General features: G+C 39.5%; 1 protein-coding gene and 2 long non-coding RNA genes across 5 annotated transcripts; 2 read left to right on the top strand and 1 right to left on the bottom strand.

The window, feature by feature from the left end:
• The first annotated feature begins 76,725 nt into the window (after positions 1 to 76,725).
• On the top strand, positions 76,726 to 102,384 carry LOC147578220 (uncharacterized). The gene is made up of 5 exons (XR_015254229.1): positions 76,726 to 76,829; positions 77,858 to 77,950; positions 79,056 to 79,349; positions 80,032 to 80,101; positions 101,693 to 102,384. It is a non-coding gene; the product is annotated as an uncharacterized LOC147578220 (long non-coding RNA).
• An 11,157-nt stretch (positions 102,385 to 113,541) lies between these two features.
• Positions 113,542 to 468,614, top strand: VAV3 (vav guanine nucleotide exchange factor 3). Of its 2 annotated transcripts, XM_086717723.1 has the most exons (28): positions 113,542 to 113,895; positions 197,507 to 197,623; positions 274,459 to 274,517; positions 276,749 to 276,814; positions 283,420 to 283,528; positions 285,710 to 285,802; positions 287,986 to 288,054; positions 290,133 to 290,236; positions 291,674 to 291,773; positions 295,774 to 295,869; positions 298,929 to 298,997; positions 300,743 to 300,829; positions 305,182 to 305,267; positions 306,756 to 306,888; positions 307,273 to 307,382; positions 343,240 to 343,341; positions 343,648 to 343,748; positions 355,184 to 355,209; positions 361,057 to 361,102; positions 401,817 to 401,953; positions 427,191 to 427,256; positions 433,013 to 433,047; positions 439,355 to 439,471; positions 440,035 to 440,122; positions 446,166 to 446,295; positions 463,506 to 463,589; positions 465,578 to 465,729; positions 466,384 to 468,614. In XM_086717723.1, exons 1-28 carry the CDS (start codon positions 113,692 to 113,694, stop codon positions 466,423 to 466,425), a joined length of 2,628 nt encoding a protein of 875 aa, XP_086573849.1. In that variant the 5' UTR covers positions 113,542 to 113,691; the 3' UTR covers positions 466,426 to 468,614. The 2 variants fall into 2 exon arrangements, with proteins under 2 accessions (XP_086573849.1, XP_086573848.1); XM_086717722.1 differs by lacking the exon at positions 463,506 to 463,589.
• Positions 468,615 to 528,463: 59,849 nt separating this feature from the next.
• Positions 528,464 to 547,168, bottom strand: LOC147578219 (uncharacterized). 2 transcript variants are annotated; one of them, XR_015254942.1, is made up of 6 exons: positions 546,053 to 547,168; positions 544,445 to 544,801; positions 542,230 to 542,295; positions 541,924 to 541,989; positions 533,573 to 533,730; positions 528,464 to 528,655 (listed from the first exon to the last, which is right to left on the bottom strand). It is a non-coding gene; the product is annotated as an uncharacterized LOC147578219 (long non-coding RNA). The 2 variants fall into 2 exon arrangements; XR_015254941.1 differs by lacking the exon at positions 528,464 to 528,655 and adding an exon at positions 531,910 to 532,257.
• Positions 547,169 to 576,716: the final 29,548 nt, after the last annotated feature.

The raw sequence follows: 576,716 nt of genomic DNA, 5'->3' as shown, positions 1-576,716 counted from the left end.
CAAATCTGGAACCCCTTGATTAGAGGGGAAGGTCTATCTCCTGGAGGAAGACTCCTATGACATTTCTATAACTGTATATTGTACATCTTCTATAGAAAATTTCCCAGACTTTTCGGGGATTACTGTCCACTGCCTCTGGGCTGAAACTACTTCCTAGAGATCCAAATGCCACTGTGATCCATCAGTCAGGGTGGAAGGCCATACAGGTCAGATGATGTAGTGGATTTTATTACTATTTGCCAAATACTACATTTTTTCTCCTTCAAGTGCCTTCATGATGGAATGATTATATTGTGCCATGTTTGGCTGTGTGATTTGCTTTGACTGATGAAATTAGGGCAGGAGTGACATATGTCACTTCTGGATAACAGCCTTCAGACACATTTTTAAAAATGTTTTGCCATGTTCTTTTTCTTCTCTCACAAGATAGACAATGCTCCAGATAGCAGCTATTAGCCTGACTCCTGGAGTGAAGACAGTGTAGGATAGAGCTATACCCAGTCAATGGTGATATATAACATGAATAGGAAATTATGCTTTGTTTTTGTAAGGCACCAGTATTTGGAGTTGTTACTGCTGCATAGCATTGACAGTCTTGACTAATGCAGGTATTAAATGGAGTTTCCCCCAGGTGTCTATCACAGTGGGCCCAGTGGATCCACAGATCTGTCTTGTGGTTATTTCCCCAGGACCTGAATGTGTAGTTTGAATAGACATATTAAAAAACTAGCAAAATATTCATTCTGAAGTGTAATTTAAGATTTATTTCAGTAGAAAGCACAAATTTATAAACCGAAAGCAATATTGAATATATAGGGTAACTACAGAGATTAATGCTCCCATCAAGGGCTTGAAAGACGCATGGATGGTGATTCCTATTACTTCTTCATTTATCTTGTCTATTTGGCCCATGCAGAAGACAGATGGATCCTAGATGATGACAGTAAAATATCGTAAACTTAATAAGGTTGTGAGTTTAATTTCATCTATTGTTCCTAATACTTTCTTTTTGCTAGAATCAGTTGACACAGTGTCTCACATCTGGTGTGCAGCTATTGATCTGGAAAATATGTTGTTTCTCTCAACTGAGTAGCAAAGACCAGCAGAGTGGTTTGCTTTTACCTGACAGGGACAGTAGTGCATCTCACTGACTTCTTACCTGATTGTTGCCCCAGTTGGAATGCTGCATTCTCTGCCTGCCATCCTTGAGTTGGACCTCTTGGTTCTGTAAAGAAAAATTAGTCTGCTGCCTCTGGCATTCTTCGATTCTGGGAGTTTTATTTGCTTGTTCATTAGTTTTTTTTTCCAACTCTGTCAGTGTGATTTGACTCACTTTCCATCAAAAACTGTCAAAAACATTTGATTGCTACCTTGTCTTACTTCATCACATCTATAGATTATTCTTTTTGGATAATGAGGATTTTCTTCATCACAAATTCTCCATAAAGATTTGAAGATGTGTTAGTGTGAGAAAATTATACTTCTCAGGGAACTCTATGCATTTCCTTCTTTGAGGAAAAAATGGAGACAATAGGTCTTGCAGAAATTCTGTAGTGATCTGATGCAGTTCACATGGAAGGCAGACATTCCAGCTGCAGAGTGGTGAGATATTACAGCAGGGGTGTAGGGAGGGGAGGGAATACAAGAGTCTGAGGGAGTAGGTATCTGGGAAAGTTGACACTCACACACACACAGACACACACACACACAGAGGGGTAGAGAAAGAGAGGGGAGAGAGAGAGATGGGACATTGGGAGTTTTAGGGATAGATGCTGCTTAGGTGAAGAAGTGGAGAAGATGAAGAAGTGATAGAAAAAAAGGACATTACAGATGTTTGCTGTTAATTAAGAATGCACTCTTCACTGTTTTACTTACATGTCAGAATTTTTTTCTTTGAAGAAGACACCATATTGAAGATGTAACTAAGAACGCAGGCATTTACCTGGGTTACATTTGTATATTTTTATTCTATATCAATGGGACCTAGTGGAAAGGGAGCCAAACATATGCACAGTTTGTCCTCTTGAACTGTTTTTAAATTAAACATATTGAAAAAATCTGGATGACTTATTACTATCTTCTTATTTACTTTAAGAATCATTCCCCTTTATTACAATATTTGACTTGCTTATCCCAGTTTAAATATTTGAAGATCATTCTTTTTGATGGAAAATATGGAAGCAAAAGTGGAGATGTCTTCTTTCTACCATCTATTGAGATTATACCATATTATTGAAACAGTAGTTACCCTTAGAGTTTTTGGTCTATTTATGGAGGTTTTTATATTTTTCGGTGCAGTTTTTACAGATAGAGAATTAAGGACAATAGGTGCCATTTCTACCCTCACCAAGTCTATATCTGTAGCTATTTATTCCAGGTTTTATATCTATATTTCTATCCATTCCCACCTCCCCCCCCGACATATAGTTTTAAATCTGAGCTAATCAGAGAGCTTTTATGCAATCTCATTGATTTATTTAAATGTCTCTCCACTTTTCTCCCTCCAAGGACAGGGTTTTCAGGGCTGTATACCTAGAATTTAATGCTTTGAAAATATTGGAACCCTCCTGTATCAAATTCCTCTTTAGGGTCTCTGGTCATAGCTATCTTTTCTCTAAAATAATCAAATACCCTATTTTCTCTAGCTGATGGTACACATCCAAAATTTTGCAGCTTTCCTTTCCTTCCATGTTAAAAATTCAAAGTGACATAGTTACTTCCTGTCATATTCCATCACCCACCACATTCCCCTTAGTTCTCAGAATTAGATCTGGAACATGAGTTCCCTTTGTGGCTTCCTCTGTCTTCCAAGAGATGAAATTATAGGGAGGGCAAGTAAAAACTGAGTCTGATACTTGATTTGCGGCAGAAGGGGACTTTTAGAAGCTGTTGATGTCATTAGTGCAATTGTACTCTACACTGAATTTTTAATTTTTATTAGGAAAGCAGTGACTTTCATCTAGCTTGGTGCTCTATGGAGCATGTCCACAGCCATTTAATTTGTCTTCTTTCTCTTTTTATCCCCGACTAAATACTTTCTAATTTGCATGTATTATCAGAATCCTGGATTCCCAGACAGGGCTTTACTCTGGAGTGATTTACTCTGGAGTGTTGCCATTTCTCTGCCTCCTTTCTTGTGTATCTGCTTTTTATTAATGAGATAAGCCCTTCCAATATTGGGTTTTAAGTTCCATCTTTAAAAGTCTCAGATTGTATTTGCTGTTCTCCATTAACATTTCCTGTTAAGTTAGCCTGTTCTTTATTCCTTGTGTTTTAAAATATAGCACCCTCTCCACTTTTTTTGTTGTTAAAATATTATAAATCATTAGGTTTGAAGTTATATAGTTGTGTTATGTAGGGTAAGAAATGCTAGCTGTTATGTCAAAGAAACCACCAAATCTCAGTGGCTTAATACAATATAGATTTAATTCTTGCTCCCACAGAGTTCAAAGCAGATGTTTCTGCTTAGGGGGTAGCCTTCCATATGGTTGTTTGCAGACCTAGTCTCCTTCATCTTGCAGATCCTCCCTTTTCTATATTCTTGGAATCCTGTCCATTTAGCCAGTAGATAAGGAAAGAGAGAGAAGGCAGAGAATCCCACCAAAGTCTTTAGGGATCAGATCTGGAAGTGGAGTACCTCACTTTTCCCCTCATGACATGGGCAGTAATGAGAATGCAGTCACATGGCTACACCTAACTGCAAAGGAGTCTGGGAAATGTAGACTAGCTATGGGCCTAAGAGGAAAGAGAAACAGAATTGGTAAATAGCATCCAGTCTCTGCTTCGTTTAATTTATATAGTTTTATAAAATATTTGTTGAGAGCTCTACATTTTGCTTTAAAGTGATTTTCTAGTGGCCTTTTATGTTTCCTCTTCATGCCTGAATCATGGTGACAGTGTCATAGTGGCTTCCTTGTTTTCAGTGTATTTCAGAAAATACACCCTGCAAAGGTCCAATAGATGAGTCTTTAAAAAATCCTGCTTTCTGGGGCGCCTGGGTGGCTCAGTCGGTTGGGCGGCTGACTTCGGCTCAGGTCATGATCTCATGGTCCGTGAGTTCGAGCCCCGCGTCGGGCTCTGTGCTGACAGCTCGGAGCCTGGAGCCTGTTTCAGATTCTGTGTCTCCCTCTCTCTCTGTTCCTCCCCTGTTCATGCTCTGTCTCTCTCTGTCTCAAAAATAAATAAACGTTAAAAAAAAAATTAAAAAAAAAATAAAAATCCTGCTTTCCTTTTCCTGTCTTTCCTCATGCTAGCTTTTCATAAGTTCTCTGTAATTTGGATCCATTTTATTTATCTAATCTTTTTTCCCATAAATTCCTACCCATAATTGTAAGTTTATGGGTGGGGTGGTGGTATTTGGTCTGGGATCCATATACCTAAGTCCTTTGTTGCTACAGTCCTCTTCCTTAATTCCAATCCATAGTACAAGGCCAAGGAAATGACACTCTTTAATATTTTGAGCTTCGGACTCAAACTGCAAATTGCCTCCTAGAAGAAGACCAGACTATGCAGAAGTCCCTTTGCTCAGGCAGAGTCTTAGGTATACGTGGTCTATGAGTGGCCTCCCTGGACTCTTTCCCTCTGTCCATACCCGACTCTTGGCCCTGAGCATTTTACTGTTCTGCTAGTGGAGAAAGCTGAATCCAAGGAGAATCAGTATATCAGTTAATTTTTGATACATAACAAATGATTCCAAAACTTAGTGACTTAAAGCAATAAACATTTGTTATTCCTCAGGATTTGGTGGGTTGGCTGGACAGTTCTTCTGGTCTAGACTGGCTCAGCTGGAGTGGATGGTCTAGAATGACCTTGCTCACACGTCAGGGGATTCAGCAAGGATGGCAGGGAATAGCTTGGGCCCATTTCTACATTGTCTCTCTTCCTCCTGAGGGTGGCCTGGGCTGTTCATATGGTGGCAAGGGGATTTCCAGCAGCAAGAAATGGCAAACTCCAATGCACAAATTCTTTTACCATCTCTTCTGGCATCATCTTAACAAGCAGTCTGAAGAAAAGTAAAGGAGACGTTCCTGTTAACTGAAAACACATCTGGCTTAAGCTATCCACTCTAGTTATCCCTAAGGGAAATCACCAGGAAAAAAAAAATTCTTTTTTTTGGTGGAGGGGATGGGAAAGGAGGAAGGGAGAGAGGAGGAGAGAGGGAGAGAGGGAGGGGGAGAAACACGAGAGGGGGAGGGGCAGGAGAGGGAGAGAGAGAATCTTAAGCAGTCTCCACACCCAGCACAGAGCCGATCTCACAACTGTGAGATCATGACCTAAGCCAAAATCAGGAGTCAAGCACTTAACTGACTGAGCCACCCAGGCACCCTAAAAATATTTTTTCATGATGGACTCAGGAGAGAGAGAGAGAACGAGAGACAGAGGAGGATGTTGGGAGGTGGAGGGGGGAGAGAGAGAGAGAGAGAGAGAGAGAGAGAGAGAGAGGCTGATCATACTTTGATTATGCTCCTAAAATGGTTGCCCAGGAAATGTCCTTGCTCTTTACCTGTCCATATCAGCATACCCTCTCTTTTTGGGAAGAAGAAAATGGAAGAGAGAAGAGGGAAGAGGATCCTGGAAGTTTCTCTAGCTCGGGGAGTTTTCACATGGTGGGGAAGGAGAAAGAGTGCTTTCTTGTTGATAATACCACAAAGCATAAAGACACAGGAAATTTATGGGCATGAGAACCATGCTAAGATAGGAGAATCAGGTACTGGAGTCAGTGATAATGGTCTTCTCTCTTACGCACTTCAAAGTTTACTTCCACCTGAGTTTGTGACGCTCTGTCTTATTTAAAATGCCATCTTGGTGGGGCGCCTGGGTGGCGCAGTCGGTTAAGCATCCGACTTCAGCCAGGTCACGATCTCGCGGTCCGTGAGTTCGAGCCCCGCATCGGGCTCTGGGCTGATGGCTCACAGCCTGGAGCCTGTTTCCGATTCTGTGTCTCCCTCTCTCTCTGCCCCTCCCGCGTTCATGCTCTGTCTCTCTCTGTCCCCCCAAAAAATAAATAAACGTTGAAAAAAACCAAAACAAATAAAATGCCATCTTGGCTTCTGCAACTATTCAAAACTTGTAAGTCCTTTGTTTCAGATACTTTTAGTTGCCTACCTAGCATATATTCTCCTCTTCTTCATTACTAACAAAATCCTAGTTTTATTTGGAGCATTTTTATTTTGCCAGTTTTCCTTGGGGCTAAGAGAGGTTATATAACACAAGTCTGGTTTATCTGCTGGAGACTGTCAGGAAATTTTTGCTTTCCTGATACAGATACCACTTCTTCCTCTTTTTGCTTTCTTCTTCCTATCTGGGATGAAGATATTAGGCCAGAGAAGGAGCAGCCGCCTTGTGGCTATGAGGCAACCATAAAACTGAAAACCACAAGCTAAGGATGGAGGAACCAAAAGTTAAAAGGAGCCTGAAGATTTGACGTCATAGAGTCACTTGCCAGTGTAGCTTGTTGTCTTTCAGATTCCTTGTAGTATGGAAACAATAAGTGGCTCTATTTGTTTACAATATTATAATAGCTTTCTGTTACATGCATTCAAAGGGAATCCCCAAAAGACATGGTCTTTTTAAAGCCTTTCACTTATCTCCTCTTCCCCATAAATTCCTCTCTATTTAATAAATATTAATCTCTCTCCTTCCGGACTGCTATAGCACCCCATTTATAATATGATGTATTAGTTTTTGATTCCTGCTAAACAAATTACCATATATTTAGTGGCTTAAAAACAACAGAAATCTATTATTTTACACTTCTGGAAGTTAGAAATCTAAAAGGAGTTGGCAAGGTTAAGTTCCTTATGGAGATTCTGGGGAAGAATCAGTTTCTTTCCCTTTTCTAGTTTCTAGAGGCTGCTCACATTCTTTGGCTTGTTGTCCCACACCATTCCAACATCTGCTTCTTTTGTCACATCTCTGAATCTCCTGCTGCCCTCTTACAAGGTCCTTTGTGATTGTAGTAATACCACCATAATAATATCAGGTAATCTCTTCATCTCAACATCCTTAATTTAATCACACCTACAGATTCTCTTCTGCCATGGCAAGTAACATGTTCTCAGAGATTAAGACATGGATATCTTTTAGGGACCATTATTCTAATGTCTACCAGATATGCCCTATGTTTGTGTATCTGGAGTACATTTTAATCCAAAATTGTATTTAATTTAGCTCTGTATTTTATATCATTTCTAATTATGTTGTGTATAGTCTCATTTTTTTGCCTGAGTATGAATCCTCTGGGGGCGTATATCATCTGCAGAGCTGGGCACATACCTGATGGTCTTAGAATTTCCTTATTTTCATTGACAGATACTGTATATCTCTTTAGTGTAAACACAAACACCAAAACATCTTTATGTTTAATAGACTACAGTGAAATTTATTCACTTCCCTCATTTCCCAGGGGTCTCAGTTCTCAGCATATAATAAAAATATGTAAGCCCTTATAATAAGCCTAGGAGAGAAAGTAGTCTTCATTAGTGCCTTTTAACCAAGTTTTAGGAAGAGTCTTAATCATATTTGGTTCTTTTTGGTACCAGCTACTGGGATATTTGAATTATTTAGCCGTTATACAGTTTGTTTTCAAATCCTTCTTGTTCAATTAGCTTTTTACCTTTAAAAATTTTTGACATATTTTACCATAAAAAATTTCAACACAGAAAAGTAAAATGAATTGTTCAGTGACTATCCATGTAGCCATAACCTAAATTGAGCAATGTATGCATATATACCTGATTTTGGGGAGACAACCCATTCTAAGGTAATTACAAATAACTGATTGTTACTCACTGCCATAAAAAGTGACAGGTTATGTACATGTCTTCTGTTTCTTGAGACTCCTCAAATTATGATTGGAGTTGGAGGACACCTCATTATATTGTAGATTTTTCCCTTTAGGTCACTATAGACTGGGGCCTTCTCACTCACTGTAAACAATTGTTTTTATCTTTTAAATACTTGATTGACTTCGACTAAATTTTATTTTAATAGCCATAGCCTCCACATTCCTCTTAATTCCTTAACTAGTTTCCTGGAAAAACATCACTTCATTCTCATTTTATTTGGAATCAAATCTTATTCCAACTCACTACAGCTATGTTCTTAGGCTAGGAGACTAAAGGAGTAATGGTTTTGACCTTGATGTTTTCCCATTTGTGCCACATCTATACCAGGTTTGGGCTGCTTTGTTTCTTTCCCAGAAGAAAAGAGTTTGGACATCATTTGACTTAAAATCCACTTATACAATTCTTTTGCTTCTGCTGAGGGAAATCATGAGTGTTCTTCCTGACTATTTCCAAGAATTTTTGGCAATCTTAGAACTACCGAGTGTCAACCTTAAAAATAATGGAAGTGTAGCTTTCAAGCATGGAAAGCATTGGAAGTTTTACTCTAACGCTCTCATTTCAGATAGCAACAAATTATCTCTCAAACTCACACCTTCTTCACTTGAAAATGTAAGTTCAGCAAAAATCTCAAGGTTAAGTCTTGTTATTAGCAAGTCAGATTGTTGCTTTCACCAGCATTTTGGATTGTCTGGATGAGCAACATGTTGCTTATGAAAATATTTGGGAGGTAGAACGATTAGTATTCTTCCTTTCTCTTTCTGTTGTTCTCCACTTCTGGTTAGGAGGACGATTCCTAGAGCAGCATCACCCCATGCCTAGGTGAGAACTTTCATGGTCATTATTCTATTAAATGGTTTGTCTTTCTAAATGTATATCCCTTTCTCTGCTTTATCAAAGACATTCCCAAACTCTATTTCCTCTTTCCATCTCAAGACAGTACACTTCTGTTTACCGAACAATTATAGGAAAATTTTAACAGTGTTGTTATTTAACATACTTTACAAAGTAGTCTAGATCTTTTATTGTCTCAGGTAATTCTTTATTAGTCTAAAACCATCCTTTTTTGTTTTTAAGTGTTCTTATTTTATCTTTGAAGAAAAATAATAAACATCAGAGTTAGAATTTATTGTTTCCCACCATAAATGTTGATCAGAAGCCAGATCTTGAAAAAAAAATGATCTAAGTTTCTACCATGAAACTTTAGGTAATATCATAAAAAGGCTGTAGTCTGTGTGAAATGTTTATCAGAGAGTTACTTGACATAAGACCATCTCACTATGATATTATAAGCAAATTTTATATAATAGTAAATATTATTTTTATTCATATTAAACTATGAGTGTTTGAAGAGTTTTCAAAATAATCCAGAATTGGTATTATATTTTCAGTATTTGATTTCATATGAGACCACAAAAATCATCTGGTCAGCTGCATTTAATGTCTACTCAGCTTCACTTTGCAGTCTGAGGAACCTTAAATAATTTCAGAGGAATGTTTCTTCTAAGAAAAGAATGCTTTGCACTTAGAACAGTAGGAAAAATACACTGTGGAAAGAGTTCAAATGACCGAGTTCTCAGACTATTATTATTCTGACTTCAAGTCTTTGACACCCTCTGGGTGTCCTTCAGTTCAGTTCTGACACTAACCATCCAGAGTTAGCACCAGAACCCACGTGTTTAAAGGCTCAGTCTTTCACAGGACTGCCCCTCTTCAGACACCAGCCACAAGTCTCAGGGGCTACTATTACTTCTGAAGGCCAGCCATAAATGCTGGGGTTCCTGTGACCCCTTCAGGTTCAATAATTTGCTAGAATACCTCACTGAACTCACTAAAACTGTTACTATTTACCATTATAGTTTCATTATAAAGGATATAAATCATGAATGGCCATACGGAAGACACACATAGGACAAGATCTGGGGAAGGGGCTATAGAGCTTCTTGTGTCCTTTCCTCATGGAATCCTGGCATATGAGCTTCCCAGCACACCAATATGTTCATCAACCAGGAAGCTCCTCCAAGATTGAGCCCAGAGTTTTTACCGGGGTTTCATTACTTAGTCATGATTGGTTAAATCATTGGACACATGCTTGAACTCAATCTCTAGCACCCCTGCCCTCTCTGGAGGTCCATCTGTCCAAAGTTCCAACCCTCTAATCATGTGATTGGTCTTTCTGGTGGCCAGTTCTCACCCTGAAGTTATCTAGGCATTCACTAGGAGTCACAGCATTACAAAGACACTTCTATCAGTCAGTGTATTAGTGTGCCATAACACATGGCTTAAATAATGGAAATATATTTTCTCATAATTCTGGAGGCTAGAAGTCTAAGATCAAAGCCCTGGCAAGGCCAGTTTCTTCTGAGGCCTCTCTCCTTGGCTTGTAGATGGCCATCTCTCTCTGTCTTCACAGGGTCTTCCCCCCTCTATGTGCTTTCATGTACTCATATCCTATTCTTATAAGGACAGCAGCCATATTGGATTAGAGCCCTCCCTAGGACCTCATTTAATTTACCTCTCTAAGGACCCTATCTCCAAATGCAGTCATATTCTGAAGGAATGGGGGTTAGGACTGCTGAAGTCTTAGGTTGACCATGAATTTGGAGGTGACACAATTTGGCCTTTAACACTAACAAAACTCAAAGAGATTTCAAAGCTCTGTGTTAGGAACCAGGAACACAGACCAGATCCGTTACATATTCCATTCGCACATCTTCTTTAGAGAAACACCTCTAAGCTTTGGTTAAAAACTATATGATAGAGATGGATGCAAACAAGTGGTTTTGGTTTGCTGCCTAGAGAGAGGTGGGGCAGACCACCTTTTTGGAAGGAAACACACTGTCTGCTTCTCTAACTCATATTCTGAAGCCCCTGAGAAGTGTCATGTTTAATTCTGTTCACAGGCAAAATCTGGGAGGGAGCCGAAGGGAGACTTCCTTTATTTCAGATCCTCTTTCTGTTGTTGATTTCTTCACTTTTTGGCATGTACACAGCACCAGGCTTCTTACTCCCACCAGGCTCTTTTGACCCCATTATCCAAACACAGTTTCCGGTACAATGTTATTCATATTCGATCTGACTATGCATGTAAATCAACCTGTTACCTCTTCCTAAGAGATTTACACTCAAGTTTTATTTTTTCCACATACTTATACTCTTGAAGTCACCCAAGGGTGGTGGCTTTCTGAGGGTGAGGTTTATGCTCACTGAAGGGTAAGTGATACTTTTCATTTTTTTCCCATTACAAGTTATATTGTTTCAGCTGAAACATTGTAAAACTTCTCAAATTCATTCCAGTTTTTCAGTGTGTATATACCTTCCCAAAGTACAAATGTCATTCCTTTGATAGGAACGTTACCCATGTTGCTTGTTGTAAACGCTGAACACTATCTAGGTCTTGCCTTCCCTCCAGGCATTGAAACTTGTGATTGCTGAGGGCAGGCAGCTTACTGGAACAGCACAGAGGAGGAGGCAGGAAATAGAGTTGGGGGTGGGGCTGTTCTCTTCCTAGTTTCCCAGGGCAAGAAGGGCAACTGAGTTTGACTTAAAGACTTAAAGACAGAATTATTTCATTTTAGAATTGAGGGGGGAGCAGGGCCCAAATCCTCCCCAGTGAGTGGAGATATAAGTATTTGGTAAAATGGGTGTAGGAAGACAATATTCTATACGTGGTTAACAAACATACACTCACATGTTTGTAAAGTACTAGGAAAGGAAGGACTCAACTACGCACAAGTGCAGATTTAGCTTACTCATTCTGGTTTAATCGCTTGAAGGAATAATTTATCCTGACACACTCACTCACAAACATGACAGCCTGGGACAGCAACCCAGCCTCTCTTTCATATGACATCTTGAGAGCATACAGTAGCCAGATTATTTTCCTTTTGCATGAGTTCATTCTTTCTGGGCTGCTCGACAGACACTAAAAAAAGAATCCTACATTCCAAGCACCTAGTAGAAATAAACTGTCTTGTTTGAAATAGATGGTCTGAAAGTTATCGAAGAAATTCTCCCTCATACTAAAAGGTGAGAATTTTATTAGTTTTAATGGTGTCAGTAATTGTTTGTAGGAAATAGGTCAGGCAATTTGTTTCCTCACCTGTAAAATAAAATGTTTGGTATAGATGATCTCCAACTTTTTTCCCACTTTAAAATTATAGGAGTCTGTAATCTCTGTCTTGATTTCTATACCCTAGAGGAATAGGTTCAAATATAATTGATGCTTATGGCATAGAATTCTTTCCCAACTGAAAAATCTGTTGTAAGGCACATAGGCCTATTTTTTTCAATATTGCACAGGGTTCTAAGATGCTGAGGTTGCCAGACAGAAGCTGGTCATAGTTAATATTCATCTTAATATATATCTCAGGATGCTTTGGACCATTTCCACAAGCTTATTGGAGGGGCCTGGTTAAAGTCCCCTCAAACAAACTTACGCTGGCCACGAAACCAGAAATATTGAAAGCACAAATGTATTCCTGTTGCGTATGTCTTGTCGTCTGTGCAGGCCCTAAGTATGAATGATGGACTAGACTTTCTTGGCTTTTCCATTGAATTGGTGAGGATGTTTTTGACTGTAACAGAATACCCAGCTAAAAGCAACTTAACCAATAAAGAATTAATTTTCTCACATAGTATTAGAATTGGTTAATTGGGCTCCAGGTCAGCTTCTTTCAGATTTCTTGGCTTTCCTTTCCTGGGAACAAAATAGCTACAGCAGCTACAAGCATAGTGTCCTCACATGACAATATCCAAAGGCAGAAAGGATACTTCATCTCCATTATCTTCTTTATATTATGGAGGAAACCTTTCTTTGAAGCCTCCAGCAGACTTCCTCTTGTAGGTTAGTACTATGTTGCTTTCCTGAGACCATGGCATCATGGACATCCTATTAGTAAAGGAGAGGGTTGTCTGAATACATTGAGGAGGCAGTCAGTAATGTCTGCCTCATCTGTTCTGGCCAAAAATTTCACAACAGATCTAATTGGAAGGGAAGGTATAGAAGGTATTTTGTTCACAAGTATATACATAGGGGTGTCCCTCTCTTCATGCTTTTAGCCCACTATCCTTAATTTTCAGGGACCCTAGATGGCCACTGGTAAAGGTGAGATTGGGCCTGTGGATGGTATGATGTAAGAGCAAGGATAGGGACCCACACTGAAATAATGAACAAGTAGAGGCCCAGGTGGAGGTTGAGAGTGACTCTGAAGCTAATGGTAGTAGGAGAAGGGCTGCAGGCAGAGTATGGGAATTCTGTAGTCAGGCACACTCTGATATATGGTCTGCTTGACCCTTGCTGAGCAGCAGGGAAATTTGTAAGAGATTCCTGTGATAGCTGGCACCAAAATGCAGGATCCACTGACATTTTACATATCTGTAGGATGTTTCATCTCAGATAATTAACCAGAAAGCATATAATTATCTCAATTCTCTGACCTATTGCCTAGGGGTGGGTGATGCAGATACAAATAATGGGCTCTTGACTTCTGATGTTGGATTTGCTTTCTTGGGATTAGGGAACAGCAGCATGGGTGTCATTCTATTTTAAAAACCTATTTTGGCATCCCTGTAACATGTAATTAATTTGCTTATGTAATTTGCTCAAGTTCAGTCAAGTTTTTGACTTGAAGTTATTGTGTGGATTAATGTGTGAGTGCTTTAGTGAGAGCACACGCTTTTAGGAATGAAGGGTTGAAGGAAGTAAATAAGAAACACTGATGAGGCTCTCTACCATGTTTCTTGGCATGTAGTGCACACTCAATACATGTTAGTTTCCTTACCTCATTTAGCTTTCTTCCTGATGACCATTTCCCAAAATTCTCAGCAAAATGATCTCATCCTCTATTTTGGAGCATCCCCTACCCCTTCCCCATAAGACCAGGAAGAGTATAACCACTAATCCAAGACAAGATAATAAGAAATGAAAAGACAGAAAGAAGGGAAGGATTCTTTTATCATGTGCTGGGCACCTGTAATACATGTGTTAGGGATTCTAAGATGAGTTAAGACACATTCCCATCTGAAGGAGCTCACAGTCTGGAAAGAGAGGTGTAGGGAGAAAGACTATGAGATTTGAGGACCATGAGGACAAAATCTTGCATGAGGTGCAGGTGAGCACTTAGAAGGGGTGCCTAGTTTACACTGGATGGCGGGGGTGGGCAGAGGAGGGCCATCAGGGAGTCTCCCTTGGGCCAATGATACCTTGTGCTGGGGGTTTGGCTCTAACACTTCTGCCAGGCTTCAGCCCTCAGGACCCTTGCTCACAGAAGAGGGAGATTGAAATAAAAGATGTCGCTTTCCCCAGAAGTCCTGAAGAGAGCCAAAGAGCAGCCATTATTCATCTTGTTGTGGGGTTTTTGGCTATAAAATTTGTATCAGGAGCCTCCATGTGGCCCCCTCTCCTGGGCACACACTGCATCATGGTGGTTGTTTTAGGAAAATCTATGAAAAGTCCACATGCCTAAGCCACAGTCCTTGGATTTTGGTCCAGTAGATCTGGAGTGGAGTCTGCAGAAGCTGGTTCTGAGGTGTAGCCGGGGTGGACGAATGGCTGGAGCAGAGGGTACTGGGAGAAACAGCACTGTCTGCTACTTATTTTCATATATGTTATCTCATTTAAGCTTCAGAACTGTGAGGGAGAGATTATCCATCTGGTTTGTGGACCAGAAACATGGAGAAAGTAAGGGAACTGCCTATGGTTGCTGGGCAAACTGAGCCTCACAGTGAGTCCTCCTCAGTGCAAATAGGTTGTGCATTGCATTGTGCAGCAATTCACTTAAAATCTTTTTTTAAATTTTTTAATGCTTTATTTTTGACAGAGACAGAGTGTGAGTGGGGGAGGAACAGAGAGAGACACACACACACAGAATCCGAAGCAGGCTCCAGGCTCAGAGCTGTCAGCACAGAGCCCAACGCGGGGCTCAAACCCACCAACCATGAGATCATGACCTGAGCCAAAGTCGGCCGCTTAACCGACTGAGCCACCTAGGTGCCCCATCACTTAAAATTTTTCTAAATTAATTTTTTAATGTTTTGTTGTTTATTTTTGAGAGACAGAGACAGAGTGCAAGCAGGGAAGGGGCAGAGAGAGAGAGGGAGACACAGAATCTGAAGCAGGCTCCAGGCTCTGAACTGTCAGCACAGGGCCCGATGCGGGGCTCAAACCCACAAACCGTGAGCTCATGATCTGAGCTGAAGTCAGATACTTAACCGACTGAGCCACCCAGGCGTCTCTTAAAAATTTAGTTGTATCCTTCACTTGGAAGTTTTTCTGATCACTAAGGAAGAAGAAACCAGTTCCATCAGAAAGTTATAGGTTTTGGGGGGGTCACAATTTCTAACAATTCTCTGTGGGATCTTTTAAGGAAAATTGAACCATACGATGAACATTGTTCTCTACTGGAGTTTGTTAACACATACAAAAGTGCTGTTTACTTGACTTGGACTTTTTCCCTATAATGTGCCTGAGTAAAATGGCAGTAGCCTGTAATAACACCCATGCAGACATTTGATGCAACCAGACATAGACCATAAACATGCAAGTTTACTTTATTCCTTTTTCAGATATTTATTGAGCACCTGATATACACCAGGATTACCGTAAGTTACTATGTGAGTTCCTGAATTTATTGGGAAAATTGGTGATTTAGGGTGTCAGTTGTATAGATCTATAATTTTAGAAAAGCAGAAAAAAATTTGCCGGTGTCTGGCTCCATTCTATCCCATTGCTCTCTGTGTTCATGTGTAGTTGGTGATATTTTCCAAATTAAGTTTAGGTTCATGCTCTTTGATGAAACAAGCCGATACAGGCCTTGATCGATATAGGCCGATATCAAGAGTAGGGAGATACAGAATGCTTTGAGAGGATTTAGCCTCTAAAACTGAGCTTCAGGTTGCTTAGATCATACATACAGAGCTCTTTGGGACATCTGACCCTTTCAAGGGCGCAAATTATGGGTGTCACCCTGATATCAGCATCGTGTGGCAGGCAAGTGACAGCAGGACTGCAGAGGCTGCAGAGGCTTCCACAAGCCTTGAGCCCTCCTGCAACAGGGCAGGGCAGGACCTGCTGGCCCAACTTCAGTTTGGAACCACAAGCCCTGTTAGTTTCCTGCTTCTCATCCGTGTCAGACCTGGCCGCTGCCCAACATGGAAGGCCTCCTGGACACACTTACATGTGCTCATTCCTAGGTTGTTTTGTGCATTTTAGCCCCTGACTCATCCTCCCAGTGCTGTGCCTTCTGCCAGTCTTCCCAGCTTGTCCTCTGCAATCCCCATTCAGCTGTACAACCCCCGCCCCCTCACACGCTTGTCACAGAATGTTCCCTCCACTTCCTCGCCTTCACCCAAACCCAGCTCTCTCCAAGGTCAGGGGTCACAAAGAGAGCTTGCTCTTTCTCCCCGGGCCCCAAAGACCAAAGAGCTGGAAGGCAGCAGGAGCATCCTCTCAGCCCCCTCTGCTACTTGGTGTCTTTTCTCTGGTACTTGCTTGGGAAACCCCCTCTTTCTCTGAGGCTCTCTAGTCCTGTCACACCCTCCCCCGTCCTCACTGGCCACATGCCAACACAACACTTGAAAAGTGCTGTCAGGGTGAATATTTTCCAAGTCTTAGTAAATGAGAATATAAAATGTCTCAATAGATTTAAATTGGTTACGTACTGAAATGTGAGAATGCTTTGGATATCTTGGGTAAAATAAATTATTAAATTAATTTTACTTGCTCCTTCTTATTTCTTAAATGTGACTACTGAAAAAATTTTAATTACATAAATGGCCCCTATTTGTGACTTTTGTCATTATATTTCTATTGACTAACTCTGGTCTAAGCACTTCCAGGTCCTATGTGGACATCAGACTCTGGCCTATAAGTCTTCATCCAGCTCCTTCATGATTTCAGTGTACTGGCTGAGGCATTTTTTATGAATTAAGAAAAACTTCATTGATTTTTAAATAAATATATTATAAATACATATTATAAATATATTTATTGATATTTTATATGTAAATATATATTAAATATAAGGTAAAGAATTTTCATTATAAATTAACAGAAAATGCAGATAATAAAATATTAATAAGTGCCCAGAAATCATACATATATGAAAGGGTATATGTTACTTTTTTTGTTACTTGCTTTTTATAATTTTCAGCATGTTGTAACCATCTTCCTGTGTCATTATGCATTCTCCTGTGACAGTTTTTTAAATGGTTGGCTGACATTTTCTTACAAGGGTATATACCCTAATTTATTTGCAGTCTTTGCTAAGTGGGCAGTATTTTTGAATTTTTCTGTTGTAAATGAGGCAGAATGCTTGCTAAGAGGGAATTTAAAGGGGTTTTTGGAGAGAGGACCATATTTAAAGATGTTAACATTTTCTAGCTATGGAAGGAGCAGGTCAGTCACGGAGGAGCCCACCGACTTATTTCCTGTCACACAATTGTCGCATAATTTCGGAGTATATATCCACTAGTTATCCCTGGGAAAAGCAGAAGTTAGTGCTGCAAACCAAACAAATGCTTCAGACTCAAATGGTAAGTATTTCTAAGTTGGACAACTACCACCTTCTTGCGAGATGGATTTCTGGGTGGTGAGACTCTGGGTCTTCTCTTTGTGAGGGGGACCCCTCTCCTCCCCTGTGGAGTGTTGCTGGGAGCCAGGCACCCTCAGATGGGGTTGAGGTCCTGATGACTGTGGAGGGGAATGGGTCCCAGCTCAGGGATGCAGGCAAGGGAGAGAGCAGCAGGAAATCTCAGAGTGCCAGACAGTCATCTTTTGGAGTACACATGGCCGGCAGAGATGATCATTACTTCCCTGCAGAGATGATCATTACGTCCCTGCAGGGATGATGGAGTGTGCTCTGACCTCAGAGAGCCCCAGGAATACTTGGGGGACACTCCATAGTGGGCACTGTGGTCTTGGTACTCCTCAGCCAGAGACTGTTAAGCCACTGACTGCTTGGGCTAAAAAATGGCTGAGATTTCCAACCGTGGTCGTCTGCTTCCATCAGAGGCTCAAATCAAGTCACTTGGGGAAATACTCAAAGCTAAAGGTGTCCCTAGGCAGGAAACTGTGCAGTTTATTTAATTATACATCTATCCACAAACACACAATATAATAATGGTTAAACCAGAACCATCATAGCAAATAATTTTTTTTTAAAAAAAGTCTTCATTTAAAAAAATGTTTATTTTTGTGACATAGAGAGAGAGAGAGATAGGCAGGGGTTTAGAGAGAGGGGGACAGAGGATCCAAAGCAAACTCTGTGCTGAACAGCAGCAAGCCCAACGTGGGGCTCAAACTCACAAACTGTGAGATCATGACCTGAGCAGAAGTCAGATGCTTAACACAAATAATTTCTAACTCTAGGATTACAGCAGAGATACAAAAGGGGGGTAAGTGTGGTTGTCTTAAATGGGTATCTTTTCAGGGTTCGTATAGTGTTCATTGCTGAAGTTCCAAAGCAGGCGAATGCTGCAGTCAGACTGCTTGGGTTTAATTTTTTTTCTTTAATGTTTATTTATTTTGAGAGACAGACGCAGAGTGTGAGAGGGGGTGCAGCAGAGAGAGAGACACACACAGAATCTGAAGCAGGCTCCAGGATCTGAGCAGTCAGCACAGAGCCCGACGCGGGCTTGAACTCGGGAACCATAAGATCATGACCTGACCTGAAGTCGGCTGCTTAACCGACTGAGCCACCCAGGCACCCCAGATTGCTTGGGTATAAACCCAGATCCAACCACTGGTGATTTTGGACAGGTTGCCCAGTGCCTCCTAACTTCTCATAGGGGCTTTAGGAGAAATAAATGCAGTAGCAAATACAAAGGGCTTAGCACAATGTCTGGCATATGCTCAATACATACTAATTGCTGTTCTTAACATTATTATCTTTATATTATTTGTCAAGTGTGTCATAATAGCTTCCTAATGGGTCTCATTACCTCCACCCCTCCTCTTTCTCCAATACATTCTCCACAAAGCAGCCAGAAATTTAAAAATTCAAACCTGATCATGTCACTCCCCTGTTTAAGGCCCTTCCCCCACCACTGCTCTCCCATTGCACTGAAGATAAAACCCATACCCAAACTCTTTGCCATGGTCTAGAAAGAAGGCATGCAGGATTTGGCATGGCGCCCTCTGTGACAGCCCTCCCTTCCTTCACCATACTTCCTGTGCTCCAGCCCCACAGGCCTGCTGGCTGGTCCTTGAACATCCTGTGCTTGTTCTTTCCTTGTAGACTTTGCACCTGTTCTGCCCCCACCTGCAATGTGTGGCCCCCACCTCCACATGGCTGACTTCTTCATATCATCTACATCTTGGCTCAGATGGCACCTCCTCAAGAGTGTTCCCTGGCTGGCCCCCCAGTCTAAGTGACTCACCTGGCAGTTATAATCACATCCTTTTGTTTTCTTTTCTTCCTGGCATCATCCTTCTGTTCATTTATTTGACTTCACATTTATTGTCTGTCTTTCTGCAGTGGGGTATAATCTCCCTGAGAGCAGGCACACTTTGTATCTTGTTTGGCACTAACCCCTGGCATCCAGAGCTGAGCCCAACACAGATTAGGAGCTCAAAAACTATTTGTAAAGTGAACGAATGATGGAATGAATGGTCTTAATAATTACACCCTATTCAAAGAAAGATCAGGTTCCATCGACAATTAAAAAGTGCTTTGATTGAAAAAGCATTTCAGTTGGAGCACTGATGATGGAACTTGGGGTCAATGGAATCTTAGGGCCTGCCAATTTCTGATTTTCTTTGTACTGAAAGGGTCATGGATTAAATGGCATTTCTCCTGGACATTGGGATTTTGAAAAGCACAAAGAGGGCCATAACTCGAGGGACATAAAAAATGACAAACTCAGAGGAGCCAGGCAAAGGCAGACTGTGGTGAAAATAATTAGTGATGAGCCATATAAACTACTCTGGTGAGAAAAGGGGAGGGGAGAGGACCTGTGCTTATCCCCCCTCTGCATGTTTCTGACACAGTGTGACTTGTGTGTCACTTGTGAAACACTGCTCTTTCAGAAGGCTTCAGTCCTTTGCTTCCCAAGGCAATCATCTCTTCCTACTGAAATTCAATTAAATCAGCCCTAATGAGTGGCTATGCAGAAAGAGGGCTCTTGTTTACAAAACACAGGGAACAATAATGAGCCAACATTAATTAGGATTGTTATATCAGATGAGAAAAAATGATTCTCCACCTTGACAGTGGGCAGATTTCTTCTTTCAAGCACCAAGTCTCAGACTTGAGAGAGAGAGGCCTTGTGGTCTTTGTTTACTGCTGTGAAGAAGATGTTTAAGAACAATACCACTAAATTTTCCCTTTGTTCTGCTGCCTTGTGTCAGGCCAGCCAATCAGGAGTCACTGTTTTTCTAGCTGTTGCCATACTGAATTTTCTGAATAAACACAGGCAACCACGTTTTAACCGCAGTGATAAAATACTTTTTTTTTTTTTTTTTTTTTTTTTTTAATTCTGTAGGCAAAGGGCCACGTCAGTAGGAGGGTTTGACATACGGGTCATGTTTACTCTTTGATCATCTGTCATTTTGTTAGAAGAAAGCATATGCCATCCTTTGCTCTGTTTCTAAAATAGATTCAGAGGAAGTGAGGAATTAATCTTAACCTTAAACACATTGAGCCCAGTATTTCCTATCCAACTGCAGAATGCACTATCTAGTTTCCTACACCTCGCCCTTGCTAAGTTTAGGTCCTTTAGGCCAGCTGTTAAGAAGGAAAAGAAGGGGGAAGGGAACATTGCTTTAGACGGATAAGGTGCTGCACTGCCCATTATCAATCCTGGCTGATTTCCTCCCTGCTCTGTGTCCCATTCCCTACCACGACAGAACCATGCAGCACCAGAGCTCATGACCCTTGTGATTTTTTCAGATGTTTGTCCCAAAACAGGATTGGCATGAGTCTCTCTCACTGTGTTCCACTTTGTTGTTATATACAGTCAGCCCACCAAGGACGTAGATCTTGTCCATCTTGGGACTCTCTAGAAAAACAAAGTTTTGCCTTGCTTTTGAAAAAATTGTTTCTAATAAAGGAGGCTCCTAGCATATCTTCAACTCACCTTCTCTACACGTAGCTGGTGCTGAGCCACAACATTTAGAGAATTTATATTTTAAGATTTTTCTTTACTAAGTTTAATGTTGCTAAGGTGACTGACTCTGCAGATGATCCAGCCAACATCCTTCAACCTTTAAAGACAATGAGACTTTAACTGTTGCAGATGGTGGCACTTATTCATGGTGTCCTGCTCTGTGCTTAGCACCCAGCCCTGGCTCGTGGTCAGTGTTCAGTACGTGCTTTGTGAATTGAACTGGAGTTAGTGTCTAAATGTCCCTTGGGGTGCTGGTGGCCCTCCAGTACAGGTGAGCTGGTCCCAGAGTGTGGATCTTCCCAGTGCATTGCAGTGGAGGGACTGCTCCTGGCCTGCGTTTCTCACCCCTTTCAGCCTGCTGCCCACTCATTTCCCATGCCCTCTGCCAGAGCTGGCTTCTGTTTTCCCCACAGGGATGGAGAGAATCAGAGCAGGCCTGATGATATCCCTGGGTCCCACGACTTAGAAACATAGCAGAACTTGGTGAAAGTTTTTATGAAATGAGCTGTGTGAAGGAAAAATAACTATGAAAATCTCCTGCACCCAGTGAAACCAAAACTGCCTCCCTCCCCCCTTTTTTTCATGGAAATTTTAAAACACTCATAAAGACTGAGCAAGGATGAGGGGCGCCTGGCTGGCTCAGTCTGTTAAGTGTCAGACTTCGCCTCAGGGCATGATCTCCCGGTTCCTGGGTTCCAGCCCTGCGTCCTCAGGCTCTGTGCTGACAGCTCAGAGCCTGGAGCCTGCTTCAGATGCTGTGTCTCCCTCTCTCTCTGCCCCCCGCCGCCCCCATGTGCTCACTCTCTCTCTCAAAAATAAATAAAAACATTAAAAAAAAAAAAAAAAGACTGAGCAAGGATGAATACAAGGAACACTTGTGTACCCATCATCTAGCTTCAACTGCCATCTGCTTTTTGCTAGTTTCATTTAGGAACTTCCTCCAGTTATGTGTGTTTGTGTGCGAGGGAAACTTTGCCTTACCTAACATGAGTTCTACATATTTCCATATCATTTGGGTAAAAAGAAAATCTCACAATTGAAAACTTTACTATTGAGTCTTTTGTTGTGATGCCCTATTTTTAGGTCCTGGGACTGGCGGTTCCAGAATGTTTCAATTAAATGCTAGTAATGTAGAAAACAGCTTTTTTCCAAGGCCTCATGTCCCCTCCATCAGTGGCTCTCAGCCACTTCCTTCTGTCTGATTGAATCCTTAAACGTGTTCCTGATGGGCTGTTGGTGGGCTTGTGCTGCTTTGTCTGTCTGTCTGCTCCTGGCACCCACGCACTGTGGGCACAAGCTTCCTCTGTGCATTTGAGACCATTAGAGCTCAAACTTCTCTTAATTGCTGTATTTTCAGTGAAAGTCCTTTTGTCACAGGGCAATGACCCATTTTGTTTTTCTGACCACAGAGCTGATGGAGATGGGCTGCCACATCACACTGGGGGACTGACTCAGAGACGGGGAGCAGTGGGCAGGACCCCGCTCACATGATAACCCAGGTAGTGCTTGTTTTGTATACAGAACTTTCCTTTTATAGATTGTAGTCCGTTATTGGTACAGTTGAGAAAGATAAGGTGATGTCATCTGTTTTGATTTACATGCTAATAAAACAGGAAAAATCAAAGGGGGGGGGTCCATAAAATTACTAGACCATCTTATGAAAAGTACTCCTTGACCAAATGTTATTCCTTGGTTCTCACGACTAATAATGAATTTGAACAGCTCAGGAGAGAATAAGCCTTGTGTCTGTGGTGCTTCTGATACAGCACGGGCTTTAATAGGTTAGTGATTTTTCCACTTAGATTAGAATAAACTCAACAGGATGATGTATATGCATAATATGTTAAACGAACTCAGAAAAATGAGTCTCAGATGTGTGTTGAAGCACACATTTCCCACAGGGGTGATACATGGATTGCAGTGGTCCTCGGCCTTCTCCCCCCAGATCCTTTCCTTGTCCTTCCCTTGCAGGCTGTTTCCCTGGCTTCTCTGTTACTTGGCTCCCTGTTGGATTCAGCTAGTGGACAGACTGCAGCATGGGAAGAACGGATAAGCTGGGTGCATTAGTTTCCTATGGCCGCTGTAAGAAATTACCACAAACTTTGGGACGTAAACAGCACAAGGTTAATATCTTACAGTTCGGGAGGTCTGAATGAAGCCTTATGGGACTAAAATCAAGGAGTCAGCAGGGCCACCCTCCTTCTGGAAGTTCTTGTTTCCTTTCCTTTTCCAGTTCCCAGAGGCTGCCTATGTTCCTTGACTTGTGGCCACATCACTTCAACTGCTGCATCCATTGGCACGTTGCTTTCTCTGACTCTGACTTTCCTTACTCCCTCTTGTGAGGAATCTTGTGATTACACTAGGTCCACCTGAATAATCTAGGGTCAGCTCTCCGTCTGACGACCTTTTACCTAATCACAGCTGCAAAGTCCCTTTTGCCCTGTAAGAGGACATGTTTGTAAATCCTGGGGATTAGAATGTGAACATCGTTGGAGGGGCCATCATCCTCCCTACCACATCGGGGTTCTCCTCCATACCAAAGATGATCTAGGCCCGTGGGCTCTGGTAAGGCTCCTGCTCCCTTAGTCCTTGTGGCCTAAAGGTGACAGTGGCTTCCCACTGCTGCTAATTCCCCCGGTGCTGCCTTGTGCCCAGATTGGCTAATCATCCTCTTTTTTGTCACCTGTGTAAAAAATTCTCTTTGTTTGAAATATGGAAATTTGCTTTCTGTTTTCCTGGTTTGACCCCGACTGATAAGGTGGAGGGGTGATACCTGGGTGCTGATGGTCTCTGCTGGAGATTGGGGCCGGGGGCACGTGGGGGAATCTCTTTGCTTTGGGCAGTGACTTGAAGATTAGCAGAGACCTTGCCTTCCATTTGGCAAGAGCTCTCTCCCTCTCTGGGCCAGGATGTGCAGGCAAGGTGGAGCTGCAAGGACAGCAGTGATTTGAGGTGTGTGGGGCCTTTGGTTGAGACCAGTCCAGTATCTGAGCGCAGATAGGAATAGCTCCCTAACCAAAGGTTCTGGGCTATTAAAAAGGACTATTTAAGACAAGCTGTCAAAGCATTTGTGGGAAGAGGCTTTATTTCTGAAAAGTCTGAAGCCCTTCCATTTATTTTCTGCATGATCGTGAACAAATGATCTAGTTTCTCAGACTCACTGTCTTCATCTGTTAAAATGAGACAATCGTACTTAATTTCAAAGGTCTGCATGCGGGTTCAGTGGGGGTGATATACAGGGTGGGGCAGGAGGAATCACTAAATAATGTTCGTCTTCTGTTGGTTAATTCTAAAAATTCTGAGCACCTCCCATGGGCTGGTTACTATCCTAAGTTCCTGCTTTTGTTAAGTTTTCTGTCTGTTGTGAAGATAGACATTGCTCAAATAATCACACTAATGTATATCTAATTATGAGCATGGCTTGATAGGTACGTGGTTCTTTGAGGACATATGAGAAAGAAGCCTGACTTTAACCAGGGCCTCAGGAAAGCATCTGGGCTATAATTTGAAGGATGAGCAAAAGTTAATTATAAATGAAATGTAAAGGGATTGGGGAAACAGCATGTACAAAGGCCCTGGGGTAGAGTGGCACATGGTGTCCAAGGACATGGAGGAAGCCCAAAGAGAAAAAGCAGTACAAGGTGAGGTAGAGGAGGCAGGTGGGGACAGACCGTGTAAGACCTTGGAAGGATTTTAGTTCTTATGAGAGAGCCCATGGGGAGACACTGAGGGATTTTGGGAAGTGCATGTGTGTCTGTGTCTCAACAGCTTTATGATTTAGCCGATCACTCTGGCTACTGCGTGGAGGACAGATTGGAGAGGGTTGAGAGAAGATGAGGGTAGACCAGTTGGGAGGGACTGGCATGGCCTAAATCAGAGGCTGGGTGATGGCTTGGATTAGGTGAGCACGAAGGGCAAAGGAGACGCAGGGTGTCAGCTTGCACCCGGGGTGAATAGTGGTGCTGCTCTTAGAGGCAGAGGGTCCTAGAGAGAGCTCATCCTGGATGGGCACCAATCATGAATTTGGTGCTAGATATGCTGAGTTTGAGGAGCTGGGGTAACAGCCAGGAGGAGATGTCCCATGAGCCACTCAGGAGAGGTCTGCTCTGGAGTTAGAGCTTTGGGCATCACGGGCTTATAAATAATAACTACTTGGGCATAGATACAATTGTCTTTCAGACAAGCTAACGTGTAAGGAGGGTTTATCCTGTGCCAGGCACAATTCTAAGCACTTTACTTGTATTAACTCATCTAATCTCCATAACTTCCTTTTGAGATACTTCCCCTATTTTACAGATGAGGAAACTGAGGCAATAGAGTGTTGCCGTACCTGCTTGAGGTAAAACAGTCTCGGAACCAGGGTCCAAACCCAGGCGGTCTCCTGCACCAGTGTCATTACCCCCTTTGCCATACTGCCCCTCTCTGTCAAGGCTCATAGCTTATTCCTGGGACGGAGACTGTCCTAACATACGCACTTTGTTGCAAAAGCTGGGCCATTGGTTTTCAGGGAGGTATAGGGAATGTTGGTGTTTCTGGTTGCCATGGTTTGCATAATATACATTCCTCACCTGCTGGAATCCCACTGCCTTGAGTAGCAGCTGCCAGAAGCTGCAGAACAAACATGTGCCGGCAGCAAAGCGAAGCACATGGAGAAGAGGGTGAGGATGAAGACAGGCATGCGGCAATTCCCCTTTCAAGCAAAAACATGTCCGAGATGCCTTCAGGTTGCCCACGGGTTCTGCATCTCTCCACACAGGTAACCACTGACTGTAGCAAAACCAGGATCATTAATATTTACCGCCCGGGAAAACTTGGCCCTAAAGTTAAACAATGAGCTGTCTGCCTTTCACCCAAGACTGTGAACTTTATGATGCCAAGTGAAAAAGGCTCACCAACTTTATCTCTACAATCCTCCCAGTGCTTTTGCATAGCACAGGCACCTTCAGAAAGCAATTGCCTCCAGCAAGTGGGTGTAGTTCCACGGCCCTGCGCGAAGAGGAGAGGGAGGATGAGCCTAAGATAAGTTATATAAGCTCTGGATCAGAGCTATGTACAGGCGGGTGCCACTAGTGCAACGCGCTTTATCCTAAGAGGGGGCTGTGTCCTTTCCTGGAGTGTTGTTGCAGCTGGCAACTGGTTTAGCCAAAGGCAGCTTAATGCCCCATAAAATGATTAGATAAGGATGAAGGCAGGGTCATAGTTGGCGGTCCTGTTGCACAGCTGAAGAACATTAAATACGGCGCCCGGTGTGCAGGCCACCGCAGACAAATACCCCGGTTGCCCAGCCTGCTGAAGATGCAGCAGCCAGTGGCTCAGCTGCACAAGGAACAGAAACTATCGCCATCTTCCTGTCTGTCACACCCACTTCGTGCTTGTGCTTGGGATGGGTCCCACTGCCTCCCAGCTACCTTCTCTACTGCACTGCTGAGCCGTTTGCTTCAGATGTGATTTCAGGGCCCAGAAGGCACCTGCTGAAGTAGTGAGCTCACATTCAGTGCAACATTCCAGGGTCACATTCAGACACCTACTGTGTCTCCTTGTGCAGAAGGAGCTTCAAAGAAGAAGGAAGCGCAGATCTGCCCTCAGGGGCTAGGGTCTGAGGGGGATGTGATTATGTGATAAGCCTAATGCATTCAGAAAACCTGGTAGGATTCTGAAAGGGGGTTGTCAGACAGGGTGGGTATTCCAGGTATAGAAAAAAACCTCAGTTGGTAATTGAAGGTTTCTACCTAATACATGAAGGCCTTTATGGTAACTTGAGCTGTCTCCGAACGGGGTGAGTAGTCTCATGAGAGAGTAAAACTTCTGTGGTATTTACATAAAGAACAGAAGACCACATGTTAAGGGGGTTCTCACTTTGAGGTTTGGACTTCATGCCCTGCAGAGTCCCCTCCTACTTAGTTTTTATTTTTCAAGCCCTTCAAGATGACTTTTTTCCCCCACTGAACATGTTAGCTTGCTAAGAGGATCGTTGAATGAAAATATGCAAAGATAATTTAAGAGGCTAAAAGTTTTTTTTTTTTTTTTGTATCAGGAGACTAAATGAATATGTAGCATTCTCTAAATATAGCCTTCTATGTAAATTGACACTCTTTTCATAGAAAAAAAAAAATAGAATTGAAGGTTGAGAGAGTCAAAATTATTCTTAAATGTTCCAAAAAGATGCAGCAAACTGCATGGTTGGTAAGGAAAGATAGCATTTTTTAAAATGTAGTTAAGTTATTCTTTTTTAAAATAGGCAATACAAGCACATCTTAAATAATTCAAATATACCCAGCAAATCTGCTTGCCACCTCTGCCCTCTAATTCTCTAAGGATCTTTCCCAAGGGCAGCCACTGTTAACAGCTTCTTATGTATTCCTCGAGAAAGAGATATACTAAACAAGTATGTGTGTGTGCAGCAATGCTCTGTATACTGTTCTAAAGATTATATTTTGAAAATTTTTCTGTATTGTTGCTTAATTATATCTAATAGCCGCATAGTATTTTTGTATACTATATACTGTGTATTTTTGATATATCTATATTTATAGTATACTATGCTATCATTAGGTACCATATAGTATAACATTATATATACATATATATATATATAGTATATATAGTATAGTATACTACTGTATAATATAGTACATTATAATATATCGTATAGTGTACTATACTACATATACTACTATGCAGAATATACTATATATTGTAGAGTATACTATATATATATATATATATATATCAATACAAAGAACTACTCTGCAAAGCATATATATATATATAATATACATACTATACTATATATATATATATATATATATATATATATATACTATGCAGAGTGTGTGTGTATATATACATATATATATATATATATATACACACACTATGCAGAGTAGTTCTTTGTATTTATATATACATAGAGTATAGTATATACTGTATTGATATACATATAGTATGGTATATACTCTACTAGTATACAATTATGCAGAGTATAGTATATACTTAATATACTCTGCATAGTAGTTCTTTGTATTGATGTTCCATAATTCATTTAACCTTGGACTAGTTTTGACACCACTATCATCTCCCTCCTCTCCTATTAAAGAGTAAAACTCCACAAAAGCAGAGACTTTGTCTCATTTGTACCCAGAACCCACATGAACAGTAGCTGGAATGTGGCAGGTGTTCAATAAATATTTGGTAAAAGAGTTAATAAATTGCAGGAAAAATATTTATTTAAATTTACTTTTAAAAAAACTTAAAAAAAATTTTTATTTACAGCCAACAGATTTTTAAAAATTATAAAATTTTTATTATTGTAAACATTGTAAAAATATATCCTCATTATGAAAGTTTGAAAAATTAGGAAAATTGAGAAGAATCATAGACCAGTTGCTCAGAGACCACCACTGTTAACATTTCAGTATCTTTCCTGTTAACCTTTCCTCTGTATACATTTTAGTGTAACTGTGATTTTATTTTCCCCATACATTTTTATCCTGCTTTCTTTCCAGTAGCATTCTAACATGCGCATTTTTATTAAGAACTTCATAAGCATATTTTGAAATGGTTATTCTATAATGGTGATACATTTTTAATTATTCATATACTTTTCTGTCTTCCTGAGTACTTGACCTTCATCTTTTCGCCTTGGCCAAGGTACCTCCTGCTTGTGGGAGTGATGTCAGGAGCAAGAGTGAGGTAATACTTAGCATCTGACATTCAGATAGGATTATGCTACAAGGAGAAAGGATTTGCTATTCCTTTGGCCAAAGCCCTCTCTTGCACATTACCACCAAGCCTGGATGACCCAGACCATAGAGTTTTCCTATGGTGTGAAGAAGATGCTCGTTTGGCCTCAACAGCAAAGCAGGAAGCTTGCTGCTCAGTAGATGCAGGGTTATGTTTAACACAAAAGGAAGCAAGATAAAAGTTTGCTCCCTTTCAATCTCAGATGCAGATGGGACAGAGAGGAGAGAAAAGGGAGGAAAGTGAAAGAATTAAGTGTGGTTCTCAATTTACTGTGAATTTTATAACTGGAGAAAACCTACCCTGCGCCTCCCCCCACTGATCACTTATGTTTAAGAATTTGGGAGGAGACCTCTGTGCATAGTAGGGTAGCTCTGTCTGATTAGGAAGAGGGGCTATGTGGTTATACTGCACCAGCAAAGGGTCTGGCTGCCACTTTCTGGAATACCTCTCTATTCCCAGAGGTGTCCATACTGAGTTGAAAGCCAGCGAGCCTGTGTGATTTGTTGTGGTGGACCAAGGTAAGCAAGCAGCGAGGCCTGGGGGTGGACTGTAAGTCAGGGGCTGGATGGGGTCTTTGACAACTGCTTAGAGGTGTTCAGCCATCAGAAGCCAAGGCAAGACCTAATTAAGCAAGGTGCAAACAGGGGCTTGGCAAAACCAAGAGATGAGGTTGAGCTAAACTAGCAGCAGCCTCCATCAGTGAATGTTGGCAAATCACAGAGCAGCCTTGGGTCTGCTCCAGAGACCAAAGGAGGAAGCAACACTGCACTCAAGGGCACCTCTTCATTTCTGATGCCAAAAGGACACATAGGATGCCCCTCTCTAGTCAGATGCCATCTTAATGAGAGAGGCAGTGTGTGAGAGATTTAACCTTTTTATCCAAGGCGTCTGACCACCACCTAAATTATCAATGCAGACTAAACTTTAAATCAGATTGGACAGTGAGTTAATCTTTCCCCACTAATCAGTAGAGTCAAACTAGAGGAATTAGAGGTTAAATAAATAACGATTACAACTTTTGCACATATGAGTTGAAATGTGATTTGTATTTTGTGATCCCTACTGAATACACTACTTCACTAAGTGACTAAATATAGTGAATTTCTCCCATTCCCTTCTGTTTGGAATTTAAGTTTCTCCAGTTTTGCATTGTTAGAGATGTTGTATGAACTTTATGCATTTAAACTTGTGGCACACAGGAGGCACTAAAACAAATAGTTCTTCTTTGAACTGGCATATTCACTGGGAATGTAGAATAGCTTATGTGTGAGATCTAAGCCTCCATATAATAAGGCAACACCTTGCTTCTTGTAGTAGAAGATGAGCCCAGAATAAGATGGATTGGTAAGAACCAGAGTAAAAAAATAGATAATTGACCTTTACATTATATAAATGAACAGAATTTTTGGAGTGTGTGATTGAGAGAGAAGAGAGACGAGGTTGAAGCAGGATGGTGGAAGACTGGAGTCCATTCTGAGAAGGGGCCTAGAGACTTCTGGGAGTAGGGATACAATCAAGGAATTTTAAGTTGCAGATCTGTGGTGTATATCCTGCCATTGCCTCTTTCTTTGACAGTCTTCTATTCACACAAATGCCCCTCTGTTGGTTTTATTTATTTTGTTGGTTTATTGACTGGGGGTGATGAAAATTAAGCAAAAGGGGTTGAATTCAATATCTGGTCAGTATGAGGAAGAATTGGGACCCATAGTTGACAGATGAGATTATCTATGATGATCCTTGAAATGCACATTTCAGGGCAAATGGGAGCTCATATCTGGAAGTGACTACTAGAGGTTCAACCTCCATTCCCCTAGCAATTCAGAAATGTTACATAGGCCATGGAAACTTCCCAATTAGTGGAACAGGGAATCAGGTCAATCTTGTGTGTTTATTAGGGGGACACCAGTTGACCAATGGTATTTATGTGTATCTTTGCCATCATCAACCAATGGAAAGGGGAGCTTCCCCTCACTGTGTAAGAGATCCCCTACTCTCCAGTATCCTCTTTGGCAGAACACATCCATCATCAACCCTATTAGAGGATGAAAACAATGGCAGGTTGGCGAGAGCTGGTGGAAGAAGCTACATATGGGGATATAATTATAATATCTTACATTATTTATTTTAGGTAGCATACGTTAATAGTCCAGTTGGCCCTTCCAAGACTGCTACTTCTCCCTGTTCCTATATGTATTCTAAGCTATTTTAATCCATTTTTGTCAAGGAAGAAGCACACATTTTCTTAGGGTTTTGGGTCTGCCTCTTGGTTCCAGGCTGAAACTGGTCTGGTCTCATGACTATTTAAACTTTAGCAGATTTCCTGGATTCTCCCTCAGTCTGGAAATTTCTCAGAACAAGTTATTTTCTTTTCTTCAACGTTTACCTCTTACATCAGAGAAGAGCCCTATGTGTTCTCTATGCACACGAGCCCTTTCTAGAGGTCTTACTTTGGTCATATAACACATTCCTTTTGTTGTGGCCTCATGGATCGCCTGTCTAGCCTCCAGCCTTCTATTTTCTCACCTTTTTGTTTCCTCTTTTTTGCTTCATTTCCTCTCAATTTTGCTTAGGCTGTTTGCTCACCATCCTTGTTGCAAGAGGTCAAGCCTGCCTGCCCATATCTGTATTCATTGTCAGCACTATAAAGCCCATATTTGATCTTACAACTCTCTTCATAGCAAAAATGGCTTACAGTGTAGCACATAAATGTTTGGGGAGACAGACTTTCCTCGGAGCATCTTAAACATTGAAAAGTAGAAAAGTCATCACATCATATGATTAATAGAGTCTGAACAGGACTATCCAAATAGACTGAACATATTGCCAATGAAAGGAGATTATGGATTAGCACATACAAAAAAAGCAGTAAACTTAATCTAAAACATGACTAAATTTTATAAACTGCTGACATCCCTTAAGCAGAATTTCCAAAGCCAGACTCCGCTTCAAATTCCTTTACTCTTGTCTTAAGCATTAACTGTACTTGGTGAGCAACCTGTGAGTTAAAGGCCCAGTCCCACCAAATGCCTTATAGCTGCCAAAAAGACTGAAGTTGAAAGTGGTCTGATAACCTGACTGCAGGCAGTCTGAAGCTTGGCATAATTGTATGACATGAGGCTCTTGGGAGAATGATGATAAACCTGATTGGCAGACTTCCCCTGCCTTGTGAGAGGTAGAAAATGGGAATAGAGACTATGTGGAAGGGAGGTGGGGAAGGAGACAACAAGCACAAGCCACCCTTGTTGCTTTCACCTTCAGAAATCAGAAGTTGGAAGATATTTGAAGGGTGGGAGCATGGAGATTGATAGAAAACAAACAGACAAACAAACCCATGGTTAGAGCAAGTATCCGCAGGAAGTTTTCCTGGGTTGAGACACCTCTGCTAAGCTAAGTTCAAAGGAATGTTTTTGAACTGGTGAACTTCTTTTTTCCTTTCCTCCTCCTCTTATCACAACACCTCATGTTTAGTGAATGCATTGAAATCTTCAAACTTTAATGTGATTTAATGTTTTCATTAATGTAATATTTAAGAAGAAGATCAAACTGCATAAGGATAGGACTTGATACATTAATGGTATCTTTCACGACATCATCACAACAACCAGTAAGGTAAACAGGGCAGGTATTATTCCATCCCATTCTACATATGAGGAAACTGAGACCCAGGGACTCATTTGTTCAAGGTTAAATGGCTGTAAGAGATGGAGTCAAAAACCATGTTTTCTGACTTGGCCACACTTCCTTTTTCTGCCATTAAATTTCCATTCACAAGGGCTTTCAGCCCCAGCTAAAGACTTTATCACATGAACTCCTTTCCTGATCTTAGTTGTATTTGTCTTAGTATAGAGTGTATAAATGTTTGGATTACCTTTCTGTGGCTGTGGCATTGAGCACTTATTCAACAAACATGTTGAACATCTGATAGAGTCAGGCACTGAACTTAGCTCTGATGATGCAGTCTTTGCTCTTGAATTGCTTATTGTTTATCCCAGGGTTCTTGGACATGGGAAGATAAATTACAAAATGATTTAATAGGTGCCCATGGAGATAAATGAACAAGACTGAGGACACAGCACCCAATTATACCTGGGGGAGTCGGGGAAGGAGGTGATATCAGAGCTTTGTCTCTGAGGAGGAGAAGGGTCTGCCAAGCAAAGGAGGGGCAAGAATGTTCTAGGGAGAGGGTCCAGAGCATGTATCACATGGAGTGAAGACTGTGCACAGTGGTCTGAAGCCTGCTGTATGTGGTAGGGAGGGAAGACTTGTAAAAATCTTTGTAGACCAAGTTAAGGAATTTGTATTTTATCACGTTGGTGCTAGCAGACCACCAGAGGATTTTCAGCAGGTAACTTGATGTGTAGAGGAAGATGCGACAAAATGGGCATATTGATGTTTTAACCTTTTGGGACTCGAAGAACTTGTTTGAAAATTAATTTGTATACATGTAGTGTGGTGGTTCTCAAATGTTGGTATGTACCAGAATTATCGAGAGGGCTTATTCAGAGGTGGATCGCTGGATTGTACCCCACAGCTTCTGATTCAGTAGGGCTGTGTGGGGTTAGAAAATTTACATATTTAACAAGTTCCCAGGTGACACTGGTGCTGCTAAGTCATTTGAGATTTATTTTTTCAGGCATTTGAGATACAATAAAGATTTTCTAAAAATATCTGAACCAAGGATTGCAATCATCATCAAATAATATAAAAAATAGAATTATGCGTGGGGCACTGTGCTGAACGCTATATGACAGAAGCATTTTGTTAAAAATTTTTTAAATGTTTCTTTATTTTTGAAGGAGAAAGAGACAGAGTGTGAGTGGGGGAGGGGCAGAGAGTGAGGGAGACACAGAATCCGAAGCAGGCTCCAACCTCTGAGCTGTCAGCACAGCTCTGACACGGGGCTCGAACTCACAAGCTGTGAGATCATGACCTGAGCTGAAGATATGACAGAAGCATTTAATTGGACATGACTCCTTGCTCTGGGGAGTTCATGGTGATGCCTTGGGGTAGGATGGAATGGGTAACTGACCATTCTTCAGTTTATTTCTAGTGGACTGTCTACTGTTTTTATTCCAGAAAAGACTCAGAAAGCAGAACTATTGCTGAGATTGAAGTTGTCATAAATTCTGAGATTCTCACCAAAATTATTCTGTCACAATGGTGAAATTTTGGGCTGGAGGGAGGAAGTGTGAAGCAATCACATACCATCTTATCATGTGACAAAATTGTCTTATGACTAAGAATCATCTGACAATTAATTGAGTGGAGATAAGAAAAACCAAGAGCTGAGTAATCAGAGGAACATCACTGTTTGGAGCAGGGAACTGGATCGTGTAACGAATGTAAGACACTGCAGGGCTTTTTGCTTGTTTCTAAAATAGATGTCTTTTCTAGAATTCTTTGCTTAAAACTCTGCTCTAGGATGTAGTATTCTTTGTCTCAATTGTAGACAGCCTCAGAATATGACATCAGTGGGTTTTAGTGGAACCTTCCAGCGTCTGCGGCAAATAACCCTCTCTTGACCTTCAGTCTGCATGCTGGTTCTGGGGAGTCTGTTTCATGAAATATTGATAGAGAAGATGACTCCAGAGCAACGCATAGAATGAATGATGCTTCTTTGATGTGTTAAGCCGTCTTCCTGCCTTAAAAGACTGTGAGGGAAAAAATAGCCCTTAGAAGAAGCCATTCTTAGAAGGACTCCTCACTTGATTGGCACTCACACTTAAATATACAAGACAGATTTCACGCCTCTCTCCTCTTAGCTGTCTCCAGCTAAGTGTCTCCAGTGAAACACCCCAAAACCCTGGCATGGGCTGATTGCTCTCTTTGCGGAATGTGAGAAAACACCACTGTTCATCACTGTTCATCTAGATTACTGCAGTCAGCTAATACCTGATTCATCTGCCTCTGATTGCCTTTGTCTCTACTCCTTCTCTTTAGATGGGCTGTTTTCAGCTGCTGTGCCCGGACACACAGTGGACTTGAACCCGTTATAGGTAGAAAGCCAAATTTTGATTAGCAGGTGAAAATAATTTTTGGCTACAGCTAAATAGAACCGTAACAGGGGCGCCTGGGTGGCGCAGTCGGTTAAGCGTCCGACTTCAGCCAGGTCACGATCTCGCGGTCCGTGAGTTCGAGCCCCGCGTCGGGCTCTGGGCTGATGGCTCAGAGCTTCGAGCCTGTTTCCGATTCTGTGTCTCCCTCTCTCTGACCCTCCCCCATTCATGCTCTGTCTCCCTCTGTCTCAAAAATAAATAAAGGTTAAATAGAACCGTAACAACAACAGCAGCTAACATTTATATGACCCTTCCTGAGTGCCAGGCACTGCCCTAAGCACTTGACGTATATCAATTTATTTAATCCACATGAAGGATCCAGTGAAGGACATTCTATTATTAATCCCATTTTCAGACGAGGAAACTGAGGCACAAAGAAGGCAAGTCACTTGCCTAAGTTTCCGCAAATAGTAAGTGGCGGAGCTACATTTCAGAATTTGTGCTCTCGACCCATCCTCCTGAGGATTCACAACCAGCTCGACTGTCCTCGTCTTTGCAGCTCCGCCTGCTTTCCTTCCCACTCCTTCCTGAGGAGGAAATTGCTGCTTTATTTGCGCTCCAGTAATACCTCATATACACCTTGATAATAATGCTTATCCCACCATGGTTGATGCATTAATCATCCTGCTAGGCTGAGAGTAAGCCTGTGACTCATGCCTGTGACCTACTATCTCCTGCAAGGTCTAAAGGGCTGTTGTTTCTCAGTAATTCCTGTTGTTGAGTGGAAATTCTGACATTTCATGTATAATTTTTAGAAGGAAATTACATCTCATTTCAAATGTATTTTGAGACCTGACCAATTGAGTTCTGAATTCAATTTCATTAAATTATGCATAAAATAGGAACAGAATGGCTAACACTGTGCTAGGTCGAGGGTTACAACTGTGAGCAAAGCAGACACAGTCCAAACATTATAGGACCTTAGTGACTAGTGTGGGGAGCTGAGTATCTAATTATGGCAGTAGGTACTGAATATTGTAATGATGGCGAGTGTAGGGACTAGGTTGGCCTGTGGGGAGGAAAGCTTTCCCTGAGATAATGGCATCTAAACTGAGGCCTACGGGGGAAGTAAGAATTAGTCAGGTGAAGAGGGTGGGAATCAGTCCCTGCTCTGACTGGTCTATGACATAGCAGTGTTCCCGTCCACTCTATAGATCCTTATATTCTTTTAAGACTCAGATAAAAGTCCGCTTTCTCCAAGAACTTTCTCTGAGTGTTTTAATTTTATGACTTATTTCTTCTGAACCCCTACATTCAATAATTTAAAAAAGTAAATGTGAACCCCAGGAATTTGTCCTATGTTGGGGACATTGCTGTATTTCTCTTAATATTCAAAACAACCTTGCAAATTAGGGATTAATATCTTTCCTTTTTCAGATGAGAAAACTGAAGCTTGATGGAGTTGGGTGATTTCCCTAAAATCTCATAGTCAGTAGGTGTTAAGGGGAGAGTTGGAATTCAAATTTAAGTCTGACTACTAACTTTCACAATAGTTGTATTAAGTGAGTATTATCCCCATTTTACAGATGAAGAAACTTGAAAAACAATGAAAAATTGGCCCAAAGTCCCAAAGCTCCCGAGTGTGGCAACATCAGGATTTCCAGTTCATGTCTGTTTGACTCCAGAGACTGTGCTGTAAAGGGCTGGTAGTAAGATAGGAAGCTGTTCCAAATACTCTCTCTGATCTGAGTATATGAGCCACCTCTGTGGCTGCAGAAATCTCCAGTCTCCTGTTACTACAGGTGGCCCATCCATGGACCAATGGCATCACCATTGCTTGGGAGTTTATTAGCAAAGCAAAATCTCAGGCCCTATCCTGGTCCTATTAAGTCCAAATCTGCCTTATAACAAGATTCCTTGATAATCCCAGTGTGCCTCAGAATCCTTACAATGGTAGGTTGTGGAGTGTTGGCCTTCCTGATCCAAGGACAGTCATTTCTGAGACTTGTTGGACTTTTAGGGAGAGTCCTGGGGCTCTGCACTGAGCTGGTCTTCTTATTGACTCCTAGGAGGTCTGGCGACCTGAGGAAACTGAGTTCACAGTGGGATTTTTAAGCCGGTGTCCAATATATTAAAGGCCCCACTAGTATTACTGTTACCTGTGAGCTGACTTTTCAGCTTGTGGCAGTTTTAAGCTACAGGTCGAAATAAAAAAAAAAATACAACTTACATGGTGAATTATAACATCCTTGTGAGGGAAAAAGAGATAAATACTTTGCCCACATTATAGAAAGTCTTGGTAGAGCCAAAAAAAAAAAAAAAAAAAAAACAAAAAAAACAAAAAACCAAAACCAAAAAACCAAAAAACATTTCCCATAAAACCTTGAAAATTTGTGGCAGGTCTATAATTATGATCCTGTTCAGGTGGCTCCCTTGTCTGTGTTCCAGTCAATAAAAGACCATAATAACATTACTGCATTTTAATGAAATCTGTCATCCTTATCTTTATAGTTGACTATTCCCTCTCATCTGTTTGTTTATTCATTCATTCACGAACGTTTATTGAATGTTTGCTCTGTGCCAGGCACTAGCCTTTACTGAGAAAATTGTATTTTTTTTATTGAGCAACACAACAAAGACCTTAAAAGACTGAACAATTACATGATGTGATAACTCAATGATTTAACTTATCCAAGAAAAAAAAAAACGTGGTCCTATTTCCTCTTCAATTGGAAGGAAAGGGCTTCATAAGTAGTGCTGTTCATGGTATCATGTGTATTTGTACTTCTTGCTGGAAAAGCAAGTGCTCGTAAAAGCACCAGAAATACACATCACGTTGGGTATGGCAAAGTCCTTGAGACCGGGATGGCTTTCTTTTCTGTTTTGGTCAGATTTTCAAGACTGCTCCTTAATATGAACCTGTTCCACTTAGGGATCACGATGTGGAGAGTGTGTGTGTGTGAGTTTGCGTGCGAGCAAGAAACAGAGAGAGAGAGAGATTATGCTCATAAATCCATGTAAAGGCCAAAACTGTCTGAGTGGTTTGTTTTTATTTCCACTTCTTGTGGGAAAGAGACTCATTTCCAGCTCCGAGTGCCAAAACTGACAGCAGGTACTTAGCATTCATTTTTTCCCTCCAGAGTTTAGTCTGTGGGGCTGAAAATTGTAGTTGTAACATTACGCAGTTCAAGTGCAAATCTCTGTGCCAAGTATAATGACAGAAGGCTTTTCTCGTATGCGCCCCGCAAGGCTTGGGGTCCAGAAGGCCTCTCCTTGTCTTTTAAAATGGGGTCTTGACTAATTTAAGAGTTTGTCCTTTTGGGTGACTGCAGGTTTTCCAAATTGGCATGATGCATGGCTGTGAAGAGAGAGCCCACTGCAAACCTGCTACATCATCTGTCCACAAGGTACTTACAGACAGAGTGAGCAAACATGGAAATGATGGATTAGCTTGTACTCCAAACTGCTAAGTTTGCTTTGGATTTTGTGAGCGAGTGAGTGTGCATGTGTTGTTTTGCTTTGAGGCCTATTATCAGAATCTTTGTGTTATGTTTCATAACTAGAAGGTGACTACGAGCCCCTCCGTGTAGCAACAGCATCGCAGAGGTGGAAGGTGCTAATCTAATCCCAGCCAGGAGCCCGGCCACCCACCGAGAGCCCCAGGAACAGGAAAACTCTTGCTTCTCTCTTCCATTCTCTTCCCTTTGTTCCTGCAACAACTCAAAATATGAACATCACCTTTCAAGCAGAGGATGTCTAGGTCACATCCTGTGTGTACAAGCGGGCAGAGGCTCACTCTTGTTTTCTCCCCCTTATCTCAGATCGCACCACAGCCCTCATTGTTTATATAACTCCCGCCTCGAATCACTCTGCAAACATGTGCAAGGTTGGCATGCACTGGGCACCGTGAGAGAAGCTGGGGATGGGAGATGAATGAGGCATCATTCTGTTCTTCCAGAAGCTCACAGTTCCATTAAGGAGACAGGCACACAGGCCACAATAGAAGATTAAAATAAAAAAAAAAAAAGAAAGAAAGAAAGAAAGAAAGAAAGAAAGAAAAGAAAGCGTCCTTCTAGAGGTATGTAGAAGTATGAACAGAGGAGGGAGCAGTCAGCTTTATGTCTGAGGACTGACGAAGGCCCACCCACGGCAGAGGGGCCCTTTGAGCTGAACGTTAGAGAATGAATTTTAGTTTGCTAGGCCGAACAAAATCCTTTTCTCATTAGGTGACTTCTGCGGTAGTAGTCAATGATACTTCGGTACCTCATTGTATCATGCTTTCTTTCGCTCTTAGCCAAACATCTCCGCTGCCCATTATAGAGACCCCTGAGTGAGTCGTTTCAGAGAGGCAGGCGAGTGTAGCAAATGAGCGGTGGAAGTCATTTGGGGTCAGAAACGCTGGAATTCTAGCTCCGCCACTTGTGCCTCCCTGACTTCAGGAAATTTGCCTAACCCCTCAAAGCCTCTCTTTCTCCCTCAATAAAGTGACATAACAACACAAATCCCATAGGACTGGTATGAGGCTTCAGTGAGATAATGAATAGAAAGGATTTAGCCCACTGGCATCTAGAAAGTCCTCAGTAAATGCTGTATTATTACTGCTCAGATACAAATGTTGTTACCTCCTCCCTCCCTGCTTCCCTGACCACTAGGTAGGGATGTACGGAGTTGGGGTTGCCTTTAGAATGGTCTATTCTTGCCTAGGAGGGACCCACTAGGTGGTTGATAGGCTGCATCTGGAGTCACTGGTTTTTGATTTCAGTACCTAGTTAGAGATTTCAACTTCACAATTTTGACAAATTGGGTTACTTCACAATAATTCGATTTCTACAACATGGACAAAATCATAAACAGATTTACTAAGCAACCAAAACAAACATATGTAGCTCATTATATTCTTATATTACCGTGAACGGAACGCATGAATGCAAGCTGAGCTTTCGCCAGTTCCTCCTTGCTTGGGAGCTGTCAGCTGATGGGTGGCTGAGAGTAAGAAGCCTGTGTTTCAGACCAGTTCTTTGGCCTCTTGGCCTTTGGTCAACTTCTTTTTTATATGCCGTGTTATCCTCATTGATTTCATTCACTGTATTGATCATCATCTCATGAGGGTATTTTTCTTCACATCAGTGGGTTACTGTGGCAACAGATATTCTGTCCGTATTGCACAATCCTTATCACTTCATTCATCCATCCACTCACTCTTTATTTATTTATTTATTTATTTAAATATTGTTTTTAAAAAATGTTTATTTTTGAGAGAGAGAGAGAGAGAGAGAGAGAGGGCGGGGGGAAAGCAGAGAGGGATGGGAGAGAGAGAATCCCAAGCAGGCTCTGCACTGTCAGTGCAGAGCCCTGTGCAGGGCCCAAGCCCATGAACCGTGAGATCATGACCTGAGCCAAAGTTGGATGCTCAACCTACTGAGCCATCCAGGTGCCCCCGTTCACTCCCTCTTTAAATATCAAATAGATAGAAAATACCTGTTGCTCGGAAACAGATGATTCCTTGCCTTAAAGAGCTCACGAGAAACAGAAAAACTACCCAGTAGTTACTGCAGAGTGCAGTGAGTGCCCTATATAGATTAGAAGAAGGTGCCAGAGAGACACCCAACACGGCTCAAGAAGTCAGCAAAAGCTCCCTGAGCAAAGAACTGAAGGAAGCAGGAGTAAGAGTCAGACAAGCAAGGGAAAGGGAAGGACATTCCAGACCAAGAGAATAGCATCAGCAGATGTTTGGAGTCAAAGGAATTGTGACTTGGGCACGAATAGTGAATAAGCTGGTGTTGTTGGCCCACGAGACACGTGCAGAGGGATGGAGAGGCAGGCCAGGACAAGACTGGGCCATGCCAAGGCATTTTCACTTCTTACAAAAGATGATGAGACCCTTTTGGAAGATAACAGATAAGGTCAATTTTCTGCTTTAGGAGATCGCTCTGGCAGCGATGTGGAGGATGAATTGGCTAGGGACAAGTCTGCGGTCATTCAGACAAGAAATGATGAAGACCTGAACTAAAGTGAGGGCAATAGAGAAAGGAGGGTGGGGTTCACCAGAGAGGAAGGGGACTGGAGAGAGCTCGGTAAAGGAAGTCAGAGTGATCTGGTGCCAGCAAATGAGAATGAAAACGAAGCAAGTTGGGGGTGGGGGGAGAACAGAAAGGATTGCTGTGTTTCCTTCTTTCTTTCTCTTTTCCTGATGCTGTTGTCTCTCTTGCTTTTTTTTCTTTTATGCCCCTTCCTCCACCCTCCTGCTCCTCCCCGACTCTTGCTTTCCTCCTCCCCCTCTTCTGTCTCTCTCTCATAGTCTGTTTTCCACACTCTTGTGTACAAAATATTAGTGTGATAGAGTGTGGGATTTGGATTGATGTGAGTTTGGATTAAAATGTCAGCTTCACTAGGACTAGCTTTATAATTCGGGGCAAATTATTTCATATTTCTCCTCCTTCCTTTCTTCTTCTGCGAAATAGTAACAATCACGTGTGTAGAGGAGGGAGAACAGCAAAGGAGATGCTGTTGTCAGAGAGGGAGTTTTTGTCAGGAAAATAGGAATCACTCTGGGTATTTCAAACAGTAAGGAGTTTATGGCAGGAGGCTGGCAATGTAGGAAACATTTGGAGAGACCAGAGGAGCAAGGTTCACTCTTTGAAACACTCTTTCCTGAGCGTTGGAGACACTATACTTTCCTGGCTAGGCTGAATACTGTTACTAATATTATTGTTACTTTTGTTATTTCTGCTGCTGCAGTTTTTGGCCTGGTTTTGAATTTTGTTTGTCATTCAGCATCCAACCCCACTGCTTTTTATGCTTTCCCTGTATTACAAGGGACTCCAAGTCTCAACAACTCAGTTTCCAGCATCCCTTGTCAGCCGTTCTGCCTTAGGTCCCACCAATGAGAATCCGTTGTGTGAGATTTGGAAGGCAGAGGGGAAACAGAAGTTATTTTCCCTCCAACAACGGTAGGCACAGGCACAAGGGAGTTTCATAGCTGGCTCCAACATTCTCTTGCAGATTACCACCTCCATGCAGCAGGTAGATGCCATGGCCTCTAGAGATTTTGCAATTTCTTGCAAGTTCCTAATTTTCTGACAGCAGTAAATCTGAGAGCAGCGTTTCCTGCTTTCTGTAAATTCCAAGAGATTTTGAGCACCTCACTTCCTGTATCTATACCTTCCTACTTAAGATATCTAAAGTAATGCCTGTTTTCCTGACCAAACACCCACCGAAAGCTTTCTGGAAGCTACTTTTTAGTATCCCTTGCCACCTTTCCCTGACCACTAAAAGTCAGAGGTTCTGGATTTTGTTCTACATCCTTTTCAAGGATATTCTCTAAGTGAATTTATTCAATCCTAAATCTTTCATTTACTTTCTGTGGTCCAACAACTTACCAACTCTATCTCAAGCCCAGACTCTCCTTTGAGATACAAATCCATACATTCAATTTTATATTGTGGGTCCACTTGACTGTTTCATAGGATCCTCAAAGTCAGCTCGTATGGAACAGAACGTGTGATCTTTCCCTCTGTCTTCACTCCGACTTCTTTCTCTTCCAGGTTTCCCTTTCTAGGAAAATGACCTCGCCCTTCGCCCCAAGGCTTCAGCTAGAAATGTGAGATTCTTGCCTCATCCCTCTCCTACACTCTCCACAGGAAACCTGTAACCCATCCTTACCTTGAATCCGGTCTGCCTTGAATCTGACCACTCCCTCTGGCCCCACTGGCACCACCCTCCTCTGATGCATTGAGCTTGATAAGCTTGAGAGCTCCCATCCCCCTGCCTCCAAGCCCACCACTTCAGTTTATCCTCCGCTCCACAGCTGGAGTGATCCTTTGACATGTAAATTTACCAGGTCATTACTTTGCTCAAACCCTTTGATGGCCTCCCACTGCTTTTAGTGTACTGTGGGGCATCCTCACCCTGACCTCCAGGCCCTGGGCAGTTCCTGCCTCCCCTGTGCCCCCAGCCGGTCCTCCCTCACTGTCATCCCTCACTGCCGGGTACCTGCTGTTCTCTGTGGAGCGTGTTCTCTCACTCTGTCTCCACCCAGTTCCTCATCATCCTTTGGTCTTACCTATACATCTCGTCCTCAACTCACCGAGTTTGATTAAGTCACTAATCTGTAACAACTTGTTAAAAGTCTTTCCCACCCTCTCCCTAGCTAGAATGTAAACTGCTCGAGAGCAGACAATTGTTCTGTCTTGTTATCACTGTCGCCTTAGTTCCTGGCACAAAGAAGGCATTTATTCAGTATTTATTCAAGGAATTTATAGTACTTGATAAGTGATTATTCTTCCCCCTCCCCCTTCTCCTTCTCGCTTTCTTTTTTTCTGTTTTGTCCCCTCCCGCCCCTTCAAAGGCTAATGCCACTCTGCTGCCACTCCTGTCATTTTCCCTTCTGCTTCCTTACCCCCACCCCTCATCTCCCCTAGGGCGGTCAGTGTTCACTCTGGCAGCTAGCTGTGCATTAGTGAGCCCATGTTCTATTTGTCTTCCTGTGGTTCTTCTCTAAGAAGAAAACCATTTCTTAATCTCTCTGGATGTCCCAGAGTTGAGGTTGGAAGGGCCAGATTTCCAGCAGAGCACCAGATAGGTCTCCCCAAAATAAAACCACCTCTGTCTCCTGTTGCCCTGCCTTTGTCTTAAAGTGGCCACCTCAATTCCAGGAATTGGCCACCAATCAGGCTTTGATGTTCACCCTCATTCTAGAGCAAAGAACACAGTCAGAGATATGACTTAATTTGTGTCCTGCCTTCTTTCCAAGATTATATAAAGCAACATTATAAAGTTAATAAGATAGAAAGAACTATTGAGACCCTTCAAAGAAAGAAGAAAGCAAATGTACTGAACTTGAGGGCTAAAATAATGACTCTAAGCTCCCTGGCAACCAAGGCAAAGGGGGAAACTATATAAACAACAACTCTCACCATGAGAAAAGAGCAAACATAGCAATTCATAAGAACAACATTTTAAATGCCACCTGAGTTTTTACTTTTTTGTGGTATACTGATCATTCCATGTATTCAATTCAGTTTCACAACCATCTGTCAGCTGTTGTGGGTCAGGCACTGTACTAGGTACTAAAGGTTGAAAGACAAACAGGACGTTATACCTGCTTTTGCAAATGAAATATGAATGATTTAAGATTCACGTGTCTCATGGCTTTGTCTTGTTTTATAGTCACTTTGTAGATATCATTATATATTTGCTCCCAAAGCGCATAGAACTGAACTTACATGTGATCTGAATTACGGAGTCCTTTTCTCTATCTCTTGAAAATTCCCTAAGTCTTCTTTTTTTTTTTTTAAGATTTTATTTTTAAGTAATCTCTACACCCAATATGGGGCTTGAACTTACAACCCTGAGATCAAGAGTCACATGCTCTACTGACTGAGGCAGCCAGTCACCCCAGATAGCTCCCCAATTTTACCACACTGGAATCAGAGTAGTCATTTGAAGATATGTGACTATGTCTTGACTTGGCTTAAATTCTGTTGAGACCTCCAACCGCTTTGATTCTGGGACACTTTCTTTGTCAACAGAGTGCCTTGGATGGAGTGAAATATTTAGGGCTATCGCCTATCTTCTTGGAAAGGACTTTCCCAAAAGGAAGAGTTTCCTGAGTGCAAGGGAATGAAAGTCAACATCAGAAAGGATAATGGGTGCACTCATAGAACTGGCTTCCTCTACTCTATAGTTTTTCCAGGTGCTGACCCTGAATTTTTGCTTCATGTGGTGTCCACGTTTCTGGTAACCTATATATAAACTGTGCAGACTGTAAGTTTCCTCTTTTCTTCATGGTGGCCAACACAGCCCTTGTCTTTCCCATCTCATGACTCAGAGCTTTCATCATAGTTCTTACTTGAGTCCCCACAGCTCAGATCTTGGCACGTCTTCTACTAGCAAACAATAATATAGCCTTCTACGTTTCCTTTCTTTTGAAAATGCTTTATTATTTATTTCTGAGAGAGAGAAAGAGAGAGAGAGCGCATAGGGGAGGGGCAGAGAGAGAGAGAGAATCTGAAGTGGGCTCTGCAGTGTCAGCACAGAGCCCCATGTAGGGCTCAAACTCATGAACCATGAGATCATGACCTGAGTCAAAGTCAGATGTTTAACTGACTGAGCCACCCTTGTCTTCTACATTTTCTATTATGGGCAGTTAATGTAACCTCATGTAGCTCTGTTCTTCGTGCAGGAGTCCAATGACTAGGAATAGAGGAACAAGATTCCGAAGGGGAGAGTCAGTTCTCTTCCTGAAAAGTGCTTTCGCAGAGTGAAAATCTTACCTCCACCCATGCTGCCACTCTGCACCCCATTTGTGACTGCTCAGTTACTCTCCTGCATTCACAAGCAGCAGGACATTAAAATGAGTCTCTCTTGCCTCAATTTGTACACTGGCTCCAAGACAGTGGATGCACTTGCTCCCCAAATCAGAGTAGGGTACTAGGTCACCCAAACAAGATATGCAAAGGAGGACTGAGAACTGGGTTTGCAACTGTCAATGACCATCCATTTCCAAGAAAGGAGTGGAAGATTATAGGCAGAATTTCTTTGGAGACAACTGTTAGTGTGTTGTAAAGTCTCAATCTTCCCCATGGCGGAGAGGTGGGTGTGACTGCCTTCTCTTTAAGCCTGGTGAGAAAAGCTTCAAGGAAATCACTCAGAGAACTTGACCTATGTACCCTGGAGCCTCTGGGGGCACCAAGTTGATGCTGGACCTGTGATCAAGAAGCCTAAATGTGCAAGGCAGTGGGACTCCAACAGAGAATCTCTAGAGGCTTGAGGGGACTTGTAAGCACGTGCTGGAAGAGGGACAGCTTTCCAAAGAAAAGGAAAGTGAGAAATCCCAGGAAATAAGAGGAGGAGGGGGTGTCTTTGAAGAAACCACTAGTGTTTAAAGAAAGGCAACTTTAAACATCTGTCAATACCAGTTAGCTCTAAACACCCACCATGGTCAAAGGAGGCCAATGCCAGTCTCACCAGCCTGTCAAATGAGGCTTTGCCTGCCTCCATGTCTCTGCTTTCCCCCCTGGTCACCGCATCAATCCTGGACCAGCCCGGAGCATCCAAGTAAGAAGGAAGGAGGCAGAGAACTAAGGGAGCCAATCCCACCTCTCTTTTCTCACCACAGATATCTCACCTTCAGCAGGTCTAAATCAGGAAGGAGAGAAACTTGAATTTTGAATAAAATCTGGAGTTTTGGTTATTACACAGAATTGGATCTATTAAAGACTGAAAATCAGACTTTCTGTAATTAAAAGCAAACAGAGGACTTTATTATCTAATGCTAACTGAAAAATTTGTGCCTAAGATTTCATAAAGAGGTAGGGAAAAATCCAGGTCCACGAAACAAATAGTACGAAAACAATTGGAATTAGCAAATGTTTATTTGCTATTAAAAAACTTGCCAGGATATATTTGCAGATAACTTTGTGGATATGTATGGCACATACCATACAATTTACCCATTTAAAGTGTACAAGTCGATGTTTTTTTTAGTGTATTCACAACCATCACCACAATCTAATTTTAGAATACTTTCCTCTCCCCCTAAGAGAGACCCATACCCATTAGCCATCACTCCCCAAATCCCTCTTCTCCCCAGGCCCCGGAAACCACTAATTAGTTTCTGTTTCTATGGATTTGCTTATTCCGGACATTTTGTATAGATGAAACCATACAATATGTGATTCTTTGTGGCTAGCTTCTTTCAGTGTGATGTTTTCTTAGGTCATCCGTGCCAAAGTATGTTTCAGTGTATGTCATGTTCTCACTTCTTTTGTTTACTCTCCTTTCTCTTAATAATCTCATCCTGAGTTATGTCCGTCTGTTGCTTAAGTTTCTATAGCATACAAGATCTCTATTGTTCATTTAATGCTCATTTGTTAGGTAGTTTTATTAACTTTCTTCATCTCTTCCTACTACATTATAATGCTGGATACCATTCTGTGTGCATCCCCACTACAACCCAGGGCTTTGCTCATAGGAGGCCTTGCTGAGTATTGTGCATTGATCACTGGTCTTGGTGATTACCCTGTAGCACTGTAAGAATCAGAAGCCTCCAAAGAGATTTAAAGCTCTCAGAAGCTGGATGTGGATTGCACTCCAAGTTTGAAACTTTTCAGGTGCTGAAATGCCAGATGGAAAAAGCTGAGTGGAACGTTTTGTGGTGTGAGAAAAAAATGATAAGCATTCCCAGGATGACACTTGGGTTTGTCTCTAGCAGGATGCTTATCTCTCTGCAGTGGTGACTCACTGGCCATAACTGACAGCTGGAACAATTGTGGGTAGGAGAGATAGGCCAGCCACCCCACCAGAGATTAAGCAGCTGGGTTTAGATTATCTTCAGTGAATGTGTAAGCAAATCTGATGGTCTGGTGAGTTTTTATAATCGGCTTCTGCTAGCCTTTCCTTTCCTGCTGCTCCTCTATTCCAGTGCTGGGATAGTGAAGCCAGAAGCTGAATTGGTTGTTAATTGTCAGCCATCATTTTGGTCATAGTGTAGAGAACCATTTTCTCCTTGTCATGGTCCCACTACTTTCAGCAGAGACCTGGGTGGATGCGTCCCCAAGAATAATTTTGGAGCTCAAGGCGCTATTTATTTTGGGCATTTCTCAACGTTGAGGGCTCCCGAACTTAAAGATGTAGAGTGTTTCTGCCTGATAAAGCAGAGACCACGCTCCTGGCAGAGTTGTCCTGGTTTCTCACTTGTCACCTTCTATTTGGATTTTTCTCTTAAACCTTCTCAGCCCTCTCTTCTGACGATGGACACCTACACTGACCAGTGATTCTCACCGTTGTATTACCAAAATTAAGCACAAGTGTAGAATCTTTTATTTGTAAACCACATGCTGTAACAAATGTTATAGTTGATATTTGTAGCTATTATCCTTAAAGAAGTAGTTACGTAGGATTTTTCCCCCCTTAGAGTGAGGAGATGAAGAAAGTAAGAACCGAGATGAAACCTAATTGTAGGCCAAGTGCTTGATTTGAAGGAGTGGTCTGAGAGCCCCTCTGCCCTCACATCTTTATCCACCTTGCCCTGCACAATGGCTGATATTTAAAACTCTTTGAGTTTTAAAGAGGATAATTTTAAGAAATGAAAGTAATCTTGGTATGGGTAGTACCCTAATTAATTTTTTTTTTTAATTTTGAGTATAGTTGACCCACATTTACATTGGTTTCAGGTGTATGCATAGTGGTTCAACTTCTCTAAAGGTTATGCTATGCTCACTACAAGTATAGCTACCATCCGTTCCCTTGCAATGCTATTACAATATCATTGACTATATACTCTGATTAATTTTTTTAACCATAGGTTTTCTAGAAAAAAACCCAAGTTTGTCAAAGACCTTATAGCCAGGTTTTCAACACCATGAACTAAGAGGAATTGAGATGCTGGATGTTTGGGTCTTCTTCTTGGGTGGACCAGGCTGGAGGGTAAGGTAAAGGTGGAGCAGCAGAGGGAAGACCTGGCAGCACGTTCGCATGGGGCACTAATTACAATGGAAGTCACCATGGACGTCTATCCTTTTTGCCTGCCAACATCTATTCTAGTTTGAGCACTCTGATTTTGCTTTGGGGGAACCCCTGCCTCCCATTGGGTTTAGGTCTAACAACATTCAGTGAAAGTACCTACTCTTCCTTGTCCAAGGCTGGGCCAATCAAATATACTCTTCCTAGATTTGAATCTTGGGGGGAAATGGAAAGAAACAGCTGGATCCTTTCATCCCGAGAGCACCATTCAGAGGTTCTTCCTTAGATCCTATCCCCAAGATTCCTAGCTGCTCTAGTTCCTACCAATTCTGAAGCCCGAGCCTCCAATTCTTCTTCAGTTATGTGAATTAACCCATATCCTTCTAGTTGATTTTTGGTTTTGTTTGTTTGTTTTTGACTAACTAAGCCTGAGTTAGCATTTGCTTGTTGCAACCAAATAATTTCCCTGACACTGGGATGCATCTGTATGAGGGCTTGGGTAGGCAGGAGGCAGTGGACAGACCCTGGGAGATCAAGGAGTCAAGTGAAACATCTTGAGAGGTTGGCAGAGGGCACTGAGAGAAGAAGAGGGAAGCACCAGTGGGCACTCTTGTCCTTCAGAATTTTGCCTAGAGATGCCTCCAGGTAACAATCTTATTTGCCCTTTAAAAGCTTCCTCCTTGTCAGTCAAGGCATTGCCTTTCTTTTTCACCTGGCTTAGAGGTCCCATTGTGAAAGCTCTTTTGGTGAGAAAGAGAAAAAAAAGTCAGTTTTTTTTTGTTGTTGTTGTTCCCTAAGTTCATTCATTCTACAAATATTTACACAGTACCTACTAGTTGCCTGGGATTTAAAGGTGAACAAAGTACAGCCCTAATACTTAAGAAACATAAAGTCTAAACTTGCATCATCGAATATGGCAACCACTAGCCATATGTGGTGATTTACATTGAACTAAGTAAATTTAAGTAAGTTAACGTTTATTTACTTAGCCATACTAGCCACATTTCAAGTGTTCCAATAGCCACATGTGGTTGATGGCCACCATTTTGGACAGTGCAGATATAAAACATTTCTGTTATTGCAGAAACTTTCGTTAAACAGTGTTTGTCTGGATAGGTCAAATGCAGGTGCAACAGAGAATACATGCTGTAAATGATATAAGCCAGGACATTAGAGGGTCACTCAGGATCTGACCCAGACTTAAAGAGTCAGGGCACACTTCCAGAAGGTATGACATCTAAATTGAGACTTGGAAGATAAATTAGAGTGTCCAGGCTGGGGGAGTGGGAATTGTTCCAGACAGAGGCAACTGCACGTAGAAGTGGCCGAGTTAACCAAGGTGAAGTGCACTCAGATAACTGGAGGAGAAGAGAATCCCTTAGTACTCTCTGTGGCCTCCTGCTTGATTTTTCAGATTAGCTCATTTTCCCAAGTCAAGGGCAGTGTTCTGAGGGGACTGGCCATGAGATCCATTTTGATATGTTAAAGTGAGGGTCTGGGGCGCCTGGGTGGCGCAGTCGGTTAAGCGTCCGACTTCAGCCAGGTCACGATCTCGCGGTCCGTGAGTTCGAGCCCCACGTCAGGCTCTGGGCTGATGGCTCCGAGCCTGGAGCCTGTTTCCGATTCTGTGTCTCCCTCTCTCTCTGCCCCTCCCCCGTTCATGCTCTGTCTCTCTCTGTCCCAAAAAATAAATAAAAAACGTCGAAAAAAAAATTAAAAAAAAAAATAAAGTGAGGGTCTGTGCTACCAAATTTTGGAGGACTAAGGTCATATGAAAGTTATTTGCTAGATGAGAAACTGATGCATTTGGGCAAAGGCATCAGCAGATTTGAATATGGAGGTCTGATTCAGAGCTCCAAAGGTGACTCCTGTATCCCCAGGTAAACCATCTCTTATACCTCAGTTCTTTTTACTCCTAAAACCAGTCCCATTTTCTGATCAGCATCCAAGTTAAAGGAAGTTAAGAAATTTCTTTTACAAATGTGTCTGTCTTTTTCCAGTTGGGAATACATTTGTTGAACCTAAGTGTGCTCATGTTTGGACACAACTGGTTAAGTCTAGGCTAATTTAACTGCTACATATGTTTAAAGTATAATACTAGTTTACGTGGAAACTTCAGGTGAAAATGAGTAGCTTAACTACTAAATATTTACCCAGAGAAAACCAAAACACTAATTCAGAAAGATACATGAACCCCTATGTTTATTGCATTATTTGTAATAGCCAAGGTATGGAAGCAACCTAAATGTCCATTGATAAATGAATGGATAAAGAAGACACAATATAAATAGTCAAAGGAAAATTACTCAGTCATAAAAAAGAATGAGATCTTCCTATTTGTAACATCATGGATGGACCTAGAGGTTATTAGGCTTAAGTGAAATAAGTCAGACAGAGAACAACAAATACCATAGGATTTTACTCACATACGGAATCTAAAAAACAAAACAAATGAACAAATAAACAAACTAACAAAGCAGAAACAGAGCCATAAATACAGAGAACAAACTGATGGTTGCCAGAGAGGAGCAGAGGGCAAGGATAGGCAAAGTGGCTGAAGGGAAGTGGGAGATACAGGCTTCCAGTTATGGAATGAATAAGTCACAGGGATAAATGGTACAGCATAGGGAATACAGTCAATGGTATGGTATTGTTGTCTGCTGACAGACGGTAGGTAGCTACACTTGTGGTGAGTATAGCATAAGGCATATAGTTCTTGAATCACTATGCTGTACACCTGAAACTAATGTAACATTGTGTGTCAACTACACTTCAATTAAAAAACACATAGAAGTGAAGGAAATAAGTATAAGACAACCATTTTAGAATGGGCATTTGTATTTATTATCTTAAAACAATTTAAGGTGACTTTCTAATTCAGTTTTATTTGATTTTTTTCTCCTTTTTATTTTTTATTTTTATTTTTTAAATATAATTTATTGTCATATTGGCTAACATACACTAGAGGGTATTATGCTAAGTGAAATAATTCAGTTTTGTTCTAGTTAAAAAAATTTTTTTTTAATGTTTATTTATTTTTGAGAGAGACAGAGACAGAGTGCGAGCGGGGGAGGGGCGAGAAAGAGGGAGACACAGAATCTGTAGCAGGCTCCAGGCTCTGAGCTGTCAGAACAGAGCCCAATGTGGGACTCGAACTCATGAACTGGGAGATCATGACCTGAGCCAAAGTTGGGCACTCAACCGACAGAGCCACCCAGGCGCCCCAGAAATAATTCAGTTTTAAAAGTTACTTGATGAATGCAATATTGTGAAATAATAAGAAATACATATATTTGTCTCTGTCCCTCTTTCCTACTGATACTTGGTCTTTGACCCCGGTTCCTGATAACAACATTATAATTTCCTAAGTGATAGGAGTGTCTACTACAGAAATCCTAAATCCCTTGGGATCTCTTGGGTGATAGGAATATCTTTTGTTCTAATGAGGTGACTCTTGGTGGTGGGCTCCTGGATGGGAGTTGTTCACTAGAAAGATGAAGCCATGATTAGAAACTTGGAACTTTCAGCCCCTATTCTTTAGAGAGAGGAGGGGGCTAGAAATGGAATCAATAATCAATCATTCCTATATGATGAATCCTCCATAAAAATCCCCAAAAGTACAGGCTTCAGAGAGCTTCTTCCAGCTCTCTGGTGTTCACATGAACACCTCCATGTGTTGGGAAGGTAGTGCACCCCAACTCCAGAGAGACAGAAACTCATGGGTTTGGGAAACCTTCCAGACCTTGCCCTATATATCTCTTCATCTTTCTGTTCATTCAAATCCTTTAAAATACATTTTGTATTAAATCAACAATGGTAAATGAAAAAAAAAAAGAAAGAAAATTAGTGGTTCAAAAACCTTTAGTTTTTAATTCAATTATACCGTTATTATGATAGACTGGATTAAAGGGAGAACCCTAAACCCAAAGAGTAGGGCCCCTTTGTCAGGAAAGGAAAAAGTGCCACTTTTGGGGCATATAAAGAACCCCACAGACTTCACCAGCATTCTTTCTAATCTCTCCACAATCTCCCCACAATCTCTTCCCCAGGAAGAATAGGAGGGACAGAGTGGAGAGCCCACATCTACTATATGTTAATCTCGCAGCTGAGAGTAGCAGAGTGTAGCTGATTCAGAACCCCTGCTCTGTCTGACTTATTTTATAAGCATACAACATTATATTAGTTTTGGGTGTACAACATTGATTCAACAATTTTATACATTAGTCGGTGTGCACCATAATAAGTGTAGTCACCATCTGTTATGGTGTTACATATGTTATTACAATACCGTTAACTACACAATACCATTAACTATATTCCCTGTGCTGTACTTTTCATCTTTGTGACTTATTTATTTTATAACTGGAAATTTGTACCTCTTAATCTCTTTTATCTATTTTGCTCCTACCCCCACCCCCTTCCCTTCTGACAACCATAAGGTTGTTCTCTGTAGTTATAGGTCTGATTCTGCTGTCTGACTTATTTCACTTATCACTATACCCTCTGGATCCATTCATGTTGTCACAAATGGCAAGATCTCGTTCTTTTTTGTGGCTGAGTAATATCCCATTGCATATATACCATGGCTTCTTCATCCATCATCTATCTGTGGACACTGAGGTTGCTTCCATACTTACCGCCTGATGTTTTAAGGGGATCAGGCTGCTGCTGGGGTGGGAACACCTGTGTGTGTAAGTGACAGTGGAACAAGGGATGGACTTACAGGTGATGATATTTCCAGGGGCAGTTAATGCTGCTACCTGACAGATTTCCAGTGGGAGAAAATGGTTCCTTAAACTCTGAGGCTTGTCAGTGTCCCAGGTACCTTAACTGAGAAAAAGTTGAAAGTCTCTCCTTAGAGGAGAAAAAAGGGAAATGAAAGATAAATTACATTTCATAAAGTATATATCAAGATCATAGAATTTTAGAGATGGAAGGGGTATTAGAGAGAATCTAATTAAAAGTCTCTATCTTTTTTTTTTTTTTTTGCAACAGAGGCCTCAAGAGGTGGAAATAAATTGCCCGACACAGCAATGGTAGAACTAAGAATTAAGCCTAGATCCAATTATAGTGCTCTTTCTATTGACCTTATCTGAAACTTTTTTCTGTTTCTTTAAATTGTTTCTTGGACTCATGCATATCAATGTGTTACTTAAACCTTTGATTCATACATGTCAATGTGCTACTTAAAGGGTAATATTAGAAAATCACTATGAATTGTTTTATTTCTAGATAAAACCCAGGGGGATTTGAGAATTGCTCTCAGTTATCCTCAACCTGGCAGACTGCCTCATTCAGTGACAGAATTATAGACAGAATACCTGGAAAGAAAGAAACATGGAATTAAAATCTTAGCCCCTGTCAAATGCAACCCATCTCCAGTGAGCTTGCATATTTAAAGATATTGCACTATTAAGTGGAGGGAAAGAGCAGGGGATTTGGAAGAAATACCTCACCTAAATACTCTGCTGGGTTGTTATTTTAGACAAGTTATTTAACCTCTCTGTATCTCAATTTCCACATTTGTAAGATTACAAATAATATGATCATTACAAATAATATAATCTCTCCAGAAATGGGTTTTTAAGGTCAAAATGACTTGAATGGGGATCCCTTGTAATTATGAGCTGAGCTTACATCTGAAACCCCAGCCCTGGCAATTGGTAGATACACAGCATTTGTTGAGTTACTGACTGACTGAAGGGTACTGGCAGGCTCAATTCAGAGACTGGCTGGAAGTGTCAGATGGGCGAGGGAGGTGTGGCCATTGAGAAAAGAGGAAACCAGAGAAGGGACATCTAGCTTCCCTCCTTTGGGGTATGGAGTTAATGTGGGCTATGCCTTTTTCTTGTTCCTCATTTAAAAGGATAAAAATAATGGAGAAACATGCACTCCTATGTTTATAGCAGTATTATTTACAATAGCCAAGATATGGAAGCAGCCCAGTATCCATTGATTGATGAATAGAAAAAGAAGAGGTGGAAAGACTATCCTATGGAAAAAAGATAATCTCTTCAGCAAATGGTGTTGGGAAAACTGGACTGCGACATGCAGAAGAATGAAACTGGACCACTTTCTTACACTTTGAATTTACAAAAATAAATTCAAAATGGATGAAAGACCTAAATGTGAGATAGGAACCATCAAAATCCTAGAAGAGAACACAGGCAGCAACTTCTTTGACCTCGGCCACAGCAACTTCTTACTAGACATGTCTCTGGGGGGCAAGGGAACAAAAGCAAAAATGAACTATTAGGATTTCATCAAAATAAAAAGCTTCTGCACAGTGAAGGAAACAATCAATAAAACTAAAAGACAACCTATGGAGTGGGAGAAGATATTTGCAAATGACATATCAGGTAAAGAGTATCCAAAATCTATAAAGAATTTATCAAACTCAACACCCCCCAAATAAACAATCCATTTAAGAAATGGGCAGAAGACATGAACAGATATTTCTCCAAAGAAGACATACAAATGGTTAACAGACACATCAAAAAATGCTCAACATCACTCATCATCAGGAAAACACAAATCAAAACCACAATGAGATACCACTTCACACCTGTCAGAATGGCTAAAATTAACAACTCAGGAAACAACAGATGTTGGCAAGGATGTGGAGAAAGGGGAACACTCACACTGTTGGTGGGAATGCAAACTGGTGCAGGCACTCTGGAAAACAGTATGGAGGTTCCTCAAAAAGTTAAAAATAGAACTATCCTATGACCCAGCAATTGCACCAGCACGTATTTATCCAAAGAATGCAAAAATACTGATTTGAAGGGGCACATGCACCCCAATGTTTATAGCAGACAAATTATGGAAAGAGCCCAAATGACCATTGACTGATGAATGGATAAAGAATATGTGGTATACATATACAATGGAATATCATTTGGCAATCAAAAAGAATGAAAATTGCCATTTGCAATGACATGAATAGAGCTAGAATGTGTTATGCTAAGAAAAATAAGTCAGCCAGAGAAAGGCAATACCATATGGTTTCATTCATATGTGGACTTTAAGAAACAAAACAGATGAACATAGGGGAAGGGAAGGAAAAATAAAATAATATAAAAACAGAGAGGGAGGCAAATCATAAAAAAGTCTTAACTGCCGAGAACAAACTAAGGCGTGCTGGAGAGGATGTGGGTGAGGGATGGGCTAAATGGGTGATGGGCATTAAGAAGGGCACTTGGGATGAGCACTGGCTGTTATGTATAAATGATGAATCACTAAATTCTACTCCTGAAACCAAACTAAATAAGTAAGTAAAAATAAAATAAAATACCAGTTGATTTATTTTTATAAAAAAGATGTGGTATATGTATACATGATAGGATATTATTCAGCCATAAAAAAAGAATGAAATGTTGCCATTTGCAAAGACCTGGATTGAACTAAAGAGTATAATGCTAAGTGAAATAAATCAGAGAAAGACAAATACCATATGATTTTGCTCATACGTGGAATTTAAGAAACAAAACAAATGAGCGAAAGGAAAAAGGAGAGAGAGAGAGAAGAGAGAGAATGAGGGAAAGAGAGAAACCAAGAAAGGCTTTTAACTACAGAGAGATGATGGTTACCAGAGAAGAGGTAGGTGGGGGATGGATTAAATAGGTGATGGGGGTTAAGGAGTACACTTGTGATTAAGCACCAGGTGAGATAGGGAATTGTTGAATCACTATATGTACACCTTAAACTAATATAACACTGTATGTTAACTAACTGGACTTAAAATAACAACTTTTTAGGGGCACCTGGGTGGCTCAGTTGGTTAAGTGCCCCACTTTTAATTTCAGCTCAGGTCATGATCTTACAGTTTGTGGGATGGAGCCCTGCTACGGGCTCTGTGCTGACAGCAAGGAGCCTACTTCTCTGTCTCCCTCTCTCTCTCTGCCCCTCCCCTGCTCATGCTCCCTCATTTGCTTAGGGCAGAGTGTTCAGGGCTCCTGCTGGGGTGGGTCTTTGGGGAAAAGGCAAGTGGAGCTACCATCAGGGAAGTGCATATCCCATTGATTTCCCTCGACCTTTCTTTGAAGTTTTCAAAGCTCACTCACTTTTGTCTGATTCTTCAAAAGCTGAGTCTGTCTGCAACAACTGTCCATGCTATATGCAAATTATGATAACTATATGCTACTGTTTTCACCTATCATAGTGAAAAAGATCCAGTGAAAAACATCCAGTACTTGTGAGGGCACATCTATGAGTGAGCTGGGTATTCATGAGCTGCTGTTAGAATTGATTCAGACTGTATACTATAAACCTGAAAATGTGCTTATTTTTGACTCAGAAATTCTGATGTTTTAGGTCCAGCATAGGCTCCCACTTTCCCAGGAGAGACTCTGGGAAATAAATTTCCATGTTAAAAGAACTCATTCATATAATGTTAAGAGAAGGACTAAATTGAGAGCATTCCTGCCATTTGTTACCACATTCCAAGCTGGACAGATCTCATGCGCACTTATATCCTTTATAATTCTAGAAATGATAATTTCGTAAGTTTGAATTGTACTTTAAGTAGTAAATGCATTCTGGAAAAGGTATACAGTATACATTGCAATCGATTGAATAAAGCACACCCACCCTAACCCCTGCTGAACATAAGCTGTTTTGTTTACTGTTTTGTCTCTACTACAAGAATAGTGCCTGGCTTAATAAATACTTGAGTGAGGGAATGAGTAATTCCAGAAAATGACTTGGAAAGGTGGAAAACCACTATTGTTCTTTGTTTTTCCTGTGAGTGTTTTGACTATAAAGTAATAATAAAGACTACTGCTTTATACTTCTTAACTCAGAATTACATATTGTAAATTAGTATTTATTAATAAGAAGGTAGAAATTTTAGGTTAGATGAAAGTACTTCCAAGGGCTCCTGGGTGGCTCAGTTGGTTAAGCATCCGACTCTTGATTTCGGTTCAGGTCATGATCTCATGGTTGGTGGGATTGACCCCCACATCAGGCTCTGTGCTGAAGGCGTGGAGCCTGCTTGAAATTCTTTCTCCCCTCTCTCTGCCCCTCCCCTGCTCATGCATGCATGTGCACATGTGCTCTCTCTGTCTCTCAAAATAAATAAATAAACATTAAAAAAAAAGACAGTACTTCTAGGATGTTTACGGTTACTTATATGTTTTCATTTATCAGAGAAAAGGTAAAACTTCCTCCCTTGTAGACGTTTCTAGCAACATTATAGATATTACATTGGGCTAGTGGGTAAGACAGTTATTCCATTGATTGTAATTAGAGTACATGATTCAGGTTCTTGCACAGGTGCTGATAAATAAATACAGGGTAGACAGCTCATTATAAATGCTCATTTTAGGGGAGCTGCTGATATTTCACAGAAGACTAAGGATCCAATTTTAGGTGTTATGGGTACCTAAGCCTTTTAGTTAAAGAAATATCCCCTTTATGGCAGGTTTCTGGGTGGTCTAGTTTCAATTTTTTGGCAAAACTCCCTATTAAATGTTGAATGCCTACATTTATTTAATTTCAGTTTCAATTCTGCTTGGGCACAGAAAGTGAGATTATGTGGTTATGTAAGGCCCCTTCCACTCTGGTTCTATGTACAATGAGCTCTTAGTGAGTTCTAGGGGGTAATTTCACTTTGAAGCTTTATGTTATTACAGTTTTCTCCACTCAGGTCTTAACCAGACAGGTTATATTAGGTGTAACCATATATTCTATATTTCTGAGTCAATCATCTATAAGGTTAAAGTCACTCGCTTACTTCTAAAAACAAGTGGCTGGGTGGTAGGGGTGGTTGTAGCATCCCCTGGGGTAATCCACCCCCGAGATGTCTGCTATCTTGGTTCAGTACCATCTGTAAATCTAAACAAAGCAAGGCATTTCCTGGCATTTTATCAAAGTTGCCTATTAGTTTCTGGGCATAAGAAATGTTAAAAATCATCCCGGGGAGAAAGGAATGATACAACTGGTCCTATAAAAGGTAAAGCACTATCTGATACAATTGCAGTCAATAGCAATTGTATGCAATAGCTGCTGAGATTAAACTCCCCAAAGTATAATACTACAAACCTCTTAACAAGTTCATAAAGGTAAACAGTCAGCCTACCTCCTCCTCCACCCCACCCCCCCCCCCCCCCCCCCCCGGGTATGTGGTGGGTCAGAGATACATTTTATGTATGTATGTACGTGTGTATGTATGTATGTATTTATTTATGAATGACAGAGTGAGACAGAGCGTGAGTAGAGGAGGGGCAGAGAGAGAGAGGAGACACAGAACCTGAAGCAGGCTCCAGGCTCTGAACTGTCAGCATAGAGCCTGATGCGGGGCTGGAACCCATGGACTGTGAGATTGTGACCTGAGCTAAAGTCAGACACTTAACTGACTGAGCCATCCAGGCACCCCTCAGAGATACATTTTAAAAGACCATGGTATAGAGGCACCTGGGTGGCTCAGTCAGATAAGCGTCCAATTTCAGCTCAGGTCTGATCTCAGGGCTGTGAGATTGGCCCCAAGTCTGGCCTCCGCTGGGTGTGGAGCCTGCTTGAGATTCTCTCTCTCCTCCCTCGCTCGCTCTCTGTCTCTCAAAAGATAAAAAAGAAAAGACTACGGTATAGAAAGGACTTAAGTGTGGTAGAAAAAAAATTAATTCAGTCTCTATACTATGGGGTGAAGAAAGGATTAAGCAATTCTTTGCTTACAGATATTTTCATTTCTATCTTTCTTTCAAAAGTTTGAGCAAAACATAGGTTAAATTCATTTTTTTCTGACTGACTCTGAAGTAAGCCATTGGAATCTTATTCAGGGTAATTCAGCATGATAATAATTGGATTTTTCCTACCTGTTAGGTGTTGGGATCGAGGGACCTGTAGCTGTCATGCCTGCTAGGCATTCAATGACAGCACTAAAGGAGCATTAAAAAATTATTCTATTGATTAAAAAAGCAGCCAGTCTGTAGCCCCTCCATCAGCACACTCCATATTCACCAGGACATCCTTGAGCCTGGAGCCTCACAGAGCCAGTTCTGTAAGGCTAGTTCAGGCTATTTGTTTATTTCATGGCACACCTGGCCTCATTCATTCTGATCCTGAGCTGTGCTGATTTACTTGGCTGCACTACAAGGCTCGTTGAACTGTTTGGTATCAATAATTCTCTCTTTTCTCAGTAGAAAGTTTAAGCCTTTTGTTTAAAGCTTGCTTTCTATATCCGTCAGAGACCACCTGCAATAGTAAACCTCTTCTTTTTGTGTGTGTCTTATCCAGTATCGGTTCTCTCATTCTTCAAACAGCTGCACATTCAGACTTAGCCCCACACAGACCCCAATTCTTGCCCTTACAGGAAATAATATATTAGGAGCTGCTACCCCAGATGCCCTTTGCTCTGGTGTCAGGCAGTTCTTAAGCAGTGTGGTCCCATCTCTATCTCTAGTATTTCCCTTCCGGGATTCAAACTCCTCACCTGTTCCTGACGTGGGTAACTGGGTTCCCTAGGCCTTTTTCTTGGCTACCTGGAATCCCAAGCTGTTTGGATTGCTGCTTGATCTGTGTGTAGCTAGAGACTGTGAATTTGATGATCATCTTTCTGTGCATTTATTTGTACATATTTTATACTCCATTTTTAAAAACTACATATTATGAGTATTTTTTTCTTTTTATTAAAAATTATTCGTGAGGTCCCTGGGCGGCTTAGTCGGTTAAGCGTCTCACTCTTGATTTTAGCTCATGTCATGATCTCATGGTTTGTGAGCTCAAGCCCTTTGTCAGGCTCTGTGCTGACAACGTGGAGCCTGCTTGTGATTCTCTCTCCCTCTCTCTCTGCCTCTCCCCCTTTCAAAATAAATAAATAAACTTTAAAAATTTATTCATAATGTTTAAGTTGATTTCATTGATTTTTATCCTATAAACATTCAGGTGATTTCTTTCTAGTCTTTTCCTGTGTATTTATAGCATGAACATTATAGTGTGAACATGAACTTAATGATGTGAAGATTTTGGTGTTAGTAAATATTTCCTGGAATATAATTTGTAATAGCTACACCATATGGGTGTATGTCATAAATAATGCTATGTGTATTACATAAAGTTCTGTTTGCATTTCAAATTATTTGTTGGTGATAAACCCAGGCTTGGAATTATTGGGTTAAAATGTACAAACATTTTTTTTTTCAATGTGTGAAATTTATTGTCAAATTGGTTTCCATACAGCACCCAGTGCTCATCCCAAAAGGTGCCCTCCTCAATACCCATCACCCACCCTCCCCTCCCTCCCACCCCCCATCAACCCTCAGTTTGTTCTCAGTTTTAAAGAGTCTCTTATGCTTTGGCTCTCTCCCACTCTAACCTCTTTTTTTTTTTTCCTTCCCCTCCCCCATGGGTTTCTGTTAAGTTTCTCAGGATCCACGTAAGAATGAAACCATATTTTAAAACATTTCATGCCACATTGCCAAATGGCTTTTGGATAAATTATACCGACTTCTATTCACAATGTATGAAACTTCTTTTTCCTCATAGTCTTATCAGAATTCATATCATTTTGATAATTTGACAAATTAAAATAATATCTCTTAATGTTTTAATTTTTTACTTCTTTGATTACATTGCAAGATTGATTTTTAAAACTTTATTTAGTAGACATTTAAAATTTCTCTTCTGTGAATTGTCTGTTTACATGCTTTGTCCATCTTCTGCAGTGGTTTTATGTTTTTATTTTTAACTTGGATTAAGTGTGTAATATATTAAGAATATTTTCCCTTTAGCTGCTATTTCACCATGCATTTTTTTCAGTTTGTTGGGTGCATCGTGACATTTTACAATCATCTTTGTAAATGGTGACATTTACAAGTTTTGCATGTTCAAATCTTTTGACTTCTTTTATGATTTCTTTTACTGCTTTTGTACATGGATAGTCATTCCTTGTTCAGATAGCAGATCCCATCATTTGCATTTCTTCTTTATTTAATCCACTTGTACCTAATTTTTAGTGAATGGTGGATCTAAGTTGACTTTTTTGGGGGGAAAAAAGCTGGCCAGTTTCCCCAACAAGTTGCATTACATAATCTATTTTTCAGAATTGATCATTAATTTATCCTTTTACATACAGCAAACATGCTTGGATCTGTTACTGAACAGATCTGTTCCATTGATTCTTCAATCTCTACTTATTCCAGGGGCATAGGATTTTTAATTATTATCACTTCATAGTAGTTTTTAAAAAACTTTTTATTATGACAAATGTGAGCCACATACATATATGGTTATACAAATCTACATGTACCCATTGCGTCACTTCAGTAATTGTCAACTCTTGGGCTGTCTTGTTGTATATCTACCATCATATCATTTCATCTGCAAATTTATCAGTATGTGTCTATAAAAAGATAAACACCTTTAAAAATATGATCACAGTATTTTTATCACATCTAAACATTTATAATAATTTCTTAACATCAATATAAAAGTTTGAATTGGAATTCAAATAAAGTCCACACTTTGCAATTAATTAATGTCTTTTAAGTCTCTCCTAACCCTAGTTTTCCCTCTCTGTCTTTCTCTTTTCTTCTTCTTGAAATTAACTTGGTAATTATATTGTTGGGTTTTTGTTTTTTGTTTTTTTTTTTGTCCTTTGAAGTTTCCCAACTTTGAAATTTTCTTGTTGTATCTCATAGTGTAATCAATATTACAGTATATTTTCCCCCTTTTCTTCCTTAAAAATTTACTGGGCATTTTTATTCATTTATTCTTCCAGATGATTGTCACAGTGGTTTTCTCTTGTTCCAGACAATTCTATAGTGATTTTGATTGACATGGCATTGTTTATAACTGAATTAGGGGAGAATTATCATCTTTAGTTATTATATCTGCTGATTTAGGGACATCATGTTTTTCTGTGTCAAGTCTTTTTTAATGTATATCAATGGTATTCTTAATACTGGGCGTATATTCTTTTTAAGATTATTTATAGCTACATTTTTTGTTGTTGTTACTGTTGTGACCTGGAATCTTTTTGTTCTATTATATATAATAATTAATGATTTCAAGCACATAAGAAAACCTTTGATTTTTAGGATCCTTTTGTTTCAGACACTTCAATGAACTCTCTCATTTAACTTTTCATTGATTTTCCTAAAATTTCTAAGTATAACATGTATACCATTAGTGAATAGTAATAAATTCCATCTCTCCCTTTCCATGTCTCTCATTTCCATTATATTTCTTATTATTCTGGAAATTATTTGTAGAGCAATTTAAAAAAAAGTTTAATGTTTATTTTTGAGAGAGAGAGAGACAGAATGGGGGAGGAGCAGAGAGAGAGGGAGGCACAGAATCTGAAGCAGCTCCAGGCTCTGAGCTGTGAGCTATGAGCTGTGAGCTGTGGGCTCTGAGCACAGAGCCCGACGTGGGGCTCAAACCCATGAACCATGAGATTGTGACCTATGCCAAAGTTGGATCCTCAACTGAGTGAGCCACCTAGGCACCCCTCCAGAGCATTTTTTAAAATAGTAGTAACATTCACGTTTTTGTTTCTGATTTTCAGTAGGAATTGTTTCTACAATATTGTTTCTACACTAAGTATGATATTGGGTACTTGTTTAAGGAAATAAGTTATTATATTAAAGGAATGTGGTAGGTTAAAGGTAGTCACAAATTCTTTGATACTCCTCCTGTATAGAGGTGAGTTTAATTCCCCTCCCCTTCAATCTAGCCTGGCCCTCATGATTAGTTTGGAACCAGTAAAATGTGGTAGAAGTGATACTTTCAAGGCTTAGTCAGAGAAGCCTTGTAGCTTCTGCCTTAGTTTCTTGGAATACTCACTCTTCAGATGGTCCTTCTTGGAAACCAGCTGCTATACTGTGAGAAGCCTAGGCCATGGTGAGAGACCAAGGTAGATATTCTAGGAGACCATCTGTACTGAGTCTTCAGCCAATAGCAAGTGTCAGCTTCCAGCACCAGGTCAGTCCACATGGACGCAGGCTCCAGGCCAGCCACTGTACCAGGTAGACCCTACAGCCCCAGACTCCAGACACATTACAGTGCCAGGCCAGCCTTCATGGCCCAGAGTTCCAGGCCTAGAGCTAGGTCAGTCCCTAAAGACCAAGGCTACGTGCCCAGCCCGCAGGACCCAGTTCCAGGCATGTCCTTGTGGACCCAGGCTCCAGGCCCAAAAGTGGGATTCTTGGCACCAGACCTATCCCTATGGACCCAGACATCAAGCCCTCCCAAGTGGATCTTAGTGGTGCCAGGCTGACCCCCATGGACTTAGGACCAGGCCTATTCCTATGGACCCAGGCACCAGACTGACCCCTGTAAATTCAGACTCAAGGCCCACTTAAGTGTGAGGTTGGCCCCCATGGATGCAGGGATCAGGATGATCCCTGCGGCTCCAGGCTCTAGGGCCATCTCCATAGACAGGCACTAGGCTGGCCCATGTGAACCCAGACAACAAGCCTGTCCACCCACTGATTCAGGCTCCAGGCCAGCCTGTCTGAGTACTCCAGCAGCAAGCTATTCTTTTCAGGCATTTGTATTTCAACCAGTGAGTTAGGTAGCTTTCCATAGGTTTCCATGTTATAGAATAATTTATCTATTAAGGAATTCTTTGTACATTGTGTTTGAATCCAGGATGAGGTATATACTAGCTTTATAAGCTAGTATATAAGCTGCAAGTTTTTTTTTATGGAGCTTGTAAAGTAATAATTCCTATCATAAGGTTGTTGGAAAAATTAAAGAGATAAGGCATGTAAATCACTTAATGCAATCTCAAGCAGATGGTAAGTGTCTAAAAAATATATCTAATAAATGTAATCATAATTATTTACTCACTGATACGGTCCTTGAGCCTGTTTGAAAGAGAAATCTTAAACACTTTCTCTTTATTTCTTGATTATTGACTAAGAGTCATGAACTTTTTTGGGGGGGATAGTCTATTCTTTGGATTCATAAATTTGGGTCCATTTTAATTTTGAATTTTCCAGGAAATCATCAATTTCATCAAGGTTTTTAAAAGTTTTAGCATAGCATTTTGCAGAATATTTGTGATTTCTTTTAAAATGTTTTTTAAATCTGTCATTAAATCCATGTGTTTTATATCTTTATTCTTAATTAAATTATCTAGAGGTATTTTACCCACTTTCTTCCCCAAAGAGTTACCTTTTTAAATTTATATCTCAACTCGACCATCAGTTGCATTTAAGTGTCTAGGCTGGCAGCATGCGCTCCTGATCAAAGAAAATAGGAGAGAACACACACACCATTGGAGGTCATGGACGTGGTGGTTAGGTTTCCTTTACTTCCTCCATTTGTCTTTTATCCGGACTCTGCTTGCACTCTTTAAATGGAATATCTAAAAAGGAACCAAATAGATCAGTGTTCAGTAGGTACTTTGAACTTTTACATTTTTGAAAAGACTTTGAAGCAAACCTTTACTTTTATTATTCTGGAACTTTGGGGCGGCACGAACATATTCAGAAAAATATGATGTTATGAACATTATAAATAAAGACTTGGCTAGTAGATTTCCTTTGTAAAATGTGAGAGAAAATCCTTTGTAAAATGTGTGTGTGGTGTTTGTGTGTATTTTTTCCTCCACATCGCAGGCTTCAAAACCCATGACATTTTCCACCTCATGAACCATTTTAATCCACCTACTTCCTGAGTCATTTTGATGCAGAGTTGATTAAAGGCATGGTGTGAAAATTAGGAATGACACACTGAGTGATGGATCTTGAGCAAGTGTGGTTGGGTGAGCTGCAGTTTCCTGTAGTGGAGGATACAAGGAACACACAGATAGATGGAGACTGTGACTGTGTTGCTTAAGACAATGAAAACTCCCTATCTTTACTGAGATTCCTGGTAGATTTCTGTCAAGGATGTGCTGATGATCCTATTTGAAACACTAGAATCTGTGCTGGGCCAAGTTCTCCAGATGGTAGGAAATGGATTTCAGGTGCTACCCCCCCCCCCGCCCCCCGCCCCTGCCCCAGCCCCAACTATTATTTAGAATAATTTCTCCATCTACACTTAAAGAAAATTTCCAGAAACCAGACAGATGGAGTAAATATCAAATGCAACATTAGGGTGCTTCTGTCTAATTGAGGCCATCACCCAGTTGGGCTACAAATTTACATACAGAGCCCTTATTGTTTAATATGTTCCCCAATTCCTTTTGCTGATCAATGAAATTCCTTTGACTGTTTTAATTGGATGATCAATATTATATGCAGGGTAGTACTTGTACTATTGTTTCTAGAATGTTCTTATTCCCATTTTGCCTTTTTACTTTAATTTTTGGTTCTCAAATATAGAAGGAAAAAGTATGCCAGCCTTCTTATTGAATATCTCCTTTTTCATGTCCTGGCCTATCAAACCTGATACTAACATTCCCATGCTGCCTATTTTACTTACCAAATCCAAACTGAACTGTAAAGGTTCAGAGTCACCAAGACTGTAAAATATAATTCTAGGATAGAGGAGCATCGTGGCTCGGTAGGTGATATTCAAAATGGCTCTTTATCATTTGAGCTACGTGAAGCTGTGTGATAAACTTTACATGCTTAGCTTTTCTTATTTTATTTCTAACTAGTTTCTGAAAAATAAAAGCAAAGGAATAAGAAAAAATAAACACCCAGGAGTGAGGCAGGGGTGAGAAAAAGAAGAAACTATTTGAAATTCAGAATCAAAAGCATCTCTTTGCTACTTGTGGTATTTTACTGCTCCAAGCATTTTCAAGCAATTTCAAGAGCAGCACTTTAACCCATTTCTGCTCATAACCAGAATTCAGTGAACGAATACATATAAGAGATTCATATAATTGCCCTAAACACTTACTTCTTAAACCAAGGTATTAGTATTTTAGGGGAGAGCTAGCTTTATACAAATTGGGAAAAGGCACTATTTCTGATTTAAACTTAATCTATGCTTTGTTTTTCAAATACCAAAGACCCGTTGTTAACATCCCCGAATATGCTTACAACTTTAGAGCCTCAAATACCTTAACTTTGACATAAACCTTCATTGTCCAGTACAATAGCACTAGCAACTAGCTACACGTGGCTATTTCAATTAATTAAAATTAAAACTTTATGTCCTCAGTTATGGTAGCCACATTTCAAGTGCTCAAAAGCAACATGTGGCCATGACTAACATCCTGGACAATGTGGAGATAGATCATTCCCATCATCACAGAAAGTTCTATTGGATAGCATTTAGTGCACAGTAGGTGCTCAACAATTCATTGCTTTCCTTATATCTTGTTCCTCTGGGGCAGGGCTTCACAGAGACTAGCTGGATAACAATTCTCCTGAATTAATTGCAGATTAAGACTAATTTCAGTTAATTAATTGGGCTTATTTCCCACCCTCCGAGATCCATTTTCAACACCACCGCCTGGACTTAAGGCATCTACCTTTGTTACTTACTGAAAAGTTCAGGGGATTATTCTTTCAGGCCAGGATAAGAAGGAGTTTGCTTACCCTGTACCAAGCTAATAAAGAAGATTTGGGGGGAAGGTGAGGCTTCATGGGTCATTGTGTCTCTAATTTCATAAATAATGTAGTCAAGTTGCAAATTCATTCACTCTCTAACTGCAAAGTAAATATATTCTTTCTTTTGTCTATAACTGATCTAGCTTTCCTGGTGATCCCCATTTACTACGTAGCAGGGGAAAAAAACTGAATTAACTTTTAGTCCTCAATCATTTTAAATTTGGCCTGAAAAAAAATTTAGTCTTATTAATAATTTAAGCAGCCCTTTGGGTAATTTTCAGGCTTTCTCTTTGGAATAATTGCTTACTCAGTTATATTTTCACTTCTATATCCTCTTTGAAGGTGCACAGTGCAAGATCCATGGCTCCTGGGTATATTTGCAAGCATGGGGTGATTTGTGTAAACTTAGGGTGGCAGAGAGGATAGCTCAGGTACAGTGGAGTTTGGCTGATTTGGTCTCCTCCTGGCACCTGGTGCAGATGTTTGAGGCCAGTGAACTCAGCTATTCCTGCTCACTTCTCTTAGGGCCCTATGTTCTGGGGCTGCCACTTGACTACACCCCAGCTTGTGAGATATGCCTTACTTACGGGTTTCTTCCGTATCCTCCATCTGGCCTCCCGGACTAAGTGGTTCATTCTACATACAAACCATTGAAGGAGAACAGAGCTTCACATTGTATTAAGATTGGAAATGTCTGGAAGGAACATTTATTTCCTTCAATCTGCAAGGGAAATGTTCTCTCATTTACAAACGAATCTACGTAATTTACATAGTGGTGTGTCAGTTGACTCAAGCTGGTGATTACATTTACACTTCAGATGAATAGCTTCTGTTTCCCATAATGTGCATCTATACCCAATATGTTCTACAAGCTTTGTGGTTATCATGTGCTTTGCAATGGAAGGTTCCTCCCTGGAGGATTAAACAAAACCTCTGTGCTTAAAAGTTGCTTATCTCTGGAGGCATCTTGCTTCTCCACAAACCTCACAGGTCAAGGTTTGTTCAGATTCACATTGTTTCCTCACCTGCCTCGTCTCTTACTGGGGCTCTTTGTTCTCTGTTCCCGTAGGCACAGCGTGTTAAGTGTTGTAGAGCATCCTATTATCTTCTGAGAATATACCTCCTTGAGAACTTAACGTGTGTGACAAAAGGATTCTTTCCTCCTACGTTTTCTCACTCTGTGTCACTCCTACCTGCACTTCAGTCTTGTCCTTTCAACACACACTGAGTCAGAGAATATAGGTTTTATTATGGTTTCTGCACTGTCCGAATCTCCTCCCTCCGCCTTCCTTCATCCAACCACAGTCCCACAGTCCCCGGAGGGGAAGGGTTTCACTCTTGCCTTCTCAACTCCATGCCTCCTTTGCTCCAGCTGCAGCTTGTGATTATGCTTTGGTGGAGAAGAATTCTATACATGATTGGAGAAACTATATGACCTAGGTCTTCCAGGTTTGGTTCTTGATATCATAAAGAAATTTCGAACATCTTCTGACAAGGGCTATGGCCTTGTGTGGGCATAAGAGAGGATGTCTAAATTCCTTTAGTGTGCCTGCTTTATTCTGCTCCAGGATTTTTTTTAATAGGCTTCATGGCCAGAATGGAACCCAATGCAGGGCTTGAACTTACAGAGATCAAGACCTGAGCTGAGATCAAGAGTCAGACACCTAACTGACTGAGCTACCCAGGCACCACTCTTCCACAGGACTTTTGTGACTTAATGTCAAAAGTAGAATAATGAAGTGAAACATTTTAGGGGAGGTAAAATTTAACAATTTAATATTTGCTAAAAAACTCTTATTACAGTAAGTGCTGGAGGCTTTTGATCCTGAAGACATGATAGATTCCATTCCTATTCCCTTCCAATAACTGGTTGGATTTCCATCGGACCTGGATGTGCCAAGAAAGGTTGTGCATTTGATGCAGGGGGCCCTTTTGCTCTCATGGTTTAACTATAGGTAGGACAACTCAGAAGAAGGAAACATCAGTTGGAAGATGTGGGAGAGTCCAAGGTCCATTTTATAGATTGATGATCTTTTTTGGTGCCCTGAAGATGTTTTTATCCTCAACTTCTTTGAAAGGTCAACTCTGAGAGTCATTTATATTAACAGAGCATGAAGATAGAGGAAAAAGGATAGCTAGAAGTAGTAGCGTTTCTGTAATAGCAGTAGAAAAACCACAATCTAGGTAACCGTAAGCATTCATGCTAACTGTGGCATACGAGCATTTTGTAGAGGACTCCTTTAATTGTTCCTTAACTGGAAGACCTTTCGTATGACTCAAACTCATTATTTCCTCCAGCATTAGAGTCTTCAAATAGGAGCCAGTTTTGAAGAGCTTATCTGTGTCCATCTTGGGACAGTAAGCCTTGGGTAAGGAGTAAACTTTTTTTTGCCATTTTCTAAACACTGTCCTTTGGGAGTGAGTGTGTCTAGAATATATGTGATGACATGTATCACAGAGATTAAGTTATTTGACCCTGTGACAGCATCAAAATTCAAATTCACAATTTGTTGATCATGTGGTATAACTCAATTTGGGGATGCTTTTGGATTGTGGCTTATTCAGAAGCTGTTTGAATGTCATTAATGGCTATGAATTATAAATTGGTTTGATTCCTGACTATTGACCTGTGTGTGCACACAAGTGAAATAATTGCTTGGAAGAGATACAAGCAATCATTTCCCCAAACCTTTTTTTTTTTTTTCTAGATGGGGCTGTTGACATCCAAGTAGTTAAATGAAAGGCCAGGAAGAGACAAAGCCAGGACCAAAATCCAGATTTCTGCACATTCATTCAGTTTCCATTGATTTATTCTATTCCCTCATTTGGTATTCTAATTTCATCTGTTCATTTATCCATCCATTCACTCCAGTGCTCTTTTGTATTGAATCCTGACCATATATGAGTCCATATTCTGTAATTAATTATTGGTAAGCTGTGAGTTTGCAAAACATTTCTAAACCTTTGCACCAAGGCACTCTTCTGATGTAATACATATGGGCAAAAGGATTAACATTCTTATGTTAAAGTGTGAGTATAAAATGTTGCTGTTTACCCTAGAGGTGCAGCAGAAAAGCTCTTGCATGATGTCTGACCCATTTTGAAACACAAGGAATAGGCCGAGTCATTCTGCTCAGTCATGAGGCCATAAGGCCAGGCCCTTCCTGAATGTCGCCTGACCTGAAGGGCGGCGTGACTCAGTGTTGGCTCATCTCTGCTCCTCCAAGGGTGATTCCCCAGCTTGAGGCAGAGCGGAGGGGAGACCAGCTTCAAAGCCTTTCTCAGCCTGTGGAAAAGCACAGTCTGGAGCGGGGCGGCTGCCAAATCCACCACATGAATGTTCATTTTGCTTGGCTTGTGGTCAAGCAACAGAAAAAAAAAAAAAAAAACAGGTTAGGAGTGAGTAATGGGTTACCCTGGCTCTTGGAGTTCATTAGCAGACAGAGAGAGATCTGGTCTGCTGTGCAGGCCAGGCTTCTAAGTTGTGGATCTGTTTTCCAGGCCAATTTATGATCCTAAGCAAGGATACTTTATTGATTTCTATCTGAAATAAATCTAATGGAATGGTTTTAAACAGGCCCTTGATTCTTTCCTTTGTGCCATTGAAAGATCACTTAATTACTATTCAACTGCTGTGTCACAGGCTGGCCATCTCTCCTGTGGGCTAAAATGGACACACATTTGAGATGGCTGAAGAGCCCAAGATGGTGTTATTAATTTCATTAGTGGTAGCAGCAGCAACAGTAGTCACAGTGATAAAGAAGTGCAAGGCGGCACAAATGAAAGATGCCTGGGAAGAGGCTCCATCTAGAAGTGCCCAAACTCACCAACACTGTGTATTTTCAGTTAGACAGTCCAGGTGAATTCTCAGCTGGCTTACTTTTGCTGCCCCTTTTAAGGAAATCTGGCCTGGTGTTAACTCTAAGCTGCCCACTTTTTCCTATACTCCCTCTCTATGCAAATATAAACTTAGCCAGGGTAATAATAATTGTCCTCCTAAAATATATGTAGTGTAAGAGGTACCCCTGCGTGGCTGAAGCAGGATAGTGAAAACATGGAATTGAGTCTTGAGCATGCTAAAACTCTGTACTAACCCTGTGCTAAGACAGTGAGGTCTGGAGAGTTCTATTATCAGGAGGGTAGAAATTAGAAGCTCTCAAAAGCTCTCAAAAGATTCTCTGGGGAAAGAGAATTACTTAGAAAATAAACTATATGTGCTTGGCGGGAACAGTGAAGTCCCAGAAGAATGAATGAATCAGTGTCAAGGGAGGAGCAGGAGTGGAATGAGAGAGAAGAGTGGCTTCTCTTAGACCTTTCTGAATGCCCAGGAAGAAGAGCTCTTTCAGAGAATTTTTTGGGACCAGAGTGAAAAGGAAAACCAAAACTTACAGACTTGGGGCCCAGATAAGAGACACTTGGCTTCCACAGTGAGCAGGTGGTTAAATGAAACAGCTCTGGCATCTGCATGAAAATAACAGTGAAGGTGGATTAGTAAGGCAAATCTTCCCTGACAAACCCTCCCCTTTCCTTTCTTGGCTTCCTTTCCTTCCCCTTCCTTCCCTCACTCCTTAGAGGGCACCATACTTAACTGTAGTCATACAGTAGAGTATCTAGAGCTAAAGCTCAAGGGTTCCATGGTCTGGGTTCAAATTCCAGCTGTGACTCCCAGATGTTGATTTCAAAAGACCATTGCCTGCTAAAGGGAACCAGAATTTCTTAGGGGAAATGGTTGATTTCAGGTATGGGGCATGGAAAGATGCTCTTGGAATGAGTTACTATGCCAGAAAGCAGGGAAGGGCTGAAAGAAACATGAGGACATGGCCAAAGGGTAAGGAACTGCCCTGGGCTCCATTTAGGAAGCCCAGTCTGGGAATATTTGAGCACTAAAAAAGTGGCGGTACTGAGTTATAATACATTGATTTAAAAAAAAAAAAGAATCAAGTCCATACAATACTCTAAAGAGGAAGTGAGAGGTGGAAAGAGAAAGCTGTGTTTTCAAAAAAGAATGACAGCTGATAAATTTAGAAGAAATGATAGAACTAGAAAAATCTCCATTTGGTAGCCAACAGTGTAATACATTATTCAGATAAGTGTCATTGATGGGTACTGAATGTCATTGAAAAAAACATTTATGAAGAACAGAAAGTATTTGGAAACATCATCCCACAGATCACTTAAATATTACAAAGGGGAAAAGGTACTTTTGCAATGAGATGTCTACTGGATACTACTTGAACCACAGGATCAAAATTAGCATGTCTAGTATTGGGCCAAACTGATATTAGGTACCAAGTTTGATATAAAATTAAATACATAATATCTATATAAAATTCTTGCCAAAATAAAGAAGTAATCAGCCAGATCCAAAATATAGTGCATTCTCGTAAACAACTGACCTAAATGCTTCAGAAAGGTCAATGTCATTTTTCCAAAGACACATGAAAAGATGCTCAACAGCACTCATCATCAGGGAAATGAAAAGCAAATGAGATATCACCTCACACCAGTCAGAATGGCTAGTATCAAAAATACAAGAAACAAGTGTTAGCAGGATGTGGAGAAAAAGGAACCATTGTGCACTGTTGGTGGGAGTGTAAATTGGTACAGCTACTGTGGAAAACAGTATGGAGCTTCCACAAAACATTAAAAACAGAATACCATATGATCCAGTAATTCTACTACTGGGTATTACCCAAAGGAAAGGAAAACACTAATTCAAAAAGGTATATGCAGCCTTATATTTACTGCAGCACTATTTACAATAGCCAAGATATGGAAGCAACCCAAATGTCCATCAACAGATAAATGGATAAAGATGTGGTACACACACACACACACACACACACACACACACACACACACACACTGGAATATTACTCTGACATAAAAAGGATGGGATCTTGCCATTTGCAACAACATGGATGGACCTAGAAGGTATTAGGTTACGTGAAGTAAGTCAGACAGAGAAAGACAAATACCGTAGGATTTACTTATGTGTGGGATCTAAAAAATCAAAACAAATGAATAAACAAGCAGAAACAGACTCCTAAATACAAAGAACAAACTGATGGTTGTGTCCAAGCTTCCAGTTATGGAATGAATAGGGGATGGAAGGTACAGCATAGGGAATATAGTCAATGATATTGTAATAAGGGTGTATGGTGACAGATGTAGCTATACTTGTGGAGCATAGCATAATGTAATCACTATGTTGTACACCTGAAACTAATGTACCATTGTGTGTCAACTATACTTCAGTAAAAAGTGAAGGTCATGAAAAATTAAGAAAACAAAAAAGCAGGGGGCTATTCTAGATTAAAGGAAACTGAAACAGAAGAAACATGATAACCAAAAACAATGCTTAATCCTTGATTAGAACATAATTTGGGAAAATATCCCAGGTATCTAGGATATATTTTAGCCAATTGTAGATTATGAGACATATTATTGAATCAAAAATACATTTCCTGGGTGTTATAATGGTGCTGTGGTATGTAAGAGGATGTCTAAGAAGGTACATGATGATGTATTTAGGGATGAAATGTTAACAATTGGTGAATCCAGGTGAAGTGTCTAATTATAGTATTCTTTCATCTTTTCCATAGGCTTGAATTTTTTTTTAAATAAAAAATTGGAAGGAAAAAATGTTCTAACCTTGGGAAAGCTTTTAAACCTCACCAAGATTATCTCCTTTCCTGTAGTGATAGTAGAAACCTTATAGAATTGCCTTGCTAACTAGTATCACACTTGCTAAGAACATGTAGCAAGGATTTAATAAATATTCATTACATACTTCTCCCCCCTCTTCTGGATTACTAGAGGAGAATGTAAGTTACTAAGGACAGGGACTGTGTCTTTTTAATCTCTATCCCCCCAATACTTGGCACATGGTGGGGCTCAATAAATGTTTCTTGACTTAAGAAATGAAATAAAACTATGAATAAAATTGTATCAAAATTTTGGCTTTAAATGGAGGACGCCACAGTAACATTTGAAGAGAATGCACTGTAATTTCATACTTATATATGACTTGTACCAGCAGATTATTATTCCCCTGTAATAGTTTCTTGTATTCCCCAAATGTCTGGTTGTGCATTTTAAAACTGTAAACAGAGGTTCTCAACTTTGGCATCCATAAGAATTAGCTGAAGGGCTTCTGAAAATACAGGTTCTGGACCTCACCCCTAGAGTTTCTGACTCAGTGGATCTGGAGTGGGATATGAAAATTTGCATTTCTAACAAGTTCTCAAGTCATGCTGATGCTAATGCTGTTGGTGCAGAGGCTCTCTTTGAGAACCACTGCTGATGAGGAACTCATGGAGCAGGGGGAGCCCAGAAAACACAAGGGAAATGCCTTAGCTCCCTAGGCAGACTTTTGCAGGAGAAGAACCCCCTTAATCTGCATCAATGGAATTTTTTAGAAAGTTATCCTAGAGATGAAAGGAGCTGGACCTTGTCATCCCATCAGTACTCCCTGGTGTAAAATAATCTTTCCTCAACATTTAGACAATAACATTACATAGAGGAAGCATGGTTCGTAAGCATCTACAAAATGATTATATGCGATATATATATATATATATATATATATATATATATATATATATGACATGGTAATGATAAATATGATCACCATATATGGTATACTTTCATCATAAGTGCATACACACATATTTGTAACTGTATATGTGAAATCTAACGTCTTCCTAGTCTGAGCCTTTATAAAGCAAAATAGGAACTAGAGAGAGAGAGAAAGAGAAAGAGAGAGAGAACCAACCTGACTACTTTGGTATTTCCAAAGCAACAAGAGCATAACCACAATAGTAAATCCCCTGCATTAATATACATTTCAACAGAGAAAGAAAACCAGGGCCAGGGAAGTTAATAAATGATGTGGCCCCAATAGTAGCAAGACTGGAACAGAATGCCAGGTGACAACTAGGTCATACTGCCTTGCTACAGTTCCTGGAGGTTGATGGCTTTTTGGCTTCCTTTTTCCAGGCCTCCTTCAGTGCATGGAATAGAAATGCTGTCCTACTTACTATTTTTTTTTCCCAACCTGCAGAACTTTGAGCAGAGTTTATAGTTAAAATTTACATAATCCAGAAATTCGATTCTTGTTGAAAATGTGATGATGAGAATAATGGGATTTTGATTCAGAATTTTCTAAAGGAATAACCCTTATGAATTATAATACCTATATTTACTATTCCTCAAAGGAAAGAAAATTACATTTTTGGAGCCTTCCAAGACAATTCTAACCTTAAGTTCTCTTTTCTTCCTTTTTGTGACAATGTCTTTTCTCTTTAAGTTTGGTCACCTGTGCATAGAGAACAGAGGGATGAAGAGTGTCTTTATAATTATAGATACAATCTCTAGAATATCCTTAAGCCTGTTGCTCCTGGTTGTCCTACGAAGAAAATGCCCTTGGCATCTCTTAAAAGAATCATGTGTGCCAATCTGCCTAGACATCTTATGTTCTTTTTTATGAGTCATAATCTTTATTTTCCAATACATTAGTATTTTCCAAGCAAATCTAATAAAAATAATGGAAAAGTAAATGAGAAATAGGAAAATCATTTCATTTTAAAGTGTGCACTTACCCTGACTGTTCTAATGAAAGGAAATGCCCCTTCCAAATCCCAGGAGTTCCTGAGAATGTGAACTATCCTCTATGGTATGTCTTTGGAATCCACAGAAGCTGAGAGCTCCCAAGGCTGAGAGACTCATTAACTAGTTATATGGATTAAATATATAGTCCTCTAAACCTTGCAATACAATTACAACTACAAACTACTTTTTCAGCCCCTTAATATGGCCACTTCACAGTAAGGATAACTGTAAGTAGACCAGCTCGCATGCAAATTTCATTACCTTTAGTGGCTCCCCATTGTGTATTGAATAGCAAATATTTATATGACCCTTGGTAAGTGCCAAGCACTGTTCCACACATAAACTCATTTAACTTCCACACATAAACTCATTTAACACTCACAACAGAACAGAGAGGTTAAGTAACTTGCCCAGGGTCACCTAGAGTCAGGACTCACACTCATAAAGTCTGGCTTTAGGTCCCATGCTCTTCATTGCTACTCAATATGAAGGGAAGGTCTGTGGATTTGGTTTTTACTTCTAACCTTGACTTTCACTGAATTCCTCAAGTACCTGCTGCTGCAGTCATATGGATTTACTTATTCTGGCCCACAGCGATCATGACACAGAGTCTAGGACCTATTGCTGCAACTTGAAGGGACAAGTGTTCTTGCTTCCTTGCATATACATCACTCTGTCAAAGTCCTGCTCTTTCTTGAGAGCTCAGATAAAGTCCTATCTTTTCTCTCCAGATTCTTTCCAGATTCTTCAGGCAGCAGTGTTTCACATTTCTTACAGTCCAGAGCATTATTGTTAGGACCACTGTTAACTGCACCTGTTGCAATTGTTTATATTTCTGTCTTCCTGAATAAGTGCAGTAAATAGTGAGATCCTAGGGGACAGGGTCTTTTCTTTTCTACCTCTATAGCCCACTCAATACCAAATTGAAAGCAAATGTGTGTGAATGTTCAGTACATAATTATTTACATTTCTCATGCAGAGTCTCTATGTGCATATAGCTATTTGCTTCTGATTGTGTGTAGTTACTAGTCTGGATATGTGTGCTTTTAACAATGAGGTGGAGATGCAGACGAAATATCAAGTATAGTCTCACATCCAATGTGGAGGCTAAGGAGTGCTCCATGGATCATCATCTTTGTCTCAACATAACTACTGAAACAATGAAAAAAGTTAAATAATTCTTGGGAAATCCTATAGTGCTTCCTGGGCACACTAATCATTGGTGCTTTCCTTGGGCTACCTTCTGCAGTTGTGTGTATGTCATGTTTCCCCTTGTGATCTCCTTGGACAGGGCTGAGTCATTTCTTTGTATTGACTATGTCTAAAATGACAAGTGCTTTAAAATATAAATATGTGATATTGATGGTAGTGATAATGTCAAGATGGTATCGCCAAACACTGGAACATTGTATCTGTAAGATTACTTATACTTATGAAATTAATACATACCCTTAGATGGGGACTTAGAGATTATCTTACTCTAACTTATTCTTACCATTATTTCACTGGCAGGGAATCTGATATGTGAAGAGTTAAGGCATTGCCAGTGGTCTGGAGGCTGAGTTGTGATAGAGCTGAGATTCAAACCCAGGCATTTTGCTTCATTGCTCACGGTACTTGTGCTGATCCACATGATAAAATCTGGGCCTTTGGAAGGAAATAAAGGGTTCTTTTTAAAATGCATTTAATTACATAGACTAACTGACACATTCAAGGAACTATGAAATAAAGGTTTTTTGATAGCCCCCACTGCCGCCCCTGAATTACCTTTCATTCAGCTTGCTACCAAAAATCTTTGGTAAATTCATCAGTCCATTCCCTGCCTAAGTTGTATATTCTGAACTTTACTGAATCTTACTTCAATAATTTAGAATCTCTTAATGCCTTGGGCTCATATCAACAATTTCTGCCCAGCGGTGTAATGGAATTGGTTTAGGATGATGAGCTAAATTTTATCTTACTCTATGGAACACCTTAAGGATTAAAAACAATCATGGTTGTTTGGTCACTATTTAATTATTGTTCCCACACATTGGTAGCAGAGAATTGGGGGGATGGGATAGGAAGAATCATTTAATTCAAAATTCTAATTAATTGAATTCTGACTAGCTTAAATATTGGAATTTTTCTATAATTTGTTTATTGAAGAGTAATCCCAGATACAGATGCATGCAAAGTAGAATAAATATATGTGAAATTTGGTAGAAAGAGCAGAGGTTTTGGAGTCCCACAGCCCTGACTTTGCATCTCAGCTCTACACTGTGTGTGAGATGTAGGACTAGTTATTTAACTTTTTTGAATCTCATTTTCTTTCCTGTAAAATGGAGATAGTAAGTATCTCATAGAGGTGTCATGCAGATTAAATAAAATGCTCAATTCATGCTAGGCATTCTATAAATTGTAGTTTCCTTCCCTAAATCCTTCACTCCCTGTCTTCCCCGTAAAATAGAAGGTAGATTTATAATGTAATGTCACATACTGTAAATAATGGTAAAAGATATAATGTTGATTTTGTATATAACTGATGGCTCAACTAGAATGCTAGATTAAATTGCTTGAAAATTTTTTAAGGGATTAGGAAGACTCAGACATTTTATAGATAAGACAAATGTTAATGGGATATCTTCTTTGGTTCCATTAGTGTTGTCATCTTGACTACAAATGAGGAATCTTGCAGAAGGGGAGATCATGAACAAAGTTGGTAGTTTTTGAGAAGCTGCCCTTGAAGACATGTGTGAGTTGTCTGAAGTTTCAAAGCAATTGGTTATATTTTATATATTCATATATAAACTAATATATTAGTTTATATATAATAATTTTATATATTACATATAATGTATTATATATTTTATTATAAATATATAAATAAATTAATAATAAAATAAAGAAATAAAAATAACTATGTATAATTATATATTATATATAATATGTTTTATATATAATATATAATGTATTTTATATATATAATATATTTTATATATAATATATAATTTTATTTTACAATACATATTTATATTATATATTTTATATATAATATGTCTTTTATATATAATTTATATGTATGTTTATATATAAAATATATTTTATAGATATTTTATATTATATATAATTTATATATTTTATATAATATATATAATTTATATGTTTTATAATAATAAACATATGTAATATAATAATATGTAATAATATGTAATATAATAATATGTATAATTTATTTATTTTTTTAAAAATTTTTTTTTCTCCGTTTTTTATTTATTTTTGGGACAGAGAGAGACAGAGCATGAACGGGGGAGGGGCAGAGAGAGAGGGAGACACAGAATCGGAAACAGGCTCCAGGCTCCGAGCCATCAGCCCAGAGCCTGATGCGGGGCTAGAACTCACGGACCGCGAGATCGTGACCTGGCTGAAGTCGGACGCTTAACCGACTGCGCCACCCAGGCGCCCCAATGTTTTATATGTAATATATTTTATTATACTTGATATATAATATATACTGTTTTATACATAATATATTTTTTACTTTTTATGTATATATTTATATAATCATATAATTTATATTTTAAATAAATATATATTATAGATGATCTATTATTTTATATACTAATATTTATATACTAATATAGTTTATATGCTAATATTTATATACTAATATAATTTAATATATATTATATTAGTTTATATACTAATAAATATATAATAATTTATATATTATAAAGTAATATTTATATATATTGTAACATAATACATAAAATATATATTACAAATATTTAAATATTTATATAAATATATATTTTTTATACATTTTACTAGTATATTTTTACTAATATACTCATATACAGCTATCCTGTCTTGCTGTGATCCCCCTCCCCCAACTTCTTGAGTTGCTTCTCTCTGGGGAGATATTAAAAGGAGCAGAATTCCAGCTTGGGAGAGAAGTGTAGCCCTCAGCAGCAGCCTGCTCTGTCCTGGACCAGCTAAGTGGATTCCTCTTTGGGACAGAGAGAAGTCCGGTTTCTATGACAATCCATGGCCGTTCTGCCAAGACTGCCAGCCAGGGTGCCTGGCAGTGCTAATTGCTATGCAGACATCCGTTCATTAGACTTTGACCTAGAATTACTATCATCTTTCACAAGGTAGGCATTGAATCATTGTTTTTGGCCCTTGCTTTGTCTCCTTCAGCCTAAGTTTGATTTGGATCAGAAATGCAGTCTCTATAGGTCATTACCCATCTCAGCCAGGAAGGTTCCTGAGGTGTAATTTTGATAAGGTTTTTTTTGGAACAGGGTATTAGCTAATAGTCTAAGAGCTCAGAGGGAATTGGTTGTAACCCAGCTCTGCCACTCAGTGGCTCTGAGATCTTGGACAAACTATTTGAGTCCTTTAAGCCAGTTATTTCATCTGTAAAAAGGGGTAACAATATTTTCATCCTCACAGGATTAGGATTGCCATGAGATATGGGCAGGGATGAGGCGGGAAGAGACTCTAATGCCTGTGCTGGCATCTGGAAGGAGAACATGCAACTAAATGACCGGATACCTGGATGGCTGGCACCTGCATCCCAATGCTTGCAGCCAGCCACCATCTAGACCCAATAGTTCTCCATTGGGTTCTCCTCATCCTTAGTAATTCAGTGTATTTCCCTTCACCTATTTCCCTTCCCACGTTTGAGACTACTGAAAAGCAATGAAGAAACCTAGGACAACCATGTAGCAATGTGAATTCACAAGTTTTGTTACTTCTCTCAGTAACCAATAAACAGGATTCATTTGGTGTTTTTTATATAATTCTCATTTTATACTCTAATCTTACTCTTAGAATTCTGGAGAGAACTACAGATGCTGAGTGCTTTACTTCGGTTAGCCTAAGATAAAATACCCAGGAGGAGGTAAGTTCAGGTGCATCCTACCTAAAGAAGTAAAACCGATGACCAAGAATAAATATTTATTGAGAATCTAATATGTGCTGGATACTCTGGCCATCGAGACTGTAATATAAAGACTGGAGCTGTGGAACATGACCTTCTATCAAGGTCACATAACAGTTGCAGAGAACTAGGGTGGGTTTGAATCCCAGATCTGTGATGTCACCTCTCTGAGATTAATGTTTGTAATCTGCAAAATTAGGCAAAGCCTCTAATGCTAGGCACGGGGTCTGGGACTCCTAGTAAATAATTGCATTTATTTTCCCATCCATGCACCAAAAGTGAACATTGGTATTGGAGTCCATGTATGAAGCCACTGGAAATGAGTGCTGAAGTTCTTCCAGAAAACATTTTAGAATGAGGTGGGAATTCAGCAACACTAATTTACCATGGACCACTTTCAGAAGGGTTGTGTGATGGCAGAACAATTTCCAAGTGGGATTTCGCTCATGTGAAAACAACTGCATGTGAACAGAGGAAAAAAAAAGTGTCTGTATTTTGAAAAATGTAGTGGTAATACTTAAATGAAGATTAATTTTTTTTCCGTATGGCTACACTGTGACTTTGAATGAAACCAATTAATTCCCACTGTGTGCAGCTAAACATCATTGTCTCACTGATGCTGGAGCCAACGCTGCCCCAACCATGACTCACTGGGAGCACTTGTTTAAGTGGAAGAATTTTGCCTTTCTGCATTGTTAGCTGTCCCAACCTTTGATTTTTCTCTGTGAACATGGGTCCTAGTCTCTGCTAAACATGGGCATTTTTTCTTGCCACAATACCCAAACTACCTACATGTGAGGTATATTTTTTTCTCCAGATGCATTAAAAAAAAAACCCACGATTTTTAGTCCTTTCCCTCATCCCCACTTTTTTCTGCTGTAGCTCTCCGCCTCTCATACAAGGGACCAGAGCCCAGCCCGTACGAGTGCTGGGCAGGCAGCAAAGTCTCAACATGCTGCTGGTGTGGGAGGGGATTCTGTGTGAGCAAGCTGGCTGCCACATCTGGGGGAGGCCCAAGTGATGAAAGATGGCAGCTGAGATGATGGGAGAGGAGTCAGTTTCCGGGAGGCAGGGGAAGGCTCCTCTCTTATTCCGCTCGCCTAGATCCAAATACCATTTGTGTGAATCAGCTGCCACTTGGCCTCAAGGGACTTTGCTGCCAGATGCTCACTCCCCTTCCCCCTTCTTGAAGCGAGAGCCAAATCCCCTCCTGACCTCTCCACCTGCAGTAGATATCTTCTAGGGCCACTTGACTGTCGCAGGACGTTCAGGGTACAGCAGCAGGCTTTTCTCTCGTGCAGAATGTTATAGGGCTTTGAAAGTAACAAGGAAGGGGCTGGAGTTGCTCTGAGTCACATCAGTGAGCATCTTTGTGGGCACGTTCTCTAACGTCGCTGAGCATTTACTCTGTGTGGGACTCTGTGCTAACTCCTGGATATGCATCATCTCATTTACCTTCACAACAACCCTAGGAGATACCTACTAATATACCTACTATAAAGTCCTTTGGACTTTATAGTGGTGGCAGGAAAGGCAGGGTTTATTTTATTTTATTTTTTTTTCAATATATGAAATTTATTGTCAAGTTGGTTTCCATACAACACCCAGTGCTCATCCCAAAAGATGCCCTCCTCAATACCCTGTCACCCACCCTCCCCTCCCTCCCACCCCCCATCAACCCTCAGCTTGTTCTCAGTTTTTTTTTTTATATATGAAATTTATTGTCAAATTGGTTTACATACAACACCCAGTGCTCATCCCAAAAGGTGCCCTCCTCAATACCCATCACCCACCCTCTCCTCCCTCCCACCCCCCATCAACCCTTAGTTTGTTCTCAGTTCTCAACAGTCTCTTATGCTTTGGCTCTCTCCCACTCTAACCTCTTTTTTTTTTTTTTTCCTTCCCCTCCCCCATGGGTTCCTGTTAAGTTTCTCAGGATCCACATAAGAGTGAAACCATATGGTATCTGTCTTTCTCTGTATGGCTTATTTCACTTAGCATCACACTCTCCAGTTCCATCCACGTTGCTACAAAAGGCCATATTTCATTTTTTCTCATTGCCACGTAGTATTCCATTGTGTATATAAACCACAATTTCTTTATCCATTCATCAGTTGATGGACATTTAGGCTCTTTCCATAATTTGGCTATTGTTGAGAGTGCTGCTATGAACATTGGGGTACAAGTGCCCCATGCATCAGTACTCCTGTGTCCCTTGGATAAATTCCTAGCAGTGCTATTGCTGGGTCATAGGGTAGGTCTATTTTTAATTTTCTGAGGAACCTCCACACTGCTTTCCAGAGCGGCTGCACCAATTTGCATTCCCACCAACAGTGCAAGAGGGTTCCCGTTTCTCCACATCCTCTCCAGCATCTATAGTCTCCTGATTTGTTCATTTTGGCCACTCTGACTGGCGTGAGGTGATACCTGAGTGTGGTTTTGATTTGTATTTCCCTGATAAGGAGCGACGCTGAACATCTTTTCATGTGCCTGTTGGCCATCCGGATGTCTTCTTTAGAGAAGTGTCTATTCATGTTTTCTGCCCATTTCTTCACTGGGTTATTTGCTTTTCAGGTGTGGAGTTTGGTGAGCTCTTTATAGATTTTGGATACTAGCTCTTTGTCCGATATGTCATTTGCAAATATCTTTTCCCATTCCGTTGGTTGCCTTTTAGTTTTGTTGGTTGTTTCCTTTGCTGTGCAGAAGCTTTTTATCTTCATAAGGTCCCAGTAATTCACTTTTGCTTTTAATTCCTTTGCCTTTGGGGATGTGTCGAGTAAGAGATTGCTACGGCTGAGGTCAGAGAGGTCTTTTCCTGCTTTCTCCTCTAAGGTTTTGATGGTTTCCTGTCTCACATTCAGGTCCTTTATCCATTTTGAGTTTATTTTTGTGAATGGTGTGAGAAAGTGGTCTAGTTTCAACCTTCTGCATGTTGCTGTCCAGTTCTCCCAGCACCATTTGTTAAAGAGACTGTCTTTTTTCCATTGGATGTTCTTTCCTGCTTTGTCAAAGATTAGTTGGCCATACGTTTGTGGGTCTAGTTCTGGGGTTTCTATTCTATTCCATTGGTGTATGTGTCTATTTTTGTGCCAATACCATGCTGTCTCGATGATGACAGCTTTGTAGTAGAGGCTAAAGTCTGGGATTGTGATGCCTCCTGCTTTGGTCTTCTTCTTCAAAATTACTTTGGCTATTCGGGGCCTTTTGTGGTTCCATATGAATTTTAGGATTGCTTGTTCTAGTTTCGAGAAGAATGCTGGTGCAATTTTGATTGGGATTGCATTGAATGTGTAGATAGCTTTGGGTAGTATTGACATTTTGACAATATTTATTCTTCCAATCCATGAGCAGGGAATGTCTTTCCATTTCTTTAAATCTTCTTCAATTACCTTCATAAGCTTTCTATAGTTTTCAGCATACAGATCCTTTACATCTTTGGTTAGATTTATTCCTAGGTATTTTATGCTTCTTGGTGCAATTGTGAATGGGATCAGTTTCTTTATTTGTCTTTCTGTTGCTTCATTGTTAGTGTATAAGAATCCAACTGATTTCTGTACATTGATTTTGTATCCTGCAACTTTGCTGAATTCATGTATCAGTTCTAGCAGACTTTTGGTGGAGTCTATCGGATTTTCCATGTATAATATCATGTCATCTGCAAAAAGCGAAAGCTTGACTTCATCTTTGCCAATTTGGATGCCTTTGATTTCCTTTTGTTGTCTGATTGCTGATGCTAGCACTTCCAGCACTATGTTAAACAACAGCGGTGAGAGTGGGCATCCCTGTCGTGTTCCTGATCTCAGGGAAAAAGCTCTCAGTTTTTCCCCGTTGAGGATGATGTTAGCTGTGGGCTTTTCATAAATGGCTTTTATGATCTTTAAGTATGTTCCTTCTATCCCGACTTTCTTAAGGGTTTTTATTAAGAAAGGGTGCTGGATTTTGTCAAAGGCTTTTTCTGCATCGATTGACAGGATCATATGGTTTTTCTCTTTTTTTTTGTTAATGTGATGTATCACGTTGATTGATTTGCGAATGTTGAACCAGCCCTGCATCCCAGGAATGAATCCCACTGGATCATGGTGAATAATTCTTTTTATATGCCGTTGAATTCGATTTGCTAGTATCTTATTGAGAATTTTTGCATCCATATTCATCAGGGATATTGGCCTGTAGTTCTCTTTTTTTACTGGGTCTCTGTCTGGTTTAGGAATCAAAGTAATACTGGCTTCATAGAATGAGTCTGGAAGTTTTCCTTCCCTTTCTATTTCTTGGAATAGCTTGAGAAGGATAGGTATTATCTCTGCTTTAAACGTCTGGTAGAACTCCCCTGGGAAGCCGTCTGGTCCTGGACTCTTATTTGTTGGGAGATTTTTGATAACCGATTCAATTTCTTCGCTGGTTATGGGTCTGTTCAAGCTTTCTATTTCCTCCTGATTGAGTTTTGGAAGAGTGTGGGTGTTCAGGAATTTGTCCATTTCTTCCAGGTTGTCCAATTTGTTGGCATATAATTTTTCATAGTATTCCCTGATAATTGTTTGTATCTCTGAGGGATTGGTTGTCATAATTCCATTTTCCTTCATGATTTTATCTATTTGGGTCATCTCCCTTTTCTTTTTGAGAAGCCTGGCTAGAGGTTTGTCAATTTTGTTTATTTTTTCAAAAAACCAACTCTTGGTTTCGTTGATCTGCTCTACAGTTTTTTTAGATTCTATATTGTTTATTTCTGCTCTGATCTTTATTATTTCTCTTCTTCTGCTGGGTTTAGGCTGCCTTTGCTGTTCTGCTTCTATTTCCTTTAGGTGTGCTGTTAGATTTTGTATTTGGGATTTTTCTTGTTTCTTGAGATAGGCCTGGATTGCAATGTATTTTCCTCTCAGGACTGCCTTCGCTGCGTCCCAAAGCATTTGGATTGTTGTATTTTCATTTTCGTTTGTTTCCATATATTTTTTAATTTCTTCTCGAATTGCCTGGTTGACCCACTCATTCGTTAGTAGGGTGTTCTTTAACCTCCATGCTTTTGGAGGTTTTCCAGACGTTTTTCTGTGGTTGATTTCAAGCTTCATAGCATTGTGGTCTGAAAGTATGCATGGTATGATTTCAATTCTTGTAAACTTATGAAGGGCTGTTTTGTGACCCAGTATATGATCTATCTTGGAGAATGTTCCATGTGCACTTGAGAAGAAAGTATATTCTGTTGCTTTGGGATGCAGAGTTCTAAATATATCTGTCAAGTCCATCTGATCCAATGTCTCATTCAGGGCCCTTGTTTCTTTATTGACCGTGTGTCTAGATGATCTATCCATTTCTGTAAGTGGGGTGTTAAAGTCCCCTGCAATTACCACATTCTTCTCAATAAGGTTGCTTATGTTTATGAGTAATTGTTTTATATATTTGGGTGCTCCAGTATTCGGCGCATAGACATTTATAATTGTTAGCTCTTCCTGATGGATAGACCCTGTCACTATTATATAATGTCCTTCTTCATCTCTTGTTACAGCCTTTAATTTAAAGTCTAGTTTGTCTGATATAAGTATGGCTACTCCAGCTTTCTTTTGGCTTCCAGTAGCATGATAAATAGTTCTCCATCCCCTCACTCTCAATCTAAAGGTGTCCTCAGGTCTAAAATGAGTCTCTTGTAGACAGCAAATAGATGGGTCTTGTTTTTTTATCCATTCTGATACCCTATGTCTTTTGGTTGGTGCATTTAATCCATTTACATTCAGTGTTATTATAGAAAGATATGGGTTTAGAGTCATTGTGATGTCTGTATGTTTTATGCTTGTAGTGATGTCTCTGGTACTTTGTCTCACAGGGTCCCCCTTAGGATCTCTTGTAGGGCTGGTTTAGTGGTGACAAATTCCTTCAGTTTTTGTTTGTTTGGGAAGACCTTTATCTCTCCTTCTATTCTAAATGACAGACTTGCTGGATAAAGGGTTCTCGGCTGCATATTTTTTCTGTCTAGCACACTGAAAATCTCGTGCCAATTCTTTCTGGCCTGCCAAGTTTCAAAAGAGAGATCAGTCACGAGTCTTATAGGTCTCCCTTTATATGTGAGGGCACGTTTACCCCTTGCTGCTTTCAGAATTTTCTCTTTATCCTTGTATTTTGCCAGTTTCACTATGATATGTCGTGCAGAAGATCGATTCAAGTTACGTCTGAAGGGAGTTCTCTGTGCCTCTTGGATTTCAATGCCTTTTTCCTTCCCCACTTCAGGGAAGTTCTTAGCTATTATTTCTTCAAGTACCCCTTCAGCACCTTTCCCTCTCTCTCTTCCTCCTGTGGGATACCAATTATGCGTATATTATTTCTTTTTAGTGTATCACTTAGTTCTCTAATTTTCCCCTCATACTCCTGGATTTTTTTATCTCTCTTTTTCTCAGCTTCCTCTTTTTCCATAACTTTATCTTCTAGTTCACCTATTCTCTCCTCTGCCTCTTCAATCCGAGCCGTGGTGGTTTCCATTTTGTTATGCATTTCGTTTAAAGCGTTTTTCAGCTCCTCGTGACTGTTCCTTAGTCCCTTGATCTCTGTAGCAAGAGATTCTCTGCTGTCAGCTATACTGTTTTCAAGCCCAGCGATTAGTTTTATGACTATTATTCTAAATTCACTTTCTGTTATATTATTTAAATCCTTTTTGATCAGCTCATTAGCTGTTGTTATTTCCTGGAGATTCTTCTGAGGGGAATTCTTCCGCTTGGTCATTTTGGATAGTCCCTGGCGTGGTGAGGACCTGCAGGGCACTTCCCCTATGCTGTGGTGTATAACTGGAGTTGGTGGGCGGAGCCGCAGTCAGACCTGATGTCTGCCCCCAGCCCACCGCTGTGTCCACAGTCAGACTGGTGTGTGCCTTCTCTTCCCCTCTCCTAGGGGCGGGATTCACTGTGGGGTGGGGTGGCCTGTCTGGGCTACTTGGACACTGCCAGGCTTGTGATGCTGGGGATCTGGCATCTTAGCTGGGGTGGGTAGGCAAGGTGCACAGGGGCAGGAGGGGCAGGCTTAGCTTGCTTCTCCTTAGGTGATCCACTTCAGGAGGGGCCCTGTGGCAGCAGGAGGGAGTCAGATCCGCTGCCGGATGTTTGGCTCCGCAGAAGCGCAGAGTTGGGTGTTTGCTCGGAGCGAGCAAGTTCCCTGGCAGGAACTGGTTCTCTTTGGGATTTTGGCTTGGGGATGGGCGGGGGAGTTGGCGCTGGCGAGCGCCTTTGTTCCCCACCAAACTGAGCTCTGTCGTCAGGGGGCTCAGCAGCTCTCCCTCCCTTTGTCCTCCAGCCTTCCCGCTTTCTGAGCAGAGCTGTTAACTTATGACCTCCCAGACGCTAAGTCGCGCTTGCTGTCGGAACACAGTCCGTCAGGCCCCTCCGCTTTTTGCAAGCCAGACTCGGGGGCTCTGCTTGGCCGGCGAGCTGCCCCTCCGCCCCGGCTCCCTCCCGCCAGTCCGTGGAGCGCGCACCGCCTCGCCGCCCTTCCTACCCTCTTCCCTGGGCCTCTCGTCTGCGCTTGGCTCCGGCAACTCCGTTCTGCTAATCCTCTGGCGGTTTTCTGGGTTATTTAGGCAGGTGTAGGTGGAATCTAAGTGATCAGCAGGACGCGCGGTGAGCCCAGCGTCCTCCTACGCCGCCATCTTCCTGCACTGACTCCTGTTCTCAATTTTTAAGAGTCTCTTATGCTTTGGCTGTCTCCCACTCTAACCTCTTTTTTTTTTTCCTTCCCCTCCCCCATGGGTCTCCGTTAAGTTTCTCAGGATCCACATAAGAGTGAAAACATATGGTATCTGTCTTTCTCTGTATGGCTTATTTCACTTAGCATCACACTCTCCAGTTCCATCCACGTTGCTACAAAAGGCTATATTTCATTCTTTCTCATTGCCACGTAGTACTCCATTGTGTATATAAACCACAATTTCTTTATCCATTCATCAGTTGATGGACATTTAGGCTCTTTCCATAATTTGGCTATTGTTGAGAGTGCTGCTATGAACATTGGGGTACAAGTGCCCCTATGCATCAGTACTCCTGTATCCCTTGGGTAAATTCCTAGCAGTGCTATTGCTGGGTCATAGGGTAGGTCTATTTTTAATTTTCTGAGGAACCTCCACACTGCTAGGAAAGGCAGGGTAACTCCAGGTCCACTGTGCTGTATTACTTCCCTTTATAGAGAAAAAATCTAGAATGTGAGGTGCGAGGAAATCTTGCTGTTTGTAAGCCTGAACATGTGGGTTGTGGAGGAACCAGAAAAGTCCTGAGGTTGGAATCTCTCCTAGCCACTGGAGGGCAACAGCAGTGATGCAGAAGAGCCCCCCTGACCCACCCAAGGCGCCTGCATTTGCCTTAGAACTCTGCCATTCTCTGGGAAAATTGCCAGCGGGGATACCATGTCAGAAATGACAGAAAGGTTCCAGTAGCCCTCAGCGGCTGCTTCTTGCTGCAGCAAATACTGCCATGCGTCCTCTGGTTGCTGTGGGTGGCTGCTCCAGGGTACTCTGCCTCATCCATCTGATATTGTCCTGAATAATTCCAGAATGCCACTTCGGTGAATGGACTCCACCTTACTGCTGCTGCCCTTACCTTGGTCTCAGTGGTGACTCAGCTGGTCCATGGTATTGCCCTCCCCACATGCCTGCTGTGGTTTGCCCATAATGCTTCTCAAAGCCTGGATTAGCACCCGAGAGAACCTCTGTTAGCACATGTTTGCAGAACTTTCCATTCCACACCCAGTCCTTACCATCTGCCTCCTTCTCCTCTCAAACCATTTTGAAGCAACTCGGAAATTCTAATGGACTTTGCAAAAAGCTATAAACTTGGTGTCTTTGTCCCAAAGACTTGACAGTCTTTCCCTTGCGGTTGCCTTTCTGACCATTAAACTAGAATCACAAGATTACAGAGATGCATGGGCTACAATGTATGATTTAGGATTGTTTGGCTGCAAGCAAAGAACCTAAACCTGGCTAATGTAACACCATGAATACTCTAGAGAGGGACTGTCTGGAGAGAAAGGGAGAGGGAGTAGGAAGGGAGAGGGAAGGAGAAAACTCTAACCAGTGCTATTTTCTATTATTCTACTAGATACTTAGTTTTCAGAAAGGAGACTGGTCTGTCACATACCCTTGGTAGGACACCTTTGTTGATCATCCACCAAGACCATGTGCTATGGGATATAGGACATGCACTAAAGGAGTCTTTAGATGAAAGGGAGGTGAATGCCGCCCAGGCACAAATGTCCACCAAAGGCAAGTGGAGATACCTTGATCTCTTTCCAAAGCATTTCTAAACGTTACTGTGAAAACTTTCCCTAGCTTTAGTTTCTTCGTAACCCAGGGTTCAACTTTTTGGTAGTAAAAATAAACAAGTTGCTCTAAGAATAAAACTTGCTAGTGAATTATGGCTTTAACTCAAAATTTAATATTTGACCATTTCAAGATTGCTGGTGGCATTTATGAGCATAACTGAATAGGGACATGTCAGAACCTGTGTGCTCCAGAGCTGCCTGCATTAGTTTTTTGTATCCTGTTAGTTTAGACAGCTTGAAGATGCTTAGACAGACATGCTTGATGTTGAATTTCTCCATCTATCATGAGTGCCCACGCACATGCTCACTGTTTGCATTAGTAATTTTGCCTTGGGCAAGTATGGCATTATGCTAAAAAAAAAAAAAAAAAAAAAACCAAAAAAAAACCCCAAACAAAAAAAAAAAAACAAACAAAAAAAAAACCCAACCTATTAGAGGACTGCCCTTCCTGGAGTCTCTCCCAGGATCTTGGCTGTGGGCCTCTCCAGCTCTGTTATCAATTCCCCTATGTTCCCAAGTTAGTTAACAAAGGTCTTTTTAACAGTTGGTTTGTTCAGCTTTCTTCCTCTAAGAAGCCAGGCGTAGTGAGGTCTTACAGTCTGCAGTTTGCTGGCTCCTCTGAAAGGGCTGTGGAAACTCATTCTAACACAATTCATTAGAAAATGAAATTAAGCATAAATCTTGAATTCTATTAAGAAGTCTCATTAGCAAGATGTCAAAAGAATCTCATTCTAAGGTGGTTTTACCTCTCAGGCCTGGGCTTTGAGGACAACCTTCTTGTGAGTCTTCAGATTCCTCTGCAGACCTTTTTACAGTCTGGCCCTGTCTTCTGCCCTCATTTCTAACCACTAGCTTCACACAATCCTTTCTGCTCACTTCATACACACAGTATTTCTGTCCCTCCACAAAACTTACTGGTCTCTGACCTTCTTGTACATCCTTAGGCCTCTGAGTTTTTGTATATGTTATTTTATTCTTTTTTATTTTTATTTTTATTTGAGAGAGAGAGAGAATCTTAAGAACTCAATCCCAGGACTCTGGGATCATGACCCGAACTAAAATCAAGAGTTGGACACTCAACCAACTGAGCCACCCAGGCACCCCACTGTTTTATTCCTTTAATGCCCATCCATCTGCTTTCCCACTAAGTGCACACCTTCTTCTCTTCCCACCTCTTCACCCATCACTCCACCCCCAACCGCATCACCCACCTCTGCCCCAGCAGCTGCTTGCTCCCTTCTTCTGTGCCTCTGTACCAATCTGAATCTACCTCTACCCTGACACTCCTTTGTTCATAATCATGCTTTTGGGTTGTCTCCTCCACTAGACAATGAGCCTGGGCACATGGCACATGTTCAGTAACTCCGAATGCTCACAGTGGGAAAGCATTTAGGCAAAATACAGTCAACATAAATTAGTAGAAGTCATGAATGGTCCAAAGTGATTGTCAGAACCCAAAGCTAGTGACAACAGTATTTGAAATGAGATGTCTTGACTCAGGAGCTTGATGTGTCCTGTATTTTTTTTCCCCTTTGGTAAAAAGTAGTATTTATTAAGAGCTCCTTTGCAGGAGCTGTGTTTGGAGGCTGAGAAACGAATGGAAACAAGCCCCAGCCGTTGGTGCTATAAAACTCATGTCCGTGATGGCCACAATCAAAATGTACTATTAAAGAAAGTGAACAACATATTGTGCTTCCCACTTCGCTGCTGGAGCTAACCACTTCACTCTGTGGTTTACGACTCTGCTCTAGGAAAGGAAAGAGCATCCCTAAAAACTTGTTAGAGATAGCCGGTTTCGTGAGAATGCAGATGGTTTTTTATCTTCGATTTAAATCTTGGAAACTGCTTCTTGAAGTTTTTTGGAAAACCTTAGCTTCAGCTGGCAAAAGTTTTAGTACCCTAAAGGGAGAAGAGGAAGAGCAAGGTTTGGATTTAATGTAGCACAAAGGAATTCAGAGTCCTCTTTATCTCTGATTCTGACATTTCTGCGTGTAACTTACATGGCATCCTCACTTTAAAATGTAATCACTTTAAAAGCACTAAACCATCCCATTTGAAAATAATCACACAATAGTCACAAAGTAAAAAAGCATTCATACTTTCTTTATTCAAAGGCAGATTTTTGTATAGGTGGCATGTCTATGTCCCTCATTAAGTCAGATAATACCAGTTCAACATTCTCCCTCCTGCAGCCCACTGTTTCATGGTCTTTGAAGTCCGAGATTTCCTTAGGATGCTTGAAAGTTCCAGAGAGCTTATTTCCTCTTGACCTATTCTAAATCAATCTAATATATCCCTAAGTCAACTAGGGTCAAACTCTTCCATGGGTTTCCATTTGGGTGCAAAAAATTCCCATTTCCAGCAAGTATTTTGTGAGTAACAGAAGGTTTTGTGATATATGACCTAATCCCATTGGCTCTGCCCTAAGACTTTTAATCATTCTCCCTCTGTTAGTTCTTTTCTCTCCAAACTTTGTCCTTTAGGGTGTTGGCTTCTACTTCAAATGGACTTATCAAGAAATCTTCTCAAAAAAAAGTGGGGCTTGCCTCAGTACTGCCCAGAAGAGGCATTTGCCTTAGGCCCTGTGCTTAACAGGCCCATCCTGGCCCTTCTGTGGCTGCATTCCACATGAAGGGCAGGAAGTCATAGAGCGGGGGGATGTGTCACTGGGGAATCTGCATCCCCTTCTTTTACACTGTGCTTCAGGTACCTAGGATCCCCAACTACCCTGCCAGAACTCCCTCTGGCTTGCTTCCAAAGGCCTGCACGGGCTCTTTGGCTCACGTCTTTTGTCTTCTCGAGGGCTGATGTGCTGCTGATATGTTCATTCCCAGGACTGGTGGATGGTCAGGGGTCAGCTGTGTGGGCAGACTTGTGGACAGAACTGAGATATCTATGTGAGTAAGGCCTCTGTGGAATGGCACAGAGCCAGGGGTGTGAGAAGAAGTGGGCCATAGGCTATGGGTCATGAACAGGGGCCAGGCCAGATCTCCTGGGCCTTCACATTTTGTTGAGAAACTCCAAATTGTCTGAGAGTTCTTAATTCTAACCTGGACTCCCAGATCATCAACAAAGTGCATTTATCAAGGTAGACGTGTAGAGTATATTTTATTCAACTGCTTGTTAGTCTGATTTATAACTTTTATTTATTTATTTTTTTTTTAAATTTTTTTTTTCAACGTTTTATTTATTTTTGGGACAGAGAGAGACAGAGCATGAACGGGGGAGGGGCAGAGAGAGAGGGAGACACAGAATCGGAAACAGGCTCCAGGCTCTGAGCCATCAGCCCAGAGCCCGACGCGGGGCTCGAACTCACGGACCGCGAGATCGTGACCTGGCTGAAGTCGGACGCTTAACCGACTGCGCCACCCAGGCGCCCCTGATTTATAACTTTTAAATATTTAGATATATGATGTGTGGCTTCTATTTGTACTTTTGCCCCAGGCTGGCCTGCTGTACTTAAAATATATTTTCCTTCTAGATGTTCAGACTATAACAGTTTTTTCCCATCTCATGATATGTGGGTTTGCTTAAAGAAGGATACCCCCAGATTTAAAAGCCAGATGGAGTATTTATAAATAACCAGAGAATCTTGATGCTGCTAAACTAATTGTGTTTCTAAACAACTTATTGAGACCTTCACATATAAGATACATTAAAAATACAAAATGCAACTACTGGTATATATCCTATTAAATGAATCAAGAGAGTTTATGAAATGAATAATTATATAAATTATTTATAGGTTATATAAATCTGAGAAAACTTTAATAGAGTGCTAAATGAAAAAAATAAGTTATACAATAGGGTATAGAACAAAGTGGCACTTTTATTTTAAAAAAATGTGGCTCCTGGGTGGTTCAGTCGGTTCAATGTCCAACTTTGGATCAGGTCATGATTTCGCAGCTCATGAGTTCGAGCCCTGCATCAGGCTCTGTGCTGACAGCTTGGAGCCTGGGGCCTGCTTCGGATTCTGTGTTTCCCCTTCTTTTTATGCGCCTCCCCTGCTGTCTTTCTCTCTCTCTCAAAAATAAATAAGCATTAAAAAAATATTTTTTTTTTACACAAAAAATAAAGAGTACATACCTAAGTGGAATAGAAGGTCTTTGGATGGAATTCTTGGTTATTTTATATTTTGTATCTTTTGAACTCTACTGCACTGATCATGTATTACTTTTGTAAAATAAAATTAAAATAACAGTACAGGAAGAAAATGCTTGAAAGCCAAGGTAGTAAAAGACATTGTTGGATTTCTTTCCCCTGTTGATTATATAACAATAAAATGGTTATATTTTGTTCTATGTTCCACTTAAGGAAATTTTTTCTTTTTTACAGGGTCAGATCTGTAGGGCCTGGGAGGTTCCTGCTGAGTTTATACAGTGTATGTTTAATTTAATTTCAATTTTACAGAGGGTCAAAGGATCAAGTCAACACACATTGATGCAATAAAGGAAGCTTTTCACTTTATCTGGACCTCCTGTGTTGAGATGTTTTCTGGCTTCTTTTAAATATAAAGAAGTTAGTGGACTCAGAATTTCACATATGATAAAAGAGCATCAAGGTTTCCATTGCATTTTATTTATTTTGTGGTCATTAAACAAAATGGTGGGACCTACTCAGATTGGCATGTGTTTTTGTAACTGTTACACAGATTTTCCTGAAACTTGAACAAAGGTTATAAATATTTGATTTACTGAGACAGCACTATAGTTCACAGACCTACTAGCCTTTGCATGAGTGGTTATCATAAACAGATTATTCATCAGCTTTCTGTTGTTCTTGTTAAGACAATTAAAATACTTAGATTAAAAGACATTTTTTTACTAATTATCTCTATCAACTCCTAATAGAGCTCACGTGATTTTATAAATTGGTGACCTCTTCAGCCATTGCATTTTATTGGCTAAAGAATGTTGTACAACTTGGATTTTTTTATGAACATAAAAGCTTTGGTTCCAAACAATACTTAAAAAATTGTCAAGCCAGATGCTCCCCTATTAAAGAGACCCTTCCTTAATCTGCCTGACACATGGGAGAGCCAATTAACTAGTTAATTAGTTGATTTATTAATGTTGACGATTCAAAAAAAGATTTCTCAACTTCACCTTCTTGAATACTGCAGTATTTCAAACTCTCATTATTTTCTTTTGAGGTAACAAGCTCTTAGTGAATATATTTTATGTTCCTATTACTATGCAAGGCTGGAGGAGTTAGGAAAACTGGAAACAAAAGGCAGCAGAACAAATTGGGGTGATGGCATGTGTCATGGGCTGCTCTTGGGTTTTGGCATCAGACAGACATCGGTTTGAATTCTGGTTCTGCTACTTATTGGCTCGATTGTGTGACTATGGGCAGTTTATTTAGTTGTCAAAAGCTCTACTGAAAAGCTTAATAAAATCCACCTTTCAGACTAGGAGTGAACATAGTGCATGTGAGTATCTGACACTTGGTGGAGGTAAAGCCAGGGGAGAGGTACAGAATGAGAAACAGCACAAAAGCAGTCATGGGAAGGGAAACCAAGGAGGAAAGATTCGGTAGTTGAAACAGCAAACTATTCCCAGTGGGGTTTCAAAGGCTCTTTGTATTCTAAAGATCTTTATTTAAATAACTTTTAACTTTCCTTTTGGGGGGATGACTAGTCCTTGTTCTTTTAACTAGTTTTTCCTAACTAGTGTTTCCTCACAACCTCCATTTTCAACCCCTTAATCGTCATGGCTTTCCTCCCGTAGTTTCATACGTCTCTCTCTGGGTGTGGATACTGGGAGTTTGAACATTCCTCAATGCCCATGAAGAGAGTGGAAATAAGAATGACATCACTCTTGCTCTCCCCTTCTCTGTAATTAGTCAAGAGAAAGAGAAGTGAGCAGCAGAGGACAGTTTAAATATATGTTCCTAGGGGTGCCTGGGTGGGCTCAGTCAAAGGCTAAGTGTCTGACTGTTGGTTACAGCTCAGGTCATGATCTCATGGTTCGGGAATTTGAGCCCTGTGTCAGACTCTGTGCTGCAGTGAGGAGCTGCTTGGGATTCTCTCTCTCTCTCTCTCTGCACCTGCCCTCTCTCAAAATAAATGAACTTTAAATATATGTGCCTAAGTATATGTTACTGACCAAGTACGTTGCAAAGAGCCGGTGTAGTAGTGATTGCTGACACTTTTAGAGTACCTCCCGTGTGCCAGGCACTGGTCTAGGTATTTTATACATACTAACTTAGTAACCTCACAGCAACTCAATCCAGTATATACTAGTTTATCCCCACTCCACAGACCGAAGTACAGAGAGGTTATATAATGTATCCAAAGATACAGAACTAGCAAGTGACAGACATGGGAGTTGAACCTTCACAATCTGACTTCAGCAAAGGCACTTGTAACCACTGGGTTATTTGACCTCACACTAAAGACACTAGGTCTTGAGTACTTGAATAAATAATTTGGCAAATGTGTAGAGATTTATTTGACAAGCAGGGGGTGGAAGTGGGAATGGAGTAGTTTCATGGGGGTGACGTGAGCTGATGATCTCTATTGCATTGGAGAAGTGAAAAATAAGATTGGATTGACAATTTGGAGACAAATTATTTCTCAAAATGTGTGACATTGTAGTCTTTTATGAAGAGTCTCAAATAGGATAGGTTATAAGGAACTCCTGGAGATTCAGGGCTAGGAAACATGATGAGAAGTTGATCCCGTGGGAGAATGAATTAATAAGGTTACAGATCACACCTGAAAGGATAAGGTCCAGGTAAGACGAAAAAACAAAACCAACAATCCAAAAATGCTTGATGATAATTAAGATGAACACAATGCAGTCAAATCTTTCATGGTTTTGAATCTGATGGACTGGGAGAGAGCATGGGTGCCTTTAGAATCAGAATTTTGAATTGGAAGAGACTTTCGAAAAAAATCTAGTCCAACTCACTTAACCAGTTAGTCAAGAAAAACCAAAGCCCAAGAGATTGCCCTAGGGCACAAGGGCAGATGTGGGGAATTAGGGGTAGAACCCTGGTTTTCTGCCAGTGGGTCAGTGTGTTACCCAGACACTGAGCTTCTATAGCTTAGCAGTGCTCTCTAGAACTTACAACATGGCTGCAAGTGGATGCGTGTGGATGGGCTGTGTGTGAAGCCCATGAGGCATTTAGGACCGTACTTGCTACAGTCATGACCAGCAGTTTGACTGAAGTGGGAAATTGATAAGAGGAGCCATTTTAGGCAAAACTTACCATATATGTATGTATGTGTGTGCACGTGTGTGTGTGTGTGTGTATATTTTTTTTAACCAGGTCATTTTTTGATGGGAGAGGAAGGAATAGATTGTCGATAATGACTTTGCACTTCATAGTTTCTTTGAATGTAGAAAAGAAATGTCAACTGTGTTATAGTTTGTTCTCAAAAGTAAGCAGATTTGGATGAGTATTGATTGAAACTAGTTTATTTTGAAGGGAGAATGTTTTTCTTTTCATTTTGGAGACTAGGAACTTTAGATGTTTTGCATGAAATTTTACTAAGCATTAATGAGACAATTATTCACTTAGAGATTCTACAAAATTCACTTTTACTTGAAGAGGATGTTAATGAATGATTTTCTATATTTCCTGATAATTCTGTATAATCCTCTGTTGAATTTCAAATACATTTTATCTTCTGAGATAATTAGGTAGAGTCAGAGGACAGTAATGTGTAATCTTGGTTCTACAAGATTAATTTATTACTTTTCTTCTTCATGGAAGCCTCAGGGTTTAAAACACTTCATAATTGAATATTTATTCCTTATTTAATTGAAGTTACAAGTTCTTTGTCTGAAATAAATCAAGATAAAGTATTCCATGTTGACATGAAAGTATCCTTTTGGCATGTGTTGGTGGGAAATTGGGCACTGGTTTTTCTTTATGGGAAAAAAACCTTTTTATCTTGGGCTGTGAACTTTATAAGTTCTAATGTAAAACATGTTATTGATGGGAGCCTAACTGGTGTAAAGCCACAAGAACAGCAAAACTGATTTTACGTTTTAAACTGTTACTTTTCTTGACCACAAGATCTCTCCTGTCCATACTAGAATTAAATCTATCATTTGCTTTCCTCCTCTTATATTTGATAATATCCCTTTCTTGTTAAAAGGAATTGTTAATAGCAGAGAATTTGCTTCCTCATCATACAAAATTTATGAAAGATAAGAGAAAAAGAAAACAACAGATGAGATAAGATAGTAACAATTGCCATGTACATTTTTAATAAAAAATTTAAGCTTCTGAACTTCCTCAAAAATTAAAAAAAGAACAAAACTTGAAGTCTAAAACAACATTTATTTCCCATATTAAACCTAAGATCTGTGGGCAATCCTTTTCCCTTGGGAGCCTTTGAAGCAAACCACTTACTTCTCATGGGTGCTTCTTGAAAGGAAATATTGTTCCTTTTGAAACCATTCATTTGAGAATGATTGGACTTGGATTTTAGCCCTATTTTTTCAGCATAAAATAATGTGTTTTTTTTTCAGTAATATTTTTTAGGATTTTTATTCATCATTTATTAATTAGAAACACTCTATGATTTTTTAATCAGTGTTGGTCAGAAGAAAGGAAAATATATCTAGATAGCTTAAGCAGGGAATCTTCCCTAAGCGAGTGGCAAAAATATTAGCTCATTCATGATTAGGAAAAATAGGAAAAAATATAAATGCTTGTTCCTAAAATTATAAGATTCAAAAATGCATCCTTACTAAAATGAAACATTCTTTTTTTAAAGGATTAGCAGGGTGGGTAGACATCCTAAGTACTGTGCTTTTTTTTTGGCAATAGTTATTTTCCTGGCTAAACAGAATCCAATTGATTAAAAGTGACAATACTTCTTCTTTTTTTTTTTTTTTTTTTTTTAAAGAGCCTATGGGGACCTGGGTGGCTCAGTTGGTTGAGCATCCAACTTTGGCCCAGGTCATGATCTCCGGGTTCGTGAGTTTGAGCCCCATATGGGGCTCTGTGCTGTCAGTAAAGAGCCCACTTTGGATTCTCTGTCCCCCTCACTCTCTGCCCCTCCCCCTCTTGCTCTCTCTCTCTCTCTCTCACTCTCTCTGTCTCCCCAAAATAAATAAACCTTAAAAAAAAAGCCTATGGAATGGTTTGCTGTAGATTTTAATACATGGGTGGGAAAGTGGGGATGATGCCAGAGAGCCCTGCTAAAGTAGAGACGAGTTCTCTGAGTCCCTGCAACCTATATATTAGAAGAAATAAACAAATAAACTCTGTGTTGTTTGTAGCCAGCAACTTTGATTTTAAATTCTCTCCTATGGGCTCAGAATACGACAAGGGTTTGCTGGTGGGTGTTACTCTCCCTAGTAGTGCTCCACTGAGGTCTCAGAGACTATTTGTTCTAGTAGGTGACAGCATGAAACAACCATAGGCGTCATGGGACCATAGGGGTGGGAGGGTGAAGGGTAGGGGGTTAATCGGGGGAAGGAGGAGGGAGAGAAGCACCAAGGTGTAACAATGAGGGGTCAGGGGGTAGTTGGTATCATTGGTATTAACAGAAGAGAGGATGCTTAGGGGACTGGGGATGCGATGCTACTGACCCTGTAGCAGTGTAACTACATGTAGATGCTTTAGAAATCATTAGATCTAATGTTATTTCTAGCAGGTAGAGGGGAAGTAGGGCTTTGAGAGGGGACACAGAGTTTAAATGTGCACATGGCCAAAAAGGCAATAGTGAGAATAGCAAATACAATTTGTACAGTTAAGAATAGCATACTTGATTTTGGATGCACACTTTTATAAATCATTAGTCATTGAGCAAAGTCCATCAAGGTAAAGATTTTTGTCTTATTTGTCGCTGAATCTCTAGCATTAGAAAATAATGGATGATCAATAAATATTTGTTTAATAAGTTAATTATCAAAGACCAATTTGGAACCTTAGAAGGGGAACAAACGGACTCAGATAAGGAAAGTAAATCCCTAAAGTGGAATTGAGACCAGCCTCTAGATACTCCCATTGTAGATTTCATAATCCCTGGGGAAGGAGGGATTACAGTTCCATAAAACCACACCTGTAGAAGACATATGGAATGGGCTTCAATGAATATTTTATGAAGCATGTATAGTCTGCTGTTAAGTTGCTTCAATAATTTTTCACTAGTGTTTTTTCCCTCTACAGTCCAAATTGAAAAAAAAAAAAACTTTTACGTTTTATTTTATTTTTGAGAGAGAGAGAGAGACTGAGTGCAAGCAGGGGAGGGGCAGAGAGAGCGGCAGACACAGAACCCAAAGTAGGCTCCAGGCTCTGAGTTGTCAGCACAGAGCCCCACGTGGGGCTCGAACCCACAAACGCGAGATCATGACCTGAGCTGAAGTGGGATGCTAAACCCACTGAGCCACACAGGCACCCCTACCATCCAAATTTAATAAGACATTTTTATGCTCTGTAAATCAGATATTGAATCAGGATTGGCCCTAACTAACTGGAAGGCACTTCGAAATGCTGTAGCAGGGGTTCTACCCCTCACTTGGGGGCAGTGTTATAAAGGGCATCTTCACAGGGACTAATGTCCAACCGGTCTTCTGGTGGGCACCGCCCTGGATTCAGGTAATACAGAATGGCAGCTCCACTGGGCTGTCCAACCTCATAATTTCTGTTATTAGTTTCCAAAGAGTCTTTCCCTTGATCCTGTATCTACTGCTTTCTCAACTGTTCCCTATGCTCTCGGCCCCTACTTCCTACCCTAATTCTCCTCCAACGCAAATTTAAAATCTTCCACTGTCTCCAGTAAAACTCATTTTGGTATTCCTCAGTTCTTCTAACTCCCCAGTTACAAAGCCTCAGAGCATTTTTAACTTATTCCTGCCTGTTGTCTCCACCAAGTCCAGTTGATTCTATAAAATGCTCCATAGTTGTTTCTCAGTCTGGGTCTTTTTGTCTTCTGCTTGTTCAGTGCAGTAACTTCTTATCTGGACACCCGGCCTCCTAAAACTATCATTTTCAGGCATACCGAGGTCAGAGTTTCCATCCCAAGTTCCTGCTTTGAATCACATTTCTCTCCTCTTCAAAAATTCCTGGTGGCTTCCTGGTGTCCCTATTCTATCTTGCCTTTGAGAACCTCCATGATCTGACTCTGCTAACAATCCAATGTGGCTTCCTGATACCATCCCTCTGGACCAGCCAGCCTGCTTCTCATTCCCTGTTCCCCCCAAAAGCTTTGTTTGTTCTGAATTTCTTTTTTGCTCATGTGATTCTTCACTTGCAGAGCCCTTCCTTGCTACAGGCCCAGGTCAAATCTTATCTCTTGTGTAAAGACTCTTTAAATGGTTTCATGTTTCTTTGTTCTCCCATTTCCAATAATGTGTTTATTATCTGTATAATTCATTTTGGTCATTGCTCACAGGTCATTTTGCAATATGATTTAATTACTACATGTTCCTATTTCATCATTTCCATTATACATTATTCACTTCTTTTTTTTTTTTTTAATTTTTTTTTTTTTAACGTTTATTTATTTTTTTGGGACAGAGAGAGACAGAGCATGAACGGGGGCGGGGCAGAGAGAGAGGGAGACACAGAATCAGAAACAGGCTCCAGGCTCTGAGCCATCAGCCCAGAGCCCGACGCGGGGCTCGAACTCACGGACTGCGAGATCGTGACCTGGCTGAAGTCGGACGCTTAACCGACTGCGCCACCCAGGCGCCCCTATTCACTTCTTTATACATGTTCTAGTCCTCAGTCTGGTGCTATATAAACGTAAAGAAACTCAATAAACACTTATGTACTTGATGAATACCGCTGTGGTTTAATGGAAAGAAACTTCTGTTTTCAGAATGGAATGGAATGGAATGGAAAGAAACTTCTGATTTCAGATTTGCTTCTGATCTCTGCTGCTCCATAGCCATGTAATACGGGAGAGTCACACAACTCCACTGATTCTCAAATTTTATTATTTTCAGAGAAGCATCTGGATGTTTCATCCAAGGGACCTAGAAATTACAGTATCACAGGGCAGAGTCTAAAAAATTGAAGAGATACTCACCCCTTTGGGTGATAACTGTTGAAACTTGGTGATGGGTACAGGATGTGTAGTGACTATCCCTTCCACTTTGGTATATGTTCAAAATTTTTCATAATAAAAGGCAATCATCATCATCCTGGAGCAGCAGTGAAAAATGCAGAAATTCTGATTTAACAGATTCCTAGATATCCCTCATAAATTCTGATTTTGTGGATTGAAGTCATGCTGTTATAAACATTGCTCTAGCTCTCTGAACCTTTTTTTTTCTAACCTGTAATATATCTACTCCACAGGTCTACTGTGAGTAAAATAAGCTGTGTAAGAACATGAAGTTCAGTTCCTGGCTCACAATCTGAAGCCCAGTATATGTTTAAAATAACATTATCCTGGACCCGTTAGGAAGGACTTCTGCTCTCATAAATGGCCAATGGCCATTTATAACCCAGAAGATTAATTTAGACAACCAAGGCCAAGAATGAAAAAGAATGAAAGAAGTGAAAGAATTTGATTAAGAGTAGTCTGACACGTCCTCTCTTTCTCATGCTCTGCTAAGTGATTTGACCCCTTCTCGGAATGACCCGCAACCAGACTTAATTTGAAGAGCTCAGAGATAACAAATTGCCAATAACCAGGGCATTTCATGGCTGGTCTCACTAGACTGGTGACTAAGCTAATTTTCAACAGCTGGAAGGACTTACCTCTCACACATAAATCATGTATAGTTCAGACATTATGGAGAAAATCATTCTGAAAAACAAACAGACTATACACCTTCTGTAAGTGAAGTGTGATTTAGGATTATTGAGGAAGAATTCTGAGACTTTAATTGAACATATTTTTGTTTTAGGTCACATTTTTATTTGCTCATAGTAATCGCTTATTGATAACTAAATAGATAGCATTTAACACGATGGTTGTGCTAGATACTTTATCTTCTTCAGCACTTTTGGAATGAATTTGTTTTAAAATCAAATGGATCACACCATTCCTGAGTTATATTTGTTCCCTGTCTCCAGTCACCACTACCCCCTCTACACCCATACTTTACCCCTTCTAGACTGCTTCTTACACTCTACTCAAAACTTTTAGAGAAAACTGTTTCAAGAAGGTAAAGTCTAGGCAACAGAAAGTTAAATATGCACAAGAATGCTGTAAGTAATATGAAAGCTTTTTGTAGCTAAAGACTAAAGGTAGCGTGTCTACAGTGATAGGTCAGAGGCTGCTCATTCATTTGTTTATTCATCAGTATTTAGTGAGCTCTTGGGAATTCCCAGATGAACTAGACACTGTTTCCTTAAGGATTCTTCTTAAGACCAATAAAAATAACTATCAGACGAAGTAGAAATTATACTGGTGGGGGTGGTTTGAGGATGGGGTTGTCCCTCATTATCAGGGAAGGCCTTTCTGAGGAGGTGGCCCTTTACCTGGGCTTGCAGGAATCTAATGTGGGCAAAGGGATGTGCCGGAACCCTCCTACCCATTCATCACATGCATTGGCTACAGATCTGGCTTAGTTTAGAGCCACGTTTTGTGGCCATGGAGCACAGCAGGGCTTGCATGGCTGATGTAGGATCTGAGTACACTGGCAACATTTATTTAACAGCTGCTCTCATTTGCCACAGTGTGTAACTGGAATGAGATGGCAATTTGGTTTTTAATCCTGTTGCAAAATGACCATTGCTTAGCTCATTCCTGAAAGATCCTTTGAAAAGTGAAATTCAAGGCTTGGATTTTCTCCAGTTTATCTGCAGAGTATGAGAACATTGTGGAGAACTTTTGTGTAGAAAACCTAGAGGCAAAAACAGATCAAAAGTAGAGAATATCTTTAAACCTGTATCTCGTTTGGATCAGTTTCCCCAAATAGCAAAATACTACCTATACCTTTAAATGCAAAAAAGGGTAGTTAAAGCTGACTCCCCAAAAAATTAGATTTTATTTAAAAGCTACATGCGAATTTCCTCACTGATACTAGTTTCTGGCTCTTTAGAGATGCAAAAAACTTTTTAATCTATAATGGAATTATAACTATTGAGACATAATTATAAGACATTATTAAAGAACAGTTAAGCTTTTAATCTCTGAATGTGAGAGATGTAATAAGTATGAGAAAAGCAATTATTAGGCAGAGATCTGATACAGAATGTCCAAATCGAATGTGGTTGCAAAGCAAAGACCTTCCTGATGATCCTCATTCCAGTGCCAGAGAACCACTGGTTTTGGGTCAGCAGTATCTGCCTCTTTTTCACCTCAACTAAAAATTAAACTGGTAGCTTCCACAGAGCTGTGGGGCCACAGTTTCTACCATCTACATGCACATCACAGCAAGCAGCTGTAAAGAGAGATTTCAGCCAGCAGGCACATCCTCCCCGGCACTTTCAAATAAAGGACAGATCAAAATGAAAGGCACTGATAGACAGCCAGCAGCCAAATCTCATTCGCTTTGATTCAAGTAACTCAGTTCACCATCAATGTGATGGAAACAGGCTGGGAGACCACAGCCCTTGTGCTCGTATTGATCACCTGTCTTCCCTAGCAGCCTATGGCAGCTCCTCTCCCATTGTTTGTTGAGAAAACTGAACCACTTAGCAGAGACGCAGGGCAGTGTGGGAGATTCATGCGGATACTTGGGGGGGGGGGCGGGAGGGGGTTCACTGTGAATTACCTTGGTTAGTCAGGATGTTCAATATTTTGGAGTTTCTAATTAATGCCTTCAGCTCTTTTTGCTTTATTAAGTTGCATCAGTGTTAACTCTTTTGGGGCCTGGGGACACCCCAGAAGTTATTTCTGTCCTGGGCACTTGCAGTGATTAAGAAGAGGGAGGGAAGGGGCCACAAATGTGGAGATACCAGGATTCTAGAAGAGAATAGACTTCATTTAGCTGGCTGCTCTTCTAGGCCTGGGGCAGGCCTCAAGAGAAAGGTATTCTGTGTTCTGCCTATCTAGCAATCCTTCCAGTTCTGTACCTGTTTGTTATTTTACTAACTACTGTCATAAGCAGTTAACATTAAATATAAAAACACCACCACTGCATAGAAACATCCTGGATCTTTGTGCCATCTTTCATATCCTTTTCTTATAACGGTAACTAAATTTTCACAGAGATTTAGTAGGGGATCCCGTTTTACTTTTACTCTGTAATTCCACATGAACTTTAGAAGAGAGTTTGGCACTTAGGAAGTGCTAAACATTTGTTAAATGAGGAAGTAAATCAGATTTGATATATTGGCAGATGTTTTTGGTAATGGACCATAGTTTTTCATTTATTTTTTATTTTTTTAATTTACATCAAATTAACATATAGTGCAACAATGATTTCAGGAGTAGATGCCTTAATGACCCTTACCCATTTAGCCCATCCCCCCTCCCACAATCTCTCCAGTAACCCTCTGTTTGTTCTCCATATTTGAGTCTCTTATGTTTTGTCCCCTCCCCGTTTTTATATTATTTTTGTTTCCCTTCCCTTATGTTCATCTGTTTTGTCTCTTAAAGTTCTCATGAGTGAAGTCATATAATATTTGTCTTTCTCTGACTAATTTCGCTTAGCATAATACCCTCCAGTTCCATCCATGTAGTTGCAAATGGCAAGATTTCATTCTTCTTGATTGCCAAGTAATACTCCATTGTATATATATACCACATCTTCTTTATCTATTCATCTATCAATGGACATTTGGGCTCTTTCCATACTTTGGCTATTGTTGATAGTGCTGCTATAAACATGGGGGTGTATGTGTCCCTTCAAAACAGCACATCTGTATCCCTTGGATAAATACTAGTAGTGCAATTGCTGGGTCGTAAGGCAGTTCTATTTTTAATTTTTTGAGGAACCTCCATACTGCAAGTGGCTGCACCAGCTTGCATTGCCACCAACAGTGCAAAAGCGATCCTCTTTCTCCGCATCCTCACCAACACCTGTTGTTGCCTGAGTTGTTAATGTTAGCCATTCTGACAGGTGTGAGGTGGTATCTCATGGTGGTTTTGATTTGTATTTCCCTGATGATGGGTCATGTTGAGCATTTTTTCATGTGTCGGTTGGCCATCTGGATGGCCTTTGGAGAAGGCCATGGTCTTTGGAGAAGTGTCTATTCATGTCTTTTGCCCATTTCTTCACTGGATTATTTGTTTTTAAGGGTGTTGAGTTTGATAAGTTCTTTATAGATTTTGGATACTAACCCTTTACCTGATATGTTGTTTGCAAATATCTTCTCCCATTCTGTTGGTTGCCTTTTAGTTTTGCTGATTATTTCCTTCACTGTGCAGACGCTTTTTATTTTGATGAGGTCCCAGTGTTTCATTTTTGCTTTTGTTTCCCTTGCCTCTGGAGACATGTTGAGTAAGAAGTTGCTGCGGCCAAGATCAAAGAAGTTTTTGCCTGCTTTCTCCTTTAGGATTTTGATGACTTCCTGTCTTACGTTTAGGTCTTACATCCATTTTGAATTTATTTTTGTGTATGGTGTAAGAAAGTGGTCCAGGTTCATTCTTCTGCATGTCGCTGTCCAGTTTTCCCAGCACCACTTGGATATTCTTTCCTGCTTTGTCAAAGATTAGTTGGCCATACATTTGTGGGTCCATTTCTGGGTTCTCTATTCTGTTCCATTGATCTGAGTGTCTGTCCTTGTGCCAGGACAATACTGTCTTGATGATTACAGCTTTGTAGTATAGCTTGAAGTTCGGGATTGTGATGACTCCTGCTTTGGTTTTCTTTTTCAAGATTGCTTTGGCTATTCGGGGTCTTTTCTGGTTCCATACAAATTTTAGGATTATTTGTTCTAGCTCTGTGAAGAATGCTGGTATTATTTTGATAGGGTTTGCATTGAATATGTAGATTGCTTTGGGTAGTATCGACATTTTAACAATATTTGTTCTTCCTATCCAGGAGCATGGAATCTTTTTCCATTTTTTTTGTGTCTTCTTCAATTTCTTTCATAAGCTTTCTACAGTTTCCAGTGTATAGATTTTTCACCTCTTTGGTTAGATTTATTCCTAGGTATTTTATGGGTTTTGGTGCAATTGTAAATGGGATTGATTCCTTGATTTCTCTTTCTGTTGCTTCATTGTTGGTGAATCATAGTTTTTCATTTTTTGAAAACATGAAAATAATTTTCCTATTTTGTTTAGGTCTACCATTTCATCCTCCTCTCTCTTTAAAATAATCTCAATTATTGTTGTTCTCTCAGAGCAATCTTCCTTAGATTTATCCCTTTCTTTCTTACACCCTAATTCTATATTATGATCTAAACAGCCCTAAATTTTAGTTCCTGAGAAATGTCAGAGAGAAGAGAGAAGAAAGCAGGAAGAACACATGAATTATTTCCCAAATCTAGGAAATTTCTGTGAGAATAACTTAAAAGTTTGGCCAGCAACAAACCAAACAGTTTGAAACAGAAATGGTTATTGTATTTTCATTCTGGCCGGATACATGGTGTTCTTCTAGTGCCGACAGTGAGACTCCCTTTGTGTTTGTGTGTGCAATAAAAACAAGTGTGTGATTTTACAGGTAACCTAATGCCAGGATTGCAAAGTAGAGCATAAACAGTCTGTGAAAATACATAAATGGGAGAATGTCTGTCTGGGTGCACATGTGTGAGGTTAATAAAGCACATTAGATTTTTATTTTGGTGCTTTTTAGCATTCTCTTGTCAGTTTCCCACAAAACTGGCTAGCTTTCTTGTTAAATCACTCCCGCATTGTCATTGTGGGTCTGATGATCAAAAAAGATAGTTTTCTAAACCTTCTAAACTTCAAAATCACATGTTGGGGTCCCTGGATGTTTCAGTTGATTGACCATCTGATTCTTGATTTCAGCTCAGGTCATGATTCGAGGGTTGTGGGATTGAACCCTGTGTGGGGCTCTATGCTGGGCATGGAGCCTGCTTAAGATTCTGTAACTCTCCCTCTGACCCCTCTCCCCACCCCCCCCAGATTAAAACAAAAACAAAAAACCTCATGTCATTCTGGAACATAGCACAACACAACAAAATAAAACAAAAGCCTTACATCTGAAAAGAATAAATGAATACTAAACAAACTTTAAAACACATTAATCAGAATATTTTATTTATTTATTTTTTAAGTTAATTTATTCTGAGAGAGATAGAGACAGCATGAGGGAGGGCCAGAGAGAGAGGGAGACAGAGAATCCCAAGCAGGCTCTGCCCTGCCAGCATGGAGCCTGACGTGAGACTCGAACTCACAAAACCATGAGATCATGACCTGAGCCAACAAGTCAGATGCTTAACCGAATGAGCCACCCAGGCACCCCCAAAATCGGAATATTTTAAAAAAACAAATAAAGAATTAAAACAACATTACTGTATCAAACAGATTTCGCTTCTTTTCCTGATATTTGAATGGCAATAGAAGGGAATTTCATTTATGTAAATATTGAAACTGTACTTTGTTACTGGGTTTGCATAGGCATGGAGCATTCAAACTTGGCTGTGTATAAAGCCATCTTTTTGGAGTCTGCTCTTGGGAATCTCTCTGTACCTTCAGTCTCCAGGGAGGGAGAATGGCATCACAGTGATATGTGTGTAACTTAGCATCACAGTGTTTGGGTTCTCACACTGGTTCTGCCCCTTACTGGCTGCTTGAATTTAGGAAGACAGTTGAGCTTCTTTAGTCTTGGTTTCCTCACCTATAAGATGAAGTAAATAATAGCACCTATCTTAGAGAGATTACGATAATCAAATAAAACGAAGCATAGAAAGCACATAGTTCAATAGCTGTCAGTGCTTCTAAGAACTCAATAAATAGTAGCTGTTGCTATATCAGGCATCAGTAAATACATTAGCTTTCTCAGGTAGTTCCTAATTGTGTGATAATGGATTTTAATTGTTAAAAAACATTCAAACAAAAATAAATGAAATAGGTGTTCTGAATTATTTGGAATGGGGAATGGGACACTTTCTAGTATTCCTGTAGTCTCTTCACGTGGGTAAAGTCAATCAGTCCTGCAGTATTGCTTTATTTTCCCAAGGACATTGTTGGTGGCTGGAATAAATCTGGGTGACATGTGGAAATGGCAAATGGAACTTTTAGCCTTGCTTTCTCCTTTCTCAGAATTACTATCATCATGTGGTTTATATCCTATTCATTTCATTTATCCATCCCACCCATCCATCCATTCATTCGTCCATCCACCCATCCCCTACTAAGTGCTAGGCACCGGAGATATGACATGAATTAGATATATTTATTCCCTGTTCCTGAGGAGCTCTTAAGAGGAGCAGGGTGGAGGTTCAGGGAAGGTGTTGGTAGTTGTGATGTCAGACACTTAGATAATTATTCTACAACTAACTCAGTATTATGATTGTGATATGAATAAGGATTTTTTGGAAAAAGGGACACCACAAGCTTCCCACATTGGATTTTGATATTCACCATCTCGGTATGAAGAGCTCTCTCTTTGACTATTTATATCAACACCCAAATAAAATTGAAATGTTCCACAAATTAGATCAAGGCCCCTAATTGATCACATAGTTATTTTAGCTAGTGAGCTTTCCCCTGCAAGTCCAGCCTTCTCAGTCATATTTAAAACATAACGTGTACACGTGTTACTGCTAATGTTCCACAGTGGACTGTTGTCTAACCAGGGCGTGAGGGCTGCAGCATGTTTGATGTGAACCAGAAGATGCAGCTGAGGTGAGGTTCATTTGGTGAATTAAACCTTTGGAGCTTCATTGTGTGAGTGTGTGTGTGTGTATCCACAGTGGAGAGAGTGAGAACACTTACATTTTCATTTATTTGGACATGAGTTAGCTAATTAGCATTTTATTGGTCTATCCCTTGTAACACAAAGACTTTGAGTCATGTTCTTATGCTCCTTTTTAGGCTGCTTCTATGGAGCCTATCTGTGTCATAAATTATCTCACGTAAATTTCTTTTGTTAGATGCTAAGTGACAGTTTGAATAAGAGCCATTATCATCATTGTCGTCATCTTCATCATCAACATCATGGTTGTTGTTGTTGTTGTTGTTGTAATTATTATTATCAGGGCTTAAACATGTTAGAAGAGAAAAGAAAATCCTATGATCCTAATGAGATCTTGCTCAGTTATACCTAAAAATATTTAAATTCACACTTATTTGAATAACTACATTCATATTTATTAGAAGAATGGTTGTTATAGAAATGTCACTCTAACCCATCCTATCTTTGCAGTGGTTCTTTGGTGTTTATTTTAAAACATTATCAAATTAGAAACTTAAAGCCTACATCCCTAATGTTTGTGAAACAAAACTACATTTGATTGTAGCTGAAGAAAATTAACCTAACAGACACAGAGTCTGGAATTCAGTTTGTAGTCTACATTATTTCTGTTTTTGCCTTTTTAATGCTTTCATGAATAGATTTATCTTTTTTTTAATGTTTATTTATTTTCAAGAGAGGGAGAGACAGAGTGTGAGTGGTGGAGGAGCAAAGAGAGAGGGAGACACAGAATCCAAAGCAGGCTCCAGACTCCGATCTGTTAGCACAGAGTCCAACGTGGGGCTTGAACTCACAGATCACAGATCATGACCTGAGTCGAAGTTGGACGCTTAACCAACTGAGTCACCTAAGCACTGCAAATCGATTTACCTTTGATATGCTTTATAGCATCAGTGATTCACTTCTGTGATACAAAACAAATAAAATAAGGAATAAGAAATTTAGGTTTCAGAATTTCTTGGTGGTAGATCTTAGTGCTTTTGTAAACTTAACAGTTGAAAGAATAAAAAGAAAAAAATTGGCAAAGACTGAGTGACAGTACAGATTGTAGCAAGAAATGACTTTATGTGGCTCTCATCTTTACTTTATAGTTCTGTGGAATGTTAGGACTGATGCATAACCTAGTGAATTCTCTAATCCTTACTTTCTGATTATGGGGTAATTTTGAATGTGGAAAGAGACCTGGAGTGTGATATCCTTTATCTACTGCTGTCTTGTCTTTCCTGAAGCTCAGATGCCACCCATACTGTTTCCCATTTTTATACTAAGTAAGGCTGAGGCAAAGATCCAAAGTTCAGAGCAATGCAAGAGAGAAGAAAGGGCACCTGATATGCTGGAGGGCCCAGAAAGGCTAGCGAGACACACAGGATGGAGCAGACCTTCTCTTCATGTGGCCTGATAGTAACACCATGAATGTTTCCTGATCTTTTCACTACCAGGAAGAGAGGACAGAGAGAGTAGAAAGAGGCAACATAGCTCATTTGTTCACTCATTACTCACTTACTCAACTAATATTTATTGAGCGCTTATGGTATGCCAATCACCAAGGTTAGTTCTGGGAATGTGGAGATGAATAAGTCACCATCCTTACCTTCAAGGTGTTTCAGTCTAGTGGGGAGAGATTTAAACTAGTAGTTAAATTCACTAAAGTGATTATTATAATGGGGAGCAGCTTTCAATAGAAACAACACAGATGTGGAGCCCAAATTCACCCTGTTTTGAGAGCTTAGTAACCCAGAAGAAGGGTGCTTAATGCCTTTGATATCCTTTCTTCATCTGTTAGGAAAGGGGAACATCTTCTAACTTGCAGTTAATGTTTGTGAAGTGGCCAACAGAGGGCTTGGCATTCAGTAAATGGTAGAGTGTGGATGTGCCTCAGGAACTAACGCAGGCCTCAGGGCAGTGGGTCCGTTGAGTCCTGGTCACAAGTTACACGTGCAAGAATGGCCTTCACTCGAACGCTGGGGCGCTGGACTAGCAAAGAGTGCCACTGATGGAATTTAGTCCTTATCTCCCAGCTTTCACTGTCACTAGGTGGTAAGATTGTAAAGGAAAAGGAATTTGGCTGACAGCTCAAAAAAGACCATTGTCATTTTTGTTCTTGCCCGATTTCTGACACTTTAATGAGTTCCACATGATTCACATTTTGACAGCCCCTTGTTTGCTTGAGTAACTCTATTTCTCTAGCCTCCTTACCTTCTAGGCCTTCCATATCTTTTCCTCTTGCCCTTCTCTCTACTCTCTGGTTTTATATTTTGAAGTCATATTATATATTATGATACAGTATATATTAATTGTAAAAAAAAAGTTAAATAGAACTTGTTTGGTCATTGCTGCCTATCTGTGAACTCAAAGCTATTGGTTAATGATTATGGAGCTCTAAGTGTTAGGCAGCACACGTTTTATGCATTATATCAGTGCTTCTCAGACTTTAACATAAATATGTAGCACCTGGGGATCTTGTTAAAAGGTAGGCTTTGATTCATTTGGTCTGGGGGTAGAGTTTAAGAGTTTACATATCTAACAAGCTCCTGAGTGGTGCTGCTGGCCCATGGATTGCATTTTGAAGAGCAAGGCGTTGTATCATTAGATTCTGCCAGCACTATGAGGTATTATTTTTCTCCTTTTACATACGTGGAAACTGAAGGTTAGAGGAATTCGGTAATTTTCTGAAGGTCATGTTGCTAGAAACCAGCCGAGCTCAAACTCTAAACCCAGGCCTGCCTCTTGGTATAGTGTATATTACCTGGGCTTTGGAAATATCCTACAAAACCCAAGAATGATCCATTGCTACCTGAAATGGAATTTATACCTTGTTACTCTTTTTTCAAGTGCAACTTCTTTTTCATTTTAATTTCTCTTTATGCAAGATTGTGTATTACATGGTGATTCAGATGTGTTGGTTTTGTTTCTAAAGATATGTAAAGCTTAGTATGATTTATTTGCCAAAATTGTAGTTTAGGAAACATGGTGCCATTGATGTAATCTGGGTTGAACACAAGGGGAAACTGCTGGGGAAGGATGCATGTGAGGAAAGGAAATCCTCAGGCTGATTTATTGTTTAATGCTCAGCGTACACAGTGTGCTACGATTTTCACAGGCTAATGGAAAAGGACACAGTCCCTGTCCTTAACAGATCAGATATGTTTTAAAAAACATTTTGACCTTTTTTTATAAAATTAATATGGTTCATAATAGAAATTTGAGCTACGGAAATGTAATACAATAGAAAAAAATCTAAAATCCCACCTATTGGGTTTCATTACTTTTTATTTTAAAATTTTCAAAGGATACGTCTCGAAAGGGTGAGCCCCAACCACATTTATATAAAACAGTAAGAGTTCAATGTGGTGGTATCTTGCCATGAATAGTTTAAACACTGTTTTTGGTTTTGAGGGGCAGCGGGAGTAAACGGGGCCCAGTAAGGAGTCCCCAGAGGATTTAAGAAATGTGACTGCTCTGCTTGAGTCAGCTGTGAGTTTCGGGGGGGGGGGCACGGTACAACTTTGCTAAGGGTCTCAGAGCTTAGCCCGACCCGCGCAGCTGAGGACTGATGCTAATTGCTCTCCCAGCCACCTGGGCCTAGCTCACCGGCGCATGCGCAGTGTGGCCGCCTGCGCTCCGGGGGCGTCTCACCCGCCTATTTCTCCCCCGAAGGTTTCTTTGCGATCAGAAAAGCGTTAGGATTGCGACGAGGAGCAGTTACGAGTCTGAGAGGGAAACCGTCTAAGTGAAAAACACCTGGCATCGAAATAGGCTCATGGGTTAGGGGCAGGTTCCCGCAGGCGTTTCCCCACACACTTTTAAGGTGCCAAAACATCCTTACCAGCAACTAACTTGGAGAAACAGTAATTATCTCTAGGAAGAGAATTCAGGGGCTAGAACAGAAAGGGGTGAGGGGTGATCATCTCTAAAACTTTAAGCACTGCGCTCTCAAGATGCTTTGGGCCATTTTTTCGTTTCTCTGGGGAGTCCAGGGGCCCTAATTAATCCTTTACTCCCCTCGGACCCTTTAAAAAATTTTATGTAGCCATCGAGGGGTCTCAGTAGGAGACCCCTCTGTATTAGTGTTCAGCCCCACTCTCCCCAAACCGGGAAGCCAGCCCGAGGGAAAACTCCCTGGACACCTGCGGGCTCTTAGTGGGCGGGGGCGCTGGGCGCCCCCACTTCCCGCTGCGGGCACAGACCCCAGGCCGGGGCGGCGGCGCTCTCCCACCGCGCCTCTTGGGACTCGCAGACGGCAGCGAGAGCGGCCGGCGCGCTGGGCATGCTCAGTCGCCGGGCGCCGGGCTCGCGAGTCGGAAGCCTGTGCGCCGCCGCCGCCGAGCCGGCCGGGGCGCACGGAGAGCGCGCGGGACTCGCTGCAGCGGCGGCCGGGCGGCGGAGGAGCCGGGCCGGGACTGGAGCCGAGCCCCGCGCGGAGCCCACGACCCGCCCGCCGCGGCGCCTGCTTCCCCGCACCCCCGCAGGGCAGCGGCGGGCCGCGGCTGGCGTCGGCGGGGCGCGGAGGAACCGCGGCGGCGGCGGCCCCATCCTCGCCGCCTGCCCCGGCCGGGCCGTGTCCCGGAGCCGTCGGGCATGGAGCCCTGGAAGCAGTGCGCGCAGTGGCTCATCCACTGCAAGGTGCTGCCGGCCAACCACCGGGTGACCTGGGACTCGGCGCAGGTGTTTGACCTGGCGCAGACCCTTCGCGATGGAGTCCTGCTCTGCCAGCTGCTCAACAACCTCCGGGCGCACTCCATCAACCTGAAGGAGATCAACCTGAGGCCGCAGATGTCCCAGGTAAGGAAGCCGGCGCGGGCGCCTCCGCCTCCAGCCGGCATCTCCCATTAATCATCCGGCTAATTTCTTTGTGTAAATGCAAACGTCTAGGTGCGCTGAGCTTGCCCTGCCTCCCAGCCTTTTGCTTTGGGAACCGCTTCGGCTTTTTGTGCCTTGGCCTGGAATGGTTTGGGTGGTTTAGGTCTTCAGCTGAATGCTGAAGTCCTGCGTCCGGAGACGGTAATGAGGATTTCGTAAAGGCTTTCTGCGAGGCGGGAAAAAATAAACTGTCTTAGGGTGTCCTTCACCTACTTTTGTGTGTGTGTGTGTGTGCGTGTAGGACAACAAAAGGAATTTGCTCCAGCTCTTTTATACTAACAATGGAGAGGGATACAGGGAGATGATGGGGGTAATTTTGCTCTTATTCTGTTCTTTTGCTTTGCGTGTCGTCCCCATGTTTTCTTGAAAGAGGAACCATGACATAAATGATGACTCTAGGAAGTGGAGGGCGTTCCGGTACCGTTATCTGTACGGGAATGACACTGGTCAAAGGGAGGAAAAGGGAGCACCGTGCAGCGGTTGCTCCCGAAAGCCCCCGGAGCTTGTGGCCAGCTGGCCAGCGAGGTTGTGTTTACAGCTTCTCCGAAGCCATGTGAGAAGGAGCGAGTCCAGCCTCTCAGCGGCGACAGGAAACAAGTTTCGCTAAGACCTTCTGCTTTTCCTTCGTTCGGTGCTTGCTCAGGTGGTGTGGTTGGTGCACGCTTGGCTCCTGTGGCTGGAGCTTTGCCTGGCGGTGCCTCTTCGAGGGGTTAAAAACAACTCTGGAAGGCTGCATGCGTCCGAGTCCACTCAAAAGTCACGGCTCAGAGGAATAGTAGTTTTTTTTTTTTTTTTTTTTTTTTTGGTCCCGTCAGAAAGTTTCCATGCGGACAGATCTTGAACACGGTTCAGCACATCTCTTTGCTTTTTCCCATTATATAAAAAAAACACGTTCAACTTAACAGGGAGGAGGAGCCCCCTTCCATGACATTTTATCACTACTCCTGAATGATAGTTTCAACCACTTAGCAACTAGAGCAGTGTCTTTTACAGTAGAATTGACTCATAAGATTAAATAATCATGGATTTAAAGTTAGAGCACACACATTCATCTCTTCATCTTGATGTCGGTGTTTCATCAGGGGCCCTCTGCACCCCAAATTCTATATTCCTCGCCTGTCCTGTCTTCAGTCAGCTGGTTAGCAGTCCCCAAGACAAAACAGGCTTGTAAGTGGTGAGAACCATATGATTTCAGAAGTGGGTAAATTATTTCATACTTTTCCATAATCCTGGGTGGTGATTGCTAACTCTATGGACCTCTTCAAAGTTGTCTCAATTCTGGTTATCCTGTTAAGGGGTTAACAGACATTTTCATTAAACTGGAAGTTGTTGTTCTGAGCAAAGTTCTACTGGAGCTGCACTTGGCTATCGAGTTTACAGATCACTATTTTCCACCTGGCCAGTAGCCTCAGGAGGCAGTGTGGGTCAGGATGGTTTGGCCCACCAGCAGGGAATACAGTATTGTGTGCACTTCCTGAAACTTCAGTTTCCTGGAACCCTCGGGGGCTGTTCAATAAGTTGTTCCTAATAATCAATCTCTCTGGACAGCTGAGAATCTCCCTCTTTTGATCTTCTAACCTTTATTTGATTGTTAACAATGGATGAAAATATTTTCAAATGTGATTTTGGTCTTTGTAGAATATATTTGTAATATAAATTTTTGGTGACTGAGGATAATCATTGTAAGTATCACTAATGAAAATGGAGCACAGCTGATACTCTGAGAACTGAAATCCCTACTGGGGGTACCACAGTGAACACATCGGGATCCTTGCCCTGTAAAGGAATTACAGCACTGTGCTATCAGATAAGCTACTGGGTTATAATGAGGTAAACAGCTAAATGGCTTTCCTTAGGCTATTTTGCTTTTGGATTCTTAAGTCTGTCCAGCCCTGAGCTTTCTGGTTCCAAATTCAATGCAGTTTCCTCTGTAATGTCCTGCGAGTGAGGGCTTTTCTCAAAAGTGAACCCTGGGAGGCTACTGCCTGAATATGGTGATGTCTGTTGTGGCTTCCTTCTTGGTTCTTGACCACTTTGCAGAGAGAGAAGGTGGCTGAACAGCTGAGTCTGTATTATACAGATTGTTGTTAAATCCTTAAGTGACACTTATTAACGGTTTCATTAAGCAAGGTGATCTATTTAACATGCCTACAGTGCTCACCTATAGGTGTTCACTAGTAGTAAAATTAAAACATTTTCTTGTTTTTTTGCTATTGTCTTATAAAGAGTTAGAAGGTTACAATGAAAAATTTAAAACAGTTGTAAGGTCCATAAACCCCTTTGGGCAGACCTCTCTATTTCTGGATCTAACTTCTGTCTTTCTAGCTGCTTCTGGTTCTAAGGCTCCTACCCCATCAGCAGTATTCATGGTATGGTAAATAACCTGGTAACCCAGTGAAATCCTGACCTGCATCCCATCAGACTTTATTCTTCTGAATTTAGAGATGTCATTACTATAAAGGCTTTTGCCATTTCTAGTGTCTACGAGTCCTTCTGTCCACCTGATTTAGGTTCTGTTGAAGATGATACTAATTTGAATTTCTTTATAGCACATGATCTTCCAAGCCAGGAAATAACTATAAAGTCTCACCTCAGAGTTTCATCGCATTTGAGACTGTGATGAACAGATGTTGACAAAGGGAATTTTAGTTTGTTGATGTTTTGCTTATTGGCTGTTTTTAATTATCCTGTAACAGGCTATACAGTGAGTAGCCCCTTTTGATAAGAGTATTTATCTCCAATGAGTGCGATTTCTTCCATTCTCTTATTGTTAGCCTTCTGCCTTGTTTGCATTAAAAAACCTGCAAATAATTTCTCAATTATATGTTTGAATCTTGAGGTCTTAAATTAATAATCCTTCAAAATAGAATTATAAATGGGATCCCAGTCTCCAATTGTTCTTCCTGGCTGTGCTACCCATCTTTTTAGTCTTGCTATATTAGGAGGAGGAGGAGGATCTTCTTCAGTTCAAAAATACGTATAAATATATATATATTTTTCATTTTTCTTTGTTTTAGAGAGAGAACACAGGGGAGGGAGCAGAGGGTAAGAGAGAATCCCAAGCAGGCTCTGTGCCTGATGTGGGGATTGAACTCACAAACCATGAGATCATGACCTGAGCTGAAACCAAGGGTTGGATGCTTAATTGACTGAGCCCCCCGGGGGCCCCGAGATCTATCAATGAGATTATCTTAATCCTACTGTTTTGTAATTTAAAATTTTTCTTTATTCTATGTCTTGGGATGATAATATATTTGAATTTACTGACCATTTGTGTATGGTATGGGTAAACTTTGAATTGTCTTAAAATGAATTATTCAGGCTTCCAGGGTTCTTTCAACAAATATCTGGTTCTGTGTCCTAGGAACTGTTGTAGATACTGGCTTGGAGCAATAAACAAACACAACAAAATCCCTGCCCTAAAAGGATTTATATTTTAGTGGGGGAGATGGACAATAAAGAATGAAATGGCTATATAATGTCATATGAGGAGATTTCAACCCAGTAAGGGACTAGAGCAAAATATCATTTGATTTTTTTTTTTTTTTTTTTTTTTTTTTTTTTAGAAGGTAGTCAAGAAAGGCTTCTCTGAGGGGATAACAGGTGAGCAGGGACCTGAAGAGAGTGAAGGAATGTAGGAATATGGATGTTTTGAAAGAAGAATATGCCTGGCAAGGGAATACCAAGTGCAAAGGTCCTGAGGTCAATTAAATGGTGGGTATACTGGAGGAAAAGCAAGGCCATTGTGACTGGAGGAGAATGTGGGAAAGAGTGGTCACGATGAGGTCAGAGAAAATAGGAGCCAGCTTTTTAAGCCTAATGTGTCATTGTAAGGACTTTGACTTTCACTCTGAGTGAAATGGGAAGTCCCCTGACCTGACTTACCTTTGAACAGGGACACTCTGGCCACTGTGCTGTAGAACAGCAAGAATGGAAGCCGTCAGGTTCATATAGTCACTTCGGCAAGAGATGACGGCAACTCTGACCAGAGTGATAGCAGGGCAGATGGTGACAAATAATTAAGTTCTGGATATATTCTGAAGGGAGGGGCAGTAGTTTGTTTATTTTATTTTTTTAAATGTTTATTTATCTTAGAGTGTGGGTGGGGGAGAGGGGCAGAGAAAGAATCTTAAGCAGGCTCCATACTTAACAGAGAGCCTGGTGCAGGGTTCAGTCTTATGACCATGAGAACATGACCGGAGCCGAAATCAAGAGTTGAACACTTAACTGAGCCATTCAGGTGCCCTAGGAGTTTATTGATGGAACCAGATTATGTGTATGAGAAGGGAGGAGCCAAGAATGACTCCAGAATTTTGGCTTAAGAAATTGGAAAGAGGGAGTTGCTATTACTGAGATGGGGAAAACTAGAGCTAGGATAGCTCTGGGTGGATGTTCGAGGAGGGGGGAGACTTGGAGTTTGTTATGTTTGAAATGCCCTGTAGACATGTAGGTGGAGAGACTGAGCAGGCAGCGGAGAAGTTGGGAATGTAGATGTGAATTTTGGAGTCGGGTATAGGTGGTATTCAAAAATCATGAGATTGGATGAAATCACCCAAAAAGTAGTGTTTAGAAAGAAGAGGTCAAAGGAGTAAGCTATTGGGCCTACCCGTGTGTCAAGGGTAGAAAGATGAGAACCAAAAAGGCGCTGAGAGAGAATGGCAATGAGGCAGGAGGGAAGTCAGCAGAGTGTGGTTTCAGGAAACCAAGCAAATAAAGTGTTTCTGGGAGACAGAGTGAGCAGACATGTCAATGCTGCTGATAGATGAAGTAAAACAAGGATGGAAGATGGACTGTCAAATGAAATATTTTGGTGATTTGAGAGAAACAGATTTGGTGTGTGATGGGCAAACACCCCATTGGAGAAGAACAGGTAGGAGGAGATGATCAGTACAGAGGGCTATACCCCTCTCCAGGAGTATTGTTGCTACGGTGGTGGCTTTTAGGGAAAAGAGATCTAGAGGGTTATTTTCTTGTCCAGTAGAATTTTAATTCTATACCTATTAAAAAAGCTCTTTTAGATTTAGATAAATTTTATCATATGGAAGTCTTGTATATGTATGTGTGAAAAAATATGTGTATAAGAAAATATAAAACTTAATGTGTTCCTAAAAATATTCACTTATTGCTCCTCTTCTGAATACCATATCCCCATTTCCTCTCAGTCATTGTTAGTTTCCTCCCCTCCCCTCCCCTCCCCTCCCCTCCCCTCCCCTCCCCTCCCCTCCCCTCTGAGCATCAAGTGTTGGTGATACAGCATTTCTAAAAGAGTATACTAGTATTGTCCCCAGGATTTCCTTCCAGCCTATTAACCTGCAGTTGGGGTTTTAATGCTGTTCCTACTTTTTCAAAAAAGGCAAAGAGAACTCTATTTTTGCTAACTGTACATAGTTTGAAAAACCATGATTATGTTAATTTTAGCATTAAGGTGTACATTCCAAACACATGCCTATACTCCCCCGAGATGGTGCTGTGTGAAGATGATTGGGTTACACTGAAGGGAGGAAAAAATGGCGTTCGTTGTCCGAAAAGAGTGCTGTGCTCTATTACGGTTTTGGTCAATCAGTTCAAAATAATGTCATGGCTTCACAGAAGTCACTAACCTCTTTGCCATTTGTTAGATTATTCTTTTGGATAATCTGTCAGCATAATGTTAAACTTGATACCAATGTTAAGGCATATTAAGGCATCTTAAGGACTGGTTCTGTAGGATACTTGATGGCTTAACCTGGGCTCTCTAGGAACCAGAGCCTGAGATAAAGGATTAAAATGCTGAGGCATTATTGGTGGTGAGGTATAATCCCATGCCTACCAGGGTGAGGAAAATGGGAACGTAGTTTGGTGTTTTTTTTGTTTTTTGTTTTTTTGGTGGGGAAAATTATATCATGTTTGTAATGCAGTTTTGATTCAGTGTGGATACCAATTTCCTCATTTCAAAGGGTTTCAAAAACCCTTTTCAAAATTATTTTTCTAAAACTCTCTATGGCATTTAACATGGCCTTTTCTGCTGCTTCTGAAACTCTCCCTTGATTACCACCACACTACACATTTCCTCATTCTCTCATGACTTAATATCTCCTGTTTCCTTTGCTGGTTTCTCTTTAAACATTCTGAGGAAATTTGAGTTGCCTCTTTCATTGTCTTTGTTCATATTCTCTTTCCTGTATCCTGTCATGTCACTGTAGTGTTACCTACGTTTCATACCTCAGTGGACTCCAAATTCACATAGCCTGTACCTGCCTGTTTGACACCTCCATCTCTGTTGGTACAATCATTTCATGGATGGAGTGCGGACAATCACATGATGAACTTCATTGTGCAAAGTTCACCCCCAGCAGAGTGAAGGGTGAGCTTGATGGAGCAGAACTGGGCATGAACAGGGCTGCTGCTGAAGTTCAGTCAGGGGAGGGAGGGGCCGGTGAATGCCATGGCAGAGAAAGGGCAGGACAGGAAGGCTAGAGAAGGACAAAAAGATGGACATGATGGAGAGTTGGAATGGACAAGGCTTTGGGGCCTCTTCAATGCAGTGAGAGTCAGGAGTATCTAGGATGAGCCTCTCTTTCTGGGATTTGGGAGGGAGGGTAATACAGAGGAGGTACAGATTTCAGAGGGAGAGGGAGTGCATTCAGTTTTAAATGATGAGTTTGAAACTATTAATAGTTACCTTTTGTATTCTCAGTGTCAAGTGTCATATTCTCCTACTACTCTTTTCTTTCTGGCTTATTCTAATACCTAAACTCCAACAAGCTTTTGAGCTCCTGCCACCTCTTCCCTGCCTTCATGTCTTCATTTCCTTCCTCCTGATTTTAAATACTGCAGCCATTATGATACCAGTTTCTCTTGATTTGCAATACTCATTTGAGTAAAGTGCAACCCTGTTTAAATCCAGCTCTCCATTTACTCCTGCCTGCAACTTGGCTGCTGGATCTGATGGAGGAAAAACCTGTATCACTCAGACTGTTCTCACTTTTAATTCATCATCCCTAACCACAGCAGGCACCTAGGCTACCCAGCTTTACCCAGTGCTCTAGACCAGATGTTCTCAAAGGACGGTCTGGGGACTCCTGACAGGGCCATAGATAACTCTAGGAGTTCCGTAAGGTCAAAAGTCTCTTTTATAATTAAGACAAGATTTGCCTTTTCTCTAATTTTCTCGCAGGTTTATAGTGGAGTTCTTCAAAGGCTGCATGACGCCACTGATGTCATTGCTGAGGTGGACCATGGATTATGGGCTTGTAGATACTTTAAAGATTTCTCAGTTGAGGATTCTAATATGTTAAATGTTGATAGATGTGACCCCCACGAACAGAAGCTGCTGAGGCTGATCAATAATGGCCAGTGTAATAACATCCTGGGACCGAAAAGTTTGGGAACTGCCCTAGACCATTCACTTTCCGACTCACCCAGATGACCACTTGTACCTTTTTTTTTTCCTTCTTTTAATTGTAGTTGACACACAGTTAAATTAATTTCATGTGTACAGCATAGTAATTGGACAAGTCTGTACACTATGCTGTGCTTGCCACAAGTGTACCCACCATCTGTCACCATACAACATTATTACAATGCCATTGACTATATTCCCTATACTATACCTCTCATCTCATCCCTGTGACTTACTCCTTTCACAAGTGCAAGTCTGTATCTCCCACTCCCTTTCACCCATTTTGCCCATCCTCCCACCTCCTTGGTACCTTTTCTTGTGGAAACCCGTTCACCTTTGTCTCCACTTTTCCCTCTCTTCTGGTGACCTTGCTTCCTGCTCAACTGAGAAAACAGAGGATCGCTTCCTCAGATTCTCAGGTTCTTGCATCCGTGCCTATAGATGGGGCTTTCTCTCATGTTCTATGGGCAGATTATCAGCGTTCCCACAGCCATGGTCAGTCCCTTCATCACTCTGTCCCCATACTTTCCTGCATCTTCAGTTCTCTGCTGAACCTTTCCATTTGAATGCACATATGCTGTTATTTCCCTCATTTGATTCAGAATGTATTTTCAAGGTGGAGCTGCAAAAGCTTGCTTGGATATTGGGTGTGATGATGGAGAGTGACCGAGGTTTCCTAGGGTTTACCTGAACTACTGGGGCAAGTGGTCAGTCAACCTCCTTATAACTGTCCAATGATTCCTTATGGACAATGGGATAAAATCCAGATTCCTTAGTAAGCATGCAAGGACCTGTCGTCTAATCCTGCTCCACCTCTCAAAGTTTTCTTCCACTCTGTACTTGTAAACTTTTTGTGGCTTCTCAAATGAACTGTGCTGTTAAATGTCCTGGGTTACTGCATGTGCCCCTTTCTCTGCTTGAAATGCCCTTATTTGTGTGATTGAAGATTCCATTCAAGAGTCCCCCTGGCTGATCACCTGCTGCTTTGTGCCCCACTGTATAGTGTACACAGGTGGAGCATAGCCCTCCTTGTACCATCTTGCAGTATTTTGTGGCCCTTTCCAGGCTGTGACCTGCTTGAGGCTGCCATAGGCTTATTCATTTATGTACATCTCTAGAAATTGACACCAGGACTCATACATGATACACCCAAATAGGCATAAAGTAAATTCATGGATGGATGGGAAATGATGACTTTGTTTACTACCTTTTCAAATATATCTATACATCTTTAAGATGTACTTGGCACTGTGTCATTAAAAATCAAAAACGTGTGGGGCACCTGGGTGGCTCAGTCAGTTAAGCGTCTGACTTCAGCTCAAGTCATGATCTCACGTGGGTTTGAGCCTCGTGTCAGGCTCTGTGCTGACAGCTCAGAGCCTGGAGCCTGGAGCCTGGTTCTGATTCTGTGTCTCCTTCTCTCTCTAACCCTCCCCCACCCATGAGCTCTCTCGCGCGTGTGCGCGCGCTCTCTCTCTCTCAGAACTAAATAATAAACATTTAAAAAACAAAATGGGTGTTCATTGAGTGACATTACTAATAACAGATAACATTGTTTCATGAGTTACCACCTGAGTGACTTAAAGAAAGTTTCTAGACCTGTCTGTTCTTCTGCTTCCTCATTTCTAAAAGAGGCATAATAAAGGAACCTGCCCCCTACTGTGGCTGCAAGGGCTGAATGAATGAATTAGCTCTGTGACTGGCACATAACAAATACTCAATAAATCTGAATGATTTTTACTATGATTGTCACTACTACTTCTGCAGAAACCTACAAGGCAGAGTGTTTACACCTTCCATGAAATATCTCCTTGTCACACCAATGTGAAACAATCACTTATCTTCATGAGGTAGCTACTCTCCAAGGCTAAGAGTTTAGTAACTTATACTAACAGGTAGTTGTTGAACAGTCTTGTGGTGAAGACAAGATTGGAATTAGAATGTTTAAAGCAAACTGAATTCCTTTAGCAAGGCTATTGGTACATCTGAATGTGAATTGCAGTGAACCGACACCCCCCTCCATTGTTCTTTTGTAGCCTTTGCTTGGAGGAATGTTCTCAGATTGGTTTTGTGGTTATCAATAATAGTATCTCTATACTAGTTATTGAGTAATAGTTTTGGTTTCAGGGTATTGAGTATCAACTGGTTAATTTTATACAGTTGTCATCCTAAGCAGTGTAAAATGGGAGATAGACCTCTGATAGGTATAGATGGTGAAAGGAAATAAAATCAGGTAGAAAAGCTGAGGAAAGGTAATGAGAGAGCAGGAGGATGAGTGTAGCTGGTCTTTTTTGGCCTTTTAATACTGTGCCTGGTGACACCTGGTCCTGAGCACGTGGTATTTTGCATGCCTATGTTTAGTTCCCTGGGCAGCAGGAACACCATTGTTCTAAATGACATGCTTTCAAATGGTTGTCTTTTCTCCGTTTCATTATTATAACCATTCTTGTAAATTCACACCTATTAGCTGTTATTTAGAATACTCTATTACCCCCTGCCCCCCCCCCCCCCCCCCCCGCAACTGTTAACACAGATCCTGCATTATATTAAGGCTAGTCGCAAGTTTGCATTCTGCCTTCCCCCAATCTTCAGCATTTAGTGGACAGAACCATGAACAGAAAAGTAGATAATTTTTTTGTAGAAAATTATTTTAGAATTGTATTTTGTACTGCTCTCTGAGTGTGCTTTCAAAATATGTGTTGCAAGAATTGTAGTTAGCCTTTGAGTTGCTTGCTTAACAGGAAGCCAGCAGGATATGCTACTCACATGGGAGTTCTCTAAAGGGTCAATTAATATGGAATAGTCAATGAAACACTTGATACTCACCTTCCATGATTTTCAAAGTACTTGTCTCAAAATAGATCAGTAACAGCTGGCTTGAATAAACAAGCATCATGCCTGTGCCCACTAATGTCCGAAGCCTTTTCCTGGGAGCATGGGGGCAATATGGTTTAATGAAAAGGCTTTAGGCCAGGAGTCAGGAGACCTGAATGAGAGGCCCAGCTCTGTCTCTAACATGTGGCCTTACCAAATACCTGCTTTTCTTTTTCTCTGCCTTCCATACTTACAGCAAGAACAGCAAATACTGACATATCAGTAATATGCTGAAGAGCAGCTAAAAATTTTTTTATACATGTTTAGAGCTCATTAAGGAGGCATTATAATTTCATGAAGAGAGCTTTGGGACAAGACAGATATGTTTGAATCCCAGCTCTGGCACTTGATAAATTTGGGAAAATTATTTTAGTTGTTGAGTCTCCATTTTCTCATATTAAAGGCAAGAAATAGTAAAACCTACTTTGCAGGGTTGTGGTGAGAAATAATATTTGTAAAATGCTTGGGGCATAGTAGGTATTCAGCAAGATTTTATTTCCTTCTTCCTCTCCCACATCCTTGATCCTCCTAAGTCTAAGAGCCAGGAAGAACAAGATCTTATCACTGCTCTACAGAGAAGGAAATTGAAATGTGTACTGGATAAAGGACTTTTCTCAAGGTCACACAGACAGGAAGTGATGAAGACAGGACTTGAGTCCAATTGTCCTAATTCCAAATGCAGTGAAGTTTCCCATTCCTGCTACCAAGCTGAGTGGTTAGATGGTGAATTGCATGAGGAAATGACTAGGAAAATGCTTGGAAAAAGCAAGGCCTGCCCTGCAAGTACAAAATTACATTGTATTATTTTGCACTGAAGTTTACTACATTTAGAACAGAAACATCTAGAATAATGAAACCGGTTTTCATTTATTTTAGAGTCAGATTAGTTCACGATTATTTGCTTTTTGGTAATTTCATAGCTCTTAGTTTGGTTTTGTTTTTATGGGAATTTGTGCATATGAGTTCATTGATTAAGTCATCAATTTGTCTACTAAATATTAGGTTTTGTAGTAGAAACAGAGAACTCAAAGGTAAATAAAACTCAGTCCCTGATCCTGTGTGGCTTTTAGTCTGTACAGCATGGATTTTACTTCAGACATGTCCTTATAACAGGGGGTGGGATGGGAGACCGGAGTTACAGTGAATGAGCACGACATATGCTTGGTAGGGGGTAATGCTCTCTTGGACGCATTGTTAATTTTGCTGATGTGCAGGGAATGACATGTTCATGTGTTTGCATGGCTCAAGATATTTCTGTCCTTTCCACAGACATTTGTCCAGTACCTCCTATGTGCAGGACACTGGAGTCCTAAAGCTAAATCCTAGGAACTTTGTGCTTTTGTAGGGCTGGAAGAAAGTAGATTTGACCTTGGAGTCAGGTCTTGCAAGAATGCAGAGAGGATAAAGTAAGTCATCGGATGCTGCAAGGCAGGTGCAGAAGTGCATGCAGCTGGGTGAGCGAGATGAGACCAGGAAGAGGACAGAGACCTGAGTGGTTACAGGAGAGGAAGAAGGCTTGAGAAACGGAGTGGGGAGAGTGTGTGTGAGACAAAGAATGTGCAAAGACATTCAGACCTCAGTGATGTCCCCAAGAGGACAGTTACTCTGAGCAGTGATGGAATATCCTCCATAGCATTCATACTGGAATATGGCTGCACCATTTGCACCTGGCAGGAAGATATTAAGTCATAGGACTTTGGTGTGTGGCCTCGAATATCAGATGATGGCCTATTCTCTTGAATATCTTAAACATTGAGGGAGCAGACTATAGTCAGATTGCATAATAGGCATCTAAAGCCATGTCCAAAGCCTGTTCTTGCTCTGTCTGGAAGCTCCTGACTTGCTACCTCTCACTCCCTCATACCTAGTGTACCATTCAGTATCCTTCCAGTGCTCTTTAGTTGACTGATACCTCTTCCTTCCTTGGTCCATTTGTTCTTAGCTGTGTGTTCCTGAGTCCTGCTCCAATACGTTCTTTCATCCCCAGTTCCCTTTACCTTCTGTGATGTCACATGCGCCGGTGACCCCCACCCTGCGGTGCCCTCCTCCACTGGCTTTCCTGCTCTTGCCTCTAAGCTGAAGAGAGCTGTTGGAGAAGCTTGCTCACCAGTGGGTTTTTACTGCCCAGCCTCACTGCACCAGCTGCTGTGTACGTCACCTCTTTGCAGTGCCTTCTGTGATCCTCTAGGCTTCTTATTCCCCCCAGTGAGGCTCCAGCTCTCTAAATCCCAGACATTGAGTCCCCAACTCTCCCTCAGTCCCTGCAAGTTCACTTGATTTTTATCATTACCAGTCTTCTTGAGTCTTATCCTCAGTCTGTCCCATTTACTCCCCATGATGGTGACCACTGTTACTAGAAGTAGCAACTGTCCCAAACTTTACAAATTATTGCTGCTTTCTTGGGAGAGAGTTTTGGGTCTTGAAGAGTGTGTGTTTAATAAGTTAGAAGCCCAGAGAGGACCGGGTGTTATGAAAACTTTGATTCTGAGAAATTGGGCACTGCATGCTAGACCTACTCTTCTTGGTTTGTGGTCTCCAGACCCCAGTGGTGTGCTCAAGTGAACATCCACCAGTGAACCAGAAACCTGTCACCTTTTTCACTTCCCAGTGGCAACAAGGCTGCCTGTCCCCTCTTGCAGCCAGCTTACAGCACCTGCTATTTGCAAGCCTTTTTTTGCAAGGGGGTTGGGGGTGGGGGTGGGGGTTAATTAATATAACTTAATCATGTGTGCGGTGCCTGACAGAGAAAGGATAATTCTGCTACTTATTGATACTACAAAATGTAGAATTGGCAGAAAAGTATTAAATTCCCTGGCATTTGACCTTCAAATGTGAAAAGGTATTTGTTGGCTAAAGGAAGTTAGTAAACTTAGGCCATGGTCAGCGACACAAGAAATGCTTGAGTTGAGATTATTTATGATGACAGAGTACTTGAAAATAAAACCTTGTGTTTTCCCGTAAACTGTACTTGGGGATTCAGTAGAATATAGCAGTTCCTCAGTAAGGAAGAAGCAGGAGTTGAAATCTCCGGAGTTCAGGATGAGCACTAACGTGGAAAATTTGGGCGCTTCCAGAGACCCCATTTAAGGGGAGAATGTCAGAATTGTGGTTAACATCCATTTCATACCTGTAAATTCTAAAATGTGAAGCTGAACTCTTGGGAGTATTTATGTGGTAGCTCTGGTTAAATCCTTATTAAATTTCCATCTTTCTGAATATATAGTTCCATTTAATGACCATAGTGAAGAGTAACGAGAAATTTGGTAAAGGATCTGTTTTTTTTTTTTTTCCCTTCCATGTTTAAGAAAAATGGTTCACCAGTTTCCATGATGCACATGAATTAACTTCTCACCTATCGAGCTAGCCCTAAGCTATTTGACAAGCTTGCCCATGTGGCATCACCTAAAGGCTTGCTGGGTTTTAAATAAATAAATGGAAAAAATGTGTTTAATAGTAATAATACCCTCACCTCTCTAGAGAAGAGATCAAATAGATTTCTTATATTCCATGTAAATGCAATATGTTAAACTTCATTTACACTACCCATTAGAGGGTTCCTAGATTCTGACTTGATGACTAAGGACTTTTCATTTACACACTATTCTTTTTTTTTTTATTTTTTTTTATTTTTTATTTTTATTTTTATTTTTTTTAAATTTTTTTTTTTCAACGTTTTTATTTATTTATGGGACAGACAGAGACAGAGCATGAACGGGGGAGGGGCAGAGAGAGAGGGAGACACAGAATCGGAAACAGGCTCCAGGCTCCGAGCCATCAGCCCAGAGCCTGATGCGGGGCTCGAACTCACGGACTGTGAGATCGTGACCTGGCTGAAGTCGGACGCTTAACCGACTGCGCCACCCAGGCGCCCCTACACACTATTCTAATAAACCTGTGAAGTAGTGTTGTGTAGTGAAAAGCACCTGGGCCTTGAATGCATCAACCTGGCTTTGGGTCCTAGCTGTTCCACTTATAATCTTGGGCAACCTAACCACTCTGATCTTCTCTACATTTTTTTCCTTTTTGCAGTGTTTTAGGGATGAAATTAATTATAGTAATGCACATTTGGTGTTTGGCACTTAGGTACTCAATAAATATGCCATTCCTTTTCATTAAGCCTGTTTTTTATTTTTATTTTAAGCCTGTTTTTTTTTAATAAATCCAAGAAGATTACATGTTGCAAGTTAAAATGAGGAGGAACAGCTGAAAGTTAAATGGACAGTAGTAAAAAACCATAAACCATGGACTCAACACAAAAACTATATTAATCTTGGACTATGGAGAATCCTGCCAAAGTAGCCCACATACTGCACTAGGCTGTGGGGAAGGATGGTTCTGTTTGAATGGACCATTATAGCAACTGATTGTATTGTTCAAAGAGTTCTACAATTATGGAGCTGGAAAAGTCCTTAGAGGTAATTTTAGCTCTGTGCCTTGGTTTTAAAAATTGGCTGTCTCAGGCCTCTGATTTGTGCAATGATTTGCCCAAGGTTACCTGGTTTCCTGAATAACAGGGCATTACTTTTCTTAGAATACTTAAGACCCAGGCCCTCAAGGGAAGTTTGTTTATTTATTTTTAAAGTGTTGATTTATTTTGACAGAGAGGGAGCTAGCACCAGCAGGGGAGGGAGAGAGAGAGAGAGAGAGAGAGGGAGAGAGGAGAGAGAATCCCAAGCAGTCTCTGTACTGTTAGCATGGAGCCTGACATGGGGCTCAAACTCACAAACCACAAGATTGTGACACGAGCAGAAGTCAAGAGACCCTTAACCGACAGCCACCCAGCTGCCCCCTCAAGAGAAGTTTAAATCATGTTAATCATTAAAAAAAAATTGGGGAAAATTGGAAAACACTTGAATTTAGAATTTATGTGAAGTACTGTTATAAAGGTCTTACTGTCTTGTATTCAGCTGTCTCTGCTTTGCTCTCTACCTTCCTCTATCCATCCATCTCATGGATACAGTAGTATAGGGGAATCCGTGGGGATGGGGATACAAGGTCTCAGATTTTGGAGCTCAGAATGTCCTAGAAGAATTGACAAAGCATTGAAAAATGATTACAGTTGACTCTTGAACGACACGGGAGTTAGGGCATTGACCCCCCCCCCCCCACCGTCACCCCTGTGCAGTTGAAAATCTGTGTATAACTTTTGACTTCCCAAAAACTTAACTACTAATGCCTGTTGATTAGAAGCCCTCCTGTTGATTAATACATATGTATCCTACTATATTCATACAATAAAGTAAGCTAGAGAAAAAAATGTTAAGAAAATCATAAGGAAAATACAGTGCTATACATACATGTATTCACAAAATCTGCATGTAAGTGGACCCATGTACTTCAAACCCCTGTTATTCAATGGTCAATTATAAATAATAAAAATTGTGAAATGAGATCTGTTGCTTAAAGGTGTAAACCTCCATCATCCAGAAACTGAACCACACACACTCAGTTCCTAAGAGAATTGAGGTTTTGATCTTTTAAGCCAGATAATGGTGTTTCAAATTCCCAGGAATACAAATATTTTTGGCAACACCAAAACAAGTTATTTCTCCTAAATCATGAGTTCTGTGAAATTGCAGTCCATTTGCTCTTCAGCTTTGTTCTTAGCTTAGTACCTGGCACAGAGTGAGAGCTCCTATGAATGACTATTGAATAACTAATGAATCCCTGCCACCAACTTTAATATTGGTTGAGCAAGAATGCCAGATTTTCCCTCATCTTAATCACAGGATGCAAAAAAATATAATTCACACCCCGCCAATTGTCTTGCAGTGGCAGGCAGCATGGTATATTGAAAAAACATGGACTTTAGCATCAGACAGGACTGAGTTCAAATCACACCCCACTAGTTGAGCAACTGCAGGCAAATCCCTTAATCTCTCAGCATCTTAGTTTTCTTGCTTGTGAAATAGGGATGATCCCTCCTGCATAGTGTTTTGGAGGGCAAATGCACTCCGAGGCAAAATGGCATCGCACTGGGGGCATGGTAGGCACTTAGTGATCATGTGGGATTCTTTCCTTCTCCCACCTCATCTAGTCTTTGTGTGGTACAGGGCTTTTCCCACAGTCCTTTTGAAATAACATCTTGTTGGTCTTTGGCAAATTTTTCTCTTCTGTTGTATTCTATCTTCAGATATTTTATTTAGGCTAATAGAAACTAAAGCCTTTAGAATATTAGGACTTTAAAAATAATTTAACCTACACAATTTCATCTCCCTGTTGGCGATTTCATATTTGACTGCTGTGCTGTTAAAAAGAGAAAACACTCTACCAGGAATTGGGAGACTTGGATTCAAATCCTGGCTCTGTCACTAATTAGCTTTGTGACCTCTGAGCCTCTTTGGGCTCAGTTTCTCTGAACCTTGATATTTCTCTATGATAAGCAGGGATTGGCGTTGTGTACTGAAAGGAACTTTACAGTTAAAGTTACCGGCTTTACAGTTAAAATATTGTGTGTGCTACTAATAAACTGTATGATCTAGGGTAGGCCCTTTCATTTCTCCCTTCCCTTAGTGGCCTCCAGAGAATAACATGATCTATACTGTAGGTTGTTTTGAGGATTAGATGAGATAATCTTCAACAAGTTCCTGCCTCTCAGCTTTGCACATTGTAAACTCCTAATCAGAAAGTGGCAAGGACAGTGCTTCCACTAATTGCAATTATAGGTAGTATTATTAATGTTTGTTTCTGTAGATAGTTGAGCGATCCATTAAGAGAATATAATAATTATAGCTGAAGAATTGTAGAAAAGACTGAGTAATTTTCTCAGGATCACATAGGAAGTGCTAATGAAATAGTATGCAGTTGTGAAAACAATGAATAGTCCACTTGATATACTCCCTGTTTCTGTAGTCAGTCATTTGGATTACTTCCAGTTCTTATCTTCTATTTTTCTTAAAAAAATTTTTTTTAAAGTTTATTTAGAGAGAGAGAGAGAGAGTGGGGAAGGGCAGAGAGAGGGGAGAGAAAGAATCCCAAGCAGGCACAGAGCCTGATGTAGGGCTCGAACCCACGAACTGTGAGATCATGACTTGACCCAAAACCAAGAGTCAGATGCCTAACTGACTGAGTCACCCAGGCACCCCAGTTCTTACCTTTTATAGGTAGCATGATTACAATGGTCTTTGTATAGATTGTTTCCCAATTTTGGGTTATTGCTTTCAGCTTTATTTGCTAAAATGAATCTTCTATGTCAAAAGTTATAAACATTTTTGCAGCTCTTGTTAATATGCTGCCAGATGGTTTGCAGAAAAGTATTTCTAACTGACATAAAGGCAGATTCCTGAAGTCTTGGTTAAAAACAAGGACTTTGGTATCCTTTAGGTTTGATTCTTACTTATTTGCTTGGATGGCTCTGAGCAAACTAATCTCACTAAATCTGTTTTCTCATCTGTAAGATGGGATGCAGGTAGCCACCTCACAATATCTCCATTTATTCAGCTTATCATCCTTAGAAATATTTGTTTCAGGAATTGATGTTCCTGCTAGACCTAAGCCTCATGATAGCAGAGCCCACTTAGATTTATTCACTGCTGAATTCCTGGGGATGAACACAATACGAGCACGTAATGCTCAGTAAATCTTGAGGAATGTATAAATAATATAATTTATTAGCAATAAATATATAGTAACTTATTAGGAATAAACACAGGAGAGAAGAATTTTAGGTATAATTAAAAGCCTTTGTGATTTCAAATTGCTCTGTGAAATTAAATATTGAAATATTTTCCAAGGACCTTTTTAAAAACCTAAATATGCCCTGTAATTTAGATCTTGCCTTCTTTTTTCTTACATAATCTTTCATGTTAATGAGGGCAAGTCTGAAGAGAAGTGGGCAAATGGTTGTAGCAAGCGTAGTTTAGCATCAAGTAGTCCTTCCTCTTGGCCAACACTCTTCACCCAAGACCTATAATAACATCACCTGAATCAGCCAGGAGGCTGGGTGGAGAATCGTCTTAACCCAAATTGCAGCAGGCCTTAATGACGAAGATGAGCATTCCTTAAAGATTACATTATGCCCAATACATTTCCTCCACTTGAGAACACCAACCATTTTGTTTTGCCTTTCCCAGACGTGCAGGCTATTATGTATTACATCGTTAACCTCTGTGAGTTCAGAACTGCACTTTGTTCATTCAGAAAGCGAGTTCGTTCTCTCATCTATTCAAACAGTTGGTTGAACTCCCGTATCCAAAGCTCTGATTAGGCACGGAAGATTTAATGAACTGACCTTACAAGAAAGGTACCTTTTGGAGGATAAACTCTTAACTTCATACTTCATGTTCCCTATGGAAAAAACTTTCTAGTTAAAACATTAGAGTAATACCTATGCATGTGACTCAACTTCTGCGTGTTTTCTTTGAGACCTATTTACTTGCAGAGAGGGTGGTTGTTGTCTGGTGTATTCTCATTCATCAGGTAGGCTAAGCAGAGCAGGTCTGTCTTCAAGGGGAGGTCTCCAATGTGTGTGTGTGTTTTTTAAATTCTTTGTATATGTGGGGGATGGGGCTGGTCAAGGGGACCAAGAGGAGAGCTGGCATCCCTAAAAGTTCACATTTTGATTTGATTTCTGTTATCTATTGCTCATCAGGTTTCTCAGTAGGAAGAGGAACATTGATCTTTGGGGCCTGGAAAGCTTAAGGTGGTCTAGTCCGCAGGCAAGAGGCCTAATGTGGCACAGCGGTTTGTGATGAGCATTTAGGCCTTAGCAAGTGCAGGGTGCCCTGATCCTAGCTGGGCTTTGTGGGTGGGCTGAGACCCTTCGACTTGAGGATTGGTGGGTCCTGCTTGGATGGGTGTTGTGGGTGAGGTTGAGGAAGGTATTGCTCCTTTTAGTCACTTAGGGTGGACTAGCATTTGCTGTTTTTAACGTATTTTAGCAAAAGCTGCTGGCCAGGACTTCAAATTTCAAAAGGGACAGTGTTCCAAGAATGCTGTTCTATGAGTTTGCTCCTTTAAATTCTGTGAATGAGGCCAAGGTAGGAAGTGATAAATTGGCTTTACCACATTCAGTTAATTTCATTCCAGGCCAAAGGAAGGCCCTGGAGGGACAAATCTTACATAATGGTGTAGTTTATCTAAGATCTTAATAGACTACCAATCATACAACCAACCTCAATTGACCCACTGCAAGCAGACCAAGAAAGCACCCTCTCTGTAGACGGGTGGGTCTCAAAGACCAGCAGCTGGAAGGAACAGAGCTACATACTGCCTACAAGGACAGAAGCAGTACTTTAATACTTAAGCAGAAGTTCTTCCACATGGAAACACACTTGATGCTTACTCTGGCTTTGTTGATTAAGTCTTGGCCATTGGATCATAGAACTGAGGCTTCACCTATGGAAGAGTTGTAGATTTTATTACTTAAAACTAAAAAGGAACGGGAGCCTCCTTACCTAAGAAGTATGGGCTGTGTTCTTGGGTTTGGATAGATGAGTGAAATGATTGTAAGCCGAAGCATTAAGAAGATGATTACTAAGCCCTGTGCTTGCAATGCTCAGATTCTAGAGATTTTTTTTTTTTTTTAAGGAAATCAAGGAACTAGAGTGGTTTGGAGAAATAATAGTCTTAACTATTTCAGTAGACTGAAAAGTCTAAGCCAGGAAAAAGGTTGATAGGTGGGATATGCAGGGAAAAGGAGATCTTTAAAAGAAAAGGAGATTCACTGTCTTCGTACTACTTAGTAACAGGCTTCTAGAAATACAGCAAAGATCTGAAAGTTTTTCACAAACAATCCAGGAAATTGCAAAGTGCCGCTTCAAACGTTCAGCTAGAGTTTGAAGTAGGAACAGCTAGAAACTTGCATAGCTCCAGGATGTGGACAGTTGTGCATCATGTGCACTGCCTAGAGATTTTTGCCAGTAGAGGTTGAAATGCAGTGGGTTTTCTTTTCACTGTGGAGTTTGGCCAGTGATGACATGTGCCTTGAGAAGGCACCTTCTATGTATAAAGTGTTCTTCTGTCCCACAGGGGTTGTGGTGGTGGCCCTGGTTATGGAAAATTTGCATTTAAGAGGGAAAGCCCTAAGGTATTAGCATAAAATACTGAAGACTTGACTGAGTTCCAAGGTGACAGGTTGCTATCATTGGGCAAACAGGTATTGCCTGTACCCTGAAAGATCATCTTAACAGAAAATTGGATTGGCAGAGAAAAATTAAACGTGGGTTAAGCCTTACTTCTGGCAAAAGAAAGGTACCGAGGGCCTGGTCATAAAAACGCACAGGAATTTTATGTCTGGAGATGTCCATGCAAAGTTGTAGGTCCTCACAGGCCTCCAGGGACATGGGTTTCAGAAACAGTAGGAACAGATATAGAATCTTCTCGTTCAGATGGAACAAATGTGAGGACTAATGGATAGTCTTCCTTAGACATTCCTCACAGCCCACTGCAATTACACAGAAAAGGCAGTTGCAACAGCATCTGTGGCCCAAGACTAAAAATTCCTGCTTATAATAGATTGTGGAGATGACTGTACTAGGCAGAGTGCATGTTCAGTTCAGCACCTGAGTGCCAGAAACATGGGTTCAGAGAGGAAGTAGAAGATAAGAAGTTTTGAACATGCAGGTGGGGAAAGAAAGATGACCTAGTTATGGCCTGAGGGGACAGGGACTGGCCTCAATGCAAACTACTACATTTTGAAGCAGACAGTGATACCTCAGGGCCGTTCTGAGAGTGAAGACACATCTTTCTGCCTCCCAAAATGGACCATTCTGGGTTTCTCACATAAGTAGAATCCTACAACGTTTGTACTTCTGTGACTGGCTTATTTCACCTAGCACAATATCGTCAAAATCCATGTTATAGCATTTCCTTCTTTTTAAAGGCTAAGTAATAATCCATTGTATCTATACCACATTTTGTTTATCCATTGATCTATCCGTGGGTACTTGTGCCATTGGCATAGCGTTATGGGCATCCTGGCAAAAGACGGCTCTTTTTTGTTGACCTATCTCTCCGGTACCCTGGAGTTTCTGTCACTGTCTTTTTTTTTTTTTTAATTTTTTTTTTTTTTTTTTTTTTTTTTTGTTTGAGAGAGGTTGGGGGAGGGGGGACAGAGACAGCGGGAGACAGAGGATCTGAAGCCTGCTCTGTGCTAACAGTGGGCTTGAACTCTATTTTTGGGCTTTATTATCTTAATGAGAAACTCATACTAGAAGAAGGTTTATATTTGGGACCTCTGTATTTGTTGCATTTTATTTTTTAGTTACCTAAGTATTGTAACTTAAGTTCATTGCAGCACCCCTGGAGACCCAGGTTGAACAATAAGGCCAGGGAATAGAGAGTAGATTTCAACTTGGGATTCAGCATGGCCTTAACAGTATTTTGTGTGATACACATCTTTGATGTGTTTTAGAATCTTCCCCTTCTGCTCCTGTGATCCTGAGAGAGTACCCAAAAGACAGTGGTTGGAATTGGAAAGTGGGGACAGGGCTACTGTAGGGGACTGATCTTTTTCTCCTTTGAGGTACTGCCACACCTCTGGTAGCCCAGGGTCTAATGAGTAAGAAAAAAAATGCCAGGGGATGTTAAGGAGACTATTAATGTGTTCATAAACAGGGACTTCCATTTGAGTAATGTCTCTGGCTTTTCTTCATTCATTCTTCTCCAGTAGATGAATGATGTACCTGATTCGTAATTTCTTTAATTTTTTTTAATGTTTATTTATTTTTGAGATAGAGACAGAACATGAACGGGGGAGGGTCAGAGAGAGAGAGAGAGGGAGACACAGACCCTGAAGCAGGCTCCAGGCTCTGAGCTGACAGCACAGAGCCTGATGTGGGGCTCGAACTCACAGACCGTGAGATCATGACCTGAGCCAAAGTCATAAGCTCAACCGACTGAGCCACCCAGGCGCCCCCTTATTTGTAATTTCTTAAATTTTTTTTTAATGTTTGTTTATTTTTGAGATAGAGACAGAGCATGAACGGGGGAGGGTCAGAGAGAGAGGGAGACACAGACTCTAAAGCAGGCTCCAGGCTCTGAGCTGTCAGCACAGAGCCTGATGTGGGGCTCGAACTCAAAGACAGTGAGATCATGACCTGAGCCAAAGTTGGAAGCTCAACCGATGGAGCCACCCAGGCGCCCCCTGATTTGCAATTTCTTTGGGAGTAGGACTTCGGGCTCGTGTGGCAGCCCACTATGGGCCTCTAGTTCAGAGCTACCTGCCTGCAGAGAAGGTACATTCTACTCTATTCTCTGCCATGAGGGTAAGTTATGGAGCAGGCTCTGCTCCACTGGGCATGTTCTTCAGTTGTAGGAGTGGAGTTTGTCCTCATTGGACTGTGCACTTAAGCCCTTCTTAGTAACAGTTTGTAAGAATAAAAAACTGACATTTTTTATGTCTATCTGGCTCAGACATCTACTTCTCATTTGGTTTTAAAGTCAGAGAGGTGACTGGGTAGCTCAGTCAGTTAAGCGTCTGACTTTGGCTCAGGTCATGATCTTGTAGTTCATGAGTTTGAGTTCCACTTAGGGCTCTGCGCAGACAGCTGGGAGCCTGCTTTGGATTCTCTGTCCTCCCCCCCCCCCCAATCTCTCTGCTCCTCCCCTGTTTGCTTGCTCACTCTATCTCTCAAAAATAAACACTTAAAAATAAAGTCAGATGGAAAAAAGGAATATTATTCATTGGATCCAGTAAGTTCTCAGTATTTCAGCACTTGAGGCTGAAAGGCTAAGGGCCATTCTTGGGGTGTTCCTGTGGAAAGGACATTAAAACCAAGTTTTGAAATTATAAAAATGGTGGTGATTGGTGTCTGAGGAGGAAGAGCCTTTTTGAAGAATGAATGTGCTGATATATAGTTGAAACGTATATGTGATGTAATATAATGGGCATAATTGGTCTATGAAAACAAAGGGATTCAAAGTTATCCATACTTCCTTCCTTCCCTGCTGGTGCTTGTTCTGTTTTTTTTTTTTGTTTGTTTTTTTGTTTTTTTGTTTTTTTTTTTGAGAGGGAGCTGATTAATATGGTAATTAGTTTATTTTGACTACTCAATGTTAAAATATGCAAGTTCACTTACAGTTTTGCTGAGAGCCTTCTAAAGCACCTCATTTTACACAAGGAGCAAAATGTCTATCTTCCTTTTTCATTTTTCTATGTATTTATTGTCCAGTGCGTTCCATACGCTTGAGGTAATCAAAATTACCTACATACTTGGACACATGAAGATATTTTTTTTTTTATATATATTTTTCAACGTTTATTTATTTTTGGGACAGAGAGACACAGAGCATGAACAGGGGAGGGGCAGAGAGAGAGGGAGACACAGAATCGGAAACAGGCTCCAGGCTCTGAGCCATCAGCCCAGAGCCTGACGCGGGGCTCGAACTCACGGACCGCGAGATCGTGACCTGGCTGAAGTCGGACGCTTAACCGACTGCGCCACCCAGGCGCCCCTGGACACATGAAGATATTTGAGCACATTATGGGTTTAGTGCTAGGAGCTAATAGCACACAAATGTTCTGGGTTTATCTAAACAGGAAACATGGAAGAAAGGAGCAGCCATTCCTGAACTGGGCACCTTCCCAAGTCTCGAACTCACCACTTGAAGTGTAGGAATTGCTTTTTGGTCCATGTCTGCTTCCTCTTCTTTCTCCTGTTCTTTCCCTTTCCTAATCACACCCCTGCTTCTGCAGGGAACAGTTATTTCAGTCTTCTGGGAATTCACCCTCTGTCTCCAACTATCCCTAGAGTAGTCCTAGGCTCCCCTGTCAGAGAATCTAGATCCCTGAGTGCCTCTTGCCTCTGGCCCTTTATGTTCTCATCTAGCAGCTCTTTCCCTCCTCAGCCTTCCTTGGACCAAGGGTTCCCTTGGCCCTGTGCCTGGAGGGTAGAGGGAGAGGCCTTTCTTTAGGTTAGTTAGCTGGTCTTGTGGGTCGAGGATCTTTTTTCTAGTGAATTACCGTTTTCCCATTTTCATTCTCTTCCTCTCCCTCCTCAAACCTGTTCATATTTGAGGGGTCCAGGATGGTTTATAGACCAAGAATGCCCCTTATCTGGCTTCCCATGAGAATCAGGGCTTAGGTTCACATCAGACATGCCAAGGAGACTATAGTCATGCTCTGGTGTGAAAAGAGTGCATTTTATGATGTTGAAAAAGTGAAGACAAAATTATTTCACTTTTCAAACAAAAAAAAATTTAAAGAAAAAATACAAAAAACAAACCTGAAGTGAGGGCGCTGGCCCAAAAGCTTGATCACCTTGGCTTTGTTAATGTGGGGAAAACGTATTCTAAATTCCAAAGACTAGAAATCTTAATGGATTACAACTTAAATTTTTTTTTTTTGTGAAATTGAGGCCTACCTACACCTATTCAGGTAAAATTATAATACCCATATCATATTAATGATTGTAACTATAAGTCTCCTCCTCAGTCTTGAACTGTTTTATGAAGTTGGTGGATCTGCCTCTGAAAACTGTAGGATAACCTTTAAGGTCTTTCTTGGCTTTAATGTTTGCAAGTAGGAAAATGATATATTTTCTTTAGCATTGTGTTAGCATATGGTTGGGGGATAGATAGCCAAGGAATAGTTGTAGGTATTCCCTACTCCTTTTTGCATTTGACGTACATTTGTTGAATGCTTTTTACTTCCACTGTTGGTATCCTCTACCGTTTAAGAATTACATGGTCCTTGTTCTCAAAGCCATAGAGTGCAGCAGGAAGGAAATGACATTGGTATTTGGCAGGCAGAGATGGAAGTTTGGTTTGAAGAAAAACTCTGTGCTAATGTTTATAGCTGCTGCCGTCACTAGCCACACTCATTGTACAAAGGCTGGGACATACGTTCCCCAGTCAGCATGGAAGGAACCAATTAATCGTGTACTGGTTTCATCCCTGCCTCTCTAGGTAACACCTCAGTGGGAGTGGTGCTTTTTTGGGAAATCATCACATATATTTAGTGATCGGTCTTTCAAATCCTCAAATACTGTGATTTTTTTTTTTGTGGGTTCCATGTGCATTATTTATGAACACAGAATTATAGTGTGAATGATGGAGCTTCTGTTTGCCCAGGGTGGGTGGTGGTGGTGGTTGTATATAGACTGTGTCACCTTTGCTTGGCATCCTTTACCCACCTGTTCTGTGAGGTGTGGCAATCTGCATGACCACTGTGGTCCTCCCATTGTACACGGAAATCTGATTGGCAGCATTAAGAAGGGAGTAAAAAGGAGGCGCACTCAGTTGTCCCTTTTAATGAATGACTGTGTATGAAGTCACAAGATGAGTTGGGGAAGGAGCAGCCTGTGATGCAGGTTTATCTTTTCTGTGGTATGAATGACGTATAAGCCCATAAATTCCAACCTGGAAAGGAAGTGCAGGCAAGTCTGCTCTCAAGACGTCCTTATTCCCCAATGATTTCTTTGGCATCCTTCGTAGTCCTTGGCTTTCTTTCACTCAGCATTCTTCAACTTGAATTTCAGGCTTAGTGCAATAAGCCACAGTCAGGCTTGTGGCTACTCCAGGAGGTGAGCTGTGACTCATTCATGACTCACTTGGCCAGCTCTGGTTTCCTTACAGTCAATTATTCAAATGAATGAAATAACCAAAAGCACAAGTTGCAAAGTAAAGCTAATGACAAGAGGATAGTGATTTGTGTAGAGTCACTCCTATTGTCCAGATGGTCCTATTTAAAAAAAAAAATTTTTTTTAACTATCTTATTTTTAATTTTTTAAATATTTATTTCTTTATGAGAGAGAGCATGAGTAGAGGAGGGGCAGAGAGAGAGAGGGAGACACAGAACCTGAAGCAAGCTCCAGGCTCTGAACTGTCAGCAAAGAGCCTGACACGGGACTCGAACTGACAAACCGTGAGATTATGACCTGAGCCAAAGTTGGATGCCCACCAGACTGAGCCACCCAGGTGTCCCTAAAAATATTTATTTTATTTATTTATTAAAAAAATTTTTTTTTAATATTTATTTATTTTTGACAGAGACAAAGCATGAGCAGGGGAGGGGCAGAGAAAGAGGGAGACACAGAATCGGAAGCAGGTTCCAGGTTCTGAGCTGTCAGCATAGAGCCTGACGTGGGGCTTGAACTCAAAGACCACGAGATCATGACCTGAGCCGAAGTCGCTCAACCAACTGAGCCATCCAGGCACCCTAAAACTATATTAGATAACCCTATTTTAAAAAATTCTGTCAGAAAAATTTGTGAATGTTAAAATTTGGATCTCTTGTTTGTAATCTAAAAATCAGACCAGGAATCTGACCTTTTTGGTTCTAATGTAATTCTATTCTAATTCTAATCCTATGCACAGCCTACTTAAATTGATCTGATGGAATTTCTTTTAAGTCCTAAAAGTTGCCAAGTGTTGTCATGGAAGTTGGGTTAAGGCATTAGTTGATTAAGTTGTTTTCAGGCTTATTTTCCAGTTTTTTTGTTGTTTGTTTTGTTGGTATACTTTCAGAGTACTTCGTTTAGCAATTAACACTGAAAAAGTAACTCTTTAAAACTAGGAACTTTAATTATGTCCTTCACTAATTTCCCCCCTCCCCATAGAATTACATTCCAAAAGGGCATAAATGTGCCCTCATGTCTCACATATTGAAAAAACAAAATTCTCCTTCACATTTTTCACCTTCAAATTTAGCAACACATGGAGTTCAGATACTTTTACCTTCTTTCTGTCGCTGCTATTCTGCTCTTGCTGTAGTTGGGAGCCCCATTTTTTTTTTCTCCTCTCATGGTGTTTCTACCTCTTGGTTCTCCACACTCTGGAATGAATTGCTTCTAAAACCTTTGCCTTTTTTTTTTTTTTTTTTTTTAATCTCTTGAGTGAAATGCTTCCATGTCCTCAGGATAAAATCCAACACATTTAACTCCTCAAATCCCTGTCCACATTACTGGCTTCCTCACTTGCCTCCCTTCTAGTAGCTCATGGCCGGAATAGGCCCTGTCTTCTTTCATCTCCTTGTGTATGCTAATCCTTATAACAGGAGCACCTTTCCCTTCAGATTTTTTTTGGCTAACTCCCTCATGTCTTTGAAACTCAACCCTGGTGATGGCCTTCATTGACGGGCTGCTGTATGTTAGCTGCATCTCCAGTATGCTCCCCTAGCAGCTGCCCTTTGTCCTGGCAGGTGCCCCTCACACACTGCTGTCCCTGCCTCTCCAGAGCTGGACTGTGAACTTCAGGGTGCAGATAGACGGTTTCTTCTTTCTGTAACTGCAGTGAATGAGTTAATGAATGCATGAAATGCTAGCTTTCATTGTTGTGATGAGGAAACTTCTTCCCAATTTCCAGACTGAGGACGAACTTTGTATTTGTCAGACCCTTCTCCTTTTCGCCTCTCTTTGACTTTTCTACTGCCCCTGTGTTAGAGACGACTGTGGTCTCTACACCAGGGATGAAGCTATGCTCCTCCTGACTCCTATGGAATTATGCATTTACTTCTTTTATAAACCTCGTCATTCTGCATTTTAGTTGCTGCTTGGAGTGTAAACTCTGTTTTTCTAGGTTTTTTTTTTTTTTCTTTTTTTTAGGAGGATTCAGTGTATATTGAATTGAATGGAAATAAATCCTGTTAGATTTACTTCAAGAACTGTAGGAAACTGAAGTTGTGCATCTGTTATTGCCCAAGGAGAAACCTTAGGAATTTATCTTGAAAGTACAATTCTACCGACATGCTCATTGGCACATTGGCTGACACAGATGTTTGCTAAGTGTAACCTGTCTTCATCAATTAGTTTAATCCATGAGATGTGAATATATTGTATGGAAGAAAGCTGATAGAGGAAATTTAGAGGCTCTTCTTCCTAGTGTGTGAGGAGTTCTTAGACAAAATGAGTGCCTTGGGAGATTTTTGCCCTCCTGTAGTCTGTTCAGAGCTATAGATACCTTGTAGTTAATTTTTAATTATTTTTTATTTTTTGAGTTTCTTGCAGTGCCTTTTCTCTCCTTTGCCTGGGTACACAGGTACATTTTATTTAGCATATGCATTTCTCACCCCAATGACTTACTAAATCCCCCAAAGAACATGTATTCAGTCAGAAATTTTCTGAATGTGTTATTTGGAAATGCTAAAAACACCATGTAATTAAAATGGAAGTGGTTATGTTTTCATCATAACTTGTTTTTGGGGCACAGATTTTTTCTCTAGAGACTTTTTTGATGTGTAAAATGGATACAGTTTTTAACTAAGCTGTTTGTGACTTTTTGGTTAAAACTATGCTTGTCTTAGGTGTCATTCCTCCTGGGGACACATCTTTGCCTGAAATAGAGATTAACCATTACTATGATTTAGTACTAATGGCTCAAAAATAATGTCACATATGAATAATTCCACATATGTGGCTCAAAATAAAATGCCCCATATGAAAGGTACATACAGAATCTGTTTATTTTTTTTAATTAAAAAACTTTTTTTTTACATTCATTTTTGGGAGAGACCGAGCACAAGCAGGGGAGGGGTAGAGAGAGAGGGAGACACAGAATCTGAAGCAGGGTTCAGGCTCTGAGCTGTCAGCACAGAGCCTGACACGGGGCTTGAACTCATAAACCACAAGATCATGACCTGAGCCGAAGTCGGACGTTTAACCGACTGAGCCACCCAGGTGCCCCTAGTGTTATTTGTTTTTATAGGAGAAAGAATGGCAAAATATTCTGCTCTGTTCTAAGAGCTGTGGTCCTGATCCACATTTTTCAGGATTCTTTCTTAGCAGCTAAAGAATTTGATTTCAAGCTAAATAGAGGTATATCTGTTTCTTGTCCTAGAGATGATATGCGGGACAGTCAGGAGTTTTGCAATTTTTATATCTAGCCACTTTGTAAAATAACTTTAGAGAGTTTATTCTTACTACGTATAAAAAGATGTCAATATTTTTGGGGCACCTGGGTGGCTGAGTCGTTTAAACATCCTATGTTGGGTCAGGTCATGATCTCACAGTTTGTGGGTTCGAGCCCCGCATCGGGCTCTGTGCTGACAGCTCAGAGCCTGGAGCCTGCTTGGGATTCTGTGTCTCCCTCTCTCTCTCTGCCCCTCCCCTGCTCATGCTTTGTCTCTCTCTCTCAGAAAATGAATAAACATTAAACAAATTTAAAGGATATCAATATTTAAAAAAATAAACCATAGAATTGTTAGATTCCCAAGATAAGCATATAAATCTCTTTCAAAATTTTCCTGAATAAGTTGAAGTTTCTTGCTTTGGGATTAAGAAATAGAAACTTCTGAGCCTGGTCATAAGTATAATGTCAAAAACCATTTTGTATTTACTGTTTACACAAGGCAGTCCTAAGACCTGTGGTGCTGTTCTCCTATTTTAACCTGATGACTTTGGTGAATGGAGCTTCTGCTGAGGGCTTAAGAAGAAAATGGAACATACGTACTCCTCTTATGACTGCGGGGACATGGCTTTATTTAGAGATTGTGTGCTTTATTTTTTTTCTCTGCATTTTTCAAGTAATGAGATTCAAATTTTGTTTCGATTGAAATTTAAAGCATTTGCTGGGGTGCCTGGATGGCTCAGTTGGTTGAGGGTCCGACTTTGACTCAGGTCATGATCTTGTAGTTCGTGGATTTGAGCCCCACATCGGGCTCCATGCTGTCAGCTCAGAGCCTGGAGCCTGCTTTGCGTTCTGTGTCTCCCTCTCTCTTTGCCCCTCACCTGCTCATGTGCTGTCTCTGTCTCAAAAATAAATAAACATTAAAAAAAAAATTAAAGCATTTGCAAATGCAACTATAGGATAAGGGTAGATGAGCCATAACTTTTTCCCATCCTCTTACCAATCTCTAAACTTGGAAGTGAGCTAATTAACATAGGTCAACTCTGAGAACCTTGGTCTCCATAACTGGAAATGAGATTTTCTTTTTCCCCTCTCCTCCCCCTCACCCCCTCCCCCCTCCCCCCTCCCCCTCTCCTCCCCTCTCCTCCCCCTCCCCCCTCCCCCCTCCCCCTCTCCTCCCCCTCCCCCCTCCCCCCTCCCCCTCTCCTCCCCCTCCCCCCTCCCCCCTCCCCTCTCCTCCCCCTCCCCTCTCCTCCCCCTCCCCCCTCCCCCCTCCCCCCTCCCCCCTCCCCCTCTCCTCCCCCCTCCCCCCTCCCCCCTCCCCCCTCCCCCCTCCCCCCTCCCCCCTCCCCCTCTCCTCCCCCCTCCCCCCTCCCCCTCTCCTCCCCCCTCCCCCCTCCCCCTCTCCTCCCCCTCCCCCCTCCCCTCTCCTCCCCCTCCCCCCTCCCCTCTCCTCCCCCTCCCCCCTCCCCCTCCCCCCTCCCCCTCCCCCCTCCCCCTCCCCCCTCCCCCCCTCCCCCCTCCCCCTCTCCTCCCCCTCCCCCTCCCCTCTCCTCCCCCTCCCCCCTCTCCCCCTCTCCCCCTCTGAGCTGAAATCAAAAATCCGATGCTTAACTCACTGAGCCACCCATTTGCCCCTGAAATGAGCAGATTTAAAATTTTGTCTCTCCCCTACTGACTTGCGCTTGCGCTCGCGCTCTCTCGCTCTCTCACTCTCTCTCTCAAAAATAAACAGAGAGAGGGAGACACAATCTTAAGAAGGCTCGAGGCTCTGAGCCATTAACACAGAGCCCGACATGGGGCTCAAACCTGTGAACTGTGAGATCATGACCTGAGCTGAAGTCTGATGCTAAACCTACCGAGCCACACAGATGCCCCTGAAATGAGCAGATTTTATACAACATTGGGTCCAAGATATCTTTTCTGGTGAAGGTAGAGGAGTACACGTAGTTTCTGGACAAAGATAGTCTTTTTTTACTGTAAAACCACCACCATGCTGCCCCCAACAAAATGCAGGTTCTTAAAGCTCTCTCCCAAATAGGAGTACTGCAAATAAACAAAAGAAGACAACAAATAACAGCCCCCCCCAACTAAATAATCTTGAAAAAAGCTGTTTTCATTTAAGCCTCAAACTATTAAGAGGTTATTGATACATTCACACACTTCTTACTTTGTTATAAATTTTTCACACAGGCAAATTCTATTTATTGTGGGGCTGTGTTCCAGTGTGTTCAACACTGGAGTATGTATTCATTTCCTGTTGCTGCTTTAACAAATTGCTACCAACTTAGTGGCTCAGAATAACTCAAGTTACCTCACAGTTCTGGAGTCCAGAAGTCCAAAATCAGTTTCACTGGGCTACAGACCAGGTGTTGGCAGGGCTAGTGCTTCTAAAAGCTCCAAGGGCAGAGACCATTTCCTTGCCTTTTCCGGCTTCTGGTGGCCACATGCATGCTTCACCCTGTGGCCTTGCATCCGTTTTCACAGTGTATCACTTCAGACTCTGCTTCTATCTTGACAGCTCTTGTGTGCTCAAATACCCCTCTGCCTCCCATTTTATAAGGACACTTGTGATTGCATTTAGGAACCACACAGATAATCCAGGATAATCTGACCATCACAAGATCCTGATCTAATCATGTCTGCAGAGTCCTTTCTGCTACATAGTCACATTGACAGGTTCCAGGAATTAGGATGTGGGTGTCTTGGCCTTGATTCAGCCCTACCCCAGAATACTTGACAAGGACTTCACGGCATGGTCCCTGCAGAGCTGGGCTCCTCCAATCATACTTCACAGTTGCTGTTTTGTTCCTTTCAAATCACCTCAAGTCTGACATGGCTCTGTGTATTTTTTTAAGGTTCTGTCCATGCAAACTACCCTTCCTCCCTCTCTTCCTCCCTCCCTCCTGGGCGGAGGACTCCTGCCAGCACCTTTGACGTCTGCACGGCTCACCAAATCAGTCCCTTCTTCAGTCTTTCCTGCCCCCTCTACAGTGCCCTTTGCCTTGAACTTTGCAAAGTTATGTCTGAATATCCGTTTTGGCACTTGTATGGGATGTCTGGTACTACAACTTGCATGCCTTTTGTTAGCTGTCACCGTGAGTTAAAGTTGTCACTACGGTATGAAATAATGTCAGGTGGTGTCGTTGAAAGGGGGAGGAAAGCAAGGTATGGGCCTCAGGGTGGCTTCTACCTTTTGGCCATTGTGAATAGGGCTGTTATGGACCTAGGTGTACAGCTTCAATGTTTTATTAAAGTAGAATACTTGTAAGAAAGTATACTTGTGCACTTTTCTGTATCTAGATAGCTCACTGAATTGTCACAAACTGACTCACTTATATAATGGGCATAGAATACTCCCAGCACCCCAGAATCCCACTTTTGTCCCTCCCTGTCCCTCAGAGGCACTCCTGTCTTGGTCTTTGGCCCTATAGAGGAGTTTTTCTTCTTTGTCATTTTAAACTTTATGTAAGTGGAAGCACACATAACATACTGTAGTGTTGGACATCTTTGCCCAGTCAGGTTTTGAGGTTTATCCATATTGTTTCTTACAGTGCTATTTTTTTGTTTTATGAATATATCACAATTCATTCTGCTTTTTCCAGTTTTTGGTGTTATGAATAGTGCTTCTTTGAACATCCTGTACATATATTTTGGTGGACATAGGTACACATTTCTGTTGAGTATAGAATTAGGAGTGGCTTTATCCTGTAACTCTGCATGTATTATTATCCCACATAGCATTTGCCAGTTTCTGTCATTACTCTCAATTTCTTTGCATTCTTCAATGTTCCTTAATACTTACAAGACAAGTCCTATACACCCCCCCCCACCCCACTAGAATCTTTAAAGAAACAATTTCACCATAGCCTCAATCTTCCAAATAGGTATGAAGGCACTATTTATAGATGCTGCCAGTAAAGTTAATGTAGTTATATATGTAGCTTTTTAAAGCTCAAATTTTTTTTTAGTACACTTTGTACTTGCATGATCAGAAATTCAAATGCCATAGATATTTTTGGTGATGATTTGCTGAGAAGTTGGCAAAAGCTGAGAGAGAGAGTGAGAAAACACTACTTCGTTTTTGCCGACCTGGCAACTTTTATGCCACTAGCCATGCAGAAAAATCAGAAAGCATTTTTGAAAAAACTTTGTAGGTTAATAGTTTTGTCATAACCAATTTTAACTTCCAGTCAAAATTATCAAGTTGATTGGATATCATGTAGTAACAGTCAAAATTCTTCGGAATTTTTAACCATTCATTTGTTAGTTAGGTATGGGTATTAAGTCCTAGAATAAGGAAAACCTTTTTGTGATTCCTAATATTTGTAAAAATGAAGTTGATAGTGACACTTAGGAAATCACTGTCTTGTAGGCCCTATTGTAAGAACAGAGTTAGGCTAATGTGTTTAATTATATACAGCATAATTTGTATAGGTGTATATCCATATAAATCTCTAAAAAGTGCAAGACCCAACATAAATCGCCGGGTGTGATCAGCCTGTTGTGATTTGTTTTAGATAATACACTTCCAATTTTTAACTTAGTTTGGTAAAATTTACCTCAGAATATCCCTTGATGTCCTACTGCCTGGATAAGCAGTTATTTATTTATTTTTCTGGATCCTGAGATACAAAGAAAAGACATTAACTTCCACTGCCATTTAGCAGATACATAAATAAGGATTATGATACAACTTCATATGGGCAACTTGATGTGTGTGAGGTACAGTGGGAGTGTGATCAACCTTCTGACTAGAGGGGGTGTGATGGGATATATAAAGAAATGGTTCTTTTTCCAAATACAGTTTTGACAGATCAAGTAGATAAATGATGCATGCATTTCATGAGCATTGAACCATTCTCAGAAGAACATGGTGTCTATTCTGTGGAGTCAGATTCGTGAGGCGGGGGAAGGCTGGTTTACACACAAAAAGCTAAGACATGAAATTACTAAAACAGGTTTTCCTCTGTTACCTAAGTGTTACAGCAAGGAACAGCACTAGTATTTCTAATTGCTTATACTTTTAATACTTACTGTTTTTTGGAGATTTAAAAAATCAAGACCACATATACAATGCCTTCGTGTTTGCAAATTCTTCTAGGATGTTAGAGTAGAGAAGTTCACCTTAAAAACTAAATATTTGGAGGATTAAAAAGATAATTTTATGTTAATAGAACAGTTAACATCATAATTTCCATTTAAGATTTTTTCATCTGGGTGCTTTGAAATTAAGGAATGTGTTCATAAGGGATGACTGGTGACAGTGTGGCGGCTCAGTTGTCAGACAGGTCCTATGTTTGAGTAGAATGAACTTCTCTACCACCTTCTAGAACTTTCTTGGTGCCAGTTCTTCTGTATAGTTCTGGGATTTAGTTTTTTAGGTAAACATTGCTGCAGATGGTTTCTAAAGTTTTGAAAACCTATGGCCCTCTTACAACTTAGATGGAGGGGGAAAAGTCCTATTTATTCTTCCTAATTCCCTGTCTTCTGCAATGTGAGAAGTGAGGTAGGAGAGGCATAGTGAAGTATTATGCAGTGTTTGAGGGAGGTGCATGATGAAGTTTGAGGATTAGAAATGAGTGTTATGTGTAGGAATTTACCTGGTAGATCAGGACAAGAGAGCACGGACCTAGAGGAGTGATCCATGGTTCCCTAAAGCCAGGCTCTAGGACATCTCAGTGGGAGATGGGATTGTAATAGCCACATAGGACATGCATATAAACTTGACATTGTGGGAAGTAGGTTGTTGCAGAAGGATTTTTTAAGTAGCAGAATAATTGGAATTTTGTTTTAGAATAATCATTCGAGGAGCAGTGTGAAGGTGAACTGCAGTAGCGATGGCAGTCAGTTCAAAGTTTTATGATGGTATATACAAATTACAGTATTAATTAGAAGACCTAAGCATTTTGTTATTCATATGTACATCATACAATGTAAGCTATTTTGTGAAGAAAATGTAAATAAGGCTCTCGGTTCTTGGCTAACTTAAAAGCTGGAAGGGAGATGAGGTGCATGTGCGCACACACAATCATAAGGGAGCACTTAGTAATGTGATCATCACTATAAGAGGTACAAACAATTCGCTGGGAAATTCAGTGAAGGGAGGATTCCTTCTGACTAGAGAGGAGGGAAATGTTTGTATTTACTTTGCATTCACTTTAAATTAAAATCATTAAATATTATAGAACTTTGCGGTAAAACATAAGCGCTAGTAGGTGGGGAACTTCTTTGTTAAAAAGAAAGTTTGGAGAGTTCAAACTCTAGTTGGGGTACAGTTTCTCTGATTTAAAAGTAGATTAGGTTATCCAGAGATGTATACATTTTTAAAGAGCATCGTTTTGTAGCTTTTTAGATAAACAAATGCCCTGTCTCTCCCTTCAAGGCAGTAGTTGGTGGACATGCTTACTACCTACCCTTAAGTGGTCTCAACTCAGTGTTAATTTTATAGTTGACATTTCTCCCAGGTATTTTGTTTTTAAAATCTTTTACTCATTTAGTGGAGAAGAGTTTTGTGTCTATTACTTGTCCCTAGGTTTTGGTAGTGTATGACCATGTTTATAAACCTTGTTGGTAGTGATAGTGACCTCCTATGCTTTTTATCTAGCTTTTAAACTGTCAAACTCTTACACGGTAACATTGTATCAGTACTGTTCTCACTTTATCAACTGCTTTACACTGAGCCTCCTACTTCAGAGCATCTTGCTAACCTTCCCCTCTCCTGAGTTATAGATCTTGAAGTTTTCACACAAAGTATTCTGCAAGGAAAGCGTGGCTGTTTCTTGTCCGGTTTAAATACAAACCGAAGACCTTGCAACTGCTTCTGTAATATGGAGACAAATGAAGAGAAGGCTAGACATTCTTGTTTTTTTTTTTTTTTTAAATTTTTTTTTTCAACGTTTATTTATTTTTGGGACAGAGAGAGACAGAGCATGAACGGGGGAGGGGCAGAGAGAGAGGGAGACACAGAATCGGAAACAGGCTCCAGGCTCTGAGCCATCAGCCCAGAGCCTGACACGGGGCTCGAACCCACGGACCGCGAGATCGTGACTTGGCTGAAGTCGGACGCTTAACCGACTGCGCCACCCAGGCGCCCCGAGAAGGCTAGACATTCTTAAAGAAAAGATTATCACTGATCTCTTCCCACACCCCCCCCCCCTTGCTTTTTTTCAAGTGATTTCAAGGAATTCTTCCATAAGACAGCCTTTGGGAAGCAGTGATAAATTAATTCTTCCCTCACTAATTTTTTTGGGGGGGTGGGCGGTTTCCATTTTTAAATATCAAATACTTAACTTTTCTGAGTTCCGTTTCTGGGACATGGATTCGGTTTCTCCTAATTTTCTGTCTATTTTTGATGGGGTACTATGTGGTTTATTGTGGTTTTATAAGATGGTTTAAATGTTAATATATTATATCACATATTTATGGAAAAACGTGTCTTTGTATAAACATGTTGGTATTTATGTTTACATGTATAACTGTGATCAAATATATAGAGCTTACAAAGTATTTTACAATATTTAAAGGAAATATATGTATAAGGTGTATAACTCCCATCCATCCATCCATCCATCCATCCATCCATCCATCCATCCATCATCCAGGTCTGCCTGCTTAAGAAATCATTCAACTTCCCTAGAATTGGTTTCTCATCTTTCATATGATGGGTTAGAAAAGATAATCTCTTAGGCTTTTCGTACTTCAAGATGTCTGATTTACCTAGGATTATAGACAGCTTCCCAGTTGATATTAAGAGTAGGCTAAAAGATAAACTCAGAACTGATGTGCTACATGGAAATTTCATTAAAGTAAGTTCACTGGAGCCATATAATAGAATTGGTCTAGATTTGATATATTTTATATTTCTTTCCTCTAGGAATGAAATCACGTGTTTAAATTGAGCAGTGCAGTAATAAATTCATAGTGAATTTGATTTAAGCAATAGTTGTATTAAATTTTCTCTACAAAAATACATTACTGTTCAATAAAACTTTAATATATTGTTATCTAAAGGTAGATGTAAATTTCATTTTTTAGGACAAATCTAGAGTACATTTCAAGACTGTGATTTGTTTTTAGTTTTCTTAAATACAAACTTGTAACTGACTAATGGTTTATTTTTTGTGAATTATAACTAAAGTGTACACTGGAGAATAACAGTGATAAGCTGTATCCAGGTTATTAGTAGATGCTAATAATTTGAGGTTGGTGTTTGATACAGTGTTTATTCATTTGGTACCTATAACTGTGGAAATAGATTTTTTTTTTTTAAATATGACTTAAAACTACTTTTTATTTCATGGTTGGTTTACATGACATAGCTTTTTTTTCCTTTCAAAATACCCAGTTACTTTAATCCAGAGACCCAGAAAATCCTTTTGAAATAGGATGTGCCAACATAAACTTTGTTTCTTCTGCGTTGTATATCTTTTATTCTCAGCATCCTTATGTTAATCCTGGTTTGGTTTGTATTACATTTTTGAAGCATTATAGTATTCACAGAGAGCTAAGGATTTGTCTATGTCCGCTCAGCTTTGTAAAGAGAACTTCTGAGTTCCCTGATCCAATTTACCAGGTCTGCTATTACTAAATTCACTGCTATTCGTACTCTGGCTTTTATTTCTTTATTGAAATCATGGTATTTGGGTTTTTCACCTCACTCTATACTATTTTAGTTTCCAGTCTGGTGTTCTCTGCTTCCTGTGCTGTCTTTGCCACCCCTTCATGTAGATGTTCCCCAAAGGTGATTGGCACACTGTATATTCAGGTCTCATTAACTCCCTTTTAGCCAGTCTGTAAGCGCTACACCAGAACAGAAACTTTCAGTTTTATTTTTTTCCCCAAGTTAGCCTTGGGGAATGCTAGCTTGGCATTGGAAAGGTGCTTCCCAAATACTTGTTGATGAAGCAATTGGATGTTGTTCTGTTACCTATTTTTAATTAACACCTGGGGGTATATCTCCTGGTCCTAGTACATAATCCACCTTTGATCTTGAACTTCATTCCTGACTTCCTGCTGGACAAATTCTTCTTGGCTGTTCTTCTGTAACCCCAAACATAAAGTCTCCTAAGTCTGAAACTCTGTGTCATTTGTTCTTTGATTTGTCTGTTTTGTTCATTCTGTCATTTTGTTATGTTCATTCTGGTGGGTATTGATTTATTTTTAGCTGAGATATAATACACAGCATTTTATTTATAGGTGTACAATGTAATAATTTGATGTATTGATATTTTGTGAAATGATAATCACAATAAGTTTAGTTAACATCCATCACTGCACATAGTTAAAAATAATTTTTCTTGTGATGAGAACTTTTAAGATCTACCTTCTTAGCAACTTTGAAATGTGTAATACAGTGTTGTTAAGTATAGTCACCATGCTGTACATGATATCACCAGGATTTATTTATCTTATAACTGGAAGTTTGTACCTTCTGTTTTAACTATCTTTAACCATTTTATCCACTCCTAACTTTCCACCTCTGGCACCCACCAATCTGTTCTGTGTCTCTGTTTTTTGTTTTATATCTTATGTATATTTTTAGATTCCACATATAAATGAGATCATAAAGTATTTATCTTTCTGATTATTTCACCTAAATGTAATGTTGTCACAAACGGCAGGATTTTCATCTCTTCTAGCTGAATAATAGTTCATTTTATATGTATATACACTGCATTTTCTTTTTCCATTCATCTGTGATGGACACTTAGGTTGTTTCCATATCTTGGCTATTGTAGCTAATGCTGCAGTAAATATGGGGACAGGTAACTTCTTGAGGTAGTGATAAGTTTCTTTTGGATAAACACCCAGAAGTGAAATGGCTGGATCTTCTGGTAGTTGTATTTTTAATACTTTGAGGAACCTCCTTACTGTTTTCCATAGTGGCTGCACCAGCTTACATTCCTATAGTACACAAGGGTTCTCTTTGCTCCCCATCCTCACCAATGCTTTTTATTTCTTATCTTTTGATAATCACCATTCTAACAAGTATGAGGTGTGATGTGCTGTGGTTTTGATTTGTATTTTCCTGTGATTAGTGATGTTGAGCACTTTTAAATGTACCTGTTGGCCCTTTGTATGTCCTCTTTGAAAAAGCGTCCATTCAGTTCCTCTGTCCATTTCAAAATTGGGTTATTTGCGTGTGTTTTCTATTGAGTTATATGGGTTCTTTACATATTTTACATATTAACCTCTTACCAGATGCATGACTTGCAAATACTTTCTTGCATTCCATAGGCTGCCTTTTTATTTCCTTGGTGGTTTCCTTTGCTGTGTAGAAGCTTTTTGTTGATGTAGTCCCAATTGTTTATTTTTGCTTTTGCTGTCTTTGCTTTTGACGTCAAATTTAAAAACCTCCCCAGGAATGATTTCAAGAAGCTTAACACCTATGTTTTCTTGTAGGTGTTACATGGATTCAAGTCTTTAATCCATTTTGAGTTAATTTTTGGAAATGGCGTAAGGTAGTGGCCCACTTTGATTCTTTTGCATGTATGTGTCCAGTTTTCCCAGCACAGTTTGCTGAAGAAACTGTCCTTTCCCCACTGTATGTTCTTGGCCCCGTTGTCCTAAATTGACCATACATGCATGGGTTTATTTCTGGGCTGTTTTTTAAATTTTTTTAAACTGTTTATTTTTTTTACATTTTGTTTATTTTTGAGAGACAGAGCACAAGTTGGGGGAGGGGCAGAGAGAAAAGGAGACACAGAATCCGAAGCAGGCTCTAGGCTCTGAGCCATTAGCACAGAGCCTGATGCAGGGCTCGAACTCACAGACCGTGAGATCAGGATCTGAGCCGAAGTCGGATGCTTAACCGACCGAGCCACCCAGGTGCCCCAGGGCTGTCTTTTTTTTTTTTAAATGCCAATACCACAGTGTGTTGTTTACTATAGCTTTATAATATAGTTTGACAGAAAAATCATGATGCCTCCAACTTTGTTCTTCTTTCTCAAGATTGCTTTGGTTAGTAAGGGTCTTCTGTGGTTGCATACAAGTTTTAGGCTTGCTTGTCCTATTTCTGTGGAAAACACCTTTTGGAATTTTGACAAGAATTGCACTGAATCTGTAGGTTACTTTGGGTAGTACAGACATTCTAACAGTATAAATTCTTCCAATCCACAAACATGGTACATCTTTCCATTTGTGTCTTCTTCAATTTCTTTCATCAGTGTCTTATGGTTTACAGTGCCTTTCACCTCCTTGGTTAAATTTGTTCCTAGATACTTTATTCTTTCTGATGCAGTTGTAAATGGGTTTGTTTTCTTAATTTTCTATTTCTGCTACTTCATTATTTGTGTATGGAAATGCAATTTATTTTTATATGTTGATTTTATATGCTGCAACTTTACTGAACCCATTCTAAAAGTTTTTTGGTGGAGTCTTTAGGGTTTTTATATGCAGTATCATGTCATCTGCAAATAATGACAGTTTGACTTCTTCCTTACCAGTTCAAATGTCTTTTATCTCTTTTTCTTGTCTGATTGCTATGGCTAGGACTTTCAGTACTGTGTTGAATAAAAGTGGTGAGAGTGGACATCGTTGTCTTGTTCCTGGTCTTGGGGGAAAAGCTTTTAGTTTTTCACCATTGAGTATGATGTTAGCTGTAGGTTTTTATATATGACTTTTAGCATGTTGACATATGTTCCTCTAAATCCACTTTGTTGTGAGTTTTTTTTTTTTTATCAGGAATGGATATTGTATTTGGTCAAATGCTTTTTCTGCATCTTTTGAGATTATACCACTGCTTTTGGATGGAATTTTCAGTAAGTATCTGGTAGGTCCACCTGACTTAACGTGTTTTGTGTCTTTCTTGTGTTCTATTTCTATAGATGGTATCCTCTTTCTCCAAGTCCGTTATATTTAAAATTGCCTAGTAATTTAAAAAAAAAATCTTGGGTGCCCCTTCATAACTTACAGCAATAGTGGTTCAGATCAGTAAGCTGAGAGTCAGATAGATCATGGCTAGATTCCAGGCAGTTACTTAATTTTTTTCGTTTTTAATTTTTAATGTTGATTTTTGATAGAGCGCGACCAAGGGAGGTCAGAGAGAGAGGGAGACACAGAATCCGAAGCAGGCTTCAATTTCGAATTTGATGCAGGGCTCGAACTCACCAACTGTAAGATCATGACCTGAGCTGAAGTTGGACACTCAACTGCCTGAGCCACCCAGGCACCCCTAATTGTTTTCAATCTTAGTTTCCTAAAATTCCTATCACCTTGGAGTTGATTATGTCAAAATATGCATAAAAGTGCTTAGTGAGGTATCTGGCACATGGTAAATGATCAGTAAATTGTCTGCTTACAGTTGTGATTTCCAGTGTCAGGAGAAAAATGTGTTAGTATTTTTGAGCTAGCCTACTATTTCTAGTCAGGCTGCTCCTGTGCCTAGGGCAGGTTCTCCCCTCTTGCATGGATGGCTGTAGTAGTGCTTTCCACTCCAGTCCATGCAGGACTCCACCAATAGGCAGACTGTGATCATGTGGTCCTTCTCTCAAGAAACTGGGATGACTTTCTGTAGCCAACATGGTCATCATTTAAGTTTGACATTTAAGTTTTTGGACCACCTGACCTTCAACATTGTTAACCTAGACTCTTCTGTGCAATTTCCAGTCACTACTTTCAAACTTTGTGTCTCCTCAGCGTGTCTTTAGTGCCTCATACTCCTTTCTCTTCCCTGAGCTTTCTGTTTAGTTTTTTCTAACCATCATTTAAGGCCTCTGATTCTTGTTCTCCATGTAGCTTTCACTGAATTCCCTCTTGTGACATTCTTCTCTCTGTTTAATCCATGAATTTCATTCATTCACTCACTCTGCCTGCTGAGATGGACACTAGGCACCTGGATAGACCAATGAACAAAAATCACAAGGATCTCCACCTCCATGGCACTCAGTTTTGTATCAGATTTGACCGGAAAACCTGTCTTATGACATCTTTGTGTAGTTTACACTTAGTTATCGAATTCCTATAGCATTTTTTTCCTAAATGAATTTTAAATTTCTTGATAGTTGGGTATTTTAAAGCTTTTAGTATTTTCTTTGTCTTAACCTGATGTTTAACACAGAGGAGGAACTCAAATACCACTTAATTTTGGAGAGTCATGTTCATGGCTTGGGTTTTACAAATACAGCTTTAAAATCAAAGTATTACTTGGAATATATTTGAAATAAGAGATCTGTATATCTTAATACTTGAGGTACATGTTGCTTTGTGTGTGTGTGTGTGTGTGTGTGAGAGGGAGGGAGGGAGACCATGTGAGCAAGATCAAGTGGCGAAGGGGGAGAGGGAGAGGGAAAGAGAATCCCAAGCAGGCTCCATGCCCAGTGTGGAGTCCCATACAGGGCCCCATCTCATGACCATGAGATCACAACTGCAAGATCGTGTGGTATATAGGGGAAGAGAGATACTATAGAAATAATTACAACTACAGAAATCAAGAATTGGATGCTTAACCGACTGAACCACCCAGACACTCTTAGGTACATGCTGCTTTTTAAGAAAGATCTAACTACACAGGCAGATGGCTTATAGTAATTAAGTTTTTTTTCTGGTAAAACATTGATTGTGGGTGATTGTCATACTTCTATTTCTACCTGTGGTAAGTAGGACACACTTGATATCATGTGAACTTATCATGTGAACTTGCATTTAAGCAAGACTTTCTTCATCTAACTTTTTTGTGCAAACCCTCAACCCCTTATCTCTCCACACACTCCCCTTTAGTGTGATGTCTGAATCAATATTTGAAAAAAAATTAACAGACGGTGAATTCTTAATAGCTTTTGTTACTCTGGGGAATTATAGAAGTACTTCATGACTGTCACTTGCTTGGTTCTGAAGATCTTCTCTGACCTCATAGACTAGGCTAAATGCTCCCTTCATTGTGCTAGACTTCTTCTATAGCCCTGCTTTATGATTCTTCCTGTAATTATTTGTATACTACTTGTCCTCCCCTGTAGACCACAAGCTCCATGAGGGTAGGGGCCCTTTCTGTTTTCTGTTTACCCTGAGGACCTTTTCAGTACACAGAACACAGGGGATACTCAACAAAAAGGCATTGCATTAAATTGGACACTCACTCAATAAGCCAAGACACATTGCATTCCTATAGATAGTAGGGACTGAGCCAGGCTCAGGGTTTGCGCTGGACAGCAAAACACAGCTTGTCCTCAGGGTACTCGTCAGCTAGCAAAATGTGCTAACATTTACATATTGCCTGAAGTCTCCAGAATTTTCTTTTTGAACTTAAACCTCAGAATAACCCTGTGAAGATGTACTGTTTTGCTTTATAGATGACTAAATTGGGGAACAGAGATCCAATAACTTACTTAGGTTCACATAGGTTTGGGACCTACTTCTGGTCTTAAGATGCTTTTCCTTAAATGTGTGCTGCCTCCAGCTGGCAGTGACCATCACACCTCACATCAACCGTAGCTTATCAGAAATTTTATCAGTTTATTCTGACTCCTGCACTTTTGGATTTGCATTAAAAAATGGGGTGGGGATTAAGTCTGGAACTTAACCTGCTGATTGAGGTTTTGCATCTCCTTAAACCTGTTCTGATCAGTCTCTGCCTTTTTTCCTTTGAGACTCGGTATTGGCAACATTTTGCACGGTACTATTTTAGTGTGACTTCATTTTAGATCTACAGGATTAAGTTTGAAAATATTCTGTTGCAGGGTGGGGGGGGGGGGGGTACCTGGCTGGCTCAGTTGGAAGAGCATCTTACTCTTGGTCTTGGGGCCATGGGTTCTATACCATGTTGAGTATAGAGATTACTAAAATAAGCAAACTTAAAAAAAAAAACACACAAAAAAAACCTTTGATTGGAATTTGAGTTCCCCATAGTCTGAGAATTTCTGACTTTTTACCACTCAATATGTAAGAGAATCTCTAATCAGACCCCCAGATACATTCCTTTTTACTGTCTCCCAGCTGAAATGTATTCCATAAACTTTTTGCCCACTACAGTAAAAACCCTTCCCTTCTTTGAATTTTTGAAGTCCTACCTATAAGTTTAACCCCTTAGTGATGTGCTGGCCTCTATGCCTTGCTGTTATTTCATGTGTACTGCTTTTGTTTCTGTAGTGAGGGTTTTTATTTTTGGATCCCAAGGAGCAAATCCTGTTTTTCTTTTGTCTCCCACAATGTCTGGTAGAGTGCTGGGCATATGATCTTGCCTACTAAGTAAGAACTCAAATGTTGGCTGAAGGAACTTTAATTACAGAGTTTCTACTTGGTAATTATATCTAAAGGCCTCAGTAGTTAGCAAACATTATGGTACACTGGGGAAAGGTGGCTGGAGGAGACCATCTTTTCTGTTGAAACCGGACATGTCTTGTTTGTGTTGCGTGTAAAGGGTTACAAAGTGTTTCATGCTCATTATTGATCCTCATTGGGGGACGACCGCTTTAGGACCCAGATAACTTGCCTATAGAAGCAAAAGGCTGGAGCTGGGACTAAAAGCCAACTTGTGTGACTCCAGAGCACATAGGAGGGACCAGGTTGCAAGCTGCAGAGGGCAAGGCCCAGAATGTTTATTGCACATCACTGTTGCAAGATAAAATTGAGGTTCTTGGGTTTAGCTGCCCTGAATCTTTCTATGCATGCACTTCTTAAAAAAATTTTTCCTTTTTGAGAGGTAGGGAGGGAGGGAGGGAGAGTGCACAAGTGGGGCAGGGGCAGAGAGAGAGGGAGAGAGAAAGAATGTCAAGCAGGCTCTGAGCTGTCAGCAAGGAGCCCTATGTGGGGCTTGAACTCACAAACGATGAGATCGTGACCAGAGCTGAAGCCAAGAGTCGGACGCTTAACCTTATGACCCACCTATGGTGCCCCTGAATGTACTTCTGATCTGTCCCACTCTGCTGGTGCAACTAAGTTTTTCTCCTGCTGGAACTTCGTTACCAATTAGCTAGCTATCTATTATGCCTTTCCTTCTTCTCTTCTTAATCATCATTATCATCATTATTTGTATATATGTATAAATAGACACTTAGAGTTATTTGTAAAACAACCTGGTGTCTTAAAAAATTTTAGAGAAAAAAGCTAGTTGTGATGACTGTAAACTTTTTGTTACTGCTTCCTCAATTCTATTCTGGTACTGTTGAGGATTACTGTGTATGGGCTGGTAGATAACCATGTTGACAGCATTGGGCTAGAAAACTCAGATTTATTCTGAGAACAAGATATCCTTCAGTGCACTCATACAGTACTTGAATAGTAGAAAGCCCTCATCATCTTTGGGATCTATGCTTAGAAATTTATGAATACCTTTAAGGTCAAATGCATTTTCTTTCTGCCTGCCTCTCTGTCTCTCTGCCTGCCTCTCTGCCTGCCTCTCTGTCTCTCTGCCTGCCTCTCTGTCTCTCTGCCTGCCTCTCTGTCTCTCTGCCTGCCTCTCTGTCTCTCTGCCTGCCTCTCTGTCTCTCTGCCTGCCTCTCTGTCTCTCTGCCTGCCTCTCTGTCTCTCTGCCTGCCTCTCTGTCTCTCTGCCTGCCTCTCTGTCTCTCTCTCTCTCTGCCTGCCTCTCTGTCTCTCTCTCTCTCTGCCTGCCTCTCTGTCTCTCTCTCTCTCTGCCTGCCTCTTTGTCTCTCTCTCTCTGCCTGCCTCTCTGTCTCTCTCTCTGCCTGCCTCTCTGTCTCTCTCTCTGCCCTCCTCTTTGTCTCTCTCTCTCTGCCTGCCTCTCTGTCTCTCTCTCTGCCTGCCTCTCTGTCTCTCTCTCTGCCTGCCTCTCTGTCTCTGTGTCTTTGTCTTTCTTTCTGCCTTGTTCTCTGTCTATCCCTTTTCATTTCCTTTCCTTTTTTCCCCTTTCCTTATGAATTGAGTTCTTGCTGCAGAATAGGAAAATATTTCTCTAGTTAACTGATTATAATTTGTAGCATTTAGGACTTTTAATTATTATCTCCATGAGTAACAGTGAAATTTAATTTTTCTGCTCTCTGGACACAAGGAAATGCCAAAGGACCGTCAAACTGGGTGGTTGACACTGAAGCTGGCTACATCAGCATTTTAGGTCTGTGGCCTTCTGAGATTTCTCTAGGGGAACATTAACTTGTGAAATTCATCTTACACATTTCCTTTGCTTTTGATTTGTATCGCTGGATGCCAGAAGCATTTTTAAAATTATTAAATTTTAAAAACATTAAGGTTGGATTTCTGTAGACAGTATGAACCCTACAAAAAAAAGCCTTGTTTGTGTTCTTAATGGGATATAATCTATTTATAGTGTTTAACCTACGAGAGAAGAGACGGTAATAGGTTAGCTTAGTGGTAGAATAAACAGGAGACTGCAGTCTTCATTCAGCCCCAGAGACAAATAAACAAGAAAGAGGCATGTCGGCTTACTGGATTCTAAGTAGAATGCTGCTGTACCAAGTGGTTTTGGTGTTTTGGAAAGTGTGGCTGAGGTTTCTCAATGTCAGCTGGAGACAAGTAGTTGAAACCACCTTTTCACAAGAGTTTGAGAGATGAAATTCCTGAGGGTCAACCAAGCTTAGAGTTACTAGCCTGTGCCTGGTGCTTTGGGAGGGACCCTGTGGTATCAGTTTAGGTGTGGATCTAGATATCTCGTCCTTGCCCTGGAGGAGCTGGTAGATATTTTAGAAAGATAAGACTTTTAAAAAAAGTATTTATTTTGAGAGGGGAGAAAGAGGAAGCTCGATCTCACAAACCATGAGATTGAGACCTGAGCTGAAATGAAGAGTCAGATGCTTAACCGACTAAACCATCCAGACACTCCTCGAAAGATAAAAGTTTAACAAAATAAGAAAAATTATAAGCCTGTGGTGCTTAGTATTAGTGATGTGAGAGATAAGAAAAGGGAGAGGGTAGTGGAGGTAGAACATTCAGAAAGATTGGCTGGGAAACTGGTTCTCAGGCAGGAGCATTTATTGATTCTTCTCTCTACAGTTTGTACAAGCAGACTAGAGTCCTGAGATCCTGTCTGTTCTCTGCATACACCTCTTAATATTCTGGGGACTTTATTTTCCAGGATCTATTGAAAAGTCAGGGGATAAGCCCTTGAGTTCCTGGTACTGGGTTGTTGGGAGAAAAAAATTTCAGTGATGTAAATTATTAAATATTAGTCACTGTCTGCCCTTGGTATTTTCTTAAGTATTTTTATTTAAAAAAAATTTTATTATTTATTTTGAGAGAAAGAGAACATGAGCAGGGGAGGGGCAGAGAGAAGGAGGGATGGAGAGAATCCCAAGCAGGCTCTGCATTGTGAGTTCATGACCTGAACCCAGATCAAGTCGGATGCTTAACCAAACCAAGCCACCCAGGTGCCCCTTGCCTTATGTATTTTTATCTTTGTTTTTTGATTTCTCCATTTGTTAAGTTTATTTTGAGAGAGGATCGAGAGAAAGAGAGATTATACAAGTGGGGGAGGGGCAGAGAGAAGGAGAGACCAAATCCCAAGCCGGCTTCACACTATCAGCTTGAGCTCCTTGCAGGGCTTAAGCTCACAAACCAGGAGATCATGACCTGAGCCGAGATCAGGAGTCAGATGCTTAACCAATTGTGCCACCCAGGTACCCTTTATGTATATTTAAAACCCCAGGTTGTTTACCAAGAATCAGAAAAAAAAAAAACCCAATAGTTTGATTATTTTATTTTTTTAACTGATGCATTCTCAATCTGTCCTTGAGATTGTTTCTGTGTTAAAACATTTTTTGTGAAAATTGTAGTTTGAGGTATATTTTCAGTATGTTCCACAAATGTCATAAAGCTTTCACTCATCATAAGAAAACAATACAAAGTATGTGATAGTTATCTTCTATCAAAGTTCTAAATTGTTGGGGCCCCAGGGTGGCTCAGTTGGTTGGGTGTCTGACTCTTGATCTTTGATCAAGAGATCAGATCGTGATCTCGTATTAAAGGGATTGAGCCCTGTGTCCACTGTGTGGTGAGCATGGAGCCTGCTTGGAATTCTCTCTCTGCCCCTCCCTGCTCACGTGCATGTGCTCTGTCCCTCTCTCTCAAAATAAACATTAAAAAAAAAAATAAAGTTCCAAACTGTTGAGTGCTTGCCTTGCTGCCTCATCTTCTTACCTATATATCATGGCATTTGAGACATCTTATCAACATACATTTTTGTCTAAACTAGTGCTGTTTGTGGTAAAATTAGAGCATTTGTTTCTAGATAATGTAATTGAACGGAGGAACTGAAAGGGCCTGTCCAAATGTATAAGCTAAGTTTATGGATAAGAGTAAGCTCAGGCTGATAAACAGGTTTTATTTTATTCTTTCCTTGATACTAGATCTGGATTGGTTGACCACTGATAACGGAACCTGTTTGATTCTCACGTGGCCAATCTGCTAACAGTTAATTCTCCCCTAGATAATAATAGCATTACTTTTCTTGCTCTAGCAGCTATCTCTGTGGTGGCTTATTGTTCTCAGATTCTTGTAATAGAATATCTTCTCTTCAAAATATAATGAGGAAACTGAATGTACCCTGAATTGGACTTACATTTTATTCATTAGAACCATTTTTGAAGATTTAAAATTAGTTAAGCAGTTTTCAGAGATTAATACCACTCCTATAGTATGCTCAACATCTGTTTGCCCTTAGTAGTGTTCCTAGCAGTTTTACGCTACTAGAAAGCTCTACCTGGGTGATCCACTGTAATCTTGAATTTCTTTTTCCCCTGTGTTGAACTCCTTAACTTTGTCTGCAAGTTACTTACGTTAAGCTTATGTGTTCCATATAGCTCACAGGGAAGATAAAGCAAACTAAGGAGTATAATATACAGATAGAGATGCTCACATTAATAGGACTATAGGTAATGTTTGTGTTCTAATATATACTTTTATTTTCAAATTTTATATGCTCGACTCATAATTCCTTTTATAATCAGAAAAAATTGTTAAAAGCCTCTAACTATAATTTTAATGAAATGTACTTTTATGTGCTACTATTGTGTTACAGAATTTGGAAGGAGACAATTTGCTTTATTTTCGGGACAATAAGCAATTGAATGATGTGTTTGTCTGGTGTTGAATAGTCAGATTCTGCCTGGGAATTTCATAGGACTCCAGCCCTACTCTTTAGAGGCTGAAATGTTAAAATTGTCAAACTTGAAATAATAACCTTACATTAATGGTATTGCATATGTTTAAATCTACTGTGATTAAAGGCCATGTATTTAATTGAGTTTGGCTTTTTTTCTGGAATCAGGGTCAGTACTGTGACCTTCAGTTATTGTCCTTCTGCTTTCTGCTTGCTGTCAGATGTCACTGCAGCAGTGCTAATCTGGGGCTTTTGATCATGTAACTTTGAGAAAACACATAGGGCCTAACATTTTATGTAGGTTGTTTTACTAAATTCTGAAGGATGGTGTGAAGGCTTCCTTCTTAGAGTGAAATGTATGTGGTTGCTGTCCTCAGCATCCGGGAGAGGGAGCTTTGTGATTTATTTTCCTTTAAGTGTTTTCATAACTAATGATCCAGGGAGGGTATTTATTTTTGCTTGTTTATTTTCTTAACTGTGTATGGAAAGATTTAGATTTGGTGCAAGTAGGGCTTTGGAATTAAATAGGCCTGTGTGTAAATTCCACTAACTGCCGAATGGCTGTGTGATCTTGGGCATTCCTCTTAGCCTCTGCAAGCATGTTTCCTCACCTGCGAAATGAGGATGGTCGTGCTTTCCTCCTGGGGTTGTTGTATTACATAATCTGCACAATGTGCTTAGCATAATGCCTGCACATAGTAATTGCTCAGTAAGTGCTATCAGTAATAATTGTAGATTTAATTAATTTGGCCTTGATTACTTTTTTGCCAGTTCTTAATTTCATTATTCAAACATTCCTCCACTGATCAAACTTGATATTCAAAAGACTGTTATGGAATACTTAATGTATATATGTTTTCCCACTGATTATAAAGATTGGCTCACCATCCCACAAAGAAGATACACAATCAGACAATGTCTATACATGACAAAGGGGCTGGTACACCTATTGCATTATGACTTTGAAAGGATTGTTTGCAGACAACTTAGAGTTCTGTGAAGTTAACACTATAGTCTGTAATTGTGTAGTCTTGATAATCTGTTTAAAGCAGCAAGAAAAGAGATTATACCATGACTTTTCAGGAAATTCTCCACATTTTTATATAAAAATCTTAATGAATTTCCATACTTAACTGTATGTTATGGATATGGAATTTGCCCCTAATTTGTGCCAATTGGATTAATATGGTTGCAACAGATTATGTAATTTATTTTTGATGATGGAAATATTAAGATCTGAAAATAATTGTGACGAATATTTCCCCCTAGTCTTTGCTTACCATTATTTAACTTTTGTTGCATTTAAAATATTTTAGTGGAGTTATGAACCAACTGCTATTACAGTCTGTTAATGTAAATATTCTTATGTTTTATTTACACGACACCTGCCTTTGGAGTAGCTGAAAGAGGATGTGAAGCAATCTTCAATTACTCATTTTTTTGTTTTTGACCATCTGGAGGATAGTTTTCTATGTGTTAAATGTCCTTGGATAGACTGTTTTGGCTAAATCTTGGAAATCAAAATGGACAGGATAATAGAACCTCTCGGAATACAAAAATTCTTAAGGTGTTGCTCAGTGAAAAGGTGATAAAAGTGACTGCAATACATGAATTAGTCTGAAAAGTAACTCTTCCGATAGCAAGTGGTTATTTTCCCTTTAGCCCTTAGTAGGGATATCAATTTGTAGAATATTTTCCCGATTTTTTTTTTTTTTTTTTTAAACAGGGTGTTTGGTACCTAATGTAAACTTTAAAAACAACCGGAGTAATTTATACAAATATCAGTTGTTATGTATAGCAAGTATTTGCTAAGGTATGTAGGGAACTTCCTTTTTTAAAAAAATTTTAAAAAATGTATTCATTAATTTTAAAACAGAGTGTGAGCGGGGGAGGGGCAGAGAGGGAGACACAGAATCTGAAGCAGGGTCCAGGCTCTGAGCTGTCAGCACAGAGCCTGACACGGAGCTCAAACTCGTGAACCCTGGGATCATGACCTGAGGTGAAGTCAACTGCTTAACTGACTGAGCCACCCAGGCGCCCCAGGAACTTCCATCTTACACTAAATAATTTGAGAGTATTTTTTTAGGTGTGTGGTGCAGGGAGTTGGTGTATGTTAACAAAGGCAGCACATGTTCATTTTAAAAAGCCAGAAAATGTGAACAAGAAGAGAAAGGTCATATATTATCTTACCTACTAGAGATTATTGTTTGGTTTTTTGGATAAAACAGGAGGACCATAACCATTCTAAGTGTTTTAGCAGGGAGAGGTTTAATAGAGGGATTATACAAGGAGTGAATATTGGCCATAACTGATACTACTTGGAGGAATTTGAGAACGGCTAGCCTGTGGCTTAGCCACCTGCAGCCCCAAAGTGGAGGTTCCCTAGCTAACAGCTTTCTCCAGAAGCCACACATGTGTCCATCTAACATGTGTCCCGGCGTCTGCTCACTACTGTTGGAGGAGTTTATGGCTTCTTATATCCAGCCTTTTCTTTCACAGGAGTACTTCTCATCAGCAGAGCCTAACCCAAAATGTCTTGACCAGGAATCTGGGAAATGGAGCACATTAGTTACCCATGTATCACATCGGATATGATTTTGTTAAAGAAGTATAAAGGATTTTAAACATAATTTTACTTTCAAATTTGGATGCAACACACAATTGGCTATAATTCTCTACAATTGTTGTATATATTTGGGGCTCCCTTTATTTAAAAAAACTTTTTAGTGTATTTATTTTGAGAGAGAGAGAGAGAGAGAGAGAATGAATGAATATGAATCCCAAGCAGTCTCTGAGCTCTCAGCACAGAGCTGGATACAGGGCTGATCCTACAAACTGTAAGATCATAACCTGAATCCAAACTAATAGTTGGATGCTTAACTGACTGAGCCACCCAGGCACCCCTGGGGATCCCTTTAGAGTAAGAACAATTTGAGTTAGAAATTGTTTTCAAATATAATTTTCATTAATGCTAATTCAAGTAATTATTGTTAAATCCCATAACATTTATGACCTTTAAAGTAAACACTTATTAACTTCAATTTGGTAATTTTCTTTTCATAATTTTGAGATCCTACCCCCTTCCTCTCCACCAGGCCTGCTATTTTCTATAGGCTTCCGAACATCTCACTGGCCCTGGGCATTGTGTCTGTGGTTCCTAACAGCACAACTCTGTGTGTCTTTCAAGGGCAAAGACAGGGAGTATGATATGGTGGTTAAAAGCAAAATTAAATGGAAGGATGCTATGAGGTTAAAGATTATGCTACAGTTTTATAGTGTTACTAATTTGTTTCAAGCAGCAATGAAAATGAAACTGCAAATGAGATCAGCGAAGTAAGTTTCAAATCTCTGCGTCATTCTTAAAGCTACGTGATCTTGGGCCAGTTGCTTAGTTTTCTTTTCTGTAAAATGAGGAAAATAAGATCTTAGTTATTATGAACATCTTTTTAGGTAATCCTATGTACAGCACATGATAAACTCTCAACAAAGGCCAGCTAAGTAGCTAGAGGTATGATTTCTGACCTATCATGGGACTCACTACATTTATGGGGATGTACTCTATGCCCTGCATTGTGCTGGGCTAAGGGAATGGGTCCAGTTGTGCCCTCTTGCTGCCCCAGAGGGATTGGGATGGACAGAGACTCTGGGAGAGCAGGTCTACTGTGGGAATCTCTAGTTGGTTGGGTGATAATGATAGCTTTCCTTTTTATGAATTATGTTTGAAGTTAGAATTCACAAAAGTGTTTTACAATGTTAATTATAGACAGAGTGTGCCAGTATCTTCTAACGGTGAATTTTCTTTGTTCCCTGAGAGCTACACTGATCTTTTTACCTCATGCCTTTGGTGGAAATGATGTAGTTCTGAATGTGTGTGTGTGTGTGTGTGTGTGTGTGTGTGTGTGTGTGTGTGTGTGTGTGTGTGTGAGAGAGAGAGAGAGAGAGAGAGAGAGAGAGAGAGAGTGTGTTGATATCATCACGGCCTGCTATTTGCTAATTTGAGTGCTGGGAAAGGAAAAAGGGATGTATAAGCTGTCAAGGGGAAGATACTTTAGGTGAGGAAAGAAATAATATCCAGGAAAGCTATCATTATCATTCAACCAACTAAAGATTCCCACAGTAGACCTGCTTTCCTGGAGTCTCTGTCCATCCCAGTCTCTCCAGGGCATCGAGAGGGAATTATGGGTAACAGTAAAGTTTAATACCTACACAGAAACTAATAGGGCTTCTCTGTCCTAGCAATAGAATAAGAGAACTTATTTTTTAACTGCAGCTCAATTGATTTACCCTTCAAATTAGGAAATTGTTAGAGTTGGCTGTGAAGTTAGGCGTGAACTCCCATATTTCAGATAGTATTTTGTTTAAATGGCATTAACCATAAAATGAGAAGCTGTTAGTTTTGAATAGCTTGATAGGCCTGCCCGGAGGTAGAAGACAATGGTGACAGTTGCCTTTATTTTTGAAAATTATTTTTTAAAGTTTTATTTACAGGCAATGGAGTCTCTAGCTTGTCATGTGGGCTCTGAAAGATAGCAGATTTTGCACAAATAAGAAACCTTAAATTTATATCATCTGTGTTTTGTTAAAGTGATTATATAGGATGTTTGTCATTTATTCATTTTATTTAAAAAAAAATTTCAGTGTTCATTTTTGAGAGAGAGAGAAAGAGAGGGAGAGAGAATGAATATGAATGAGTGGGGAGGGGTAGAGAGAGAGGGAGACACAGAATCCCAAGCAGGCTCCAGGCTCTGAGCAGTCAGCACAAAGCCTGATGTGGGGCTTGAACCCACAGACCATGAGATCATGACTTGAGCTAAAATCGGATGCTTAACTGACCAAACCACCCAGGCACCCTTAGGATGTTTGTCATTTAAATACCAGTTTTATAAATCCTGATTGTAGTAATTCTTACTATAATGATCACTGAGGCTCTCCTCAGGAATGTAATGAGAGATGCTTTTAAGCATTTCCCATTGACTCTGGATACCATGCCACACACTTGGATCTTTTGTTCTGTCTGCCATTCTGTCATCTTTTCTTTTGAAGTTGTTAAAGACAAATCAGACATTTGTTAAGGGTCCTGAGCGAGGTGCTACGTATTTAGACATGGCTTCAGTCATCTTAGACAAGACTCCCCAGCTGTAGAGCTTACTTTGACATATGACCTGGCCTGCTGGCCATTTCTAACAGTAAGAAAGCAGGCCTGGGGAAGCCATCTGTGATTAAGAGGCTTTGGCTTGGTTGTGGCTTGTAGCCACAATGACAAGTCCTCGGTGTTTCTGGAAGTGGCTCTGATGAGCAGGGGTTGCTGGAAGATCTCCTTCCCAGCTTTTCTTGGGGATCATCAGTGGATCTGCTGGGAAAGCACTTCATCATTGGTGCTAATACTTCAGGTAATCAGAAAATGCTGAGCAATGTCTGACCTAGGAAATATAGTTTTATGATAAAAGAAAAATCTTTTGGTAATGTCAACATTCTGATGGCCCCCTTGTCTTCAATAGACTGTTCACTTGTAGTTCAAGCAACTCTGCAATACCAGCTTTTGTCCAGTGTTTACATGGTAGCTATGCTTGACTTGGAATAATCCTTAACATTTTCTTACTGGAAGGGAACACATTATTTTTCTCTTATTTTTTTTTTTAAGAAATGGCTTAATTTTATTAGGGAGATTAGAGACTTTGTATCTTAGAAAGCAATATTAAAACCAGTAGCAAAACTTGATCTGAAATGAAATATGAACGATTATTTCATTAAGTCAGTGGAATGGAATGAACTGAAAAATCAATGTGCCTATTGTTATTAAATTATTAAATTTAAATTATTAAAAATCAAATATGCCTTTTAAATTATTTCCTATTATCACTGTGGTGAGTATATTGGCTCAGTGGGATTGCAATCTGGGTGTCAATGTAAAGTTGCATTTATGAAAAATATTCTCAATAAACTGTTTATTTGCAATGAACGGTTATTATGGGCCTGTTAGACATAATCACATTGATGGGTAATGGGGAAGCATTGTTGTTCTAGAGTGATTTTTTTTTTTTTTTTTTTTTTTTTTTTTAGTTAGAGACAAACCAAAGACTATACCTAGAAGGAAAAATACTGCATATAAACACATGGTAGCATATGTCAGTGGTTAACTATGTACAAACTGCAGTTAAGAGGATTTGGTGATGGCTGTGATTTGGGTAGGAACGCTTCATTGTGAAATGGTATATGAAATGAGCGTTGACCTAAGACAAGTAGAAGGAGGAGGAATCCTATGTCAGGCTGACCTAGCAGATTGTATAATGCACAAGGGCACTACATTTCAAGGGTCTCATTCAAGACAGCTCATCACAGATATCACACATTTGTATGTTTATGACAATTTCAGGTAGATAGTAGTCTATCTACTCCAAATGCTTTGGTTTGTTGATGTTCCTTGAATATATCATGTAGGTTCTTAAGGCCTTTGCACTGGCTATTTATTCTGCCTGGAATGCTTGCTTCATAGATGTCCATGCGGTCAACTCCATCACCTACTTCAAGCCTTTACTTAACATGGCACTTTAATTACAATGCTTACCCTGTCCACCTTATTTAAAATAAAAATGTCCTTTACCTGCTCCCTCATATTCCCATGATAAAACATTGATTTGTAAATGTTGAATATAACGTGCAGTGATGGTGATCTGGCTCCGACGTCAGTTACCCCATTGATCCCCAGGGTTGATTTGGCTGATCTGGCTGGCTAGGCAGCTGTTCCCTTCCTCTCACCCCTCCATGTGCATCCCTCCTAAAGTTGCATGCTCTGTTGAAGAGGATGACCTTCCTCTATAGAGGAGGACCATTCTTTGGTCAAGGGTATATGACTGAAGTCATGACTGAAATTGTTACCCTTGATAAAATGGAAGGCCATGGATGGAAAACTGAGGAGTGACATTTAAGAAACAAAAAGGGTAGGAGGCAGTAAGGGAGAGAGTGACACGGTAGTCGGAGGGTAGGAAGAGATCCAGGAAAAAGTGTTGTCCTAAAGACCATGGAAAGAAAAAGATGGTGATCCCAGTACAAAATCAAATAAATAATAAATAAGTAATAAAAATTCAGCCATCAGATTTGGCAACTGGGAGGTCATTAGTGATTGATTTTTGTCTGTTGGATAGTGTGGATGGCATAGGGGTTGGTATAGGAAAAGAACTAGGAACATGAAGATACCACTCTTAGATTGTTCATGATGGGCACCATATCTGCTGGACATGATCTAATCACATTATATGTTTGCATTTATTTAGACTCACATCTCTGCATATAGTATCAATATGTCTTTAATGAAATCAGCACCTGAGCTCAGTTTTCTAGGAGATGGAAGTAAAGTATCGTGAGGAAGGAAGGGTCCCTTTTGTGGTTTGCAAAGGGCCATGTGAGCAGTGTCTACTCAGTGGCTCTGTGTGGATACAACTCCACAAGGTCTTTTTTTTTTTTTTAATTTTTTAACGTTTATTTATTTTTGAGACCGAGAGAGACACAGCACGAATGGGGGAGGGTCAGAGAGAGAGGGAGACACAGAATCTGAAACAGGCTCCAGGCTCTGAGCTGTCAGCACAGACCCAACACGGGGCTCGAACTCACGGACCGCAAGATCATGACCTGAGCCGAAGTCGGACACGTAACCAACTGAGCCACCCAGGCGCCCCTCCACAAGGTCTTATTGGAACTTTTTTTTTTTTTTTTTAAGAAAATTTTAAAGTTTATTTTGAGAGCAAGAAAGACCAGGCAGAGTCAGAGGGAGAGAGAGCGAGAATCTCAAGCAGGCTCTGTACCATCAGTGCAGAGCCCAATGCGGGGCTTGAACTCACAAACTGTGAGATCATGACCTGAGCTGGAATCAAGAGTTGGATGCTTAACCAAGTCACCCAGGTGCCCTGAACTCATTTCTTTGATGTAGAAGAGGAAAGTGGTGATGTATGGCAGAAAGTTACAGGAGAACCATGTTATCTACAGGTTTTGGTGTTAAGATAGGTTAGCTGAGAAGGAGCCAAAAGCAGAGGCTAATAATGAAAATATTATAGTATCCAGCTTGCAGGGCGATGAGGGAAAGTAGAGGAATAACGTGAGACCGCTGAAAAGGCTTGACAGCATCTGGCGATAGCTTGAGTGTGACAGCAAGGGGGTCAAGAATGATTTCAAGGTCATAAAGGTGGGGGAAGACGCAAATTTTTTTTTTTTTTTTTTTTTTTTTTTTACAAACTGTAGGTGTTGATTCTCAGGAAATGTGAGTTTCATTTTAGCCATGCTTAGTTTGAGATGGCTAGGGGAAGTTAAGCTAGGAGTTTTTTTTAACATAGTTTTTGAACAAACTAAAAGAAGAGGAATCAGTTGTGTCTGCTTTTAGTTGATGTTTTGAGATGATGGTAAAGTTACTCAGTGCTAGCTTCTGTAGTATTTTAAGTATTTTAATACTTAAGCTAGCCTAAGTATTTTAAGTCCTCACTAGTCTTCACCCTGCGAGATTGGTATTGTTATTTCTGTTTGAAGCTAGAGAGATTTTGTCATTTGCCTGGCATCGCACAGTTTAAAAATCATGAAGCTGGAAGTCATACTAGGGTCTGCCTGCTTCTGGAGCCCTCATCCTTATTTCAGGAGATTCCACAAATGCCAGTAAGGTGGTGGTTTTTAGTTTTAACTTTGTTGGTATCTTACTGGCCTTCTATATATAAGATTTATAATCTCATGGCAGGTGATACTATGCTTTGTATAATTTCCTAAGTATTTGGCATAATTACATAAACATTTCATTTTTCTTTTTTCTTTTTTTGGAGGTCTGAACATGTAGGACCTCAGGTTACTCTAAAATATGTAGAATACAAGAGAAAATCATAACTGCCTACATATAGATCATACTGTACAGGAAATTCATCTAAAAACCCCTGTGTTAGATTATCTAAGCAGTACTTATGTGTATTTCAGTAGTGAAAGGGCAGGAGAGGGGATATTACCGAAAATAGATATAATTTATTCTTCCTGAATATGAAATACACATTACACAATCATCATATTTAGTCAAGTGACACACAATGGAAGGTGAGCAAAGCTATTGTAAGAGTGGGAAGTATATGGTGACAATTAACATTTCCATCTGTCACACTGGTCATATAAAATATTTTGTACATTCAATCACAGGTGACCTTTTTATTAATCACTTCAAAAACTTTGCTCAGAGAACTAGGTGAAGCCTTTAAAGACCCTCAGGTCAGCCAGCCTCCTTTCCTTTGGCTTGGAAGGTTAGAATTCACCTACAACAGAAGTTCTCAAACTTCCTTGATTTATGGCATGTTGAATGTGTGATTTTTTTTTTTCCACTTTACCCCTCAGCCAAAATAACAAAGTGAAAAACCCCAGCATTTTCATTTTTAGGTAGTTAGCTGTAGACAACTTACTAGTTGTTTAAAAAGAGAATACACATAAACTGAAAGGAAAAACCAATTTTTATCTTAAATACCTGCAGTTACTCTCTAATGAGATGTGCATGTCTGATGGGCACTACACAACTTCTCAAATCTTGGAATAAGATTACATACCACCACACCCTCGTTTTCTGTTCCACATTGAGGTACTGTATTTACTTTATAATCACTCCTAGCAACTACCGAATGTCCAGTTTCACAGATACATGTCTTTGAAAGGAATGTGGTATGATCTCATGTTGAAACTATACACTAATTTGAGCCAGTAGTTCATACGATACCTGACAGGTGGGAGTATTCCTGTTAATTATTATTATTATTTTTTGAAAATGTAAAATCTCCTGCACTGTCCCTGTGAGTTTGCTCACCTTGGTGAGCACCTTGGTGTGTAATTTGGGATGCATAGATCAATAATCTTGGAGTAAGTAGATCACTGGAGGGAAACTGGAAATTACTTGCCTCCTGGTACTATGTAATAACAGGTAAATTGTCAAATATAATGCCTGGGTGCTCAGCCAATATAAATTATTTTTCCCTTGTCATATCAACAGCTTTTATAGTCATATTTCCCCTCTCAGGGTTTGATTTATATTTACGGTCTAGTAATCTTTACTAAGTACAGCATCATATAATTTATTGCCAATTGTATGATTTTATTTGGTAATGACTATGTCACCCACTTACAATCTCTTCTGTAAAGCAGATGGCCTTATAAAAACTGTATGTACATAAAACATAAGCAAAGAAATATTCATTTACATAAGACTGAGTGTATACTGTTTTCCTGAGCGTTTAATCACACAACAGCAACATAAATAGTTGTGTGCAATATATAAGTCTGGTAGGTTCACAAAGGTCACATGTCCCTAATGTGATAATTATTGTAACTTCTGTTAACTGAGTGATAGCTGTCTTCACCATGACATGGGGGAAGCTATTTCAGAAGATAGTTTTTAGGGCCCTTTGGAAAAATACAGTGTCAATCACACTGCTGATTTTACCAGCTTCGTTTGTGGTTTAGAGGCAGTGATCATTCTGTAACAAGACTGCACTCCTCAAATCTGATCCTGTTCTCACATTTTAGAAACTTATCTTGACAACAGATTAGATATGGGTCTGATAGAGTATGGCCCCTTCCGTATCTAGACTTGATAAGGTCTGATGTTTTATGTATATGTGGAACAGAAAATTTCTCATCTTCACCTGTTAGTAGTGAAGCCCTAAAAACAACTTCAAAACACAGCACTAATGGCTTCTAGTTATTAACACAGACCTTTGCCAGAAGGCTGTAGGGAATATATCAAATTTGTATATAGTGGTGGGAACATACAGCCCACTCCTACGTACTAGGCGTGATGACTTTGTGACTACACTATGCCATGTCTTCACTTCACATACCCTCTTACTTTTCAGTCGGTTGTCTAAGTATTAGAGCTTGTATGTTACGTTCAAACGGATGTCTTTCCATAAATGTTTCTTTTAAATTATTGAAAATATTAAGTGTTGAGTTACGCTTTGCTAGTGTCTAATGTAGGTTTGAGTTCCTTGAAAAGTAGAGGCATTTGAGATCATTTTAGTGAGTTACAAATGCCTGCTTGATTATATAATCATGCTGAAAATGTATGAATACAGAAGAAATAGAAATCATGCTGAAAATGTATGTATACAGAAGAAATAGAAACTTTACAGAAAAGGAACTGTTGAAAGATCTAAGGAGATTGCTGAAGAGATCAGATTTCAACCAGTGGAGATACAGATCAAAGTAAGTCTTTTTTTTTTTTTTTTTTTTGCTTACCTATTCTGGGAAAAGCCAAAGAAGCCAAATAAGACTTCTGATCTGCATTCAAAACCCAACTTCACCTGTTACTTTAGTTTGGGTTTGGACAAGTTATGTCACTTGTGTACCTATGTAGACAATGGGAACAATACCTGTTTCATAGACAGATCCTCACATTTAGATTAAGTAATAGCACAGAGGACCTCATTCAGCCTTGATACATCCTACTGCCTGAGAAAGTTCACTGAGCCAGCTCTGTCTTGTCCTTCAGAGCTCACACATGGCTCCTTATTTGTTAAGCCTTCCCTGAACTCTCACATTTTAGTTAACTGTCATCTGCTGTGCTTCCGTAGCCATGAACAAATCCCTATTAAAGTAATTACCAAATTGTACTGTAATGCCCTCCTGTCTCCTCTAGCAGGGTGCACAGTCCTTGAGGAGAGAACGTGTCTTATTCAATACTTTGCACAGAATTTAATAAGTTCTCAAAAATGATAAGAAGTAGACAATTTGACTAAATGGCTGCTTACCTCTATTAGCTCATGTAGAGGCTCTGTATTTTTTTAATATTTTTTTTTAACATTTATTCGTTTTTGAGAGACAGCACGAGCAGGGGAGGGGCAGAGAGAGAGGGAGACATAGAAGCAGGCTCCAGGCTCTGAGCTGTCAGCACAGAGCCAGATGCGGGGCTCAAACTTACCGCGAGATCATGACCTGTGCTGAAGTTGGAAGCTTAACCTGAGACTGAGCCACCCAGGTGCCCCTAGAGTCTCTGTATTAATATGTCTAGGTGACTGTGCCCTGGACACCCTACTCTATGCTTCTCAGTGCTTCATGAAAGAAAGAGATGCTTGTATCACTCAGTTGTAGAAAATAATAATTACACTGAAAAAGGTTCTTGAGGAAACTTTTCCAACCCACCCTTCTACGTAGAATAACCATTCAATTGTTTGTGCCTTCAGAGAACCATGTACACACTTCGCTCATCCTCCAGCATTTACTCGAACTGCCTTATTGAACTCCTATTTGTTTGTGTTTGCTTTCCCGATGGATAATAAACTCCTTGAAGGTTGGCGTTGTGTCTAGTTCATCTTTGATTTTCAGTACTCAGAGGGTATTGTGGATGACCTGAGTGTTTCTTTTCTCAGACTGAAATGTTGATTTGTTAATTTTGTTAGGATGAAGAATCTTCCCATTGCTTACAAGACTTAAAAATTGATCTACATTGTACATAATAGTTTAAAAGATGTTTTATGTGAGTTCCCTCCTTATGGGACACATCCAAACATAACACTTGGTTATTTATATTCATGTATAGTATATAATCTATTGCATGCACATTTTATTACATTTTATGGAAGATGTGTTTCCTGGAGATGTATTTTAAATACCAACAGAACTCTCAGTACTGTGAAGTATATGAGTTGTTAAATGCAATAAAGCATAATAATCCAGGAATCTGCTGTTTCCTGTTGCCCTGCAGGGACCCTAGAGGTTGAAAGCTTTTTATTGGAAAAGTGAACTTTATCTTATTAAGGTAAACTGAAGTATTAAGTAACACTGCACTGATAGAGACTTTTGTCCACCAGGCTTGCTTTACTCAGAAGGCAAGTGCTTTTTTTCAAAGTTAAAACAGATTTATTTTTCATATTTATAGATGAAGGACCTAATGATTTAGTAATTTCTACTTAAGAGGAAAGAAATAAGATGAAATGTCACTATCCAAAAGTAGCCATTACTGAATTTGTTATGTATAGTTCTACAAATGTATACACATATATATGTGTATGTTATACATATGCATGTTTACATGCTCACACCCATCCATCCATAGTTTAGAAAATGAGGTTGTACAACAGGTACTGAGTTTCTGTCTGCTTTCTTTTTAAACTTAACAATGTCAGTGATTCTGTCATTTTTTTTTTTTTCAAACTATGAGACATTCTTTACTCAGAAGAATCCTAAAGCCTTTCTCTAAAATCATAGGGGAATAAAACATTCTACCTAAGTAAGGGGTTCCTTACTTTTTGAACTTTCCAAAAATTTTAATGAAAAAAATGTCAAAAATGTGGCAAACAAAAGTGGTTCTAAGATTTTGGGTTTTATTCACCTGTGTGGGGAAAAGAGCGCAGGACCGTTTTAGCAAGTTATGGCAGTAATAACATCATATAAGATGTCTCAGTGTCTACTCTCCCCTTCATTTCATAAAGGACAAGACCGATTCCAACACCATACATGTGGGAAGGATAGAACCTTAGAATTCCAGACAGTCATCAAGACTACACAGGGGCTCCAATCAACTCTGAGGAACCACTGCGGTTGTACTTAGCTACTGTGCGCTATGCAGGACGCACATGCATGACGTGGTATAGGGGGCCAAATGATGGGACTTGGTCCAGGAGGAAAAAAGCCTCTGGACTTAGTGGGACTGAGGGGTCCCTGTTGCCTCCGGTGAGCCCCTCTCTTCCTCCCCTTCCTCCCCTTCCTCCCCTTCCTCCCCTTCCTCCCCTTCCTCCCCTTCCTCCCCTTCCTCCCCTTCCTCTCTTTCCTCTTGTACTGGCTTTCTCAGCTTTCCATCTGCTCCTGTCCATCCATGTTGCTGCTTCTCCTTCTGTTGCTTTTCTTATTTGCCTCTCCTGTCTTCCCCCCTCCCCTTTTTCTGCTTTTTCTTATTCTAAAAGTTTTCCCTGCAGAGAAAAGCTGATCTTTTAAGACAATTTTGCCTACCTATGTAGTCAGATAATGACTACAGTTGACCTATGTAGTGAAGTAATCAAAGGCATTTATTAAGCTGTTTGTTGAACACACTTATCACCATGTCTCTTTAGGCAACAGTGTTGCAAAGAAAGCCGGAGTCTCCACCCTGAGGAGTTCTCCGTACAGTGGTGGTTGCTTTGGGTCTCTAGCACGTTTGGACAGCTGTCCTTCCTCCTCCCTGTTCCTTAGGTCAAATATTGTTCCCTGTGTACTAATTGAATTCTTACAGTAGATTACAGATTTCTTTGGGTCAGTGTGTTTTTTTTCTCCCCTCTGACATCTGTTGGCTGTGGAGCAGTGTCTTGTACAGAGTAAACTTCTTTTCCTGTCTATTTCTGGGAATGGGCTCTTTGAGGACCTGATCGATGTTTGGAGTCCAACACTTCAGACCCACAAATGGCCTAAATTATGGACCAAGTTGTAAATGCATCCAGTTTCATCTCTAATACCTAAAAAACAGTGGAGTATAGGTCTGGAAAGGTGTTCTAAACAGAATCTGACATTCCTATAGACATTAGAGATTGTTTCCCTGACTAATAATTGAATGCCAGTCTTTTTTTTTTTTTTTTATTAAAAAAAATTTTTTTTCCAACGTTTTTTATTTATTTTTGGGACAGAGAGAGACAGAGCATGAACGGGGGAGGGGCAGAGAGAGAGGGAGACACAGAATTGGAAACAGGCTCCAGGCTCTGAGCCATCAGCCCAGAGCCCGACGCGGGGCTCGAACCCACGGACCGCGAGATCGTGACCTGGCTGAAGTCAGACGCTTAACCGACTGCGCCACCCAGGCGCCCCTGAATGCCAGTCTTTTTAAAAATAGGAGGATTACAAGCACCATGTAGAAAATACCTTCTTCCACACTCCTCTTTCCTTCATTCTAGTATCTTAGGCTTGGATTATGGTTAGGTTTCTTGTGGTAGATTTTGTGTTGAGGAATCAAAGGATTTTATAGTAAATATAGATTATAGGGTAGCTAATTGTGAGTAATCAGCTTAAGTTTTAAATAATTTTTTTTCATTGACTAAGGTTGAACAATAAAAGTAGTATACTAAATAGCCTATATCTGACATTTTAGATATCAAATTGGTTCTATTGGCTGCTGTGCAATTTGATGAATGAGGAAAATAGTGATCCCAATGATGTTGGAAGATGGATAGTTATAGATGGGGGATGGTCTTGGGGGCAATCTGGCTTGTCTTTTTCGAAAGGGTCGGTTCTTAAGGACTTGCTCAAGTAAATTCTCAGTCTAAGTGGAGAGCTTTATCAATTGATTTCTTTTTAATACTTGATTTATGTCCGGAGTGTTCTACCAAATGTAGGTTGCCTACTAATATTTTACAGAAATGGCGCTGTGGTTCTGCAGCTCTCTAGCTTCACCAGATTGAACACTATGTGTCTGCATTGTTTTGGTGGAATCAGTTTTGCATATCTATGGCCATTGTGTGTGGGGGGAGTATGTTGCACCCACTCTGGTAGGGAGAGTCACTTTATACGTGGAGTCCTAGGTAAAAGTGGATCCCCATTGGGGCAGGTGCTTGACATTTTTTGTCTCACCTCACTAAATATCCATCTATTCAACAGCAGTTTCCTGGTGTTATTGCTAATTGCTTCCTTGGTACATTGTTATGAGCTTGACATGCACAGTAACAATAAAGCATTTTTGTATTTGTGTGATTCATGTTGACTAGATTTAAATTGTAACAGTTATGCAAAAGTATGCAAAATCCACATGTAACTGATTTTTGAGGAAGGAGAACACATGATCAGGGTAAGATTACTAATCAAATATAAATAATTATAAAAGATTATTTTTTATTATAAATCTTTCAAAAGTGCTCAGAAATCAGTGAAGGAGCTAGTCACTTAAAATTTCCTTCTCTGTGTCATAGAATGTCAAAAAGCATGATGTGGTAGGTAGAGTAGTAACTATGAAGCATAGGCTTTAGTTTGAATCCCTCTTCCTCCACTTATTGGCTATATGACCTCTGGCAAGAGTTGAACCTTTCTTTGCCTCTGTTTCTTCCTCTCTGATGTGGGATACCTTCCTCAAGGACCTCTGTGAGTGAGTGTGTGTGTGTGTGTATGCACACTCTTCTGCCTAGCACACAGGCCTGTATAAATGTTAGTTCTAAATACTGTTATTCAAATTCTTGTGTTATTTTTACACAGACAAGTGATGTGAAGGAACACTTTTATAAGTACAATATAAATAGAATCTAGATGTCCACGATGGTTTCCTTCACCTTTGAGGAAATCAGGTTGACTTTAGCTCCCTTCTTTTGTCCTATAGGTAAGAGCCCAATGCTTCTGTAAGAAGTCTCTGAAGCCTTGAGGCTTATATTCTTACAGTCATGGCGGCCCCTGGTTCCAGCTCCTGCTTCCCTAATTCTTTTGTTCTCCAGATCTCACACTCCAGATCTCAATCAGTCCCTTCCTCTTGGTTTCTCCTTGCTCTCCCAGCCCCTCACAGTAGGTACTTGGGTTGGTGGTAGCAGACTTTATGGGAAGTTTGGGCCACAGAAGGGACAGGGGCTTGAATCATTGGTAAATAATTGACAACACCTTTTATATTAAGCATAATACCTAATGAGCTAGAAGGCAGAGTTGACACATGATAAAGGAATTCTGAGCATGTGGTGGGCTGGCCAGTTTCAGGCAACCAGAACACCAGAGGTAGCAGTTTATTCCCTTTGCCAATGGGCATACCTCTGTGGAGAAAATGTTTGATAATTGCATTAAGTTGTGAGCAAATTGAAACTTAAGATGTCTTTCAGCCATTGTTTTATCGCTTACAGGTAAAACAGTGTAGTATTTGACATCTACCATTAAAAATATATGAATTACTACAAAAGCATTTATTGTCTTTAATTTTTAATTATGTAGGGTAATAAAACCAGATCCCTTCCCCCACCCAATCTCTTTCTCTCTTGGTCCCCCCAACTCCATTTTTTGTGGGTTACCTGGCAAGATTTAGGAATAATTTAATTTTTCTGGACACTTAATTTATCATAATGACATTTCTTGTGTAATGAGATTTTGTATCACTTATTAATGAGATCTTGGCTGATTTTAATTGGGGTGTTTCAGAACCTCTACTGAAATTGCAGTTAGGAAAAAAAAAAATCTAAGACCTGTCTCTTAATAAATTGGTGCCTTCCATTTTTTCTCCTACATTTTCTTGAGTACTAAGAGTTGCATTTTTAGCTAGTTTTTCAAATTCACTCTGTGTAGTGAGAGCTACTGTGATTTTTTTTTTCTCTTCAAAGTTGTCTTTGTGTGGAAGTTTAAAGGAATAAGATTTAATGTGCCATTACTTGAAATATGGGCTTTAGTGAAGATTCTAGCCTGAAATGCTAAGGAACGTCCATTTAAGATTAATTATGGAAAATGATTTGACTGTTTATAAGAATGCTTTTAAAGGAGGGGCATTGGCAGTCATAAGATTGTTGTGGCCCAAATCGGCATTCTGCGTGCACGTTGGCTGACTCTACTTACTTACCTTCACTTATTGGCAGACTTTATTTGCTTGTGATGTGCTGTTCTTGCATGGAGGTGACTTTGACCTTCATCTCACGCAGAAGTTGTGTTATATTGTGATCCTGTGGGAACATTAATGAATGTAGCAGCCTACTTAGAAAAAAGTTGGATACGATGAGTAAGAACAATGCCATATTTGGTGCTTAATCCTTTTTATTTTGAGAGAAAGCATGCATGTGCATATGCAAGGGAGGGGCAGAGAAGGGGGGAGAGAGAATCCCAAGCAGGTTCCATGCTGTCAGCACAGAGCCCCACTTGGTGAGGCCTTGCTTCATCTCACCAACTGTGAGATCATGACTTGAGCAGAAATTAAGAATAGGAGGCTTAACTGACTGAGCCACCCAGGTGCCCTTGGGGCTTGATCTTTTAAAAATAGGTTCCAGGTAACCTTGCTCAAAAGAACACGTGGATTCTACAAAAGTAGATTTCATTTAAGCAAGCTCTTTTTTACCCTGTGATTTTTATTATAAAGGGGGAGATGAATAGTCTCAGGAATATGATTTCCTAGACCTATAGAAATCAAATGTTAAAAAGTAGCAAATATTTAACATTTAGTCTAGCAAAGTATTACCTGAAAATCATGTGAAATATTCTTATAGAATCTTGATGACAAAATAAGTCCCAGGATGAAATTATGGTGCCAAAATGAAAATGTTTAGTGATAGATAAATCACATGTCTGCAGAGTCAGTTATGCTGAGTATTTTCTTTGTAGAAACTTCTACTGAGCTTTGGCAACTTTGACCAAGGTTTTTACTATAAATGCGTTTTTTATTGTTCCACTTCCTGGTTTTGGTTGAAATATTTTAGTTGTTTCCATATAGAATCATCTAGAAGATCTTTTATATTAGCCAAGGTCTAGAGGCCAGATAGTACTTAGCCTAATCCTAGACCCCATATAGGCTGGTATCTGGGAAAGTGACCAATAAACCTAAGACTGAAATACTAATGCTGACATTTAAAATGGGTATAGGACAAAAAAGAGATGGAAATTATGTTACGTGATGGAGGTGTTGGGTGATGTCATGATGGTAATTGCTTTGCAATGTGTTGGTGTATCAAATCAATATATTATACATCTTAAACTTATACAATGTTATGTGTTAAAATATCTGAGTGAAGCTGGCAAAAAGAATAAAACAGGTGTAGCAATGGGGAAACATCTAGGATAAGAAAAGGTTATCTTCTCCAGACTCGAGTATGGAATATAATATGAGGAAACCTAATACTTGCAATTCAGGAGAAAACATTTACTCACAAAATAATTTCATATAATTTCTGTAATTTTTTTGTTTATTTTTTAATTTTTGACAGAGACAGAGCGTGAGCGGAGGAGGGGCAGAGAGAGAGGGAGACACAGAAGCTGAAACAGGCTCCAGGCTCTGAGCTGTCAGCACAGAGCCTGACATGGGACTTAAACTCACAAACCAAACTGCAAGATCATGACCTGAGCCGAAGTTGGATGCCGAACTGGGCATCCCAATTTTTTTTTTTTTTTTTTTTTTTTTTAATGAAAGGAACACTACCAATAATTGCAGAAGGTAAAGGGCTTACAGAGCATCTATATTAAATCAGGACAGTGGTCTTCCTATGGAAAGGCTAAGTAACGAGAACTACATTTGCAAATTAGTTAAAATCATATAGCACAACATTTAATTGGTATTAGATAAACAAAATTAAAGACCCTGATGAATGTGCACCTTGGTGGCTCAGTCCGTTAAGCGTCGGGATCAGGTCATGTTCTCATGATTTGTGACATTGAGAGCCCTATGTTCAAGGCTCTAGGCTGACAGTGCAGAGCCTGCTTACGATTCTCTCTCTCTGCCCCTCCCTTGGCCATGTGCGCTCTCTCTCTCTCTCTCTCTCTCTCTCTCTCTCTCTCTCAAATAAATAAAACCCTCACAAAAACCTCCACACCTGCCTTACAGACTAGAGTGGCAATAGATAAATATTGCTGAAGAACTAGCCTGTAATTGTATGTGTAGCAACAAGATAACGGTTTAAGAAATCCTGTGTTGAACTAAGAGGGTCTTCAATTTTTGGTGGAAATATGGCTGAGATGGGTGCAGATTTGGAGACTTCAGGGCTAAAGACATTAGATTTAGGGATTGCCTTTGTATTTTTCTTTGACTATCAAAATACCAATGACACTTTTCACAGAACTAGAACAAGTAATACTAAGATTTGTGTGGAACCATAAAGACCCCTAATAGCTAAAGCAATCCTGAGAAAGAAAAACAAAGCTTGGAAGTATTAGAATTTCAGATTTCAAGATATTCTACAAAGCTGTAATAATCAAACAGTATGCTACTAGCACAAGAATAGGCACATAGATCAATGGAACAGAATAAAAAACCCAGAAATGAACCCATGCTTATATGGTCAATTTATGACAAAGAAGGATATACAATGGGGAAAAGACCTTCTCTTCAACAATGGTGCTAGAGAAACTTGGCTACTTTTACACCATATACAAAAATAAACTCAAAATGGGTTAAAGACCTAAATATAAGACCTGAAATCATAAAAATCCTAGAAGAGAACATAGGTGGTAAGTTTGACATTGGCTGTAGCTGCATTTTTCTAGATATATTTCTTAAGGCAAGAGAAACAAACAAAAACTATTGGGATTACATCAAAATAAAAAGCATCTGTCCAGCTGAGGAAACCATCAACCTACTGAATGGGAGAGAATATTCACACATGACATATCCAATAAGAGCTTAATATCCAAAATATATAAAGAACTTACACAACCCAATACCAAAAAACCCACAAATAGTCCAATTAAAAAATGGGTACAGGACCCGAATAGACATTTTTTTCAAAGAAGACCTACAGATGGCCAACAGACACATGGAAAGACACTCAACATCACTAATCATCAAGGAAATGAAAATCAAAACCACAATGAGAGATCTCCTTATACCAGTCAGAATGGCTAGTGTCAAACATACAAGAAACAATAGGTGTTGGCGAGGATGTGGAGAAAAAGGAATCCCTGTGCACTGTTGGTGGGAATGCAAATTAGTACAGCCACTGTAGAACACAGTATGGAGGTTTCTCAAAACATTAAACATAGAAATACCATATGATCCAGTAATTCCACTACTTGTTATTTATTCAGATAAAAGGAAAACACTAATTTGGAAAGATACATGGACCCCTATGTTTATTTCAACATTCTTCACAAGATATGGAAGCCATATCTTACGATAGCCAAGATACGGAAGCAAACTAAGTATCCTTTGATAGATGAGTGGATAAAGAAAATTCATACACAGTGGAATATCACTCAGCCATAAAAAAAAAAAATGAAATCCTGTCGTTTGCAACAACATGGATGGGTCTACAGGGTATAACATTAAGTGAAATAAGGCTGAGAAAGACAAATAATATAGGATTTCACTAATGTGGAATCTACAACAAAACAAAAAGCAGAATCACTTGAAAATACACAGAATGAACTGATTGTTGGCAGAGGGGAGTGAGGGGGATGGACAAAATGGGTGAAGGAGTGGGAGACAGACTTCCAGTTATGAAATGAATAAATTACAGGATTAAAAAGTAGAACATAGGGAATGCATTCAATGATACTGTAATAATGCTGTATGGTGACAGATGGTAGCTACACTTGTGGTGAAAATAGCATAACAAATAGAGAAGTTGAATCAGGGTGTCATACACCTGAAACAAATGTAACACTGAATGTCAACTACATTTAAATTAAAAAAATTAAAGGATAAAACATTTAATTCATTGGAATTAAATTCACTGGGAGATATGACTCAAAGGGAAGACTCAAGGTATCTGCCTGTGGGAGTTGAGAGAACTTGGGTTAATACATCCATTTTTTTTTCTTTTTACATTTTTCTATTGTCACTAAAAACACTTAATATGAGATTGAGTTCAAGACAGGTATGGTGACAATGTGGTAAGAGGTATTAGTGATTGGTTAGCATGTTTTCTTTTTTTTCTATTAAAATTTTTAAAATTTTTAACTTTTTATTTTTTTAAATTTACATCCAAATTAATTAGCATACAGTGCAACAATGATTTCAGGAGTAGATTCCTTAGTGCCCCTTACCCATTTAGCCCATCCCCCCTCCCACAACCCCTCCCATAACCCTCAGTTTGTTCTCCATATTTATGAGTCTTTTCTGTTTTGTCCCCCTCCCTGTTTTAATATTATTTTTGTTTCCCTTCCCTTATGTTCATCTGTTTTGTCTCTTAAAGTCCTCATATGAGTGAAGTCATATGATTTTTGTCTTTCTCTGACTAATTTCACGTAGCATAATACCCTTCAGTTCCATCCACATAGTTGCAAATGGCAAGATTTCATTCTTTTTGATTGCTGAGTTATACTCCAGTGTGTGTGTGTGCGCGTGTGTGTATCACATTTTCTTTATCCATTCATCCATCGATGGACATTTGGGCTCTTTCCATACTTTGGCTATTGCTGATAGTGCTGCTATAAACATGGGGGTGCATGTGTCCCTTTGAAACAGCACACCTGTATCCCTTGGATAAATGCCTAGTAGTGCAATTGCTGGGTCATAGGGTAGTTTTATTTTTAGTTTTTTGAGGAACCTCCATACTGTTTTCCAGAGTGGCTGCACCAGCTTGCATTCCCAAGTATGTTTTCTAAACAGACTACAAAACTCCTGGGTATAAAGATGGCAGAGTTTATTGGATGGCTAAGAAAAGGGTGGGGAAAAAGAAAAGACCAAGGAGCATTTTCTGTACTCAATTAGGATATATTTCTACTTGGTTAAGTGTTTTCCAGAAGGAAATATTATATGGAAGTAGTGGTATTAACAAAAAGTTGTGTGCATGTGTATGTGTATACACATATGGATAATATATATGATAAATATATAGCTCAGGTACAAATCTGAGCTTTATTTCAGATCTTGTTAATAGTGTTTTTAGTGCACATCTAGTCTACTCTTATTTAACTTGGAAAAAACTACAACTTCTTTTAACAAAGTAAATTGCGATATAGTGGGCAGAGCTAAAACCTGGATCATAAATCATAAGGAACTCAGGTAGTAAAATCAAAAGTAATAAGCATAATTTGCATAAAATTGGGGTGATACTAAATTGGAAGGAGTGTGGGTGCGAATAGAATAACAATTAAGTTAGAAATGTGGGTAGAAAATAGAATGTAATTTGTTACAATAAACAATGATCTATAGGAGAATAATACTGTTCCAAATTTGTCCAGTCATTTCAAGTTTGTTCAAAGTTACTCAGTGTGTAGAAGAAGCCTACTGGAAGGCACTAAGAGATAAAGTGAGGGATGTTCTCTTTTGTAGGTAAGGGAAGAAAGAGAGGAAGGTAGGTTGCATGGTCTAGAGCTAAATATTCTGAACTGAGTGGAAATTAAATCACTTTTCTGATATTTCTAGAGATGTTTTTCTCCAGAGTGTATCTTTTTTTAAAAAAATTGTTTTTTATTTATTTTTGACAGAGAGACAGAGCATGAGTGGGGGGAGGGGCAGAGAGAGAGGAAGATACAGAATCCGAAGCCGGTTCCAGGCTCTGAACTGTCAGCACAGAGCCCGATACACGGCTCGAACCTACAAGCCATGAGATCATGACCTGAGCTGGTTGCACGCTTAACCAACTGAGCCACCCAAGTGCCCTGCATCTATTTTTTTTTTTTTAAATGCATCTTTTTCCTGAAGTTGATATTACTCGGGGAAATGGGTTACACTTCATTTTAGTTGGTTTCCTTGAGGCAGACCCTGAGGTCTGCTTAAGCCTGCAGTTACCTGAAGTCTGGTCCTACTGCTGCTTTAGAGCCCATCATCACCTCACCCCATTAACCCCATGCTCAAGAATGCAGCATAACTTGGCAGAGAAGAGTGCTGGCAGGGGGATGTTTTGGCTGTACCACTTGTTAGCTACCTTGACCTTGGATTATTTACCGTATCTCCATTCCTTATGGATAGTGTAGAATAATATTGTCTTCCTCGCAGAGTTGTTACATGTATTTACTGAGATACTCTATGGAAAGTGCTTAGTGCCTTATGTGGGACATACACATTTATCACTTGCTATTGTTTGTAGAACCAGGCATTATTAGGAGGCATTGCCTTGATTTCTCAGAGAAATGAAGTCTGAGTTCCATTTGAGATCTGGCCCCTGCCTACTTTTCCAGCCTCATTCATCCTTTAGGCTCTCTTTACTGCACTGGCTGTGAAGGCCATGTGAACGACTGCATTTTCTCCAAAAGGCTAGGTCTTTCCTTCTCACTATACCATTTATCATGACCTTTTGCTCCTTCTTGGATACTCAGTCCAGCCACTTACTTGGAGGAGTGAATCTCAACCTACCTCTTTTTTTTTTTTTTCAATATATGAAGTTTATTGTCATATTGGTTTCCATACAACACCCAGTGCTCATCCCAAAAAGTGCCCTCCTCAATACCCATCACCCACCCTCCACTCCCTCCCACCCCCCATCAACCCTCAGTTCTCAGTTTTTTAAGAGTCTTTTATGCTTTGGCTCTCTTCCACTCTAACCTCTTTTTTTTTTTTTCCTTCCCCCCCTCCCCCCCCCCCCCAACGGGTTTCCGTTAAGTTTCTCAGGATCCACATAAGAGTGAAACCATATGGTATCTGTCTTTCTCTGTATGGCTTATTTCACTTAGCATCACACTCTCCAGTTCCATCCATGTTGCTACAAAGGGCCATATTTCATTCTTTCTCATTGCCACGTAGTACTCCATTGTTATATAAACCACAATTTCTTTATCCATTCATCAGTTGATGGACATTTAGGCTCTTTCCATAATTTGGCTATTGTTGAGAGTGCTGTTATAAACATTGGGGTACAAGTGCCCCTATGCATCAGTACTCCTGTATCCCTTGGGTAAATTCCTAGCAGTGCTATTGCTGGGTCATAGGGTAGGTCTATTTTTAATTTTTTGAGGAACCTCCACTCTGTTTTCCACAGTGGCTGCACCAATTTGCATTCCCACCAACAGTGCAAGAGGGTTCCCGTTTCTCCACATCCTCTCCAGCATCTGTAGTCTCCTGATTTGTTCATTTTGGCCACTCTGACTGGCGTGAGGTGATATCTGAGTGTGTCAACCTACCTCTTTGATTAGATGGGAGTTCTTTCTTTGTGCTCCTACTAAACCTGGTGCTTGCCTCTCTACTTACTACACTGGGATCAAAATGCTCTCTCTGCTCCTTTGTATCCCTCCTTTATGAGACTCTCATCTCCTGGAGGGGAGGATCTCATCCCCCAGCTTACTGGCTTGGGGCAGTATCTGCCAGAATATCATAGTTGTGGAAGTCATGGACTTTGGAGCTCGCAGTCTGGGTTTGAAACCTTACTCTACCATTTACCAGCCATGTGACTTAGGGCCATTTATTTTACCCGTCTGTGCCTCAGTTGCCTTAGTAGATGGGAATTATAGTAATACCTACCCCATAGCATCAAGGGCAGATAAAATGAGAAAGAAGAGATTGAGTAAAGAAACGCTTTACTTTGTCTTCCATTCTTTACTTCCTTTCTGGATCTCCTGCTACTCAAGTCCTGCTCTGGCTGTACCATAGAGTGAGGTAGAAGGGAAGCATTCTGGCCACAGGGGGCTAAGCAGCAAAGGATGGAAGGGTGGGGACTCTTCAGGGGCATGTGAGGAGCTCTGTGGCTGCTTTCTCAGGTGGCTCTTTGTGGGGGGAGGGAAGTGCATGAGGTGGGGTTACTTTCTGTCAGACCTCCTTGTTTTCATTTGCATACAGCTCTTTTTCTTTTAGGTCAGACTTGAACACTAAGTTTCATTCTCATTATCCGGATTAACGGATTTATAAGGCTTTTCTCTAAAAACAACACAGATTTGTGTCACTACAGGCTTTTTCCTCATTTTGAATGTTGTCTCTAATGGAGAATTAGCACAGCTCCCCTCCTTGTGGGGTAACACAGTCAAAGGATTCTAATTCCTGCAGGAAGTGGCTTTTCTGGCTGTGTGCTATTCCAAGGATTCTCTGCCTTGGAAGGATAGTTCATTTCTCCCCTAGATCAGGGCACATGAGACTGATTTTCAGCTCAATGATGGATTGCCTGAGCAGCTGCTACCACATTGTTGCCCTTCTGCCTACTACCACTACTTGCATTCTGCTGTGATTACTGTCACTGCTGCTTTTGCTGAACTGTTAGTGCAACTGCTTACATTCTACTGTGATAATTAACTGTCACTGCTACCATTACTAAACTGTTGTTATTCCCACCAATTTCAAAATCCTGACTTTTAGCTACTGCATTCTGCTATTCTGGTCTTTGCAAAAATAAATGCTTTTTTTTTCTATACCTGTAATAGGGAACTTTGCAAGCAAGTTTTCTCTAGAATATAGACTGTACCATTTTTAGTGTGATTTGGGCTAGCTATGTTCCAGATCACAATATGTTGGGTGTTACCTTTTCTCCTTAAAGGCAATGGCGTGCGTTGCTTTTATTAGCAAGTTAATGAATTTAGTAAAATAGATGTTTCAGGCCAATTTTGATCTCTGCACTTCCCAGGCGTTCAGTTTTTTTAGTGCAAAGACCAGAAACACATAAGGGGAATTGAATGCTGTTGGCTAACCTTTTTTGTGTGCAAGGGCTAATGCTGAGGTTGACAGATAACCTTTGTAACTGCGGGTCTAAGTTCCTGCCAAAGGAGAGGGGTACAATGCTCTCTCTTATGAGGGCAAGGGCTGTTGAAAACAGCAGAGGGCTTGTGTGTGTCTATTACGATGACATCTGGCTAGAAATCATGAAAATCTGGTAGCAGGCTACTATTGAATATATACCAGAGGCTGGCAACCCAGAGTAGAGATGATGTTTAAGAATGTAACTGCTTAATAATTTAAAATCTTTATTTTACTCCTAATTATTAATATTGCCAAATTCTAAAAAAGTTCTTGGGGTAATTCCCTAAAAAAAATACCTATTTATACACTAATAGGTAAGTAAGAGGATATAACGACAATTTAATGCAAAGTTTCACCATGAGTTCTTTGGCTACCAAGGGATGGTTGCTATTTTTTTTTAAACCTAACCTGCCTCATCAGTCATTTATTATTTATTAAAAACACTTGTCTGTTATAAAAGCTGTATGGATACATAGATGAAATAAATGTAATCTGTACTTTCAAATTACCTGTGGCAGTAGTTGGGAGAACAGATCTATTATAGCCGAAATGGTTATTATCACAGGTGTGAGCCACAGTGCTACAGAACAGGTAAGGATGCATGTGTTCTTAGAGGTTAGCCCTACATTTTGGAGCTTGATTACTTCCATAAAGTTACATATAACCCATAAAAGTTTTAATCATTGAAGAAAATGGAAAAAAAAACTTGTAACTTAAAGGTTATTAAATGGCTATATTTTTGATTAATTAAATTTTTTTTAAATCTTTTGAAAATGCCATGTGACCTGGAGAGCAATCAACAAGGAAATATTGGCTTCTGGTTTACTGAAAATAGGGGAGTTTTTGTTCAGTGATTTGGGCACAAGATGGGAACTATGAAAACAACTCCCCTCCCTTTCTGGACTTCTTCCCTGCGTGTTCTTTAGGGTCTTCATTTATTTATAATAATAGGATCGATAAGAAAATTATTTGAAGGTACTCTGCAGTCCTGAACTGATGCTAAGTGCAGCATAATTATTTTATAATTATTCAGAAGGCATATACAGATGTGATTTCTTTATAGAGCCGTGGTGATGATGCCCCTTCTGGTGGGATCCACTGACTCAGAAGAAAAAAGGACAAAGTCCCCATAACATTTTTTTTTCATTTTTTTCCTTTTCTTTTGTTCTTTTCTTTCCAAAAGATGTAGATTTTAGCTCTAATTTCTAATTTTAAAAGACCGATATAGGGGGAGAGAGAAGATATGGTTAAAGGGACAGAAATGCAAAAAATTCCAAGAAGAGAGAAACTTGATTTATTACTACTTCCCTTCCATGCCCTCCTGCCTACTAGTTCTGCAAAGGATGATTGATGCTTTGGAAAGGGATGGAGTTAGTATGACGGGGGTACTAGGTGGATGTTGATAAAGTCTAAGATGAGTAGTGAGCTAAAATAAATAAGTAGATAAAACTCTTCTTGTACATTGATGTTTGTAAACAGGCTTCATCAGAATCTCTACTGTGCCTTTCAGAACTGTCAATCAGCTCATTAATGGCCACCCAGAATTCGAATATGGCAAACTCTCAAATTCAGTCTCTCCTTCAAATGGAATAATGAGTGTCCCATCAAGAATGAGACCCTGAGAACTACTTTGTTCATCAGGCAGCTTGGCTGCTGGTGGTCCTTGTGAAAATTGCAGTAAGTCAGCAAGTGTACATGGCTGTGAAGCTATATTAGAAATCATCTTTCCCACAGATACTGGTTTTAGGTTGGGATTGAAATAGCTCATTTCACAATAAGCTGTGGAGGTTTTTCCTGTAATGTAGTGTCAGTTAACATAATGAGCCCATTTTTTTGCTAACAGTTTTAGAGAAGTAGATGCTTAGTTTTTCAAATAAAAAGGGGAAATGATCCTGCTTGTTTTCATATCATTGAGAAAGTCAAAATGGCTCTTATACCCTTAGAGAAAAAGGCAACAATACGCCTTATAAAAGGAGTAGAGGGAAGAGAAAGATTGTCTCAGAGCTTTATAGTGAATTTTCACAGTCTGACCTTTAAATGTTTTCTTTTTGGAGCATCAGTATTGCTAGCATTGAAGTGGTCATGTCTTATGAAACATTACCTAATCTAGAGAGCTCTGTATAATTTTAGGATGTCTTAGACCTTGATGGTGTTAAAATTTCTTTAAAGGTTACCTGCATCTACTGAGTGCCTTTCTACCATTTTAATTCAAAAACAAAAACAAGCTGTGTTTCTGAAGGGGCAGAGAAGGTGATCATGGGGTTGAAGACTGGTGGCTGTGCTGTTAGAATATGTCACTTATCACCGGGTATGCCAGAGATGCTGCCTAGCTCCTCTGTCATTACTGGGTCTTTCCATATGTGAAGACAAGAGTTAATTGTCTGCATCTGTGGCTCCTTTTCACATGCCTTGTCCCCCAAGTGCTACGCTAACATTTTCAGTGAGTGTCTTCACTGAGTGTGTGCAGTGCCCAAGACAGAGCTATGGATACAATTCCTCGTTCCTCTCTTTTCTCTCCCACTCTCCCAACCCCACACATACTCAATCAATTACTGGGTATTTGCTTTCCATATTACTTCCTAGAGTTCTTTCCATTCTACTTTCTACCATCCTAGTCCAGATCACCATAATCTTTTTGTTAAAATAAAATGGCAGCATCCTAACTGTCCTGTCTTGCCTACCTAATCCATCTCTAATAAAGAGAAAAGAAAACATTTGACTCTGTACACTGTAAAGGGAGCTAGTGTAATACAATAGTTAAGGATGTGGGCTCTGTAGCAAGAATATCTGTTTGATTCATGACTCTATTACTTTGACAAATGCAGTTATATAAACTTGAGTAAACAAAGTATATATAAAAGAAAAAAAACCTCTTGACTGAGTTGTCATGAGGATTAAATGACATACATTAGTATAGAGCTTGGTACATAGTGAACACTCAGAGATTACTGTACTCATGAAATGCAAGCTGAGTGTTCTGCTCTTCTGTTAAAAACCCTTGAACCTCACCACGTTTTCTAGGATAAAGCCACATCCCTTCGGCATGCCTTGAAAACCTAGGCTCCCCCCTCTAGCCTCACTCTCACTGCTGCCCTCCAGAGAGTTGTGTCCATTCGCTACCACTTCCCCTGCCCCCAGCAGTCCATGCCTTGTCTTGTGCTCATGCACATGCTGTGCCATTTATTTGGCATTCCCTTATACCCCAAATCTGATGACTTCCTTTCTCCTCTGTGAACATCAACCATTCTTCCTGTTTTTGTGGCTCTCGTCCTTCAGTTCTCTTTTCACCTGTCACTTATTCCAGAAAGCTGTCTCTGATACTCCAGGACTCCCAAAGAACCTTTGAATGCTTTCCTCATGGCAGTGGCCACATACCGTGTAATTGTGCATCCACTGGTCTGATAACTCTGCCTGACCAGGATAAGTCTTCTGCAGGCAGTTTGGGTCATGCTTGCTTTTTTCTAGTACCTAGTCCTTAGAAGTTTCATTCCATTAACATGTGTTTAATAAGTAAAAAAAAAAAAAATCAGTATCCAGCTGGAAGTATGTTTTGTGAAATTTTACGATGCCTCGTATATAATCTGTACCTCAGTAACATTTGTTAGGTGAGAAAATGATTTTTAGACTTGTGTGTATCTTTAATTTGGTAACTATCTTGTGTGGATACATTTAATATTTTAAAAATCCTGAAGTTATTTAAAATTCTGATTTTTAAAATTTGAATCCTAAATTCTAAACACTCCTAAAGTTATCTCATATAAATAAAATGATTTAACAAAGTTGTATAATTTTTTATCAAACATGCGGTTTGATTAGAAAATGAGATGTTTTTGTCCTTGTGTATCATAAACCATCTCTGAAGGCAGAATGTTTTAAACTACTGCGGATGATACCAAGGACTATCAGATGGCTGCTAATCTGAAAGAATTTGTAAACTGGGGAGAAAAACACTTATACTGAAATAATAGTGTTAAAACCCCAGTCACATCTCTAAGCATGAAACAAGGTCATGTGTTCATCAGTCATCTAAAATAAATTGAAATTTCATCTTAACAGAGTAAGATAAGGGCTGACTTACTAAATTAACTCTGTTGTAAGTGATAGATTGCTTAAGCAAAGGGTGGAGTTATTGGTCTATTTGCTAAAATTGGCCCACATAATCTGGGAGCAGCCTGGTGCTCAGACTTTGGTTTCTAAATAGCATTTACCATATAAGTGGAAATGGATTTGCTTGGAGAAATGGCTAACTCCAGAACTGGAGCAAAGAATATATGATGTAGATTTGGGGCAATTGGATATAAGAAAATGAAGAAAATGGTGTTCTTTTAAAAAGGACACTGGAACAAGTTTGAAGGAACCCCAAAATGGACAAACTTGGGACAATATGAACATCAGAAAAAAATGACTATTGATTATTATACAAGCAAAGAGGAGGGGTCTGGGAGGAAGGGCAGCAAAAGTTTTTTTTTTTTTTTTTTTTTTTTTTTTTGGTAAGAATATCAGCTAATAATTAAGGAAGGAATGATGGAATTAGAAAAAAATCACTATTTTGCAGTCCCAAATGGAATAATCAAAGCAAGGGTTATTAGTGGATGGTAAATCATGGTGAAAAATCATTGGGAAATTGGACAGCTGAATAGTACCAAATTATCATTTGGTACTATTTTTATAGATATAAAAGGGGACATTTACCTTTACAATAGATGTGGCAGAAACCATCTTAACCAAGCAATCAAACTTAGCATCAACAGTAATTGTTTAACTTTTTGTATCTTTAGAGGTTATGAAATAAGAAGTTCACAGTATGAAGTATTTTTGCCAGAGCTGTTTAATTTGTATCTAGATTCAGCTTTTGGTTCACTGGAAATACACAACATGGAGGGATAGGTTTAATGATATCATGAGGAAGTAGTAAGACAAATCCAAAATGTGGGACATTCTATAAGACAACTCGTCTGGAATCTTCAAAAAGTCAATGTGTTAAAAATAGAGCAGGATATCTCAATTAAAAGATACTGCAAAAAATAAAACAACCAAATGCAACAGGTAAATTTTAATGAGATCCTAGACTGGAGTGGGGATAGCATAAAGAGACATAGTGTGGGCAGTTGAGGAAATTAGAATATGAAAAAGATATTAGATAATATAGAATTGTTAATTTACTCAGATGTGGTAATAGTATTGTAGGTATGTAGGAAAATTCTCTTTATTCCTGGGAAATGCGTGTTGAGTTATTTAGGAGTGAACTGCTGCGATGTCTGTAACCTGCTTCAGCAGGATACGTTTTATAAGTAAATAAAGTGTTGGCATAGAAAAACATAGATATGGCAGTATGTTCCAGTTGAGTAGATGGAATGTTCATTGTACTATTTTTTTCAACATTTCTTTTGGATTGAAATTTTAAAGAATTGACTGGAAAAAGAACAAGTTCAGCATGATGAAAACAAAGCCCAAGTGTTGGGAATGTCAGGCAAGCTGTCAGTCCCAGGGCTTCTGCAATAGTGTTAAGGCCCACTTCTCCATCCTTCAACTTTGTTCCTGTGCCTGCATAGAGCTGAACACCCATGAACATGAGAAGTGTGATCCTAGTGTTATTAGCCAAACTTTGGATAGCTGTGAAAATCTCCAGATAAGATTAATAGAGGAGTTTGAGGGCAGAACCTTGTGTGCTCATTTTCAGCATTTCCAGTGTCTGGAATGTTGTGGGCATTCAAAAACTGTTGACTGAAAAGATACCTACAGGGAAGACCACATTTGAAGATTTCCTAGAAAAGTGAGAGCATGCCAGTGACCTTATCCAAATCCGCTAAATATTTGTGGAGTTTAATAGAACTGAACTAGTTAAGGGGCAAATAAGATTAAGGTTGGTTCCAGAAGTAAGGGAACCTACTTTTACATCTGTGTGTATTATGTATGCAATAATGACTACATTTTTTTTTTTAAGTTTCAGAAACAATATTGCTTTTCTGAGTTAATAATGAAAACGAGTGGAAGTCTACTGTAGTTTTTCCCACACAGGGGGACATCTGAGTTTGGTGAGAAATCTTCAGAGGTTGGCATGTGCAATTATGCTTCTCCTTGGTGAGCTATGAGTTGGGCACTTAATTATGTAAAAAATATTGTAAGAGAGCAGTTGCATAATCCCCAAGAGAGTAATTATTGTCTATCTTGGCAGAATGCAAGACTCTTTTAATCTGTAAATAAGCAATCCTATGTGGAAGAGCTACACGTGGAGTGATGCTGTGTTGTAAAGGTCTCTTATGAATTTTTTAAAGTGAAAGTGGAAGCTCCATATGCTGATTGGCCTCTGCCTTTGTGCTTCAAAGGGTTGATGATGCTTCCCCTGTGGTTTTAACCCCTCCTGAAATATTTAAGCCTCTGAGAAGGATTCCTGTAAATTGTCAAACTGCATCTGAGTTAAGCCTGTGAAAAGTCTGAATATTTCAAATACAGAGGAAGTAAAGTGTTCTTTCTGTAAAGTAAAAAAACTGATATGAAAAACAAAACAACAGAATAAAACATTGACAGTGCTTAAGGAATGCTTGAATTAGCTAATAGGTTTCTCGCTTATTGGAGGATAGTAGTCTTATGAGCTGCAATGGCACACATAAAAATATTTTTAAAAAGTAAGTTGCTTTCAGTGTATGTGTGTACTTTGGTGGGTCTGAGTCTTTTGGATACTGAAAGTAAATTCTGATTTTAAAATTGTCGACAGATCTGCCTTCCCTCTTGTTCTTCCTATTAGTGTTGATGAACTGTGCATGTTCTTTTCCAAAGTTGACTTTTCCAGTTGAGCAGCAGAGTCCCCACTCCCACCCCTTTGCCTACTCAAGGACCTCATTCTGGGTGACTCTCCTTCTCTCTTGCATGACCAACTTTTCCCTCTCTACCAAGTTATTCTCATCAAAACAAAAACATGTAACAGCTTCCATTGTTTTTAAAAAGCCCTTCCTTGACTTCTCTGACTACATCCTCAATGCTCTTTCCCCTTTGCAGCAAACTCAAGAGTCTATCTTCTATATTCTGTTTTCACTTCCTCTCTTCCCATTGTCTCTTAAACCTTTTCCAAGCTCCCCAGTCGACATGGAACCTGCTTTTGTGAAGGTGTACCTGTGACCTTCACACAGCCAGGTTCCATGGACAGCACTTGGTCAAATCTTACTATCAGCAGCTAACAGTTTATCAGTCCTTCGTTCTAGAAACACTTTCTATACTTGAGTTAGGGAAAACCTGTTCTGGTTTTCCCTTTCTCACCAGTCACTTGTGCTCAGCCTTTTGGTGGGCTCTTTTCCTGATCTCATAGGATTACTGCAGTCCCAGGTCCTCTCCCCTCTTCTGCTTTCTCCCGAAGTCATATCTGGCATTATCATGGTTAAAAATCTTCTGTATACTCTAAAGACTCCCACATTTATATCTGGAGTACATACCTGTACCCCGGACTACAGACTTGTCTGTCTAGTTGCCTGCTGCTCCACATCCCATTGGATGACTAATGGGTGTCTCAAATTTAACATAGTCAAAATGAAACACCTGGTCTTCTCACAGTTGTCTCTTACCTGGCTATTGTAATAGCTTCCTATCTGCTTTTCATGTCTCCATCTTTGCTCCAGCCCCTTTCAGTCTATATTAAAAACAACAGCTTGAAAGACCCCTAATAAAACATCAGATCATATCTCTCCTCTGCCCCAAGCCCTCCAATGACTTCTGTCCTGGTCAGCATAAAAGCTGGTCCAACAAGTTCCTTTCATCATCTGACCCCATTACCTTTCTAGCTCATCTCCTACCTTTCTCCCTGTCACCCACTCTGCTCCAGCCACACTGGTCCCTTCCTTAGACATACATCAGACACTTTTGCCTCAGGGCTTTAGCATGGAATGATACTGGAATGACCTGTCCTGTACTTCTGCGTGGCTTGCTCCTTCACCACTTTCAAATCTCTGCTTATTTGCCCTCTTCCCACTGATACCTTCTCTAACCATCCATTTAAATGCCCCCCCACCCCCCACCCCATCCCCATCAGTGCATCCTGTCCCTCTTCCTGGCTTTTTCTCCATTGCACTTACCATCACATGAAAATAAAATATTTACTTTTTTGTTTTCGTTGCTGAATTTTCTTTCGTTTTTTTGTTTTTTTAATCTGTCTGCTCTTACTAGAATGTAAGGTTCCCAAGGGAAGAAATTTTGTCAACCTTCTTCATAGCTGTGCCACCTGTGCCTATGAAAATAGGTACTCAAATATTGCTGAAGGATTAATTGAAAAGCAACCTCAAAAGTTGATTGACTTTTTTCCTTGTCAACTTTTTTTTTTTTAAAGCATTCTGGGTAGATAGAGGATATAGAGCATTCAGAATGATTCACTATATACTAATAGCTATTTCCCATTCCTCAGTTTCTCTGTTTGAAGAACATAAGGACATTCCTCACGGCCTGTTGCGAGACATTTGGAATGAGAAAGAGTGAACTCTTTGAAGCATTTGACCTGTTTGATGTTCGTGACTTTGGAAAGGTAATTACATTTCTTTTTTTATGTATTATTTTTTTTTAGTGGGGAACATTTTATCTAATACTTGTAATTTCTTGTTGAAGTAGGACATGTGACTTAAGTGGGCTAGGTATGTGCATTAGGTAGTTAAACTTCGCAGGTAAATGACTTAGCAAAAAAAAGCAAATAACAACATTGTCCAAATGAGAATTATTTTTCATTTAAAGCAGTATAAGGAGAGTCTTTTATCCAGAAGTAACCTGTTGGCTATTTCAGAGGGCAGGATTACTCTTTGACATGCGACAGATAGTAGGAACAGTATTTTTTTTCCCCTCTGGTCTTTTCTATACCTGAGAGGCACCTAAGTTTTGGAGGTTGAGAATGTTCTGCTGTCCCTCTCCCTATTTTGACCCTTGGGCAAATGTTGGGGGAGACATGAATCCGAAATGTTTGAGATTGTCAAGTAATTCTATTGTTTGGATTTCAGTGTATACATGTTAGATTGTTGGACTTCAGTGATGTTTGTCACATGTAAATTGTTACAATGTTTGGTATTATCTGTATGTATACTAAACGCTTGTATGTAGTAGGTGAGAGATTATTGTTTCAAAAGTTATGGATATTAATTTAAAAGTGATTGGACATAAAGTTAAACTTTGACATGTCAGAAGCCATAAAGAGCCATAATTAAGGTGACTTTATTTTTGCTCCTGCTGACATAATTGTATTATGAAAATAAACAAATAGAAAGGGAGATAACTAAATGGAACTGAGAAGTTTGCCCTTGCTCTTATAATTCAGGTGCTAGTATTTCATCAGAAGGCTCTTTGACAGTGACACTTCATTTTGTTCCTAAGATGTAATATTTTGGTTATGAAATGAAAACCAAGCAATGGATTGGTTTGCTTGACCATGGGAATAAATAGCACAAACTTGAAACAGACTCATAAGAAATTTGATGCTGAAATCTGATACAAGTACAGGGAAGCCATCCTGCCCAGGAAGAGAGAAGCCTTGGCTTCTTGACTCAGAGTCACTTGGTCATCTTCTGGAAGTCACACTCATCAGACTGTCAGCCTCAAAGCCTATACAAAATGAAATGGGTGTAAGACTATGGTTTCTAAGATTCCTTTTTCCTTTGGCAAGCTGTGATTTAACTCTTTTGAGGTCCAAAAATGTGATGGAGGATAGCATGGTAACCAATCAAATGAAAACCAATCCTTCCGGTGGAGAGATTGGTAGCACATTTGTCTAAGGCCATGATGTGAAGCCTTGAAGACAAAGAGGAATCAACTAGAATCCCAGGTAAGGTGGATAGTCCTTTAAGTTTTTGGCCCTAAAAAAAAGTCTTAATAGCCTAAAAACAGGTTTCCTTTATTATTTGACCCTTCCCCCTACTTTTAAAAAGTCTTCTTTGATTTTTCTTTTCTTTTCACTGTCTGTTGGGGAAATGAAAAATGAAAATGAATTAGGGAAATTAAAAATGAAAAAAAAAAGTCTAGGTTTTTTTAAAGTTTTTTAAGGAGCTCTTCACTTTTCATTCATATTTTCAAGAAATGGTGTGGACAAAGATTAGGACATCATCTAAATTCTTTGGAAATACATGGCCTTGTTCTAGTGGAATGCCACTATGTGCTTCCATAATGGAAGCTTTGTAGGAGCTGAGAAATTAAAGAGTTAATTATAAAGGAGTAAACTGTGTGCTTCTCAAGGGTAAATGTATTTATGGCTACTTAAAATATTTTGAAAGTGATAAATTTGAAGCAGAGTTGAACTTGAGAATGTCATTGAGAACTTGATCCTGTACTTACCACTTTAAAATCATACATTTTTGCTGCCAAGACTGGTGCAGTGTCCAAACTACATTTGACTTAAATAAACCAGTGAAAGTTAAAGAATTTAGGATGCTGGGCCATAATTTACCAGGGCTACTACTATTAAACATTATTACTCTAAGCAAAAACATCAATACTATCACTCAATGAAAACTTTGGAGATAACTTCTATCTTTTCAATCTTTATATATGTGTACACACACACACACACACGAATCCTCATACCTGCCCTCTGACATGCAAGTTCTGTTCAAATTACATATGTAGTAGAGATTGGAACAATGGTTTGAACCCAGATCTGACTGATTCTCACTGCTACCATTGTGCAACATTCACATAGCAGGTTCCAGTGTTTTGTACATACTGGCTCAATCTTCGTATCAATCCTGCCAGGTAGCTATCATTATCATCGATATTTTAATTTTTAAGTTTAAAAAATGTGAATAAGGTGTTAGAGACCAAATAATTTCTGGAATTGTGATGATAAATTTTAACAGGATGTAGACAGGTTAGTTTATTTTTCTTCATTCCTTAGGATTTAATTAAATTTTCGATTAACCTAAAAAGAAAATATCCTTATATGTATGCTCCCCTGTCTGCCTCAATTCATATAAATAGTGAATCTAGGATTCATATATATTTGACACCTTTTTGCCTAGGAATATATTAATTGTAATAACAGTATCTAAAGTTTTTATAGCATTTTGAAACTTTGAGTGTGCTTCATATCTAGACCTCATCTGATTCTCATGATAGTCTTAGGAAGGAAGCAAGCAAATATTCCAAATAAGGAAACCAAGAGATGGAGGTTTAACAGCAATTTAAAGGTTTCCTTGGTTGGGGAAAGAGCAGGATCTGGATCTGTATCAGGTCTTCTGACCTCTTAGCCCTTTGTTTTTCTTGGCTACTGTCTATGTTTGGGTCTTGCTGCTATGTGAATGCTCAGGGAGAAGGATGAACTCATGGGAGAAAACCAAGGGACAATATGAGATTAAAAAGTACAAGTGATCTGTGACTTGGAATCTAATTGCATTTTTTTTTTTTTTTATGAAAGAGAGGAAAGATTTAGGATACTGCATGAGTTGCAGTATAATGCTGGTTGAAATTAAGAACTCTACCTTTACAAATGTTTGACCGATTCATGTCTCTAGCCATGTAGTCAGTTTTGAGCTAACCCTCCCTCCCTTCCCTGTGGTGTAGTCTGCTCCCTAATCTTTATCTTAGTTCTCCCTTGGTTCTGGGTTCAGGAACTCTACCCTAAATCATAGGCTTTGATATGGATAGGTTTTCTTTTGGAAATTAGCCAAATCCTGGGAAAACTAAAGGAATGCATGACATTAAAAAGTACAAGTGATCTGTCACTTGACATCTAATTATACTTTATCTTTAGAAAGAGAGGAAAGATGTTTAGCATACTGTAGGTGTTAACAAAAATGAATGAAAGTTTTTCTCTTAGTTTTTGAGATAGTGAAGAACACAAATATTTTGGGCACTCTAGATGGGCTTAACGATAATTTTGCCTTCCAGCATTACCTTTAATTCCTAGTATTGAGTGCTTTACCCAACGTTAACATAATATCCATTTCACTTCAAACTCATATGTCAACAAAAGAATAGTTATGAACATTTCCTATAATTTGATTTTTTTTAAATTAAATCTCACAAGGATGGGGATGAATTTAGTAAGTTGACTTAGTAAGTTTACTTTCTTTTAAAGAAGATTGATCTTTTTCTGACTTTATAATAACAAAAAAGTAATCTTAGTTGGCTTCTTTTTTTAAGTATTATAATAAAGAACTTCTTTACCTAGAAAATTAAAGGTTACTAATTAAAATACTTCTTACATTGCAACAGGATCTGTAAATTTGCTCATTTCGATGCTGTATATAAATTATTCTTCTATTCATCTGTGCAGACTGTCATGTTCTGATTAACAATTCTGCTGTTTGGAAATGTTTCCTACTGAGCTGTCTGTTGGCACATTTATAGTGCGGAAGTACATGGGATTTTTCTTGAATGAGACCATTTCTAGTGAGTAATAGAAATCCTGTTGCTGCTGTTGTCCAGATGAGTGATGAAGTCAGCTTCTTCCTTTGGTTGTTCTGGGTGATATAAGGGCCTGCTTCTTGCTACCAACGAACTTCGCATCTGTTGTTTCAAGCTTTGTTAAACACCTTTCAAGTGTAAGGTGCTATGTTTCTTGAATCAAAGAGAATCACACCCGGCTAAAGGTAGTTCTAGCTGCTTTTAGTAGCAGTAGGGTAGTAGCAATGTGTTAAGGTTCAGGGCATGTATTGTCAAAAGGGAGTTCAATGCATTGGGAGTAGGGGTAGGTCAGGGATACACGTAAGAGCATTATTGAGAGGTCATTTTGTGTTTGGGTTAAGAATATGGTTTCTGAGTTGGATCTTGGTTTGAGTTCTGGTTATACTCCTTACTAGTATGTCATCTAAGACAAGTTATACTTAACCTCATTGAGTTTCAGTTTCCTCATCTATAAATTGAAGTTAGAGAGATAATGTATGTAAAGTGCTTAACAGAGTATCTAGATTTAAAGTATGCGCTTGTAAATACTAGCTGTTACTACTCTTACTGTTACCAGAATTACAACTGTCATTACTAGTGTTAATTGGTTTCCAATTCAGCGGTAGGCATAGGGGTTGAATTTTGAATTGAGTGCAAGAATTAATGACATTGCAGGGGCAAGATGAAGAAATAAACTTTGTTTTTTCTAATGTAGCATAGCATTGGTCTGTTTTATCCTGTCCTTGTCCCTTCTTCTGTGGGCTTGCATCTCCTTTGAGAAACCACCCTTTTCCAGTCACATAGTTTGGATGGTTTGGTCAGTGAGAATATCCCATCCCTTTGGCCAGAGGGAAAGGTTCGGGGATGGGGCAGATCATTCATTTGGGACCAAGGTGATGTGTTGAGACATTTGTAGGGTCAATTCTATTGTGATCTCTTCCAGCTATTATGAGGCGTGAGGTAGCCACAGCCATCTGGGTACCACGTGGAGTTTCAAAACAGATCAAGTTTAGAGGGAGCAGAGCTGAGGAGGATCCCACATGTGAGGCTGGAATCATGCTGTGCTCAAAGACAAATACATATATCTCTGGATTTTTTCCATGACATGAGCCAGTATATTCTTCCTCTTTTCTTCAAGCCAGTTTGCCTTAGATTTCTCTCACTTTTGGTTGCGAGAACTAAGTGATTGACCTGGTTTTGTCTGTCCATTGATTTCAGTTGTGTAGATAAGTTAACTTTTCTTCTCTTACCAAAGTCCACACAACTTGCACACCATATGGTAGCCTCTACATGTTTTATCATATATAGAAAAGGAGGTATGAGGACAGAATCCCAGAACATCTGTTTTGCAGCATGTAAATAAGAAGTATGGTCCCAGCTTTGTGTTAAATGCTTTCTGTTCCTTTCCATTGACTCAAGCAGTATTCCTAGATCTTCAGGTTTGGAAGAGACTCTCAAAGTCATCAGAAATCCTTCTCCAGTTTATCTGTGCTGTATGGTATCAGGTGGTCATTCATGCCTCTGCAGACTGGGAGCTCACTTCCTCCTGAGGCCCCCAGCTGTATTTATGTGTTGGGACATACAGAAAGATTTAAAGATGACCTTAAAACCACAGGGTAAAAAGGACTAAACAAGGCTAACACATTCATCTGGGGATTAGTAGGGCTTGGAGATACTCATTGATTTGGATAAAATGGTCCAAGAAGTCAGAAAACCCTACAGGATTCTATGTGCCCTCTAAGTTTTTTACTTTACTCCTCTGACCTTGGATTCCTCATCTATAAATAGGATAATAATTTCTACCATACAGAATTATTATGAAAGCAGAATTCATTTAAGTAAAATGCCTGGCATATTGCTTAATAAATAATTGAATGAACAAGTAGATTGAGTATGGAACCAGTAGTTTGGGTAGATACAGATCATTCAGGGTTCTGAATGTGGAAATGTGTAAAGTCCAAAAGAGGATTCTAGGGGTATTTTTTGAAAGTTTATTTGGTTTGATACTTTTCTGGCTCAGGTTGTTAAGAAAGTTATAATGCACATGTGTGTGTGCATGTATGCACACAAATGGTTATTTATACCTTATGTTTTCCTAGTTTTTTTGGTAAGAATACGTTTAACTTTGTGCGTGTGCACACATGCGCGTGCAGAGATTAGTTGAGAGATCTGCAGTGAAACTTTCCCTGAAGGTAGTTGATACCTTAACACTCATTAAATGCCCCTCCCCCACATAAACCAAATTAGCAGCTACATCAGATTCAAGATAGAAATGGTTGAGTTGTTCACCTTAAGTACATGGCCATTTAAAAATGAACTTGCTGAGAAAACCGAGGGGTATATGGTTAACTTAATGTTGAAAAAATGTTGTCTGTGTAATGGAAATTCACAACAGTCTGTACCATCTTCACTAAGAGGCATTAGTGTGTGTCCCCGACCGCCAACAGTTTATTAGCACCTGCTATCAAGCTGCCTTGACATTGTGAGCTCAAATTTCTGGCCCATCTGTAATGCCTTATCATCTTCTGAGAGTATTTGCTTGGTTGTATCCTATAGTTTGTGTGTTTTCACTTTTTCATCCTTTTTAGCCTAACATGTTTACCTCAGGGTGTATGTTAAAAGGTTCAAGGACCTCTTCCTGCCCAGCCTGTGCTGTTAGCCCAGGCTAGCCTCTCAGCACTTTTACCTGGATGCTGGCTAAGCTCCACGTTCTCATCCCTGCTTACAGTCCTTGTGGGTGCTGGGGAGCTTACCCTCTGAAGCACCACATACATCCCAACACAGCAATACTGGAGGACCTGTAATTGGTTTCCTACTACCTATGCATCTCCTTGGAACTTTACCTGGTTTTCCCGGTCACAAGAAAACCCTCCCTACCAAAGATGAGTCAGCCTCACTTGGGTCTGGGTAGCTTCAGAGATCTCATGTTGGCGTGGTTTGAAAAATTCATATTGGCTTGTGCACGTGCACTGATCAACAACTGGAAACATTTTTCAAAGATCTGTATGTAACTAAGATGAATTATCTTGGCACATAAACATAATTTCTCTTTTTGAACTCCCACTCTTGAGAAGTTTGACAGTGCTCGAAGTATCTCTCATCCCAAATTATTCAAGTCTTTGGGGCTTTTGCAGTTATAGAGCCCTAATCAGCCTTGGTTCAAAATACCAGAAGGAGCTCGACGTCTGTCCAGTGGATGGTTGGCCAGCATGGTTCTATTGAAGAGTGGTCCCAAGGGCTTCTTCAGTAGCTCTTGTTCTCTGATGCTGGCATGCTACTGTAGGTCCAGTGTCACTCAACCAGGCACTACCAACACCTCCCCGCCCCCCCCACCACCAAATTTTAGCCTCTGCATTGAACCTGGTCAGGCCACATTTCCCAGTTTTAGCAGTGAATGCTGTTCAGAATCTCATGGAATACTTTCCAGCCAGGAGGCTTGAGTCAAAGCCTCCTTATTCAGCCTTTACAGAGGTACTAACTTTAACCTGATAAAGCAGCATTTAGAATCTCTGGTTCCTTTCCTTCAAGAAGGCCCTGGATTTGTCCTGCAAAATCAGCCAGCTTCCAGCCTAGAGCAGGCTAGCCTATCAGGGCTAGTGTGAGGAGTCAACCTCTGTCAGCCCACAAAGGCCTTCTTTACTTTCTCCCCCTTGAGCAGTGGGTGGTTTGCTTGTATTTACATAACTAAGGGAGAGCTTTCCAGTGATTCCTTCCTGAACAAAGAAAGCTTGTTCAAGACCTCCATTTGTGTCTCCTTAAGCCTAGAAGGAGGGAACAGCTTCTGGCCTTCCCTAATGTGTCTGTCTGGTTGGCTCTTAATACAATTTCTACATCTTTAGCAGTATTCTTTTTTTGTCTTTTTACAGAGCTGACCTTTTTAGCAACCTCTACATCTATTTCAGTCTGTTTGCCAGTATATTTCACAGGGTACTTAATGCCAGGCAGATTTTCCCATTTTTACGGCACCTCAAAGAACTCTGGTACCTGAGACATGCAGGATCATTCTTTACACCTTAGTGATTTTTCAAGTTCTTTTTCTTTTCCTTCTTTTTCTTTTTGTCTGCTGATTGTTTTTGAGCCGGTTCAAAAAAACTCTGCACTGCTCTCCAACCTTAGTACAGTTGAAAATTTCTAGAATAGCATTTCCCAAAGAACCCCATTGTCTTGAGAAATATTAATAGATAGCATGGGAAAAATATTCTTGTACAAATACATTTGTTAAACTGCATATTCTCTATGGGATATGGTATAGTAGAGGCACTGATGAGTCCTGCAGTGAGGAAAATAGTTAAGGTTTTGCTTAAATCTAGGGTTTCTAAAACTTGTATATAAGTAACTATTTAGATATCACACAGTCTCTTCAAACTCACTATGTATAAAATTGAACTAGTCTTTTATTTTCTTCACCCATTTCTATTTGGGTAAAGCTATTCCTTTATTCACACTGCCAGGGACTAAAGTTACAAATGCCTCTGTTACGGCCGTTGTCACTGGAGTTATTTTAACTTCTAAGCTTAGAAGCTTCTGAGCTTCTAAGTAGCTCCCTACCTTCAGGTTTGAACCACTCCAGATTTTACTTTCAGAGTAATCATAACAAAAAATACAGAACTGATCATTTTACTCTTAGGTTTAAAGCTTGACAGTGGATCGCTGTTGCTTACAAGAGAATAAAGTCCAAACCCTTTTACAGGTCACACAAGGTTATTTGTGATCAGACCCCTTGTCTGCCTTTCTAACCTTATTTCTTGCTTTCCTACTTCTATTACCCACCTTGCCTTGGTCACATGAAATCACTAAAGTCATCATCACTCTCCAGTTAATACTTATCAATATTGTTTCCTTTGTCTAGAGTGCTCTTTCCTCCCCATATCCCTTACCCCTAGTCTTTAGTGACTTATTTTAAGATTACACACAGAAATACATTGCTTGAAATCTGAGAATGGATGATTTATCCAGAGCTCTGTGTGTAGTTGATTCTTGGATATATTGAATACCCCCTGGGGCCTGACTTTGCTAATGTCTCTCTGCCTCTTTCTTCAGTTCCAGCTGAAGCTTTGTGGTCCTCCTCTGTTCTGCAGAAATTCAACCTTGACACATTAAATCTGCTCTCTTCCTCAGCTCATTTTGAGACTTTGAGATCAAGTAAACCTGGCTTTCCCCCTCCCCTGTCCCCAGTTACCAATGTAGGAAAGTTACCCAACTTCCCAGGGACTTCATATAAAACAGCCCTAATGAGCTGTGGTGAGGAGTATGCATTTGATTCTCTGGTGGTTTGCACAGTTAGCACAGTGTGGGCCGTAGGCTCAGTGGTACCGTCTCTTGAGCAATTCACCCATTATTTCTTCATTCTGTGAATGTTTGTGAGCTTATTCTGCCAGGCACTGCCAAGTGCTGCTTAATCAACATGGGCAGAGAGTCTCCTGCCCTCGAGTTGCTATTTGAGTTCAGGAAACAAAACAAGTAAGGCATAAATAAACAAGACAATCACAACCAATGATAAGTACCATTGAGGAAATAAACAGTAGAATGATGAACTACTGGAGGAAGCCACTTTGGACAAGGTGGTAAGAAAAATCTCTTTGAAATCCCGGAGACCCAGTGAAGGCAGATATTAGTATTGGATATTTAATAAAAATTAAGTTTTAGGTAAGCATGCTTTAAATAGATTCTAACCCCACTTCTTCCAGCAGAACCCCTTGGAATAGTCCTTTAACCTAGTCTCTGCTTCATCAACTCTCAAATCTCTTCTGATTCTAAATTGTCACTTACTGGTAAAGGTAATAGGAGCACATTACATTTTATAAAGTAATGCTTTATTTTGATAATTCTTAGTTGTATAATCCTCTCTAAAAATACGTAGGCTTTTAGCCCAGGTCTATTCTATTTTCAGTAATATTGGCATTCCTTTAAAATCTTGAGAATATATAAAGATTTAACTGTACATATACACTTATATATACATATATAAAGGCATTATAAAGAGATGAAAGCATGTTAAAGAATGTTGCTTTGATTTTGCATCTTTACTTGGTAAAGTTAGGAGAACATTGGTTATCTAGAAGTGGGAATTTAGTTTGAGAACTGAAACTGAGCTTCTCTTTGCTGTGCCAAGGTTTCCTCCAAAGATGAACCTCAAATCTTTTGAGAGGTAGTTTTTTAAAATTCTACTATATTCTTAATATATATGTAAATAAGCACACAGGTACGGGTTTATAGATATACCAAGATTACTAGACATATCTACATACATAACCATCTGTAGTAATTTATTTATTGTACCTTTGGTTTATAAGTATATGCATAAATGTAATTTATGATTTTTTTAACTTGCATGCATATAATTTAAGTACCATATAGCTGCATATTGTAATTCCTGTTACATGATGATCTATGTGAGCTTCATTATATCTTTGGTTAACCTTGTTTATGTATAAGCCTTTTTTTTTTTTCCTTCTAAGGCTTTTAAACTAAAGGTGTTTTTAATCCTCTCTTGAAGGAATTCACCATATTGCAGAAGGTATAAGTAATGAAATTATTGTAGTATAGCATGCTAAGTGCAATAATGGACAAATGAAAAGATGCTATGCAAGAGAAAGGGTTCCGCGGTTCCTAAATGTGGTTAAGGAAGGTGCCTCAGAGTTTATCCTTATGCTTAATCTAGACAAAAAAAAAAAAAAAAAAAAAACAACAAACAATACAAAACCAGGAGTGGGTGCTGGTGCTGCTGCTGCTGGCTGTTGTTAAGAACTTACCAAGACCATGTCTTTGGTACCATTTTACTTTATCCTCACAGCAACACTATAATGTTGGTATTTGCTTCCATTTGATGGCTGAAGAGGCTGAAACTCAGAGTTAAAAAAACAAATCATAGCTTATAGATGATGCAGCATGGATCTGAGACAACTCCAGAGGTCATGTTCTTAATGGTCTTACTGCACTGCTTCCAAGCAGAAGTGGGAAAGAGCTTTCTGGATAGGGGGAAAGTCATATAGAAAGATACAAAAGGGGGGGATCCATGTGGAATATTTGTGGTTCTTCAGAGAGTCCTGTAGCTTTATATGAGATGCAGTTGGGGTGAGCAGGACCTTGAGGTCCAGCAGAGATTGGGGCCAGGGTGTGTGGGCTCTGGGGTCTTGCAGGGTCTGCACTGATTCTGATGAAAGGCCAGAGAACAGTTCTTAACAGACTTGAGATGACCCGTTGTGCACTTTGACCTAATCACTACCATGGAGGGGAGACTGTATAGGATTGTTGTAATGCCAGCAATTGGAAGGGCAGGTGAAAGGAAAGCGATGTGGCTGAAAACTATTGCAGACCTTTCCAGAGCAATGGCAAGAGAGGCCCAGAGTTTGAAAGCTTTTCACCATTTAGGAATTGACGTGACCGGTGAAAGAGCAAGCAGAGGGAAGAGAGAACATGGACTCCTGAGATTCTCCTGAGTGCCTGGAGGGGAAGTGGAGCTCACTGTAAGGGGAAATAATAGGGCAGCAGCAGGTACAACTTACAGTGTTTGTTTAGCATAAGAATCCTAATGGCATTTACACTCACTTTCTGTAGATATATTTTGCAACTTACTATGTTTTATTTTGCAAACATTTTTACTATATTTGACGTTAATTTTCCCTGTATTTCATTTTTGATGTCTTTTTGCATTTGCTGATTATCTAGTAGAGATTTGCTCTCTAGTAGAACACTTAAAAACTTTTTGGGGTTTAATTATTTAAAAAAAAATAACTATAATACTTAAATTTTTGTAATAGTACACTTTTTAGGAGTATTTGTCTGTTCCAAGGCTATGACAGATATATGCTGACCTGTACACACATTCTTATTCCTATATTAGCTTCTGGCCCACATCCCATCTCAACTGTGTCCAGGGATCCATAACCTCCTTAACCCTGTTATTATATTACCTTAAGGGGTAGGTTATCCAAGACGTAAGCAATTCATTGAGTCTGATTTGCTTTTGGTAAACAGTTACTGTGAATGTGATGTTTGAGAAATCCGCAAGGAGAATTAACTGGTTAACTCCAGTAGGTGATCTAATAGCCAACTTACTCTTCTGTACAAGCAGCAGTGGTGGAAAACTCTTGGTCTTTTGTGCTTCTACTGTTGTGCTTATGTATTTCCTATCAACGGGATCTTCTGGAAAAGAAGGATGGTATTTTCCATATTTATTCTCCCTGTTTTTTTAAATGACTTACGCACATCTGTGGCAATAAAAGAATGCTGGTGTTTGCATCCCATGCTCAGACGAGTGGTAGGGAGGTAGCAGTGGATGAATGCTCTCATCTGCACAGGCTAGCAGAGGAAGTGTGTGTCAGGAGTGTTATGAACACCAAGCAACTACAGGAAACAATACCTGGTAGTTGCTGCAGCTGTGTGGAGACCAGCCATGCAAGCTTCCTCTGGACAGAGTTTAGTTTCTGAGTTGCTTATTTTCCACCTAAAGCACCTATGTCTTTGGAGGACTGCATTGGAGAAATATTGACTATGGGCCTTTCTTTGGTTTGCTTCAATGCCAGTTATAATGCTCTTTGGCCAGTAAAAATCCTGCTGAATCAACATAATGTCCAAGGATTAACAGTGTCTGGACAAGCCAGGCACAGAGCCGACAAAAATCATTAGGTTGGAATGAATGAACGGCATTTATATCTTCCAGAATATTCCCCCTGGAACTGTGTGTGCCTGTGTGCACACAAGCAATTTCACTCTAAATGTGCTTGGTGACCCTAGGTGTAGGCTTTACCTTGCTACTGTCCTCCTGTGTTTCTGTGTAAAGGATAGGAAGAATGATGCTTGCTGCTTCTGGATGGGGAGGTACCTTGTAGATCTTTCCTGCCCTTCAGGCTGTCTTTTTAAAGTAGCTGACTACTCATACTTCATCTTAGACAAAGTGATCATCTAGAATGGTTGTTTTATGACATGGGAGGATATGTAGTACACCATTTTTATTGATCAGTCTAAGTGAAGTTTGTTTTTTTTTTTGTTTATTTTGAGAGAGAGTGCATAAGCAGAGGAGGGGCAGAGAGAGGGAGAGGAAGAATCACAGGCTGACAGCACAGAGCCCGATGCAGGACTTGATCTCACAAACCACGAGATCATGACCTGAGCCAAAATCAAGAGTTGGATGCTTAACTGACTGAGCCACCCAGGCACCCCTAAGTCAGGTTTTCAAGACTGATTTCATTGGTTGTGTGGTTTGGGTAAAGTAATAAAAAAAAAATGGATAGAAGGCCAGATTCAGGTTAGAATGAACTGTGTCCGCTTGTTATGTCTGTAAAGCTTTACCTTGCATTAGCAAAAATCACTGCTCATGTTCTTCTAATAGCCTATTAGTTTCTGGGGGGAAGCAGCAGAACAGTGTGAATTTACTGACTTCCAGATAATAAAGGACGATTTCTTAGGGAGCTAGTAATTTAAAATTTCATGGCATTATAGTGAAACGAGTATAAAATATAGCAAAAGGATGGTATTAATTAGCAATGGTTTTCCAAAAAAAAAAAAAATTGCAGAGGACTTTTTATATTTGTTGTAACTTGGATTTGATCAATACACCCTCCCCACCCCCCCACCAAGACTTTCATAAGTGGATAGATCCTCATCTAGATAAATAAGCAATCAAACATATGTATCGTTTTTCCCACACTGTTTTGGGCTGATGACAGGACTCCCTTCTACAGTATTTGAAAGATTCCTGGTGACGGCACAGAAATTTCTGAATAGCAACCGTTTCAATTATGGATAATGAATTATTTAGAAGATCATCACTAATAATAAATCATAATCTGTCTTCCTAAATTTTCTGATGGGTCCTGTAGCAGCATAGAATTTATAACTAACTCTTCTAAAGGACAATCCTCTAAATATGTGAAGGCTTTTATTCTCCTCAAAGTCTTCTTAAAATGAAATAGACCTAATATGCTCAGTTGTTTCCTTTTTCTTTGTAGTGTACCCACTTCTAATAACGTGAGATGTATTTTTTTATGAATATAATTTATTGTCAAATTGGCTTACATACAACACCCAGTGCTCATCCCAACAAGTGCCCTCCTCAATGCCCATCACCCATTTTCCCTCTTTGCAACCCCTTGAGATGTTTCCTATGATAACACATATGAAAAAAGGAGTTAAAGATCAAAACATTTAAAATTGAAAAGGAAATTGGAAGTGATGTAGAGGAAGGGAAACTATCATCATACCAGCTAGTTTGAGGATTACATTTATCTCTCAGCTGTCCCAAAGTCACGCGGGACGGGGGGGGGGGGGGGGGGGCGGGGAGCAAAAACAAAAAAATGTCAATTCAGAAAGTGAGCTTTGGAACTAGTCTTTGTGCCAAGTGGAATTTGGAAAAAAAATATAAGCCCAAGATTTAAAAAAAAATATTATAGAAATAATAAAATATATGGAAATGTAGAAAGACTATCACAGTGATCATTCCTATATCCACTATTCAGGAATTGTTGACACTTGATCATGTTTGCTTTATCTATTCTATGTAACACAGGTTTCCTTGCTATCCAAAAGTTCACTTTATGCCTCTCTGCTTTTATGAAAGACCTACATTAGTACCTGTTTTTAATTACCTGAAAAATATCTGAAGAGGCTTTTTGCTTTTAGGAAATGTTAATTGTTGCTTTGCTCTGTGCCGTTTTGGCTTATGAATGGCTTCATAGGAACACTTTACTTTTGGATAGTGGGAAAGCCTGTACTGCTATTTCTGATGAACTATTTCAAAGTAAATTGTAGGTAAGCACCATGACATTTGTTTCCTAAATACTTCAAGTTTTATAGCTCCTAAAATATGGTTGTTTTCCTATGTAGCCGTAATATCTTTATCATACATAACAAAATGAGTGATAATTTTTTAATATCATTTAATATCTAGACCATACTCAAATTTTACCTGTATCCCTAAAATATCTTTTATAGCTGGTTTCTTTGAACTAGGATTGATTCAGCATTTAGCCATTGTATTTGGCTGTTGTCTCTTCAATTTTATTCACATTTTGTTTTGTGTTTAATAACTTTCTGATAACGTGCTTATGGTGATGATCATTTCTACTGGGTTTTTATTGGATTTAACCTACCATTTTTGGTTAAAATTAGAGTAAGGCGTGAGTTTTCTATAATCCAGTACACTCTTTTTTAAAATGAAGTATAGTTGACATAATCTAAGGCACTTTTAAAAGCTTTGTCTGGGGGCGCCTGGGTGGCTCAGTTGGTTAAGCATCTGATTTCAGTTCAGGTCATGATCTCACTGCTTGTGAGTTTGAGCCCCTTGGTGGACTCTATGACAATTCAGAGCCTGGAGCCTGCTTTGGATTCTATATCTCCCTTTCTCTGTCCCTCTCCCACTCATGCTCTGTCTCTCTCTCTCTTCTAAAAAATAAATAAGCATTAAAATTAAAAGCTTTGGTTGCATTCACTATAGGAGGGGGCTCAGTAAAGTTTTTTGTAAGAATCAAGTAACTTGTCTTATAATGTCAAACAACTTACAAGTCCTTTAGGACTATTACATACCAAGTTCTGAAACAACCATATGGAGTTAATCCATATGTTTTCATACAGAGTTAAATACAGTGAATATACTCTTGTAGATAAATACATCAGTGAAACATCTCTTTCATCAAGAAACCTCAGGCATCCTTGGGTCAGAGGTGTTTGAGCTCTAAGATTTTCATCTGACTCAAAAAAAGGCGTTTCAGTCATTCAGACATTGTGAAAAATGTCAGCATTCTGATCTAGTTCTGCATAAAGAACCCTGTAATTTTAGGAACATTTAAAGAATTAGATGTCCTGCTCCTGCCCATGGGGTTTCATTTCCATGGAGAATTTACCCAAATATTATTAGGTATAACTCACACTTCCAGGATATTCTGATCTAGAGGTTCAACTGATTGTTTTTTCTTCCATGGTATTATATTTAAAATTTTATTAAATTATGATTTTTAGGGAAGATAATGGTTAAAATTTTGAAAGTAATAGTTTTTAGGGAATAGATTAGGAGAAAATAGAAATATTTTTTAGAGGGATCCCATATTTCAGTTGTACCAAATGTCATTCTTAAAATGAAGATGCTGTTTAAACCTTACTCTCTTAGGAGCAAAAAAATGGAATGGACAAAAGAATTTTCTTAAAATTGTGTGAATTTCCCCCTTTAAATTGTATTATTGTATCTTTAATAGTAAGAGTGTGTTACTACGTTGACAAGAATTCCCCCAATTCAAAAATAAAAATTTTATAAACATATTTTCTTCATTTATGGCCAGAGTGGTTGTAGCTTGTTCAGGATAACCATTTCTCTATCTATTGTTGTTAGGTAGCATTAGTTAAATAAACAAAACCTGTCCCTAATTTGGGTCTGGTCAGTAATGTAATAGTTATAGTCTTCTCTTTTCCATAAAAAATTACCTATGTAATCCATACAACTTTCTTTCACATTTTTTCTCTCCCTAGCCCAGCTGATCTAGAAGGACTCTGAAAAGCATTCTTTATTCCCTCAGTAGGAAGTTCAGTACTGTCTCTTAGTGAAGTTGACAGTCCTTTTTCTGAGACAGGAATCAGGGACAGTCAGTCAGTAATTCCCCCCCTTCATTGTGTATTCATTGAGTATTTCATGAAAAAGTTTTAGTTTTGTTTCAGGGAAGACATATTTGCCCCCCAAACTGTACAAATGCCCTCAAGAAAGTTTACAATAATGAAACAGCAGTTGAAATGTGCAGAAATATAATCTCTTCTACACTTCATATTTTCTACTATTCCTGAACCTACACTATTCATTGTCATGGAAAGTGTTACTGTACTTTTGAAACATTCAACAAAATTCAAAATCCACATTTAGGGTTTCTAATAAGCACAGTGAGACAATAGAAATTACACTGATTTATTACCATATAGTAAAAGAGATTTTTTTTTGGCTGAAAAGAAGAAAGTAACACATTAGTAATTTAATATAATACTAAGGCAATCTTTTCTTCATAGGTAGCTTTTATGTAGTGCCTATACTTACATCTGTGACGGTTTATTAACTTTTAAAATTTGAGCTAAGTGAAGATAGGCAGGTCAGTATATTAAAATCTGAAGTCAGGAGTTTATCAATGATATCAACTAATTAACCAAGAATACCAATTTAAGGAGAGAAAGAATGGGTCTTCAGTTTCCTCACTATAATCAAATTATTTTACCTAGTTGGTACAGTTTCTGAGAGGATTAAAACCGATAATGTTGTATGGGAGATCTTCGGCATAATGCTTGACACATGAGTGTGTGCTAGAAAAATATTAACTGATAAGATATGTTTAGACATTTATTGGACAGAGGCTGTTATTTTCATATGTTTACATATTCCTCTTTTCAGTACAGTTTGCATTGCATAATTTGCATCAAATTGAGGTCAAAGGTGTAAGTCTAATCTTTCTGAAGAATAAATAATAGAGGTATGAAAACATGGATAAAACAATATGTAAAACATTTGATAGCTCAGTAATAATCAGCAGCCTTGTTATAATTCATGACCCATTTAGAATTAAAAAATTTTTTTTTCAAGGTTTTTTATTTATTTTTGGGACAGAGAGAAACAGAGCATGAGTGGGGGAGGGGCAGAGAGAGAGGGAGACACAGCATCGGAAACAGGCTCCAGGCTCTGAGCCATCAGCCCAGAGCCTGACGCGGGGCTCGAACTCACGGACCGCGAGATCGTGACCTGGCTGAAGTCGGACGCTTAACCGACTGCGCCACCCAGGCGCCCCTAGAATTTTATATATATGCTGAACCATATGAAATTTCTAATGTTTCACAAAAATTAAAGTTTGATGTGGCTTAACCTAGTATTTTGGCTCTAGATGGCTTATGAAGTAGATGATTGTTTTAAAATGAGAAGAGCTGTCTGTATAGATAATAGTTGGTTTCTGCATGCTTTTTTTTTTTTTTTTTTTTGTAAAACTAGAACCAAATGAGTATGTTTTTCCTTTAGCATAAAGAGGAACTTAGAAACAATAACAGTATTGCTTCTGTTTTTGTAATTGAAAAAACTTCTTGGAATTAGTCAGGAGAGCTGGATTTGTTTAATAAAGAGTTCTCCAGTTCTGTTTCTTATGATTACTTGACTTCTCACTTGTTAAATGATCTCTTGGCTAATAAACAAAAAATTAGCATTGACTATTTGGAAATTCAAATTATCATGAATTGGGCTTGCTTTTAGTAGCCTCTGTTAATTAGCATAAAATCTGTACTCCTCTGATTCCCTGTGGAACAGTACTTCTTTGTTGGTAAATGTATACACCTTAGATAACTATGTAATATCAGTATGTTGCCAAATTTTAAATCCCTCAAAAATAGTGACTCATGGTATCAAAGATAGAATTTTTTTCCTAGACTTTTTTTCTGAAATAAAAACATTCTAAGATAGGAATTGAGAGTAAGGACTTGGGAAAACATTTTTTGCTGCGCCCCGTGTTCATCAGTGGTAACAACCAATAGCACATTCCATTTTGCAAGTGCCAAAACCTTACTGTGCCTCACAGGATGTTATTAAAATAACGCTGAAAGTGAATAAAGAATATATTATAGGTCTTTGACATCTTTTATATCAATATCACATTGCAAATGAATTTTTCTGCTTCATGCAACTGTGTCAGTCTTTAAAAAGTTCAATTAAGACCAAATTTAATGATTATATATTATTTAGTTTTTTTTTTTTTTTTTTTTTTTTTGAGAGAGGGAGAGAGAGGAAGGGAGGAAGCGTGTATACTCCCTTGTGGGGAAGGAGAAGAGGGTGATGGAGGGGGAGAATCTTAAGCAGACACTGCCCTGAGCCCAACGTGGGTTTGATCCTCAGAACTGTGAGATCATGACCTAAGCTGAAATCAAGAGTTGGACACCTAACTGATTGAACCACCCGGGTGTCCCAACGGTTCATTTTTTGAAGATAAACTTCTTGAGTGCAGGGGAAGATAAAGACATAAGTTTAAAGATGTTCCCTTTACTTAATTCTGTTTCCCTTGATGATGTGGAGAATTTGAAATAGTTCTCTAGATAGTTTTTCAGGTAGATGAATCTTGTTCAGAGTATTGAATATTTGAGTTGGTAGTCCTGGCCCTTTAGCATGAATTTTCTAGAATAGTAATTCTGGGACTGTTGATTACCAGAACATGGGAAAGAATTTGTGTCCATTCTTGTGGTTGATTATAAGGTTTTTATATGTCTTCAAAATATGTATTAATTTTGAAAAAATGCTTGCATTTTTACCTTCATACTTACAAATTACTTGAATTGTTAGATTTTTAAAGTGATAATTAAAATTCCTATTATCTTTCATTTTAGGCCAACCCTTAAGATAAAAATTAGTTAACAAGAGAACAAATCAAAGTCTTGTCTGTTAGTTATAAGCTTGATAGGCCCTTTAAATTAACTTTGAACATAGTCATTTTGTTTAATTTATTTTTTTTTTTTAAATTTACATCCAAGTTAGTTAGCATATAGTGCAACAATGATTTCAGGAGTAGATTCCTTAATGCCATTTACCCATTTAGCCCACCCCCCCCCACAACCTCTCCAGTAACCCTCTGTTTCTTCTCCATGTTTAAGAGTCTCTTATGTTTTGTTCCCCTCCCTGTTTTTATATTATTTTTGTTTCCCTTCCCTTATTGAACATAGTCATTTTGATTTTTATGATGCCTGTCCTGGAGGGAGAGTGCTACTTGAAGTTGCATGTGTCTTTCAATCAGGAAATCAGTATGTTGGATAGAAATTTCAGTTATCTGCTATCTTCCTATCTTGATTTTTGGTTCAAGCCGGAAAATTGATATGTAAAAATTCCTAGAGTAATGTGATACTCTCTGCCTAATAGCTCTCAGCTCTTCAAAATGTTATAAATATAACCCCTGGTTTCCAGCCACACAGCCATGTTGAGATGTGGAGTGACATCATTGTAATCCTATGTCTATGGCTCTCAGCAGTACTTTCACCTTTACTTCTTACCTTGTTCCTCCTGGAAGTCCAGTATCTCATGTCAGCTCTTGAGGAGTTCTGTTGGTTAGTATGGGGTTGGCTGTCGTTCTGCTTCTTCCTTCTCCACCTGTTAGTGTCAGTGTCCCCTCTGAGCTTGCTTGTGAGTGTGGATGGGATGCTCTGAAGCTCCAGAAGACTCCAGGCTCTTGTGTTGCTCTGTGAGTTTCCCTGTCAGGAAAGGCTGTTGGATTACCACCATGGTAGTGAAGCCTTTGAGGACGAGCTGGCCATCTGAAGACCTCAGGGTGGCCAGAGCCACATTGTTTTGGGCACAGTGCAGGGATACTGCCTTTCTCAGCTCTCTTAGTACTTTCTTCCTCTCTTAAGGGCTGTACCCTCCCTGGGCTCATCATATTCCTAGGGTAGAGACAAAGGAATAAGAGTGAGCACACCATGTTGTGGGATTTCCTCCCTCTGTGTTTGGAGTCTTGCTCTGGAGTCTTTTTTTTTTTTTTTTCCCCCTTGGTAGCGCTGTCTTTAGGATGAATGGTTTTTTCATTAGGTTCCTCAGTCCCTTAATGATTTCTGGTGGGTCACCTACCAGCAATAGCAAGAAAATCAGGCATGGTTGAAACACAAAGATTTGTGTAGGTTCTAGTGGTAACATAATCCCTGCTCCTCTTTAGGATTTTACCATATAAATGGAGTTTAAATAACATAGATTTCATGAAAAGCCTTATTTGTGATGATACTGTCGTGCTAATTTAGCAAACCTGTTTCTTCTTTTGGGCCACATATTGAGACTGCATCCTCTAGCCTCCCTTGGAGTTTGATGTGCCCATGGGACCACATTTATGTGTGTAGGAGTAATGTGTACCATTTTCAGGCCTGGCCCATTAAATACATTCCAGCTGTTATCCTCCATGTTTGTGTGTTTGTTTTTCCCATCTACCAACTGGATACAAAGGTCCTTGAGTCCTTAGAGGGTGGTGCAGCCGCAGAATGGTTGGATCTTGGGTTCCTGAATCACTGTGTATGTAGGGCAAAGTTGACTATTGACCAAGAACACCATCGTTGGATTATTAGGTGAACAAAAATAAACTTAGTGTGTTAAACACTGGAGCATGGTGGTTTGTTACTGAAGTTAGTGTTGCTTTTTCATATCATTTTTCAGTAGTTATAAATACCTTCTTTTCACTATGGCAGAGAGAAGATATTTTCAAGGTGGGCAAAGAGATCACTGCAATCACATGTTGCAAAAATGTTGAGCTGCAAAATTGCAGAGAAATGTCCTTAGATTTAGTAGTAACTAGACCGCCATTAGAACAGTTTTAACAGAGAAAGTGACAGGTGACCAAATTGCAGAAAGATGAAAAGTGAGTGGTGGATGAACAAGTGGAGACTAGTGAGTGAATTTATTGAATATAATTGATTGTATCAGTGCATTCATAGGATTGTAGCATTCATGGAAACAAGGGAATTGTTTATTTTTGAAGCCATTTGCTAAAAGCTGCAAAGGTAAAGATCTTCCCTGACATGGTGATAGGGAGACCATATAGTCATGTTTGCTCATGATGTACTTGGTTTATGCCTGTTGACTGAGTGTAATTATTAATTGTGCCCTTTGATTCTTAAGTGGCCTCGTTTGGGTAAAAATCTACAGTGATACTATCATACTATACATAATACTATACTATACTATACTATGTGTATATATACTATATATATATATATATATATATACTATACTATACTATACTATACTATGTGTACTGTACTATGTATGTATACTATACTATGTATGCATACTATACTATGTATGTATAATGTATACATGTATACTATACTATACTATGTATGATACTATACATAATACTATCACTGCTTCATCTGAGTATGCGAGTAGCTGTTAAACACCTAGGAATTGAACTCATGAATAAGTTGCCTTTGCATCCTTGGAATATTTTTAAGTTACATTTTATGAGGGAGTTGAAAGATTTTTTTCTTGTCTTACTTTATAACATTGCAGAATTAGCCCTAATATGGGACTATATTTAGGAACTAGAATGTAGGATATTTTTTGCTGCTTCTGATGATCTATTAATTTTTAAAATATTTCTCTTATTTATTCATAATGTATATTTATAAATATAAGCATATTTATAACTTATATTAACTTAAAACTTTTTTATATTTATATTTTATAGAAAGAGTTTTGTGTGTACACAAACATACATATTTGGCTTGCTAATATTTTGAGGATTTTGGCATCTATGTTTATCAGATATTGACCTATAATTTTATTTTCTTGTGGTGTCCTTGTCCAGTTTAGGGGTCCTTGTCTGGTTATTACACGGTTAGGGATAATGCCAGCATCACACACTGAATTTGGAAGTGTTCCCTCCTCTTCTATTATCTTCTTCTTCTCCTCCTCCTCCTTCTTCTCCTTCTCCTCCTCCTCCTCCTCCTCCTCCTCCTCCTCCTCCTTCTTCTTCTTCTTCTTCTTCTTCTTCTTTTTTTCTTTAAATGTTTAGTAGAATTTACCAGTGAAGCCATCTGGTCTTGGATTTTTCTTTGTTGGGAGGTTTTTGATTACTGATTCAGTCTCCTTCCCTGTAGTTGGTCTTCTTAGATTTTCACTTTCTTCTGATCCAGTCTTGATAGGTTGTATGTTTCTAGGAATTTATTCATTTCTTTTAGGTTATATATTTTTTGGCATTTAATCCTTCATAATAGTTTCTCATGATCCTTAGTATTTCTTATTGGTTGTAATGTTTCTTCTTTCATTTCTGATTTTATTAGAATTTCTTCACTTTTTTCCTTAGTCTAGCTAAAAGTTTGTTGATTTTAACTTTTCAAAGAACCTCTTAGTTTGATCTTTTCTATTGTCTTTCTAGCCTGTATTTCATTTATTCCTAATCTGATCTTTGTTATTTCCTTCCTTTTATTGACTTCGGGTTCAGTTATTGATTGATTGATTGATTGATTGATTGAGGTGTTAGGTTGGATTGTTTGAGATCTTTTCTCTAATGTAGGTGTTTATCACTGTATACTTTCTTCTTAGAATTGCTTTTGCTGCCTTTCATAAGTTTTAGTATGTTGTATTTCTATTTTGATCAATTTCAAAATATTTTATTTCTCTTTTCATTTTTTTCTTGACCCACAGATTGTTCAAGAACATGTTTAATCTCCACATATTTGTGACTTTTCCATTTTCACACCATTGTGGTCAGAAAAGATGGTTGCTATAATTTCAGATGTCTTAAATTAAGACATGTTTTTTGGCCTAACATAGGATCTGTTGTGGAGAATGTTCCATGTGTACTTGGGAAGAATATTTTTCTGCTATTGGATGGAATGTTTTGTGTATACCCGTTAAGTCCATCTGGTCATCCAGTGTTGCTTTGTTGATTTTGTGTATGGATGGTCCATTTGTTATTGAAAATGGCTTATTGAAGTCTTCTACCATTACTGTAGTACTGTCTATTTCTACCTTCATGTCAGCTAATATTTACTTTATATAGTTCTTCAATGTTGGGTGCATAAATGTTTACAATTGTTACAATATTTTTTGATGAATTGAGTCCTTTATCATTATATAATGAGCTTGTTTTTTCTCTTGCTACACTTTTGGCCTAAAGTCTATTTTGTCCAGTAAAAGTATATCCACCCTGCTTGCTTTTGGCTTCCATTTGCATGGGTATCTCTTTCCATTCCTTCACATTCAGGCTCTATGTGTCTGAAGTGAGACTCTTGTACACAGCATATAGTTGGGTCTTGTTTTTTAATCCATTCAGTCATCTGTGTCTTTTGGAGAATTTAATCCATTTACATTTAAAGTAATTATTGATATATAAGGACTTACCATTGCCATTTTGTTAATTATTTTCTGGTTGTTTATAGTTCCTTTGTTCTGTTCTTGCTCTCTTGCTGTCTTGTGATTTGATGATTTTCTGTAGTTGTATGCTTTCATTCCTATCTGCCCTTTATCTGGTTACTTTGATTACCTTATTTCTGTATAACTATTACAGGTTTTGCTTTGTGGTTAACATAAGGCTTACATAAAATGTCTTATAGGTATACCAGTTTATTTTCGGCTAATAACAACTGTGAACATCTACAAAAGCCTAAAAGTTTTATATTCTCTATGCCATATTTTATGTTTATGTCACTATTTACATCTTTTTATAATGTGTAGCCATGAAAAATTATTGTAGTTTTAGTTTATTGTATTGTGTTTTTATTTTTTATTAAAAAAAATTTTTTTTTAACATTTATTCATTTTTGAGAGACAGAGAGAGACAGAGCATGAACAGGGAAGGGCAGAAAGAGAGGGAGACGCAGAATCTGAAGCAGGCTCCAGGCTCTGAGCTGTCAGCCCAGAGCCTGACAGGGGGCTTGAACTCACGAACTGCAAGATCATGACCTGAGCTGAAGTCGGACGCTCAACCAACTGAGCCACCCAGGCGCCCCTGTATTGTGTTTTTAAACATCAGTGGTGGCCTGTCTACTTCTTTCTTTCTTAATTTCTTTTTTTTTTTTTTTTAATGTTTATGTTTGAGAGGGAGAAGGAGGGGCAGAGAGAGAGGATCCAAAGTGGGCTCTGTCCTGACAGCAGAGAGCCTGAAACAGGGCTCAGACTTATGAACTATGGGATCATGACTTAAGCTGAAGTCAGACATTTAACTGACTAAACCACCCAGGCTCTCTGTAGTTATAGTTAATTTTAATACTTGTGTATTTTAATCCTATACTGGAGTTATAAGTGACTTTCCTACCACTCTTAGAAGATTACAGTATTATGAATTTAATTATAAATTTACTTTTACCTGTGAGTGTTATACTTTCATATGGTTTCATATTACTAATTAGCATCTTTTTGTTTCAGCTTGAAGAATTCCCTTTAAAGTTTCTTTTAAGGCTGGTCTGTTGGTGAACTCCTACAGATGTTGTTTGGGAATTTCTTTGTCTCTTCTTCAGTTCTGAAGAAAAACTTTGCTGGGTAGGGTATTCTTGCTTGGTAATTCCCACCCCCCCCCCCCCCCAAGAACTTTAAATACATCATATCACTACCTCCTGGGCTGCAATGTTTCTGCTGATAAATCTCCTCCTAGTTTTATAGTGGTTCCTTTTATACATAACAAGTTGATTTTCACTTGCTGTTAATATTCTCTAAATTTGGATACTTTAATTATAAATTGTCTTGGTGTGGATCTCTTTGAGTTCATCTTCACTGGAACTCTCTGAATTTCCTGGATCTGGATATCTGTTTCCTTCCTCAGATGAGGGAAGTTTTCAACCATTATTTCTTCAAATAAGTTTTCTGCCCCTTTCTCTTCTGGGACCCCTGTAATGTGAATATTGATGCCCTTGATTTCTTAAGCTATTGTGATTGCTTTTCATTCTTATTTTTGCTAGTCTCACTGTGTGACTTCCATTGCCCTCTCTTTGAATTCACTGATCTTTTCTTCTGCCTCAGTCTGCTGTTGAATCTCTCTAGTGTATTTTTCAGTTCAATTATTGTATTCGTCAGCTCTGTGATCTGTTTTGTACTTTTTAATATTTTCTCTCTTGCAATTCTCACTTTGTTCATTCATTGTGCTCCCTTCCCTCTATGAACATCTTTTTAACTGTTATTTTGAATTTGCTACCAGGTAAACCACTTACCTCTTTTTCACTAAGATTGATTTTTTTGAGATTTATCTTGTTCTTATGTTTGAAACATATTCCTGTGTTTATTCATTTTCCTTGACTCTCTGTGTTGGCTTCTGCATATTAAACAGCCACCTCTCCCAGGCTTGACAGAGTGGTCTTGTGTAGAGGATGTACCTATCAGTGAAACTGGCCCAAGTTCCCAGTTGCCTCTCAATCCTTTGTGATTGTCTAAGTAATTGTCTTTGTTCTTCTTAGTGGTTCTGAATAGTTGAGGGTGTTGTAAGATCTGTCATTGTGCCAAAGGACAGCATTACAGTCAGCACCTAGATGCAGGCTATTAGAAACTGTACCTTCAAGCAGCAGCTGGAAAGGTATGCATTCATACCCCTTCTAGGGAGAAACTGGGAGATAGGCATTTTTGCCTTCTTCCTCTGTTTTGAGACAGTGTGTATAGCCATGGGTGGTATTTCTCTGTTCTTTAAAAAAAATGGCCTCTTTGTTCACTGTAATCCTGTGGCACTCATGAATGCAAGCCATGTTGGCTATCAGCCAGGTTATTTGGGGGCTTGTGTCTTCAGTAGCAGACATAAAAGTTGCAGTGGTTGATGTGTGGATGAGTTCCTTCCAGGGAGTTACTGGTGACTTGGTTTTATTGTTTGAGTGAGTTAGAGAATGTGGGGGAAATGCCTACTATCTCTTCTGTGCTTTGGTGAGAATTGAATTTGGAGCCTTGGAAGTTGCTAATAAGAAGTTGGACCCTCAGGTAGCAGCTTATAAAGTATGAGGTTGGGCTCCTTTCAGAGAAGGAGAGAGATAGGCATCTTTGCTTTCTTCTTTTCTGAGCCCTGGCAGGATAGCTGTGGCAAGTGCTTGTACACCCATTAACAACCATTTTGTTTGCTAAAGTCCTGAGGAACTTATGAATGCAAGCCCTGTCAGCTTCCAGAACTAGGTTATCTGGGGTTCATCCCTTGGGTAGGAGCCTTAAAATTGGGGTGCTAGAAGTTAGATGTCTGGTCCAAACCCTTCATTATTCTGGGAGAAGCTAAGATTTAGCATTCCATCCTAATCGTATGAGGCTGTGCCAGGGGTGGGGTTCATGGTGAGTATGTGTCTCAGCCTTTCCCACATGTTTCTGTTTGAGTATTTTCTCAGTCTCCTGAAGTATAGAAATTACTCAACTCTTTTCTGGGTTTCTCTCAGAAGGCATTGCTCTGTGTATAGCTGTATATTTGGTGCATCATGGGACAAAGGAAATTCAGGAGTCTCCTATATTGCTGTTGTGGTCTGTGGTCCGAAATGTTATTTTTCTGTTACTCATAGAGTGGTTTCTGGGACACCATTTTTGGTCAGGATTTGTCATGATATACACAAAACTTTAGAATGGTGTTTGACATAGTAGTTATACTTTTAAGAATTTATCTAGGGAAATACTCAAAATCTCATATACTTAGATACTGGTTGATAGATGCAGTGTCAATTTAATAATTTACTATAAAACATGGAAGCAAATAAAATAGCCATTTGATAGAAGAGAGTTGGTTAAGTGAGTGGAGAAAGTACAATGGAATACTTTGCAGCCATTTAAATATTTTGGTAGACTAATAGAGTGATATTTTTAAAAAGCCTTACAACATATTAAGGAAAAGTAGGTTATAAAACAGCATGTAGGCTGTGATCCCAGGTTTTCTAAGGATATATGTGTAAACCTGGATGGTAGTTTACCAAAATGTTAATTGTGTTTATTTAAGTGGTTAGATTACAGATGATTTTAAATTTTTTCTATTTTACAAATTATTTGCAATGAATAGGTTTTTACTATTTTTATTATTATTTAAAGTTTATTTATTTTGAGAGAGAAAGAGTACATGCACATGTGAGCAGGGGAGGGAAAGGCAGAGAGAGAGAAAGAGAATCCCAGGCATACTCTATGCTGTTATCATGGAGCCCAATGCAGGGCTCAGTCTCATAAACCATGAGATCATGACCTGAAATGAAACTAAGAGTTGGACACATAACCAGCTAAGCCACCCAGGTGCCCCTGAATATGCCTTTTGTTAATCAGAAATTTTATTTCAAAAACACTTAGGAAAGATTTTGAATAATCATTTAGGCAAATACTTGTGAATTCAACTTTTGGGGAAGGAAGTTGTATATTCTTAGAAAAGAACAAAAAAAGAGGTGAGAAATTTGGATTTTAATTATCTTTACACAGGAACAATACTTTCTATATATTCCTGTCAACAATTTGTATTAAAGGTATAGGCGTGATCTCCATTCAATTTTTTTTTTTTTAATTTTTTTTTTTCAACGTTTATTTATTTTTGGGACAGAGAGAGACAGAGCATGAACGGGGGAGGGGCAGAGAGAGAGGGAGACACAGAATCGGAAACAGGCTCCAGGCTCTGAGCCATCAGCCCAGAGCCTGACGCGGGGCTCGAACTCACGGACTGCGAGATCGTGACCTGGCTGAAGTCGGACGCCTAACCGACTGCGCCACCCAGGCGCCCCTCCATTCAATTTTAATAAAAGTTCAAATGTCTGGTAGTCAACTCTGGCATTACCATCAGAATCCCTGGTTGGAGGTATAATTCATTTGTGCCTCTTAGGTCTGGCCCTTCCAGCAATCAGTTCCACCTTGTTGAGAGTTACAGATTTAAAAAAAAATCGCTGTAGTGTAATTGAAAATCATAGTTCCATTTCATTGTGTCTAATAAAACCTGATACTTTTGAAAAGTGCCCTTTTTCAAAATCAGCAAATGAGTAAAAAGGAAGCAACTTCTCTATTTCTCAAAATATTATTTAAAAAGCACTTTATTGATTTGATAACACATTTTGTAAGTGGTATAGATTCATGTGTTTGTTGAAACACAATTAGTCGATGTTGCCTAATGGTGACATTAGAGACATTAAAAAAAGAAAAATACTGATCTGTTATCTGTTGACTTCCAGCAACATCCTGATTGGGGAGGAATTATTTTTCAGAGCTGGTACCCTTTGGGGACAGCATCCCCTGGGAGTATTTCTTTCCCTCTGACTTCCCATGTATTCAGAACTCTTACGTGCAATTATAGGGTGTGTTGTGATGCTTTTTCCCCTTGTAAATAAAGAAGAAAATATTCTTATCCTGAGAGCCTATGAATAAAATGCTTTCCAACTTAATTGGCAAGAGCATTTAAAATTAAATGTAAAATAGGGGCGCCTGGGTGGCGCAGTCGGTTAAGCGTCCGACTTCAGCCAGGTCACGATCTCGCGGTCCGTGAGTTCGAGCCCCGCGTCAGGCTCTGGGCTGATGGCTCAGAGCCTGGAGCCTGTTTCCGATTCTGTGTCTCCCTCTCTCTCTGCCCCTCCCCCGTTCATGCTCTGTCTCTCTCTGTCCCAAAAGTAAATAAAAAAAAAAAAGTTGAAAAAAAAAAAATTAAAAAAAAAAAAATTAAATGTAAAATAAAAATTCCCTATTGAGACATTAAATTTGCTGCCTTTTTTTTTTTTTTTTTTTTTTTTTTGCTTTAGTGTATTTCTAGTTCAGGTGGTCTGGCTAGGTCTTATAATCGAATGAAAACAAAAATAGGAGAGTGACTGAGAAAACATCTTTTCATGTCGAGATGATATTGATGATTGGAAATGTGTGTAAGCCAAAAGTCAGCCCACCCCTTTAACCTTCTCTTCCTGTTCTTCTTCCTCTAACTTTGGGGATGAAGAAGATCTCTTCAGTTTCCATGTGACGCATTCTTCTCTGCACTACATCTCAGCATACCTTGTTTCCAACTGCCTTGGGCCTTTTCTGCTTTTGTTGATGGTCATGACCTAGAATGCTAGGAGAACTCTTCTCTTCCAAGTCTCATTTTTGTGGAGGGTGCTGCCAAGGGCATGTTTACCCTGGTTATAGCTTGGTTTCCTACCATGCACCTTTCCAAAAGGAAGTGTGTGTGTGTGTGTGTGTGTGTGTGTGTGTGTGTGTGTGTGTGTGTGTGAGAGAGAGAGAGAGAGAGAGAGAGAGATTGATTGATTTTGTTAGATGTTAGATATCAGCAAGGAATAACTGGAAGAAAAATTTTGGTTGAGTAATTTGATAGTTGTATAAATTAAAAAAAAAGGAAAACTTGCATGAAAGTTAAAACCTCTTATATGGCTGTCTCATCATTGATGCTCCTCAGTTCCTGGCCTCTACCTTTGTTGAAGTTCTTTCTCTGTTTTCTAGGAGGAATATTCTTTCAGCCTCCACCCTTTGTAGAGATATGTTTTACTCTAGGATTTTCTACCACAGTTCATGCGACACAAGCCTTGTCTAGCAACATGTGTTCCAATGTCTGAGTTTATCAGTTGAGAATAACACAATGGAAAGAGAGGGGGTGGGTGAAGAAATTTGGCACAGATAGCATGGGATGATGTTTGGCTTTCTAGGTTCCAACCCTTTCTGCCTCTCTTTGCTAATGTGGAGATTTGAATGTGCCTCCTCATTCTTCCAGAAGATTGCTAGTTAATTGAACCACCTTCCAAAAAACATACATATATAAATGTATCCACCCCCATACCAAACAGTAACTCTAAGAGATAATAATCTAAATCAATATTAGATTAGTGAGGACTCAGATTTGTAAATAATGGAAATCCAATTTGAGTTACCCCTAGTACTATTAAGAGCTAGTATTAATTAAGTACTAGCTATATGCAGTTGTAGTATGTTAACGGCTTTGCATATATTATCTAGTCAAATTCTGGTAACAGCTTATTATGCAGGTACTTTAGTTGTCCCAATTTCATATATGAGAAAACTGAGGCATGAAGAGGTTATAGGTAACTTACTCATTATGGCACATGTTTGAGCCAGGATTTGAATCCAGGTAGTCTGACTTCAGAGCCTTAGGCCCCTAATTAGATAATTAGGTGTAATGTGAAGAATTTGTTGACTCATATATCCTACCATAAATTTCAACAGCCCAAACTGTTGGGTAGTGCAGCCTAGAGGTGGAACTCAGGAACATTGGCACCAGAAATTCAAAAGCCATTATTTTCCTCACTGTCATTTATCTCTACTTTTTCTCAGTATGCTTGCTTCAGCTCTCATTATAGACTGTATCCTCAATGTGGTAGAAAATATGGTAGATAGCTGCTGGTAGACCTTGACCTTAATGTTTTGCCACTTCACACTTATAGGTATTAAAAACAAAATCAGTGGAGAAAACTTCCAGATAGACGATACCTGCTGCCTAAATCTGTGCTCTCTCTCAATATATCCTCCATACAGTGCAGAGCTATAAGAAGAAAAACATTTAAAAATGAGGATCAAGGATCAAATTTCAAATTAAGTAAAAGTAAAAAAACAAATCTCGTTAAGCTTTCTCTCATACTCTTACCTCAAACCTTTGCCATAAGCAAGAATGTTTCAAAAAAAAAAAAATGCAACAGAGAAGAGGAGCCCATGATTGATGTAAAAATACTGCCAAAGAGAAAGTCTACTTGAGTAAAGATCCTTAAAATGTTGCCAGTTTGACTCATGAGGAAAAACCCGACTATACACTGTATAAAAGAGACCTGAAATAGAATAATTAAGAAAGACTAAAAATCGGTGGGAGAGACTATTTTGCTGCAGCTTATGTCAGCTGTTTTCCCCACGCCCACCATGCCCAACAATATAGTGTGCTTTTGCTCAGCCATTCCATTCCCCTCTTCCCTTCCTTGGCCACTCAGCTATGTCCAGGATAGTGGGCTCTTAGAATTTGGTAGCTTCCTCTGAAACTAAATGTGTATAGCAGTGTCTAAAAGAAAGATTCTGTCTTCAGGAGAAGAGAGAAGTATTAGATAATACAGATAATAAATTTTTTTCTGGAAATTGTGTTTCAGTACTGTGTCTGATTTTTTCTTTTTTTTTAAAGTTTTAGTTTTAATCTCTGCACACAACTTGGGGCTCAAACTCATAACCCTGAGATCAAGAGTTGCATGTTCTCCTAACTGAGCCAGCCAGGGACCCCTCTCTCTGATTTTCTTATTTTTGCTAAATTGGTAATTGTTTTAAAGTGATTTGTTGCATGAGCAACAGGAGTATAGAAAAGTTGATTAATAGGTAATGAAACTGTTTACAACAGTGCTATCCAACAGACATGTAAGCCACAAATGCAAGCTGTATGTAATATTAAATTTAAAATTTTCCAGGTACCACATTAAAAAAGTAAAGAAATAGGTGAAATTAGTTTAATAATACATCTTATTTAATCCAGTTCCTCTAAACTACATCATTTCAACATGTAATCAATATAGAAAGTATAAATGAGTTACTTTACATTCTTTTCTCATTATTCTTCAATATCCAGTTTGTATTTACACTTACAGCATATTCCAATTCAGCCTAGCTTCATTTTGAGTGTTTGGTTGTATTGGACAGTTCAAATCTAGAGAAAAGGTTAGTCTTCTGGACATTTTAATATAATGAATGAAAAATAATACTTTAAATATAAAGTGTGTTTATGTATGTGGTAATACATTTATACTTTTTGGCCTAGGTAAAGTATGCCCTTTTTAATGCTTTTATTGTATGCTTTTATATGTTAATAATACATATTTAAAAATGGAGTCTAATTATTAGCTTGGCCTGTAGCCAAATATTAATGCTACTTTCTTTTAATTTTGAAATAAATTCACCACATTCCTTGGCTTCCTTGGATCTCTGTTTTTGTTTTTGTTTTTGTTTTTTTTTTTGTTTTGTTTTTTAGAGGGTAGGAGAGAGAGAGAGAGGGGCAGAAGGCAAGAGAGAGAGAGAATATTAAGCGGGCTCAAGCTCAATGTGGAGTGTGATGCAGGGCTCAATCCGACAAGGCTAGAATCATGACCTGAGCCAAAATCAAGAGTTGGACACTAAACTGACTGAGCCACCCAGGTGCCCCATGGATTTCTATTTTAATGTCTTCATTGCACATTCCTTTTCTGGACATTTAAAACAAAATAGCAACATCTCCCATTTTCCCCATCCCCTTTGACAATTCCTATGTTCTTTATGTTGCTTTAGTTATTTTTCTGTAATTCCTGTAACATTGGTTGTATCATACATACTTTAAAAATGGCTTAATTTCTTTCTCTACCAACCTTCCCCCCCCCCCCCCCCACACACACAGTTTTTGAGCTGTTAGGGCAACAGGTTTGTTGCATTCACTTCTAAATCACTACGGGCACCTGGGGGGCTCAGTTGGTTGAGTGTCTGAATTTGACTCAGGTCATAGTCTTATGGTTTGTAAGTTTGAGCCCCAGATTGGGCTCACTGCTGTCGGTATAGAGCCTGCATCAGATCCTCTGTCCCCTTCTCTCTCTGCCTCTCCCCCGCTCCCATATTGTCCCATAGGAAGCAAAAAGTGACCCACATACCTTCTACGTTCACCCTACCGAAGCAGCATCTTTTTATTGGTTCAATTTAAAGCATTCACACCTACTTCCCCAACAGCAGAACATTTATAATGTTCAATAGGGCACTTTAGGAAATGTTTTCTCTGCCTCTGTAATCTGTAAGATATTGGAGAGTTGGTAGTATAACATTCTTTAAATGTTTGGTAGAATTCACCAGTAAAACCATCTGGGCCTAGTGTTCTTGAGAGATGATTAATTATTCAGTTTCTTTAGCTGAAAGAAGAATATTGTCTATTTCTCCTTGTGTACATTTTGTCATTTGTGTCTTTCAAGGATTGGTCCATTTCATCCAAGTTACCAAATCTGTGGGCATGGAGTTGTTGAAGATAATCCTTTATTATCCTTTTGATATCCACAGCATCAGTAGTAATGGCCCCTTCTTGATTTCTGATGGTGGTAATTTGTGTTAACTCTCTTTTTCCTTGCTTAGCCTAGCTAGGTTTATGAATTTGATCTTTTCAAAGAGCCAGCTTTTAGTTTTGACTTTAAAAATTGATTTTCTGTTTTTAGTTTCATTGATTTCTGTTCAGATTTTTATTATGTCTGTTCTTTTGTTTGCTCCAGGCTTAAATTGCTCTTCTTTCTTTAGTTTCCTAAGGTGGAAGCTTAGGTTATTGATTCTTGGTCTTTCTTTTTTAACATATATATTTAGTGCTATAAATTCCCCTCTAATCACTCCTTTTGTTGTAACCTACGTATGTTGGTAAGTTGTAGTTTCATTTACATGCCATTAAAATATTTTAAGTTTTACTTGCAACATCTTTTAAAAAAATTTTTTTAAATGTTTATTCATATTTGATAGAGAGGCAGAGCATGAGTTGGGGAGGGACAGAGACAGAGGGCGACACAGGATCAGAAGCAGGCTCCAGGCTCTGAGATGTAAGCACAGAGCCTGATGCGGGGCTTGAACCCATGAACTGCGAGATGATGACCTAAGCCAAAGTTGGCTGCTTAACTGACTGAGCCACCAAGGCACCCCTGCAACATTATCTCTGACACATGGATTTCTCAGAAGTGTGTTGTCTAATTTTCAGCTATCTTTGTTATTGATCTGTAGTTTGATTCTGTTATGTCTGAGACTATAACTTGTATGCTTTCTATTCTGTGAACTTTTGTTAGACTTCAAAAGTGGCCTATTACCATGAATATTCCATATGACTTTGAGAAGAACGTATTTTGCTATTGTCGAATGGAGTAGTCTATAAATGGCAGACCAAATTATTAGATAGAACTATGTTCTTACTGACTTTCTGCAGTAGGACATTTTACTTTTTAAATTTCTTAAAAGTTTAGTTTATTTTTTGTTATTTTTTAAATTTCATTGTTTTGAATTTTTTAAAACATTTTTATTTATTGAGAGACAGAGAAACACAGAGCCTGAGCAGGAGAGGGGGAGAGAGAGAGGGAGACACAGAATCTGAAGCAGGCTCCAGGCTCTGAGCCATCAGCACAGAGCCTGATGCAGGGCTTGAACTCACAAACCTCAAGATCACGACCTGAGCTGAAGTTGAGCACTTAACTGACTGAGCCACCCAGGCGCCCCTTATTTTTTTTAATTTTAGAAAGAGAGGGAGCGCAAGCAGGAGAAGGGAGCAGAGAGAGAGAGAGAGAGAGAGAGAGAGAGAGAATCTTAAGCAGGCTCCACATTCAGCATGGAGCCTGACATGGGGCTTGATAGCACAACGCTGGGATCATGACCTGAGTTGAAATCAAGAGTAGGATGCTCAATTGACTGAGCCACTCAGTCTCCCTTATGGGACACTTTAAAAGTAGCTGCTTTTGAGCACTACAAGGGACTCAATGGTTTAAAAGTATGAAAGCCATTTTTGAAAGTGGTTAATTTATGAGTTGAAAACATCAGAGGTATTGTACACTAAGGATACTTACAACGAATGTGTGTGCTGTTTGACCTATTCATGGGTGTATGATGTACTTACTTACCCTTAAGAGCTGTTTGTTGTATGTATATAATGATACCATTTTAAAAATGTAAAATGGGTTTATACATGTCCATACACAAATGGATAGTGAAAAGAGAAGAATTTACATCAAAATATTGACCGCAGTTATAACCCCTGGGTCTTGGGATTACAAGTGTTTTAAGTTTTTCTTCTTTACACTTCCCTATAGTTTGTAAATCTCCATGCTGATTATGTGTGGACTTGTTACTTTTCAAAAAGGACACAAAGTTCATTATGGTTTGTTGAGATTTGATACCATGTCATGTGTGGAATGAACCTAAGGAGTGGATACTATGAGTAAAATTTCTGTGAATAAGCATTTTGATGGCTACTGCTTTGTTATCCATAGTAGTCAGGGAAGAGTTGAAATGGAAGAGTTAATTAAAATCCTGTCTATAATTCCTGCCCCCTTTTTTGAAGCCATTATTGTCACCTGGTTGGTTCACCAAACCTTTGTAACTTCAAAATAAGGCAAAGACAGTGGAATGATTGAAATTTCACCATGTCTAATAGGGCTGCAAAAGGTTGGCCTGGGGGTAAAATGGGCACTGACCACAAATAATAAATATGTCCCGTAATTGATTCCTGAGTATTGACAGCTTAATTTATTTATTTTGCAAAGGAATGTGAGCTTTTGGAATGCATAAATCTAGAACATTGGTAGGTAAGTATTGAGGTCAAATTTAAAAAATTTCTCCCCCAATCTCAGCTATAAGTGAGAGTGTGTAGAAAAAGAGACATGGGTAAATGCATAGTAATATTTTATTTCTGAAATAATTGGTCTGACTTCTGTTTTTGAGTCACCCTGCCCCCCAGTATCTGGCATGTAGTAGGTACACGTAATATGTTCCTCATTTACCAAGTACTAAATTTCATAGATCCCCTGTACTATTATGAAAACCCTGAAGTTGTATTTGTGTAACAAACCAGGAAATGGTGTCATACATGGCTGGGTTTCCTTGTCTGACTTTGTGTTAGGTCAAATACTAAGAACAGTAGAGAATTTCAACTGAATGGGTGGACTCAGAGAAATTAGCCTCCTCATTCATTTTTCCTTTAATATTTAGTAAGAGACCTCCATATAGGTTCTTTATTTGAACACAGAACTTACTATGAAGTTAATTCTTTGCATCTTAGAATCCAGTTAGGAGTCTTATGTGTTCAATAGCTTTGGTCCTGGGTTAACTTTTCCAATAAAACTTTATTTGTAAAAATGGTTTGGGGTTAACTTTGAATATATATGGTTCTCAATGGGAAGAGGGTAGAACAGTCTTACTAAATAAGCCAGAAATGGTAGACTACATTTAAGGTAATGTAGTTTCAGTGTTTTATGCATCAAAGATAACTTGAACCAGGCTTCTATATTTGTGACTAATTATTTGTAGAAGGACTTCTATGATCTTCTTTACCCCATTCATTTATTTAGAAAATTTAAGAAAATTTTAGATTGTCAATGAAGTACCTGTTACAATTTTAAAAATTAAAAACCAAAAACAGTGGTCTCCTGTGCCACTCTTCCTTACCTTATCCTGCTCCCCAGTAACTACTTTTAGTTATTCTTACTTGAATCTTCTATTTGCTGTTGTATCATATAAAGAATCTATTTATACTAGGTATTTTTTATTTACTAATTTAAAAGACTTTATTGACTAATAACTGGGAATTTAGCTTTTTTACATTTTCTTGTTCTCTATTTGTTTTCCAATGTAGTTCAATTGATACTTAGACATGAACCAGTAGTGTTTATGACATTATCACTGTGTATGATACTATTTAATTTTACATGTTTCATAATGAGTAATATATGCTTAGTTATCATAGTGCCCAAGAACTATCACAATTATTAAAAACTCTAATTTATCTGTTCTTTAAATACTTACTGAGTGTTCTCTGTGTCTTAGGTTTAGTGCCAGGTGTTAGGGAAATGTAATGAAAAATTCATTTCTGTTCTGAAAGAATCCAAGATCTTGCTTGTGAAAGAGAAGATGCAAAAGTAATAATAGAGGTATACAAAATGTTAAGATCCAAGAAAAAGTGGGACTTTACCTTATCTGGCTAGCAAATTCTTCCTGGGATAGATAGTTCTAGAAATGAGTCCTAAAGGAGGTAGGGATTGTCCAGATACACAGAATGGAAGGAGCTTTACTGACACCTTGTTAGTGGAGGGAGAGAACACCACCTCATTTTCTTTTGTATTCTGCACACTAGCAGAACTGGACATGATCTAGGTTCATGGTACCAACATGTTGAGCCTAACCTTGTTATACTTTTAGATGAAGCCAAAACCTTATCTTGATTTCATAGCTGTACAAATGTTTATAGAAATATCACTTCGAATAGAATTCTTGTGCTATTTCTGTATTGTGTAAACAGACCTGCAAATAGGTCAGCCTTGAATAATGCCACTGAAGTAGGTCTAGCCAAAGCCAAACCTGGACACAGACAGGAACGTCATGAGCAGTGAACCTCTGGTTTCTCCAGTGTCTTATTCATTTTTTGTACTTGGTACGGTGCCTGGAGTACAACTGACATTAAATGTGTGTTGAACTAAATCGATAAAAGAAAAGGCTATTTGGGTCTGAGTTTAGTTTCAGGTGAGTAAGAGTTTATAATGTCTAGTTGGAAGATAAAGTGAGAATATTAGAAGACGGGGACTTTGGGGCGCCTGGGTGGCGCAGTCGGTTAAGCGTCCGACTTCAGCCAGGTCACGATCTCGCAGTCCGTGAGTTCGAGCCCCGCGTCGGGCTCTGGGCTGATGGCTCGGAGCCTGGAGCCTGTTTCTGATTCTGTGTCTCCCTCTCTCTCTGCCCCTCCCCCATTCATGCTCTGTCTCTCTCTGTCCAAAAAATAAATAAACGTTGAAAAAAAAAAAAAAAAAAAAAAGAAGATGGGGACTTTATCTTGCAAGTTGGACCATAAATGTGTTTTTATAAAACCAAAGGATAGTACTATTGTCATAGTTTTTATATTTCTGTTTGTTTTTACTAGGGATTATTTTGTGTTTTGTCAGATTTCTTCCATCTATTAAGCATGTTGTGACTTAGATTATTCAAGGACAAAAGGTGCTTTTCCCCCACCTGGGAACTTTGGAATATTTTGTTTTGAATCATTATTTGAGAGTTTTCATTCTGTGTAAAATGATCAAATGACTTAAATTGTTGGTCTCAGAAACATAATTTGCAACTGGAATTTATTGCAGTTAATGAAAATAGTTGCGATCATATCCCAGCTCTTTGCCCACCTCTGTCGTTTTCTGCAGTGTCATTGCTACAGTAAACCAATTGGAGTATCTTGTAATAGTGGAACCTTCCAAACACACAAAATGGAATAGTACAGCAGATACTCATGTACCCATCATCTAGCAGTGACCATCATCAGCTCTGCTTTTGGAAGTTATGGGCTCAGTTAATAGAATGAAAAGCATGTCTGCTTGTCTGGTGTGTGTGTGTGTGTGTGTGTGTGTGTGTGTGTGTGTGTGTGTGTGTGTGTGTGTGTGTGTGTGTGTGTGCGCGTGCGCGCGCATGTGTGTTCATTCCATGGAGTCAAGCGTGTGTGTGTGTGTTTCCATGGAGTCTGTCAGGCATGTGTGTGTGTTCCATGGAGTATATCAGGCATGTGTGTGTGCGTGCATGCACATGCCATGGAGTGTGTCAAGCACATGTAATCAGCAATTGGTCTTACTCTTTTAAAGTGAGTCTTCAGTAAGATCATAGGATCATGAAATTTTAGATTTGGAAAAGGTTCCTTTAGTGTTAATTTTTAGTTAGACATCACACATCTCTTATCAAGGCTGATATTTTTGGTAATTATATACTTAAACTCTTTCTCATGGGTGCTAAAAATAGTTGATATACCTTCTGCAAATGATAGTCTCCCCCAGCTTCTAATCAGTTGTTGTTTTTCTTAAACTCTAGATGTTTTCTCCATCTCAATGGAAGAAAGCCACGCTTGTAACTCTTCCTAAATAGTCTCTTGCCTTTATCATTTTAGTACTCCTGCCTTTCCTCTCTTGATACTTGGGTACCACCTTTTTTTCCCCTTTCTTTCTACTTTTCCCCCCTAATCTATCACAAATCATCTGGCTATTTTCTGCTTGATACTCAAAACCGAAATTAAAAAGTTTATGTAGAAATACTTAATCTTTACAATTATCTTGGCTATCTTCAAAATGAGTCTATAGAATAAGTCATGAGAAACCTTTTAATTTTTTTTTTTTAACGTTTATTTATTTTTGAGACAGAGAGAGACAGAGCATGAACAGGGGAGGAGCAGAGAGAGAGGGAGACACAGAATCTGAAACAGGCTCCAGGCTCTGAGCTGTCAGCACAGAGCCCGACGCGGGGCTCGAACTCACAGACCGTGAGATCATGACCTGAGCCGAAGTCAGACGCTTAACCGACCAAGCCACCCAGGCGCCCCGAGAAACCTGCTTTTAACATGCCGAGTATTTATTTTGAACGTGAGGGCGGTTGGTTTTTCCTGGCTGTACATTCCTGTACTCGATTGACATTTCTCTTGAAGCTGCATAGAGGGAGTGGAGGGGAACTTACCTTGAGCAGAGGGTGTAATCTTTGGTGAAGGAGTTACAAGTAGTTTTTGCTACATTAACAGGGAACAGTAAAGTTAAAGTTCCACTTAAATTTTAGTTCTTTAAAAGAAATAAAACATATATATAAGGTGGGAAATAGCAGATATCTTAACTCAGATGCCTAAATCTCATTCAAAAGGGCATGTAAAAGGCCCCCTATTTGTTCTGATTAAAAGATACAGAGAAAGACCATGGTCTATTTTGACAATAAATGCGTTCTTTCACTTATATTAGAAAAAAATTGTAATGGGGTGCCTGGGTGGCTCAGTCGGTTAAACCTCCAACATTGGCTCAGGTTATGATCTCACGGCTCATGAGTTCAAGCCCCGCGTTGGGCTGTATGCTGACAATTCAGAGGCTGGAGCCTGCTTTGGGTTCTGTGTCTCGCTCTCTCTCTGCCCCTCCCCTGCTTACACTGTGTCTGTCTCTCTCTCTCTCTCTCTCTCTCTCAAAAATAAATAAACATTAAAAAACTATATGAAAAAATTGTAAGCCATACTTTGACATTATAAAGGTATTTCTTAAGATTAAAAAACCAAGATTTTAACATTTAAAATTTTGTTCTCACGTGCAGTCAACGTTTTTTGTGGATGCTTTGGACTAATGTAAATGGAGTAAACTTTGGTAGGTTCCTTGCAACTTCAGCCAAATATCCCCACTTTGAGAAAAAAAAAATGATGTGGTTATTTTACAGGAAATACTGTATAGGACTGTGGTTTATGTAAAGGAAATGCCCACCAAGAAACTAAAATACTGTCAGTACTTAATGGTGTACTTTATGCTTGCGGTAAAAATGAGTTGGTATAAATAAGCATTCCTCCTAGATTTTATGTTCAGAATTAATTCTCATACACACTAATGTAGACCATGGTAGTGACTTTGTATTTTTATATGGCTTACTAACAATGCAGCTAGGAGAGGAGACCACATAAAAGCTTATGTAAATAATAGGAACAGATGGTTGAGGGACAATTGTTTGACTTTGACAGTATCACATAATGAGTCAACCCAGATTTAAAACACAATAGTGCTGTAGTAAGCAGCATGGTCACCCTTTTCATTTGCTCTGGAGACTAGCAGTTGATTTATAATTGCCCTATTGTAATTCTTTTCACAAATCATTTAGTCTGTTTTACTAACATTTCTCCGTGTAATTGGCTCATCATGGCAGATGGATCCCTGCTGGAAGGGACAGCATAGGGTGCCTGCTGCTCTCCAGCATCTATAATTTGTGATGAGAGAAGCTGCCTGTTAGAATTCTTAGTGTGTACACACCTGTGTAAAATAGGGTTGAGAGGAGCTTTGGAACTGATGTGTTCCAGACATTTAATTTTGCAGATGTATTCCAGAGAGGTAAACTTATTTTTTCAAGATTGCTCATTGTGGTAAGGAGAGTAATGGCCTCCCAACGTTCATGTCCTAATATCTGGAAACTGTGAACATATTACCATACATGGCAAAAGGGATTGTGCAGATATGATTAAGGATCTTGAGACAGGAAGATTATTTTGGTTTATCTGTGGGGGTGCAGTATGATCACATAGGTCCTTAAAAGCAAAGAATCTTTCCCATCTGGGTCAGAGAAATGCAACATTGCTGACTTTGAAGATGGAAGAAGAGGGCCTTGAGCCAAATAATGTGAGCAGCCTCTAGAAGCTGGAGAGGACAAGGTCATGGACTCTAGAAAGGACTACTGCCTTGCTGACATCTTGAACTTGGTCCAGTGAGACCCATGTTGAATTTCTGACCTACAGAAATGTAAGGTAATAAATCTGTCTTGTTTTAAGCCACTAAGTTTGTGGTAATTTCTTACAAGAGTTATAGAAAACTAATAAACTCACCAAATTAGGGATAAAACAGTCTAGAACCCAGACCTTCTGCCTTACTGTTCAGCTCTTTTCTCAAGTGATAAGGTCCTAATGTATCATTGAATCATGTACTCCTGAAGAGCAGAAACTGCTCTTTGTCCCCAAGATTTAACCAAGGATTAGGCAAGTGGAAGCCACTCAAAGTGCTTGGACCAGATGTTAGGCACCACATGCTGCAGAGGGAAACTAAATGGCAATGAATCCTGCCGCACTGTTTAATTCTCCAAACTCACCCACACCTTTTTGATTTAGGAGTATCTAGAGCTCTGCTCTGAGTACCTGTGGTTTGTGACTGCCTGTCTTGAGGTGTGTCCAATCTAGTTTTGTCTTAAATCCCATGTTCCAGATAATCTGTGGATGGATATACAGTTGTGAATCAGTATAGAACCCTCAGTTTGTCTAGAACAGAGTGGCCATGAATAAATGTGAAATAAATTCAAGATATTAAAAACTCCTAGCTTTCTTTTGCATTTTGATTCTGATTTGCCATTAGGTTCTTGAAATTTAGTCATTGACAGAAATAATAAGAGTATCTCAAAATCAGTGAAAAAAATATATTTGATAAGGCCAAGTACATTTCCCCTGGAAACCTAATGCAGGGACTTCAAGTATGTTTCATCTCCTCTGCCAAGTATGATCTGTTGGTAATAGCTCTCTGGAGCACTGTTGAAAGGATTCTGTGGCCATGTCCTTGATCAAGTAAGAGGAGTTCTTGGATCATGACTGATTTGGACAGCTGGGGTAATACTAATTTACTTCCTAGTGATTTCTCTCCAGATATCCATCAGTTCTTTAATCATTTCTTGGGTGTGATTTTTTTTTTAGCCAGTTATAAATCCAATGAATGAACTGCATCCCACCCTCATTTCTTCATTGGGTCTGGATGGGTGGATAGATCCTGATCGGTGTGATGACAGTTTGACAATGTGAAGTACACATTTAGGTTAGTTCTATAAACTCACACCTAGTGAATAGAGACGGGGCTTTGAAAGAAGCCAAGATGAGTGAATGGCAAATAGTGCTTTTCTTTCCATTCACACCTATAGCAGGCAGTTTGTTCATTTTCTCTTAGTCACGACAAATTTTATTTTGCTTCGAGAAGCCTTGACTGGTTGTCATCTGGACGATTCAGAGTAGAAAAAACTGGATAAAGCTAAAGATATATTTGTATTAAAACACTGGAGAGAAGACAAGAAATATGTGAAAGTATATACGAGATTTGTAGTATAAAATTGTAGGTCATTAATAATTTTTACTAAAGATCTTTTTTGTAAGATTTATAGAGCAAATGGTAATTACAATGAAAACCTTAACATTTTTAACACAAAAACTAGAACAAAGTGATAGTACTTAGTGTTTAGATACTGTTTTTATCTGCTTTAAAAAAACAGATCCCAGGATGGCATCATGCCCTTTCCATTTGTTGCCTTTTTTTATATTAATACTGGTTTCAGATCCTGTTGGGAAGATCAATTTGATTAATACAACACCATCTCAAAGACTTCACCTTCATGGCCTCTGTAACAAGGCCTTTAGTGAGAGCACTTTGGCTGGAATCATCAGTTGACCTGTCTGTTAAGCATCATAAAGCTTAAGTGCCCAGAAGAGCCTTTGACTTCTCACTAAGATTGGAAGGAGATTCCCACTGAGCATCATTCACATAACATCAATCAGCAGGTTGTTTGTAGAGTTGCAGCAGGCTAGGGCGCTAATGAAAAGACCACCTTATGTCTTGTGTGGCATTTTGAGGTTTTCTGGACACTTGCACTGAGATGATTGCATTGAGCCCCACTGTGGACCATTAGGCAGAAGGGCTCATAGTCTCACTATCTTGGTTTACAAATAAAACTCAGAAGGGTTATTGATTCTCTACGGCTAGTAAGCAGTGGGGAAGAGAAACAAATATTCAGCCTTAAGCGTGTAAATTACAATTACATTTGAAAATCTAACATTTCATACCATTGAAATTTATTAAGGTAAAACCACTAATCTTAAGACAGCAACAAGGTAAACATTTACAACTAGAGAGCCTGTTAACACTAATTTCCCATTTAATCAAGAGGATATATGTCTTGTATTTTCCTCTATGATTGTTGCTATTGGGTAGAGAGATCGACAATTTCTTTTCTTCCTGCTTGTCTATTATAACCGGCTTGTGCAGACATGAACATAATTTACAGCAGTGTAAAGCAGTGTTTTTTAGGTTATCTCTGCCTTTCTTAGGACACCTAAGTCCCAGCAGGGAAGGGTCAGCCTTTTGTCAAGAAGAATGGGGAGAGAGATCTGGGTAGCAGATGACATTTAAGTGAGCTTTGAAAGGTGACAGATTTAGACTGACAGACATTTTGTGGAAAGCTATTTTATTTTGATGGAGAATAATAGAATTCTATTTGGGCAAAGGCACTGAGGTGGAAAAAGTCAAAGTGCTGTGGATAAAACAGACTAATTTGACAGAATGGGAAGATTTCTGTAGGAGAGTAGTTATAATTATTCATACGGGAATGAGAAAGTGCTGGATTTTTCTCTATCCTGAATCTTCCTGTATCACCTTCCTCCTCAGTCTATTAAGAATAGGCTGTAGAAGATGTTTCTACTAGGGTATTGTCTTGGAAATTAATCGTGGTGTTTTGTCAAGGGTAATTATATGGATTCTCATTTTTCTTTTTATCTGTTTTGTTGTTTTTCTCCCCTTCTATCATTTTATTTTAGAAACCTTAAAACCTACAGAAAAGTCACATAAGTAAGCAATGACCACCTATTGTGATAAGCTTGATGCTGTTCACTACATGGCCAATCTAGACTGACCTGTCTGTATGCAGTGGCCCTGCCTTTTTGCAAACTATCTAGATCAAGGATCAGCAAACTTTTCCTGTGGAAGATAAGGTAGTAAATATTTTAGGCTTTTGGACCATCTAGTCTCTATTACAACTACTCAAATCTACCATTGTAGTAGGAAAGCTCCCTTAGGCAGTACACACTGAGCATGGCTTTATTTCAATAAAAGTTTATTTACAAAAACAGGGAAAAGGGGGAGTGGGAGCTCTCTGGTATCTCTTCTTATAAGGACATTAATCCTGTTCTATCAGAACCTCACTCTTAGGGCTTTATTTAACTTTTGTTGCTTCCTTAGAGGCCCCATCTCTAAATATAGCTATGCAGCCACATTGGTGTTAGGGCTTCACAATCAGAGTTTTGTGCAAGGGGACCACAAATACCTGGTCCATAACAGACATTTTCTTGGCTTTCCTTCTCCCTCCCTGGTCATTCCTCATCTCTCTTCTTGGCTTCTGTTCTGATCTCTAAAATTTGGAGTTTCTCAGGCTTTATTCTAAGCCCTTTTCTTTTTTCATGCTACACAGCCCACTAGTGCAGTTTCCTCCATCCCCATGGCTTCACTTGCCATCTCTACAGACATTGTCCTGGATTTAATCTTCAGCCTGTGCCTCTTCTCAAAGCACCAGATTTACTCCCAATGTATGTCTCATATGATCTCAAAGTTAGTATGTCCAAAACAGAACTCTTAATTCCAGAATCTCTGTGGATACTCCTCCCCCGGGGCCCCAGTCTTAGGAAATGGCACCATTAGTGCAGTTTCCATAATTATTTCCCATACCACTCCATATAAGCAAGTTGGGCTGATTTATCTCTAAGATTCGTTTTGGATTTACTTCAGCTTTCTCCAGTTCTTTTGTACTTCTGGGTGCTTTCTCATCAACTGGATCTCAGATAACAGATTAATTATCTTCCTTGACTTTCCAGGCTAAATAGTCCCCACGAACCCCACTTTTTTTCTTTTTTTCTTTTTTGTCGTCCTAGCATCTAAAATGCTATGGTTTATTTTTTTGTTTTACCTTTTTTTTTTTGTCTCCTCCGTTGAGAATGTCACCTTAATGAGACCTCTGCACCTTGTTAGCCTCATTCTTCAGTATATGCACCTTTAGAAAGGTGCTCAGTGTGCAGTAGGTACCCCCCAAAACTAATTATTATAGAAGGAATGAGTCTCATATTACTACCAGCTTAGTCCAAGTCAACATCATCTGTCTTTTGCCTGGACCATTAGAATAGCCCCCTAACTTTAGTTTTCCTACTTAAGCTTGTGCCTTCCTCCAGTCCATCTCCATAAAGTAGACAATGTGATCATCTAAAAGTGCATCTCAAGCCATGGTCTCCACACCTGGAAGCTTTTCAGTGGCTTCTCCATGAATGATGTGGCTCCTGCATACCCCTCCAACCTCATGTCACTTCCTCTCATCTACTCTGTGCTGGCTGCCATTTCCTGGAACACACCAGTCACTCTCTCCCAACTCTGGGTCTTTGCACTTGCTAGTCCTCTTTCTGGAACATTCTTCTCCAGAGGAACGTCTGGCCCCTTCTCTTTGAAGCTTCCTGTCACAGTTCAAATGTCATCTCATCAGAGAGGCCCCTTCTGAGTTGGGTTTTTCATCCTTCACTAATGTAGCATCAAGAAAATTTTCTTTGCAGCACTAAGTATTATCTATAATTATTTCATATTTTTATTATCTTTCTTTCCTTGGCTTGATGAGGATAGGACATTGTCTCCTTATTCTTGATTGTATCTTAGTGCCTATCACACTTCCTGGCAATCCATGATTATTTGAAAAATCAGTGAATATAGGTATGATGACGTTTGTATTTCTTTTTAGGTATCTGAAAGCACTTTGTCTTCAGAATTTTGTCTTCTAAGGGCATAATCACAGAGATGATTACTTCAAGGAACTTGAATGCTAAGATTAATAATGCCTTCTCTTGGTTTTTTATCTGTAGTAAGTCTAAAGTAGAAGATTGTTTGTTTATATTTTATTTCTCCAGAGACTGCTTTGTGAGTCAGAGAGGTGCCTCTAACACATGACTTATACAACACAGTGGCATTATACTAACTGCCTTTTCATGCCTTTGGTCATCTAAGTCATTAGGAAGTTTGCATTGTTTTCTTTCTTTTATGTAGGTATTAAGGAGCACCTGCCCCTGACTGCAAATTTAAAAGAAACCAGACTACTGTTTCTTTAAGTATATTGGATTGGAAAGATTTTTAAAAATTGGTTATCAGAGAAATGAAGGTCAGATATTTTTGTCTGGCAACCCCAGACTTGAGAAAAGGACAAGGCAGTTGTTTGTTATCACTGTTGTCATAGAGTTTAATCCTACAATCATCACACTTCCCTGTTGATAAAACAGTTTAGAGGAAGTACTTGGGGCTGTGTGTGTGTGTGTGTGTGTGTGTGTGTGTGTGTGTGTATGTATATATATATATTTTAAGGCACTACAGAAAGTCATGTAACAAATTCCCCCACCCTCATGTTTTTCTGCTTAAAACTTAAAAAAGATATTTCCGTTACTCTGAAAAGTAGAATTTGAGGCATCTGTGTTCTTCTCACCAAAATTTAAGAGGTATTAAAATTTTATTAGATTAGTTTCATATCATTTTTGTTCTTTTTTCTATAGGTATGTTACATATGCAGCTAAATCTTGGATACTATGCATGATTTTTATTCTTTTTCTCTTTTGAGTTGAATATATATATGTCTGTCTGTGTCTGCATTCAATCTGTGTGATACCAAGAAAAGAAATAGTACATTTGTAGGAAGTTGATAGTAATATATTTTATGTATGTTTAAAAATATTTTTTATGTTTTATTAGAGAGAGAGAGAGAGAAAGAGAGACAGACAGACAGACAGACAGACACAGCATGAGCAGGGGAAGGACAGAGAGAGGGAGACAAAGAATCTGAAGACAGGCTCCAGGATCTGAGATGTCAGTATAGAGCCCAACTAGGGGCTCGAACCCAGGAACCATGAGATCATGACCTGATCCGAAGCCGGATGCCCAACCAACCGAGCCACCCAGGCACTCTGATAGTAATACATTTTAAAGGAGAAAGCTAGAAAGTTAAACTGTTACACACAAAATATTTAGTTTCTTTGAAGTATGTTTTACTAGTTCATTGGAGACTTGTATCAAAGGCGCAGGAAAGTTCATAGCCTATTTTGTTCCCCAAACTTGAGTTAAAAACAGATTATAACTAATATTTAAGGTTAAAAAAAAAAACAGAAAAAACTACAGGATAATAAGTTATTTTTTCTCTTTCTTTTTCTTTTTTTTAGACAATTCTGGTGTTAGAAAATTTAACTGAACATAGCTCCATTATACATGTTGATTGAAAGAATCAAACTTCTTGGGGAAGTCAGGCACTTGACTGGAGGTTTATGTAGTAAACTCCTTTTTAATTTTCTCCCTAATGAGAGTAAGTTTGCAAGAGTGCGGGGTCACAAAGGAGACTGAAGAACAGCTTGCCAGGAGACCTGGCTTCTTGGGAGTGTCCTCAGCCTTCACCTGTGTCGTATTATTTTGTATTTTAACTGCTTATGTATTCATAAATGTTAGTTATACTGTGTATGTTTAAAAATGTTTTGTTTATATTTTGAGAGAGAGGGACAGGCAGGGAGACACAGAGACAGAATCTGAAGCAGGCTCCAGGCTCCAAGCTGTCAATACAGAGCCTGACGCGAGGCTCAAACTCATGGATGGTAAGATCATGACCTGAGCCGCTTGGTCAAGTCAGACGCTTGACCAACTGAGCCTTCCAGGCCCCCCTGTTTTAGATACATATGTTATTTACATAATGACACAGTTTAATCTATGTTTTTAGAAACGTTTTTGAGATGAGTCCTGGTGGTATTTATAGTTCTCATATATTATTTTAATGGCTCTAGATAATACCAATATAGAATATATCAGTTTGTTTTTCTGGTCTTCCTTCCTTCCTTCCTTCCTTCCTTCCTTCCTTCCTTCCTTCCTTCCTTCCTTCCTTCCTTCCTTCCAAGGAAGCAAATAAACTTATGTCTGTCTGTGTGATTCCTCAGTAGTTATTACTGAAAGCGTGGTCAGCATTTTATGGTAAAAAAACGCTCTGGATGCATTTCCACTAAACCTAATTGAGGAGAATACATTTGAGAGAATGCAGCTTTGTTCCAGATGGATCCTGATTGATTGGTGTTGGGCCCGTGGAGACTCTGAGATTAAACAGGGAGGTGGATGTTGTTTCCTCTGGGAGACTTGCCTTAGGGTGTGTCTGTAATCTACTAAACCAAGACAGCATTCACATCAGCTCTGAGTGAGGGTTGCTTCTACCACAAGGTCCAGATGAACCTGCCCGGCTCTCCTCATCCCTACAACTTGGCCCAGTGGGAACCTGATCAGAGAAGTTGGCCTTGTCAGGAGTTCCCCCTGTGCCATTTAATGACCAGTGTGTCCCCTGCTATCCTTTCTGAATTAATTGCCTCTGTGTGAATGGTGTTTAGAGTTGTGGGGTGGCCCTTGGGGATCTGGTCTCCTAAGTCTTTAGTTGTCAGATGGGATTGTGAAGTTGAGTCCAGAGAGTGAACGCAGAGCAATAAATTGCATTTGTTTTGTTTCTGAAAGCCATTGCCAATATGTGAGGTTTTTGCCTTTTCCTTTTTTCCCTTGCCCTTCTTCAGTTTTAGGCCCTGGCCCAGCAATAGGTTTGTGGTAGCTCTGAGAGTGATTGTCCTGTCCTGTGGTGAGTGCCTTCTTATGTTCCGCCAGCCATTTGAGAAGTGTTCTTCCGGTCTCCTCATCCTCTGCCTGAGGAAGCGTGTCCTTTCTTATTATCCAGGCCATTGCAGTGGTCACTTGCCTGGCCTCCCTAATTCCCTTAGTTTCCCCTCCAATCTGGAGTAATTGCAACTCCGCTCTTTTTCTGACTCGCCTCTGCTCTCCATGAGACTTTGATGGCTCCTTCTGCAGAGGAAAAGGCCCACCTCGCTGACACAGCATGAAGGGTCTTCTAATCTGTCCCAGGCCAGCTTGGCCAGTTTCGTGTTTCTCTTTTCTGCCACATGGGCTACTGTGGCTGATGGTTTACTGTTCCCCAGACCTGCTCTGCACTGGCATGCCTCATGCCTCTAGTTGTGCTGCTGCCTCTGCACCAATGCCCTTTGCTGTCTATGGAAATCCTACTTGGTCTTCAGATTTAACAGCTGTTATTGAAGGTCTGTTGCTGTGGGGCTTTGGTGGGAGGTATAGAACTTCAGCCTTTGGACATGCAGTGGAGTGTGTATTGGCAGTAGAATCAGGAGACCCAGCTAAAGCCCGGGCCCTGGCCCTGTTCCATGATGCTCAGTACAGGTTTGTTGATAGGTGAAATGATTCCCGTGTGAATTTGGAACCATCCTCCAGCCTCTCTGTGCTTCAGTGTGTTCATTTGGAAAATAAGAGGGTTTGAAAAGACCTTCTTTTAGATTTCTTCCGGCTCTAATAGTTTCATGATATTTCATCTTTTGTACACTTGATATACTTTCCAAATTCTTGACAATGAGAATGTATTACTTTAAAAACTTGAGCTGTCAGGTTGAAGTTCTTATGACTCAAAGCAGGCAAAAGTAAATGAGTCAAAGGAAAAACCATAAAGCCTAAATATCATTGAGCATCTCCAGGCAGGCCCATTGGACATTGGAGTGAAGTTACTAAGTGACTAATTTTACGATGCCAGGAGGTTAGCAAAATCAGGGGCAGAGGTGGGATTGTATTAGCCAAGTCAGGACAGGATCGTGCTATGAAAGACTGCATGTGGCTGGTATAAATCGATTAAGAAATTGGCAGTTATTGAGCACACCTATATACTTGGCAAGAGATGGGGGTTTTGGGATCAACTATCTCACTTAATTCCAACAACCACTTTGACGAATTGACAGGATTATTTCGACTTTATATGTTAGAAACAGGCTCAGAGAGGTAAAGTTACATACCTAAAGTCACTAAAGCACCTAATCCTCGAGTTGTTATTCAAGCATAGGCTGGCACATCAGTGTCCAAAGCCCGTATTCATTTTTGTTAACACATCACATTGCCTCTCTGTTAGACAATGGACTAAGTGCGTATGTGCAACTGTGGAAGAGACCAGGAATTTTGAGATATTGCTCCTTTGCAACCTGTATCTTAAACATATAGTACCCTTATGACTGACATTCCTGATTCCTGAATTTCATTCCAAATATCCCATCTTCTTGAAAAAAGTACTTTATTACTACCATTTCACAAGCTCTTTCCATTAGTGTCACTTGTCAATCAGGATTCTTAATTATATGCCACAGAAACAGTTTCTGATATAAATAGAAAGGGAAGTTACTTAAAGCACGTTGAGTGGCTCACACAATGTCTGGGAGGGCCTTAAAACCAGGCAGCCAGGATCAGTGCCTGAGATCATACCATTGAACTTGTCTGGTGATGAAGGCTTCCAGGGGGCACTGTTCTTGCCACTTGACAGTTGTCCTGGGCTCCAGCCACTGCTGCTGGATACTGCCACCAGTTGTCATGAGAGTCCCTACTTGCCTTGCCTTTTCATTTTTCTAACTTACACATCAAAGTCTAGGGCTAGTGCACCTGATTGGCAGAAAGCAGCTCATGAGCCCAGACCATAGCTGCAGTGGAGGCTGAGATGTGAGTGTTGGACATTTTTATTTTTAGTGTAGAAGGGAGGCTCTTCCTCCTAAGAGATTCTCCAAACATAGGAAGGTAATTCAAATACACAGTAGCCTGAGCAAAAGATAGACACTGCAGCATCCAATCATGTTCACAGTATACTTAGTCTTCTGTGTTTTCTCATTTTTAGAATAAAAAAACTGAGATGGAATTTGTCATTCCCTTGGGCTAGGAACTTGGGCATTTTCTCTCATGAATCATTTGGAATCAATTATCACCAAATTCTACTGATGCTTATAAATCAGTTTCAGGTCTACCACTTTCTCTCTGTTACCAGGGCCATGACTTCAGTCTGGGTGTTTAAGACCTTTAGGTTAGATTTTCTCAAGAACCTCTTTGGTTTCTCCCATGCCACTTTCTTCTCTTGGATCCACTCTACAAGTTGTTGCCAGAGTACTCTTCCGTAAGTATTGTTTTCATCATGCTTCTTCATTGCTTAAAATTATTATGATTATTATCACTGGCTGATTTAGGACTCAGTCACCTTTATTAAATGATGTGCCACTTTGAATTGTATCTGATTTGGATCCCTTTAGTGGCTGATGACAGAGAGTATCAAGGACGAAGTTTACTTTTGCTTATGCTGTTTCCTGTTTAGAATGTGAGCCTTATTCTTTCAAATGTCAAATTCTACCTTTTATTGGGCACAGTTTCTTTCTCCTTTTCCGTGAAGTCCCCACAGTATTCCAGACTTCCTTCCTGTACTTTCTTTGGTACTTAAATATTTATAATCTACACTTCATAATTTAGTGGCATTTTCTAATTGCAACAAGTGTTCTAATGATCGTATTCTTATATCCTCTCCACCCTGAAGTCCTTAAGGGAAGAACCATAACATATACTTCTGTTTATCCTATTCTTGGTGTTAAACCCGTAAGAGGTTCTTGGTTGATAATCAGTAGGGAAATTTATAACCTTGGATGTAGATTACTAGTTAGTGTAAAGTGTCTTAATGACATTGGAAGAAAGGAACCTAATTTAACCATTCTGAATCAACCACTACTTGGGCTTTTGAGTTCTGTGCATATTATTCTCCATATAGCATTTAATGCTAAGTACATTAAAAAGAGTACTCTATACATGATCTGAACCACACTTGCTCACATCTGGAATTGAACAGGTCCATACAATTAATTTTCACTCTTTCTCCTCTTTGGAAATCAATATAAGAAATGAGAAAGCACAGCAGTATAAGAAATCATGAGAAAGCGCAGCAGTTATCAGGGTATTTTAGGTAATAGAGACCTATATGCAACACATGCAGGAATTGATTGGTTATTTTTCCTAGGATTTCTGCTTGCATCTGTTACAGGATTTCCCACTTAATATATTTCTTTGAGACATCTCCACATTGAGATTGTTACTGTGCACAGGGGTTTCATTTTTGTCAGCAGACTCTGACGGAATTATAATTTAATGTATTCAGCCTTTGTGCTAAGTAACTTCCTGTAAACCAGAACTTGTAGAGCTGTGCTTCCCTCTAAACTTTTGTTAGTGATAATCTAATATTTCTTCTTAAAGTTAATATTCTAAGAATAGGTGATTTGTATAGTTTTATGCTGACCATTATTAATTTTGTTGTTTCCTCCTATAAGAGGAGGTATTTTTTTTAAGGCAAGCATTTTGATTTGAGCATAGTTGATTTGTCCACTCATAGAAAATGATGTGGTGCTTATGACTTCCTGTTGCAACTTGAAAAATGTTAAAACAAAAATTTCAGCCTGTATTCTTTTTGATACATAGGAATCCCTTTTAGAAGTGACAAAAGGCACTTGTTTTTTGGAGGAGTCCTGATTCATAGAATGTTAACAGCCATTTGTATTTCTTTTCCTTGAATTTGTCCTTTTCTACTTTTCTTTGTGGTTGTTACTCATATTGTTTTGTAAGAGGTATTTGGATAATAAAAGCATTAACTCTTTGTCTTTAATACGTTTGAGTCTGTTTATGATTATTTTGCTAGATGATAGTTTTACATTTTTATGGGTTCTAGTCTCTTGAAATGTTCCATTATGATTTCTCCCAATCATGAGACATTTATCTTATAAAATTTTTTCAAAAAATTTTAACATGCAATTTCTCTGGTGTTGGGTGAGGAGGTCATTAATTTTTCACAAATCTGATCATGTTCAGTCAGTTCTCCCTTTATATTTATGTCTGGCAAGATTTCTTTCTAGTTTGCTTTTCTGTGTGAGATTTTCCCAAAATGTCATCCTACTTTGAAATGTCAGCCTACTTCTTCTGTTGTGCAGGTCAGTAATCATGCTCAGTAGTGCATCCTGTACAGGTGTGGTTGTCAGGCTTACTGTTTCTTTGTCCACATCATCTGTGAGTATAAGGCATAGACTGAGTCTTGGGGCATCGCTTGATATGGTGCTCTCTCTTCAAAATATGTGTTCACCTTCCATACAGCTTTAGAATTATTAAGACCTTGCTTCCCGAGTGTGGACAGAGATTTAAAAAGGAAAAATAAAAAATAAAAACCTTGCCAATGATATTTCTTTCATCTTCTCTATGTGGCCTTATATCTTAGAAGAAAATTATGTGTTAAATTCAAACACATTCATGAGTGAGGAAAGGACTTTCAAAAGTGGAACTCTGCACATTCCAGAAATGAAAAGACATTTTTGAGAATACTGTTTTCTAATCTCTTATTTCCTTTTTAAATTGCTTTTTGACTTTCTATATGTTTGGACTTTTTGTTTTAATTTTCTTTTGTCCTGATAGTTCTCCATGCTGCCTTTCTTTCCCTTGTTGTCCATTTTCCTCCTTGATGTCTGGTCCTCTTGCCAGATGTTCCTGTTTTTCACCCATTTTCCTGGTGTCTTTTTACTGTTCATAGTGGGATGATCACAGGACATCCAGATGAATGGAAAAAATGTGTTTGGAAGGCTCGCTGTAACATGATTATCTATTTGGTGGTTATGTTTGGATAGAAAGATAAAATTGTTCAACTGAAGCACTGAGGGGAGAAATATCCCATAGATTTACTAACCGAAAAAGCCCAAGGTGTAACAAAACATGTTTTAGTCTTGTCATGTAAATATAAGGATTAAAACAACATTCATATGAGACTATATTTTATGAAAATACAGAATTTTCATGAAATAGCAAAATTGGTTCATACCAATCTAAAAAAACGATCATAATTTCCTTAGTTACAGATGAAAATAGAGTGTTTGAAACAGAAAGTGTGGCTACAAAGTCTGATGTGCTCAATTCCCTACATAAGACCTTCATTCTCCTCTGGTTTTGAGAACACCTATAGCTTCTGCCACCCTTTTCTGTGTATTTCTGTTCTGTTCTCACCCAGTGGTCCTCTGTGTCTCTGAAGGTCTAGGGAGCATGCTGATGGAGGGAGATGGATAAGAGCAGGAATGCCAGCGTGCCATCCACACCTGTATCATGACTGTTCCCAGACTCCCAGAAGCTGGAGTTGCGGTTCCAGGTTGAGAATCACAGTCCAGGCTGCTGCGGGTGACATCCAAGAGTCTCTAGGGCTTGCCTAATTAGTGGCAATTTATCAGCAGAATTTTAACAACTTTTTCTTGTGTGGCGATATGCTAATTAATAGAGGAGAGATTATTTCAGAAAATATGGTTTTTATAAACATAAACTTTTAGAAACATTTATAGTGGACAATATGTTGTTACTACATGTCATTTTCTAGTAGTAATAAATTATGCTGGAGCCTATATTTTTAAGTTTATTTACTTATTTGAGAGACAGTACGTGCACAAGTGGGGGAGGGGTAGAGAGGGAGACACAGAATCTGAAGCAGGTTCCAGTCTCTGAGCTGTCAGCACAGAACCCAACACGAGGCTGGAACCCATGAACTGTGAGATTGTGACCTGAGGTTGGACATTTAACTGACTGAGCCACCCAGGTGCCCTGCTGTAGCCTATTTCTGAAAAGCTTTCTAGCAGTATTTCTCTAGGAAATTGAAATCCTTGCACTCTTCACAAATAATTTTCTTTTCTCTAAAGAAATAAAAATAAAAAGGTATTTTGTAAAAAATTTTTTTCTAGCTTTCACAGTTTCATAATGTTTTGAGTAATTTGGGAAGGAACTGTAATGTGGGTGCAAATTTGGTATCCTAAATTATAGGATAAGATGGGATTTGTTTATAAAAACTGTTTGTAATCCACAGTAATTGCATGAGTTAGGGCCTTTGCCAGGTGACTTTTATGTTAATGTTTTTGGAGTGTTGTTTAAATATCTTTTACCCTGTTTTAATGCATTTTGAATGTATTTTTCTGGTCTCTTCCCCTAACCTGTAAGCCCCTTGGTTTATGGATTTGTTTCCTTCATAATATTTAGAATGGAGTCTTGCACACTGCAAATGCTCATAAAATATTTGTGATTTGACTTGACTATAAATTAGAGATGTATTAAGGATTCTAAGAATCCAGTTGATGTCTGTGCCATGTCAAGTATACTGTCCAGGGACTACAAACCTGGTGCTGACACAGCAATGTTCTTTTCTTTCTAGAAATGTGATCTCCCTTGTTCAATGAGTTACATATTTTATTCATTCTGTGATCTTCTTTTCATTGGGAGTCAGAATCTTATATTCTTAGGTTGTATCTAATTATAGTCATGACTCCACCCCAAGATGTTGCTGAATTGACAGTGGACAAAGGAAACCTTCAAGAATTAGCTCTAAGAAAGGAACTGTATAGTTTTGCTTATTTTTCAGTTGCCAAGAGCAACGTAAGAATCGCACTAAGGAGGAAAAAAGATCATAAGAACACCTCTGAATTCTTCCTGAGGATCAAAGGCACAATCTGATAATACAACAGTACCCTTCCCTCTGGGCAGGTTTCATTCAGGCTTGTGAGCAGTTTAGAATAGCTTATCTGTAGGGAAGTTATAAAAAAATAAACCCTCTGAGGTTTGCAGTATACATTAAAACTTTAAAAATGTTCATACCCTTTGGCCCAGCAGCTTCCCTGCTAGGAATTATTATCAGGAAATAATTAGATGCATGGATAAATATTTAGATACAAAAGCATTCTCATCATTGTTTATAATTGTGAGAAGTTGGGGAGAAAAACTCATGTGTCCAACAATAGGACACATTTTATTTATTAAATGCACCTGTTGTAACCCTAAAAAAAACATTTTATGTGAAAAAGTATATGCCATGGGTCATTGAGGCAACATCTGAAATTGGAAGAGATCTATCTAGAGTCTCTCCTGCCTTGTATCTTACTGTGTGGGAACTGAGGGCAAGTTGTAGGGGCAAGCTGACCATTAGTGGGGATTTGGATCATGAAGTGCCCCACTGTGGTGGGGTTTGAGAGCAGGGGCCTTTCTTACTTTTTACAGTTAGTATAATTTCCTTTTTCTAGTCGTCATGATAAAAAATATATACCAAGGAAAAGAGACTGTAAGAAAATAGTGTTTATAATTTTAAAAGCAATCTGAAAAAGGATGTGGCTGTTGGGAATTTGCTTTTTATGTGTGTTCACTGCTTTTGTCTTTTCTAATCACTTTTCATTGGAAACGCTTTCTTAAGCTTAGTGTGAGTGCTTTCTTCATCCATATGTGTTAATCCTGTGTTCAGCAATGGCCCTTGTTCATGAGCATTTTCTAAGCATTAGCATTACTTAGCCCACATGTGTTCCATATTTTTACTAAAAATGGACGTTTTAGCATTAAAACTTTAAGAAATCCTGTCAGCTAAGCCTCCTAGGACATTGTGTAAAATCTCTATTTTAAGACCTAATTAAATATGTATGTTGAAAGCATTTTTCTAAATAGGCATTTCGATTCTGAAATCCATCATCATTGTTCAAGTGTGTGAAAATAGCCAAAATTGGGTCTTGACTGATCACCTGAGCACTATATTTCTGCAAATTATTAAATCCCAACACTTGCCTCTTATTTGTACATGTAAAAGTTTCTTTAGGGGAACAATCAGAATTTGCTCAGTTTCTGTTCCTACTGATCCTGGACTTTGACACTGAAATATGTTGCCACATTCACTACAAAAGAGGAAAAGGAAAATCCAGCAAGCATTTTCCATTGCTTTTAAAGAAACATTTCGTTAAAGTTAATAAGTTTCATCTAATGCTTCCTTAAGGTGGTGCCAAAAGGCCAAGAATTTACATGGATTGCTAGTATCTTTTAGGGCTCAGGTGTTCACAAAGCTTAGTCAGATTTAGAGGTTAGGAATGTAAAGGAAGAATAATGGGGCTGGCGTGTCATGCCAGTTGTACACCGGGGAATGCCAGAGGGCGCTCTTTACAGAGATTTACTATGTGCTCAATGTACCAGACCATCTGCATGGCCCTGGAGCCTCATTACCCTGCCCTCCCTTCTGACTTGTCCCTCAGAGGAGCCAGGGATATTAGATGGAATCAAATAGGCACTACATAATCCAATCTCATGAGTCTCTCTAAAAATCCTTGTTTCAATATTTAAGAGCAGAAGATAAATCAGATTTTTTTAGTATAGGGATGAATAAAGTCTCCACTATATAAAGAGATAAGCAGCAGAGTTAAGTGCTAAGTATTGAGTCTAACTACAGTGGAAAGAAAGTTTCTGTAGTATCTAGTCTTGCCCTTTGAAACATCTATTTGAAATAAAATATTTGAAAAAAGAGCAAGAAGAAAGCATTAGCATTTGGATTGAAATATTCTTTCTTACAAAAGTACTCTGATTTGATGTGATCGTTCTGACACAAAAAAACAAGAGTTTCAGTGGCTTTAAAGTAGTTCTTTTTTTGGGTGACGATCATGAGCACCAGAAAATAAAATTCACTGTGCATATTGTGTTGTGGTTACATCAAGTTTGCTCTATAGCGTTAGAATGAATGACAACTCATTTGGAGAAAAAAGATAACCAGTGGTTATGATTTGTTGCCATGCTTTATTATATAGGATTCAAATTAGAATTAGTGTTTTCACAGGATGGAAAATTGTGTCAAATATTCCAAAATATGTTCGTACCCTTAAGGTCTGAAAATGGTAAGAAGTCATTATTGGTGGCAAGTAAGTTATGTTATTAATTTACATATTATTCTGTATTTATGCCAGACAATTTTTTGGGGGGTGACTTGGTTTATGTTTCGTTCACTTACGATTTTAACACATTTGGATATGAAAAAATTAAATGGAGGACATTGGGGGTCATATTTGTGTTACTTTGATTCTGGATTTTTTTTCAATCTGCTAGGACTTGACATCTTTCTCTCTTCCATGAGTGAAGACCATAAACAGAAAAGGGAAATAAGGAAACTGATTTTGAGTCAGGAAATTTCTCACAATTGGCACTCTTTCAAAGTACTATAATTATCCCAAGAAACAGGTTGCTACTCCTTGAATTTTTGGGTCTCTCACCTCCATGTTATTACTTTTTTCTGATTAGCTTTGCTTTCATCAGTTTCCAGTTTTGGGCTTCTGATAATATTTTGTTTGAGCAAAGGACTAGCTTCACAGAGCTTATGAAGAGAAAGTGTGAAAACCATTTCTGTTTGTTGTACAATTCTGAAAACATCTTTGCATTGAGAAGTTCTGTGTACGCTTATTAGTAAAACTTCCAACAATATAAAAATATTAAACTATTTTTCAAAGAGTATTTACATCACTATCTGAATTGAGTGGGAATCATTTGAGATGGAAAATATGGAAGTTTAAATGTATTCCTTTGCCTAAATAGTCAATAAGAGCATTTTGCCTGGGTTTGAAACCCAACTCTGTGCCCTGCAGTTCTGTGGATCAAGGGCAAGTTGTTTAACCTCGCTATGACTCAGTTTCGTTGTCAGTGAAATGGGACTAGCAATAAAGATGTTAAGAGGATAAAATGAATTAAATACATAAAGCAATAGAGCAGTGCCTGACCTGTGATAATTTGCTAAATAAACAGGAAATGTAAAAAAAAAAAAAAAAGAAAAACAAAACTGAAATTCCGTGGAAGTTTTACTTCCTCGATAAATAGCCACCATTATTGAGAGTTCAGTGTATGTCCTTGAGTATCCTGTTTATCAGTGCACAAGCAGCTGTCCGGCTGGGGGTTGGGAAGGAAGGAATGTGGGCAGAGGACTATGATGGTTCAGTAGCCGTGTCTGAGGGTACCCCTTCCTAATTCTGCACAGGCCTCTTCCATTGTACAGAGCAGTGGGATTAGCAAGAGACACTCTCAAACAACCTGGCTTTTAGAAGGTGCAATTAAAGTAAATGCTCAAAAGTGTATGAACTGAATTGTATGTTCAGCTTCCTTAGAATTCTCTTCTGTTGGTTTTTGTTCCTTCCACAATACTGTTTATATCAAATAGACCTGTATGGGGGCCCCTGCGTGGCTCAGTCACTTGAGCATCTGACTCTTGAGTTGGTTGTGATCCCAGCGTTGTGGGATCCAGCCCCACATGTAGCTCTGCATAGAGCATAGAACAATCCCTCTGCCCTTCTCGCCACTTGTGTTCTCACTCGCTCTAAAAACAAACAAATAGGGGCGCCTGGGTGGCTCAGTCGGTTGAGCGGCCGACTTTGGCTCAGGTCACGATCTCGCGGCCCGTGAGTTCAAACCCCGCGTCGGGCTCTGTGCTGACAGCTCAGAGCCCGGAACCTGTTTCAGATTCTGTGTCTCCCTCTCTCTGACCCTCCCCCATTCATGCTCTGTCTCTTTCTGTCTCAAAAATAAATAAACGTTAAAAAAAAAATTAAAAAAAAATAAAAACAAACAAAAAAACCCCAAATAGACCTGTATGTAGTTACTTTCCATTTTTTAAATCAATAATTTATCCAGGTATATCTGTCTGGGTCAGTTGATTGAGCGTCCAACTTTGGCTCATGTCATGATCTTGTGGTTCATGGATTCAGGCCCCCTAGTTGGGCTCTGTGCTGACAGCTCAGAACCTGGAGTCTGCTTCGGATTCTGTGTCTCCCTCTTTCTCTGCCCCTCCCCTATTTGTGCTCCCATGGGCGTGTGCGTTCTCTTTGTCTCTCTCTCTCTCCCTCTCTCTCTCTCCCTCTCTCTCTCTCCCTCCCTCTCTCTCCCTCCCTCTCTCTCCCTCCCTCTCTCTCTCTCCCTCCCTCTCTCTCCCTCCCTCTCTCTCTCTCTCTCTCTTTCTCAAAAATAAACATTAAAAAGCTTAAAAAAGAATTTATCTAGATTAATACAGAAAGGTAATACATTTTAAAACTGTGCTCTTGAATTAAATCTGTCCTTGAGTTGTTTCTCTATATCAGTGGTTCCCAAACTGTGGTCCCCAGATGAAGAACATCACTGGCATCTGAGAACTTCTTAGAAATGCAAAATCTCAGGCCCTGCCCTAGGCCAACTGAATAGGAAACCCTGGAGCTGAGGCCCAGCAATCTGTCATCCAGGTGATATTGGTGTGGGACAAGGTTTGAGGACTCCTGCCCCATATAAAAGCAAAGATTAAAAAAAAAATTTTTTTAACTTCGTATTTCTCCTTTGTCATTCTTTACCCTACTCAGAAGCAGTGATATTACTGAGGCATTCTATGTCTGCTGTTTTTATATCCTGAATGTCATTCACTACAGTTGTTCACATAACACATCTCTAATCATGCTTTCAAACTTTATTCCAGTATAATTCACTGGAAAACCTCCCCTGATCCAGAGATCTGCCTGGTCTCGACTCTTTTGGACTTTTTGGAGCCCTATGAGCACCTCGTTCTTAGCTCCTCACACTTGACTGCAATGGTTTATTGACCGATCTCTCTCTTTTCTGTAGTGTATGGAATGCCTTGAGCATGTTAACGGTTCTTTCTATCCCTGACACCAAGTGGGATTTATGGCATATGTAGATGCTAAGTAAGTATTTATTGATGGATATCTTGAAAATGAACAAAAGAGTAACTTCTCCAAGACTGAGTGTTACTGAAAGGTAAACTGGTGTTAAAGCTCAAGTGGTTGACTGTGAGTCCCCTCAGCTGTCAGATGGTGTGTGAACTTCCTCCGTCAGTTTCCTGCGTTGTAAAATTAGCTTAATTCCTACCTCACAGGTTCTTGTAGAGTTCCTGACACACAGAAAAATGGTCACTAAAAATTACTAAAGTACTAAATTACTAAAATTAGTACCTTGTACATTTCAGTAATCTTAGGGTTTTTATTATCCCACCTTGAAGTCATACATTTTTTTACTTTTAAAGTCGTTTTTCTCATTAGAACCAAAAAGCAGATAAACTTGATTGAATTAAACTATTTAAGATTTTGAAGCAGAGAAGGTAAAAAGATGAGTCAAATGTATTGGTGGCAAAAAAAATTTTAATCACTATGCACTTAGGATGTGAAAAAGACTCTCACGGTAAATCAGCATAAATATACTTAAGCGTTTATTTTACAAACAGCAATACATGTTCATTTTGTGAGTTGCACTTGTCAGACTGTCATAAAAATCGACTCTGCCATGATTTCCAGGAATTTGGGCAGCTTTTATTTTTACATACACCTTATAAACATACTGTGCTCTCTAAGTCTTTGATGCTTATGTAGGCCCCAAACAGATATATATATCCTTTTTAAAGGGGTCATGGGTCAAAAAATTATACCCATCATCTATTGAGGGAAACTAATATTTATATGTTTTAGTAGGAAAAAAATAGAGACTTTCCATGGAATCATTTACATCAACGAATAGAACATCTATGGCCAGTCCAGCACACTGGTGTAACATCTTGTTTCTAAGAGAATTGGTTTCTAAAAAAATAACAGGCAAAGATTATACCACTATTGGCTCACTGTTTGGAGTTGGGAGTGTGACAGCTTGGTTGGGTAGAGTTGAGGTTAGAGATCCAACTAGCTCATAATTTTGGAGATGAAAGCCTGGAGCCCAGAGAAACCACACAGTCTATCATGGTCTCAAGGAAGGTCACAGCTGGAACCAGAATCATAACCTCCATGCAGTCCCATGCTAGCTACATGACTTTTTGAGGTAGTCCTATTGACAAGGTCTTTTTTTTTTTTTTTTAATGTTTATTTTGGAGAGGGGAAAGGGAGAGAAAATGAACAAGTGAGGGAGGGGCAGAGAGAGAGGGAGACACAGAATCCAAAGCTGTCAGCACACGGCCCAGTGTGGGGCTTGAATTCACAAAGCGTGAGATCATGACCTGAGCTGAAGCTGGATGCTTAACCAACTGAGCCGCTCGGGTGCCCTAACAAGGTCATTTTCTAAGAGCCACTCTATACCATTTGATGCCAGGAACTTTTTGATGTGGCCTGAAAAAAACGTTAAACTTTTCTGTTGTTTTGCTTTTTAAATTCAAATAATCAGTTATCCCATTCTTAGGCTTAGGATCTGATGGCATGGAGTTAGGGATGAGGTGAGGATCAGTATAGGCATCTGAGATGTGACGCAGTCAGGAGGGTGTTTTGGTTCATTACTTCCTAATAAGCATGGCTGTTTCAACCTGGCCTTGTCAGAATAGCTGCTTTGAAACATCCAGTTCAAGATGTCCCTTTGGAGAAATTCTAAGGATATGAATGTTTGACTTCATGCAGGGCCATCTACTGGTCTGGGTTTCCTTTCTCTATTCAGCAGTGAAAGACTCATGACTTAAGTGCATTTTAATAACTGGATATAAATGTTTGAGTTTCGGCTGCCACTGTAGGATTTTCTTCTTCTTCTTTTTTTTTTTTACATTTATCTTTATTTTTGAGACAGAGACAGAGCATGAGTGGGGGACAGGCAGAGAGAGAGGGAGACACAGAATCAGAAGTAGGCTCCAGGCTCTGAGCTGTCAGCACAGAGCCCGATGTGGGGCTTGAATTCGTTAACTGCGAGATCATGACCCAAGCCGAAGTCAGACACTCAGCCGACTGAGCCACCCAGGCACCTCAGGATTTTATTCTTCTAATTCAGGTTGCTGTCAAATAGTCTCTGGGGAAAAGAACCTTAAAAGATCATGTAGATTTTTTAATTCTTTTAATGTTTATTTATTTTTTGAGAGCGAGACAGAGCATGAGTGGGGGAGGAGCAGAGAGAGGGGGAGACACAGAATCTGAAGCAGGCTCCAGGCTCTGAGCTGTCAGCACAGAGCCTGATGCGGGGCTTGAACCCACCAACCGTGAGATCATGTCCTGAGCTGAAGTCGGACACTTAACCGACTGAGCCACCCAGGCACCCCAAAAGATCACGTAGATTTCAAAACTTGTTAAATATGTTATATTTTGACAGGATATTTATTTTGGGGGGGGCGGTTAGAAAGGAGGATAATAAGGAGTGCTTGGGTGGCTCAGTCAGTTGAACCTCTGACTTCAGCTCAGGTCATGATCTCATAGCTCGTGAGTTCAAGCCCTATGTCAGGCTCTGTGCTGACAGCTTGGAGCCTTGATCCTGCTTCTGATTCTGTCTCCCTCTCTCTCTCTGCCCCTAACCCACTCACATTCTGTCTCTGTCTCTCTCAAAAATAAACGCTAAAAAAATAATTTTTTAAAAAAGGACGATAATAAAAAGAAAACAGCATCAACACTGAAATACTAGATCTACCATTGCACAAAAACCAATTTAAAGTAGATCTGGCTTGGTTCTCTCTAAAGCATTTCATTACCTAATGTGCCATAGGGATTTTGATGTCGCGGTGGGTCATGAAGGATGCCATCATGGCAAGGGTTTAAAGGCCATGAATTACTAAGGTATTTAGACATGAGTTATCTTGGTAATTTCATCTGTTTACAGATGTTTTCTCAATCGGGAGCTGTGCTTTGCCAGAAGGCGAATTGGCTTTACAGATAAAACCAACCACCTCTGGCAGTGGGTCACTGTGCCTCTGGTGCCTCCATTGTCTGAGTCTGTTTTCAAAGGTAGGCTGGAAGGAGGATCTGAGAAGCAGCTTCTGAAGAGAGAGCAGATGCCTCCCTGGGTAACTCTGATGAAGAATTTTCAACTTTGGTGACTTTTTTTCCTTTTTGCCATATAATTAAACTGTACTCATTCTTCAGGTGAAATACTTCATCTGAGGTTAACCTGAGATAAAATGTGAAACAGAAAAGTGTATCAGAAAAGCAAACAAACAAACTTGGGACCAGGACCATCAGAGTTTGGCACCATACGCTCACTGGGGTCATTTTGCCCATCTGGGCTGATCTACATTTCTACAGCCTTGGATTGTTTTTTTCTGAGCCACTTCTTGATAAACACTAGACCCTAGAGGAAATTCAGATTATCTTGGAATAACCACATGTACTCAGGAGCTAATGACCAAAAAATACTCCTTGCAAAATATCCAAGTTCCAGAAAAAGAAGTCTTCCAGAACTCCTAACGTCATATCCCTTTCAGGATTTAAAGGCCACAGGTTGGGGCACCTGGGTGGCGCAGTCGGTTAAGCGTCCGACTTCAGCCAGGTCACGATCTCGCGGTCCGTGAGTTCGAGCCCCGCGTCGGGCTCTGGGCTGATGGCTCAGAGCCTGGAGCCTGTTTCCGATTCTGTGTCTCCCTCTCTCTCTGCCCCTCCCCCGTTCATGCTCTGTCTCTCTCTGTCCCAAAAATAAATAAAAAACGTTGAAAAAAAAAAATAAAGGCCACAGGTTGTGGAGATCTAAAGTGACAGATAGTTAACACTGCTTCAAAAATAACTATTTAAGTAATTCAACTAAAGTTACTCCTAAAGAGAAAATCAGCAAGCACTTGCAATGCAAGAGAGAAGGATTCTCAAAGTGAAATTAAATAATAAAAATAAAAGTTAATCTTCATCTTTTTCTTAAATCATAATGCAAGTGAGTTTGAAAAAGCTGATTAAATTCAATATAATTTAGTTGGAAAGGAAAACTTAATGTATCATGATTGTGCATGCTCCTCAGCAAAGACTGAAAAGTAGAAAAGCAAGATAAAGGGAAAAAACTGCATCAGATGTATTTCCATAGAAACCTTATTTTATGACTGCTGGTTCATGTGTGGTAGAATGTGTGCGCACACACACACACACACACACACCCCACAAATAGTTGCAAATCACTCGGTAGGAAACCAGACTACCCCTGCGCCAGTTTGAGATTTGTAGATCCAGCCTAACACAGGTTCAGATTGGCAGCCCTGAGGTGACATATCCCAGTCTCATGGACTTGAGGCTCCTGACAGTTCTGGGTCAATTTTTTTGACCATTGTCAACCACAGCTATCTATCATTGGTCCCCACTGGGGCAGCATCAAGTTTCTAAATGATGCCTGGATTTAATCCTCTCTTAGTGTATCTTCTACACTCTGACGAACTGAAGTCAGATCAGATTTCCTAAAGTTTGCTCAAGCTAGACTCTTGCCTCTGGGATTTGGTGTATCTAGTAATGTTCAAGTTGGGTTGATCCCTTTTTCATAATGCTTGTCACATTCTTTTTCTCCCCTCAAATCAATGCACAGCTAGGCTTTTGTTGAAACAACTTCCTAGGTTTAGGCTCCTTCCTCTGAGCTATTTTATGCCGCAACATATTAGTATTCTTGACACACTGCTTCTTGACAGTTCATTCTCCAGCTCAAAAATTTTTGCTGGCTCCCCATATAAATAATATATGCAGACTCCCTAGCCAGGCACTTGAAGCTGTCTGCCTCCAACTTGCCTCTCCAACCCTATTTCACACTCATCCAATGAGTGTTCTAAGGGCCAAGCCTGGCATGTGATAGGTGATGAATGTCCTGATGGGTGGCCATCAGATTGACTAAGAGAACAGTCAAATAATTGACATGTGTAGACAGTGGGGATGTGTTAAGTAGAAAAGGCCTGTCTGTGTGTGTGGTAGTTTCTTCCTCACCATAGTGGCTCCCTACTCCCCTTTTAAAGTCCATTGTTTTAGCTTCTTCTGCTTCCACTGGAGATGGCCATAGGCATTAAGAAGTGTAGGCACTGGCTCTTTGACCACATCAAGCTCTGACACCCTGGGAGTGCCACGTCACTCTTAAGCTACCACCTATACTTGTAAACTGAGGAGTTTGGTCCAATCTTTTCTCCATCATGGGTCTGTTTCCTTTTCTGCCATAACTCTAGGCACTTTGAAAACTTTTGTCTAGACTTATGCTGTCCACTGTGGTAGCCCTTAACCACATGTGGCTATTGAGCATTTGAAATGTGCCTAATCTGGGGGTGTTTGGGTGGCTCAGTTGGTTAAGCATCTGACTCTTGATTTCGGCTCAGGTCATAATCTCATGGTTGTGAGATCAAGCCCCACGTTGGGCTTCATGCTAGATGTGGGGTATGCTTAAGCTTCTCTCTCTTCCTCTATTCCTCCACAGCTTGTGCGTGTGCGTATTCTTTCTTTCTACTCCCTTTCTGTCCCCCCCCTCCAAAAAGGAAGTATGCCTAGTCAGAATTAGGTGACCTGTAATTTTAAAGTACACACCAGATTTTGAAGATTCAGGGTGGAAAAAAATACCAGTATAAAATGTTTTGATTTAGATCTTGATTACATAGTGAAATTATAAGTTATAGGTATAATGAACTAAATAAAATATAGGATTAAAATTCATTTCACCTGTTTTTATGTTTTCTGGTTTTATGTTTTATGTAGCTTCTTAGAATATTAAGGTTGTGTATGTGGCTCACATATTTCTATCAGCCATCTCAGGTCTAGAAACTCAATTTCTTTTTCTTCTTTTAAATTTTTTAAAACGTTTGTTTATTTTTGAGAGGGAGAGCACGGGAAGGGGAGGGGCAGAGAGAGAGGGAGACACAGAATCTGAAGTGGGCTCCAGGCTCTGAGCTGTCAGCACAGAGCCTGATGCGGGGCTCGCACCTGTGAACCTTGAAGTCACGACCTAAGCGGAAGTCAGATGCTTAACCAACTGAGCCACCCAGGCGCCCCTGGGAACTCCATTTCTTACATAATGAAGAATTAGTTTACCTGCTTTTTAATTGTTAAAGCATATATGAAAATGAGTACTTTTAAGAAGTATGAAATGACCAGTGTTACCAGAACATAGAGATGTGAAAGGAGTGTCATGTTATTCTCCCAGTCTTGCAGGTAAAGGTGTATTCTCCTAGGTGATTTGAAATGTGAGAATAACTTACACCTCCTTATTCTCTGTGAGCAGTTCTGAGGCTGGGACTGAAAATGGGACATTTCCAGGTTGGCACAAGGGATGTGTTCTGCTCCACTGTCAGATCCTGTCCTTCTGGCATTGCCTTTTTGTTCCCGGACTCTTTGCCATTTCATCCTTTAAAGTGGTAATAGCTGTGTGGGCAGCATTCAGGTAGCAGAAATGTTTGCAGGCGGGTTGCATGACATTGAAAGTACGTCAAGTGTGGAAAATGTGTTGACTTTGACCCAGGTGTATGATTTGTGGGCAGCTTTGACAATTCATTTTATTTTCCAAGTCCCTTAAGTCACATAGAACGTTCCCTGTGTACTTGAGATACATAAACGATTTCTCCTCTGGTCTGATGCTAACGCACAGGATGTGCCTGCTTCAAGTGAGTTGTGTGAATGCACCAAGGCTCCCAATGAGCTGGCATGACAGAGCTGCTCTGCTAGAGTCGTTACTGAGATGGGGTGGGGAGTAATCAGTGTTTACCTGCCGGACCCACGGTGAAATTCCCATGCTTGGTAGTGAACATTAAAATGGCCACTTAGTCTTTGTGGATTATATCTCTGCTCTGCTTAGAGGCAGGGAATCACTTGCAAATATGGCCATGTTTTCAGAACTAAAGCGTTTGTTTTACAGTTGTGTACAAACGATTGAATTCTTTATTATTTGCCTCCTAAGTTCAACATACTGCAACACACCAGTGTAAATTTAGGAGAAGCAGTGAATATTTGTGTTCGTTCTGATTTCTAACTAAATACTGTGCTTCCAGACAGCTAATTCTGCACTGCTGAATCCCAAGTTTCATCTCTGGTATTTGTACCCAGAAGATGGTTCAGACAGCATTTGGGAAAAGTTACTTATAGCTTCTTTTACTTGGTGGGAGAAAATTAACAATGCTGCTGCCAGTTTGCCTTTTTTTCTGCTTACACTGTAGTAGAAATATTTTTATTTTGACACCATCTGTGAATTGTAGTAACATGAATTTTATGCTCTGGTAGGGTTTCTATGAAAGGTTCTAGAATCTCTGGAGCACAGCAAGCCAGGTGGTTGGGCAGGGCTAGACATGGAAGGTATGGGGAGAGTAGGGTGAGCCTGGAAGGGCATAGGGAGTGTATCAGATCTACTGAAGACTCCTCAGTGCTGGTGACTTCATCTCTTCGTGAGGGGTAACATTTAAGAATTTCAAGGTAGACACGGAGTTGGTGGTGGTGTATGACATGGACACTTCTGAAGTGTCACACAGCCTGTATGATAGCAGAGTAGAACACGAGTTTGAGGGGAGTGAAACTGAAGGCTTGCAGACACATTGGAAGGCCGTTCCAGTAAACGAAGTAAGAATTAGAGCTTGGGATAAGCCAGAGACGTGGAAGAAAGAAATAGTTGGATCTGAGAGAGATGCAAAAGGATGAAGTGATAGGATTTAGGTGTACAGTGTGAAGGACAAGTACAAGTCTGAAAGATTTCCCAGTGTCGGGACAGGAGTGAGACTGTAGGCTCCCTGGGCATAGGAAGGGGAAGCAGGTTTGAAGGAAAGGTACTCTTTTTGGGGTCTTAGAGGTAGAGTTCAGAGGCCCAGAAAGCACAGACAGCGAGACCATGGTGGTATAGAAATGGATCCTGAGACAAGTGCAGGTCCATTTGGTTTAGAAAAAAAACTTTTGCTTAATAAAATAAAAACAGGGAGCAAAAACATAAGAGACTCTTAAATATGGAGAACAATCAGAGGGTTGCTGGAGAGGTTGTGGGAGGGGGCATGGGCTAAATGGGTAAGGGGCATTAAGGAATCTACTGAAATCATTGTTGCACTATATGCTAACTAATTTGGATGTAAATTAAAAAAATAAAATAAATTTTAAAAAATTTTGCTTAATGACGTCATCTCTTGGAACCTGCAAAATACCCACTGTAAGAAAAATATTATTCAGGAAATGGCAACTACAAAAAGCTTCTCAGACAGTAAGGTACCTGTGAATCTGCTCTGAGTAGGCAAGTGTTCTCATGGAGTGGGTGGTTCAGAGGGTGGTAATTCTCTATTAACTTGCAGACAAAGAGTCGGGGAAATTCCCGATTGCCTTTCAAGATGTATTCCAAGGTCACCTTTTCTAAAAAGCCCTTTGAGCCATCCTTGCTCTAGCCTTCAGGCCGAGGGGGACATCTGGCCTTGCTCTCTCCCCTGGGCTGCAGGTATTCTTTGTAATACCAGGTCTGTGTTTTTGCTTACTACCTATATGCTCTTTCCCTCCTAATGAATGGTGGGTTTTTTGAAAGGGGGAAGTATATAATCTCTATTTTGTTACCTTCAACATGTGGAGTGTATCAGGTATATCTAGCCTATAGTGAATGTTCAGTAAATGTTCACTGAATAAATTCAGGGGATTTATATACAGCGTGGTAAAGTAGAAAGAGAAATAGTCTGGACAGAAGAGAGGGGACCTGGGTTATGACACCAATTTTGCTATTGGCTCTTTGACCCTGAACGAGCTAGTTAATTTTGCTGGACCTTGGTTTCCTTATAGTCAAAGGAGGTTGAACAAGAGTCTAGGAAATCCATGAATGGTCTTCAAGAGATTCCTGGATTTCTTGAGATGAAATGCAGAGTTGTGTATACTTATGTAGGTGTGTGTGTCTGTATATATATACAGACACACACACGTACATACACATACATATACATACATACAGGTCCACTCCAACCCCCGAGGAAAAAACCAAGGACTTTCATTGTACTTCAAAGGGAGCTATGACTTAAAATAATTAAGAACCATTGAATAAAATGTGGTAGCTTTAAAATTTCTGTATTGGATGGAGTTTGGGAGATGTGGCCCTGTGGGGGTGAGGTTTAACCAAAGGACTGGTCTTGAAATTGCTATTAAATGACAGCCTACTTACATAGATTTTTGTATTTATTTGAGGCAATGAGGCATGGAGATTATGGGGAGATGTATGCTAAAGCTTCTCTAAACCCATCCCTTTGTACTGTCACTTCTTAGAGCTTTTTAAATTCTATGTGAACTGTATGTGATTATAGTTCTTATTATGTGTTATCTTCATGAGTTGACTAGGCATGGGACATTCTTTTTAACATTTGCTTTGGCAAGGTCAAGTGTGATTGTTTTTGGGCTCTTAAAGTTACTTTTGCATGACAGGAGTTTTTGTTTTCTGAATATTTGCATGGAAAATTAATTACATGAGAGAAGAAAATGAATAAATAACGAAAAAAATTTACCATCTACAATCTTTTTTTTTTTTTTTGAACCTAATGAATGCTATAGTTAGATAAACTTAGTGACTGTTGGCAAGTATTAGACACTGGCCATCATGTACTTGAACAGAGGTATAACCTTTTAGATGTATGCACGCCATTGGAAAGCTTCGTGTTACATCCTGTGTTAACTTGAGATAGATATCTCACATTGTATTTTCTGAAGTGCTTTGCAAAGACCACGTGTTATTTTACTAATGATGACGGTGACCACAGTGGCATTAGGAAATAGCAGAAGTATGGGACATCCTCTTATATGCTTTTTATAGACAGAGACTGAGAGAGGTAAAGGAGCTAAGGCACAGAGCATATGCTTAACTCCCATGGCCACCCAGCTAGTGAGAGACAGAGGTGAGACTTGAACTCAGAACATCTGGGTCTTTTTTTTTTTTTTTTTTTTTTTTAAGCAACATTTGGAGAGTTCAATTATCTGCCAGGCAGATTTTTTAATTAAGTTTTTAATTTTAATTCTAGGATAGTTAACATACAGTGTCACATTAGTTTCAGGTGTACAAATAGTGATTCAACAATCCTATGCATTATTCAGTGCTCATCATGATTAGTGTACTCTTTAATCTCCATTAGAACATCTGAGTCTTAAGTTTGTGCTCCTAACCAGGCCAGGAGGCCCCTAACCTCCTAAAAGGAGGTTCTTTTTTTTCTGTAGGGCTTTACTTTTGAGGTTTCAAAACAGTAAGTATAGACTAATTCTTACTTTTATGATCATTACCAAGGCCTGCACAAACAATACATAATTTGGATGCATTTAACCTATATAGATACTCTTTTGTCCACTTCAATTTCATTTCTAATGGTGCACAATCTTCTTGATACAGAAATATTGTTCAGTTCATCTTGCTGTTCCGCTTTGCTTTGCCTGTAGGGGAGGTGGTCCACACATTTTCTAGCAGCATCCTACAGTATTCAAAGCAACAACCAGGTGTTTTAGGGAAGATGTAAAATGTGCTGCTAGAACTATGACACTAAGCTGCAGTGTATCTTAATGGGGCAATTTACTGTGTGAAATTAGAATTGCAAAGAAAATTAAGATAATGAGGTCTGTTGATTTCCTAGGAGGCTTAAGGTAAAATATATTAGTCTGATAGTCACCATCTGGTTGGGTTTAGAATTAGGCTTCTTTGAGAGTCTGGTGTCTGGCGTGTCTGGGTAATACCAGGTCTCCGGGTTGCACCTGATCAAGTCTATAAGCCTGTGTTTCTGTCTGAATTATTCAGTCCAGCACTCCCAGCCAAGTTCTGAGTTATGTCCTCTGAGCTTTTCCTCCATGACCACATGGGGCATTTACTCTCAGCCTGGAAGAACCATGATGTGGCGTTCCTGCCTATAGCTTCAGCTGCTGGATGATAACTTGATGCTCTGGTGCTGCAGTGCTACAGAGCTTTCTTGAATGACTAAGCTTGTCTTGCACTTGGGGTTCAAGTCTACAGCCACCAGATTGTCTTGTAGAGCCCACCTCACTGAAGTGTCACTTCCCTGGGAACTTCTGCTGAGTTCAGCTCTCTGCTTCTGAATTTTGATAATAGCCTTTCCATTAGATCAGGGAGAAGTATGTGTGTATGTATATATATGTATATATGTGTATATATATGTGTGTATATATATATATATACACATATATAATTATATGTATACATATGATATAAATATATTATATTTATATATTATAATATATATGTTTTATTATATATATATATATATATATATATATATATATATATATTTAAGTTTATTTATTTTGAGAGAGAGAGCATGAGCAGGGGAGGGGCAGAGAGATTGGATCCCAAGCAGGCTCTGTGCTGTCAGCTCAGAGCCCAATGTGGGGCTTCAACCATGAGATCATGACCTGAGCTGAAATTAAGAGTTGGATGCTTCACCGACTGAACCACCCAGGCACCCCAAGGAGAGGTTTAAGAGGTAAAACTTCAAGGTAGAGAACTCAAGTAGATAAATCCATAATTAACTAGCACTTTTTGGCAGATGTGTGTGTTGGTTCCTATGGCTGTCTGTGGTTATTGTCTATGGCCATGGCTTCCTTAACTCTGGAACTTAGAAGTAACTGTAACATACTGCTTTTGCATGGATGACTTCTTTTAATTACAAACTACATTATCAACAGCATGAATATGCTGGATAAGCAGAAAGTAAGAATTTTCTTGAAGGTCTCATGAAGAGAATAGTTAAAATTGGTAGCTTTATTAGTTTACAGTTCTTATTGAAAACTTTTATGGCTTTTAAACTTACTAATGGGGATGGTAAAAGTAAAGAGCTCAAACTAAATTAAAATCACCATTAAGGGGAGAAATTTGATGGGAAGGGGTTGCCACTGTATATACTGCCTCTAGACTTGAGGAGAGAGGCAATTCTTTTTCATATTTAATATTTAATTTTCATAATGGGCTCCTTCAATTATTCATTCATTCCCTGCTTGTGCCAGGCTAAGCTCTTTACATATTTTTACACATATCATCCCCAATCCTCGCAACAATTTTGCAAGGTAAGTATTAGTCATTCATTTGTTTGAGCAACAAATATTTTTGTGTTAAGTGGTTGTTATGACCCTGGCTGTGAGCTAGGTGGTAAGAGTGGAACAGTGAAGAAGCAGTTTGAGTTCCCTTACCTTGAGGTGTTGTTCATTGTTGAATGGAGAGACAGTAAATAGGTCATTAGAGTGCCTTGTTATCTTAATATACGCTTCAGCGGTGTATAAATGCATAAAAAGTTTTTGAAGAGCAATGGTTATATTTTTGACAACCTCATCTTGTCTAAGAATCTTTCCTCTAGAAATACCTGCACACAATTGAAAAGATAATTGGCAAGGATGGTAATGCCACCATTGTTCTAATAGGCAAATGTTGAGAAAGCTCATTGGCAGCAGAATGGTCAAATCATTGTTACACTCGTATGCTGTAATGTTGTACAGCATTAAGGTGAATGAGGTAGATCTGTATGTGTTGACACAGCTGTCTGGGATATATTATTAAATGACAAACTCAGGTTGTAGAAAAGTCTGTATAATAGAAACATATTACCTAAAATAATAATCATGAAGAAAAGGGAACAGAATAGTGCAGGAGTCACACCAGATTTTTAGCTTTGGTGCCCTTTAAGCAGAGGTGTGTATGGTGGGAGTGGGGGGACAACTTCTGTGTGTTACTGTGTTATTTCAGTTTGACAAAATAAACATGAGTCCTTTTCAGATGTTTTAAACAGCAAAGGTGATAGGTAGAGGGCAGAGTTGTGTCCTACGGGAACACGAAGGACCCAGACTGGAGTGGGAGATGTCAGAGAAGACTGTGGTAGAGGGAATGGCCTATCTGAATTCAGGATGTTCATGGTCAGCATGAGGAGAGACACAGAATAAGTGTCCTGCTCAGGAGCATCCCAGTAGATGGCTTTGGAGTTGGCCACCTCTATACTTTAAAGGTTTATCCAGGTTGTCCTGAGTTCTTCACTTTGCCTCCACAATACATCAGCCACTCTTCTTAAATCTCACATTTCCACCTCTTCTCTATCTCAACTGCTGCTGGTGTAGACTTCTCATTTCTTAACTAGATGATTGAAACCCCCCCCCCCCCAGGTCTCATGACCCCTTGTCTGTATCCCATGTCCTTCTACCCCTGTTTATCCTTCACTGTGCTGAATGATCTTCTAAAAATGCAGTTTTGACCTGGGTATCTTCCTTTTTAAACTTTATAAATGATCTCTCATAGATTTTGGGATCTAATCCCACCTTCTAAAGCAAGCATATAGAAGCCCTTCATACCTCTTCCACCTTCCTCCCACAGTAACTGTTACTTATATTATCTGGAAATATTTTACTTTCCTTAAAAATGCTGCTCTTCTTAACAAACAAGGAATAACATGGATTTAGTAGTTGGTGGTTGTCCTATTAGCTTGCAAATGTTCTGACTAGTTACCCCTTTGTGAGTTCATGTCTGTAATTTCATATTATGTTGAGGTAACAATTTATAAATCAATAAATTTCAGGGAAAATAGTCTTGCTGCCCTTGGGGATATTTTCTTTTGTAAATATTCTTGAATGAATGTTTCTAATGTCAGGAGAATCTGGCATTAATTTTTATACTTGTCTATTCCAAATCCGGATATGCTCCACCTTTATAGAATACACACTGTTCTAAAAACACTGCATTGACTAAACAGACTTATTTGCTTTGGCTAAACTTAGAATTAATGGATGGACTTGATGTACGATCAGATAGACACAAAACTGAGAGATGGTCCTGAGAGATTTACTTTAAGACATGCTATGTATTATTCTTCCATCTTTCCTGTCCACTGAATTTGTATCTTTATTTTTCTATTACTGAATGGTAATAAGTAATATTTTTAAGTAAATAATAGGAGTTGATTTCATCTTGGTGATTTTCAGAAATGTTTGTACTTTATAAACATGTAATACAGGACTAAAGTGATAGACTGTCTTTTGGCTCCCCCTGGTGGACAATTGTACACAAAACTCAACGGTCTTAGATGGTTGTGAATAGTACCAATGGTGGGAAAAGGAACACAAAATACATTCTTACCTTTATTTTAAAATTTTTTTTTCAACGTTTTTTATTTATTTTTGGGACAGAGAGAAACAGAGCATGAACGGGGGAGGGGCAGAGAGAGAGGGAGACACAGCATCGGAAACAGGCTCCAGGCTCTGAGCCATCAGCCCAGAGCCTGACGCGGGGCTCGAACTCACGGACCGCGAGATCGTGACCTGGCTGAAGTCGGACGCTTAACCGACTGCGCCACCCAGGCGCCCCTATTCTTACCTTTAGATACATTATAGTTATTTTAGAAAATATCTCAAAGAATAAAATATATTTCTATTATAATGTAAAATAGCAGTGGTGAAATATATCACGTGAAATACCTAATACTAATGCTATTGCTGTTTTTCTTCTGAGTAATGGCAATGCTGGGACCATAGCGTAAAATAGAATTTCAGATAGCAGATTTCACACCACAGGTTTAAAACGGTGTGCATCAGGATAAGGTTGATGCTAAAATTTGACAGTACTATTAATTCATGTGTCTACTACTTAGATTATTCCAGAATCTTCCAAAAGCTAGATATTTCTCAGTAATGCATAATTTTGGAATTTTAGCAAATGGTTATTTTTGAGTTAGCTTATTTTGATAAACTTATTTGTTCATTCATGATCTTCTGAATTTACAGATTCACTGAAGATTCCTTTATCTTTATTATGGGGAATTAATTGATACCTGATTGTGTCTTGCTTTCATATCAGATGTTCAAAAAAGTTAAACCAGGAAGAAATAGCATAGTCTTTCAATTAAACTTTACTTGTCTATAATGATAATTTTATATAATAAAAGTTCACCTTTACTGGGTTAATCATTTGATGGGCATTATCTCACTTAATCTTTTCAGTAACTCCATGGGGAGGCTGGTTGTTAGTTGTCCTAACCCACATTTTATAGAGCTTAGGAAAGGTGAGCTTAGCTAAAATCTGTGAGCCAGGGCTCAACCAGATTCTCTTGCTCCAGAGCTATCTGTTTATAACTTCAGCAGTGTACTTCTTCCTGAAGTAGGCAAGAGATAGGTACATGTGTGGCTGATACTCTTTAAGAGACTTCTGTGGCGTACTGAGACATTGCTAGTAGGTCTTGGTATTTGAACTGAGGAATTAGAAGATGAACTCAGCTCAGAGAGAGATTTTTGCCTTCCGCACCCCTCATTTTGAATAGGACTTACAGAAGAACCTCTTTAAATTTTGTTTAGTTTTGAGAGTTAGCACAAATTATATCTGTTATCATAGAAATAGGTTTCATGAGAAAAATACATTTTAGCTCTTTGGGTTCATCACTAACTCTTTGAGCGAGATAATCTTAGGTGTAAAAGTGGCAAGGAAGGGTAAAATCGCTAGGTTCTAAAACTATAGCAGGGCACATTTAGGCGTAGGTACCAAGGTCTTCATAAGTAATCATTAAGATAGATAGATAGATAGATAGATAGATAGATAGATAGATAGTCAAGGGGTTAGGAAACTCTTTCTGAAAATACTCAGAATAATTTTCTTAAAGTTAGCAATTATAAAGAATAGCTATCATTTAAACAGTTTTCATGTATTATCTTCTTAATTCTTACAGTAACCTAATGATTATTAATTACCTAACTATGATTATAGGCAGTATCCAGATGATAAAACTGAAGCCCAGGGTAGTTAGGCAGTTTGCTGGAGGTTTTTGGCTAATGAAATGTAAAGCCAGGATTTGAACTCGTTTGAACTAGCTCAAGAGCCCGCACTCTAAACCACTTGGCTGTATAGCAGTGCTTTCCAGTAGAACTCTCTGTGATGATGCAAATGTTTGATGACTGTGTATTGCAATACAGTAGCCACTAGCCAGATTTGGCTACTGGGCACTTGAAATGTGGCTAGCACAACTAAGAAACATTTAAATAGCTTGTCCGTGTGGCCAGTGGCTACTGTACTTGGACAGAACAACTTTACAAGATCTTTCAGATTCTGTAGAAGTGGAGATAGAAGACCTTTACTATTACCTTATCTAACTTCTTGCTTTAATGATAAGGAAACTGTAAACCAGATGCTTAACAATCTGCTTAGAGTAACAGTTAAAGAAGGGACCAGATTATAACCCAGGAGTTTATAATTTTCAGAAACCGCTCTTCCCATTCTGTACTTGTTGGTATCTGCAAATTTACATTTCTGCTGCCATTGTTAATCTTAGATTGTAAGATTATCTTTGAAAAAAATTCTTATCTTTCCCGAAGTACATGTCTAATTAACGCTTTCCTTTTTTCTCAGGTTATAGAAACACTGTCACGACTTTCTCGCACACCTATAGCGTTGGCCACAGGAATCAGGTAAGCTTGATTCAAGTGTTCATTTGCTCAATGAATGTAATGATTATTTACTGAATGGTTACTATTTGTAAAGGACTTTGCATACAGGGACCATATCTCATTCATGCACACACAGTGCCTGGTATTTCAGTGCCTACTACACATTTGAAATCAATTGAGCAAGTAAGAACTTATTTATAGAGTTGAATAAGATACATTGGCTAAACATCATTGTCAATTCACTACTGACTGTTACTGGTAGGGTTCTTTGTTTTCTTAATTTCCTCCAACATTTCATTTCATTACATACGATTCATCAAAACAAACACAAATGCTCAAGTAAATACATACTTAAAAGATGTTGTAGTACATTTATTTCCTATAGTCCATAACCATGACTCACAAATTTCAGGAATTCAAAAAGCAAATCAGACAAATATAAAATAATATGTGTACAAGGATATGTGTTGAGGATTGGTACTAAGTGAAAAAGTTGGAAATAGGTTAAAATAATTGTGCCATCTCTGTGCAATGGAGTATTATGCAGTCAGTAAGCATGGAAATAAATGTAGATGTGTATATCATGTTGGACTTTTTCTGTTTACTACATTCTCAAGTTATATCAGTCAGAAAATCGTATTTTTAGTAACATTAATGATAGAAAGTTTCAGTAGCTACACAGCTAGGCCACATAGAAATGGAATGGATCTCATTTTTTACCTTGTTTTCTCAGAGGTCCATACCTTAGTCTCCAGCCTTTATGGGGCTCTCTGATGCTGTCTCTCTCCCTCTGTTGCTTCTATTTTTCTGTGTCCAACTCACATTCAGGTTTTAAGAAGAGGATATAAGCACATTTTACAGGACTGATCAGCAGTAACTAGGCAGCCCCTTCCCTGGATACAAAGCCTAATGACCTCAGGGAGGATACCCTGCGTACCCTTTTTTGGAAATGGGCTGTGACTTTGGCAGCTTCCTACAGAAGTAATCTCTAGGCTGGGTACATGTTCAACGCCTTGCAATTTGCTCTACATGATTCATCTTTCCATCTTAATATTTATTTTATGTCATTATGTAAACAGATTTTGAAATCAATAGCCTGATTCTATTTTGATGTATTTATGCATATTTGATTCTGAAAGCATATATATTAGAAGGTTTTTCTTTCCTTCTTAATTATTCTTATCTATATTTTCAAATTTTCTGCAGTGAACTTCATATAAGAGCATAATCAAATGTGCCGGAATTTATTTAAAAAAAAAGTATTTTGAAACTTTAGCATTTCTCACATTTTAATTTACTTGAAAAATGTAGCTTCTTTAAATGTCTTAAGTATTCAATTAATCCATAAGGCAGTGTGAAAATCTGCTTTTCAGTATATTAAATATAGTTATCACTTAGTGCTCATTTATTATTTTGTTGGATCCTCTTATTTTTGTGAAATGTGACATGCTGGCTGCATGTAAAGAAAGTAAAACTTTTGGCATGATAGTATAATTATGCCTGTGTTAGACATGCACTCAGGCATTATGTGGGTGTTATGAAAAAGCTCATAGTACAGTAGGCAAAAAAAAGTCAATGGCTAGGAATTAGGGGATAAATGAAAGTGCTTTTCTTTTAATAGGGGACAAAGAAAACATCCTACTCTTCCTAAGGTCTGGGTTTCCTCCTTTGTCCAATAAATGAAAATAAAATACACAACATAAATATCTTGTCCAAGTAGAGAAGTCTGCAAGAATCAATCATATATTGAGGGCATGATATGTTGGTCTTCTAATAATTTTTCTCTATATTTGGTGAGCTGAGTCACGTGAAGATGACTGTTACCAAACTATCTGTCAGTCAGATCAGATTCCATAGGTGAAAAGAGATGGTGCTGAACACAGGGGCGCTTGGGTGGCTGCCTGTTCTCTGAACTGGGGAGCTGCAGTGGCCGCATTGTGGTGAGCCTGCAGGTAAGTGGTGTGTGGCACATCAGATGGGCACCTTAGCATGTCCACAGCTGCTCACGTGACTGCGATGACCACTGGTAATTGCTCCAGATAATTTGGGGTAGCAGGTGTCACAGCCTCCCTGTGGGATTCCCTGGGCAGCCACGGGACAGGCACTTTGGGAGACCCCCAGGATGTTGTGTTACACATGGTGACTGACCTGACCACTTTGGTGGCAGCTGAGCTCATGCATTTAGTGAGAAGTAAATGCCTAGCCTAGCTGTTGATAATTTCACCCTTTTCTCCCTTCTCCCTCTCTCCTAGGCCCTTCCCAACAGAAGAAAGTGTTAATGATGAAGACATTTACAAAGGCCTTCCTGATTTAATAGAGTATGTTGGGCATCTTCAGCAAAATTAAACCACTGCCAGTTTTTGCATTCTTGGTGGATTTTAACGATGGATGTTAAAATAGCTTTAAGAAGTGGAAAAGTGGCTTAATGATTAAGACGTGTAAGAATTCACCTCAAACTAGTGATGGAAAGCTTCACGAGAGAACGTACTTTGTAGTTCCTATGGCGTGCCCGACACTGTGCCAGTCCTTAAGACAAGTAAAGAAAACAGACTGCAATGAAGTCGAATTTGGAAGTTTCTCAAAGGCGTACTAGAGGTGGTGGGTAAAACTGGGGTGGACAATTAAGGAACAAGGACAAAGAAACAGGATCTACTAGAATTGTAGGGCAGATAGTGCGTGCTTTGTCTGTTCAAGGAAGGGCGAGATTAGTGTGGGCTGGAGTTATTTAGGGAGTTTCATTAGATGGTGTTTGTTCTGCACAGAGAATCCTTTTGGGTTTTATTATTTAATAGTCAGGAAAGGCAAAGGCCTTTGCACCTGATTATCTTCTGCTGATTGAGTGACTTGTGCAGATTACAAATAAATATAAGACATGATCCCCACCCCTCAAGGAACTAATGACAAAGACCAGGCTTGTTTGCAAAGAATTATAATAAGAAATATATTATGCTCCAGGAGGGATTCAGATTCTGTGGAAATTCATCCATTCATCCATCCTAATACACTAGCACTCCAACCTTGTTCTTGCTGTAGGACCTTTGCACTTGCTCCTTCTGCCCTTATGGCTGACCCGTCACCTTTCCCATTTTTGCTCGGATGTCTCTCCAGAGAGAGGCCTTCCTGACGACTGCATCTGAAATTGCTGTGGGCCCTTTACCTAGCTATATGGTTTTAAGGCAATCACTACTGCCTGAGACCATCTTTGTTTGCTTCATTTGTTGTCCACGTCCTCGTTCGAAGGTCAACTTGGTGAGATCAGGGACTTAACCTTGTTCTTGGCTGTCGTCCTAGAACTTTACATAGCATCTGGTGAATAGTAGGTCCTCGATAAATATTTGTGTTCTGAATGACTAAGCAGAATTGCATTAAGCATCTACTGTTTCAGCATTATGCTTCAGGCCCGAGCTGTTTAGTTGTATAAGTAAGAGCTTATTGAGAGCTCATAACCATGTTACATGCATTATTTTGTGGTATATACACACAATGAGGTTGTTCCTAGTATCCCAATTTATGAAGGAGAAAACTGAATTGTGAAAGCTAAGAAACTTGTTGAAGGTCATAGCTAGTAAATTTTAGTATTTGGATTTGAACCCAAACACTTCTTACTCCAGAGCTGAGGCTCTTCCTCATGGCAGTGACCCCAGGAAGCACCTTGAATTGCCCATCTGGGAACTTCCTGTAGAAGAGCAGAGGACAGTGCTGACAGGAGACTCTGGGATGGCTGCTGAGATGCTCTTCCCAGAATAGGTTTCACTTGCATGGGCCTTGAAGTCTTATATTTTAAATGTGAATTAAGGATAGTTTCTTATCTCTTGTTAACACCTCTAAGAACTCACGGATCTTGAGCAAGATTGATGCTGATCAGCTCATTGAATTGGCTACAGTCTTCATAAAGTGACTGTAAGGTTACTGGTATTATAACCAAATCCTCTGAAATGTTAGGAAGATTATATTATTTCTAGAGCTATTATGATGTTCTTTTTTGAGCCCTGCCAATTGTTGCTTACAGCTACTAATTTTCCTAGCTTTTTCCCATCTTTTTGTGTGGATGTCAGGATAAACCCTGTGAGGGTGCATCCCTAGCTAAGTTTGGAGAAACCTGGGCTCCTGACCCAGCTGCTCTAAGATAGCAGCTCATGTTCTGTGAGATGCAGCCTGCTTCAACTTTCCATCTGGTGGTAGAAGGTCTAAATATGGTTATTCCTGCAGGTGCTTGCTTTTGAGTTTGCTATGACACCTTGATTTTCAGTCTTAGCTTTGTTAAGATCTCTATGGATCATATCCTTAACTCTGACTTTTGGGGGTGAGTCACCCCAAGGGAAGCCCCTGGAACAAACACTGCAGTGGGAATCCTACTCTCCACTGCAGTGGGAATCATTCTCTTCTCACGTGGAGAGAAACAGACACAGGTTGGAATGGAGGTGTGAGGTGGCTAGGCAGCACAGTGTCTTTGCTTTTTCTACCTTGATGATCAGGGTGTCACTCTTGCCCATATATAAATGGCCTGGACATGGGAGAAGTAACATAGATTATTGTAGAATTGTTGACCACTGGAAGAATCACAGGTGTCCTTTCCCACTCCCCCCAGCTTCATTTTATACAGGTCAGGAATTATTGACCAGACTGTTAGCAGGAAAAGCTCCCTTAGTATGGGATTGAATGTAAAAAAACCCCAAACCATTCTAGCCCAATCTTGAGAGTGTGTGTGGGTGCATTTGCATGCACACACATGCATGTGTGTCACTCCTACGATTCTTTAAAAACTGTTCTCCAGTTTTATTGAGAAATAATTGAACTACATCCTTGTGTAAGTTTAAGGAGTACAGTATATAGTTTTATTTACATATATCATGAAATGATTGCCACAGTAGGGTCAGCTAACACCTATCAACTTACATAGACACAATTGAAAGAAAAAAGGTAAAAAAAAAATTGTCCTTGTGATGAGAACTCTTAAGGTTTACTCTCCTAACAACTTTTCTGTATACCATGCAGCAGTGTTAGCTGTAGTCATCATGTCGAACATTCCATCCCTAGTACTTATTTACCTTATTGCTGGAACTTTATACCTTTTAATCACTTTCCTCCAATGATCCCTCACTCCCGCTTCCACTTCTGATCCCCACCAAGTCTGATCTCTTTTTTCTATGACAGGTTTTGTTTTTTTGGTTTGCTTTTGTTTTTGTTTTGGATTCCACACAGGAGTGAGATCACACAGTGTTTGGCTTTCTCTGTCTTACTTATTTCACTCAGCATAATTCCCTCATGGTCCATCCATGTTACTTTAAATGGTAGAATTTCCTCATTTTTTATGCTGAATATTACAGTGTGTGTATGTATATATGTGTGTGTATACATATATATATATACACATATATATACAGATTTATATATATACTTATATATGTGTGTATATGTATATATATGTGGATGATATATGTACATATACATATATATACAAATTATGTATATACATATACATATATGTGTGTGTGTGTATATATATGTACACACACACACACACACACCACAACTTCCTAATCCATTCATCAATCAGTGGACACTTAGGTTGTTCCCATATCTTAGTTATTCTAAATAATGCTGCACATGAAGGTGCAGATACCATTATGAGCTAGTGTTTTTGTTTCCTTTGGATATATCCCAGAAGTGGAATTGCTGGATCATATTGTATTTCTATTTTTAATTTTTTGAAGAACTTCCATACCGTTTTCCACAGTGACTGCACCAATTTACAGTCCCACCAACAGGGCATGAGGGTTTCTTTTCTGCATATCCATGCCAGCATTTATCTCTTGTCTTTTGGTGATGGCCATTCTAACAGGCATGAGATGGTATCATGTTGTGGTTTTAAGTTGCATTTTCTTAATGTCTAGTGATGTTGAGCATCTTTTCATGTACCTGTTGGCCCTTCATATATCTTCTTTGGAGAAATGTCTAGTCCTATCCTTTGCCTATTTTTTAATTGGGTTATTTTGTTGTTGTTCTTGAGTTGTATGGGTTGCTTATCAGATAGATGGTTTGTAAATATTTTTGTCCTACTGCATAGGTTGTCTTTTCACTTTGTTGATGGTTTCTTTTGCTGTGCAGAAGCTTTCCAGTTTGATGCAGTCCCGCTTGTTTATTTTTAGATCTTGTTGCTTGTGCTTTAGGTGTCCTATCTCCTACAATTATTAAAGAAAAATTTGTGTGTATTCATACAGTATGTGCCTCTACCCTCACTGGAAAAAGTCAAAAGCAACACTTAAGCAAGATGAGGTGTTTTTTTTGGGGGGGGGGCGGGAGGTGGTCAAAGGCAGCAGAGCTGGGATTAGGAGTAACAGAGAAATGGATTTCACAGCCTATCTTCTTGTTGAACAGGTCCTCTTTGATGCAGAGCCTCTTCTTTCATTTCCTAGCTCTCTCATAGATTCCTCAAACCTTCCTATCCTTTGCATTATAGAAAGTGTTCAGACCGGTTGAACTCTCCCCTGTTATCTGTGACTTGCCATCTGCCCAATTTTACAAAGTAGGAAGCTAAGTGGCATCCTCCACTCCTTTCCCCCCTCTCTCTAATTCTGAATGGTCGCCAAGTCTGGTTGACTGCACCTGATGCAGTCTCTTTCTCTCTCTCCGCATATGCCTTTACTCACTCTAGTTATGGCTCTCGCTATCTCTTACCCACAGGGTTTCATTTCGGGGCTTATTATCTTCTTGCTCCCTCCACTCTACTGCTGTATAGAGCTTCCTCTTGTACCTCCTCTTGTATCCCAAATGCCCAGGTAAGGTTGAGGTTACAGGGTGTACTGCCTTTCTCAGGTTGGTTTTAGTCGTCCCTTTGGGGGTCACATTCACTTACCTGAATGAGATGCCACTCATGATGTTGTCAGGCTCTTCATAGCTTTTGCCTTTGTACATGTTGGTGTCCTTTTCTGGAATGTCCTTCTCCTCACTGAGTATGTGTCACCTCTGAGGGCAGAAACTGTGTCTGCCTAGTGTACAACCATATCTCCTGGAACATGGTAGTATTTATTTAGCAAATACCTATTAAATAAATAAATACATTCAAGATCCAGTTCAGATGTAATATCTGTTGTGAAGCCTTCCTGAACTTCTTTAGTCAGAGTTAGTCTTTCCCTTTTTGTCCTACTTTGTCCCTTTTTACTCCTACATTCTGCATTCATCTGCTCTGTTGTACTTCTAGAATTATGTGTTCACATGCTGTTACCTACACTAGACTATGGGAGAGTCCTCAGATCTTCTTGATCTATATTCTTAGCACTGAAGAGTCTGGACCTCAGTAGGTTCTTAGAAAATGTCTGTGGAGTGAATGGTTGGGTAGACCGCTAACTCTAGAACAAATTTTTCTGAGAGCAGACTTCTCTGACATATTTGTTACTACCAGATAAGTCTCCCTTAAGGCGCCTTTCTTTCTTCTGAATGTTTGAAACAGTTCATTCCTATCAAATGCTTCCAAATAATCCTTCATGACAACATAGACAACCTTGTGATTGAACCTATTTTGAAAAATGCTCCCAAGTTGTAGAGTGACATTTACAGTTACAGTGTTCTTATTTTTGTACATATAAATTTTATACTGTTCTATCTGCACAGGCCCAAGATAGGTGCTAAGGGCTGGCAGTATTGAAGGAGTTGATTTTTTTTTTTTTCAGAGAAAGGTTAATGCTTCTTTCTAACATGTCTAAATGTATTAATCTCAATTCTTTGGGATTATTAGTGAATAGAAGCTATATATAGAAGTCTTGAACTGAAAGGAAAAACTGGAGTAGTAATAAAACATGTGATAGGTGCAACCAGCTATTTCTACTTTGAGTGAATGGGTTTACAATATCATATGAAGGATTTAGGAAAGATACATCAGTCAGTTACTGTGTAAGTGCCACGGAAGCTTTAAAAATTGGGATGTTTTTCAACTATCAGGAGATCAGCTGATTTCAAATGCCTTGTGGCCTTGGAACCATTTTTTTTTTTACATAGAAAACAGGCAAATAAAACAGATAATGGTAGGATCTGGATGACTCAGGGACCTGTACATACTCTCTGAGTAGACCGGATGGAGCGTGGTTGGAAAACCACTGCATTAGATACTGGCAATAATAACCCTGCAGAAACTGATGCTTTTCTTCTTATTTTTTTTTTTAAGTTTACTTATTTTGGAAGGGGGAAGAGAACAAGTGGGAGAGGGGTAGAGAGAGAGAATCCCAAGCAGGCTCTGCGCTGACAGTGCAGAGCCCAACACGGGGCTTGATCTCAAGTACCGTCAGATTGTGACCTGAGCCGAAATCAAGAGTTAGTTGCTTAACCGACTGAACCACCTAGGCGTTCTGAAACTGATGCTTTTAAAAGACTATTTATAAACTATGAGATTGTCCCCAGCACCCCCTGTGTTCCCCATGTTGTACCCCTTAATATATATGATCAACCTCAGGCCTTGAAATAGGAAAAATGTGGGCCATATGATAGAGTAATGAAAACATTTAGAATGTAAGACTAAGTTTTAAATCTGGATCTGCCATGGACAAGCTGTGTTTCCACGGGCAAGTTAAATAACCCTCAGTTCTCTCAGCTTCCTTATCTCTATAAGGGATCAAATAGTAATGCCTGATAGCACAGGTAGTGAATACTGGGCTTGGGCCAGCTACATGAAGTCGTGTGTGCAGAGTGATCATTTATGTGCTTGTACATGGTAAATACCCAGTGAATGTTAGCTGTCACTGCCATCCTGGGTGGATTCTGTTGTTTGGCATTGTTCTCATTAGGAGGGAAAGAGCCATAATGTAAAGCCTTTTGACTCTTCCCATGAATTATGTTTTATTTCCTCTCTGGGTTTTCTCCTAGGCTCTATGTAGCTGTTGCATTTACTGCATAAGAGAAAATGACCTGAGTATCCTACCCTTTGTTGTAGTGAAACCCATGTGGAAGATGAAGAAGGTCTCTACGACTGTGTTTATGGGGAAGACGAAGGTGGAGAAGTCTATGAGGACTTAATGAAGGCAGAGGAAGCACATCAAGCCGTAGGATCTCACTTGCCTTCTTGTTAAAGTTACTTTGAGTATTTTATTAGGAAAGTGATTCCTTGTAAGACTAATTAATATAAATATTTGTGTAACTTCTGCTAGAACAGGCTTTTGTTTTCTTTTTACCTTTGCTAGCTTTTAACTACACAATCATGATTTACTGCATTTGGAGACACATACACCTAGCATTTTATAGTTCACAACAACCAGAGGGAATTTTCAGGGAATTGTGAAAGGATTCTTCTTATCATGAAAGGAAATCTTCTCTTACAAAGCAGTGTAATCTTCTTTAAATTTGATGTAGCATAAAATATATGTTAAAGAATATTTCTTCATATTTGTTCGGGGGTTGATAAGAGGTATTTTTTACTTTTGTTTCATTATAGGTTTCCTAGTATTTTTACTGTTTTATAAATTTAGTTTCAGATATTGTCATAGTCAGTATGCACGCACAGAGGTTAATCTACCACAAAAATATCTAAAACATTCAGAAAGAATTACTCTGAATTATTTTCTCACCTATAATTTGAAACAAAAAAAATGGTCAGTCGTGTAGGCTTTTATTAATCTTTAAAAAAATTTTTTTAATGTTTATTTATTTTTGAGAGAGAGAGAGACAGAGCATGAACAGGGGAGGAGCAGAGGGAGAGGGAGACACAGAGTCCAAAGCAGGTTCCAGGCTCTGAGCTGTTAGCACAGAGCCTGATGTGGGGCTCAAACCCACGAACCACGAGATCATGACCTGAGCCGAAGTCGGACGCTTAACTGACTGAGCCACCAAGGCACCCCATTATTAATCTTTTTTTTATACAAAACCCTTTCCTCATCAGCTAGGTGGTAGTATGGGATTTTTTAGTGCTGTGATGAATTTCCTCAGCTCTCTTTGTAGTCTTGGCTTTATTTATTTATTTATTTTATTTTATTTTATTTTATTTTATTTTATTTTTTTAATTTTTTTTTTCAACGTTTATTTATTTTTGGGACAGAGAGAGACAGAGCATGAACAGGGGAGGGGCAGAGAGAGAGGGAGACACAGAATGGGAAACAGGCTCCAGGCTCTGAGCCATCAGCCCAGAGCCCGACGCGGGGCTCAAACTCACGGACCGCGAGATCGTGACCTGGCTGAAGTCGGACGCTTAACCGACTGCGCCACCCAGGCGCCCCTGTAGTCTTGGCTTTAATAAAAGGCTGGTGGGTTGTCCAGTGCCCCAGATAGGGAGAGTAGCTTCTGTGGGATGGAAACAAGTTACCTGGCCTGTATTTGGTAGTGAATGAGCTTTAACCCACTGTGTGAGCTGACAGGCTGCCTGTGGCAGTATTTTGACTATTTTTAGGTGACAGGGTATCATCTGTATCTCCTAATATAATTATCATCTGCTCGGGGTACCAGCAAAGTCTTGAGTGTGTCTCCCAAGGACAGTCTTCATTCAGCTGACAGTGCTGGGTTGTTTCCATGGGGCAGGGTTCACAGCAGTGATAATTTAAATGCATGGGTCCCTTCTTGTGTACTTCTCAGGGTGCTATAGGTGCTCTACCAGGATAGCTCATTTACAGCTCCTTGGGGTTGGAACTGTAGTTCTCACTGTTTTGTGGAGGAGAAGACTGAGACATGGAGAAAATAGGTAACTTATTCACAAGAACCAGCGAATTACAGAAAAACTGGTACTTGAGCCCAGTTCTACCTGAGGCCCACACCTTCCATCTTAATATTATGCTCTGCTACCTCCAGTCTTAACACCTAGTGGAAGAGCCAAACACGAGAATGTTAATTCTTCACAAAAAGTATTTTAAGATTTTTATTTATCAAATGTCCTTTTGATATTTTGCAAGTATTTCTACAGCACTTGTAAAGTACGCTGTACGTTAAGAACACTAGATGACACCATGGGTGATGTTTCCAGAATGAATAACATTCATAATGAAAGAGATTTTTTTCAGTATAAAGAGGGTGTATCCTCAGAAGTTTATTTTTAATTATTTAAACCTTTTTCATTTACATTGTTCAAAATTTTAAGAACAGATACTTCTTAAATGCCATAAATAGATCTTTTGGTTGTGTTTTATTAAAATGGAAAGCTTAAGAAAATCAGTAGTTTTGAGTTCTTTCTATGTACTACCAGAGAGATTATTTAATACATGTGTTTGATTAAATTATTTTTTTGATAACTCTAATTGCAGAAATGTCCAGAAAATGACATACGAAGTTGCTGCCTAGCAGAAATTAAGCAGACAGAAGAAAAATACACAGAAACGTTGGAGTCAATAGAAAAAGTAAGTTATCAGGTATTATTTTTGATGTCCAAATAGTGCATTTTATAGTTAATATATGAGACTCAGTGTGTCTTCTGTATGCTTTCTAATTTTCAGTAAAACAAGCAGACTTACTTATTCCACAACTAGTTACTGATTTCTTAGTATCTGAATGGCACTGTGCTAGGCACTGAGTATATAGCAATAGACACAACAAAACTCTTGTTCTCATGACACTTTCTGTCTCATAGGAGGGTTTATAATTTAAGCAAGTAAGTGGGCCAGGCGGTGATAAATTCTCTGAAGAAAAACCAGTCAGGGAAAGAGGACAGAGAGTGATGTGGGTGGGCTGGTATTATTTTATGTAAAGCAGTGATGGAAGGCCTCTTTAGTAAGATCACATTTTAACAGACAGCTGAGGAAATTGAGGGAGCAAGCCATGCCAACATCCCAGAGATGACGGTTCCTGGGAGAAAGGCCCTCAGATGAGACAGTGTTCAGTGTGTTTCAAGGAGTAGCAGTAGTCCAGGTGTCTGAAGCAGCGTGAGTGAAGAGAAGCAGGGAGAGCAAAGAGCTGGTGAGCTACCGCATCGTGTTGGGGGGCACAGAGAACACCTCGCTCAAAGCTAGAGTGTGTGAGTAGAAGTGACATGATCTAATGTAAGTTTCTTCACAGCGTATTCTGACTTTTTGGGAGAAAAGTTAGAAGGATATTGCAATAATCAGATTGACAGAACATGGCAGTATTTGTAGAGCTGGTAGGGAATGGTCAGATTCTGAATACATTTTGAAAGTAGAGCTGAGCAGATTAGATGATAAATTAGGTGAAGGATATATGGGAAAGGGAGCAATCAAGAACGCTAGGCTTATAGCATGAATAGTTGTTGTGTGAGTAGTAAAGATGGTTACTGAGCTGAGGAGGACAGGTCTGGGAATCACGAGTCTGTTGGGACATTCTACATTTGCAATGTCTATTAGCTTCCAAGGGGCTGTGTTGAGGAGGGAGTTAGATACATGAGGCTGGCATTAAGGGGAGAGGTTGACAAATAGATGGGGCCATTATCATTACACAATGGCTTATAAGGTCAGTGGTACTGGATGAATTCACCTAGGGAATGAATGTTGATGAAGGAGAGATTTGAGGCCACCTCTGGCAAGTTCTACATTTAGAGGTTAAGAAAATGAGAATAAGGAGATAGTTCTGGATGTTTAGGAAAAGAGTTGAAGGTTTTGCAGAGTTGTTTAGGAGAGAGGGGGAATAAATGGACTAGGGAAATGTAGGATTATGCATTATCACAGGCTCAATTGAAAATTAGACTATTGATCTAGTTCATATTTAACTTCTTAGGTACAGGCACAACATATATGGCAAGCTAGATTTAACAAGGGTTTTTGTTCTTCCAGAAAAGCATGCTGGAAGAAGAAAGGGTAAGGGAAGTGATTCTCATGATGGTTTATGGAGTGTAAACTTGGTGGGGAGGAAGTGAGGACTAGAGATATAGAATGATCAGTGGATTGGCAGACCCGGTGGGGTTAAAGAATTCTTTAAAAGAATGAGCTATAAAGGTAGGAGGTAGTGATCAGAGAGTTGATTACTTAAAATTAATGCTATAGAGCCTATGTAGTTGTTGATAATGAGAAGGTCTTGGAATATGACCTCCAGAGTAGAGAGCCGAGCTAGGATAGAGCACAAGATTACCGGCTGTCAAGGATCTAAAAGGCCAGGCTATTGGAAGGATGATCTGCACAGATACTGAGATTGCCAAGAACAGACATGGGAGTCATAATGGAAAGAGATATGATAGGCCAGGAACTAACATTCTCAATGAATGAAGGGGAAGATCAAGGCATTTGAGAGTATTTTGTATCAGTCCTGTATCTCCAAAATATTGCCTTTTTTTTTTTTTTTTTTTTTTTTGCCAATTCAGCCAAAAGTGTTCTTTTTTTTACTATTACTTTCAGGAGTATTCATTGTCTAAACCTTTTATTTTATACTTTAAATGAATTAACTTATGTTTATGTCTTTATATGTCTAAGTATAAAATCTTTAAGATAGAGAAAATAGTTTCTGCTTTTTTCTTGGTATTCATTATACAGATAAACAATAGACTTTCAATAAATATTGATCATTTGTTAATGAAAAACTATTATATAGATTAGGATAAATTGTGCTTAATTATTATTTCTCTGTCCTATCCTTGTAGTATTTCATGGCACCGCTAAAAAGATTTCTGACAGCAGCAGAATTTGATTCAGTATTCATCAACATTCCTGTAAGTAAAAATAGACTAGCTAAAATTGTGGTATATTACTATAAAATCTCAATCATCTTATGGGTTCTAGATTCCTATTTTAATATTCTCCTGTATTCTTTAAGAATTTTAACTATCTTGGGGCACCTGGGTGGCTAAGTTGGTTGATTGTCCAACTCTGGATTTTGGCTCAGGTCATGATGTCATGGTTCGTGGGTTTGAGCCCTGCATCGGATTCCACGCTGGGTGTGAAGCCTGTTTGAGATATTCTCAATCCCTCTCTCTGCCCCTCCCCAGCTTGCTCTCTCTTTTTCAAAGTAAATAAACTTTAAAAAAAGTAAATTAAAAAAAACTTTTTAAATAAAAGAATTTTAACTCTTTTTTGCCTCTTGAGTTCTTATATCCTTATTTTCTAGAAATAAGGGATTTACCATATCTTCAACCAAAGTCAGTCAGAATGTAAGCTGAAAACATGTGGATAAGATTCATGAAATTATCCTTAACTGCTTGTCAAGAAGAGGTAGTCTTAGTTAAATAATCCCTGGTGCCACTGTCTCTTTGCCTTGTGGGAGCCCCCTTCGGTCCCACTCCTTGCTCTATTCTGCCAGCCCCTCAACCCCATCCTGTACACACTGTCCTGAGGGCATCCGTTTCCTCCACTTTCTTGCCTCTACTCTGATTTCAGTTGTACTAACCTTAATTCCCATTTCTGAAATACACTACTTCCTTATGACTTAAAAATCCGTTTTAGTGGTTATTTGTAAGTGTTTTTCTTCACATTATGTAAGCATTTTGGGTTTCAGAGCACCTTACAATGATCTTATGATCCTTAGAGTATAGTTATGCAGAAGCATTGAAACAGACCAAATACTATGCCAACCGAGGTCATGCTAGGCAACATTCAAGTTCTTAAACCTTTAAAACTGGCTCAGATTTTAATATATAGCTTGTGTATACTATATATAAGCTTTTATGCATAAGCTTGCTTGTCTTACCTGCAAGTTTCCTGCTATTTTGGTTCTGTTGTATTCAGTGTTGATGTGTATCAGTCACGTAGCTGGTTGTTGTCCTTGTCCCCGATTATGGCCAGATGAAGACATTCTCATTGATTTGTAGCATAGCAGGAAGAACAAGGTCACAATATGAGATGAACGTTTAGCATAAAACAAACTGCACATTCTAGGAAGATGAGCATCTTGAACCACCTTAATACGGTCACTGTAACTTAGGACTTCTTTGACAGTCCTTAATCTTATGGCTTTTCCATGCTCTTCAGCAAAGTGGCAGGGCCAGCATATTCCTGTTTCCTTTCCATCCTACTAAGGAAAGGGCATGCTGTGAAGTTGGTGTGTGCACCAAGGTACAGGGAAGAGCTAATGCGAGAATTGGCACCTTGATTAGAATTTCCTCATTTTCTGGCTATGACGTGTATTTACTGCCTGACGGAAAATTACTTGCTTATCAGGAAAAAGGTAAAATTCTGACTTCTGAGATGCTCTAGTAAACTGCCTAGTACAATTTATCTGCTCTTTATTTATGCCATTAGTAGTCTAGTTTCAAGTAATTTAGTGTGATTATTGTTAGCTTAGCACCAGGACACCACTAATTGACCAAAGTACAGATCTACATTTTTATGTCCCAAGGACATGAATCATTACTTTATCCCGTCAATAAAACATTAAGCACTTGGATAGTTTTATTTAAAAAGTTAAAGTGACTATAATGAAAATGAGCTGTACATATTTTTATACAAGGAATAAATTACCCTTTAATAAGTAGTGAGATAATTTTTTTTTTCCCCAACAGGACAGTGACAGTTAAAGTCAGATCTGAAATTGCTGTTTCCCATGCACATGGCTTGTCTGTCTCTCTCTCCTCTTCTGTCCCCTTCTCTTTCCTTCCCTTTTCGTTTCACCTCTCTCTCCTCCCTTCTTCCCCTCCACTTCCTTTTCTCTTTATCATCCCTAGTAGCAGGTTTAGAGTTTGAGGGCATTAGCATTTCCTTGAATGACAAGTCTAGCAACAGTAGGGATTTTAGGTTTGGGGTGATTTATTTTTGGTCCTGTTTTCTAATTTCCTTTAACATTTTTTTCCTTAAGGAACTTGTAAAAGTTCATCGGAACCTAATGCAAGAGATTCATGATTCCATTGTAAATAAAAATGACCAGAACTTGTATCAAGTTTTCATTAACTACAAGGAAAGGTAACTTTTAAATTTTAAATTTTGTGGCTATCAGTTTGTGATTATAGTGAGGGTTAGTATTAAAATTCCTCTGGGAAGCACCTTGGTGGCTCAAGAGTCAGTTAAACATCTGACTCTTGATATAAACTCGGGTCTTGATCTCAGGGTCATGAGTTGGACACATTGGGCATGAAGCCTACTTAAAAAAAAAAAAAAGTAAAATTGCTCATAAATAGCTATTTCTACTGTCCATTAAGTTACTACCTGGGCAGTAACTAGAACATAGGACAGTTAATCTCAGGGTGGTAGTTTGAGTTCTGTATGTGGATCAGGAAAAAGGAAGGGGGAAAGAAAAGGATCCAGATGTTTGCCTTGCAAATCAGAAGTTCACATTATCGACCTTTTACCTCTGAGTTCTGTAGTTTTCAGGAAGTCATTTTAATTCTCTGGCCTCCTTTGCTCCATCTGTAAATGTTAGGGGTAGATTAGCAGGTGCCTAGTGCTTGTTCCAACTCTCATATTTTATAATTCTCCATTTGGGATTATTAGATTCACGGCTGAAGGCAGTTTCCCTTTCTAAAAAAAAAAAAAACAAAAAAAAACAAAAAAAAAACCCTCTTCTGAACAACTCACGTTAATGAAAGTACCAAGGAATTTCACTTAAAATATCATTCTCTCTCTTAAAATTAAGCACTATAGTTCCTACTACTAAGAAGTGGCTAATGAATTGCTTTGCATCAACAACAGTTAAACATGAACTTATGAGTTTTCTTTTTCCCCAATGGAGAGTTAAAAGAAACGATAAATTACCCAACCTCTCTGCAAAGTGCCTATATTACTGAGGAGCTACGGTTCCTGAAGCAGGCTCAGACTCCATGTAGTACAAGGTACCTTCTACCCAGCACCCTTCAGGTCGCTCCTTCAATCACAATTTTCAGATAATGTGTTTTCCTTAATTAAAAAGTAGGAAAGATTAGGTTTATTGATGAGTGGAGTCATGACTAGTGAGGACAATAAAATTGTCTGAGTTAAATTTTTCTGAGTATGGATAAACAGTAGAACATTCATCTTTAGTAGGAGCATAAACAGAAATTTTTAATTTTGTTTTTGTGATATTCATGTGTACTTACCATAAACAGTTATCAAGCCGGTTTGTAAAATCTACCTGCTGAAAAAATGTGTGGGAAATTAATCCCATTCAAATTTAGAAATAAAAATTAGTCCTTTTAATAGCATATTATGAGTCTATGTGTGATTTGTGTTAAAAAGAAACAAGAAATCAGAGGCTCAGAGAGATAAGTAATTTGCCCAGGGTCACCTAGCTAGAGGTGCAGGACAAGTAAGATTTGCTTTGATTCTCCCTAACTGTGGTTTTAAATAGATTTAAATAAATTCTGCCTCTTCCCCTTCTACTTTATTTCTTTTGTCCTACAAATTTCTCCTCTTCTTCCCTTTCAGGTTGGTTATATATGGGCAGTACTGTAGTGGAGTGGAGTTGGCCATCTCTAGTTTAGACAACATTTCTAAGACAAAAGAAGATGTAAAACTGAAATTAGAGGTACTGTTTATTTTTTGTTAGCTTATGAAATTAAGATAAACCTAAAAGCAAGGGGAGGGGAGTGGGGAATGGCAAAATGGGTGAGGGGGAGAAGGATTTACAGGCTTCTAGTTACAGAAAAAATAATGCCTGGAAATAAAAGGCACAGCATAAGAAATACAGTGAGTGATATTGTAATAGCAATGTAACGAGGCAGAGGGTAGGTACACTTGTGAACATAGCATCATGTAAAAACTTGTCAAATCACTAAGTTGTACACCTGAAACTTATGTAAAGCTATATGTCCACTATACTCAAATAAAAAAAGAATAAGAAAAAATAGATCTATTTCTTTGCAAGATTAGTGCAATAGTACATTTTTCCATGTATTCTAAACATAATTTTATGTCAGTTTTATAAAATAATAGCTCTATGAAATAATATAGTAATAATAAAATAGTAAAATCTGAGACTCTGGCTTTGTGTTTTACATGCATTATGTCATTAGGTCCTCATGACTCTATGAGATATGTACAATTAATTTTCTTCTCTTACAGATGAGAAACCTGAGGTTCAGAGAGAGATTATAAGTAATTTGCTCAGGGTCACCTAGGTAGAAAGAAGTACAGGATAAGTAAGATATATGTGAGATAATGTACATGCAGATGAAAAATGTTTATTAAAAACGTAAGACATTTAGGATAAGGTGTATAAGAAGGGTATGGATATTGCCCATAAGAAGAAAGACAGGACAGACACAAATAAGATTAAGTTGTATGTGACAAGCAGTAATCTATAGCGCTCCATGAGTGAGACTGAGTGATCACCTCAGCACAGGTAGAATGTGGAAGATTTCTCTGAAGAGGTAGTATTTGATTTAGGTCCCCAAGGGAATGGGAAGAGTCTTGACAGGTGAGATTCCCTGGAGAGTATTCTGACCAGATAAGCATGACTGACCAGATGAATCTGGAAAAGTCTGAAAAATGGAGAGTAGGCCAGAATAAACAGAGCACATGGAACAATGGAAAATAAATCTGGAAATGGTGGTCAGTTTTTTTTTTTTTTTTTACATCATTTTTCTTTCTCATAGGAGTTTGCAATTTTAGGGAACTTTTGAAAAAGATGATGTGTTAAGTGAGTAATTTTCTCAAATAGATTATCCATATATTTGAATTTTCTTAAATGTTGAGTACAAACGTACAGTCAACTCTTAAATGGCTGTGTTTGCCTTACTTGACACTATAGTGTCCCTTTTGCTGTCTTTGCTCAATTCAGCAGTGAGGTCAGGCGATGAAGGGAAAAAAATGAGGCAGATGGTTTTCCAATTAGAACTCCTTCATTGTTTTAGCATATTTGGTATGATTTTATAACTTTCACAAAGGGGAACTAGTGGTTAGAAAGTTTACACATCAGCAGGCTACCAGGTAACTGTCCTCTCTGCCATGGATCATTTTTCCTTAGCTCTTATAAGCCTTTGATGATGTGGACCTTATGTCTGGTGGTGGCTTGAATCACCACTAAATAACATCCTGATAACCCTGTTAGTGTAAAAGGTTCCTGCTCCTCTTGGGAGAATAGAGCCTCAGAAGCATAGAGCTATAAAGTACCTTGACTCCAATTAAATTATGATGGTAAGATAAAACTCTACAACTTACACAACTAGTTCGTAACAGAGCTACCATTAGAACAGATGCCATCAGTTCTACCATTAGAACTTTATATACATATAAAGTTCTGGCTCCAGAAGAGAGTATACAAGTTGTTCGTCATACTCCCATTGTACTCTCAGTATTGTTTGGATATTCTTCTCCCTTCTTTCAGAGTCACTGTCAAAGTCCTGCCCTATGACACATGACGTACTCTGGGCCTCTAGGAACATATTTTCTATGGTCATTATCCATCTGAGGGAGAGAGAGAACCTCAGGCTGAGTTTGAAAAGCTCAGGGGGAGGGGCTGCTGGCTGCCCGTTTTTTGCCTGAGAAGGTACTACTACTGACTAGTGGCCTGATTGGCAAGTATTTAATCCGACACTGTGGCACCTCAACAGATACTCTTTGCTGGGACTGTCCTCTGCAACTCCTGGTATGATAAAGGGGAAGCCGCCTTATTCTTGGTGTCTCTGCTTCCTTCGCGTCTTCAGTTTGTGGTGATTTTTGCTCCTGTCGGTCTTTGTCTTTTTCTTCTCTACTTTGGAACCAAGATAACGTAGGGCGAACAGTAACAGAATCTCTTTATCTTGTTCTCTAAGCTGGCTCATCCCGATTCCATTTATTTTCTTCTCAGTTAAAATTGGAGTTTGGTGAAGCATGTCGCCGGATGTATTGGAAGACTCTATTCTACCCTTTATTTACTTTCAATACTAATAAGCATTTTACACCTCAAACTTAGACCCCCAGTTGTAGGAAATGCCTGCAATGTTAGTTTCTTTACTTCCTGAGCCTGTAACTTAGAACTTCAAGGAACTTAATTATTTCCCCAACAGTTTTAAACTGACTTCCATAACATAACAAAGCAAAATTTAAATGTATAACATTTCTGTTCCTAACACTGTTAAGATGGCATATATATGCACGAAGTGTAAGATACAACCTCAGTTCTAAGGAGCTTGAAATGCAGCTGGGGCGATGAGAGTCATTCATTACAATAATCTTAACAGTTTAACCTCCTATTTGAGACCCATGATCCAGAACTCTCTATAATCTGTAGAAGCAAGAAATCAGTTGAAATAGTTATTCTTCCAGTGAACTGCAGCAATTGACAAGACATGAGCTAACATGTCCCGATGTGTCCCCAGTTCTTGCTTAAGACCTGTAGTCAAATACTCATTAAGTCACTATGGTCATTAGAGTTAATGCTGTTTACTTTATAGCTCCTGATAATATATCCTTCCATGTGCCAGAAAAGTTAAGTGTGGGCAAAGGGGAAACAAACCATGAACAAAGCAGTGGTTTCTTGAATGCAACTCTTTATGAACTGGAAAATTCCTTGGTTTGGGATGTACAATTGTCTGAGGAGTTTGGATTTAGTTTCTCACTAATAATAATAATAATTTTATGGAACTTTATTGTTTTAAGACTATATCACAAATATGTGAGAAACAGTAAAATCAGAAAAGCAACTTGTTCAAGGTCACACAGCCAAGAGTTGCCTAACTTTGAGTTCAGGCTTCAGTACTTCAAATTCAAAGTACTTTCCTTAAAGTTATAGTTAATGTCAGAAGAGTGAACACAAGTCAGTACTATTTTTAGATCAACTTTAAAGAAAGAAGAGTGTGAGATGAAAAAAAAAAACTAAAATTTGAGGCTTTTGAAAGTTTGAATTCAATAATAGGTTTATACTTTAGCAAATTTTTAGACTCAATCATTCCATTTCCTTCAGTTTAATAAATATTTATTAAGCAAGCACTAGATTCTTAAAGCTGTAAAAGACAGAATATATTGGGGAAGATAGTATGTACAACAATCATTAAAATGTCCACAAGGTACAGAGAGCACAATTTTGATTGGGATTATTACAAAAGGCTTAGATGTATAGTTCTTGAAGAGGATGATTAATTTTGTTGGAAACTGGACAAAGCACATGGCGGTTGGAGAGAAGAGAATGAACAAAGTCATGGCCATGGTGAAGGCACATGGCTAGTTTGATAAGTAGGGACTTGTTCTTGATGCCAGGCCCTCAGCCTAGCCTGGGGGTGGTTGGTGGAAGGTAGAGCTATAAAGGTAAGTAGAGGAAGACCCTAGAGGGCCACTAGGAAAAATAATTTTCATTGCATAAAACAGTTGTACTTAATGATTCATTTTAGGGTTGAAATGCTACAAGGATTATTTGTTGTTGTTGTTGTTGTTTGTTTTTTAATTAGATACTTTCTATTTTTTAGAAAGGATTATTAATAAAAGCAACAAAATATTTATTATATAATAACAGTTTTGTTTATGGCCTCTGCATCTTTTAATGTTGGCTTTATGACTCCCTTTGATAAAGCAAAGTTTTTTTTAAAAGTTTTTAAAAAACATTTCATTAGGAATGTTCCAAAAGAGCAAATAATGGAAAATTCACTCTTCGAGATTTGCTTGTGGTTCCTATGCAACGGGTTTTAAAGTATCACCTTCTTCTCCAGGTATGTAACTTAAAACTATCTGTTTTGTTTATTCATTTAACCAAATATTCATGAAGCACCAATTATGCTCCAGATACTCCATGTTTGGGGCCATATCCCCCTATGATTTTCAATGATTAGTATAGCTAAGTGGGAAATAACAGAACAGCTGGAAACTTTTTCTTCCTTTAGCAAAGATTCATTTGTTATCTTCCACAAAGTCATATTTTGTGTCCTTCAAACAGAACTGGCCCCCAAAGAATTAGGGGGAAAAAAAGGCAAAATGAAAAGATCCCTTTAACCAAGTCTTTGGTTAGCTATAATCATTTATTAGAATCTCACTGTTGTAATACACTTGAATTTTGGCAGGTTAAGTGTTTTGGACTTTGTGCCTTATAACCATAAACTGAAGAGAATTGTGTCACCTTCTTTGTTGCTTTCTGCTAGGGTAAATTATAATAAGACTACATTTATTTTGAAGTGATTCTTTTTATAACCACGAAGCTTATGGTTTCCACAGTTAGTCCTCTAATGAGGGTGGAGAGTCTTATAAATTTAATTTGATAGCTGTACCAGGAGGCTCATTAGTTCTGCTCCAAGGAAATGTCTCACAGTATTAGTCTGTCAACTCTGCTGATGCTTGCAAAATGTAATTTTAAAAAGATCTACTACCTGTATGTGAAATATAATTTTGAGTCTGCCGTGCTTTATACATCTTGTATATTAAATTTCTTGATCTGTAGTTGCAAAATTATTAGTCATCTCTATTTTTGTTCTACTGAGAAATCAGAAGAATTCAAGCCCTGATTATTTCTTTAAAATACATTAAAACATTTATGAGACCTAAACTCAAAGCAACTTAATCAAATTGGATTTTATGAAAAAATAATAAGGAAGACTTAAGCAATCGGTTTCTGAGACATCATGGAACTAAAAAACATGTCCAAAATAAGCTAATAATTTATTTTGTAACTTTGGTATGGTCAAATAGCAAATGAAGAATTTAAAAGGTACAGTTATAAAGTTTTAGGCTTACAGAAGTATAAAATATGGCAATACCTTTTTGAAATTCAGACTTTTGCCTTAATTTCTCTTGGATTGTTTTCTATTTTAAATTTCAAAAGAATGTTTAGTTCTATGATGAATTTTTTTAAATAGGAAAATTTTTATTTGGGATACCATATGAAGATAAAAATTCTACAAATGTTTTTCCATCTTGATAGTGTACAATGTATTTATCTAATGTTTAGAAATTTGTTGAATAAATGTGATATTAATTTGAACATTTCCTACTTCCTCCTATACTTTAGTGGGGAAATAATTTTTGAAATGCTTTATGATTTGAAGTTACATATTTATAAAATCAGAATGAAAGTGGAGAATTTGAAACTTTGAGAATAATTTACACTCATTATTTGATAAAGGAAAAGCAAAAATCAAAGTGAAAGAATATTACTTGGACAACCTTATACGTAACAGATCTGATGTCTGTAGGTCCTCTTTATAACTAGAAACATTAATGGTATTGAAGTCAGCAAAAATTTTGAGTGGCTCCCTGTTTGACAGACAGGATTAGGCATTCATGATATTAAACAGCACCCCCTCCCCCCGTGCACTGATAAAGCTCACTGTTTAGGTAGGGAAAATGAAGTGTAAGCTGCCAGGTACCGTATGATATGATAGGTACGCAGAAAGTATGGAGGTAGTACAAATAAAGGTCTAGTTAACTATGCCTGGGGAGGATGGGGACTTGTAGAGACCTCTGTCATAGAAAGCTTCGCTGTACAGTGATTCTTGATCTGGTTGTGCAGGGAACAGTAAGAGTTCCTTTAGGTGCATCAGAGAGGAACGGCTTTCTAAGGAGAGCAAAACCACATGCTTAATGGGATCAGCCGTTAGAATGTATTTTGAGAATTGCAGTTAATTTAGTATGGATAGAATATAGGTGGTTTGGGTGGAGTTGTTGGGGTGGGAAAGAAAAGTTGGGAGAGGTTGGCAGAATTCAGACCATGAAGGGTCTAAGAGGTGTAGTTAACAACCTGAAGCTTTTGCAGGCATTACAGAAGTCTAAAGAGGGTAGAGACAGGATCTGATTTATATATTAGAAAACTAGCTTTGATGTCAGTAGAGTAAATAGCTTGTAGTCCAGAGAGGCTACAAGTCAGAAGATTAATCAGAAGCTGATTTATAATGACCCATGTGAAAAGAGTAAGGACTTGCACCAATGTAGTGGCAGTGAGGATGGTTTCCAAGGAAAAGATAAAAGTCTGTATCAGCAGAACATAGTATGAGAGAGGGGTTCCTGGGACACTTTATAGGTTTTGGCTTAAGTGATTCTACTGATGAAGGTGCCTCATTCAATAGAATGTAAACAGGAACCAGAAGAGAGTTGTGGGTGAAGGTGCCCTAAGTTGGGAGTTGTTGGGTTAGATGGGCTTGTGAGATAACCAGGTAGAACTATGTAGGTGGACGGAAGAGTCTGGAACTCAGGCATGAATTCTGGGTTGAGCACATTCCTTTGAGAGTGATTGTCTTATTAGTGAGTGTGTTGACATTATGGCGACAGTTGTGATAGAATTTGTAGAATAAGTAAAGTAAGAATAACAAAAGACTAAGGTGAAAATCTAGGAAATAGTAACTTTCCAAGGTACAGATAAAGAAGAAAGTATGAAAGACTAGTGAATAGGAGGAAATTTAAGAAGGACTCAGAGACAATAATAATAGCAGCCAACAAGTGATCCTAATTGTCCCCAAAGCCAAGGGAGAGGAGTAGACATCAGAATCAGTTGGCAATGAGAAGATCTTTCATGACATTTGGGAAGGATGTCAGTGTTACCGTGCGGGATAGATCATCTTTGAAAGGAGAGTGTTTTCAACCATCATCTCATGTTCTTTTGCTGTCTGGTTGGTCTTCTTACAGATAGAGATATTTTTATGAAAATAGAACCTAGTTAAATTACATCAGACTTATTACATTATGGTGCAAATAGTATTAAAAATGGTTTAGTTTTTAAATGTTCTGTTTCTCATATTTTGGTTTTAATTGATGACAGTAGCACTAAACTGTATCTTCCAAATAGGAACTGGTCAAACATACCACTGATCCTATGGAGAAGGCAAATCTGAAACTGGCTCTTGATGCGATGAAGGTAAGGCAAATGTACCATGAACTTCTTTGTGTTTTTTATCCTTGCCTAAAAAAATGATAGAATACAAACTGCTGATACATATGTATGATATGCTAATGTATATTGTGTGTGTGTGTGTGTGTGCGCACGCGCGCACGCGTGTATATGTATCTGTATGGTTTTGTATTAGGTGGGGAGAGCTGAATATTTTTAACTGAAATAGATACCCTTGCATGGATTTAATTGTTAGACAAAGACACATAAAACCAAGAGGTGTATTAAAATAACTTGTTATTTATGAAAGTATGACAACCTTTATAACCACTGGGAATGATTTAATATAAGGGTTTTATTTCACATTCTTTTTGTGGTTACTAATAGAAAACTGTCGGCTTGTGTAAGCAGCAGGTCAGCTGGTGACTTCAGAACAGTGGTGTGACTTATTTTCCTCGAGTGAGGATATCTGCCTGGTTTACCCTTGTGGATGCTGTGCATCAGTACAAGTGGATTTCAGTCTGGGTTTCTATGTCTAGGTAAATCTGAAAATCAAGAACTACAAGTGGACAAAGACAGACTTTTAAACATACTGGGGAATCTGTAAAACCCCAGTTTATATTTTGTGCTGGACTCTGACTTTGAAAGAAATATTTGCCCCTAACTTAAAACATAAACAAATATTTGTTCTTAAGAACAAAATGCCAGTGTGACTGTCATCAGAGCAATGCTAATTACTGTACTTGATCTTAGCCAAAAGGCCCAGAAGCAATAGAGCAAAATGCTAATTACTTCTCCATGTCCCTGTGCCAGTTTCAGTGTTAGCTCCGCTATTGGGCTGATTTTAGTACCCTGTTAGGAGACATCGCACAACTATTTGTTATTTTAGAAATTCATACCAAATTTCCACTTTTTAAAGAAATCGTTAATAGATAAATCCTATGGAACGTCAGACTTTCATTTAGAACAAAGTTAGGAACTGCTTTTTGTCAGAGTTCTGTTCCTGCTGTTGCAGATGAATTTAAGAGGGTAGAGAAAAAAGAAAACCCAGAAAACAGGAAAATCTAGAGCACATGTAATAAAAATAGCTACTTACAGTATGGAAAGATTAGCTAATGTTTCCTCAAATATGAGAAAAGACATTTTAAAGTAGGTGAAGAAGGCCCATGGAGAAACGTGTCCAGCATTGTTTGTTTGCTTGACTCCATTTTAGTGCCCGTGGGTTTCTGTCTTCTCCTTTTCTTCTCCTTCATTAACTCTTTAAAATTGAACTGGCTGACTTGACTGAATGCTCTCAGGAACTAATACACTAACTGGTTGCAGAAAACAGTCCAGCTGGATTCATTGTCTAACTTTTACTTTTTTGTCCCTGCTAAGCATTCATTATTGCATTGTTACCCTTATTCTAACCCATGTAAAAGTGTGATTCTCTCAAGGTCAGTTATTAACGTGTTTGGAATTTGCATTCTCCTGACCTAGTTTCCTTTTGTTCCGCACCGTGTCATAGTCTGTTTTTGTTTTTCATCCTTGCTCTTCTCCGAGGTGTGGCAAATGACAACTCTTTCGTCTTTGCAGCTGTACTGCAGACATTTTGAAATTGCTTTTGAGCTGCAGTTTTGATTGATGGGTCATTCATTTTTATTGTCATGGAAAAGTTATGGTGGTTACTTTTACCACTAATGAAATTAATGATGTGTTTTCTTTCAAACAGTTTGCATCTCTTTTCCAGTCTTATCGTGACTTCTTTTTGTACCCTTCCCTTTATTCTTTAGGACTTGGCACAATATGTGAATGAAGTGAAAAGAGATAATGAGACCCTTCGTGAAATTAAACAGTTTCAGCTATCTATAGAAAATCTGGTATGTAATTATCATTCCTTCCAGCTTTCCTAACCCACAAATCAGAGGACATTCTACAAGTTGTTTTTGAAGCAAAGATAGTTTACCTTGAAGTTTCTGTTGTTCAGGGTTTTTTGCAATTCCTGTTTGGCAGCATCCCCGTGGATTTCCCGTGGCACCTGTGATATGTATATCGTGTCCCAGGACTTTCTGCCCTTGCTTGTCCCTCTCTCCTTAATCACACAATGCCTCTTCCCCTGGCAGTCTAAATTCTAAACATTAGAGTGCATTTTTTTCTTTTCTTTCCCTTACGCTATACATAGTCATGGCCGATTTCCTGTTAATTTATTCATCTTAGTTATATTTACTGGGTGACTGCTGTGTGCCAGACATTGGCTTGGGGCTGGGGCTCTCACTGTGAAAAACATGGTCTCTTGATTGAGGAGACACTTTCAAAATGCTCTGTGGAGATTCCTGCTGTGAACTGGGTGGGGCAACAGAGGATAATCAAGGGAATCCTAGTTTAGGTAAGATGATTAGAGAAACTCCTTGAGTCATTTGCCTCTTTTTTTTTTTATTTTTATTTTTTATTTTTTAAAATTTACATCCAAATTAGTTAGCATATAGTGCAACAATGATTTCAGGAGTAGATTCCTTAGTGCCCCTTACCCATTTAGCCCATCCCCCCTCCCACAACCCCTCCAGTAACCCTCAGTTTGTTCTCCATATTTATGAGTCTCTTCTGTTTTGTCCCCCTCCCTATTTTTATATTATTTTTGTTTCCATCGATGGATGAATGGATAAAGAAGATGTGGTATATATATACAATGGAGTATTACTCAGCAATCAAAAAGAATGAAATCTTGCCATTTGCAACTACGTGCATGAAACTGGAGGGTATTATGCTAAGTGAAATTAGTCAGAGAAAGACAAAAATCATATGACTTCACTCATAAGAGGACTTTAAGATACAAAACAGTTGAACATAAGGGAAGGGAGTCATTTGCCTCTTGAACCTGAAGAATAAGAAGAAAGCCAGTGGTACAGTGATCTGGAGGAGAGGATTCCAGGCAGAAGCCATAGCAAATGAAATCGCCATAGATGGGCCAGAGGAGTTGGGAATTGTGAATGAGGAGAAAAATCATGGGCTCTGAAGTGGGGGAGAGGTGGGCAGGAGGTAGGGGGGGCAGGAGAGCTATGTCCCCCAGCAATGTAGGCCAGGGCACAGAGCTGGGATTTTACAGTCATTACAGGGGGAAGCTAGTAAAGGTTTCAGTCTGATTTACATTTAAAGAAAACCCTGCTGGAAAGTTGTGAGGTGATTTCAAGAGCAAGATGGTCTTGGGGCGCCTGAGTGGTTCAATTGGTTAAGTGTCCAACTTCGGCTCAGGTCATGATGGTGGTCCGTGAGTTGGAGCCCCGTGTTGGGCTCTGTGCTGACAGCTCAGAGCCTGGAGCCTGCTTCAGATTCTGTCTCTGTCTCTCTGCCTTTTCCCTGCTCATGCTCACTCATGCACCCGCGCTCGCTTGCTCTCTCATGTGCTTGCTCTCTCTCAAATATAAAATAAAACAAAAATAATTTAAAAAAGAAAAGAGAGATGGTAGAGGCCTGGATTACGCTGTGAGCAGCAAAAACAGAGATGGATGAATGAAGGAAAGATACTTTTCTTAGTGGAGCAATTTTACTGATGCTTTCTCTGAAACATCTTGAGCCTTCCTTTTCACATGTATAGTCACGTTCTCCTTTCAGGACCTCATCTGCCACCTTTCCAACCACAGAAGCCTCTCATCATCCCGTCACCAACTTGCATTTCCAAAAGGTGGACTTCTCAGTTCATTCTCTATCCCTAACTTGTCAGTATTTGCTGTTGCCTTCAGGATTCAGTCAACAATCCTTAGCATGATATTTAAAGCCCTCAATGATTTGGGCTGAAACTACTTTGCTGAACTCATCCAGCTAATACCTGCCCACATACTTTACTTTGCAGGTGTCCTGCTGTGTCGTAAGGTCTCTAATTTGCTGTACATTTTTATAGTTCTGCCTTTGATCATAATAATGTCAGAGCCTAGAATGTCTTCCCATTATTTCCTATCATATTCCTTCAAGGTCCAACTAAAATAATTCTTTCCATAATCTCCCATTATTACTTTCTCTTTGTAATTGCATAGCACATTGCCTGGACAGCTCTGTGTGTGTGTGTGGTGAAATATGTATGACATTTACCATTTTAAAGTGTATAGTTTTGTAACATTAAATATATTCATGTTGTTGGGCAGCCAGCCATCTCCACCGTCCATCTCCACAACTCTCTTCATCTTGTAAAACTGAAGTTCTGTACTCATTAGACACTAACTCTCCATTCTCCCCTCCTCCCAGCCCCTGGCGACCACCATTTACTTTTTGTCTTTGTGAATTTGACTACTCTAGGTACCTCATATAAATGGAATCATGTGATATTTGTCCTTTTGTGACTGGTGCATTTTACTTAGCATAATGTCTTCAGTGTTCAACCTTGTAGCTTGTATCAGAATTTCTTTTTAAAATAATTTCCTTTTTAAGGCTTTAAAGTGTAACATTAGTTGTATATACCTCACATTTTGATTATCCATTCATCTCTGTGGACACTTCGGTTTCTTACCCCTTTTGGCTGTTGTGAATAGTACTGCTATGAACATGGGTGTGCGAATACATGCTCCAGTCCCTGCTTTCACTTTTTTTGGTTATATACCCAGAAGTGGAACATGCCAATCCACACCAACACTTGTTCTTTTCTTCTTTTTTCTTCTTTTGAAAATAATATCCGTCCAAATGTGTATGAAGTTGTATCTTATTATGGTTTTGATTTTTTGTATTTCCCTAATGATTAGGGATATTGAATATCTTTTCATATACTTATTGGCCATTTGTATATCTCTTTGCAGAAAGATGTACAAAGTTCTTTGCCTATTCAAGTTCTTTGCCTGTTTTTGGATAAGGGTTGCTTGTTGAGTTATAGGAGTTCTCTGTATATTCTGGATATCAATTCTTATCACACATTTTGTTTACAAATATTCTCTACCATTCTGGAGGCTGCCTTTTCACTCTGTTGATACTGTCCTTTGCACAAAATTTTTAATTTTAAAGAATTTTAACTTACTGGGTTTTCTTTTGTTGGTTTTGGTGGTATATCTAAGAAATCATTGCTAAATCTAATGTCATAAAAATTTTCCCCTATGTTTTTGTCTAAGAGTTTTATATTTTTAACCCTTGGATCAATTTGGTATATTGTACAAGGTAAGGGTCCAACTTCATTCTTTTGCCTATGCATATCCAGTTTCCCAGAATCATTTGTTGAAAAGGCTCTCCTATCCCCATTGAATGGTCTTGGTACTGTTGTCAAAAATCATTTGACCATATATATATGAGGGCCTATTTCCAAATGTTCTATTCCATTGGTCTAGCAGTCTGTCTTTATGCAGGTGCCACAGTGTTTTTGTTACCAGAGTTTTGTAATAAGTTTTGAAATCAGGAAGACTAAGACCCTGACCTTGTTCTTTTTCAAGACTGGTTCCCCTATTAAGGGTCCCTTGTGATTCCATATGAATTTTAGGATGGAGTTTTCTATTTCTGCAAAACACATCTTGGGAGTTTGCTAGGGAACATCTATTTTTATACTTTCTTGCAGCAAGTTAATTAATTACCTATCTGCTTCCTTTATTAGAATGTAATCTCCTTGATGTTAGTGATAATTTTCAGTCAATTCTTTTTCCCTCAGCACATTATACAGTAGGTGTTCATAAATACTTAACGTTTTTATTGTTTGCCTCTGGGGAAATGGTTCATTGTTTTTAATCATTAAGTCATACTTTTCATTCTTGAGATCTTAGCTAAAGGAAGCCATCCTTGACTCCCTTGACCATATTGAGCCCCTGGCAATGCATTTTTCCTGTACTCTTTCTTCATGGCAACTGCACATCTATAATTATATACTTGTGTGAATATTTTTCCCCCACTGGGCACAGGCAACATTTTGCCCTATATCTTCTACAGTGTCTGGCACACAGTGGGTGCTTAATAAGTATTAGTTGGTATATCTTTGTTGTGATTTGGATTCTTCCAGTTAATTCTTGCTTTTGGTAGCTAACTTTCCTCTTAAGACTATAAATAAAATTAATTAATGTTTTCAGTGTACCTTCTAGGATGTCCAAGGGCAGACTGTTTTGAAAGCGTATCATATAGACCTGAACTTTTTGCAGTAAGCATGCTAAAAATGCAAAATGATAAAACTTATAGTGTAATAAGGTAGCTGTCCCTAGCAAATATTTCTTTCTGTTTTTATATGTTTACAAAAAAGAAAAAAAAAAACCTGAGACATGTAAATTTTATGTTTTAGAACCAACCAGTTTTGCTTTTTGGACGACCTCAGGGAGATGGTGAAATTCGCATAACCACTCTAGACAAGCATACAAAGCAAGAAAGGTGAGAAAAGAGGAGCAATAGTTATTTTCAAAATAAGTGGTTAGTATCAGAAGATTGATAAAACAGTTCTTTCAGGACAAGGGAGGGAAAAAGGAGAAGAAAAATAAGGGGACAGACCAACTTATGGTTTTCTACAATTTTCTCATAGATATGTTTCTCGGTTCTGGTATCTGTTGATTTGTCTAAGTTATTAAGAGGGATATGACAAATAGAGAATGTCAGCTGGGGCTCAAGGGACACAGTAAGATGAGAGTAGAGATAAAGCAATTGATAACTACTGTAAAAATACAATTGCTTGACTTCTCTTTTTGGTATACACTTTAACTTAAAAATATAAAATGTCCTAAGAAGGTAGTCTAAGGGAGGGCCGATTAATATATGTGAATATTCTTGAGGGAAATTTAGGTTACTGAGCTTGGCCTGGTATTCCAAATTATATACGTATGATTATTAAACTGATTGATTTGGTTGAAAAGGCCATTTTCTGGAATCTTTGCAATGAGAAAGTCAGCCAGCAGGGGGCAGTGTCAGCTCTCGCTTCCAACTTGATACCCAGGCTCTACAGGTAGTTCCCAGGAGACATAGATACTTTTTAGCCTCTCCAGGAAAATTTGTCTTTGCAGGTGATGCAACTATTAGAGCTACATGAATGTATCATTGTCATTATTATTTTTAAGGTCTATGCGTATTAATTACTGAGACTTTTTGAAAAGATGCAAGTACTGGTATTGGAAATAGGAATTACAAAGTTTGTTGTTCTCCCCCAATTACATTATCTTTGAAAAGAAAGAGAAATATCAACACATAAATTTAATCATAATTTTTTTAGTTTTCATTTTGCTCATACACTGCTCAATTTGTGGTTTAGGTGGTCCATAAAAGAGGGTAAAAGAGCAGATTCCACAATTAGATCTGGGTATGAATCTTGCTCTGCACCTCACAAGCAGTGTGACCTTGAGCAAATCAATTAACTTCGTTAAGCCTCAGTTTCCTCCCTCATACAATGAGGATGAAAATAATACTTCAGTAGATGGTCCTGGGGATTTATTTTAAGTGAGTCATCTTTGTCAAAGGGATGGACACTTGTCAGTACTTTTCTGGCTGATTCCTAGGAACATCATAAGTTAACTGCTATTGCTGTCATCAGTATTCTGTAAATGTTAAGCTTTTAAATGAAAAAAAAAATAATTGCTCATGGACAATGCTTTGTGGCTAATCTCAGTTGTTCTTTACAGCAGCTCTGTAGCGTGCCTTTTCTTACTATAATTTTGTATATGTTTTAAATGGGGAAACTGAGGTAGACTAAGGCCCTACATTCAGTAAAGGGTAGTGCCGGGGCAGACACAGTTCATTCTTTGCAATGTGCAACACTGCCTTTGTCATTAACTCAAAGGAAAAATTTGGGGTTGGTTTAATTACATTTTATCAGGGAAAAATTAACATACGTGCTTCCAAACCATTTGAAATCTCTCCCTCTCTCTCTCTCAGGCATATCTTCCTGTTTGATTTGGCAGTGATTGTATGTAAAAGGAAAGGCGATAACTATGAAATGAAGGAAATAATAGATCTTCAGCAGTACAAAATAGCCAACAATCCTACAACTGATAAAGAAAATAAAAAGGTGAAGTTTTGAAAATTAATTACTGTAATTTACTCATAACTTTGAATATTCCAGGAAAGCATGCTAATACATTACTATGAGAGGGCATATCAATGCAGGTGTTTTTTTCTTTCTAGAGATTTATTAGGAGTAAGCCTCTGTGAAAAATAGACAGTCCCACAACTGATAATGATCATCTCTAATGCCTTGATGGTCAAGTAAAATGTGTTGGTTGTAGAAACTGATGGATGTAAAGTTAACTACAAAAATGTGGTTCTTTATAATTTGTATGCTGATATGTTATGAGAAGTTTGTGGATGATTATGGTGGTGTTTTAGTGAATTTGGAAGCATGATGTTATTACTGAATGATGCATATTAACCTGCAGAATATTAATTTTAACAGTGGTCTTACGGCTTCTACCTCATCCATACCCAAGGACAAAATGGGTTAGAATTTTATTGCAAAACAAAAGATTTAAAGAAAAAATGGCTGGAACAGTTTGAAATGGCTTTGTGAGTATTTCTACTTTTAAAAGTGCTCTTTCTACTACTTAAATCTCTTACGAATAATGAACTGTCAGTAAATGTACTCTAATCCTTGTAGCGAGTGTATGGAGACTGTGGAAACACTGAGCATGAGTGCTACTCAGCTGTCTGCTTGATAACTTGGGTCTCCTAGGAAAGCGGTTTTGGTGAATTTCTTCAAGAAAAAGAGAGAGGGAGCTCTAACCTTCTATTTGACTTCCTTCTCATGAGCATATTTTAATTTTTTAGGTTTCAGCAGTCCATGAAAATATTAACTATTCTAATGATAAGCTTTTGATTACCATCTTTTATATAGATCTTTATTTAAATAGAGATAGCTCACAAACATACACATATCTTATTTTTAATAGAAAGATTCATTTCTTCCTCTCACTTGTGTTTGACTCATTTATTGTTTGAGTCCTAGATAAATTGCTTGATGTATTCAATGAATGTTTTAAGGGCTTGGTTTCTTTCAGTGTTATTTTCTTTTATTAAAATGGAAGCTGAAGAAAGAGGTGGGAAATAAGTCCGACCTGTTTCAAAAGGAAGAGCATGAAGAGGTGTAATTACACAAGAACATGCCATCATAGGGGTTTCTTTTTGTTTTGATGTTCATGGATTAAAAGGTACATAGTGACCCTTGTTATGGAAACATATAGGTCACCCTGAAATTGAAACTGTTAACAAAAGGTGAAATTCTGGAGGAAAAAAAAAAAACCCTTTAGTGATTTGCTTCATTTGTATTCTAGCACTGCTTACCATTTGTGGACAAATTCTATCAGGCTTTTTGTTCTTTTGTTTTGTTTTAAGAAATGCTCATGTTAATGGAAAATGGAGGTAAGATTAGAGTGTCTTATTGTAGTTCTGAAGTGAGAAAAACAGATTTTTTAAAGATTATTTTATCTAACATTTTGAGAGTAATGGTTGTGCTGCTAAATTATTTCTAAGCTCGTAGACAATTCTGGATTTAGCATTAATCACCCCCATGAACTGGCTACATAGTCTTAACTAAATTGATTAATTTCTCAGAGCCTCGGTTTCCTCCTCTGTAAAATAAAGATAATAATATTTTGAATTCCAGATATGTGTCTGGCAGAGTGTTAGCCAAATAGTACCCCAGTAGTCATATGACACTGAACAATAAGTGATATCTATTGTTGTCACTATTATTAATATTGTTTTATATTTAAGACCCTACTACACCCATGAGGACTTGTAAAATCAGAAGGCATTGTCCCAGTATATCATTATCATCCTTATAATGTATTATTAATTACAATAATGAAACAAGAAAAGTTAGTAGTTATGTGCGTCGATGCCATGACTATACTACAGGGACCCCTTTGGTTGTGGCATAAATGATGAAGTTAGTGGCCTCTTCCCAGTCTCTGATGTGCAGTGGTCTACATCATAAACCTAGTGTGTTGTTTCAGTGAGGTTTCAAGTGGTAGATTGTCTACCTGGGGTTGGTGACAATGGGCAAAATAGAGCTGATCTCAAGCCTTTGCTTTTGTGGGAATGATGCTAGGGTTACTATTTTCTTATGGGTTCTCTTTGGCTGTATAATCTTTAGAGGAGTAAAGAAATTTCTGCAGAGGAGGGAAGTTAAATTTCTTGTCCAGAGCAGACAGTCTCCTTGGACTATATATGACAGGCATATCAGTTAACATTTTGTTCAGTTTCCATTAATCAGCTTCACACTGGTAAAAGAGGTTCGGAAAGAAAGATGTTTTTATCTCTTTTGTGTAAAAAATCTGGGTAGGTAGTGAGAGGGGGGTCTGGTGACTCCCTGGGGTATCATCAGGGACCTGGCCCAGGTCTTCCTGCTCTCCATTATCAGCATTTGACTTCTATGCTCAAGGTTGGTCACTTTGTTGTCCAAGGTAGCTGCTGGTGCTCCACCTATAAAATAGACAGTCTAGGCAAGAGAGGGTAACCTCTCACTTTTAAGGATCCTTTGCAGATATGTCACAAACTTCTTTTGCTAACAGTGACCAGAACTTAGTAATGTGGCCACATCTGTCAAAGGAGCCTAGGAAATAGAATCTGTATTCCAGGGGAACCTGGGTGGCTCAGTCATTTAAGCATCCAACTCTTCAGTTCAGCTCAGGTCATGATCTCGCAGTTTGTGAGTTTGAGCCCTGCACCAGGCTCTTCACTGACAGTGCGGAGCCTACTTGAGATTTTCTCACTTTCTCTATCTCTCTGCCCCTCGCCTGCATGTATGCTCTCTCTCTATCCAAATAAATAAATTTAAAAAATTTTATATTTTATTTATTTTTGATAGAGACAGAGCATAAGTGGGGGAGGGGAGAGAGCGAAGGAGACACAGAATCCAAAGTAGGCTCCAGGCTCTGAGCTGTCAGCACAGAGCCCGACACGAGGCTCAAACTCACAAACTGCGAGATCACGACCTGAGCTAATGTCGGACGCTCAACAGACTGAGCCACCTAGGCGCCCCCAAATATAAACTTTCAAAAAAAGAATCTTTATTCCAGGCGATACTGTCCCTGGCTAGGGATTCCAGGTTCTCATATGGAAGACGGGAGAAATTTGTAGTTGTAGATAAATACCAATCACTGCTTTATAGGTATATACTTATAGGGGTAGGTATGGATGGATTTAAATAGTTCCACCACAATAAATATGGCTGTACCACACACAGGGAAACTGGGATTATTTTTTTATGTTTATTTATTTTGAGAGAGAGTGCACAGGTGCATGTGGGTGTGAGTGGGGCAGGGGCAGAGAGAGAGAGAGAGAGAGAGAGAGAATCCTAAGCAGGCTCTGCACTGTCAATGCATAGCCCAAGGAGGAGCTCCATCTCACAGATCGTGAGATCATGACCTGAGCCAAAACCAAGAGTCAGATGCTCAACCCACTGAGCCACCAAAGTGCCCCCTGGGAGTCTTAATCTTTGCTCATTTTCCAGGCACTTCTACAGTATAATTAAACATCCAAGTGGCTGTTTATATTTCAGAATTCCATTGACTGCCCATGCAGATGGTGAGAGGGTGGAAGTACCTTTTTTGAGAATTGCTCAAAGTCGAAGTTGAGGGCTTCTATAAGGAGTGATTGTGCCAATTACAGCAAAGTAAAATTAGTCAGGATTTTACTAAAGCATCAGAATATTTCATTATTTCCTCCTCGCCTTATGCAGGAAAGCCCTGCTTCCAGCTTTGTAAGACAGCTCCTGCTTGTCTTGTGCTCAGGACAATAGAATAATCTAGGTAAGTCCTGAAGCTTAAGATGCTACGTATGGTTCAAATTTTGCTATTTTACCCATTATCTAAAGTTCTAGTCCCTTAATCTATAAGCTATGGAGAACAAAGGAAACTAAGAAATCTGGCAGCATTCATGACAGCCCATGAAAAACACTAAGCCTTGGATACCTCCACAAGCCATCTTCTGCGAGTCTCTTTAGCATTAACATGGGACACATAGGTCCTCCTAGAGCATTCTGGAGTGCTGCTTTAAGGAGCTCAGAGAAGGAAAGGGAGGCATTGGTAGGAGGGTGGTGGGAAATCAAGGGATGTGATATTTTAAGACTGATGAAATGCTTGCCAGTTCTATTTACAGAAGATGGCAATTCTGTTTATAGGATAATTGGATCATTTTTATTTTAAAAAATTGCAAATCACCTTTAAGATGTTTAAAATACTGTTTTTAATTTAGAACATTATAAAAGACCGTAGAAAAGTTTGAATACCAATAAACAGTAAGTATCCAGTAAACGCAAATCATCTCCCAAGAGGCGACCTGAATCTCAGCCTGTGTCTTTCCCAAGCACATCCCTGTCCCTGCTCAGTAGCTGAGTTCTCTGACCTTCTTTGGCCATAACCACTTCCAGCAGTGAACCACATCAGAACTTGGCAAACCTCTGTAAGAAAGACTGAACAAAGAGAAAAGCAGCAGTGATCCATCCACTTGGATGGGACAGGGAGAAGAATGTTTTTTTCTTTTCTTCCTGTGAGGAGAAGTGGTAGCAGGACTGACTTCTCTTGAGGTTGTTGGAGCAGTTACTGAACCAGATGATGTTGGAAGTCATATTTCTGGGGGACTATGCTCTGAAAAACATATTTAAATCTTTAGGAGGCTGATACATATACATTGCTTATTCTTACTTATTTCTTAATGTTTTTATTTATCTTGAGACAGAGAGGGACAGAGCATGAACAGGGGAGGGGCAGAGAGAGAGGGAGACACAGAATCCGAAGCGGGCTCCAGGCTCTGAGCCATCAGCACAGACCCCGATGCGGGGCTCGAACTCCCGAACCGCGAGATCGTGACCTGGGCCGAAGTCGGACGCTCAACCGACTGAGCCACCCAGGCGCCCCTTCTTACTTATTTCTAAAAGGGCTTTCATCATTGTCTCTGACAATTCCATTTTAGTTTTCTTGGAAATAAGATGGCAAATACTTTTATTAGCTTAAGCTAGTTTTCATAATTATACAGGAAAATACGGATGTGTCTATAGCAGTTTTCAAAATACTGTCAGGAAGCTTATGGATATGTTTTCTCTGAATCCCTTATACCCAATGTGTTTTTAAGAATTTCTCCTATTAGATTTAAATTGATAAACGTTGTCATACCCACTTTATAGTTCAGGAAACTAGCAATCATAGGAGTATTTGACCAAATTTGTACAACTTCAATGTTAAATCACTTATAATAGAGTTCAGGATCTCAGTTCATAGCATGTCTTTATCCATGAAGGTGCTAAAAATAAGCAACTGGACTCAAATCCTTTTATCTAAAACTAGGTTTCCTTTTTTCTATTCCCTCTCCCTTAACCCCCCCGCTGATCTAGAAGATCAGGCAGTTTCCTTAAATGTTCCAGAAATAAGTCAAAGTTGGGCAAACTATGAAATAAATAAATTGAATAATAGAATACAAAGGCTTTTTAAAGAAAGAGAAAGAGGAAAAAAAATAGGTGGAAAAAAACATTGCAAATGGTAGAAAGTGGTAGATTCTTAAACAGCCTCTGAGTGTTCACTGAAGGGAACTGAAAGGTTCTGTTGCTTGGAATTTCTTTGGACTGACCCAATTCTTGAAATTCTAACAATTCATATTTAATCCTTTGAGTAAAGAAAGTTCTCTAAAAGATACATATAACCATCACTCCCACTAAGATTTCTTCACTGTGTCCCATATGTACAATGCTACATGGTTTTCACAAGAGGAAGAATAACAGAGAGGTATTAACGTGTGCTCAAAGATTAGCCCAGGATATTTATCTCTTAAATGCTCAGACTCTGGTTGTGGGGAGAAGAGTAGGAGAAAGGGATAAGGAAATTACAGAGCCAGGAAGAGGCTCTGGGGCCAGGCTGCCTTGTCATGTTAGTCATCTGGAAGGGCAGCCCCCTGAGCTTTGTTTCCTAGGATGGACCCCTGAAAAAGAGTACTCTCCAACTAGGGTGGGTCAGGGGCCAAGAATCAAGCCACTAAACTGCACAAAACGCATTTGATCTGAGCTACAGTGTTTCTTTCTAATTTATTCTCCCATTTACTTCTAGAAGGAATTTGAAGTCACTCACCATAAAAAGCACACATGCCACAGAATTAAAAGGAAAAATTTAAATAATCAGAGGTCAAACAGAACAATGTTTCAAAACATTTTCCTCAAAGTTAGGATCTACTAGACAAGAATATTTTCTTGAAATTTACCTTCTGTAGTTTGTATTATTAAAAGCAATGAGTACGTTTTTTACATTTTAAATATGAAATCGTATCTTATCAAACATAACTTCAAAAACATAAAATTTGTTTTAATCTAAAGATGTTGCTCAGATATTTTGAATACCAGAGAGATAATTACTGGAGGACATTACATTCATTCTACAAGTACTTAGCACTTGCCTTGTTGACAGATATTATTGGAAGCCCTGGGCATATAACAATGAGGGAGCTATTGCAATTGAATTTAAACAGTGTAATTTATAAATGTGACAATTTTTAGTAAATATGTAAGGAATTGAATGTAAAGACTGAACTCTTGATGTTTCTAGCTAAATAATACCTTTCTTCCAATCCCATTTACTCAAGTGTAACTAGAGGAAGCCTAGGAATTGCCCTTCTCCCTCCATATGTGTTCAACATCTCACCAACCTCTACAGATTGAATCTGACCACTTGTAATCTTCATGTTCACCTCCCTGGTCTAAGCCTTTCATATCTCTAATTAGCTTCTGCATTCCTTGCTCTCTCCTTACTAGTCTACTCTTCAGGGTGGTCCAGTTGTGTCTTGCCCTACTTAAAACCCTTCATTGGCTATGTATAGCACTTGTTATAATCTCAGCATTCTTGCCAGGATCTGAAGGACCTCCATGATTTTATCCTGCCTGTCTTCCAGCCATATCTCTTATCAGTTTCACTTGTGTTCCTTTTGCTGTAGTTAGATTGGGTGGATTTCAGTTCCTGGAGAATGCACAGGCCTCAGGCAACCACCCTTGAGGCTTTCCTACCTAGGATGGTCTTTCCTCTTGGTCTTTGGTTAGCTGGTTTTTTATTCTACAGATCTTAGCTTTAAATGTGACTTTGTGAAAGAGGTCTCTTCTGACCACAATGCTAAATTAGTAACCTTACCTTTCCAGTAGTCTCTCACAATTGTAATTATATGGCCCTATAGAAATTATCCAAGGGTAGTATTTATAGCTTTCACTCTGCTCCTCCGCACCCTGTTTGTTGAAGGTAATCTGCTATTTGCCTGCCCAATTTTGCCTGTCTTTTCTCTTCCTAAAGAATAGGGATTTCTTTCCTGCTTACTAAGAGAGAAGGTAAATTGAACTGCTTGGCTAGTGCTGGGAGAAAGGAAAAAAGAAAGCTTCATGGTTCCAGAAATGGAAAGAAAATTTGGGGTTTTGGTGTGAATGAGGCTCTAGAATAACTATGGAGTTTGAGGAATTTGGGAAGGGAAAAGCACCTTTTGAAATATATACCTGTGGATTCAAATTGTATTCCCTTTTATAAAGTTCTTTGAAATGTTAAGTAAAGAATGCAATTGCATTTTGGTTATTTTGGTTTCTGTATGTGTACCTTTAAGGCACCAAGTCCTGGGCCCTTGGATTGATGAGATCACCTTTAGACCTAGCTGCCCATTTCCTGGCTATTTACCCCTGGATAAAAACACCAAGAAGGCAGGCGTCTTGTCAGTATTGTTCACATGCATGAGGGGTCCTATCACATCTTGTAGCACATAGTGGATAATCATATTTTTACTATATACTTGAAATTTCACTCAAGTTTTCTGATAAGGGTAATTAAAAAAACCCCACAAAGACTTGATGAGTTAAGGAATTCATATTGTCTGACAAAATATCACAACAGCCCTTGAGGGAAAGAAACTTTCTGGTATGATAAGAAGGCTTTATAATGTGGATTCTTAGGAGATACTGAAAAACATATGTTTTCCACTAGCAGCATTAGATTTTTTGAAGTACTAGAAGTTGATGTCACATATAATAATTTTTTCTTAAATTAGTATTAAAAAATGAGATTGCAATTTCCTGAAGGCAGTTTTGTAGCCACCTAACCTGATGCTTCCAGGTTATGTTTCTTTTTGTCCTCCCATATATCTTTCTTTTTGGCAGACTGATTCAATTTTTGGATAAAACTTAACCAACTGAGATGGGTAATTTTCACACTACCTAGACTCTTTCACATAATGCTGACCTAATCTATACTTAACGCTGAAAAGTACAGAACAGTATGTAATGTTCTATGCCACCTATGCCACCTGGGCCTCCTTGCCTCTGGGAGATGGTGGGCAGAACATGGCCCAAACTCCAGTTCTAGGGTCTGAGGTGCTCAAAGTCCACCTACTTCCTCACATTTCTCTCTGTACAAACTTCTGACCCAGAAGAAATGCAGTCATGGCCTAGATTTTGTGATACTCACGGGTGTCATGAAGAAGGCTTATTTCATGCACCTCTTCCCTCTGCCATTTTACTGGTCTTGTTGACATCTTCACTATGACCTTCCTCACCATATACTGCTCCCTGTAGTGGACTGGTATCCTGAGCTCACTGCTTCTGCAATGAGGCCTGACTAGTCATGCCAGAGAGAGTGCACCTCCCCTAGCCATCCTGGGATTTCGAGGAATAAAGCGGTGTTATACCACATCAATTCAAGATTAAGAAATCTGCTGAGCATCTCAAGCGACGGTGGCCTTTGCTGTTGGTTAGTTGAGTGACCCATATGTATAATATAATAGTAAATTTGCGACAGCAAACTTGACATTCTGTTGTGCATATTTATTTTTTTTTTAATTTTTTTTTTTTTTCAACGTTTATTTATTTTTGGGACAGGGAGAGACAGAGCATGAACGGGGGAGGGGCAGAGAGAGAGGGAAACACAGAATCGGAAACAGGCTCCAGGCTCTGAGCCATCAGCCCAGAGCCCGACGCGGGGCTGGAACTCACGGACCGCGAGATCGTGACCTGGCTGAAGTCGGACGCTTAACCGACTGCGCCACCCAGGCGCCCCTGTTGTGCATATTTAAAAGACTGACTTTGTTGATGCTTTTGCCTAGAGGGAGATTCTTCCATCTACGTGAAGCTAGGTCAGAGACTTCTACAGCAAGCCCAAGTTACTGCTGCTACTCCTGCTGCTACTACTGGTACCACGAGTGTGGTAGTACTGTTACTTCTTCCTCCTTTTCTTTTCTCCTCTCGCTCCTTTTCTCCATTTTCTTCATCAGGAGGTCTGTTTGGATCTTCTCAGATATACAAATAGGTACCTTTGGGACTACAAGTTTCATCTCTTAGAACAGGGACCAACCCACTTTTTTTCGTAAGGGGCCAGAAAGTAAATACGGTAGACTTTGTGGACCATATGGTCTCTGTCACAATTAGTCAATTCTATCATTGCAGTAGTAGCACAGCCATGGATGATACATAAATGAACATGTGTGGTGTGTTCCAATAAAGCAGGTGGTGGGCCATATTTGGCTCATGAGCTGCAGTTAGTGACCCCTGTGTTACAGCCCAAAGATGATGATTGGGCCTAGGGAATGTAGTGAGTCTGTGTTACCACTAAATGATCTCAGCTGTAATGGAACCACCTTGTGGCCTTTGGTAGTAGTGTTGTTTTATTTTATTTTATTTTAAAAATTTTTAGCACTAATTCCTGTTTAGGCCATCATGATGATTTAGCTACAAAATGTTCTCTATGCCACCAAAACCGAATTATCTGTATTTGACATTATTTTGTTCTGTCCAAATGAATATCAAAAATATATGCTCAAAAAGCAGACTGCACCTATTTGGGTATCTGGTTTCATTAGGTTTTATTGTAATGTTTATTGAAAAGGACTATGAGACCCAAAGAATCCAGGTCAGTAGTCAACCAACATCAGCAGAGATAATTTTATAGTAAGTGATGGGTCTTTGTTCTCTTGGAGCATTTTCTTTCCAGCAGTATTGACGTTTGTGCTTGTTATTTACTCTGAAATTTTCTCCTTGGAGAGCACACCAAGAAAACCAGAAGGGGCAAAGGAAGACTAGGGTGGTGTCAAGAGTTGGCCCAAGGGTGAGCCTTCTTGGATGAGCCAAATATGGGAGTGACATTTTGGCTTTGTTGGCACTTCTTTGGCATTTTCTGGGTGTCCAAAGCCCGTGTCAGGGTCTACTTGAAACTGGTAGCCTTACAGACATACTACAAAAATAGCTGTCTGCAGAGCATCTCTGTGTTATCTATCCACATACATTTTTTGTTTTTTGGAGACATTATTTTCTCTAAAAACAGCCTTTTCTTCTTAAAAGGCTTGCATTGTAAGTCTTTAATATGAAGAATTTGTTTATGGATATGAGATCCATGCTGACTTGATCCATCACCCCTGGGCTGTACTGAGTCTTATGGTACTGACCTATTCACATTAATCTCCCAAGTTGAAGCCAGCTCAACTCTCCCTGAATCTGTTGTATTATCTATAACCTTTCAAAATTGGCAGTTAAGTCAGTGTAGGGAACTAAACCGCAGTTTCCTGGCAGCAATAAAAGGAAGTAGGACATGGGACAGTGCTCAGAAAAAGCACAGCTGTCATTAAATGGAGTCTTTCAGTAGCCTGTTTGATCCAGAAACATGTAAAAGCATTTCACGCATGACAAAGCATTAGTAAATATTAAACAGTATTCTCGTTCTGTTATTGCCTAGTGGGGATCAACCTCTCTCCTCCTCCCCTGGTTATGTTTAATACTTGCTTGACATTTTTCTGGCTTCCCTGACCATGCTTATAAAGAAGGAGAAATCATAGGCATGAAGAAGGGATAGATATCAAAATTTCCACCAACCAATAAGCATTACTCTGTTAAAACTAAATGCAAGTAACATTGTAAAGGCTGAATTAATGTTGATTTCCCTGAACTTCTGTTGCAGACCCTTTGATCTATTGTGTTTTTCTTTTGTCCTTCTCCTTATATGAATAATAGTGCAACCAGGAGTGTTGAACCTGGCAGTGGTCGTTACTATGCTGACTCCAGCTTGTCTGGGTAATGTAGAGAATAACGCAAAAAATAAGTTTATTTTGGATCTGTTTATTGTATCGAGTCAAGTATATACATGGTTTCCTCTAAGAAAATGACATAATTAGTGAATTCTATAATAGTGAGCAAGCTGTAATTTATAAATTTAAACCTAATAGTTAATGTCATATGTACTACTTTTAGGGTATTTTTTTTGATAAATTATTAAATCATAGGAATTATTACTTTGGGCTCTATAGTACAAAATAAACAGTGATAGAAGGTTGGCTATCCTTACAATGGAAGCAATAGAAGAAACTTTGTTTTTCCTCTTCACAAGACAGTAAGCAATAGCAGTGTAGTTGGAGAAATAAGAAAGTCCTACTTGAGGGGCATCTATGTGGCTCAGTTGGTTAAGCGCTTGACTCCTGATTTCAGCTCAGGTCATGATCTCGGGGTTCCTGAGATCCAGCCATGCGTCAGGCTCCCTGCTGACAGTGTGGAGCCTGCTTGGGATTCTCCTTCTCCCTCTCTCTCTGTCTCTCCCCCCCCCCCCCCAATAAATAAACTTTAAAAGATAAAAATAAATAAAAATTGAGCTCCTCTAGCCTATCTCCCTTGGCTTATTGCCACACATTATTTGATGTGAGGAGAATGGAATTGGAAATTTCAGCAGAGAAAAATCCAGTGCAGGTGATGCGACCAGGAAAATTTTGAGAGTTACTGACTTTCTGGGAATCTAAGAAAGGCATTGGCAAATGAAGTTTTTGCTCTTAATTTAGAAAAAGTCATTACAGGTTGAGTGTATGTATTTTACTTTAAAAAATTAGGAAAAAATGCCATATATCACTGATATGTAATTTAGAAAAATTAATTTGTTCTAGGTGATTTTTCTCTCATATACTCTGAATACATGCTCATAATTATCAAGATCCTCAGAAACCATACTGTTTGATGGACACTTTGAGAAGAGTTTGGTGTTCCTCTATTCCAACCATTTAGTGTTCAACCCTTTCCTACAATTTCTTTCCAAGTGTAGTCTGTGCTTACATGCCTCTTGTGATGAGCTCACCACTTCTGGACTCATTTGCTCGTTGCTTACCTTTGACTGTAGAAATCACTTCCTTACAACGAGTTGAAACCTGTTTGAGAATAATTTCGTAATGTCACTTGTTGGGTCCAAATAGAACGTGTGTCTTTCCTCTATGTGGTGACCCTTCAGGCATTTGAAGGTAGCTATTCCTCCAGCTTCAAGGTTTAAACATTCTTTACCTTAAATGAAAAGAAACTTAATTTCGAAAGATGCTTTCATTAACTAGTTTAGGTGAATGCTAACCTGGATTAATATAAAGGTATAAAGTTATGCGTAAGTTAATGCTGAATTTCAGTCCAATATTACGGGCAGGGTGCAATGCCAACTGCTAACATCCCCACAGAAGAACTAAATGAGACAGTTTTATCTCCAAGTTATTGAGAAATCAATTTGGGGACTTCTGATTGAATTATGCATAGTATGTTTTTCTGATTCTAAGAATTATAAGGAAGATTTCAGATTTTAATTCCTTCATGTCAGAGTATTTAGAGTCTGGTAGCATATAGGGATAATTCCTTACTCTTATACCGCTTTATAGTTTCCATAATACTTTGATGATTAAGGAATGCTGTGAGATAGCCAGAAGGTATTATCTTTAAAAAATAAAGAAAAATAGAGATTAAATGTTTTGTGTGTGCTTTTTTAGTTAACAAGTGGCAGAGACTGATCTTGAATCTCAATTCAGAGCTTTTTCCCTCACCCCATGCTGTCTCATTTATAACAAGAATGCCTACTGTTGTTCTCCAGAGACGAAAGTTTCCTTCAGTTTGTTTTAAAAGCAAGAGGTATTTTTGTGTAGTATATTCACATACTGGATGAAAAGTATGATTTAGAACTTAAATGCTTTCCCCTTATTTTGTAGTGATGCTATTGGATAAGAATTGGTTATTTTTACAGAATCAAATAATAACATCGTGTATATTATTAACAATGTATAAGGATGATTTGGGCTTCAAAGAATTTCCTTAATGTAAATTAAGTCTTAATTTACAAGTTAACGTATAACAACATTTTTGGTCACCTTAGAGAATCATGCTTAATACAGTCTATGCAAAGTTTTTGTTTGATTTAATTTGATGATGTTTCCTTTTTCCGGTTGTCTAGATGATGTGATTTTAGTCTCAGAGTTTAAATTCTTTATTTTTAGTTTTTTATGTTTATGTATGTATTCTGGGGGGGGGGGGCGCAGAGGGAGAGGGAGAGAAAGAGAACCTTAAGCGGGCCCCACACTGTCAGCACAGAGCCAGATGTGGGACTCAAACTCACGAACCCATGAAATTCTGACCTAAGCTGAAATCAAGAGTCAGACACTTAACCAACTAAGCCACCCAGGCAACCCTAAATTCTCTTTTAGAGGTAAGGGGATTGGGGAGAAAAAGCCTGTGGTCTGAAACTAAGTCCTGGTTAGTTATCAGGGTGGATTAAGATGAGTTTTAAATATATGTGTTTGTACTGAGGTAACATCGGATGTGCATTACATAAGTCACTGGAGATAGGAGCACAGTGTGAGAACAGTCGTTTTTCTCTTTTAGGATGAACTTTGGACTAACATTGAATCATCTTCCTGGGGAGAGCCCAATTTGAAGCACTGAGCAGAAGCATCTGACCTCTCTGTTACTTATTAGAATAGCACACTTTCTTCTGAACACCTTTGTCTAAGAAAACACTGAGTTTGGGAGCTCAGATTATCTGCCTCACAAGTGATTAGAATATTCCAGTGGGCCGTGGTTTTAGTCCTATCCACATCTTTATATTTGCAATATCAATCTGCACCAAGTAGTCAGGCCTTTGAGGAAAGGGGGAAAAATGTCAAAAGTCACAAGTGCCCTAAATTAATGGGCTTTATAAATTGAAAAATTCATAAAAATAATACTGTCTTATTTTATATTCTTCCCCTCTTGCATCAATCCTGTGAGAGAATTAATATTCAGTGACATTAACATTGTATTCCAAGTACAGTGCTATGCTTTTTGATATTTGTCTCATTAAATCTTCATGGAAGTTATGATGGTGACAATTATCTCTCCTTTTTTTTTTTCTTTTAAATAAGAAAACTAAGGACCAGAGATATAAGTACCCACCTGGGCCACCCAGCTCATAATAGAGCTTCCACCGTGGTTCAAGATATGCTTTTCCCGTTCTTTTGTCTAAAAAGTTTCTTGCCCAAGTGGCTAGTAAAGAATAAAAACAATGTTTTATTAAAGTCTGTTTTCCTATCCCCCAACCTGAAGCTGCAAACTTCTTGTACTTTGTTTCTTCTCCCCTGGATAGTGAGATCACCCAGAAAAAAATTCTGTCCATCTATTATCGTACTCCAAATTTGCTTTTTTATAGTCTCTAATGACTCACTGGTCAGAATCAACTCAGGGATCTGTTCTCTGATAGTGCATTAATGATATATACGCATTAAAGCTCCCTCTCAGAGAATATTTGAGCTTTCACATATTGAACACTGGTATTTTAAATTAATGCTGTTGCTATTGGTGCATTTTAAAAACCAGATAGCTTGGAAATAGTGCTTTATATATTACAAAATAGATCTGAGGCCGTAGGTAGTTTACTAAGCCAAAACTATTCCTGGCCTATTTAATTGTAGTAGGGGTTTGCATTGTATTTTCCAGTTATCATGACCTAAACATCTTTCAGATTGAGAAAAAACTAAATGGTTTTACAAGGCTTTGATCTACTAAGAAGGAACACTACAAAGCAATTTTCTAAATACCATGCAGACTTGGAATAATGAATTAGGAACTCTTCTGAATCCTTCCAGATAGGAAGTCTCAAGATTAAAATGATGCTTGGTGACAATGATGACTCTGTACGTCGAGCTCTAAGCTTGTGTTATTGTTTCTGGTCTTGAAAATACTTTTTCATCTGTTTATTTAGCTGAGCCTTCTTTTTCCTCGTGGCATTAAATTTGTGCAAGCTGGTAAGTAGTCTATGCTAAGCCTTTTCCTCAGTACAGCTTATTTGGGCACATTTTGTATTATACACATACACACATTCTACACATACATGTTTACATATGATACATGCCCATATACATGAGGCTCTTGCCATGAAGGTTTTACTTTAGGGCAGTGTAATAAAGAGCCTTAACTTTGGAACCACAAAGATCAAGAGCACCCACCCCTCTCTTGCCTCAGCCATTTGACAGATAGATCAATTAACAGATGGTGGGTTGTTCCCCCCCCCCCCCCCCTTAAATGTCTGTGTGCTGGATGACCTCCAATTTCATATCCAATTGGATCTAGGGTGACTTTGTCGACAGAGGAACTTGTTCAAAGCCACAGGAGTGGCAAGTGGTAGGATTGATACTAGACCCCACATCCTTTTCAATTCCTGGCGATTCCTCTTCTTTCAAGGACAATCTTTTTATCAGGTTCCTTTTCCCATTATCTCTGTCAGGAAAAGCTGCCACTTCCCTGTCTGGGGACTAGTGGACTTAGGGTAGAGGAGGAGAAGGAAAAGTCAGCCAGCCTCCAGTGATCTTAACAATAACAGCCATTATTCCACCATCTATTTGACATTAATATATTGCTCACTATTGACATTGCAGATATATTTTCAGCAGGGCACTCCTGAATACTTGATACTGGCTTGAAACCTTATAATTGTAGGATAGAATGAAATCCAATGCGAATTAGAAATTTAATTAAACTTCTTGCTTGTTTAATTGTTTAATGTGTTGCCCAGTCTAACTTGCAATTCCATATTCAATTATAATGAAACTCCCCTTAGACTGAGTTTATTTGGGGGTTTAAAAATGACTCTAAAAGGTATTGATGCTTTAAGAGAATCCTTGGCTTTATAAAATTTCAACATAAGAGATTGAGTGTTTTAGTATTAGGTTTGTATTGACTCTTGATATTGACACAAGTCTAAATGTGCAAAGCCCACAAAAGCTAAAATCCCATGGGCTTATGTTTAATTTAAAATATGGCTAGCTGGCCATTTTGAATGTACTAGATAGGTTGACAATCTGAATACCTGACTGGTTGGGGAATAGTCAAATATTAATTTTAAATGTTTATTAGTAGACTATTTGCAGTTGGTTTTTAAATTTATTTGGAAAGTGAGAATTCACACTTATGTAAAATTACCAATAAGCCTAGTTTCAGAAAGGTGTTTGGAGGTTAAATGCCTAATGATTAATTTATGCTTTAGTAATATTTTTGATAATTTTGAGGAAAGGTAAGACAGCTGAGAATAATGTTAGTGATGAATAGTAATGAAGGTTTAAAGATTCTGAGATTTGATAGTGGAGATCATATTCAGCATCCAAAAAACAGAAAAGGAGAACAAATGGAAAAGACAACTTAGTGGAGTTCACCGAGTGCTGGACAACCAGAAAACTGGTAAGGAAGGACCCAAGTTCTACCACCAACATGGCCGGAGGACCCAGGCAAGGCAAAGATCCTCTTTTTTTCTCTAGAACTTCATTCATCTTAAAGAGAGGGTTTAAAAATATTTGTGATCTATTCTTTTCTGACATCACTAAGAATTCTGCTCTTGTGTAGGACTCTGTGCAGCCTATTTCTTGAATATGTTGAAGACTTGTTGAATGGATAAAGAACATGGGGGAGGAGTGGAAGCTCAATGTGATACAATATTAATAGTGTACTCTCATCATCTTTTATTTCTACCCAACAGTTATGACATTTTTTTTTCTTGTGCTTGTTCTCTTTTGGTTCACAAAAATTGGTATTACTCTGTGTGTGTGTGTGTGTGTGTGTGTATGTACATACTAGATGATGATAGTGTGATCCCTTTGGGAAGATGAATGTTTCATGCCCTAAAGGTGATGATATGCTTTAAATTCTGTGTATCTAGTCTATAAACCATCAGGAAAATTCAATAAGTAGGACTTATTCCTTCTGTGGAAATACAGCGGTGATAAAGTAATACTCAAAATTAACTTAGTTTAATTATAAATGAAGGCATTGCTTACATTCAAAATTAATAAAGAAATGAGATTGATAGTCTATGCTCATTCAGTAGAACACATCATCTTTTAAAGCCAAAGAAATTATCTATGAACCTTTGATCAAAAAGCACAGATAGAGTGTGATCCAGGAAACTTGATTACTACTAGTTTTTCGTGCTTTTTGATATTAAAAGCAGAAGAAGCCGGAGCATTATTGAGTGGAGAATTGATTGATTACTTTAATCAATGACTTCTTCAGAGACAGTTCTGAGACATGATTGGGAAAACCAAAATGAGCTAACCGGCCATTAGTGGTCAGCACTGCTCCATGAAAAGTATCTGCACAGTACCTGCAGTCAAAGCACAGAGAGACTTTCTGGGAGAATTGTAGCTTTGTGTGAAGATCAGACCTAAGTAGAGTTTAATAAAATTCTGCTTTGGGGTGATTTGTTTATCTTCTGTGAGCAATTTTTTTTTAATAGATTGATTTATTTATCTATTTATGTACTCCTCTAGTGCTTTTCCTCATCTGAACCAAAAGCACTTTGCAAATATCAGAGCTCAAATTTTAAAAAGATCATTGATTTTTTTCCAACAGCCCTGAAGGTAGACTGTCACAAATCATCATTTATTTGAGATAGGGATATTGATAGCATATATTAAAATCTTTCATTAGAGGGTTTTTTTGGTCCAGCAATAACCTAAATTCAGATGACTTTTGTGTTTGCCTTCATCTAATCAGAATTGCTATTTGAAAGTACATACTTCCCCAGGACAATATGGTTGCCGTGTTGCTATAAGGGAAAGGAAGAGCGTGTCATTAAAATTATCATTGAGTGAGAGTATTCCTTTATAGCCAAAGAGTTGCACAGGAAACCCAAGAAGCAGGCTCTGATTAGCTATTGAAATTTACCCAGCATGACCAGCGTTTTTAAAGTTTGGTCTGAAGTCTGTAAGCCATGAGTGGCTTGTTAACCTCCCCACTTTTTCTTCACATTATATTGCAGGCTCCCATTTATCATTCGTCATTTTTAAGGAAAGTTCAATTGAAGTATCGTTAGTCCTTGATTCAGATGACCACTTGTGAGGCTAAGACCCTGCCCAGTGGTGACACCAGTTATGTGGAATCAAGAAGAAGGGAAATACAAAGTCTTCATAATTTATTTTTGGGCTTCTGTTAGCCTCTCCACTGGCATTCTGCTGCCTGCACAGCCACTTGGAAGCCCCTAACAGGCTCATAAAAGTGTTCTTTCTAAATTACTTATCTCTAAACTTGCATCCCTGACTCTTGTGAGCTTTATCTTCGATTTCAACTGTGTTTTTCATTCCCAGTGTCACTGCCTCAGTTTGCATCTTGACACTCCTCTGCCTAGCCTGTTGCAGCAGTCTCTGAAGCCATCTCCCTGGCTCTAGTCTCACCCTTTCTATGACAGAGCTGCCAGAGTTTTCCTTCCAACGTGCCAACATAATCTGGCTATGTGCACACAGGCCTTATGTGGTCACTCCCTGCCCACAGAAAAGATCAGACTCCTAGAGCACATGCAAGCAGCATCTACAGTCCAGCCCATGCCCAACTCGAGTGCTGCAACCAGACTGAACTCCTGCAGGCTGCCAGCACATTCCACCCTGCTTTATTCCTCTGGACCTTTGATCACAGTGTCCTTTACTCGTCTGAGACCTGTCCTCTCCTGAGGTCGACAAGGGAACAGCTTTTCATCTTTCAAGACTCAGATCCAAGACAGGTGCTCTCTTTTCACACCCTCATGCCCTGCCTCCCTTCAGCCTATACTATAGGATTGACCAATCTCTTCTTTATTCTCCACTGTATCTTATACCTTTGGGGAACACTTTACTTCTTTGTGTGTCTTCATCCTAAATTGGAAGGAGCTTAAGGGCAGGGGCCATGCTTCTCACCCCCAGCACAGTGCTTGATGTATGTTTGGCATTTAATAAATACTGTTCATATAAAAGAATGACTGGAGAAACTGAGTAACAATGTAAGAGGAAGTGCCATGTAATTTTAGAGAAAAGAAGATTATAGGGGCTACAGTGATCTGGGAAGGTCTCAAAGCATGGAGCCTAAGCTAAGGGATGGATAGGATTTGGATTTGTGGGAATAAGGAGGAATAGTCATGACCAGGGACAATGGTTTAAAGCTGAGACCAAAATGAACATTTTAAAATACCTTGAATAAATGGGCCTCTTGAGCTTATGATGGGATACTATAGTTAGAGATATAATTTTCCCATTTGAAATGTTTCTGTTGCTCTTCATAACCCACATAATAATTTTCAAACTCCTTAGTTCTGGGTTGTAAAGAGTCAAATCAGAGCTCCGCCCGTTAATAGCTTCATGAGCTGGGGCAAGTTGCTGAACTTCCTTTTCTAAGCCTCATTTAGGACATCACAAAGTGGAGACATAATATCTACTTTACAGTATTTAAATGTTATAACATTTAAATAAAGTAATACTATCTAACATTTATTCTGTATTATTATGTATCAGGCACAGTGCAGGGTTTTTTTGTGTGTATTCACTTATTAAACTTTTATGTCAGCTCCATGTTGATATTGTTTTGCTACTTTTTTTTTAATGTTTATTTTTGAGAGAGAGAGAGTGCACATAAGCAGGGGATGGGCAGAGAAAGAGAGAGAGAGAGAGGGAGGGAGGCACAGAATCTGAAACAGGCTCCAGTCTCTGAGCTGTCAGCAGAGCCCAACACGAGGCTCAAACCCATAAACCATGAGATCATGACCTGAGCCAGAGTTGTGTGCTTAACTGACTGAGCCACCCAGGTGCCCCAGATATTGTCTGGGTTCTTTCTTTACAACATTGAAAACGTGGTGGCACCACTAATGAATATGGAAAAATGGAAGATCGCAAATTGTTTTGGGGGTTGGGAAGGAACAAGCCTGTCGTAGACTGTGGCTGACAGCAGTGTTGTACAAGTGTGCCCTCTGGTTCGAGGATGAGTTGGGTCTACTAAGTTATCAGCTGGTCCATGAAGCTGCTGTGTGCCCTGTAGTCTGATGTAGCTTCAGCTCCCAAGCTAAACATTACCCTGAGACCCCTTGTGATACTGAATGCCTCTTTCTGGGAGTTGGCATTGGACAGGGAAAGGGATGGTGAGAATGAGGACATCCTGGGGTTGGAGCTCTGAACTCACTGGTTTTTATGTGACCATGCCCTGCTGTGGACCATCCCCATGTGCTAGGGCTGCTCTTCTGATCATTATCCTGGCATGGGCCAGATGGAAGTTCTCCAAAACCAAGACCCCTAAAGATTTTCTCTTTTCTGTTAAACTCAGGATCATAGAAGATAAAAGTTAGAGGCATTAATTTTGGAAATCAATAGACAACATTTGAATCACGACACTTAAATTTTCTAGTTAGGTGACTCTCAAACTTTAAGCTCTCTGAGCCTCAGTTTCCTAATCTGCAAATGGAGATGATAATGCTTATTTCATTGAGTTGTTGTGATGTTGAATGAGAAAATATGAATAAAGCAAGTGTCACGATTCTCCAGAGATCTTAAGGACTTAGAAGTTGCTGATACTAACAGTTTTAGTTTCTCCTCCCAGATGAATGCAGGCCCAGGGTTCTGGCCAGAGTTGCTGTGCTGTGGCTGGGAGCCATCCACAGGCTTTCATGCACGAGGCCAAAACACAATCTGTGAGAATATAAGGAAATTGAACCAAGTTACCTATCTTAACTGACCTGGCAATCTGAAGGACTCGGCTCAGAGAGAGAACCCAGTTGTAAGCTGACAGAAGAAACAGGAGTGCATGTGGAGGATGGTTGCGAATGGTGGAGAACTCACTGGGAGCTTAGGTGATGATTATAGCTTCCCTTTCCCAGACTGCGTGGAAAGAGAACCCTGAGGGCGTAGGCGTAAGTCGGGCTGAGCCCACAGGCTGTGGCAGTAATGTAGGCCCGTGATGCTTGTGACTAGAAGGGAAGCAAGGCCCATGGGAGGGACTTGTAAAGGAGGATGGTGTGCCTCATGCTGCTGTTCACCCCTGGCCTCACCTAGCATTGGGGTTTGGAAGACTGTATATTCAAGCAGGTCCCCTTTCCCTCACAAAACAACTCTTTAAGGTCAGGATTTCATTGTATATTTATTACACATTGGTTAGAGCATGGAAGGTGCTCAGATGTTTTTTTGAGATGCCTCCATTTGCTGGAGTGACTTGATATTTTTTGAGGGTGATTGTGTGTTTTTTGTTTTTGTTTTTGAGGTAGACTGGCACATGTGTCTATTTCAAGCCAGTGAGACTGTTTGAATTTTTGTTTTAGGAGTAGCTACTTGAGTTTCACTGTTCTGTATGCCTTTGGCCTCATTTGGGAGTTTAAATTATTTCAAAATGGATAGAGACTGTAGGACAGAGAATCCCAAATCACAGTACAATTTGAAGTTCATTGACAAGAATAGTGAGAAAAGTGTGCTTTGCAGAATATTTTACCCTGAGTTTCTCTAATGTAATTAGTTTTGAAGGGAGCAGGGGGAAACCAAAATTCAGCACAAAGGCAGGAATAGAGGATCAATCTAATACTTCACGGTGGAGAATGAGGCTGTGTTTGGGCCGTTCTGCATATTCTGATAACTCTTAAGCACAACTGACTCCACAGAAAACACTGTGTCCCTCTTGCTATCTGTTCTTTGGGACACCCAGAGAGTAATAGCAGGCTTGGATTCATTTTCTGCAGAAATATTTGGGAAATTCTATCACCCAAATACTTGGAGATGTAAAGTAGTAGTGAAGGGCAGCCCTCAGCCATTCTGTGGATGGAGGAAGCCAGGAGTTTACTTGGGTTTCCTGATTATTTTGTGTTGTTTGATGTCAAGGCATCATCAGATTTTCTTCAGTCTTGGGGATAGACTGAAGAAGCATGAGTTTTTTTCCTCCCTGGAAGGTCGCCTTGATACCATTAGGGGCAGCATTGTGTTTTCCCTTGTGGGGAGAGCCATGTGTGTGTGTTTCTGTTTCCCCATCCGCTGTAAGGGGAGAGCACAGCTTCCATTTTGTTTCTCTCCTTGAAGGTCAAGTGTGTTTGCTGCCCTCTGGAGCCTCTGTTTTCCTTACCTATCCAGCCTTTTTCTGATTCTGCTAATCCTGCACTAGTTCCCAACAATGGAGTGCCTTGCCTTCTCAGTGCTACTTATCCATTGTTTCCAGTTTGAACGCTGAATCATTTCCCGAGGTCCTAGACCTTAGCAAAGGTCATTGGCCATGTGGTTCTAATCTGTCAGCCTCAGTAGCCCCTGATCTGCTCCAGAAAGTTCTTTAATACAAGGAAGGACACACAGCAGCAGCCCATACCTTGAGATCATCTTTCTTTAGTTATTCTACTGAATGTACACTCCCCCACCCCCATCGAGATCTATATAACTTTTGTTACCTTTCTGTTTTCATGTGCCCTGATTCAATTCTTGGTGCCTAAATTTGGTCTAGAAGCATGAACCCATCAATGATTTTCTTGTCCACCCTAGAATTTGGGGCATCAACTGTCAAGCTGTTCACCTGAACAAGTCGTTACTCTACCCAGCTTATACTTTGAACACCAATCCCTTCTCTCCTACTTTAATAAAAGTTTTCCTTGCACCTGCTCTGAAATGGGGACTCTGATGAGCCACCTGTCCTCCTATCTCCAGTTCTTGTGTTTTGCTCCCAAAGCTGTTCTGTGACTGCTTTCACATAATTCTCCAAGTGCTGTGCAAGTTCTTCCCTCCTGCACAAGTTGTCCATGTGAGAGTCTTTATGGCAAGTGAGTGAGTATGGCATGAGTGAGTATGGCATGCATGAGTCTTTATGGCAGGCTGGTAGAGGACAGGCATCTTCATGATGCAGAAGTTCCACAGGGCCTAGAATAGACCAAACCACCTTAAAAACCTTTATCAGTCATCTGTTTTGTCACGGTAGTGTTAATAATGAATATGCCTTTCCCTCTAATAAGTATATTTAATGTTTTAAAGTACTTTTGTGGAGTGTAGGTTTTGGTTTTGATAAAAGATCCTAGCTTCAATTCATGCCAAATTTATACTGAAATCCTGCTCAATTTACACTTGTGTGTGGAGTTTAGTATAAAACATAGACTTGAAATGCAAAGTTAAAATGATTAAAAAAGGTGTTTTCATCTATAATCATCACAGAATTTGAAAAGGAAATCCCTATGAGGCTTGTCAGATTATCTTTCAGATTTCCTTCTATTGTTCCCCAGTATTGCTTTGGAGCAATAGCATCTCCATTTCCGTATGCTTATAAAACACATTAATTCACCAGCAAACTTCATATTATCAGCCACAATTTAGAATGTGCTACAAGAACTTAAATTCACCATGCCAACTCAGTACTCCTAATTCATTTTATCTTCAGTGTTTGAATTTAGGGTACAGATTTATTGGACCAGAGAATGAGAAAATCCAAATTCCCTAAAACCTATCCCTTACATAGAATACCTAACACAGTGGGACATGTCTTGGTGTTTAATCCTGAAAATTGAGAGTCTCTCTGCCTGTAGGCCCCTCTCTCTTTCCCTTTCTCACTCACTCAGTATCAAGTGTATAAACAGTATATTTTAATGGAAGAATTAAAGCAAGATAATCCAGATTAACTGGAGAGCTGTGACTGGGTGGATAAATTCACTGTTCTATTCCCAGCTCTAGAAAGTGACTAGCATATAATACGCACTCAATTAATGTGTTGAATATATGACTAAATAAATAAATTTTAATATGCCTATTAAATGTCTACTACAAGAAAATCTTTATTTCCATTGATTCAGGATATGTGTGGGTAGGTCATGATTTTCTTCTGCGTTTATGAGGCCTTTGGGTTTTCCACTACATAGTTGTCATTTAAGCCAACGATAACAGTAAGAATAGATGTACCATCCAGCATTTGTATAATGCTTTTCATTTAATAAATAAAAGTTAATATGATATGTATATATATGTTTTATTTTCAGGACAAATCTGAATGATAGAATAGGTACCAACAATTGGTGATCCTCCTTCCTTCTCCCACATGGCCTTCTATAGCAAGGATGACAGATACAATTCTTTGATTAGCAAAGAGACTAAAAATAGAAAGATGTTATATGCCAAAAGCCACAAGTCAAGTTTGCAACAAAGACCCAAATTACTTGTATTGTGACATTTTTTCTACTTTGAACGTATTATAGATTTAACTGACTTTACATTTCGTTCAATATTTTCCTTGAGATGTCACAAATTCAGTGATGGATGTATATTTAAAATTACTATAAAGTCAACATTGAATGAAATAAAAAAGTGCACTATATAATAGATAAGACTATTTATTGGTATTTGAAACTATTCATTTCCCTAGATAAAAGACTGTACGTGATTTGGAATATAAAGAATAAGATTTGGATGTGATTTATAAATTTCTCTTTTCTGAAACCTTAGGAATAGGTGAAGGTGTCCCTTCTGAACTCTATTTTTTTAACTTGGTTTTTGGAGAACCTGTTTGTTTTTTATTTTATTGCCCTTTCCAATAGCTAGCAGTGTAATTAGTATGCTGTGGTGTTGAGTGAACAAATTATGAAAAAACAAGGATTTAGTATTGTTTACTGAAAGATTGTGTGAATAAGTTTCTTTGTACTTATCTATTAGCTATTTGGTGGATTTACTTTCACAATATATGATAGCTGACAATATAGGATATTCTGAAAATTTTCATGGTAACAAAAGAAAGGAAAACCCATAATTTAATGAAATTCTTAAAATGGTATCTTATAGGAAAGCCTACATTGAGGTAATAAAATGATCATATTTTGATATTTTGCCAGGACTTCTAAGTATGCCTTTTTAGAACTGGAGAATTCAGAATCACTTGAGACATTACAAAAACAACCTGGATATGCTGTTCTCATATTCTTAATATTCTTTAGTTGGTAAATCTCAAAGTATACCAAAACCTAAATTAGATCCATTTTCCAGCTAGCTTGGTGATCTGTCCTGCATCATGGGGACTAAATGGGGAATGGGGTCTCTATTTGATACAACTTTAGGTCTCTTTTGAGCTGTGGGATTTGTGCATTTTCTGATCTATCTTCAGTCCTCATTGGAGAAATGAGTTGCAAAAGCTAATATCAGTTAAGATAGTAACAGCCTTGTATTTGTTATGGAAATTTCTTCTAAATTATAAGGACTGGTACCTCTAGATCTAGTATTTCAAGTTTTGGCACAAATGCTTGCCTTCTCTATAGATAATTTTCGTATGTTTAGAATTAGTAATTGTTATATTGGAAATATATTTGACTAGCCAAAGCTTGATATCTGACTTCAGGTGAGATGAGGACTGTTTTAAGTGATGGTACGTGATGGAATACGTTCTGAAAGATGCCCCCATAGAATTGCTTTTGCTGAGCTGTACTTTAGAATGATGACCTGGGCTCATAGGAAGAAGAGGTGGAAGTGGCAGGTGCACACTTGTGTGTATAAGGATGTTGTTGGAGACATTGGCTACATACCACACTTCTATGAAAACCCCTTTTATGAAAACCTATCAGTGCGATTTTTCTTTCACTGTAGTGCCAGGAAAATATGTGTACTTATCTTAGAAGCTATCCTATTTTCCTCTTTGCTTTGGTTTCTGGGAAGTTTGGCACTAAATTTGTAACCTGTATTTAACAATAGGTTGTATCTTGGAATATATTTTATACACCAACTTCATTTTGCACTTATATCTTTAATCTTCTTTTGTCCTCCATTAAACTTTAATGCATTTGTTAAATGCCTGTTTATGCTAGGTGCCATGTATGATGCTAGGGATACAGTGATTAAATCAATTTGGTGGAGCCCCGGCCTCATGGAGCTTATATTATTTGGGGGAAGAGAAACATTAATAAAATAATCATTCAATAAATGTAAAAATTGATATTGTAAACAAGTACAGTGAAGGAACATTATGTGATGCTATGAGACTCTAAAATGGTCCTAATTTCTCTTTTTCTGTGTTATACTCTCTATAGTAACAGAAATACACATATGTACATATGTATTGTTTACAGTATACCTTTATACTTGTATTTTCTTGTAAAACCTCTTCTTGAATACAATTAAATGGCTGATTATTCTTCCATTATGTGGAGGTACCACAATATATTTTCCCAATACCTCATCATTGGATATTTAGTTTGTTTACAGGTATTCACTATTATAAACAAAATGTTTTAATTTTTACTGTTTTGCAAACCAGGGTTTTCTAGTGGGTGATGTATTAGCAAGAAAAAAAAATACATCTCACCCTCCTCCCCCCACCCCCACACTCAAGAAATTTGGATAGAATCCTGTTTAATTAGTCAGGGATAGAAGATGTGACTGATAGCAAATAGAGCAGGAACAAATGCGACTCAGCTAGCTTTTCCTGGGCCTACAACTGCCAGTCACTGTGTCTGCAGGAGTTCATGGGGCAACATCTTGCCTCTTCCAGAAAATTCAATTCCTGCTGTAGTGCTATGCTTTTATACTTGGGGCTAGCCTGCCATTTTGAAGCCCTAACAGTATGTATACTTCCATTTAAGGAAATATTTACAGATGATGAGCTCTGTTGGTTCATAGGCTGAAAGTAGCCTCACAAAAATCATATCCCTAAGGAGGGGAGGGGGCGGTGTGGCAAGAAGGGAAGAGCAAAGCAATTAGTATCCAGGAATGACTGTTCTAAACAATGTGTTTGCTGTAGCCTTCCCATGTTCCAGAGCATCCATAGCTCTACATTTACATTTTCATAAAGAAAAACTGATTGAAGCCTGAACAGGCTTCTCAATCAGTTGTTTTTCTTTATGAATTTCCTGGTTGTATCCTTTGCCAAGTTTTCGATGGGTCAAATTTATCATTATAGTATCATTGATTTGTAATGGCTCCTTTTATACCAAGAATATGTTCACATATGTTGCAAACAATTCTGTTTGTCTTTGCTTTTTAATTGCCTTGTGATATTTTTAGCGTAGTGATTAAGAGCAGAGGCTTTGCGACACATCTTTGCCTCAGATCCTGTTCAGTGACATATTATCTGTGTACTTTAGTCAACTTGCTTGTACATATTGTTGTGGTTATTTCTGTTGTTCTTTTCATTTCAAAAAAGGGTAGATGTAAAGAATAACTTGAATAATGCATGTTCACTGTAGAAACTTTGGAAAACACAGATAACTTTTAAAAAAAATCATGCATAATGCCTTTACCTCTTTTTCTCATTTTCACATAGGTATGTTAGCAAGTAGTTAAGTGTTATGTTAATCACAGTTATGGATACTGTTTAGTAACAAGTTATTTTCCTACAGTATATTGCAGATACTTTTCTTGGCTAGTATGTATGTTCACGTTTTCATTTCTGATTGTTGTACGGTATTCGGTTGCATAGATGTGCTATAATTTCCCTGTTTCCTTATTTTTTAATTAAATCAATTCCATTTTTAATTATTAAAAATGTTATAATGAATGCTCCATGATTATGTCTAATAAATAGAAATTTATGCCAAAGGGTTAGTAAATCTTTAAGGTTAATCTTTGGATATTCTGTAGCTTCATCTGCACTAAGTATTATGTGTTTTCTTTTATCTTTGTCTTTTTTTGCCAGTTTGATACGTGAAATGGTATCTTATTTAAATCTGCATTTCTTTTGGTTACTAGTAGCTCAAACATGTTTTATGTGTTTTATTGTTTTGTTTCTTTTTTAATAAACTCCCCTGTTAATTTTTTTGCTAATTTTTCAATTAGGGTGTTCATTTTTCTTTTAAAAAATTTTTTTAAATGTTTATTTTGATAGAGCGTGAACAGAGGAGAGGCAGAGAGAGAGGGAGACACAGACTCTGCAGCAGGCTCCAGGTTCTCAGCTGTCAGCATGGAGCCCGAGGGAGCGCTCAAACCCACAAACTGCAGGATCCTGACCTGAGCCAAAGTCGGATGCTTAACCGACAGAGCCACCCGGGCGCCCCATTCATTTTTTTTTTCCTCATACATTTTCAAGAACACTTATATATTGCAAGGACATTAATCCTTTATTATACATATTAGAGATACTTTCCTACTTTGTTTTTTTAATTGTTTTTGATTCACGGAAAATTCTGGTTTTTAAAAATAAATACAGCCATTTTTTTTTACATTTAAAGATTACGTAGTCATCAATATTTTTTCAATTGCTTTTGTGTTTTTGTTGTTTTCTTAAAAAGAATTTCAAGTTTCCGCCTAAAATTTACATCCAAATGTAGAAATAAGCTGTATGACGGCAGCAGTGTTGTCCGTCTTATTCCTTATTGCTGGTGGTGTTCATGGCATGTCATAGGCAGGTAATACATATTTGTTAAATAAATGACATCAGTCTTTAAAATTTATATCATTATAAAATAGGTAGTAGAAATGTAATTTCCTTAATCTGTTCAAAAAGCTGGGAATGCATTTTCTAAAATATATTTATAATGTGTTTTTTTTGTCCAGCACATTATTCCTTTCACCTACTGAATTCTTGATTATCTTTAGATCTCAGTGCAAGCATTGTTTCTGTAGGAAAGCCTTCTGTGGTAATCTGTTCACAAGGTCACATTCCAAGCTGTTAAGTTTTCCTAACACTATCTTTGGCACACCTCTAGTTTCATAGTTGTTGATGGAATTATTTAGATACTTATTTTCCCCATCAATACCAAACAAGCACAAACTGGACTTGTTTCTTCTCATCACTCTACCCCACTGCCTAGCACATATTATGTATTTAATAAGTTTTTAATTTTTTTGAGTAGGCAAATAAATGAACAAACTGTCACAAAAATCACATAGCAAGTGTGTTCACATGCTTGATCCCCACCAAGACTGTCTTCTGTATTATTGGTCTTTCTGTTTGTCTTGTTGTCAATTCCATACAAATTTAAGAACATCCCTTTATTTTTTTAATAAGGTATTTTTTTAAATGTTCATTTATTTTGAGAGAGAGAGTGAGAGCAGGGGTGGGGCAGAGAAAGAGAGACAGAGAGAGGGAGAGAGAGAAACCTAAGCAGGCTCTGCACCATCAGCGCAAAGTCCAAAGTGGGGCTTGACCCTGTCAACCGAAGCATGAGATCATGACCTGAACTCAGCCATCCCTAATGACAAATCTTTATTTTATTTTATTTTATTTTATTTTATTTTATTTTATTTTATTTTATTTTATTTTATTTTATTTTATTTTATTTTATTTTATTTTATTTTATTTTATTTTATTTTTTTATTTTTTTATTTTTATTTCACTTTTAAATTTAATTTTATTATTTTATTTTATTTATTATTTTTTTAATGTTTACTTTTGAGAGAGAGACAGAGTGCAAGAGTGCAAGACAGAGGGGAGGGGCAGAGAGAGAGAGAGAGAGAGAGAGAGAGAGAGAGAGAGAGAGACACAGAGAGAGACACAGAATCCAAAGCAGGTTCCAGGCTCTGAGCTGTCGACACAGAGCCTGATGCGGGGCTCAAACTCAGAATGGAGAGATTATGACCTAGGCTGAAGTCAGAGGCTTAACCAACTGAGTCACCTAGGCGCCCCACCCTAAATAAATAACAAACCTTTTGGGGCGCCTGGGTGGCGCAGTCGGTTAAGCGTCCGACTTCAGCCAGGTCACGATCTCGCGCTCCGTGAGTTCGAGCCCCGCGTCAGGCTCTGGGCTGATGGCTCAGAGCCTGGAGCCTGTTTCCGATTCTGTGTCTCCCTCTCTCTGCCCCTCCCCCGTTCATGCTCTGTCTCTCTCTGTCCCAAAAATAAATAAACGTTGAAAAAATAAATAAATAAATAACAAACCTTTAAAAAACATTTTAGTGTCTCTTAGATTACTTCCCACATACTTGCCTACAATAATTTGTCTTGGTTTTAAAATCTTCCTGATCACCCTCACACGTTTATTCTCCCAGTTGAATTTTATAATCGTTTCTCAAGTGAAAAAATGTGTGTGCGTGTGCGCGCGTGCGCGCTGGTTTGGGGGAAAGGAATTGTTTTAACTTTATAAATTGAGAGATTGTGTGTTTATAATATGCAAGCTTCTTATTCAGCACTTGGGTTATGCAGCTTTTATTTGCTTGAATACTTTTATTTTCCTCAGTTAATTTTTAAATTTTATTATTATAGAGCCTGAACATTTCATGCTAGGATTTTTCTTGGATGTTTTCACGCAGGAAAGAGTTACCTCAGCAGGCTTGGGTTTGCTGTCGTTTTAAGGGTCTGCTTACCTGGCTGTCCCTTGGCTGCCACCTGAGAACTTAGGTTTTGAAATGTGCCCTGTGGTGCCAAGTGGTAAGGTTATCTGGTGTGCCAAGGGTACTGAATTTCACTGTGCTAGCCTACCTACATTCTTTTTTTTTTTTTTTTTTTCACCATGTGATTTATGGTGAACATCTCCTTTCCTTCTGGGGGTTTTTAATGATTGTGGCTGATCATGATGGCAGAGTGTGTGACCAGCCTCTGAAAAAATCCTTGAACTTTGAGTCTCAAGGAATTCTACTGTGTGAAAACACAACCCACATATCCCTGCATTTCACTGCTAGGGAACGTTGGAAGCTTAGAGATGCATTTTTCCAGATACCACTGATGTGTCTTTTCTGCTTCTTAGTTTCATTAGTTTGCATTTCTTCTTGTGGTGTTTCCCAGTTGTCCCAACAATGTCCTCTCCAAATGATAATTCTGTGTGTGGTTTTTTTTTTTTTTTTTTTACAATATCCCTCCAAATTTATTTTTGTCATATTACATTGATCAGATCTTCAAGAGCAATGTTGAATAATATAATTGACATCAGCAAACTTTGCTTAACTTCAATAGGATAGTGATAGCGTTTAAAATTAAATACTTTTTTTATTGTCTGTAGCTTGATATGCTTTATTATGTTATAAGGAAGTATCCCTCAGCATCTAATTTATTTAGAATTTAATCAGAAGTACATGGTACATTTTATTAAATGTCTTTTTTTGGCATCTGTTGAGACGATCCCGGGCATTTTTTGGTTCTTCTATTCATGAGATAAATTATTGTATTTTAAAATGTTATTTAAAAAGAGGTGTGGTGTAAGTACATATCTTGAAGATAATGCTCAGTTTCCCATTTTAAATGTTAAGCTCATCCAAAAACATTCTTACAGAAACACTTGGAAAAATGTTTGACCAAAAATCTGTGTATCCAATGGCCAGTCAAGCTGACACATAAAATTAACCATGTTGGTGTCACAGATGCTGTAGTAAACCTGACTGATCCACCATTCTGTGAACACCTGATACTCATTTCTGAACTTTCAATCTTGTTTTTCCCCCAAACGTGGGTCACTTTCCCCTTTTCATCTACCAAGCACTGCTTATTCTTCTGACTTGCTCCAGTGTAGCCACTAATTGATCTCCTTTTTATTTCCTTTGTCTTTAGTTATATATTTTGGGTATTTCATGGATGTGTGTTTTTGTTTCTTTAACTCAATGGATGGTTTTCGAGGGATAGTAAGTATGCTTTTTATTTTAGCTCTTTCCTCTTTAAGTGGTAAATATTGAATTATAGATAGTAGCCTTTATTTATTCAACAACAATATGTATTTAATGTGAGACACTGAAGTAGGCCCTGGCAATATAAACATGAGTAACACAGAAATAATTTTCTGGTAGTAGGAAACACATAATAAGTGGTTACAATACAATGAAGTACTATAGTAGAGGGCTGGAAAAGTACTTGGAACCCAGATGAAATGATCATCTTTTTTTTTTTTTTTTTTTTTTTTTTTTTGAGAGAGAAAGAGAATGTGTGAGTGGGGGAGATGGACAGAGAGAGAGACAGAATCCTAAGCAGGCTCCATGCTCAGTGGGAAGCCTGATGTGGGCCTCGATCCCATGACCCTGGGATCGTGACCTGAGCGGAAATCAAGAATCAGACTCTCAACCGACTGAGCCACCCAGGCGCCCTGATAATCATTATCTTTATCAGGTGGACTCACAGAAGATTTTATCAAAGGAGTCACATTTTTATCTAGTCAAAAATGAGTAACTAGGTAGGTTCACAGCTGCAGGTTGAGGGAAACATTTTAGGCAGAATGAATGGAATACAAAAGTGCAGAATTATGGATGAGAAGAATATGTTTAAGAGACGTGAGAAGGTCTGTGTAACTTAGTATGAGGCTTATGAGTGGGGAAAAAGAGGCATACAAGAGGCATGCTAGAACATAAAACACTTTGTATGCCATTTGTCTCCATAGGCAATAGTAACCAGCAGAAGTCTTCAAGGGAAGGAGTGATATATTATTTTTTTAATGTTTATTTTTTGAGAGAGAGAAAGAGAGGAAGCAGGCTCTGCACTGACAACAGAGAGCTCCATGCGGGGCTCTAACTCATGAACCATGAGATCATGACCTGAGCCAAAGTTAGATGCTTAACTGACTGAATTACCCAGGTGCTCCCATATTTTTAATTTTTGAAGGTTAATTCTGGGAATAGTATGGATCGTGGCCTTAAGTAGGAAGAGAAAGTAGGAGATGGAATAATTAAGAAGATCATTTTAACAATTTAGTTGAGAGATATTGTGGGCTTGAATTAGGTAGTGAGGAGAAAGAATGGAACCTGAATTTTTGAGTAGGTATGTTTAAGGTCAGAAATCAGAAATTGGTTATGGTTTGGGGGGAGGAGAAATTGGAGCAGAGGAGGGGTTAAAGGAAAATGAATATGTAGAAGGTATGAGGGAAAGGGAAAAACTCATTGCAACTTTGAAGATTCCAGGCTAGAAGATAGAGTGAATGTTGATGGATTAAAATCATAATTTGGTCAGAATCCGATATGTTAGGAAAGTTGTGGAGTTGAGTGTTGTATGTGTTGCATTTGAGATGCCTGAGGAGCCACTAGAAATTCAGATTCAGAGAATGGAGAAGAGACCCAAGCTAAGGGGAGGCACATGGTCCTTAATATAGCATGAAGCCAGGTGAGAAGAGGCGATGATCTAGGGAGAGCATGTCAAGTTAAAAGGTGGCTTGAGAGCATTGTATACCTGACCTTGTACATATTTGATTGACTGATTAATTGTATTAATAATGGGCCATGTATGAAGCAAAAGAAATGGGGACATTTCACTGAGAAATCTACAAGATTCTGTGCAGGTTCTCATAAGTAAACTGTCATGTATCAAAACAGGTTACTTAAATGGAGTCCGTCCTCTATGTAGAGCTGCATGACTGAACAAGTAAGCTAACCAATATTTGATCCTCAGTTCTCATCTGTAGATAACCCAACCTGTATGGTCTTTCTGTGTTCACTCTTGCTTCACTACAAGGAATGCTCTTTATAGTAGCCACAGAGGTTTTTTTTTTTTAATTTTTATTTTTTTGTCAACTAAAGGTAGTATTAATCTCTGTATAAGATCTCACCTCTTTCCTTGGCCCCTGCCAACCTCTCTTACTCATCTCTTATATCTGCCCTCTTAACTCATTGGGCCCTGGTGGAAGGATCCTTCTTTTCCTCTGGCCTTAGGTCCTGTGTACCTGATGAGTACTTTATCAATATGAAATGAATGAATGACTCTGCCTTCTAGGTTTCTTGTGAGAAGTAAATGTAAAAAAATGGTGTGAAGAGTCTGTTAATGTGCCTGGTTTGCAATAAATGCCACTTTGGATCATTTTTTTTCTTTTGTTATCCACCTATAGTTCTGATGTTTGTCTATATTTTTCTATTCCAGTATACCTTTCCAACTCTTCCCATCCAGCCAACTTACTGTCTTTGGTTTTTGCAGCCCCAGTGTCCATGTGTCCATGTGTGATGACATCTCTCTTCAGTTGACACTTGATATGATTTCATCCAATACCCTGGACTTTTTCATACATGTCCTCTCCTGGGCAACCCCATTTCTTATTGTACTTGAATAGTTGTATATAGATTCCTGGTTTGAAGGACACTGAGCATATAATGGCCTTCTTGCATGAAATTCTCAGAATGGAAATCCTCTGGGGACTGGTCCCAAGACTACCAAGAGATTCTTAGAACTCATAAAGCACTGTCTTGATCACATCATTATTTTGTGAATCTGGAATCAACAGTTCATAAATGGTAGCCAATACTTATTGAACACTAACTCTGGGCCAGAGTCCTATGTAATTTACATACATCACCTCACTTTGTGAATTTGGTTTTATTAGTATTTCTGTGTTACACATACTAACTCGCCTAAGATCATGCGTTTAGTGACTTGAAAGTCAGGACTTCGGCCCAGGTGGTCTAATTTCAGATTCCTGCACTGAACTATGCTTTTGTATTCTATAGTGCCCCAGTAACAGTTTTGGGGTCATAGAGTTAACGTCTCTTCTTGAGTGTTTGATTTTAAATTTAAAATAATATGCAGTTACAGGTTTTTTTTTTTTTAATTTGAATTCCAACGTTTCTTTCCTGCCATGTACCCTACCATTTCAAGTCTCATTTCACTTATGGCGACTACTGTTAACAACATTTTTAGAATTTTTTTTTCTGTATTGTAAGACTTTTCTTCTTAACCTCTTAGTGTGATTCTCCTCTGAGCTTATGTCTTCTGAAAAGTCAGCTTTTCATGGTTAGTTGCTGAAATTAACTGATGGTTGAAAGACTGTCTATCACTTGAGTTGACCCTTAGAGAAAGATGTTGCATCTCTGTCCCAGGCAAGCTTCTAAAATTAATTAAATTCTTACTTGATTGGAACCCACTTAGTTTCCGAAGGAGACCTATGACAACTCCAGCCTGATGAATTCTTCCAGTTCCCAGGACTGAAGCTGTTACTTGACAATCCACGTATGACTGTATCACCTTGATGTTCAGAAAAAAATGAACAACAGGCCATCTTGGCTAAGGAAATGGGGTTTGATGCTCTTTCCAATGCCAGAATCAAATGTTTTCTGAACAATGTGAAGAGATTTGTTTCTTGGCCCTTATCTTTTCTCTACTTGTCTATTCATGAAGAACTATAATTTTTAATCAGGAGACCAAAAATACCGCTATGGAAGTGGCCATGCTTTTCAGCACGCAGCAGAACATTTTCCTAAAAAGTGAGGTCACCAGAAGCATGGAGCAGAGAAATCCCAGATGGCACTAATATTTGATTTCATTTTTAGCACGCTCATATTCAGCAGATGGATTGGAAAGCTGACCTCTCTGACACTTCTGCATCACTGCTTGCTACTCCAATTGCCTTTGCGAATGTTTTTTCATAAGGCTTCTCCTGGTACCTCGGAGATTGATGCCTGGTCTCCCGCCCGTGTTATGCTTCATTACACCAAGCCTCTGTGTGGTGGAGAGTTGCTGTATTCTATAAAAGGGGAAATCCTAGCTCATCAGTATCTCAAACTTTTCCTACACTCTCTCAAATTGCTTGTAACATCTTGGAGAGCACAGTCTTAGCTTTCCGGTGTACCTCTGATTTGTATTTGCTTTTTAACTTGTCCATTTCTAATTTTTCTGTTTTCTTCTGTGACATAAATTATGAATAATATAAAAAACTCCTCTAGGAGTGACCAAGTTTGACTTTTTCCAACAGTCTAATTATATTAAGGTGAATATTGTTGAATTCCTCCTTGTACTGTTGCTTTGGGGCAGAAAGAACAGACCTAGGCTGGAGTGTCTGACTCTGCTGTTTCCTTTATTTTAGTGTTAGCCTCAGTTTCCTTGTTTGTAAATTAGTGATGTTATGAGGGCTGAGTAGTTAGGGTTGGTGTAATGAACATCGTGTGGTTGTCACAGTGTTGGCACAGAGTCACTTTTGTTATTTTTTTATGTTACCTCAGTTATGGTAGTTTGTGGTATGCTTAATGTATTTTTTGCATATGCACAAAATAGAAGTAAAATATAAAACATAATAATTTTGTTTATTTTTTATTTGGATTGCATGGGAAGTGAATTGTTAAGGAGGAAGTTTTTAAACATCGGACTCATGTTTTGTTTCAAGAAGTTTTATAAAACTACTCTATTCACTTTTCTAGATCATTACACCATCCACTTACCTAGAGATGGCCTCTGTGGGAATGAGGCACCCTTTTCTCTTTCCTCCTGCCCCCTCCATCTAGTTTATATTTCAGTGACGTGGCTAGCGAATCTGTCCTGCAGCATGAACATCCAGCATGTTTTTTTGTGTTTTTCCTCGCAGGATGACCCGTGTGGCCATTCTGTAAAGTTCAGTTCTGAGGAGGAGTAGTTTGCTTAAATCCTTACATGTTGCTGCTTTGCACACAACCAGATTTTAGTGCATATTTTAATGCAAAGCCTACTTTTGGCTTAGAAAACATTGCATATTTAATAGCTTTTTTGCTTGAATCAGATCTCCACCCAACGTAATGCTGATGAATCTCGGTTTTAGATGACTGCTATTTTGTTGTGAAACTTTCTTGAAGAAGTTCCTTCTTTTCCTTTTTATAGATCGAACATAAGGCCAGACTACGCAGACTCCAATTTCCATGAGTTCAAGATGCACACCTTCAGTCGGGTTACATCCTGCAAAGTCTGCCAGATGCTCCTGAGGTAGGCTTGCCCAGTCCTGTTTCTCAGTTTAAAGGAGCTGGTATAATTGCTCAGTGTCTCTGACTTTTCTAATGTACCAGCCAAAATGTTCTCAAGTGGGGAAATTGCCTTAACAGTTTCGAGTCAATAGATCTTGCCTCAGCGTTGAACCTAGGAACTCCCTTCCAAACCCCAGGAGGCCCCATCCCTCGGCTAAGAAGACTTCACAGAGTATCATGTTCCCTCAGTTTCTTTCTCCTGCTTGTGCTTTCCTGTAGGCAGAACTTAGCACCTTTTAACATATCACCCTCTAATTTTATCTTTCAGAGGAACATTTTATCAAGGCTATTTATGTTTTAAATGTGGCGCGAGAGCACACAAAGAATGTTTGGGAAGAGTAGACAATTGTGGCAGAGTTAATTCTGCTGGTAAGTCATGTTTATTGTTGTCATTCTGTTCTTAATTAGGACATAAACCTTGATAAACATAATTAAGGCCTAATTTACTCTTAATATGTGTTTATTGTGACACACCTGCTTTTGAAACTATCATTTATACAGACAATTAGAAAAAATTGCTTGAAATTCCTGTGACTTCTATACATACCTGGGGGGCAGAGGACTGCAAGGGGGCCTTGGCAGGTTTCGTGTCACCCATTTCATTCAGCGCAGCCCTTGAATCTCAGTACTGCTGTACAGATAAAGCCAAAGCACACAAGTGGAATAAAAAACCAAAAAATTATTTTTCATTTCTGTCTTTAGTCCTTAAATTTCTCCCTTGTTCTCTTAAATATTCAGCTCAGAAATGCTAATGATGCCAGAAGTAAACATCATACACACTAATTCATGAATTAATGAATTGAATACATTGTCATTTTGCAGCATTCAACAAAGAGCATATATCCTTTGGATTTCATGTAAATATTTTCCCCTTGGTTTTTAAAAATAATGCTCCATGATTCTTACATGAGCCAGTTGCTAAGGCTGTTGGCAATTATGCATTCAATAGCCTTTTGCCTCTCCCTGCTCCTCTTGGGCTCTCTTCCTTCTCTTTCTTTTCTGGCCTCTTTATTCTTTCTCTTTCTTCTTCTTTCTCTTTGTCCTTTTCCCCTGAGTTTCTCTTGTGTTTTATCAATAAGACCTTTCAAAATCAGTAAAACTTTTTGAACAGAAGAAAGGGATCTTTAACAGCTTGAGTTCAAAAGGTAGCCATGTCAACCTTTGATTTTCCCAAAGGAAAAGGTGGACATTGAATTATTTTGGATAATATGAAGAAGAGTGAAACAGAGAATAATAGCTCATTTCAGAGCTGAGTTCAGAAAATGGGCAGTTGTAGAAAAGGTGTGAATTCCATTAGAGACTAAGATCACAGCACATTCTTCTCACTTTGCTCCTTTGGTGGATGGTTTTTAAGGTTCCTGTGAGCCATGAGCTCTCTGTGCTAGGCATGGGCAGCCGCGAGAAGGATCCCAAAGTTAGGTGAGCACCTGCACTGTGCCTGTCTGGTTAGGGCCCTTTGCTGGGTCCTTCCTGCACGTACCTGTTCAATCCTCAGAACAGCTCCTCCCATTTTCTGATGGGGATCAGAGTGTTCATGCAATGTGCTCAAAGTCTGCTAAGACAAAGAGACAAGATTAGTACCCACTAATTTTTCTGAAGGTCAGAAACAGTTTACAGAGTTGTAAAATATAACAGAAGTGTTATATATTATTATTGTTATTCTTTAATTGACCATCTGATACAACTTATCACTTAAATTTTTGTTGTTCTGTCCTTATTTGTCCCCTCCTTTAATCTCTTTGAGGACAGTTAACATATTATGTGTGCATGGTAGGCTAATGTGTTTTTGTAAACCCCCCAGCCCTGTCTTAGGAGTTTCAGTCTGTGAGGAATATAAAATGATCTCATAGCTGGCATGGTTCTTGCATTCTACTGGAAGAGTATAGGGCAGTAGTTGAGAGTCAAGCAGAAATGGTTGAAAATCTCGCTCTGCCTTTTGTTACCTACATGAGCTTGGGAATTTTACGTAAGCATTCTGAGATTTTGTTTATTCTTCTGTAAAATGGAAATTAGAGGATTCTCGTGAAGATCAAATGGAATAATGTTGATGTTACTAACACAGTGCTGGGCACAATAAAAGCTCAGTGTTTAATCCATGGTGCTGTGATGAGAAGTCAGGTTTTTGTTTGTTTGTTTGTTTGTTTGTTTGTTTTGAAAGGGATGGCCTTAATCTGTATTTTTGCTGCTGTTTTTATGATGTGAAGAAAATGTGGATAGAAGAAATAGCGAGCACCAAACTTTGAAGTGATATAAATAAGTGATGCTAAAGGACTTCAAATTTTCAACTTTTACTAAAAAAAAAAAAAAAAAAAAAAAAAAAAGTCAATAGGAAATAGTTGGGAACTCCTGGTCAGGCAGATACAAGAGTGGTGCATTCCCCGTTTGTTCCTCTGTCACAGTTGCAGCATCCTCTGCCCTTCACTGAGTAGCTCTGGACTGAGACTGTGTGTGATAGCAGTAAGCCCATGAGCTCTGGAGTCTTGGTCTGGTTTGAATCCCACTCCAGAGCTTACCACCTGGGTGACTTACTTAACCTTCGTAAGTCTTTGTTTCTTCCCTCCTAAGGTAGGGATAATTATACCTAGCCTTTAAAAGCCTTTTTTTGGGGCGTCTGGGTGGCTCAGTCAGTTAAGCGTCTGACTTCGGCTCAGGTCATGATCTCGTGGTCCGTGAGTTCGAGCCCCGCGTCAGGTTCTGTGTTGACAGCTCAGACCCTGGAGCCTGTTTCAGATTCTGTGTCTCCCTCTTTCTCTGACCCTCCCCCATTCATGCTGTCTCTCTCTGTCTCAAAAATAAATAAACGTTAAAAAAAATAATAAATCTTTTTTTTAATAAATACAAAGTCCCAGGTACTGTTTTATCACTGCTGTCAACTCATTTAGACCTATACAGATCCTTTAAAGTTGGCATTGCTGCTGTTTTTACATAGGAGAAACTGAGGCATAGAGAAATAAGTATCTTGCCTTAGTTGCTTAACCAATAGAGTGAAGAAAGTCCAGGCAGTCCAGCTCCTGAGTTTGTTCTTTACCCCTGAGTTATGCTCCCAGTCATGTGAATTCGTGGTGAGGATATATGCCAAATGTGATAGATGCACAGTGCCTAACCCTTGTAAACCACCAGAGTAAAATCATGTGCTTGGTTTTTGTCTAAGAGAGATTTTCCAATTTTTTAATTTTTTTTTTTTTTTTTTAGCAAAAACACTTCTGAATTTAGTTAAATTAGTAACTACCAAATATGTTTAGGTTTCAGTGCTTTGAAGTGCTGTGAGAAATTCAGGCGTCCCCAGGACCATGCCTGCCCTTTCCCCATGGGTTGTCTCAGAGCTGGAAGATTTAGACACCTTCAGTTCCAGGATCTCTTATTTTAAGATGAGGAAACTGAGTCATAAAAGTATGAAAACAAGGTAACTAAGAATAAGGCTGTTCATGCCCTGCAGATTATAGATAATGGTTATTTACACCCATGTCATTGATTAAAGGTAGCATCATCCTCTAAACTCTTTTATAGAATTCATCGTACTCAAAAGCAGGAAAAAAATTTCAAGCCTCTGTCTGAATTTACTTCTTGGAGTTTTAAACATTATTCTCTTGCTCTCTTGGTTTTGTGCCTTGCATTCAAAGTTGTCCTGCATTTTCCTGTTTTATGCAACTGTGTCTTATTCTCTCTTTCTATCCTTTCCTGCTCAAGATTTCTAAGAGACTGATGGCATTGAATGCTCCTAGTCTGTTAATTAGTGGTGTGAGCTATTAAGAACCTGCCCAGGAGGCTGCCCTGTTTTGCCTCTAGATTAGCATTCGTGGGTAGCCCTATGACTAAAGGGCCATGCTTATCCTGAGTGAAGAGGAATCTGATACAGCTGTCAGCAGTCCTCCCCCTCACTCCCAAAGAGATGCCCTCTAAAAGTTGGAAGTTATGACATCCTGTTCTCGAACCCACCCCTTCCTGCACTGTAGTAGGTAGTAACTGCACATAGAGTGTGAGTTTGAGCTTGGTGAGTGTGGTAAAATAGGTAGAATTTTGAGGACATGGGCAAGCTAGAATGTATGGGTGTTTCCCAGCTAGCAGAGGTTTTGCACAGAGTACACTAGTTCAAAAGTATAGTTTTCGATGATGGGTATGACATTCGGGGAAATGTGGATGTAGGGGAGGAGGGCAGGAGGGAGAACAAGATGTATCAAGGGCTGGAGAGCTAGTTTACTTGGATGGGGCTTTTTCTGGAGAAGAGCATTTCAGGAGAACTTGACTTGGGGGAGTGGGATCAGCTAAATTTAAACAGCTAAATTTAAAGCAAGTCAATGGTATTGATTTAGAGCAAACGCAAATGCTTAGATAATCCAGGTTCCCACATAAAATTTTATCTTAGGTGATTTGAGATTGACCTCAACTTTACAGAGCTTTATAACTCTATTGTTTAATGTAGTCTAACTATATTCTTAGGAGACAAAGAGAGTCTGATAGGCTCAGTATGAGTCAGGAGGCTACTTGTAGCTCAGAAAGCTGTGCCCAGTAGGAATAGTTAGATTATAAACATTGGGTAGTTGGGGTAGAAGGCAGTTCCAGAAAGTGGATCATGCCATTTTCTCTCAACGTTGGTCCAGGCGGAGAAGGGGGACTAGTTGTACAAAATGACACGGTAGCCCAGGAGTTGATGAAGGTTAGAGAATCTTCCGTTCTACTTGTAATTGCCAAATACACTGGTCATCACAATCTAGGCCTTACCTAACTTGAGTTTTCCCTATTATTCAGTACTCTTAACCATTCCCCTTGACACTTTCCTTCATATCCTACCACATCCCCCATGCTGTCGTTTAGCTATCTGATTAATTTCCCTGGCATTAGCTATAACCTACACCCAGGCAGATAAGTCACTAGTTCCACATAAGGCTTTTCTCCTGAACTTTGGATTCAAAATTTCTATCTTCTTCTCCCATCTCCTTTCCCAGGTGTCCTGCAGTGACCTCAAATTTCACATGTCTAAAACCAGCCTTGTTAGTCATTAACAGAGGCTTCCTCTGCCTACTCCTTGTCTTAGTTAAAGTTTCAGCATCCATGCACTCACCTGAACCTGGATGTGCGCCTTGATGTGCCCACCTCTCTCATCTTCATTTACTCACCTATTGTTCTTAGCTCTCCTCCTAAGGCTCTCTAGAACCCACTGATAGGGTATTGCTATAGATTAAAAAAAAAATCTCAGTGTCATTTGTTTGGACAACTGCAAAAGCCTCCTAACTCCTTGCTGTCAATCATACTCCTTCTATATGATTTCCAACATGATCTTCATTAAAATCAATTCTGATTGTAAGATTCTACTGCTCCCAATACCTTCCATTCCTTACAGAGTAGTGTCCAAACTTCAGTTAGACTGGAGCTGCTTGCTGATAAGAACCATACTTAAGTGATGCCCTTACCTTTGGAAAGCCATGGTAGGTGGATGAGTGAGTGGACAGACAGTGACAAGTATGAGTGACAAGTGATGAGTGGCTGACAAACAGATGGACAGTGTAATGAGTAGAAGTATAGCACTAGGGTTTCTGGGCTCTGAGGATCACTATAGTGTTGGAACCAGAAACAGGAGGCTGTGGGAGATTGGACAGGTTTTGATTCTGCCCTTGTAAAGACTGGAGCCCAACTCGATGAAGGATAAGTGAAATGAAAACCTTCTCTGAATCCCTGGCTGGTACTTTAAGAATTGAAGATAGACTTGGTAGGACCTTTGCATTCCTTTCTAGTATTTATGCAAGGAAAGGCTCATGCTCTGTGCATCAATCATCAGGCCTTTGACAGGGGAGCCTAGGTTAGGTTAATAAGTAGCGAGGAACAGAACCATATCACAGAACACCTGATGACAATAATATCTCAATTTCTAGGGAAGTATACTCCCTGATCCAGTCAATCCCATTTTCAGAATTCTTGCTGGGGTTTTACTATTTCCTCTCCTTGAAATGCGCTCCCTTTTCTCCCAACAGTTCCAAGATCTATTCTTCCTTTACTTCCCCTACAAGCCCTTTGCCAATCATTTAACCTCACCTTGCCACCCAACAGTAGTGTGAATTAAATTGTTCTCTAATTAGTTTGTATGTAGGTTTTATGTATTTGCTGTTAAGCAACTAAAACACTCCTAAAATACTTCAAATCCCATTGGGTTTACTACATAAACATTGATTTTTCACACATGCACTCTTGGCTGTGAGTTCCAAAGCCCTCCAAGGTAGCTCCCTTCTAAGAAATGGCTTGGGGATCTGAGCTGGTTCCATCTTGGGACTTTGCAAATTCAACACATGGCTTCCCAGTAGCTGTTCTTAAAACCTCATAAACTGAAATGAATAACACTTTTTTTTTCCTTTTAATCACACTGTATTGGTTAAAAATAGTTACATTAGCCTCAACTTAATTACATGGGGAGGTAGACAATGTGTGGAATACATGGACGGTTTGGGCACTTTTCATTTCCTCTAGTAGAGTATGTGTTCATTCCTGTAGGGAACGTATTTTCATCTTTTGTATTCATCCCTTAGTACCAAGTCCAAAGTCAGGATGCTTAACCTCAAGTTGTTATTCCCTTTTCCCCAGATAGGGATATCTCTGCTCCAATACAATCTTTAATAGTGTTGGATGTAGCTAGACACTAACCAATCAGCATGTGAAATAGCTCTTAGGCATTTCTTTTTGTGGAACTTAAGCCTTATTTGGATGTTGTCTTCCCTGAATTTAGAAACCTTTTATGTTTCTTGCTCTGTCACCCTTAAATTTACCTAGTTTTCATTCATCTTTGAAATAATTACTTGGCAAAAATGCAGTGCATTTCTGAATGAAGTAAGTCATTTATATTAATATTGAACTATGACAGATTATTAATTCAAGTGCATTTGAAATATTTTAAAAAGGTGTTTTTAGTTTTCTGTTTTGTATTTATAAGACAAACTGTGCAACTTAGAAACAAATTTGAAGGCTGGGTGATTAGTTTATGTCTTAACATTTGAGAATTTGCATGGATATGAAGAGCAGGCAATTTCCCTCTCTCATTTTCACTGAACTTGAGTTGATGCCTTCACATTCACCATGGCAACCTCAATGATCAACACGTACATGGCCTCTGAAGTGTGCTGCCAGAACTTTCCAACCTTAATAATGAATAGGTATGGACTCCATTACATGAGACTCTCTCAACAAGTCGCTGCAGAGCTGATGCAATTCTAGAATGGCATTTCTTTCTCACAGCACACCACCAAGAGGGTCTAATCCAAACTGCGACCTTTTGGGAGCACTTGTGTTTTTCCCCTGCTAAACCCTTCTTACTCTGACTTTGATCAATAATAGCTTGCTTTGCAGCCTCTCAGTTTAAACAAAGAAAGTCGCACTGGAAGGCAAATATTGCTGGAGCAGAAACTTTGGTTTAATGCATCTTTTCCTTTAGTGGGAATGCAAGCTTCAGCTGCTCTAATATTTAACCAAAGCAGGTCCCCATTTGCTTCTCTGTTTAATCGTTCTTTTATCTAGGCCAGCTCCTGCTCCTGCTGCTGCTATAGCCATTCCTAATTGGAAGGAAGTTGCCTTGGTATCCTAATGGTTTAAACCTGCAGGATTGTTACCTAGAACCTCTACCCCAAAAGGCATCTGAAATGCCTTTTTTATTAATAATAGTGCGGTATTTTATCATAAGAGGTAAGCTCTTAGAGCATAGTTTTATTTCAGCCTTGTGCCACTAGGCATTTTATCAGATTGCTTTTACATGAACTGAGACTTGGTCATTGATTTCATTACCAAAAAATGACTTTGGTTCTACTTCATATGACTTAAAGCCTTTCCCATAAATTAGCCCTCTTTTTTTAATTTACCAAGAAAATTTTATTCTCATGGTTGGTTATTATTCCTTCCACTTAACTATTTGGGTGAGTTTAGTGATATACTAATGATTATTAAAGTAAACTGGAAAATATCATGTGGTCTGTTAGAGCTCTTGAAAAGACTTGAAATCAAAATCTCTTTCCAAGTATTTAAACTTTTTTCTTCCCAATATTGTTATAGATCTGAGTGGTGAACTTAACATTTGTTTAACTTCAAAATTTTATCAGTTCAACTGTCTTTTAGTTTTAATGTTTGACAAAAATAGCATGTTAGCCATGATGACAAGGCGCCTTCAAAAGCTATTCTGGTTATTACTTTTCTGTGGCTTCTTTTGAGACCAACCGTCTTACTGGACATTGATTTGTTTAGTCTTAACAAATAGAACTTCAGATAAGAGAGCAAATTGTGTAATATTGTATGCTTTGAGAGCCACTTGTATTGGAAAAACAAATATAATAGGACTGAATTTTTTGTTTAAACAAATGAATTGTATTAAGTGAATCTAAAGCCTCGGTGGAAAACAATTCTTTTACACAAATATGCACATTGAACCCTGTGCTGGCATTGAAGATGGAGTTCTGCAAAGCCTCCAAGCACCTCAGTAACACCCCTTCTCTGAATTACATTAAACCAGTCGGGACTTGATGAAAGAATGCAAGGTATAAACCCCTTGAGGGCCTGTGAGTCACCATCTAGAAAGGCTCTTGAAAGGGTAAGAACATTTTATAGTTTGATCAATAGCAGTCTGAGAATAGGCTGCGGGGTAAAGACAAGTTGAGGATTAAAAACTTTGGGAAACTTGAAGAATTGAATTACTCTCCTAAGGAAGTTCCCAGGAGAAAAAAGAGAGGACAGAAAGAAAGACTTTTTCATCAGATCTCAAGCAGCAACCTTTCTGTTTGGTCAGAATTCAGCTAAAATAGATTTGATGGTCATCAGCCCTTATTATCTTGATCTTGATGCAGAACTGTGACACACAAAGTGTTTTTTTAGGGACCCAAGTACCTGCCATAGTAGTTTTGGGTACATATCAAGAGGAGATTGAAGATGGTGTTGGAGACTTCAAAATTAAAGCAACCTTTCCATAGAATATTTCATTGAAAGAGGCCCTTATTCTATTTTTCTAGCCAGAATGAGCCTTTACTTGAAAATGTATAAAGCAATTTTGGCAGTTGGGTCTTCCTCTCTCATCACTGTTATTTTAGTATAAGTTAAGCTGTTGCATTAGTATGGTTATCAGAATTTAGATTTTGTTTATAAAGGAGGCAAATAGTTCAATGCTGTGGCCACTAGGGTAAGTACAAAAGTAATAAGATAAGAATTGCTGAACTTAAAACAGGTTCTAAGAGTTATTTCAAGACCTTTGGGTTTTGCACTATTCTTAGAAAATTTACAGAAACCTACTATGACACAGAAGTAAATAAAAGCTGAGACTTTTAAGAGCCACTCTGCTAGACCCAGTGTGAGAAGATCAAAGTGTGAACTTCTCCATACCAACTCTATGGAGGACGTGGGCCTCTTTCCTGGGTGACAGGGTATAGAGGGTAGATATGGTAGCCATGAGGACAGGAAGTGGTGGCAAGGAAAAGGTAAGCCCTAAATAAGAACTCAGGTCCTTAGAGTTGGAGTTACATCCAGCACAAAGCCTCTTTTCCATTTTTCCTACTTGGATTACAATGAAGAGGCTTTGTGTAGAGGAGTTCTTAGTACATTTAATCAGAATTACAAGGAAAGCTGATGAGACATCCAAAGAGAGAAAGCAGGAGCCAACAGGAAGTGCGTAAATGAAAGAGAGAGATTGGGTAAGGTGGTCAGCCCAGTCTGGATTGCTTCTGGCTTTGTACCAGTCACCTGTGTGCCTTGCTGGGACCTCTCACTCTCTTGAGTCCTGTAATAGGTGCTTACTCATGCAGGGAGCTGGCCACATTGAACTTACACACTACATAACAAAATATGAAGAGCCTGTCAGTGAGAGTCTTCTATTCCTAGATCTTAGTTTCTGGGTAAAGAGGTACAAGTGTCTGCATAGTTAGATGACCACCTTAGATGCCATCTTTTCCCCTTTCTGAGGAGCAACCAGATGACCCTCGTGGACCATAGTGTCTCACTTACTGTCACATCGGCGATCATAGGTTTTATACAAAAATATAATACATTTAAAACATGCTGTAAAAGACCTACTCACAAGGACATAAAAATACTTATATGCAAAGAGTCAGAAAAAAAAATGGTAATTTTGAATTGAAATTAAGTTGCATATTCATTTATGAACACTGAACCCAAAAGATCTGAGGTTTTTCCGTTTTGGAGGACATCTGGAAATAGCCAGCCTTTCTCAGTCTCCTTAGATGGAAAACTTAAACTCCTCTCCCATTTGGTGCTTCTTGCAGTTTATGATTCTCAGTTCAGGCTCTTTCTCTAACGCACCAGTAGGAGAAAAAAAAAAAGTAGTTTAGGGCTATTCTGGAATATAAGTCTTTCTGGTCAAACCAGCAAAACAGGTGTCACACCTGCTGTTAGGAACCTAAGTTCACCTAACCTGGGTTCTTAGTCTTGACACAGCATCCAGCCAAATGGTACCTATAGAGACCCTTTCCACAAACCTCTTAGGCAGTCTATCTTCTGAAACATTGCTTATTTCTAAATGAGGAAAATAAGTGAAATAGCTTTCTGTCCAGGAATACTCCTTTGTAAAGGCCAACTTTAAACCTGGCAAAGATGCCTTCATAGAAGGCAGTCATTTGTGAAAGCTGGTGGCGTGGGGCTTGAAATTGACAGGGGAGTGCACACTTAACTTTTCTATGGAAAGGTGACTTTGGTCATGAGTCTTCCATTTGCATTAATCAGAAGTACTCTTTTATAAAACAAAACAAAACAACCTTCTGTTCCATGCCCCAGGCAGCTTCCTGTGTAAAGCAATCTGTGGCAGCTAGTCAGGTGTTCAGGTTGGAATTTTCCCCTTGAACTCGGGTTGTGGGACTTCTTGTATGGTCTTACTGAAACAGCTTACAAAGCTCTCATTTAGGCCTGTCCTTTCTTTTCTGGTGTTTCCCTCAGTTTCTTCTTTTTCTCAGATCCCTCTTCAGAAGATCATTTTGGATGGGAGCAGTCAGGCATAGACTCAAAATGACAAGGTGTTTGCCATCACAGCCTGGAAAAGCAATAACATGTGTAGGTGCTCTTGGGTATGGAGAAAGGAAGCATAAGTATCCAGCAGGTGTCCACGTGCAGTGTGTTGCCTTTACTTTCAGAACAACCCTTCACCCTTCTGCCACTGTACTCATCACCTGCAGATCTCCGGGTCCTTTACAACTGTTAGTCATTTTCAAGAACTCAAATGTAATGAGTAGATTGTTGTTTCTGCTTACAGACGAGGAAACTAAAGATGAAAGGGAAAAATTAGCATTGAGGTCGAATCCTGTCAGTTTTGTATTTCCATCTTTAAATTAAACTGTCTTTCCCCCCAAAAATTAAAAAAATAAGAGTTACAGCCACTTAATGAAAAAAAATTCATAAGCAATACTGTACAGTGTTAAATTCACAGTTGTTATACTCAATGAAATACCTTTGTGTAACTTAGTGCGTTTAGACTTAAAACTAGGTGTGTTGAAAGGTTCCCACCTAGCTTTTTCTCATGCATGTAAATTTAGTGCAAGCCTCTGTTTCAAGGAGCTTTATGTGGTTGGATTGACATTGCTTAATCAACAATTGAAAAAGTTAAGCATAACCTAGAAGTCATTTAGAACTGTGAGTCACTTTCCTGACAAGCCAATAAGGCAAGAGAACCTGGGTTGCAAAACAATTACTAGCCCAGCCTGAGGGACCCTGGAAATATATTACAAGTATTAGTTAGGGAAACAAAGCAGCAGTGTTTTACCAAGCTGCAGAGAACAAGCTAAGGTTGCTAACTAAACAAAATAACTTTACACTGACAATGCCAATTTTTACATTTGTTTCAGAACAAGGGACACTCAAACCACCGGAGGTAAGATTAACATTTAAAATTTTTTTATATAACTTTTGCATTTCAGGTTGTTTGTTAACTTAAGCAGGCTTGAGCTTTTAGAATGCTAAATGTGTGTCTTAAAATGGATAGAAACAGAGCTAGAGAAATCAAGTGCTTATGAATTAAATGCACAGGTTAGATCAGAGGAATTTTCAGTCACTGTCTGGAGATCTTAGGTAGAGGGAAAATGTGAATATTTAAGAATGTGTGTGATATGGAAACATCATACTTAGGTACTTATTCAGGTAAATTTCAAATACTCTAACAACATGTGGCCCTAATATCGGGATACTTTTCCCTAGTTTCCTGCAGAATTCCACAAAACCCTGAGGTTTGTAAAAGTTAATGCAACTATATTCATTTCTTTGGAATAAATATCTTTGATCCTACTAGTACAGAAGGAAGGTAGCCCTCCCCCCAGGGAGTTGGTAGATGTGTCCCTGTCATGAAACATTGCATGGCTGCCCAACATTTGCTAGTCCTGAAAAGTTCTAACAGTGTTCATCTCAGAATGTGGTTTCATGTTTCTAGTAGTTGTCTATTTGAGCACAAACATGATTTGTATCGTGTCTTATTGATCAAAAGCAAGATCTGATAGCATTTTTTTTCAGCTTAACACAGTTTAAGGTCTAATGGCTTAGAACTGTGTGATCCCTGTCACCTCTCAGAATAAAGGTATTTAAAAAAAATATGAAAGAATGAGAAATATGACAGATTCCAGACAACCGTTGCCTTGGCCTTTAACCAAAAGTAGCAGATTTCTCATCTGACCTCCCAAAAATAGTATCATGGAGAAAATTAAAATATAAAATGTATGTGATTGGTTATGTGAATCGAAAGTACAGTAATTTGAGAATTTCAGAGTAAAAGAATGACAAAAAAAACATTCTATACAAATTTTTTTTAATGTAATAATTATGTATCATTAAGGGTGGTATAATATTTTTTAATAGGCTGGCATTTATATTTTGAAAATAATGAAAAGCACAGTAAGATTAAATAAGCAATTATTTCTGCTTCTCTTTTGCATAAGTGCATAATTTGCACATATAGGGTATCAAGAATGTGCTATGGGGATGCTCATATGCACTTCTTCAGTGTTTCAGTTAAGAATTTTAGTCTAGAATTTAGATCAAGGAATATCATAAAAATAGTTTATGTAGGCTTTTCTAGGGCTAAAATTAATTAATGTGAAATTTCTTTTACTGTTTAGTTGTCAGGTCAGATTTTTCATCAGGACTATAAGGGTGCTGCCAATGAAGATTTTGGAAAGTGGCCTGCTTTCTCTTATTCTCACACTTCCTTAGATTATTGAGACAGAACTCTGAACTTGAACGAAGTATTACTTTACATTTACCCTATTAGCTATATTTATTATTATTTTTTCCAAAGAAGATGATCTCACTTGATTTTATTTAAGTAATGTGAAGTGGGTGTATTTACAGAAAGTGTGCTAATAAGAAGTAGTTAATAATTTTCATATGATACTAAATAATTCTCTCCAAGCATTTTATCCTTTTAAAAAATGACACGGAAGCCTATTATGAAATGAATTAATTTTCACGTTGACTTTTTTTTAATGCAGCATCAGTGGTTTTGTGACTTGCTTAAGTATTGAATACAATAAGTGCAATTTTTATTTAATGTGTGATTCTGCTCATCTTTATTTTGGGTGCATAATTATAGTAAGCTCTTATATTACCCAATCTATTTGGAAACCTTAACTTGGTTTAAGGAGAAATGTCGCAAAAAAACGTTAAGAAGCATCTTGCACTTTATGCTTTTCCACCAAGACTGTGTGGAGGGTGGTTTAATTCTCTGAGGCAGAGGCTTGTATGATGTTCAGGAGTCTTCCTAGTAGTAAATAATAAAACCTTTTGTAAGCTCTGTCATCTGTAGTTTCCCCACCCTTGAAGTTCTTTCTCTCCATATACCAGTTTGTAGTCCTATTCTGTTCCCCTTTCAGTAGCTATGATTGTGACTTTGTAATTTTTAATTTTACACTTTATTCTTAAGATAGGTCAGTTTTTAATAGCTACAGGATCTGTAGGCCTTCATGAGCCCCCTTCATGTTCATCCCATGTTCTATTCTGGAGTGGGCCTTCAGAAGCTGCCTTCAGCTGTGGGAAGTAAGATTATTATTACCTATCTATTTAACACATATGCACTCTAAATCCATTCCTTAATTTGGTTTTGTTTTTTTTTTTTTTACCTTTAAAACTGAGGTACCAAAGCCAGTTACATAGCAAATGAACCTTTTGCTTATTTTGTTGGTAAAATCAACAGAGAATTAAGTTTATCCCAAGAGGCAAGAAGAGATTCTTGGATGATAAAAGTATTTCTTTTAGAGAAAGACAAGGTAATGGGTAATGAAGCAAGAAATAACTCAAATGCTTCTAAAATTAGGTTGGTTGGTTGTCCCCTCCCCTGCCCCTTCTAGTTTGATCAAAGAAGATTGAGAAAGTTCTAAAGACCATTTCTCCTGATCTCATGGGGCTGCATTTGACAGCTCCCAGGGATTGCCTCTAGGTGTGCACTCCTGTTTTCTCTCCTCTCCCTGCTAGGGACAGAAGCTCTGTCCAAGCTTTTGAGAATATAGGTGGGGGAGGGGAGTAGGTGGGATGGAATATGACAGAATGACAATTGAAATTAGCATTTTAAAATTGTTTATGGTCTGCTAAATATTTGCAAATTTTTTTACAATGTAAAATAGTTTTTAGATGCTTTGTTTAATTTTTTTTTTTAATGTTTGTTTATTTTGGAGAGAGAGACAGAGCATGAGCTGGGAAGGGGCAGAGAGAGAGGAGGACACAGAATCCAAAGCAGGCTCCAGGCTCTGAGCTGTCAACACAGAGCCCGACATGGGGCTCAAACCCACGAACCCTGAGATCACAACCGAGCTGAAGTCTGATGCTTAACTAGCTGAGCCACCCAAGAGCCCCTGGGTACTTTTAAAGTAAAATAAATCTCCAAAGGCATTTGGTATAAGTAGCTGAAAAAAAATTTGTTTTTCAATACAACAAATCATAATTACACTCATTCTTCCTGTAGAAAAATTTGTTTTCGGGGTCACTGATTTATCAGGAGGAAAAACCTAAAACATAAGCAGTAGGGCAATAACTTTAGAAAAACAGTTTGTAATTTGTGTGCATGTAAACAGTCAAAATACCATGAAGTTAATAGTAATGATGATGATGATATTATTATTGTTATTATCATTATTAACAACAACAGTAAAGTTGTCACTTAACTGTGTGGCCGGAAGTGTTCCAGGCATTTCACAGGACTCATTTAATTCTCACTACAAATGCTGTGAAGTAGGTGCTATTATTATCCCCATTTTATACGTGAGAATACTGAGGCACAGAGATGCTCACAGTCAAACAGCAGGTGCCAAGTGACAAGGTCTGAATTGGAACTCAGGCAGTCTGATTCTGGAATCCATATTCTTTTTTTTTTTTAATTTTTTAAAATATTTATTTATTTTTGAGAGAGACAGAGTGCGAGCAGAGGAGGGGCAGAGAGAGGGAGACACCAAATCTGAAGCAGGCTCCAGGCCTGAGCTGTCAGCAGAGAGCCCGACGCGGGGCTTGAACTCATGGACTGCGAGATCATGACCTGAGGTGAAGTTGGCCACTTAACCGACTAAGTCACCCAGGTGCCCCTAGAATCCATATTCTTAATAATTATACCATGTTCAATCTCTCTCACTCTCTCTCTTTTGGATGGAGTGTGCACACGAGCAGGGGAAGAGGCAGAAAGAGAGGGAGACAGAGAATCCCAAGCAGGCTCCACACTGTCAGCGCATGACCTGAGCTGAAGTTAAGAGTTAGATGCTTAACTGACTGAGCCTCCCAGGCTCCCTTCTCTATTGTTTTTTTCATACAGTGTTATATCAGTTTCAGGTGCACAGTGCAACGATTCATAGTCCTGTTCATTACTCAGTGTTCACCACATAAATGTACTCTTCATCCCCTTTATTTCAGCCACCTCCACCACCGCTCTGGGAATCACCAGTTTGTTCTCTGTACTTAACAATCTGTATGTTCATTTTCTCTTTTTTTCTTTGTTCGTTTTTGTTTCTAAATTGCCCATGTGAATGAAATCATATGGTATTTATCTTTCTCTGACTTATGTCATTTAGTATTATACCATCTAGGTCCATCTGTGTTGTTGCAAATTATTCTCTATTTCAGTCCTCACTTCAGGTAGTATAGCATTGGTCTTAAACCCAAGTGTTCTTTTCCACATTTTAAGTCTATGATTTTTAAATGGTACTAGTTTGGGGATTCCAGGAATAAGGCCCTAAGGTTTTATTCCTTTCTTGCCTCCAGCATTTTGATTGTATACGGTATAAGAGCACAGAAAGGCAGCTTCTTTACATTAAGAAGGTGAAGGGATATGTAGGAAGTAAGTAGCAACATGATATCCGTCATTATCTATTTTCCTGTTGAAAATATTGTCAGTTGTGGTCATTGTCCTTTATAGAGAGAGCTCTGCAAAATGTTACAACATTTCAGGGAGAACAGATATTTTCATTGAAAGCAGCTTTCTTCTAAATTATCAGCTATGAATCTTGGATTCTCACGCTTCTCCTTTTTGTGCCTTGTCTACCAAGAGCCCAGAGAGACATTTTCTTCTCACTTATAACAGTTCTCTTTATACTAGTTTTTCCAGTACAGTTACCCATCTTGCTCAACACAGGTTCACCGCTGATTTTAATGATCATATTGGGCTTTTTCAAATCCATTTTGAAAGTAGTTTGGTTAAAAACAAAAATTGTAAAAATTTCTTCAGTTTTCTCCCACCTTGAGAATCCTGAAAGTCTGCTCGATGAGCTTTGAGACAGGAAGGCTGTAAGAACCTATTTCACCCATTTAACTTGTGAATGAAAACAGCAAGAGGAACCCTAAGAAAAATCCATGGTTAATATGTGCTTAGCAAAGCCAAGTGTGCTCTGAATGAACCCAAGTCTCCTCCAAACACAGGCAAAAACCCCAACACAGAGAGAAAATTGCTTTTGTAAAAATCTAAATTTTGTGGTCTTACAGACTCAGCATTTCATCCAGTTGTATAATAAAAAGTGATAAGTCCTTATTAATTAGTGAGATTACTTATTAGGTGGGAATGAATTTAATTATTTGTGAAATGGAACATATAACCACACATTTTCAAACATTTAAAATTTGTTTTGCATCTTATTTATAATTTTTGTAATGCACAATTTTTCATATGGCTTTCTTTTCTATGATAAAAATTAACTTTCATGTTTCACAAGCTGCATGCCTGTTTTATTTCTTAAAGTATTGAGATGCAAGTGACCATATTTAAAACACCATTCTCAGTTAAATGTTTGTTAAAGTCAGAGCTTCAGATCTTGGTTTTGAGGTTGTATATCTTCTCTAGTCTCTGGCCTGTCAGGCCTCAGAAATAGCTGAGTTAGAGTTTTAGACATCACATGTCTTTGCTGGGAGCATTTTCCAACCAAGAATAGCTACTTGGGCTTTGTTCTAATAATTCCTCTGTTCACTATGACTTCCAAAAAAATTTTTTTTGTGCCATAATACCCAGAGATGGCAAATGAAAAGATCTTTCTTTTCTGTGGTGTTGTATCAGCAACATCAATTATAGATGTTCAAGTGAAAGACTTATTAGAGAAACAAAAATGTTAAATTACAAACATGGTAGAAGCACGTTTCGCTCAAATTCAGTCATACTTTTAAATGGAAAAAGTGAAACATTTATTGGCCTTCCGAAGTATCACATATTAATACAATTTTACTAATGCAAAATCTTTGTTTTGCTTTGTTTCACTTTTCTGCATAGAAACGGACCAATGGACTACGAAGAAACCCGAGACAGGTGGATCCAGGTGTGTTTTTGATTACTTGTCTGTAATCATAACTTCAGTTAAGTGATTATGAAAGTATATGAGAATTGCTGTAGAAGGTCAGACGGATTGTTGGCCTTTGTTCCTGGCAGTTTGGTATGTGATGAGTGACGAGGAGGCGCCAGTCTACTGTGTAAATCATTTACCTGACAGTGCTTCCTGGGATAGGCTCACGTGATGAGTAACCACCAGTACTGCACTCAAGAACCAGCCATCGAGCTGGGTATTTACTTGCTGAACAGCTTCAGGCTCCCTGGTTAATGCCAGTATATCCAACACCCTCCCCTTCTTCCCAAATGTGGAAAGAAGATCATCCAACAAGCTAGCATTTAAAAATTAGCATTTTCTGGGGCGCCTGGGTGGCGCAGTCGGTTAAGCGTCCGACTTCAGCCAGGTCACGATCTCGCGGTCCGTGAGTTCGAGCCCCGCGTCAGGCTCTGGGCTGATGGCTCAGAGCCTGGAGCCTGTTTCCGATTCTGTGTCTTCCTCTCTCTCTGCCCCTCCCCCGTTCATGCTCTGTCTCTCTCTGTCCCAAAAATAAATAAATGTTGAAAAAAAAATTTTTTTTAATTAGCATTTTCTTTTTTTGTTTTTTTTTTGTTTTTTTAATTTTTTTAATGTTTGTTTATTCTTGAGAGTTAGAGACAGCATGAGCCGGGGAGGGGCAGAGAGAGAGGGAGACACAGAATCCAAAGCAGGCTCCAGGCTCTGAACTGTCCTCACAGAGCCTGATGCGGGGCTCGAACCCATGAACTGCGAGATCATGACCTGAGCTGAAGTCAGATGCTCAACCGACTGAACCACCCAGGCACCCCCAAAATTAGCATTTTCTAAGGGGGTGAAGGAAGTTCATAAACTAGACAATTTTGGTACCCTCCTCTTTTGGGAAAATACTTTTCTTCATCCTTCATCTGTACTATTTTATGATAGAAGAATGAATTTAAAGACTTGGTGAACAAGTATCCTCCTTTGAGACCAATTATTTGTCTGCAGAGAGCATACAGTTGTTTTCTATTTAACATCATGAGGTTTGTTTATCATTATTTTAGTATAATTATTTTTCCACCCATTAAACAATGCCTTCCTCAGTTTAATTACCAAAGGTTTGTTGTGTAAATGGTCTTATTATTATGGGTAAAGGGTACTCATGGCCAAAGGATTCCAAATATATGAATTTGATAATAAATCAGGTGGGGCATGAAGCAACCTTGCTGGAAAATAATCTGGATTGTGTTTTGTTTTCTCATCGTAAACAGCATTCACCTAGTTGTAAACCTGAGCTTTCAAAGCATTCTAGCTTTTAACTGAAACCACACCCATGGTAGCCATGCCAATTTATGAGCTGTTGGAAAAGATTTATAGGACCTTTGTTGCCTCTGGCTAGAAATTGCCTCACTTATGTCCTGAGATCAGTTTAAATCTTTTAACTACAGAACAAAATTGAGGCCATTAAAAAAAAATAGGTGTTCTGGTTTATTTTAATAGTTCAAAATTCCCAACACAGTACCCTTTGCAGAGGATTCTGCAGTAATATTTAGAAGTGACTTCTTCAGTTCTATTTAGTATGAGTGCATGGCTGTGAACAGATTTTTTTCTTCTTATTTTGTGTGAGGTGTACTATATTTTTATTTCAGAAAATGATCTAACCTTTACAAGTGTTATTTTAAAAATATTTTCTCTTTCTTCTGTGGACATTTTAATTTAATCCGTTTTCTTCCAGGGAAATGCATTTCTGTAATGTGTCAATAGGAACACATTTGACTATTAACAATTGACTTTATAGCTGGAATTTTTAGGAGCCCTTAGCTTTTCTAAAGAGAGTTATAGTGAATTCACAGGTGGTAAGTATAACAAAGTGGACCAGTAATATAATAGTGTATGCTCAAGTTCATGGCTTTGTATATGTACAGCGGCTCTGGTATTCCTAATTGTCCACAGATTTTAGAACTTCATGAAGAATAAACTTAAAAATACAAAAGATGTGGTCCGGTATGTTTGTAAGGGGAAAGAAACATGTATATATACATGCAGACACACCCCCACACACACAGATTGTGTACCATATAGTTTTCCATTAGGTATGGTAATTATATATGAGCATTTTCTCATTTCTCTACATTTTTGAAAACAAAAAACAAAACAAAACAAAAACAAATCGTTGATCTTGCTTGTTGTATATGCTAACGTGAAAACAAGTGTTTCTCCCTGTAGGTGTCTTTTGATGTCTGGCTGAGTTATGTGTGCATCTTTGTTTCTTTCTGTTGGGAAGTTGCTAGCTTTTAGGTTCAAAGTTAACCCTTCCTTGATCACTGCCCTGCACTGGGTTGGTCTTGAGTATCATTTAGCATATTTTCATAGTTTTTACATTCATTCTAAGACGTTTAAATGAGAAATCTGTAAAATTGAGGCTTTCTCAGCAGGGACAAACTGCTTGCAAGGGGCATTATTTGCTGCTCGTGCTTTTACCATGGAAATTCCTTTCATCTTTTCTAGCTAATTTAGTTGACATATCTGAGTGCGAATACATCTAGTGTTTTCCAGGGCCTCACTTGGGGTGGCTTGTACAAAAGACCGACTAACTGTAAGGCCTCTCGTTTTGGAAAGGAACTTAATGCATAGTTATATGGGTGGTAGGTGCCTAAGAAGTGTTTGTTAAGTGAATTAATGAATTGTTGTATGCTTTTTGTGCGTGCGTTGGCTCTCTTGCTTTTTAAATTCCTCCTGCTGACAAAGTGCACAAGTACAGTAACGGAGCATTGAATAATCTAGGGGTAAGAAGCATGGCTCTGAGGCACAGTGACTCGGGACTCAACTTAGGTGCTCACTTGCTGTTGACCTGTGGCAATTTCTTCCCTTCTCTCTGCTGTCCTTTCCTCATTGAAAGGATACTAATAATAGTACCTACCTTACAGAGTTGTGAGCATGAGTAATAAGTGTTACACGAGTTAATAGGCATAAAGCACTTTATAACAGCCCCAAGTATGTAGTAAATAATAAGGGGTGGCAGTTATTATAATAATTACTTTATGGTAGAGCAAGGAGCTTAATATCGGACATTTTGTCATGCATAGAAGAATCAGTGATATTTGCCAGTTATTTCTTTGCACACAGACCCAGATTTTTATGTTGAGTTTCCATTGAGGCTAGATGTTACATAAATATAGTTGTTTTCAGATTTGCCGGTATTCCCTGCTTATCTGATGGCCATGATATTTTGTGTATCTTTAAGAAGAGAAACAATCAGGGGCGCCTGGGTGGCTCAGTTGGTTGAGCGTCAGGCTTCAGCTCAGGTCACGATCTCCTACTCCGTGAATTCGAGCCCCGCATCGGGCTCTGTGCTGACTGCTCGGAGCCTGGAGTCCGCTTCAGATTCTGTGTCTCCCTCTCTCTCTCTCTCTGCCCCTCCCCCGCTCATGTGCATGCGCGCGCGCGCGCTCTCTCTCGCGCGCTCTCTCTCTCTCTCTCTCTCTCTCTCTCTGTCAAAAATAAATAAACATTTAAAAAAAAAGAAACAATCAAGACTGGTGGTTGAGAGTTTTTTGGTGGAGTTAGAATAGTGTTTGTGATTGCATTATAGAAACAAAAGAAAGAAAAACCTCCCAAGTTGAGAACATATTTGTGGGGTTCTGTTCAAACCAAGAAAAATGTAAGCTATGGGTTTGCATCGTGTGTTGTTAGCACATATAAAACATTCACTCTTTATTAATAATTGTGGTTAATCTTTATAGAAAATACTTGCAAATGGCTTTGCAGTTTATTTTTTCTTCTATTGTGTGCTAAGAAAATTATCAATTTATGATCTTGACTGCTTTTATAAATATAGTAATGTGTTAGATGCAAATTGTGGTAGCTCTTTTGGATATCTTAAATATAGCAGATATTTTCATCAGTTTGTACTTTTCTTCCTAAGACAGATGTTGGTTTCAGGAAAATAACACTTGTAAGAGACAGATCAATTATTTCAGGAACACGGAGGTGCTAGGCCTTTTTCGAGAACATGAGATCATAAATCTCAAAATCTGAGCACTGGTGTAATATTTATCACTAAAAGTTGCACTCAAGGTCAAAGTTACTAATTAAATTTTAATACTGAATTTTAAACGTTCCCTTCTAAGTATGAAAGATGAAAGATTTATTTTTGTTTGCATGTGGCAAGTCTGTATTCCAGGACATGTGCTCTTTTTGGTCAAGCCCATGTTTTTGTCTTATTTGCAGCTCATTGCATCTTGTATTTAAGTCCACAGTCACTGGCTTTAAAAAAAAATCAGGCCAATGTTCTGGGTAGTGCTGCCTGAAGAGTAGATGGAGTAGATGGCAAATATTTAGGTAGCTCACATTGTCTTTCTGATCTTAGGTTACCCATGTGATTGATGATAACCTTGAATAGTAAATGAACAGGTAATGGTTTAAATGATGAAAGAGTTCTTTCTGAGAACTGTGCTTTTCATATGCTTATTGTAACTTTTGATTACAAAGAGAAACATGTGGCTTGGAAAAACTGTCTTTTCTTATTCACTGAGAAGATGTCCTACAGTTTCTTAGCAGAGACCCTTCAAAGATGGTCACTTTCTCTTTCAGGTGGGTAGGATTGATATGTAATGCCATTTCTATTTCTTGTATGAAGAAAGGACGTCCAGAAATCTTTCTTTCTTTACCAGCTTCCTATATCACAGTAAGCACCAGCAATATCATTAATTATAAAACATGGCCCTTTTTTGTAAGGAATTTATAGTCTGCCTAAAGAAGGAATAGATACAGGCGCAAAGTCTTAATTGCATAAATGCATATATAAATGTGCATCTGAAAATATTTTAATATTATATACTATTTTATATACTGATTCACTGTGTTTATGGCATACTGCCATAAACACAGTGAATAGTCCGATAAACATATAACAAATCCAGTTATGTAGTATGTGCAAAGAAGCAAATGGAATTGGAAGAGAGAAGCTCAGGAGGGCTCATACTGCTTTTAGGCTGGGTTGTCTATATATGCTTTTATTTATATAAATAATTTTGTTACACTGGTTTATTGTATTGAATTATAATAATACAGTTTTCCTTAATGTTTTAATGTCAAACAATTGATGAACTCATTCCAAATCTGAACAGAATTATTGATTTCTTTTAGATTGGATTCTAAACACAATGTCAATTTGCTCAATAGGGAAATTTTGTATTTTTAGTTTCCAACTAGAAAACATTAACAAGAAAAGTAGCAGCCCAGGATTTTAAAAATCACAGACCTAAAAATACATTTTTTTCCTTTCTCATGGGGGAGACAAATGTATATTCTTGAAGGCTTTAGAAAAATGAGCTTTTGTCTATAATAAATAAATAATAAAATATCCATAGATTCTGATATTTCCATATTAATCAGTAAGACCTACTTCTGTCTTTTCTGTCACCCCTAAAACTAATTTCTCATCAAATATAAATACTAATCTAAATATTGGGAGCATAATTGTAAATGTGTAAAAATATATTTCACATTGAAAGAATGAACTTGAGAAAGCTGGGACAATAGAACCCAGTGAGTGATTAAGATTCATTGCACAGAAATGAGAAATCCAAGCTGTGAATGAGTGCTGGGAGCCTGCTCTGGTTTTCAAAACAGTTGATTTGTTCTCAAGCTTCTATTAAATTATAGACGATAAGACTAGTTTTGCACTAAGGCGATTGATCACCTCGTACCTTTCTCATTCCCTTTACGATGATGATGACAGATTTCTATAGTGTGCATCATAGTCCTTGTTCACATCTCTTTTTGGTTTGAAGAGGATTTGTTTTGCCCCTTAGAGTCTCAGGGAAAGCTCACAAAGGGTCACTATTGCTATTGGCTGGCAGCTTTGGCACCTGGTACCTTGCCAAGTTTGTTTTTTTTTTTTTTCCCCATTGCTCAGGTACCTCCAGCATAGGAACCAAGGCGAGATGAATATTTGAAGACATGCACCAAGGTGCTTTAGGTGGGAAACACAGTATTAATAATGTAATTATTGAAACAACAAAACATTTGGAAAAGTATATATAGAACCTACCTCTGGGTCATTTATTCACTTCTAATTTATAGTTCCTTTTTTAAAAAAAGTTTTTTTAACATTTGTTTATTTTGAGAGAGAGACAGAGCATGAGCAGGGGAGGGGCAGAGAAAGAGGGAGACACAGAATCCAAAGCAGGCTCCAGGCTCTGAGCTGTCAGCACCGAGTCCGACGCGGGGCTGGAGATCACAAGCTGTGAGATCATGACCTGAGCTGAAGTCGGACGCTCAACTGACTGAGCCACCCAGATGCCCCGTAATTTATAATTACTGTTACAGTAATCATGTCTTCAGTAAATAATGTATTAAATACTTGGAAAAAATACACTAAAAAGGAAGTCTTGAATGTGGTGAGCTGCTTTTAGCATTTATCACTGATAAAGTATTCCTTGCTTGGAAGGTCAGGATGTCTTGGGCTTCCTTTGCAATATCTATGGCCCTGGTAATAAAATATTATTCAATTTCCAAAGAAAAAGAATGTGCTATATAAGGCTAAGTGCACACACACAAAAAAAACTTGAGAAATTTCTTGTGGGTCATTGTCCTCTGAGAACCAAGTAACTTGGTTCCAGTGTTTTAGTCTGAAGTAAGGCAAATGGAAGGAACCGGTTAAGTCAAAACTATAGGCTTCAAATGACAATATTGATACAAGTAATATCTGATACCAGGAAAACAGGACATCGGTAAAATAATCATTAATATGATAATGGTTTATAATTGTATAGTAGTTTTATATACAAATAGGATGACTAGCAAGTGAATTAGAATATTGGATGGCAGTTTGTGGAATTTCTATCAAAATGCCACATTGGCAAATATATCTTTCAGTATATTCAAATCAAGTTGAGTTTTAAAATTTTAATTTGAAACAAAAGAATTTATGTTCACCACTAACAGTTGTTTTCTACAGATAATTTTTCTTTTGGGATTCATTCTTTTCTGCGTAGATATTAGAAATAGATGGAAGTTAACCCATCTTTGAGAAACTTGGAGTTTTGTTGGAGAGGTAAGATGTACAAAAATAACATGTCAAGCAGTGTACTGTGTGGTATATGATGAACCACCAAAATGTGCCGTGCAGGTTATAAGTGGTATAGTTGACCGAGAGGGCAAATGAAGGAGAATTCATGTGAAGCAAAGGACACAGACAAGGAGGCAAAATATCTGACAGGCACATCAAGAAAAGACAATTTATGTGGAACTACAGATGTTTATTTTATTTTGGCCAAAGTGCAGATGTTTAAATAAAGTTAACTGTTATTAGGTTTGGGTCAGCTCAGTTCGTTAAGCACCCAGTATGCATTGTCAAGCGACACACATTTCAAACTAGGAAAACAAGAAAAAAGAAAAGATGATTTCCACGTGAAATTTGTTTTTGGTAAGAAAGAAGGGCTATGTTCACGAGAGAATCGTGGAGGGGAAAAGCAGAGGTTGAGTTTGAGCAGGCTTTAATGTACGGGCACACCTGGTTTTATTGTGTTTTGCTTTACTGCTCCTCCCAGATACTGTGTTTTTCACAAGTTCACGGTTTGTGGCAACCCTGCATTGAGCAAGTCTGTCGGAACCATTTTTCCAACAGCATCTGCTCACTTCGTGTCTGTGGGTCATGTTTTGGTAATTCTTTCAATATTTAAAATTTTTTCATTATTACTGTATTTGTCATGGTGATCTGTGGTCAGTGATCTTTGATGTCACTATTAGAGTTGTTTTGGGGTGCCACAAACCATGCTTATAAAAGACCACAAGCTTGGGGCACCTGGGTAGCTCAGTTGGTTAAGTGTCTGACTCGATTTCGGCTTAGGTCATAATCTCATGGTTCGTGGGGATCGAGACTTGTGTCAGGCTCTGTGCTGTCAGCAGAGCCTGCTTGGGATTCTCTCTCCCCCTCTCCCACTGCCCCTCCCCCCTTCTCGCTCTCTCAAAACAAATAAACTTAAAAAAATTAAAAATAAGAGACAGCAAACTTGATTGATAGATGTGTCTATTTCTGACTGCTCCGTTGACCATCGGTTCCCCATTGCTCTCCCTCTCCTCAGGCCTCCCTATTCCCTGAGACACAACAATATTGCAATGAGGTCAAGTAACAACCCTATGATAGCCTCTAAGGAAGAGTCCCACACATCTTACTTGAAATCAAAAGCTAGAAATGATTAAGCTTAGAGAGGAAGGCATGTGGAAAGCCCAGATAGGTCAAAAACTAGAGCTCTTGCATTAGTTAGACACGTTGTGATGTAAAGGAAAAGTTCTTGAAGGAAATAAAAGTGCTGCTACAGTGAACACGTGAATAATAAGGTGAAACAGGCTTATTGCTGATCTGGATAAAGTTTTAATGGTCTGAATTAGAAGATCAAACCAGCCACAACTTTCCCTAATCCAGAGCAAGACCTTAAGTCTCCTTAACCCTCATCTCTTCAATAGAGAGGCAAGGAAGCTGCAGAAGAAAAGTTGAAAGCTAGCAGAGGTTGGTTTATGAGGTTTAAGGAAAGAAGTCATTTCCAGAGCATCGAAGTACAAGGTGAAGCAGCAACTGCTGATGTCGGAGCTGCAGCAGGTGATGCAGAAGGTCTAGCTAAGACAGTGAGTGAAGGTGGATACAACAAACAATAGATTTTCGTCCTGGATGAAATAGGCTTCTACTGGAAGATACCATCTAGGACTTCATAACTAGAAAAAGTCAATGCCTGGTTTCAAAGCTTGAAAGGACAGGCTGACTTGGTTGTTAGGCGTGAAGGCAGCTGATAACTTTAAATTGAAGCTAACGTTAATTTACCATTCCAAAAATCCTAGGGCCCTTAAGAAGTAGGGTAAATTTACTCTGGGCTCTGTCAGGAGAACAACAAAGCCTGGATGACTGCATATCTGTTTTACAAGAGGGTTTACTGAATATGTTTTTAAGGTTTTTTTAAATTTATTTTTGAGAGAGAGCGAGAGAGAAAGAACAAACACAGGGGAGGGGCAGAGAGAGAAGAAGACACAGAATTCAAAGCAGGCTCCAGGTTCTGAGCAGTCAGCACAGAGCCCAAGCGTTGAGACCATGACCTGAGCTGAAGTCTGATGCTTAACCGACTTAGGCACCCAGGCACCCTAGTTTACTGAATATTTTACGCCCATTGTTGAGACCTGTTGCTTAGGAAAAAAGAGTACCTTTCATAATTTTACTGCTCATTGACAATGCATCTGGTCATGCAAGAGTTCTGATGGGAATGAGTGACAAGATTCGTGTTGTTTTTGTGCCTGCTGACACAACATCCATTCTGCAACTCATGGGTCAAGGATTCATTTTGACTTTTAAGCCTTATTATTTAAGAAATACATAAGATAGTGATAGTGATTCCTCTGATGTATCTGGGCAAAGTAAATTGAAAACCTTCTGGAAAGGATACTATTAAGAACATTCATGATTCATGAGAAGAGGTCAAACTATCAACATTAACAGGAGCTTGGAAGAAGTTTATTTCAACCTTCATGGATGAATTTGAGGGTGTCAAGACTTCAGTGGAGGCAGTAACTGCAGATGTAGTGGAAACAGCAAGAATACCAGAAGTGGAAATGGAGCCTGAACATGTGAGTGAATTGCTGCAATTTCATGATCAAACACAAAGAGATGAGGAGCTAGTTCTGATGGATGAACATAGAGTTTTCTTGAGATGGAATCTACTCCTGATGAAGAATGTTAAAATATTACAAAGGATTTAGAATATCCCATAAACCTTAGTTGATAAAGCAGTGCAAGGGTTTGAGAAGATTGACTCTCACTTTGAAAGATGTTCTACCGTGGGGAAAATGCTATTAAACAGCATCGAAATTGTTTGTGAAAGGGAGAGTCAATCGAGGAGGCAAACTTCATTGCTGTGTTAGTTGAAGAAATGGCCACAGCCACCCCAACCTTCAGCAGTCACCACCCTGACCACTCCGTGGCCATCGACATCGAGGCAAGACCCTCCACCAGCAAAACCATGATGACGTGTTAAGAGCTCAGATGGTGGTTAGCATTTTTTAGCAGTAAAATATTCTAAAATTAAAGTATATAGATTTGTTCAGACATAATGCTCTTGCACACTGAATAGACTCTGGTATGGTGTGAACACAACTTTCATACGCACTGGGAAATCAGAGATTCGCTTGGCTCTGTTGCGATACTTGCTTTATCATGGTGGTCTGGAACTGAATCTCCTGTCTCTCTGAGGCGTGTGCCAGTACATCTGTCACTGTGTACGAGTGTCAGACATGTTCCTCCTTGGGCATACCATGGCTGGATTTTCTGCTTCTCCTACTTTGTCCTTTTTCCATTTGTACACTCTTCTGATTGTCTTCTTATTATCAAAAGAGGTAAATCTGGAGGGATGGACCTGAAATGGGAAGCGGGGAGTTCCACCAGTCTCGTCCCTACTCATAGCTTTAACTTGCAGGGATATAAAGAAAAGAAGCTTTCTTTTTTCCCAGTAGCTTCTTGTAACCTTGTCACTGTATCTAAATATGCATTTGATATTCTCCTTTGGATGCAGGTACTATGTTTCTAGAAGGAGGTAATCCCTTCGCTCCACCATTTTCTACTCAAGTGTTAATGTAGATTGGTCCATTAGATTAGAGAACTGAGGAAATGGGGCCTAACACAGCATGTTCCTTGGAGGCACATGGGAGGAAAGGAACCTTACCCATTGGAAGGATAAGGTGAGAGTGGTGGAGAGGCAGAGAATGCAGCCCTTGAGGCATTAAGTTAGCCACAGCCTGCCTCTGGCAATAAAGGAAAAATGAGGGAAGAAAGGGAAGAAGAATCTTCCTAGTTCTGTCTGTGTTAGGTACTTTGACCTACATCAACATTTTTAGTCATTGGAGGCAGCCCTGTGCAGTGGTTTGGGCCGAGGACCCTGCAGTGACATACATCTGGGCTTATGTCCTGCCCCTCTGCTTACCTGTTGTACAGTCTTGGGCGAATCAACCTGTTTTATCCTGTCTAAAATGGGGCAAATAGCAGACCTCATGTCATTGTGAAGATTATATGATCTAATAGAGCATTTATTAATGGGATTTAGCACATAGTGCTTTGTAAATGATGGTGGTGATGATGGTTATTACTAATACTTAAACATTCCTGTATTAATTTTCCATTGCTATCTAACAAGTTGCCATAAATTTAGCAGCTTAAAACAGTACATATTTGTTACCTCAGGGTTTCGGTGGGTCAGAAATCTGGGCATGAGTTAGCTGGGCCTCCTGCTGCATGGTTTCTCACAAGCCCTCAGGATGTTAGGGCTGTATATGAAGAATCTGAAGGCTCACTGAGAAAAAGCTACTTCCCAGCTTGCTTACATACTTACTGGAAGGATTCAGTTCCTTTTTGACTGTTGAATTGGTTCCTCCATTCCTAGCTCGCTGTTGGCCAGAGGCTGTCCTCAGTTCTTAGCCACATGGGCCTCCCCAACATGGCCATTTCCTTCATCAGAGTGTGCAAGGCAAGAAGGTGATGGAGTCTGGATGGAAGCGGGATGGAAATTCAAATCATATGTAACATAATCATGGAAATGACATCCTACCCCCTATTTCTTGGGTAGAGGCAAGTCATAGGTGCTGCCTACATTTGGAGGAGGAGATTAACAAGTGTGTGAATATCAGGAGGTATTATTGGGGTTCAGCAGGGATTATTTATTAATCAGCAGGGATTGTTGAGTTTCATCTTAGCCTGTCTGCCACAAACTCAGATATTGCTGTTTTTCAGTGGAGGTAACCTCAGCTCTGAGAGGTTTAAGTAATTTACCCAAGGTCACACAGCACCTGGCTGGTACCAGGACTTAATTGCAAAGTTTGGCTCCAGAGACCTCACTCTTCTAGAGATCTTCTGTGTTCCCTACTTTATGCCAGCTTTTGCATGGAGGACAGCTTATTTCCTGGAGTTCAGCTGTATAGTACAGTGGAAAATTAGCAGTGTGATCGGGTCTGTTTTGCAGAGTTCATTAGTGGCTGCTGTTACAAAGCAGATTTATGGGTGATTTTATTTTATGCATTGTTAATTTTGAAAATGTTAATCTGAAATTGCTACAGTATTTCAATTAATTTGGATGATTAAAACTTAGCACCAGAAGAATCTCTAGCAGAAGATAAGGCAGCTAATTAGAGGTTCTGAAACAAACAACTGTAGACACTGGCACTGAAACATGCTGGGTGGAACTCACTCTGCTTAACAGTTTTGAAATGGAAAGAATAATTTCTGGCAGTCTAAATATTAAACTTGAGTGCATTTGACTTTTTTTAAAAGCCATTTTAAGAAGTTAATTATTTAAGTGAATGTATAATTTTTTAATATCGTGCATTTCTAGAAAACTGCCTTCAGATTGTTTTGGGTAGCTGTAGTTGGTGACAGAAATACAATAGGCATTCGTTGTCCAGGTATTTTTCTTGTATGATATCTCATGCATTTTCTATATGTTGTTTCCATTTATTTTTTGAGTTTAAAGGTGAGACAGCACAGACTTAAAAAAAACAAAACACTTGATCTTGTTTGATAGTGTTTTGTATTTTGAAGGATTCTAAAAAATTCAGAAAATATAAGGAAGTATAGAAAAACTTCCTGGATGAATTGCCTAGAATTCCCTCCCTCAGATAATCACCTTTATGTTGTTATTTTGTTACACATTTTTCCTAGTACTTTTATTTTCTTGGTGTGTAACCATATGTTTATAAAAGGTCTGTATTTCCAAGACGGTATTCTGCTTTTATCACTTAACTTTGTGTCATGAGCATATTTGTTTATTCACTTGTTCATTCAACCATTTGATACGTATGCAGGCACAGTGTTAGATTTACGGGGATGAATAAGAGGTGTTTTCCCTAACACAGCAGTGTCATGAAGATTTGAGATGAGGTAATCAGGTAAGATTTGAGATCAGCATAATACAGAGGCTATGCTTAAGAGGGGTGCATGTTTCAGATGTGTGGACATCAGGGAATGATGTGTGAACTGAAAGGATGTGAGTAGGGGATTGACAGAATATGAACGGAGACAAGAAGGCTGCAGGAAGAGGGAACAGCTCCAGCAAAGGCCCCGTGTTGGAGGAAGCACAGAATGGCTAGGGCTTAAAAGGGGGAGCTGTGTACCATGAGAATAACTGAGTAAAGGTCTTTATTTCTGCATCAAGAAATTTGACTTTATTCTGAAGAGCAGAGTGCGGCTTTCAGCTAGAGGACATGGTCTTCTAAGATTGGTTGAAAAGATCATCCTAGCCATACTGTTAAGGGTGTACTGAATCATTAAATAGTCTTAAAAATATCAAGTAGTTTTAAAATCATTTCTTATTGGACAATAGTCTAATTTTCATTTTTATGTATACTATTTAAAGAGTATTTATACATGAATATATTTGTCCATATGGCTGATTATTACTGTTTAAGAATGGAGTCACAGAAGTATAATTTCTGGGTCAAAACTTAATGAATTCCCATACTCAGGATATATATGTTGCCAAATTACCTTTTAGAAACTTTACATTGAATTGTATCCCCACCATTTTTGACATACGAGATCATGTCTTAACCTATGCTTAATGACACCGTATTTTTCTTTTTACTTTAAGTCATTTGATGAGAAAGGAATAGCATAGTACTATTTATGTCATTGTAGTTGATATAATGTAAATTATTATGATATATGATTACTATTGATATAGATCCTTTTTAATGTTTATTGGATGTTTATATTGCTCATCTGTGAATTACCTGTTTATATCTTATCCATTTTTCTATTCAGGATTTAGTGGATTGATATAGTCTTACAAATAATCTTTACAAATAAAGATTATTTGTAAGACTATAAATATTAATGATATCTGGCTTATGTTATTTTTATATGAAGTTTTAATATTTGCTGTCAAAATTATTGATATTTATGGAATTCTTTTTTTTTCTGATTTTGTGCTCAGAAAGTTCTCCCTTTCTGAATTCTGTTAAATACTTCTTGTCTTATTAATTTATGTAGCTTTTAACGTATGTCTTTTGACTTCTTATGTAAGTAATAGATTAAAGTTGTGTGAACAGTTCCAAAATATACATCAAAATATTTTAAGGATTCACAGTACAACACTTTACAAATTTTAAATTTACCCTTTTTTTGTATGTTGCTTAACAGCCATGTTATATTGTGTACATTTTATTTTGTGCTTTATTATATATGTAAATATATATATATGTATTTTTTGCTCAAATAATTATCTTGTGCAAAATCTATCATAAAATGTCTATAGATAGTAAGTGAATAGTATTTGAAACAAATGCAAGTATTTAATATTGAGATACTCAACATTTTTTGTTTGTAAGCTATGACAAACTAATATTCCTTCTCCTAGCCTTTTTGGAAGCAGTAGGAAAAAATATTTTGTGTTTTGAGTTCAGAGTATCTCCCACCTCCCATTGCTCCCTTTTCCTTTATAAATTTACATCCTCCTTAATGTTACAGATCTCTGGTCATGTTAATTTACACAGCAGCTTCTGGGCCTGTGACTAGACTTACTATTTTAAAAGATTTTTGTTTTGAATAATTTTTCATTAAAGTAGGAAAATTTCAGGTTCTTTGTTTGAAAGATGCTATAGATATTATTTTCAAAACAGTGTGGAAATTCTATATTTTAGAGCTCCAATTTAGAAAGTTTTATATGGTGCCATGAAAACATTAAGTGTTTAATAGTCTTTCCTTGGGAATCCAGTTGTAAGCAGATAGAATAACAAATTCAGATCCTATCTGGCATATTCCTCCTGATGATGTGTTCAGGCAACATGCCTCTGGATTTTCAGATATCAATAGTTTTGTTTGTAGCTTCCTACTGTTCTATTTAAAAAAAATTTTTTTTTAATATTTTATTATTTTTGAGAGAGAGAGACAGAGCACAAGCAGGGAAGGGGCAGAGAGAAAGAGAGGGAGACACAGAATCTGAAGCAGACTCCAGGCTCTGAGCTGTCAGCACAGAGCCTGACAAGGGGCTTGAACTCACAAACTGTGAGATCATGACCTGAGTGGAAGTCGGATGCTTCAAGACTGAGCCACCCAGGTGCCCCTCTTCCTAGTATTTTAAATGGCCCAAAGGAATCATGTGATGTCTTCAAATCAGGACAGAACTTTTCTTCTTGGGGTGGAGAATTCTTCTTTGTTTGGGGCACTTTGACAGATTAGATGGATGAAAATGAAAATATTCATGTATGTCTCCACTACCACCCCCTATTATATTGCTAATATTACAGTTTTTAACTCCTAGAGGAAGAAACTTGCCATTTAAAAAAATGTAATGCTGTGCTCTGGGGATCCCATTTTTAAAAAGTTGTGAATCTTCCATTTAAATTGAAGCAGTATCCAAGAACAGAATCTGGCCATTGGTTTTGAAAATACAAAATGGCAACACCTTCTTGGAATCTCAGACTGTTCGAGGATGTTTTTTTCTAGAAAAACAGGAAGCAATTGGGAAAAAAAAGCATATGGACTCAGGTTGAGCATATGAGACATTTTCAACTTGAATCCGCACTTTACTCATATTTGTAGTGTGACTTAAAATTAATTTTGGTGAAGCATTTAGATTTGAGAGAGGAAAAAAAAATCCGTATCTGGAACTAAATCAACATTTGTGGCATCTCATTAATCACTGCCTTATGTAACCACTTTTCCCACCTAAAGAGAAGCTACTGGATGGGAAAAGTTTGTAATATTAATGCCAAATGCAGATCTTCCTTCTCCAAAAAGGAGTTCATTAATCATCATCGAAGCACAAGAACAAACATACTTCGTGTCTCTTGCCAATTTTTTTCAGTAACATTTTTGAAAGGCAAAAAAAACCCAAAACCCATGTTCAATTTTTTATCTTTATTTGAAAAGGTTTTAATTTGGCTGTTATTTAATTTGTGATGACGTTATGTAAGTTTAACATGCTGTGAGAATGGGTGTGCGTAGTATATAGCAATATAGGGTATTGATGGAGTTTGGACTCCTGAATCAGGGAAATCTGTATGCAGATTATTGGTTTTGTTAACTTTCTGACTAGGTGGTCATAACATGCAGAACACTCCAGGCACAGTGCTTGACACAGGGTGATTGGCCAATAAGTGGCAGTGACAGAAATTCCTACTCTCACTGGTACAGAGCAATATGGGCCTGAGGTTTGAAAATATGCTTTTAATCCAGGCTTCTGTGTAAATCTTTGGGCAAGTTAATAGCTTCAGTTTCTCAAATGTAAAGTGGAAATAGTCACCTTATGTACATCACGGGATTACCATTTGGCTCAAATGAGATAATCAGGATCGAAAAACCAAATCTAGTCATGATGTACTAACCTGTGTGATAAAATCAGTGCCAAGTCGTGAGATCTTCATTATTTTTGCCATAAATCTTAATCTCTCAATGTTAGAGTTATGTGCTTGATAAGTACTTTTGATGGAATTGTAGGGTCAGCCATGCAGTTGTTACCATTCACTGGAAATTTCACTGCTCTTTCTTTATAACTGTCTTTACATCTGTTTTTCTGTCTCCTAATTAAAAAAGAAATTATTTACAAATGAGAAAAATTAATGAGTATTACAGAATTGAGCCAATAGATGAAAGCAATGCCAGCCTAAAAGAACCATGTAAGCTGCATGTAAGAAAACAGATGCACAAATTTAATTTTTTTTTTGTTTATTTATTTTTGAGACAGCATGAACGGGGGAGGGTCAGAGAGAGGGAGACACAGAATCTGAAACAGGCTCCAGGCTCCAAGCTGTCAGCACAGAGCCTGACGCGGGGCTCGAACTCATGGACCGCGAGATCATGACCTGAGCTGAAGCCTGACGCTCAACCGACTGAGCCACCCAGGCGCCCCTAGATGCACAAATTTAAACAATCATAAATGGGAAGGAAAAAAAAAAAAGGAAATCCTCATGTGCAAGAAAAGGTGGCTTCTGTCTTTGTTTGTAATCTGTTTGCTACCAAGTATCGGGGGTAAGAATGGGTCTGTGGTGAAATTGTTAGGCACCATGGAGAAGTGTTGATTTCTTACTTGTCCCTTTTAGAAGACATGCTCTTGTTCATTTCTGTGGCTTCTGTTAAAAGCATCATTAAAAACTGAAAGAAGAACAAACATTTCTAAGGTTGTTGCTGAAGGTGCAGCCATGAGGCTTTGGAAGATCACAGGAGACAGGTAAAGGTCGGGTCTGGCAACAATGGCAGGGAGCTCTTTTTGTCCCCCATAAAGCAGTAAAGGATAAAGAGGAGATCATATGGATGTGTAGCAAAGCTTAGTTCATTTTTAAAGTCAAAATAGTTTGGAAAGGAGAGGTTGAGCAGAGTAGCACAGCAGGAGGTTTTTGTAAGATGAAGTAGAATTAAAGTGTAGGCAAGAATTATTTTCTGTCTTCAATTTTAAAGAACACCATCCTATCCCATCTGTCTCTTTTTCCTGTGTTGTTCTTGACCTTCTTATCAGCGCTTGACTTTCTTCCTTGGGGATATTCCTTGCATAGTCAGCACAGACTCCATCTGAAATCTTGAGACTCACACCCTTATTGCAAAAGAGTTGAAGAGAATTCAAAGAAACATGTTCTGCTAAGTAGCTTGGGAACTAATTGTTCCAGGATGTTTCTGTAATAAGACACTGCCAGCTAGAAGCCAAAAAGTCCATGTAACATGTACCAATCCCATGGTAGGATTCACTTAAAAATATAAACCGAAGTTAGTATTAAGCCTTAGAAATTCCTACTGACCTGTTGACATTCCTTTGACAATAAATCTTTCTTGAATGGTCACTTCCCTCCTTTCCAATCTGCACGTAGACCCCAGGACCTTGCTCTCAGTTTTTCCTTCTCTCTCTACAATGAGGGAAAAGGTGATGGTTTGCTTATCTCTCATGCTACACATTTCATTGTATGTCACAACTTGAAATTCTTAGATGTGATTTATAGGTTCATCAGCATGTTGGTGAAGTAACTAAGGGATAAATATTAGAGTGCTATTTATTCAGGTACTAGAATTTTTATATACTTTATTTTTAATTTGCACAACAAAACCTGTGGAGTAGATATTCTTGTTTTTACAGACAAGAAAGCTTCCCTGAGAGGTTAAGGCCTGTGTCTGAGTTCACATAAAAATTTTATATATTTTTTTAAATTTTTTTAAAAAATTTATTTATTTTTGAGACAGAGAGAGAGAGAGCATGAACAGGGGAGGGTCAGAGAAAGAGGGAGACACAGAACCTAAAACAGGCTCCAGGCTTTGAGCTGTCAGCACAGAGCCCGACTCAGGGCTTGAACCCACAGACCATGAGATCATGACTTGAGCCAAAGTCGGACGCTTAACCGACTGAGCCACCCAGGCGCCCCCAAAATTTTATATATTTTATATAAAAATACAATAAACATTTTATATATATGTTTCCGTAACCAGTTAAGGCATTAGATGTTTTTAACTCATTTAGGAGTCTTGCTGGGGGGTGGGCGGTTAATCCACTAAAAATTAGTGTATTTTATCAAGAGATTTATGTTGTAGCCAGAATGGTCTCAGCCATGCATCATGCCAGGTGCTCAGGGGAGGGATGAAGTGAGCTGGGTTAGGCTACAGGGAAATAATCCTGGTCAGAGTAAAGAAGGATAAGCATTCTTAATTGCTAATCTTAGGAGGGAGGAATATGACCTTGATGTAAGGGCTCCTAGGCAGGAGGGCGTTGCTCTTGCGTGACAATGTCTGTATCCCAGGTGAGAGAGGCCCACCTGAAGTGATTTGACAGTCCATCAAGGGCTTCTCTGAAGGACCTCAGTGGGGCAAACAGGGGCAAAGAGGCACAGAGATGGCCTCTTAGGTCCCTGCCAACCTTGGGTCGCTCCCATTTCTGGACAAGAAAGGAAGCTCATTTCCTACAGCATTCTAGAGCTTTCATTAGTGTGTCTTTGCTTTGATTTTAATATAATTAGGTAATAAGATCATAGGAAAATATCAGGAAATGACCCCAAACAAATGTAATAAATGCTGCTTCTGTTTATTCTTTATAAATATTGTCTTTTTTCCTTAATATCTTCATTAGGATTTGTGTAGAAAACAGGGTTTGAGCATGATTTTGGCATTTTAAATAATTTATAGAGGATGATTGTTAATCCGTCTTGTTGGTCATGTCTGTGTGGATATAATCCTAACGTGAACTATTATCAGTCAAGTGTCTCAATCCTCAATTACAGCAAAATTCCTTACAATCTGTTTATGCTATTTTACATAAAAATTGCATCTCATCTTCTAGGCAGATGTGGAGACCTTGTTGGATTTTATGTCCTGCATTATTGTCCCATAACAAGCATGATCTTAAGTTCAGTGTGTGGGAGGCCAGAAAATATAACTGGTTAAAAAATTAGGCTTCGTCATTGGTGTTGTCCAACTCGGTGCTTAGCTCTGCCACTTAGCAGTGCACCCTGGGGAAGCTGGTCAACCTCTTTTGCCTCAGTCTGCCTTCTGTTGCATAGAGTCATATTGTATGTACCTTCCAGAATTGCTGTGTGTAGATTAACTGAGCCGGTATATTTGTAGAGCATTAGCATGATGTCCGGCTCCTTCGGCACACTTAATGAATGATGGCTCCTGTCAGCACCTCTATCTTCACAATCCTGGGTCTGGGTGGGTGTGGAAGGCAAGCTGGAACCTGTAGAGACGGGACGCAGGCTCCAGACTCCTGAGGCCGGTGGCGATGCCGTGCTCGTTTGTTCTGCTTCTAAGCATCTTGTCCCATTAGAGCAGAGGCAGTGCTACAAGCTGCTAGCTCCCACATGTCTTGCTTCTAGTGCTTTTGTGAAACTTAATGTGCATGAATTCCAGAGCGAGGCTGCCTAGAATTCAATCCAGACTGCACCGTTTGCCAGCCCTGTGACCTTGCTCAAGTCCCTTAACCCTTCTGTGCTTTAACTTCCTCTTCCTTAAAATGAGGGATCACAGTAAGGCTCACTTTATAGGATTATCAGGAGGCTTAAATGAATTAATATACATTGAGCTGTTAGGGCCTGGCGCATGGTAAGTGCTCTGTAAGTCTTAGCTAGTATTTTTTTTTTTAAGGAAAATATTTTCAGTTATCTTGAGATGGTGGTAGAAGTGTATTATGCATAGAAATAATTGTAATATTTAAAGGATATATATTTAAAGAGAGCTGACAGTGTGCTGGGCATTTAGTGCCCCGTTTTTAGGGTGAGAAGCTAGGTATAGCTCAACTATCTCAGGGGACATTGGGCCCTCTGCTAGCTCATTTTGTTAGAAATTGACTGTTCTTTCCCCTCCTCTCTGGGACCTACCCGGTATCTTCTCTTCACTAATTCAGATGTTACAGAAGGCAGGGAGAATTGGTGATTTCTAAAAGCCTGTGCTCTTTACCCTGCAGTGTTCCCCAAGGCAAGAAAACAAAGATGTTAGTTACTGGCTTATAAGAGAGAGGGAAAATACTGGGGGAACAATTACACAGGAATGATCTTGCTACAGAAGCACAAAAGGTCTAGTGAGAAGTCAGGAGCCATGGTGGTCTGCTGTGCTGCCTCTTGAAGTAGTGGCGTGTGTCCAGGCATTGTGGATTTTACCAGCCTTGCATGTGTCCGTCACAGTCCTAGAGGCCCACACACCCCTTTCCAAATTGTAGACACCACCTTCAGTTCACGTTGGTATTCTCCAAGGGCCTATGCTTTTGACAAATAGGCATTAAGTCTCTTTACTGCCTTTGAGAATAAGCACTTTCTTGGTTATTCCTGATGGCCATCGGCCAGTTGTGTGACTTTTTAAGTCATTTAACTTCACAAGTTTTATTTTACTCTGGAAAACAGGTGGGTTAGATTTGGTGATTTTTAGTGCCTGTTCTTTTTATTCCAAGATTTATCCCTGTAATGTAGAGGAAGGATAAGTGGAAGGAATAGGAAGGTGTGGGGAGAAAACACTGGCACAAAAGCCAGTTCTCCACAGGGCATGTGGTGCTACTTATGAACTGAGTGAGAGACCTCGAGAGCTTTCTCCAGAAATACTTCTCCTCCTCCCCGCTTTGATTCTGAAATGTGCCATTGTCTCGAGGTTATTACCACCTTCCTTGAAGAATTGCATTTAGAGATAATATCCATTGACTTTTGTTCCCTTATTTATGCATTGCTAGTGTGGATACAAAGCAGATAGGAAAGGCTTCCATGAACTTTTGACTCTGACTTTTCAGCAGGGAAGAATGTGGTAGGAGCATAGCAGGACTTGACATAGAACGATCACACCCTCCCTCTGGATCAGGTTGGAATATGTGTGTCCCAGTGGTGACCTGCAAGATACTGGTCCTGCCCTCACATGGCCATGTGCAACCGGGGAGTATAAGACTAGTTTGGCTCCCAACCCTGATCTTGCAGTGTGACTGTCCAGAAACAGATTTATAGAAAGTATATTTGTGAGTTCTGGTTATTAAGGTCTGTGTCTTATCACCCCGCTAGACTCACAGCATCTTTAATGGTGAGCACCAGGTTTATACCTTCACAGTCCTCAGTTTTAGTGCAGGATCCCTCACACAAAAGTGTTTAGCAGTTAAGCATCAAGGAGGATGGGTGCAATGGGAGTGGTTCACACAGCGGTGGGAGGAATATTTTATCACTGACATTGCTTAGCATTGCTGGTCCGTGGTGATAAGAAAAATCAAACCGACTTCTAGTCCATTTTATTATTGTTTTAAAATACTCCCCAGAGAATGCAGTCCTTATTCTCTGACCTGGTGTGGACTCCCAACCCCCCAGCTTTCCCTATTCCAGTCCCACATACACCCCATGGATATTTAGTAAATTATAAATTTTTAGTCAACTTATGACTATTATGATGGTCTCTTAGCTGCTCCTCTTGCCTCTGACCCCAACTTCTTTATTGCCTCCTCCATACTATCAGAAAAATGATTTACCTAAAGGAGACTCTGGCCTCTCTGGCTTAAACTCTAGCCCATCCTCAGAACCAGTTGACAGGGTATTGAATATATAAGGCTCCCAAGGTCTGGTTCACACTGAACTTGCTCCTGCTCTTCTTCTCTTCTGCAGTAGCAGAGATCTGGTCATTTTCAACATGCACTGAATTCTTTCTTGCCTCTGTGTCTTGGCTCATGTTCTTGCCTCTGGCCAAAATAACCTTACCCTACTTCTTTATCTGGTTAACTCCTACTCCTCTTTCTTTCATTTATCTATCTAAACTCAGTGCAGTCATTCCCTCTTGCAAGAAGCCCATCTTCTAGTACCTCGTATCTGGTGTGCTATATGAGTTCCTCTCCCATGACAACAAAGCCATAGTATGTTTTTGTTTTTTGAAATGATCTGGACATGTGTTTACTTTCTAAAAATTTTTACAAGCTCCTTAATTAACATCTGGAACCTCCTCTTTTCCAGACCTCTATCCGTAGCAGTTGGAACATAGTTGGTACTCAGTAAATCTGTATTGAACTGAATTGTTAAGTCCAACTTTTTCAAAGGGAACACTGGTTTCTGGTGTGCAAATCCTCTAACTTCTATGATAAGCTGATGTATACTTTTATATATGTATGTACACACATATATACACATGTACACATATACGCCTATGCATACATTTATATATCTTAAGGAATTTATATATAGACACATACTTTGGAAGTTAAGAAGATGGTTTTCTATTGAGGCCAGTGGTCCTATTTTTATTAAATGCTTGCTTTTCAGATTAGTGTATATAAACAGTGAAAAGTATTACATTTGAATAATGGTAATTCTACACTAACTTTGTTAATTTATTTTTCAGAACACAAGAACAATGAATAAAAGATTCTAAGCCCACAGCAATATAGAACACAGACATGTTTATAAAGTGGTATTTTGATAGTTTTGCAAGAATCTTCAAGTGAAAATCATTTGTCTCTAATATCAACCACTCAGAGCCAAATTGAAACAATAGGAGTTTCATTTAGGATCTATAATAGCTGCGGTAGAATATGACTATAACACTATTTACTGGAATTATAGAAGGGAATTTGCCTGTACAGAAAGGCAAGACAATCAAATTTTTCAGCAGAAGTAAAACACTAGCAAACTCTTCATTTTGCAAATTGGCAATTTTTTTTGAAGCTCTGACCACTTTATTGGCAATTATCTTGAATCATGTTGCATGTAATTCTGCCTATCACTCTCTTCTAACTTTAATATGTTTGGTGAAAGAGGAATTTATACAGTCATGTTTTTCCCCATGCTTATTTTTCAATCCAGATCTCCCTAGATTTCAAAAATCTAGAGAAAGTTTAAGTTTAGAGAGGTAACAGGGGACCCAGAGATATTTTCAAAGCCCCTCTAATGGAATATTATGCATATTTATTTTAAGAGTAACTTTTTCCACCAGAAATACTTGATTAAGGACAATGCATTTCTCAACTTTTTTATCGTGAAAGTTTTTTGATAACCCAGGTTCACCTGAGACTTTTTAAAAAATATAAAAGTTCACATATTCAAATTCCATTTGAATAGAAAGCATATTTTGAAGTCCTTGAATAAACTTTGCCTTGAGTTTCCAATGGATCTTAACTAACTGGGTGAACTTTAGTAACAGATATCTCAATTATAAATGCTTTCCTTGGTTCATAAAATAGTTACCACAGATGTCTTTAAAACATAAATTCCTTAGCATATTTAAAATAGGATTAGGTTTATTAAGAACGATAGTTGAAAAACCCAGAGAGGCTTCAGCAAGACCAAGTTAGCTCTGATAGCCTGGGAAGCAGATGGGTGTGTCATTGCTATAAATGGAGCCTCACTCAGGGTTGGGGAATTCTTGCTTTCTGATTGACATCTGCCTCATTCTGAAAGTGCTTTTGACTGCCAGTGTTTTAAACAGTAGTTGGATAGAGTTTGAAACTTTTAGCTTCATTTCCTTGCCCATTATTTCTATGACTAATAGGTCTTTTTCTACCCATTCGGCACACAGAGAAGATGCTTCTGTTAGCATTTTTCTCTAACGCATACAATATCACAGAGCTTCCTTTGTGGTAATAAATGTTCTTGCTAAGACCTCATCATATAACCTGTCAGTCTGGTTGGATTGGGGACATAAGAAACTTTAAGACCAGTGGCCTTGAATAAATCGTTCAACTCTCAGTGCTTTTACTAACATAGCAAAGATAACTATTGGACCTCCGAAACATTGATCATTGAGGAACGGCAGCATTTGGGCTCTAGAAAGCTCTGAGATAACTTAGGTCCCAGCTACCTTGCTGTTTCTACTTCGTGGACATATTTTTTTCCTCCTACAGAAGTCCTTTAAGGAAAAAGCCAAACTGAGTGGAGTAAGAATTGAGAAGATAGTTTTCTATGCATGTTTTTGGAGCTACTCTCAAGTTCCAGCCCTAGCTATAACCTTTTTTAAAACAATTTATTATATCTTAAAATATGATTTTAATTGGAGAAAGGAGACTAGGTGAATTCATAATAACTAGGGGGAATGTAAATTTGTCAACAGTCTTATTTTGCAAAGTGGATCAGTGCTGGAAAGAAACATACCAACTCATTTTTTAAATTTTTTTAAATGATACAATCAGTTTAAATACAGTGCTCTGGTTTTAAAATTTCAAATCTGTATTATGTAAGTAGTTACTCATATTATTAATTAAAATTTAATTTGCTTTCAGAGATGTTTAATTTTTGCTTACAGGCACATAACGACTTGAAAATCTAAACAATTATTGTTCATTTAGGAGAGAAAAATACTCCCAACCAGTCTGGTGTGCCAAGTCTGTTTTTCTTGGCAGATTCAGTTAGAGAAATTGGTTATTACTGAGTTCCAGAGTATGTTAGGTATAGGCTAGGACTATAGTTGTCGTGATCTGTGTTCTAAGGCTGTATAGTCTAAAGCCATGCCTCAGTTGAAATAGAGAATTTGACAGTACGTATAATTTACAAAATGGCCCTGATTGCCATTATATTTGTATAAGCAGAATTAGTCAAGAAATACATTAATAATTTTTTATCAAATTATTTTTAAGTGTGTTTTTTAAAAATATTTTTATTTATTTTTTGAGAGAGCAGAGTATAAGCAGGGGAGGGGCAGAAAGAGAGGGACAGAGGATCTGAAGCAGGCTCTGAGCTGACAGGCTGACAGCAGCGAGCCTGTTGTGGGGCTTGAACTCACGAAGTGTGAGATCATGACCTGAGCCAAAGTCAGGCGCTCAACTGACTGAGCCACCCACACTCCCCTGAAATTTGTTTTTTAATGATGAACATTCATACAGCCTTTCATGTATTCAGCAGATATTTATTGAGAGACTATTGGGTACCACACACCATACTAAGAATAGTCAGTGGGATAATTCGTTGGTCTCTGACCTTGTGAAGTTTATAATTATGTGGGGAGGAGACATAATAATGCACAATTTATATTCAATCATTTCTATAAGAGTAATTCAAAAGGTTATGGAAACACAGTGGAACCAAGGGAAATCTCTGCCGGGTAAGTGGGAAGGGCAATCTAGAGTTGGCACCCAGAAAGGACTGGAGTGATCCCAGAAGGATCACAGAACTGGAAGGATCAGTGGGACCCTGTGTTGTGGGAGTACATGGGCTACTCGGCAGAGGAAGGTAGACAGCACCTTGCACGCATGATGGGGAGTGGGGAAGTGGCAAGGCTGGGGCAGCAGATGAGCATGCCACAAAGATGCCCAGTGAAGGGAGCAGGCTGAGGAAGCGCCAACAGGCATTCCTTAGTGCCTTGCAGGTCCTGGCATGAGAACATGCCTTCCCAGAGGAAGGGCCGCTTTTTCCTTGCACCAATGTGCCATCAGTCTGCCAGGCTCACCCAGGGGAGGATGCTTGTTCTGAGTCAGAAAGAGGTGAAGTACTGACTGGGGGCTGGCGATTTGTAATGGCATGGTAGGAGAGCACTGGGTTGTACTTGTGTTAAGATCAGGACAAGGAGTTTGGGACTTGACTTTGTAGGCAACCAGGATGTTACTGAAGGATTTTGTTTAATGACAGCAACAAAAATGTTAATTAAAGAATCTTACAAAAGAAACATGTTGCCTGTAGAAAATTTAGATAATCAACAAGCTCTCATAATTTTGTAACTTAATGTAACTACTTAATGTAACCACATAATGTAACTACTATTTAACATGTGTCTTCCCAGACTTTCTTCAGTTTCTGTGTACTGCCTTTTAAAACATAAATGAGGTCTTATTGTATATACTGCTGGTTTGTAATATGCTTTTCCCCGCCTCGAGAACATACTTGAACATAATTCCACATTTCTAAGTCATCTTCTATAACATTATTTTTAAATTCCAGCTTGCTATTTAATTATAAAGATGAACCCTAGATTTAATTTCACCAATTCCCTATTGCCATTCTTTTAAATTGTTTTCAGTTATTTTATAGCATAAACTGTATTGGAATGAATATTTGAAAGATAATCTTAATGTTCTAGAAATTAACTTTTATTTAAAATTCCATAAGTTTTTATAATTTTAATAAGAGGAATTTTTAAAGTCCCATTTCTTAATGAAAAAATTTCATCCATATCACATTACATAACTATAGTCCTGTTGGCAAGTTCTTTTAGTAATGGTGTTTTCTCCCCATTGTAGGTACCTCCCCTGATGAGATTACCTTGATGATATCATGTTCGCTTGCTTTTTGCTTCCATAATACTTGGAATTCTTTTACCACAAAACTCATAATGCTTTATTATAATTGCCTGTATAATTTTTTTTGTCAGATTCTAATTTTTGTGAGGGCAAGGACATAGCTATCTAGTTTATTACTTCCATTCTAAGCACAAAGTAAGCATTAGAAGATTTTTTTAAAATAATAAATAAAGGATAAACATATCTTAGATGGACAAACAGAAGCTGAAAAGCCAAAGCACCAACAAATAAATTACCTCCTTAGGGTCTCCTTTACCTTGTAGCCGTAGTGAATGATGAGTATCATAAAGGGGGAAATGGATGTAAAGTGAGAGCTACCCTGCGTTTAAGAGGGAGGCTGTACAACCACCAGTGATTGTGGTGTCTTGGTGTGCGCTTGTGTCTTTCTGTGAAGAGATGGATGGATGTCTAGAAAAACTGGCACTGAGTTGGTTTCTTTTCGATTTACCTTGCTTCAAAACCAAGGGAGCTATGTATAAACCTTCAAATGCCTTCCCCCTCATGAAAATTAACATGAAAATAACAATTTTATAACTCAGCCTAGCAAAAAAAAGATACCTCCAACTTTAGCATCTCAAAAGTGGTGTTCACCATCGATGCTGTTATGTGAAGAATAGCTGTGTGGAAAAGGTCTGCAAAGAAAGGAATTCCCCTTTCTAAGCATTGCAAAGTTCAACATACTAGAGCCTGAAAGTAAGAGAGAGAGTAAGCTTGGGAAGATAGAGAAAAGAAACCAACAGGGACAAAAAGCAGGTAGTCATGTATCCCTAAGACCTAACACAGTGGCTGATACATAGCTGCTTAGTAAGTATTTCCTTAACAAATAAGACTAAATTGGGATACATTTCTAGAGATTCCAAGAATGTTACGTGAAAATAGAAAACATTTTTATTTATATGTAGTTATATTTACATAAAAATGTGAGCACTTCCTCAAGCAGTTGGATTGTCAATATTCCTGATCAGAGAAACTTCTGAATTCCAGGTGTTTTTTGTTTGTTTGTTTTATGGATATTGTGAAGAGCTGGAATCTATAGGATGCTTAGAAGTGTAAGTGGTTCTTCTTTTTGACATGAGCCTCTATAGCCATTTATTTCTTTACAAAAGTGAATTTCTTTGAATTTACCTAATCTCATTTCGTATGTATAGTTTTGCGGAAGTAACACATCAAACCTTTTAATCTCTAGCTATATGTTTTACAATGGTATTTTCCATATTTACATGTTAGTAACTTTATTGAGGCCATTTATCTGAAGAGGAGTGTGTTTTCTGTTAAAAAGATGTTTTGAAGTATTGTGCCCAGAAGAATTGAGGCAAAATGACATTAATGAAATACATCCTCATATAAATATTATGCCAGAATAAAAACTGGGATCCTAACGGAAGCTTTTCTAGTTATATTTGTCCTGTGGGACTGTACTAACATCAAGTTGTTAGCAGTTTCTATCATGTGATTGTACCAATAAGCCAAGCATTTAAGTTACTGGGTGTGCATTTTCATTAGTACCTGTGAAGCACCTGGAATTATCAGCAAACAACAAGCATGAAGACAATGTTTCAATTTTCAGTTGTATTTCATGTTTACACTTAATACACTTACACTTTCATCAGAAGATGTGTGGTATGAATCACACACAAAAAATATTCTGTCATGATCTTTGCATTGAATCATGTGTTTTGCTGTACCTCCTGTAGCTGTGTGAAACTTCAGATGACCTCTGTGGCAGTGTCATGCTGAGATCAAAAGTAATATGTTCAAGGTTATATGAACCACTGTGGTGTCTCAGAGAATTTATACCCAGAAGCAAGTCTCAGGACAAAATGTCAGGAAGGATTAAGTCCCTGTGTATAACAATTCTTTCTTGGCCGCCCTCTTCTGTAACACTCATTATTACCTGAGATAGGCAGAAAGGGAAAGTACAGAGAACATAGGCTATGAAATTTGAAATTCTGCTTAAATTTATTTTTTATTTTTTATTTTTTAGGCCATGACTCTATAGATGTGGAATTTGCTTGTAAATATCACCTTTGTACCATATTGGCCTAACCTTTGTTAGATGGTTTTGCTTCATAAGCTGAAGTCTTAACTTTAATTATTCAAGGAATAGAGATGAGTAAGGTTAGGCTTGCATGCAGGAGTGATGATGACTTATTTTCTGCTCTCCATGGCGACCCTTGCTGAGAGCTTTATTGAAGGACTGCCACAGGTAGCCAGAGACACAGAGGACAAAGGGCACTGCAGCCAGCACAGGGAGCTAGGCTAATTTCTATGTAATAGGAACTCCCATTCAGTAAGAGTTCAGCACCTTCTCTTGCATTCAACAAATCCAGATATCATCAAATAATGAAGATTTATATAAAGTACAGAGTAGCAACAGCAGTATTTCAATGCATAGCAAGTTGTGTTTGCTAATTTGTAAGTCACTAAAAATATGGTTTATCTGTGTTTCTTATAGCATTCAGGATAAATATACGATAAACTACTTATTAAGGTCATTTAAAACTCTTCACAGTAGTATATCATTAGATAAAAAAGCTTTAAATAAAATTTAAGAATACATCTGTGAAACATTGCAGACATGGCAAAATAATACAATAGATGCAGATGTGCTTACTATTAAAAGTAAATGATAAAAGGCACAAGATTTATGCAATCTGAAGAAACAAGAGTAATTGGATATTAACATTTTGCTATTTGTTAGATCCTGTTCAAAAAGTTCCTATTTCCTTAAATCTTCAACAATGCTTAGTGTTACTGATTTGCAATATTTTGCCAATATAAAGAGTATAAATTGCTGTTTCATCATTTTGATTTCTCCCCCCAAAATACCCGACAATGAGCATCTTTTCACACATGTGTAATTAGCCATCCATATTCTTTTCACATTTTTCCACTGCTCTGTTTATATTCTTCTGATTTTTAGGAGTCCTTTAGACATTTGAAGTCCTCATCCTTTGCTTATATCAATGTATGCATCTTTTTTAATGGCTTCTTCTTCAGAGTTTTAAATTTTAATGGGGACAGATTTATTGATCTTCATTATGTGCTTTTGTTTCTTGTGTAAGAAATCTTTTTCTACCCAATATCTTAAGAATGGTTAGATATATTGTCTTCTAAAAGCTTTACAGTTGTGTTTTTTCACATTGCATCTTTATTTCATCTGACGTGGTCTAGGTCCTCTTATCTTTTCCACTGGTCTATTTCTCTATCCCTATTCTAATGCTACACAGTTTTAACTACTACAATTTTTAGTAATTACATTGAAATTTAAGTATTTTGTGTGAAGATTATTTGATATTATTTTTACATGTAAATATTTTCTTATTTTCTGCAACATTATTAGGCATAGAGGGAACACTGGACCTAACTTTCTTATGCAAACTAGGTCAATGTAAATAATTTATAACAAAAATGGTTGCATAGACCCAGTTAAGGGCCAACCATCCATTGACCCATATCATGTGGCAGGCAGTGTGCTAAATGCTACATACATAATTATCTCACAAAAGCCTCATTAGTATATTAATATACCCATCTTCCAGACGTATAAATGAAGTGTTTATGGCATTCAACCTTAGACCTCTTTGACAGAAAACCTATCTTCTTGACCATTATGCATATTGCCTTCTCCTTTGGGCTCCTCTCCCTAGTTTATCTTCCACACAAAAAGAACCTACTGTATCCAACCTGGGTGACTTCACATTGTAGGTGACTCATCCAAACTTCAGCCTCCTTAATTTACCTGACACTGACTTTTCATCTCTAGGGACCTCTGCTCCTTCTCCATTTCAGTCATACATCCCCACAGCCACTCCTTGGGCCCTGTCATCACCCATAATTGTTCCATTTCTGAAACATTAAGTTCAAGTATCTCTCTCACCCCAATCTTAGAGGTCTCCTGCTCATTGACCCCTCTGCCACCTTTCTATTGGTCAGTCCCCTCCTGTGTTTTCTCCCTTGACTAATCAGCTTTGTTTCCATGGCCCAACATGTGAGCCAGTCTTCTGCTTATGTCTGAGTCAACCTGTCTTTACTCATCTAGGTGGATTATGCAGTCCTGCTGAAGAAAGTCATTCAAGCAAAAGGTTTATGCCTCTCCAAAATGGAGAGATTTATATACCCTCCCTATATCTGGCTGATGCCTACTTACACTTTGGTTTCAGCTTAGAGTCTCTTTCTTCCAGAAGTCTTCTCTGAGCACTTGCACAACAACATCACACTGCGTAAGAGTGTATGTATTCCTCTCTATCCCTATAAGATGCTAAGTGCCTTAAGGGAAGGGACCTTATCTCTTAGTAATTATTGCAGCCCTAATACTTCTCATATTTCAGGACTAAATGAAACAACTCACAATAAGTTAAGGAACCAACCAAACTTACAGATGAACATGTTTTAAATAGCTCTAAACTCCAAAGTAACATATTCATAGGAAAGTACTTGTAACTTCTCAAAAGATTTTCAAACTTATTTTCTCAAGTTTTGTGCAAAATCATTGTATTTGGTCTTAGTAAAATTTGACCAAAACAAAGGTGTGTTCTATAAGGATCTTTCTGTTTAGGAGACAGAAAAAGCATTTGGAAGACAGTGGAAAGCTTGATATATCTGGTGTCCTGGAGGAGTAGCTTATGAGTTTATCTGTTTGAGGAAATAACCCCTATAGAAATCTCAGAATTTGAAATGTGTACTGTTTCTGTTGCTTAGGTGGACACTCTGGATTTTTTTTTTAACTATGTGTTTGCTGTGATACCCTCTTGGATGTTTAATTAAACTTCGTAACTAAAAAGCACAAGTTACTGCCACAACTTAAGTTTCTCAGTGGTTAAATCAAAGTGCTTGTAAGAACAAATATTATAAATTGTTAAATACTTTAAGATAATAAAAAAGAAATACTAGTTTTTAGCACATAGCTTTATTTTAAAATTAACACTCTCATGAAGTATAAATTTCTCCTGAAAACTAAATTACTCCTTGTCACCAAGTTTTAACCACATGCTAAGCACTGTGAGTGGGGTTAATAAAAGAAGGATGAATGATTTAGACAGTGTCTACTCTAAAGACAAAAATAATTATTTTGGGATTTTATAATGAATGAAATATATTTATTCTATATAGAGATAAAAAGAAAGTTACAGAAAAAAAAAAAAAATAGGAACTCTTCTGTCACAGATTTTACTCCCTAGTCTCAAAGGGCGAACTGGGATATCCTTACTATTGAAACCTGAAAACAAATTCTGTAACTAGGCTTTTCAAAAGAGTTATAGCTCCAAGGGAGATGGAAACAGGGGCCTTAATAAATGTTGATTGAATTTACTTAACAGAGTTACTAATTAATGTTGCTTCAGAGAGCCAATGCCCAAATACAGATTTCTTTTCTGCCCAGAGTTATGCCAGCTTTTGCCATACTTGAGCTCAGTAGGACCTTTTTGCTCTAACTTTGTTGATATTAGGTATTCGATGCATGTATATTAAAAAATATTTTGGTACATATTGGGTTAAGCTGTCAAAAATTGCCTTTTTGTACTTCAGAAACACTCAACAGCAGACAGTTCCTATGGTTCAATCCAGTATATAACACCAAGATGTTGGCAAGGAAAGAGAAGTTTTATTCATTATCTGGGGGAGTTTGTCTTAATTGAGGGGCAAGAAACACATAAGTGAAATGATCAGACTCTGTCCAAGAATTCAGGAGAAGGTCATTTTTAGGGTCAGTCATTTTTCATGTTGTATAAAGTTAGTGAGAAATCCATGGTTTGGTTTTAGAATTAAGTGTCCTATTAGTAGATGATGTGTTATATTCAGGTATTTTTGTAAACTGTAATTGCATATGAACTTTGTGTTAAGTGTCATTGGTGTATCGAGAAGTAAGGCAGAACTAAAAGTTCTATTTTAGTATGTTTTCTATGCATAATTCTGTTTTTACCAGTGTAACTGCCTTCTAGACGATTCATAACTTCTTGGCACAATTTCTTAATATTTTGACATTTGTATTTTTATTTTTCTTCGAAGGTCCACAGACTAAATTTTAATAATTACTACTTTTATATTTTTATTATATCCTTAGGATGTGGGTTCTATTTAATTTTTATTATTTTTCAGATGATTGCAAGCAACCATATGTCTAATTATTTAAATAGCTTATTATGCTAAATTTGAACAAGTTGAAACCATAAGTCTGATACCTTAGGTTGATAAAAGAAGCTTTTTATGTACAAAAAAAGATAGGAAGCTAAAAATTCATGGAGAGAATAAGGCTAACCTTAAGGAAAGTAAGAACAATGGGGAGTTGGGGGTGGGGGGTGAGACCAGGAAGAGAATAGATTTTGAATCGATGGGAGATGGGGGGAAAATGAAGATTTTGATGGGCAAAAAAACAAACAAAACCTACACTGTCCCTGAACTCAGTATATTCTACTTAACATTTCCAAATATCTTAAATTAGAAGATTATAAAAGACAAAAATTTATAAGCTAGTATCTTATTTTTTTAGTATTCCCAATTTATAGGAAGGAGGTAGAATATATACTCCCAGTATAACTGCAAGGCTGTAGAGATTTTGAAATGGAATCTCTGAACTTCCTGGAACAGTTTGAAGGGTCTGCTGTTGCTTACTAGCATTCCCAGGAGAATATTAAAAAAATTTTTTTTAATGTTTATTTTGAGAGAGAGAGAGAGAGACTATGTGCACATACAAGCAGAAGAGATACAGAGAGAGAGGGAGAGAGAGAATCCCGAGCAGGCTCCTCACTGTCAGTGCAGAGCCCTACATGGGGCTCAATCTCACAAACTGTGAGATCATGACCTGAGCCTAGATCAAGAGTCAGACACTTAACTGACTGAGCCACCCAAGGCCCCCTCAACTGGAATATTTTGAATCTGATTCTTTCCCAGCTTCCTTGGGGAAGGTAGTGATTTATTCATTAAATATTAAGATCTGAAATAATCATGTGTAACCTTTCTAGAATCTTCCCTTATTTTTCCTAGTCAACCCAGCATTACACCCTTACTAGGTGATAGATGCGTGTTGAGAACACCATTTTTGGCTTTTAGCTAGCTATGTGCAACTGGACTTGAGTTGTTTCATATGTAAGTGAAAGTGTTTGACTAAAATATCCTAAGAACTTTCTTTGATAGAGTCACTATTCATGCTAGTGTACAGAGTTCCCACTGTCAGAACACTGGTATTTCAAGAGAATATACAATACAGTGTAGTTTCTCTTCTCTGTCCCTCTCCTTACTATCAATAGTATCAAGAAAGAATGTTCCTGAGAAGGGGACAATGTTTTCTGTATATGTATATTCTTATGTAGATGTGTTGGTTGTTGATCTTTGGCCCCAGTGAAAAGGAATATTAACAAAAATTTTACCACATTCAAATGTAGATACACAGCCAACCTCCTCCTATGAAACATCACTGGTTTTGAGCAATAGTTATACATTTATTTGATTTCAAACTGAGGAGCAAACATGATTGTCTTGTTTCTTACCTTCCAGTGAGGACTGTCCCTTGGGACTGTCTCCCTTCTAGCCGCCTCCTCAGCCACTGGCATGTCACATATTCAGCCAATTTATCATAACCTTTGGCTTAATCACCCTCCCCGATGCACTCAGGTGTGGTCAGAATAGCAGAATGATGTGGTTGAAGTGATTAAAACTTTCTGCACAAAGAATTGCACGTGGCCACTTGTCCACAGAGCCACAGAAGTGCATGTGGACGTGTCAGGCAGAGAGAGCACCACGGATTGTCGAGTCCAGTGCATTTTGTTGTTGGCATTGAGATTTGAGGCTCTGTCTTTAGAATGTACCAGTGGGACTTATTACTTCCTCCTAGAATTCACCTTATCGTGGAGAGCTCACAATCTTTCCCCACTTGAAGGGCAGTTCTGCCTCCTCTCTTCCTGCTTCCCATGATAACTCTGGACACCCAGCAGGGTTTAGATGACCCCCAAACGTATATTAGTCTGTATAGGAGACCTGTTTTCTGCCATAGTCCTGTTCCCTGCTGGTTGTAGAGAATTACTCATCTTCAGCCAGGAGGACTGAACTAGCAGTTGGTGAATACAGGTTCTGGTTCCAGTTCTGCTTCTAGCTAGCTTTTTGACTTCAGACATTTTTATTGACCACTTTGAATCTTAGTTTTATAAGGTAGAAAATGAGGTGGTTGGAGTAGGTGGTAATGTTCTTACTTTGAAATCGTGTGATTGTGTTCTTTTTCTAGCTTTAAAGAAGATGGTGGAGTTAACTCAGGCTATGTTTTTCAACTGGACTCCTCACACCCCTAGGGGGTGGTTGTTTTTGAGAGTTCTGACAAATACCTGGCACATTCTTGTAGAGCTTTGACCTTATTTAAGGATTTTAGGGAAACATTTCTTATCATTGAAATGTACATATTTGATGGAACAGAATATTAAATTTGCATGGATTTTACAATAACACATGCAATTTTGTAGTGCTTTTTATATTTGGTAGCCTATAAAATCTTTTTAATAAGTGTGGGGGGGAGGACTTTCAAAAGATGTTTCTATCTTTAACCTTTGATTTACTAATACTCCTATAGGTAGTGCCAAAGGGTGACTAGTCAGTTTTTATAAGGTTGGAGAAACATATCTCTATCTGATCCTTGTTTTTGTATGAGCGATGACAATGCTGTTTCCTTCATCTGACTCATCATTGTTTATAAAAGGAAAGAGTAGCCTTCTCTGGGTAAAAATTTTTGAAATCATTGATGGGGGTGTGTTCCCTTTGTGAACAATTAGTTCTTCAGACCAGTTTGTTTTCCGCCAAATCGTCTGTTTCAGTTGTTAACAGATGGTTTCCATTATGAGGCTCCTTTTGCTTCTCTGTGAAGACCAACCCATGAATGAAAAGTGCACTGGTTAGTAGGAAAGGGCCCAAGGAGGTGTGGTGGGCAGGGAAGCCCAGCATCCTAGCTACCTAACTTGCTGGCTGTTCATTCTGCACAGCCTGCTCCTCAGATGTGACGGTTAGATTAGGAACTTCTATCAGGAAGAGCCCAGATGTTAACTTAAAGAGGATTGAGCTGGCAGGGTGCCAGACAGCACTTACTTCACTGTAGCTTTGTCAAAAGCAAGCTTGGAACCAGTGGTGGCTGGTCATGGTGAATTGCTTACGTACCCACAAAAATGTGATTTCCAAACCTGGCTAGGATTTGGAAACCACACCTAGGAAACATACAGAAACATAAAATACATATTTCAGGGTCCTACTGAAGGCTTTTCAAAAAAAAAAAAAACTCCCTGGAAACTTTATTGACAGGCTCATTTTGAAAAATGCCCCACTGGACAAGAGACCAAGCCTAATTATAGTGTATTTGAGTTCACCTGCCTGTTCAGTAGATGATAGGCTCATTGAGGGCAGGAAGTGTGTCCTTGCTCTGTTGTCAAACCACCATGCCCAGAACTTATGTGGCATTCAGGACGTTGAAGGAATGAATGAATATGTTATGCTTGTAATCAGCTTCCCAGGTAAACCAGCTACATTCTCTGACATCTTGTAGAACTAATTATTTTTTAATGTGGCTATGTTTAGATTTTAAATTAGGCCTCAGAGGTGAAAGGCCAGCACATTACTGACAGCCCATTTATCTGGTACACTGCACTCACCTCTAAGTTTTTGCCTCGGGGAAGCCCTTTGCATTAGGGGAGTGATATCAGCATCGTGTGTAAATACTAATCTATATTGTGGCCATCACTCTTCTTAGAAGCCAAGAGGTTGATAGTGATATAGTAGGCTAAGTTCATTGAAGTTTGACGGTTTATGTGAGAATTACTAGAGAAATGGTTTATTTATGGCAAACTTTCTAATAGGATTCTACTTAGAATTAACTTAAAAAAATTTTTTTTAATTTCTTGGCATGTGTCACTCTTAGTTGCATTGAGTTGAGATTTGAAAGGAAATCTTGCTTCATTCAGATGCCCTTTCACTGCCATATTGTTTTGGAAAACTCTAGTGTTCCATGTAATTATATTGGCTTCAGTTTTATTTGACTAGAACCTGATGACTATTACTGGAATATAATCATAATTTAAGTATTGCTGATTCTTCAGTTTGTTAATTCTTCATGCATAAGATGACTTGGGGATCTTGTCTGATTTAAGACTAAGTATAATGAGTAGTATGAACAAAAGTTAAAGGGTAAAACTGTCCGAACTTTATATATCAACAATGTAGGGAGCTGTGCAGCAAAGCATTTGTTGTAGGGAATGAAACAAGCCAAAATAACATTTGGCAGGAGATCTAATTTTGTCTTAGCCATTTTAATTATGTTCCTTTAGATAAAGATAACAGATTATATAAAGTTTTGGGAACTTCCAAGGTTGCTTAACTGTATATGTTGAAATTACATATGATTATTTCACATTTAATATCTGAAGGTAGAGTCATTTTTAATTTTCAGACTTTGCTGAGCAGCCCTGTAACTATACCAACATAGTCATTATAAATGCTTTTCTGGTGCAGAAAGAAACTAAACAACAACGGTCTGTGTTTACCCAAGAAGAAAGAGGCAGCTTTCTGGGATGAGTTGTGATTTGACAATATAATGAATGGAATTTATATTTTTAAAATCAGTTTTTAGAATAGCTTTTGGTTGTTTCTGATTGGTCAGAGTTAATGAGGGAAACTATCCTCCACTTTTGTAGTTTTGTAACATTTTGCATCTCAGAATTCCTGGAAACATGGATAACTAAAGGAAAATGTGAGTAACTAGGGATTTTAAGCCTAAACAAATTTTGAAAGGCTAATCTATAAAAAGCAGATTTACCACCTTCTGCATAATTCTAGATGGAAGGAGGAAGGTCAATGGAGAGAAGTTACAGAGATTTTAGAGTAAATTTTAGATAGAGTTTGTTAATAAACTACACACAACAATAAGTTATCATAAGGACGTGTAGTGAATGTTCTGTGCTGGACATTTTAAAGAAAGGTCAAAACTTGTCAGGAATATTTTACGGGAGAGAAGAAAACCTACACTAAATCAACACTAAATGGCTATTTGAAATATGAGTATCTGTAAATCTAATTTCTTCTCCACTCTTGATCTCATTTATGAGGTGTGTGTGATGCCTGCTGTGGCGAGAGATTGTGTTAACAATTATATTGATGGTTGAGTGCTGACATGAAGTTTAACCCACTCTCTATTCTTATTTTAATCGCACTTTTATCTATCCATTAATGGGATTCACCTTCTTAGCAATGTTACCATGTCTTTTTTTTTTTTTTTCTCAATAAAAGGAAAGGAATAAACCATTCGTACTACCAGTATTGTAGAACTCCTCTTATATTCAGACATCAGAGGCAGGGGGCAAGGTATCAGAATTCATCATGTCACAGTGGCCTTCCTCTATCCCTTGTATTCTTTGATCTCTACAGCCCTATTGCCCTAATGACAGATCATCCTGAAATGGGAAGTGCTGACCTATCAGAAATAAATAGCCAGAGATTATTCTAACAAATGACTAAAAAATATAAATTCCATTGTAAACTCCTAACTCATCCCCACACACAAAAATATGAATCAAATTAATGCTGTATTTTGAAAGTCACTTATGGCTGAATTCAGGCTAGTAGCAATGTCTTTTTCACTATTACCTGGGCTCAACCATAATTCTTGGCAAAGGTCACACAATTTTGCTTTAGGAGTAAAGTCAGTAACATACCCTGTGTTGGTGTACTACTGGATGAACTTCCAAAATGAAGCTCATAGCCAAGAAGAAAGTTATAGCAGAAAAACACAGTAAATGAAAAAATTAGCAGTAAGACTATAAAAACCAAGTTCATCATTTCAAGGACCACTTATTTATAAGTAAGTTTTAAGACACTAAGATCTCATTTCTTGGCCACAGTATATTAATATATGTAATACTTTAAATTTTAAATATGGTTTTACTAGGTCATATGTAATGGGCATTGTAGTCTGTCAAAAAGGATAAATAAGGCAGCATTGTTCCATGCCTTGTATTTCACAGTCTTCTTTGTAGCCTGGGTATTCCATATGTTAATCCCCAATTTATATTTGGTTGGTGAAATGTCATCAAACTTAATTTTTTCCCCTAAATACTTTATGCACTTTCAACCATTTTCTTAAGAATGACTAACTTGAGCATGTTGGCAATAACAGAACTGTTGTGTCCATCGGGCACTGCTTCATTTTGTCCCTGTGGATCTTGGCCAAGGAGACAACTGCAGAGAAGGCCAGAGCCCTTCTGAGAACTTCACTGGGCCCGGTATTTGAGGCCACATCAGTTATTTCAGGTTTAAAAACTCCCGTTTCTTGTCTTCAGCCTTTATTTTAAAATTGGCGTAAAAACAAAATTATCAAGGGAGCATACTAAATGAAATGCTTTCCTTGATCTAGAAATGCTCAGTAAAACTGAGGCTAACCATGACTTTGGCCCCCTAACATGGAATAACTAACTTGCAAACCAGATTCAACTTCAGGGTGCATCCTCTTCTGTATATTGAACTTCTAAATGAGTTGTGTGCATGTGATATTTAGGTTTCATGTAAAATAAACAACAGCAACTTAATAGAAAGTATAAAATAAGCTCTTTCTATACTCAAGGCATCTACAGTGTGTTGAGAGCAAGTCTGATAAACACTTGACTGACAAGAGTTCTCCCGTCAAGTGTTGTTTTTTGGGAAAGACAATAAAGTCTGCTTTTTGTGTACGGGTGCTGCCTTCTTGCATCTGGTAGGGAAACACTCCATGAGAGATGTGGGATTAGCACCATCCCTTCAGGGGTTCTGTGGCACAAGAACTGAAGCAAAGGGAAGATGTAGTAACTTGCTACATGTCTCAGCAGTTATAGCAGCTAAATTGGGGTGAAGGGCCCAATTCTTTTCAGCCCTTCTGCCTGATGGGTTGATAAGAAAAGTGTTGACTAAAGCTTTTCAGTTCTGTTTAGTTTATGGCCACACTGTTTCCTCCCATCTGGGGTGGTTGTTGAAAAAGGATAGTGAGGACTTCATGAAAGTGTTTGTGGAAGCATTTCATGTAGATACTGAGATCTGTGTAACTTGAACAACCTTTTTGAGGTAACTTGGGCATCTGGAACTGAATGACCATCATGCATCCTCCTACTCTATTGAGCGTGGTGTTTCCAGGTAGTTACAACTTCCCCGTGGTCAATCGTTAGAATAAAAAATCTTCAAGTGTAATAGGCAATGGCTTAAGTTCCTGAATGTGCACCAAATATCATGTTTATGAGTGTCCTGTCTCACAGGAGGGAGCATTTCACCTCTAAATGAAAAGGTGACTGTGAAGTTGTCCATTTGTGACCAATACTGGTACATTTAGGCCTGTGTGCAATTGAAGCTGCTGTTCTCAGACATGAAATATTGAACTGAGGCCTTCATTGCACATTCTGAGAAATACAAAGAAAAAGGACAGATCTGGATTTCAAGTGTTGTTGACGCTATTGGCTTAGACATGTTCCCTTTATTGGGTCTGTTTTGCAAACCTAAATTTGAGCCTGAAGAATTTCTCCATATAAATGTCTTAAGTATTGCAGTGGCACATCCATCACCTTTTTGCTTTTGAATTACAAAGATAACCTTAAGATATGAGCCTTATACTGGGCAATGTGATGCATACACAGAAAGGGTGAGCCTCCTTAGTGATGAAATCAGCCAATGCCCAAGAGGAAAGTAATAGGCAGAAAGGATAGAGTTGATGAAAAAATTGATTCTTTTCCATTAAACTGTACGTGATGTGTTTTTTATGAAGCAGGCATCAGCTGAAAGAAATATTTTTTCAACTATGAAGAGATGGATGGTGAGGGAGAGGAAAAGTATGTAAGGGATCAGGGGATAAATATGTGTCTTATTCCATTACTTTCTCAAATAATGAGAAAGTTCAAAAGCATTCCATTGTAGTTACTTCACATGTTTACTTGGCCTTTGTTGCTATTACAACTTTTTAATGTTAATGATGGCCTTGTTTTTATTTTAAAGTACATTTGGACTTCACGCGTCATTATTCTCTCAATTCCAAAAGTTGTGTTGCTTATTTTCAGGTTTACCAAAGATGCAGGTCATTAAGAACTATACTGGGACACCACCCCCGGCTCTTCATGAAGGACCCCCGTTACATATCCAGGCAGGGGATACGGTTGAACTTCTGAGAGGAGACGCACACAGTCTGTTTTGGCAGGTACTATCCAAATTACAGTGTTTGTTTTTGTTTTACTCGATGATTTATTACTGCTTAAAGAATAAAGCTCTTGTCTTTAGGAATTGATTGCATGCTTTTAGCTTCAGAAATTTTACATGATGTGGGGGGAAATATCTTTGATTAGCCTTCCTCATATTTACCAATGCCAAAGTGGCAGTGAACGTTAGAACGCTAAAGAAAAATAGGATCAGTGCTATGGATCATAATTACCATTTTTATTAAAAATTCATACTTTGCCAGAGCATTTTTTCCAAACCTAGGACCTGTGGGTGTGATCTAATTTGCACTGCTTTAACATATTAACAGTTCATTTCAAGGGAACTACCTAATTAGCTTGTCAGTGGCCATTTCTGGCCATACTTGATTTGTGCCTACCCACAGAAATACCTGACGTTCTCAGAGGTGCTCTGGGCATTATTCATGAAATGTATGAAATGTGAAAAGTAAGTGAACATGTTGATGTTTGCTGGAGATGAAATCTCTCTTGTCCAGTAAGCCTATATTGGGTTTAAGGATTGTGTTAACTGAGGAAAATATGGGCCAGTGTTAAGAGTTGTTAAAGCTAGAAGGTAGGACATTGCTGTTCACTAAAGTATTCTGTATCTTCATGTGTGTTAGAAATATTTCCCAGCAAAATTAAAGAGTTGGTTAAAAATCTGTTGTGTGCTGAGGGAAAGGGGCATGGGCTCAACAGAAAGATTAGCACACTTGAGTGAAATTTGGCCAGGGGGAGAGAGAGAGAGAGTAGGGAAGGACTGGTAGATAATAATCCATTGTACACCTGTATAAATGATGGCTATTTTCTTTGCTTAAAACTATTTTATGGTCTGCCATCTTGTTATAGATGAATGCCCCTAGATTGAACATTTATCTACAACCGCTGTAGCCAATGCTGTGGCCAATGACTTTTCCAAAACTCCACTCTTCTTAATATCCTACCCCTCTCATACCTCATCCTTCCCCAAACAGGAAGAGAGAATGTCAGACTGAAGTTCTACTAACTCTTCAGTCCAGTCCTGCACATCCCACCCCCAAAACATACCTACGTGTGTACCTGTAAGGTTTCTCTTATTCAAGACTTATTTTCCTTCTTGGGTTTTTCATCCCACATTTCATCAGCTGGTTCTTAATTCCTACATTTTCAACTTCATTCTCTCCACTAGCTCCTTTTCTATGACAAATAAATATGCTCCTCCTGTCTTAAAATACATTTACTCAACTTCTGTCTGGTTATGTTAGTCTCCCTCTTCTATTCTCAGAGCTAAGCTTTGGAGCACCTGGGTGGCTTAGTTGGTTGAGCATCAGACTTCGGGCTCAGGTCACAATCTCACCATTTGTGAGTTTGAGCCCCGCCTCGGGCCATGTGCTGATAGCTCAGAGCCTGGAGCCTGCTTCGGATTCTGTGTCTCCCTCTCTCTCTGCCCCTCTCCTGCTTGTGCTTGCTCTCTCTCTCTCTCTCTCTCTCTCTCTCTCTCTCTCTCTCTCAAAAATTAATAAACATTAATAAAAAAGCTAAGCTTCTTGAGAGAGTAGCCTATACTTGGTTTCTGCCTCTTTCTACCCTGTTTATAATATAGTCTGCTGCAGAAACTACTTCTTGGATCACTAATGCCACTTAAAAAAACAACAGTGTTGCAATATATAATAAAGTGCACTTATTTAAAGTGTACAATTTGATACGTTTTGACAAATGAATGTACAAATCAAAATGTCACTGATCAAGATGATAAAAATCAGCCCCCAAAGTTTTTGTGTGCCCCTTTGTAATTTCTCCTTCTTGCCTCTACCTGTTGTCCTTCTTCAGTCCCTAGGCAAGTACTGTTCTGCTTTCAGACTATGAGTTTGAATTTTTTTTTAATGTTGTATAGTACATCACATAGTACATTCTTTTTTGTATGGCTTCTTTGAGATTAAACCATGTTGCTTTGTGTAAGATCATTCTTATTAAAAAAATTTTTTTTAATGTTTACTTATTTTTGAGAGAGAGAGAGACAGGGTACGAACAGGGGAGGGGCAGAGGGAGAGGGAGACACAGAATCCAAAGCAGGCTCCAGGCTCTGAGCTGTCAGCACAGTGCCCGACGTGGGGCTCAAACTCACTAACTGTGAGGTCATGACCTGAGCCAAAGTCGGACACTTAACTGAGCCACCCAGGCACCCTAATGGCTCTTATTTTTAAAAACCGACTTATTGATTGTATTATTGGCATACAAAAAGCTATACATATTTAATGTAAGCAACTTGACAAGCTTGGAGATAAGTATAAATCCTTGAGGCCATCACCACAATTTATGCCATAAATCTATCCTTTACCTCCAAAAGTTTCACCCTGCCCTCTTTATTTATTTTTGTGATAAGAATAATTACCATCTAGCCACTTAGCAAATTTTTAAGTATATAATGCCGTATTATTAAATACAGACTCTATGCTGTGCAGTAGATCTCTAGGACCTATTCATCTTGCATGACTTAAACTTTGTGCCCTTGGACTAAACTTTTCCCATTTCCACTTTCCATCAGCCCCTGGCAACCACCATTCTGTTCTCTATTTTTATGAGTTTGACTATTTTAGATTCTTCATGTAGACATAGCCAAGACATGGAAGTATCCTAATGTCCCTCAGTAGATTAATGGATAAATAAAATGTGGTATGTATACACAATGGGATATTATTTGACTTCCAAAAGAAGGAAATCCTGCCATTTGTAAAATCTTGGAAGAACTTGGAGGAAATTATGCTAAGTGGATGAAGTTTTTTTCTTTTTATTGCTTATTATTATTCCCTGTATGGATATAGCACAATTTATGTATCCTTTAGCCTACTGATAGATTTCATGTTATTACCAGTTTTTGGCTATTACAAATTAAGCTTCTATGAACTTTCAAGTATAAGTCTCTGTATGGACATATGGTCTCATTTTTAAGTAAATACTGAAAGGGGAATGGGTAGATGATATGTCTTTTCTTTTTTTCCAAAGGTGTTTTGGCCCTTCTGGGTGCTTTGTATTTCATATGATTTTAGAAACATCTTGTCAATTTCACCAATACAAGCTTTCTAGGATTTTGATTGAGATTGTGTTGAATTATAGATCAATATAAGAAAACTGACATCTTAACAATATTGAGTCTTCTGACCATTCAATGTGGTATATCTCTCATTTATTTAGGTCTTTGATTTCTCAGCAGTGCTTTATAGTTGTTAGAGTGAAGGAAGGATATACACATCTTTTGTCATATTTACCTCTATTTCATATTTTATTTGATACTATTGTAAATTATGGTTTTAAATTTCAATTTTTGTTTATTGCTAGTGTATAGAAATACAATTGATTTTTATAAATTGATCTTTATCCTGCAAACTTGTTAAATTCACAGGAAATTTTTTCTATAAATTCTAGTAGATTTTTTTTAAACAGACACACAGTGTCAGTGAATAAACAGAGTTCTATTTCTTCCTTTGAAATCTGGATGCTTTCTATTTCTTTTTCCTGCCTTGTGACAATGGCTAGAATCTCCAGGAAATGTTGACTATAATTATGGAAAAGGTATACTTGCTTTATTTCTGATCTTGGCGGGGGGGGGGGGGAAGCATTAAGTTCTTTACCATTAGGTATGTACCCTTTGTCCAGTTGAAGATGTTCTATGCTAGACCTAGTTTGTTGAAAGATTTTTTGTTTTTTAATCAGTAATTCATATTGGATTTTGCCAAATGTTCTTTCTGCATCAGTGGAAATGATTTTATCGTTTTTAAGCTTGTTAATATGGTGAATCACTGATTGATTTTTCAGATGTCAAACCAATCTTGCTTTCCAGAGATAAACCCCAACTGGTAATGATATATTGTCCTTTTTATTTATTGTTATTTTCTTGTAATGTCTTTGTCCAGGTTTGGTGATAGTTTAACACTCGACGAATAGAATCAACATTTTTTTTTCCTAAAGTATTTTATAGAATTTATTAGGGAAGCTATCTAGGTCTGGAATTTCCTTTGCAGGAAGATTTTTTTTTTTAATTACAAATTCAGTTTCCTTAGTAAATATATGTCTATGTGAGCTATCTATTTCTTTTTGAGTGAGCTTTGGTATTTTTTTGTGTAGAATCTATAGTGATGTCACCTCTCGTGTCTAACATAGGTAATTTATTTCTTTGCTTTTTTTTTCCTAATCAGTTTAATTCGTCGCTTATGGATTTTATTGATCTCATACAACAAGGTTTTGTTTCATTGGTTCTGTTGTTTTTCTGCTTCCTATTTCACTGATTTCTTCTCTGTTCTTTATTACTCCCTTTCTTCTGATTTTGAGTTTAAGATGTTCTTATTTTTCTAGTCTTTTAAGGTATTCATTGGTTTGAGAACTCCCTTTTCTAATATAGGCATTTAGTGCTATAAATTTGTAAGTTCTTTTTCTGATACCTAAAAAATTTTTGTGTGTGTTGCATTTTCATTTTTGTTGATGTTGAAATACTTACTAGTATTTCACTTTTTCACTTTCTTCTTCTGAGTCATTTAGAAATGCATTACTTAGTTTCTAAATATTTGGGGATTCCCAGATATATTTCTCTTTTTAATTTTTTTTTTTAATATATGAAATTTATTGTCAAATTGGTTTTCATACAACACCCAGTGCTCATCCCAAAAGGTGCCCTCCTCAATACCCATCACCCACCCTCCCCTCCCTCCCACCCCCCATCAACCCTCAGTTTGTTCTCAGTTTTTAAGAGTCTCTTATGCTTTGGCTCTCTCCCACTGTAACCTCTTTTTTTTTTTTTTTTCCTTCCCCTCCCCCATGGGTTCCTGTTAAGTTTCTCAGGATCCACATAAGAGTGAAACCATATGGTATCTGTCTTTCTCTGTATGGCTTATTTCACTTAGCATCACACTCTCCAGTTCCATCCACGTTGCTACAAAAGGCCATATTTCATTTTTTCTCATTGCCACGTAGTATTCCATTGTGTATATAAACCACAATTTCTTTATCCATTCATCAGTTGATGGACATTTAGGCTCTTTCCATAATTTGGCTATTGTTGAGAGTGCTGCTATGAACATTGGGGTACAAGTGCCTCTATGCATCAGTACTCCTGTATCCCTTGGATCAATTCCTAGCAGTGCTATTGCTGGGTCATAGGGTAGGTCTATTTTTAATTTTCTGAGGAACCTCCACACTGCTTTCCAGAGCGGCTGCACCAATTTGCATTCCCACCAACAGTGCAAGAGGGTTCCCGTTTCTCCACATCCTCTCCAGCATCTATAGTCTCCTGATTTGTTCATTTTGGCCACTCTGACTGGCGTGAGGTGATACCTGAGTGTGGTTTTGATTTGTATTTCCCTGATAAGGAGCGACGCTGAACATCTTTTCATGTGCCTGTTGGCCATCCGGATGTCTTCTTTAGAGAAGTGTCTATTCATGTTTTCTGCCCATTTCTTCACTGGGTTATTTGCTTTTCGGGTGTGGAGTTTGGTGAGCTCTTTATAGATTTTGGATACTAGCCCTTTGTCCGATATGTCATTTGCAAATATCTTTTCCCATTCCGTTGGTTGCCTTTTAGTTTTGTTAGTTGTTTCCTTTGCTGTGCAGAAGCTTTTTATCTTCATAAGGTCCCAGTAATTCACTTTTGCTTTTAATTCCCTTGCCTTTGGGGATGTGTCGAGTAAGAGATTGCTACGGCTGAGGTCAGAGAGGTCTTTTCCTGCTTTCTCCTCTAAGGTTTTGATGGTTTCCTGTCTCACATTCAGGTCCTTTATCCATTTTGAGTTTATTTTTGTGAATGGTGTGAGGAAGTGGTCTAGTTTCAACCTTCTGCATGTTGCTGTCCAGTTCTCCCAGCACCATTTGTTAAAGAGACTGTCTTTTTTCCATTGGATGTTCTTTCCTGCTTTGTCAAAGATGAGTTGGCCATACGTTTGTGGGTCTAGTTCTGGGGTTTCTATTCTATTCCATTGGTCTATGTGTCTGTTTTTGTGCCAATACCATGCTGGAATAAATCTTTTTAATTTTTAATTTAGTTCCATATCATAACAGAGTGTAGTTTGTAAGACTTAAATAATTTTAAGTTTATTAGGAATTGTTTTATGACCCAAAATATGGTATATCTTGATAAATGTTCTGTGTACACTTGAAAAGAATATGTTTTCTTCTTTTTTGGGTGGTGAGTGGGTTAGGATATTCTACAAATGCCAATTAAGTCAAAGTAATTGATAGTGTTGTTCAAATATTCTATATCCTTCTTTTTTTCAGAGAGAGAGAGTGAGCCTATAAGCGGGGGTGGGGGCTGGGGGTGGGTGTGTGAGTGGGGGAGTGATAGGGAGAGAGAGAATCCCAAGCAGGCTCTGCACTGTCAGTGTAGAAATGGATGTGGGACTCCATCTGATGAACTGTGAGATCATGACCTGAGCCAAAACCAAGAGTCAGACACTTAACCAACTGAGCCACACAAGCTCGGTTCTATATTCTTAACAATTAAGGGCATCACCATTCAATCTACCACCGTCCTATAATAAGGTCTGAAATCTTTGTATATTCTCCTCCCCCTCTCTCATCCCTTTCCACATCTCTTTTATGATCAGATGCTTCTCATTGTACCTTCTAAATCACTTTCAGTGCATTTCGTCCTCTTCATCTCTGTTGTCACAGCCTAGTTTTTACTCTAATCAACTGCTACATGACATCTGAGATCACCTCCTAACTGATCTTCTCCCCTCCAGACTTCATTTACCCTGGTTATCCTGCACACCACAGCAAAGTTCAGATACGATTACATATAATTCCTTGTTCAAGTTTTGCGGTGTCTTGCTTCTGACCATGTAGAATTCACATTTCTTAACCTAAATGGAGGCGTTTGTGAATAAACACAGCTTAATCAGAAATAACATGCCTTTAAAAGAAGCAGTAGAGTGTACTTTTTAAGAACTTGGACTCAGGCAAGAATTCCTAGGTTCAAATTCCAGCTCTGCCAGGTTCCTAGCTGTGTGACTTTGTGCAATATTTAACCTCTCAGCGCCTCAATTCACTCATCTACAAGATGGGGTAATAATAGTATTCATTTTATAGAATTTCCATTAGCACTGTATGTGTTAATATATTAAAGTAAGCCTAGAACTGTACTTTGTACATAAAAAAATGTATAAGGAACATTAGTCGTCGGTGCTCTCGTTGTCATTATTATTATAAGAAAGGAATAAAAGAGAATTCTGTCCACTTTTGCCTGGCAATAGGAATAAGAGGATACATAAGACAGGAAGGGTTATGCAGAGGAGGCTTGTTTGAACTGGTGGAGAGAGACAGACACGGATGTGTAGGAATGATGAACACAAAGCATGTGGGTTTTTTGGAGGCAGCATATGGTTGGGTCATGTTTTTTGAGCCATTCACAATCTCTGTCTTTTGGGTGCATTTAGACCATTGCCATTCAAAGCAGTTATTGAGGGGCGCCTGGGTGGCGCAGTCGGTTAAGCGTCCGACTTCAGCCAGGTCACGATCTCACGGTCCGTGAGTTCGAGCCCCGCGTCGGGCTTTGGGCTGATGGCTCAGAGCCTGGAGCCTGTTTCCGAGTCTGTGTCTCCCTCTCTCTCTCTGCCCCTCCCCTGTTCATGCTCTGTCTCTCTCTGTCCCAAAAATAAATAAACGTTGAAAAAAAAAATTTAAAAAAAAAAAAAAAACAAAGCAGTTATTGAAATATTGGATTACTACCTACCTTATTCATTATTCTTTTTTATTTGTTGCTGTTTGTTACATATTTCTCTTTTTGTCTTCTACTCTTTTTCTGCCTTTGGTGGTTTAAACTGATCATCTTATATGATTGTGTTTTCTTTCTTAGCATATCGGTTATACTTTTTTTAATTTTTATTAGTGGTTTCCCTAGAGGTTACTATATAAAATTACAACTAATCCAAGTCCAGTTTCAAATAGCACTATACCACTTCCTTGGTAGTGTGCGTACCTTATAATAACAGAGTAATCCGAATTCCTCCCTCCTGTCCCTTGTATCATTGCTATCATTAATGTCACTTATATGCAAACATACATAGCATGTACATACATATCAGGTATGTAATATGAAAGCATATATAGATATGAGCATACATAATTGAATACATTGCCACTGTTATTCTTTTGAACAAACTGTTATCTGTTAGATCAGTTAAAAATAAGAAAATAGTTTTTATTTTTACCTTCACTTATTTTTTCTTTGAGAATCTTCCTTTTTTAAGTAGATCCGTGTTCCTGACCAATAGTGTTTTCATTCTCTCTAAGGAGCATCTTTGAACATTCTTGCAAGGCAGGTCTACTGGCAACAAATTCCTGCAGTTTTTGTTTGCCTGAGAAGGTCTTTATTTGTTCCTCACTTTTGAAGAATAATTTTGTAAGGTAGAGAATTCTATATTGGTGGGTTTTTTTTTCTCTCAGCCTTAACTATTTCACATCACTGTCTTCTTGCTTGCATGGTTTCCAAGGAGAAGTCTATACATCATTGTTCCTTTATATGTAAGGTGTTTTTGTTATTGCTTGTCTGGCATCTTTAAGGATTTGTACTTTGGGTTTCTGTAGTTTGAAACTGATATGCCCAGGTGGGTTTTTTGGCATTTATCCTGCTTACTATCATCTGAACTTCCTGAATCTTGGGTCTCGTGTCTGACATTAATTTTAACAAATATCAGTCATTATTGTTTCAGGTATTTCTTCTCTTTGTTTCTTCTTCTGATATGCCCATTACGTACATATTACATCTTTTGTAGTTGTCCCCAAGTCTTGAATATTCTGTTGTTTTTCTCAGTTGTTTTTTTTTTCCCTCTTTGTTTCTCACTTTGACAGTTACTATTGAGATAATCTCAAGGTCAGAGATTGTTTGCTTGGCTATGTCCATTCTGCTATTAAGCCCATAGGAAGCATTCTTCATTTCTGTTACAGTATTGTTGTTGTTTATTTCTAGCATTTGTTTTTGGTTCATTCTTAGGATTTCTACCTCGCTGCTCACATTGCCCCTCTATTGTTACATCTTGTCCACTTTCTCCATTAGAGGCCTTAGCATATTAATTGTATTTGTTTTAAATTGCCAGTCTGATAATTCTATCATTCCTGAATGTTTGCTTCAGATGCTTTCCATGTCTCTTCAGGTTGTGTTTTTTGCCTGTTGGTGTTCCTTGCAATTTTTTCTTCATAACCAGTCATGATGTGCTGGGTGAAAGGAGCTGCTGTCTAGAGGACTTAGGGATGTAGTGGTGAGATGGAGGGGGAGGGGGGAAGTATTCTGTGGCCCTATGATTAGGTGTCAGTCTTTTAGTAAGCCTATGCCTCTGGACAATGAACTTCACAAGTGGTGTTTCTCAACTTTTTTCTCCCTGCAATGGTGGGACAGGATGGCTAGAGTGAGCCTTTCCCCAGGTCAGTTGGATGTGTTAACACCCCAGGAGATCAGGCTTCCCTTAACTAGTTTCTCCAGAGAGTGGCGTGCTTTTTCCCCTTTGCCAGAAACTGAGGGGATTATTCTCCCATATTTACTATAGGAATCTGACTGAGCTCCTAAGCATAGTCTTAAAATATTGTGGGGCTCCCCTAAGACTGATCCCCCCTGGAATTTTAACTCTCAGAGCTGTAAGCACTGAGCCTCCAGCAATTTGTCAATTTAAGTTCAGGTTTTGCTACCCCAGTGCTGGCACCGAATCCCACAGCAGTTTCTGCTAGTGAGGCTCTGCTTTGGCAAGCTGTGACTCCCTGTATTCACCTATCCATCTCTCCAGTCCTGGGGGCTGACATTTGTCCTGTGTCCTCCCCTCTCTTAGGGATCTAAGAATTGTTGATTTTTTTTCAATCTGTTCAGCCTTTTACTTGTTAGGGCAGAGTGTTGACTTGCACGCTCCTTAAGTGGAAGCCCTTTTTACTAAATTGTATTGCCTCCTATTCTTTTTAGACCATAAGAAAGACATTATTATTTGTCATTTCCTCTCAGCAGCCTGGAAGCATGAAGCTTTTCTGGTGTGATGGGTACAATGGCTTTGGAAGCTCTCAGGAAAATTGTAAGAGAAATGAGACCATTGGATAACAAAATGCATGCATATGTCTGTTGAGAGGAAGATGTCTGATAGGAACAAGTAAGGCTAATGTCTAGAACAGAGCAAAACAATTAGCACATTTATTTCAGATCAGCAAATATATATTGAGTGTCAACTCTATAGTTAGTACTCAGACACTGTTCATGTTTCAATTATCAACTCCAATTATTGGTTCGACATTATGTCCCCTGTCTTTAGAAGATCCATTCATGCTGGCTGGGAGCTAGCAGTCTGTTTGAATTTTCAGAGATAAGCTAAAAGTTCATCTAATGTTTTCAACAAGGATGTCGCGTGAGTCAAAATTGTCTTATGTGTACTTCTAAGCCATCAAAGGTTTTTTTGTTTTTTTAGCCAACACATTCTAATTTAATCAACAAATTCTTAGTGAAAGAAGCAGTGGCACTGTGGGAAAACCCGATTCAGGTCATGCAGCTGTAGCCAAGTAACTGTATGGCTTGCGTCAAGTTATACCATCACTATATGGCTTAGTTTCTTCATTTGTTACATGATGGGGGCTGGACCAGAGCAATGCTCACCATTCTGAGTCACCTGAGGCTTTGCAATAATGTCAACACACAACCCCACTTCCAGAAATTGGGGTACTGTTGGTTTGCTTTGAATCCAGTAATGAGTAGTTTCTTTAGAACCTTAGATAAAATTTCATGTAAGACATTGACCAGGGTGATCCAGTTAATTCCATGAAGTTATGGCATTCCCAGTTTAATCTTTGGCCATTGATAGCAAACCAATTATTAAACGTAACTATAAGATAAGGTTTATAGTGAACTCAATACTTGGTGTCTGATAGTTACCAAATAAAGGGAGCATTTTCAAAGAATTAGTATACAATTAAAATATATTTGAACAAACTTCGTACTGAACTTGATAGAAGTGTTTTCTTTGATTCAACAGGTACTTCACATCTTGCCATCTCTAAAGCCATCATGATAAAATCAGCTTTTGTTTTATAGATAGTACATATGGAAGGTACATGAAGGAACCTGGTCTGAATGTACCCTTACTCAGTGGCATGATTCAGAATGACATGTTTTAAAAATTGCTGAACAAAAATCTTTCCACCTTTTGGGGTCTAAATGTATAAAGAATACTGCTGGTTTGGTCCTTTGAAGTCATGAGAGTTTGTAGGTGTGCTTACAGTGGATCCATGTACTTTAATTTGTCAGTATTCATATTCAAAGAAGATAAGTACTTTATGGTTTGCATCCCAAAGGATGGGACTCCTATATTGTGTGTGTGTGTATATATATTTGTGTGTGTGTGTGTGTATGTGTGTGTGTGTGTGTGTGTGTATATATATATATATATATATATATATATATAGTTACTGACAAAGTTACTGACCTTGCCATCTTTTGGCAGTATGACCTTAAATAGATTACCCTCAGTTTTATCATCTATAAAATGCATACAGAATAAAACAAATAATATATGAAAGAGGTCTAGCCCAGTGCTCATTAAACAGTAGCTTCTATTATTCATTCATCCAGATACTAACAAAATGCTTACTATGAGTCTGACTTTGTTTTGTACTGGGATGATCGCAAAAAAAGTTTCCTAACCTTGTGGCTTAATGACCTAAGGAATGATAAAAGCTCAGGACAGGTGATGCAGCTGGTTTCCATGTTGAGCTTTATATTAATGGGTTTGTCATCGTATTGTTACAAATATATGTAAAGTTAAAACTGTGGATAACAGTCTAGATTAGTTATTGGGTTGTTACAGTGGCTTTGCATTTTAATTTCAAAAATGTCTTTTGTACTAGATAAGCGCTTTGGCTTATTTGGAAATTTTCAAGAAATTATGCTTTTTAAACTAAACTGTTGTCTGTGTTTTCAAGTGAGTTACTTCACTCATTAGGGTAGAAAGTTGGATTTTATTGTAGACTGTCATGTTTTCTACATACTCTATATCCAGAGAATACAAATTATCCTCCACCCTCTATCAGGAACTTTCTATGAATAGCTATTAGAGTCTAGTCTGTATTATTATTATAACAACAGTAATTTCTAATGCTATCGAACTGAGTGGGTATCTGCGTTTTCATTATAACTTCTTTCAAACAATGAGTTGACAATTGAGCTGTAAAAATATTCTCTGTTCTGTCTTTGAAGGGATTCATTTTGGCAGCTTTTTCTTGTCATCTTTGTTGTCTTCTTTCTCTTTCCTTGAAAGTTCTATAAAATTATCTTCAAGTGAAATGAATGTAAAGTAGGAAATTGGCCATTTAGAGTATGTTTCCTACTGCAGGTGTAAGGCATAGTTTTTATGGAGAGTAAGGACATATGGAACCATTCTGATCATGTCACTGAACTGATCATAAACCTGTTGCTTTAAGTGATTTCAGTATGTGATAATAAGGATTTAATGGCTAAGGAGAACATCCTTCATGCTGAAAAGAGACTGTTCCTATTAAAAGTTTTATTTTCCACAGGAGAGATACGGATTAAACTTACTAGAGAGGGAGAGAGGGCAAGAGAAAGAAACAAACAAATGTAAAATCATGCCATGCCATCTATGGGTTTTGTTTTTGTTTTTAGATTTTTTTTTTTACAATAGAGAGTTTTAAGTATTTTCTTCTTAGAATAAAGCTTATGAAACAATGAGGATCCTGTGCTATTTCATGGGGTTTTATTTGCTCCTTTGTCATTTATGAATACCCAAATGTTCCACAGGGAGAATTTTGTAAGCTAATTGGAACCAAAAACCAATTATAAGAAGTAGAACTGTAATCAGTGTGCCAAAAATATATATTTTTATCCACAATGAAAGTTAAATAACCTAGAAAATAGTTGTGATACTTCACACTTGCAAATCATGCATCTACATGATCTTTATTCTAAGAAGTGAAAATGTTTTTACACACCTTCTGATTAATTCACAGAAATCTCCATAAAGAGGGTAAATTAGAATTGTGGTTTTAAAGGGCCAGATTTGTCATCCATCTATGTAAGATGGCATTTGTAGAATTAAAATTAGACTCTGTTTCAGACTTGTTGTCTCCTGCCTTAGTTCTGTTTGTTAGACTATCCTACCTTTGTTTTGGGAGAGACAGTTATAATTTTTAACACCTCTAAAGAAAACAGATTTTTTTTTTTTAATTTTTTTTTTCAACGTTTATTTATTTTGGGGACAGAGAGAGACAGAGCATGAACGGGGGAGGGGCAGAGAGAGAGGGAGACACAGAATCGGAAACAGGCTCCAGGCTCTGAGCCATCAGCCCAGAGCCCGACGCGGGGCTCGAACTCACGGACCGCGAGATCGTGACCTGGCTGAAGTCGGACGCTTAACCGACTGCGCCACCCAGGCGCCCCTAAAGAAAACAGATTTTTAGAGGCAGTTTAGTTCTTTTTTGGTAGGACAATTAGGAAATACAACATTGCTTTATGTAGAAGTTCTTCCTTTTTTAATTTTTTTTTAACTCTTTGCCTCAGAAGAAAAACTAAAAAGTCAGACAATAAATAAAGCTTGGAGAAAGCTTGGGAGATTCTCCGCAGGGAAGCATTCCTACTCATACTGCCTCCATAGGCAAGGAGCCTGGGAGAAGGGTGGTTCTTGACTTGGCCATGGGCAAGAAGGTGTTAAATTCCCCTTTGCTATCATCTTAGCCCTCAAGCACAGTGGTCATGGTCGAGTTTGCATGCAGCAGATGGACCATTGTCTTAGTTTACCATGTCAAGAAATTTTACTTCCCATATGCCTACTATATTTAGTGTTCAGACAATCCAATTTTTTAACAGATATATTTTCCTCATTTTAACCTGGAAAAAAATAAGGGTTCAATTGGGAGGAACCTTTTTCATAGGAGACATGTTTTTTTTCAAACCTTTAGCCATTGATTCATAGTTTACATTCTGCCTGAATTTTCCCTTCTACCTCCCATTCTCTTAGCTAAATCCTTCTTTACCATCAAGCTCGATTTTGAGGTTACCTCCTTTGAGGTCTTCTCTGAACCAGAGAGCTTCTACCGTAACACTTTTAGTGGGTCTTTATGGTCTGTTCATTCTTCTCCCTGCCTGGTTAGAGCACCCTAGAAAGATAGGAACTATGGCTTTCATATCTTTAGTGTTGAGCATAAAGTAGGCATTCAGTCCATGAATAAAGCTGTTCAGAGCTGCTATTTCTATATGTTATTTACAAGTTTTCAAATTTATTGTTTATGAACCCAAATTACACTTTATGATGTTATCTGAAAGACCATTAAAATATTCATTCATCTTGTCAGATTTAAATTTATCTTTGTTCTCTCAGAATAGTCTTAAAGCTATTTAACCTTATGTCCTCGAATTCCTCATCTATAAAATGGAGATTTTAGTACTTAAATGATGCACAAGGGCTTCGTAAAAATCATAGGAAGTAAACTTGAAAGAAAATTGAAAAGAAGAAAAAGTGTATTTCTGTATGGCTAATGATGTTGATAGATATACTTCATTTTCCAGAAGTGGGAAAATTGTTTTTTTTAATTAAAAAAATTTATCTTCCCCATGTTTAATATGAAGAGTCCCACTAACATATATAAGCTCATAGACGACTACTCTGCCCTCCCAATTTCTGTACCCAATTCCTGAAATTTCTTTAATCACATATTAAACTTTTTACTCATAATTAAATATAAAAGCACAAGTGATAAATTCTGAAGGGAATAGTTAATGTAAATAAATAGGTAAGATCATGAGCCCTTTACTCAGAGCAAGGTTGGATGAGGAAGGCCTAAGATAGCCCAAGGAGAGTGAAGGAGATTGAGAAGGAAACCGAACAGGGGTTTACAGAAAACAAACTTGGCTTAGGGAATAGTTTGCTTACTTGTGGACTCGACTGTAGGAACTATTGACCTTTTGTGTTGAGAGCCTTAAGCAATCTGTCCTGTAACCCAGGCCCTGCCCAGAAATCCTCCAAGGCTCACAAAGAGAGCTACAGTGGAATGGAGTTAGTAGGTGTTTTTTCCCGACATCTCTCCCTGCAACTTTATAGTAGCCAAATCATTTCAAAGGAGACTTTTCCTTTGCTCTACGTGAAGACTTTTTGGATTTCTTCTAGATCACACAGGAATATTAGCTACGATAGAATTTTCTAAAACTATATTTTTTTTCTCCTGATGTAAAATTCGGGTGTTAGGCTGCATCATAATCAGAGGCAAATAAGAACACAGACAAAAAATTTTTTAAAGAATAAAAATCTTTGTGAAGAAAACTGATTCTTGACACCAAAAGGCTCATTGCTTTGTCATTGTAATCCATAGAATAAACATCTCTGGGAACTGTTTTTCCCCATTCAGGTTCCTACTGCAGAGCATTTCTTTGTGAATCCCAAACTTGGTCTTGATCATCTTAATGATACCTTTTTAAGCAGTGCCGGAGCACAGTTTTAAGGTATTCCCCAGTTAAACTTGGCTTTGCTTCTAAACTGCCTCTCAGCACTTGTCCGTCCCTTCTATAAAATCAGGAGAAGCCAAGGCAGAATTGAAATTGTGGATGTAGGGGTTAAAAAGCTATGTGAAAATAGTACAGTTTATTTGGTAATAGTATGTGATGCAGTCATGAGACCTTTATTTTGACAGGTGTTTACCTCAAAATATTGCATTAAATCAGGGTCCCTAATTACAGGGAAGAAGAAAAAGGCAGAGCGTGACTGTAATAGAACAGGGGAGGCCTGGGAGAGATGATTATAGACGATAATAGACATTAGTGAAGGCCCGTAAGAAACATTGTCCCTGGGTGAATGCCAACTGGCTTTGATTGAATAGATCATAAACTGAGTTTGCAGGAATGTTTCCAAGTATACACACTGTATTGTGGGAATTGGCAAACCTCCTGACAAAGTAGGTGAGGTCCTAATTGTTAATTCTCAAGATGGGCATTTTTAGTTAACAGCTCTTAACTTGTACTTTTCCTATGTTTGGTACAGGGCAAAATGTAGGTTATAATCTACCTGGAGGAGGACACTGCTGTCTAAGGAGAAGTTTAGACCGTGAAGTATTACCTCCTTTTTATCCCAATGGAAAGTAACATCATTAAGGGGACAGTTCTGAGAAATTCTGTTGTGTACTTTTTCTTCCATTATTTTATTACCATATAAGCGGCATTCTGCCATAATTACTACAAGTGTTTCAATCACAGAATACCTTCAGTGGACCATCAATCTGAAATTACATCTGATATAACTGTTGATTTGACAGCACGAGTGGTTTCAATAGAGTGTACACAGGCATGTGGCCTTAAGGCTATGTTTCAAATAATTTGTCAAATTATAACATATTGGATTTTAATTATTCATGGTAATCTGAATTCCTGAAGAGTGAATGAATGAATGTAATTTCTAAAAAGTCAATCCTGTGTACCCTGGAAAATAGAGGAGTTTACACCAAGTTAAAATGAAAGTCATTTAGGACCTGAAATGTCGTTATCTTCTATAAATAAGTGTAATCAGATTAAATTACTGACAAACTATTCCTAATTAAAAATTTGTGGATCAAATACGTCTTGGTAACAGTAACTGACTGGAGAACTATAGGGACTTAGGAAAAGTGCTCATATAAGCAAAGCACTTTGGTGGTAAAAGACACCTCAGAAATCCTTGGGTCAAACTCTGTCATTTCACAGGGGAGAATATTGAAGCCATGAAAGGTTAAATGACTTACTCAAGGATCAGAAGAACAGGAATAGAACATCAGACTCCCAACTGTCTATGCATATCAAATTATTACCTCATAGGTTTTTTTCTCTAATCCAGAATTCTGCAAAAATCTACGAAAATAACCAGAGCAAAGCTAATTAAGGAAACATTATCTGAATGAGATCCTTGAAGATGGTAACCAAGTTTATTCATTTTTAATCCCCTAGGATGTAGCATAATGCCTCACACATATTAGGTAGTCAGTACACTTTTCATTATAGCAGTAATTTTGTTCTTAGTAGAAAGGAAATTCTTTTAAAATATCTAATTCTTAGTAGAAAATTGCTTAGGAGAAAAATATCTAATGCTGCCATGACCATTTGACATGGATGGTGCTTCGTGATCACTTAGGACTAAAATCACCAAGGATAAGAAAACATCCATTAGTAGTTTGCCAAGAAAAACAATTTTCTGTATTTTGGACCTTCGTCAAGCCTGGTTTACTTTTTCAGTTATATGGCCTCTCCCCAAATAGGATTTCTTCCAAGATGTGGTAGAACCTTGTTCTTCTATCCAGATTTTGTATTAAGTAACCACTTAGGATTTGGCTTACCTACATGCAGATTGGTTTTTGCTTGCTAAAATTTTTTTTTATTTCATCAAAGATATTCTCTTGTTTAATTCACCAGAAAATCAGAGTTACAAGATTTTGGTTCAGGATTACATCATGTACAATATCTTACCTAGTGAGACTTTAGAGGAAAAGCCTCAAGACGCCCAAAACAAGAGAGTTCCCTTACCTGCTAGAGACATCCAGGAACCCCATAGAATACATTTTTTGGATAACAAGAAAAATGTTCTGCAAAGTCTCAAGCTGCTGTTACATTCATCTCACATATAATAAGTGTAGAAATATAGCTTATGGCTTTTTAGTGGTTTTTTTTCTTAGTGTACATTTCACAACTTTAAAATTTTTTTAGAGTTTTTGACACTTCCTTCTGCCAAAATCTCAGTGATGTAGTAAACACAAACAATTTTGCATGCATTCAAAAAGACATCACATATAATCGAGGCTTTTGTCATATGTTTTGATGATTCGATGCAATTATAAACCCTTACAGATTGGAGGTAAATTTAATTTCAAAGATCCTAGACCAAGATGCAAGCTTTTAAAAGTTATTCGGAATTCTCAGCCCATGACAGCCACTTAACTGCAAATGAACAAGGCTAGGAATATGAATTTTATATAGTCTTTTGAAAAACTTTGGAAGTGTATGCATTGGACAAAAGTTAAAGAGCCTATTCTCTTTTGACTAGCAAATGATAAAAACACATGGCTGTGGTTTTGTTCTTATGTGCGTGCATGAGTATTTTGGAATTCATTGTAATGACCATTCAGTATAACCCTATGCATTATGCTTGGCAAATTTTCAAGTTGTTCACTGGTGGAAAAATGCATACCTTACTCATCAGGTAAGAAACAGTTAATGATAAAAGAATGTGTGTACTTGGAAGAAAACATGGGCACATTTGAGATAAAGAAATGGACTCTCTGAATGTAGTATTTATGGTTCAAGATTTTGAGAATCTGTGTTACTTGTGGCCTAGCAAACTGTCTTAAGTATAAGGAGGATGGTGAGACTTTCACTAGGCTAGGCATTTCTGTGGTAATAACACATGAATAGCCAACAAAAAAAAACTTTTGACCTGAGAAAATTGGGAACAATCAAAAAGCAGTATTGTGAGGAAAAAATAGAAAATTGTTATTTTTAGCATTCATCAAGTGCTTTCACACATGTTAATTCTTTGATCTTTGTATTACCCTAGTGAGGCATGTGTGGCAGATCTTGTCATCATTCTTGTTTTACCACTGAGATTTGCCTAAGGTTACACAGTTGTTGTTTTTTTTATAGCAGAGCTGGAGAGAGAATGACCTCTTCCAGTGCCACATCCCTACTGTGTGGTAATGACTTTCTGTGTTTTCCAAGAACTAGCACTGGTGTATATCTAACTGATAACAATTGTTACAGTATGATGGCAGCTAGGATCGCAGATGGCCCCTTAACCAAAGGTCAGTTTCAGACAGGATCTTTGTCCTGGTCTTCTCTCCTTTTCCTGTCCTTTGCATGTAGTCACAAAGCCTGTCAGGATAATTGCAAAAATAGTGTGTGGTACAAGCTATCCGTCATCTTTCCATCCATCTGGTCAGTAAATTAATTTGTGTATTTGCCTATATTCCCACAATTCATGGCTACCCTGTCTGTTTTCTTCCCCCACATACTCAGACTGTACATTTCTGACAGTGAGAGAGGACTGGGTAGGGTGACAGTTGCTCTGGCCATTTACCCATGTGTGATAAATTGCTTAGTAATCTCCACAGCACCTTCATGCATACGTTGAAAGTGTTTAGGGCATTGTAACTGGGGAAAATTTCCAATCTTTCATAAATAACCATTAATCTGTCCCTTTTAAATTCAGCTTTCCACATCTGTTTCAAATTGTTCAGTGCTATTCCAGGAGTGCATTAAAGCTCCAATCCAGGTGGTATTAAGGGGATAAATGAGCCACAGGGAAAAGACACTCTGTATTTTTCTTAAAGCAATTCTTGCTCCTTTTTTGCAAAGTTAGGAGCCAAGCAATTTACGATTAAGATTTTTGGAGGATATCCTCTATCATTTTAAGCCATCCTTGTCTATGGGTTTTAAAAAGGCAGCTTTAGCTGTGCCTTGCTAGCATACATTAATGTTTTACTCTGTACGGGTAGATGTAAATACCTTTCTATGAGCAAATTTAAAGTCCTTTTAATTCATTATGGTTCACTGTGGATTCTTGTTGGGGAAAAATGACCTATAACCTAAAAATGAAAAAATTTCAGCTAGAAGTAAGGAAGTGTCTGAATGTGCATTTACATTTGTGATATTCAGGAATTTCAGAGAAAGTTATCAATAATTCTAGTTTAACACATTTTTGTAAAGGAAGCAACTCGCTTTTCAGGACAGAAGGCATTATTTTATGAAATGTCAATAGTATTTTGTGTCTGCTCTACTTTTATTTAATGAAAATTATAAAAGTACATCTTTTCTTACTGTGAATAGCCCGTGACGTGTTTTCTCAAGTACTTTCCAAAGAAAATATGTTCTTAAGACTTAACTAATCTGTACTGTGTTAGATTTACAAAAGTCACATCATGTAATTTAGAGAATGCCCTGCAGAAAAAATGCATATGAAGACGGCACTGTGTGGTACGTCAGATGACATGTAGCAATGAAACAGGAAGGTTTTCAAATTGACCTTGAAGAAGTTAAGGGACTCCCAGGAACGAATGTCAGACAGGAGGATAACTGAAAGATTTCCTATCCCTGGCATTTGTAAGAGGCATAAAAGGAACGACAGGTTGATTTTCTGACCCAGAATACAGTGCCCACACCAGAATGTAAAGAAGAAGAACATTCAGCTGCATGCCTCTCATCAAAGTTAGTAAAAATTTCATAAATAGATCATCACATAAAGTGCACAAAATCATTGGCTTTGAAAATGGTTTATTTCATCGCAACAGTCTGGTGTTCCATCCACGCGTAGGGGATTGACAGCTTCTCCACCCATTGGCATTAATGAATTATCAATGTACATCCCACACACATCCACCAGGGAAGCAAAGACACTCCTCCTACACATTACTTTGTTTTTAAAGCTTCCAAATGTTGTAGGATGGTTATTACCTTAATAAGTGGAAAATCATTGAATACAGCTCATATTCTCTCCCATAGCTAAAACTGACATCTCATAGGAATTAGTGAGGAAATGCAGTTTTATTCATGTGTTAAGATGTTAAATTATCTCTCACTTCTTTGTCATCTCAGGGAAACCTAAGACCATTAAAGAAATGTAACCTGCATTGCTATGCTAAGGCATTTCATTAAGGAAAGAACAATTCAGAATGACCTTGGTAGTCTGTTGAGTGAAAATTTCCCCCTCCTGAGAGAACTCCAGTCGTGTTCTTGAAATGCAGTGAAAAAGAACAAAATGGTTGTTGATACAGTAACCATATGTCCTGGTTTACCCATAACGGTCCCAATTTATACCTTGTGTCCTGACATCATTATTAATCACTACCCTTTCCTCTCAAAAGATCCTGGTTTGGGCAGAAAATTGCATGTTCACCCTAGTTTTAGAACATTTCTTACACAACTATGCCCCTTCCCCTACTGTCTAGGACAGTAAGAGTTCCCATTCATGCTTTTCAGGTAGAACTCTTGGTTTTACAAAGGAAGAAAGACAAAAAAGGGGCACTAGTCCATGCATCTTCAGAAACCATAAAATTCGTTACTGTGTCTTTTACTCTTGCATTCTTTGTGTTCTTGCCTCCTTTCTCTCTATTTTATGCATTGCCTTCTTCAACACAGTGTGTACTTACATAAAATGTCAGAGACAGGTCAAGCAATGCCACTATAAGAATATTTTCATATAGAAACAGTTTAATGCTGCTCAGTGCTTGACACAGTATAAAAGGAAAGTGTGGTGTGTTTTATTCTTTTCAGCTAAGAGGATTTGGAGGTCATGCTACTCATTGACATAGGACTATCAGATTGAGAAATACCTCAAATTATAGACATTTGTTAAATGCTTACTATGCATTTGGCACTCTCTTGTAAAAGAAAAAAATGATGAAGATATTGTCCTGGTTTCAAAGAATTCAGTAGAGTAATGGAGAAGACCCTGCAGAGCAAGAATGACATCCATGTGGTGATATAGCACTCCTAGTATGTGAAGGTGCAGTAGAACAGGGTGAGATTACATCTGCACCTGCAGACTGATGATGGTTTTAGAGAAGAGATGACAGATTAGTGTGTGCACCAAGCTTTGGTGGAGGAATAAATCCAAGTATCATTCTATATTTGGGGGACCCTGTGTTAGTTTTGTTTTGGGGAAATAAGTGGGATTATGTTGGCCAACAGGCGCTGACACAAAATATCTCTGCTTCTCTTTAACTTTACTTTCCATAGATGAGACCATCTGTTCTTTTTCTGATGAAGAATGTGAATTGACAGTTCACCATTCTTACAATAGCTATCATTTTCCATCTTGTTGATTTATCTTCAACTACAGTTTTGAAAGACCATCATAAAGCTCTCTCTTTGGCTTCTCCCCTGCAAAATAGACTTCTTTCCCTTAGTGCACTCTTATTTTACTTTTTAAACAGTCACCCTTATCCTTTTCTCTTCTGAGTCTTCTCCTGTGTATGGCTCCCACACACATACCCATATATATTGTACTCAAGTAGCATTGCAGTGCATTTATGTAAAAAGGTCTGGCAAGGCATACAGCCCCCCACATATCATACTTGTTTACTTGTACCTCTGTGTCATGCCTAAAATAAACAAAGCACTCAGAGGATGCAGTCAAATGAGAGTAACACTTCATTCCAACCTTAGAGCTACTGTGTTTTCATCACCCTCTAGTCTGTGACTCTCCTCCCTCTGGTGCATCCTTCCTGCCTCCTGGTTACAGTAATTCCTTTAAGTTCTGTTTTCTATCTTCTTCTATCTACAGTTTCCTCCATGACACTCCTGCTCCATTGACTTTAAGTTTCCCCTCTGTATAATTGCCATTGAATCCAGGTTATGTGTTCGGATGGATTATATCATCACTTCCATTCTTGACTTTCCCCCTGGTTTTTAACTCCCATGGTCTTCTCTTCCTCACCCACTCCTCAGGCAAGCCCCACAGACTGTGGTGCAGTAATGTCTCCAGCAAAGGTCCCCTTTCTCTCTTACCATGATACAGTCCTCTAATGATATTCTCACCTACCAAGCCATGCCCATCTTGCACATGGATGCCAGTGTACTTCTTCTACAACACATAACCCCTTCATGGAAACCCCCTCACCAGTGATAAATTCAGATGTCTCCGTCAAACTGGCTCCCTGCAACCTTTTAGCTCTATTTTCCTCTGTCCTCCTCTATGAGTCTAATGCTTGTGTAGAGAGGCAGTGCTGAGCTCTGAACTTAGAACATCTGAATTTGAAATCTGGTTCTGTCACTTTCTGGCTCTGTGATCATGGGGTGATCATTTAACTTCTCTGTGCCTCATTTTCCTCACCCATAAAATGGGGATAGTAATTGGGCCTATCACAAAGAATCATTGTAAGGATTATGAAATGCTCAGAGCAGTGTGTAGCATACAGAAAGGGTCCAATGAGTATAAGCCATTATTAGACTCCATTTGCTTTTCCTATACACAACCTATATTTTCATATCCCTATGACTTTCTCATGCTTTATTTTGTTTTTGGAATGTTTTCCTCCATTTTCATCTCTATTCATTCAAACCCTGCACATTTTATGTTCGTATTCCCCCTCCCTCTTCCATGCAGCTTTTAGGCAAATATTGAAAACATCTCTCCAACTTCCATAGCCTCTCTTCTGCACCTAACAGTGTTTGGCCCTTTCAACCTTATATTATAATTATGTGTATACGTATCTTTCCTCTGAAAATATAGGGGAAACAGAAACTGACCTATGAAATTGTGCATTTTCCTCAGTGCCTAACCAAATTAATATTAGATACTGTATTTGTTGAATAAATGAATATTCCACTTGTTCACTTACCTTTTCCCTGATACACAAGTGCAATGCAGTTTTAGAAACTTGGCCAAATTAACATCTTTTCTTTGCTTATTTAATTGATTTCTCTTTGTCCTAACCCCACCCTTCCCCCTTTTCAACTACACTTCCCCTTTCTTCCCCACTCCCTTCCTGCCTCTTCCCTTTTCTTCTTTTCTTCCTCCTCCTCATTTTCTTTAACTCTGTTTTCCCACTTTGTAAAATTTTCTCAACAACCTCATAGCCAAGCTGTCTAGGCACAAAGGGATACTGCTTCAGGAGGGAACTATTTTATCATTTTTTGTTACTTTTCTTTGTCAAAAATAACTGAGCATGTGACATCCAGTCATAATGCTATTTACTCATCTGCATTACTGAGAATCGGGCAATTGTTAAATAGCAAATAAAAATAAACCCAATTTTTAGACAAGGAGAAGTAATCTCCCAAGCACTTTTAAATTCCATGCTCTGATTGTCACCCTGTGTTTTGAGTATAATTTGTCTTTCCGGAGAAGGGAAACAACTGTAGGTTTAGTGTCATGAGATTCTTTGTGTGTGAAGTAAAACAGAATGTTATGTTGTTTCAGGTGTGCAACATAGTGATTTGACAGGTCTGTATGTTGCGCTTTGCTACCATCTATCACCGTACAGCACTACTACAATACCATTGACCGTGTTCTCTATGTTGTACCTTGTATTCTGGTGACTTACCCATTCCATAACTGGAAGCCTGTATCTCCTACTCCCCTTCACCCATTTTGCCCATCCCCATCCCTCTACCCCTTTCCCACTGGCAATGACCAATTTGTTCTCTGTATTTATGGGTTTATTTCTGCTTTTTGTTTGTTCATTTGTTTATTTAGAGTCTACATAAGTGAAATCATATGGTGTTGGTCTTTCCGTGACTTAATTTGCTGCCGAAGATGGAAAGATCTCATCCATTTTTATGTCTGAGTAATATCTCATTGTATGCATACACCACATCTTCTTTATCCGTTCATCTATCAGTGGACACTTGGGTTGCTTCCATATCTCGGCTATTGTAAACAATACTGGAATAAGCCTAGGGGTGCATATATCTTTTCAAATTAGTGTTTTTGGGTTTTTTGGGCTAATACCCAGTAGTGGAATTACTGGATCATATGGTACTTTTTTTTTTAATCTTTTGAGGAAAATCAATATTGTTTTCTACACTGTCTCTACCAATTTACATTCCCTGATGAGTTATTTTTAAAAGAGGAATTTGATAAAGGGTCTCCAAGAGTAAATTCTTAAGTATTTTTTTTGTCCATTCAGTGCTTATGTTTTCCTTATTCTGCCAATTTCTTTCCTCCCTTTTCTCATTTACAATGTCATTTTTACATATTCTTTCCTCTAACATCTTAATTGTCCTCTTTTCTTGATCAGTGCCCTAGCCTTTCTCCTAAATCTGAAAACCACCTAAAACGTCATATCATGTTGTTTTCCGTAAGTCTTGAAATGTCTCCTGTCTTATTGGAGAACTCTTAGGAGTTCTGTTAAAGATACCAATAGTAACCATTTAAATCACATCTCTAATTAATTGTGAGCCTGCACAAAACCGATGTATCTACTTGTATTAGTGAATACAAAATAGAAAAATCAAATATGCTATTCTCTCTATATAGGATTGAGGAGTGTAAAGTGAGTAAGATTGAATGGTAGTTTGGAAAGTCAAACTTGAATTCTTATTTTAAAATTATCATCTAAAACAGTATATAAAGTTTAATTTCAAAATCTCTCTGCTTCTGCTTTTCTTTCTGAGCCATAATAAGTAAATCAATGCTTAGGACTGGATAAAACACGTAAGTAATTTTGAGAACTCTGAGTAACAACACTATGTATACAGCATTATGAGATTATCATTTGTGGTAAGTGGGTTCTCAACACTGGTATTTCCCCCCCCCCCCCCCAATTTAGGGTAGAAATTTAGCATCTGGAGAGGTTGGATTTTTTCCGAGTGATGCTGTCAAGCCTTGCCCCTGTGTAAGTATGAGTATTTTCTTTCCATTTTTTTCTGGTTTTGATGCTATAATTAACTGTGCAAGAATGTACAAAGGATACAGTCTTGTCACTCAATAATTTTATTAATGTTTTCTAGAGGGATCATATTATTTCAAGTTTGAATGCATGGTCAATGTTATTAAAAATTCTAAAATCCCTATGATTCCACTCCATTAAAGATACTTTTTAATGGTATATGCAAGGGGAAAATTTAACAGTAGAATTTACAAAATTAAACTTCTGTGGGGTGTTAGAAAGAATAAACCAAAGCTACAGAGTAGATGCATTTTCCCCCTTTCCATGGAGGTGAGATTTATTTTATTTTATTTTATTTTACTTTATTTTATTTTATTTTTTAGTTAGTTTCCATGGAGGTGAGATTTAATTTATTCCTAGCCATTTTGGGTTATAGAGAGATATTATACTTCAACTAGTGTGTTTGAAAGCATAATAGAAAGCATGAAGGTCCACAAAATCTTTAATCAAATCTCTAAATACGTTTTTCTGTGCTTTAGTTTGTCATTACTATTTCTTTAATGTCATAATGGCATTTTCAGATGTCATTAGATACAAGGAGAATGAATGAGTATTTACTCAAATATTATGGATGAATATAACATAAAATGTACTCTCTGGTACCTTATTAGATTTGTAAGTTTCTGTTTAAGGTGACATTATTTTATCATAATTTGGTGTTTAGGGTGGATTTTTCTATGAAACTTTTGAAGTTCATAATGGCTTGAAGTAAATGAAATTCCTTTATTAATATAATGGAGTTAATGGTTAAAGAAAACTATCCTTAAATTATCTTGCTTGCTATAATATTTCAATCCTTTCTATATTTACAGACTCTCCTTAATATTATAAATGTGCATGTCTGCCATCCTTTATTTCAGAGTGTAGTCTGTAGACTAAGTCACTCTACTCATTCCAGCTTCATTAATTTCGAAAGTGAAGGGAACCAAAAAGCATTTGCTATTCTATTGATTCTGTGATCTAATGTCACATGTTTTTTTTATCTAATAATCTTTAAAAACTGTTGAACTTTGATACCACTCTTATTTAATTGTGTAAGTAAAATGAGGTTTTAGTTAGTTTTCTGTTGCTCATATGAACAAGATTTAGGCTTCCTATACTTAAAACAATGATATTTATATGTAGGCAGGTAGCAGGAAATCTCCTACATTCTAACATTAAGATGTTTGGGAACCTAAAGACATCAAATCAAGAATATTAAACATTTCATATACCAAGTGCTATTATGCTTGTATAGCCTTTTACATAAGGCATAAAATGAACATTTGAACTTTTATTTTAGGAATATTCTGGCACATAAGTAGATATTTAATACATCTTCTTGTATGGATGAACAAAGGGATGAAAAAGCAAGCCAAAGTTCCTAGCTGAACCTAGGTAATTAACAATGGTAGACAGTAATTCTATCAGCTTATATTTAATGGTATTTGGTGACTCAGTTACTAGAAGGAAAAATGCATTCAGAATTTAAAGCTGGTAAGGAGTTGTAGAGGAATACATAATTATGGATGGGGCTACTAGCTAAATGCTGTTTTATAGCTCAAAGTTAATAGTTATTAAAATTGTAGTGCTTAATACAATTATAGATTCATTCGTTGGTGGTAGGATATGTTAGGTGAAGATTGTAGGAGGAGAGATGGGAGGAAGGATAGATGGAAAGAGTTTAGAAGGTGGTATCTCTTTTGACCCTGGGACATTTTGTTTATCAGGGAATGGAATATTCCATTCTGAGTTCAAGAGTTATTCTTCTGTATGTGCTGTGCCAGTTTCTTCAAATGTTCAGAGAGAAAGTTAGAACTGAGAAAAACACAGGAGCATAAATGAAACAGTTTTATTTCTGGTAATACGGTACCTGGAGACCAAGCCTGGAGCTGCAGCACAGTGCAAATTTGGGTATCTCTGTGACGCCAGGAGTCCTCAGTGGATGAACAAGAAGAAAACAGTTCCATAGAGGAAGATATGCCTTTACTCATCTTGGACCTGGGTTGGGAAGAAAAAAAGAAAGCAGTCTCCCCTAAGAATTCCTAGCCTTAGATCCAAAAACCACCCAGGTGTGGGGCTTGAATTCATACCAGCTCTGTGACCTAAATAACTGTAAGCTACAAACAGTTTAAAATGATTCCACGTTAATTGTTTCCAATACAAGTACAGATTGTTTCTGGATTGGAGCCTCATTGCACATGGTCCTCAAAGGATTTCTACTGATACAGTCCTAGGGAATATAAGTTCACAACATGGGATCATCAAATTCCTAATTAAAGAAACCATCTTAAGCAAAGTTCAGCAGGAAAAATAAAATTCAGAATTAGACACACAAAGACAGCAGATACTGTAATTATCAGATACGAAGTTCAAATTTTTATATTTAATATGGCTGAAGAAATAAGAGAATAAAAGTCTAAGAAGAGAACAGGTCACTAAGTTAACTGGATATATTTCACAAAGAATCAGACAGAATAAGTGAAATGAATACTTTAATGGAAACATTACATCATATGTTAGACACAATTGGATAGAAAATTGGAAGACAAATCTGAAGAAACTTCTCAATGAGTAGTCCAGAGAGATTAAGAAATGGAAATCTAACAGAGAATGGAATGATAAATTTCATATGCATGTTATTGAAAGAATAGAGATGATTGTGAAAAAGCAACATTCAAGGGGTGCTTGGGTGGCTCAGTCAGTTAAGCATCTGACTTCTGCTCAGGTCATGGCTTCATGGTTTGTGAATTCAAACCCCGCATCGGGCTTTGTGCTGACAGCCTGGAGCCTGCTTCAAATTTTGTGTCTCCCTCTCTCTGCTCCTTCCCTGCTTGTGCTCTGTTTGTCTCTGTCTCTCTCAAAAATAAACATTAAAATAAAAGCACTATTCAAATAAGTAATGGCTGAAAATATTCCAGAACTTACAATAAAACCAATCTTAAGGGTCAAAAAGGATATATAAAATTAATCAACAGCTAGATGCATTTTAGTGAAACTTGAGAACATCTAAAATAAGGAGAAAATATTAAAACCAACCTTAAAGAGAATGCAGATTACCTATAAAGGGTTGATCATTTGACTCATATCTAACAACAGCAATAATGAAGGCCAATAAAAGTTTCCATTTTTGGTAATTGTCCAGTAGCCCCTTTTGGATCAATCCTCCAACAGAAAACAACTATAAACCCCAGGCAAAATACTAAAACAACAACAATCTGAAGGCACTGGCTAAGAGAAGAGTTGACACTCAGAAAAAGGGGATGATGCTAGGTTAGTTTCCTGGTTTTATGACTGGCTTGAGGACAGATACTGGGCTGGGCTGTGCTATGCAGGGGAGCTAAACTTCAGATAGAAACCTCACAGCATCACTGGCTTGAAGAAGCAGAGTGTGGAGTTCGAAAGAAACAAAGGGGAAAGGGAGGCAGGAAATCTTAGAAAGGACAGTGTCAAAGAGGGAGGAACCTCAAGTTCTGTGTTATAAGCTTTGCCTCAGTTTTGCCATGTGGTACAGACTCCCAAGGAGCTCAGTTCAGGCTGCAAGAACTACACTGAGAATTCATCTGCCAGTCACCACAGGGGAGAGAGTTTGCGGTTGGAGTTCAGCCAAGTTAACTGCCCGCTTTAAGAAAAATCACACTCTTTGTAGAAGCATCACAGAATCCGGAACTTCTACAGCATATTGTTCAAATTGTCCCAGATATTGTTCAAAACTACTCAATGTATAAAGAATCAGGAAAACACAAACTATACTCAAAAAAGAAAAGGCAATCAAGAGAGGACAACCTTGAGATGTCCCAAATGACGGAATTACAGGAGAAAATTTTTAAAGCAGTTGTAACTAAGTTCAAGGACATAAAGGAAAGTATGTTCATTATGAATGCACAGGAACACCTCAGCAGAGAAATAGGGACCATTGAAAAGAAAACCAAATGGAGATTCTATAATGTGAGACTTGAATATCTGAAGCAATAAGAATAATATGTTCAAAGTTTTGATAGGAAATTAGTTAACTTAGAAATCTATCTTCCTCCATTAGGATGAAGTAATAACATTTCCAGCCAAACAAACACAGAAAGTTCACTTCTAACTGTCCCATCTAACTTCTATGAGATGTACTTCTGGAAGAAGTACATATCTTATATATATTACTTTACATGTGTGCTATATTCCTAGTATAATATTTTTAAAAACTGTATGACCATAGCCAAAGTTTGACAACAGCCAGTGATGAAGGTAGAAAAAAGCATTCGGGAAAAATGGTCAAAGATGAGAATATATTTAAAGATAGGAAAATACCCAGAAGAAAATCATCTATAGTTTTATATAAGAAAGGGTCCCAAAAAAGAAGTGGGGAGGACCTATGACAGATGGAAAAAGACAGGATCCCACCCTGGTTATGGGGATCATTGCTGAGAAGATAGTCCTGGTGCTTCACACATCAGAATACACTCACAGAAGAGCGAGAGTTTTGTTGTTTTGGTTTTTGTTTCTTCTCTCTAGGGAGAAAGATTGGTTTAGGATTAAACATGAATTTAAAGGGTACAAAGAGGGAGAAGGAAGGAGGAACTACTTTTCCATCAGGTTTCAGAAGCCATGTATATCTTATCATCTAAAGAGAAATCGTTGAAGATTGATTACTGTTTGTGAAAACACCTCGTATAAGAAAAATATTTGCAGGATTTGAATGGGTGTAGTATATTATATTCTGTGTATCAGGATTTTATATGGTGATGACATTAAAAATGTGATCCACAGTATAGAAATATTTGAATATTAATAACTTCGGAGATGTTCTGTCCAGAAAGATAATTTTGTTATATATAACTATTATCTTGGAAGGTCAAAATAGTAACAACCCTTTATGAAAACTGACATAGCGAAGAGACATATTTACATTGATCAGAACTCTGTTGCAAATTAAGGATAATAGTATTTTTAATCACCTAATATAAAAAGGCCCAGAAATACTATGGGATGTATACATCAAAGACTCAGATGATTCATGAAAAATCTCTAAATACAAAACAAACTATCTATACTCCTTGTCCTTTCTTAGGAATTTATAAACTTTGTTGCCCTCTAATAGTATGTATTTTCTTTCTTGTTCCTTGAATATTAACATACCTTATATGGCTTTGTTCATTTTCTGGTTGCAATCAGCAACTAGAAGTTTTTTTTCTTTTTCTGTCTTCATTTGTGTAGAAAAATGTAACATTTTTTGCTTTTGCAAATCCCCATAGACGAAGGAAAAATGAATATTTGCCATGACTTTTCAGCATCAAAATGTTTTCAAAATCAGAATTTAGAATTTGTGATATGAGTCTATTTCCAATATATATTGTTTATTTTGCCTGTTTTCTGGGAAAGCCGAGTGCTATTTGGTTTTCCTAACATTTTCATTTTAATTTTCTATGATAGGATTGAACTGCCTTAATAATAAATACCAAAGGCTTCCAATTCATATTTTTCCTGTTATCTCTCCTCTTGGAGGTACAGTGGCGGTAAAATGAATGAAAGAATGAATTAAAGTGAAATGAATTATTTTCTACTTATCTGACATATACTATGATTCACTCTGTACAAAATTGCCAATGGATAGTTCCAGGAGTGTGCTATTTAGGGTTTTATAGAGCTGAGTCAGCTGAACTGAATTAATGATTGGTTTCTAAAAGCTTCCCTTAAGTAAACTTAATCTATTTTTTTGCCTTTTTATATCTCAGGTCCCCAAACCAGTAGATTATTCTTGCCAACCCTGGTAAGTATTAGAAATGTTTATGTAGCTAAGTGGAAATACCATACCCTTAGCTTGAGGATGCCTTAAATGTAGGGGTACTAACCACATTCCATTTCTATTGTCCTGGCTAAAGGTGTTTTCAGATACAACAAAACACCATAATGAATTTATATATTGCTGACCTTTCCATAATTTCATCAAAGTGGTGTCTGTGTGTGTGTGTGTGTGTGTGTGTGTGTGTGTATGCATACACGTATTTGATTGTAAATTCAAAGCTTATAACAGCCACAAAAAGGAATGGAACGTTGGCAACTATGTATCTTGTATTTTAGAAGAGTAGATTCCATGAAGCAGAGAAAAAGACATACTTCCATTGTCTGAAACTAAAAATTAGCCCAGAAAGGACAGTAGATCCTAAATTGTAATATAAGAGGAACAAGATGTGTCTGTGTCTAAAGTTTTGTGTTTACATGAAGCCCACTTACCATGTAGAGGCTAGCCTTCTCACTAATAGAAATAAGGAAGCAGAGAAGATAGTGGTTATTACTTTTTAGACATGATGAGTTTAAGTGGAAGTGATATCTTCAACTGGAAAAAATGTATTTAGGATCCAGAATAGTTATGATCATCATATGATAGCTAATATATACCAAGTACCTGCTGTGTGCTTAGTATTTTACATGTTTATTTTTGTTTTCCAATATCTTTATGAGGAAGGTTGTTACTATCTTTACAGTGAGGAAACAAAGGTTAAGACTCTGCAACTAGTAAGCAGTAGAGCCAGGATTCCAAGGCATCCCATCTGTACATTGCCATACTGCCTGTCCAAGTACAAAACGTGGGTTTATTTACTTATTTATGTTTGTTTCCCTAAATTCTGTGTTTGGCTCCTCTTAAAATGACTGCATCTGTTTTCTTCTTCTTGATACAAGATCTATGCATCCAAATTAGGTAATAGTGTATGTATATAAATGAGATATTCTGAGAGTATATAGTACTAGTTCAGTTTGTAGGTGTAGATAGAACACCTGAGTTGCCTGATTTTTCTAAGTGTTTTGATTATTTTGTATGATATAACCAAAGCATAGAAAATGCCCAGTTGCTATAGAACTACACTGGCCAAAGTGTGGGATTCTTCCCATCAGCCCTCTTGCTGTGTCCTCCATCATCATGGCTGTCCTCTGTAGCTATTATGTTTTCTCGACCTCCTCCCTGGGCTTCAGCACTGAGCTTGCTGAAGAAATTATAGCAGGCTTGTGATAGAACTGGGAATCTTTACTACGTTTTTATTTAGTTTAAGACAAATTTGAGGTCAGAACTACATGGCATTAAAAACCATAATCCTGGCAGGAATTCGATTTGGAGAACAGAGCTAATAGTGGGGATAATCAAAGTGAACAACACCGAGAACTGGTAAAATCATGAGAGTGTGATGATGAACTTCCTTCTCTTCTACTATTTTTCACATAACTAGACACAATAGTTACAAGGGTAATGATGTTAGAGATAAATACTAAGGCATGGATTTTTTGAAATAAACCGATAAGTTACCTTGGAACCATTCAGGGCGCAGGAGAATAGCTTTTGAACCCTTTGTTTTAAAATGCACTCTTGCCAGTATGTAAAATTCTGAAAATATAACCAGTTAGAAAATGGTATTGTTGCGGGGCACCTGGGTGGCTCAGTCGGTTAAACCTCTGACTTCAGCTCAGGTCATGATCTCACAGTTCATGAGTTCGAGCCTTGCGTCAGGCTCTGTGCTGACAGGTCAGAGCCTGGAGCCTGCTTCAGATTCTGTGTCCCCCTCTCTCTTTGCGCCTCCCCTGCTTGCACTCTGTCTCTCTCTCTCAAAAATAAACATTAAGAAAGAAAAAGAGAAAGAGAGAGAGAGAGAGAGAGAGAGAGAGAAAGAAAGAAAGAAAGAAAGAAAGAAAGAAAGAAAGAAAGAAAGAAAATGGTATTGTCCTGAAGGATTAAAAAAAAAAAAAATGAAGATGTTCAGATGAGGGAAGAGCCTTGAATATAGGAGCAAATAAAGACATTTCGTAGTAAAATTAAATTTTTTTTTTCTTTTTCTTGGGAAACTTGGACAATTTATTCACACTAAGCAGACAATTTCATGTGAAATGCTTTCTGCTAGGGAACAAAATGGTCAAGTATATTGGAAAATGGAACCTTCAGTTTTGGAAAAACTAAACCGTTTAGAGAAAATTATACTGAATGATGACGTGGTTCTCAAGTCATTAAGAAGTTGGCTTTCACCAATTGCCTTGTCTGTTCATTACATGTCCATGTAAAAACAACTTGTTCGCACAAGGTAAACTTGTCTCCTGGGTTGGCCATGAAATAAAACAGAAAAGGTGATTATCTTCATTTGCCTGGGTATAGAAACCTAGGTGAGAAATCATTTTGCATTTTAAATCTTAAGGTATTGCTCTGTTGTTTTCTAACTTCCACCCCAATGCCATTTTGATTCCTGATTCTTTGTATGTGATCTGATTTTGTGGGTGGTATCATGTAGGCAGGAATGAGGTGTGGGGCTTAAAACCAGGGAACTGTCTGAAATCCATATGAAGAACAGGATACAGATGCCAAGGTTCCTTATCCCATTCTCCAAAGTAGTCAAGCAACTTTTTTCCCCCTACCCTAGCAAGAGACACTGAAGTTAGAAGGTATATTATGTGGAAAAATTGAGCCATGTAGGGCTTACACTTAGGGCAATCCCAGCAGAGATTGGGAGAGATGGTATACTGCAAACAGAGTGGTCAAATTAAGGAAGGTCTCCATACTGACTGATGAGGATGCCCAGTTCCTTTGTATAGCTCAGTTCCAGTACTGTGACACCTGGGTCTCATACATGCAGACTACCTTTCCTTGCATCCAGACAGGATCTGGAAGATTTTTCTCTAAAGAAACTGAATAGACTCAGTGAAAAACAAAACAAAACAAAAAACCTAAAATCATTTGGATATTATCCTGCCCCGTGAAATTAGGTTCTTGCCAAATGATTAGGTTCCTACCTGGCAAGTCTAATTTGGTGCTTCCTGTCCCCACAGAGATGTCTCTCTCCTAAATGTAAACAAATGACAAAGAGCAACCAGATACTTGAGAAAAGCTTTGAACTAGAAAACAAATAGATTAAATGGGAAAAAGAAACCAGGAAAAACACAGACATTAGAATGAGCAGTAGAAAGATGTGTTTTTAAAACCTTTAATTTATATTCTCAGAATTAAGAGATGACAATATATCCATGGAAATGAGCTGGATGTGCTATAAAAGGAAAAATCAGACAGCAAGAAAGAGCTCTTCTAAATTAAATATTGAGTAGAGGAGTTGGAAAACAAAGTTGAGCAAATCTTCCAGAAAATTAAAGAAATAGATAATATGGGAGAAAAGATAGAGAAGTTAGACAATTGATCCAGCAAGGACAGCATTAAATTAGTGAGAACTCCAGAAAGAGAAAACTGAGAGCAGCAATTATCAAAGAAACAAGACAGAAATTTCCTAGAACTGAAGGATATATGGCTGCAAGTCAAAGATGTCACTGAGAGTTAAGGATAATATCGAACTAAAATGTATGGTACATAACTTGAAGGCATATTATCTTGAAATTTGCAATATAGAGAAAACAGTCTGAAAGCTTTCAGGGACACAAAGAGATCAGATCACATAGAATGGCAATGAATTCCAAGGTAGAAGACAATAGGACAATGCCTCAAAATTTGAGAAGCAAAGTAATTTCTCGCCTAGAATTCTATACCCAGGCAAATTCTGTATTAAGTAAAATAAAAATATTTTTCTAGATGTGAGGCTTTCTGAGTATTATTATAACCCATGCATCCATTTATAGGAAGCTGAAGGATGGGCTAATAAACCAAAAAGAGGGAAATACGGAATCCAGGAAATGAGAGCAAAGGGATGTCCCGGTACTATAATAATTGAGCAGGTTTAGAGAACAAGTAATATGGATTAGAACAAGAGGGTGGAGGGCTCAGAAGAAATGAATGTCTCCATATGATAAAAAATGGACAGGTTCAGTATATGGTGTTGAGAAGTGTATCATTGAGGAGTTTATCATTCTCTTGGAGAATTTGAAAAGAATTTGTAAGACAAAGCTTGAGCCAACAAAAACTTGAATTATTTTTTGGAGTCAGGTGTTCTTTGAATATGCAAACATGACAAAACTGAGCCAGATGATGGCTTGGCTTTGTAGAGGTTACAAAAGGAAGAGTGAGGAACAACACTGACAGAATGAGCCTGAAAGGAAGAGAAAGGAGTTTCATTCCTGACACTTAAAAATTGATAATTTAAGAACTTGTAGTTTGATGATATTATTTAGAAATATGCAAGCACAAATAAAAAATAGATAAAATGCTTTTGAAATGGAACTTGGGATAGAAAGCTGCTAAGATGGGGTAATGCTGTTTTTTCATTATTATTGTACAGATTGCATTTTTAAAACTATGTTTCTGTGTTACTTTGATAGTAATGCATATACTATATACTAATTATGATAAGTGCTATGAAAGAAATTAGGATAGTGTAATAAGAATCATGGAGTGGAATATGTGAGATGCAGGACAACATTCTTCAGATGGGATGGTCAGAGAAGACCTCACTCTGAGCTTATATGATAAGAAGGAATGTGTGTGGAGTGAGTTTTCCAGGCAAGAATACAGTCTCTGAGAAGATTCTTAAGATCAAAAAGCGGTTGGTGAATTTCTGGACCTGAAAGAAGGCTAGAGACTAGTGAAGAAGGGGGTTGTGAGAGATAAGATTGAAGAGTAACCAGATCATACCAGGTACTCATAGTTCATGGGTTATCATAACTGCTCTTAACCCAAGGTACCATCTGCATAAAATGCCCTCAGCTCTGCTTCTGTACTTGGTGAAAATGTCACATATCCTCCATCAACAAACTTTTGTGTTTTAAGTAAACACTTAGTGTAAGTTAAAGGCAGGTGTTTATACCAAGTTATCCGAGTCTGTAAGTGAATGACAGAATTTTCTGGAATATTAACTCATGAAGTTTTGAAAGAGAGCCAGTGGAAACATAAAATTTTTCCTTTTGACTTTTATTGTCCAAAGTCTCTATATTGTGCAAATATGTAAACCTATATTTGATGTGAAAGGGTCACTAAAGAGTATTTTAACATTGAATTTGGGCCTTTTACTATAACTGTTACTGTTATGGAATTTGGGTATGTTTAAGATGAAGATAGTTTAGGAAGAATTAAATTCTGGTATTGAAAATAACTATCTTTTAAAATTAAATTTTAGGGGTGCCTGGGTGGCTCATTCGCTTGAGTGTCTGAGTCTTGATTTTGGTTTAGGTCATGATCTCATGGTTTTGAGATCAAGCCCCATGGAGGGCTCCATGCTGGGCATGGAGCCTGCTCAAGATTGTCTCTCTGCTCCTCCCCTGCTCATGTGCCTGCACACACACTCTTTCTCTCAAAAAAAAAAAAAAAAAAGTTTTTTTAAATTAAATTTTACTTATAACTAAGTTCTTAAGCAAATTGGTTATCCAAACTGTGGACCATAAGCATTAATCTTATATCCCCCAAAATAATTGTTTAAAAATAAATTGTTACTGGGGCACCTGGGTGGCTCAGTCGGTTAAGCGTCCAACTTCGGCTCAGGTCATGATCTCATGGTTTGTGAGTTCAAGCCCCGCATCCGGCACTGTGCTGGCAGGTCAGAGCCGGGAGCCTGCTTTGGATTCTGTGTCTCCTCCTCTCTCTGCCCCTCCCCTGCTCATGTTCTGTTTCTTAATTATAAATAAACGTTTAAAAATTTTTTAAATAAATTGTTACTGGAATTGTCTTAAAAGGATGCCAAAGTAGGTTTCACTTCATACTATACATAGAAAAGGTGAAAGTTCAGAGGGTCCTGGGTGTGCGTGTGTGTGTGTGTGTGTGTGTAAGTGTGTACACGTGTGTGCATGTGTGTATGTCCTATGCATGATAGTCTCTCCCTACAAGTCTTTTTCCTTCTTGTTCTCAAACCACCTATAAATCTCTAACTCAATACCTACTCACTCCTTTCTTGTCCCATTTATTATTTGATAATTATTTACTAACTGGGTGCTTACCATGTGTTAGGCACTATTCACTTCACCATGGTTAACTTTGTAGACCATTTGTTTTTTTCTTATTAAAGGACTTTTTTTTCTGAATTATTTTTGAAGCAATGTAATTAGTATAGAAGTAAAGTTAAAAACAACTCAGATCTGCCACTAAATGAAAATCCTGACAGATACCTATTTTTAGCTTCTGTCTGTTCTGGGTACGTTACCCAACTTTTCTGTGTCATTCTTTCTTTCAGGTATGCTGGAGCAATGGAAAGATTGCAGGCAGAGACTGAACTTATTAATAGGGTAAATAGTACTTACCTTGTGAGACACAGGACCAAAGAGTCAGGAGAATATGCAATTAGCATTAAGTAAGTAGGACAAGTCCTTTTACAGAAATAGATTTCCTGTTTTCATAATTGCATAGACCATCTGACATGTATAACACTAAAGTTAAAAACCAAGGTTCTAATTGCAGCTGAAATAATGTATCCATCCAGACAGTTCATTAATACTTGAAAATATCTGTTAGAAAAACAGTATTAAGTGTTATAGACTGTTAATTGGCATGTTAGATTTCTTTCATAACATTGTATTTTGGTGATTTGATGTGTGTCTGTTTCTTATAAATTCTAAAAATAGATATTACTAGATTTTGTTTTATTTTGTTTTTCTATATTCTCGAAATTAATAAATTGGGCATAATGGTTGGTCAAATCTAACACTCCCCCTCCCCACTTCAAATATTGGTTGTATCTTCAAACAATCTAGTAAATATATTTTGTTAATTAGCTGTCGCCAGTGTATTGGCATAGGTATATATTTTGTCTTCAGAATTAATTCCTATAATTTTATTGGGCCATGCCCTCTGGTAATTATTGATTTCTACTGATTAAAAACACATTTATATTCATACGTTATTCGTTGCCCACAGGTACAATAATGAAGCAAAGCACATCAAGATTTTAACAAGAGATGGCTTTTTTCACATTGCAGAAAATAGAAAATTTAAAAGTTTAATGGTAAGCATTGATTAGTTCTTTTCAATCTGTAGTCCTTATTTTGCTCTTATTAGAAAGGTCAGTTTAATTCTATCATTTCTTAGAAATCTTATGCACTGAAAGTTGTTTAAAGGGAATTCTCTAATTTTGCAACAGAATCCTGAAAATTCTAATTTTAAGAATTCCAATTAAGTTGTATATTGCCCCACTCATTTTTCACTGTAAATTAAGTTTGCAGGTTTTAGATAATATTTCAGAGTTCCACACTATTTATGATTCTTAGAGCATCAGACAAATTGACTCCACTTTCAGTTATTTGCGTTTTGCCTTGTGTTTGACAGAGCAGATCTTCACATACGCATCTTTTCTCCTCTTCCTTTCTCTGCCTCTATCTCTTCATTCGGGCAAAGGAAGGTATTTTTAATAATAACCAAAAAATTGTAATTGGTGAAATACCTCTCACAGGTTCATTTCATGCAAAACGCAATATCATGTCAAATGGAAAAGCTTTTTGTATTTTCTGCTATTTTAAATCATCTGAGCCATAGTTCTGCTTCATTACCTTGGAAAATTAAATATTAACAGGGTAACATTTTTACCAAACAACAGTTGTCATATCATAGGCATTATATATTTAAATTGAAATAGTATATTACCAAGTTGCTTCAAATGAACAAAGATTACTTTAGTCTTACGATTTAAAAAAGTACAATTTAGGGGCGCCTGGGTGGCGCAGTCGGTTAAGCGTCCGACTTCAGCCAGGTCACGATCTCACGGTCCGTGAGTTCGAGCCCCACGTCGGGCTCTGGGCTGATGGCTCAGAGCCTGGAGCCTGTTTCCGATTCTGTGTCTCCCTCTCTCTCTGCCCCTCCCCCGTTCCAAAAATAAATAAACGTTGAAAAAAAAATTTTTTAATAAAAAATAAATAAATAAATAAATAAATAAAATAAAAAAGTACAATTTAGTAATTTTATTAGCGCATAATATTATGTATGTCATAAAGACAGTGTGTATATGGCACAATATAGGCATTGCTGACAGTAAAGAAAAAGTTCAAAGTTCCTTAAAAGTGGTCTCAAGTCTGTTTCTCAAGTTTGAGAGTTTCTTGAGATAATGAAGAATTTGGACACGAGATACAGGATGCATTTGTAAACGTACTTGTAAGTACTTTGAGTAACTTTGGGAAGGACCACTCATTGATTGAACCATCAATCAAATGATACATTCTGCATCCTCCGGAAAACATCTCAAAGCACTTTGCAGATGTTAAACATTAAAGTTAAAGACTGAACGTAAGAGAGTCTTACAAAATAGGCCAGCTTGAAAGCCTTATCTAAAAATTTAGAACTGCTTCGAGACGGGGATACAGGGATTCATGTTTTAAAGAAATGGAAGTGTCTTGAGTTGAAAGAAAAGTCAGAAAACCTCTCTGGACATAAATATCACATTTCCAATTCACAAGTTAAGGATCGGCATCAAGATTATGTCCTGGAAAATGTGAGCCCTGTCAAATTAGTGGCCAAGATTCAGGCATCCTCCCTGCTGGAAGTGACTTACGTTCTGTTGGAACAGGCAGGCTGAGCACAGAGAGAACTGGACCCGAGGAGGTTTTTCCTAAAATGAAAACCTTAGGAGGGAGGTGGCAAGTGGGTGCACAAATAATGAATGGCAGCCCCAGCTGAGACATGATGAAAGCATGCACAGGGGGTCTCCACATCGCTGCGAGACATACTGGCTTGAGTCTTCACCTGCAGAACTTCCATGGATGATAATGAGGCTGCTCCACGGTATTATAGTTAATACGTGAGACTTTAAAAAAAAAAAAAAATGCTGTAGGGCCAAAGATGAATACCAGCTTCGCCGACTTTGAAAGAAACAAAAGGAACTCCCATCCGAGGAGACAAACAAAGAGGATGAAAGGAATAGTCACTGGAAAGGGCCAATCAATTCAGCTTTGTGTCCCTGGGTTCAGCTCAAGAAAGTTCATCAGCAGCTAAGGTTCGAAGTAAAAAGCCAGTAAATACTTCATGACCTGGATTAGCAGACATAGGTCCTCGAGTTCCTATCTACATACAAAGCTGTGATTCTAGTATAAGCAACAGAGCCTCAGAATTCAAATAATGTGCACCAGAGAGTAGTGAAAGTTTCTGCAGTGATGTTCTGGAAAGGGAATTAAGAGTACTGTCGCAGAGCTAAAGCAAACTCTGCCTCATATGGTAGGTATAAAATATCAGAAATGCCTTTGCTAGAGACACATACATAGTTTTTCTTTTCCTCCATATCCAGAGGAATGCACCTTCTGTAAGGAAGCATATAGCACAGTGGTTAAAGGAAGGGAAGTCAATTAATAGCATAGCTCCAACAAAACTAAAAACTATTAGCAAAGGGATATAATTGTAAAAAGAAAGATAAGGAGCTGAAAACTCTGTCTTGGGCAAACCCTTTGTCAGGTTTAGCAAATAACTGTAAAAACTGCTAAACAGTGGAACTAGTCTGGAGCCGCCCCTCGCCTTTGTTTCTGTTCATTTGCTGAACAAACTTATATGGAGACCTTACCTTGTGAAGTCATTAGGTTGTTGTAGAATTCAAAATGACTCCACTGTTCTAAAGCAGCTTTCAGATTCGCAAATCCATCTGTAGCAAGAACCTCACAGTAGTTGCTGTCCTTTAAACCTCAACTCAGAAACGCCACATGGATACTTGATCAGCAGGAATGGCTCCACTTTTAGTAAGCAGCCCCTTTAGAAGGAGAGAGAGAATTAATAGGCACCTTTGATTTCACTCCAGCAATATAGAGGCTTCTCTAAATCAGGCCCATACAACTTCAAGGAATGATCTTTTATCATGTTGGTGTCACACAATACAGTTTCCATTAAAAGTACATAATGGTCTGTGCGTTTGAGTTCCTTCTTGAGAATAGTTCAGTATCCTCCCATTATGGGTGGTAAAGTTATATTCTTCTACCTGTGAAACTTACTAGGGCCTGGAATTAAATTTTAATTTGGAAAGGATGTGAAATGCAAGCAGACTCCAGAACTTGTTTTAAATTAACCAGTTTCTTAAAGAGAAGATTGACCTTAGGTGGTTGTGACCGAAGCTTTCCCCTTGGGTTTCAATAGCTTGGCTAATCAAAATCTTTGTTTTTCTTAGTCATTAAATTCAAATTCTAAATGAATTTCTATATCCAGATTACAAGGCATTAATTTTGTTCTAATTTTCATGTATGCCAGACAATCCATGTCCAAATGCTGTTTATAAATCAGCTCCATTGCCTGTTTCCTTGGTAATTGGAATGATGGGCTCTCTCACTCATTATTTTTCAGAGAGGCTTGAATTGTTGACACTGCTGTGTCAGTGCGAGATAAGGAAAGCTTAGTGATTTCTTTTGTTTAGAGTCTTCTTATTTACTTGTAGTACCTGAAGGTCAATGACTGCTAAAGCAAGGGTGGATTAGACTAAAATACAGAAAGCATAAAGGCATAAATTGGAAAAGACCCATGGTGGCACAATTTAATTCTACCCAGTTAGAAACATGTAGGAAGATTTACCCTCATAAGACTGTAAAAATGGAGCTAAAATCTCTTCCATGCTTAGTGAAGTGATAAAAGAGTATCTGTAGCTTACCAAGCCGCATGACCCTTAGGCCTTGGAAAAGTCATTTTTTTTCCTCCTTCCATAAAATTTGGAGATGGTTAGGTATGAAATGATCACCAAATCCTTTTCAGCGTGATAATTCCGTGGTTTCTAGCCAACTTCACATAAGCTTTAATTCATCCTAATCCAAATATAATGCATAAAATTCATAGTATTTATAACAAAATTACATTGAAATTCATCTTATTGGCTTAGAGTTACTTTCAGGTTTATTTTAATATTTTTGTTAAAGAAAAAACACATTTTACTCAATTTAAATAATAAGACTAAGAGAACACTGCTTTGATGTCATCTGCATCAGCAACACAATATATATGTACAGTTCTTGCAGAGACCTTACAAAATTTTGCCTTTTATTTTTTAAAAACATTATAAAGAAGGCCATTTTCTGACTATTGAAGCCACATTGAGGATATAAACTTCTGTCTGGTATTTTGATTCTTTTTCTTTTTAAGTCAGTCAGATTCCAGATGCCTTCACTTCATCAAGGACCCCATAATTTGGGCTCAAAAAAGAAAGAAGAAACATATGTAGATAGATGAATAGATTTCCATATATCTATAAATAGTGATAAAGTGCATAAAACCCTAGCATCTTAGATCTCAGAAAACTAAGTTCTTGGTACATCATGGACACTTGGCAAATGCTCCTTCCCTTTTGCCTCCATTTTTGTATATTAACATTTGCCAGGCACTACTTGCTAATAGTATGATGTAGTTAAGAGCACAAGCTTTGGAGACAGACATCAGCTGGGCAACCTTGCCCAAGTTGGTTAACTTCCCTGAGATTTGAGTATCAATGAGGACTCAGCCTTGCTCTTGTTAACTGTGTGGAGATTGTGAGAAGCTTGGTACATGGGCTCGTGGGAGCTGTTACGATTATTCCCATGTACCAGGCACTTTCTACATTCTTTACTATAGTCTGTGAAATGGCTTATTATCCCCATTTTACAGATGTGGGAGTTGAAGAATCTTCATTTGCTTTATCCAGTGCTTCAGCTGAACCCTGTTGCTTTTGGTTTATGAATGTGGCCTTTACTCAGTCACCTTTATGTCTGTTTCCAGCCTGACTACTCTACTTAAAATAATCTTTCCCTCCTTCCTGGCTTCTGAAATTTTGCCTGTTCTTCAGTTTAAGCCAGGCTACTTCTATCATGAACTGTTCCCTCAACCTCTCCCCTGGGCTCACAAAAGGAAATTCTCTCTCTTACCTTTGGGTGCCCATAACCCCTAACTTTCCTTCAACAGTGAATGGTCCTAGAGAGCAGCAGCTTTACCTTCATAATCTTTGTGACCTCTGGAACTCCCCTCACAATTCATTCCACAACTTATCTGAGTTTAGTAAAAAATAATGTAAATCATAAATGATACAAATCATTGATGATTCTTTTTGACTTCTTTTGAGTGATTTTTGGCTCAGTTGATTTGTTTTGGAAACTTTGAACATCACCACTGAATGGAGGTACTGAGTTGATGACAGTATGGGTTTTAGAGGAAATGAGTTACTTTGACCGTATTTGTTCTAAACAGTAATAGACATAATGAATAATACGGTTAAAAGTGATTTTGCTTTTCATGCCAGGTATTTCTAAGAAACATTATAATACCTACAGTATTACCCAGTAATATTTATTTTTTCATTATGAATTATTATTCATTTTCTGATTAAAGTAGAGAGATTCAGATTTGTGCAGAGTCTATGAAACTGACATCTTAGAAGTTTCCTGAAATTTTAGCATGGGACATGGTGGATGGTTATTATATTAGGCTTGGGTGCATTTAAGGAAAATTAGGTATAAGGGAAAATGGAAAGTACTACATCATTGACCTCTGTAAGTAGCAGTTGATATGCAGCGCTATGGAAGGGCACTAACGCTTCATTGTAAGCCAGAAATAATGTCAAGTAGCATTTGTGGTTTATGAACTTGAGTTTACCATGGGAAAAGAACATTTAGAATCAAAGTTTGTTTTCCTGCTACGTTGAAAGAAATGCAGGAAACTAGAAATTGCTATATATTCAGCAAACAGCTGTCCCTTCATTTTTGTTTAGAAAAACAAGTATTATGTAAATAAGAACGATAATTACTGTTCTGAAATTGAAGGTTAGTATGATTTCTTTTCATTTACCACATCTGACCGAAGACTAACAGGATGTTCTCTATCCATGAACAACAATAAGAGGTAACTCATATTATCAGTGGCCTGAGTTACAAGGACAGTTACTTGTTAGATGTCATGTACATCCAGAAAGCAGGGAGAGATTATCATTTACTTACCCTTCCATATACTTACTGAAAATTTGGCATTAACTCAATCATCCTTATGTTGTATATAATTATGTGTTCATGTTCAGGTGTTTGAAATCAAAACTATCCTTATCAAAAATAATCTTCAAATCTTTTATCCTAAAGGAACTTGTGGAGTACTACAAGCATCATTCTCTTAAAGAAGGTTTTAGAACCTTGGATACGACCCTACAGTTTCCATACAAGGAGCCAGAACATTCAGCTGGACAGAGGGGTAATAGAGCAGGCCACAGCTGTGAGTACTGCCATTAAGAATACAATTTGCTGTCACATAAGGATTGGAGGCACAGTAACATTAAACATCTTTATTCCAAATTTTGAAATATAGCCAGTTAATACACCGATGTATTTAGCCAGAGTTTTGTTTTGTTTTGTTTTGTTTTTGTTGGTTTTTTGGAGCTAAGCAAAATCAGATGAACCAACAGGTGTATGAACATGTCTAGACATAGCTTTTTGTGCCAAATTAAGTCACATTTGTGTTTAGAAATGTAAAGGGTATGTTAATATGTAAGTTTCATGCTTTTCGGTGATATTTATATTAGCCAAACTTTTTAACTCATACATGTTTGTGGTCATAATGCTGTTTAACAGTATTTAAGAAAGGCTGGTGTGCAGCTCTCCCTTCTCACCTGGTATCCCAAATCTGTTTATGGTTCTCTTTCAGTGATTACTTTCAGAATTTTGAAATGGCTAAAGCATGTTTCCTCTGATGCCAGTATTTACAAGTATAACTGAGCCACTTTCTTGCAGCATGAACTCTGTGCCACAGCTAATCATAAAAGATTAGCATGTTATAGTTGGAGTGTGAGTTAAAGTCAAAACTGTTTTCTCATCCTTATTAAATGTCACATAATCTTCCTGGAGATAGATGCAGCATGTAAAGAGAACATTGTGATGAAAAACTCTATGAAGGAAGTATGATTTTCTTCCCTTCTATTATTATTTTTCTAAGTAACATTCTTTTGGAGGAGAAATGGATACAATTTTATTACTCTTAGAATCTTTAGCCTAAGCAAAACAGGAATATCCAGAGGTATTGGAAAAAAGAATTTACGTTGTGCAATATAACTTTAGCTCTCCGCCCCCCCCCCCCCCCCGCAACACCTGCCCCACCGCCCCGAAAGCAGAAACTGAAAGGCAAACAGGTAACACTCACAGGACTCTAACAACATCAGTAAAATCTCATACACTTGTATATAAGTAAATATACAAGTAATTTGTCACATCAACTAACAGATTTTTTTATTTGAATAACTGAATAGTTGTTCTCTTCACAAGGATTGGTAATAAATGATCCAAGCTTGTGTAATAAAAATAGAGCACAGTTTATCTTGAAACTTTAAACACCTATTCAAAGTTACCTTTCTGTATTTTGGTCTAGTGTTTTCCTACAAATTTCTTAAGACTACCAAAGTTAATGATATTTTTCCCTACATGAAAAGTATAATTTCCTACTAGTCCTTTACTTTGCCTTGCTAGCAGCAGGAGATAACAAATGTTGCCAAGGAGGTCAATTATACTAAAAATCCTGTTTGAGTTCCCTTAGTTCTAGAAAGCCAAGGTGGGAGAGGTTGGCAATCAGGGAGAGCAGATGTCCCATCTTAGTGGAAGGTCATTAGCCCGCGTATTGCCCTGCATGGTTCCTCCCAGCACTTTCTCTGTGCTCGGCACGTGTAGGTGTTCAGAGGATGTTGTCCAGCAATGAGCGGAGTTGCCTAATCTAAAATTTGTCTCTAGGGTTCAACAAAGTATTTAATGCTCAGACTTATTTAGCTACTAGGAATGAAGTTATAGACATTTTGCCTTTTTTTTTTTTTCTTTTTTAAACAAAAAGAGAATAGCCAACAGAACGATTTTGAACATCAATGAGAGCTACAGGAAATTTTTCAACAAATAGAGCTATGTGTTCAAATACTCCAAGCCTGGTATTTTTAAAAGACTCGGGCAGGTCACACAGAGACCTGCACAAGAAGGTCAAGAAGTAAAAGCAGATCTTCATTTAAAATTAATCTTTGTCGGGGTTTGGTTTTGTTTATCAGTTAGCCATTTATTCATTCCTTCAACAGATAGACATTAAATACCTGACCCAGACAAGGCACTGTTCTAGGTACTGGGATACAGCAGTTGAGAAGACAAGTCTCTGCCCTTGTGGAGCTTCTGTTTTAATGGGGACACTCAGCCAAGTGTGGAATATGGGATTTTGCTGTTTTTATATAGGGTGGTCAGGGAATATCTCATTTACAAACTTACCAGAAAGAAAGGAGGGAGTAAGTTAGTATGTCAGTCAGAAATAAGGGTACAGTGGTCTGGACTCCAAGATTATTCGGTCATTACCGTGCAGCATGGTTATAATCTTAGATCAAATTTATGATACTCTCCCTGTGTTTTATTTACTTCATGCTTACTTTTGTATAAAACAGGAAGAATACTAAGATGGTACTCAGAGTTAAATGAGGAGTTGTAAAGCATTTAGCATAGTGCTGGTACATGGTAAAAACTCAATAAATATCCACTACAACTGATTCTACGACTACTAACACCACCATCACTACTAGTAACTCCTCACACAGCAAACATTTTCCTACATTTCTGAGTTGAGTTACTAATTATAATTCATAGAAATTCACATCTTTGCTTTTATGATATTCAAATATACCTTGCCTATTATATACCAGATCCTGTTTGAGAGTTAACCCTTCATTAAAACACTGCTTCTATTTTTCTGCATACCCTACTTCTCAGAAGGGGGAAGGAAGAACACCACCTAAAGATTTTGCACGTTGTCTTTATAGTCCTCACCTCTGTTCATAGCTTTGGCTATGCTGCTACATATTATCTAGAAATAATTTTTACCAGGAAGTATTGCCTTGGGATACTGGATTGGACAGTGCCCTAACCTCTTCATTACCTCTAAAAGATTTTGGAGGAAGCAGAGCAGGCAAGCTAATGCCTAGGTCCACCCTATGTTCTGGGTAGAGGTTGAGATTAGAGTTCCAACTCCTGCAACCTGCTTTTTTTTTTTTTTCCTGAAATAGTACAGTCACCTTGGAAAAGAAAGTTCCAGGGCATTGTAGAAGAGGCTGCTTGCTTCCATACAAGTCCAGGTTAGAATATTCTTGGGTAAATTACCAACTATTTTTCCAGTTTGTAAAACATGATAAGATGACAGCAGAACTATCTCACGCAAATGCAGAATAACATACAAAAAGATACTGGTCAGAATTAAACAGGAGTCCAGATTGGGCAAGAAGCATATAACATTTCTAGGTGAGGATCCCATTGTAGGCAATGCTCTCTCCCAGGGCTCTGAGACTTTATTTTTGCCTTTGAAATGACTTATGAATGTGGCCAAGAGAAAAGAAAGTGACAAAGAAAGAAAACACAGAGAACTCGGGCATAGCAGTGAGCTGTTGTGCTTCCCTAGAAATTACAGTGACTCCATGGAACATGTTCTGCTCTGTCCTGTGGATCTTACTTGCCAAAAACTGGCACAGAAAATCTGGCTTAGAACACATCCAGTATATCTGTAAGGCTTATGTATTTGAAGGGCACTGAACTGACTTTTGCCTTTCATGCTCTACAATGAGCACTTAATTATTTTCAGGTCTGCTACTGAGTAGCTGTCTGACCTTAGGCAAGTCACTTAGCCTGTCTGGAATTCAGCTTTCTCATCTGATGAATGATGAATGAGATTAGATATTTTATTATATGCTTTAAGAAATAGCATCCTAGGTTTCTTTCTTTGTATGCATGAGGGAAGGAGGCAAGGTAGAATGTTGATAGACCATTACACTAGGAGAAGTTGCATGATTAGCTATTTCATGACCCATAAGGAAATGTTAAACATTTCCCCAAGTTCTTATTTAGGGAGAATTAGTTGGACCGTAGAGAAGAGCTAGCTAATTTAAAAAAAAAAATTGGTTATTCCTATATTCACATAATCTCAAAGTATCTTCTCACAAGAACTTGTTAGTAACAGGGAAAAATAGAGGCACCTTAATCAAGTGATCAATGTTAACATCTACTTGATCTAGAAGAAGTAGATCACTTGTACCTCATAATGTGATGTTCTAAGAAATATACAGTATCACTTTGGTAGTATTCCTGCCCTCACAAGGCATATGTTGAAGCTAACTGTGAGGAAACATCAGACAAACCCAGTTTGAAGGACAGTCTACAAAATAATTGCCCTGTATGCTTCAAAACTGTTAACGTCCTAAAAGACAAAGAATGAGGGGTTGTTTCAGTTTAAGTAAGGAGACTGAGGAGACGAGTACACACAGCATGTATTGGATTAAATCCTGTGCCTGAAAAATAATTTTTATTTACTTATTTATTTTTGCTGTAAGGACATGCATAGGACAGTTAACAAATTTTCAAGTTTCTAGATTAAGTAATAGTGTTAGGTTTTTGCTGATAATTGTACCGGGATTATATATGAGAAGCAAATGTCTTTGGCTTTAGAAAATACACACTGAAGTATTTAGAGGTAAAGGGCATTATGTCTTCAGTGTGTTCTAAAATGGTTCAGGAAGAATAATAGAGATTGATAAAACAATCATGGTAAAATGTTAGCATTTGAGGAGTTTGAATGAAAAGTATATGGGAATTCTTCATGTTATTCTTGCTACTGTAAGGATGAATAATTTCAGCATTAAAATTTTTAAATGGAGAGATCGTCCCATTAGCTGTAACAAGATTGAGAGAAAATGGCAGCAGCATCCTGCTTTTCCCCCCCACTCTAGGTGCAAGGGGAGCTTGGGACATGGATTTGGGGGTATGTAGAATACTAAGTAGGTCATATTTGAAACCATCTATTCCTTACATATGACCTTACTGTATTTGCTTATTCGTTTATTCTTTTATTGAATAAATATTTACATAGCACTTACCATGTGCCAGGCCCTGTGCCACATGCTGGAGTTACAATAGTAAATAAGATGGACAGTTTGGTGGACAGGGACAAGCAGAAAACAACTTCACAAAATCATCAGAAATTTTGACAAGTCTTGTGAGGCAGAAACACAGTTGAAAGTGTATGATAAGAGGGCCTACTTAACCTGCAGTGTCCGGGAAGGACATTTAGAAAAAGTGACATCTAGGTGAAATGTAAAGGATCTGTGTAAAGGGTGTGAGGTAGCAGAGAGTAGGAAAACTCCACAGTAGAGAGGTAGCTTGTGTGAAGGCCCTTAATCAGGAAATAATGTAGTATGTTTAAGGAATTGGAAGGCCAACATGTTTGGAGCATAGCAGGTGCATTCTGATATCTACAATGGGAATGTATGGAGCTTTATAAACAAAAAATGATATGAACTGGTTTACATTGTTTTAAAAGACCACTATCTACTCCATGAGAGTGGCTTGGAAGGGAACATGGACAGAACAGAGGTGAGTTAGGAAGTTATTACAGATACCTAAGAGAGGAATGAAGCTCGTTTGGACAGAGTTCAAAGTGGAACAGAACTATGGCAGATTTGGGTATCTTCTGGAGGTTGAATTGATTGGATAAGAGAATTGAGGTAGCAGTAGTACAAGCATGAAACACAAGTACTTGCCTTGGACGACTGGCAAATGGTGAAGCCACTGACTGACCAGGAAACAGAAGAGACATAAGAGGAATAGAGGAAAAGGTAAAACATTCAGTTTTGCATGAAGTTTTAGTTACCTGTACATACTCGATGGTTCAGTAGGGAGTTGGCACCAGAAGGAGTGGTCTGGGTTGAAGATAGAGCTTTATGAATCATTAACACCTTCATTTCATAGTTTACATAGAATATAGTATTATTTTTATATAGGTTAAATGATTTCTTCTGGTGTTATGTTCCCTCAAGCCTTAGGAACCAGACTTCTTTGCTCCTCATTCTCAAATTGCACTTTGCACAGTGCCTTTCATGAAACATGTGTTCGGAGAGGACTAAATAAATGAAGTCAGAAAATAAGGTTCATGGGAGACAATAGCAAGTATTAAAGCACTATGTGTAGTTGATATTTGAAAAATCATGGGTAAATAGGTCAGTTTGAAAATAAAATATACATCAGTATGTTCCTTTTGGGGACAAATACTATAGCAGTCCCTCAGAAGTCAACAAAATCTTTGGTCACTGGGACCATACAAATGACCTTGCAGGACAAAGTCAGAGCCAGAGCCTGCGTGGCTTTGCCCTGGTGTGGTCTCTTTCCTTCCACACATGTGTCCCCATTATTCAACTAACCATCTGACAAGGCGCATGAGCTTCATTTTAGACACTGTGTTAGAAACTTAAACAATTTGCATCACTCATATTTAACTCAGTATGCATAATATAGCTTTTGTATTTCTGATAATTCCTGAAACATCCGGACAATGCCTTAGTTACCATTTATTAGTTTAATCACAGTATAACAGTGGACAATATTTATTACCTCTTACATACAAACTCCTCAAACATCCACTTAATTTAGTTTTTACCTTCTTGTGCTTGTAATTCAACATACCCATTTTCACCTACCCTTATTTTCTGATCTCCTTATCTTATGCTCCGTCTTTTGTCCTCCCTTTCCCTGATCACTTGGCATTTGGGTTTGATTCAATTTTATTCTGATAATGTAAATGTTTGTTTTAATCCTATTATAATAGTTTCCTTGGGCTGCCATAAAAATTACTATAAACTGGGTGGCTTAGAAAAACAGAAATTTACTCTGTCACAGTCCTGGAGACCAGAAATTTTAAACCAAAGTGTTGGCAGGATTGGTTTCTACTAAACGCTCTGAAGTAGAATCCATTCTGTGTATTTTTTTTTTTTTTTTATAGTTTCCAGGTGACCACTGGGAATCTCTGGCATCCCGTGGCTTATAGAGACGTGATTCCAATCTCTGCCTTGTCTTCACATTACCTTCTCCTCTGTGTGTCCTGCCCTTTTCTTGTATCTTATAAAGATACTTGTCATTGCATTCACAGCCCACCCTAATGCATTTAGAGGCCACTTGAATGTGAGATGATCTCATCTGAAGATCCTTAGCTTATATCTACAAAGACCCATTTTACAAATAAGATCATATTCAGAGGTTCTAGGTAGACGTGTCTTTTGGAACCATTCAAACCCATTACAATCGCATAGTATCAATTTAAAATTTCCATTTTAAAATTTAATCAATTTAAAATTTTAAATTTTTTAAAATTTAAAATTTTAAAATTTTCCATCCTTATTTTGTTTGTTTATAGCTTATTATTTATCAGTTGTCTATAAGTTAGCATGGTAAGAGGACTTATATTATTAGGGTAGACAGGCAGTCAGTAGATGGGGGTTAGAAGGGAACCATTACCTTAATACAATCAAGTGTTTTAAATGGATCGTAACATTCCTGCAGTAAAATGCACTGTCTTCCTAAGAGAACGCGCGTCTAGCCAATGAGAGTTTCCAAGACTTATGTCTGAAACTTCCTTCATATAAAATATTTGATACACAATGAGAACCTAATAATTCTGATATTTAATAATTTTGTGATTAATAGAATACGGTGTTTTTCAAACACCTATTACATACATTAGATTAATGTCTCCAGTGATTCTGTGAAGCAATAGCTCCAAAAGAAGTGTCATGAGAGGCTTCCTTTGTCAAACAGATAACCCACAAATGCTGCTTGTATGACACAGGAAAGGGACAGTTTCCCTAATTTACTTCATCATGCAATACTGGCTCATAGTGTTTAAAGCCCATTTGATGAGCCTTAAAAGAGTTGGTATATGTCAAGTACCTAGAACAATGTCTGGCACGTGGGTAGTGCTGTATGCTTTAGCTCTTCCTGTGCCCGCTACTCCTGCCACCACTTCCAATACTGCTGTCCAGTGTGAAATGCTACCTTAGCCTCATTTGACATGTTTTAATGCATTTATAAAGCCCTTCTCCTTGGGACTTGGATTTCTTACTGCCATTCCCTGGGCTTCAGCTACATTCTCCCAGTATCCACTCCCTTCTATGGGCTAAAGGAGCTACAACAAATGGCGGACATTCTAAAATTCTTTTTCCTCAGCGTGTCTATGATGTCCACAGAATTTACTGTTCTTGGGAAACTGATCAACTATAGTTGCACATCTTCGTTATCAGGTCATGCTGGACTTCTCTTTTTTATTTACTTACTTTGAGAGCTTTACTAGCTACTATAAGGCATTTTTATCCCAAACCTGATAGCTTTAAAAATGAGTAGCCAGGACCCAGGGTCCCTCCAGAAATATAGCTTGCAGATAGAAATTCTACAGATTCAGATAACCTCATTGAAAGCCATCTTGTTTAATGTTTAAAAGCTCAAAAAGTAGTCCTTATGTTTTAATATTTTTCATCTTTTATACTGTCCCTCCCCATAGACCTTATATTCTAAATTAAAAACTAGTCTCAATGTACGTGCTGTCCCCTGACTAGAGTACCCTCCCATGGCAGCTCTGATCAAAGGCTGTAGTCTTTCTCATCTCTTTTTCCTGAAAAACAAGCATCAGCTTATCTAAATTGAGAAGAATTCTTTCTTTTCCTTCCTAAAATTTGGATGAGGCTCCCAGCTTTGAGGTACAATGCTGAGAGCTCTCTTTTCTTGATACCCCACCGATCCCATTCCAAATCTGCATAAGGTAGCAGGTCTTAATTCTGTAACTCTCTTCTTTCCCAATAGCATGAGAAATTAAGTACGGAAGTGACGAGGTTTTCCTTTCATTCGTTCCTTTCTGCGTTCAATATGTATGAGCATCTATTTGTACCACGTACTGTATCACACATACCCCTTAAGTGTGACATAAAATTTAGCCTAATGTCTGAACGATAGATGGGGGTGCAGAGGGGTACTTGGTATCTAGGCTCCTTAGACTTAACAGCCATATTGGCCCTGGTCAAGGTTTTTTCAAACAAGTACTTTTTAAAAAAAAAAATTTTTAATGTTTATTTACTTTTGAGAGAGAGCGAGAGAGAGCAAGCTGGGGAGGGTCAGAGAGAGAGAGAGAGAGACACGGAATCCAAAGCAGGTTCCAGGCTCTGAGCTGTCAGCACAGAGCCTGATGCGGGGCTCAAACTCACAGAACCGCAGGATCATGACCTGAGCCGAACTCAGATGCTCAACTGACTGAGCTCCCAGGCACCCCCAAACAAGTACCTTTTATGACATTCCTGAGAGATCATCCTCAGGCTTTGCTTGAACTCTCAGTTGTTGGTGGCCAAATCTGTTACCATCCTGGCCAGCCTGCTATGGATTCACTCAAATTTGTCAAAATTGAGCATAAAACCTCCTATATTAACTGACTTGCTGGTTCAGATTTTTCTCTATTCAAGGCTGCCTTTCTATTTAAAGTTCAGTCTTCTCTGTTAATTTCCCTCTTCCCTTTCTCCTTCCTTCTTGTAGGATACACTTCTATTTGGATGAATCCAAGAACTTTCCTCATCTCTTCTCACCAGTAACCCCCGCCATAGATCCCCACATTCATTCATTCAACAGATCTTTATTGGGAGCTTACTGCAGGGAGGGCCTTGTTCAAATTGCTGGGGATACACAGGAGTGAAAAAAACAGACGTCTCTGCCTTTGTGGGACTTACACACTAGTGGGGAAGGCAGATAATAGGTAAAAATAAATTATATAGTACATTAGAAATTGGTCAGTGCCCTGGAAAAATAATATACAGGGCGATGGTACTCAGGAGTGCTAGAGATGGTTTACTATTTTAACAGGGGAATGGGAGGAAGATGAGGAAGATAAGAAGGGGCTCATTTTTCCTCCTTTTGGTAGCTTAGCAGAAAGCTGGCTCAACAGTTCTGAGTTTTCTCAACATTAGAAGAGGTTGACACCAGCCACTTGCTCCAGAAGCTCCCTTAACGAGGCCATTCACATGACCAGTGTCTTAGTCTGTTCAGTCTGCTATAATAAAATAACATAGACCGAATGGCTGATGAGCAACAGAAATGTATTGCTCACAGCTCTGGAATCTGGGAAGTCCAAGATCAAAGTGCCAGCAGATTCAGTATCTGCTGAGAGCCTGTTTCCTGGTTCATAGAAGACACCACATATCTTCACATGGTGGAAGGGGGCGAGGGAACTCTGTGGGATCTCTTTAATAAGAGCATTAATCTCATTCATTAGGGTTCTATCCTCATGACCTAAGCACCTCCCAAAAGCCCCACTTCCTAATACCAGCATATGAGTTTGGAGAAAGGGGGAGCACAAACATTCAGTCCATAACAGGGAATTTCTGTTATTATAAGGTTGCATAAATACCCTATCAGTCTGTAGAGCAGGCTGCTGGAAGCTTTGACCATGGTGTGTGCAGACTATCCATGCCCAACCTAAGCAATAGGACAACGGGAATTTGAGGTGCACTCTACCTACTTCTCTGCCTACATGTCATCCCCCCTGGCCAATAAAGCCTGTTTTCTCTCTGTGCCACAAAGCACTAGTGATGTATGTCCATGACTCTTTTATGGGGCATCAAAGTAATCCTCATTGTGAAGGTAACACTTGAGTAAAGACAAAAGTGAGAGGGAATAGCCAATGCAAAGAAAGCATATATGACAGGACATGTGCAATGTGGCCAGAGCAGAAGGACAGGTAAGGGAAGCCAGACCATGTGCTGCTTTTTAGGACTTTAGCTTTTAGCCTAGAGGAAATGAGAGGCTGCTGGTGGATCTAAGCAAAGGAGAGACATGATTTGAACCTTAAGTATTAATAGGATTATTTTGGCTTCTGTGTTGACAAAAGACCATGGAGACGTGCGGGACAAGGTAGAAGCCTCCCTAGACCAGTGAGGAGGCTCATGCGGCTCCTCAGCTAAGAGATGGTAGCAACTTGAACCAACGTGTAGCCACATAGGTGATACATTTTGAAGGTGATCCAACAGGATATTTGCACTGGATGTGAAATTGAATAGCAAGAGAAGACACAAGGATAACTAAGCTTTTGACCTGAGCAAGTGGAAGACTGGAGGGTTTTTTTGTTTTTGTTTTTGTTTTTGTTTTTAAGCAGAGGCTCAGATGAAGCCTAAAGTGTAGTCCTAGCATTCTTAATCCAAAATGAATGGTTTCCCTATCTCTGTATCATTTCTGTATGTGTCTGTCTTTTCACCAATCTGTAAGCTCTTTTGAAGTCAGATGTTCTTATTGTTGTATCTCCAATAGCACCTTAGCACAATACTCATCAGTAGTTGCTTAATAAACGTCTACCAATTTTTTTTTAATTTTTTAATGATTATTTTTAAGAGAGAGAGACAGAGCACGAGTTGGGGAAGGGCAGAGAGAGAGAGGGAGACACGCAATCTGAAGCAGGCTCCAGGCTCTGAGCTGCCAGCACAGAGCCCAGTGCAGGGCTCGAACTCATGAACCACGAGATCATGACCTGAGCCGAAGTCAGACACTTAACCAACTGAGCCACCCATGTGCCCCTCTACCAATTATTTTTAAAGAGTAAGGAGTTAGAGTTAAGTTCATGTTTTGATAAACTAGATGTCTATAAATAATCTGAAATTCCTAGAAATGTCAAATGGTCTAATTTTCTGTAACAACAGGAAAGGCCTTATACTCATCTTTTTCTTGATACTGGCTTTCTATGCTTACACTGTGCAGTGTTGAGTACAGACTTCTTTTTTTTTTTTTTTTTTCCCCAGGATTTCTAGACCTAAGTTTTCCTTGTTATAATTTTGGATTTCAGGTTAAGGGAGATTGGTCTATTTGCCAGATGTCAGCATTCAATGAAATGAAACCAATCTAAATTATTTAGTTTTTTTTCAGTGACAATATATAAGATGTACAGTAAACATTATAAACATTGGCAGGGGAGCAAGTCTTTGACACTATGTCTAAGGCATGGCTAAGTTCTAAAATAAAACCAGGTTAAGGACCACAAATTTAAATTAAACATTCATTAAATTCTCAGCATGTTCTCTGCTGCTAGGCCATCTGTAGACAGCCTTGGTAAAAAGAATCTACTGGATCGCTCGTCACAGTGTCCCACATAGGAACATGGTTCTCCTCCAGGCCACTGCTGCGCAGCAAACTCCCAGAGATCACTCTATTGATGGTAGCACCATTGCTGATCTCTTTACTGACAGCTTCTTTTTACATAAGTGAATGTGAACACTTGTGGTTGTTACAACTTAAAGCTGAGTGTTAGGCAATGTCTGTCTCAGAAAATAATTCGCAAATGCTTAGGCTCATATTCAGTTATACATGTAATACATGATTAAGTGGTAGTTCAAAAATACTTTGTGATTTGATAACCAGTATCTTAAGAAAGAGTGTTGACTGAGCTTGGCCTCCACAGGGTATACATTTCAAATATTATTGAAAGTTGAGTAGATTTTCATTTGCTCATGAACATGAATGGCCTCATCAAGAAGAGCTAAAACTTCAAAGCAACGTTTCACTAGCCTTGCCACAAAAGTATAGGCATCAAATATCAATTCTCTAGCACTTTTTATTCTACACTAAACTCCCTGTTCTTCTTTTCTTAACTGATACACTTCTGTGTTCGGTGGTTCTGTCTTGTCAGTCAAGTCTCAGAACTGAATAATATTCACTCATGATTTATAGCTTCTATTCCCAGTTTATTAACAGGTAACTTCTGTTTCAGTTAGAGAATGTTTGTACTTTAGGTTTTGTTTAACTTGGAAAAGTTGATAAATAATATTTGACTGCATCCTTAGTAGTTCCTAATGAGGAATATTAAGTCACTAAAGTATGAGCCATTCACTTCATAATGCCCCATCAATGTTAGCCCAACTGAGCACCAGGTATCGTGTGAAAAATAGCCAGAGAGACCAGCCTGAATGTGTTGGTCTCTCTGAGTAAACTTCTCCTTTGTTTGTGCTAATAAGGAGCTCAAAGTGTTTGAGAAAGTAGGGAAGTTAGGTCCTTAATTAAAGCTTGCAGTTTGTGAATGACTACTCAATGATAATGGTCTCAACATAGACTTAACATTGTCTCAGAGGATACAGATATGAATAAAAAGAGTTGTTTCTCTCAAGAAGCTTCCCAAAATGATGTGATGTACTAGCAGATAGGCTATCTATAATACTAGGTGGTGAAGTGAGTATGAGCCCAGGAAGTGAAAGGAATGGGAGATAATCATTCCCCCAACATCGTCATTTGAATACACTGTTACTCGGCTCTTTCTAGTTCCATTCCAGGATATGCACCTGCCAATAATTCTTCAATTAGCGGCATCTTGGTATGAGAGAAGGAGTTTGATGAAGAAAACATGTATTTCTATATGTGTTTTGAAATAGGTGGATATGTTCTCGGTAAGGATGTAAATATGTTTTGCAGGTTAAGCCATTCTGCAAAAAAAATTTTATATCAGATACTTTATTCTGACATCATTTACATCTATATTTAAACCCATACTTTCCAAGGGAAACATTTTGTTTTATACTCTTGTCTCTGTAGATGCAAGACATTCAGATGCTATTTTGGCAGCTTTTGAGAATTAAGGACCCAAAGGCAGTGAAAATTAATGTATAGGAAGAATGGCAACAGTAAGTCATGCTACGATGTATAGAAAACTAGAAAGCATCCCTACCAATTTTTAAAATATTTGGCTGAAAGCTATACACTGGGTGGTAGGAGAAACTTATTAACCTTTTACCCCTAAGAGGATTCCTCAGGCATACAGTATGCTTAATGCCAAGAGATGTACAGTATTTAATAGCTGTTCAGCATCTCAGAAAAAATTAGTTATTGTAAGAATATCATCAATAGATTATGGTTCTCAGAGATCCTGGGGAATAAAACCTGAAAATATTTCACATTCTTTTCTTTGTGTTGTGCTGGCTTTTGTTGGAGGTCTTTTTGAGCAGTTAAGTGTGCAGAAGATGAGCTAAATGAATAGGAGGAGGAGACATAAGGAGCTTGCAAAATTAAATATCCTGCTGAGACACTTGTCCATTCAGCAGCTTCAGTGCTTAGCACTGGGCCCGATCCTGTGGAGAAGCAGAAGCAGTGTAAGAGTTAGCCTCTGCTCTCCAGAATCAACAACTTTTTGGAGATAGAACACAGGAGCACATGCAATAATTAAACGGTAGAGCCAGGGAGTGCCACGATGTAAGTGCCTAGAGATGACTAGAAAGAATAGGGAAGAGGACAAGTGTTGGGATTGGTCATGGAAGACTCCTGGAAAGGGCCTGAGCAGAGCCTTGGAGACAAGGAGGTTAAGGTTAGCAGAGGCAAGATGGAGGAGAAACATTCGAGAAAGAAACCAATACTGAGGGCCTTGGTGTGCATGCCCACCGCTGGTCTAGGGGTAAAGAATTTATATGAGAAAATGATGGAATATTTGGTTAGAAAGACAGGAAACAGCCAGACTATAAGTAGCCATGGAATTCAGGGCAAGAGTTTGGATTTCCTAATCTGGGAAAAGGAATGATGAATCTTTGTCTATTGTGAGTAGCTGAGAGGCAGTATTTCATATAGAATGGAAAAAATGTTGAAAGCAAAAAGACCAACTGGGAGGCAGTTGTCTTAGTTTAGAAATGGCGTAAGTACCTGGGTTGGAATGATGGAGCTGAGAATTTGGTGAAGGAATAACTTCGTATTTTGGAGGAAGAAGAGAGTGAACAGGAAGAGGCAAAAAGCATACTGACTTTGCAAGGGTAGTTTGCAAAGAACACAAGAGTCATTGAAAAAAAAAATGTGGAGGGTTGAGCTAGGTTATGGGGAGGGGGATCATGACTTTGGTTTCAGGCAGGTTGCATCGGAGATAGTGGTTGTCCTTCATGGCAGTGTCATGAAAATATCTGAAATCACAGACTGGAATTCAGATGAGGAGCCAAGGCATATCTTAAAATCTGTTTGTTCCCTTCACTGGGGAAAAAAATTAGTTCCCATTGAAGCCAGTAGAGGAGCCAAGGCCTAACCCTGGGGGAATAGCTACCATTCAGCTAAGATTATAATATTTTAGATAAGATTGAGGAAGATTCCAACTGTAGCTATTTGACATGAGTGCCAGTGCTTATAAGGCTTTGAGGGTTAGATAAGAGAGAAGGTAGCACACTGATACTGTGTATCTGAAACAGATTCAAGTTCACTCTGCATAGTGAGGCATTATCCATATCACTTCAGGAATGTTAGATATTTTTAAATTAGAGACAGGTTATCTGATCTAATGTATCTACCTATTGAGATTATTTAAATTTCATTTAATTGTGTTTTCATTGATTTCTTATATCTTCCTTCTAGAGCTAACTTATCTCTTGTTATAGTTCAGACTGCTGACTTAAATTATCTTCATTAGAAATTTTGGAGAAATGCAGTCTTCTTTTATTACTTTATGGATAAATAGTCCCAGAGAGATAGTGAAGGATGGACACTTAGAAAGCAGTCCAAGGAGAAAATTCTAGTACCTGCCAGAAGGAATGTGTTGAATGGGGGTTCTAATTTAAGTTCTCACAAACATGGGATAGGAATCTTGCAGATTGTCAAGATACAGTTACATGTGAGCCATTTTTCTCATTAGAGATGGCATCCCCTCTTGTCTCTAATAGTGTGTATAACATCTCAAGGAAATTAAACCAGTTATGTTGCATGGCAATAAATGAATTGAGCATATTGTAAAATTAGTTGTAATGGCATGTATCACTGAGTTTTAAAACAAAAATAATGTAATGTGGGAGATGTAATGGATTAGAAGAGAGCCTTGATTATCAACAAGGATATACTTCAGGGTAGGTTAAAAGTAAATATGTAAGGACATTCATGAGGAAAGTGTCTTATATGAGGGATCCATAGTCCATGGTTGCAAGAGCAACTGAATCTCCTCCAATTCCCACGGCCAGTCTACTTAAATAGGATCTGAGGATCCCCTTAATGAGTTACGACTGTTCCCAGGTATCAAAGAAGCCCTTCCTGACAAGAGTATTAACTTTGGGAGAATTCTGTGGCTATCAAATCAGTCAATGGTCTGAAAGAGACAATCTGTATTGCAAGGTCATATGGACGCATTGCAGTTTGTTTAGCCCACTTTCATCTCCTCCTCGGTTATAGAAACTTTTGTTACAGTTTAGATTAGGTCCAGGTACAAGTAACAGAAATCCGAGAAAACATTGGCTTAAACAGGATAGACATTTATTTCTCATTCTCATAAAAACCTGGAAGTGGCCAGACCAAGGCTGGGGGAAAGGGCAGGTCACCTCTTCCATAAAATCTTCAGAACTCCAGCTTCCCTGAAGCTCATGAGCTACTGTCCTTAAAGCGAGGCCTTTCTTCTCACGGACCCAGATGGTAGCTTGTAAATTCCATACAGCAGGCTAGAATGAACAACCAAAAAGAAAGGTGAATGCATGTGCCAGCTGCCCTGCCAGGGAAGGTACCACAGGCCACCTTCCAACACCCTTGCTTATTATATCGTAGTGGCAAGAACTTAGTCATATAGTTGCATAGACCTGCATAAAGACAGAGAGATGAAGTCTTCCTTTTGGGCAAACTTGGCCTGGCCAGATAACCTATTGCAGGGATGAAGGGGGAGAATAAATATTGGAAGAAAATTTATAACCATGCCTTTCTTTTCCTTTGCAATGGCACCATGATATTGACAGGTAGAGTTTTATAACTGCTTATGGAGGTACCTAAAGCAGAGTGCTAGATGCAGAGCAATGCAGCAGTTATGAGCCTGGACCCCAAAGTCATATTGCCTAGGTTTGAATCTAGGTTGTTCTAAAAATATCAAAGGAAAGTGGTATTAGTACCTTCCTCTTTGAATTGTTGTGATGGCTAAATTAAATAGTGAATATAAAACATTGAGCAGGACATTTAACACTTCAGAACCATTTGATGATTATTAGCTTTTATTATTAAAAGTAAACTAAAAAGCTTCTGAGGGTAGAGTTTTTGCATAGAACTTTTCCATACATTCCCAAAATTTCCGGATGTATTTACTTGTCCAGGTATGGTAAGATTTGAAGCGATTTACATTTTATTTGTGGTAATAAATTAGCATGTGCATGCTTGCTTAGGGGTTGGGGATGGTTTCTAACAAATTGTATGAGTGTTTGCTTGACTTTCCTATGGGCTCTGCATGTTTCCTTGACCCTACTCTATAGGCTCTTACTTGCTTATATCAGTTTTGATGTGAAGCATATTTTACATTAAGAATTTAGTCTCCTCTTTTCCACTGGTGTAGCAAAGTGGGAATTGTGTATCACATCAAAAGAAGGCCATCCTCGGATGGGAGGGGTTCAAAGATGGCACCATGGTAGAGTGGGTATGCTGTGTTCACCGCTAAAGGGATAGCTCTAAATTTCAGAACTAGTGTCAATCAAAATGTAAAAATCTGGCTTGTCCTTCATTTAGAAATGGTGATAGGACAGAAGTGGGTGAAAGTGAAGCTTAATACTCCAAATTTGATGTGACCATTTTCTTAGGATTATAGACAACGAAATAGCCGTGTTGAGATTTTTTGCCATTACCTAAATGCTCTTTTGCTTCTCTCTTTTTCTTTCTTTCTCTAAGCCCCTTCTTTGTTCTGTGGGTTTTCTTTTGTAACTCCTCCAGACTACAGCTTTGTTCCCCCTTCTTCTACTCCTTTCTGGTCAGGTACTGCTTTACTGCTTTTATATGTCTTTTCAACTTGCTTCTGTTTGCAAATAAAATACTTTGACTTCTATGTGTAGCTTCTCATGTAGATGCATCTTCTCACAAATAGTCCCTAGAGTCCCATTCCCACCATGCAGTTTCCTCTTCTCTGTCATAGTCACCGTCTGTCATGACATTTCACTCTCCTGGTTTTGTGTGTGTGCTCGTGTTATGTATTTCCGTTAGACATTTTTTGTTTTGTCTTTTGGGGAGAGGTTGGAAAGGGTTGAGGGCTGAAAGTATAAAGTGGGAGATGAAGCACTCTATAAAATCATTAGTTTTCTTGAGGATCAGAAGAAATTTTAGCTGAGAAAAGCCAATGCTTACTTATTCCCATTAAGAAAATAAATAGAACCCAATCCCAACTTTGTCTCCAAATATAAAAGTAAAACATATTTCATGTTGCTTGGAAGGATGACTGTGCCCATCAGTTTGTGTGTGGGCATTCTGGTCTTGATTTCAGTCATTAGTCTGAGAATTTAATGGCTGTTGATGTGACATGTAGGGGAGTACATTATGGCTAGGTCAAGTATGTTTTCTTACAGATTTTTAAAAATTAACCTGTAAGTCCCAATGGAATCATAACATTTAGTACTAGAAAGACCTTGGATGTCATCTAGCATAGAGTTTTCATTTTATAGGTGAGAAAAGTGTGGCCTCAAGGGTTAAAAGACCTGTGCAAGGTCACACAGTTAAGGTGACGATTGGTTTTTCCGTCACAGGGGTGTCTTTATGTGCGCCAACTCTAAGAGTAGCGCCCCGGTAATGGGACGGTTTTCAGTAAGAAAACTATTAAAGTGGTTTGTGTCTGAACAGTAAAATAAAATGACCCATTTTTACTCCCTTTACAGTTCTGAAATCTACAGCATTGCTATTCGTTTATCTTATGATGGACACCTGGAGACTAAAAAAAAACCCTGTCATTGCAGAGCCCTGAATAATAGGCTAGAGATCCCTATCTCCATGTGGGCAAGCTCTTCCAGGGTAATGCAGGTCATAACCGCAGCTGCTTGGGCACCAGGAACTGTTAAAAATACAGATGGATGGCATTTCCCATTTGTTTTTCTTACACTTGTGTTCCTCTCCCATTTAAGGTTTATAAAGTCCTACCGTTCCCAGGTGAGTGATTCTCAGAATCACTGCACATATAATTGAAAACACTTTATAACCCCAAGGAGCAACAGGTAGAGAAGTTAATATGAAATGTGTTATAAAACACTAGAGAAGAAAAAATGTACAGCTTGAATAGAGTTTTTCTTTCAGGGCAGGGTGGGTTAGGACAAGGAGTAAGTTAGCACTTCATTCCTTCAGTAAAGGTTTTCTGTACCTACAGTATTTGTTTGAAAGAAAGAGGATAAATTGATGGTGTTTATGCATTCTTTCTGTGAAACTTGACTGAAGCTTCTTCACATAGTGAAACTCTATATGAAGCAACAATTGAGTTTGTCCCCAAGAAGTTTTAACCAAAAAGGGCTGGTTGGGGAAGGAAGAGCCTTTTAACTGGAAGTAATGACAATGACATGGATTCAATAGGAGAATTTCAAAGCAAAGCATTTGGTTGTTTTAAGTCTTAGTTGGAGAGATTATGAGATAAAAATGTAAACCTTTGACCTTAGAGGTTCTAGTTAGATCATTGTGCCATCCGTAGGGAATGCATGCTGGTAATTTTAGGTTCTTTTCTTTTTTTTAACAAAAGCTAGTCCCTGTTTTGGGGTTCTGATGAAGAATGAAACAGAACAGCGGTTCTTTAAACTGCCTGAAATGAACTTGACCACACCAGACTGAATTGAAACAGCAACTCTGCTGCTTTCAAGGTCCTCCATCATTATCACTAGTCTGTAGTGAAATCATGGCTGTGCATTTGGATTGCATCTATAACATTCATCTGATTAGGTTCTGGTGGTCGTGGGACCACAGATCACTGCTGACTCACCATCATTTCTTTCCAGTGCTAAGTCCGAAAGTGCTGGGCATCGCCGTTGCTCGGTATGACTTCTGTGCCAGAGACATGCGAGAATTGTCCTTGCTGAAAGGAGACGTGGTGAAGATTTACACGAAGATGAGTGCAAATGGCTGGTGGAGAGGAGAAGTAAATGGCAGGGTGAGCTGTCCCTCTCGATGTGCTTGTGCGGGTGAAGGAAGGGGACCGGGCTGTCATGGGCACCCACCGTGGGGCTGGGGAGAAGCCTTCACCCCACAGAGCCAAGACTCTGGAGAGTGGTGGTGTTCCTCACTGAAAATAGACACTCAAGAAAAAGATGTTGAATGAATATGATTGTGGCATAAATAAAGTTCACCTAGGCAGGTTTGATGGCTTCCTATTTGGAAAAGGATTCAGGAACATTTCCGTTCTTTTTAGTCCATAAGCCTCAGAGCATAAATTTTATGTGGAACATAGAATATTTATAAGAGCTGCTGATCTAAATTGGAAAGAATGGGGACATAGTACCCTTTGTATCCTGTTCTATAGCAGAAATAGGAAGCGTTAAATAGTAGAGCCCCTTAGTACACTTAATTTACATATTTGTCTGTGTGCTAGCACATTAGAACACTCTTTAGGCTTCTTTTATTCCTCTGTCTCCGTCACTCATTCTGTCGGGCTTCTAGGGCAGTTAAATCAATCTCCTTTACCTACAGTGGCCATAAAACCCCAGTTTAATCGGGGTGTTATAAAAACTAAATGCTCTATTTGTAGAGCCCTTTGAAATGCCAGATGTGAAGTCATGTTGCTATGTTGGTTGCTTTTCTTTTTTAGGTGGGCTGGTTTCCATCCACGTATGTGGAAGAGGATGAATAAATTCCACTCCAGTGTTACACCCTGCACCAGAACTTTCAGAGAAGGGATAAACAGAAGCCTGCACAGCATTGTGAATTAACTGAAGTGTTTAAAAAGCCACATTTCTGGCTATTCAACATCCTCCCTCCTTTTCCCCTCCTAAGTCTTAATGCTGGGATTTCTAAAGATGCTGGTACTGACAGATTAATGGCTTGCCTAGAGCTGTGCAAGAAACAGCCTGCCAGTCTGTCATTGTCGGGGACTAGGGCACAGCCAAAAGCTTTTTTTTTTTTCCCCAAAAGAGCCCTGCAAACACATTGGTTTGTATTTCTTTTTACCATGTGTGGTCAGGCACCATGAACGCCAGCTATCAGTAAATGGTGGACACACATTTACTTTCTTCTCACGTGCCATTCACCAGAATCTTTGATGGTACAAAGAAGCAGAAGTTTAATTTTGCTTTTCCCAGCATGAGGAAAAATCAGAGTCTCGCTTTTTGGGCAGCTTCCGGGAAAGGTCCAGCACTCCTTGTCTTAAATTGCCTCACAAGGTGACTCATCACCTGGCAGACACTTTTACCCCCAGATGTTACTCATGATAAAACAGAGGAGGCAAATGCTCAGGTTTGCTTCATAAGTGATATATCCCAGAGGGGTTTTAATTATTCATTTGATGTTCTGATTATATTTGCAAACTTCTTCATATAAAAAAAGTACATAAAAGAGTGTCTTCATATTAAATTTAAACAGCCTTCATGATTTCATAGAGTTATTTTGGAAATGTGTAATTCACTCTATGAAATAATCTTGGCTGGGTATGTTCTGGGTAATTTCAAGTAACCTGGGAAAGGTGGCATTGTTTACAGAAACAGATCAAGGGCTATAACTGATTGTAAGTCATTTTATGGAAGCAACATCTATTAACATAAGCTCCCCCCCCCCCCATAAAAAAGGACATATTTGTTGAATCTCACATTTTCCTGGAGTATTTACAGTAGCACAGACAACTTTGGTGAGGATTTTGAAAGGGAAGCCCAGCTGGGTCCTATATGCATTTCTGGGACAGGAGGGTCACTAAGACTTTTCTAGTCTTATTCACTGTGGGCTCCCAGCCTTTTACTAGGATCTTCCCACCTGCAGGCCCCTTGGGGGTGTCTGCTTACTGGTGGGAAGATCTGTTTTGCAGTGCATTTGACCAAGCCTTTACTTTTTATGTGAGGACGTTAAATATGTTCTTCCTGGGACATACAGAGTCCTTAGTCAAGACAGTCAGGTTAAGACACTAACTTGGCCCTTTGCTGATGAAATATTTTCTCCGTAGCAGAAGTCTTGTTCTGACAAGATTCAGAGTGTTTCATGTTTGAAGACAACCAAACAAAATATGAGAAGCATTAATTTAATAGAGCCAAACTAGGGACATTCAGTTCTGAAATTCTGGATCATCTCTGAAATGAGGTAGGTAGGTGTGACCTGCCCTCTCCCCAACCCACTTTAATGTCATAACTTAATGTTCAGTAGGACATATCCCCCTTCAGAGACCCTCGTGAGCTAGGACTTCTCAAGATAGATTCAGGACCTTTACCTCAGAATTATGTAAACTGTGATTGTGTTTTAGAAAAATTATTTGCTAAAACCAGTTAAGTTTTTGTATATGTGTAAATGATCACAAAAATGAATTTTATAAAATGTTCTGTACAGTAAAGTTATACCCTCAAGGTGTACTCTCAGAATGGATTCTTTCCTATGAAGTCTTACCTGCGATCCTGTGTCTTGGGAATGTTTTGTCTGTTACTGTCAGCCAAATGTTGTTACGGAGAAAGTCACTTCACACAAATTGAAATACTCCTATGTATAGTACTGTAGCCTATATTGTTTCTTTTATTGTTATTTTAGCCAAGAGACTCCCTCCCTTACAAATGGTGTTTGGTTTTCCTGTTGCATTTCATAGACCTGGGGGTTTCCTAGCAGAGGACATTAGAGCCCCTTTTCATGACATTGCCAATTACATCTTTGTCTGTGTTTAATACTTTGTATTGGAAATTTTAAATGCTGCGGATTTGTGTAGATTTCTAATACCAAAGACAGAAGTAAACGTTTCTTCCATATGCTTTGTCTTGCCTGTATGCAGCCATTGTGTAATATGGTGAATTAGAATGGTATTTCAGTTTGTAATATTTTGTAAATATGTCAATAAAATAGTTACTACTTGCATTACATTGATTTCTTGAGAGTTGAAGAGTCTATTGAACAATTCCATAATTCAACATCTACCTCATAATCAACAAGGGAATGTAAGCCCTAATTTTGATCAGATTTATGAAATCTGAAAGTTATGAACCTACAAGATATACTCAAGTAGTGGCAAATAATATCTACTGCTGTGTTCACTGTGTGCCACACTTCTAAATGCTTTGTGTGGACTAACAACAACTCCAGAAGGTGGAACCCCATATTATCTCCATTTTTCATATGAAGAAACTGAGGCATCATGAGAGGTGGCAACTTGACCCAGATCATACAGCTGGTAAGTGTCAGGACTGAGGTTCCAACACAGGCAGTACGGCCTCAGAGCCTGAATAGCCACTACTATTAGAAACATTTGCCTGTTTTTGCCTTGTAAAAGAAAACCTCCAACACATATTCCCTAGAGAGACTATGTCAGAGATTGACTTTTGTTTTTTTTTTCTGTCTTGATTCAAATTTTGCACAGAAAATAGCAAACTGCTAAACCAGAAAGGCACGGAGGCAAGTTTCCTTTGGCAGAGCAGGCCTGAGGATTGTCCTCAGTGGTGGGGGCAGGCTGGCTCAGGAGAGGGTGGGAGCCTGTTCTAAGGGCCAGGAAAGGCTTGTTCCAGGAGTACACTGTAGTAGTATGTGCCTGACATCACCAGCACAACTGTGCTCAGAAATACAAAATCCCCCGCTTTCCTTGTAGTACAGTGCATTATCCAGCGCTCATGCTCTTTACTCGGAGTCTTTGGTGTCTGGTTTTTCTCTTCGACATATTAACATTTCGTGTCTCTTAGACCTGCCATCAAATTGTCACCATCCTCACCACCATTGAGAATTCATTCCCCCATTGTTTATTCGTTGACATGGGAACATATGCTTTATAACATTCCTGTATTTTGTCTTCCATCAAGTAGTTGAGTTAAATATGTGGATAATTAGAATTAGTCTCTTGGTGCTTGCTCTATTTGACAGCAGTATAGAAGAGCAGTAGGAGCTTGGCCCCACACATCAGACTGCATATGGGTGCACATCCCATCCCGGCCACACAGGGCCTCAGCCAATCAGTATAAAGATGGCACCTGTTTCACAGGATGGTTGTGAGACTCAACTGAGGTTATATCTATAAAGTGAAAGAATGCCTGACCTGTCCTGGACCATTTTTGTCATCATTATCATCACTGTTGTCATCAGGCGGATTTGCTGGCAGATTTGGGTAGTTGCCATACTAATCTTTGAATTCCTTTAACATAATTCAGGCTCATTTATTGGATTAGGGAGCATAACTCTGCAGATTCTAAATTATTCTCTCCAGGAAGGAAATTCAGCCATTTGATATCCTAGGAAGAGTAGGAGTTTTAGCATCCATCAGATCTGGGTTCAAACCCCAGCTCTGCCATTGACTCTTCTGAAATCAATTGTCTATAATAAAGGAATAAATATGAAGGATAAACCATAACATGTGAAAAGGATGCCAGCAAAGAGCCTGGCACATGGTGAGTACTCAAGAAGTCTCCTTCCCTTTATGAACTGTAAAGTACTCAGCTTTTATTTTGAATATTGGAGCTAATGCTTTGTTTCATAGGCATGGTTTAATTTTGAGCTTATTCAAATTATAGATGGAATAAAAGGTGTGTGTTCAGGAAGATTAATATGCAAACCCACAAACAATCTCAGAAGTTGAGTTTAATAGCTCCACATTATTTTCACTAGGAAAATGGAATTTTCACCCAGCTCATAATCATTTAGAGTCAGTCCATTAGTCACTTCATTTCTCACTGAAACTAGTTTTCTGGGATTGGGTGGACTCTGATGAGAAATGGTATGTACTCACCTCTGGCAGACTTTGGAAGGTACCTTATTGTAACTAATGGACAAATCCTAGAAAGAAGATCAAAAAGGAATCCTGTCTCTAGTTAAATGCCATCAATCAGGATTAGGGAAACAGCGACACAAGACCTACACAAAATTTAAAGCATTCTAGACTCTGGCTCTGTCAGAGAGTTCCAGAGTTTCTAGGCACAATGCAACTGTGGTAGGGTCCCCTCCCTAAGGAATGAAAAAAAAAATGCTTTAAGGCAACCTGGTTATGTGCATACATGACATCCCTCAAGACCTTGTAACATGAGACCACTTAATCAGACTGCATGTTTGTATATTACCATATATGGGAGACAAAGAAAGCAATACAAAAAACTACACCACGTGGCATTCGGGGCTCAGTTCTTTGGGTACAAATCCCAACTGAGCAGTGACTGCATGAATAAAGTTGCTTCCTGGAAAGAAAAGCCTCCGTGTCACGACTCTGTGTGAGAATCCTGCACAAATATAGTAACTCAGATGTTGAGAGGCCTCAGTGAAGAAAGAGAATGTACACAAAAGTCTCATCCTGTGCTTTATTTTTAATTTTTTAATGTTTATTTTTGACAGACCAAGCATGAGTGGGGAGAGAGGCAGAGAGAAGGAGACACAGAATCCGAAGCAGGCTCCAGGCTCTGAGCTGTCAGCACAGAGCCCCGACACAAGGCTCAAAACTCACGAGCTGTGAGATCATGACCTGAGCCGAAGTCGGATGTTTAACCAACTGAGGCACCCTGATGCCCTGTGCTTTACTAGACACCAGGGTCCGTGTTGAATCCTAAGCTGGGGGAGGGTGAACTCCAGAATGGCTGATGTGTCCAACCTATCATCTGCTGGTAGAGCCTTATCCCCTTTTCCCAGCTGAAAGCACACAAGGTCTTCATCTTTGATAGGGAGGAGGTTAACTGGTTGAGTTCTCTTACTTCCATTTTAGCTTCCAGTTTTGTGAAGTTCTGTTTTTCTTCATGGTTCAGAATAAAGAAATTAAAAGGCTTCATCAAAATGTGGAGGTTTAATATACCAGCCTTAACCTTGAAAGTCAAATGTCTGTCTGGTGGCAGTAACAAGTAATTGCATAATCATTTCCTGGCTGTAAGTGGCACGAAGGCAGCTTGGCGGGTCTGCCTTAGTCACACTGGTGACAGGGAATACTGTGGAGTGGATTCTTCTGTGGGGACTTGTGGGCACCAACTTTAGCTTCTGTGGCTGAACCACTAAGTATGCTTTGAACTTTGACTCTAACAGTTGAGTTCTCTGTGGATGGTTACAACCGAACTTCAGAAACTGCCGCTTGCGCTAACACTGGAGATTGGCCAGTTCTTGGCTGGTGACATGACACAACCTCTCTCAGAATTAATTGCTTGGGCATGCGTGCTTCTGGACTCACCCCAGCACCTCCGCCATAGCAGCAGTACATTTGAGTTATGACTGCTCTGTGCCCACAGGTGGTGGGCATGCAGATGGTCTACATTTAGTATGGATTATCCTCCTGCCAATAACAAAAAGTAAACATAAACATCCCTACATTTACAGTCTATGGCTCATGAAGTCATTTCATAGACTTCAGCTCATCAAATTTAGAGTAGCACCTGAAAGGCAGGTAGGCCCGCCTTATTCTCTTTCCATTTTAGAGATGAAGAAACTGAGGCTTGGTAGGATGATCCGGCCCTCCCAAGGCCAGACTGATGGAAACCCACAGAATGAAACTCTTGGCCAAGTTAAGACTCAACCCCAAGTGTCCTGGCTCCAAGTCAAATAAACACTCTTTATTCAAATATGATACAGCAATGCATGAGAGCTGATTTTTCAAAATTATTTCCACAATTCCTAGGGCCTTTCCTCTGAGAATCATTCAGGTAGCTGCTGAGATCCAAGGTTAGGTGGAAACATGGCTGGATCACAGCCCTTGCATCTTCTGCTGTCAGTGTGTACTGATGCAATTGAAATGTGTCAGTCTGTCTGATCAGAGAATACTTTTGAATTTTCTAGTGATTTGAACAGTCTCTCAGGAAAGGGTTTTTTGCTTTGTTTTCAATGATAATTTAAGATCTGTCTTCTCATTTGGATATTCTCTTTTTTGTACTTTTAGGCACAGGTAGAATACCAGATGTTTGGTATATATGATCTAATTTATCTAATATAATCCTTTTAAGAATTCATCAAAGACTGATCACGAAAACTGTAGTCCTGGATGAGTGAATCTTCTACAGTAGGCTAGATGTTAAGACTATTTGGCCTACTTTATTGTTGTATTTGACCTTTTGTCTAAGAAGCAACATGGACTAATGGTTAAGGCCCCATGAGGACTTAGAAACCAGACTGTCTGGCTCTACCACTTACTAGCTGGATGAGGTTGGGCAAGTTGCTTACAATGCTTGTTTCTCTATAGTTAAGAATGAGGTGATGATAGAACCTTATTTCAAAGGGTTTTTATGAGGGTAAATGAAATAATATGTATAAACAAGAGAGTTTTAAATTTGCATCTTGGCCACCATTTTTAATTACAATTTTAAGGTAATAAATACAAAAATAAATGTTACAGATGTTAAAAGTTAACTCAGACATGAAAAACAAAACCTCTTTTGTATGTATATTGGCCTTTGGAAGAAGCATCTTGAGTTAATTTCTCACATTAGTAATGCTTTAAGAATGATGTTTTAGGAGCACAAATCGAACATGGTACATGGTATATTAGTTATCTACTGCTATGTAACCAATTACTCCAACACTTAGCAGCCAAGGACAACAAACCTTTATTTTCCCATGTTTTCTGTGGGTCAAAAATTGGAGTAGCTCATTGGTTATTCTGGCTCAGGATCTCCCATGAGGCTTTGATCTAGGGGTCAGCTACAGTCATCTCAGTTTCCACTGGGGGAGAGTCTGCTTCCAAGCTCACTTATGGGGGCCTCTCCACATGGCTGCTTCACAACATAGCAGCTGGCTGCTCACAGAATGAGCCAGCCAAGATGAGAGACTGGGAGCACTCAAGGTGAAAACTAGCCTCTTTATAACTTAATCTCAGAAGTGACAGCCCATCACTTATGTTCCATTCTGCTCTTCAGCAGTAAATTACTAAATCCAGCTCACACTCAAGGGGAGGAGATTGTAAAGGCACAAATACCAGGATGAAGGGATCACTGGGGGCTATCCTAGTGGCTGCTTACCACAGATGGGTAAATTGGAAGATTATTTAAGCCAAGTATGTGGTCTGTCTAAAGTGCCTGGGTTAGTTTGGAGAAAATTAGTTGACTAAAATTTAGTTCTTTGAAGAAAAACAATGTCCTAATGATTCCTTAAACCAACATTTACTGCATTCCAGGCTCTGCAGAGAATACAGGAGCACATAAGAGAGGGGAGTCTCCTTGGGGAGGTCATTTTCTTTATCTTTTCTTATTTAGGGAATGCCCTTCCAAGGCTCAGAGTGTCGAGAGAGGGAAAGAGAGAGGAGGCAGGGGCAGGGGTTGTGGTGGGTGGGGGGGAAGGAGAGTTTTCAGATGCATAAGAAGTGGGCTCAATCTCACAGAAACAGAAAAATGGGAGCAGCAACTAGATATTCCTTGGAAAAAGCTGTTGAAAATTTAAAATTATAAAATCCCCAGGTATCTGGAAGTCATTCATTCATTCATTCAACAAGTATGTATTGAGCTCCTTCACGTACTTCACCACTCTAGGCTTTGAGGATACAACAATGAACCTGACACAATTCCTACACTTGAAGAGCCGACATCCTTGCAGATGGTGACAAAGCAATAGAGATGTAAAAATAGGTACTGACGGGTGTTACCAAGGGGGGAACAAAACAAAATAAGTGAAGAGAGCATTATTTTATCTAGTAGGGTGGTCAAGGAAATGATTTTTGAGCAAAAACCAAATTTAAGTGAGAGGAAGAAATATGTGAATATATGAGTGCTTAGTGGTGGGAGAACATCAGCAAGGTGCAAGAGTGGTTGGAGAGAGTTACAAGGCAGAGAGTGACAGGAGATGATGTCAGAGAGGGAGATCAGGCCAGTCTTGTAGGTGCAGTAAAGAGGAAGGTTTTAAGTAGGGGAATGACGTGATCCTATTTCCATCTCAGAAAGCTTACACTCAATGCTATGGACCGAGGTAGAGCTGAGCCTGTGACATCAACGCTGTTTGCCATTTTTCTCCAAGTAACTCCTATATTAGCTTGCTAGGGCTGTCGCAACAAATACCACAGACTACTGGGCTCAAACAACAGAAATTCATTGTTTTCTAGTTCTGGAGGCCAGAAGTCAGAGATCAAGGTACCAGCAGGCCAGACTCCCTCAGAAGGCATTGGGGAAGAATCTGAGCTTCTGGTAGTTTTGTGGCAGATAACTCTAATATTCACATGTGTGTGTGTCTGAACTCCCCTTTTTTATAAAGATAACAGTCATATTGGGTTAGGGTCCCACCCTTCTCTAATATGACTTCATCTTAATTAATTACATCTGCAATGGTCCCATTTCCAAGCAGGGTCACATTTTGAGGTGCTGAGAGTTAGGACTACAATATATGAATGGGGAGGGGGACTCAATCCATAATGGTTATAATTTTTTTATATACTCAGATTATTGGAGAACTTCCTAGAAAATATAAAAGCTTCAGCAGAGGTTAGTAGAAGAGGGTGTAGCACGGGAGGAAGAAAGTGTACCAAAGAGAGGCAGATGCCACACCACTTGATAGAATGTTCCTTTCCTGCTCAGGAAGGATAGACTTTGGCAGAAATTGAAGTAGTTGCCAATGGAAACAATACCACTTTTACCCATGTATTTTCCTGCTTATCAGCCTTCAGCCCTAAGTGAGTTATCCCCCCACCCCTTTTTTTTCCTCACCTTCCGTGTCAAGATCACACATCTTCTCACCAGGAGAGGATGACTCCTAAGTACTTTTGTGTGATGAGCTCATTGGGAACAAGCAACCTATTTAAATGAATTAATGAAACACTCCCTGAATTCTGTGCAAATTAAACCTGCATCATATGAAGAAGGAAGGAAAAGTCTGCTGTGGTTTTGTAGAAAGGTGGGAAATGCCCTTAGTGTTTATTACACTTAATGATGAGATATTGTTGCCTGGGTGGTTTGAAGGAGAAAATTTACATTAATGCTATGTGATGAAATGAATCTACACTAGTGTAAAAGAAATTGTTTTCTTTACCTTAATCCAGTCTGTCTGGTCTACTTGTATTACTTGATTTATTTTTCATTTTCCTTAAAATATCTGACACAATCCCATTTTTTAAGGTCCTGCCTCAAAGATGACTTTGTGTAGATATCCAAGAGGGGCATGAAGGAAAGAGGGGAGTGAAAAACCCTAAATTAACCACCCTGGAATGATGCCTCAGCCGCATCATCAGTTCAAAGCCGCTGAGCAGAAAGACTCAAACAACTGGGTGTGCTCTCTTGGGACTTCTCAGCACAGCCGAAAATACAATTAAAATTGTGCAAAAAGTCCAACTTGAACTTGTAATCTCATAAGTTATTTTTAAAACAGTTAGCACTTTCAAAGTTCTCAAGATGTTAAAATTACCTTTGTTTTTTCCCAAGACAATCCTGAAATACAGCTAGTGGGGTGGGAGTGGTAGAAAGAGCCCAGGAATGAGAATGTGCTGAAGCAGGTTCTTGTCTTGCCTCCTTCCACTAACAAGCCAAGAAACTCTGAGGGGAACCTCTGATCTTTCTGAGGCTCACTTTCTTCATACGTATGATGAAAGCATCAAATTTGATCATTGCTGTGTTTACCTCTGGTTTTAGCATTCTGTCGTTCTGCATCAAGACATTCAGTGAGTATTTGGCCATGGATTCAGATTTGTAAATGGGAAAGGGAACTGAGGCTCAAACAAAATCGGGATGGACAAATTTGAATGGCATACTTGAGTCAGTTTCTTCTTATTTCAACTCCCTCTACCTCATTGCAAGTTAACTTCATGATTTCAAGAGCCCCCATTTGTCATCCCTCTCCCATTCTTGCCCCCATTCAATCTGTTGACCATATCATTTCATTTCCTTTTTCAAAATTCTTCAACCACTCCCTTTTATTCAATGCATGTATTGAATACAGATCTATGTGCATGAGTGCTGGAGATATGTGGTGGAGAGAACAGACAACTCTCTGCTCTGAAAGAGCCTGCTTTACATTGGCAAGAACAGGCAGGCAGACAATAAACAAATACATATGACATAATATCAGGAAGTAAATATGATGAAAAAAATCAAAACAGTTGAAGGACTGCTACTCTAGACATGGTAGCCATAGAAGGTGTCTCTGGGGACTATTTGAACAGATACCTGAAGAAACCAACCAAGAAACTATGTGAATATCAGGGTAAGGCACTGTAGGCAGAGGGAAGAGCCAGTGCAGAATCCTGGAGTGGGGTGGGCTTGGCACAGTGCTTCCAAAAAACAGCATGTGGGTTTGCATTTCTAGAACAGAGTGAACAAAGGAAAGTTTGGAAGATGATAAGTTAGCTAATCTTAGACCAAATAATCTAGGGCCTTATAATGGAAAGGGCTTTAGATTTTATTTTTGGAAAAACCAGTGGAAAGTTTTGAGCAGGGAAGTGACATGATCAGATATTTTTTTCAAAGGATCATTCTGTCTTGTTGGTAGAAGTTTTACTAAAGGGAGACAAGAGCAGAAGCAGAGACCATAAAAGCACTATTGTGTAACCCAGGTGAGAAACAATGTTGGCTCATACTGGGATGATATCACAGGATGTGTGAAAAGTATTGGGATTTCAGATATATTTTGAAGCCACTGCTAGCCTTGTCTATGACTTGCATGTGAAACGATGAGAAAAAGAATCATTAAGGCTGATTTCAACATTTTTGGCTTAGTGTTTAGGCATGTGCCTAGTGTTATATATACACGGTGAAGGATGAGCAGCTGAGTTGGGAAGAGAGGTGATAAATCAACTATTCAGTTCTGGATACAGTAAGGTTAAGCTGCCTGCAGCCATCTAAATACAAATGTTATGTAGGCAGTTGGGTATGAGTCTGTAGTTAGAGGCTGGGGCAAGATTTGGAAATGAGCAGCATATTTGAAGTCATAGGACTAAATGAGATCATTTTAGCAAATGAGTGTAGGAGAAACAAGCCAATGACTGAGCCCTGGGGCACTCCATTGTTTACAGTTTGGGTGGAGAAGGAGACTCCAGCAACGGAGATAGATCACAGACCATTCACCGACTTTCCCCACCACACCTACCAACCTAGATGCATCTGCATCAACATCCTTTCTTCTTGCTGTTACATTAACTGCCCATGCTCCTGTCCGAAACCACTAATTCACTGACACGTGGAATCCCATTCTTTGTCCTCAAGAACATCATTCCAGTAATTATCCCCTTTCCAGGTTACAAATTCAGACTATTTCTTTCCCAGACCCTTCTCATCAAGATACAAATATCCTTTTTTAAATCAATCAATCAATCAATCAATCAATAAGAAAAGCTCCTTTCCCATATTCTCCTCCAGCTACTGTCCATTTTATGGTCTCCTCTAGAGCAACACCCTTCAAAACAGCTGGCTAAAGTTACTTACATTAATTCTTATCCTATTCTTTCTTGAACCTACCTCAGTCTGATCTTTGACCTCAAGACTCCACCAAAACCTCCTCTAAGAACCTCCACATTGCCAAATCCAAAAGTCAACTCTTAGCAACATTTAAACCTCTGACCACAACTTTCTTGAAATAATTGTTTCACATGGCTTCTAAAATACATTCTTTCTTCTTTCCTTTCCTACCTCACTAGCTGTTTCTTCCCAAACTCTAATCCATTCAAGTATTTACTGCCTACTATGTGCCTCCATTGTTCTTAACACTGGAGATATGGCAATGAACATGATGCCCTTTATGTCTTGGAGTACAGCCCTTCCAAAGCCCTTTATGTCTTGGAGCACAGCACATTCTAGTAGGTAGAGATGGAAATTGATATTCTGGAAGCCCAGTGAAGACAGTGTTTCAAGGAGGAAGGGGGATCAGCTGCACAAACGATAGAGATGAGTGAGATGAGGGCTGGGAATTCACCAATGGATTTGACAGTAAGTGTGTGTGGGGGGTGGGAGGCGATGGTACTCCTGATATGAGTTTTAGTGAAGGACTAAAATAAAATTGTTTGGAGCAGATTCCTGATCAAAGGGTAGGCTAAGAAGTGGTAGAAAGTATACTCTGCTTTTTTCAAGACATTTTGAGATGTCTTAGTTTTCCTTTTCTCGAAAACATTTCCTTGCAGATTTCATCTTTCAGGGTTCAGCTTACATATCATTTCTCAGGAACGTACTCTCTGAACACCTAATCTAAATTGTTCTTCCTGTTATTTTCTCTCACAGGCCCATCCTATTTTCCATCACTACACTATCATGTTTGTAATTATAGATTTGAGTGTTTGAAATCTACTTATATCTGTCCATTCTTTAAGTTCCATTAAAACTGTTTTAAGAGCTGCAAAATGAGTGCCTGGAGTATCACTGGCACAATGTATTTATTGTTTGAATGAGTGAATGAATGAATGAATGAATGGTTAACCACCCTTCTTTCTCTGGGGCTGTGCAGGATTGTGCCACGTCAACTTAGTATGGAACTGCATTTCCCAGAATCCCATTTCTCTTATGACTCCAGAGTAGTGTTGACAAAACAAGAAGTTGTACAAAATTTGAAAAGCAGAATTAGGGGCACCTGGGTGGCTCAGTTGGTTAAGCGCCCTACTCTTGAGTTTGGCTCAGGTCATGATCTCCTTGTTTTTGAGTTTGAGCCCCACATTGGGCTCCATGCTGTCAATGCAGAGCCCACTTGGGATTCTCTTGTGCACGCTCTCTCTCTCTCTTCCGCATGTGTTCTTTTTCTCTCTCTCTCAAAATAAATAAATAAAGTTAAAAAAAAAAAAAGGCAGAAGTAAAGCAATAGTTATTACTCTCAGAAGGTCTTGTAGCCAAATATGTAGAGAACAGTTTCAGAAGTGCCCAAAGGCTTCTGCTTATGATTTCTTTTCTCCATTCTCTATCGAGCTCTTCTTTCTGACTACTAGACCTGACTCCTAGGTTCAAAACCAATGTCTGGCTGCTGATCCATAGATGTGGAACCACACAGAGGCCACAGCTTCCTATAGGCCTATCAAAAACCTTCCCCTTTATAGTCCCAGTAAGGTCTCTTAGATTCTCTGCAAGCCTGGACTTGTCTACCTTGCACCAGTGCCTCAGGAAGACTAGTTAGTGACTCCATCTTGGTTCCACCAACTTTCCTTTCCAGATGTAACTTCCCTATTATTTGTCACAATTGTATAAGATCTTATTCTGGGGGCGCCTGGGTGGCTCAGTTAAGCATCCGACTTCAGCTCAGGTCATGATCTCACGGTTTGTGAGTTCCACCCCACATGACCCCTTGCTGTCAGCACAGAGCCAGCTTCAGATCCTCTGTCCTCCTCTCTCTGCCGTTCCCCCACTCGTGTTCTCTCTCTCTCTCTCTCTCTCTCTCTCTCGTTCTCGCTCTTGCTCTCTCTCTCCCCCCTCCCTCAAAAATAAACATTTGGGGGAAAAAAGATCTTACTCTGTAATAAATCTCTTATCCAATAACAGTCATAGTAGGTCTAGCTTTCTGATTAAATTTCTGTGTTTAATTTTTTTTATTGGTTATTGCTATTATTTATTCATGGGCTCAGCCACATGGAATTCTACTCTTTAAGGCTGATCTGATTATAGCCGGTGCTGAGTGTTCCACCTACCAGCATCAGGAACCAGCCTCGGTGCTAATATGGCCCCATTCCCAAGGGGAACCAGACAGCCATCTGATTATTTTGGACTACTTCCATCACAGAAGGGCAGTGCTTTGTTCTCCCTGGAATAAACACTTAACTCTGGATATGGATTAACCTTCTTTGCCCAGAGTGCTTCTGCCAAAATCATCATCTATGGATTTACATCTATGGATTGTTCATTATTCTATAGTCCATTGCTTCTGACCAAGGTATTTATTTTGTAGCAAATTAAGTGCAACAATGGTCTTGTGTTCACAGAAATTAGCAGTATTATCATATTCCTGATAATGCTGAAGCAGCTGACCTGGCAAGACTTAAGATCCAGTTATGGTTCCAGCTGGCTGGCAACACTGGGATGATATATGTATATAGTACTCCAGGATGCAGTATATACTCTGAATCAGGGACCAATGTAGGTTGATGTTTTATGCATAGCCAAGATTTTCAGGTCTAAGAGTTAAATGATGGATATGAGAATGAGTCCTTTCACAGTTACCCCCTTAGTGCTCCTTAGTAAAATTTTGCTTTTCATCCCTATAGTTTTAGGGCATGCTGGTTTGGAGTCTTTAGTTTCCAAGGTAGTAATGCTTCCACCAAGCGATTCAACAAATCCATTAAGTTTGAAGTTAAGACTGCTTCCTGGCCACTTTGGGCTCTTCAAGACACTGAACCAAACAGGCAAAAAGGGAAGTTACTCCTGTGGGGTAATTGATCCTATCAAGGGGAAATTAAGTCACTCTTACACTGGGTCAGGAAAGAGCACATCTAGATCAGAGCTGGGAGTGCCTATTAGTATTCTTATAACCTGTGATAAAAATTAATGGAAAGCTATAACAAATCAAACCAGTAGACTCCATTAATGGTCATGCATAAAGTTTGGGGAACCCCACCCATCAAGAAGTTATGACCAGCTGAGGCAGAAAGGAATATGAAATAAATAGTGGAAGAAGGAAGTTAGAAATAACAGTTATACTATATGACCAGTTGCATAAAGAAGAAATGTGGGGGGCGCCTGGGTGGCGCAGTCGGTTAAGCGTCCGACTTCAGCCAGGTCACGATCTCGCGGTCCGTGAGTTCGAGCCCCGCGTCAGGCTCTGGGCTGATGGCTCGGAGCCTGGAGCCTGTTTCCGATTCTGTGTCTCCCTCTCTCTCTTCCCCTCCCCCGTTCATGCTCTGTCTCTCTCTGTCCCAGAAATAAATAAACGTTGAAAAAAAAATTAAAAAAAAAAAAAAAGAAGAAATGTGGTAGGATAAATCCTTCCTCCTTGCTTTAATATAAATGTATTTGGATGGATGGATGGATAGATGGACAGGTAGGTAGGTAGATGATAGAGGATACATAGATAAATAGATAGATAGATGATAGATAGATAGATGATAGAGGAAGGAAAGAAGGAAAACAGCCAGAAAGAAAAAAGAAGAAAGAAGATATTTAGCCAATTTCTTCTATTCTCCAGCTAAGATTTGTTCATAATGATTAATCTTACATCTCAATATTTGAGTTGCATTCTATCAAAATAGGAGTTCTTCAGCAAGAGGAATTAATGTTACCAAGAGGTAAATAAAGGGACATAGGAGATTTTGTGTATCTTCTTTCAGTGGGAGAAGTTGCATATTTTTAAATAATTGTACCATGCTTGGCAGAAGCATGATTTTGTTTTTGTCTTTATTTAGAAATTAAGCCTGTTTAAAAAAGAGTGCATAAATGCCAGGTCGACAAGGAATGAGTTGTGTCGGATTATGGTGTATTGATTTGGTTGATCTGGAAAATACATTTCCCAGAATCCTCTCCTCAATGGCTCCAAATGAGAGGCAACCAAGGAACTTAGCTGAGGTCTGGAAGATGGAAAGGAAGTAGTGGCCATTACTCACAAAAGTTTCAAGGTAAGATAAATGGTCATAGACAAGCATAGGAAGCCTGCCAGATTCCAGCTTTTCCTGACTCCATTCAGCTTCTAGTTTTTCTTTCTGTTGGCTGGCCCTGTTGACCAACAGCAGTGCCAGACCTAATACCACATGCCTAACTGTGGATCCACACAGGTGACAGTAACATAGAGATAATAGATTCCTAGACATCTCCATAAGCTTCCTTTGGGGGCCAGTGGCTAGATGTGCTTGTCTTCTCAGATATTCCTGAGAATAAACTCTGACCTGTCCACTCACACCAGTGTTTCAAGAGGGCTAATAGGTAACTTATTTCTTATCCTTCAGTTTACCTTCCCAGACCTTTACTTCTGCTATTGTATGAGATCTAATTCTTACAACAAATCTAATAGCTAATAGCACTCATAGTGACTCTACTTCTGTGGCTGACAGACTCATTATTTAAAATTCACCATGCATAACTTGGACTATGTCCAACACCTAATGCCCTCAATATCCCTGTTCTCATAGTAGCCCTATGTGTTCTCATATGGGAAGGATCTGAAAACATTTTGCTTTCTTTCTTGAGACTGGTTATAAGGAGAAGAGTAAAGAATTCATATCTTCTCTGTTTAAAAACTCTGTAATTTTGGATTTTTCATGTTAAGTTGCTAGGCATTGAGAGGACAGAGAAGACATCTGATGTTTCATTGGATACTAGAGTTAGAAATGCCAGAGACCTCCCTTAATCCACCTAATATCGTTATTATGAAAAATAAAAAAATAAAGCAAATATCTTTTCTAATGGCACTAACCGTATTCTATGAAATGCTGATGTGTATTGTTAAAGTGACTTATTTATTCTTGGATGCCATGTTATTTTTTCCTGAATATTAGGTACTTCTCTCCAAAACACCACTACCCTTGGCCTCAGAGGAGAGTAAACTTAGGTATCAAGTGTTACTTATCTGTTCCTTTGAGGTAGAACTGGAAAGGACACCAAATCATAAACAGAATGACCTTTTATAAAAGAGAGGCATCTCTGAAAGATAATTAAAACATTTCCAAAAACTCAGATAAATTACTGGCTGGTCAAGTACTCATTTTCATTTGGAGTGTGGGTTATGGAGAATTGAGTGCTTTCCCTGTGTAATTTATGGAATTACATCTCATGTTGTTTGATAGAATCTACAAGAGCTGCATTAGCCATGGTCCCAGCAAGAAACACATGTCACATGAACCATGGAGACTTTAATGGAGAGACTGTTTGCAACACTTGGGATAGGGTTAAAGGAAACCAGTGAGGATTGATGAAGCAACATTGGCCTAGCAAGAGTGGATAACAAAGGCCCTGACCCAAGGGAGAAAGAGGAATGAGTGGCTTTGGGAACCTGGAGAACTGGAGGAAGCTGAGAGAGACAGCCTGAGATGGTCACTGCCAACCCTCAGCCCAACCCTTCCTAGGGAATAAATATCTTTGCTTCAATGTCTCCCATCCACCCTTGCCAGGGCCTCCCACTCTCCAAACTCAATCATAAGCTGGGGGTCGGGGACTCTGGTTGGCACAGACCATACAGATCAGCCCTCTATGGTGTATGTGGGGTGAGGAGTGGATCTAGGGACAAACAGAAAATGTCCACACAGACTATTGCATCCATTAATCTTTATATGGGAGAAAATTAATCCTATTATTCCAGATGTAACCACCCTGCTCTTACATGTTCTTGTCCTGCCGTGGACATGCCTGAAAGACTACTCTTCATTTGGTAGGATGCAGTCAACCTCCTTAGTCGTTGCACATAAAGGTTAGCAAGACAGTAAGTATTCATTTGAGTAAAAAGTACTTGGTGGTTTTGTTTTGAAGTCTCTTTTGTATTTTGTCTTTTTGAAGAGCCATGAGGGCATACATTTTTAATTTAGCTGCCATGCATCAAAATTTACTGGCCTGTTTTGGGACTCCTACATTTGGGATGGCCCAGAAGAAAATATAGTAATTTTATTATTATTAGGAAAATTAGTCAAGCACAAAACCTACCCATGATGGCTTCATAGAACCTTTGGTATTTGTAAAAGAACTTAAATGGATATTGCCTTTTCCTTATTCCTTCTTATTTTCATTGAAATAACTTACTGCATTCCAAATACCAAGTGATTCTAATGAACGAAACAATTCAAGCCATTTTCATCAGATAAATGACATTCAATAACCACAAAACGTCTGTGGACTGGATTGTGCTGAGAATGAACAAGGGTTTCCCTATGACCGTGAGACCTGCAACAGTCAGGCCTCATCTCCATGCCCATCTACTGTCGATAGCAGGCTGGGATTTCCCACGGCAGGAGGTGGGAGCCTTGGATTCTGTCATTGGAAATGATAGGCCACTGCTCCGCCATTAAAGCTCTGGATTAATCTCTTTGTCCTTGATGAAACTACTTGATTACTGTCCCCCTATGTCAGGTTTTAGCATCTTCTGTCCATTCGATCTTTCTCCTACTTCATGCCTCTGAATAAGATGCTTATATTCAGGGCTATCATTCTCTCCTCCCATCTTCACAGACTTGTTAGATGAGTGATTATAATGAAGAATTCTGGCAAAGAGCAATTATTTTTCAAAATTTCTACCAAGCTCTCCTCATGCAAAGGAAAGTGAGTCTGCATTTCTAGGATGAGGGGGAAGTTTGGGAAGAGAGAGAAGTTGGATGCATCCCATTGTAAACAGGAAATCCCTTTGAAGAGTCATGTTTTATGGATAAAATTTGTATGGATTTTTCACTATCTTGATATCATTAAATGTAAAAACAATAGTTTCTGTAAATCTGAAAGAATTGAAGTTCCATGAAGTTCCACATGATGTATTTTTCTGTGGCCTCACATAGCCCTCCACACCACCATGGAACGTTGTCAGAGAAACACAGATTTTTATCTATCAATCAAATTAGCAAAAATTAAACACACATGCATGCACACAACTCCCAGGGTTATGAGGGTTATTGACTGGCGGAAAGCAAACTTTCTGGAAGAAAATTTATCAAGACCAGTTGAACATTCATATACTTTGATCTATCAATTCAACTTTGGGAATTTGTCCTAGGAAATCAATCAAAGATGTGTGCAAAGAGAACTACAGAGATGTATATTTCAGGGATAACCTGTATGAGTGAAAAATCAAAAAGAACAAAAGTGTATAATTGAAGTGAATCTATTGAAAATTATGGTTAAAAAAAAAAGGTACATCCAAATGCGGGCTACCGTACTAGGTATACGTTGGCTGATTACTGAAGCACCATTTCCCCTTCCTGTCCTAATAACGCTCAGATTTTGTTAGGTGATTCTTCCTACCTCTCCCTACACCCAGCCCATATACTTCAGGAGATGACCGAACCCTCAGCTCAATAAATAAATCCGATTGATTAAGCTCATCAGACCACGCCCATTCCTTGCACTATAGTTACTAGTTCATGGAAAAGAGGCCCAAACCACTCAGTACAAGGCATTTCCTATAGTGCCTCCTCCTAGGATTGCCTTTACCTGTATTTATGCCCTTTCAATCTGGAGGCTGGAATGCTAAACACTGCCTGTTCAAATGTCTTCGTGACCAGGTTTCTCCCAAGAAATTCTCCCAACTGAATACACTCCTGTGAGATTTGGAAGCTGGCAAATGTGGCCCCATCTTTCTGTGTTAACATGGACATATGTGAGTACTTGCAGTTGCAAGCTTCTCTGAACTGTTAAGGATCCTTACCTGGAAAGCAAGGGTAACATTGGGCCTCTTTATGGAAACATGGTAGATGGATGCCCTGGTAGGCTCTTTTTCAATATTCCTTTCCCAGACATTGTGACCACAGTGTCACTCAACTGAGTGGTCTGAGAATTCTTGGGTACAGATGGCTATGTTTTTTCAAACCTTATTCTGCCCAGTCAGGAGCCAGACTAAGGACCTAAAAGTGGGTCTTGACATTCAGGTCAAGATATCGAGCAGATATGCTCAGACCCCTGGTGGCCATACCATGAATATGGCTTATTTATGAACACAGCCTGCACCCATCTGACAGGTTTCCAGACAATAGAGATTTGATTTTTCCACAAGAGAAACCAAATAGGAACACAGGAAACTGAGAGCTGTTCTTGGCCCTGAGAGCTCTCTAATAAGTGACATTGACCAAATGCATTTATCCCTCAGGACCTCAGTTTCTTCATCAGAAAAAAAAATGTTTAGAAGAGGTGTTCTCTAAAGTCCCTTCCAATTTTAGAGGCTCCATGTATTAGTGAGACAGAATGGTTGGAAGTTTTTATGCAAAGTCAATCTTTCTGCAACCAAAGGTCAGCCCTGAAAAGTTTTTATTTCATATACATCTTTTTAAACATGCCCTTTAATAAATTTGTCCTATGGTACAATGCATAAAAAATAACAAAGTGTGTGGCACAGAATAGCAATGTCCAGGATACATTATAAATTGACCCCTATGAAAATTGCTGATAGTTTATTCTATTTGGCCCATTAATCAGCAATTTTATATGACTCGATCTGCTAAAATTGTTAAAATGCAAAATTTTTAAATGTGTTGAGCAACAACAGATTAAGAAAGTTGAGACTTTTCGTCTGCCTCTGACTTCACACATTGATGCCAAAAATCTTCATTTTGTTTTTTTGGTGTGGGGTGGTGGAAAAAAGAATGATACTACGATATTTCAATTTATATAAAAGACAAAAAGATATCTGAACTGCTTCTTTACCCTCTCACCGGAAGTCTCCCCAGTTCACTCTCCCCTGGAGAGCAGAGTCTAAAAGATGCCTGACCTGCACTCTGTGATATGCTGTCCTGCCCTGGTTCCCTGGGCATCCTAAGGGTGGCAGTCATTGAAGGTGATGGGTTACTATGGGCAACTTGTTTGCTCAAATCCTTTGTTTTTTTAAGTTTATTTATTCATTTTTGTGAGACACAGAGACAGGGTGGGAGGGAGAAGGATAAAGAAAGGGGGAGACAGAGAATCCCAAGCAAGCGCCAGTGCAGAGCCCGATGTGGGGGCCGAACCCATGAAACCACAAGATCATGACGGTGAAAACCAAGAGTCGGAAGCCCAATCCACTGAGCCACCCAGGCATCCCTGCTTAGATCCTTTTAATCCAATTCTTCGGCAGAGTAGGCATAGGATCTGTGTCTGTGTCAACAATGCTGATAATATTAAACTAGCAAACACAATATAGCACTTCTTTTATGTGCCAGGCACCAGTTGAAATGTTCTGTGCTGATGTATTAAGTCATTTCATCTTTACTTTCCTGCAATAGCCGCACTACTAGTTTACAGATGAAAAGACTGAGGCACATCAAGTTTTCTTTCCACACTCAAGATCACACCACTAGCAAGTGATCCAACCAGAACCCCAGCCTCTCTCTGTAAGCTCATGCTCTGTTGCCTCTCTGGTTAGGCTTCCATACACTGATCAGAATGTCAGTATCACAGACACAGTTACAGAGTAATTCTCAGGACAGGGTCGCTGCCACCTATGATCACAGACATGTTTACCAATGTGCTTTACAATGAATAAAAATGTATTTATTCACAATATTTATTTGTCCCAGAGAAGCTGGCAGGCCCTCCTGCTCCTCTCTCTGTGTGGGGATGGAGGTATGGGTCCTCTACCTGTAGCAGGTCAGCATTTCCAGGCTGGCGGAGGCAGGTGTGTTTTCTACAAGTTAGTTTTCCTCTCTGAGATTCTCATGCATCGCTCTAGGGATATCCTCATTTGAACCCCTGCCCTGGATATTGATGCAGAACAGAATGTACCCGAACCATTTTGATTGTTTGCCAAGGTTTAGATGGATAAAAAGAGTATCATGTGATTTATTTTTTTTTTTTTTAATTTTTTTTTCAACATTTATTTTTGGGACAGAGAGAGACAGAGCATGAACAGGGGAGGGGCAGAGAGAGAGGGAGACACAGAATCGGAAACAGGCTCCAGGCTCTGAGCCATCAGCCCAGAGCCTGACGCGGGGCTCGAACTCACGGACCGCGAGATCGTGACCTGGCTGAAGTCGGACGCTTAACCGACTGCGCCACCCAGGCGCCCCTCATGTGATTTAATAAATTTACCAATAAAATTACTCCATCTATTCTTATTTACCTAGTATATTACTTATCTACTCTATATGAAAGAATTTTTAAGCAGTAAACCTGTAGTGATTCTACATTCGAATGCATGTTATTGTCTTCAAGCCCCGCTCTATCACCATTTCCTTGCTGCTGCCTTTTTTCCTGAAGGGTCTGGAGATGTTGGTGATTGGTCTTCTGCACTGATTCACAGTGAAACCAGGCTGGCTATCTGACGGACCCTTCTGTCCTGAGCACAGTGGAATGTTATTCCTCCATTCAAGTGTGAGAATAACAGACGAGGCACTGTCCAGGACTGCTGGAGGAATTCAACTGGAGCCCTTGCCCCATGAGTCCTTCAAGACGGGACCACTCATTCCAAATAGAGACAATAAAATTTTAATTGCCCCAGGGTCTGTCATAAGAACCTGCAGGTGGATGATGAACTGTCTGTAGAACTTGGCTATTTTCCTTGGATGCACTTTCGAGTCTGAGAAATTTGCACATCTTTTTCCTTAGCAAGCAAGTTATTTTAAGAAAAGAAAATGTACTCCCCCATTTAGCATTGTAAATTTAAGGTAAAACTTTGTCTTTTGTCAAGTTGGGGTTTCGTGATTTTTTTTCACTTACTCATGGGGTAACATCTGTCCCCCATTTGTCCACAAAGGTCCTCTTAGGGACTCACTAGGCTTGGATATCCTGTCCTTAGGTCAGCAGTGATTTTCCTGCTGTAACAAGGCCTGAAAAGACATTGTCTGATGGTGTCCTTGGTGGGCCCAGAGCAATGATTTGAAAACATGCCCAAGGCTATCCTTTTGCCTTCTTTATCCAGACTGGGGTCCTCTCACAGCCCCATCTGGAGTGCTTGGCTCAGTGTTAGAAAAGGACAGATTCCTAGCAGATGGTTTATCAGAGGATCTGGCACATGGTCCGGCCAAGAAAACCTCATCTAATACCTTTGAGTTTGGGAAGCTTTGGAGCAAATAGTAGCTCCAAGCCTTCTGCACAACCAGGAATGTTTTGCTTATTAGATTTTTAAAATGATGCCCAAGTAAATATCTAGACAACAGCAGTTCTGGAGATCTGGCACCACAGCCAGCACCAAACTAATGTATCCCCTCAGATCAGCTTTGCGACATCCATGAAGTTTGGGAAAGGGCCAGCCTCTGGGGCCTGAAAGGAATGAGGCTAATCCTAAAGGATATCAGGCATTTTGACAAGTGATATTTTAATTTAAAAGATGCAACTCTGATCAGCACTAATGTCTTGAATATCTAATAGGCTGCTCAAAATTAATATGTTCAGACCTAGACCTTCCACAGCCTTCCTCCCTCTCAGTTAATGGTAACTCCATCTTTCCATTTGCTCAAGCCAAAAACCATTAGAATCATTCTTGATTCCATTTGCTCTCATATACAACATCCAGTTCATCAAATTTTTTCAACTCTGCCTTCACAGTGTGTATCCCATTCAAACTGTGTTATCGCCCTGGATGGAGCTGCCATTGTCTACCAACCAGATTATCAGAGGTGCCTCCTAGCTGACACTTTAGTCCCCATTTTTACTCTTATTAAGTTTATTCCCCAGATAGCATTTTGAGCGAGACTGACAAAAATCCGTGTCCCAGCATGTCACTTCCCTATTGGGACACTCTGGTAGCTTCCCTTTGCATACACTGTGAAATCTCCCACAGGCCAGCAAGGCTGTACATGATGGAGCCCCTTGTGTCTGCACTGGTCTCTCATTGCTCTCCCTGGCTCATTCTGCTCAAGCCACACTGGCCACCTTTTTGACCCATGAACTCTCAAGGCGTACACCCATCTAAGACCTTTGAGTTAGCTGTTCTCTTTGCTGGAGTGCTCTTCCTGAAAATATCCAACTCATTCTGCCATCCCCCCCCCCTTCCTACCCCTTTGCCACTTATTTTTTCCTATGGCATTTATCACCATCAAGTATACTATAATATGCTCTATATTCTTCTCTCATTTTGTTTATTCTGTCTTTCTTTACTAGAATGTATACTTTTTTTTTTTAATTTTTTTTCAACGTTTATTTATTTTTTTTGGGACAGAGAGAGACAGAGCATGAACGGGGGAGGGGCAGAGAGAGAGGGAGACACAGAATCGGAAACAGGCTCCAGGCTCTGAGCCATCAGCCCAGAGCCTGATGCGGGGCTCGAACTCACGGACCGCGAGATCGTGACCTGGCTGAAGTCGGACGCTTAACCGACTGCGCCACCCAGGCGCCCCTAGAATGTATACTTCTTAAGGACAGGGTGTTTTGTCCCCCTTTTTAAAAATTATTTCCATATTGCCAGCACCTATTCTTGAGCTTGACACAGAGTAGGTGCTCCAAAATTTTTTTCTTGAATAAATGAATCATATATTTCCCAAATATGTGTCAGGCACTGTGCTAATTGATAGACTTTCAGTGGTGAGCAAAATAGACAAGGATTCATGATCTTGTGGATCTTAAAATCGAATGGGCAGGGAATATGGTCATTTAACAATTAGATGTAGAAACGAAAGTTGAAGCATTTTAAGAACTTGCAGAACTGGAAAATGTTGAGTGAAGCTAGAGAGTATGGTTTGAGAAATGACACTGTGAGACAGAAGGCAAGCTATGTTGAGGTTTGGGGTGTGATCCTAGCCATGAGATGCCATTGAAGGGGTTTAAGCAGGTGAATGACATAGTCCCACATGTACTTTATAAAGTCCTCTCTGGCAGCAGTGTGAGAATGGGTTGGAAGAAGTCATCAGTGGATGCAGGGAGATGTGGTGAGAGATGATTGCTGCAGTACAGGTGAGGGGTGATGGTCACAGGCCGGGATAGTCTGTGTAAGACAGATGGGCAGGAGCCTAGTGCCAGCCTGAATAGAATTTGGATGGATTTTGGTGGTTAGAGAATAGGAGGGGTCAAAGATGAACCCCCGGTTCTGCCTTGAGCAGTAGGTGTATGCTATTTCCTGCGAGGCACACTGCAGTAAATGGGATACGCGATGCAGAGTGGGAATGGGAAGAAGGTCATGAGTCATCTTCTGACACATTGAGTGTGACATATACATATGCAACAGCCCTTGGTGGCTTCCCTGCTTAGGAGCAAGCCTGAGCAGGAACAATGGATTAGAGTCCTTAGTTTACAGATAGATGGTGATCCGAGTCACTGAGGTGGATGGGATCACAAGGAAAGAGTTAAGATGAGTAAGGAAGGTGGTCTGGGACAGAATGCCACCTAACTCCACTATTCAAGGCTTGATCATGTAGGCAGAAAAGCCTACCATGGAATTAGGGGGAAATAAAACATTGAATCTGTGAAGGCAAGGGAAAGGAGGATTCTATAGAGGAGAGTACAGTTAGCTGTGCCAAATATTATTAAGAGATCAAGCAAGGCAGGGCTGTAAGTGGGACTCATCACATGGAGGCACTAGTGAGAACAGTCTCAGAGGAGCACGTGGCATAAGATGATGGGACGGTAATGAGACGTGATGGGAAGGTGAGTAAATGGAAGCAGTGGGTAGACACTCGGCAAGAAATGTAGCTGCGAATGGGAGAAGTGGGTATGGGAATTTTAAGGCAAGGGAGACTTAAGAGGCTGGAATATTTGAGGGAGGCAGTGGTCAGGGAGAGGCTGGGCATACTTTGGCAGTCATACAAAGATCAGAGGGAAAGTGTTCCATACAGAGAGAATGGCCAAGGCTCAAAGCACATGAATTCAGCACAGGCAAGGAACAGAAAGATCAGTGTGGCTGGAGCTAGTGGCAAAAGTGTGGAGGCCAGCTGGGAGAATTGGGCTGCTCACAAAGTCTCTAGGCAGCCATGGCAAGGAGTCTGCATTTTATTTTATTTTATTTTATTTTATTTTTAATTTTTTTTTTCAACATTTATTTATTTTGGGGACAGAGAGAGACAGAGCATGAACGGGGGAGGGGCAGAGAGAGAGGGAGACACAGAATCGGAAACAGGCTCCAGGCTCCGAGCCATCAGCCCAGAGCCTGATGCGGGGCTCGAACTCACGGACCGCGAGATCGTGACCTGGCTGAAGTCAGACGCTCAACCGACTGCGCCACCCAGGCACCCCTGCATTTCATTTTAAATGTGATGTTCAGTCATGGGACAGCTCTAGTGGGGAGAGGTATGATATGAACTCATCTGAATGGGCGTATCACACAGGTAAGGGAGAACAGCATTCCTTGTCAATAGCCCTTCTGATGTACCCTACTGCCTCCTAATGTCCCTCCAGCTCTCTGCTGTGCTCAGAGACTATTCCACACCTTTAGAAAGAGATGAGAAAAGAAATAAACCACATCACCCAGAGAAGGTAGAGAGGGAGATGATATCCCACCATCCCCGTGAGAGATCCTGTCTCTCCTCTTCTCAAAAGCACCCACTATCCCCACCTCACTGACGGGGACATTCAAAGCCCTCATCTTGACTCATGATGCCCAGTGGCAAACCCTCTCCCCGTACTCTCTCCCTTCCAGCCAGACTTGCCAGATGAGCTCCTGTCACCAGGGCTTTGAACCTGCTGTTCCCTCTGCCTCGCATGCTCTTCCTCCAGGCATCCTCAAGGTCCTATCCCTCACCTTATACAGACCTTCACTTAAATGTCACCTCTAGTGTGGCTTTTCCTGGGTACCATATCCAAATTTTCAATACCTCCAACATATTGGCAGCTCCTTGCTTTTATGACATTCTATTTTACTTAATTTTGTTTATTCTCATATCCTCTACTGAAATTAAAACTCCATGGGAATGGATGGTCTGGTTTGGTCTGTCGTAGCATCTAAGACAAGTAAGTAAGATTTAATTCTGATGGAATATTTTAGGAAGGAGACAAGGACACCACCTTATCACAGGTGGTGACTGCCTTTGTAACACTGGCACATAGTAGTCACTCAGCAATTAGCTGTTGAGTGACTGAATGAGTCATGATTGGTCTTAGGTAGGAAAAAGGACATCTCTCCCACATCTGTTCCATTTTGGCAGGAGAGAAGAAGGAAAGGATGAGTGCTCGCCAATTTGTGGCAACGTTTGAGAACATTTCTATCTGATGGCCTCTGCTTTCTTTGTGGAATGGCAAGTGAACGTGGGAGTGAAGGTAGGGTTAAAAGGTATAGGGAACATGCAGGGAGAAGCTTTGCAGGGGTCACCGTGGAGCCAAGAAGAGTGAGCACAGTATAGAATCAGAGCAATGGCAATGGGCAGTGCTGAGGGCAAGGCCAATATGGGTGACTAGGAGTGTATAGCAGTGCTAATGTGCTTGGTTGGAAAATGTCCTCCATCAGCAATTGGTGGGCCAGGTGCAGACATGGAGGAGACAGGTAGGTGGAATTTTCCAGGTGCTGTGATAACTGGATTAGTGAGTTGCAACTATTTTATTTATTTATTTTTTTTTTAATTTTTTTTTTTTTAACGTTTACTTATTTTTGAGACAGAGAATGAATGGGGGAGGGTCAGAGAGAGGGAGACACAGAATCTGAAACAGGCTCCAGGCTCTGAGCGGTCAGCACAGAGCCCGACGCGGGGCTCGAACTCACAGAGTGTGAGATCGTGACCTGAGCCGAAGTCAGCCGCTTAACCGACTGAGCCACCCAGGCGCCCCAAGTTGCAGCTATTTTAAAGAGAGTCGTTGAAAAGATGACCCCGTGAATCTGAGCTGGACCAGTCAGGGGTAAATGCAGAGGGAGGCAGATGGATGGGGGTGGGTGAAGCACTCCATGGACTGAAGTCATGGCTGCCCCTTCCGTGAGGGCACAACTCGGCCTGCTGACCTTTTCAGAAGAACCTATTCTTTGTCTCATTCCTGACATCTTTCAAGGTTGGGAGGTGAGGCCACTTTGCCCAACCTTGATGAAGTGCTTGTTGTAGTCCTTCCATCATTCCTTCATGGCGGTCACAGGTTGGAAGTAGGAATTAAGAAATAGAGAACTCTATGATAGCCTTGGGATTTGTGTGTTATGATGGTTAGAGATAGGTGTCCAAGAGGTAAGGAATATAGGAATGGAACAGGGTTGGGGGAGTGACAATGAATTTCATCTATTGAAATGTTAAATCAGATGCTTGTGAGACACCCAGAGGATAAGATCAGTAAATAGTTGGATCTATGACTCTGGAGTGCAGCCTACTAGCTGGGGAATGAGTTGTGGTTTGAAGATGGATATTTAGAAATTATCCATATATGGGTGGTGACTGGAATAAAAAAAAAATGTAGAGTGAGTAGAAAGGGCCAGGACATGCCATAGAGAACACCTGCATTTATGGGGGCAGGTAGAAATGTCCAACCAAGAAGACTGAAAAGGAAGTGAAGGAAATTGGGAAGGGTGTTATAAAGACCAAGGGAGGAGAATTTTGAGAACAAGGGAAGATTCAATAAGGACCAGTGCTGCAGTGGATCAGGTAACATAGAGACTGAAAAGAGAGGCCATAGGGCACCTTCATGAGGGGACTCTGAGGCAGCCACCCCCTCCCCCCCAGCTACAGTGACTTCAACCTCTCTTTCTCAGGAATGAGAGCCAAAAGTAAAGAATTGCCCTCCCCTGGGGAATGTTTTCAGGCTGGTTCACTAAAGCAGTCCCATAAACAGCCTAAAGAAACCTTGATCTCACCAAGAGTCTTTGTTGTAAATCAAAGGTATATAAACACACCTCCCTGACAGAAGAATGTTCTGGATACAGGCCCCATGTACTGCCCTCTGTCCACTGTGCACCTGTCCCTGGAAGCCCTGGGTCCCCAAGGGGATTCCAAACATGGCTCACCATCAGAAGTGGATGCCGCATGGAACACTGAGCTCCTGAATGAGGCCGGATGACTGCTTGTCCAAAACTTTGTTGGAAAAATTCAGGCAATTGGTGGCAGCTGGACTAGATGACCTCTTGGTTATTTTCAACCCAACAATTCTTGCATCCTTTGAAGGAGAGCTCATTCCTGTTACTAAGTTTGTCATATTTCCCATGGGGATTCTGTTACAAAAGACTTCTGCCCTGATTTCTACTCACGGGTCCCTTGGCTGGCTTCCCTTCCCTGCCTATGGATCCTCCTCTTTAATCCGAGGATAGGTGAGGCCCTGACCTTGATGTGCCAATCAAGCCCAGTTTCTCTCTTGTCTCAGCTCCTCTTTGGACACTTTCCCTCTCCAGAGAGGTCTTCACCATGTGGGGTTTTGACTATGTGGGGCTTAAAGTCAGGGACTGGATCTCTCAGAGTGAGGGGCAGAGGGTGGGTCCAGGGCCTAGTTTGAGAGGAGGCCATGGCTGTGCAGCCCCGGAGGAGGAGGGCATCCCCCATCACACTCCTTCTTCACACTTGCTTCTGCAGCCACTGTGCTGTGGGGCAGAGTCAAGAATGCTCCATATTCTGTCCTCAGTCCTCCACCCAGTCTCCCCAAGCTTGGGGTATTGCTCTTGGCTTCCACCACAATGCTGCAGCATGATAGGAATGTAGGTGAGATAGAAGTCAAGCCTCCCATTAGGGCCCCCAAAGTCCTGGGTAGTTAATGAACTGGGTTGTAGGTGCCAAGTGCAGGAGAGGATTAGCGGTCTACACGGCAGAGAACAGTAATGGGGTGAGGTGGGGGGTGGATGAGGGTTTGAAGAGGGCTGGACCCCCCCTAGGAAAAGGGGGCATTTAAACACGGCCCTTTTCTGGATTTTTTCTGGGAGTCCTGATAATGAGCCTTTCCCCTGTTCCCAGAGACTTCCCTCATATGTACACGCCTTCCAGTTTGTTCCTCTCTGACCCTTCCAGCCTTGCCTCATCTCAACTGCCCTCTCAACTCGCCTCTGGGGGAGCGTCTCACTTCCTCGTCCAGAGGGCCCAGCCTTCAGCAGGGGTCATGGTGGCTTTTTACCAGGGTCTCAGTCTGGTCTTACATAGTCTCAAATCCACCTTTGTCCTCGTGAGAAGTTGTATCTAACTCCCCAGTTGCTTCTGGTCAGAACTAGGGGGCGGTGACAGAGCAGGGCAGTTCCTGCAAAATGCCCTAGGTCAGTGTAATCCCTAAAATAACTAGCCAACTCAGGGACTCCCTGTGGGTTGTGGATGGGCAGTGAAGGTGGCCAAATCTGTTGCTTAATTAGTGTGTGTCACAGCATTCTACAGTCACCAGCAGGCCCTGGGTCTGGCCTCAGGTACTGATCATTTAAAAAGTGGGCAGCAGCAGGGCAGAGTCAGGAGGGAAGTGAAGCCAAAGCAGAACCAGCTCCAAGCTGTGGAGCCTGCAGCCACCAGTAACGTGGCCATTCAGAGTGGCAGCCCCAACCAGCTGTGATGGGACAGGCCTTCCTTGTTCTGCAGATGGGGTGTTTATGCACTTTTTCACCCGCCTCGCTTCATGCATGCTGTATTTATTCACACAGAGGTTTTATTACAGCCTTTATACTGCAAGCGTCTTATGAAAGGTGAGCTATGCATTAGGTTGGTCCTCACAGTCCCGTCCCTGGGAAATGCCGGTTTCTCCAACAGGAAATCCGATGGACAGGAAAGACCAAGAACCTGTAGTCTGAAATGCTAATGAACTAAAGTGAATGGTCTTGAAATAAGAAAAAACCAACCAACCAATCAAAAAACAAATGAATTCTGTCCCACAGGATGATGAGGATACAAGGTCCTTTTTGTAGTTATTACGGAAATGAAGAGCAAGCTCCTAATTTATGCTGCTTCCCCGGTCTCACCCTGCCTGAGCTATCAGCATCCATTCCGCTGTGGAGCTCAGCGACCGGAGTGAGCCGCGACACCACCTCTTGTGCTGTGCCCTCCATCTGCTTCCTCATGGCATTATGCCAGCTTTGCAAACGGTGAGGTTTAGGGGTCAATCAGGGGGAGGGGGAACCAGGGCATGGTAGCCAAGGGGCACTCATGCCATTTGCCCTCACCCTTAGCTTGCCTACGTGCACAGTGGGCCATGACTCACACAACCAATCCATGGCAGGAAATGCTAGGTCAGCAGCAAAGGTGACAATGGGTACCGAAGGTGGGCTAGAAGGTGCAGAGCTTTTTTATAAGCCTCTCCTCACTCTGCCCCTGCCATAATTTATTCCACAAATACTTATTGAGCACTTACTGTATGATAAGGGATGAGAATACAATGATGTGATACCATGGTATAAGAAATATATATAAGAAATATATATTTGGATTTTGTCCCAGGTTTCTGGCACAGAATTCATAAAACTGTTGGAATTTCTGGAGTGATAGAGATGATAGGAGCACCTTTTGTTACTCATGATGCACCCCTTTCAACCAAAGCCATGTTTATATTAATGAGATGACTGGTGACTGAGGATGGTTGCCAGAGGGAACGGTTTAGAGGGTTGGAATTTTTAGTTTCACCCCCTGACCTCCCTGGAGGTATAAACTAAAAATTGAGTTAGTCACCAATGGCCAATGATTTATCAATGATGCATGATGTAACGGAACTCCCATAAAAACCCTAAGTGAAAGGATTGGTGAACACATCCATGTGCTGGGACAGTGACACACCCCAAACTGTACTAGAACTCCTTCCAGACCTTACCCTATCTGCTTCTCTATCTGGCTGTTCATTTATATCTTTGTCATAATTGGGTAATAGAAGGCAATGTGTTCCCCTGAGTTCTGTGAGCTCTTAAAGCAAATTACTGAAACTGAGGAAGGGTTTATGGGAACCCTGATTTGTAGCCAAGTCTGACAGAAGTTGTGGGTAACCTGGTAACCCACTGACATTTGAAGGGGCTGTAGAGGCAGTCTTGTGGGACTGAGCCCTTAACCTGTGGGGTCTGTGCGAACTCCAGTTAGTTAGTGTCAGAGTTTAATTGACTTGTAGGACATTCAGTTGGTGCCTGCAGAGAATTGGAGAATTGCTTGGTGTGGAAAATATGCACATTTGGTGTTAGAAGTGTGGGCAGCAGAAAACAGCCCATTAAATAGTGAACAAGGCAGGCATGGTCTCTGTCCTCACAGGTCTTTAGATTTAGCAGAGGAGCCAGACTAGCAAAGAGCAAAGCTCTCAGATTCTGTCTCTTACCACTTTCCCCCTTAGTTACCACATGCCAGTCATTCTGACCTCTCCCCGGTTGTTTATACACACCACATTTGCTTTGCTCTTGCTGAGACCTCTGTCTAGAATGCTCTCCCCTCCCCACAGATCTTCTCATGTCTCATCCTTCTGGTTTCATTCAGGTCTCCACTCCAATGACACTTCTCATAGAGACCTTCTCCAACTTGCCTACCTAAAATAGCATTCCTGTTACTCTCTGTGTTCTGCAATTGCTTTATGTTTTTTTCCCCTGAGCTCTTATGTTCCCTGTTATGTTACATGTTTATTTCTTTACTCGTTCAGGGTTTGGCTCTGCCAGCTGTAATGCAAGCTCCCAAGAGCAGAGAGTTGGCCTGCTTTGTTCACAGGTGTATTTCCAATGCCTGAAACAGTGCATGGGACATGCAGAGTAGATGCTCAAAAAATATTTGTTTATTAAACAAAATAAATAATGAGTGACCTGCGCAAGTGGTATCTAAATTACAGTTGCAAAAAGTACCCCAAAGGAGATATTCCAGAGCTTTGTGAGACTACATCACCAAGAGTGGGAGCAGGTCTCAGGATAGAAACGGGGGCTCCTGAAGTGTCTTTCTTATTGTGTTTGATGGCTTTCCAAACAGGTTGGTGGGTGTGGGATTTGGCCTCTGCTGCAGACAAGCCAGACCTAGTTTCCATTGGGTCCCTACCACACTAAGCCTATTGGGCTGTGCTGTCCAATATGTTAGCCACTAGCCATGTGTGCCTATTTAACTTTAAACAAAATTAATTCACTTTCTTAGTCACACATTTCAAGGCCCCATGTGGCTAGTGGCTGCCATATTGAGCAGCACCGTTAGGTACAGGCTATCTCCATAATCACAGATAATTCCGTGGGGCAGAGTGTGTTTCAAACCAGCAGTCCTGTAAGTATGGCATAAGCTAACTGCCACATTGCCATCTGTATCCATTCCCATCAGCAGTACTAGAGAGAGAGAGAATGGGGGATGGGGAGGGGCGGGGAAAGGAGACCTGGTTACCAATAACCCCCATGTAATCATAATCATGTATTTTTCCTAAACTTGCTCTTTCCCCTGAATCACAAAATGACCTCCCTGCTAATCCCGACCCCACCCCTTGCCCTAAGCAACAATACAACACATGGTTGCCCTCATTCATATGCTCCCTTTTCCTGCTGGAAAGAGAAGGATAAGATGCTTTGATATTATCTGCATGGGAGGAACAAAGGGGAGCTCACAGTAGACTTTGGATGGAGGTCCCTCCATCTGTAATTTGAGACTCCATTGTTGGGAAGGCAGGAAGGCGGACACATTGCCTCCTTTCCAGGTTGAAGCATAACATCTTCAGGAGAAAACTGGAAAGAGAAGGGTCCTTTAGCCTCCAGAGCTAGGTGGCCAGGGCAGGCTCTGACATCTGTACTTTGTAAGCAGACTATTTTATGATTCTTGCTTTCTTTGTGTTTATCCCTTTTTTTGTGCTCCTTTTGTACTTTTTTTGGCAATCCCAGCCAGGCTTAGCTGTGCTAAGGATAGTCAGAGACGGAAGATTTTGTTCCACTTGTGCCAGAGCATGTAAGGGGGTACAGCCATTCTGGGGGCAGGCTGGTGGCAGAGGAATTTCCTGTGGCAGGGGGAAAGATAAACCCTGGCAGACAATGTTAGATCCACCTGGCAAATTACTTCTCCCCACCTGGAGCTTCATCTTCGAGGGCAAAAGCCTTGGATGTTTTAATAAGAGAAATGATGACAGCAATAGGATCTAAACCTGAGGTCTGGTGGGACATGCCTGTGCCACACCCAACCACCGCAGTGAGTGGAAATCACACACCTGCATATCTTACAGGACCTGTTTGTGTGACCGGAAATGAAGAAAACTCAAGGGTGGAATTAGTAATATCCATATGAATTATTTGTCATTCCCCATTTGTAATAAAAGTTAGAAAAATACGATTACAAATATCCCTCATGAAATTATATGCTAATGTTAATTTCTTACAGTCCTCGAAGTGCAGGCTAGATTTTCCTGAGCAGCTCAGCGTGCAAGTTTATTGGTAACTATGTGTGAATATGCTTATTTCCAGGGATCAATTACAAGAGATGAGTTCCCTGTCTGTAACAGCCTTTGTCACAGCTATTGTTTCACAAGCCTCTAACTAGATAGCCCTCTCGATGTCACTGCAGTGACCAAGGAGCAAAAAGGAAAAATGAACCATCAATCAGTTTAATGCTATCCTTTTCTTTCCCACGAAAACTTCCACTCAGTGGATGATGACTGACATAAAAACTAAATCCATCTGTTTTATCACTCCTCTACAAAAGGACAAGTCTGAGAGGCAGGAAGAGGACAAAATGTGTAGGATTAGTCTTACCTCTAGTCACTGGTCTGCTGTGGTACTAGGTAATCTATCACTTGGGGGAAGAAAATCAACTATTAAAATAGCTGTCTTGCAATTTAGTGCACATTTAGTATAAAATGTGCAGATGTGAATCGTAAGCAAGATCTTTTGGAGTAGGATTCTTGGAATATCCTATTTAATATTACAGAAAACATCTTTAAAAAGTGTCTGAGAATGCAGTTAGGTTATTCATTCATTCATTGAACAAATATATTTTGAGTACCTATTATGTCTGAAATGCATGCCAGACATCGAGGACATAGTGGGGAACAAGACAAAACCCAGTTCTTGACTTCATAGGGCTTACAAGTTGGTGGTGAGGACAGATGTTTAATAAGTGAGCAAGTGAGACAAATGTTACCAGAGAGGAAGCACAGAGAGCATATCACTCCACTCTGACAGTCCATGGTGGTGGCAGTGAGGGATACAAGGGTCCTTTCTGAGGAAGAGACATTTGAGATGCCATACAGAGGGTGGGTAGGATTGAGACAGATGGAAGTGGAGGAGGATGAGGGGTAAAAGTGAGGAAGGCATATTGTAGGCCAGAGGGCAACAGGGAACAGGAAACATTTCAGGAACTAAGGTAAGAATGGCTGGTGCAGAGAAAACAAGGGGAGAGTGGCACATAATGAAACCGGAGAGATGAAAAGGATCAGATCCCAGATGAGAAGTTTAAAATTCCACACAGGGAAGTGGGAAAACAGAATTGTAATCATAGGAATGGAATGCTTTATAAAGATCTGTGTGCAGCAAGACTGATTAGAAGGGTGTAAGACCAGAAGTGTGGGGTCCAGTTAGTGCTGTAGTCCAGGTGAGAGACAACAGCTGTTTAGGCTAGAGCACAAGCTGCAGATATTTAGAGAAATGGTCAGATACCCAGGAGACAGAACCCACCACACTTAATGATTAAGTTTTTAAAATATATATATTTTTATTTATTTTGATAGAGCACACAAGCAGGGGAGGGGCAGATACAGAGGGAGAGAGAGAGAATCCCAAGCAGGCTCCATGCTGTCAGCTCAGAGCCCAAAGCGGGGCTTGAACTCACGAACCTCGAGATCATGACCTGAGCCGAAACAAGAGTCAGACACTTAACTGAGCCACCCAGAAGCCCCATCACTTAATGATTAATTAGATGGAGGGAGAGGTGAGAGCAGAGAAGGATTCAAGGATGACCCCTGAGCTTCTGGCTTAAGCAGTGGGGTAGACAGTGATGTTCTCACTGGACTGAGGCACACTGGAGGTGGGGCAGGTTTGGGGAGCTGGGAAGAATGTGAGAAGAGTAGTTGTACAAATATTGAATTTAAAATACTTATGGAATATCCAAATAAAGATGTCTAATAAATGGTTTGATATATGGGTCTGGTGCTTACCAGAAACAAGGCTGTAGAGGTGTTCCACTTTTACCTCTAGTTTTCCCAACTCCTTTAAACAAAGAAACATTTGGAAAATTACTTATGAGTTGTAAAAATGGAGGCTAAAATGTATCCTTTAACCTCCAAATTCAACCTCTGGGAAATTATCCCAAACAAATTACCCAGAAAAAGAGAAACACCATATGTATTGAATTCTGGTTTATAAGAGAAAAAAAAAAAAAAAACTGGAAACATATTCATATCCAACAAAAGGGGCTAGTTAAATAAATTATAGTATACCAACAAAAAAGAATATTGTACAGTTACCAAAAACAGTAATTATGGATATATTATAGCAGCTTAGAAAGATGCTTTGACATTTTAAGCTAAACTGCAAAATTCAAAATTCTATTTATGCTATGATTATAATTTTGTGGGAATGATCACACATGGACAACTAGAAGGGCACATGAATAAACAAAGGGTTGACTTGCCAAGCAATGGAATTATGGTGATTTTTTTTATTTGCTGAAATGTTGTCTGTAAAGTAAACATGCTAAACAAAATGAAGATGGTTTTCTGCTAGGAATTTACCCAAGGGATACAGGAGTACTGATGCATAGGGGCACTTGTACCCCAATGTTCATAGCAGCACTCTCAACAATAGCCAAATTATGGAAAGAGCCTAAATGTCCATCAACTGATGAATGGATAAAGAAATTGTGGTTTATATACACAATGGAGTACTACGTGGCAATGAGAAAGAATGAAATATGGCCCTTTGTAGCAACATGGATGGAACTGGAGAGTGTGATGCTAAGTGAAATAAGCCATACAGAGAAAGACAGATACCATGTGGTTTCACTCTTATGTAGATCCTGAGAAACTTAACAGAAACCCATGGGGGAGGGGAAGGGAAAAACCAAAAACAAAAAAGAGGTTAGAGCGGGAGTGCCAAAGCAGAAGAGACTCTTAAAAACTGAGAACTGAGGGTTGATGGGGGGGTGGGAGGGAGGGGTGGGTGGGTGATGGGCACTGAGGAGGGCACCTTTTGGGATGAACACTGGGTGTTGTATGGAAACCAATTTGACAATAGATTTCATATATTTAAAAAAAATAAAGATGGTTTTGCTATTGTTTTGTTTTTGGTTTGGAGGCAAATGGGTTTCCATCTTAGATAAGATGGAACCATCTTGCTGAGTTGGGGACATGGAATTCAGTAGTGGGGTGTGGCTTGATGCACTTTGTCCACAAGGATCTTGTCTCCTGGCTCTCCCCACAATCACATAGGAGTCTCATCTGAGCATGTCTCAGTTTCTCCAACTAAAGAAGTCCAAGCTCCTTGGAGCACATGTGAGTCTCCCCTGGGATCCTGTGGATTCAGTTCTTTACACTCAGATCTTTCTTCCCAGTGGCTTTCCAATCTCTGGAGACTGAGGAACTTGACACACAATTGATCTCATTTTTTTTCCCTCTGTTCCTTGACTTGCCTCAGGAACCTAGTAAGAATTAATGGTCAAATGTCGGAGACAGGTTCTCATTTTGTTTTCTCATCTCCTTCATTGAAAGCCCCTCAGTGAATATTTGCAAGCGACCGTAAAGATGATGTGCCAATGGTTTCCAAAGGAGAAGTGTTCTGAAGATGCTGGATGCCCATTGTTACGATTCTTGTCTATTCATTTATGCCCTTTGCAGTCCACAGGGGATGCAAGGAGCTTTGCTCACAGGAGAATCTTGTGTGATGACAGTAGCAGCAAGAGCAGAGCCAGAATGCAAAACTCCTGGGTCAGATGTCACCCTGAAATAGGCTGTGACAAGATGGCTGTCCTGGCAGGATCCTTTGTTTTTCCAAAAAGAGAAGCTCTGCCTGGGAACTAGTATAGAAAATGAACTCCAGTGGCATGTACAGTAAGGACGGATTTCACGCTTTTGAAATGAGCTGGGCTATGTGGCAAAGAAATCAATGCCAATGAAATAATGAAACATAAACCCTCAGAGGTAAAAGAGCTCTTTTCATTCTGGGAGGAAAAAACAAAACCAAGCAAAAATGGATTTAAAATGTCCTTGTCTTGGGTTTATGACAAATGGAGAATTAAGGAGATTGGCTGGATCGGTTCCCCTGGAAGAGATAAAATGGCTGAGTGTTCAGATGCTCCCTTTTCTCTAGGGAAGCCCAACAAGAAAGTTGCCGTGAATGGCAGAGTGGGGCAGTCAGGTGAGAGAGAGGGGCTCAGCAGTGGAGCCAGGCAGGGCATTGATGCAGCAAATTCCTGTTCCCACTGCTCTCTGCCCCAAGCAGGGGCCATTTCATACATCCTCCTAGGATGTGATGTTTCCGTGGGAAGTTTTGTGAGCTCTTGTATCTGTTAGGATTGACGGCAATGCATCAAGTAATAGCTACCTGGGTATGATTTACAGGTGTCACAGGGATGGTTTTGTGTGGTTATAAACATTCAATAGCCTTATTATGGTTTTAACTTATTGTTTTCAGTTCATCTGAGAGTTACAAAAAGATCACAAAGACAGGACAAAGAGTGCCATGTGCCCTTCCCTGAGCATTAGCACCATACAGAGCCGGGGTCCATTTTCCGAAACAGAGAAATTCACATTGGGACAGATTTTATTCATATTTCAGCACTGTTTCCACTAATGTCCTTTTTCTGTTCCAGGAGCAAATCCAGGATGTCACCCTGCATTCTTTTGCCTGGTCCCTTTTGTCTTTTCCAGCCCACGATAGTTTCTCCATCTCTCCTTGTTTTTTGTGACCTTGATAGTTTTGAAGAGTACTGTCAGGTGTTTTGTAGAACATTCTTTAATTAGTGTTTGATGTTTTCTCATGATTAAACTAGAGTTATACATTGTGGGGAAGAATGCCACTGAGATGTGCCCTTCTTATCATGATATCAACACGACGTTACCACAACTTATACTGGTGATGTTAATCTCGACTTGGTCTAGGTGGGACCTTCCAGGTCGGTCCCCTGTAAAGTTACTGTTCTTCACTTTCTATACTCCTTTGAAAGTGACATTAAGTCCAGCCCACACTCAGGAAGGAGGAGAGGGGAATATCAAAGAATTTGTGACACATGCTAAAACCACCAGAGTAATTAATACAGATTTTGGGGGATTACTTTGAAGCCAAACCATTTGTTTGTATATTTACTATTTTAAGATTAAATTTCCTTTTTTGTTTTTGATCACAAAGTGTAAAGCAGGTGACATAAATTTCAGCAGTCTCACAGACAAAAACCCAAATCTCACTAATCACTGGGTGCATGTGGATGTATAGTGTGTATTTACTATTTGGTAACTGGTTAAATTTATGACATTGTGAACATACTTTAATGCAAAGTGATATTTGAGAAGACCATAGAGTACGATAAGCTTCCTTCACCGTCCAGCCCCTACCAAGAATGAGTGCCTAAGATCAACACAATTACCAGAGATTTAAAAATATAGGAGTTTTAAAAACTCAACACCCCCAAAATGAATACAACAATTAAAAATGGGCAGAGGACATGCATAGACATTTTTCCAAAGAAAACATACAGATGACCAACAGTCACATGAAAAGATGCTCAACACCACTCATCATCAGGGAAATGCAAATCAAAACTACAATGAGATATCACCTTACACCTGTCAGAATGGTTAAAGTAAAAAAACACAAGAAGCAACAGGTGTTGGCAAGGATGTAGAAGAAGGGTAACCCTCGTGCACCATTGGTGGGAAGGCAAACTGGTGTAGCCACTCTAGAAAACAGTATGGAGGTTCCTCAGAAAATAAAAAATAGAATTACCCTAAGACCCAGCAATTGCCTAAAGAATACAAAAATACTGATATAGAAGATGGCGGAACAGCATGGAAATTTTTTGTGTGTCTCGCGTCCATGAAATACAGCCAGACCAACACTAAACCATCCTGCACACCTAGAAAACTGATCTGAGGATTAACACAACAATCTGCACAACCTGAACCACAGAACTCAGCAGGTACATGGCATGGAATGGTGAACTGGGGGAGATAGAAGCCGCAGAAAGCAGGGAGCCACTTTTGCATGCAGACAGAGGACAGAGACGGTGGAGAGAACACGGGAAAAGCACCCCTCCCCCTAAAGCAGCTGGAGAGAAAGTGGAAAAGTGGAAACAGCCGCAGAGACTGAACTAAAAAGAGACAAAGGAGAGGGTTTAAATTCCATTAAGACTATAAACAAGGGGAGCACAGAGTCTGAAACTCCGTAGCACAATACCTGACGGTGCTCTGGTGGGAAAGGCGAATCCTCAGGAGTAGAGTGGAGTCCGGGGTTCTTCGGGCCACACGGGCAGAGGCGGTTCCCCTGCTGGGAGGACACCTGGTAAAGGCTGTGCGGGTCCCCCAAAGGCAGGGCCCCCGTGGACCCAGGAGAACAACCACATTTGCTGGTGCTGGAACAAGGTAGTTTAAGGGTGAAGCCTGGTACCAGATGTGTGTTGTGATTTTTCATAATCCCTGAAAAGCTGCTACACTACCTCCTGAACTTTTTCTGGGGCGGGCTGGCACCCGGCTGCAGCCTCTGGGCATCGACAGCAGCACGGTCCCACAAACGTTCCTGGGTGCCACCGGCACACAGCCGTTGCTTGGTGAGACCCTCCGGCAGAGGGGCAGAACGCGTCAAAGCCGCAGTCCCTCAGAAGTAAGACGTCAGGAAAAACAGCCGCATCTGAGACAAAACTCAGGAGGGAGGTGCTGCCTGGGGCTTGGTCACGGACTGTGTAAAAGCGGGGAGTTAAGGGCAGCCGAAGACAAAGGACGGGTGCGATATTGCTGATTGGGGAGAACAGAGTTCTGATACCGGAGACTGGCTGGGTGCCGCCATGGTCACCATTCCCGCGCATGCGCATATGCACCTACAGGCGCCACAACAATTGACCCCGGTAAGCTAAGCAGCGCCATCTGGTGGAGAACAGAGCCATTACACTAAGCCCCGCTCAGCTGCGCCAACTTTGCTCTTCAGGAACACGTCTCTCTCTGCCTGCTTAGCTTATGGACTATAAAGCGCTTCATAGTTTGACTTCTAGGGGAAAACAAAGTAATTTCAGTCATATTTCAGTCTGTTTACCGGTCCGTTTATTCAATTTTCTTTCTTTTATTTACTTATTTATTTTTCTTTTTTCTCTTTTTTGTTTTTCTTGAATACAGAATGAGAAAAAAATTCATTTTTATTTTCAATTTTTATTAAAAATATTTTTGTTTAATTTTTTCTACTATATTTTCTACTTTTGTGTAAATTTTTTTCAAATTCTATTTTACTTCCATCATTTCATTTTAGTCTACTTCAGTGTATTCATTTTTTCAAATTTTCAAACAATTTCCTTTTTTTTCTTTTTTCTTTCCTCATTTTTCTCTAATCTATCAAGCCCCTTTCAACATCCAGACCAAAACACACCTAGGATCTAGCATCATTTATTTGATTTTGTGTGTGTGTGTGTGTGTGTGTTTAATTTTAATTTTTTTACCTCATGAATTCCTTTCTCACTTCAAAATGACAAAACAAAGGAATTAACCCCAAAAGAAAGAGCAGGAAGAAACAACAGCCAGGGACTTAACCAACACAGATACAAGCAAGATGTCTGAACCAGAATTTAGAAGTATGATAATAATACTAGCTGGAGTTGAAAATAGATTGGAATCCTTTCTGTGGAGATAAAAGAAGCTAGTCAGGATGATATAAAAAATGCTATAACTGAGCTGCAATCTCAAATGCAGGCCATGGTGGCAAGGATGGGTGAGGCAGAACAGACAATCAGCCATATAGAGGACAAACTTATGGACAATAATGAAGCAGAAAAAAATGGAAATCAAGGCAAAAGAGCAGGATTTAACAGTGAGAGAAATCAGTGACTCATTAAAAAGGAACAACATCAAAATCCTAGGGGTCCCAGAAGAGGAAGAGAGAGAAAAGGGGGTAGAAGGGTTATGTGAGCAAATCATAGTGGAAAAATTTCCTAACCTGGGGCAAGACACAGACATCAAAATCCAGGAAGCACAGAGGACCCCCATTATTCGACAAAAACCGATCATCAACAAGGCATATTATAGTCAAATTCACAAAATACTCAGGCAAGAAGAGCATCATGAGGGCAGCAAGGGAAAAAAAGTCCCTCACCTACAAGGGAAGACAGATCAGTTTTGCAGCAGACCTATCTACAGAAACTTGGCAGGCCAGAAAGGAGTGGCAGGATGTATTCAATGTGCTGAATCAGAAAAATATGCAGCCAAGAATTCTTTATCCAGCAAGGCTGTCATTCAAAATAGAAGGAGAGATAAAAAGTTTCCCAGACAAACAAAAATTAAAGGAGTTCGTGACCACTAAACCAGTCCTGCAAGAAATTTTAAGGGTGACTGTCTGAGGGGAGAAAGGATGAAAACAACAACAACAAATAAATAAAGACCAAAAGCAACAAAGACTAGACAGGACCAGAGAACACCACCAGAAACCAACTCTACAAGCAACATAATGGCAATAAATTCATATCTTTCAGTACTCACTCTAAACATCAATAGACTAAATGCTCTAATCAAAAGAAATAAGGTAACAGAATGGATGGGAAAACAAGATCCATCTAGATGCTGTTTACAAGAGACCCACTTTAGATGTAAAGACACCTTCAGATTGAAAGTCAGGGGATGGAGAACCATCTATCATGCTAATGGTCAACAAAAGAAAGCCAGAGTCACCATATTTATATCAGACAATCTAGACTTTAAAAGAAAGACTGTATCAAGAGATGCAGAAGGGCATTATATCATAATCAAGGGGTCTATCCACCAAGAAGACCTAACAATTGTAAACATTTATGTGCCAAATGTGGCAGCACCCAAATATATAAATCAATTAATCACAAACATAAAGAAACTCATTGATAGTAATACCATAATAGTAGGGGACTTCAACACCCCACTCACAGCAATGCACAGATCATCTAATAAAAAAATCAACAAGGAAACAATGGCTTTTTTTTTTTTTTTTTTTTTTTTAATTTTTTTTTAATGTTTATTTATTTTTGAGACAGAGAGAGACAGAGCATGAACAGGGGAGGGGCAGAGAGAGAGAGGGAGACACAGAATCAGAAGCAGGCTCCAGGCTCTGAGCCATCAGCCCAGAGCCCGACGCGGGGCTCGAACTCACGGACCGTGAGATCGTGACCTGAGCTGAAGTCGGACGCTCAACCGACTGAGCCACCCAGGCGCCCCAGGAAACAATGGCTTTGAATGACACACTGGACCAGATGGACTTAACAGATATATTCAGAACATTTCATCCTAAAGCAGCAGAATACACATTCTTCTCTAGTGCACACGGAACGTTCTCCAGAATAGACCACATACTGGGACATAAATCAGCCCTCACCAAGTACAAAAAGATCGAGATCATACTGTGCATATTTTCAGACCACAATGCTATGAAACTTGAAAACAAACACAAGAAAAAATTAGGAAAGGTAACAAATACTTGGAGACTAAAGAACATCTTACTAAACAAGGAATGGGCTAACCAAGAAGTTAAAGAGGAAATTAAAAAGTTCATGGAAGCTGATGAAAATTATAACACCACAACCCTAAACCTCTGGGACGCAGCAAAGGCAGTCATAAGAGGAAAGTATATAGCAATCCAGGCCTTTCTAAAGAAGTAAGAAAGACCTCAGATTCACAACCTATCCTTACTCCTTAAAGAGCTGGAAAAAGAACAGCAAATAAAAACCCAAACCAGCAGAAGACAGGAAATCATAAAAATTAGAGCAGAAATTAATGCTATTGAAACAAACAAACAAACAAAAAAACCCCAGTAGAACAGATCAATGGAACCAGAAACTGGTTCTTTGAAAGAATTAACAAAATTGATAAACCACTAGCCAGTTTGATCAAAACGAAAAAGGGAAGGAGCCAAATAAATAAAATCAAGAATTAAAGAGGAGAGATCACAACCAACACAGCAGAAATAAAAAAAAATAATAAGAGAATATTATGAGCAATTATATGCCAATAAAATGGGCAATCTGGAAGAAATGGACAAATTCCTAGAAACATATACACTACCAAAACTGAAACAGGAAGAAATAGAAAATTTGAACAGACCCATAACCAGTAAACAAATTAAATAAGTAATCAAAAATCTCCCAAAAAACAAGAGTCCAGTGCCAGATGGCTTTCCAGGGGAATTCTACCAAACATTTAAGGGAGAGTTAAGACCTATTCTCTTGAAGCTGCTCCAAAAAATAGAAATGGAAGGCAAACTTCCAAACTCTTTCTATGACTCCAGCATTTCCTTGATTCCAAAACCAGACAGAGACCCCACTAAAAAGGAGAACTATAGACCAATTTTCCTGATGAACATGGATGCAAAAATCCTCAACAAGATATTAGCCAACCGGCTCCAACAATACATTAAAAAAATTATTCACCACAACCAAGTGGGATTAGGGATGCAGGGCTGGTTCAGTATCTGAAAAAAACAATCAGTGGGATTCATCACATCAATAAAAGAAAGGACAAGAACCATATGATCCTCTCAATAGATGCAGAGAAAGCATTTGACAAAATACAACAACCTTTCTTGATAAAAACTCTCAAGAAAGTAAGGATAGAAGGATCATACCTCGAGATCATAAAAGCCAAATATAAAAGACCCAATGTTAATATCATCCTCAATGGGAAAAAACTGAGAGCTTTCCCCCTAAGGTCAGGAATAAGACAGGGATGTCCACTCTCACCACTGTTATTCAACATAGTATTGGAAGTCTTAGCCTCTGCAATCAGACAACACAAAGAAATAAAAGGCATCCAAATCAGCCAGGAGGAAGTCAAACTTTCACTCTTCACAGATGACAAGACACTCTATATGGAAAACTCAAAAGATTCCACCAAAAAGCTGCTAGAACTGATCCATGAATTCAGCAAAGTTGCAGGATATAAAATCAATGCACAGAAATTGGTTGCATTCCTATATACCAATAATGAAACAACAGAAAGAGAAATCAAGGAATCAATCCCATTTACAATTGCACCAAAACCCATAAAATACCTAGGAATAAATCTAACCAAAGAGGTGAAAAATCTATACACTGGAACCTATTAGAAAGCTTATGAAAGAAATTGAAGAGAACACAAAAAAGTGGAAAAAATATTCTATGCTCATGAATTGGAAGAACGAATATTGTTAAAATGTCGACACTACCCAAAGCAATCTACATATTCAATATAATCCCTATCAAAATAACACCATCATTCTTCACAAAACTAAAACAAACAATCCTAAAATTTGTATGGAACCATAAAAGACCCCGAATAGCCAAAGCAATCTTGAAAAAGAAAACCAAAGCAGGAGGCATCACAATCCTGGACCTCAAGCTATACTACAAAGCTGTAATCATCAAGACAGTATGGTCCTGGCACAACGACAGACACTCAGATCAATGGAACAGAATAGAGAACCCAGAAATGGACCCACAAACGTATGGCCAACTAATCTTAGACAAAGCAGAAAAGAATATCCAGTGGAATAAAGACAATCTCTTCAGCAAGTGGTGCTGGGAAAACTAGACAGCGACATGCAGAAGAATGAACGTGGACTACTTTCTTACACCATACACAAAAATAAATTCAAAATGGATGAAAGGCCTAAATGTAAGACAGGAAGCCATCAAAATCCTCAAGGAGAAAGCAGACAAAAACCTCTTTGATCTTGGCCGCAGCAACTTCTTACTCAACACATCTCTGGAGGCAAGGGAAACAAAAGCAAAAATGAACTGTTGGGACCTCATCAAAATAAAAAGCTTCTGCACAGTGCAGGTAACAATTAGCAAAACTAAAAGTCAACTGACAGAATGGGAGAAGATATTTGCAAACGACATATCAATAAAGGGTTAGTATACAAAGTCTGTAAAGAACTGATCAAACTCAACACCCCAAAAACAAGTAATCCAGTGAAGAAATGGGCAAAAGACACGAATAGACACTTCTCCAAAGAAGACATACAGATGGCCAAGAGACACATGAAAAAATGCTCCACATCACTCATCATCAGGGAAATACAAATCAAAACCACAGTGAGATACCACCTCACACCTGTCAGAATGGCTAACATTAACAACTCAGGCAACAACAATGCGGAGAAAGAGAATCTCTTTTGCATTGCTGGTGGGAATGCAAGCTGGTGCAGCCACTCTGGAAAACAGTATGGAGGTTCCTCAAAAAATTAAAAATAGAACTACCCTACAACCCAGCAATTGCACTACTAGGTATTTATCCAAGGTTATACAGATATGCTGTTTCGAAGGGACCCTTGCACCCCCATGTTTATAGCAGCACTATCAACAATAGCCAAAGTATGGAAAGCCAAATGTCCATCGATGGATGAATGGATAAAGAAGACGTGGATATATATACAATGGAGTATTACTCAGCAATAAAAAAAAAATGAAATCTTGCTATTTGCAACTACATGGATGGAACTAGAGGGTATTATGCTAAGTGAAATTAGTCAGAGAAAGACAAGTATCATATGATTTCACTCATATGAGTACTTTAAGACACAGAACAGATGAACATAAGGGAAGGGAAGCAAAAATAATATAAAAACAGGGAGGGGGACAAAACATAATAGACTCTTAAATATGGAGAACAAACAGAGGGTTACTGGAGGGGTTGTGGGAGGGGGGATGGGCTAAATGCATAAGGGGCATTAAGGAATCTACTCCTGAAATCATTGTTGCACTATATGCTAACTAATTTGGATGTAAATTAAAAAAATAAAATTAAAACAAAAACCAAAACAAAACAAAAAAAGGAATACAAAAATACTAATTCAAAGGGATGCATGCACTCTGATGTTTATAGCAGCATTATCTACAATAGCCAAATTATGGAAAGAGTCCAAATGTCCATCGACTGATAATGGATAAGGAAGATGTGATACACACACACAGACACACGCATACACTGAACTATTACTCAGCCATAAAAAAGAAATTCACCATGTGTAACAACATGGATGGAGCTAGAGAGAGTATTATGCTAAGTGAAATAAGTCAGAGAAAGACAAATCCTGTATGATTTCACTCATATGTGGAATTTAAGAAACAAAACAAACAAGCTAAGGGGAAAAAACAGAGTCAAACCAAGAAACAGACTCTTAACTATAGAGAACAAACAGATGGTTAGAGAGCAAACTGATGGTAGGGGTGGGGTGGGTGAAATAGGTGATGGGGATGAAGGAGGGCACTTGCTGTGATGAGCACTGGATGTTGTATGCAAGTGTTGAATCACTATATTATACACCTGAAACTAATATTACACTGTATATTAACTGAAATGTAAATAAAACCTTAAAAAAATATATGCATTTTTCATTTAAAGCCACATAACAGGGTACAAATAATCAAGATTGAGGCCGTGTTTACTGAGGCGGGGTTCTAGTCAGGCACAAAGAGCAGTCCCAGAGATTTCCAAGCATGACACTTCAGTCTCAGCTCTTGACCTCTGAGGCAGAGACCAAAGCCACAAGTCTTCCGCAGTGAAAAATGAGACCTTTAGGCATTCAAGAATGCCAGATTAGATCTCATTCAAGAGTGTTTAATTTTCAGAACAGAAATTGCAAATACTTTCCTCATCATTTTAGGAGCCTGCACCTGGGGGCAGGGCAGTCCAGCTGGTCACAATTAAGACTCATTTCATAAATGTCATGTTTTTTTTTTTTTTTAATTTTTTTTTCAACGTTTATTTATTTTTGGGACAGAGAGAGACAGAGCATGAATGGGGGAGGGGCAGAGAGAGAGAGGGAGACACAGAATCGGAAACAGGCTCCAGGTTCTGAGCCATCAGCCCAGAGCCCGACGCGGGGCTCGAACTCACGGACCGCGAGATCGTGACCTGGCTGAAGTCGGACGCTTAACCGGCTGCGCCACCCAGGCGCCCCAATGTCATGTTTTTGAAAGAGTCTTCATCCGATTTTTTAAAATGTTTATTTATTTTTGAGAGAGAGAGAGAGAGAGAGAGAGAGAGAGAGAGAGAGAGTGTGAGGAGGGGAAAGGCAGAGAGAGAGGGAGACACAGAATCCGAAGCAGGTTCCAGGCTCTGAGTTGTCAGCACAGAGCTGGATTTGGGGCTTGAACTCACGAACTGTGAGATCATGACCTGAGCCAAAGTCAGACACTTAACCGACTGAGCCACCAAGGCAAGCCATGAGAGAATCATCCTTTGAATCTTTTTTCTAGTATTAAGATTGGAAGAATGAATAATATAGTGAAAGATGCAGGAAAAATTAGATGGCATAGAATGTATAAACACCTTATCAAATTTACGTTGAATGTCAGCCCCAAGGGAAGCCTGGAGTTCTGTCACCATCACAGTGTAGAGTACAAATAAATCTTAAAAACTTGTGAGTGGGTACAGGCATCCTTCCCCTGTCTCTCTTTTCTTAAGTAAAGTGACTGATCTGTCCGTTGTATTGAGGGTCAGGGAAAAAACCTGAAGACAATATTGCAACACCTAAGAGACCTGTTTACTTTTACTGTTGCTCCATATTGACTGGCAAAAATTTAGATCTCTCTCTCTCTCTCAATTGCTCTCCCTCTCTCAATCTCTCTCCCTCTTCCCCACCCTCTCTGGTTCCCCCTCTTTAGAATCCAGACAAGGGTAAGGAATAAGAAACAATGCATTTGCTATTGGAGAGGTTTGTGGGTAACTGAATAATTCTCTATGTCTGGAATTAACACTGTTGACATTGATGTTGATGCTAAGCAAGCTTAAAGGACCAAATTAGACTCCTGACACATTAAAAAAAAATGTTAGCCATTTCTCTTGTCAAAAAGTCTTAGAGTGGCTGAACTTGAGCATAATCACCAAGAATCACGTGGGTGACATCTGAGAAGCTTCTGTGCATCAGAACCACAAAGAGAGCTTATTAGCAAGAGAGTCTGGGCTCCGTTGCCAGAGTCTCTGATTTGGTAGGGCCTAAAGTGGGACCCAAGAAGTTGCATATCTAACAAGTTCCTAAATTATGCTGATAGTTTTGGTGCAGGACCGCACTTTAAGCATGACTTCTACAGACCAAGTTACTTGTGTAGATTATTTTCTGCACAAGTAGCAGGTGCTGACTAAGTGGATATGATGAACTAATAATGCAACACCAGGACAAAACAAAATTCAGCCTGCCTTGCTACAATTTTATTCTAATTAACATCTGCTCTCTCTTGGGCTCTGAAAAACTCTTTTGATGTTTGTATTTGAAACCACCACCAAAACGAGTTGATGCAAAAGTTCATTCAATTACCAAACATTTTGTTTGTGATGAGAAAGGAGTTTGCTTTCTCTAATTTGAGACACGTTTTGTTTCATCTTCAATAGTGGCTTGCGCAGGTGTTTCTTCCCTCTGACATCTGGCAGGCCACAGTGGCTTGGAGTTTTCTGATCTTCTCTCACCCTTTGCCCCTCAGAATCTTGAGGTTATGAGGCCTGGGGCTTGCTCTGAGTTGTAGGGATCTTTGACAGTTTCATCTGTGTACCTCTTTTAGTCTCAGATGAAAATCTGTGGCTTCTGGAAGTCATCAAGCCAAATGAAATCGTTTCCAATACAGTACCAACCTTGGCATTCCTGGGGGATGTGATCCAAGACTAATCAGTTCTCCAACTGGAGAATTCCAAATACAGTCTGCTCCTCCTCATTCTTACCTCAGTGAGGCCCCCTGGAATATAGCTTCGGAGAAACAAACCAGAACAATGCTGCCACCACCTTAAGAAAGCGGTACTGAGTGTTCAGCAGACACAGAAAATGAGGGCCAAAGAGGTTTTTCTGAAATATATCACTGGTGCCTAGAAAGGAAGGGGAAATTAAATAGTGCAAGACAAGGAGTGATTCCTTGCTTGCTGGATGGATGATCACTCTTGTAGAGGGAAATGCAAATGGAGACTTGAAAGGGCTAAGTTATTATCCTTGTGTTTTAGTCATAAGCAAAGTTGATGCCCATTTTGGCTACAGATACATCTGGTATGGAGCCAAGGGCATGGTTTGTTATGGGCCTGGGCTGGGCTAGTGTCCAGCGTCAATGATCAGGCATGTAGAGCTGAGGTTGGAAGTTGGTCAGACAAGTAAGAACAGGACTGTGGTTAGAGACTCCTGACAGAGGCAGACAGGCAAAGGTGGGACAATGATTTACTTTACTGAGCAATCCCCATGGGCCTGCTTGGGTTAGAAGTGTGTGTGTTTGGGGTCTGTGTGGTTCAAGAGCCACTTTAGGGAATGAGACAAGTAAAGGCATGTTCCCAGATGAAATACAGGACACTCAGTTAAATTCAAATTTCAGGTAAACAATGAATATTTGGGACATTCCTCTGCTAAAAAAGTGTTTGTAGTTTATCTGAAATTTAACTGGATGTCCCGCATTTTTATTCACTAGATTTGGCAGCCCTAAATTCAGGAGGCCTGGCTTAGGTAAAGCAGGTGGGCAGCAGCTCCTGGAGGCGGGCCACATGGCGGCCAAGGCCTCTGCTCCGGAGGCAGGCGCTGCGGGTACTGCGGGGCCCCTGGGCCAGTGGGAGAGTCAGGAGACCCACTCTCACCTGGTCTAGGGGAGAGCTGTAGGCTGTGTCCAGTCAGACTGTGGAATGAGTTATGAACTAAACAGTAATTAAAAACATTTCACATTTTTCCAGGCCTTTTTTTTTTTTTTTGAAAGCAAGAGAAAGGTTGGGAATCCTAGGGGCCAGGAGTGTGACTTCAGGCAGAGACTCTAAATGTGAATTCTCCACAGCTAGTTGGTAAGTGTGACCCAATAGGGCAGAGGAGGAGGGCAAAGTAATGAGCATCTGCTCTGAGCTAAGCATTTTCTATTTGTTTCTCTATTTATTTTCACAATAACCACTGTAATCTAGGGGGGGTTGGCAGTGCCTATTAACTTCCCAGCACCCCAGCCCTTATCAGGACCTGCCTCACTTCCTTCTCCTCGTCCACCTCCATCCCTCCCTCACCACCCCGTGCACATATCCAAAAATTGGACTTGTCTGCTCTAGTTCTCATGCAAATCTTACTATCTAAACTGAGCCAACAGGAAACCCTCTGAAGTCTTGGAATGAGACATAGAGACTGAGCTCCTTATTTGTGGGAAGAAAAGTTAGAAGGTCATATGAACTCAGAAGATTTCTTTGTCCTTGCGGGTGACCAGACTGATGGGTGCAAGCATTCATAGTGCAGATAAAGCCAGTATACAGAGGGATGTGGAAGAGAGAGGTAGAGAAGGAGAGAGACACACAGACAGAGATAAACTACTGGCAGCTTTCCAGTTCAGCTGTCCTTGCAACTGGCCTGGCAGAACCACTCCCTTATAGTTCATCTCAATTTTGTTGTTTAATTCTGAGTGGCTTCTTGTTCCTCATAACTCATAACTAGTGTGCTCTAAACCGGTCATTATTATTAATTCTTCTTTACAAAATATCACATGGCAAATAAATGATAACACCTGTAAATGACCCCCATGTGGCCAACCACAATAGTCCTGTATGGCCAACCACAATGCTCTGTATGGTTCTAAGCTGCCAGCTTTTTCTGAAGCATGATCTCCTATCATGACAGATGGTGAGTGACCCATGATTTCCTCTCTTGGGTAGACCACAGAGGTGGCAAAGGTTTGCCCAGACACAGAGACCAGAAGAATATAGTTGTTGAGGTCCACTGAAAGCAGAAAGCTGAGCTGGGCTGGGCTGGTCCAGCAGGTAAGGCCAGGCTCTTCCAGCCACAAGGCCATCAGATGAGCCAGAGCTCCCAGAGAAAGCACAGATGACTGGGGCCTGGTCCTCAGGCTGCCCAAACACTCAGAAGGTTTAAGTGAGGCAGCTGCAGGGTCAATGTAAGAGGCCAGAAATAGGATGGTTCCCAAATGGTGCCATTGATTGGCCAGTCACCTGGCATACAGTGATGACATCATGCTGAAGGGACTCTTGCATTCAAGAACTTTAGTGGGAAAGGACACAATAAGCAAATAAATGTAACTAAAAATTAATAAATGCAGGTGACTGGTGTGCTATGAAGCAGAAGTTCTGGCTATGAGGACTGAGGTAACACAATCACCCAGAGCTTAGTGTGGTCCAGCCCAGGAGGGAGTTGTGGCCCTCCCAAAGCAACCATTCAGACCAGGGGCTCAGTATTTGTTTTATGGGTTGGGGAGATCCGCTGGTGGGATAAATGGGATAACTTACTGAATGGGATGGTAGGAGTGGTAGATAAAGACTAAACTTAAAAGTTCTTGGATTTCATTTATCCAAGTTGGTGAGGTGAGGTGTTTGGGATCTGGGTCAAGTCATTGAAAGGAAATTTTTCACAATTCACCTGAAGGTTAACTTGCTAAATTGTCAAATTACCAAAGTTGGTCAGATACATTTTTTTAAGTTTATTTGAGAGAGCGTGAGCAGGGGAGAGGCAGAGAGAGAGCAGAGAATCCCAAGCAGGCTCCCTGCCAGTGTGGTCCAACATGGGTCTCAAACCCATGAAATTGTGAGATCATGTCCTGAGCCAAAATCAAGAGTCAGACGCTTAATGGACTGAGCCACCCAGGTGCCCCAGTCAGATACACTCTTTACCTGGCTCTAGAATGTTTTGTCACAGCCATTTGTTGGGCATGGGCAAAGATGGGCACAAGACAGGAGTAGTAGAAGATAAAGAGAAGAGATAGGCAGAAACAGGGGTGTAAGGTCTCACATTAGGATAGCTAGCTGTATTTAAGGGAAACTCATTCTATTTGCATATAAACACTGCAACGCTTGGAAAGGTCCTGGGCATTTACGATGTGAAATCCATAGGAAATTGACATTCAATTTAGAAGAGTCTGACTAGCATCACAGCTAAATGCGAAAGTAACAGCCCGGGAGAAGCCATAGCTAAACCAAAGTGTGGGGAAAGCGTCAGATTTGTGACTAGGTCGTTCAGCAAATAGATTATTTGAGGAATTGATTTTTGGCAAATTGGTTAATCAGACAGGAGGCTTTCAGAAACGTGGGGATTCAGGGTACCGTCCTGTTTTCATTTGATTTGATTCATTTATTAGTCAGGGCTCTTTTAGATTCAAGGACAAAAACTCAAAGTGGCAATGGCAAAAATAGTAATTTTCTAGAAAGATACGGGAGTATCCTATGTAATCAGAGGAAGGATCAGGCAGCTAAAGGGAAGGGCAGAGCTGCAGCCCGTCCTCAGAAGCAGTGCTCAGGGTCAGGCCAGCCCACTGCTGGTGTCAGCCCAGTCCCACTTGTGGTATTCTGGCTTCTGCCATGAGGCTACTGATAGGTCCCAGCCTCATGTCTCAGGGTTCCCATGCCTGTGGTGGACTGACTTTTTGCCCAATTTTTGTTTGAACATAGCAGAGGAGTTCTTTGGCCAGCATGAGAAATGTACCCAAAGCAGGGGGAGGCAGAGTTTCCAGAAGAAGAGGGTGATGTGGACACACAAAAGAGTTATATGTCCACTCGCTGGCCTTATGAGAAGCTGGGAAAGACGTCCTCACCGTGTGGGCCCACAGCACAGTTCTTGTTGATACAAAAGGACAAAATTAGTCAATCCCCCAAATGAACAGGTCCTCAAGCCTCTTGTCTCCACCTGCCAGCTTAAAATAGTGATCAACCCTCCACCTTCTGCTCAGAGACATCAGAGTCCCCTCCAACCCTCAGCTCAGTGGACAGCAGATGGATATTGCTCGAGGGAACAGAAAACCTGCTGGCCAGATTGGGCTCCACTTTGAACATGGCAGTGGCCGATTACTAAATTCCACAGGGGCTTCTTATGAAGGGGATGAAAAGATGGAGAGGGCCAGGAACACAGCTGAGGGGCTCTGTGGAGCTCACCAGAACTCAGTGGGAATCAAGACTGCCTAGACACCCAGCCTGGCACTGGGAGTGGGCAGGTGTCCTGTCTGCATAATGCCCTTGATCTCTAGGAAAAATGGTGAAGAACCAATCAGGTGGCAGTCTCCTGCCAAGGACTCCATTAGCCTGCTCCGGTGGCTGCTTCTGAAGTGGCGGCCGCTGGCTCCTTCTCGCTCTCTTGTTCACGGAGGACATATGGGCCAGGCAGGGATCAACGGAGGAACATCTGGTACAGGAACAAATCAAACAGCCCCAATGACTAATTTAGGAGGGTTGCTTCTCCATTGTTCTTTCCATGGCCCCATGCAAAGGTCACCCAGTGCGGCAGGCTCAGAGAAGCCACCTCTCCACCTTCAGCAGTCCCCAGGATCCAGCTTGTTTTCCTTAAAAGTGAATCGATCGCTCTTTCTTTGAGGATAGAAACAGCAGCTACCTATCACTGAATCCTGAATTCTCCCAAGCATGGTTAGCCCCTCCTTGCCAACCCCCCAGGCACCCCTGTTTCTTATTAGCCATTTATCATCTTGCCTCAGAAGGCTCTCTTTTTTTAAAAAACTCTACTGAATTCAAGTGTGACATGTTCTATTTCTGCAGCTGAACTTTTTCTCCTTTTGGTTCAAATAAAGGAAACAGCAAATATTAAAGAGCATGAGAGAAAAGGCACAAATGCCTGGACCATTAACAGACAAGATTGCCTGTGGTTCTGATTTTGGTGGTTTATGTAATAGCCAGAAATGATCTTTAAATTAAATATCCATTTTCTTTTAAATTATCTCTAATGGCACAGTACAACCATATCATTTTCAGCCTAAGAGGGTTTGGTAGGATATCTGATGCTTCTTCTGTCCTTTTTTTTTTTTTGGGTCAGGATCACACATCACATAGCTTATTTTTGAAGTTCTCTACTGGAAATGTTACATCTTTCCTTCAGAATTTATTCTCATGTGTTAAAGGTGTGCTGTGGGATAAGCCAGGTCTTCTGTGTTTGTCTGCATCCTAGCTCATTGGTAACCCCCAGCTGGCTGTCACATTACCAATACCTCCTGCTTCACTCCCTCACCCGGTATCACATACTCCTGGGGCTCTGGGTGTCCCCAGTCATGGGATGGTCAAGATTATTGTGGTTAGTCACAATTATCCCTGGAAACACCTAAAAATATTTCCTGGTCCTATTCCCAGCAAAGAACATATTCCATTCCCAAGGGAAGCAAATGCCAGCTTTCTTCCTGCTGTCCCAGGCCGGCTGGCTCTGAGCTCCCAGAAGTGATTCTGGAATTGTCTTACTGGTTAACTCCATTGGGTTTCTTCAGTGCAGCACTAGCTTTCTTTCCTCCCTTCACTGATGTAGACTGGTGTCCTTTGTACGACAGGCTGTCCTAGGCAGGTAGATGTTCACTGAGTGACAAGACAAACGGAATCTAGTTCCAGCTCAGTCATGACCTTGCTGCGTGCTCAGAGACAAGCTACAACTTCTCTGTGTCCCTGTATCTGTATCTTCTGTTAGGACATACTATAGATCTTCTGATGTGGTTATCACTTAAGGTGGGAGTGGGCAACAGATTCAGTGAAAACTATCCTTCCTAAGCAAGGTGGTGATAATGAACCGACATGTGTTTTGAGGGCCCTATAGTCTAGTGTTCAGAGCATTCCACTGTGTCTTCACTATTCTAACCTACTAGAGACATATTTGTCAAATGAGACTTCCAATGGATTCCTCCAGATTTCCTTGGAATGGGCGAGAAGACAATGCAGGGCATTGTCTGGAGCCTGTTCCTCTTGGTTGCGTGACTGCCCATTACAGCTGTCTAATAAGGACAACATGATCATCTGTCTGGTAATTACAAAGCACTTTCATTTTACTGCCTCCTTTAATGTTGCCAATAACCCTGTGGAATAAATATTATTTTCCCTATTTTATAGATGAAGAACCTGAGGTTTAGAAAGGTTAATGACTTATTAAATGATGCCTGGCTACTAAGGGGTAGAGTTGGAATACAAAACTAGGAGTTCTGATTTCAGATCTAATAATTTCCATCTTCCCAATGGTTTTCAAGCTGTTCCCTCAAATGGCTAGGTTTGGGGAGGTACCCTAGGGGAACAAGGGAAGCTAGGCCAGTGGAGTTTAGATCACATGATTCAATCAAAGCATCTTTTACCAGTTTTTTTCTGTTTTATATTTATAGGATTCCACAGTAAATTTGGTTTTGAACAAAATGTTCCCAGTGCTAAAAAACAAAGTTTGTGAGCCACAACACTAAACCATATGTGTTGAAAATGAGACCTTTTATCAGTCCTCTCTTTAGTACTCAGGGGATTCTTCCTTCTTTGTTCTAACAATCCCAGCTTGAAATCCTCTGTCCCAGAGGAGCTGACCACAGGTACTCTTTCTTCTCTCATTCCAGTGAGACACATTCTGTTTTGGTGGATCTTTCTCAGGAGAAGCATTGTGGCCCAGGTGGTTGACACTGAGCCAGCTGTTGTAGAGCCCAGATAGAGGCCCCGTTCCTTTCCTTAGAAGGACTGAACCGCATGTTCCAACCTGCCTCGTAAATATAAAAAGAAAAGGCTAGTTTCCATTTTAATTAGATGAAATAATTACATGTCACACATCTCCTAAACAGTTTTGTGTTTGCCCTAACTGTAATGCTGACATTAGCATTCAAAGATGCTGTTTGCACCGTGTACAGATGTTGAGTTTAGAGACTGTCATGTTCCTTGTGGCCACAAGATGTCAGGCAAATATGGTCATGGGATGTAGGCGCCAGAAGGTGCCTTGGCTCCTGAAAATGCCATTGATGAGTTCATTAGCTGATTAAAATCCTTCCAATACGCTTGTTGGAAGAATGTAGGGAAAGTCTATGAAATGTGTCATATTGTTATCCTGTTGATGGAGGTACTGAGCACCACTAGCTGGTAATCAGATTAAGATGAACAAATATTGATTGTACATGCCTGCATGATTAAATCCTGAATAATTAAAGGCCACTGAGTTTCCCAGCTCTTTCTCTAGTGTGTGTTACCATGCGCAATCTCCTTTGAAAGTTTCTGTTTGAAAATCTGGTAAAGTGAAGAAATGGGTTTTAATGGCTATCATATAATCATGAGACACTACATACACTGGAATATGTTAAATAAAGCCACATATCTAAACATGTGCGTATATCTAATGTATACTTGTTTCCTCAATGCTTTGAATAATAGGTGTTGTTAATTAACGGTCGTCCTGACACCCCACCCTTGCTATTCTTTTAGTCTCCTGAGTGACTTCCTATAGCAGCTTCCTTGGGATCTGACGGAAGGAAGCCATCATGGCAAGCAAAGGCCAGGTCCAATCAATAAGCAGTTATTGAGTTCCTACAGAGGGCCAGGTGCTGGTGGGGATTCAGAAGACATTGAGGATATGGTCTCTGCTTCACCCTTGTTTCTATCCTCCTCATTTATTTCCTTTCTCTCATTTTCTGTCTTCTGTTCCTTAACCTTTCAAATGTTCTTTACTGCTAAGCTAGAAGATGAGGAGATGAGCCATTATTCATTTACCTTTGAAATCATATTGGCCTCCTACCACATGCTAAACTTTGGTCTGAAGATTCAAAGATAAAGTTTAAAATGTTGCTCACCTTTCTGGGATGCCTGGGTTCTCAGTTGCTTGAGTGTCCAACTCTTGATTTCATCTCAAGTCATGATCCCAGGGTCATGGGATTGAACCCTGCATTGGGCTCTTTACTCAGCATAGAGCCTGCATAAGATTCTCTCTCTCTCTCTCTCTCTCTCCCTCTCTCTCTCCGCCCCTCCTTCCCTCTGCCCCTCTCCCATGCTCTCTGTCTCTCAAAAAAATGGTACTCATCTTTCTGTTGGAGGAGTATGGTCATGGAACAGACCATGGAACAAATTAAAAATCAAATGACAGTGGTCTGGTATTAGCGATGTCATCAAGTAAATGTGCTATGGAGAGCACAGGCAAGAAAGGATTAATTCTGCTGGGTCCTGTGAGAGTCGTGGCCTTTTGCAAAAGTGATGAAGTGGAGCTTACCAAGTAAGCAAGTTGGGACAGCCTGAAGGATTAGGACACATGAGGGCAGGTGCGTTAAGACAAAGGCTAAGGGCTGTATCAAAGAGATCTACAATATAGCGACTTGAAAGAAGTCTGTCACAGAAGTCTCTCACACAACAGTCTGCAGAGGACAAGTCAGTGGGACAGGGCAGCTTTGCTCTGCCATGTCATTCAGGGACCAAGATCCTTTCAACTTGGGTCCTCCAGGATTGGTGGGGCACCACATGGCTTGCTGCTAAGAGCACATGCCAGTTGCAAGGAGGAGAGAGGGAAGAGAAGGATAGCAAGCTAGCTCATTTTAGCCAAGTGAGGCAGAAGTTGCACACCTGTCTTCCTCCTACATTCTGCTGCTGGCTTTGAGAACAGACGTGTGGCCAAATCTAGCTTCAGAGGAATGATGGCGGAGGGGTGTGGCGGGAAAAGGGAAAATATATTTTTAATAAGGTGAAAAGGGGAAGAGCTGTGGGGACCAACCAGTAGCCTGCTGTAGCAAAGGGTTATAAAGGGAATGCTGTGTCTATGGTGAATCTGTAAGTGGGGACGTGTAGCCGGCTTATGGCTGGTGTGGCTGGTAATTTGCCTGGTGGGGTGGGGCCAGGGTATGGAGGAGTTTGAAAGCTACATGAGAAAACTTCAATGGAGCCAACACACTGACTTTGTTTTTGGCGTATATCACTCTATTTCCTGGTGGCTCCTTTGGTACGGCGAGACTGGAGGCAGGCAGTTGTTGTAAGTCCAGGTCAGAGATGACAAGGGCTTCACTCAGGGGTAGGGACGGCTGAGTGGGATGGTAGAGTAAAGTTAAGAGACATTTAAGCAAGACTTTGAACTGAAACTGGCTAAGGATCTACCAGCACCTTCATTAAAAAGTGTTAACAAACCAGACTGATAGTATTACCGCTATTAGCAAAGCCTCTCCCACAGAGAATAGTCCCACCTCTGTCCCCCACCTTTTATGAAATGTACACACTCTGGAAATCAAAGCAGCAGAGTGGGTCTTTATGCTTTACCCACTTGGATCCATGTTCTTATTTTTTTTTAATATATGAAATTTATTGTGAAATTGGTTTCCATACAACACCCAGTGCTCATCCCAAAAGGTGCCCTCTTCAATACCCATCACCTCCCCTCCCCTCCCTTCCACCCCCCCATCAACCCTCAGTTTGTTCTGTTTTTTTTTTTTTTTTCAACGTTTTTGATTTATTTTTGGGACAGAGAGAGACAGAGCATGAACGGGGGAGGGGCAGAGAGAGAGGGAGACACAGAATCGGAAACAGGCTCCAGGCTCTGAGCCATCAGCCCAGAGCCCGACGCGGGGCTCAAACTCACAGACCGCGAGATCGTGACCTGGCTGAAGTCGGACGCTTAACCGACTGCGCCACCCAGGCGCCCCTGTTCTCAGTTTTTAAGAGTCTCTTATGCTTTGGCTCTCTCCCACTCTAACCTCTTTTTTTTTTTTTTCCTTCCCCTCCCCCATGGGTTTCTGTTAAGTTTCTCAGGATCCACATAAGAGTGAAACCATATGGTATCTGTCTTTCTCTCTATGACTTATTTCACTTAGCATAACACTCTCCAGTTCCGTCCACGTTGCTACAAAGGGCCATATTTCATTCTTTCTCATTGCCACATAGTACTCCATTGTGTATATAAACCACAATTTCTTTATCCATTCATCAGTTGATGGACATTTAGGCTCTTTCCACAATTTGGCTATTGTTGAGAGTGCTGCTATAAACATTGGGGTACAAGTGCCCCTATGCATCAGTACTCCTGTATCCCTTGGGTAAATTCCTAGTGCTACTGCTGGGTCATAGGGTAGGTCTATTTTTAATTTTTTGAGGAACCTGCACACTGTTTTCCAGAGTGGCTGCACCAGTTTGCATTCCCACCAACAGTGCAAGAGGGAATCCATGATCTTCTTATGACAATCTTGCAGATTCAGAACCCTGAGTGTGCTGGTACATTGAGAGTATATCTGCCTCTCAGGGACTGAAGCAGTTAAGTTCACAGAGACTGACATAGATAAGTCAGGACCGTCATTTAGTCATTTGCAATGAACAGTGCAACCAGCAAGTAGACAAATGCCAACTCGACCAGCTCTCTAGGGGGCACTCTACGTGGGAAGTCAAATTACTAGAAGGTTGCTTTAGGGTTGTGGAGTAGAGCAGAGGAATTCTATATCTGAGTATTAAATGGCAGCTTGATGCATTCATCTCCAGGGTGGAAATGGTCTATCAGGGGCACTAACTTTTTGTGTTGGACTTATCCGGCATCTCGTCTGAGATTTTGTCCAAAATTGGAAGCCCTGGCGTTTCCATCACTACATCCACACTAGAGGGCATTTTTAATTGCACCCCACATGTGGAGATTCTGATAAGAACCAGGGCCCCTCAGCTCCAATTTGGGAGCTAATGGGAGTATATTTTATTTTGGAGATGTGTTAGAAGAGATCAAAGATTGGGAAATCAAAGGCTAATCTACATTAGGGATTAGGAAGTTATTTCTGTAAAAAGCAGGATAATATATATTTTAAGTATTGTGGGCCATATGATTTCTGTCATAACTACTCAACTTTGTAATTATGGCACAAAAAGAAAAAAAACCCTGCCATAGACAATATCTAAGCAAATGTTCCAACAAAACTTTATTTACAAAAACAGGCAGCAAGCTGGATTTGGGTTGACTGACCCCACTGCCTATCCTAGATTATCTTTTTATTGACAAAATCTTTCTTGGAGGAGGATTCAATACTATTGACTTTTTTCCTACTAAATCTTATCTTTAAGTTTACCCACCTGAGTTTGCATCCAGACCAACCTGATTGGAATTTGGGGTGTTTCTAAAGCTACAAGTCACAGAGAATCTTCTAGTTTACTATCACAGATGCTTGTCGCATCCATCATGTGAAATTCCACTAGTTGAATTCTCAAAAGTCAATCTTATTTCCCTCCAAGTTCCAGAGTCGCAACTCACTTTGTACCTATTATGAAACCCATTTCACAGATGAGCAATCCAAGTTACAGCAATGCTAATAAATGGAAAAGCAGAGATTAGACGCCAAATTAGCAAACTCCAGGTCCAGGATCCTTCCCACTCTGTCACATTCTCCTGGGTTTATTCTAATTCTGCAAGTATTTAGCCTGGCATAATGACAACACGGGAATGTGGTAATATGGGCAGGACAGAAAATTATTAGGATCTGAAGGCTATAAAAACAAAACAAAACAAAACTGGAATGTAAACCCAAGTTCACTGCCTAACACCTTCTTATATCTACACAAACATGACCTTTGTGGAACAAAGGATTTAGTCATCGAAGCTAAAGAGGTTTATGTGACTGTGTGTTTGGATTTAATCTCTACACTTCATAAGCATACGGCAGTAGTGAACAATGTCTGCTTCCTACTGTACTGACGAGGGGGGATGTGACCAGAAATATCCTTCAGACGTCTGTGAGCGGCTCCTGGAAGCTGCCAGGCTTAGCAGATGGAACTAGGAAAATGTTGATTCCAAGGCCCCTTGTTGTTGTGGTAGTTGTATTACAAATTGGAGGTCCTCATTCTGGCCAATGGCACTCCTATGAAATCCTTCCCGCCTGAACCCCACCCCTGTAGGAATCAGCCGCTCCCTCTTCTCTGTAAATCCTGCTCTAATAAGGCCTACAACACTTTGTGGACTTATCCATTTATAAGTCTGTTCCTCTGTGTTTTTTTTGAGGCAATAATTAGGTTGCGTCTTTCTACCTAGCATAGGGCCTGGCCCTTAGTAGTCACTCTGTAGATTTGCTGTGGGAAAGAAAGCTTCCCCATGCAACTTTTTTTTTTTTTTTAACCTTTGCTCTTCATATACACTTTCCAAATAATGAGTGTGTGACACCACTTACCTCCTCTTTCCCTCCTTCTGGTTGGTTCTATCCATGTCCGTCCCTGCGGGAAGCACGGCTTTGCCTGGAGTCTCAGCATGTGCATGTGCCAGGCAATGTTTTACATGCTTTGTATGTCTCAGCTCCTTTAACCTTCTCAGTACTGCTCTAGGTCCTACTTCATGAAGCTCTAGAATTAGACAGCTTGCATTTGGATTCTGAATTATCTACTACTGAGCTGTATGGCTTTCCGTGTGTCACCTCCCAGTCTGTGACTTTGAATGAGATAATACACGTAAGGTGCTTAGCACAGTGTCTGCCATGCAGTCAGAGCTCCTTAGGTTTTTAACTCTTAATATTATGCTTGAGAGATGACAGATATTAACAAATCAGAGTCTGTTTGTCTTTCAGATGCTTTATGCTAAATAGTGTGATTATCTACTTAGCATGCATGGAAGCCATAACTAGGTGGAAACGGGACTGCGGGGGGGGGGGGGGGGCAGAGAGACCTAAAGGAGAAAGGAGAGAAGAGAGGCAGGCCTCCCTCTGAACCCGAGGAGAGCCGTAAAGATCCTGTTTGTGCCATGCTCTGGCCTCAGCATGTTTGTGATGGGCTAAGAGTAAGATTGGATTTTCTCTGGTAATGGCTCATGTGGCCTCCCAGACATTGTGCAACATGGTCACAAGATTACAAATGTCTTACTTAGGTGGGTAAGCAGTGGATCAATAATTATTTATTGCAAAGCAACCTCCTGAAAGCCTATGCCCCATACCCTAAAAATGGTCACAGGTATTCTTGTTATAATGCAGCAAAGGTGGATTGGAGACATACCCAGAAAGTTCAAGAAGGGATGGGCTCCTGCCAGAAACGACTCCTAGGTGTAGTTCCTGGGCATGAGGCAGACTGTGGAGAGGAAATAATGACAAGGGTAAGACATTTCACCACACAGAGGTCTTCTGACACATACCATTCAAATGGAAATGAAAACCGAGACAAATTAAGGAAAATTAAAAGCTCTCCTTGCTCCCTCCCCCTGCAAGATGCATTCTGTGGTGCATGGCCCACTTAAACAGATGCGAGAGGTCAGAGCTTTCCACTTCCAAATATATATCGGTGCCTCACTGAGGAGGAAGCATGAGGAGGGCTTTGGGAGGGGGGCTCCGGAGGAGATGGTGTAGCAAGCCCACCCTGATGGTGGCTCCCCAGATCTTCATCCCCACCTCACCAGCTCTGGCTCCTTTAAGCCTATGCCACTCTTCTAGCCTTTCTCTTGCAAGGGGAAAAATCGCCCTTCATATCCCACGTGGGTATTGTTGGGAAGAGGTACGCTTCCTTCTTCCTTCTTGGCTATAGAGTTGTCTGTTAGGGTATGTTATAAATAAATAATGTTTCTATAAGAGAAGAGAAGACTGGAGCAGGAAGGGGGAGGACGAGGTTTATCAGACAGAATAGGTGCCAGTTAGGAGAACCTGCAGTGGAATGTTAACATGGACTAAACAGGAAAACACGCTGCCGGCCGGGGAAGCTAAGGTGTGAGCAGCCTTGACTGGGTACGCAAGGGGTGGCCTCCAGGTGGACTGCCTTAAAGGGAAGCCTGGCTCAGATGGGGCAGGAAGGAGCTCCAGTCAGTGCAGCCCCTTAATTGCTTTGACAGTGCAGGCTGCTCTGGGGGATGTGGCTCCTGCGGGGAGATAGTGCAGGATTAAGGGAGCCCAGGATCTCTTGGGAATTATTTCCATGAGGGGAAAAAACAACAACAACAAAAGATACTTAAGCAACTCTAATGTTATAAAAGATAACTGTTTGAAAGACTTAATCGCTCCCATGGATCTCAGTATAGGAATGATATCTACCATGCATCTATTTTAATCAACTTGGGACTTCTGTCTAGGGATGTGTTCATTCATTCATTCAACAAAATCTTGATAAACATGCCCCATGTGCCTCTTGTGTTATACCTTTGGATAATATAAGCAAAGGAGGCAGGAACAGATGATAAGTAATCAGCATATTAAGTACAATATATATTTTAGAAGATGATAAGTGCTCTGGCACACACACACAAAACCAACAGAAAAAAAAAGAGGGGTGAGCCAAGAAGGAGGTAGTTGACATGATAAGTATGGCGGACACGGTGAGCCTTATGGAAAAAGTGACACATGGGCAAGGACTTAAAGGCGGCATAGAAGTGGCCACTGAGGGTATCTGGGAAAAGAGTGTTCCAGGCCAAGGAAACAGCAGAGCAAAAGCCCTGTGGTAGGAGGAAGCTTAGTCTGTTCTGAGTCAGCAAGGGCGCCCTGTTGTGGTGCCTTTGCCAGAACAGAGAGCGGGGGTGCAGGGTGGCAGACAATGGAGAGCTTGATGGTCTCTTGCCTCAAGCCCATTATGAGAACTTTGGCTTTTATTCTGATGGCAGAAGGAGGGAATGGCAGTGGCTGTCACTGGGAAGCTGCTGCTTTTCACCTGACAGGATTTCTGAGAGGCCAGCCAAGCAAAGTTCTTGTTGCTACTGCAGAAGAGGACCTAGTATGTTGTAGAGACCAAGGTGTGTGGGAGCTGAGGGGTCAGTCATCTCCATGGAGGTGCAGAAAAATCCCTGTGGTGCAAACAGCTTCCAACCGTTCAAAGCCAAATGGAATTTTCTTTGCCATTTTAATTTCTTCCCCTAGTATTTGTCCAACCAATAGGTGGTGAGGTGTCAGGTGAAAAGAATACTGGATTAAGGGTCAGATACCAGGTATCTGTGAACTCTAGTCACCTTGATTAGTCTTAGACTTTTCTTAATGAGAGTGATTAAACCCCATTGAGCTTCTCTCACAGGGTGGGGGGATGTGAACAGTCTTAAAGGGGGAAAAGAAAGGGATGGGTCTGTCAGTCACTCACTGCATGGCAGGCTACAGGTGGAGCTCAGCATGGTTTGTTTCTCCTAGTAAAAGAAAACCTGTTGAATACTGAGAGATCTAATGCAAATAAAAGGGTTTTTTTGCCCCCCCCCTTAAGTTGATAACATAATTAGGCTATTGCTCTGGAGAGGCTTTTTCTCTGTGTATTTTGGAGACTAGGACCCAAAGCTAGGAATGCAGGATTAAGACAAAAAACAAGGAATTTCTTGTGTGTTTTTGCCAGAATGGAAATGGTGATTATATCTCAGAGAGAAAACTCATTGAAGATAAAAATCTTCATTTTATTGATCTATTCATGACTAATAACAGTGCCTTCATGGGATAAAGAGTGAATAAATAAGAATTGACAAAGAAATAATGAACAGACGAGAAATGAATAGGTAAGGAATGGTTGCACAGGTGGATAGATGAACCGATGTTTGTGATTCTCCATAGTTCATTGCTTTTTGTTTGGTTTTGTTTTACATGGCTTTGTCACTTAAGGAGGCCTCTCTGGCTTAGGAAATTATTATTTTTTTACTTACAGAGTAATAAATATAAAAACAAAAGATGTTGAATATATGGAAATATGCACAAGGAGACATTACAGAATCAAGGGCTCATTTCACTCTAGGCCACATTGAAAAATGGACTTTACGTGGAACTGAAGACATGGCCAGTGTTTTTCTCCCTCAGTGAAGTTCATCTTTCAGAGCCATGGGAACAGCATGAAAGGCAGTGTCTGAGCTCCTTTCTCCAGGAGCAGAAGTACACAGAAGGTCAGGGAATGGTGCCCTATCTACTTCCTTCTTGCGTTCCCTTTCTCCTCTTCAGCCTCCTTGCTTCACTCTGCCTCTTCAGCTTTTCTCCTCTTCTTTTAATGGATGTATTTGCCCTTTCCAGGGTGCTCCGCCTTGTTTTGTCTTCCCTGAAGACCTATCTGAATAATACCTGCATCTCCCGCTCTATTTCACTACAGTTCTCCATTCTTTACTCCTCTGTGAGTTTGGCATGCTTCATCCCTTCCATCCGCTTCCAGCATGTGTCATGAAGAAGTTCCTATTGGCTCATTTACCTTGGTAAATCTTTTTTTTCAAATAGTTGTGCTTTCTGCCTCCTTTTACTTTGAATACTTAGTGAGAACACTAACCTATGTTAGTGGATGATTGAAGAAAAAAATCAGTCTTAACCATCTCTGAGAGAAGAATATTTTCAGTTTTTGAATTTACCTGGTAATTAGAAAGTAAGGCTTATGTGGGTCTAGATGTCAAGAAAGTTTGGGAATGAAAATGGGCCTAATCTTCAATGTTCCAATTAAGTCAGGGACTGATGGAAAAGAGCCTCCTGTAATCATGCTCTGGGGGTGGGGTGGGAGTTGGAGTAGTTGACCAGACACATTACCTGGATCATGTGCTTATTTGTTTATAATGAATGACCCCTGCCTTGGAACATTATCAGTAATGATGATTTTGGCCTACTTATATCTTTTGGAGCTTGGAGCTAGGGGTGAAGAAAAAGAAAGGAATCTGTCTCCAGGCCACTCTGCTTTCAGCCAAAGTCATAGCTAAATGTTTTGCCATTTTCCTCCATCATGTATCTTTGCTTCCTCATTTGATCTATAAACTTAAAAAAAAAACAAACCACTTTTTTTAGTGTTTATTTATTTTTGAGAGAGACAGAGTGCAAGTGGGGGAAGGGCAGAGAGAGAGGGAGACACAGAATCCGAAGCAGGCTCCAGGCCCTGAGCTGTCAGCACAGAGCCCGACGGGGGGCTCAGAATCATAAAACATGAGATCATGACCCGAGCTGAAGTCAGATGCTTAACCGACTGAGCCACCCACGCGCTCCTCATCTATACACTTTTAAAGTCTGAAGAACTTCAAGTCAGGAAAGGCAGAGGCCCGTGGCTTCTGTGCATACTCCTTGCCTGTGCCCAGGTGAGGGCAGAGTGGCTGCACCAGCAGGGTATGTAATGGAGCCAGACCAGTTTGTGGCTTCAGTGACACTGGAAGCAAGAGGAGAGTATCCAATGTAAGATAATTCTTATCTTTTGAGTTGTTGCTCCTATTCCTGTTCTTGTTCCACTGAGAGAATTCACAATTTCATAGTCTCATCAAAAAAAAAAAAAAAAAATGCATAGTGACCAGCAGTGAATGTGGGCAATAAAGCACATAAGGCATTTTGACTAGAAGTGAGAAAGTAGTTTTAAAACAATAAAGAAAGAAAGGCTTAGGGATTGAATGAACTAAAAACATGCATATTAACTGTGGTTGTTTCTTGTGGCGGTGAGGATCTTGGGAGACTTTTTTATCTTTTAGTTCATCAGTATTTTCTCCACTGGTATTTTTGTAAACTATGTAATTGTATAATTAAATATAGTAACTTTTTTTTAAAGGAATGTAGTAAAAACTGTTGAAGTATGACTGACTTCTTATTAATGTCCAAGTGACCCCAACAATCTTAATTGCTTGGAACAAAACCTTTGCAAGACATGGGTGAGACTGAAGAATGCAGTTGTATGTTGTGATGCTAAGTGTATTGGCTTTAGGGTAATCTGTGCAATTCTGAGACATGTTGATTTATGAACTAATTAATGGCACACCACAAAAATACTTAATAGAAACTTGCTCTACCCCCAGCCTGAAAAAACTTTTGAACAACAGGAAAATGGGTTTTGCATGTTAGAAAATTAAATTCAATATATATTTATGAGGCCATTCAAAATGTGGAGTCCTTTCCTACTAAGTCCCGAGTAAGCAGAAATGTACATGCATCAAAACCTAATTGTGCCAGAGTCTAAGGCTTGGGGAATAAATTAAGTCTTAAGCCAGAAAAGACATTGGACATTAATTTTAGGGCTTATTATTGCTCCAATGATATGGGCATTAATAAATCCAACAGGAAGAAAGAATAAGGAAAAACAACAAATAAGACATACCTATTGGTTTTCCTTGGCAAAATGTTGATTGTTGATAATTCATTTAAAGTTGCACAGATATTTCTGCACTCTAGGGTCATGGTTCCAGCAGCTTGTTAATAGGGACCGAAGAGGGTGTTGAATATTTCATGTATTTTTGATGTCCCCACTTCTTGTTTCTGAGGTGAGAAGGGAATGGACATTATTTTATACTGTGTAGAACATTCAACATTCATCCCACAAACCTTTACTGAGCACTTTGTTTGATAAAGTAGTATTATAGGCTATGGGTAAAATTTGATGGGCATTTAGAGGAGGGAGACATTATTTCAGGTTGGAAATAGAACTGTCTTTAGAACTGGCCTTTGAAATATCTGTAGGACCTAAAAGTACAAAAACGTGGCTAAGAAAGATTTCATGATAAAGAAGCAGTATGAACAAAGATGCAAAGATTGGAAAATGTGGGGCATGTAATAGAAATAGTAAGTAACTTAACTCTGTGATAAAATAAGGTTCATAAAGGCACATAACAGAGCCAACCCTGGAAAGGAGGTAGGGGCTAGATAATGGTTAAGTTAAGAAACCTGGACTTTATGTGCTAGATAATGTAGTTATTGAACCAATTTTTACTGAGCACCTATTAGATGGGTCTGAGTAAGATATGAATATGAATATGAATAAGAAATGCTACCTATTCTCAGAGCCTCAGGGTAATATCACAGTCAAAGAAATTTCAGTACAATTTCAGTACAGTCAATGAAAAATCTATGTTAATACAATAAATGCAGGTCTATGCAGACCCATTAACAGAGCATCTAATATGTTCTTGAGGGTCAGGAAAGTTTTATTGGATAGATAACCTTAATTATGAATCTTGGGAATTTAAGCAAGAATGTATGGAAGAAAGTCAAATTGTGTTTGGGAAAACTGGAATTACTGCAGGAAGGCTGGGACGTAGATTGTTGAAAGAGGGATGAGAGTAACCAAAGATAAGCTTAGCTAGAAAAGCAGGGAACAGACCATTCAAACATGTGCAAGCTGTGGCGAACTTTTTTACTGTTCACTGAAGTCTTGTTGCCCTCTTTTTCTGGACACAGGGAAGGACTATACTTACATACACCTTGAAATTAGGCATGGCCATCTGATTTCCTGTATCCAATGGAATGTGTATAGGAAGAAGCACTTAATTACTGGTATTCAACTCTATATCTGGTTGTGTTGTCATAAGATTATAAAAACATGTGTTGACATGGCAGTGTAATACTGAGCCATCTTGTAGAGGGCAGCTTCTGTGAAGAGTCATATCAGGTTCCTTTGAACCCATCAGATGTCGTGTGAATGAAAAATAAATGCTCTCTCTCACTGCCCTGCTAACACCAGCAGGGGTATACGGTTCCTGTGCTCATCCACTGCCCTGCTAAAGCTGGTGCACATTTGCAGACCACACAGGGGACTCTCCTTGATTGCCTGGTTTTAGTGGTCAGGGGGCCTTGCATTCCTGAGTCCACAGTACTGTAACAAACAGAGAGACAGCTCTTGGCAGGCCACCACCCCCAGGACACTACACAGCAGACTGAAACATATCCTCCAGTCTTCCTGTGAAAAAGGCCTATTTACTTGTCCTGGAGCTTCAACCTGAAAGGCATGCTTTAGGTTTTCTATACACCTAGAGGCTATGGAGTAGCTCTCAGGGAATGTAGGAATCTAAACCTAACACTAAAGAAAGTCATCAAATCACAAGAGAAGAAGAAAGGAACAAAGAGGAACTACAAAACAATCAGAAATAAATTAACAAAATGACAATAAGCATATACCTATCAATGATTAATTTAAATGTAAATAGACTATATTCTCTAATCAAAAGATACAGAATGGATGAATGTATAAGAAACCAAAACCCATCCATATGCTGCCTGCAAGAGACTCACTTCAGATCTAAGGACACAAACAGATTGAAAGTGAAAGAACAGAAACACACATTTCATGCAAATGGAAACCAAAAGAAAGCTGGAGAAAATATGAGATGAAACAGATTTTAAAACAAAGACTGTGATAAAAGACAAAGAAAAGCATTACATATGGTAAAGAGGTCAATTCAACAAGACAATATAACATTTGTAAATATTTGTGCTCCCAACATAAGAGTACCTAAGTATACAAAGCGATTGTTAACAGACCTAAAGGGAGAAATTGACAGCAATACAATAGTAGTAGGGGACTTTAATACCCTACTTACATCAATGGCTAGAGTATCCAGACAGAAAATCAATAAAGAAACATTGGTCTTGAATGACACACTAGACCAGATGGTCTTAATAGATATATGCAGAACATTCCATCCAAAAATAGAAGAATACACATTCTTCTCAAGTGCACGTGAAACATTCTGTAGGGTAGATAATATGTTAGGCCACAAAATAAGTCTCAATAAATTGAAGAAGATTGAAATCACATCTAGCACCTTTTCTGACTACAATATTTTGAAACTACACATCAATCATAAGACGAAAACTGGAATAGTCACTAATATGTGGAGATTAAACAAGATGCTCCTGAACAGCCAACGAGTCAATGAAGAAATCAAAAGTGGAATAAAAAAATACCTTGAGACAAATTAAAATGGAAATACAACATACCAAATCTATGAGCTGCAGCAAAAGCAGTTCTTAGAAGGAAGTTGATACTGATACAGGCTGACATCAAGAGACAAGAAAAATCTCAAATAAACAATCTAACTTTACACCTAAAGCAACTTGCAGAAGAAAAACAAACGAAGCCCAAAATCAGTAGAAGGAAGGAAAGAACAAAGATCAGAGAAGAAATAAATGAAATAGAGATTTAAAAGACAATAGAAAAGAACTAAAATTAAGACCTGGTTCTATGAAATGATAAACAAATTGACATATCTTTAGCTAAATTCACCAAGAAAAAAGAAGGCTCAAATAAATCATAAATGAAAAAGAACTTACATCTGATACCACAGAAATACAAAGCATCATACGAGACTACTAAGAACAATTATATAACAAAATGTTGGCCAACCTTTAAGAAATGGTTAAATTCGTAGAAACATACATTCTTCCAAGACTGAATTAGGAAGAAATAGTAAATCTGAATAGTCCAATTACTAATAAGGAGATTGAAACAATCATCAAAAATCTCCCAACAAACATAAGCCCAGGACCAGACAGCTCTACTGGTGAATTCTACCAAACATTCAAAGATTTAATACCTATCCTTCTCAAACTCTTCCAAAAAATTGAAGAGGAATAAATGCTTCCAAACGTATTTTATGAGGCCAGTGATATCCTACTACCAAAACAAGACAAGGACATGGACACACACACACACACACACACACACACACATTATACTCCAATATCCCTGATTAATATAGGTGCAAAAATCCTCAACAAAATATTAGCAAGCCAAATTCAACTATAAATTACAAGGATGATGCATCATGATGAAGTGGGATTTATTCCAGGCACACAAGGAAAATTGGACAGTCAGATACAAAAGAATGAAACTAAACCACTATCTTACACAAAAATTAACTCAAAATGGATTAAAGACTTGAATGTAATGCCTGAATCCATAAAACCTCTAGAAGAAAACATAGGTGGTAATCTCCTTGACATTGATCTTAGCAACGATTGTGTGGATTTGACAGCAAAAACAGAGACAACAAAAGCAAAAATAAACAAACGGGACTACATCAAAATAAAAAGCTTCCACACAGCAAAGGAAAATTAAAGCAACAAAATTAAAAAGCAACATACTGAATGGGGTATTTGCAAATTATTTATCTGATAAGGTATTAATATCCAAAATATATAAATAATTCATACAACTCAATAGCAAAACAAACAAACATTCTGACTAAAATATGGGCAGAGGATCTGAATTGACATTTTCACAAAGAAGATGTGCAGATGGCCAACAGGTACATGAAAAGATATTCAATATCACTAATCATCAGGGAAATATAAATAGAAACCATCATCAGATATCACCTCACACCTGTCAGAATGGTTATTATAAAAAAGACAAGAAATAACAAATATTGGTGAAGATGTGGAGAAAAGGGAGTCCTTGTGCACTGTTTTTGGGAATGTTTTGAGAGTGTAAATTGGTGCAATCACTATAGAAAATAGTATGGAGTTTCCTCAAAAAATTAAAAATAGAACTGCTATATGATTGATCCAGAAATTCTGCTACTAAGTATTCAGAAAATGAAAACACTAATTCAAAAAGATATATGGACCCCTATGTTCGTTGCAGCATTATTACAATAGCTAAGATATGGAAGCAACATAAGTGTCCATTGATGGATGAATGGATACATATATCCATTATATATATCCATATATACAAATACTACTCAGCCATGAAAAAGAATAATATCTTGCCATTTGTGACATGTATGAACCTTTAAATTATGCTAAGTGAAATAAGTCAGAGTAAGACAAATGGTGTATAATTTCACTTATATGTAGAATCTAAAAAACAAAAGAAACAAATGAAACAATACAAAGCAAAGCAAAATTCACAGATACAAGGAACAAAACGATGGTTGCTAGTGTGGAGGGGGTGGTTAGAGCTGGGTGAAAAGGTGAAGGGGATCAAGAGGTACAAACTTCCAATTAAAAATAAATCAGGCTTGGGGATGTATGCACAGCACAGTGACTATAGTTAATAATACTATAGCGCACACTTGAAAGTTAGCAAGAGAATAATACTGAAAGTTCTCATCACAAGGGAAAACAATGTTTTGTAACTTTATATGGTGACGATTGGTAACTAGACTTTGTGGTGATCAATTCATAGTGTATACAAATATTGAATATCTTGTCTGCCTGAAACTAATATAATGTTATATATCAATTTTGCCTCAATAAAAATAAAGGAGGAAAATAAAAAGAAATGTATCATTCAGGTATGGAGACATTAGAGGTTGTTTATTACTTCAGCAAATCCCAACCTGTCCTGATTGATACCATTAAGCCATAGTTAAGAGTACATATTTTATTATGAGGGCATGAGGACTAATTGGAATGTTGGATTAAATTTTTGAAAGATTGCTTTCGTGTCAATGTATAGGAAAGCAGAAAAGTATGTTCAATAATTAAGGTGAGAGATAATATGAAATTAAAATATGGCAGTGTGATAGAAGAGATTGATGCATAGGAGAAATGTTGTCATGATGGAATTGACATGAGCTATGAGAATTGAGTGAAGGTTCTAGGATGACTAAGTTTCCCAGCCTCACGTACTAGAAGAATTAGGTTGCCTTTAAAATAAATAAGAAGAGGGACACCTGGGTGGCTCAATCGGTTAAGGATCTGACTTCAGCTCAGGTCATGATCTCATGGTCTGTGGGTTCGGGTCCCCCATCGGGCTCTGTGCTGTCAGCTCAGAGCCTGGAGTCTGCTTCAGATTCTGTCTCCCTCTTTCTCTGCCCCTCCCCTGCTTATGCTATGTCTCTCTCTCTCTGTCTCTCTCTCTCTCTGAAAAATAAACATTAAAACAATTTTAAAAATTAAAAATGAAAGAAATAAGAAGTGTAATAGGAGAAATGCATTGGGGATGAAAGAAGAATTCAGTCCATGAGCTGATTTACAATCGAAGAATTCAAGACACTGTAGTGCTTAAGAATCATGTACTTCTAGGTGGTAGTTGACCTGAGGAAAATGACTACCTAGAGAAGAGGGTTGAGAACAGAAGCACAATCACAAATATGGGGGACAGGAGCATATATAGGAGCATAGGAGCATAAGAAGTTGTTTTGCTGTGACAGAAGCTAAAGGAGAAGAGATTTTCCGGAAGGAAAAGGTATTAAATGCTGTAGAGACATTGAGAGAAATAAGGGCTGAAAAAATCCATTAGAATTGAGGTTCAGTAACCACACTGGAACTCCATGAGGAAGGGGTTTCCTGAAAGAATTGGAGCAGAGAATGGATTTTACAAGACAGAGAGGAGGGTGGGTGTTGGGAATTGGGAGGCAATGGGTATAGATGGATATTTTAAGAAATTTGCCCATGAAGGGATTTAAGAAAAGGGAAGATGGACTGGAAAAAAAATAAATTATAAATAAAAAGTGGAAATTTCTAAAGAAAGTTGACACAATGGTAATGAGTGCAATTAGGACATCATAATTGTTAAAAGCGTGGGCCAGGGGGGCAGGTAGGCCTGGATTTGAGTCCCAGCTTTGTCAATAACAAGCTTTGTGACCTATTGAAAGGGGACCTCTCAGGTCTCTCAAATCCCTCTAAACAAGTGTTTTCTTGATCTGGGCCCTATCTACCTGTGTTCACCTCACCTCCTACTTCCCTACCCTTTGCTCATTATGCTCCAACCACACTAGCACATAGTAAAGGGCTCCATAAATAAGAGCTATTTACAGCCTGTTGGATACAAAGATCCTCTGACCAAGGTTTGGAGTGGGCTTAGAGAGTTTCTGATCTTCAAAGAACTTGCTGAAGATTCAGTTCCATTTGATGTCTATGTTTTGAGATGACGGTGGTTAAGGCAACATCTGAGGATGCAGGGACTTTATCTCAAGAATAGTTTAGGGCCTGGCCTGACTGGGGAGAAGGTGGGTCCTTGCCTGGTCATGAGAATAGGGAGAGCCCAGGTAAGGTGGTCTCCATCATCTTCACTAGATGTGATGCTATTCAGGGATCAAAGAGAGCATGCACAGGCCGTGCCTGACGACTGCAGGGCATGGACGAGCCTCTGTATGTGTGTGTAGTGATGGCAATGCTTACCCAAAATTAAGCCTTTAAGTTGTTATCTAGGTCTTTGGAATGTGAATGCATTTTCCCACCATACTGTGTGTTCAGAGTGGCACCGAATGGCAAGAAATGAGATTTTATCAATAAAGATTTCATGAGCATCTGGTACCTATGAAGTACACCATTATTTTAAAGGGCAGAGTGTTGGGGCGCCTGGGTGGCTCAGTCAGGTAAGCACCCAACTCTTGATTTCGGCTCGGGTCATGATCCCATGGGTTCCGTGCTGAGTGTGGACCCTGCTTGAGATTCTCTCTCTCACCCTCTCCCTCTGCTCTTCCCCTGCTTGTGCACTCTCTCTCTTTCTAAAAACAAATAACAAAATAAAAAATAAATTAAGAGTGTTTGTTTTGTTTTGTTTTTAAATTACACAAATTCTTGGCAACTACAGTTGCAGGGATGAGGCTGAGGACTACCCTGGAGAATGGAGCCTCACTGATGCTTCTGTATACACTGGCTTCTCTGAATCTATTTTTTCTTAGGCAATTTGGGGGAAATAGAAGCAACACACTAGTTGCCAAAGCTGGATCACCCCCCTGGGACTTTCTAGGCCATTACTCCTCTGATAAATTATTGCACTTAAGGGTTTCATTGGAATGCATCGTCTTCATTAAAAGAGATATTACCAAGAGGATGTCATTATAGGGCCCAAGGAACAATAGTTTCAGAGTCAGCTTTTGAGCCATGTAAATCCATGGTCCCACTTCTACTAGGCATATATGAATAACTTTAGCCATTTTTACGTAGCATGCGTCTCTATCATCTTATAGCAAAGTAGATAAAGTTATGCCCTAAACTTCACCAAGGGCATCCCAGAAACACAGTAAGTGTGTCTTGAGAGTCAGACTTGCTGACAAGGAGATCTACATGGGACTCATGACGAAGAATGAAAAGTCTGTTGTGGGGACTGAATGTTTGCTCAGAATCCCAATTGTGGGCTAAAACCTGGTCCTCTCACAGACAGAGAAGTTTATCTGACAAAGAAAAGGAATGTTGTCTCGTAGAAGCAGGAGGCTTCTTTGGGAACCTTAACTCAGATTATAGATCCAGACCTTTAGTGGGAAAACAAGTATATAGGGACTTTTACTTTTCTTTTAGTTCTACTTTTCAGGGACAGCCTATTTCATTAACCACTCATAACACCAGGCCATCCAGGAGACACATCCATTTATTCACAAATGTTTACTGGTCACCTACCAGCACTGGACATAAAATAGACAATAAAACAAAGCCCCGATTTCATGAAGTTTAAATTCTAACTGGGGAGTCGCTGGTAGATAAATGAGTTATGTGTATGTAAACATTCATGCATAGAGATAATGCTAAATGATATGAAGAAAAATAAAACACGGGAAGAATATAGTGGAAAGGGGTGCAGATTAGCTAAGCAGATATCTGAGCACAGACCTAGGTGATATGAGGGATAAACTACATGCAAACCCAGAAGGAAACGCAAAAGCCCTGAGGTACGAATATTTGTGTATTTAAGGAACAAGTAAGGAGTGCAGGTGACAGAGCAGCATGAGTGTGGAGGGGGACAGTAGCTGGGGGGTGAGTAGAGCTTCTCACCACACTTACCCATGACATATGACAGCCTCGGGGTTTTGTCATTCCTTGTTCGTCTTTCCTCCATGTTACCTTCACCTCCGTATCTTTTTTTTTTTAATTTTTTTTTTCAACGTTTATTTATTTTTGGGACAGAGAGAGACAGAGCATGAACGGGGGAGGGGAAGAGAGAGAGGGAGACACAAAATCGGAAACAGGCTCCAGGCTCTGAGCCATCAGCCCAGAGCCTGATGCGGGGCTCGAACTCACGGACCGCGAGATCGTGACCTGGCTGAAGTCGGACGCTTAACCGACTGCGCCACCCAGGCGCCCCTTCACCTCCGTATCTTAAGTGATGGTAACTGTACTTGACACACAGTAAGTCCAAAGCAGAAGTAAGAAAGTCTGGAGTTTTGAAAAAGAAAGTTTGGAGTCAGAAAGTCTTTACTACAAATGCCACTCCATTACTTATTATCTGTATGTCTTGGGCAAAGCATTTAAACTCCTTCTGGGTTTCCCTATCTGGATAGGTACTAAGGATCCCAAACATGAAAGCTGTCAGATGGATGAAATGCAATACACCATGTAAAGTCCTCAGCCCAGAGCCTGCTGATGGTGAGCTCTCAATCAGTGGTGGCAATAGATGGGTTATAGATATGTACCTGCCAGAACCCTGTTAACCTAAGTTGTTTTAGGGACAAGAGGCTGATCTTTAACTTATAATACTTGGAAAATTTGCTTGGCAGAGGAGAAATAATTTGGAGGCTGATCTTTCTAGTTTTTTAATTTTTAAATTTTTTTTTACTTCTCAAAACTCTATAAAAAAAAAAAATAAAGAGGCACCTGGGTGGCTCAGTCGGTTAAGCGGCCGACTTCAGCTCAGGTCATGATCTTGTGGTCTGTGGGCTCAAGCCCTGTGTCGGGCTCTGTGCTGACAGCTCAGAGCCTGGAGCCTGTTTCAGATTCTGTGTCTCCCTCTCTCTGCTCCTCCCCTCACTTATACTCTGTCTCTCAAAAATGAATAAGTGTTAAAAATAATTTAAAAAAACCTAGCAATACCCCTTTATCAATTAGTTTCACTGTCTCCTTTGTTAGCAGCCATGATATGGGTCATAAACTAAAATGCTGAGCTGCATAGTATACAGCTTTTGGAAAGGATTTTTTTTTTTTTTTTTTTTTTTTTTTGTCTGGTCCTAGACTGTTGGCTAGAGTAATCTGGGACTGGGTTCTACTTTCAATGATAACAAAAGTTTCCCTTATTCCCTGACAGGTATAAGAGGGATGTGTCTTCTATGTGTTTTCACAAGTAGTCCATATGCTCTTTCTCTATGTGAGCAAACATGGTATGGTAATTGCTGGTCTACCAGTTTAGACTGAAAGCCATTGGATGTGTTGCATCCACACAATTCCTGAAACAGAATGCTACAGGCACCAGTGACAGTCACAACAAAGTTTATTGCAATGAGAGGCAAGGCAAACTGCTAGATCGGGACCAACACTCTTGACCAGAGTACGGTCTCGAACAGCCGAGGTTCAGAGCTTTTATAGCCGACCACATCATCTTATTATCACCTGGGAGCAGAACAAAGGAATAGTTCCCAGGTGGCAACAGTTCAAACAGACCCTTGCCCCAATCCAATCAAACACTAATCCATCCCTTGATTGATAGGATAAGGCTGTTATCTCTTAACCTATAGTGTTAAAACAAAGCTGTTATTTCTTAAGGCTACAGGTTAGCCCTACACTACAATTTAACCCTTACATTTCCCTTTTCTTGTCCGTGAATCAATCCCTTGATTCATCATTAGGAACTAAGGGGACATAGTTGGACCTAATCATCATAATTTTTATTTCACCAACTCACCTCTTGACATACTGTACTAACTAATTGATAATGCATGGGCTGATAGTTAACCTGAGAAGTAACAATAGCAGTGGCCCAGCTATGGTGGTGAGCAGCGATGTGAGCCAGGGGGACCAAGAGTGATACCAATTATTGCTGGCCTCCCTGGCACGTTCCCTGGCTCTAAGATTGTTCCTTACTAAACTGAGGGTCTCTAATTGCTCCAGAATTGTTGGCATGAGACACTATGCACCAACCCTGCCCTTGGAGGTCCCCTAGGGTTAAAATTGGTCTCGAACTCCAAGGGCATAATGACATCATACATTCGGAGGCCCCAAGTGTGCCCAGTATCTCAGAATGAGGAGAAAATAGATGAGCTGGTGTTGGGTTACATTTTCCTTGGGCCTCACATTGGGGGTTCGGGGTTCTAAGGAGAGTAATTAGGGGGTCAAGGTCCTGTCCTGTTAACCAGTGGGCTAGCGTCTCACAACCCCATTTGGCACAGTGGTATTGACCCTCTCCTTCACATTCATTTTTTTCTATCTGCATCTTAGCCAAATTTCGCTCTAGTGCCCTATTTCCACATCCACAATTGTTCTCCCCAATGTTCCTGAGAGCTCTTGCCCAGGTTTACAACCCCCATCCTTCTCCTACCAGGTCACACAGGTCGAACAAGAAACAAGGCATAGTACGAGAGGCATCAGACGTTACCACCTTCCGTGTGACAATGTCTGAGTTCCCATTGGTATGGCCAAAAAGACAAGGGGTGCAGTTCCACAGTCTCCCAAGCTTATACAAACCCAGACAATTATTATTCCCGCATCAGTCTTATCTTCAAAGGATCCTCTGGGTGCCTTTTGACCTTCCATCGCTGTTTGTTCTCTGGTCCCGTATCGGTCCTGGGTGTTTCTGCCTCCGCACAGTTTTTCTTAACCTGAGAGTGATGAATCCAGGTTTGGACACCGTCTGTCTTCACAGCCATTGGTGTAGTCAGGATCACGGTATGTGGTCCTTTCCAGAGCGGCTCCAGGGTTTCAGGCTTGTGCCTCTTGACCCAAACTAAGTCTCCTGGTTGAAAGGGGTGGGGAAGAACAGGAGGATGGACAAAGGCTTCTTTCAAGGCCTTAGTTATTTCCTTTTGTACAAGATGCAGGGCCATGAGTGAAGCCAACAAGTGGTCCTGTTCTAGCTATTTCTTTATGCCGTCCCCTAGCCTTGGCAAGATAGGTGGAGGTCTGCCAAATAAGATTTTGTAAGGGGATAATCCCTTGATAAATGGAGTATAACGCACTCGCAAAAGGGCAAAAGGCAGAACATCAACCCAATTTTCGCCAGTCTCAAGGGACAACTTGGTTAAGGTCTCCTTTAGAGTCCAATTCATCCTTTCTACTTGACCGGAGCTCTGGGGTCTATATGCATGATGTAATTTCCAATCTATTTCCAACGCTCTGGCTAGACCCTGCAATACCTGTGCTGTGAAGGCCGGGCCATTGTAAATTGTGGTTTATATACACAATGGAATACTACGTGGCAATGAGAAAAAATGAAATATGGCCTTTTGTAGCAACGTGGATAGAACTGGAGAGTGTGATGCTAAGTGAAATAAGCCATACAGAGAAAGACAGATACCATATGGTTTCACTCTTATGTGGATCCTGAGAAACTTAACAGGAACCCATGGGGGAGGGGAAGGAAAAAAAAAAAAAAAAAGAGGTTAGAGTGGGAGAGAGCCAAAGCATAAGAGACTGTTGAGAACTGAGAACAAACTAAGGGTTGATGGGGGGTGGGAGGGAGGAGAGGGTGGGTGATGGGTATTGAGGAGGGCACCTTTTGGGATGAGCACTGGGTGTTGTATGGAAACCAATTTGACAATAAATTTCATATATAAAAAAAAAAAAAAAAAAAAAAGAAATAAAGGCCTTCAGCTAAAGAAAAAAAAAAAAAATTTCTTAACTGTGACCTGAGCCATTTCTGATTTAGTGGGGAATGCCTCAACCCACCCGGAGAAGGTATCCACAAAAACAAGCTGATACTTGTATCTGTATTTCCCTGGTTTAATTTCAGAAAAATCTACTTCCCAAAACCGGCCTGGCTCAGTTCCTCTATCTCTTTAAGCTTCCGAAACCTTCTTATTTGCATCCTGATTTACTTGGGCGCAACTTACACATCTTTCAACCATCTCCTCGATCTCTTTTCCCAGCCCTTGCATCCTGAACTTTTTCCGCGCCAATTCCACCATCTTTGCTTTTCCCAGAGGAGTCCTTTGGTGGAGCAGACACACCATGCGTTGCCCAAGTGCCGCGGGTAAGAGTATCTTACCTTCAGGATCCTGAAACCACTTTTGTCCCGGTATCATACTTCTTCCTTTTCTTGAAATCCACTCCAAATCTTTAAGAGTATAATTGGGCTCCGGCGGAAGCAGGGCGTCTATCAAGATCCGTAGTGCCAAAGCACTTTTACTTTCAGTTAGGGCAGCTTCCCAGGCTGCCGCATCAGCCAGGCAGTTTCCGACTGCCTCTAGGGTGTTGCCTTTTTGATGTCCTGGACTGTGAATGATCGCGAGTCTCACAGGTTCCCAGATGGCTGTTACAAGGTCTAGAATTTCCGCTTTATTTTTGATGTCCTTGCCCTCGCCATGAGGAGGCCGCACTTAATAGATGGACCCGTGAACATGCGCAGTTGCAAAGGCATAGCAGCTGTCCGTATAAACATTAACTGATTTGTTTTTACAGAATTTCAGAGCTTTAGTTAGCGCGATGAGCTCTGCGCGCTGGGCTGAGGTTCCCAGGGGAAGGCTCTGTTGCCATAGAACCTTGCCCTCTGTCCTAACCGCAGCACCATCATACCTTTGCCCTTGAAACACAAAACTACTGCCATCTGAAAACATGTTGATATCAGGATCCTGTAGGGGAATGTCCGTGAGATCGGAGCGGAGGAACGAAACTGTAGCTAAGGTCTCTGGGCAAGAATATAGAGGGGGACCTAGTCCTTCGGGCAGCAAAGTAGCTGGGTTTAAGGCTGCGGGGGCACAAAAACGTATCCGGGGCTGGTCGAGCAGCAATGCTCGATACTGGGTAATCCAAGCATTTGACAGCCACCGTTCTGGGGGAGCCCGCAGTAAGGCCTCCACTTCATGGGGCCCTGTAACAGACAACGTCTGTCCCAGGGTTAGTTTATCTGCATCTTTGACTAGTAGTGTGGTGGCAGCTATCTGTCGAATGCATGTGGGCCATCTGGAAGCAACTGGGTCTAGCCTTTTGGATAAATAGGCCACTGGTCGGCCTCAAGTTCCCAGGAGCTGAGTCAGAACTCCCTTAGCCACTCCCCCTTTCTCAGCTACAAACAAATGGAATGGCTTAGTGGGATCTGGCAGGGCCAAGGCCGGTGGGGTCATGAGAGCCTCTCGTAAAGCTTGGAAGGCTTTAGTTTGAGTCTCCCTCCCATGTGAGGGACTCCGGAGACCCCTTGAGAGTGGCATACAAAGGGACTGCCAGTTCAGCAAAGCAGGTATCCATAGTCTGCAGTAGCCTGCTGCCCCCAGGAACTTGCGAGCTTGTTTGCGCGTTTTAGGCTGAGGAATATCGAGTATAGCATGAATTCTTTGTTCACCGAGAGAGCGCTTACCTTTTTTAATGTTGTAACCTAAATAAGTGACCGCAGTGTGGCAGGTCTGCCCTTTTTTGGCTGACACTCGGTATCCTAGTTTTTGCAAAAGACTCAAGAGTTCCTTGGTGGCAGTCAGGCATTCTGAATGAGAGGGGGCTGCCAGCAAGATATCATCAACATACTGCAACAGAGTTACCTGTGGTTTGGAGATTCAAAATGGTTCTAAATCCTGGTTCAGGGCTTCATTGAAAAGAGTAGGGGAGTTTTTGAATCCCTGGGGGAGTTGCGTCCAGGTGAGCTGTCCAGCTTTCCCTCTTCAGGATTGGTCCATTCAAATGCAAACAGTGGCTGGCTCTGTGGGGCCAGTGGGATGGCAAAGAAGGCGTCTTTTAAGTCCAGAACTGTATAATACACCTGAGAAGGGGGAAGCAGACTAAGGAGAGTATACGGGTTGGGTACAGTGGGATGAATATCCATTACTCTGGCGTTTACTGCTCTCAGATCTTGAACTGGCCGAAAATCGGATGAGTTATACTTTCGGATAGGGAGAAGTGGAGTATTCCATGGCGACTTGCATGGGGTCAGAATGCCCGAGTCGTGCAAATGCTTGATGTAAACAGCAATTCCCCGCCTAGCCTCCCAGGACATAGGATATTGTTTCAGTCTTACTGGAAACACGGACGCCTTAAGTTCCACAATTATTGGGGCTTGATGAATCACCAGTCCAGGTGGATTGGTCTCAGCCCATACCTGGGGAAAGTCCGCCTAGAGACTTTTAAGGAGGGGATTGACTGTGTGAACATTTTCATTGGGTACCCGGGGTACGTAGGCCCTCTTTCCCAAGTGGCACAGTCACCATTACTATTGTTGGGCCATCCTGGCTGACTTTAACAGGCATACCTCCTTCAGTGAATCTCAAAGAAGCAGTTTATGTAATAGGTCTCTACCCAGTAATCCAGGGTAGGGGCATTCAGGCATGATTAGGAAAGAATGTGTAACAGTTTTAAGGCCTTGAGGCAGCTTTCCCATAGTCCTGGAAATGGGTTAGTATGAGACTCAGAGGGGTGGGGGGACTCTTATTTTGATCCATGACAAAGATGGGCAAAACTGAGAAGGACGCCCAGACAATCAACAGAAAGAAAATAATTAAGACACGAAGAGAACACAAGTTCGAGATCTCGAGGCCAGTAGGCCACGGTAGCCACCTGAAAATAGGATCCTTTCTAACAAAAACCAAACGAAATGGGATCCACCGGCATCCCGGTAGGAACCCCGACTCTGGGTCGATAGCCACGTCCAGCAGACCCTTCTTGAATCATTCAAATTGCATGCCCCAATCCTTACCTCTCCCAATCCCGATCCTCCTTCCAGGGGTCGGTGGAGCAATCCGAGGAAAGGACCCTGTTTCAGACCTTTAACTTTCCCGGCCAATGCACCAAATGTTGCATCCACACGACTCCTGAAACAGAATGCTACAGGCACCAGTGACAGTCACAACAAAGTTTACTGCAATGAGAGGCAAGGCAAACCGATCGACCTGGACCAACACTCTTGACCAGAGTGCCGTCTCGAACAGCTGGGTACAGAGCTTTTATAGCCTACCACATCATCTTATTATCACCTGGGAGCAGAACAAAGGAATAGTTCCCAGGTGGAAACAGTTCAAACAGGCCCTTGCCCCAATCCAATCAAACACTAATTCATCCCTTGATTGATAGGATAAGTCTGTTATCTCTTAACCTATAGTGTTAAAGCTGTTATTTCTTAAGGCTACAGGTTAGCCTTACACTACAATTTAACCCTTACAGATGGTTTTCCAATAGCTACCTGATTTTCATTATTGAATCCCTACCACCTTAGATGCATTTACCATAAAGCTAGTGTACTTTAGGCTTCAGGTTCCTAACTTGCATTGTGCCTTTACTTGGGGGGTAGGGGGAAGAGTCCTTTAACAAAAGTTCACATGACCATTTAATTTTGGTAAAAGTTGCATAAGTTAGATATTTTAATCACAATCAGTTACACTGCCGGGTCTTTCCCCACTGACTTCCCCTCTGTCACACTCCCTCTTTGTGGTGAGTCGTGTTGGTGTGGCCAGGAGTGAGTTTTGGATTCAGCTAAGAGAGGGTTGAGTTGCATAGATATTTAATTTTAGTTTAATAAGATATATTTCTGTGGCTCCCATTCACTTTTTTGGTATAGCTAAGTTATTACTTGCTGATCCAATCCAAGAACAGCTTCCAGATATAACCCCACTGCCTCCTGTGCCAACTCGTCTGGTGTTGGGATATAATGATGAAGGGCCAGAGGTTGTGCTTTGAAATGAGTGTATTCCTATGGCTCCAAGCAGGGGAGGCACAGGGCGAGTAGAAGAGAAACAAGGTTTGAACTATATGGTGCCTGAAGTTAGTCTATGAAAAATTCTTCCAATCATCAGTTGTATAAAATCCTAAGGGTTTGGTTCTTGTTGCTGGAAGCGAATCAAAAGAGTTCTCTCCTTGATAAATGTTTTCCCAAATTTGCTGGCAATTCTGAAATTTTATATTACACTCCTTATAATTAGTTGTGAAGCTGAAAAAAAAAAAAACCACTTCAAATTGCCAATTATCAGAAACAAATTTTGATTAATGATATTGAAGAGAAGACTTCCTTTTCTGTCTACAGAAAATGATATTCTAAAATCATTGTCATTGAAAGGTGATGAGGAATATGTGCCCAAAATTGTTAGGGAAAGATATTATAGAGGTGTGATAGGTAGTTAATTAACAAAAATGTTACGCTACTTTTCTGGATTTTGTAATGTCTGTGATGATTGTTGGCTTCAGCATTTTTTTTTGTTTGTGTTTTTCCATTAGTCTACATAAGTATTCACTTTTTGACCTAACTTTACATTCTTTTCTTAAACTTATATAAGCTTCAGGATCCACAAAGCTGGATCTACTCCTGCCTACTATTTAGCATGGCACCTGGCTCATCATAGGTGCTCATTAGACACTTACTAAGTGAATGAATGAATAAAAAATATGACCAGAGGAATCAGTCTCCCTCTTCGGACCATGGTCTCTTTATCTGAAAAATAATGGAGCTAGGGTAAGAGGGCTAGAGGTTATACCTACCCAGTGTTCTTTTACTGCTAATGTTCCTAATTCAGTATTCTGGAATTTTCTTTGGTGAGTAGGAGTCACATTCCATGTGCTGAGTTTGCTTATGCAATCTGTGCCCCTTGAGTGATCACCTGAGCACTGGTCTGTATTTTAGTGCCCTAACCTACTACCCAACTCAAGCAATTTCTGAGCCGTGTGACTCTATTATTCAGTGTTTCTGTTTCTACCACACACTCAGATGAGAATGCTGTCATGCAAATCACAGAATCAGATTTTGAGCTCTCTACTTCTTCAACACTTTTGTCAAATCCATATCTTTAGCCCACTGCCTCATTTCCCCAAAGAGAGTTTAAAATAGTATCTAAAAATCTCTCCCTTCCCACATGATTCTCTTAAGGATGACCCACAAGGATATAATAACTGAATGAGGACTGACATTGATGTCTTACCTCCTATTAGCAAATCCAAAACAAAGAATCACACCACACAGAAACCTGGCTGATGTGTATTTTTTTAAAAGAACACAATTTAACTCATTAAACAGTCCCCTCATGTCAAATTCTCCATCAGCTGAACATCCTACACACTTTCGCTGAGAACATCTGTGACAGTCTGGAACGTGTTTTTTTTCCAGTGTTTGACTTAATGCTTACTCTAAGTATCAGACACTTTCCCAGATCCTGTGATATATCTTAGTACAGTTTTAGTGAAGAGATGTCAGTTATGTCTATATCTTCAATAGTGTCAATCTGAATTGAAAATATGCCTTGTTCTTACTAACAGAGCTTTTAATTCACTGGCTGATGGTGTCAATAATGCTGTCAATTGATGGCTCAAGATCTATAGCTGAATATGTCTTCTATTTAAATTTACAGCTTCTTTAGAACTAAACAATTCGTTTTTCAATGTGAATGAGAAATTCAGAAACAACAGGAAAGTGATTGATTTAAGTCTCTCAATATGTAACTGTCATCTATGAACTCCAGTTGCATTCATTATTTATTCTACAATTCCAGTATTTTCATGATGTGTATTCTTGTCATACTGCTCATAAGAATTAGTTTTAGCAGAATGTCTTGGGATGGAAGAATGAGGATTGTACTTTTTCATTTCATAGAGTTTTAAATATACTTGCATGCAAGCAATTTAACATTTCTATAGTCTGGCTCATTTCTTCGATGTATTGCCCATACATAGGCTGATGTACAAGAGCTTGTCCCTCCCAATATGAAATGAAACAATGTGCTTTTAGGCCAAAGCTTATTGAAAGTCAGTAAAGATTTCTTTCCATGGCCTAGTCTTTTACAGTAACTTGTTGACCTCTGCTTGGTGCCCTGAGTATAATACACATACGCCAGAGGTTGTAAGGGCAGAAAGCCAAGACCTGGGAAGAGCCAGGTCTCAGCAGGAAAAGGTAAGAGGAGAGGAAGTCATTTTATAATTTATCAAAGTAGGAATACTCAGAACACAGGTTTTATGAAGAACTAAAAATTGCCCTTTTAAAAAATAAAAAATATGAAATTCATATTTTACTTAGATTGAAATAAATTAAGCAAAAATTTTTTTGCTTTCACCAAAAAAATAAGAATAGCAGTTTATCCATTGCCCATCAATAAACTACAAAACCTTTTTTTTTTTTTTCATTCTCTTGGCTAGCTATGTCAAGGTGAGTCCTGACGAACATGGCACAAACACAGACAGAAGAGTGTCAGTGTCCAGGGGCCTTGTTTCTGATTCCATGATGACTACACAGCAGGTATCAAATATATACCTTCTAAAAAGCTTGTAAAATGGTTTGCATGGAGGCCCAACAAAGGACAGGATGAAGTAGCAGCATCCAGATTTGGATTCATGTCTGCTGGCTACTGGTGAATGCTCAATAAATATTTATTGAATGAATTCAGTGACCCAGAAATAGAGGTCATATCTCTTTTTGATGCTTGTTCACAGATATTTCCAGCCACTCAAGCTGAAACACATTTCCTAGAGTCTTTGTACCCCCTAAACTCCACCGTCACCAAAAGATTCTGCTAGGGAAAGCTAGGAACTCCCTTATTTCAAGATTTTATGGTCAAATGACTGGAAACTACTGTTTACCCAAGGAAAAAGCAGAAGCACTTTTCCTGTTCTTTGTTGCTATATTCCTTCCATCATAGAGGAGACTATCTGGAAGGCAGAGGTACATTTTCCCCTCGCTTTTGCTTTTCATTTGGAAAGGGGTGGTGGTGGTCAAATGTTATATTACATAAGCTGGTATTCTTTTCTCCAGCTCTCATCTGCCTCACTGCAGCTGGGTGTATCTAGTCCTTGAGTCTTTTTTTTTTTTTTTTTTGAACATTTATTTACTTATTTTGAGAGAGAGAGAGAGAGAGAGAGAGAGATATGAGTGCGGAAGGGGCAGAGACAGAGAGAGACAGACAGGGAGAGAAATAATCCTAAGCAGCCTCTGTGATGTCAGTGCAGAGCTTGATGCGGGGCTTGATCCCACAAACTGCATCATGACCTGAGCCAGATACTCAAACCTACTGAGCCACCCAGGTGCTCCAGTCCTTGAGTCACTGGATCTGCATTAGTGCTTGGGTGCTAAGACTAATGTCTCATAGGCAGTCCCAAAGTTATCCTTCATGAGAGTGCTAATGATAGCAGGTGCATTGCAAACATTCTGGGGTGGGGGGTGGGGGGAGATAGAACCACAACTTATGCAAAATCATAAAAACAGAGTTGCAAGGTGTTTCTTTTTTTTCCTGGAGTTTTTGAAGGCCATGTATGATAAATAAGGCACCAAATACCCAACCCTATAAGTTGAGCATATGTTAGGAATAAACACCTAAAACATGTGTATGGTTAATCCCCCATCCAGGGAGTCTCATTAACAAACATGCTAATTAGGATCCTGTTTACTTTGCTACTGTCAATAGTTGTTTGTCTTAACTATTCTATTCTACCTTCATTTAAAGTAAAGCAGCACCAGTTAGTGCATGAAAATGTGTTTCAATTTTATAAGAAATTTAGGACCCATACAGAGGGTCGATCTCTACACAACTTCTGATCATTCAATATTTTAAATATATGAACAAGGTATCAGGTTTATCTTAAGAACTGTAAATGAAACTGCAAATTATAGTATCCCTTCTGTGGACATTCATTCATTCATTCATTCATGTAATTCATAACAATAAAACTTGGCTCCTGTTTTCACGTGCCTTACAATTTAGTATAAATCAGGAACATCAACACATGTAACAGATATGACCCCAGCCTTACCATCTTGTGGGTACAAATGAGGGCAGAATTATATCAACACCCTAAATTTCAATGTCTTAAGCCAGTAGTCAGCAAACTACTACTCCTAGGTAAGATCCAGGCTGCCACCTATTTTTGTAACGTTTTGTTAGAACGCAGCCATGTTCATTTGTTTTCTTATCAGTGGCTGGTTTTTTGGGTTTTTTTGTTTTTTTGTTTTTTTTTTTTTGTTTTTTTGTACTGCGACAACAGAATTGAGTAGTTGCAATGGGAAACATATAGGTCACAAAGTCTAAAATATTCACAGCATGGCTCTTTACAGAAGAACTTTGCTGAGCTCCATTCCCATGGAATGTTTGCGGTTCCCCCGGGGTGCTTACATGTCAGTCATCCTCACGGCTCTGAGGATGTCCTTTCTGGGGAGCTGGGATTTTGCATGTGCCCTTTGAGGCTACGTCAGAAACTGTCAGCCTCCAAACATCCTACAGGGGTGCCGCCAACGTATCATCCAGTGCTGCTGGCCCCAGTGGCCTTGATGCCATAGCTTTCACTGCCTCCTCTGCACAGGCTATTATGTTGCAAAATGTCCTACTTGCTATTAGTAGAACCAGAAACTCGTAAACCTTATGGGGGGCTGCCAAGCAAGACAAAACAGACCCAGAGAATGTCTTGGGGATATGCCTCTTCAGGTCACTTGGGTTGGCCTCAGCGTAGCTTCTCCGATTGCCCCAGTCTGCCAGGATCTTGGGGAGAAAGGAGAACGATGCTGCATGTCCTCCATGTGCCACTCTCCACTCCTCTCCCCTGCTCTGTGCCTTGGGTAATCCTTTATGTTTCCTTCAAGGATCACCTGAGCAGGCTCCTTTGCTTTCTTGATTCCTGTTGGGTTCGGCCAATGGGAGGCGCTGGCAGGAGACTCAAGTGCAGAGAAATAGAGAAGGGTTTTTCCCGCCAGGATGCCTCCTGTAGGATGCAGGTTGGCAGGCACTGGTTCCTTTGCTAAAGTCCATACCTCCCCCAAAGCTGCCCGTCTCTTCAGGCTCTGGTGACGGCTCACTCCCTTCACCTGTCAGGCCTGGGGGTGGTAGCTGCTTCCCCAACCCAGAGACCTTACCGTTTCTTTTCCCTTAACTCTTCCCATGTCTTCGAACATAGTCCCTTCATTAACTTCTCCTTAATTTCCCCTTTTGAATGTGCCATCTGTTTCCTGCTGGAACCCTGACTATACCCAGAGCCATTTCCTCAAGGCACCTGCATGTCAGGAGGGTTACTGCGTTGAAATCCAAGTTTCTCCTCTGTGTCTTAGGCTGTGGTATTGACTCCAAAATTATTTTCCTCTTGTGGCACATTAAGCCCTTTCTTGAAATTTGATCTTGGGTAGGATCCATTCCAAGTCAGCATTCTAAAAAGTCAGAGACTCAACTAGGTCCATGGGGGAGGGGGGACAGGATGGAGGACTTTGCTTTATTCCACTTCTTGGTAACACCTGAGCCTCAAAGACTTGTGAATTGCATCTGAGTCCAGCTCAGCCAGATGCAAAAAGGGCCAGAGAGTGGTCGCCTACTCTTCTCCCCAGATGCCTCTCAGGCCCAGATCTGCTCAGTCCAAATGCCCTGTTTCAGAAGAAGTGCCTTAGAGAACCAGGAGGCCGTGAGCCCGTGTTGTCTTCAGTTCTAACATCCACGCAGAACTGGGAGTTACCTTTTGGGTCTAGGCTCAGAGAACAGATATGTGCTGTGATTACATTATGGTATTTGCAAGGCCACGGTACAGAGGCAGAAACAAAAAACAGAAGTGGAATACTCAACTGAGAAGGCAGCCTGTCAGCAAGAGAAGCCTTGGCAAAACTTATAAACACCTACCCATTCTGCTCTTAACTGATCTCTCAGGGGAACTTCAATTCTGCTTGATTTCCCAGACTGGCCCTCTGCCCGGCTGCTGGAGGTCTCAGTCAGGAGGTGCCTCTTGGGTTTGCCATTCTGACTGATTTAGTTTAGAGAATTTCTCGCTCTTCACATGGCAGCAAAGGTCACGTGGTTTAGCGATTATGTTGTTCAGGAAACAGCTTCTTTACTGCTGTGGTTCTGTAACACTGTTTGAAATTTCCCTTTTTATGCTGGTTTTGTTTTTTTTTTTTTTTCCTCTTGGGCCTGAGATTATAAGGTTCTACCAAACAGTCTTATGACCACATCTTGGAAAACACATTTTTTTCCCTGTCTTTATTGCCAAAGGGGACGAGAATGTGTATATGCACTTACATAGTGTATTTCTATATTCAGAGACAATTTCCCATCTCATAGAGAAAGGATCAGGAAGAGAAGCATCTGGAGACTGAGTTGGTATTATTTGTAGGCAGCTCTATCAAGGAGAAAGAGGTCTTGATAAAAAGAGGAGATGGCTTGGAAAGCAAAGGACCCCAGGTGCTGTTGCTTATGAGTAGTTTTATTTACGATGTTGAACTTTGCCTGTAATTGGGAAATTAAGGTGATATCAGGAAGCCCTTCCATGGTCATTGGTTTGGTTCTGTTTTCCTGATTTACTAGCATTCCCCTAATGGCAAAGGAATTCTACATGTGTGACTCTCTTAGGACTTTATGGAATAGGAATTGTTATCTCAGTTTTCAGAGAGGACTGTGGCTCAAAGAATTTGGGTCACTTGCCCGAAGACACACAGCTTAGAGGTGGTAGAACACCATCCTGTATGTGAAAGAGTCAGATATTGGCTTTTTTTCACTCCCCTGGGGCAGCCTGTAAAGACTGATAATGCCCTGCTGAGGATTTGGGTTTGTCTGAGAATTTTGAAGGAAAATTGAATAAGAATATGTCCTGGCATGACACATAGTCCTAACCATTCCTGCCTGACTACGGACGGTGTTTCAGGTGTGGCCACAACACCATTCTCTTTTTCTGTCTACACCTCACCCAAGAGCTCTCCATTCTGAGATTTTTTTTTGATTAAACAAAGGTGACTCAATAAAATAACACTGACAGCATTTTATTTTTTTAATGTTTATTTATTTATTTTGAGGGAGTGCACACACATGAGTGGGGGAGGGGCAGAGAGAGAGAATCCCAAGCAGGCTCTGGGCTGTCAGGCTGATACAGGGCTTGAGCTCACGAACCATGAGATCATGAGCTGAGCTGAAACCAAGAGTCAGGGGCTTAACCTACTGAGCCATCCAGGCGGGCCAATGCTGAGAGCATTTTAAAAGAGAAGCCACCTCTACCTGAGCACCACTGATCAGACATGCAGGTCCCATCTGCCTTTTCTTGGCATGCTTTACTGTTGGTCCCTGCTGATTTCCCCTACTATTCTGTGGCCTGGTGCTCAAGGACCGTAGCTTCTGCAATGGTATAAAACAGAGAGGGTGCTCAATAAATATTTCAGCTTTGCTAGTGAACAGAGAACAAGGTAAGGCATGTGGATTGTATTCAGTAAGAAAATAGGCATCTGTAAAGTTTTTGTCTGAAAGGAAGAACTGGAATTCTCAGAGTGTATTTTATACAGCCTCCCCCCGCCCTCTGCCCCCACCAGCAGCAGGCAGTAGAGCCAACTGCCTCGGGAAACTTGAGCGCAGGCTATTGTAATGGTTCACAAGGTAGGCAAAGGCGACAGATGAAATGGTGGGGGCAGGTGGGTGAGAATGAAAGAGAAGGGGCTCATACAAAAACACCTGGTGGCACTAGAATCAATAGGACATGTGGACTGAATTGAAAGGGAAAGTGAGGGCGATAGCCAATTCTGAGACAAGTTGTGGAGCCTGGGTGACTGAGAGAAACAAATTGTCTTGTTATCACTGCTCCTCCTTCCCTGCCCCATTCCTCACATCAGCTGCCATTTCACTGTTTACTTAGTTCCTACATCTCTTGTGTTGGTATTGGCTTTTTCCACCCTTTTGAACTCAGAAAAGAAAAATTTCAGTGCAAGCTTTGATCCTTCAGAGCCCCGTCTGACAAATTTGGTGGATAGTTTTCGGACATTCATACTGAAGATGATGTCAGGATCACCCTGCCTGACTCAACCTCTACGGGCTGCAGTTCAGGCTGCTGGCTCCCATTTCAATCAGACCTTTCCTGGCAACTCTGAGGAGGGGATTAACTAGAGGGAGAGATTGGGGAGTGACCATATAGAAGTGGAGGTCAAAATAATGAGAGTGGACAACACCACTAAGGCAACGTCATAGTGATTGCCTTAATTACCTTGGGCTACTTTAACAAAACAGCATAGACTATATGCCTTAAATGACAGTAATTTTTTTTTAACTGTAATTCCAGTATAGTTGGCATACAGTTTCAGTTATATTATATTCATATATATATATATGTATGTATATTCAGTTATATTAGTTTCAGGTGCACAATGTAGTGATTCAACAATTCTATTCATGACTCAGTGCTCATCATGATAAGTGCACTCTTTGAAGTTTATTTATTTTGAGAAAAAGAGAGAACCAGTGGTGGAGGGGCAGAGAGAGGGAGGGAACAGAGGATCTAAAGCAGACTGTGCGATAAGAGGAGAGAGCCCAATGTGGGGCTCGAACTCATGAATGTGAGATCATGACCTGAGGCAAAGTAGGACGCTTAACCAACTGAGCCACCCAGGTGCCCGATAAACGTATTCTTTAATCACCTTCACTGATTTCACCCGTCACCCGCCCTTCCCCCCCACCTCTCTTCTGGTAACCATAGGTTTGTTCTCTATGGTTAAGAGTTTGTTTTTTGGTTTGTCTTTTTTTGGTCAGTGTGTTCGTTTGTTTTGTTCCTTCAATTCCACGTATGAGTGAAAGCATATGGTATTTGTCTTTCTCTGACTGATTTATTTGACTTAGCATTATACTCTCTGGATCCATCCATGTCAGTGCAAGTGGCAAGATTTCATTCTATTTCATGGTGGAATAACATTCCATTGTATGTATATGCCACGTCTTCTTTATCCATTCATCAATCAATGGACACTTGGGTTGGTTCCATAATTTGGCTACTGTAAATAATGCTGCAATAAACATAGGCATGCACATTTCTTTTCGAATTAGTGTTTTCATATTCAAACATTAGAAATTTATTTCTCACAGTTCTGGAGGCTGGATGTCCAAGATCAAGGTGCTGGCTCATTTGGTTCCTGGAGTGAGCTCTCCCTGCTTTCTAGATGGCTGTCTTCTTCCTGTATTACTACACAGCAGAGAGAGACATCGTGTTACTTATGTTTCTTCTCATAAGGTCACTAAAATTCCATTCACGAGGGCCCCATCCCTAATTATCTCCCAAAGGCCTCACTTCCTAATACCATCCCAGTGAGATTAGGACTTCAACACGTGAATTTTGGGAGGACACAGATATTTGGCAGTAATAAAGCAATAATGAAAATAATGATGACAATACTAAATATTTAAGGATTATTATGTTCCAAGCTTAAAAGATGTAGACATACATTCAATTCTTATAATAACATGAGGGAGATATCATTTTAAACCCATTTAGCAGTGAAGAAACTAAAAGTTAAAGTTTGAAGTCAGTGCCCAAGCTTAAGAGCGGAGAAGCTGGGCTTCTAACTGAGGCAACTTGACTCTGAGCACATCCTCCCAGCCAGTCTGGGAGCAGGGAGCAGCCAGCAGGGAGGAGGCTTGGAATATGATGGGTATTGAGGGCCTGCTGGCAGTGAGCTGGTGCCTCTCAGGTCTAACAGCCAGCCTGCTCCTTCTGTGAGCTTAATATTCCCATGGCTCAGACTTGCCCCCTGCAATCCTGGAGGGCTGGCTTTCTGCCCCTGAGGGTGCTGGAAAAGTGAGGGATTGGAGCTGCCGAGAGAGGGTCGTGAGTTCTGCCCTGCCCTGGCCAGAGGATGGCAGCTGTGGGTAATTGCAAGAATACGAAGCCTAGAGTCAGTCCAAGACTGAGCTCCCGCCACTTCTTTGAGCCACAGTTCCTTCATCTGTGAAATGAAACTGTCATGGGACTGAAGGAGACTGGGTATGTGAATGTACCCAGCGCAATGCCAGGTGTGTGGCTGGTACTTGGTAAAGCTGATTCACTCATTGCATCACTCTGAGAATAAATGCCCGAGGGGCAGGGGGAAGCCTCCCCTATCTCCTGTTACTCCCAGGGGAAGCTCTGATTTTGTATATGTTCGAATGATAATGTTAGAACATTCAACCATGGCCCAAAGAGACGTGTAAGATTTCCTCACAATGGCAATGCTCATGCGTTACCCCCAGTTAGAGCAGAGCAGGAGTCAGCATCTAGAGGAAACTCCTCTTGTACTTGATGTATTCTATGAAGCATTGTTTCCTTTTATTTGTCTCATGTAATGTGCTGATAATTTCATTGCACAAGTTGGCATTTCCAACTAATGTAATTACATTTGGAAACTGTTATAAGAGGCTTTTACTAAAGAAATCAAATGTTTCTCCTCTTTATGTAAAATGGGGATAATAATTTCTCTTAATGTTCCTACCATGCTTGGAGAGCCCTGACTTAAAGAAATTTTGCAAACACAAAGCAGCATTTTCTGTCTTGCTTTGTCCTTATTTAGCACCTATCACCAAGAATGCCTTTCTGGCAAAAAGTAAGGCAGAAAGCACAGCCTCTCAGGACCTATGGAACCTTCTTGCCACCTGAGTGACTGAGTGTTCACAATAGAAGACGGGAAATGTCAAATGTAAATTAAGGTCTCCTGTCAGAAATTCCAACCATAATTTCTTAAACAGGTACACATAAGCACAAGATAAAGACAGTACCATTTCTTATCTTATCCCTGCAATTCAGGGAAAGATGTCAGCATGAAGTGACCACCCCCATCGCTCTAGTCCACACCAGGGGAGGAGGCTCTACTGATGAAGACAAGGATCCAGACACTCCTCCCTGGAGCCAGCTGCTTAGTGCCCAGTTAGCCACCTTCTCCTTCCTTCCAAGCTGCCAGAGCAGCCCTGGAGGAGACAGGGAAGGCACACGGGGCCTGGGGCCCAGTGCTTGACACATATTTAGTGTCAGTAAAATATTGGCAGAATTCAGCTGGGGCTCCCATATCACCACTTAGTTACTACATACGGTGAGGCGCAAAGCCATCGCGTGGACTGCTCTTCGTCTTCTGAGCCATGAGTGCAGCAGACACCATTAAATACCTATTATCCCAGACACTGTTAGGCTCGGGCAATAAAGAGACAAAACAGTCTTTGCTGTGAACAAAACAAAACAAAAGGAAAAGCATCCCATGGTTTAATGCAGAGACCGCACATTGTTTTCATTTCTTGAGCTAAATGCTTTCAGACTGTTGGTCACTTGGAGCCCCCATCTGAGGGGTTCCAAGGCCTCACCTAGGTTCTGCAGGCAGGAGCGCTGCCATCAGGGTCTTCCGTGAGCGTTCATTCACTTATTCATTAATTCCACAACTATTTATTTGGGGACCTCTATAATGCCACATGCTGTTCGGGATGCTTGGAAAGCAGCAGCAAACACAGCAGATATTCTAGTGGAAGGAGACAGACAATAAACAAATAATATAATGTCAGAGGTGGCAAGTGGGAGGAAGAAAAACAAAGCAGGCTAAAGGAATAGAAGGGGATTGGTGTGAAAGAGGGACCTCTAGGGGCGCCTGGGTGGCGCAGTCGGTTAAGCGTCCGACTTCAGCCAGGTCACGATCTCGTGGTCCGTGGGTTCGAGCCCCGCGTCAGGCTCTGGGCTGATGGCTCAGAGCCTGGAGCCTGTTTCCGATTCTGTGTCTCCCTCTCTCTCTGCCCCTCCCCCGTTCATGCTCTGTCTCTCTCTGTCCCACAAATAAATAAACGTTGAAAAAAAAATAAAAAAAAGAGGGACCTCTCTGATGAGGTGACATTTAAGCCAAGTCCTGAATGAATTTTGAAGAATATCCAGGAAAGAAGATTCCAGGCAGAGGAAAGAGCAAGTAAGTAGGGGGCTTGAGGCAGAGCACGCTTGAGGGAAAGGTGGCGTGGGTCTGACGTGGTGTCAGTGAGGGGTGGTGTGGTAGGACATGTGGGCAGCAATGTAGCGCAGGGCTATTCCTGTAGGGCCTTGTGAACAGTAATCCCTTTGGACTCTACACGTGAGAAGAAGCCATCGGTGGGTTTGAGAAGAGGAGGGACATAGGCATATTCCCTTCTTTAAGGGGTCACACTGCCCGCAGAGGGGGCCATGAAGGGGGTGAGGCTGGATGAAAGGAAGCCAGTGAGGACACGGTCGCAGTAGACCAGGTGGGAGAGGTGCTGCGTCTGGGATGCCACGTGACGTGAGGATGAAGCCAGAAGGTCTTGCTAACTACATGTATGAGGAAGATGCCCATTCTGGGGGTCTGAGGAACTGGGTAAAAGGTGGTATCATGACCTGAGATGGGGAGGTTGCTGTGGAGCAGATGGGGTTGGAGGAGGTGGGCAAGTGAGGATTTGGCATTTTAGACATAATGGTTGAGCATTCCTATTAGACATTAGACGTCCATGCAGGCTGGACTCCAGGGAAAGGGGGAGACACCAGTGGCACAGGAGAGTGACAACAAGATTGTCTGTGCCTTTTTTAATGTTTATTTTTGGGAGAGAGAGAGAGAGAGAGGCAGAGAGAGTGGAGGACAGAGGATCCAAAGCAGCCTGTGCTGAGAGCAGAAAGCCTGATGTGGGGCTTGAACTCACACACTGTGAGATCGTGACCTGAGCCGAAGTCAGATGTTTAACTGGCTGAGCCACCTGGGCGCCCCTGTCTGTGCCTTTTGACAACCCTGGGGTACTTGTCGTTTTAGTTCATGGACATGATATTTCCTTGGACAAAATTCGCAGCATTGGCAAAGTTTCTCCTTTGCTTGTGAAGGAAATGCAAGCTACTCTGTACAATGTATTGATAATATTTTCTGATTAAAACCTGGCACAGATAAATAACAGTCTTTCAAAACTGAGACTGTTCAAAAAGTCTGGGTGTATTATCACAGAGTTGATTAACTTAAGGTTCATGAATTCATACACACCACCACATTTGTTGAATGGCTCCTCTGTGGTTTGCTAATTTTTTGTGTAACTTGCAACACAGAAATAAGACTAAAGCAGAAGAACCCTATAAGGGGACTACTTTCCTCCTTTTATGTCCTCTGGGCACCAGAAATCCTCACTCAAATATTCATATTAAGTTTATATGTCAGTTTGAAGACGAAATGGGTCCTGACCCTCTCTCACCTCGTCTACGTCCCCCCCTTGGCTCAGCCTATTCATTCTTGCAGCTCCTCACACATACTCTTGCCTCATGGTATTTGTCTTGGCTGTTCCCCCTGCCCGTGATGCTCTTCCCCTACATATTGGCAACGCCCACTTCCTTACTTCCTTGAGGTTCTTGCGTAAGTGTCACTTTGTCATGATATCTCATCTCAGGGCCTCAACCTGCCAGTGCTCTCTGCCCTCATGTCATGTGTCACCATCTGACACACTCTGTGCTTTGGTTCTTGTTGGTCACCTGCCACTAGGATGTGATGTGAGCTCCGTGAGAACAGGGTTATCTTTTTCTCCACTGTATCCCGGCACTGGCATCCTAACCATTCCTGGCACATATTAAGTCCTCCGTAAACGTTTGGAGAATGAGGGACTGCACTTAGTAGTGGTCTTTTTTTTTTCTTTTTAACACTCAGGTCTTTGGTGGCTTATTAGCTTGCTAGGGCTTCTATAACAGAATCCCATGGGCTAGGTGGCTGAAACCATAGAAATTTACTTTTTCAGAGTTCTGGAGGCTGGAAGTCCAAGATCAAGGTGCCAGTAGGGTTTGTTTCTCCTGAGGCCTTGCTCATTAGCCTGCAGATGTCTGTCTTTTCGATGTGTGTTCAATGACTTCCCTCTTTTGTGCATGCATTCTTGGTGTCTTTTCCTTTTCTTTTTTTTCTTTATTTTGAGAGAGAGAGAGAGAGAGAGAGAGAGAGAGAGAGAGTATAAGCAGGGTAGGTGCTGAGAAAGAGAGGGAGAAAGAAAGAATCCCAAGCAGGCTCCACACTGTCAATGTGGAGCCCTACAGGCTCACGAACTGTGAGATCATGACCTGAGCCGAAATCAAGAGTCGAAAGTTCGGCCAACTGAGCCACCCAGGCACCCCTCTTCCTTTTCTTGTAAGGACACATCAGTTCTAAACACTGATCCTAATGGTTTAGGACCTCACCCTTATGACCTCATTTAACTTTTAAAGGCCTTATATACAAAATCAGTCACATTGGGGGTTAGGGCTTTGACATATGAAACTTGAGGAAACAGAATGCAGCCCCTAAGAGAGGGGAATGTGCTGTGCTTACAGTGATAGACTCTTTCCCCCTGGCCTCTATGATGAGATTAGTTTTCTAGAACAGTGCTTTTCATATCAGGATTCCATGCCTTGATGCTGACACCAGCCATGACTGCAGCTAATGGGGGAGTTCTCTGTGCCTGGCCAGCATGAACCCTCTGCCCCGTGCCCTGTGTTATTCCTGTCCCCAGATACCTCTGCACTTGGAAGTCTGCTCTTTGCTTGTAGCCCTTGGCTTGATCACTGCTGGTATTTGTCTTCAAACAAAAGATTCAAACAATACATTGTGGGTGGTGGCCACTGGTGGCCTCTCTCACTGAGAGATCTGAGTCTATGTTCTCTTGGCCACCATGCACCCTGCCCATAAACAGCACTCTTCCATGTGGCATATTGGGACTGTGCTGGGGAGCGGGGAGGTTACATATCCTTTGGTGGAGGAGTTTCTGCTTGGAATCCAAACTTAAAACAGACCCTCTCTGTGAGCAATGCTCAGAGTGGTCTCATTAAGCACTTTTTTTTATCCACTATCTTATGTGAGCTTTGCTAGGCCCTGCGGATACAATGATGCTAGGAGGTCAGGGTCTAGTGTGGAAGCCAATGGGCTAAACAGCCACACAGCACAGCCTGAGGCAGGTGTTGACAGAGACCTCAAGGTACAGGGGTAGGCAAAGAAGAAAGTACCACCCTATATGGGAGGGGTCAAAGAAGAAACAGGGTCCCAAATTCTTTGACACTTTTCCCAATGAGAGGCAGAGTCTGTGTCCTCTCCCCATGAATGTGGCTAGCTCGGGACTGTGTTGAGTGATGGAATTTGACAAAAGCAACACTATGTATTCTGAAGCTAGGTCATAAAAGGCATGTGGTTTCCATCTTGTTTGCTGGAATACTAAACCTTTCCATTGGATGTTTGGCTACCTGACAGCTGTTATGCCAAAGAGACCACATGCAGACACTCTGGTTGATGGTCCCAGCTGAGGCTCAGCCTTCAACCACCCCCAATGATACGCCAGACATTTAAATGAAGAAGTCATTTGGGAGTGATCTTCTAGTTCCAGCTGCCAGTCCCTCCAGTGTTTGAGTCACCCCTCAAGTGATGTGCCTACCAGATATTTTGGAGAAGAGACAAACGATCCTCACTTGTCTTGTTTTACTCCACTAAGTTCTAGGGTGGTTTGTTATGCAGCGATAGTAATGGGAGCAGGGCATCAAAAAGAAGGCACTTCAACTGAGTCTTAGGAATGAGCTCGCCAGATGGACACAACGGGGAGGTACATACCAGGCAGAAGGGACAGCAAAAGGAAACACATATAGAACATCCAAGCCTGGTGTCTTTGGGGAATCGGTGCCATTGGTAGTTAGCTGGAGCACAGGCTGGTAAGATGGGGCGGAAGCAATACAGACACCAGAGGACAGGGAGTCTTACATGCCTTGCAAAGACCTCATCATGCTTGATTCCATTAAATCTAAATTTGCCACCGTTCCACAACTGCTGATGATTTCCTCAGGCAGTGATGACTTATTAGTGAAATTAACTGTTTCATAATACTTGAGATGCTATCTATAATACAGTAAATAAAGTCACCTTTATTTCCTAAGTCATTGATCACAGATTTTAATTTTCCTGTGTTAACATTTTTTTGAAGTTTATTTATTTATTTTGAGAGAGAGAGAGAGAGAGAGAGAGAGCATGAGCAGGGGAGGAGAGAGAGAGAGAGAGAGCATGAGCAGGGGAGGGGCAGAGACAGAGAGGGAGAGAGAGAATCCCAAGCAGGCTCCCCCATGTCCATGAGATCATGACCTGAGCTGAAGCTAAGACTCAGGCACTTAACCGGCTGAGCCACCCAGACACCCCTTGCTGTTTTAACATTTTAATCATGAGTGTTACTGTTTGTCCTTGAGTGTCTATTATGTTGTCCCCAAAAAGAAAAGGCACAGGTGTCTGACTTCTGGAATGCTATCACTTCCAGGGGACAGAGTGGACTGGAGCTTGGGGGTCTCCTAAGGGGACAGTTAATTCTCTGTGCTTTCAGAACACCTCTATTGCATTTTTCCCAACTGTACTTAACCACCTTCTTTTACTTTTCATGGGAACAAAAGCCTTTTCCCTCCTTGGAAAGGAGACTCACCATCCTGTATTCTTGTTGAGGCAATTTTAGAAGTACCTCGCTCTGTGCTGCAGGATATTGTAGTGCGTTTCCATAACATGTTTAAAGGCTCACTCCTTAAAATTGTCACGTCTGGAGAGCCCTAGATAAGTCAGCAAGGACACAGACGTGATCACTCTCTCCTGCCCCTAGTATTACAAGCAGCTATCAATTCCAGCTCATTTAGACTGATCCAATCCCGGCACCAAAAGCCATTTCCATATTATTACACCAAACTGGAAATTACAAGGCTGTGTATTCCTCTGCAAAGTCTCCAATTTAGGCGTATAACTTAGCACCAGGTTATTAGTGATATGCATCATTATTCTCAAGATACATTCTATCTGCAAAATTCTGTTCTCAAATCCTTTGGAAGATCTCAGCTGTGCTGCCCTGACTTTCTGAGAAGCAAGCTGCACTGTTCATGTTAATGCGCTCTTACCAGGGGCTTTAAAATTAATTTCTGATCATTGATTCCTTGCATTAGCCACCCCCTGATCCTTTCTAGTGGGCAGAGAAACATCACAGAGTGAAGGCACAGAATGACTCAGTGGGCAAGCTGGCGTCAGGAGGAACTAGGCTTTCATTAAGCGGGAACTCACAGGGCTTCCGAGCGTCCGTGTGGAGGCTACCGCCATGACCTGACAAGAAAAAAGAGAATCTTATTTCTATTTTTCTTTTAGTCTGGATGTGTCTTGTTTCAGTCAAATAATTCAATTTTGGAAAAGCCAGATATTCAAGTTGAGGAATGACACATGCAACCAGTTCAATTGTTTTGATTGCTTTATTGAATCAAGAAAGTAAACAAAAAAGGCTTGACAATTTACCTGGTCCAAAACATTTAACTGCTCGCTCCAGAAAAATCTCTAAGCTCTTTGTCAACTGTAGGGTTCTATTATTTTATCATTTTGTCAGTGAAATTAGTTGAATTTAGAGACTGGAATTTCTCACAGATAGTTAGAATTGCATGAGTGGGAGAATCTAGTGAGATAAATGCTCTTGCCTTATTTTGTGGCTAAATTGAAAATGTGTGGCTTCAACTCACATTTCCTGAATGTGAACCTCAGATCAAACAGTTACATGTACATGATGTCATTCAATTCTTGCCATAGCCCTGTGGGGTGAGGGTCAAGATGGCCACTTTAATGTTAGGCGACTGAGCCTCCCCCCAGGAAGGGGAGTTAGATCAGCCTTGTGAGATTCTCAGTAAATTGCAGTGAAGGTTTTAACTACCTTAAGCCAATGGGTCTCAGACAGTGATGTCTCAGACCTGCAGCATCAACTTCATGTGGGCACTGGTTACCAATCGTATCCTCTGGCTTCACGCCAGACCTATGGAGTCAGAAACCCCAGGGGTGTGCTCCACCACACTGCTTCACCAAAGCCCTCAAGGTGATTCTGATGCATGTTCAAGTCTGAGAACAGTTCATTCAAGGGCGATGTGTGACAAAGATTGAGAAATACAGGTATTTCTATTTTAGGACAAGGAAATGTCTCAAAATGTAAATGGTAAATTAGGATACATTGATCACACTGTAAAAGGCTGCTTGCTTTTTAGGAAGCATACCTCACAAGTTTTAATTGGGGGTACTCCTCTAATGTTTAAACTAATTTTTTAAATGTTTATTTATTTTTGGGAGAGTGAGGCACAGAGTGTGAGCAGGGGAGGGGCAGAGAGAGAGGGAGATACAGAATCCGAAGCAGGTTCCCGGTTCTGAGCTGTCAGCACAGAGCCTGATGTGGGGCTTGCACCCGTGAACAGTGAGATCATTACCTGAGCCGAGGTTGGACACTTAACCGACTGAGCCACCCAGGCACCCCTTCCCCTAATGTTTTAAAAAGGAGATTCAATCTGCAACTCTTAAACGTAGACAACATTTTCTCTTTGGGAATTCAGTTTGCTTTAGTTCTTATTTATATTATTTCACAGAAGAGTTTACTTGAATTGCTTTATTTAAATATAATTTGAGGGCCACACACTCAAACTTATATTAAACCCTGTTGTTTCAGTCATTTAGATCAGTACCTGGTATATAATAGGTGCCCAACAAACATTTGTGAATGAATGTATGGAACACTATTCTACAGAAAGTCTTTGTGTGTGTGTGTGTGTGTGTGTGTGTGTGTGTATCCAATGTTAGTCTTAACAATGATAATCTACTAGGAGAGATAACAAGTAAGTCATGGTATAAATCACATATAGCAAGAGCTAAGTGATGAATCAGACCCCTAGAAGCTGTGGGGATAATTTGCCAAGATTTCTTGGAGAGGTGGAGCTTGACTTGGGGTAGGATTTTCATGGGTGAAGAATGTTTAAAGGTACTCCAGATTTTTAAAAAGACCTAACTAAAGTCAAGAAGATGATAACAGGCAGGGCATTTTCAGGTCTTGTGCACTGGAGAAATGCACGGGGAAAACATGAAGGTGTCTTTTCAGTCTGAGGCTGTGGAGTGAGCAGTTTATTTTGAAAGATTGTTGAATGGAGGGATCATGGAGGTGCTATCCCATGAAAATCATTGTTTAAGCAGGTAAAATTTAAAGTAATTAAAGGTTTAACCCTTCTAACAATAGAAATCCTAACACCCTTCCCATTATAATGCTGTATCTCTATTATGCAGCCTATGTGCACATTATAGACTCACATTTGGCCTTTGTCCATTGGATTGCCACACTTTGCCATCTTCCATTCATTGTATGCATACACAGCTTAACAGAAGCAATTAAATGTACAGAAAGAAAAATGTGGGTCAACAATATGCTCGTAAGCTGCGTTAATAGAAATGTGGTGTATTATTTAGAATAAAGATGGTAAAAACACTTACCACTGCATCTAGCTCCAGGCTTTCAGTGAAGACTTGCTGTGTTGTTGCTAGTACTATTATTTTTCATCACCATTAGTATTCTTGTTGATGCTGTTGCTAACGTAAGATCCACGTTCAGGCTACATGACTCATTTAAAACTCTAGAAGCCTAGGGGTGCCTGGGTGGCTCAGTTGGTTAAGCTTCCGACTTCGGCTCAGGTCATGATCTTGTGAGTTCAAGAGCCATGTTGGGCTCTGTGCTGACAGCTTAGAACCTGGAGCCTGCTTCAAATTCTGCATCTCTCTCTCTCTCTGTCTGCCCCCCTGCCTTGCTTGCATGTGTGCTCTCTCTCTCCCTCTCAAAAATAAATAAACATGAAAAAATTTAAATAAATAAATAAACCTTTAAAAGCCTAGCATTCGTTGTTCCAGAGTGCTTTTAGAGAAAGACTTGGTAAGACCTTTGGCTGAAAATTTTCCAGAAAAATCTGGAAATATGGAACTGGAGCTTGAAAACATCAAGATTGTCACCATCAGATTCATCAGCACAGTCATCTTCCTATACTTTACAATTTATCAAGTAATTTCATGTTCGTTAGCTCATGTTTATTTTCACATTAACTCTGGAGAATGAATTTCATGAACCCCATTTTAGAGATGGGAAAATTAGGTGTCTAGGGCATCGCTGTCCAATAGAAATATGACATGAGCCACATATGTAATTTAAAAATCTCTGGTAGCCACATTAGAAGAGCAAAAAGATACAGTTAAAATAAATTCTAATAATATATTTTATTTCACCCAGTATATCCAAAATATTATCATTCCAACATGTAATCAATATGAAAATTATTAAAAGAGAGAATTCACATTCTTTTCTCATTTATTTTGTACTAAGACTTTGAAATCCAGGGAGTAGCTTACATTCACAGGGCGTCAGTTTCGACTAACCACATTCAAGTCCTCAATAGCCATCGGAGGCTAGTGGCTACTGATTTAGATAGTGCTGGTCCAGAGGACAGGGTGGGAATGAAAATCAGTGCCCTGAAGAGTCAGAATAATGCCCACAACTTAAAGAACCATAGAGACACTTAGAAAGACCTTTGCTTCTGATGTAATGCTTGTAAACTAGAATAACCATAAAAATAAAACAAACCAGACAAAAGGAAAATGGTTTCATGCCATTCAATCCAAATGTGTTCTGGTGTCACATGTACTTTATTTTTCAAAATGTTAGGACAAGTATGGAAAAGAAAAAGTTTGAGCCCATTCCAGCAAAATGTCTGCAATAGAGAAATCAGGGTGGGTTGTGCTTTGCACATCCCTGAGAACAGAATCAGAACCCACATCATGTCAGACTTTTTCAGAGTGTTAAGAGTATTTTAGGTGATGGAATCTGACTAATGGGGAGGGATTTAAATCTATGTGGTAACATCCTATAATAGGCGAGTCTCAAATTAACCCAGTGCTATCTGCCTTTAATGAGGGGTAGTCATAATGTGATTTTAAATGCTAATATGTTGTGTGCATTAACGTGAAAATTTACATGGAAATATGCACATATTCAGATCAAATGAAAAATGGTATGTGTCCAATTGGCGGAGTTTAGTTATCATTTAATTGGAACTGAATATGCAGTATAGGGCCTTTATTATAAACATTTTTTTAATTGTTTAATTTTTTAAATTTTAAACACATGCTTCCATGCACACGCACAAGAGAGACAGAGAGAGGGAGAGAGAGAGAGAGAGAGAGAGAGAGAAAGCTGGGGAGGGGCAGAGAAAGAGGGAGAGGGAGAATCCCAAGAAGGCTCTGAGTTGTCAGCACAGAGCCTGACACAGGGCTTGATCTCACAAGCTGTGAAATCATGACCTGAGCCAAAATCAAGAGTCAGACGCTTAACCAACTGAGCCACCCAGGCACCTATGATAAATATTTTAATGCAAGTACTTAAATTACTTAGGAACAGAGATTCTCCCAAGAGCTTTATTTAGTGGCTCTTTATGGAGCCACCAATATCCTTCAAACCCTAGAGAAGATCTCCCATCTGCAGATACAGAGGATGTGAATCTCCATTTGTCTACATGCTGCCATGAGAAACACTACATAAAACACTACACAAAAGCTACCAAGACACTTGGATCATTTGTCCATGACATTACACTCCTGCTCTGGGCCATTTTCACTTTTACTTCCTGCCTGGCTTCCAGAACAACCATGCACATGTTAAAATAGGTACCTACAAAAGGGAATACAGATGCCCTTAGCAGCTTAGGAGAGATAAGGTCGGTATGAAATGAATAAAGAGCTGATTTGTGGAAAACATGTGCTTTCAAATACCTTCATGTTATTTTCACTCATCACCTGCCAACAATTTACTATTTAAAGAGAACTTCCAGGGGTGCCTGGGTGGTCCAGTAGCCTGGGTGGCTCAGTGGGTTAAGCATTCGACTTCAGCTCAGGTCATGATCTCGAGGTTTGGTTTATGAGTTCAAGCCCTGAGTCCGTCAGATGCCTAACTGACTGAGCCACCCAGGAGCCCCATTCAAAAAATTTTTGTAATTCAGTTCCCTGTGTATATATAGAATATTTGTAAATTTGGATAATTATTGCTTTATTTCAAAGAATAAAGTTCTATATAACTTATTTTAATTATAAATTATGAATGTACCATAACAAATGTCCTGTACATATCTCCTCCAGAAGTTTCTTAATTTATTAGGAAAATTTTTTTACCATATAATTATACTACATAAAATTTGTAATCTTATTATCTCCATGAAAAAATACCTCTTCAGTGTTCACCTTTACAAATTAATTAACAAAGATGTGGGTTGCTTGGGTGGCTCAGTCAGTTAAACGTCTGACTACCACTCAGGTCATGAACTCTGTGAGTTCAAGCCCTTGTCAAGGACTGTGCTGACAGCTTAGAGCCTGGAACCTGCTTCTGATCCTGTGTCTCCCTCTTTCTGCCCCTCCCCCACTCACATTCTGTCTCTGTCTCTCTCAAAAATAAACACTAAAAAAAACCAAAACAAAACAAATTTAAAGAGAACTTCCATAGATAGGGTAAATCTCAATCTTAGGTTTGGGAGCAGTCATCCTTATACTTTTAGGCCTTTTGTAAATTAAAAAATAAATAGAGTGGGGTGCCTGGGTGGCTCAGTCGGTTAAGTGTCTGACTGTTGATTTTGGCTCAGGTCATGATCTCACTCAGGGTCATGAGCTTGAGCCCCATGGTGGGCTCGGTGCTGGGAGTGGAGCCTGCTTAAGATTCTTTTTCTCCCTCTGTGCCTCTCCCACATTGCTCACACAGTCTCTTTCTCAAAAAAAAAAAAAAAAAAAAAAAGAGTGTAATAGCTCCTCTGCCAGAAAAAAAAATATGTATGCACACATATATATGTATATACATACATATGTGTATATGCACACATACACACATACATATAATCTTACACGTAATTTAAAGCACTTTACTGCCAGAATTCCTCCATTGCCCTCCCCAAATCTGGTTTGAAGTCTAGAAAGAAGTCTCACTTTTAAGAGTCCCTTGCTATAATGTGTGCTGCTGGGTCTATGTGGCAGAAAGAACCATTGATCAGAATGCATTTCGATTTCACTGCTTTCACAATTATGAATTGTAATTACACAGGATGTAAACACGAGTTTAAGTGGTTGTAAAACTGCTTCAATTCTTGTCACACTATTAATTTAATAAACCTAAATATTTAGCTGGGGTCTTCATAATTAGGCATCAACCGACCAAAGGATTCTTGCAAATGTAGTCCTCCCATATTTGGACCCATTCCCCGCCCCCCCAGCGGGGACAAAAAGAGATAGAGAGTGATGACACTAATCTCTGCCTGTAGGTGTTTATCACACACCATGAAAGCCAAAACAATTACTCAGGGCTTCATGGGGTAGGCACGACTGGTAAATTTCAAAATGCTATTTCCTTGGAGAATGTTTTTTTGCGTGTTTCACACCGGCAGAGGGAAAGTCATTCCCCCACAGGAGCAGCCCCCCTTCAGAGCGCAAATACAAACGAACAAAAATGACATTATGTTCTTCCTTGCCTGGGGCAAAGAGAATCACCTATTCTTAACAGGACTTCAGGTGTGTGATTTTCTGCCATTTTCCTTCTTTTGTTAGATTAGAATGACTGCTCCTTGTAAGAGTAAAGCTGTAATGTGGTCATATCAGGGCAGGGCGGCTGGAGGATACACAGCATGGCACATTATGTCTTTAACGTAACTTGACACATTCTTGCCACACAGGAATTTTCAGTCTATTCAGACAGATATAGGAGAGGTAGTCATTATGTTTTCTCTCTTCCAGGCGGGTTTTTTTTTTTTTTTTTTCACATACAATTCAGGGTTCGCTAATTAAATAATGGTTAAAAGGGATGCCCCTGCAAAACTGGGACAGTGTTAAGAAAATGGGTATTATTTTTACTTCCAATTTTCTGCAGTTCACTTCAATCAGCCTAGCTGAATCTTCAGTGTTAACATAATTAGGTCTCACGGAATAATGGCCCATTTTACCAGCTATCATTTCAGGTTAATAAAAACATCACATAATTTTAAATGCTACTACTCCATTTTAATTCATCCATCAATTAAAAACAGCTCTTGGGTGACGGGAGAAGGTAGAAGAGGGATTCTGGCATCTGTTAGATGCTTAACTTGTACCATTGTAAACGATGCCCTTAAAATCATTTAGGTCTTCTTGACAGGCTTTTTCAGGACCTACTCTAAAAACGTATTAGGAGCAGAATTTTTCTGCGGTAATCTATCTTAAATAATTGCATTTAAAAAATATTAATATGAGTTTTTCACAGATATTGTTTTCTCATTTCTAGCTAAATGCAATAATATGATTTATACAAGGGATATATCTGTTTCTTACATTTCTTATATTTGATTCTTCAGAAACAAAATGAAGATGATAATATGTGAGTCACACCTTCCCAGGTGTTGTGAAGATGAAAAGTTCTCCATGTTCCCAAGATTTTGGTGAAAATTCAAAACCCAATAGTTGGCATTCTGAATTCTCTCTGACATCATATTATGTTTATGTGTAGTTTATGCTGGGAGCTTATTGGCATCTGTTTTAGGTAACTAAAGGGAAAAATTACTTTTTAATGTAAAAACAAGTGAAAATGTAGTTAAAAGTGAAAAACTCTTCTCTATGGAACTGGTAAGAATTACAGGAATATTTGTGCCAGATCAACATTTGATATTTCTTAGACAGAAAATGGATTAGAATCTAGTCCTGATACCCTGAGGCACAGAAGAGATTGCTCACAACTAGACATTTGGATCAAAATTCTGGGGGTGTTCCTTATCTCTATGTTTCATTCTTACATATTACTAAGGCTGTCCAATTGGATTTCCAAAAAAAAAAAAAAAAAAAAAAATCTACTTTTACCTGGTTGTTCGTATTTTGCTAACATGTAGCTTGATTGCTGCTACCATTCCCATCCTTGCCGATGAAGACTGGGAGGGACATGGTGGGGAAGGAATTCTAATTCAGATTTCTGAAGGTGAAACTTGAAATTGCCCCAGATCATAAGGTACAGAGTCCCATATGTAACAAATATATAGAACATGTAGTCCAAATTTCCCACATGTGCAATCCTGTGATCAAAGAAACTGTTGAACAGGTATTTTTTTTTTTTTTTTGTCTTTAACAACAGATGAAGTACAACAACCCGTATCCCACATAGTGCAGAGCACCTATTTCAGAATATGGGGTCTTTACATCCCAGCAATACTGGGTTATTGATGGTGGAGAAGGAAGGCAATGGGACAAAAGATCTGATTTTAGGGTTCCCCACAGCTGCCCCGTAGTCCATCCAAACTTCTAATAATTCCAGTAAGTCCATAGGTCTGAGAAAAGGTGAGGGAGAGCATTCATGACAGCAACTGCTGAACTGTGGCCCACGCCTTCTCCAACCTGTACCTTTCTGTTACCTGGGTGAGTGATTTGTGCCAACTTAGTGATTTAATGCAAGGGCATCTCGTGCAGTGTTTACCTCCAGGTAGAGCCACCAGGTGGGGGCCAGGACAAAAGTACCAACAGAGGCCCATGTGCCATATGTCTAAATATTTAAAAGGTATACATTAAGCTAACACAGTGTTGAATAAAATACATTCCAATCTGCCACACTGATGCAAATGCTTTCCTAAGAAATGGAAACCCAGTTGTAGATTTATAATCCTTAGTCTGCTCAGGGTTCTGTACCCGACCCTGGCCCTGAGGCAGCCCTAGTCTCTCTCTCTCCCACGTTTTAGACCCTTTCCTTCCATTTCTGAGCTCTGGTTTTCACTGCAAGGGGCTTCTTCTCACTCATGTGTGAATTCTCCCATGTACACTCCTAGGACCGAGTCACTTATCTACCCACACAGATTCACTGTCGGCCACCCCTTGTGTCCAGGGATATGCAGTCATGGTGCTGCTTGCCTTTGGAAGTTTGGACCCATAGAAGAGGTGCATACATGCCCTTTAAGTGGGTAGAGGCCATTGGGGAAGGGAATACTAGGTTCCTGGCTACTGAGATGAAGTGAGAGGAGAGTCAGAATGGACTCCTCTTTGCTGAGACTCAAGTACATGCTCTAGACTGGTACAGGGACAGAAACGAATCACTTCCATATCACAGCAGGGCAGTCTAATTACTGTCCTAGAAATAGTGACCCTTTCTATAGAGCTGAACATTTGGATAAAAATTTTGTTGAAGTTTTATGCTCATTAATGGTGTTGATGGAATGAATTATATTTTTACTCTGTGGGAAAGTTGGGGAAGCAAGAATTGGGACCTTAAGTATGTGAACAACTCAGTACCCACTTTTCACCCCAATCCTGTTCTCAAAGGCATAATATTGCAGGTGGAACCCACATGGCAAGAATGCTGGAAAGCAGCAGATGAATAAAAATCCACTGAGTTGGGGTTTCTTCAAAGGAATAAACCCTTTAGAAGAACTTGAGAATCCAGATTAAAAAGAACATTTCATTTCCATTTGTTATATACCTAAAAGTGAATTTTTATTAAAAGCAGATCACATCACTTCAGGAAATTCAGAAAACTATATCTAAATACATGGAACGCAAGATATTCCTCATCAATTTAGATTCTTATAGCCTCATAAAGATAAAATGCAGATGAACTGATTTAGATCAAGCCTCCATTAAATTTTAGAATTAGATTTGGAGTCCCATGTATTGAAATGTGTGGAGTCTGATTCCTGAGCACTGTGACAAAGCCATGAGTGGATAATGATAAAGTGCATCGTTGCTAGAAATAACACAGTCTGCCTTTGGTTTGTGCTAATAAACTATAAGACAACCTAAATTCCAATTTTAATATGAGGAATCCACCTCATTAGAAGTAATCACAAACTCTGTATGTTATCAGCATTTTCATGTGTATTCTTTGGTGAGTCTGAAATATAATTTGCTGTTTATGCTTCTAACGTAAATCTCCAATTTCTGGCACTAAGCCAGAGCTCTAATTTATTTCCATCTTTCCTTATTTCTTACATCAAAAGAGACTGTTGGTTTGAATAACAAACATTCAATCGACTTAGACATGGGGTGGCAGGCAGCACAGGCATTACCTGTTTACCTTTTATTGCCTTTTTTGAATTGGCTTTTCTGGGAACAAAACCAGTAAGACATGATGTTCCTTCATCTAGTTTCTACCCAGGTTATCAGAAGACACCCCCCTCCCCGCCCCATGGTAGGGTAAAGGATTCAGACCAGAAGCGGGCTTCCAACCTAACACTATCATGGATTATTGCTCTGCCGAGTCAGGTGTCCTTAAGACTCTGGCTTG

This window comes from Puma concolor, chromosome C1 (assembly GCF_028749965.1).
Source record: "Puma concolor isolate L17-30 chromosome C1, mPumCon1.1.hap2, whole genome shotgun sequence".
Classification (NCBI taxonomy): Eukaryota; Metazoa; Chordata; class Mammalia; order Carnivora; family Felidae; genus Puma; species Puma concolor.
Note: the sequence above shows the minus strand (reverse complement) of the source record. Positions and strands in the feature narration are given on the sequence as shown.

Coding starts and splice junctions, on each gene's coding strand:
- VAV3 (XM_086717723.1), top strand. CDS start 113,692: ATGGAGCCCTGGAAGCAGTGCGCGCAGTGGCTCATCCACTGCAAGGTG. Junction 274,518..276,748: donor GCGTTGGCCACAGGAATCAG/GTAAGCTTGATT, acceptor CCTCTCTCCTAG/GCCCTTCCCAACAGAAGAAA. Junction 307,383..343,239: donor GAACAGTTTGAAATGGCTTT/GTGAGTATTTCT, acceptor TCCTTTTTATAG/ATCGAACATAAGGCCAGACT.